The following is a 576,716-nucleotide window of genomic DNA, read 5'->3' as shown; positions in this document are numbered from 1 at the left end:
GGAACCTCTCCATTGTTTCAGAAAATGTGGCTGCAGGGCAGGGCTGCCAGTAAAACTGAAACACAGGGTCCTAAGGCTCCCCCACCCCACTACCACTTCCTACCATCCTCATGGCTAATGTACAGTCTCTGGAAAATAAAATTGAAGACCACATAGCAAGACTGCAGTACCAGAGGGACATCAGGGACTGTTATGTACTCTGCTTCACAGAGACATGGCTCACCCCCAGCACTCTGGACACAGTGCTCCAGCCCGAGGGCTTCACCATCCACTGCATGGACTGGACGGCGGCATCAGGTAAAGGCAGAGGCAGGGGTGTTTGCTTCATCATTAATTCATCGTGGTGCACAGATGTGACGGTTCTATCTCAGTCCTGCTCCCCCGACCTGGAACATCTGGTGGTCAAGTGTCGTCCATTCTACCTGCCAAGGGATTTCTCCGATGTCATCCTGGTAGTGGTGTACATTCCACCCTAGCAGAGGTCAAGCTGGCACTGGAAGAGCTGAGCACCATGATCAACAATCACGGGACAGCACACCCTGATGCCTTTCCGATCATCACAGGGGACTTCAACCAGACCATCTTGAAGAAGTCTCTGACCAACTACCACCAACATGTCACCTGCAGAACCAGAGGAGCCAACACACTTGATCACTGCTACACCACCAAGAAGAACGCTTAATGTGCCATCCTGTGCCCACATTTTGGCAAGTCCGATCACCTGGCTGTACTTCTACTCCCGACGTATAGGCAGAGACTGAGGACCGCAGCACCAGTGCTGAGGACTGTGAAGGTATGGTCAAGGGAGGCAGAGGAGCGTTTACAGGACTGCTTTGAATCAGTGGACTGGACCATGTTCAGGGATTCATCTTCAGATTTGAATGAATATGCCACTGCCATCACCGACTTCATCAAGACCTGTGTGGATGAGTGTGTGCCATCAAGAACGTACTGAGTTTTCCCAAACCAGAAGCCCTGGATGAACCAGGAGATTCGCAGTCTGCTAAGGGCTAAATCTGTGGCGTTCAAGACTGGCGATCTAGAACCTTACAAGAAGTCCAGGTACGACCTTAGGAAGACCATCATGAGAGCAAAAAGGCAATTTCCTGTGAATTTAGAGATACAATCGGATGCATGACAGCTGTGGCAGGGTTTGCATACCATTACTTCCTACAAGGTGAAACCCTACAGCATAAGTGGCAGTGATGTTTCACTCCCTGATGAGCTCACCACCTTTTATGCACGCTTTGAAAGGGAGAATAACACATCTATGAGAATCCCCACAGCATCTGGTGACCCCTGTAATCTCTGTCTCAGAGGCCGATGTCACAGCATTCTTCAAGAGGGTGAACCCTCGCATGGAGTCAGGCCCTGATGGTGTACTTGGCCGGGTACTGAAAACCTGTACTGACTAACTGGCTGGAGTGTTCAAGGACATCTTCAATCTTTCACTGCTGCAGTCGGAGGTTCCCACCTGCTTCAAAAGGGCATCAATCATACTGGTGCCCTAGGAGAGCAGGGTGAACTGCCTCAACAACTATCGCCCGGTAGCACTCACATCTACCATGATGAAGTGCTTTGAGAGGTTGGTCATGGCTAGAATTAACTCCTGCCTGAGCGAGGACCTGGACCTGCTGCACTTTGCCTACCGCCACAATAGGTCTACAGCAGACGCAATCTCACTGGCACTGCACTTGGCTTTGGAGCACCTAGACAACAGCAAAACATATGTCAGACTGCTGTTTACTGATTACAGCTCAGCTTTCAACACCATCATCACCTCAGTACTAATCAACAAGTTTCAAAACTTGGGCCTCTGTACCTCCCTCTGCAACTGGATCCTTGACTTACTTATTGGGAGACTATAGTCAGTGTGGGTCTGTAATAACATCTCCTCCTCGCTGACAATCAACACAGGTGCACCTCAAGGATGTGTGCTTAGCCCTACTCTTTCTACACTCATGACTGTGTGGCTAGGCAAAGCTCAAGTGCCATCAATAAATTCGCCGATGACACCACCGTTGTTGGCAGAATCTCAGATGGTGATGAGGAGGAGTACAGGAGTGAGAAAGATTGGTTGAGTGGTGGCGCAGCAACAACCTCACACTCAATGTCAGCAAGACCAAGGAATTGAATGTGGACTTCAGGAAGGGGAAGTCGGGAGAATACACACCAGAGCTCATTGAGGGGTCAGCAGTGGAAAGGGTGAGCAGCTTAAGTTCCTGTCCGTCAACATCTCAGAGGATCTATCTTGGGCCCAACACATTGATGCAATCACGAAAAAGGCACACCAGCAGCACTACTTCATTAGGAGTTTGAGATTTGGTATGTCACCAAAGACTCTTGCAAATTTCTACAGATGTATGGTGGAGAGCATTCTGACTGGTTGCATCACCACCTGGTATGGAGGTTCTAATACCCAGGATCGAAAGACTCTGCCAGCTCCATCATGGACACAACCCTCCCCGCTACTGAGGACATTTTCAAGAGGTGGTGACAGTAGAAGGCAGTATCCATCATTAAGGACCCTCACTACCCAGGACATGCCCTCTTCATGTTACTACCATTGGGGAGGAGGTACAGGAGCCTGAAGACCCACACTCAGCGTTTCAGGAACAGCTTCTTCCCCTCTGCCGTCAGATTTCTGAATGATCCATGAACACGACCTCATTATTCCTTTTTTTGCACTATTTATTTATTTTTGTAACTTATAGTAATTTCTATATCTTGCACTGTACTGCTTCCACAAAACAACATATTTCATGACACATATCGGTGATAATAAACCTGATTCTGATTCAGTGAGGTTGAAGGTGGTTATATATAGTGACTGCTGCTGTTCACTGCATTTTTCTTGGATTTGTTGCATGGTGAAGGTTATGTCTATCGTGTCTTTATATGGATGGAATCTACATGCTGACTCTGGGAGCAGCTCTTCCTGCAGTGGATGAGGTTGTTGAAGAGAACTCAAGTGATGACTTACCCTGCAGGGACCCCTCTGTAGTTATCACAGTTGGGCTAGATAAGGTAGACTGCAGGAAACTTTTTCCCCTTATAAAACTAGAATGCAAAGATTTAGGGTAAGGGGTAAGAGATTTAGAGGAAATCTAAGGGTGACCTTTCTCATCCAGAGAGTGGTGAGTACCTGGAATGCACTGCCAGAAAGAGTGATGGAAGCAGAGTTGCTGACAGCTTTAAGAAATGTCTAGACAAGCACTTAAATCACCTAGGAATAGAAGGTTACAGGCCAAGTATTGGAAGATGGGATTAATACAGATGGATGTCCAATGGTCAGCAGGGATGTAATAAGCCGAATGGCCTGTCTCTGTTGTATGACTATGATCCTATAATGATTATTGCTTCTGAAATGCTGTGGTATCTCTTCCTCTTCCCTGATGTGGACAGTGAAATTGTGGACATGTGACTAAAGCCCTTTTAAGGATTTCAGCGGAGATGCCACCTTTTCCCAAGGCCTCATTACCTTGAGTTGTAAAATGGCCTTCTCAACCTCTTGTCAGTTATGGGTGGCAGCAAGCTGGTAAACATAAGCTGCTGTGGGATGCAGTCAAAGACACTCAGTTCAAGGAGAGAGCAGTGGTCAAGGAAGTCATCAGAGTGTTCCTTCCATTAGGTGTTGACTGCCTACTCGTCCCTGATGAGTTCAACCCCATTCTTGGCTTTCAGAGGGGTGGGCTTGGGTGTTGAGATCATAGATGGCTTTTACAGCACCAAGGAACCCACACATGCTATTTCTGTCAGTAAGTTGCTGAGCCTCCTGTGGTCTCTCCATCCTCTTTCCATGTTCTGTATGTCATGGATTTTCTGCTGAACCTCTGCCTTCAAGTGCCTCTAGACCTGTTTCTTTTCCCTTGAACAAAGTGGGGGGGGGGGGGTGGTTTCCAATCCAGGAACGTATGTTTGTAGTTGATTTAGTCAATTACTCACTGTACCAGCATGTTACAGTGAACCTGAACTATGCTGGGACCTGGGTCCTGGCAAATCACAAAACCAGGGCTGTGGACAGGGCTTTAAACTAGTCGGGGGAGGGGGGGGGGGGGTGGTGGTGGCTGGGTTCAACAAATTGGAAAAGTATGGATAAAGTAAAAGGGATGGAGAGTACAGGAGAGGTCACTGAAGTCTCCAGAATAAAGAATAAGATAAAGTTTAGAAAGAGATAAGAATTTAACCGGGCAACATGGAGACAAACTTGAGAAGAAGGGTGGTGAATACAGGACTGAAGGTGTTATATTTGAATGCATGAAGTATACGAAATAAGGTAGATGAGCTTATAGTGCAATTAGAAATTGGCAGGTATAACATTGTGGGCATGGCAGGGTTGTAGCTGAAAGAAAATCACAGCTGCAAACTAAACATCCAAGGATAAATCCTATTGAAAAGACAGGCAGGTGGGCAGAGAGGGTTGGGTGGCTCTGTTGGTAAAAAATGAAATCAAATCCTTAGCAAAAAGTGACATAGGATCTGAAGATGTAGAATCCTGTGGGTAGAGTTAAGAAACTGCAAAGGTAAAAAGATACTGATGGGAGTTATATACAGGCCTCTGAATAGTAGCCAGGATGTGGGGTACAAATTATAACAGGAGATAGAAGAGGCATTAAAAAGAGCAATGTCATGGGGGATTTCAATGTGCGGGTAGATTGGGGAAAATCAGGTTGGCACTGGATCTCAAGAGAAGGAGTTTGTAGAATGCCTACGAGATGGCTTTTTAGAGCAGCTTGTGGTCAAGCCCACTTGGGAAAAGGCATTTCTGGATTTGATGTTGTGCAATGAACCAGATTTGATTAGGGAGCTTAAGGTAAAGGAATCCTTTGGAGGCAGTGATCATAATATGATGAATTCACCCTGCAGTTTGAGAGGGAGAAGCTAAAATTGGATGTATCGGCATTACAGTTGAGTAAAGGTAACTACAGAGGCATGAGAGAGGAGCTGGACAAAGTTGATTGGAAGGGGACCCTAGCAGGGGTGACGGTAGAGCAGCAATGGCAGGAGTTTCTGGGAGTAATTCGGAAGATGCAGGATCAGTTCATCCCAAAGAAGAAGAAGCGTTCTAAAGGGAAAATGAGGCAACTGTGGCTGACAAGGGAAGTCAAAGACAGCATAAAAGCAAAAGAGAGGCCATACAATATTGCAAAAATTAGTGGGAAGCGAGAGGATTGGGAAGCTTTTAAAAAACCAACAGAAGGTAACTAAAAACATAATAAGAGGAGAAAAGATGAAATATGAAGGTAAGCTAACCAATAACATAGAAGAGGATACCAAAAGTTTTTTCAGATATATAAAGAGTAAAAGATAGGCAAGAGTGGACATCGGACCCCTAGAAAATGACACTAGAGAGGTAGTAATGGGGATCAAAGAAAAGGTGGACAAACTGAATATGTCATTTTGTGTCAGTAATCACTGTGGAAGACACCAGCAACATGCCAGAAATTGGACAGAGTTAGGGGGCAGAAATGAGTGTAGTTGCTATTACTAAGGAGAAGGTGTTTGGGAAGCTGAAAGGTCTGAAGGTAGATAAGTCACCTTATCTACACCCCAAGGTTCTGAAAGAGGAAGCTGAAGGTCTTTCAAGAATCACTAGATCAAGTAGTGATCTTTCAAGAATCACTAGATTCAGGAATGGTTCCAGAGGACTGGAAAATTGCAAATGTCACTCGACTGTAAGAAGGAAGGAAGGCAAAAGACAAGAAATTACAGGCCAGTTAGCCTGACTTCAGTAGTTGGTAAGATGTTAGAGTCCATTATTAAGGATGGGGTTTCGGGGTACTTGGAAGTTCATGATAAAATGGGCTGAAGTCTGCATGGTTTCCTTAAGGGGAGATCTTGCCTGACAAATCTGTTGGAATTCTTTGAGGAAGTAACAGGCAGGATAGACAAAGGAGAGTAGGTGGATGTTGTTTACTTGGATTTTCAGAAGGCCTTTGACAAGGTGCTGCACATGAGGCTGCTAAACAAGATAAGAGCCCGTGGTATTACAGGAAAGGTACTAGTATGGATAGAAACTTGGCTGACTGGCAGACAGCAAAGAGTGGGAATAAAGGGGGGCTTTTCTGGTTGACTGCCGGTGACTAGTGGAGTTCCTCAGGGGTTGGTGTTGGGTCTGCCACTCTTCATGTTATATGTTAATGATCTGATAAAGGAATTGATGGCTTTATGGCCAAGTTTGCAGATGATACAAAGATAGTTGGAGGGACAGGTGGTATTGAGAAAGCAGGGAGTCTGTAGAAGGACTTGGACTGTTTGGGAGAATGGGCAAAGAAGTGGCAGATGGAATACAACATAGGGAAGTGTATGGTCATGCACTTTGGTAGAAGACTATTTTCTAAACGGGGAGTGAATTTAGAATTTGGAAATTGGAGGGGCAAAGGGACTTGGGAGTCCTAGTGCAGGATTCCCTGAAGGTTAACTTGCAGGTTGAGTCGGTAGTAAGGAAGGCAAATGCAATGTTGGCATTCAAGAGGACTAGAATATAAAAGCAAGGATGTAATGCTGAAGCTTCATAAGGTGAGCAATTTTGGGCCCCATATCTAAGGAAGGATGTGCTGGCATTGGAGAGGGTCCAGAGGAGATTTATGAGAATGATCCCAGGAATGAAAGGGCTAACATATGAGGAACATTTGGTTCTGGGCCTGTACTCACTGGAGTTTAGAAGGACGAGTGGGGATCTCATTGAAACCTGCTGAATATTGAAAGGCTTGGAAAGAGTGGATCTGGAGAGGATGTTTCCAGTAGTGGGAGAGTCTAGGACCAGGGGGCACAGCTTCCAGATAGAAGGACGTCCCTTTAGAACAGAAATGAGGAGGAATGTCTTTAGCTGGAGGGTGGTGAATCTGTGGAATTCATTGCCATGGACAGCTGTGGAGTCCAAGTCATTGGGTATATTTAAAGTGGAGGTTGATAGGTTCTTGATTAGTAAGGGCATGAAAGGTTATGGGAAGAAGGCAGGAGAATGGGGTTGAGAGAGAAAAATAAATCAGCCATGATCAAATCGCAGAGCAGATTCGATGGGCCAAATGGCCTAATTCTGCTCCTATGTCTTATGGTCTTAATATTTAACAATTCATGTATAATAATATCCGGTCCTTCTGACCACCAAAACCTTTCAATTCCTCACCATTTAAAATACACTCCACTTTGTTTAAATTTATTTTATAGAAAATTGGACAACTTGACACTTTTCCACATCATATTCTATCTGCCATTTCCTCATCTGCTCACTTAGACTAATTACCCATGAAGATCTCTCCCCACAGCTAACACTGCCACCTACCTTTATGTCTTCAGAAAACTTGGATATATTATACTCGATATCTTCATCCAAATCATTGATATAGATTATGAACTGTTAGGGCCCCTGCACTAGTCCCTATGGCATTCTACTAGTCAGTCTCCCAACCTGAAAATGCCCTGTTTATTCCTATTCACTGTTTTCTGTCCATTAACCTATACTTAATCTACGTCAGCTTTTATCCCCAATTCTAAAAATGCTAGTTTTGTTTATTAATTACTTGTGGGGCATCTTATGGAAGGCTTTCTCGATTCTCAAATGCATCACAAAAATTAGTTTGACCTTATCTATTCTTGTAACAGCATCAAAAATTCCCAATGGATTTGTAATGTATGATTTCCCCTTCCCTTTGTCTCTGCCCAGTTCCCTGTTGCCATTTCCTTAATAATAGCTAAACTTTCTTTGTCTATTTGAGTTTTGTTGCTCTGCTTTGGACAGGGACCTCAGGACAAAACCAACCAGTCACTTATCTCCATTCTCCATATGATGTCACAAAACCAAACCAGCTCCACAAGTGGATGCATCAGAGGACTGTAGCAACCATTTCACTGGATCACATTAAATACTAATCCATGGATTCAGCACCAACTGCTTTGGCTCTTGGAACACAACTTCTTGTTTCTTCCTCCATTTCCACACTGTATTGTGATTCAGCATCTTGTATAGAAGTTCTAGAACTTTGTTTAGAGATGGTGCAGAAATACCCATCATAATTGAATCATCCTAAATAGGCCTTCAACTCTATCAATTTGGAAGGACTAGCTGCATCCAACACTGCTTTGGTCTCCAACTGATTGGAATGCTTTGGCATCAATCCTATATTCAAGGCAGAGAACGTCTGAGGGATCAAAGGCACTCTTCTCTTTCCTCAACAGTGTTCCTGCTTCTGAGGATTGGTAAAATACACCTAGATTCTCCTTTTGTTCTGTTCCATTTTCCCAGACACCAAGAAGTTATCTAAGTAGCCTATGAAAACTGGAAAATCTTGGAACAGACTGTTCATTTTTCTCTGGAAAAATGTGAAGAGCTGATGTTATCCCAAAGGCAGTCTGTTGTATCCAAACTGTCCAAGGCAAGTATTATTATTATTAAGTACTTCTTTGAACCTTTCTTAAATATGGGGTTACAATTTCTACCTTCCAATTTATGAGAACCATTCTAGAATCTATGGAATTTGGCAAGATGCCAATTGTGCATCCATTATCTGCATTCACACATCTTTCAAAACCTTTGGATGCAAGTCATAAGGTCCAAATGATTTATTAGCTTTCAGTCCCATTAATTTTTTGAATACAATTTCTCTAGTCTGCTAATTTCTTTCAGCTCCTCATTCACTCTAGACCTGTAATTCTCCACTATTTTTGAATGGATTTTCGTGCCTTCTGGGAAGACAGACACAAAATATTCATTTAATTTCTTTGCCATTTTGTTATTCTCCAAAATAATTTCTCCTCTCAATGTGTAAGAGACCTACAGTATATTAACTTTAGCCAATCTTTTCCTTGTTACATATCTATAAAATTACATCCTGTCTTTGCTTGACTACTTCTTAATTGGCTGGGCAATATCAAATGCCTAATTGAAATTCAATTTCCCCCCCCCCCCCCACTGAGCAGCCTCCTTCTAATACAGACAAATAGGAGTCCACAAACTCTGCAATTTCCCCCAAACTTCAACAATAATCACCATTCAGCAATTTATCTCGTCTGTTGTAAAGTTTGCAACAGTTTCATCTGGATGCTGATCACAGAATGAAAACTGCACAGAAGGAGGCCATTCAATTTGTTGAGTTCTTACCAGCTCCACGCTTCAGCTAATTGTACTCACCTCCCTCTCCCCATAGCTCTGCAAGTTCTTTCTTCCAGATACTTATCCAGTTTTCTTTTGAATATTGTAATTGAATCTGCCTCCACTATCATCCTAGCAATGCATTCCAGACTCTGACAATGTGTAAAGTAAGGTTTTCCACATCACTTTTGGTTCTTTTGCTAATCACCTTCATTACGCATCCCCTGGTTATGATCTTTCTGCCAATGGAAACTGTACCTCACTATCTAGTCTGTCTGCACTCTTCATGATTTTAAATCCTTTTTCACAAATCTGTCACAACCTCTTTTCTTCCAAGGAGAACAACCCCAGCTTCTTCAGTCCATCCACATAACCATAGTTCATCATCCCTGGAATGATTTTAGTTAATCTCTTCTGCACCCACTCGGAAAATGTTATATCTTTCCTGCACGTAAACCTGGTGACACTTCAGGGACTCCATCCGGGACACCTACAATCGTACAAAGATTCCCTCAGATTTCTAAGGCTCCAGCATTGCTGACCTTTTCTCCCTCAAGAGAAGATATGGTACTGGAGCAAATAAATTAGCTAGCACATAGAGGAGACATGACCTACAGTTCAGCAGTAATTCTAGGATTGTTCTTGCCCTTCACTGAATGTTGATCTATAATGTAAATACAAGGCTCTGAATTTGCTTTAGTTTTAATGTGTGAAATTAGTTGATAGTAAGAATAAGATGAGAAAAGCTATTTATTTATTAGTCACATGTACATCAAAACACACAGTGAAATACATCTTTTTGCATTGCTAAGAATGCGCTGGGGGCAGCCCGCAAGTGTCGCCACTCTTCCGGCGCCAACATAGCATGCCCACAGCTCCTAACCTGTACGTCTTTGGCATGTGGGAGGAAACCGGAGCACCCAGAGGAAACCCACACAGACATGGGGAGAATGTACAAACTCCTTACAGGCAGCAGTGGGAATTGAACCCAAGTCGCTGGTGCTGTAATAGCATTATGCTAACCGCTATGCTACCGTGTGCCTTTTCAGCCCGTACACCTCCCCACACCCATTAGTCCCACTGATTCTAGATTCTATAAGCCTTACTGACTGTGATGTTATGTGGTACAAAGTTGCAATGGTTTTAGCATCTCACAGGAGTAATAGACTCCAGCAAATTTATCTTGTATCAAAAATAACTCTTCAGAAAGAGTATAGATTGCAATATTACACTACCTGAACCTATAGTTTCTTTTATCCATCACTGATTTTAGAAATCTTAAGTCATGCTTGGAAAGGATTACACTGATCACTAAGCGACAATCTTGATGCATGCTTTTGAAAGCAGATTGTCACACATTGAAAGTATCTTGACAGCTTCCTGGGTAGCAGGATAAGATGACTGGCATCACACACAAGCTGCACATTAATTGAACGAAAGTGAGGATTTGTCATATGGCACTTTGAGTAGCACATATGTTCTGTTAATTCCTCCTTGTACCTGTGGAAACTCTGCCAGTCTATTGAATTGGATAGCTGACAGTCTTTGTTCCTGTTTCCATTGGGAATGAACGAAGTGTGCTGTCTCTTTGAAGACAATATCCATAAGCTGCTTTCTGGGTCATGTGACAAAGATCTACAGATATTGTCTGAAAGGATTGCGCTACAATGAACTTCAAGGCAATGGTGACTTCAACTAGCTAAGCAATTCTATTTTCTTTGTGGAAGTGGGATATATCTATTGATATATAATCCCAACAAAGCAGGGAAGCTCCCACAATGCCAGTGATGGGTCAAAAGATCTAAGTTCTTGGTCTGTGAATAAGTATCCACATGTAGGGAGCAAATATCTTCTGTGATTCACCCAAAGTTCTTCTCATCCATGTTGATTCGGGTAGGAATATGTGTTGTGGAAACACTGATGTTGTAAGGTGTTTGCCTGAGACCAGGAAAAGGTCAGGCACATTATTATGGCTTGAAACCAGAAATGTGTGCAATATAACTCAGAGATGACCTCCAGGTAAAATTGATATTGAACAAGGTCATAGCAATGAGAAGCAGGAGTAGGACATTCAGCTCCTCCCTCCTACTCCACCAATCAGTAGGATCACGGCTAATCTTCCTCAGTACCACTTCCGTGCAGTAATTTCATATCCCTTGATTCTTGTATCAGTCAAACATCTATCAATTTCTGACTTCAATACATTCAGCAATAAGGTTCCACAGCCAGCTTGGGTAAACAGTTCCAAAGATTCACTACACTTTGGTAAAGAAATCTCTTTTCATCCCAGTCCTGAAAAGCTGACCTTCCTTTGAGACTACGACCCTTGGTTCTAGGTACCCCAGCCAGTGAAGTGTTATCCCTGCACCTACTCTGTCAACACCATAGGAATTCTGTATGTTTCATTGAGATAGCTTTTTTTAAAAAAAAAGCATTGCACGGTCTAATTTCCAGGAATGATTTCAACCAGTTTACAACACTTCTGTAATTTGGAATTGCCAATTTCATGAGAATCCAAAAAAAAAAATTACATTTTCTAGCAATTAAGAGATGCAGCATTTGCAATGTTTTAAATACTGCTTCAGTGTGAAAGTGCTGAAATTCTGAAACTTAGAGAGAAACTTCAGTCACAAATTCATAGCCTCATCTTCCGTATCTGGGAAGAGGTGGGTATGCCAGAGAGGACATCATAGAAGATCATAACAGTCTTCAGGGAAGGTGACAAAGTCCACTGCAGAAACTTCAGAGAGGCATCCTGTTGTCTACCACAGGGAAGTTCATCTTCACAGTCCTTTTCCACTGCCTCCTCCCAATGGCCATAAAGCTGCCCCCAAATTGCAGTGTTGATTCCATCTACATAGAGACATAATAGACTTCTTCACTGCACACAACTCTAAGATCAATGCATGGAGGAGCATCAACCACTACACATGGCTTTTAGACTTCACAAAAGCCTTTGGTTCCATCAATCAAGCAGGACTTTGAAACATGTTTGTCACATTTGAGTGCCACAGAAGTTCATTTGCATCTTCTGTATGCTACATAAGCTACTACATAATAAGCCATGAACTTAACCACTGACCTATCAAGCAATCTAATCTCAGTGTAGACTGCTGTCAAGCATAGCTGTATCATTACCCCAAAATTTTTCTCTATCTATCTTGGCACAATGTTTCACCATACCTCCAACAAGCTTCTCACTGGAGTGGATCTAATTTAATTGAGAAAATAGGAAACAACTCAACCTGTATCACTTCCTTTCGAGATCCAAGATAATCCCAATTTCAGTCACCATGATGCAGTATGCAGATCCCTTCATATGTGCACATTTGGAGGCTGAGCTCCAAGTCATCATCAGTTCATTCACTGACACATACAAGAGAATGGGCCTTGCAGTTAATATCTGGAAAACAAAGGTCCTCTACCACTGTACATCACCATTCTCTGGAGATAAAGGTCCATGGCAAAACCCTGGAAAATGTGGAGCCTCTTCTTGACAAAGGCAGACACCTATGGCAGATAGCAATCATTTACTATCACCTTTCAGTATGCCAGCATTGCCATTTGGCAGTGTGTGGAAAAGAGCACATGAAGATCAAGATCTCAATGCTGGCACAAATCTAATATCCATGAGGCAGCAGTGATCCCTGCCCTCCTGTATGCTTCAAAGATGTGGTCTCCCTACAGCAGGTTAACTAGAAGAACCAGAGAGATATCACCAATTCTGTCTCCACAATATCTCTGCTTTGCGAGGTTGTGCAGCATACTGCACACCAGAATAAAGTCTCCACATCTGCTTGGCATGTTCTTCAGAGTGCATGTCACTCTCTACTTACTTGATGAGGTAGCCTCGGTGTCCTCTCCAATGCTGTGGTGAGCAGCAAAATGAGAGGTATGGCATAGATCTGCTTCTTCTGTCTGGAATGATCCAGCGAGAGGAAATTGTGAGTTATCATCATCTTGACTTCCATGGAGAGAGGAATCCAGGCATGAGGGCATTTCAAAGGTGCATCCACACACCTTTGCTGTCATGTCAGACTTTGAAAATTGGAGCCTGCAAATATATTGTTCAACAGACAGATCCAGGTAGTATGTGGTGTCTCTGAAGACCCTTTGAAATAGGTTCTTTACAAATGTGCATGTCTTTTCCTCCTGCCCCAAGGTTCATGTCTAATCCAAAGCCCCCAGTAATGGAGTGCGGGCAATCACGCCACCTCCTCCAAATCCATTGGCAGGAGAAGCAAACCAATATCAATGTTTCTCCCAGGCCAACATCCACAGCATTCATGCCCTAATTACATTTAGACCAATGGGTAAGTCATGTCATTCACAGACCAGAAACCAGATATCAGACACTGAACTAGAGCGCAATCACAACAAGAGATTACCAGGGGAAAATATTCAAGACTGAAAAATTGAAACATCTGCACCAGCTCATGGAAGTTCCTGGCCTGTGGCAGGTCAAAATGGAGAAGGAGTATTCAGGATAGAACCTAGAATTCATTCATCGGGAGTAGACTGAACGCAGAGGAACATGCCACCACTCAAATTATCCACATAGCCGCCCCATCAAACCCCACCTGTTCCATCTGTGGAAGGGTCTGCAGATGTCACATTGGCCTCATCAGTCACCTCAGAACCTACAGGGCTGGAGTGGGAGCAAATTGCTCTTGATCCCAAGGAATGAGCTGAAAACTCTCATACATTTCTTCTACAATATTTTCAAAGCTGACCAATTGAAAAAAGAATGAATCAGATAACCAATTTTTCCTCAGAAAGAAAATTGTATTGTTTTGTGATATCTGAAAAGGAGAAGATAACTGGAAAAATTGAATATTTGCATATGAGAGTTTGTTAAGTTACTAAAGGTAACAGAACCTCAAGGGAACAACTGTACTTCACTGCCGTGATAAAGTTTGGATATTTTAATGGTCAAAAGAGCTATTAAAATAAATCTACCTTTTTTCTTTCAACATTTAGATATATTTCCAACCCATAAAAGTGAGGAAACATTTGAAAAGGATGATAAAGGTTTCCTTCAGAGTGTTAAAAATGAAGTTAAATCTAATTCTCAGGGAAGTACATATTTAATTGCCATGGAACAACTTCTGCACCTAGTTACTTTCTAGATTCATTGTTTTTGACCTGCGCACACTCATATGAACTTTAATATACATGACTACATTAAATAGATTTTCTTTTCCAAGTGAACATTACAGGATTATGGTCAAATGCAAATGTCATCATAAATAACTGTATGTTCATTCTTATTCTTTGGTGAAAAGTACCCATAAATTTATCCATCCAAAACTATTTTGCTTATAACTATATGAATATAATGTTTGATATAACTATATGAATATCATGACATTACCATCATGATTAATAAATTATTTTCTTACATTTTCATATTTCTAAGTTCTTGGAAGTGAAAAGTTTGTAGAGCATTTGATTTCATTTTATGTAAACTAAGGCATTGCAAAGCCTCCAAATTCAATTTGTTAGCCACCCAGATAACCTAGAGCTAGATAACCTATACAAAAATTCAAAATCATACAACTCACATACATTCATATCTTAACAGAGCAATACCATTCTGTTACATGGATTTATTTAGCACTCATATGGATTATGTACAGCTATATTAGTCGACAAAGCTCTCCAGTGGTAACTATAGCATTTGGTATATGGTGGATATAAGTTAGCATGCTAACAATAAATGATTTAGGAGGAGACTCTTAGCCTAATAATTGGCTGGGCTGGATTGATAGATTAGACTTACCTGGGAAGTCTTTCTCATCGTATCAAAGATGCCGCTCTTCCAGCTGTCCTGGAAGAGCATGACCAGGGATCCAATTAGTTTTGCTTGTTAAAGCTTCAGTAACAATATCAGAATGTTACCAGGACCTGTGGCATATGCTGTATCCAATGCACTCAAATACTTTTTAATGTCACATGGCAAAACGCAAGGCTGCAGACTGAATTGTACAATGGTGCTGCCAATTATTGTCTTTATCTGGCAGCAGTTAACAGCCCAAATGTCCTCCTACAAATCTAAAAAACACTGAATAAAGAAGCTCAAAACTAAACTATCAGACTTCTTGTAAGTCCTAATTACATAAGTCCCCTGATTCTAAGCAGTAATTGTTACTTCCTAATGTATAAGAATTTTTCTCATGCAATTAGAGCATGATCCCAATTGTAATTTATATTAGAATATTAAGTACATTTTATATTCTGGAATACTGATCAAAGGCTCTTGTTTGAAGTCTATTGCTACAGTCAATGGAACACAAAAGCTTTGGCAGCGCCTCAATACAATTAACTTCTTGCTTTATGATGACTCATTCTGTTGTGTGCCTGTGCTCAACAAATTAGACCTTACAGAAACTGAACTCATTGGATGTATGGGATTCAATGAGATTTACTTGAGATGACTTCAGTCTAGGAAGGTGCTCAGACAAAGAGAAATGAACTTGAGATGCCACAATTTTACTAATGTGAAGGCTTGTAGTAGCACTTATAAGCTTTAAATGATTGCCAGCATGCAGGAAATGAGAGTGACATTTATAATGTAGGAAAACATCTAAAATGAAGCCTTTGGGTGTTTATAGATGAACAATGTCTTGCAACAGTATATGATGAAGATATTGTGTTGTTCTTCAGGCACAGTAGTGTAGCGGTTAGCATAAAGCTATTACAGCGACAGCGACCCGGGTTCAATTCCAGCCACTGTCTGTAAGGAGTTTGTATGTTCTCCCTGTGTCTGTGTGGGTTTCCTCCGGGTGCTCCGGTTTCCTCCCACGTTCCAAAGACATACTGGTTAGGAGTGTGGGCATGCTATGTTGGCGCCGGAAGCGTGGTGACACTTGTGGGCTGCCCCCAGAACACTCTACGCAAAAGATGTACTTCACTGTGTGTTTCAATGTACATGACTAATAAAGATATCTTATCTTATCCTATCTTTCACTCTTTCCTTAAACAATTTAACCAAAGATGGATTTGATAATTTTTCACTTTACAGAGATCTTGTTTTGTATGCAGTAGCCACAATGTTTGCTTGCAGCAGATCTGTTGATTTGACCACCATCATCCCCTCTCACTCCAAAACACACTATGCCTCTCCACAATCAGTTCTCAGAATGGAGATAAGGAAATGGAGCTCTGATGGGTGTTAGAACAATTAGGGCGACAATGTAGATGCTGGGTTATTTACTTGGCTTTAGCATGCTGCCATTAGCCTCCCTTTTCAGTATAGGGGTCATAATATTAGGACTGCCTCCTCCAGTGTTCTACTTCTGCTTGTGTTGTGCACCAGATTCTTCTCCATTGCCGTTAACAAATAAAGAAGCAAAATACTGCAGAAGCAGGAAAGCTGAAATAAAATCAGAAAATTCTCGAACAAATTAGCTGGTCAGACAGCATCTGTAGAGAAAGAAATAGAGTTAGTATTTCAGCTCATTGTTATTGTCAGAGCTGAAAAAAATTAAAGATAAAACAAGCTTTAAGCTATTACACACAGGAAAAGTGGGTGAACGCATCTCCTTCCTCCAATGCTATGCCATCATTATCCTCCAGGGTGTGACTGCATGCACATGGTTCCATTCTTACCTATCCAGAACATGAAGTCACTATATTGCTTCTCTTCCTGCCACTGCACCATGGTATCTGGTGTTACCCAAGTTTCAATATTTGGCTACCTCATTTTCTCATCTGTGTGCTATCCCTTGACAACATAATCTGAAAACACAGTTTGTTTGTCCATATGTATTCTGCCATTCAGCTGTACCTCACTACTGCCTTTCTTAGTCTCTCCACTGTTTCCACATTGACACACTAATTATTTATCATCCAGTACTCAATGAACACGTTTCTTCCAACCAAACAGTGGGAAGACAGAATCTGTTTTCTTTGATCCCTGCGACAGGCTTTGTTTCCTGACATTGACTCCATCTCTGGAAACTGTCCAAAACTGAATGAGATTGTTCAAAACTGCATCATTTCAACTCAGCCCTGGACAGCCCACCCAGTGTAAACTTGAGGTTTTCCAAAAGTCCCATATTTCTTCTGTCCTAAGTCACACAAAATTCTGTTCACCCATCACCAGTGTGCCTGACATCCAGCGAAACAAAACTTTAAAATTTAAAATTCTCATTTTTAATTTTAAATCAATCTACTGCTTCACTCCTCTCCTTCTCTGTAAAGTCTTCTAGGCCTATGATATTCTATGCATTTGGAAACCCATGGCCTAATTAGGGACAGTCAGCAAGGCTTTGTGCAGAGCAAGTTGTGACTTACTAACTTGATTGAGGTTTTCCAGGAGGTGATGAAGGTGATTTTGATGAAGGTAGAGCTGTGGATGTTGTTTACATGGATTTTAGTAAGGCTTTTGACAAGGTCTCTCATGGGAGGCTCATCCAGAAGATTAAGATCCATGGGATCCATGGTGAATTGGCTGTTTGGATTCAAAATTGGCTTCCCGTAAAAGACATATATATGGTAGTGATCGATGGGACTTCTTCTGGCTGGAGGTCTGTGACTAGTGGTGTTCCACAGGGATCTGTACTGGGACCTCTGCTGTTTGTGATATATATATATAAATGACATGGATGAAAATGTAGATGGGTGGGTTAGTAAGTTTGCAGATGATACCAAGATTGGTGGTGTTGTGGATAGTGTAGAAGATTGCCAAAGGACACAGAGGGATATAGATCAGTTGCAGATATGAGAGGAGAAATAGCAGATGGCGTTTAATCCAGCCAAATGTGAGGTGTTGCATTTTGGCAGATCAAATGTAAAGGGACAATACACTGTTAATGGCGAGACCCTTAACAGTGTTGATGTACAGACAGATCCTGGGGTCCAAGTCCGTAGCTCACTGAAAGGGGCTGCACAGGTTGATAGGGTGGTAAAGAAAGCATATGGCATGCTTGCCTTTATGAGTCGAGGCATGGAGTTCAAGAGTCAGGAAGTTATATTGCAGCTTTATAAAACTCTAGTTAGGCCACATCTGAAGTATTGCGTTCAATTCTGGTCACCCCATAATAGGAAGGATGTGGAGGCTTTGGAGAGGGTTCAAAAGAGGTTTACCAGGATGCTATCTGGATTAGAGGGCATGTGCTATAAGGAGAGGTGGGAAGAACTTGGGTTGTTTTCTCTGCAGCGGCAGAGACTGAGGGGAGACCTGATAGAGGTTTATAAGATTATGAGAGGCATAGATAGAGGAGACAGCCAGTATTTTTTTCACAGGGTCGAAATGTCTAATGCTAGAGGCCATGCATTTAAGTTGAGAGGGGGTAAGTTCAAAGAAGATGTGCAGTGCAAGTTTTCTACACAGAGAGTGGTGGGTGCCTGGAATGCGCTGCCAGGGATGGTGGTGGAGGCAAATATGAGAGAGGCATTTAAGAGGCTTTTAGATGGGCACATGAATGCACAGAGAATGGCAGGATATGGACACTGTGTAGGCAGAAGGGATTAGTTTTGTTAGACATTTAACTACTAATTCAGTTAGTTCAGCACAAGATTGTGGGCTGAAGTGCCTGTTCCTGTGCTGTACTGTTCTATGTTCTATGTCTATATCTATATCTGTGCTCCACCCATTTTGGTCTTGTGTTCTTCCCCAAATTTTATCATGTACTCCAATGGCTAAAGCCCTAAAATGCTGAATTTTTTCCTCATCTTTCATCCTTTAAGATGATTTTTAAACTACTCCTTTAACCAAGTTTTTGATTATTTTCCATTATCCTTCATCCTCTTCATTCCATCATTCTCTTTGTGATAAAGCATCTTGGCATGTTTTACTGCATTAGAGGTGTTATATAAATACAAGCTGTCATTGCTGCTATTTACAGTGCTTCTAGACCTATTTCATGTTTCTTTATCTTCTACTTGCATCCCCATTTGCTTTGCTCCATCATCCCTTTTGTCGTTTAATCAGTCCTGCCTTCAAACCCATTGCAGACTTTTCCCTTATTCCTCTCCTTTCCCCCTCCCTTTCACTTTCCCTGTCTCTATTCTTACTTAAAACCAGATTCACCTCTAAATGTTGCCAATTCCAACAATAGATCAAATTTGTTTTTGGTTGCATTTACTTAATGTACATTTCTGGTGGAATGCATGTTATACTCCGGTTCTAGAAATCAGCTCCTTGGAAGTCAAAGAAACAAAATTTTTTAGCTTTGTACTATGTACAGCCTTAACTATGTATGAATGTTTAGCACAAGAGATCAAGAACAAATTCTCCTTCTTCTCTCTCCAGCAACTATCTGATCTACCTGATATTTCATGTTATTTCTGTTTCCATATTATATTTTATTTAAGTAAATATGAGTCTGGTTCGCAATGAAGTGTTTAGGTGGATGTGATGGGAATGGTTAGAGATGTAGGAGTCTGAAGATAATGTTTTGGAGAATGTCCAGAATTTCTATTAGGAAAGGTACATAGCTAAGGTCCTGGCTGGGGAATTATAAATTCCCCTTGACCAGACAGTAGGGTTCTTAGTGTGAGGGTTGCTATAAGACTACTGACCAGGAAGCTCTGTCTTCTCTGATCCATCACATGGAAAAGGACATCAAGGTGCTCCTTTCAGCATTTCACTGTACTCCTTTACCCACCTCGCCTGGGTAACACCTGCAATCTTCACCTACAATGAATAAAAATGTGGATTCAGGATGCCGTGGAGAGAATTGAGCTGAACTGAAAGTGTTGTATGCATCTGTCTCACAGAGCTGTGCTGAAGGCAACAATCTCCAAGATGCTTTTGAACAGTTCCACTGTTATGGCATTCAGAGTATATGGATTCAGCTGTTTACATTTATTTTACACATGAATTATCCAGAATTAACATCTGTTCATCTCCAATGAACTTGCCCAGAGTTACTGTCTGTTAGCTGCACTCTCCCCTGATTTTGGTATCTGTGGGTTAAGGAGCCACTCCAGAAGCTTGAACACAAAAATCTAAGATGACATTCCAGTGCAAAACTGAGGGATTGCTGCCCTGCTATTTTTCAGATCAGAGCCTAAACTAAAGCCCTATTTCCACTCTCAGGAGAACATAAAAAATATCGCAAGGCAGTTCTTTAGAGCTGCAGATTTATCCTTGTTATCCTGACCAATGTTTATATCTAATAATTGAAATTGAGAGAAAGAAAACTAGTCTTGATCACACTGTTGTTTTTTGGAACTGCCATTTTTCCTACATAATGGAAGTGCCTACTCTTTAAAAAGTACTTTGCAAACTATAAAGCCTTTGGGGTGTCCTGAGATTCTGGAAAACATGGTATAAATGCATATCTTTCGTTTCTTCTTCCAGGAATTTTCCATGCTCTTTCGCTAAGCAGAATTGTATTACTTTCCATCAACAGAATGTGCACATTAAAGAAATTCCAGGCCTTCTATTTGACTATTAGTTCTGTCCTTTGCTTTTGCAACCTCTCTACCTAAAGTCAAGCTTGTTGGAGATCGGCAGAATGGCTATTAAAGAGGTGGGGTCCAAAAACTGAACTGAATTAAGAATTGGTCATTAAAGTAAAATAACCATTCAGGAGATATATTATCGTCTTTCTTTTCTGAATTACATATTGGCCCATCTTCCATTATGTTGCCCAGTCTGATCTGTTGTAAGTGTGCAGAGTGAGAAACTACATTTCAACTAAACCAGCAGAGGGAGCTGGTCAGGCTATTTACATATTTCTGATGCTGTTGCGTAACAAGTTTTGAAATTGGGGCACTGACTATTAAGCATTTTGCAAGAGTTATGTGGCTTAAAGAGCTACCGTGACGTTGAACTCTGTAATGCAGTATTTTGCAGTGAATCAGCATCAGAAGTGCATTTGATATATTATTTGTTTAGGTATTCTGAAGACATCTCTACCGCTTGCCTGAAACAAATACAGGCATCATTCAAATATACTAATGAAGATCCTATACCTGAATCAGAAGCCTTTTGAAATTGATCCACAGGTCACCAATGCACAGTTTCCCTGAGGAATTTGGCAAGCAAAATTTAAAACTTATTGGGATGTTCCTCCATTTCTGGAGTTGACTGTCCGCATGTTATTCTCCTGCTCGATATCACAAATCAGCTCTGTTTCACAGCAACTTCTCCATTTGCCGTTGTTCAAGATCTGACCTGGTTCACTGGCAGCAGTAAGCTCAGGATAAATACTGAGGGACCATATGAAATGAAACCTCGATATAACGTGCCTCATTATGTCATGAGTTTGACTAAACCATGGGTCTTACCAAGTAAGATATATTTTGCTTTATTGCAATATAGTGGACAAAGTCTGCAGTCCTCTTTGTATGGGTACATTATGTTGCTGGTTTTTCTAGTTTTATGAACTTTATTATATTAGATCTACAACGAGAAACTAATGGATTAAATAATCAGCAGAGTTCATGCAAATGGATTCTAACACAGGCAAAATGTGAGAATTGGTGTCTGTGGGACACTTACCCTAGTGAGTCAATGCCTGAAGATCTGTCATCCTTTAAGAGTCAGTGTGTGGGACTTGTTCCCCAGGCAGAGTTGATGTGCATGGGACCATGTCACCACAGAGACTTGATGTGTGTGGGACGTTTCCCAGGGAGAGTCAGCGTGTGTGCAACTGTCTCCTGCCATGTATAGTTATGTGGGATTTTATGGCTCCAATGTCTCAGCATGTTCCCTTTGCAACCCAGTTATTCCAGGATTACGAAGAGGCAATAATATTCCCAGCAGAATGTAGCTGCCCTTATATCAACTGCCTTATATCAAGGTTGCACTGTAATGAAGCCCAAACAACAATGGCGTAATTGCCAAGCAAATCATTGGTGTCCTGAAATAATGGTTCTACTGGCTGGACAGTGAGAGTGTTTCTTCAGAACAGCTCAAAGTGAGTGGATAGGAAACATTACCATGAATTGCTAGAGCTGTGGGACAGATTATTGAGGAGAGTTTCCCCAGGACTATCCTTTCCTTCTCCAGAGACCAAGTAGTGCATATAAGGCTCCTGCATATGGGCTTAGATGATGGTCATCCAGTTTCTACAGTAGGGCAAACCTTAATTTGGTCTTTGTGATCTGATGAGTTAGATGGTTGTTGCAGGGTATGTACAAATATAATGCTGGTGCAAGAGGATATTCTAAATTTGCCAGTGGTGTACATTTGCCTGGAGTTTCTATGAATCTGTCTAAGCTGTATCTGCCCTTGGAGTATTCAATGGTGATAGTGGATGCCTGCAATGAGAAGAGGACCATTCCTTCCCTCACTTTGATGATCGTATTTTAACAAAAATAATATATTTATTACGTTGGCCAAGTTTAACTGGACAACCTTAAATATGAAGTAATGATGAGGCAATTGGAAAGTGGTCTTAAATATATGTGAGCAGGACTGTAAATTCAGGCAAGTATCCAAAACCCGTTGTCCAATTTATACTTTCTGCCATTAGCTTTGCAAAAATAGCATTTTGCTGTCTGCCTCAGCATTGAAATGTTTAAATGTTGTGAAGTTGCTGTCTTTTCTTGGTGGATATAGACTAAACCTCTAGCAGGCATTGAACAAGGTAATGAATATTAATAACTGCCAATCAACCTCTTTGGCACTGAAAATTCACTATTAAATGTGAGATATCTCATATCCACAAAAAATGACTCATTTTTGGAGATAAAAGGAAAATTGCAGATTTAAAAGTTTGTTTACTACATTTTCTTTTTGGTATCTATTTTCTCTTTTCAGTGTTTCTTTCCCTCTCTGTATCTTTCTGAACTTCGTTTAACATTCAATTTCGCTAACCTCCCCTTCCCCACCCTCCGCCCCACCTGCACCCACCACCTTCACCACTACTACTGTTTTAACAAATCTTCTGTCGTTTATCTCCCATAGTTAAGTCTCTTTTGTTAATGGTGAAACCCAGTTGGTTACTCCGCTCACTCAGGTCCCAGATGCCCCTTCAGTCTCAATACATCTTTGCCTAGAATTTACAATAAGTGGCTAAGTGATAGCACATCACAATTGTCTATGAAAAATATTACTCACGAAGATCTAGCAATAACTTGCGTTTTTCTGAAGCTTGTTTCTGAAGCCTGCTACAGATGTTCATCTCGCTATTATATTAACAAATCCTTCCCATCTATCCTTTGTCAGTCTATTGGTTTATTATTATTGTCATGTGTACCGAGATACAGTGAAAAACTTTTGCTTGTGTGCCATCCAGGCAGACCATGCCATACATAAGTACATTGAGGAAGTAAAAAGAAAACAGAATGCAGAATATCGTGTAGCAGCTACAGAGAAAGTACAGTACAGGTAAACAAATAAAATCCAAAGGCCATGACGAGGTAGATTGGGAGATCAAGAAATCATCTTTAGCATATGAAAGGTCCGTTCAAGAGTCTGATAACAGCAGGATAAAAGCTGTCCTTGAGTCTGGTGATATATGCTTTCAAGCATATCTTCTTCCTGATGGGAGCAGAAAGAAGGGAGAATGACGGGGGAGGGAGGGGTCCTTGATTATGTTAGCCGCTTTCCCAAGGCAGCGGAAAGTGTAGATAGAGTCAATGGAGGGGAGGCTGGTTTGTGTGGTGGACTGGGCTGAGTTCACAACTCTCTGAAATGTCTTGCAGTCTTGGCAAGAGTAGTTGCCATGCCAAGCTGTGATGCATCCAGATAGGATGCTTTCTATGGTGCATCTGTTAAAAATTGGTAAGAGTCATCAGGGACATGCCGAATTTCTTTAGCCTTCTGAGGAAGTAAAGGTATCAGTGTACTTTCTTGGCCGTAGTGTCAAAGTGGCTGGACCAGGACAAATTGTTGGTGATATTTGCACTGAGGAACTTGAAGCTTTCAATCACCTCCCCCTCAGCACCATTGATATTGACAGGGGCGTGGACTCCACCCTGCTTCCTGAAGTCAATGACCAGCTCCTTCATTTTGCTGACAATGAGGGAGAGGCTGTTGTCTTGACACCTTACCACTAGACTCTCTACCTCCTTCCTATACTCTGTCATTGTTTGAGATCTGGCCCACCACGTTGGTGTTATCTGGAAACTTGTAAATGGAGTTAGAGCAGAATTTGGCTGCACAGCCATGAATGTATAGGGAGTAAAGTAGGGGGCTAAAAGTGCAGCCTTACAGAGTAACAGTGTTGAGGATAATCATGGAGGAGGTGTGTTGTCACCTATCCTTACTGATTGCGGTCTGTTGGTCAGTAAGTCAAGGATCCAGCTGCAGAGGGAGGTGTAGAACCCTAGGTCTCATTCCTAAGTATCTATTTTCTTTCAAATTGTTGTTTCTACTATTAAACTGCTGGGATTTTATTTTCCAGATTTATCCTATTTCCCCTTTCCCCTTTTGTGAACAAGAGTGTAAAATTTTGATTCCACTAGTCCCCTTGCACAATCCTTTTATCTTAGAAACACTGCAAGTTGTAGCTAGCAATTCCTCAATTTTCGCCCTTATTTCTCTCAGCAACCAAATACACATCCAATTCATACAGTTTAACCAGCCTGTCTTCCTCATACCCCAGGCAGATCTTCCAGGCTGAAAATGCTTTGATCTCCAGGGAGCAGGTGGTGTAACCAACTGTAAGTTTGGGCACCTTCACAACAACATACTCAGTCAAACGTCTGCTTCTTGGCACAATAAGATTGGACTGTGATATTGAGTTAGCATTGGAGCAAAACCCTCAGTACTACCGCCTTCTCCTGTGCATCTGCTGTCTGCCACACTGTATGCAAAATAAAACAGTGCATTCCTGCTCCACAAGAGAGGGAACTAACAAAGGGCATCATCAAAAATGATGAGTATTTTTTCACCTTAAATGGTTCTTGAGAAGTACCAAAAAACCATTTAAGGTGAAAAAGTACTTCTTAGAAGTACTGCTTTTTCAATAATATATGCAAGTACAATAACATGTCTGTAAAATAAACTGCAATTGTGGATTGTTTTGCCACAAGGATTGGATATACCTTTTGCATTGAAATATTGCACAAATAATTGTATCTTCTCATCTTTCACCTCCAGGGAAGGATTATTTGCACCAATCTGCATTATCCAAATAACAAGCATTCCACTGAGCTCTCATCCTTGAAGCCATAATCAATACCTATTGAAACAGAGTCAAAGTAACCTAGAAAGTAATCTGGAGCTCGCCAGCCCCATCTATATTTAATGCTTTTCCTGCTGAGAAATAATTGTCCAACTAAAACTATTCACTCAAGGGGAAGTGACCATTGGAATTTATTTTAATTGCAATTAAATGAGAGGTGGCACAGTATTGTTAGGGTCATTGTTTATTATAATGAGTTGTACTGACGGCTACTATTTTTTTTGTTGGAACTGTGCACTTCATGTAATTGTTCCTGCTCAATGACAATCCCCGAGGCACAGTCACTTCCTGTACACACTGCAGCCTGTACTCAATAGACCCGCCAAAGTTAGCCTGGCTCTTCTGGAGGCAATGATGACCAGACCATAGAAGCCCAAGACAAGAGCGAATTTGAGAGAGTGGTAGAATCGGTATACCTATGAGGGAGTGGGAGGGCAGAGCATCAACTCCCTCTTCTTTATCTGTTTGTATCTCATCCAGAATCCCAGTGATCTCCTCCCTACTGTAGCCTCATGTGGTCCACTTGCGTGGAAAATACCAGTGCCAAGTACATTTTTTTAACTGCTTTTTCCCTCCACCAGATCAGCTTTGCTGCTTCTCTGATTAACTTTTTGCCATTGATATCCCTGGAGAAAATCTTTGACTGTTCTTTATGTTAGCTGCATGTCTATTCCTATACTGTTCTTGTACTTTTTTATTATTTTTGTTTCCCTCTGTAGCTTTTATATTTAGTCTTATTTTCTCTTGTATCATCAAGGTTGCATTCTTGGTTTATTTTACTCTCAAAACTCTTTGTCACGCAGGGGAGCTCTGGCTTTGGTTCCCTCTTGTGGGAATGAACTAACACTGTGCCTGATCTCTTCATTGAACATTCCCCCACCACCCAATAACCAACCCCATCCACCACTGTTACATTATATTTTGACTACAAGTTTTCGGGGCAGATTTCTTCTCCATTTGGTGAAATTAGCCATTCACTTAATGGTATTACAGCCTTATGCTTTAGAAAAAGATCAATGACACGTACACACAATTAAAAACTCTCGTCAGATCTGCCAGATCATTCCTTACATTTATATTGTTGTCTGGATATGTTTCTTATTTGGGGCTCACAGTCACTTGAATTCCTTTAACTTTCTTTGCTTTGCACTCTGGGTTTCATTCACTGTCTTCCAATCTGGAACAGATTTGTAATTGGCTTTGGCTAGTTACAGAAAGAAGTCTATTGTCTACTAAACCTTCCAAAGGTATATGGACTTAACTCATGATGTGTCAGTGATGAGCATCATTAGCAAGGAGATCTATCCATCCTAGATAATCCTATTATCTCCGCAAGATAGTGCCAATTTCCTTAGAGATTGGAATCCAATCTCCTTTACAAATAAGACCACCATTGCCACAGGAGAATTTATTTAACTATGATAATCTTTTTATTATTCAGTCAGAATATTAAAATGTGAAAAAGCCAACCTATTAGTACGAAGGCTTTCAGCAAAAATAAAATTTTATCTGCTGAGATATTCCATGCCAACTTCTATTTTGGATAGACTCTGCCATAGTCTGTACAGCAGCAAAGAAAGTAAGATATGTGTAAGTTATGTATAATTTATGTTAATTTAAGTTTATCTTAGTTTATGTTAGTCCTCATCTTGTAATTTATTGTGCTGCTGCTGCAAAAAATCTAATTTTCATGGCATTTATATCCTGTGAATGTCTGCCTATGATAACAATAAACTTGAACTTGAAATGCAGGGCTTTGTCTATATCCACATAGCTATATACTAAAGTTTCATTATTCAGTTACATTAATTTACCAGGATTCTGTGGTACATCAAGAATTATTTGTTCACCATTTTGTTCAAATTTGTTCACCATAACATGTATGTGGAGATGAATAATTTATTGGTGAAACTTTTGCATTGTCTGGGAAAGACAAAAGAAAGAAAAGTTTCATTTATATAACACCTGATGGAGTGTCACGCCAGCTTAATCATGGTGATTGATGGAATTGGTGGAATGTAGCTTACTGAAGATAAATAGATGCACACCTAAGTATTTACCACTGCATCCCCATTTTCCTGCTTTTGCAGGTCCATCACACTGACAAGAAGCAGAGAGTGGTGAAGAGGAAGAAGATGACAATGTGGAAAAGAGAAAGATATTTCTAAATTAGACTATTTTAATCATGTTAATGAAAAGAGAAGATTGATGAGTATCAAGTGATGCATCAGCTCAACCCACGTAGCAGAATTTAATGCCTTGAAGAAAGCTTTTAATCCAAATGTTTTTTAAATAATTTAAATCTCTGCTATCAAGCTCACAATTTCTACCTGTGTATTTTCTGTCTGTGTACATTGCACTGCTAAACATTCATCTGGTAATAAAAGCATTAATATCTAAACATAGTAGTCATAGAGTTTTAGAGAATTCATGCTTGGATAAGATAGATTATAGAGATTTGAATATTGTGGAAATTGATGAGCCTGTTCTCTTAAAAAGACAGCAGACAAATGTTTGCTCTCTCTGTTTTGCTATGCAAAGGCCGGTCTTTCTTGGCCAATTCTATTAAGCTACAAGTACACCAAATCAATCAAAATTCAATTGGACTGTAACAGTCACATCAACACAAAAATTTGTTTTTTACATCGTCTTTGCCAAACATCTAATTTTACATGAATTGATTTTGACTTTGTAATTTATCAGGTCCTGCAATAACCCAGACCAATTCAAAAGAAATTAAACACAAATAGGATGCCATTCTATATAATTATTCAGATTAAATGAGATGTTCACGTTATCTTCTACCTAAAAATATCTGTTTAACTCCACTGCCATTTCCTTGTTCCCCATTACTTTATCCCCAGCCCCTTTCTCTAAGGGGCTGGGTTCACATGGACCTCTCTTTTCTTTATATACTTAACCCTACTCCTATTAACTCTTTTTATATTCCTCAATGGTTTGCTCTCATAGTTTATTATCTTTTTCGACCTTTATCTTTCTGAGTACATCTCAGTCTTCAACTTTCATCTCCTTCCACATTTTCATTTAATACCCTCTTTAACTTCCATAATAATGTATCACAATGAGGATGAAAGATTCCAAGGGAAGGAACAGTTTGGTTTATCCCTCCCTTGTAACCTTTCATCCTCATCGGAACACATTTATGCTGAGCATCATGAATTACTTCCTTAAATGTCTACCACTGCCTTTCTAGCATCTTTCTGCCATTTTATTGGCCCAGTCCACTTTACCAACTCCATCCCGATTCAATTGTAATTCCCTTTTTTAAGTTAAACACACTTGTTTCTGACCCAAGTTTCTTGACCTCTAGTGGAATACAAGATTCTATCATGCTATGATCATTACTTCCTTGGGATCTTTAATTCTGAGCTCATTTATTAAACCTGACTTATTACCCATTACCAGATCCAAGATAGTCTGTTCCCCTGGTTGGTTTCATAACATTTTGTTCTAGAGAACTATACCAAATCCATTCTATGAATCTGTTCTCAAAGCTACTCTCTCCAACTTGAGAAACCCAACCAACATGAAAACTAAACATAATTATTGCACAGGCTCTTATTATGTGATATACACCCTTTCATACAGTGCAGCTACTGTTTGGGGGCCTATACACTATTCCTGCCAGTGTCTTCATTCCCTTGCCTTTTTTTTAACCTCTACCCAAATAGACTCAACATCTTCTCAGCCCATTAATTCATCATAACAGTGCTACCTCAACACTTTTTCCCACCTTCCTCCCTGCTTTGATTCCCTTGCAAACATTATTTGTGCTTTTAGTTCATCCACTTTAATACAAATGCTTTGTGCATTAAGATATAAAGACTTTAGACTTGCCTTTCAGCCATTTTTACTCATCTTGACTTCCTTTTGTACTGTGGCCCAACTTGCTCCTCCTCCTTGATTTCTCTGTCTTCTGTTTTTAATAACATAGAACAGTACAGCACAGGAACAGGCCCTTTGGCCCACAATATTGGGCCAAAGTAATTAAATTAGTAATAAATGCCTAACTAAACTAGTCCTTTCTGCCTACTCAATGTCCATATCCTCCATTTCCCATGCATTCATGTGCCTATCTAAGAGCTGCTTGAACGCCCCTATAGTATTTGCCTCCACCACCACCCCTGGCAGCGCATCAGATCTCCCCTCAGCCTCCGCCATTCCAGAGAAAACAACCCAAGTTTGTCCAACCTCTCCTTATCGCACATGCCCTCTAATCCAGGCAGCATCTTGGTAAACTTCTTCTGCACCCTCTCTAAAGCCTCCACGTCCTTCCTGTAATGGGGTGATCAGAACTGAATGTAATACTCCAGATGCAGCCTAACTAGTGTTTTATAAAGCTGCAGCATAACTTCCTGACTCTTGAACTCAATGCCTCGACTAATAAAGGCAAGTATGCTATACGCCTCCTTACCACCCTCTCAACCTGTGTAGCCACTTTCAGGGAGCTATGAACTTAGACCCCAAGATCCCTATGCTCATCAACACTGTTGAGGGTCTTGCCATTCACTGTGTACTGTCTCTTTACATTTGATCTCCCAAGGTGCAACACTTCACATTTGGCCGGGTTAAACTCCACCTGCTATTTCCCCTCCCATATCTGCAACTGATCTATATCCCACTGTATCCTTTGCCAGTCTTCTATACTATCCACAACACCACCAATCTTCGTATCATTTGCAAACTTACTAACCCACCCATCAACATTTTCATCCAGGTCATTTCTATGTATCACAAACAGCGGAGGTCCCAGTACCGATCCCTGCGTAACAGCACTAGTCACAGACCTCTAGCCAGAATAAGTTGCAACAACCACTACCTTCTGTCTTCTATGGGCAAGCCAATTTTGAATCCAAACAGCCAATTCACCATGTATCCCATGAAACTTAATCTTCTGGACTAGCCTCCCATGAGGGACCTTGTTAAATGCCTTACTAAAATCCAGGTAGACAGCATCCACAACTCTACCTTCATCAATCACATTCGTCACCTCCTGGAAAAACTCAATTAAGTTAGTAAGGCACGACTTGCTCTGCACAAAGCCTTGTGACTATCCCTAATTAGGCCATGGGTTTCCAAATGCTCATAAATCCTATCCCTAAGAATCCTCTCCAGCAACTTCCCTACCACTGACGTGAAACTCACCAGTCTATAGTTTTCAGTATTATCCCTGTTTCCCTTCTTGAATAATGGAACAACATTAGCTACTCGCCAGTCCTCCAGGACCTCGCCTGTGGCTAGAGAGGACACAAAGATAGGGATCTTGTGGTCTACGTTCATAGCTCCCTGAAAGTGGCTACACAAGTTGAAAGGGTGGTAAAGAGGTGTATGGCATACTTGCCTTTATTAGTCGAGTCAAAGCCCCAGCAATCTCATCTCTTGCCTCTCTCAATAACCTGGGGTATATTCCATCAAGCCCTGGGGACTTATCCATCGTAGTGTTCTTTAAATGACCCAACACTATGTCCCTCTTTATCTCGAAATACTCCAGCAAATTAGTATGCTCCACACAGATCTCCCTATCCTCCCATCTCCTTCTCCTTGGTAAATACTGAAGCAAAGTACTCATTTAGAACCACATCCACATCCTCCGCCTCCAAGCACATGTTCTCTCCTTTATCCTTGAGTGGTCCTACCCGCTCCCTAGTTATCCGTCTGCTCTTGATGTATGTAAGAATGCCTAGGGGTTCTCTTTAATCCTACTTGCCAAGGACTTTTCATGGCCCCTCCTGGCTTTCCTAATTCCTTTCTTGAGTTCTTTTCTGTCTTCTTTATAACCCCTCAAGGGCTCTGTTTGATCTTAGCTTCCTAAGCCTAACATACATTTCCTTTTTCTTCTTGACTAAATTCACCACCTCTCTTGACATCCAAGGTTCCCTAACCTTGCCATCCTTGTCCTTCCTTCTTACTTGAACATACCTGTCCTGTACTCTGTGCAGTTGGTCTTTAAACACCCTCCACACGTCAAATGTGGACTTGCCCAAAAACAGCTGTTCCCAATTAAACTTCCCTAGTTCCTAAATTTAATACTCTCCCACATGGTCCATACTTATCCTTATCTATAGCTACCTTAAAACTAAAGGAGTTGTGATCACTGTTCTCCCACACTGAAAGGTCAGTCACCTGGCCAGGCTCATAAGCCAACACCAGGTCTAGGATGGCCCCTACTCTTGTTGCACTATCCATATATTGATTTAATAAACCCTCCTAGATGCAAGAAATCCTCCCGGGTGCATTCTACTGTTCTTTATTTCATTCCTGTTCTTGTTTTTTTCTCTCTCTCTCTGATCAGTTTGCTTGATTCCCATCCACCTGCCATTCTAGTTTAAACCTTCCCCTATAGTACAAACAAATCCCTTGTGAGGACATCAGTCCTGCTCCTGCTTGGGAGCAAGCTGCCCCGCTTGTTCAGCTACCACCTTTCCCAGAACCAATTTTAATATCACACCTTCTACACCATCTTTTCCATGCTGTGTTCATCTAGTCTATTCTCACTAACACATGGCCCAGAAGTAGTCCTGAATTTGTTACCCTTGAAGTTGTACGTTTTAATTTATCTCCTAAAATTTATCTTGCAGGACCCCATCCCTTTTATTACCTATCTTGTTAGTGCCAATGTGTACCACAACCTTTGGCTATTCACCTGCCCCCTTCAGGATCCTCTTCAGCCGTGCCTTGGCATCTTGAATCCCACACTCTGAAGGCACATCTCAGTCACAGAAAAGTCTAGCTTTTCCCCTGACATTGGAATCCCTTACTACTATAACTCTATTATTCTTTTTCCTTCCCTCCTGTTCAACAAACCCATCGTAATGCCATGAACGTGAGTTTTGCTGCATTCGCCTGAGAGGCCATCTCCTCAACTATATGCAAAATGGTATATCTGCTGGAGAGGGGGATGGCCACATCCCCCTGCATACCTGTCTCTCTCTCTACTCTGTCCATTTCCTTCTTTACCTAACTTGTGGTGTGACCACCTCACTGAACATATTATCCACTAAATGCTGGATTACTGTTGCTCCTTTCAATGTTCACCATCATCCTCTTCAAAGTAATGGGATTACCATATCAGTGGCATTACATCAGTATGCAGAGGTCCTTCACAAAGTCTCCTTTAAATGTTCACAATTTTGAGTTATCATTCATTATTGTCAGGAAGAACAAACTGCAGTATGTCTGTGTGACGCTTCATCTCTTCAAACTCTTTCCATCTAATCATTAACATTAGGCCCAGTACTCTCACCTCTCTCGTGGCAGTGAGTTTTAGCAGAAGTAAGTGGATAGAAATGCAGGGAAGTTGTGGGGAAGAAGCCATGCTTCATTTAAATATAATGGGTTGAATTCTGACAGGGAGGTCAAGGTTTTAGAGGGAAGTCATGAGAATGGAATTTTGGCAGAGGGCCTCCCATCTCATCTTTCTTGCCGGGCCTACTCTACACAAAAGGGGACTTATTAAGCAGGTTCAAGAAAAGTTTTTTGGCTGCCATATGATCCACCAAAAGTACCATTCTTACCCTTACTTCTTCAAACCAGAAATTTACCCTCTCAAAACAGAGAAAAGAGTAATTCAGGGAATCTTACATAACTATTGTTTCATTTGGTACAGAATGTTCATTTCCATGTAGATTTTTCTGCTTAATGTGACTGAATTACTGTGGTAGTGTCCAGGAAATACTTTAAGTAGGTTGGAAACTATCTCAGCACAGTTTAGTACAAAGCACATTGATTACAATCAGGCTACAGTTTGTTTACATTGGATTTTCCCAGAGAACTTCATTTTGGGTCACAAAAAGGTTGGAGATTGTCAAAACAGACAAACTAATGAAGATCCTATGTAGAATATTTAGCTGGATAATGCTTGTACCATCTAAAATAATGTTTCCAATCTCACTGTGATGTTGCTATTCATATACTTCAGTTACCAAATTGGATGTGCTTATTTAAATATATTATCTAAAAATACCTCCACATCAGTCATAATTAAATCAAATCTGCATATATTCACAAATTTAGTCACCAAATCTTTATATGCAATAATCCCATGTAGAGAGTTTTCATACAGATGAAATGTTTAGTAGGAATGCTTTCAGAATTTACATTCAGCAAAGATTACAGCAGAATTTAAAAATGTATCAACTGATTTCTGTGACAACCAACCAATGAAAAATAAGGCATAAATCTTGGCGTAATACGTATCATCTTTTCCTGGTCAGTAAGAAGGTGCATATTACATTCCAATCACTCTCTACTCAGTGTGGCATTAATTTAGTTTAGTATTTTATCTAGCAAATAAGTCACTACTTTGATGAGGATGGAATAAAACAAATAATGCTTTCCTTCCCCTTCTTCTTCTGTTCATATGTGTTGGACTGCCATTTCAAAAATTATTTAATCTCTACTGGAACTGATGAAACCTTTGGGGCTATTGCTAAGCACTGACCTTTGGAAAATTTGCAGTAACATTTGGCTTGCTACACCACATCAGGCAATATTAAGAGTCCAGCAAATAGTGTGATTCTGAACCCATTTTTCTTCCCATAAGGATATTATTAATCCAGGTGGATTTTGACAACATTCCCTGTTTTCTCAGTAATTTTTCTAACCCTGGCCAAGAAATTTTAAGAAGTTTATTGAATTCATTTTGACAGATTGCCATAAGAACATAAGAAATAGGAGCAGGAGTAGGCCATCTGGCCCGTCAAACCTGCTCCGCCATTCAATAAGATCATGGCTGATCTGTCCATGGACTCAAATCCACCTACCTGCCTTTTCCCCATAACCCTTAATTCCCCTACTATGCCATGGTAGGAGTTAAATTAATGAACATTTGATTGCTCTAATGATCTGACCACTACATATATACCATATAGGTCACCAAGTTCTTTTCCACAGCATTCCCAGTTTTGTGACCTGCACCAAGAAGGATTTGATTAGCAGAATCTTATTAAAATCATCACCTCCAAGTTCTCCTCCAATTAAGTATCAATTGACTTGAAATATTTTTGTCTTTCCTTCATCATTACTGTACTGTGCCGCAAGTATTTTTACCTAATATCATTATGGGATCAATGCCATCCAAGGCACTTCTCCAGTTCAACAAGATACCCAAATAGTTTCCTGGGAACTTAGTAAGAAGTTCCATAACTGGGTGTTTCAGACTTTATGAACAGATGTGACAAAATTGTGAGCATAACCTACACCATAACAAAAAAGATCACACATTACAAGAAAAAGCATAAAGACCTCACCAGGTTGACCACAATCAAAACTTATTTCCTTACATTTTGTTCCCAACAGCAACATTGCATGCAGAGAGAGACTGCCGCCATGATAAGAATCAATTGGAACAATCACCTACTGAAAGCAACCAAGCACACTCAATAAAGAACAGCTCGTATAGGTCAGCTCACAGCAAGATGCAAGCAGCATGTAATCAAATTCAGGAGGGCAAGCAGGGACAGGTCTGATGTGTCTTGTAAAAGTCAACATTCTCAGCAATCACTCTGCTGAGGACAAAGTACGATTTACTATGCCTGGACAAAAATCCAGAAGGTCCATCAAGCTGTCCTCTGCCTGATAAATTCCTGGCACCTATTCAATTCATCTTTGATAAAAGAGAAAGACTGCACTGGATGTCAGAGGTTTGTTCTACGCATATACATGTGAAGTACATTTATTCTGTATTGTGCATGTAGCTAAAATGAAGTTGGAATAGCCATCTCCTTCAGAGAGCATCACTGTAAGAGATGGCAAAATAGGATTAAGATATGTTTGGTAAAGCATGTCAGGGATGGGGTGGGGAGATGGGGTGGGGGAGTCACTGGCCACTCCCTCCTCACTGACTGCCTGTAAATTCCAGCATGTTACATCCTTATCACTGCTGTGTCTTCCAAGTCCAGGAATGGAAAGGTATCAGCAGTGGTTAACCCTCAGAGGAGTAGTTTGTCCTTCCATCTTAAAGGCCTAATCAATGGATAAAAATATCCACCTTCCTACTTAGGGACTCTTCTGTCCCTTTTAAATTCAGGGCTGCCTACGTAAGTGCTGTAGCAGAGGGCTCCTGTAGCACCACAGGAATTTTGTGGTCTTTCAGTAACAAGCTTTCATTTAGTGGCAGAAAACTTCCCAATCATATCCAATGGCTCACAATCTGGGATAATGGGTCAAGGTCATGACAAAGGCACAATGCCAACCTGCTGTAATACTGAGAAAAGGAGAAAAAGAACCCAGGCCAATATCCCACTGTTGCAGAGTCCCTGTATGTCTGACGTGATATGATATTGAGTTTTAAATGTGCCACACTGTTACTTACAGTTTAATGGATATTTGCTTCTGTGGTTTTTTTTAGACTGAGGTTGGTTGTGGTTGAATGTATGTTCTGCATGAGCACAAAATAAAGATTTTTATTTTTAACCCAAAGAAAACTCCTTTGACAATTTCATTATTGATTTTGCAACACTATTTCCAGCCATTACCACACAAAAAGATCAGATTTATTTATGACACCAGATTACTAATTATGTTTATATGCTAGCAGCTAGCAGTGGAATTTCTCAAGGTGGGTTGAAGGATACTTTGGAATGGAAGCTGCTTAATATGTCATGCAGGTAACAGTGCAATATCAGCACTGGTGATTGATGGTTAGTGAATAAATACATTTTGAGTGATATTACCTGTTTCCAAAGGCTTCTACTGGAACTTCGAAAATAAGATTCCATAAACCTTGGAAAACTGTGCAAACAATTAAAAGATGGCCTCTTTATACACATCCTCTTATACACCCCCATGTTCCTGTTTGGGTGAAGGGTAACCTGACAAGGAAACTTTGGCTGACAGGAGATATTGAGGCTCTAGTCAAGAAAAAGGAAGCATACATTGGGTTTAGGGGGTCGGGGACGAGTGAATCCTTTGATGATGATAAAAAGACTAAGAATACACTAAAGAGGGAAATCTGGAGGGCAAAGAGAGGGTATGAGAGGGATCTGGCAGGTAGGGTTAAGGAAAATCCCAAGAGGTTCTATAGCTATATAAAGAGTAAAGGGGTCACTAGGGAGAGAGTAGGTCCCCTTAGAGATCAGCAGGGTCACCTATGTCTCGAGCCACAGGAGATGGGTGGGATTTTTAAACAAATATCTCTCCTCAGTGTTTACTGAGGACAAAATCATGGTTGCTCAAGAGATAAGGGAAACAAGTGGTGATGTTTTGGAGGACATTTGTATTATCAGGGAGGAAGTATTTGCAGCCTTACAGTGTAAAAAGGTGGATAAATCCCCAGGGCCTGACCAAGTGTATAAATGGACTTTGTAGGAGGCTAGAGAAGAAATTGTGGAGGTCCTTGCGGAGATAATGGCTTTATCATTAGCTACTGGTGAAGTTCCCGAAGACTGGAAGGTGGATAATGTTGTTCCGTTGTTTAAAAAGGGTAGCAAGGACAAGCCAGGGAACTATAGACCAGTCAGCCTGACATCAGTAGTGAGGAAGTTACTGGAGGGAATTCTGAGGGACAGGATCTACCAGCACTTGGATAGACAGATTCTGATTAGGAGGAGTCAGCATGGCTTTGTGCATGGGAAGTTGTGCTTGATGAACCTTTTAGAGTTTTTTGAAGAGGTAACCAAAAATTAGATGAGGGTAGGGCAGTGGAGGTTGTCCATTTGGACAAGGCTCTTGGCATGGTCCTGCATGGTCGGCTGGTCTAGAAGGTTAGGTCCCATGGAATCCAGGGTGAGCTAGTTAGGTGGATTCAAAATTGGCTCAGAGATTGGAAGCAGAGGGTGGTAGTTGAAGGTTGTTTCTCAGAATGGAAGCCGGTGACTCGTGGTGTACTGCAGGGGTCAGTGTTTGGACCCCTGTTATTCGTTATTTGTATAAATGATTTGGATGTGAATGCACATGGTTTGATCAGTAAGTTTACGGATGACACGAAATTAGGAGGTGTTGTTGATAGTGAAGAAGATTATCGTAGATACAAGGGGATCTTGATCAGTTAGGGAAGTGGGCTGAAGAGTGGCAAATGGATTTCAATACAGATAAGTGTGAGGTGACGAATTTTGGAAAGTTAGACCAGCATAGGACTTGTATTATGAATGGTAGAGCATTAGGGGGTATAATGGAACAGAGGGACCTAGGAGTGCAAGTGCATAGTTCGTTGAAAGCGGCATCACAGGTAGACTGGGTGGTGAAAAAGGCTTTTAGCATGCTGGCCTTCGTCAGTCAGGACATTGAGTATAGGAGTTGGGACATTATGTTGCAGTTGTATAAGTCGCTGGTGAGGGTGCACTTCGAGCACTGTGTACTGTTTTGTTTACCCTGTTATAAGAAAGATGTGGTTAAACTGGAAAGGGTGCAGAAAAGATTTACGGGGATGTTGCCAGGACTAGAGGACCTGAATTATAGGGAGAGGTTAGCCAGGCTAGGTCTTTATTCCTTGGAACGTAGAAGAATGAGGGGCGACCTTATAGAAATGTTTAAAATTTTGAGAGACATAGATAAGGTGGATGGTAACAGACCTTTCCCCAGGGTAGGGGAGTGCAAAACTAGGGGACATAGATTTAGGGTGGGAGGGGAAAGATTTAAAAGGGACCTGAGGAGCAACGTTCTCACACAGAGGGTGGTGAGTATATGGAACGAGCTGCCAGAGGAAGTGGTTGAGGTAGGTACAATAGCATCATTTAAGAAGCACTTAGATAGGTACATGGAGGGGAGGGGCTTAGAGGGATATGGGTTGAATGCAGGAAATTGGGACAAGATGGGTGGGCACCATGGTTAGCATGGACTTGTTGGGCCGAAGGGCCTGTATGCATGCTGTATTGCTCTATGACTCTATAACTCTATCCAGACTGTGCAATTCTTTGGTCCCTGGAAAGATTAATCTAGAGTTGTTTGGCATCACAACAAGAATTTCTTTAAGGATCCATTCACTGCAAAATTCTATAGTGCACAAAGCCAAGGTATAGCTTACAGAGCACACAGGAAGTTTGTGAGGTAAATATTATATCCCTTGAATAAGCATTTTCTTTCTGTCATATTTTATACCCTCCAATTTGCAGGAATCATTTCAGAATTTATAGAACTTTGGAAAATGATAAACAGAACAACTACTATTTCCATAAGTACCTCTTTCTAACTCCGGAATGTAAATCATTTGGTTCTTGGGATTTATCAGTTTTCAGCCTCATTGATTTCTCTATTAGAATTTCTTTACAAAATACAAATTTCTTTTATTTCTTTGTTTGCCCTAGACCTTTGGATCTCCAGTATTTCTGGGAAGTTTTTGTACCATGAAGAAAGTATCTGTTTAGTTTGTCAGTCATTCCCTATTCCCTATTATAATATTACCCCATCTCTTTTACCCTTGTTAGCCATTTTCATTTTACATACCTATAGAAATTCTTAATGGCTGTTTCTGTGTTTCTTATAAGTTTACTCTCATATTCTATTTTCTCTTTCTTTGTGAATTTCTTAGAATCAAAATCAGGTTTATTATCACTGACATATGTTGTGAAATTTGTTGTTTTGTGGCAGTAGTACAGTGCAAGACATAAAGACATAAAAATCACTACCAGTCACAAAAATAAATAAATAAATAGATAGATAGTGTGAAGGAGGAATAATGAGGTAGTGTTCATGGGATCATGGACTGTTCAGAATCTGATGGTAGAGGGGAAGAAGCTGTTCCTGAAACATTGAGTGTTGGTCTTCAGGTTCCTGTACCTCCTCTCCAATAGAAGTAACGTGAAGAGGGCATGTCCTGGATGGTGAGGGTCCTTAATGATGGATGCCGCTTTCTTGAGGTGCGGCCTTCTTGAGGCACTGTCTCTTGAAGAAATCCTCAATGGCGGGGAGAGTTGTGTCCGTGTTGGAGCTGGCTGAGTCTGCAACCCACTGCAGCCTCTTTTGATCCTGCGCATTGGAGCCTCCATACCAGGCAGTGATGCAACCAGTCAGAATGCTCTCCACTGTACATCTGTAGAAATTTACAAGAGTCCTTGGTGACGTACCAAATCTCCTCAAACTCCAAATAAAGTAGAGCCGCTGGTGTGCCTTCTTTGTGATTGCATCATTATATTGGACCCAAGATAGATCCTCTGAGATGTAGATGCCCTGGAACTTGAAGCTGCTCACCCTTTCTACCACTGACCCCTCAATGAAGACTGGTGTGTGTTCTCCCAACTTCCCCTTCCTGAAGTCCACAATCAATTCCTTGGTCTTGCTGACGCTGAGTACAAGCTTGTTGTGGTGACACCACTCAACCAGCCAATCTATCTCACTCCTGTACACCTCCTCATCGCCATCTGAGATTCTTAGTCATTCTTTGTTGAATGCTGAAACATTCCCAATCCTCAGGGTTGCTATATTTCCTATTCCATAGATTAAATATCATCTTTAATTTTTTTGTAATCTACTGTTGGACCATTTTTCCTATTCTGCGTTTCTGCCTTAAAGAAATGTATATATGCTAGCCACTGCCTCTACACAGTCATATTCTTCAAAGCAGTTTCCCAATCTAACCCAGCCAACCTCCCCCTCATATCTTCATAGTTTTCATTCTTTAGATTGAAAACCCTGTTTTCAGATAGAGCTACAGCACTTTCAAACTTATGTGAAATTCTGCCATATTATGGTCATTTTTACCTCGGGACCCTGTTATAACATGATCATTAATTAGCCCATTCTCTTTTCACAGTACTAGACCTAAAATAGCCTGTTCTATAGTTGATTTCTCTACATACTGATCAAAACATCAATCCAGGAATTCATCCTTTACATTGTTAGTACTAATTTGATTTGCCTGGTCCTTACGTAGATCAAGGCCTCAGAATGACTATATTGCTGTATACATCTCTAATTTCCTCACCTAAACAATATTTTACTCACAGTTCAAATTCATTTAATGGCATGATGTTTATAACTCATAGAAAATTTACCATACAGGAGGACATTCAGCACCTCATGTTGGTTCTGGCCAAAAAAGAGCTACTTCGCCTAAACCCACCATCAGTTCTGTAGCCCTGCATGTCGTGCTACTTTAAGTGATTAAGTTTTCTACCCCTATCACCCTTTCAGGCTGGTTGAAAAAAAAACTTTTCCTCAGCTCCCCTCTATTTTTTCCACCAATGATTTTAAATCTATGCTCCCCAATTTGGTGCATGATGCCCTCAGAAAAAGACGTCTGTTGCCAAACCGTGCATCGCTGATTTAACGATTTTTCACAGAGAACAAGGAATGCATGGTGCATACAAACAAAACTCACAGCACAAAGCAGAGTTTACCTGTTTCGGTGTGTGTACCTTATTGACAATGTGATAATGCTAAGTACTGTCAGGCAACCACTCTGACACTGAAAGTGAATTGTTATAAACACAAAATCACATTCCCTCAGGATTCATTTTTTATATTAAGAAGCAAAAGAAATATCTCTGCTACTTTTCATTGCCTTTTTTCTCTCTTTTTATTTCTCTTTTTCTACTGGATTTGACGTAGATTTTACTGTTAATACACTTCCTTGTCAAACTATATACTGCTAATTTCACAAACCTTTAATCTGATTGGTTAAGGAGACTCACAGCTATATTCATCATTTATGCGTCCTTCATTCAGATCCAAGAAGCTCCATTGCACACTTCTAACAACCTGTAGGGCAAAATATCATTGAGGTTATTCAGAAAGTTTGATCAATGGTGAGATCGAGTGGCTTGTCTCTACCACTGTTGGAACAGTATCTTGCCTTAAAAATTACTTACTTTCATATCATGAATGTTAGTAATAGTTCAGTCCTTGCCTCTTTTTCCCAGCTGGATGCTCACTACAGTTTAATAGATTAATATATTCTATCCAAAAGTTCACTTGTAAGCCCCTTACAAATCATGTACAGTATTTGATTTTCTAAAATAAACAAGCTAAAATATTGTTTTAAAAAATACATCATTTGACTTTTTTGCTGGGAAAAAATAAAAGCAGAGAATTTACTGGAGTTGGGTCCTATGGGTTAGAACTTTACAAATGCTTCAGCTGCAATTATTTTGGCATCTCCCAATGCTGGAGTTCTGTGATGGCACCAATATTTTATCTCTTTAAGTGATGAAATTTAGGGATAGAAAAAAGTGTAAATGACAAAGAAAGAAATTGGGTGAATTAGAATAAAATTAGATGTAAAAATATAAATAAATTGAGCAAAAGACTAGATTAACAGGGAAAAGAAACATAAGGAAGGAGTACAAAATCTTAAAAAACAAGGTTAAAAGAATTATTATATACAGGGGTAAGGGTGTCATTTTAATCGTTCCATTTTTGGGTCTCAGAGATTGATTAGTATTTCAGTAGAATCAGTCATCTCATCATCATGAATCCTTGGCTTTGAAATAGCATCCCTAACATTTATGCAAGTTTAATTCATATTTAAGCTTATGTCACCATTATTTTACAGGAACATCCTATGTTTTCTCAGCTGATGACAGAGCAGCTGAACCCATTCAGCAACTTAGGACAATTCACTACTCACACCCGATTTCTTACCAACCATCCTGCCTCACTAATTTGATAGAGTTTTTTGAAGGCAGAGTGGTAGATGTTTTCGCTATAAACTTAGTAAGGCATTTGACAAGGTCCCACATGGTAGGCTGGTCCAAAAGTTTAAGGGATGTGTGATCTAAGGTTAATTGGATCCAAAATTGGCTTGGTGATAGGAAGCAGGTTGTAGTGGTGGAAGGATGTTTTCTGATTAGCAGTCTGTGACTCATGGTGTACCGCAGGGACTGGTGCTGGGACCTTTGCTGTTTGTGATATATATCAACAACTTGGATGTTAATGCAGGAGAAATGGTTAGTAATTTTGCATCTGGCATGAAAATTGCTGGTGTTATGGATAGCAAGGAAGGTTGCCTCACGCTTCAGCAGGATTTAGATCAGATGGAAAGTTGGTTGGAGCATTAGCAGATGGAATTTAATCCTGACAACTGAAAAGTAATCCATTTTGGGCAGTCACATAGGGGTAGAACATATACAGTAAAAGGTAGGGCACTAAGGAATGTGATGAATAGGGAGACGTAAGGATCCAAGTTCAGTTTCCTGAAAGTGGCAATACAGTTGGATAGGGTGGTGAAGACGGCATATGGCATACTTGCCTTCATAGATTGGGATAGAGAATATAAAAGTTGGGACATGATGTTCCAACTTTAAAAAACACTGGTTAGGTCACACTTGGAGTATTGTGCGCAGTTCTGGACGCCCATCCAGTGATTGCACTGGAGACAGTGCAGAGGAGATTCACCAGGATGTTGCCTGGATTGGAGGACAGGAGAGATTGGATAGGCTAGACTTGTTTTCGCTAGAACAAAGGAGCTGAGGGGTGACCTGATATATGTACATAAGCTCATGAGAGGCATAGATAAGGTAGATAGCCAAAATCTTTTTCCCATGGTATGGGTATCAAAAACAAGGGGGCATAGTTTTAAGATAAGAGGCAGGAGTTTTAAAGGGGATCTGAGGGGTAGGTTTTTTACACAAAGGGTGGTTGATATCTGTACCACACTCCCAGAGGAGGTGGTGGAATCAGAAACAATTATTATGTCAGAGAGGCATTTAGAGAGACACTTAGATAGGGTACAAGGATACAGTCCTAATGTGGGCAAATGGGATTCGTGTAAATGGGCGAAAAGAGTTGGCATGCACTTGGTGGGCCGAAGGGCCTGTTTCTGTGCTGTACAACTCTATGACCCTATGAATCTCTAATAATGGAGAGCAGCATGAATACGCTACCATTTTCCTCGGAAACTCTGGGTCAATATTTGTCTGGACATTAAAAAATCACTAAAGGTGTCCCAGATGCATAGTCAGCATGGCCAGCACGTCCATCTGTGCTTCTTTGCATGCACAGTCAGGCGTCCAGTTTTAAAAAAGAAAAATACTCATAAAGCCCTCTAATTTTCTTCATATAAGTAAAATAAAACAAGACTGTTCAACAGCAAAACAAGACAACTACGCTTAGGCTCACAAAACTGCTCTTTATATATCTTGGGAAATCACACCTTAGTTTCAAACAAGGAATCATACCACTGGGGAAAGGGATATGACCAAGCTTAGGCTTCCCACAAAGGCCAAAGGAGAGGGGGAGGCAGAAAAGGAAAGAAAATCAGAGAGACTTACATTTATACAGTAACTTGGACATTACTTTCAAGGCATTCCAAAGCGTTATACTGCCAATCTGGTACTTTGATGTGTAATCACAGCTGTAATATCGGAAAATTAATGTAAAGGGAGTGAATTGCAGATAATAAGAATCATACTTCAGGAATATGTTTTCATGTAAGATTTCTAACCTACTTATAGATGGATGTGAAAGCTAAGGCTCAGTACTTGCATTTTTATGAAATTATATATTTTGGAAATCCCACAGAGACTTTGCCAAAGTGTTGCTGTAAAAATACAGAAATAAATCTCCAAACATTCAGCATAATTTCTGTTATTCAGTTATATTCAATTCTCCAACCATATTCATGTTAAACTAATGCATTACAAATACAAGAATTAAAATAAATGAAAGTATTTGTATAGTGAGGATACGTTCATACTTTTAATTAACAGAAATATCAACAAAGAGATTTGTGCAAATAAAGGTTCAATTCAACAAAGTAGCTCCCACATTGAAATTCAAACTTTGATATGTTATTTTAATGAATTTTAGTGTGAAAAATTATATGTCAAATTCATTTATGAAGATTTTATATATTAAAGAACAAAACAATGCCTTAAATGTGAAATATTCCAAGTAAAGCAAAACTATTACTAATTACGCCTCTGCATCAAAAAACCTGCCCCCGGAGCCTTTGAAGGACACATACTTTCCATTGCTTCCTGCATGCTTCTGCTGTTCTTTTCCCTCCAGCAGTTTTCTTATCAGCAGATTCAGCTGGAACCTATCAGTAAGTGACAGGATTGATTTTCTCAAGTGGAAAATGTCACCATGTCCTCCCTGCAGTGATGCACCCTCTATGACAGATTAAACTCTGCTGAAAGCTGCAGAGTCGCAGGCTGATGGAGCAGAACTTCCTAATACAAAAAGTCACTGAGGTTGTCAACTGTCCTCAGCAACACTTCCACAAAATAATAAATTGCATTTCATTTTCTGTGCTTCTTGCAATGCTTAGACTCTTTCCTGCTTCTTAATGACCTGTGGAGAAAATAACTTTGGCAGCTGCAGCTTAACTGAGCTTGACATTTCCTCCTGTTCTGTGACATGGTAATTTTATGACATGCAAATTGTGTTTATTATATTGTTCAACTTGACTGTTGCACTAGCTGGTATGCTATTATTTATAAAGTTTGTAAAGGTTTCAAAAAACTTACAAAATATTTACATATGAGGTTCCTTGAGAAATATTTATTTAAGTAAATTTATTGAATATAAATATTTTTCATGATAAATGCACTGTTTTATTGTATTATGTTATTTATTTGTTTGGTACCACTGAAGTACAGTCACTTGTTAAAATGTGTCAAACATCATAATTTTATCTATATAAGTATTTATCTTAAAATTTGGATCAAAATTTTTAATATGGTAAAATATAAATGTTTTTGGTTTGTTTAGGATGAATAAGTGTTGAAGAAAACAAAGTTACACAGATTATTGACATCATTTCATACTGGGCTCTGAGCTCAACCCTGAATGGAGAAAGAAAAGTTTCAAATCTCTGATAACTACAAGGGTCCAAAATTAAAAGTGTTTCTCTTTTCTTGTCCATTTATGGTTCCAATTCTATGGAACCAAAATTGAACAAGAATTGTTGCAATTCTATGAGTATTTCATGCTTTCCATTGACGTTTCAACTTTTAATGTCTTAAGAGATTGGTGTGTCAGATGCTGACTTCAAAGCTTCTGCACAAATATCTCAGATGGGCATAACAGGAGGGTACCTTGATAGCCCCTTTCAGCCTAAGCTTGGAATACAGCCCAAATATTTAGAAGGAGAATATGCAGCATAAACAAAATAAGAAGCTTAGAGGCTGAAGACATTGAGTAGGAAGAAAGGGAGGATGGCATTCACCAGTTGGCTATATGCACCCAGAGTGTTCAGTGAACATTTCTCCCACATGAACCACAGCAAGAAACAACTGTGATATCGGTGCTTTAATAAACAAGTCCTTACTGAAATCTGCTGCTTTCTCCAGACACAACTGCAATCTCAAAATAGAGAAAGGATCACATTATCAGTTGCTGACAAAGTGACCAAGCTGTGCACATGGCCCTGCACCAAGTTTGTGCCAGGCTCCTCAATGCTCTTTGACGCAGTCTGGCAGGCTTTAAAGTACAACAGATATTTTATTGTGCGTGCCTATTGGCCTTTCCTTACAGACTGCCTCATGAGGACCTAAGTAGAGGAATCCCTGTGCCATCTGTTGAACTGGCACCACTGCCAACATTGCCCCCTGCCCTAACTGCATATCACCAGTGTCACACCAAATGCAGATTCTAACTGGCTGCTATCTTTTAAATTATGTATATGCAGTGTCGTATCTGAGCTGATGGCTGTGAATGAGAAATTAAGTGAGTGTTCCTGTACTTCCTGACCAGGTTGCATGTATTGGACATCTAAGAGAAGTGCATTGAAAAGATAGGTGTGTGGAAAGTAAGGGTTGCTTGCTTACACCATGCATACTTACACCATCTGCACCCTGCAATTCATAAGAGATTGTGGGATGAGGAGGGAGAGGTGAGAAAGAGGATTAGATATGAAACATGAACATCGCATCATATTTGATGGTTTCAGCCATTCCATTGCTTATGACTTCAATGTTGGACATTACAATGAAAGCCATCACCATTTGTTCCAGGCAGGTTGGGTCATGCATGTGTGCCTTTCCCCTGCAGATGAACCCAAATGTCTACAGTTGTGAGCCACCTCTACCAACAAGTGGGATGTGCATCACTGAGTTTTGTCCAAAATGTTTGGGTGATGTGAGTCATGGAGGAATAGCTCGACAATGTGTGCAAATAGGATGGCTTGCACTAGTGCCATGTGTGTGTGGATGAGGTGTCATACACGAGTCCTGTTGGTTGGGTTAATAGTTGGTAGGTAAGAATCGGAGGTATAATAAATTAGGGTTCCTATTACATACATGGGTCCCTGAGGGGATTTGAAGCATCTCCTCAATGGGGAGAATGGAGTATTTGCACCACCAGCTGAACCTGACAGGATTGCAGCAAGGCCTGTTAAGGAAAGCTAAAAATAAAATAAAATGTTGTATTTTGCCCAGGGATAAGTAGGATTCATCCAGGCCCCACAAAGGTACTTCACAGCAACTGGTGCCCTGAGACTTTTTCACCCTAACCTGCCAACACCTCACCCTACTTCCTCCCCCTCCTCCAACCCCGCCATTAATTTGCTATTTGTCATTCTCTTCTTAAGGACGATGATTGGACTCATCTCCATCAATTTCCTCTTCCTCCCACTGGCCAGCTGCCATATTCAGCAGAGATGCCCAAATGCGACTGGTGCCACTCTACACTAAATCTTCCAGCTCCCTGACTCACAGTTCTGCACAGGTTCCCTGCCTGCAGCCACTGGGTTCATGCCAGAAATGAAGATCAGCCCCTTTGACTCCAGTATTCCATGTGGACTTCTTGGATTGATAAAGGACAGCCAATTCCATAATCCTGTATGCCCACAAGAAACACATCACTGGGACTCATGAGTGTACCGTTTGTTACTTTTTCATTAATTTGAATGAATGGAAAATCATGATTTATGTGCTCAGACTCTTCTATAATGCAACTCGTGTGAGCACTGTTCCCCACTGGGAGCATGGAAATACAGAATAAACACTAATATTTCGATCAATAGCTGTAGCATAAGCAAGATTAGGCTTTAATATTATCAGTTTATGTGTTGTTAATCATGGACTGGTCACAATCTTCTAAACGAATGACCACTCTTCCACATTTTCCTGGAGATGCAGAGATTATAATTTGTCATATGGCAGGACCTCCTTAGCAATTCCACTAATCTGTATATTTTATATCTAGTTTGTAAGCCAGTAAAAGTGTTATCTGCATCCTGGCAAACAAGCAAACAACATTCCATCATTGGATAGATACAGTTGTAGAATGCCGCAGCTGCCAATAGTAACAAAATGTGCTAAATTTTTTTCAGGGCTTCCTTTCACATAGTAGATTATTTTAAAAAAATATTTCTTTCCCCAAAGAAGTTCAGGTGTAACTCCCAAATCATAAGCTGAACATAAATGAGTATTTATATATTACAAAGTGGATGGCAAATATCAAGTTCAATCTTTGTGAACAAATTTGTTTACAATGACTTCCGTAATCCAATTCTGGCTATATTTTATTTTAGTGATGTAATCATTCCATTGCAACATGGGACTTGAGGAAACTATCATCATCGTATCCCTCAAAGAAAAACATCTATTTTTCATGGCCCAATGGAATAGATTTTTAACGGAAATTCTGGCATTTTCCATTAAGTGCAGTCATTCCACAATGCTTTTTTAACATTGAACTGGTAAATTGAAAACTTACCCCAATATTTCTAATCTTCCAAAAAGTAATTTCTAGCTGAATTTAATAGAACGCCTTCTTACCTGGTTTTGGGTTTAAACTAATCTCTCAACAATATTGTGTTCATTGCCTTTCCAATACTTGCATTTCTCACAATGTGAAAAGCAGATTTACATATTTTCCACTTCATCATGAACCATGCCTGAGAATCACAGTTTCATGTGTTCTGGAATCCAGGCATTGCCAGCAAGGCCAACACTTATTGCCCATTCCCAATTACAGAACTAATCTCAGACCGGCACCTTTTTTCAGCTTCTCTGAATTGAAAGAGGATTCCTACCATTTTAATTGCTTGATCTCTCCTGCGTACCACTAATTTTCTCTTTTTTTAAACAATACCGCAGCACATGTTTTATAATCTGGGGCTGTGAGCCAACGTTGATCAACAACAAGTTGGATAGGATATGGCACTCCGCAGCATTACAGATGATCTGCTTCATCTGAACCCAAATGAGGTGTGAAATTTCTTGACTGGCAGGTGTGATGCCCATCCATTGTCAGATTTTGCTCCTTTCAATCACTCCAATTCATAAAGCCAAGCCAGTAATTTGAATTTCTTTCTGAGTATAAATTTAGTTACACAAAAAAAGAAACAACCAGTGCCTAAATGTATCAACTATGTTTTAGGGGAGATCTTTTGCCTGCCTCTGGACCCCAACGTTATTACAGCATGGCCCTGGGTTCAGTCTTCCACTGGAAGCTTGAATCCCTGCGTCACTGCAATCCACTCCCAGAAGCCGTTTTCTTCCATTAATTTGGATGGGGCAGCCATTCTTGCCCGAGTTTTAACCTACAACAGGGGCTCAGAGGGCAGGTTTTCCCAACCCAGGTGGCAGGGAAGAAGACATCACTGCCTCCTTAGTCCTAAGCCAGCAAGGGGCTCCAAGACTTCTGTGCAGAAATGTGAATAAGTCCTGATGGGAAATTCATCAGAGGCATTCCTGCTTTGATGCCATTAAAAACAGAAAACGCTGTAAGCACTCAGCAGGTCAGGCAGCATTTGTAAAAAGGGAAATAGTTACCTTTTCAGGTCCAAGACCCTTTGTCAGAACCAGGAAAGAAACAAGTTACTTTTAGTAGCAGAGAAGGTGGGGGAGGAATGGGTAGAACAAAAGAAACATCTCTGATAGGGTGAGACTAAATGACTTGAAGTGCAGTTCAAAGCCCATTGTACTACTTTGTTTGTGTTATATGTAGTAAGTGGCAAGGCTGAGGGACATGCTCAGCAGACCACAATAAGAGAAAAATTGTGCCAAAAATGATGACAGGCAGAAATAGCCAGTTCTGATGCAGACATAAAGAAAGAGTTACCAAAAGATGTAACTCTGTCTGGAGGGCTGCAATGTGCCCAGATGGAAGATGAGGTGTTGTTCTTCAGGCTTACATTGGGCCTATGTAACAGTGCAGGAGGCCACAGAAAGATACGTCAGAGTGAGCGTAGGGTCAGGAATTAAAATGGCAGGTAACCAGAAGTTCAGATCACACTGGTGGACTGAATGCATGTACTCTGCAAAGCAACCACCCAACTTACGCCTTTAGTTTCTCTATTGCAGAGGAAGAGTCTACACTGTTCCATTCAGTAGACTGGAAGAAGTGCAAGTGAATCACTGCTTCATCTGGAAAGTCTGTTTGGGTCCCTGAATAGTAGGAAAGGAGGAGGTGAAAGGTCATTGTAGTTAGCCACCCAGACTTTTGCAATAGCATCTCCCAGACCCAAGATTTCTACCAGCAAGAAAGGCAAGGACAGCAAGTTCATGGCAACACACCTACCTGTGGGACCCCTTCTAAGTTGCACACCATCCTGACTTGGACATGTTTTTGAATGTCAAGGGTTGGTGGTTAACTTTCTTTTGTTGGAGATGATCACGTGCTGTAGGATATCCAGCTACTATCCAGAACCTCTAGCCAGAGTATTTATGAGGCTGGTCCAGATGAGTTTCTAATCAATGGTGATCTCCATGATGTTGATAGTGGTGAATTTAGTGATGGGAATGCACCCTTGACCTCCTTGAAATTAGAAATCATGGGTTTGGAAGGTGCTGACAGAGTACGACATCCCTGGGCAACACTCCTGGTGTAAGCACAGGAAACGGGTAGATTATGCCACTGTACAAGCAAGGGACAGCAAAGAGTTCTGCATTGCCATTGCTATGATTGGCACCAATGACTGCTGAATTGATCACAGCATGCTCCACTGTATTATCTCTTCTGAAAGATCAATGTTAAAGCTCCCACAAACTACACAAAGCTGGCTCTTTTCAAACAATCTGTAAACCTCAAGCTTACAGGAGTCACAAAGTATCCACAACATGTGGGCTACCCTGGAATCCATCATAATTGGCACCTGTTAAGAGATTCTTAGCTTCTCTAACAAGAAGGACCAGGACTGGTTTATTGAGAATAACCAGGAACTCAAGGAGATAATTAACCACCAACAAAAGGTGTTCCTGGATTAGAAGGGAAAACAAACAGCATTCCCAGGCACCTGAAGGCAGAGATCCAGCAGAAGCCCCAGGACCTATTAAGTGAACTGAGAGCACGCAGGAGGCTCAGCAAATCACCAGCAGCCATAAGATGCCTAATTCAGTGCTGTTAAAGCCAACTGCATCCCAAACACCCAAGGCCCCAATCAGGAAAGGGGATGAATTTATCAGCAATAGAGAGGCAATCAACACCCACTGGAAGGAACACTTCAAAGACCTCCTCAACTGTGACTGCATCCTTGACCTGAGTGCCCTGCACTCCATTCTGTAGCAACCTATTTGGGTTAGCCTTCCTGCCATTCCTGATAACAACTCGAGAAAGCCATATCTTAACTCAAAAGTAACAGAGTCTTAAGAGCAGATGACAGCCATGTCAAAGTAGTAAAGCTCAGCAGTGAAGAGCTTCAGTGTTCTTTCCCAGGAAAAAATCCTCCATATTGAGGCTTCAGTTATACTCAGGCCACATGCAAGCCACATTGTTTGCATGTCTAACATTAGGGTTGAACAGTAGCACAGATAGCAAAGCTGCTGTCTCAAAGCTCCAGAAACCTGAGTTTAATCCTGATATTTTGTGCTGTCTGTGTGGAACATGCACATTCTCCCTGTGACCATGTGGGTTTCTTCTGGATGCTCTGGTTTCCCACAACATTCCAAAGACGTGTGGGTTGGTAGGTTAATTGGCCACTGTAAATTTCTCCTTCTGTGTGGTTGAGTGGCAGAATCAGGGGGAAGTTGATGACAATGTGGGGAGAATAATCTGGGATTACTGTAGATGAGTACTTGATGGTCGGCGTAAACTCAGTGGGCCAAAGGATCTGTTTCTGTGCTCTCTGAGGCTATGACACAACAGTCTATCCTGAGTTCTGTCATGAGAATAGATTACCAGGTGGACCGAGGAAAAGATTCAAGGATTTTGGTGTAGGTCTCCTTAAAGAGTGCAATATCCTCATTGACTCCTGGAAATATTTGGCCCATGACCATTGAAAGTGGGCAAGAAGCATTTGGCTTGCTATTCAGACCTTGAGGCCATATGTCAGGAGCACACAGAGGCACTGCCGAAGTGGATGATCTCACAATCTGTCCAGCGCCTGCCTTGTTGGCCACCAGCTATCCCGTCTGAGGGAGAATCTGATGTTCCCATAGTGATCCCACTAGCCACTTCAGAACTCACAAAACCAGAGTGGTAGAAAGTCATAATTATGAGAGGCTGCCTAAGAAGGATAAGAAGATTCCATGAACTGTACAATGGCTTGGTGATAAAGTTGGATGAGGTCTATTTGTGATTAAGGTGACCTCTCTTTCATACAGATGTTTCAGCCAATGGGTAAATGTTCCATGGATATCCCTGTAAATCTACATTTGAACTCTGTGGTAACTGTCAAAAGTACAGAATTGCTGAAAATGTGCTCTACTGTAGAAATATGTCAGAATAGGATTTCCCCCTTCCCCTCTGCACCTGCCACTATGCTTATCCAAAACTAAATGATCTTGTTATTACCATAAATGTGGTAAAAACCTGTAACACATATCACACAGCACAGAGACCAAAAATGTTTCAGTATTTCATAAGCAATTTTTAAGATAACAGGCATCTGTGACCACAGATAATGTATCAGCATGATAATATGAACATTGTGAAATATTTTTCTCACATTTAAGTATTTGATCAGGGCTGGCAGGTGTAAAAAAATTACAGATGCATTTTCATTGCTTTGAAGCTGGTTTCGTAAATTAAGGAAATTCCTGACCTCATGAAATTTGCTGTGCCCGCTAGAAGTTTAAATTGCTTAAGTTGTTAAATAAGTGAATCTTCTCAACTGCATATAATAAAACTTTGCTCTAATGAATATATAGAGTAAATAAATGTTAATGCTATCTTTCAGACTGTTGTTATTTTGAGAAAAGCCTTAATGTTAAGGACTTTGGTTTAATATCGTGTGAGGTGAAACTACACTCTAGGACTTGAACATATAATCTAGGTAGACATTTTTATGTTGTACCAAGAGAATGCTGCACCATCAGGAATGGCTGCGTTCTGGATAAGACGCTGAACCAATTCTGTCTTTTGATGTAGTTGGATATAAAGATCCCAGAACACCAGTTCTGAGAAAAGTAGTAATGTCCTTGCTAATATTCCCCTTAAACTAAGCCATAAATCAGATCACTGTCTGTTTATGAACATAAAACATAGAACAGTACAGCACAGGACGGGCCCTTCGGCCCATGATGTTGCGCCGAACTAATTAAACCAATGACTCCTAATTAATGTAATCCCTCTTCCCCGCACATTGACCGTATCCCTCCCTTCTCTGCATTTTCATATGCCTATCTAAGAGTCCCTTAAATGCTGCTCTGCTATCTGCCTCTACCACCACCCCTGGCAGTGCATTCCAAGTCCCCACCACTCTCTATGTAAAAAAACTTGCCTTGCACATCTGCTTTATACTTACCCCCTCTCACTTTAAATAGATGCCCTCTCATACTAGACGCTTCAATCCTGGGGAAAAGATTTAATAGGTAGGAAGAGGTTTAGTAGTCTGTTCCAAAATTTGTTCTAGTTGCCTACATAACACAGGGTGAATTTTAGAAGCGATTAATTGGCTATAAATTCCTTTCGGGTGCCTTCGAAGTTTGGTAAGATGCTGGATGAATGCAAGCATTATCTTTCAAATAATCTATTTAATTGAGGTCTTGTCTACCTAATAAAGAGAAATGAAAAAAATTCCAATGGAAATATTTGAAGAGATATTATAGGGTCTGAGACAGCATTCCTCCATGGATTGACTGTGTATAGAACTACAAAATGATTATTTAGAAGTGGGTGTAAGTATTTCAGGATGTCCTGAGGTTGTGATTAATGCCATATAGATGTATGTTTTAACTTTTGTTTCTTAACAAAACTGATTCATTTGTTGCAGCCTAAGATATATATAGTCTAAAAATTACTGTTTCTGCACTGTTGAAGACTTAATTGAACATTGCTTAAAGCTGTCAAAGTTGTTAAACCAGGCTTGTTGATTCTCCTAATTTTACCTTTTCCTACAGCTGTGCAAAAATCTGCATTTTAACACCTACACAGTAGACAGGCCAATAAAATAGCAGAACCAATAATCCAACCTAACAGTAATTATTTAAGAAGTCGTAAATATGGTAAGAAAACTTTCTTTCTTCTTTTAGGTAGTTTCATGGGATCAAGGATGACTTGCTTCCACTCCCTTTTTGGGGTCTGAGATGGCTGGTGTGGCCAAAGTGGGAATTGCAGACTCTTCCATAGATTGGGCAGGAAGTGACTTTAATGTAGGCAGGTCAGTGATTGTAAGATGGTGCAGTCCTTCTGCTATATATACAGGGCTTCAGTGTGCTCCCTTTGCATGGTCTCAAGGTTCTTGATATCATCTCAAATTCACCTTCTTGGTGCCTTGAGGTGCCTGCTGCAGGTAGTCCTGGTCTCAGAAGCAGAAAGGAGCACAGGGTTGCTGCTGCCTGGTGGAGCCTGAGTTTTGTGCTGGGGATCTGAGATCTTGATCTTCAAATATCTTTTCCACAAAGGCTGCATGAGCAGATGGAAGTCAATGGTGAATTTCATCACCAGTGTCCCCCTTCACCAAGAGGTAGGCCCAGAAGTGATGGGAAGTGGTTCCACATTTTCCGGAGTCTCGTCATGAGTTGTTTTTTTTTTGTTGTTGGAAAGTGTGGCAGGTTGGTAGAGAACGTTTGTTTTGTGGATGTTGAGAGCAAGGCCTAATCATTTCATATGCTTCAGAGGAAAGCATCAATGATGATTTAGAGCTCAGCCTCCAAGTCTGTGCAATGCAAATGTCTGTGCATTCTAGAGTGTAGTCATCCAAGATTAACCAGTTTTCCATTAGTTCTGAAGCTTAGCTCCACCCCAATGGAAAGCTTATATACTAAGACAAAATTAGATGTTTATTGAACAACAAGGCAAATGAATGAAATTCGGACATACAATAGGTGCCAGAAGATCTACTGAAAGAAGTCAAAAATGGGAGATATTTGATGAAACTGGTAACTACATTTTTTTCCTCTATATCAGCCAGCTTAAGAAGTGCTTAATGTAGCAGGTGTGGATGAAGGAAGGTTGATTGTAGTGTTAAGGTCTGAAGGAGATGACTGGGTATTAATTAAAAAGATATCAGGTTATAAAATATTCCAAAGCAGCTTCAGCTCACAACTACCTGCTGCAATTCTGCATGCAAGTGGAGCCTTGTTCTTATCAACAATATTATTTTTGGTATTTGAGAATTTTGCACTTGTTTTCATCTATATTCTTGGATGCAGAAGGGCTCGCTGCCATTTTTGTGCAAGTTTACATCTCAAAATACATTAATTACTGAGAAGGTTTAAAAATTCCACTTTACCTTGCTAACGATTGAAAAATTTTGGAGAAAGTCCAGTGCACAGATTAAGTGATATTGGCTTTCATAATAGATCCAAGACATGATATTTTCAGTTTTTACTTTTGGTTCATTCAGGTGTTTATTTTGTAATTAGCCATTGCCTCTAGTTCTCCCAATTTATTTGTCACATGATGAGCATTATACTATATACATTTTATCTTTCTTTTGTTCATATGAAAGTGTATTTGCCCAAGCAAATACTTTGTTTTTATTTTTTCCACCCTGCTTCTAATTGGTTAATTTGATTTTTCTCCTCCACTTTACTTTTTTCTGCATGCTGCTTTCAGGATTATAATCAAAATTCTAATAAGACAAAATTTCATTTTCAAAACAAAAGCAGGTTATGATGAAAGCTATGCTATGCTTGTTTTTGATATCTACTTTAATTGTTGGGGTCCAGCACTACTCTTAAATAATTTATGATCTCCAGTGTTGCTAGAAAATAGTACAATTGGAAATATTGCAACAGTGTTTTGGCAATAATTTACACACCACTGAACTAATCTATGTAAAGATATTTTGTACAAAATGACTTTACAGCCTTGAGAAAGTATCTCTCCATTAAGTGACAAGCAACCCAATCTCATTGCCAGTCGAAAAGCATTGCAGCTAGGACAGATTTGTTGCAATAAATATTAATAAACATTCAGAGAAACATTCAGAACATACTATGAGCATTTTATATGTCTTGGAGAAGCAGCTAATTAGAATTTTGGTATTTTGGGGCATATGGATACACTTTAGTTCTTTATAACAACAACTTCAGTTTTCAACAAAACAGGATTGCGATCAGACTCAGGATACAGACTGATATGATGAAAAAGATTGAACTTGCATTCTTGATTGGTAGTTGTTTAATGGCTTCAATTTTCTTGGACAAATTTGAACATTCACAGTCTGTTGACATGATTCGTTCTGATATATGTGTCATTCATTCAAGTAATGCATACAATAACGTGCATTCTCCATCGATTAGATTGGAAAAAAATAACACTATCGTGTTTCATTTTTGTAGTAGTATTTTGTGTATGTTAAAAATACATAATTTGTACAGTGAAAATGCCATCTTAACAGTACACAGTGAGGAAGAGTTCTTCTTCAAATTAGCCAGAACAGCTTGCATTTTGCTGATATTTAGCAGGAAAAAGAAGTATTATGCTAAATATTTTGCTCCATCAGCTTCACCACAATCTGTTATATTATCTCTAATTTATTTTTGCAATGCAAATAAAAAATCTTGTTTTTAAGATGATGATGTCATTGTCTGACAGTACACTTTGGACTTTAAATCCTGTCCGTCATCCTCGTCATTTCAGCAACTTATCTCTCTGTCCCCTCATCTCATCTGATTCTACTCCCCAGTTTGCCGTCATTCTAGGCTTGAAATTCTTCTGGATGACTGCCTGCACTTTGAGGAAATAATTAGAAACCACCAACAAGCAGTTCAGAAAGGAAGGTTAGGTTTGACAAACTGATCCAGTATTTTGAGAACTTGACAGATATGGTGAATGAGGCAGTGACAATATACATGGACTTTCAGATAAGCCACCATACAAGAGAAGATTAAGGGGTATAAAGTCAAGGAACATATATTGAATAAGAAACTGTTTAGATGGGAGAAAACAGATAGTCGGACTGAAGGGTAGTTTCACAGGGCAGGTGGAAGAGATACTGGACTCTAACAAATTTTCTTTTCTAGGGCTGCTTCACTTCATTCTGTTTTGGGAGCAGCGAGAGTTGTGTCGAAATTTAGATTAGTAGATAGTAAGTAATCCTGAGAGCCATGGGAAGCTGCAGTGGAATACAAATATTAGGAGTGTCCAAAGCCCAAAGATTTCCAAATTTTTCATCAGTAGCTTTCCTTCCATCAAAAGGTCAGAAGTGGAAATATTTACTCGTGATTGCACAAGGTTGAAACCCTCAGACAATGAAGTAGTCCATATCTGCATGCAGCACAACTCGATGGTTAGTAAGTAACCTTACACATGCCAACAATAACTAGTACCAGAAGGAGTGTCTAACCATCTACTGTTGACATGCATTGCCATTTGCATTGCTGTGCACTCACCATGAACAACTCTCAAGTAATGCCCTTTCCCAACCTGCTCACATATATGGCTGCCCCTAAATATTGTAACTCCTCACCCAAAAGCACTGTGGGAATATCTTCACCACAAAGTCTGCCGCTTCATGAAGGTAGTTTTCGAGGGTTAGGCATGAAATGCTGGCTCTGCCAGTGATACCCTGATCCGGTAGTGCAGCAGTTGGCAGCACGGAGGTGTAGCGGTTAGCGTAACACTATTATAGCGCCAGCAACCCGGGTTCAATTCCGCCGCTGCCTGTAAGGAGTTTGTACATTCTCCCCATGTCTGTGTGGGTTTCCTCTGGGTGCTCCGGTATCCTCCCACATTCCAAAGACGTACGGGTTAGGAGCTGTGGGCATGCTATGTTGGCGCTGAAAGAGTGGTGACACTTGTGGGCTGCCCCCAGAACATTCTCAGTAATGCAAGATGATGCATTTCATTGTGTGTTTCAATGTACATGTGACTAATAAATAAATAGATAGAAACATAGAAAACCTACAGCACAATTCAGGCCCTTCGTTCCACAAAGCTGTGCTGAACATGTCCCTACCTTATAAATTACTAGGCTTACCCATAGCCCTCTATTTTTCTAAGTTCCATGTAACTATCCAACAGTCTCTTAAAAGAACCTATTGTATCCGCTTCCACCACCGTTGCCGGTAGCCCATTCCACGCACTCACCACTCTGAGTAAAAAACTTACCCCTGACATCTCCTCTGTACCTACTCCCCAGCACCTTAAACCTATGTCCTCTTGTGGCAGTCATTTCAGCCCTGGGGAAAAGCCTCTGACTATCCCCACGATCAATGCCTCTCATCATCTTATATACCTCTATCAGGTCCCCCCTCATCCTCCGTTGCTCCAAGGAGAAAAGATCGAGTTCCCTCAAACTGCTTTCATAAGGCATGCTCCATATTCCAGACAGCATCCTTGTAAATCTCCTCTGCACCCTTTCTATGGCTTCCACATCCTTCCTGTAGTGAGGCAACCAGAACTGAGCACAGTAGTCCAAGTGGGGTCTGACCAGGGTTCTATATAGCTGCAACAATACCTCTCGGCTCCTAAATTCAATTCCACGATTGATGAAGGACAACATACCATATGCTTTCTAACCACAGAGTCAACCTGTTCAGCTGCTTTGAGTGTCCTACGGACTCGGACCCCAAGATCCCTCTGATCCTCCACACTGCCAAGAATCCTACCATTAATACTATACTCTGCCATCATATTTGACCTACCAAAATGAACCACTTCACACTTATCTGGGTTGAACTGCATCTGCCACTTCTCAGCCCAACTTTGCATCCTATCTATGTCCCGCTGTAACCTTTGACAGCCCTCTATACTATCCACAACACATCCAACCTTTGTGTCATCTGCAAACTTACTAACCCATCCCTCCACTTCCTCATCCAGGTCGTTTATAAAAATCACAAAGAGTAAGGGTCCCAGAACAGATCTTTGAGGCACACCACTGGTCACTGACCTCCATGCAGAATATAACCCTTCAACAACCACTCTTTGCCTTCTATGGGCCAGCCAGTTCTGGATCCACATTGCAACATCCCCTTGGATCCCATGCCTCCTCTCTTTCTCAATAAGCCTTGCATGGGGTACCTTATCAAATAATCAAATACCTTGCTGAAATCCATATACCCTACATCTACTGCTCTCCCTTCATCGATGTGTTTAGCCACATCCTCAAAAAATTCAATCAGGCTTGTAAGACAGGACCTACCCTTGACAAAGCCATGCTGACTATTCCTAATCATAATATACCTCTCCAAATGTTCATAAATCCTGCTTCTCAGGATCTTCTCCAGCAGCTTACCAACCACTGAGGTAAGACTCACTGGTCTATAATTTCCTGGGCTATCTCTACTCCCTTTCTTGAATAAGGGAGTAACATCTGCAACCCTCCAATCTTCTGGAACCTCTCCCGTCTCCATTGGTGATACAAAGATCATCGTCAGAGGCTCCACAATCTCCTCCCTTGCCTCCTACAGCAGCCTGGGGTACATCTCATCCGGTCCCAGCGACTTATCCAACTTGATGCTTTCCAAAAGTTTCAGCATCTCCTCTTTCCTAATATCTACATGCTCAAGCTTTTCAGCCTGCTGCAAGTCCTCACTACAATCACCCAGACCTTTTTCCATAGTGAATACTGATGTAAAGTATTCATTAAGTACCTCTGCTATATCTATCTATCTATCTGAATTAAGGTGGTGGAATATGGAAAAAAATTCAATGGTAATAAGCACTATGCAGTCCATGCTAGCTTAGCAATTTTTACACGTAGCACTATTTGGTTCAGTGCCACATTTAAAAACTGGTTATTTCTGGAGTAGAACACAATTGCAACAATTTCTGGGTCAAATCACATCATTCTAGAAATTCACTTGGACATAATGTCATAAATTGTGCTTGTGCTGGTGGCATGTCTTCTGCATCAGATGCATGTGGAACTTTGCAGTTTCCCACACAATTCCCTTTAGAGCCCACTGCTCTCACCTCCTATTTGCCTTCCTAACTCTGGCTTTAGCAGCCCCTCCACCAATTGCCTGCAGCCACAAATCTTGCCAAGATTCTCGCCCCATTCATTATTATCCCTTGACTCTTGCCCCAGTTCCCATCACCCAATTGCCTTGATCATTTCCTGACTCTGGTCCCGATGCTGAACGGTGCCTGACTCTGACCACAACTCCCCAGTCCAATTCCCAACTGAGAACCCAACTCATTGAACCGGCCATTGACTGGATTCTTGACTGAGACTGCCATCTGAACCCTGACACCTGACTGAAGATCTGGTGAACTGCCAATCCATGACCACTACCTTCTCCCTCATGTCCTGGATCACTTGCTCCTGGACCTGCCAGAGGTTTTCCTTTGTGTGAACCACAAAAGACAGAGTGTGGAAAGGCAAATAAGTTAGAAACATTCAGTGGAACATGACACCTTGGGCCTTGTGCAATACTGAATTTTGGTTGGGACATGAATGAAGCACTATTCATGCACCAGTCACAACTCTTAAGTGCACTGCCCCTGCCACCAATGAATTTCCAGGCCATTGTTTCTTAAAAGAAGGTAATAATTACACCTTAAATGGAGGGGGGTGTTATACGGTAAAGTGGATTAACAGGTTCATTTTATTGGCAGCGTTACAATACATCAAAAGCAACACTTTATGTGGCTAAGAAATTTTAACACAATACTAGCTCTTATAGCAAAAGTTGTAGAACATAAAAATTGTGTTGTAATGGGCAAATCATTTTAAGACCATAGTAAAACCACAAATGGAGCTCTTGTACTTAATCGTTGGTACTGTACCATTAGAAGTATAGCAGCATTGATATATAGAGAAGCAAAAAAAGAGGCAGAGTGTGGCTGCCCAGTATGAGGCAATATGTAAATTAATAATTATCTCTGTATCTCTCTGGGATACTGGATAATTAATCAGCAATTCAAGCCAACGAAGGTACTTTATTAAGTAAAATCCACTCCTTATTTTTCCAGATGATCCAATTCTCTTAAGGTCAATTTCCTTATCTTCCTCCTGAAAAAATATCCTACTCCCTACAGCTCAGCCTGTCGCATTCTTTGACTCTTCATATATCACTGGTGTTTATGACTTATTAATAACTCCCTTTTTTCTACAGTTGACGTCCTATACTCACCAAGTTGTTCACCATCTCCCAACTCCTTTATTATTCCAGGGAGGCTCAAATGTTCCTCCCTTGTCCTCTTCTCTCTGTCTCTCCCACATACACACTTCATTTATCTTATGCTCTCCTCATGCATGGTGTCATGAATAAATTGTAAAATAATGGAGGAAGCAACTTAACCCAGCACATCCAAGCCGGCACATAGTAGAACAATCACATCAGTTCCATTGCCCTGTTCTTTCCCCAAAGCCCTGCAAATGGTTTTCTCTTGTGCATATCCAGTTCCCTTTTGAAACTGCTTATTAACTTGCTTTCCACCATTCTTACAGACCAAAGGATAGCTTCCCTCTGTATAAAAAAGAAATATTTTCTACATTTCACTTGCATATTTTCCCCATATTTTTTAGATCAGTGCACCCTAGTCCTTGAACTATCCAGTAATGGGAAGGGTTTCCCTCTATTTACCCTATCTAACCAATCATGATCCTGTACACATCCATCAAAGCTGTTCTCCACATCAAGGGATTTTGGTGTATTTTTTAACTTGTGGACAAAATTGACTTAGAGACGTTTATAAAAGCAGAACCCAGGGACAGCCTGTACCACAAAATCATATGCCAATTGATTGTGTCATCAGTCAGTAAACTTCTACAGGCTAATATGTCTTCCTCCTCCTTTACCTGAATCAGATGAAGCATTCCCTGTGACTATACTTTGGTTTCCCAGCTCAAGTTATTTCAACAGAAATAAATAATTTTCATCCATACAGAACTTTTCAAAAACCCAGCAGGCCCTAAAACTTTAAAGGCCATTTGTACTTTTTTTGGGCAGTCACTGTTGTAAAATAGGGAAATGTAGTGCCAGATCCCTCAAACTGCAATGGGATAAATTAAGAAGTAATCTAGTTTAGTGATGTTGGCCCACACACCTGGGAATATTTGCTCTCCTTTGACATAAGCCACAGGAACCTGAGAGGTCAATGGAACATTTCATATAAAAATGGCAGGATTGACAGAATAGAAATCAATAAATATTATTGACTGATGTTCCTTTAGCATGGTATAGCCCTTTGGTGGAGACCCCTGCTCCGCCCCAAAGTGGGAGAAGGAAGTTAACTTCTGAAACAGGCTGATAAGCCTCTGACAATGTGTCTGGTAAGCAGACCTCCTTGAAAATCATGCAGGAAATATTGCCTCATTACTTCAACTGGAGTTTCATTGCTTGTATCTGTTTTAGACATAGGGGAATTGCTAAAAGTAAGAAAGCAACTTAATACAAACTTCTGCTCTTTGTGATCAAGAAATAAATCTTGCCAGACCAAAGCAATGAAATAATTGGTCTCTCTAAGCAGCTCATTGCAAACTTAGAAAGGCCTAAGATAATAAAACAAATCATCAGGGATTTGAGAAAGGTAAATTGAGCTTCATGATTACAGAAAGTCGCAGAGAGTATAGATAAAGAGAATGCAGTAGATGTTGTGCATCTTGTGGATTTTTGGAAGATATTTAATAAGTTGCTGAATAAGAGGCTTAATGTGAAACTGAGGTACCTTGGTAATTAAAGGAAAGATGCTACCTTGAAAATAGTAACAAGAAAATAGATAACAATGGTGTTAAGTCATAGAGTTATACAGCACAGAAATGGTCCCTTTGGCCCACTATGTCCATGTTGACCTTTTTGCCCATGTACATTAAGCCTATTTGCCTGCATAAAATCAGATAGAATCATAGAAATTATGCTCTCTGGATTGGCAAGATTTGGATAATTGTCCACCAATTGTTCTGGATTTGTTTTCTATTTTATATAAATGAACAAGGAATTGATACAGCAAAAGATAACATTGCAGGGCATAACCATCTCTAAAACTTAATGTAGAAAATTGTGGGAGGACAGAGACCAGTTATTCAAATAGATGGACAACTTGGAGACACAAGGGATTCTGCAGATGCTGGAATCTGGAGCAACACACACAAAATGCTGGAGAAACTCAGCAGGACAGGCAGCATCTATGGAGGGAAATAAACTGTCGACATTTCGGGTCGAGACCCTTCATCAGGACTGGAAAGGAAGAGAGCAGAAGCCAGAATAAGAAAGTCAGGGGAGGGGGAGGAGCACAGGCTGGCAGATGATAGGTGAGTCCAGGTAAGAGGGGGAAGGTAGGTGGGTGGGGGAGAGGGGATGAAAGGGAGTGACGTAAGAAGCTGAGAGGTGATAGGTAGAAGGGCTGAAGAAGAAGGAATCCGGTAGGAGAGGACAGTAGACAATGGAATAAAGGGAAGAAGGAGGGGAATAGATGGGCAGGTCATGAAGGGGAGGGAGGAGAAAGAGAAGGGGTGAGGGGGCCACAGGAATGAGGGAAAACAAAAGGGGGGGCAAGTTGTGTGGATGCCAATTACAGCTAAAGAACGAACATTGAATATTACTATTTATCTGTTTGTCTGTTGACAGTGTTCCTCAGGTGATCAAACTGTCACACCACTTCATACAATTCAACTAGCACTACTTCAATAAGCAGCACCACTCAGATACTCTAAGCTAAAACAAATAGCTGAAATAGAAATACAAAACATTTGCAAAATACTACAAAGTGAAATAAAGAATACAAATACAAGTTCAAAAATTTATTCTGGATCAATTATCCTTCCGAAGTCTCTTATTATTAATGGAAAAATTCTTACCATTTTGCCTTTTTTTGTTTTTACACAATTGTTGGTTTTGGTGTGACATTTTGAATTGTACTCTGAAGTTTATAATGCAAACAACAAATGACACAAGGAAAGACAATGTCAAGCTGGAGAGGGTGTAGAAGAAATTTACGAGGATGTTGCCTGGATTAGAGGGCCTGAGTTATAGGGAGAGGTTGGCCACGGTGGATCTTTATTCCTTGGAGTGTAGGAGAATGAGGGGTAACCTCATAGAAGTTTATAAAATCATGATGGGTATGGATAAGATGGACGGTCATAGTCTTTTCCCCAGGGTTGGGGAGTCCATAACTAGAAGGCATAGAATCAAGACAAGAGGGGAGAGATTTAAAAGATACCTGAGAGGTAACTTCTTTACACGGAGGGTGGCAAGTACCTGGAATGAGCTGCCAGAGGAAGTGGTCTAGGCAGGTACAACTGCAACATTTAAGAGGCATTTGGATAGGTACATGGAGGGGAGGGGCTTGAAGGATTATGGGCCAAATGCGGGCAACTGGGACTAGCAGGGAGGTTGCTGGGCTCGGCATGGACTAGTTGGGCCAAAGGTCCTGTTTCTGTGCTATATTCCTCTTTCACTCTATGACATGCAATACAGACAGTAAGTAATGGAAACATTCTATATGATTAGATGCTGCTGAACTGTCATTTTTCTCTTTAGCTGGTAGACCAACTTAACATTACATTCAGATAATATAGTTGATGGTAATATCCATGTACAATATGTGTGGAAAAAATAGCATTCCCATAATTCATTAGGCAGAAAATGCCATTTATGCCTGCTGTGATCTGAGCTCCATATAAGTTGAGACAAACAAATGCATTACCTGAAATATAGCCAGACATTAAGGATCATCTTGTATTTAGAGTCTTCAAATTGCAGGAAACATCAGTTACTTACATCAGTTTTGCTATTAGAAATTAAATGAGTGAAATATATTAATTTGGATTCAAAAATCATGGTTAGTAATTTAAAATAAACAAGGCAACATCCCAATTTAAAGACCCACGGTATTTCTTAGATTATGCATTTTTAATTACAAGAAAATGAAGTACCCTAATTTCTATAACCGATACTCTTTCATTGCGTTGTTTTTAAATTTAAGTTTATGCAGCCCATTCCTAATGGTCACATATCTCCACCTTGTGACCAGTTGTGACAAACAGCAAAAAGTTGTGTGTTGTGACTGATAGAACAAAGAGCCTATTGTGTCTGTTAAAGTAACCTTCTACTGTCTGCTAAACTAAGCAGATGGCTTGGGTCATATGGTTGCTGCCTCTTCAACCTAACAAAATGCTAGCCATGATTAACATCAAGTTCCAGAGTTCATATCATCAGTAACAATGACACATTTTCCTTCTTCTAACCATGAGATTAAACAGGAAGCCATAGAAATACAGAATTATCAATATTCAGTCATTAAAATAAAGCTAAATGAAGACTTTTGGCTTAAAATGTATTTCTCTACCTGTGTTTGTACATCCTCTTTTATATCTATTTGTAAACTCTTCTCTCCCTGAGCCCAATACATAAACTTCTTAATATGTTGTCTCTGTTGTGCAATACATCAATTCCCATAAAATGCACTGGAGTTCCCCAAAGAAAACTATTCTTTCCTGTTGTGACTTACTTAAAATGGGGAGCTCAGTACATGGTCATGCCTACTCAGAAATTATGTCCCACAACTGGTAATTCACATATTGGTACTCTAATACTGGAGCAAAATGGCAGAATTGTTTCAGATGAAGTTATGCAACCCGACTCATGGTTATGATCATAAATCTAATAACAAAAATCATTTATTTTTCTTCATGTATTTTTCAGTATGTGGGTGTCTATGGACCTTGTCCTTCTTGGTGATAGAGGTCACAAGTCTGGGAGGAGCTGTCAGGATCACCCAGGCATAACTGCAGTGTGTGTTTTGTAGATTATACACATTGCAGCCAGGTTGCAGTGGTAGTGAATTAATGTTTTGGGTGGTAAATAGGATAGGTTATGTGACTGGACAAAAAAATGGCATGTGGCAAATGGAGTTTAATATGGGAAAATGTGAAGTTGAAGGAAGACTGATAAGCAGACTGTTATCTAAATGGAGAATGAAGAAAACTGTCACACAAAGGGATTTGTGGATCACATAAAGTAAGTATACAGGTGCAACGGGTGATCAGGAATGCTCAGAGAATGCTGGCTTTTATTTCAAAGGGGCTGGAGCATAAGAGCATTGTGCATTATACAAGGCACTAGTGAGATCATATCTAGAATAGTGCAATCAGTTGTGGTCCTTTTATTTAAGGGTTATTTAAGAAAACTGATTTAAGATTCTTAATCAGTATGAGATTCGGGGCCTAAGCCGGGAAAGTGGGTTCATGGAAGATTGATCTTATTGAATGGCAGAGCAGGCTTGAGAGGCTGAATGTCCCATAGCTGCTTCTGATTCTTATGTTATGTGGAAACACTCTTCTCTAACTCAAAACAAATGGGCTGTTTAAAAAAAAATGAGGGACTGCAACAAAAGACCATTATTTAAACTTTTCAGAGATACTTTATTGTTTCCAATACAGTTATAAAGGCAATTGTTGTGCAGGTAGCTCCAATGAATCAAAGTATGATGTACACGTTTCAGAATTTGCTTCCTGAAAGAAAGTCCCTGCTACTTGCAGCATACAGCTGATATGCACTTTGAGTGTAGGATGGTAACCAATTCTTCAACTGGAATACCAGAACATAATAATTTTTCATAAGAAGGTCTTAGCATGTCACCTATTAATTGGAACCATGTCAAATTCACATTTTGACTCAAAATGCATTCCAATTAATACAAAATACAAAAAAATACAATTGCTCAATAATAGAAGGTATTGTATACATGGGACATGGATTGTGGCTGATTTAAGTCCCCTTATTATGTAATTTTCTAGACAACTGATTTTTCTGTTTGTATTATTTCAGGTATTTCTAGTGAATAGTGTAAAATGTTGTGTATCACTGCAAATTAATAACTATTTATCATTTTAAAAGTTGCAATATAGTGCAGTACTTAACAAATCCTGTGGGACTTGCCGGTATTGCCAGTAATGTCACATTGACACAGAGGAATTAATAATATGTTTAATGGGTTCTATTTGGTGCACCATGAGGTTATGTTCATGAGGCAAATTAGTAATGAAGACCCTATTAACTTGATTGAAAAGTCAGTAATAATGTTTTAAAGTGGAAGTATCAATCTACATTGAAAATAATTGTGTAAGTACTTTCAGTATCAATGATAAATTAGATATGGTTCGCTGTTACCCAATTGATCAAAATAGTGCCATTTTAGAGATATAAACTTCTATGATTTTCAAGATTAAGGGGTAGAAGTTTGCCCTTGCTACTTAAGCTAAATGTGTAATGCAGCATCTTCTGCATGTGTCACTCCACTAAGGAAATTCAGTTTTGCTGCAGTCAGAAGCATTTTATTTTAGAATCCCAGAAATTGTGGCAATGCACCTTCTTTAGCTGGAAATGTCTTTGAGCTAATATTGCTTTCAAATTGATGTTGAGTTGAGAATGGCCATAAGTGATGAAGGAAAAGGGACTGATGTCCAAGATTTATGTAGTTTGGAGGAGAACTTATAAACAGTAATAATCTTGTCCTACTTAACCTTTCGGTGCCGTTGGACCACCTCCAAATATACATGCCATCAAGATAATATAAACTTAATTTTATTCTTGAAGATTTCTTACAAAGTCCAGAATAAATAAAAATAGCATGACAGATCTAAGAACTCAAAAGTGAAGCAGAAATATTCCATAACAGGATTCGTGGACATAAAAGGGACATACTCGAATCATCATTGTTAAAAGTTTATGAAAAAGTTGCTATGTGGACAAATAAATACATGAATGTATGAGTATAAATAAAGTGAAAATAGTGCATTATACATGTTACATTCAGCATATCAAGATCGCAAATAGAATACGGGCAACCCCGCATTACGGCTATTTGGGTAATGGAAATTCACCCTTACAAAATTCACAAATTACTGCACAAAAATTTCAAATAGGGAATAAAATTTGCTCTACAGAATTTATGTGAAAAGAAAGTAAACAAAAACCACAATTTTTTTTCAACTTACATTTCATGACACTTGATAACACAGATAACACATGAGGAAAAATCGCAATACCCACTGTTTTCTAGGAACACAAACACCTCCCCCCCCCCCCCAATAATGCGGTGGTGGCCTGTACATTGCATTAAGAATTCGCATGGAGCAAATGGCACTGCCTCAGTCCTTAATGTCACATCATTTCGATTGCAACAATTACAGGCAGTACACTCAAACAACTGGCTCGATGCGTAAACTGATTAGCAGTCATATTCAAGAAGGATGCATTTGAAAGCCCTGGAACATCAAATACTTATAGCTATACTACAGACTAATGAGACATTATATTTGTCTATAAAATTCTACTTAATAGTACAAGCTAATAGAATGGAATATTTCCCTCTGCAATTCTACTTCATCACTATTTCGGGTAATACCTTGAAATTCCATCATGGGTTAAGATCATTAACTGAAGGTCTGAATGGGAGTTAAATAGCAACTTGCTGATTATGTTCTGCAGGCATGCCATTTTGCATGAGCTCATCCTGTTTAATGATTCAGTATATTAAATTCTGCATCCTGCTACTATTTGTGAAGTTGTCTTGGAATGTAAGGAGGCTGCATAGCACCATCAAATGTGGATGAATGGTATTGCATGGTCATGGGTTGTTCAGAAAAATGGACTAATAACCAAAGGATGCAAATTCAACTTCAGTATGAAGATTTAAATTCAGTTTTACACATGGTAAAAATTCTGATAAAATTGGCCAGCAAACCATTGGGATAAAAAATCTCAATTAGTTCGCTAATGTTGGGGGGAAAAGGAAACCTGAAATATTTACTACATTTGACCTATATGCAACCATTCCCATTTACAGTGGTTTACTCTTTATTTTTCTAGTTGCAATGGTTTCCTCTTTAACTGATCTCTAAATTGGCCACCCATTCAACTGAATTGTATTAATTCAAGAAGGTTAGCTGCCGCCACCTCTTAGGAATATCTAGGGTGCAAAAATAAATGCTGTTCTTATCAGCAACATCTAAATCCTGAGAATGAAAATATAAGTTTGTACTTTCTTCATATATTGCATCCAAACCAGGCAGTTATTTGATTTCACTACATAATACAGGGTGACACTCTAAAGCTGTCCTGACAATGTGGTATTCTGTGGAAGGTCTGCTTTGCTGGTTCAGATGATTGAAAGTTGTTAAAAGCTATTAATAGTACAATTTAAAGCTTACTGGCAGGATCTATTACCAGTTTGGACATTATTTCTCCCTTTACTAACAACAAAAGCAGATTAAGCAGTCATTTATCCCACTGATATTTCTGGAACAGTGTATTGCAGAGATCACCTGATGCAATGTAACAGTAACCACACTTAAATACTCTCATGACCACAAAGTCCATTGGGATACCTCCTGAGGTCATGAAAAGTTTTGTACACATGCAAGGTCTTTCTTGAATCTGATACCCTCTGAGCTAGAATAAGTCAACATTACATCAGGTGGTGCATTTACCCACTGAAATATTAGGGCAGCTGAAAAACAACTCTTGAGCAATTTACCCCCAATAAAGTGTTTTCAACAATATCATTCCCTCTTAATAACGTAGCAAATACACAACAATTATGATGCACAAGAACGGGAAATAACTTTTTACATTTGGACAAATTGACAGTAGCTCACTTAATATGATCAAAAAAAATTAAATAGGCAATGCAAAGAAAATACTTAATTCAAAAATTGCCCACTATTTTCTGTCTAATGTTTTTTAACATTGTGTCATATGAAATTCATCAACTCAGTGCAACTTTTGTTATCTTGCTCAGGTGTAACAACCTGCTGCTTAAAAGGAAGAATATTAACACTATCTTCTAATGCTTGCATTAATTTATCATGAGTTCTATTTTTGGTTTAAAATTGGACATTCGTTGTTGTATTGTGTACCATTTCTACCCTTAAAATGTGACATATCATTTGACTTTACATTATCAGTACTGTGGAGTTTCATTAGTAATACATGTAATTTCAGAGAAATTACAAAAAAGAAAATGTTCTGAAATTTCTGGCCCAATATTGTCAACCTTGGAGTAGATTTTACCCAGAAGTAAATTTCTGGGTACAGTGGAAATCTGAAATAATAAAAGAAAATATTAAAAATATATAGCAGGACAGACATCTGTGAAACAGATTTGCTTTTGATCTGATGTTCAAAGATAAGTCAGTCTGCTTCACAGACATATGCCTAAATCATGATACTTATTCCCCAAAACAAAGGGAAAATGTTAAATAATCCAATGTGATAAAATAAACTTAACTTATTTTGTTGTTATAAGCCCGTGTCTCTGATGGTAAATCAGCAGTTTCAACAAAACCTTGGATGATCCAATTTAATGAATAACTTTTTAGCAGCATTTATAATGTAATGTTAATTTGGTTGATTATCCGGTGACTGAAATAATTACCCTTCCCAATGCAAAACAACTAGAATATTGATCCTAACTATAAAGACCTTTCTCTCTATCTAGGATATCTAATTGCTAGTATTATGAAAATATTTTCTGATATACATCAATAAGCATCATATATGATTTTTACAAACATTTTGACCACTATAATATAGTGACATTAAATTAATATTACATATTATTAAAATTCAATATATATGGTTAGAACTCTAATGATATAAATTTTCAAAGATTAATATAGTTCCCATGAATTATGAACTTTTTAACAATTGGTGAAGTACAACAGGACATCCACTAGATAAGACCATGTACTACTAGCTCCTTCTACTGTACACATGCTTCAACTGCAGCCAAAATATCACAGAAAGAAACAAATCAAACATGTAATCAAATTGCCCTCTGCTGACAAAGAAATTCCATTGCAAGTGTTTCAAAAGAAATCAGCTTCTACTGCATTTGAATCATGGAAGACACAAAAATCAACAAGATTAACCTGGACTATTTTGACAGCACCTCCCAAACCAGTGACCTCTCCTGTCAAAACCAAAGACAGCAAACACATGGGAACACCAGCACTGCAGGTTCCCCTCTCAGTACCACACCATCCTGACTTGGAAATGTAGTGCTGATCCTTCATTGTACAGCATCTAAATCCAACTTCCTACCCGACAGCACTGTCTGAGTACCTTGACCAGAAGGACTGCAGCAGTTCAAGAAAGCAGCTCAGCACCATCTTTTCAAGTGCAATTAGGATGGGCAACATATGCTGTTCTTGCTAACATTGTCCAGATCCCAAAAATGAATAAATAGAAAGCAATAATGCTGCAGTATGATTAATTTTGTAACAGTGCCAGTTTCACCCTGGTTAGTGAATATACTTTTCATTTAATTGTCATAAAGGCTCCATTGATTATTTCTTAGCGACTAAATAAATTGCTTAGTCAAAAGAATCACCAATGAATATTAAATTATTTTGGCTCTCTGTAGTTTTTCCATTCGGGCACTAAATTCATTTCCCTGTTGCTAACTTGTTTAAACAAAAACTAATGATACTGATGTTAGCTTGACCTTAATACATTCTTCTTTTATTAGACTTTGGACACAAAAGTCTTCTAATTAATTGCCAATTCAGGAGGTTGTACATAAGATACTTTTTCCAAATAATCTGATTTTAAGACAACAGTTTACTATTCTCAAACAAGAAAGTATAAATATATAATTATATTAATACAGTTAATGTTCCTGCAAAAACAGTCCTTGCTTTTACAACATTCTTCCTACATCTAAATTACTTGCAAAACAGTATCACCAAATCACACACACACACGGTGACAGCACCAATCCCTGAAGCACGCCACTTGTTACAATCACTATCCTCTGCCTCCTATCACCAAGCCAATTCTGGATCCAGTTTGCCAACATGCCTTGGATCCCTTGTCCCTTAACCTTGTGAACCAGCCTATCATATGGGACCTCGTCAAAAGCCTTACTAAAGTACATGTCAACCACGTCCACTGAGCTGGCTTCATCAATTTTCTCAGTTACCTCCTCAAAAAACTTAATCAGATTTGTGAGGCATAATCTCCCCTGCACAAAACTATGCTGACTCCTCCTGATCAATCCCTGTCTTTCCAAATGAACACAAATCCTGTCCCTCAGAATCTTCTCCAACAACTTCCCTACCACACATTACGACTCACCAGCCTGTAGTTTCCAGTCTTATCCCTACTGGCCTTTTTGAATAATGAGACAACATTAGCTATCATCCAGTTTTCTGATACCTCACCCATGGCTAATGATGAAGCAAAAATCTCAGTCAGAGCCCCAGCAATCTCCTCCCTTCCTTCCTTTAGCATCCTGGGATAGATCCTATCAGGCCCTGGGGATTTATCCACCCTTAATGTGCTCCAATATTTCTAACACTTCTTCTTTCCTGGTACAGACATGGTCCAGAATATCAGCATACTCCTCCCTTAACTCTGCAGCTCGACATCCTTCTCCCTGGTGAATACTAATGAGAAGTATTCACTCAGTACATCACCCATGTTCCCTGGCTCTACATGTAGATCACCCTTTTGGTCCCTGAGGGGACCTACTCTTTCCTTAACTACCCTCTTGCTTCCAATATACTTATAAATGCTTCCCACTTATAGGATGTTGTTTTCCTCTTGAACAGATCCTCCCAATCTACTGCTAGGTCCTATCTTACACTATTAAAATCTACCTATACCCAGTTTAGGGCTCTACCTCAAGGACCAACCTTGTCATTTACCAAGACTACCTGGAAGCTTACTGAACTATGGTCACTGTTCCCAAAGGGTTCCTGCAAAGACACTTCTATCACTTGCCCATGCTCATTCCTTAAGGTCTATTATAGCACCATCTGCAGTAGGACTCTCTTCATACTGCTTGAAAATGCATTTTATGAATTCCACCCCATCTACACCCCATGTCTAAGGCAATCCCAGTCAATATAGGGATAGTTAAAATCCCCCACTACAACAACCCTACTTCCTTCATACCCTTCTGCCTACATATCTGTTCTTCCAATTCCCACTGACCATTGAGAAACTTAGATGATAACGTAGGTGGTTTGATTAGTAAGTTTGCAGATGACACGAAAACTGGTGGAGTTGTAGATATTGAAGAAGATTATCTAAGGATGCAGTGGGATATAGATCAGATGCGAAGTTGGGCAGAGTGGTGGCAGGTGGAATTTAACCCAGACAACTGTGAGGTAGTGCCCTTCAGGAAGCCAAATCCTAGTAGGGTATATAGAATAAACGGCAGGGACCTAAGTAGCATTGATGTAGAGAGGGACCTTGGGGTGCAAGTCCATAGCTCGCTGAAAGTATCGATAGGTGGATAGGGTAGGGGAAAAAGACATTTGGCATGTGTTCTTTCATAGACTGAGGCACTGAGTTTAAAAGTTGGGACATCATACTGTGGCTGAACAAAGTATTAGTTAGACTGCATTTGGAGTACTGAGTACAGTTCTGGTTGCCACTCTATAGGAAAGATGTCGTAGCAGTAGAGAGAGTGCAGAAGAGATTCACCAAGATGTTGCCTGGAATGGAAAAACAGTCACGAAAGCACTTTATATGCACAAAAATCAGTGTAAATGGATCCAATATTTAGACAAAAATGTACAACAGCTCCTGTCACAGAGAGTCTTTCACTCCAAAAACATCTTTTCAACTAAATTCAGAATGTTTTGTAATGTAAATGTAATCATTTTGGCTTGGTTTTTCTTATTCTTCTCATATAGACTGGGCATGTCCCACAGCTTTGCCACTTACAACCACATTGCAAACTTAATGGGCAGGCATGGTAGTGTAGCAGTTAGCGTAACACTTTACGGCGCCAGCAACCCGGGTTCAATTCTGGGCACTGTCTGAAAGGAGTTTGTATGTTCTTCCCATGTCTGCATGGGTTTCCTCCAGGTGCTCTGGTTTCCTCCCACATTCCAAAAAGACGTAAAGGTTAGGAAGTTGTGGGCATGCTATGTTGGCGCCGGAAGCGTGGCGACACTTGCAGGCTACCCCCAGAACACTCTGCATAAAAGATGCATTTCACGGTGTGTTTTGATGTACATGTGACTAATAAAGATATCTTATCTTATCTAATGTGCTGGTAGCTCCCCCGTTAATCCATTTGTACTCACCTGATTAGAGATTTTCCTTTTGTCCTCACCACCCCTCCTTTGGTTTCTTTTCTACTGAAAACTAACTAGTTTTTCTCTCTTTCCCAGTTCTAATGAAGAGTTCTGTACCTGAAATACTTAAGTATCTCTCTTTCCATAGATGCTGCCTGACCTGCTGAGTGTTTCCAGCATTTTTTGCTTTCCTTTTAAAAATCTGATTGAATGGCAGAGCAAGCTTGAGGGGCTAAATTCCTCCAGCTGATTGTTGCTCCAGATTCTAGCATCTATTATGTCTCCTCTTGGTCTTACGTTGTATGTACCCTTTTTTCCTTTAACTTTGAAGAACTTCTCTCCTTTAAAGTTTGTCGTTGGATTTTTGACTGCACCACCAGAATTTCCTGACTTGCACGAGCAAGAACCTTCCTGATGCAAGGAATTTTATTGAGAGACTGTTGTGAATCTCTAATGAGGCCCAATATACAACATGGGTCAGGCACAGGTCAAACACAAAGGGAAAAGGGAAGTATAGCCCTCTGCATATTTACTGATCTACTAGCTTATTGATGTTCTCTGAGCATAATCCACCACATGGAATGATTGATTTTAATGTATTTTATAGTATGTCACTTTAAATACAGACCATTTGTTCCTGGCCTGCTAATGTCAAACTTGAAAAGTATGTAGCTGGAAAGTTTTAGAGAAAAACTATTTTAAAGAAATTCCAAGTTTCTTTGAATTACATACAGAAAAGGGCAATAAGAAGTTAGATTCACAGGGAGAAATAAGTATAATTCATCACCACCATCATTCACCTAGCTTTTTTTAGACTTATGAATCAATGCTTTCTTGGTGTTCTGTTTTTTTTTGTTTAAATTCTATGGTCGATTGTGTGTGTTACTGTCATACCAACATCCTTTGTCAATTCACTATTTCCCTTGAGCAGATGTCACCTTCAATCGCTGCAGTCCATTTGGTGAAAGTTCACCTATTGTTGGGTAGAATTCTAGGATTATAGCCAGCAAAGAAGAAGAAACAGCAATATATTTTCAAGTCAGAGTGGTGTTTGACTTTAAGGGGAATTTGCAGGTGCTGGCATGCTCATGTGTCTAATGCCCTGTCCATCTAAATGCTTATAATGCAAGTTTGTGAGGTGGTATTAAAGAAAATGGGCTTTAATTGCCACAGTGCCTCTTGTAAATGTCAATACACTGCAGCTTTGGTGTGCAGGTAATAGAGTGAGAGAATGCTCAACTTGATGGATCAGGTGTCAATCAAATGGCTGCTTTGTTCTAGATAGTGTTGAAATTTCTTGCAGGTTGTTGGGGTTGAAGTCATCCAGGCAAGTGGAGAATTTTCAATCAAACTTCTGACTCATGCCTTGTAAATGATGGAATGCCTTTGTTTAGGTGGGGCAGTGAGGAGTTGAGTCTTTTGCTGGGGATGTCCAGCCTCAGATCCACTCTTATAGTCACAGCATTTATGTGGCTGGTGCCGTTAATTTTCTGGTTGATGGTTAACTCAGGATATTGACAATTGGGGATTCAATGATAATAATGTCAGTGAATATCAAGAAGAGCAGGAAGAGGGGTAGTTGGCTTCTACCTTGTGGTAATGGTTATTGCTTGACTTCGTGTGTGAAGACAGTCCAAGCTGAGTAACGATGAACAGGTTATCAGTGTGCAGACTGCTTGAGATCACATTCATTGCAATATTAATTCATTTAATTATTACAAACTAATGAGATTTAACAAATGAACTTTACTTGGTTCCAAGCTAACTTTGGTGAAAAAAAGGTGGAACTCTCAAACACATGGCATAAATAGCTCTTCATTCTGTTTCTTCAGGGTTTGTGGCCAATCTCTTGCTGAAGTTACAAAGAAAAACTACACCCCACAAGATCTCACCGTAGAAATAAATGTTTCTGTTGGCCACAAAAGTTCACATTTGTATTAACAAATTCCACATGGAAACCTATACTTCTGAATGAAGGATTACAAGCAGACTTTCAATTAGCTAACTCCTTTTCCACGTTCTTTTAGTGATGTGACTTGCAAGTTGGTAAGATTGATATATTTTTAAAATTTTGGTCCAACAAAATAAAAAGTAACTCAATATGAACTGACAGCAGTGAAATTTCCTTTGGTACTAAACTTTAAACTTTCCTCCGAAAAATATGACATCATGTTTCCTTGAATTATTATAATTATCCATTATCAATCATATCTGGACCAGAATGAATGCAATGTCTGCCTCGTGGCACCGAAGGAAGATTCACAGCATTTTCATGGTCAAGTTTCATGGGGACGAATCTTGCTGGCGGTAGTTCTGTTTGGAACCATTAGTGTTCAGACAGCCCAGGTATGTCCCAGATTTGTGCAGGCCCACTGTAAGCTCAGGACACCTGGCATTTGGCATCTATACAGTGATCAAGCTGGGGGATCACCTCTGCCAGCCACAGCTGGCATAGGATTGGAATCAACCTGGAGATTGGAGGAAAAAGGTAATTTTTATTTATTGAGATTATTGTTGTGTGATCCTATGTGGGCTTCATTTCTGAAGATGTTGTCCATCATGCTGTGTTGCACTACAGTTATGCCAAATGGGATAGAACATATCTTGTGATTCAAAACTTCGCATCCATAAGGAGATCTAGACCATCAACCATAAAATATACACCACCACAATCTGTAGCCTTATAGTTCGGCATATCCCTCACTCTACGATCACCATCAGGCAGAAGATCAACCCCAGCGGTGCAGAAAAGCACATTGGAAATAGAACCAGGTATATATAGAAATTGAAGTGACAACACAAGACTGAATGCTAAACACCAAAAGTAGCATGTAAAGATAGCTACACAGTCTTACAACCAATGGATCAGAATGAAGCTCTAAAGTTCTGCCACATCTAATCATGAATGATGGTGGACAGTTACATAGCCAATTGAAGGAGAAGGCACTGAGAATATCCCCCTTTCCCAATGATGGTGGGGTCCAACATGTGCATGCTAAAGAGAAACCTGAAGCATTCATAACCACGTTCAGCCAAAAGTGTACAGTGGATGATTCACCTTGGTTTCCTCTTGAGATACCCCCCATTACAGAAGCAAGTCTTCAGTTCACTCTATTTGACATGAAAAACTGGTTGAGGGCACAGATTACAACAAAAGCTATTGGACCAGACAACAGCCAGGCCATTGTAACTAAGACTTGCATTTCAGAATTAGCTATGCCTCCAGCTAAGCTGTTCCAGTTCAGTTACAACACTGGTATTGTTGTAACCAGTGAAAAATTGTCCAAGTATCTCCTGTTTGCAAAAAACAGGACAAATCCAATTCACCTGATTACTACCCAATCAGTCTATTCTCAATCAATTCTCAATCATCAGTTAAATGATGGAAGCTATCATGATAGTGCTATCAATTGGCACTCAGCAATAACCTACTCACCAATGGTCATTTTGGGATTTGTCAGGATCACTCGGCTCCACACTTCATCAGAGGCTTCATCTAAACATGAGTTGAGGTGAGAGTATGGCACTTGACATCAAGACAGCAATTGATTAATTGTGGCACCATAAAGCCCTGGCAAAACTAGTCAATCAGGGAATAAATACACCAATGAGTCATATCTTGCAAAAAGGAAGATGGTTGTGGCTGTTGGAGGTCAATGATCCCAGTCCCAACACATTACTACAGGAGTTCATTAGGGCAGTATGCTGAGTCCAACCATCTTCAGCTGCTTCATCAATGACCTTCCTCCCGTCATAAGGTCCAAAGTGGGCATATTCACCAGTGATTGTACATTGTTCAATTCCACTTGCAACTTCTCAGTAAACAAAGCAAGGTCTGCTAGAGCAAGACTTAGACAAATTTAGATATGGAATAATAATCTAGCAAGTAACATCATACCACCACAGTACTAGGCAATGAACACCTCAAAGAAGAAAGAATCTCATCACCTCCCTTTCACATTCAATTACATTATAATTCAAAGCCATCACCCTACCATCAAGACCCTGCAGATCACACTTACAAGAAACTCAAATGGATTTGCCATATAAATGCAATGACTACAAGCACATTTGTAGAAGATGGGTATTCTGAAGTTGGGTATCCTGTTGCAAGTAGCCCACTTACTGAAGCTGCAAAGCCCTTTCACCATTTTCAAGGCACAAGTCAGGAGTGTGATGGAATTCACTCCACTGGCTAGGATGAGTACAAATTCAAGAAATTCAGCACCATCCAGCAGAAAGTGTGGCTTTCTGAATGCGTGGCTGAGTAACTGGTGCAGGGGGCAGGGCTTCAAATTCTTGGATCATTGGGACCTTTTTTGAGAGAAGTATGACCTATTCACAAAGGATGGGTTACACCTGAACTCCAAGGGGTCCAATATCCTGGCAGGAATGTTTAATATAGCTGTTGGGGAGGGTTTAAACTAATTTGGCAGGGGGAAGGAAACCAGGATGTTAGGGCAGAGGAAGAGGTATATAGGAACAAGTCCAAGACAGTGTGCAGTGAAGATGGAAAGAAGGACAGGCAGGTGAAAAGACAGGATAATTTGCTGAACAATAGAAATATAGCAAAATCGGTAGCAGATACTGGTCTAAATGTACTGTATTTAAATGCATGTAGCATTAGAAATAAAGTGGATGACCTAGTGGCACAGCTATAGATTAAAAAATATGACATTGTGGCAATCACCAAGTCATGGCTTAAGGAAGGCTGTGACTGGGAACTGAATGTCCAGGGGTACACAGTGTATGGGAAAGATAGGCGGGTACGCAGAGGGGGTGGTGTGGCCCTGATGGTTAGTAATGATATAAAATCAATAGAGAGAAGGGACATAGGGTCAGAAGAAGTGGCATCCTTATGGGTGGAACTAAGAAATGGCAAGGGTAAAAGGACAATAATAGCAGTTATATATAGGCCCCCTAACGGCAGCCTGGGATGTGGACTAAGTTACAACTAGAAATAGAAAAAGCATGTCAGAGAGACAATGTCAAGATAATTATGTGGGATTTTAACATGAAGGTGGATTGGGAAAGCCAGGAAGGCAGTGGATCTCAGGAGAGCAAGTTTGTGGAGTGTCTACGGGATGGCTTTTTAGAGCAACTTGTTGATGAGCCCACCAGGGGATCGGCTGTTTTGGACTGAGTGCTGTGTAACGAACCGGAGGTGATTAGGGAACTAAAGGTAAAGAAACCATTAGGAACTAGCGATCACAATATGATTGAGTTCAGTTTCAAATTTGAAAAGGAGAAGCTGATATCAGGTGTATCAATATTTCAGTGGAACAAAGGAAATTACAGTGGCATGAGACAGGAACTGGCCCAAATTGATTGGAAAAGTAAGCTAGTTGGAGGGACGGCAGAGCAGAAATGGATGGAATTTTTACAAGAAATAAGGAAAATGCAGGATAGATATATTCCAAGAAAAAAAGATTACAAATGGAAAAATGGCACAGTTATGGATAACGAGAGAGGTGAAGGCTAAAATAAATGCAAAACAGAGGGCATACAAGGAAGCAAAAACTAGTGGGAAAACAGAAGACTGGGAAACTTTTCAAAATTTACCGAAAGAAACTAAGAAGGTCATTAGGAAAGAAAAGATGAATTGTGAAAGGAAGTTGGCAGATAACATTCAAAAAGATACTAAGAGTTTTTTTAAATATATGAAGAGTAAAAGAGAGACACGGGTTGATATAGGACCAATTGAAAACTGTGTAGGAGAGATTATAATGGATAACAGAGAGATGGCAGAGGAACTAAATGAATATTTTGCATCGGTCTTCACTGTGGAGGACATCAGCAATATACCTGATAGTGAGACACCTCAGGGGATAGAACTGAGTTCAGTCAAGATTACTAGAGAGAAGGTGCTAGGGAAGCTAAATGGACTAAAGACAGAAAAGTCTCCCGGACCAGATTAGGTGCACCCCCGGGTTCTGAAGGAGGTGGCTTTAGAGATGGCGGAGGCATTGATGATAATTTTCCAGGAATCAATAGACTCTGGCATGGTTCCGGAGGACTGGAGGGTTGCAAATGTAGTTCCATTATATAAGAAAGGTGGGAGGCAGCATAAAGGAAATTACAGACCTATTAGTCTGACATCAGTGGTGGGAAAGTTATTGGAATCGATCCTCAAGGATGAGGTTATGAAATACCTAGAGGTGCAAGGCAAGATAGGTCCAAGCCAGCATGGTTTCGTGAAGGGAAGATCCTGCCTGACCAACCTATTGGAGTTTTTTGAGGAAATCTCAGGTAGGGTGGATAAGGGAGAGGCTTTAGATGTTGTGTATTTAGACTTTCAAAAGGCCTTTGACAAGGTGCCGCACAAGAGGCTGATTAATAAGGTGAGAGCTCATGGAATTACAGGTAGGATATTAGAATGGGTGGAACATTGGCTGGTAGGCAGAAAGCAAAGGGTGGGAATAAAGGGATCCTGTTCTGGTTGGCTACCGGTTACTAGTGGTGTTCCGCAGGGGTCGGTGTTGGGGCCGCTTCTTTTTACTTTGTACATTAATGATTTGGATTATGGAGTAAATGGTTTTGTGGCTAAGTTTGCAGACGACACCAAGATAGGTGGAGGAGTAGGGAGTATTGAAGAAACAGGAAGGTTGCAGAGAGACTTAGATAGTTTAGGAGAATGGGCAAAGAAATGGCAGATGAGATTCAATGTTGAGAAGTGTGCCCTTGTACACTTTGGAAAAAGAAATAAATGGGCAGATTATTATCTATATGGGGAGAAAATTCAAAGTACAGAAGTACAAATTGACTTGGGGGTACTCATGCAGGATACCCTAAAGGTTAACCACCAGGTTGGATTGGCGGTAAAGAAATTCATTCATTTCGAGACATATAATATGTAAAAGTAATAAAGTGTTGATTAGGCTCTATGGGGCACATGTGAGGCCTCACTTGGAATACTGTGTGCATTTTTGGGCCCCTTATCTCAGGAAGGATGTACTGATGTTGGAGAGGCTTCAGAAAAGATTTACGAGGATGATTCCTGGAATGAAAGGGCTTACTTATGATGAGCATTTGTCAGCTCTTGGACTGTACTCAATGGAGTACAGAAGAATGAGAGGGGACCTCATAGAAACATTTAGAATGTTGAAAGGACTGGACAGAGGAGATGTGGTTAAGCTGTTTCCCTTGGTGGGTGAGTCCAGGACTAGAGGGCACAATCTTAGAATTAGAGGGTACCGGTTTAAAACAGAAATGAGAAATTTCTTTAGCCAGAGTGTAGTGAAATTATGGAATTCTTTGCCACGTACAGCTATGGAGGCCCAATCACTGGGGGCGTTTAAAGGGGAGATTGATAGGTATCTAATTAGCCAAGGTATCAAGGGATATGGGGATAAGGCCGGAAATTGGGGCTAGATAGGAATAGTTTTAGTTTAGCTCATGGAGCAGACTCGATGGGCCGAATGGCCTACTTCTGCTCCTTTGTCCTGTGAAAGCCATCTACTTGATTGTATACCGTGAACAATTGCGGGCCCAGCACTGACCCCTGCAGCACCCTGCTTACCACTGACTGCCAACCAGACAAACACCCATTTATCCCAACTTTCTGCCTTCTATTGGTTAATCAATCCTCTATCCATGCTAATACATCACCCCTAATTCCATGCATCCTTATAGATAAGTCTTAAATGCAGCACCTTATCGAATGCCTTCTGGAAATCCAGCATCCACCTGTTCCCATCTATCCACAGGGCTCATTATATCCTCAAAGAACTCCAATAAGTTTGTCAAACAGGACCTGCCCTTCCTGAATCCATGCTGTGTCTGCCTGGTGGAACTATTTCTATACAGATGTCTTACTATTTCTTCCTTAATGATAGCTTCAAGCATTTTCCCAACTACAGACGTTAAGCTAACTGGCCAATAGTTACCTGCCTTTTGCCTACATCCTTATTTAAACAGTGGCACGACATTTGCTGTCTTCCAATCCGCTGGAACCTGCCCAGAGTCCAGCGAATTTTGGTAAATTATCACAAGTGCACCTACTATAACTTCCGCCATTTCTTTCAGTACCCTGGGATGCATCCCACCAGGACCAGGGACTTGTCTTCCTTTAGGCCCACTAGTTTGCTCATCACTACTTCTTTAGTATCAGCAATTGTATTAAGGTCCTCAACTCCCATCACATCCATAACATCTCTATTTAGCATGTTAGACTTGTCCTCCACTGTGAAGACCGACACAAAATAGTCTTCAAGGCTTCAGCCATTTCTACATTACCCAATATTAATTCCCCCTTCTCATCTTCTAAGGGACCTACGTTCACTTTAGCCTCCCTTTTCTACTTTATATAATTATAAATGATTGACTATCTGTTCTTATATTTTGTGCTCGTTTACCTTCATAATCTATCTTCCCTTTCCTTGTTGCTTGCTTCAGTTCTTTCCCTTATTTCCCAAAACTCTATCAGACTCAACTTTGAATATATTCAATAATTATGCATGTGCAGCCCTTGTGGCTTAACCATTACAACCCCTCTCAGTGAAGAATTTTCTCCTGACCTCAGCCCTAAATAAACCTTTTGTTCATAAAAAGGCTGCAAGGATAAACTCAGTGGCAACAGCCAAGTAATTTACCTTGGTGGCACGTAACCTTTCAGAAACAATAGTCAGCGACAAACTTAATAGCCATCTGGATCCTCTCTACCTTACCTCCATCCTGTCAATAGAGGTGGGCATGAATTTAAGGTAAATCATATTTAAATAACTTAAAAGGGCAGGTCAATGAGGAAAATGTGACTGATGCGGAAATAGGTGACCTTGGTGAAGATGGGTGGTCAGAAGGTCATCTTGAGGAACAAATAGGGAATGAGATTGATTCTGCCTCAGATACTGTATATGCAAAAAGAGAGGGATAAATTCAGAAGTTAGGGAAAGGAATTTGTGAAAGGGACCAAAGAAAATGGCTTTGGTCTTCTCAGTCTCTAGATTGATGAAATTCTTGCTTATCAATTACTTTTTGTCAATCAAGTGATGTGAGAATTTTAGGAATGGGCAGATCAAGAGAGTCCTGGCAAGATAGAACTGTTGTTAATTTTTCTCTGCAGAGCACAATGCCAATCTGTTCCTTACAGTAACCAAAGATATGGGAATATATTTGAACTCATGGAGAAAATAAATTAATAATTAAATGGTTATTACAGTGTGATCTACTTGAATATTTATGATGCATACGGATGAGATAGAATGCAACTATTTGAAAATGAGGATATATGTAAGAAAGCCATGCCAAAAATTGGAGAAGGATTGTAAAAATCTGGAATATCTGATTTAGTTCACATTTAAGAATCCTGAAATTTAGTGACTGAATTTCAGAATTCTGAACATCCCACATTATGGCATTGCTAACTATTATTATGGCTTTATGGAACCAGCATCATCCATTGACCAGTTCCAAGTACAGGCCATCCCCGGGTTATGGACACCCGACTTATGGATACCCACATATACCAATGAGCTCTCATCATATTGTTAAATTCAAAAGTCTACATACGTACCTACATTCATTCCTACTCACAGCAGAACTAGTTTCTTGTCTATCTCTCCACTTTTAGTAACTGTTCTTTCTTCTCAGTGTTATGTGTTTTTGATGCCATTCATTACAATACTGCCAAGAATGATTACCATCTGGAGTGATTTTTGTATAACTACTGACTTATGGACAAAATCAACTTATGGACATCTGTAAGAACAGAACCTGTTCATTACCTGGGGATAGCCTGTACTCTGAAAGTTCTGTGCCACAGATCTCCATTGGCAGTCAATGATAGCAATCAGCTGACATATCACAGCCTTACCAAGCTATCTACTGGACTTCTGTCCACAATCTTAATCTCAGCCTAGAACACTAAATGAAGAGCAATGTCTTTGCTTCAGGGCTCAACTAATTTTCCATCTGTTTAGCAAACAAAGAAAAACTAACAAACTGTGAATGAGGAATGCTACTCTTCATTCCCTAAATTCTGATTACCATCCTATCACTTGAAGTCAAGGACCAAGATTATTTTGTAAAATCTACCTATAATGCTTAAGTATAAAATGATCTCTTCAAAAGGATTAGGGAAGAAAAAGTAGGAAATGTTGCAAGTGTAGGAAGGTTGTCGGTAAATTGGAAGGACTGGTGAGTGGATGGCAAAGTATATTTTGAATATAAATGAAAATGATAAATTCACAGTTGCAGAGAGCATAAGAAATGGACATTAGGATGAGAAATGATTAGGAGAAGTGTATGTGAGAGGGAAGAAGGGTAGTAATAAAGGCAATGATGAGAGAAAAAAACATTTATAAAATCACACATTTGTGTATGGAAGGGTATATTTGTGTTTGGGACATTGGGTGAATTTCAAGTGTGAGTTTTATGTGTGACTTTTGGAGAGACATCTATACTTCCGGAAGAAAATGGAAATATCTACCTGGATTATGGGATGATTGGCATGAAGTCACAAGATAAAGCAGCTAAGGAGAGGAACAGTCCCAATCTCATGTAATGTGGGGAAGTTATATTGCTGGAATGGGAGAAGGTATAATTGCCAATATGTAAGGGGAAGAAATAACATGTTTATATAGCAGCTTTTCTAATCTTAGAATATCCCAAAGTATATGAAAGACAATTAAGTACTTCTTGAAGTGTAATCATGTTGTAATATAGGGAAAATGCCAACCAATTTGCCTTTTACAAGTTCTTGAAACAAATGATAATGACCAAATAATGTTTCTTTTTATTTTGTGTCTAAAGGATAAATATTAGTCAAGACACAAGGAACTTCTCTATTCCTTGAACAGTGCTTGTAGGAGCTTTTGCACCACCTGAAAGACCAGACACAACCTTGGTTTAACAATTCATCCAAAGCTGCAGTACTTGATCAACACTGGACCATGGTCAGGTAAGGTCTGTCCCTTTAAAGAGCACCCAAGTGCCTACAATGGAACATCTGGGCCACCTTTCCTGATCAAGTCTTTCTGGCATATTCACACTCTAATGTTGCAACAGTGAAGATAAACATGCATTGTACCATGACTGGTGTGACTGCTCATGCCCAAGAGTCTCCAGGGCAAATAATTGCGATGAACAAAAGCATACCATTCAAATTATACATGTGCAGTAGAAGACATGACTGTGCTTAGTGACTGATTTTACATTTCAATTATGTAGTACGTAAAAATGCACTACCCAATTGAATTGCTAGGCCCTGAAGTCAAGCCAATTGTTTATTGGAGCTGCACAATGTGTTATCATACCTGACATCTTCTAACAACCAAAAACCAGCATTTTACTTTGTACAGTGCCCTTTCCAGTTTCATGTTGTGAATATTCATATGCTCTGCTTTTCAGTAAAGAATGTTTCACCCAACCATAACAGTTTCAAGTGCAGATATAACACTCCAGTTATTACAAAGGATTTCGGAATAATAGAATTAGACAATTCAATGCGTGACGAAGAACTGTGACCTTTAAATGGCTGGTGATGAAGGTCTTATCCAAAATTTAAAAAATTAGTACTTCACTCCCTTCTGTGTCTGGGTGAGCGGAAGAATCAAATGCTCTTTATTGAAAGACTTGCTCAAAAGGTTTTTCTGGTTTTGGAGGCTCCATTAACATAGTGTGCTTCACATATAACTTCAGCAAAAGTGGCTAAGAATAATTGCAAGATGAAATTATAACAATGAAGGGATGAGAGAACAGAGTAGGTCTGTGGACTAGTTGGACTAAATGGGTTGTAGTTGTACTATACCTTTTACATATTCCTTTGTGCTGTCCCATATGAATCATAACTAATTCACCAATAAGGTTTGGAATATAATGGTTGTTAGTTAATAGCTGCATAGTGATCATAAAAGCCTAATAAGTAAATGGTATATTTTCAAAGCAATATTTCCACCATTTTTGTTAATTTAGTCTTCAGTTTTAGTATTTGGCATTTTCCTCAAACAAGTAACAACTTTGACTTATAACTCTCGTTAAATGAATGCGATGGAACATATCACCACATTTGTGCCAATTCATGATATATCAACGATTTTTTTTCTAAGAAACAAAAGCAGCTAATTCAAATACAAGGTCATTTGATTTGGCAAGGGTTCTGATAAGCTCCTGAAATAATCTTCTAAGTATTGATGCTGTAATAAAATAGTTCAAGACTGCAGAGAATACAAGTTTTGTTTATATTCAATACTTCATGCACTAAAGCAATTTTATTTTCAAGGTTCACCCTCAGTACAGTGGTAACACTCTCTTACCTCTTGAGTCCGGTGGTCACAAGTTCAAGTCCTATTCAATAAACAAGAGCTCCTAATATACAGCTTTGAGCAGAGCTGCAGTCATGTGCATTGTTAAACCATGACTCAGCTTGTCAGATGGATAGGAAATATCCCAATTTTAAAACGAGTTTTTATGTCCTCATCAACATTTGCCCATCTATCAATAACTCAAAAACAGATTGAGGTAGAAATTTGTGTGTGCCTAATAAAAGATATGATGTGTGCAAGTAAAACTCTGCTTCTGAAATTCTGTTTAATTGACATCAGTAAAACCTAATTTCAGAATGGAGTTCAATGCACGTACAATATTACTACATTATGTGTTTAGCATACGAATTATGGATTTTTTGGAAGGCTGCTTTAAGGCAGGGCCATTCAAGGAACACTATTTTTCAATCCTTCACTATGTCGGCATTGCTGGCAATGCTGACATTTGTTGCCCATCCCTAATTCTCCTTGAACTCAGTAGCTTGATGAGCGATTTCAGAATGCAATTAAGAGTCAACCACATTGCTGTGGCTGTGGAGTCACAGGCCAGACCAGTTATGAACAGCCGATTTTGTTCCACTGGGGACCTTGTAGTGAGCCAAATGGGTTTCCAACAGCAATCCAAAAGTTACCTGAACACCATTACTGGTATTCATTTTTCATTTCAGATTATGTAATTAATTAATGTCTCCTGTTTAGGCAACATGAAAGGAGATGGTACAGTTTTTAAATGATACCATTATGTGCTGAGTAAAAAGATGTCATAACTTGTGAAATGTTCGTAAGGCTTTGAAAGAATAATATTGGGTGGCTTTAGCAATGTTGACACAGACTAAGACAGAGGTAAACGGTTAAATTCAGAATACATTTTAGAAATGCATTCAAAACTGATTCCTAGATCAGAACGTTTCTTAGCCATGAACACCAAGATACATTTTGGAAAATAGAACAGACAGCTAATACAAAAGTAAAATTCTGTGGACACTGTAAATCTGAAATAAGGTCAGAAAATACTGGAAAAACAGCACGTCAAGGAGGATCCATGGAGACAGAAAGGCAGAGTTAATGTTTCAGGTTGATAAGGTTCTAAGTGATGACATATTCTACTGAAAGGTCAATAATCTAAAATGTTAACTCTCCCCCTGCCCCCTCCACCCTCATCCAAGATGGCCTGCCAAGTATTCCGGGCATTTTCTGTTTTTATTTGAGGCATATAACTCGGGTGGAAACAGGCAAACAAATGGTTTGGTTAAATTAATTTCTAGTCTTGAAAAATCCAGACGTGTGAGATAAGAGGAAGCTAACCAACTTATTTCCACAGAAGTGTTGTAAAAGAGGATAGTGGTGAAGCAGTGGGAAATTTTCAAATATGTGAAGATTAGAGTAATGATGATTGTAAAATGTACTCCTACAGGACAAAAAATGGAGCGTATCAAAACACAAGTCCTGATTTTAACTTTCAGGCTGAGTATTGAGCAGATTGGCATAGGGGTGTCGGGTGGAAGCATCTAAACAGAACTTATGTTACCAGCAAGAGAGCAGCACAGTGGTGCAGTACATGGTGCTGTTGACTCGCAGCTTCCACAAGTTGGGGTTGATTCTGAACTCTAATGCTCTTTTTGGGTGGAGTTTGCATGTTCTCCCTGTGACCACATGGATTTCCTCGAGTGAACCACTTTCCTCCCACATTCCAAACATATACTTCTTGATAGGTTGTATTTACTATAAAATTACCCCGATGGACAATAGGAGAATCAGTGTGAAGTTGATGGGAGTGAAAGAGAGAACAGGTTACAGAGAAATGGGGAGGATTATATGACTGATGGGGTTTATGTGAGAGCCAGCATAAACTCAATGGGCCCAATGGCCTTCATTTCTGTCACAAGGAAACACAAAAAATTGAGAGAGTGCTAAACAAATTTAATTCCCATGCCTAACATTTGAATGGCAGCTGTTCTCCCATTCACTTGGCAAATTGGACACAAAGTCAACAAGGCAATGCAAATTAAGCAGCTTTTCTTGGCTTTACTTAAAGCAGGGTGGAACCTTAAAACAAAGTTGCAAGTCTTGCTTTTTTATTTAAATAAGTCTGGAAAATGTGTTGACTATAGAAAAGGAATAGCGAGGAGTTTCTTGATGTATCCCTGGAGCTTTTGATAGAAGAATAAGTGCCAGAGGCAGTGCAGGAGAGCCCCCAAGGCCTCTATAAACGAAAACTAAACGGAGGTGGCTGAGAAGATTAGTGTCAACAGCATCACCTTCGGGAGTTGGGTGGTGCAATGTAGAATGCGGTTTAAAATTAACTCACAGGAGCAGTAAGAATGATTGCACTTCATGTCTGAATCTTGCTATTTTCTCAATACTAACCATTGTTTTGCTAACAATCACTCAGTACCAACAGCTCCTTAACCCCTATCCACCCACAGCTGTTTCCCATGCACCCTTCTCCTTGAAGTCCTTAAAATGGACTAGCCAAATCTGTTAATTAATGACTGCGGGGGTGATATTTCCTCAGGCTAGGAGATCTAGAATCTGGAGACGACAGTTTCAAAATAAGGGGGTTGTCCATTCAGTGCAGAAAAGAAAAAAAGAAATCTCTTCACCTATTCAAGAGGCCTGTGGCCACTCAGTCACCTCGTGCATTCAAGACAGAAATCAATAGATGTTTAGGTATTAAGGGAATTAAGGATTATAGGGTTAGTGCAGGAAAATGGCACTGAGATAAAAGATTGGCAATGATTGCATTGAATGGTGAAGCAGACACGAGGGGCCAAGTGGCATACAAATGGTTCCATTTCTAATGTTCTTATGACTCTCTCAGCAACCAAACGTGCTCAAACTTACAGTTCATCAAGTCTAGACATGGGGAATGTATGAAACAGTGCCAGGAAAGCCATCCAACAAATTGCCCACAGCTATTATAATGAAAGAATAGAAAGTTGGGAGTTGAGATGTATTCCAGAAGGCACTGCAGGTGGTTTTCTAGGTAAATACTTGAAGCACAGCAGACAGCAGCAAAAGGTGAATGTTGAAAGAAACAAAAAAATTATTAGAGATGCCATCACTGGCAAAATAAAGGAACTGACAAAGCTATAGCTTGAATTTGATCAAAGTAAGGACATCCAATAGTCGATTTTTAACTCCACACACTTGAAATAAATTTGGCGGTAGCAACTCATGAGTGACACTGGGTCATCATTTACGTTGGCACACCATCTGTTGCTGTTTTACACTTCTAATGGTAGACAGGAGCTTCAGGAATTTCTAAAATGCGCAACTGCTTTTCAGTGATGTGCATGATGAATAAGGATAAATTTCCACAGCCTGATCATCCTTCTTAGAATGAGAATGAGAAGAATTAATGTGGTTTGGCAGTCTATTAAGAAGGCCAGAAATTATTTCTCAATAGGACTTCTGCCAATTTGCACACTCTAAATTATCTTAGGAAAGACACGCTACACCATCTTATATTGTATTTAGGCAGAACTGTGAAACCATTGGAGTTCATATTTCATGTCTGCACCTGATCTGGAAATAGAAATAGCCTAAAATGATATGTGCTCCTCTACAAATGAATAAGACAAATCGTAGTATAAATTGTTGTTACTCCGATTGACCACAAGTTGCTAATTTTAAAAGTTAAATAGAATAGTAGAAAAAGTAAAAGTATATATTCATAGGACACAAGAATCATGTGTATTTAAGTCTTGAATGCAATGGCTCTGCTAAGTATTTTGCTTTTCAAGAGAAATAATTTACTTCGATCAATTGGGCTATTTTCAAAAATATTGCATTTCAATCAAATTGCAGCTAATGAGTTCACATTTTAAATCAATTTAATAAATCCAAACCCATTTTTTTTTCCAATCCCAACAAACTTTTCTTTCCTCTTTTTATCTGTTTCTGTCACCAAATTATGGCAAATTTCATCTTTCCAAATCAATACTTTCACTTCAATAATTCTTATGCCTACTAATCTAACCACTGTCCTTCAAATTTCCCATCCCTACACAATCCCATGCTCAAATTCTCCCTGAAATATGACACAATCAACAGCTACCTCTCTCATTGTATTCCCTTTTAGGCTTATAATGTAGATGAAATATCCAAAAATTGCCTTAAGTGTCTTTTCAAATTGATCTAGAAGTCATTAGAAATGCTGAGAAATGAAAGGGCTTATCATGAAGGCTGATAAAATGAAACTGAAGGAATAGCAGACAAGCCGTCAAGGCCAAACGCCTGCAGTTTTCACTTTCTAGTGTGGAACCTCTTTGCTAACAAAGAACTAAAGTTAGGGAGTAAACAAGTGAGTTTGTGTGTTTAACTGCCAATGTTTCATTAATTTGTAGGTCATCAGAGGAATAAACAGAGAGGGCTAAGATAGTTGACCTCAGAAGGGTTCAACTGTTCTATTGCATCTGCCATTCACATTGGTTCTGCAGAAATTGGAAATTAAAATAATTTCAGTAATGAAAGTTCTGCATCTTCATTTTATTCTCAGCTCTTTATTTCTCCCTCCTTTGGTGATTTCTTTAGTCATGTCAAAAGATAATTTGGGTATCTATCTAATATATTAGAACATATATTTGCAAAATTCAGCTACAACTAAAGCAGTAAAAAGAAAAAGATCACAGGAGTTAAAAATATATACGACAGCAACCAGAGTGATACATTCATTTTGCATGAGATCGAGGGAGGTCGGATTTACAAGATCACAAGATCACAAGATAAGGGAGCAGAAGCAGGCCATTCGGCCCATCGAGTCTGCTCCAAGGAAAAGGGAAAAAGAAATGGGGTGGGAAAAAAAGAGAGAGAAAAAAAAACTATTCTAATCCCATTTGCCAGCCTTATCCCCATATCCCTTGATACCCTGACTATTTAGATATCTGTCTATCTCCTCCTTGAACACCCCCACTGATCTGGCCTCCACTGCTGTGCGTGGCAAGGAGTTCCACAATTTCACCACCCTCTGGGTAAAGAAACTTCTCCTCATCTCTGTCTTGAAACTGTACCCTCTAATTCTAAGATTGTGCCCTCTGGTCCTGGACACGCCCACCAAGGGAAACAGCCTAGCCACATCTACTCTATCCTTACCTGTCAACATTTTAAATGTCGCTACGAGGTCCCCTCTCATCCTTCTGTACTCCAGCGAGTACAGTCCAAGAGCCGACAAACGCTCATCGTACTTAAGCCCTTTCATTCCTGGAATCATTCTCGTAAATCTCCTCTGAACCCTCTCCAACGTCAGCACATCCTTCCTAAGATGCGGGGCCCAAAACTGCGCACAGTATTCCAAATGAGGCCTCACTAGCGCCCCGTAGAGCCTCATCAACACTTCCTTACTTTTATACACTATACCTCTCGAGATGAATGCCAACATAGCATTCGCTTTCTTAACCACCGATCCAACCTGGTGGTTAACTTTTAAGGTATCTTGTATAAGTACCCCCAAGTCCCTTTGTACTACCGCACTATCAATCTTCTCTCCTTCTAGATAATAATCTACCCGCTTATTTCTACTTCCAAAGTGTACAACTGCACATTTCTCAACATTGAATCTCATCTGCCATTTTCTTGCCCATTCTCCTAAACTGTCTAGGTCCCTCTGCATTCTTTCTATTTCCTCTATGCTCCCTACTCCTCCACTTATCTTGGTGTCATCCGCAAACTTAGCCACACAACCATTTATTCCATCATCCAAATCATTGATGTACAAGGTAAAAAGGAGAGGCCCCAACACCGACCCTTGCGGCACACCACTAGTAACCGGTAACCAACCAGAACGAGATCCTTTTATTTCCACCCTTTGCTTCCTGCCAACCAGCCAATTCTCCACCCATTTTGCTACCCTGCCCATAATTCCATGACCTCTCATCTTATTAATCAGTCTCTTGTGAGGCACCTTATCAAAGGCCTTTTGAAAGTATAAATACACAACATCTACCGCCTCTCCCTTATCCACCCTACCTGTGATTTCTTCAAAAAACTCCAATAGGTTGGTCAGACAGGACCTCCCCTTCACAAAACCATGTTGACTAGGTCCTATCTTGCCTTGCGCCTCTAGGTATTCGGTAACCTCCTCCTTGAGGATAGACTCCAATAATTTTCCCACCACTGACGTCAGACTAATAGGTCTGTAATTGCCTTTGTGCTGCCTCCCACCTTTCTTATATAACGGAACTACATTCGCTACCCTCCAGTCCTCCGGAACCATGCCAGAATCTATCGATTCCTGAAAAATAATCGCCAACGCCTCCGCTATCTCCACAGCCACCTCCTTCAGAACCCGGGGATGCACCTCATCCGGTCCGGGAGACTTATCAGCCTTAAGCCCCTTTAGTTTTCCAAGCACCTTCTCCCTATTAATCTCAATTGAACTCAGCTCCAATTCGTGAGACTCCTGACTAATGGGCACATTGCTTATGTCCTCCACGGTGAAGACCGATGCAAAATATTCATTCAATTCCCTTGCCATCTCACTATCATCCATTATAATACCTCCTGCACCGTTATCAATTGGTCCTATGTCAACCCGTGTCTCTCTTTTATTCCTTATGTATTTAAAAAAACTCTTAGAATCCTTCCGAATGTTGTCCGCCAGCTTCCTTTCGTAACTCATCTTTGCTTTCCTAATGACCTTCTTAGTTTCTCTCTGCAGATTTTTAAAATCGTTCCAATCTTCTGTTTTCCCACTAATTTTTGCTACTTTGTACGCCGCCCCTTTTGCTTTTATTTTATCCTTCACCTCCCTCGTTATCCACATCTGTGCCTTTTTTCCATTCAAAACCTTCTTTTTTCTTGGAATATATCTGTCCTGCATTGTCCTTATTTCCTGTAGAAATTTCTTCCATTTTTCCTCTGCCGTCCCTCCAGCTAACTTACTCCTCCAATCAATTTGGGCCAACTCATCTCTCATACCTTTGTAATTTCCCTTATTCCACTGAAATATCGATACACCAGTTATCAGCTTCTCCTTCTCAAACTTGAAACTAAACTCAATCATATTGTGATCACTTGTTCCCAGTGGTTCCTTTACCTTTAGTTCCCTAATCACCTCGGGTTCACTACACAGCACCCAATCCAAAACAGCCGATCCCCTGGTGGGCTCCTCAATAAGTTGCTCCAGAAAAACATCCCTTAGACATTCCACAAACTCACTCTCCTGAGTACTACCGCCTTGCTGCATTTCCCAGTCCACCTTCATGTTAAAATCCCCCATAATTATCTTCACATTGTCACTCTGACATGCTTTTTCTATCTCAATCTGCAACTTATGGTCCACTTCCTGACTGCTGTTCGGGGGCCTATATATGACTGCTATTATTGTTCTTTTACCCTTGCTATTTCTCAGCTCCACCCATAAGGATTCCACCTCCTCTGACCCAATGTCCTTCCTTTCTATTGATTTTATATCGCTACTAACCATCATGGCCACACCTCCCCCTCTGCCTACCCTCCTATCCTTCCTATATACTGTATACCCCTTGACATTCAGTTCCCAATCACATCCATCATGAAGCCACGACTCAGTGATTGCAACGATGTCATATTTATTAACCTGTAGTTGTGCCACTAGGTCATCTACTTTATTCCTGATGCTATGTGCATTTAAATATAGTATGTTTAGACTGGTATCTGCTATTGATTTTATTGTACCTCTATTGATCAGCAGATTATCCTGACTTTCTACCTGTCCATCCTTCTTACTATCTTCGCTACCTACTATCTTAGACATGTTCGTGTAGACCTCATCCCCTATCCTAACATTCGGTATCCGAACATCCTCATCCCCGATCCTAACATTCTGTATCCTAACATCCGGATTTGTTGTACTTCTATTATTCAGTAAATTATCCTGACTTATCACCTGCCTGTCATTCTTGCCATCCTCAATGGATTCGTTTCTATACACTTTCTCCCTCACCTTAGCATCTTGTAACCTAGCATCCTGGTTACCATCCCCCTGCCAATTAATCCAAATGCAGCCATCATTGGAAGATGAATTTACCCAGGAACTGCAAATTCAGGACATCACAGAAGCTAAATATCATCATTACCACAGATAAGCTAACTAGTTCAACTACAGTGATTCATAAAGATGAAGTCACACATAATACAGGAATATTGTTAATGGCAGGCATATGTCAAATGGATGGGCTGAGATTGCAAATGGATGGGCTGAGATTGATGGAGAGTTAAAATTATAGATTTTTGGACTGCAACAGCAGCCCAGTTCCATTGTATTTACTTATGTATTTATAGGAAGTCTGATCAGATATATGAGAGTGAGAATTTTCCTCACACAGAAGTGGTGATGACCAATAACTTTCATATGGCACCATTTTTTAAAATGGAAAATTTTGCACATGCAGGGCTTAATCTTGCTAGGAAATGCTGATGATTCTGTCAGAATCATTGTATCATGCACAGAGCCCTGTGGAGTTATGGAGTTTGAATGTTCTTGCTGTGACCATATGGTTTCCTTCAAGTCCTCCAGTTTCCTCCCACATCCTAAAGACATGCTGACTGGTAGGCTAATTGGCCGATGTAAATTGCCCCTAGTATGAATGGTAGAGACTAGGGAGAGTTGACGGAACATGAGGAAAATAAAAAGCAGGTTTATCGTAGGTATGGTGTAAATGGGTCCGTGATAGTCAGTGAAGACTTATTGGGTTGATGGGCCTTTTTTCATGCTCTATAACTCTGACTCTAAACAAACATGCTGGAGAATCAGTTTTTCCTCTTTTGCTTGTCAACAATGGCTCATTTGGTAGCATCCTCACCTCTGAGTTGAGGATAGAGGATAGAGCAGTTAAGAAGGCCTATGGGATGTTAGCTTTCATAAGTCGTGGGATTGAGTTGAAGAGCCGCGAAGTGATGATGCAGCTTTACAAAACTCTAGTTAGACCACACTTAGAGTACTGTGTTCAGTTCTGGTCGCCGCATTATAGGAAGGATATGGAGGCGTTGGAGAGGGTGCAGGGGAGATTTACCAGGATGCTGCCTGGATTAGAGCGTATGGAATATGAGGAGAGGCTTAGGGTGCTAGGGCTTTATTCACTGGAAAGGAGGAGGATGAGAGGAGACGTGATAGAGGTATATACAATATTGAGAGGAATAGATAGAGTAGACAGTCAGCGCCTCCTTCCCAGGGCACCAATGCTCAAGACAAGACGGCATGGCTTTAAGGTTATGGGTGGGAGGTTCAGGGGAGATGTCAGGGGGAGGTTTTTCACCCAGAGAGTGGTTGATGCATGGAATGCACTGCCTGGGGTGGTGGTGGAGGCAGATACATTGGACAGGTTCAAGAGTTTGTTGGATAGGCATATGGAGGAATGTGAGATAAAGGGATACGCGGGAGGAAAGGGTTAGATAGTGTGAGGGTGGTTTGATGGACGGCACAACATGGTGGGCCGAAGGGCCTGTTTTGTGCTGTATGGTTCTATGGTTTTAAGTTTCCGTCCAAGTCCAGAGACTAAGCAAAAAAATCTAGGCTGACATTCCATTGCAGAACCAATGCCATAGATGACAACTTGTGGGTGAGACATTAAATCAAGGCCTCATATGCTTCCTCAGGAAAACTTAAAAGATCCATGACATCATTTCACAGACCAGAGGAGCTGTGGCCAATACTCATCCCTTGATTACTATCATAAAATCAAACTATTTTCACATTGGTATTGCTGGAACTTTCAATGTACAAATATTCCTTCAATAGTGCCTACACACTGTGGAGGTATTTCTTTGACTAGTAGATGCTTTGGGAAGTACTGAGGTTATGAAAATATAAATGGATGTTTACTCTTCAAAACCCAACCTATTCTATTCACTGTGTGAAATTAAGACCCAGATGAGCGGACTGGGTGGAGTGATGGCCATGCCTCCTGACAAAATCCCAAGCTGCGATGCCAAAAAGATGCACATTAGAATGAGCTAGCTTCCTGGCCCACCCTTTCCAAAGCTATCCAACAATATGGAAGGATGGCCATGGAAGCTTATATCTACAAAGTCATCAATCAAGTGTGGAAAGCAATCCTCAGCAGTGATCACAAGTAACAGGTGGTCACCAGTAATCTGCTCACCAATGATAAGTTTGAGCTCTCCCAAAACCACACCACTCCAGTACTCATATTGGTCTTCACTCTGAAATTGGATGCTAGAGCAGAATACCACTAATTGGAGTGTAGAAGCCCACAAGTTCAAGATCAAAAAGAAAAAACATCAAGACAGAAGTTGATTAAATCTGAGGCTATGGAGCTCAAACAAATCCAAATTCAATACAACAAACAGCAAGGTTCCAGCACCGTTTCCTGCGGTACATCACCAGTCACAGGCTTCAATTTGCAAAGGCAACCTTCAACCATCACCAAACTAATTTTGGATCCAATTTGCCAAGGTACCCTGCATTCCAAGGATCTCAATAATGTGGTGCACTCAGCTTGAGGATGGATATAACCCAAGTCTTTAAAATCTTAAAAGCAAAGACAGTCATTTAATTAGAACTATAAATGCAAAGTTGAATGAACAAAGGATCAAAATAAACCAATCTTGTGAGAATAAATAGAAGAATCTTGTCTTATCAAGGGAATCTGTAGATCCTTTCCCAGCAAAGGATAAAAGACCTAGTACTGATTATCTTCTTAAATATATTTGGATAAATAATTCTATAGAAATAAGATTTATAAATATAGATGAAATGTAGATGATTTACAAATGTAGATGATTAAAGAATCCACAGTATACATCAGTTCCTGTGCTGTTAATGGTAACATCACATAATGTATCCATTCAGAATTGAAGGTGGAGCTGTGCAACTGGATTGAATATCCAGAGTTTTATTTTTTGGATTTGGGAATGTTTATGCAGAACCAATCCTCAGGGGATTGCATTGGAACAATATTTTCTGTGCATTTTGCATATTAAAAGTCAAAAATTATTCTTCATACATGAGTTAACAATTTTATTGTATATAACACCCAGAGGAAATCTTCCTCACAGATTTGTACCCAGTACAAAACGATAATGAAGAAATCAGAATGAATTTCAGATTTATCTGTGTGGGAATAAGTTAAAGTACTGAAGCAAATGCATTGTGTTAATCTTAATGTTAGCCCACTTATTATTTGCAGTGGATGGGCATTTTGGCGGTAATCCCATTATTGGTGTAATAACTGCAAACTGTTGTTTCTCATTCAGGTTGAAAAGTAATACTGAGGCATTGTATAATGATGACTTAACAGCTCCAGAGCCAATGGACTAATAAGCTAACCAAATTAAATAAACCTTTTCTCCCTTAAGTTTCATGGTAATTTTACGCATAATAAATTATGTTGTCGCAGGATTCAATAACACACAAAAGCAATTAACTCTTTACTTTAAATATCAAATAGCAATGATTCTTTTAGAGTCATTGAGTCGTAGAGTTATACAGCATGGAAACAGGCCCTTTGATCCAACTCGTCCATGCCAACCAAGATACCTTCCTGAGCTAGTCCTACTTGCCTGCATTTAGCCCATATTCCTCTAAACCTTTCCTTTCCATGTATCTACCTAAATGTCTTTTAAACATTCTAATTGTACCCACTTCCTCTGGCAGCTCATTCCAGATACCCTCCAGTTTTAGACTGCCCTGCCCTGGTAAAAAGACTGTGACCAGTCACCTTATCTATGCCCCTCATGATTCTATATACCTCTATAAGGTCACCCATCAGCCTCCTATGCTCCAGGAAAAAAGGCCCCAGCCTATCCAGTCTTTCTTTGTAACTCAAACCCTCCAGCCCCAATAACATCTTTGTGAATCTTTTTTGCACTTTTTCCAACTTAATGACAGCCTCCCTATAGCTAGGCGACCAGATCTGCACACAAATTTGCGGTCTCATCAACATCATGTACAGTTGTATTCAACTCTTGTATTCAATAACCTGGCCAATGAAGGCAAACGTGCCAAATGCCACCTTCTCTACCCTGTTACTAGCGTTGCCATTTTCAGGGAACTATGTACTTGTACCCCAATGGCTCTCTGTTCTACAACACTCCCCAAGGCCCTGCCATTTACTGTGCATGTTCTCCCCTGGTTTAACTTAAAGAATGCAACACTTGTCAGAGTTAATTTCCATCTGTTGTACCTTGGCCCATTTTCCCAATTGATCTAGATTCTGTGTAATCTTAGATAGCCTTCTTCACTGTCCACCAGTTTTGATGTCGTCCTCAAACCTGCTAATCATGCCAACTACATTCGCATTCAAATCATTAATATAGATAACAAAAAAGAGTGGACCCAGTATTGGTCCCTGCAGCACACCACAGGTCACAGGCCTCCAATCTGAAAAACAATCTTCCACTACCACCCATTGACTCCACCACCAGGCCAATTTTGTATTCAATCAGCGAGCTCACGCTGGATCCCATGTGATCTAACCTTCCAGACCAGCCTACCATGTGGGATCTTGCCAAAGGCCTTACTAAAGTCTATGTAGACAACATCTACTGCCCTGCTCTCATTAATCCTCTGAGTTACCTCTTCAAAAAACTCAAATTCATAAGACACAATTTTCAATGCACAAAGTCATGCTGGATATCCCTAATCAGTCCTTGCCTTTCCAAATGCAGATAGATCCTGTCTCTCAGAATCCCCTCCTGTAACTTTCCCACCACTGATGTTAGGCTCACTGGCCTGTAGTTCCATAGCTTGTCCTTGCAGCCATTCTTAAATAAAGGCACAACACCCTCCAGTCTTCCGTACCTTACCTGTTTATAATGATGATACAAATATTTCTGCCGGGGCCCCAGCAATTTCTTCCCTGGCTTCCCACAATGTTCTCGGATACACTCAGATAAATCCACCTTGGTGTGCTTTAAGACCACCAGCACCTCCTCTTTTGTAATGGGAATACGTATCAAGACATCACTATTCTCTTCTCTGAATTCCCAAGCTTCCATGATCTTCTCCATGGTAAATACAGATGAGAAATACTCATATAAGACCTTGGCCATCTCCTGTGGCTCCAAACACAGACAGCCTCATTGATTCTTAAGGGGACCTAATCTCTCTCTAACAACACTTTTGCTCTTAATATACTTATAGAATCTCTTAGGATTCTCATTTAACATCTGCCAAAGCTATCTCATGTCATCTTTTTGCTCTCCTGATTTCCCTCTTAAGTGTACTCCTACATCCATTATACTCCTCAAGGGATTCGTTTGATTCCAGCTGCCTATACCTGACATATGCCTCCTTCTTTCTGCTGATCAGAGCTTCAATATCCCTCATCAACCAGGGTTTCCTAATTCTGCCAGCTTTTCCCTTCACTCTAACAGGAGCATGCTGGCCCTGAACTTTCCCTATCTCACTTTTAAAAGCCTCCCACTTGCCTACAAGCCCTTTACCTACAAACAGCCTCTCTCAATCAACCTTTGCAAGTTCCTGTCTAAAGGCATCAAAATTAGCCTTGCCCCAATTTAAGACCCAAACTTGTGGACCAGTTCTATTTTTTTCCACAACTATTTTAAATCTAATAGAATTATGGTCACTGGCCTAAAAGTGCTCCCCCACTGACACTTCAGACACTTGCCCTGCCTCATAAGTGTGAAGTGGTTCATTCTGGTAGGTCAAATATGTTGGCGGAATATAGTATTAATGGTAGGACTCTTGGCAGTGTGGAAGACCAGAGGGATCTAGGGGTCCGAGTCCATAGGACGCTCAAAGCAGCTACGCAGGTTGACTCTGTGGTTAAGAAGGCATATGGTGTATTGTCCTTCATCAATCGAGGAATTGAATTTAGGAGCCGTGAGGTATTGTTGCAGCTATATAGGACCCTGGTCAGACCCCACTTGGACTACTGTGCTCAGTTCTGGTTGCCTCACTACAGGAAGGATGTGGAAGCCAGAGAAAGGGTGCAGAGGAGATTTACAAGGATGCTGCCTGGAATGCGGAGCATGCCTTATGAAAGCAGGCTGAGGGAACTCGGCCTTTTCTCCTTGGAGAGACGGAGGATGAGGGGGGACCTGATTGAGGTGTATAAGATGATGAGAGGTATTGATAGGGTAGATAGTCAGAGGCTCTTCCCCAGGGCTGAATTAGTGGCCACAAGAGGACATAGGTTTAAGGTGCTGAGGAGTAGATATAGACGAGATGTCAGGGGTAAGTTTTTTACTCAGAGAGTGGTGAATGCATGGAATGGGCTGCTGGAAACGGTGGTGGAGGCTGATACGATAGGGTCTTTCAAGAGACTGTTAGATAGGTACATGGAGCTGAGTAAAATAGAGGGCTATGGGTAAGCCTAGTAATTTCTAGGGTAGGGACATGTTCAGCACAGCTTTGTGGGCCAAAGGGCCTGAATTGTGCTGTAGTTTTTCTATGTTCTATTCCCCAATAGGAGGTTGAGTGTTGCCCCCTCTCTAATAGGGCATCTAAATATTGCAGTTTGGAGGCACTACTTTTGCAGAATAGGAAAGACCAGAATAAAATGTATGAGTTGAAAATGAACTATGTTGAGCTAACAGAACTGTACTAGCAGAAGGAAGTGTTACCTCAACAAAGAAGTGCTCAATGACGTATTACGAATTGTGCAATTGTCCTTGTTGGTTTCCATTCTTTTACCAATGAAGGTATCTACAATCAAAATTTCTTTAGCACAGATCTCATTTTTCAAGCTCCTGGAATGATTGTAAAATCCTACATCAATCCCATTTTCCAGGAATAAGGGGCAGCGTATAGCCACCAAAGTAGTTACTTTACTCAAGTTCTGGATGCATTTGCCTAACCACGTGTTGGAATTCCAGATCCAGAATTCAAATGCCAGCTTCAATGAAAGAGCTCCCATTGATTAATTTGTAATATATAACTTGTCATGTTCCAAGAATGTACTAGCTATACAAAAACAAAAGATGCTTAACATTTTACACCATATCTCCCCATTATTTGAAAGATACCAGATGCAGTCTTGGATCTCTCCATGATCATAACCATGAAAACAAAAAATGATTATTAAGACCTTCATATATTTACTATATTCAATGGCATGTCAACAATGAATAATGAAATGCAAAATGACAAGGTCATTGATAGACAAGTTATTTGTACATTTAAGTAACTTATATTTCCAAAGTAAAGTAACCTACCAGACTTCCTTTAAATTATGCATGGATTATTTACTGCATGCAAAGCAGGAAAGCTCATAAACTTGACTTTAGTCACAGTTCCTCAGCAGCAGTATATTGGCGAGTATTTATCTAAACAATCTATGTCTCTCGTGTACACTAGCTCTTCTAATATTTCACCCTTAAAAAAGAGTGCACCTGTATAAAGGCCAACATTGATATTCACTAGCTGACACAAAGATTTCAGAAAAACTTTACAGGTATACAGAAATGCATTCACTATCACCCTATAGCTTGTCTTTAGAATTCTCTTGCCTTCACAAGTGCTTGCAACATTGGTTCATGAAAGTTTACTGTGCTTCACTCGTGGGATAATGGGCTGCCAGAATCCACTGAAGAAGATAGACATGAAGAAAGAGAACTGAGATTTCAAGATCCGAGTGTGCTGCCATCTTTAAAAATATCAAACTGTTCTTATTGTCTAATCATGTCTGCTTTGGAATTATGCCCTCATTGATCTGTGGAAAAGTAGACAGACAGACATGTGATATGATTAAACCCTTAAAATTTGGCCTTCCAGTTTGCCCAAGAAAATTTTGGGGCACTAGTGCTTTCACAGCAGTATTTTGAGTATCCCACTCCAGTCATTAAAGGAGATTCCAGTTATAGCATTTATTGTGATACTCATACATTTATATGATTGACTGCAAAATATTGAGACATGTACCAGAACTACAACCTATTCCTACTTCTCTTACCAATACCTACATCTATACCTCACTCAGCTTAAACTGGGACATTTGCAGAAGGCTACCTGGCAGGAGCCTGATTGCTTTGAGCAATTGCTGTTGCATAGAATTAACCTAAAGACTTGATGCTTAATGGCTAGTAGCCAGAAAGTGAGCAAGCCCTACAGTAGCCTGTTTTTTCAGCTCATTGAGTTACCCGACATCAGTAAACTCACTATCATAACCAAAAACTCAGCTGGTGCTTGGAAGGGAGAAAATGAGTGGTGACACTGTGCCTTGAGAAGGACTCTTCCTTTCACTCTTCGCTAATATGTCCAGGTAGGTTCAACAATGCCTGCAATTTTGGTCAGTGACATCTAGACAGGTACAGTCAGTTAAACTTCCCGATTGATCATCTTTTTATGACATCTTTCATTTAGCTCCACAATACTTATGATTTTGTCATGGAGTTGCTAAGAACCATTTATCACATTGGTTAATCAAGTTTGCACATACATGTGTGTCATCAGGTCTGTTATCACAACTTAACTTGAGGTATTTCAAATTTATGTGTGGTACCAAAAGGTAGACACTCAGCCTTCTAATACAAGTTGAGCTGACTCATACACCTTGTGTCGTCAACTCTTCCCCAGCATTTCCACAAGGAAGATTTCTTTTGAGAACACATTAACGGGACTGCTGGCTAAATAATTATGACCTGGGAGAAATCAAGGAAAAAAAATACAAGGCAGTCAGAATTGACCACAAAAGCATCCTATTTCTTGAAGCCCAAAGTTCACAGCCCAAAAATTCAATATCTCAAAAATCCAATAACCTATTAAAATGTGCTAAAATGACATAGTGCAAGGTCCTATGACAGTTTATGCATTATTTTCAAATATGTAATTTATACAAGGACTTCCATACTTAAATGATACTGCTCACACTATTTTTCTCCACTAGCACTTGTTAAATGCGAATAATTTCAGGAACTCTGCATACCAGCTGACCCCAACCAGATCTGAGAGGTGCAGGCAAGACATCAATTTAGGGGGAGGTGATAACGGCATCTAATCATTGCTGGCAGCCATTCTGCAGCCTAGGGACTACTGACAAAAGCCGTGGCAGCACAGCCATAGGAGATGACATTCTATTTCACTGATATCAACAACTAAAACCTGGTCTAAAATGTGAATACCCAACAGGAGGTTATGCACAAGAATGTGAGGAATTGGCCAAGGTCAGAAATGAAGCACCAGAAGGAGGAAGTGGCCAAGGAGACCAATGCCATCAGGTACCAAATACCTGATGCAGTGCCACAAGTGGTGAGGGTCTGCAAGGTGTTTAATGATCTCACGCAGATGGTTAGGGTCAGAGGAGAGAGGTCCCATCTACCAACACACTTTCTATTTCTCCAATGCTCATTCACATCATGCATGTCCATCTATTCAAGCATGGCATACATATTATTCACATGAAGGTTTCAGGCCCAGTCACAGAGCAGAGGGTGCAGATGTTCATGTTCAGGATGGTGTGCACCTTGGAGGGGAATAGGATAGATGGTATAGAGGTTGTGAGTTTGGTAGATGCTGTCAAAGCCGCTGGGCGACTTTGTATGTGGTACACAATGCAATCACATCCACCATTGATGGAGGGATTGAATCTTTAGGATAGTTGATGGGGGAGCTAATTAAACTGGCTGTTTGTCCTGGATGGTGTTGAGTTTCTTGAAGATTGTTGGTATGGCACTCAAGCAGGCAAGTGGATGATATTCACTTAGGCTCCATTAGTGTTGTAACTGTATTGGAACAGCTTGGTTGATCGGTGTTCCACCAAATTTCTTGGCTCCAGACCTCATCATGGCCTTGGTCCAAATCTGGACCAAAGAGCTGTATTCAGGTGAAAGGGACTTTCCTTGACATCAGGACTGAGTGAGTGAGGATTGACTGAGTGTGGCATTAAAGGGCTGAAGTTAAACTGAAGTCAATGGACATTGAAGGGAAAATACACCAGTGTTGGAGGTTGATCCCAGCCTCAGGACATCACTGCAGGAGTTCCTCAGGGCAATTCCCAAGGCCCAAAACATCTTCAGCTGCTTCTTCTATCATAAGGTCAGAAGTGAGAATGTTAGTAGATGATTGCACAATGTTTGATTCCATTTGCAGCAAGATGTAAACAACATTCATGGGCTGATAAGTGACAGACGATGGCCCCCTCAAAAAGAAAGATAAGAACACAAAATGCTGGAAAAACTCAGCAAGTCAAGTAGCATCTGTAGAAAAGAGAAACAGTTAACATTTCACATCCTTGACCCTTTATCAGAACCGGAAAAGAGAGAAAACAAGTTGGTTTCAGTAGCAAAAAGTTGAGGAGGGTGAGTAGAACAAAGTGAATATTTCTACTAGGATGAGACCAAACAACTTAATGTGCTAGTTAAGTAGCAGTTAGTGAATCAACAGCTGTCTTGCACTTCTTTCTTTCCCAGGGACACAAGCTGGGCATCAATGAGCAGGTGCTGTTTGATAGCACTGCCAATGACAGCTTCCATCTCCTTGCTGATGATTGAGAGTAGATTGGGCAGTAATTAGCTGAATTGAATTTGTCCTGCTTTTTGTGAACAGGACAAACCTAGGCAATTGTGTTGTAACTACATTGGAACAGTTAGGTTAGAGCCGCAGCTGGATCTGGACCACAGGTCTTTGGTATTATAGCTGGAGTGTTGTCTGGTCCTGCAGCCTTCACTGTATACCATGCTCTCAGTCATTTCTTGATATCACATGATTTTTTTTTAATTTCAAAAATAAACTTTATTCATAATAAAAAATATATACAAAGGAAGAAATAGTACCAAAAACTTTTACATTCATGGTCGATACATTCAGTGGTGTAAACTTTTTTTTAAAAAAAGAAAAAACAAACAAACAAACATAGCAGCATGCCACTTATGTGGCCCCTGGGGTGATATGCCCTTTTCATTGTTCGAGGAGCTTCCTCACCCAATTCTACCCCTCCGTGTGCAGTAGCAGAAGGTGCCTATACTGCGATCCTTCACCACAGAGACTTAGTGTTGGCTGCACCGAGCTTCAGTGCATTCCTCAGCATGTACTTCTGCAGCCTGCACTGTACCAGTCTGCAGCATTCCCTTACAGACATCTCGCTGTGCTGGAAGATCACAAGTCTCAGGCAGACCAAAGGGCGTCTTTCACCAAACTGATGACCTTCCAGCAGCACTTGATGTCTGTGTCGGTGTGTGTCCCTGGGAACAGCCCATAGATCAGAGTCCTGTTATACAGCTGCTGGGGATGAACCTGGACACAGACCCTGCATCGGTCTCCACAACCTCTTTGCAAATTCACAGTCTGCAAAGAGGTGGGTGACTGTCTCTTCCCCACCACAGCTGTCCCGAGGGCAGTGTGCGTTGGGGATGAATGTCATCTGCACAGGAAGGCTCTGACAGGAAGGGCCCCCCTCACCGCCAGCCAAGCAAGGTCTCAATGCTTGTTGGTGAGATCTGGTGATGAGGCATTCTGCCAGATGGTTTGGGCAGTCTGTTCAGGGAACCACCCCACCGTATCCATTGTGTCCCTGTCCGGCAGTATCTGCAGGATGATCCACACTGACCACTGCCTGATGGACTTATGGTCAAAGGTGTTTACTTAGAAGTACTCTTCCACAAAGGACATGTAGTGTGATAACATCCAGCTGACTGGGACATTGTGCAGTAATGGGGCCAGCCCTATCTTCCGCAACACCAGGGACAGGTAGAACCTTAACACTTGGTGCCCACCTACTTTGGATCCACACACCACCTGATACAGCCACACATGAAGGTGGTCATCAGGGTGAGGGCAATGTTGGGTACATTTTTGTGTGGCCTCCTCTACATTGGAGAGACCAAACACCGGGTAGGTGACCGTTTCGCAGAACACCTGCGCTCCATCCTTAACCACGATCTGAATCTCCCTGTTGCCAGTCACTTCAACTCCCCCTCACACACTATCACTGATATGCCAGGAGAAGTCCAAGCACAAACTGGAGGAACAGCACCTCATTTTCCATCTTGGAACCTTACAGCCTAACGGCATGAACTTTAAGTAATCCCCTCAACCACCCTCCCCCCACGACCCCCCAACCATGCCTCTTCTTTTCTTCCCTTTCCTAGCCTACCTCTCTTTTTTCTACCCCTTTTTCTTCCTTACCTTTGACCAAACCACCCACCAGTGGATCTGCTCTCCCCTCCTCCCCCACACCTGCCTATCACTATCTCTTACTTGCATCTACTTATCATTACCTTGTGCCCACCCCACCTCCCCTCTTTTGTCCACCTATCACTGCTCTGTTTTTCCCTCCTATATTTTGGACTTCCCCTTTTCCTATCTTCAGTCCTGAAGAAGGGTCCTGACCTGAAACATTGACCGCCTGCTTTTCTCCACAGATGCTGCCTGGCCTGCTGAGTTCCTCCAGCATCATGTTTTTCATCTATTCCAGCATCTGCAGTCCTTTGTTTCTCTACACTTTTGCCCCCGCCCCCATGCTCTGGGGACGTGTGCATCGTGACCCATCGGACTCGCTCCATCTTGGACCTCCAGATAAACTGGAAGACATCCCAGTGATTACTGAGAGGAGCGGGGAACAGGCCACACCTGCACCAAGTACAGCAGCCCTGACAGCATATTGCACCTGATGACCAAGTTCTCCCAGTTATTGACAGAGATTGCCATTCCCACAGGCCCAGTTTTGTTTTACCTTCCCAATCCACTCCATGCCTCAGCCCCTCTGAACCAAATCCACAGTACCTTCAGGTAGTCAGACCTGACGGTGAAGGGGACATTGGCTTGGTCAGGTCAGTGACTCAAATTGGCTGAAGGCAGGTCTCTGTGATAGTAGGGATCTCAGGAGGAAGCAGAGATGGAGCATCCACTCAGCACTTCTAGCTGAACATTGTTGCAAATGCTTCAGCCTTTTCTTTAGCTCTCATATTCTGGGCACTGCTTTCATTGAGGGTGGGAATGTTCTTGGATAATGTTATTATGATAATGAATACAAGTAGCAGCAACTCTAAAATGTAAAAATATAATTAAGTATCACAGCATCAACATCAATGAGTCCAAGATAAAAAAGACAATTGCCAACCTACAATTTACACCATCTCCTTGAAATCTGTAAAAATAATTCATTACCTGTTGAAAATGAATTACTGAAAACATAAATACTGAATGCATAACAACCATTATCAAACTGGCCATCTGAAATTAATTTCTAAAACTGGGTATTTCAGTGCAACATTCCTTAAGATTTCAAAAAGAATACTAATGGAAGTGAATTTCCTTCCATTTTCTGCATTATTAGTAATTCTTTGTGAAAACTAGTTATGAGCTTCTCTTACACTCTGAACCTTCTGATGATTCACCTACTAAATCATGATTGAGCAAGTTTTCAGACTTCGGACTGATAGTCAATGACAGAGGAACAGCTGATACTAGTAGAAGTGAGGTGTTCAAGATGCTTAAGTCCAGGAAGATGCTGTCAGCACTCTCTTCCAGAGGTATTACAGAACGTGGCTTCTGCTGTATTGTCTCACGTGTCAGATCTGAATCAGTTGGTGACTGTACAATGGTGTCTGTGGGTTACTTTTTGTTATTGCAGACAAAGGCAGACAGACTGATGTGGAGATAGAACAGAACATCCTTTAATGAAGGCTGTAACTGAAGTGAACTTCAGATCAGGAGACAACAATGTATCAGACTCACACCACATAACACAAACCAGTTCTTCAAAGGTATCCTGTTCCCCCTTAAGAAAAAAAACCCTGACGGTCATTAGCTTATATTAACCAATACATTAAGCTATTATGTAGGTTAATGAGTTACATTAATATAGTCACAAATTCAACCAATTATGAACTCAGTCAATCTTTTGGCCTCCTTGTTCACTGAACCCTTCAGTGCAAGTTGGACTTAACATCCCTGAAGTGTCCAATCCATGTACTAGTGACTCCACTGGATCTCTTCTTCAAGTAGGCCCCATGTGCATCAAGTTTCAAATCCTGCCTTGTAATTGTTGCCTCAAATAATTGCCTTCATGACTTTGACAATGTTGCATGACATATCTGGATCTGTATTTCCTTTGTGTAACCTGCACACAACTAATTGTCCCCACAAGATTTAACATAGAATCCAATGCCTTTTATCAATAATACCAACTATACAATGTATTTGGTCCATTACTGAATACCATGAACTCAATTGTAACAATCTCTAATTGCTTTGTAAAGTTATCTATCTTTGTGCCTCTGTTTTCACACTGCCTTTTATCCTGACTCCCACTCTGACTGGCAGTTGATCCCAAACCTTAACTCTTTCCACCTATCACATTTTGAGTCAAGAAGTCCTCCTCAGACTTTCCCATCCCAGATTATCTCCATGGTATTCAATTCTTTCATGACAATTTTTGCTCAGTCTTATTTCACGCTGGCCATGCTGTACTGAGCTGACATTAGTAGGTCCATGTCTGGTGCACATCATCAGAAGATCTTCAGACTTTCGAACTGCCTTCACATCCTCAATGTATCCAACCCAATCTGTGCTTGTTTCAGTCCATTTAGCAATTCTGTAATTAGGAGTCTTGAAGACGGTAAAATCTTCCTCAGAACTCATGCAGTCTCTTCCTCTCCACTATATTGTCTTTGCTAGACATAATCAATATCACATCACTGCAATTTACTTTATGCCAAGTCTCATCTTGTTTGTGGACTATTGTAATGATGCAACAGAAATCCTAAACCCTTTGTGAACTAACTCTTACGTTATTCAAATAAATGGCAGACTCTTCCTCTGAACTGTCTGCCTTCAAGGTCTGTGAATAATCCCATTGTCCGAGATTTCCAAGTCATTGTCAGTGATTTAAAATGAGAGAAGAAAGATTTAAAGGGGACCCGAGGGGCAACTTCTTCACACAGAGTGTGGTGGGTATGTGGAATGAGCTGCCAAAGGAAGTGGTGGAGGCTGGTACAATTACAATGTTTAAAAGACATTTGGACAGGTACATGGATAAGAAATGCTTAGGGGGATATGGGCCAAATTCAGTTAAATGGTTGGCATAGTCAAGTTGGGCCAAAAGGCCTGTTTCCATGCTGTATAACTCCGTGACTATGACTCTATGGTGCCCCTAACCCATCTATTCACACTCCCAGGCCTTCGGCTCAGAAAATTTTTTTCTTTGTCAGGATATCTCAGCCCAGTCCTATTTTCTGACCTGTTATTTCGCTTTGCAGGTCTATTTCTAACCTCAAGGTTGCCTCTGTAGTCTTTTCTGTAATTGAGTCCCTTTGTCCTATTATTATGCTGCCATCATGATGTATGCCTGCTTTACCAGCATTTACTGCCTGTTACCAAAGTGTAAATACTACAAATCCATGCCTCTTAAAGAAGCCTTCAATACGCTCTTTTCATCTCAATTTCCAATTCACTATTACGACTTCACTGGCCCATAATTTGTTATGGCAAATGATCCAACACTATCTCTGTTAGGAATGCTTGCTTTTAGGTATTTAAATTTTTGCATTATTTACATTGCAACTTGCTGCAAATGCTAGATGATAACATTGCAGTGAAGGAAAAAAGCATCTAGATTCTGAGTGAATAGGCCAAGAAATTGCAGCTTGCAGGCAATCAGAATGAACTATTGTGAAATAAGCAGAATGTGCAAATTAGAAAGGATGAATTAAGAATAGAAAGAGAAATAGAGAGGGAAAGTAAAAATGTTTTAAGAGATAAAGAGAGATAGAAAGTAAAATAGTTTAAATTTAAACAATGAGCAATGCCATCAGAGCTTAATCAATATGAAAGTTGCTAAATGTACTGTAGGTTCCATTTAAAGAACATTAAAATGCATTTTCACAACCTCAAGACAACCCCAACTAATTAACTAATGAAGCACTTAATTAGTAGTCAGTGTTAGAAAGTAGGCAATGTGGTAATCAAGTTGCACCAAGCAAGATCCAGAGAACAGCAATACAATATTAATAATTTGTACTACAGATGTTAATTGAAAGACCAATATTGGCAAACACAACTTTACATCCACCTGAGAGAACAGCTTATTTTCTAACATCTCATTTGAAACACGATGTTCCTTCAGTGGTGCTCTGAAACGTCAGCCTATAACTTTGACATTAAACTTCCGCAGTAGGGGTTCTCACTCACAGGCATGAGTTTTACCAAAAGCTATCTTATTTTGCATTCACACTTAACAACCTAAAGCCTAAGTATAATCTTGAAATTTTAATCCAACGTTGAGAGTTACTTTGTTATTTCAAGGATGATAGTACCTTGTAATGATGGTAAATATATACCAAACATATCTGTCTTTATCACCTCTGAATATGTCTGTCAGTTTCCTCCTGGTTGGACACAATACTCCCCTCCATAAACTTCAGTTCATCCAAAACACCTCTGCTGCACCAAGTCACACCCACCCATCACCTGATTTTTGGTTGTCAACATACATCCTGGGTTACTGGTTATTTAAACCTGAAGTTCTCATTCTTACATTTACTAGTTTTGTTCCTTTCTATTTCTGTCACCTCAATCAGTACAATTCCCTCTTCATTATTGAAACCACAGCATTACTCTGAGTTTGGCCTCTTCTACATCCTCTCCCTTTAACCCACCAATAGGAATATAACGTCAGCTAACTTTATTCTGCTCACTAAAATTTTCTATTCATTGCTTCATACAGTTAAATCTTCCACCATGTTATAACTCTTAGTATTTCAATTCCCACGTGTTCTGCATGCTTCACTCTGCAAGTGTCCTGTTCGTCCCGAACATGCTACACCCGACTAAGCTGTATGCATTGACATTTATTGGAATTTAGCAGGTTTCACTTATCACTTTATAGTTTCCTACTTGGACAATGTTTACTTTAGGCGTTTTATTATAGTTGTCATACAAACATCAATAGTAAAGGTGATAATGATTCCTATGTTCTTTTTCTGGAGGCCATATTTAGTAGTTCCCTCCAAATGAATGAAGCCTTGCTTGCCTATTCCTGAACCATTAATATTTCATCTCTATGATTCAATTATTTACTTCACTTTTTAATTCTAATATTCTTACCCGTGGGTAGCTCAATTCGCTTGTCAGCCAAGGTTAATTTACTGACTCTGTTTATATTATCCCTTTCCACTTTAGCCTTTTCTTCTTCCCTGTTGCGAGATGTTCCTTCCATCTTTCAAGACCCGCGCGAACTGCTCTCCGCGAACACTCCTACCAAATTAATTTAGTAACCACTGCGTTATTTATTCACTTCGTTGACCTGATTTTAAAAGTGTCATTGTTAGTATCTAGCATTTTTAAGATCTATACATTTGTTTTCTTGTGACGGAAAGCTCTTATCTAAGCAGTCTTGAAAACTTTGATTTTGCGAAACACTCCCTCCCAAGCGATCCATACCGTTGGTTGCAACCGCATATTTTTTTCTATAATTGTGATATGATGTGCAGACAAATGTTATTTGTGAAACTGTACATTCATGAAATGGCGGGAGGGTAATTTTGCACAATGCAGCGATGACATGGATATGTGAAAATGGGTAAATTATCTATAGAAACTATGAAGCGCATTAACATCGGACGTCAACAGTTCCTATTGTAACCACTTAGTATTGAAAACTGCATATATTACAGATTTTAAATATCGGCCCATACAATATCCGTGAGCCTTTTCACCTTTGCACCTCAAAATCAACAGAAACGTCACCCAATCTCTCAGTAAAACACCGCAGCATAAAAAAAACATTGAACTATGAGTTTAACAACATCCCCCTCAGCGCACATTATCGAGACTTCTGCGAGAAGAAATACAGTAGTTATTTTCCATTGCAATCCAGACTCGCCGACTACACTCTCGACAAAAAGAGCCCATAAAATCTAATGTTGTGGTAAGCGAATGATTTAAATAAACTCTCCTTATAAGTAACCTTCTAAGAAAATCACCATCAGCTCCTCCGAATCCTCGATTGCTGCTGGAAGTTCCGGGGGCATACAGTACGTTGCCCTGACGTACTGGAGATCCTGTTGGACGCAGGAGAACGTGATGTCGTGAGACGAGTCGCTTTCTCTTTCCCTCACCATCGATTGTGCCAAGGTGGCAGCACTCTGATCAGGCCTTCCTAATAAAACTGCACTTCACTGTTCGGCCATCACAGTTCTGACAGGTAATCTCACCTATATTTGCAAAGTCTGCAAGCAGAAAAGCTTCAAGGTAAGGTCGTAGCCATCCTGTTTATTATTTTAATGTTTTTTTTCATATCAAGTGAGCATGGTATATTTTCATCATTTTTAAAGACATCAATGTTGTCAATAATATTGCTAGCTCAGTTTTGGGTTGCGAAAGTCCCATCCTATTGGTGGAAGGAGCCTTGCTTTAATGAAACGACTGCAAGTGTTTTGGTGTTAATAGATTGTGCTCAGATCAGCAGACTATCAATTTATAAAAAGATCACACTGAAATTTAGAAAAACTGGTTTTAATCTATTTAAGGGTAATCAGTTTAATTTAAAAGCAAATTCTTTCAACAATCTGATTGCAGATTTTAATAAAGTATATTCTATAAAATATCCAGAAAGCATACTCCAGAAAGGTTGGCTATTTATATTTTAAGCCTTGGTCATGTTTTTGTGATGCTATCAATTCTGGCCCTTAGTTGCGAAATTGCTCGTCGTCTTATCTCTAAGAACTAATGTGCAATTTAATTGTTATCTATTATAGTTTCCCATTTTGTCAATAATGTACATTATTAATAACCTATATTACGTTATTGTAATTCAATGTTTGTGTTAAGAGCCCAACAAAGACGCAAATAATTTATCTTCTTTACGTCAGAAATTGATCCCTTAAACTTGTAAAAGTGTTCAGAAATACTTATACATTTCTTGAAACTGATTTACTAGTATTGGTTGGAAGCAAAACAGGCTGAGAAAAATGAAGCGAAATGTTGGGTTACATCTGGAATAGAAGAGCGCACTAAACACTGTTAGCGTTCCTTTAAGATTAAAAAGACGGACGATAAAATAAGATACTATCTCAGAAAAACAATTTCAATGATATCTCTTGTTTTAAAAACATAAATTGTAGAGGCCTATAAAATTATTTTCGTAGATGTTCCCTGATTGCGACGGGTATTGGTCACAATTCCAGGCACAATTTGCTACGATTAATCTACCATGCATGATGTTGTTAATTTCTTCTGTACGTTGTAGCAAAGATGCACCATCGTTCCGTATGAACATTTCTCACGCGACATTGAGAATTAAAAAAAAGCTTAAGTACCAACTGAAAAAAGATTCCCAAGCTAACGGGCGTGTTCAATGGGTCTCGGGATGTGAAGGATGAATAATATACCTTTCCAAAAGGAAACTTGTGTATGCTGTCTGAGGACGGGGCAAGGAGTGGGAGTCTTGGTACGTGGAGTGGCCAATGTAAATCACTTATCAAACGTTCAATGTAAAAATGTTACATCTAGAAAATGAAGCAGTCTTATTTACCTAGAGGCTTGAAAGCAAGGCATTTTGTTTTCAATTATCTTGAAAGTTATCAAAAGTCTACCTTTCTCAATCGTTTACAAATGATCTGATCTGAAAAACAGCATACACTTTAAAATTGATTTTTCATTAAATAATGCGTTCTGGGGAATTTTGTATTTGATTGTTCGACCAAAAGAGTCCTATATTACTAACTCAGATGGCAAGATAGAATGTTATAAACAATCTAAGCACCATTTTAAATTTCTTTATGGTGTTTGTACATACAATCAATGTCGCGCTCACTATAAGATAAACGCCTAAGTAAAATAAGGGACGATGCATCTTAAAACACCTTTTTCCTAATCTTTTCAGCCCTCGTGAGTATCTGAGTGCTTCATAAAAGAAAGAACTTGCATTTGTATAAGTGACCACTTTGTCTTAACTTATTTAACGGTTTAAAAACTGAACTAAATGTTCGCTCTTTGTTGAAACTCACATTTCTCGTCAGGGTCAAATTTATAGAATTAAAACAATTTGGCGATTTTGCTATGGAAACACTGCTATGGAAAGCAACATTTTTCAAGTGCTGATGATCCCTAATTTCAAGTCAACGTTGGTCCAACATTTTAAAGTAAAGCGTTACATATTACAGGCATGATTAAAGCATGTCTCGTTTGGGATAATTTTGGTAGGATGTTTTATTTGATGCATCCTTCACAATGTTACAGAAATTCTGATCGATGAGAAAGACTGTGATATTCTGATAATGTATTGGTTATTGCAATATTCTGACTTCTGTCTGTTAACGGAAAGTAAATGGATAATTTCAGGTTAAAAGTGGAAAATTAAATCCTTTTTTAGTATTTATCAATCGCGCGTTTATTTTAAAGGATGAAATGCTGTCATTCGAAGTAAATATTGGCACTAAGTGAAAAAGTAAACGGAATTAGGATCAATCGTGGCTTAAAGCTAGTTAATTAAGTGAAAAGAAATATAAATTGAAATAAATAAATTCGTTATAAAAAGAAGCTTAATTGGAACTTTTTCGCATTACGAACATATTTTAATTTGAATAATTTCATTTCCCGCGAATTTGAATTAAATTATGTTTAATTTAACAAATGGCCGGCGGAGTTCAGCACTGGCTTTTTTAAAATATATTTCCAATTTCAATACGATGTGAAGTTTGTGGCTGAAAGTGAAATCGTAATCTGTAGCATAGATATCAAACTCTTCGGCAACCCCTATAAACAGTTTATTGAATACTGTTTGTTTCTTAGAAATCGGGAATGTTTCCCATTTCAGAAACTCTTTTCTCCTCCCAACACCGCGATCGATGTGTTTACGAACACGGCATCTTTTTTCTTCAAGTAATTAAGTTTCTATTTACACAAATAATGAGTCGAACTAGAAATTGTACAATCTACAAAATGATGGGCAAGATAAAAGGCTTCTATTGCATCCAGGCTGCACCAATTTTAGCTCAGAAACCAGCAAGGGAAAAGATGATGAATATAATGACTACATAATCAATGTTCAATAGTATCTCATAGAAAAGAGCAGTTATTTGTATAATTTCGCTTTCATCGTGGAAAATAGAACTCGTTGCTAAATGTTGTGAGAGCTTACATCTTTTGATGAATTTGTAACTATATACAAAACTGTTTTCTTTTCTTTCGAATCACTTCACAAAAATTAATATTCTTAGTTTTTGATCTCTTTACGTGAAGGTCTATAATGTATCAACTTTTATCTGAGTTTTAAACTGTTAGGATCTTTTGTACGAGAATATGGTTAAATGCAAATGATGTTAGAGATTAGATTAATCATTTACATTGTGAGATGTTTCGATTTTGTCGGACATATTTGAAGGTTTATGGTAAACGTTAGACTTGTTATTGATCAGTAACGTTTACAACTGATCAATTACAATAGGGGAATACACGAAATCTTGAAAAATATTAAAGCATATCGAAATCCCAAAATTTTATCGTTATATTTAATTTTAACGAACAGCGTGTAAACATTACTAAACGGACAATAAAGTCGCAATGTAATATTTGTAATTGCTTTGATAACACGTCGTTCGTTTATATTTATCCATAATGATGATTTTCAATCAAAACATGATAGAGTAAGGCAGATACGCAAACTGCTCTGAACATGGTTTGTAAATATACTTGAAAACTAAAATTCTGATGGAAAGTCATAGAACTGAAACGTTAACTATGTTTCTCTCCCCGCAGCTGCTGCCAGACCTGCTAATTCCCAGCATTTTGTTTTTATCTTATATTTGAAAATAAATTTACTTATTTTGACCCCCAGCTCAGAAAATGCCGGGTGTACAGTCTTTCGTTTTCTGTAACGTGATTTCACGTAAAATACAGGAAAGTATCAGAGTAAAGTAACTTTTTGATTACCAATTAGAAATGTTTCCGAATAAGTGTTAAATTAACATCGTAACTTGGAGTACTATCCATATTACCCCATTAAATAAACGGATTGATGGTAAGAAAATATGAAAAGCGTCGTATAATTTATTCCAGTTTCGACTTTTTGGTAGTTTTCCAGCTTGTGGTAAAAGTGATGCTTTTTAACGAAAGTTTCATTTGACATATGCATAATATTTCATAAGCAAAATACAATAACGATTAAAAGAGTCACTGAACTGGAACGAGTTCCACTACCTTAAGCACTTTTAATTTATTTACTGTATTATATGTATGTAATAGGTTTACGGATTCATTAGGGAATGCAGCCATTTTGGTTATCAACTGCTGTTATTTATATGTATCACAATAACATAGTTCCATTACCTTTGGTATTCTGTTTATGTTTCAACATTTGCTGAGTTTAAATGTTTCTCAAAAATTGACTTAATTATCAGGTAATAAATACCTATTCCCAAATTAACATATTATAATATTATTGCGGGAGACTTTTAATAGCAGTGAACAATTACCTATGGTAGAAAAATCTGATGACTTAAAATCCTGACTGTAATCGAACGGGAGTGAAATCCGTTCCCATCACTTTGCCCACATTATCGATGTTCAATGTCTCACTTTGTCGAGGGCAGACATCAGCTGCTTTCTGCGATACTTGAGCAGTTGGAGACAGACCGCGAGGTCGGGAGGTTGTAAGGGAACTGGCGATTGGCGGGCGGCGCGCTACTCTGGAAACCTCGCCCAATGAGGAGGCCTCTAACGAAATGTCTCTTGCCTTGCTGCAGTCTCGCGAGATCGCCGGCTGCTGGGAGTTTGGAAGAAGGCTACCATCATGGCGGATAGAGACAGTGGAAGCGAGCAAGGGGCGGCCAGCTCCAGCTTGCAACAGCTGCAGCAGGAGACGCAGGAATTGGCTTCCAAGAGGGTGGACATTCAGAATAAGCGCTTCTACCTGGACGTGAAGCAGAATGTGAAAGGCCGCTTCCTAAAGATAGCGGAGGTGGGAGCGGGAGGCAATAAAAGTCGTCTAACTCTCTCCATGTCTGTTGCTGTGGAGTTCCGCGACTACCTGGGCGATTTCATCGAACATTACGCACAGCTCGGCCCCAGCAACCCGGACATGCAGACGGACGAGCCGAGGCGAGCTCTGAAAAGTGAATTCTTGGTGCGGGAAAACCGCAAATATTACATGGATTTAAAAGAGAACCAACGGGGCCGGTTCCTACGGATTCGTCAGACCGTGAACCGGGGACATGGCCTTGGTTCGCAGGGTCAAACTATCGCCCTCCCCGCTCAGGGGCTGATTGAATTCCGTGATGCACTCGCTAAACTAATCGACGATTATGGCATCGAAGAGGAACCCACTGAGCTGCCCGAAGGGACATCGCTCACTGTGGACAACAAGCGATTTTTCTTTGACGTTGGGTCAAACAAGTATGGCGTTTTTATGAGAGTAAGTGAGGTGAAACCATCGTACCGCAATTCTATCACGATACCCTATAAAGTGTGGGCCAAGTTTGGAAATACTTTCAGTAAATACGCAGAGGAAATGAAGAAAATACAGGAGAAACAGCGGGAGAAAAGGTCTGAACAGCAAGAGGAAGCTCCCGGAGATGATGGGGAGGAAGACTGATATAACTGTAATTAAAAACTCTTCCTGTAAAACTGTAACTGTTTAACTCCGAGGGAGCACCACCCACCAAACCTCCACAACTGACAGTTCGACTTGTCACCCATCGCTGGATGTTCGTCCACTTATCAACCGTGTAAACCGTAAGCAGCTGCTAAGTAATAACATTATGAACTGTGTTTCCTACTTGATAAAAAAAACTGAGTGTTTATTTCCCTGATTAACCAAGACTTTTGTACACGTTCAAGCTATTAAAAGTGTTTGCAATCGTCAGATAATATGCTGAATTATAATGAAATAAGTCCTTTTCATGTGAGCTAACATTTGACTTAGCACAAAATGAGAGATATTTTAGAAGAACACGTAAATAATATTTTTAGTTTTCTCATTTTGTTACCAAATTTCAAACATTATACGGAGGTTATAGTATATTTGACACCCTATATACCTGTGATTAGAGATGTGTATATATGAGGGCTAGGCATGCTGTGTGTCTGAGCTTTGTTAAATGTAATGCCGAAGTCTGTAGAGTTAAAAGGTACATAGGTTTATTCATGCAAGGTAAAACTATTAAGAAGTGCTCTCTTTTATACAATATGCATTGCATCTGGACCTTAAACATAAAACTGGTCAGTGGAACTTCTGTGAACATGAAGCAAATTATTAAAAAAGGCATTTAAATGAAAACTGCAAAGTTGTTTGATTTTTACAGACAAATGTTAACCTATGATTAACAAAGCAAGTAGCACATTTTAAGTTAGGTTATGATAATTTTGCTCTTAACTGTGAATGTGAGTTTCTGGTATTTAATGTATTTAGATTAGTTGTCAAATTATATGCATTCTATCAGATGGTACATAATTAACAATTGATAGGGAATTTTTAATGTGAGTGCATTCATGTAGCAAGCTATTGCCTAAATTACTGTTGCCTGTAAAGAGAGGAAATTGCATTCATTTGCTTTGTAGGGGGAAGGGGTCAAGTTAACGTTAAGTGGAAATCTGAGTGAGTGACATGTCAATTTATGGGGGCCAACTCTTCCAGATTACATTTCCTGTTTGGTTAATGTTGTATTTTAGAACATTCTAAAGGCACAGATTATTCTGCACTTTATAGCATCACAGTATTAACATATATAAATATAAATATATATATAATTTGGTTTGTTTTCTTTTTGCAGTACAACCTATCAAAAATGTTTTACATGTCTTACTGATTGCTAGTGACTGTTGCATTCATGTGAATTATCTGTTGCTGGCAAGTTTGAAAGTATTACATACATTCTAGATCATTAATCACTGTAAAGGTCATGTTTCATTCTTTCTGGGCTTTCCCCAGCTTTTTTTTTCTGTAGTTTTTCAGTCAGTTGTGACCTTGTCATTTGGATTATGTAGAGATAAAATTCTTTGTTATATAGTTTAGACTATTTGGCTTTCGTGTGGTTTGTTTCTAGAATTCCTACAACCATTGTGGTAAAGTTTTTAGGACTCTGCTTTTCTGTCGTGAGTAAAGCAAGGGCTGCTTTGTTCTAAACTTGTAACCAATAATTCCTGGCTCCAGCCATTTAAGTCAGAGCCACATCTTGCATAAAGTTTTAAAACCTTCCTGAATATTTGTACAGTAAAATATATACATAGGGTATTAAATATTACCATTACGCACATTCAAATTTCATTGTTTAACTGAAGTTTAGCCATTTATTGTAGATATTTCTTGATAGTTGTGAACCTAGATATTTCTCATCTACCACTTGATGGTTCTAAGATTCAACACATGGCAATGTGTCATCAAGTAATTTTTATTGTAACATTTGATGCATAATTTTTGTATTTTTTTATAATACTGAATTTAACAGACATTGCCAGTACTTGCCCAGCCAGTTGCCTTTTACTACTTGCAAAAACAATTAGGTGCTACTGTAATTTGAGATGTGTTATTCATGTAGCACAACATTTTCAGCAGCGCTGTTGTAACTAGTGTGAAATTGGGCAATAAACATCACTAACCCTATCACTGTTCAGTTGTTATTATATAAATATTAAAAATTGAATATCAGATATTTGCATAGGTTTTCTTTAAAATTTATTTATATTGCCTCTGTATATAAATGCATTGAACAGGCATATTTATGAGGCATCCAATTTTATTAATGGATTTCCATCCCCATCACCCCATTCTTTTATCAACTGCAAACAAGTCATTCAGATTCTGATTTATCCAATCCTACTGCCAAACAAGGCAAAGTAATCCAGCCCAGACTAGTAGATTTCACACAGGTAGCACCTTAATTTGGAAACAAAATTACAGCAGACGATCAGAAATGCAATCAAATGTAAATTTACTTAAATTAAGTCAAGATTGTAAAGGAGGTTAATAACTGGTAGTATAAACTCATAAATCCAATTCTAAACAGCTGAAGTCCTTTTTTTAAGATAATTTATGAACTATGTAATAATTATTATGGCAGCCCTTGTTTTAAGTTGTGAGCTGAAACCTGCCCCACCTCCACTCATATTGTATGTGATTTTGAATTTGTGGGCTTGCCAGTTTGCTTCAAGTGCCAGCAGCTTTGCAGTGCAGCAGTTCAAAGACACATTGGCTTTAATCAGGCCAAGACGGTTGGTACTGGCTTGAATAGTATTCACTGAAAGCCACTCTGCCTTGTCTGAATACCACTATATTCTTAGTGGCAATAAACATCAAATATGGCTATTTTCATAAGCAGCGATAACCAATATGGCTCAAAAATGTTCCACAAAATGGCTTTTCTCAGACTGAAGTCTGTACAGACTTTTAGAATAGGACTATCTGTTTGAAAACAACCTTATATTTTGCAGTGCATTTGACTTGCAGCCAAGCCGCTAGAGTTGGCCTCAATTGTGCATAAAAGTTGAGTAGAATCCTGCTGCATTAATAGCTGTCATTTTGCAAGATGCCACAGATTCAAAAGGTGTCGTGATGCAAATTCAGTAGATGAGTGATGTGCAATAACTGAGATTCTTAAATATTAATTTTATACTTTTTCTTTCACCCGTTTTCCTTTTGCAAGCCTTATTGATGTACACTCGTTAAAATTCTAAAGTTTGAACTGAATTCCCATCTTTACCAACTTCTTTGAAGAAAAGCACTTTTATTATTCAAGAAAAATGCTTGTGCATAAACAAAATACATTTTTGGCAAGAAGTCAAATTTGGAATTAATTTTCTGTTTTACATTATTTGAGTAGGAGCCAATTAAAAGAAAACCAAAAAATAGTATGGTAGTAAGTTTCTTTGCTCTAAGTTTAAAGTCTCAGTTTGTAAAACTTGCTAAATGTCAAAATGTGATACCATTACCTTTCCGGTCTGTTTCAAAAGTTTTACCTAAAATATTTGACTGATTTACTGCCATTTAATATCAATTAAGCATGGTGCTGATTTAATTTTTAATTGTCAGAAATGAAGTTAATTTTAGAAGTTTTAGAAATATTTTTTGTTGTATTTTCACAATCCTAATAAATTCCTTTTGAGAATCTTTGGTGGTAGACTATTTTGTTGGAATATGCTATTAAGATGGAATGCAGGTAACTGTTCAGATTGCTTCAATGTAATGCAGGGATACCACAATGTTGATGTTTGCTGATTTTTGAATACTTCCAAGCTTCCCAATGCATAATGGCTTTATAGGAGTTTCTTTTTATAAGATAGCATTGACAAAATTCTCAGGTTAATATTTTACAAGATTTTCTTTGAATAAAACGTGTAGCTTTTCTCTTAGAATTATTGTTGTTCTTTTTATACGTTATGAAGTGTAAACTACTGATTCTGAAGCAGTGCTTCGGCACTTATTTGTCAGATGGAAATGTTGTACAAGCCCAGAAAAGGATGCCAGTTACCTTTGAACTTTAGTTTACGGGGCAAGTAATTATCAATTTAATCTACCTGATAACTTGCCACTTGTTGCGGATTCATGCCTCATTTATAATTGAATTATATAACCATTTTCCAGAAGTTTAATTTGCTCTTTTGTCCACAACTTGAAGATTGGTTTGAGTATTATTGTTGACATTGTATTTAATAAAACTGCCAAACATTGCCTGGAAGGCAATGGATCAAATAATTAAGTATTTGATATAGAGTTCAGGCATCAAGTTCTTTCTTTTTCCATGTGAAGATGTCAACAGCTGCCACTATATAACATGCAAATTTTGCAATACTATTCATGGACTAGGAAAAATTAATGAATTTATTATGGCAGTTCAGAAAAATTTTGTAAGATAATTTCAACTATAACAAAAATATCAATGCAAATACAGAAAAATGGCATATGCACTGTATTGTATCACTCTTTGAGCAGATATGAAAGTTCAGATTGCAATTACTTAACATTCCACAAAATCTGGCAATTTATTTTAAATGTAGAACTTTGAAGGCGCCTACATTTAGACAGAATATTCTGACTGAGTCTTGAGTCATTCAAAACCTACCCTTTGCTATGCCCACTCTGTGCTTGAGATTTTGATGGCAAGATCCTTGTATTGCATCAAATGGATCTCAAAAGTACAAAATGCGATACCATTGATATTAGCAGTAATGAACTGATAACAACAAATGAGATGAATACTGGCACTATAATTTTCCTAAAGTTTTTTTTTAAAAAAAGTTACTTTCAGTCCTCAAGGGTATTAACCTTCTAATTGTTTAAGTGGGACAATTTTATTTAAATAATTGAAATAAATTTGAGATTTAAGCATGCATCATAATAGACAGAACTTTTGTACTCTTATGAGACTTGCTCAGAAATTAAACATTTATCTCAAATTGGAATAGTTATTCTTTGCAATTTATAATATTGACATTCAACTGTTTCATGACGTACTCCGCTTAAATTTGACATATTAGACATACATTGGGCATGGTTAACTTGAAATTGGCAGTCCACTTAAAAAGTAGTGTGATAATCATCAATGCGGCATAGTTATCACATTTGTTTACTCCATTAATGATGCAAAAAAAATTTCAGTCTGCCTCAATTGAAACCAGCTGTGAACTTGATTCAATTTGCATTTCTGCAGATTGAACAACCCGATGCCTTTTACTAAAAGAGACAGGAAAGTCAAATTTGTACAAAGCAAGATTTAATATAACCTGTGTCTGAAAAATAACTGTGTTTAGATTATGCAGAACTAAATACTTTTATTCTTTTGATCACCTTTTTCGAGTAACATGTACTGCTTTGTTGCGTGGTAAATAAATATGTAAATGAATCATTTATAAAAGAGCACATTTTAGGTCTCTACACTGTGCAGTTTTCTGATCCAGGGAGTTAGATGATCTTTTACTTGGTCTGACTCAACTGCTTTTCTCCAGTCCACCAAGATAGTGGAGGAGTTCTGTTCTCTTGATGTGACCAATATGATCAGTACAGTGGTATGCTGTTGTATAGGCTCGCATTTGGGGGGGGGGGGGGAAGCTATATTACATGGATGTTTCAATATATTTGCCTGATTTTAAAAATTGCATGTTCTTTTTCCATCACTTTGATTTTTATTTGCCTGTATTTTCCTGTCAGTTTAAGACATATGTTCAAGTTACTGTTAGTGTTTTCAGGTTCTTCACTGACATTCACTCTGTTAGCCTTAGGCTATCCACTCTCACTTTTTCTTATTCTCCAAGTAGTACTGTTTCTCCCAATGACCTACCAAAGACATTGAGAAGTACAACACAGAAACAGGCCCATGAAGTCAGCATTGACCATCAAGCACCCATTTAGACTAATCCTACATTAATTCCATATTTTATTGTCTCCCCTAATTCTCATCAACTCTTCCCAGATAACACCACCCAACTGGGGGCAATTTGCAGTGGCAAATTAATTTGCATTTCTCTGGGATATGGGAGGAAACTGGAGCATCCAGAGGAAACTTATTGGATCACAGGGAGAACATGTAAACTCCACACAGGCAGCACTTGAGGTCAGGATTGAACATGGATCTCTGGGGCTGTGAGGCAGCAGCTCTACTAGTTTTGCTAACTTTGTTAACTTAAAATATCACATCTTTATGAATACAGCTGATGATCATATTTACTGAGTCAAGTCATTATACAATTGAGGCTTTCACCAAGATTTGGAGTATGGCATTAAATAACTCCAGCAATTTGTTCGAAGGCATGGAGTACTTGTGTCCAAATGATTACATTTTCAGGTTTTTTAATCTTATGATTTGCTGTCTCTTGTGATAACCTTCAATCAGTCACCTTGCTTGTGATAGTTGTAACAAATTGGGAATTCCATATTCTACCCAAGTGACTACAGTTTGATTATTTTATGGTTTTATTTACTTAATTGTAATTTTATTGCATCTTTATCGAGTATTTATAATTAAACCATTTCAAGATTCCAAATTTGAACGGAGGTTTTTGTGAGATTTTAAGATTACTCCAAAACTTGCTATACAAGCTTAATATCCATAGATGTGATGATAAAAGATTTAATATCATTCTCTTACATGAAATGATCAGTGTATATTTTTATTTGGTGTAAATCAAAAAATACATTTACAATTAAAAAATTTGGGGGATGTGAGCTTGTAAGTACTGATATGTCCAATTTCATTTTCATTCCATGTACTGATCCTGACATTTTGAATCCTGGCAATCAGCACAGTGTCCTAACTTATCACAAACAGCTTCTAGAGAGAGAAAAATATATAGTCCAACTTTCATAAGCATTAGGAATCCTGTACTCTGGTACAACTCAGGGCACTTGCAGAGCAAAGCTTCCATTAGGAATCCAGAAAAGTGCATCTTCTACATGACCAATATCAACTTTTTTACATCTTACCGTAGTGGTCTTCATATTGAGTGAGATTGCTAATTAGTTCCAGCTTTGAGTTGTGGGCTGAGGTCTTTAGACGAATGGCTGATGCACAGAGCCAAAGAGCAAAACTGCTCATCAAAAAGCAAAAAGAAAATTGCAGATGCTGGAATTCTAAAATATAGCAGATAATGCAAGAAATATTCAGATGGTCATGCAGCATTTACCAGTTTATCGACCTGAAAGCTTAACTCATTTTATTTGCTCCACAGATGCTGCTTAACCAGAGCGTTGTTTCATTTCAAAAAGAATTATGAACTTGAGCTGTCTTCAAACCTATGTCCCTGAGAGGTGTGGATAGTACTTTAACCTTTGCATTATTGACCCCAAATTAGCCTTAGGTAATCTATTGACTATTATATCAAAGTAAGGGCTTGGATACTTAATTTGCATAATTGTAACATCAGACTAAATTAAAAGTGCCACATTACGTTTCTAAATCTATGGTTAATGATTACTTATACAAGGATGTTGTCAGTCAACTGAAGAAGGAAAAACTTTTAAAAATAACATGATACCAAGTTGCATTCTCAATGAATTGCTACTTTTTTAATTGTTTTTAATTATTTTGTGCTTGGGTAAAACCTGCATTACGTGGGAGGAAAAAAGAACTTGTATTAATGCTATTTCATACCCTCCATATACTAGAAAGGACTTCACAGGCAGTGAGTTATTTACAAAGCGTTGTTACTTATAAGGGCAAAAATGCTAACCTTTTGTGCACAGCAAGCTCTCACAATAGCTAAATAAATTGCTGCTTAAGCTATTCTAGCCCTGTAGAAATAGGAAGGTGATGGTGGTTGAAAGAATGAGTAAAGGGAACATTGGAAATTCTTCCTTTGTATCTAGTTCTATGGAATTTTTAAAATGCCTGTTAAGAGTATAAACATGATCTCAATTTAATTACATAGGAAAAAGACAAGAAAGTGAGAATGACTACTATATGACAATAGCTGACCAGGCTTTCTCAACTGATTCTGTTTAGGAATGCATGAACCTTACTCTATTAAATAGAAAGGAAGAAAAGATCTGGAATAGATTTTAAACAATTAGACATTACAAGGTGCTTTATAGATAGCCTGTGAGAAAGCTTCAGCATTTAGAAGTGTTTAATATTTTTGCATCCCTGATTTGATGTTGTTAGTAGGAAAGGAATGTAGCTTCAGAAGATGTACACCTTGATAGATTAACCAGGATTGTAAAGCACATGAAGCTTTAAAAGGCTTTTCCCAGAATCAGTTTGATAATTTCAGTTCAAGTCTCCTGAATTCACTGATTTTTCAAAATTTGCTTTATTCCTGAACAAGATGATATTGCATAATGGAGTTCCAATTAATGTAGTTCACATTTGACAATTAACTCAATCCATTAAGCTTGTCTTCTAAAGAAGGTATAGTAGGCCTCCTGATATTTCTGAACATGGAATCATGTTGCAACTACACTTCATCATAGAGGTTAATATGCTCAGATTTATTGACAAAATATATAAAGTAAAGGAGAAAATATTGTAACATTTCTATCTACAAATGGTTACATATATACTCAATTATAGAAAAATGCTTGTGCTGCCAAGAACTTGTCAAAAGACTACGCTCTGATAGCAAGTTGCGTGGGATGATTTGTCATTGAAGTCCCTCTCGCCTTCAGGTGCATGTTCCCAGAAAGGAGAACAGATTTGAAGGACCCTTGAGTACAAGGATGTCTGTTGTCATTTATCCCCCAAGGTCAGCTTTTATTCCTAGGAAAACAAAATCTTTATGTTTATGACTCCTAGTTGTGAAATTCTTGAAAGTGGAACCCTCTTCTCACCTTTCCCATCACAACTTTTCAAATCTTAATATTTATCAAGTTACCTTCAGTCTTCTGATTTTGAACTGAGGCTCGAGCCATTCTATCCTTCCTGATAGATATAAGCTCTCTGATTCAACATCATTTTTTTTTAACCTTCTCCAGTATTTTTTTAATATAGCTGTTTACGGTACCTACCTGTGGCTTAATCAGGGTTGTGAAACTTGCCTGCTTATCTTTGGGAAATTAACACCCGCACGTGTATCCTATGCCCCAGCTAATGAAGGCAAGAATTCCACACGCCGCCTTCGCCACTTTGTCTACCTGTGCTACTACCTTTTGGGGATCTTTTGGACTGGTACACCAAGTCCCTTTTGTTGCCTTATTAGCCTGTATTTCTACTTATTTGTTTATGTGTACCCACCACCCTAAGTTCCTATTTCTCCTTTATCCTATTTATGCTCTTTCTTTCCAAGCTGTATGTCCTATCTCCTTACCAAAATAAACCCCACACAATTGCTTATATTGTTCATTTGAAAGCTATGCCCTCTCTGCAAGTTGTGAATGTTTTCATGTATTTAGTCAAAGTCCATGTCATTTGCATTTCCAATTCCCTTTCAAAATTATTCATGTAACTGTTGAATAAGACAAGTGCCCTGCACCAATCCTTGTGAGACACTACTTCCCACCCTTTTCCATTTGAGTATTTACTTGTGAACACATGCTCTGTTTTTCTCATTTGCAGCCAGCATGCTATTCATTCTGTTACTTGTGCTTGGAACTTGCATGTTCCATTCTCCGCCATAAGTTTGCTTACCAGAGTATGCAAGTAAATAGCAACAGAAAATTGACTATTGGTTTTGTAGGGATTTACCTTTTCATACACTGTAACTTGTTCTAAAGATTTAAGTGAAGCTCTTTGGCGAGCAAGAAATATTTCCTACAACATTGATGAGAAAATTAACTAGGAGTACAATTTAAATGTTACCCCTCCTAAAGTGTAGATTTTGCCTGAACAAACCCACAACATGACATTTGTATATTGTGAACAATTTGAGGTAACTATTGGCTGTGTAATATTTGTTGTAAAATGTATATAGTATATTAGAATAGCATGTTAAGTAAGCCTAGTGATAAAGCTGCTACAATCCACTCTGTTTCAACTAAGGAATGACTCGTTGTCAAGGAAACTGACATGCATGAATTCCGTTTCTTCAGCCTTGCTTTCCAGAATGTTATTTTTCTCTCCTAACTTTAGGAGTCAAATTGTGGGATGGGGAGAGATGGAAAGAACACAATTTGACCATGTTACAAGTTGATGGTTAACTGGGAAATATAGCAGAGATTGTTCCTAGTTATGTGCTGCCGTAAAGAGAAATTCATCGGGGATGGCGGGAGACAATGGTTGATATTACAGCCTGATATAGTTCCCAATATAAACATGAACATCAGCATTTACAATATGCTGTTGCAAGATGTTTTCATATATTACAGTCAATATAGTTTTCATAGAGTAACAGAAATTATAAAGAAGATAGCTATTTGCATCAATGAACATGATTTGCATGATGGACATGCCTTTAGCTGCCAAGACCCCAACTTCTGGGATTCCCTCCCAAAATCTCTCCGGCTATCTATCTTGTTGCCTCCTTTTAAAACATTTTTAAAGCCTACCTTTTTGACCAAGCTTCAGTTATCTGCACTAATTTCTTAATATGGTTCACCTTCACTTTTTTTGAAAACAGTCCTGTTATATCTTGAAGCGTTAATGATGCTATGTAAATTTAATACATGAAGTAAATTAGTTTTTCACCTTGATTAATAAATTTATTTCACAGAGGTATACAGCACATAAACAGGCCCTTCCGCCCTCCATATCTATGCTGACCATCAAATACCTATCCAAACTAATCCCATTTACAAGTACTTGGTTGTAAATGCCCTGGCTTTTCAAGTGCCTGTCCAGATGCTACATAAATGCTGTGAGAGTACCTCCCTGCCTCTTCTCAGGCATTGTGTTCTAGATTGCAACCACCCTCTGGGTGAAAAAATTCTGCCTCTGATCCTTTCTAAATTTCTTATTACTTACTTTAAGTGCATGTCCTCTGGTCTTGGACACCTCTGCCATGGGGAAAGGTTTCCTTTCAGTTACTCTGTCTATGTCTCAAATAATGCTGTATACTTGTATAAGGTTCTCCCTCTCTTTCACCACCCCACCAGCACCACACCCCCCCCCACCCCCGACCTTCTCTGCTCTAAGGAAAACCCAGCCTATCAATTTTTCCTCATAACTGAAAAATTCCAACCCATGTGACATCCTGATGAATCTCTTCTACACTTTCTCCTGCGCAATCACATCCTTCCTATTGTGTGGCAACCAAAACTGCATACAATATTTCAGCTGTGGCCTGACTAATATTTTGCCAAGACTTACTGAGACTAAACTTGTATTCTATGCCCCTGTTAATGAAGGCAAGCATAAAGTATGATGCCTGCACCACCCCTGTGCTTATCTGTGCTGCCACCTTTGGGGATCTTTGGACTTGATCTCCACCAAGATCCCTTTGTTCCTCAATACTCTTTAGACCCTACCATTTCATGGAATAGGTCCTACCTTTATTAGATCCCACAAATTGTATCAATTTGCATTTATCAGGATTAAATTCTATCTGCCTTTGCCCTGCCCAATTTATCAACTGATCACTTTCATTCTGTAGCCAAAGACTATCTGCCTCACTATCAACAACCCAACCAATTTTACAGTCAAATGCAAACTTGCTAATCATTCCTCCAACAATGACATCCGAGGCATTAATGTATATAACAAACAGCAAAGGTCCCAGCACCGATCCATGTGCTGGTCACAGACTTCCAATCACAAAAGCAACCCTCCACCATCATCTTGTGTTTCCTATTATCAAGCCAATTTTGGATCCAACTTGCCTTGGATCCCACAGTCTCTGGCCTTTCGGACCAGTCTTCTGTGTTGGGCCTTATCTAAGGCCTTAATGAAGTCCATGTAAACCATTGTATTCATCAATATATTTAATTCAAAAAAAAATCTAAATTAAATTAGCCAGATAGACTCTCCCACCAACAAATCCTTGATCAATCCATGTCTTAGTGTAAATTAACCTGTCCCTCAAGATAGTTTTCCAGAAATTTCCCTAACACTGACGTTAGACCAAATTATTAGTATTTTTATTTCAAACAGTACTTTGGGTAAATTGAAAGGTTTTTTTTCAACATATGGTGTATTTACACTGCCCATAGTAGATACATGCTGTCAAAATATTTTAAGGAAGATTACCTACTTGGGAAATAACATTCTCTGAATGTAGTTTATTCCAAATTTGTCATACTGCAATGTCACCAAAGAACTTAGTGCACAATTTGATCTATTTCATTTGAGGTCCCCTCCAGTGCTACATTTTCTAAGGGTACTGCTTCTTGGTATCATGCAATCCCCATGTTGCTGGAACTAGACTGGAGTCGTACCTCATGCAAGTATGATGGTTGTGGTTGTTGGAGGCCAGACACCTCAGGCCCAGGACATTGCTGCAGGGGTTCTTCAGAGGAGTGCTCTAGACCTTCGGCTGCTTCATCAATTATCTTGCTTTCATCATACAGTCATAAAACAGTGATCTAGAAATTAAATAATCCAGAAGTAAAACATATGTTTTCAAAACATTGGAATCCATTATCAAGCTAGTGGCACAGGCTACTTAAGTTATAATATGATTTAGGAAAGTCAACATGCTTTTAAGAAAAGAAAATCATGTTTGACAAATCTGAATTTTCTGATAAAATGACGAGCAGAATGGTTAAAGGGATGTAGTACATCCAGATTATGAAAAAGCATTTGACCAGGCTGGAGGTAATAGTATGGAAAGAGAATTGATTAAAGCACAGAAATCAGTAGGAATAAATAGGTCACTTTCAGATTAGCAGGCTGTTACTTGTAGAATGACATGGCTATCAGTATGGGGCCCTCATCGATTCCCAGGTTATTAATAATTTGGGTAAAATGCAATGTCTCAGCTGAGGGGTATAGACATTAACAAGAAGAGAAAGAGAGTGGTAGATCTGGTATAATGTGGTGAGGAGAATAGAAAAGTTTTTTAAAACTCTGCAAAATTAGAAAATTTTGATGCACAGAGAGATCTTCGTGTGCTGATTATTGAATGGCAAAAATGTCTAAACACAACAGGCAAAGCAAACTCCAAGTCTGTTGCCATTTATTAGGAAGTCTTGCTGCAATTTTGTAAGGAATATTGTATGCAGTTTTGATCTTCATGCCTAAGAAAAGATACTTGGCTTGGAGTCAGTCCAGCATATTTTCACTACATTGATTTCTGATATGAGGGGATTGCTTTGAGGAGAGAATAGGTAAAATTGGCAAATAGTCACTGGAGTTTGGAAGACTGAACAATGATTTTATTGAATTGTACAAGGTTTGAGAGGGATTGACAGGGTGCCACGTGTCTGCTTCCTCAAGCTGCGGAATCCAGAATCGGGCAAAATCTTAGGATAAGAGTTACCTAACTCAGTTTGGACTGAAATGTGATTTTTTTTTACTGCATGTAAAGCTTCAGAATTCTTTATCTTCAAGATCAGTGAACTTTCAATCACTGATAATATTTAAGGCTGACATTGATTTTTGGACAGTATGGGATTTGGATGGGAAAGTGAGGAGGTACAGGATCAGCTACAAGCTTATTGAATGATGGAGCAGAATTCAGGACCCTTTGGCTAAATCTCACCGAACAGATCTTCCTGAAAAGTGGCACAGTGATGTACAGTAAAGAAGGAATGGTCTTGAAGGCCCTCAACTTGGACTCCAGATCCCAGGAAGTCTCATGACATTAGGTTCTAGTTGGGTAAGGAAACCCTCTTAGATAACCACTTAGTGCCATCCCTGAGTTCAGCTTATGGACACAGCTCTATGAATATCCTAAACCCCAATGATAGCAGAGGCCACATATGAGTGAGGTGAATGTGCTTAAAGTGTTTACAACCATTTTCAGCCAGGATTGCCAGTAGATCATTTGTATTGGTCTCTTCCTGCAGTTTCCACTGTTGTAAAATCCAGTCTTCCGCCGATTCAAATAATTCCCCATGACATCAAAAAAACAGATGGGAATACTAAATATGTAGCAAAGGCTATAGAACTTAACACCAGCAGTGTACTGCAGGTGAATTGTGAAGCTAAACATGCTCTTCTTGTACGGTTATGATATTGGCAAACACCCAGCAATGTGGAAATTTGTCCTGGTATGTTCTGTCCACAAAAAGCATACAGATGAAATATTGTCCTATCAGTTCCAGTCTTCAGCAAAGTGGAGGAAGCTGCCTTAGAAAGTGTTCTCAAGCTTCACATTCATCTATAAACCAGCTTACTGGTGTTTAGCTTGGGTTCCTCTGGGACTAATCTCCAGACAACTTTACAGGATGTAAGCTGAGTTTTGGAAGTGAGGCAGAATTGCTTATTTTTGCAGTCAAATTTTGCCTTGGTATCATATGGCATTAAGGTTTCCTTGTCGAATTGAAGAAAATGGGAATCCAGGGGCATTCTCTCCTCTAGCTAGAGTTTACACACAAGATCTTGCACAAAAGACAATGGTTCAGTTGTTCCTTAGGGCAATATCCAAAATGCAGCCTTCCATACCTTTCCCCATAAGGTAAGATCAGAAGTATATAACTATATTCAACTCCACAGCTCATTTAAAAAATGACTATTTTCAATAGGACTTGGATAACATTCAGGCAGTCTTGTAAATGGTAAATAATATTGACTGTCAGGGAATGGCCATTTCCAACAAGAAAGAATCTAACAACCTACACTTGACACTCAGTGGGATTACCATCACCCAGACCTTCATCTTCAACAAAATGGCAGTCAGCATTGTCTGGAAATAACTAGACAGTCAAGTAAATATTGTGGTATCAAGAGTAGCTGAGAGGTTGTGAATCTCATCGTATGTGATTTGCTTCCTGACTCCCCCAAAACCTTTCCACCATCTACAGGGCAAAAGTAAGGAGTGTAATGGTGCACTCTCAACTTGCTGGGATGTGCAGCTCTCTACGCTATCCAGCCTTAAACAGCCAATTTGATTGGCATGCAGTCCTCTGCCCTTAACATTTATTCCCTCCATTATCAGCACATTGTGATGCAGTGGGTACATCTAGAAAGTACTTTGCAGCAACTTCTAATACAACATCTCCCTACCCAGCACATATACCAAGAATAAAGGCAGTAGCCGTATTGGAGTGCCAGCATCTGTGAGTTTTCTTTTCAAGTTGCACCACATTGAAATTAAAATGCAGCAGTGATGATCCCAAAGTGGGAACTCTTTGGCTGATTGTATTGTGGGGAAAACCATTAGAAGGACTGCAATAGTTCAAGGAGCTTCACCATCACCTTTGAGGTCATCTGGGAACAGCAATAAATGTAGCTTTGCCCACATCCTGAAAGTAAAATAAAAAGTGAGGACATTTGTAGATGGTTGAACAGTGTTTACTTTTGGTTCCAATTAGATAATCAAGCAGCCAGCAAATCTCAAAAACATTCAGACATGGGTGGAAAAGTGGCAAGTGACACTTGTGCCACACATATGCCAAGCACTGACCATCTGTAACATGTGAATTGGGTCTGTAACATTCAATGGTATTTTCTAGTGCTAAATCCTTCCATCAACAGCAGCATGCATTGTAGTTACAAGAGCAGGTCAGAGAATGGATATATGTGTAAATAATTTACATCTTTTCCACCATCCACTTAATGGACTAATCTCCACTTGCCTGGATAAATGTGCCTCCAATAGCACTCAGAATTCTTATGATCTTGGGCAAAGCAATGTGCAACAATCATCTACAAATACACTGCAACAACTTGCTAAGGTGCTTTTCTCAAAGTCCTTTACTATAGGCTGGGAGGACTAGAACTGAACGAGCTTGGGTGCATCACTATCCGATAGTATCCTTCTAATTTGCAGACCTTCCTAACTTTGAATTATATTACTCTTGTGGTCAATAGATCAAACTTGTGGAATTTCTCAATCTATAGCAATGTGGGTGATTGTCATTGGAAGTTCGATGGCAGTTCGAGAAGCTGATATTATCATCTTCAGGGGCAATTAAGAATAGCAGGGCCAGAATTCAATGCCCAATCAACCCATATGTGTAATCTTTCTAAAAACAAAAGGTTGCTAATGCATTTCATTCAGCCAGCCATTCTCTCATGTGTAAATCTCAACAGCATTTGCCAGTAGGATGTTCAACACAACTGACTTGACCATAATTTAGCTTCAATATAAAGGAATTAAATTGCTGAACCCAGTTGTGTATTAATTTCATCAAAGGCAGAAACCTAGAGGAAAGAGGATAGGAATTCAGTGCAAGGACACCAAAGAATAAGAATGGCTACACAAAAGGTGATCTTAAATTTTCATTTTATACATGTGCTAAGATTAAAATTGTCTTCCTCCAATAAAGGAGCAGCTTGCTTGTAATTATGCAATAAAACACAGAACTAGTTTATGATAAAATGATTTTGAATATTTTTTCACATTGATGTACAGATGGAACACCTTGGTGTTTGTAATTGCCCTAGATTGCAGAGTGAACTTTAATTTCATAAATATGTGGACCATCAACATGATAGTCTGAAGTGTTACTCCGTGTGTAATGCATTTACTAACAAATGTGCAAGATTGATTTCTAGAACAATCTCTTAAATACTAACTATTGAAGTGTTTCATATATATCTGGTGATCCACTTGGCAGTTAGAATAAGGCTTTTAGCGCAGAATATGGTAATCTGTACACTTGCATATTTCATTGTTGTATATTCAGCAATGAACAATATCTGAATAAATTCATATCTTCTTTCTACTAGCAGAACTGGGATTGTTGCATCTATGGTCAAAGATCCAGTAAAAATCAAATATTTAAGAAAAGGATATTGTTTAAGAACCCCTTGTTTACGACGCAAAATGTATCTGCGGAATTTAGTTCTCTCAAACAACTATATAATTGATGAGAAGGCGAGCTTGAATTCTATTTAAAAATGTGGCAAGAGAAGCAATATCTAAAAGCGTTAATGTGTTGTTTGAGAATTGAGTTGATTTTTGATGGCACTTGAATATCTGGAGCTTGGGAACTGTTGAAAAGCAAGAGCACTTGCAAGGAAGCAATAATGCCATGATAAGTGCACAGGTGGCTTTGAAGTTTTAGCCCTTCAACAGCATTTTTCAGTATATTGTATTTTCTTGTCCATGACTTGAACATTGTATGCCTGTCTACCTTAACCCCTGACTCCAGTCAGCTTGTGAGATGTCATTGCTTAGTTGCAGTATTACCTAAAAGTTGTTATTACTAAAGGTGTAGATTTGTTGATACTGTAGAGCAAAATTCTGTGACATCTTTGTGGTGAATTATGATCTGTCAACTGTGAGGAATGTTGAGTTCTCATGGATGAAACTGAAACAATTTTAGGTATTTTGTTAGAAAGCCTAATGGCAAGATTAAGTGTCAAATGTGATAGCCTAACCAAGCATAATTCTCTCAATGCAGCAAAATTAAAATCATAGATTATACAACTTCAAAAGGAACATGCATTCATTTGTGGTTTAAAAAGACACTGAGTTAAATTTCGGGTAAAAATATTAACAGCGCAGCTACATTGGTGCTAGATGCAGCTAGATTTGTATGTCTGTTTATACAATTGTTGAAACTCATTGAGTGCCAAATGATTTGAAAGACAGGGTTATCACTAGGTTAATAGATTGTTTACCAATCTGTCCAAATCTAGGTGCATCAATTGTATTCTGAGTAAATATGAGCTGTTGAAAAATATGAACGTGTTTAAATTGTTTTAAGTTAGATTAGCAAAAGCACTGTATTTAGGTAATTATTTTATATGCTGGAAATGGACAAAGTTGATCAACATTTAAAACTGACATTTAGTTTGTTTTATATGCACCTTGTATTAGAATTTAATTTACATTCATTTCTATGTTCCATATAGTTTCAGCATTAATTATGTTAGTGTTATAAAGTGTTCCTTAATCATTTTATAGCCCATAATTTTTAATGAAGTATTGAATACAGAAAACCTAGATCAAACTGTACTTGGAAAGTGCAATAATTTGGCAAACAATGTTTTAAAATAAAAGTTATTCAAAATGCAACCAAATGAAGTGAGTTGATGAAATTTAAGAGATGAGCCTTGATAAACTGAATAGATATTCTCATCCTTGAGATTTAACTGCAAAGCACCATGATTCATATGTTGCTTTAAACTGGTAAAGCTGGGTACGAAGAGTTAGCTCACAGTTAGCCAGGATATAATTGATGGCAGGTCAGACTCTGGGGTTTTATAGAATACTGCACTTCCCATGTTCCCAACTGTAGAACCAGTATGTGCTGAAGAACTAGAACTCCAGACATATTCTTGTAATTAAGATGGGAATTTAGATTACAAGGAGTCAATGGAGTTCCACTGATAGGTTTTCAAAGAATCACTAAGATGCACAAGCGTTGGAAGAATGCACTTTTAGACAAGAGACTGCGGAGAATTTACTAGCATTTTATTTGCAGTGTCAGAGATGGGAAGAGTTGCTGAATGGTTCATATGTGATTCTCTGTGTTATATCTTTTGAAAGGCATAATCTAAATGAGAATTTGAATCTTTGTTCTGGGATTCAATTCTCACTTTATAAGAGTTGAATTCAAAGTTAGGACACCTTAATTTGTATAAGTAGAAATCTTTGCAACTGAAAGTCAACAATAACATCACTATCTTGATAGAGTAAATTAAAAACAGGTTTGGTTATTTGTCAAGGTTATAATTTTATTTACTTATTAATCTTAAAGATTCTTAATTATTGAATATATATTGTAAAGCAAGTGGTGGAGGTTGCATAGGAGTCTGAAGCACTTGCAACCAGAAATGCCAAGAGGATGATGCATTTTGGCTTCCCATAGTCATCAGAAAAGCCAGTCTTCAGTTAATTTCACTTCACGTGATATTTTGAAAAGTCCTGAGTACACTGCAAAGCCTATGGTGCCATCAGCAACCAGGCTGTAATGTTGAATTCAAGTGCTCCAAAAGTAACCATGCTTTCAGCTATTGCAGCAACACCTAACGCATACCAAAGAGTGGAAAGTTACCCAGAAGTAACTTGCCCACCACAAACAGGACACATCCAACCTGGCCTCTCACCATATTCTTATTTCATCTGCTGACTAATAGAAGGATTCACTGAAAATGTTATAAAGGGGTACTTAAACGAGCAGGTTGTTATGTCCTCCCATGGCTGTTGGGCTTCTGACCTGATTACAGCCTAGATACAAGCGTGCTGAATTTTGAACATGAAGTGAGAATGAGAAAGGAGTATTTGGCTTGATTATAGCATCAAGGGGCCCTAGTAAAATTGAAGTCAATGGGAATCACATAACGACTCTGTGGATGCTCTGGCCTTAATATGGAGGAAGGTGGTTATGATTATTGAAGTCAATAATTTCTTTTCAGTCCCAGGACCCTTGGAGGAGTTTCACAGCAATGATTTGTTTATAGATCCAACCATCTTCAGCTGCTGCAGCAATGATTTGTTTGGCCCATTTAAAAAAAAAATCACCAACTCAGAGAACGTTTGCTGATTGCATGAGGTTCATTTCAATGTGCAGAAGTCCATACCCCCATATTATATTGTAGAATGGTTGGACAACATTCAGGCTAGGGGTGATATGACATATACTATTCACACCACACAAGTGTCAGGCAATGGCCATCCTGAACGAGAGAAAATCTAACCATCTTCTCTTGATATTCCAAAACTGGCTGTGCCTTTAGCCATGATATTTCCAGTACAGCTCTCGCATTCAGCATGTACCTGACAGAGGGTACAGTGAACAATTGCCCATATTCCCTAACATCAACATCCTGGATATTACCATTCACTAGAAACCTGGTCTCACGTGCACTGTGACAATAGGAACATGTTAGAGGCTTCATATTTTGTGGCAAAACTCTCCTCCCAAACTCTTTCCTTCATCTACAAGACACTGGTCCAGAACATAATGAAATACTCCCCACTTGCTAGGATGAGTGCAGCTCCAACAATGGTCCAGAAGTTCCAGGAAAAAGTAACCCACTTGATTACCTCCCATTCACCATTATAAATGTTTTCAAGAGCAGTAGACATGTAGAAACACCACCACAAGCTTTCCTCCTGAAGTGTCAAACTAGATTCTGTGCTCAAGGCTTGAGCAATGTCTTGAACCTGAACCTATTCAGAGGCAGAAGTCCCAACAGTGAGTCACAGTCAGCATTTGTTATTCCTAGATATTCAACAGCACCTTCCAAACCAATGACATCATCACCTAGAATGACAAGGTTTAGACAACGGGGACTTGGGAATGCCATGTTCTCCTGTTCTGTTCCAAATCACAGCTATCCAGACTTCAAAATATGTCCCAACTTTATCATTGCTGGATCATAAGTCTGGAATTCCCTACCTGACAGCACAATGGACTCCACCCAATGCTTTCTTTATTTTCTGTATCAGTTTCCATCCATGACTGACCAGCCTCTGTCTCAAAACAACCCCATCCTCCATCTTCCACATTTCACTTGGTTCCACATTTCATCTACCAGCCCATCTCACTCCTCCTTTTCACCTCTTAATACTGGCTATCTTTCCTCTACACTCTCAGTCCTGATGCAGGGTCTCAACCTGAAACATCAACCATCCCTTTGCCTACGCACATGCTGTCTGACCCACTAAGTTCCTCCAGCACAATGGACTTTCAGTGATGCAAGAAGTTAGAGTACGGCAACAAACCCTGGCTTTCCAATGATGAATTTAAAAAAAAAGGACCCAAACTTGAAAAATTATGAAACTGTCGCATCCAACAGAATGTGTTAAACTCATAAGTCTCCTTGCTTTCGGGGCAAGTAGGTATGGGCAATAAATACCAGCATTTCGGGTAGTGCTTGCAGCCTATGAACAAATGATTTATTATTTTAAAAAAAACAGCAGGCTAAAACATCATCACAGAATACTACATTTTGAGCATGAAAATATATAAATTGCTCAAGTGTTTTAATTTACTGATCCTGCATTTATAAATGTGTGATGAATTTTGAGGAATTTTGGTGTTGTGTGTGACTTTAACTATCCATTTTGCTGCAAAGTGTGCAGAAGGAGTCAGTTTGATAGCTACACCGTGTCATATATCTGAACTTCACCTTTCTGACCAAATGTATATTTTTATCTAATTTCCTAAATTATTCTAAACAAGCTATTCCTCTGAAGGAAGGATGCTAAAATGATCTTGTTAATATTGGGCATTATGATGCTTAGTTTTAAAAAGATGTTAGAATAGTTTTCTTCTTGTTGATTTTGGTAGGTGCTGGGAAAGCCTGGCAAGAGTGATACAAAGGTGCTGAGGCAGAAAGTTTAGATTTATTTCATTTCTTTCCTGATACCTAGATGTATAACAGACCCTAGGGTGAATCAGCTTCTTGTGAAGCAGGTGTTTCTCCCCCCCACACACACACACAACCCCACCACCCCCCCCCCCATTTGAAGCTCGCTCTTTAAGACTATTTTGGGGTATCTCTAAATAAATATTCTTACTACTTTGTTTCTGTATTGCTGCAAATATTCAAGCATTTCTTCAAGATTCTCCAAAAATTTTATATGTACGAAAAGGAGCCCAGCAGTTTTATCTGAAGATCCTCAGAGATTTGTGAAAATGAAACTGGTTCACTATATTAGACAGCATATCCAAGGCACAGAACATTCCTGCAATCCCTTCCCTGAAGAACACCAACAGTACATTCTTTTTCTCAGACTGAAATACATCAAGGGCTTGGGGTCAGTCCTCTATAGTCCTCAATGAAGAATCCAAGAAAAAAATAAATGACTTCTTTGATGTTAGTTGGAACTGTAATGTTGTCCACACTGCCTGAGGAAAGCTTTACTAGCCCTTCCAAGCTAGTTCATCAGTCAACCATAGAGATATTGTAAAGTCAAATACAGAAAACCCCATGATATAAATAGCTTCATTAGATTCAGGATTGACTATTGAGTTAAATGAAAAGGGATACCAAAATATTGCTGTTTAGGCATTTAATTGAAGAATCAAGATTTGCCTTAGAAGTTTGAGCTTTATCTGCCAAAATATAGTAGATTCCCCCATTTTCATTTGGAAGATTTCAAAGAGTTGCTTTGAGCCAGCAAAATCGTTGAGACCTATAAGTAATTTGGCTGGAGCAGACTGGACAACCAAGACAACTGAATTAGGACACCATCCAAAGCTGGTACCAATTGCCTTTCTGAAGCAAAGGTTGAAATCGAGGCTTGTAGTCTTTGGGTCAAAGCATATCTCCATAATGATATTTGAGTCAAATCGTTTCATGATGGACGATTTCAAAGAAGGGTGATATTCATCCAAGAACTTTCCAGAGTAAAGCCTTTGATGATGGGTCTGTTTCAGTGAAACAATTCCTCATAAGAGAATGGATTCCAGAGGATACAGAGAACTTCTAATGTTGCGTGTAGTCCGTGTATTTTGACTGAGCAGAGGTGACTAAGTCAAAGACCTACCTGGATTCATGAGTGTTAGTTAGGGCAACTGTAGATCCAAGGTCAGAGGTTCCTCTTGATGACACCTTTCTGACCAAGGTTGGAACAGCAATGGAAGACTTGATAGCAGATGTTGCAGCATTATGCAGTACCAGGGCTGCCTCCAACATCTGCTGAGGTTACTGCAATACCATGTATTACCAGAGTCTTCACGGGTTTTGAGGCAAGAACTGATTTCATTGGTTTGAAACAATCGATGGTACAACCAATTACAGTTTCTTCTGGTGCTAGATGAATCTCTCTGACCCGGAGTGTTTGTGCTTCATTTTAGGTTTGGACTGAAGACAGACTCCTGGTGAGTTCAGGTGCATCCTGCAAAAACTTCTTGTGTTCAGAAAAGTCCACAACAGAATGTGCAATGTTTGAAGCCTGGTCTATGAATGTAGTGGAGTACTTTTAATTGAAAAAAAATCAACACAGAAACAAAGGATCCAAAACTTCACAAGTTGGAATAATCAGATTCCAAGGCAGAAAAGATTTAGAACTGATCGTACTGAGAAAGTAAAATCTTCCATCTGAAAAGGAAAAGAAAACTGAAAATTCTCTTGCAAGCTGGGTTTTATATAGCATTGAAAATGAAATATCATGTGACTTTATAGTATAAAACTCTTGGACAAATTCAGTCCCATCTTTCTCCACTGTAAAATGACGATACAAACTATTTGCCTGATAAATTAAAAAATGCATAATTTTCCAGTGCCATTCATTTCATTGCAAAATGTGCAATTTTGCAGCCCTTAAACTTGATTAAGATGTTGTTTACTGGAAATATTCCACGTAAGATGGTTAAGGAACGTAATCTATTGAACAACATAGTTTTAATAAACACAAGTTTGAAAGATTTGGGCAAAACAAATAGTTTTTTTTAAAAAAACATCCTCATGCTTTTCAAAGTGGAATAATGAAGAATGGCTTGGATATCTCATCGCTTTCTCTTGTATCAATTGTTTCTCTATCATAATGACCAACAAACCTGCCTTTTACATAAGACATGCACCTCCATTAGCTAGGTTGGATTCATTTTTATTTTCCTCTGCTACCACTGAATGATTAACTTTACTCTTAGGTGGTGGTCCAACAAGCTAGCCATTTTTACAACTTTTAAAAGACATTTAAACATGACATTTGAGACTGCAATATGCAGGTAGACCGGGAAAATCAGGTTGGTAGTGGACCCCAAGAAAAGGAATTTATGGAATGTCTACAAGATGGCTTTTTAGAGCAGCTTGTGGTAGAGCCCACTAGAGAACAGGCAGTTCTTGGTTTGGTGTTGTGTAATGAGGCAGACTTGATTAGGGAGCTTAAAATGAATAAACCCTTAAGAGCAGTGACCATAATGAGATATAATTTACCCTGCAGTTTGAGAGGGAGAAGCTGAAATCAGGTATAACGGTACCATTGAGGCATGAGGGAGGAGCTCCACTAACTTTACCAGGAAAGTTAGTGGAGCAGCAATGGCAAGATTTTCTGGGAGTAATTCAAGAGACACAGCAAAATTCCATTCCAAAGAAGAAGGGGAGGATTAGGCAACCATGGCTGACAAGGGAAGTCAGCGACAACATAAAAGCCAAAGAGAAGGTAGACAATATGGCAAAGATTAGTGGGAAGCCAGAGGACTGGAAAGTCTTTAAAAACCAACAGGACAACTAAAAGCAAAAAGGGGGAAGAAATGAAATATGAGGGTAAACTAGCCAATATTATAAAAGAAGATTGCAGAAGTTTTTTTAGATACACAGGCAGTAAGAGAGAGGCAAGAGTGGACATTGGACCACTGGAAAATGATGCTGGAGAAGGAGCAATGGAGAACAAAGAAATGGTGGAGGAACTGAATAGGCACTTTGCATCAGTCTTCACAGTGAAAGACACCAGTAACGTGCCAGAAATTCGAGAGTCAGGGGCAGAGGTGAGTGTAGTGGCCATTACTAAGGAGAAGGTGCTGGGGAAGCTGAAAGACCTGAAGGTGGATAAATCATCTGGGCCAAGTGGACCACACCCCAGAGTTCTGAAAGAAATAGCTGAAGAGATTGTGGAGGCATTAGTAGTGATCTATCAAAAATCACTGGGGTCAGGGAGTGTCCCAGAGGACTGGAAAAAAAATCACAGATATAACACCCCTGTATAAGTAGGGAGGGAGGCAAAATACAGGAAATTATAGACCAATTGGCCTGACCTCAATGTTTGTTGAGATTTTAGAGTCCATTATTAAGGATGAAATTTTGGAGTACTTGGAAATACATGATAAAATAGGACAAAGCACGCACAGTTTCGTTAAGGGGGGATTTTGCCTGACAAATCTGTTAGAATCCTTTGAGGAGGTTACAAGCAGTTTAGACACTTTGGTAGGAAGAATAAAGGTGTGGACTATCTTCTAAATGGGGAGAGAATTCAGAAATCAGAGACGCAAAGTGACTTGGAAGTCCTAGTTCAGGATTCCCTCAAGGTTAACTTGCAGGTTGAGTCGGTAGTAAGGAAGGCAAATTTTGACAGGACTAGAATATAAAAGCAAGGATGTAGTGCTGAGGCTTTAAGGCATTGGTCAGATATGATTTGGAATATTGTGAGCAATTTTGGACCCTGAATCTAAGGAAAGATGTGCTGGCCCGGAAGACGGTCTATAGGAGGTTCACAAGAATGATCTTGGGAATGAAAAGCTTAACATAGGAGCGTTTGATAGCTCTGGACCTGTACTCTATGAAATTCAGAAGGGTGGAGGGGTGGGGGGAAGAATGTCATTGAAAACTACTGAATACTGAAAGGCCTGGATAGAGTGGATGCAGAGAGTATGTTTCTATTAGTAGGAGAGTCTGGGATCAGAGGGTACAGCCTCAAAATAAAGGGATATCCCTTTAGAACTGAGATGAGGGGGAATTTCTTCAGCCAGAGAGTAGTGAATCTGAGGAATTCATTGCCACAGAGGGCGTGGTGGCCAAGTCATTGGGTGTATTTAAGGCAGAGATCGATAGATTCTTGATTGGTAAGGGGGTGAAGGGTTACAAGGAGGAGGCGGGAGAATGAGGTTGAGAAAAAAAAAGTCAGCCTCGATTGAATGACGGAGCAGACACAATTAGCCAAATGGCCTAATCCTGCTCTATTGGTCTATTTAGACAGATACATAGATAGGAAAGGTTTAGAGGGTTATGGACCAAACATAGGCAAATAGGACTAGCTCAGACAAGCACCTTGGCTAGCATGTACGAGTTGGACCAAAGAGCTTGTTTCTGTGGACTCGATATTTCATTAAAGGCTAACCAAATTGGTACAACTTCTAGATTTAGAGTCTGACTGCTTAAGATAGTTGGCCAGCTTTAGTTTGATTTATTGCTAGACATATTGTATGTTAGCATTGGCAGCAGAGTGTTTAAAAGACATGTTACAAGCTTGTAGGGCTATCAAACCTTTGGTATTTCTTTTCATTTACTCCTCCTATGGATGTTGGCTCCTTACTGAAGTATGCTAGAATCTCTGCCAGCTATTCTTATTTTCTCTAAACTCACTCTCAAGATTTATGTGAAAGTTTTGATATTATTTACAATATTCTATTCAAATGCAGTGGACATCATTGCTGAGCCCAACATCGCATATGTTGCAATTTCAATAAAGGGTGATGTCTGTGAAGAGCAGGAATAACAGTTGATTTTCCCACAATGATATACCTCAGTACTGAATACATTTAGCAACTGAGCATTCACATCAATCACCCTTGGGGGAGAAAACTCAAATCCCACTTCAACTATGTCAAAAATGGCTGATGCTTTATCCCAAGATGATGCTCCTGGTTCTGTGGTCACTAGCCTAACGAAACAGCCTCTCAGAATTTATCCTGTCAGTCCTTCGCAGGATCTTTTTCAGCTGCTGCTCTTCTAAACTCTGGAAATTATAGCTAAATTCACCTTGATCTCATCTCATTTACAAAGCACTTATCCAATCAATCACTTGAAATTGTTGCATTTTCTCTTAGGCTTTCTTGAGTACAAAGAGCAAATCTGCACACAGATGTAGAGTGACCAAAGCCCCATATATTTGCAGCAAAACTTCCTTACTTTTGTAATCCAGCCCCCTTTCTATAAACCTCACTATATTATTTGGCTTCCTAATTGCTCGCTATATCTGCATGTTAGTGCTCCATAGAAAACTTCAGTCTTGCAGAACACCAACATTTGATGGCTTTTCACCATTTAAAAAAAATTATGTACTTCTTACCATGTGAACAACTGTAAATTTTCCAATGTTACAGCCCCTCTACCACTGGCTTTGCATCCTCCTCAAAACTTGCTTTCCCTCTAATCTTCATCATGTTTGAAAATTTGGATATACTGTATTACTCTTGGTTCCTTCAACTTTGTCATTAATTTAGTGTGTAAATAGCTGGAGCCCGAGCAGTAATTGTTGTGCCATGCCAATTAACAATTAACCAAACTGAAGATGACAAATTTATTCTAAATCTGTCTGTTAACTATTCCTCTATCAACACCAGTATAATTTCCCAGTCTCATAAGCTCTTATTTTGAGTGTAACTTTTTTGTGGCCACTTTTTGAAAACACAATTTTGCTACCACCTCTAATTCCTGTTTATCTATTCTGTTAGTTAAATCACAAAATAAAATTTTTCAATTTCCCTTTGAAACCATGTTGAGGCAAACAAATCGTAAATTTGGATGTGCCCTATTACGACTCTTTAAAACAAAAAGGCACCTTCTGATTTCCTATGACAGTCATCAGGCTAACCAATCCCATTTTCTTTCTTCCTTCCCCTTCCTTGAATAGCAGTGTTACATTTGTTACCTTTTAATCCACTATTTCTGCAACCACCTCATTTCAAACCCTTGGATCTAAACTCCAGGGGATGTATTAAGTCTAATGAATGCTCCAGTACTTTCTCTTAATAACATTAATTGCTTTTAGTTACTCACTTCCATTAGACCATTGTTTCCTCTAGCATTTCTGGTACAGTAATTTTGTTTTTTTTGAAGACGTACTGAATGTTTGCTTAATGTCTCAGCCACAACTCTGCTTTATCTTATCCCCAAAGCACCCATATTTTCTTTTGATACTTTTCCTTTATATATCCTTTCTTACAGCTTGGTTTTATTATTTCATGCTGCTCAACATTCATTGTATTTTTCTTTTTATCAGGTTTTTCAGAATCCAACAAAGCATGACCTGTACCTCCTAATCCTCAATTTTACTACTGCTGATGATGTTGTATTAGATTAAAAAGAGATTTACAATCTCCATAGATGGCTACAGATAGGTCATTTTTTCATTAGGGATTTTATTTCTCATTGTGAAGTATATTCATTGAGCACAATGAAATATTTCTTTAAAAGTTTTTCATTTCTTATCTATTGTCAGACCTTTAAATCTACTTTCCTAACTTGACTTAGCCAACTGTTTCTTTAGAGTTAGACAATTGGCTGTAAGTTTAAAGACTATTATTATATTTTTAATGCAAGTACATCACTCTCAAGACTAATGAATTTCTGTCAAATAAGATCATAGTACTAAAGGGTTCCTTATTATAAGACTACTCTCTTTCATAGTACAAGACAAGATCTAAAATTTCTTGATTAGTTCCACAAAATATCCTTTCAGAAAATGGTCTGAAATGTTTTGTCGTGTTGCCAAAAGTCCCAAATTGAGATCAATACATTTTGGACAAATTTAGGGCAAAGACAATGTGCTTCTGTTGCTCCCTTGATCCATGGAATTCCCAGAACTTTGGTTATTTTATAGCTTGGAAAAATGTTGGTTCCATGTAAGTGTACCAAAATTGCATGTATAAGGTGTGTATTTCATTCCAGGCTAAATGAACATTCCCTCAGTTTGTCTGTAAAGATCTGATGTGAAATAAATTTGAATGGTTATGACCCAATTTCTAGCTATGGACAGGGCAGTTTGTATATGAAAAATATGGTCCAATTTAACATGCAATTACTTAACTGAAACTGCTGGATCCTCAAAATGAAATTTTTATTATTTAGGGTAAATAATTGCTCAATTTATTGAATACAAAATTCACAAAAAGCAGCATTTCAAACATATACTAAATATTGGAGTATCCATAAAACTGAATGCTGTGATTTTAATTTTAAAATGTTTGAAATATTAACTTAAGGCAAGTTAGATTTTCCTCATTATTTTAAAGAAAGTTGCATGGAACTTTACCTTCCATTTCTTAAGTTCAGTGCCTAGTAATGTCCACTTTACATTTTTTGTTAAATCAGCTCTGATTAGCCAGCTCACTTCCTACCTTTGTTGTTTCCTTTGTTTCAGTTTAGGACCCTGGATTGAACTACTGCACTTTCCATCTTAAGAAGGATTATATCACTCTTCCCTAAAAGATCCTGCAAAACAGCATTAACTAACCCCTTCTCGTTGTGCAATACTCAGTCTGTTCTCTAGTTGGCTCCTCGATGTACTGGTTTTAAAAAAAGATCATCCTATACACACATCAGAAATTCATCCTTCATAGTATTATTATCAATTTGGTTTGACCTGCCTATATGTAGACTAAAGTCATCCATGATTACTTTGGAATATCCTTATTACATGCATCTCTACTGTTCATTTTCATCGCCAAACCTCAAGAAAGATGTATTGACTTGAAAGCAGTACAGATTCATCAAATTGATTCCATAGAATACAGGGTTAAATTATGAAGACATTAAATAGCTTATTTTGATCACCTCTCAATCTTCCAAATTCCAGGGAATATAACTCTAAATTTGAGTTATATTCCCTGGAATTTGGAAGATTGAGAGGTGATCAAAATAATCTATTTAATGTGATTAACAGAATCAATATAGAGAACCTACTTCCTCTGATGAGGGAATCCAGAACAAGGAGGTATTATCTTAAAATTAGAGGTTAGGACATTTAGGAAAGGTGTCAGAAAGTGCAGTTTTCATATAAAGGGTGTTGGAAATTGCTTTCCCATTTGTACGTTTGTGAGAAGGGAGTCATTTTGGAAGTTTTGGGACAAAAGCTAATAGATTTATTGTAGGTAAAGGATACCAACTGATTGTGGAACAAACCAATATGAATTTGAGTTCCAGATCAATCATGAACTAATTGAGTGGTTGAACAGGTTTGTAGGGCTAGATGAACTCCTCTTTCTTTGTGAGTTTTACACTTGTACAGAGAATGGAGTGTCGAAAAGAAACTTAAACATAGCCAGCTTAAAGAAGTTTAGACTTTGTTCATGTAATTTTTTTTTGAAAAAAGTCAAGTAACAGGAGTAGTTGGATGTAAAGTGATTACAGTTGATTTAAAAAGTTGATAGAATATAAAAGAGAATTTGCATGCGCTTGTTAACCAATAATATAAAGAATACATTGTGCATAAACAAAATTTGATTCTGATCTGGTTTCTCCAAGTTTGAACTGGCATATGCTGATTGCCCTTGCAGTGTATAATTTTTATTTTGTGTTTACAATTTGCTTGACAATTTACTCATTAAGTGAAAATTGATGTTTTTAAAGTGACAAATTTCATTTCAAGTCAAGAAACATTTTTTGAATAATTTTGGGTGCAAATTTGACCCACACATTTAAAACTATTCACTTGTTCAACACTATAAAAGTATGTAAGTTAACTTGATTAATGTACCAAATTTAAGCTCATAATGTTATTTCTTGATGCAGAATGATGACCATTTTTTTGGTGGCAGGCATTGGGGGACTGACAGTGTTTTCTTCTTGCAAAATACACTTCTGTGACTTTCATTTTATTCTTTTTGGAGAAATGATTGATTAATACTATTTTTTCTGTCTTTTAAATAAAAAAAGAACCTTATAGCAAAGGCGTGAGAGCTTTGGGTGATTGAAGGTTTTGATAAAGTCATTTCATTTTTTTGTTTCTACAAGTCTTTGTGCTCTTTTAACTCAGTTTTGAAATTAGCAGGTTGGTTACTCTTTAAATTTCCACCAATAATGAACAAAATGATCAAAGTAAAATCACTATCCTGAGGAGAAAAGCAAGAAATATAGTGTGGGTATTCTAAAGCGTAGGACAGAAATAGCCAAAAACATGATGACTGATGTCGGAGTGAATAAGAGCCGGAAAGTGTCAAAATTAGTGAAACACGTGCCTGGAGAGCTGAAAGAACATAAGAAATAGGAGTAGGAGTAGGCCATCTGGCCTGTCGAGCTTGCTCTGCCATTCAATAAGATCATGGCTGATCTGGCCATGGACTCAGATCCACCTGTCTGCCTTTTCCCCATAACCCTTAATTCCCCTACTATGCAAAAATCTATCTAACTGTGTCTTATACATATTTAATGAGGTAGCCCCTACTGCTTCCCTTAGCAGAGAATTCCACAAGAGGTTGTCAAGAAAGCAGGAATTAAAACAATGAGATTTTAAGATTTGAGGTATTGAAATGGAAGCTTGTGTAGGCTGTACAGGACTTTGAGAGATTTAAAAAAATAGGCATCAGAGTTTTGATGGATATCAAATGTACAGGGATTAGAAAATGGAGGGCCAACCAAGAGAGCACCAGAACAGTTAGAACTAGAAGTGATAAAGATACAACTATGCTTGAAATTGGAAAAAACAAAATCAAAAGCTTTGGGGAAAAAAAAGAAAAAGTTGTTAAATAGATTGCTCTTTCAAAGAGCCAGCCCAGTCAGGATCTCCTCTGCAGCATCCTTCATCCTTCTCACAGTCAGCCTTCAGGAAACTCCTAACAACTCCAATCCAAAATCTAAGGTAAATTGGCTGTCAACAGTTTTTTTTCCCCAGCAAACTTTGCTTCCACTATTTTCCTGACAAATAATTGAATGTGTATGAACAACACAGTTATCTACTGTGAGATATATGTTAAGCAGTCTCTGTAGGTAGGTTCAACCTTCTGAGTGAAAAGGTGATTTTAGGATCCAGTCTATTATTTAAGTACTTGAAACAATACAAACTGGCAGGGCATTGAAAAGGAAGTAATTCATAGTCAGGGTCCATCTGCTTGCTCGAGTGAAAGTTGTATATGAAAAAAACATGGCTCTGTTTCCAAGAAAAGTCTGGGTTTTATCATGTTTGCTTCTAAATGACCATTGAACTACCTTGTCACAAGCTCAGTTGCGGTTTATGAGACATTGATGGTAGCAACTGCTGGAGGAACTCACTGGCTCGAGCAGCATCTGTGGTGGGAAAAAGGAATTGTCAACTTTGAATCGAGACCTTGCATCGGGACTGAGTGTAGAGGGAAGATAGCCACTTTAAAGAGGAGAGGGGGAGGGGTGGAACAGGGGCCAGTAGATGATAGGTGGACTGAGGAGGGGTGAGGAATGATAGGTAGAAGGAACCAAGTGAAGGAGGGAGAGGGGTGAAGTTGGGAGACAGAGGCAGGGGGGTAATAGGTGGAAGCAGACAAGGAAAAAGAAACAAAAAGAAGGGGAAGGTGAAGACGAGGCTGGAGGGTGATAGGTGGAGACATAAAACCTACAAGTGCTGGAATGGGATAAGCAAGGGAAGTGAAGGGAAATGGGAGAGATGAAGGGCAGGTGGAAACAGATTTGGTGGGGGGGGGGGTGGTGGTCCAGTGGGTGAAGTGTATGGGTAGTACATAGATGGAACCAGGGGGAAGAGGGGGCAAAAATGGGAGGAACAAAGGTGGATTGGAAGGGGGGGGTTGAAAAAAAACATAGGAAGGTAAGAGTCACCTGAAATTGGAAAATTCAAATGTTCATACCATTGGGTTGTAGACTACCCAGGCAGAATATGATGTGTTATTCTTCTAGTTTGCATTTGGACTCACCTTGACAGTGGGGAAGGTCGAGGATGGGCAGGTTGGTGTGGGAATGGGAAGGGAAGTTGAAATGGCATGCAACAGGGAGCTCGGCATAGCCATTGTGGACAGAGAGTGTGTGATCTGCCCACCAGTTGCCTAGTCTGCGCTTGGTCTTGCTGATGTAGAGGAGGCCACATCAGGAGCACCAACTGCAGTAGGGGAGGTGCACATGCATCAATGCCTCATCTGGAAGGGCTGTTTTGATCCCTGGATAGTGGTGAGAGAGGAGCTGTAGGAACACCTAAGGTTGCAGGGGAAATTGCCGGGGGTCAAGTAAAGGTTGGTGGGGAGGAATTAATGGACCAGGGAGTAACAGAGAGCATGGTCCCTGTGGAACGTAACGAGGATTAGGGGAACTCTCTCTTTTGGAGGGAATGGGGTGAGAGCAGAAGTATAGGGATTGGAGGAAGTACGAGAGCGGGCTCCATCAGCGGCAGTAGAAGGGAAGCTACATTTCCTGAAATAGGTGGACGTTTCACATGTCCTGGAATGAAAGGCCTCATCTTTGAGAGCAGATGTGGCAGAGACAGAGAAACTGGGAGAAACGGATGGCATTCATCCATGATAGGTGGAGACAGAGAGATCCAGAAAAGGGAGAAGTGTCCAGAATGGTCTGTGAATACGGGAGAAGGGTGGAAGTTAGTAGCAAAGATGATAAAACTAGCGAGTTCCACGGCACCTGTGCAGTTGTCGCTGTAAGGGAGAAAGCATTGGGGAGTGGTACCAGGAAAAAGACCGGCATAGCTCGGTCCATGGCTACATCTTTGAATTGTTGGAAATGAGAGGAATAAAAGAGTTGTTCTGGATAAGAACGAGTTCTGCCAGGCAGATGAGAGTGTTGGTGGAGGGGAACTAATTGGATCCGTGTTGCAGAAAGAAGCGGAAAGTTCCAAGAGCTTCCGAATGGGGGATGGGGACGGTAGTGGCGGCCCGACGCACGTCTCTGTTGAATCCACGCTAACGTACACAGACGGGGCTGGTAACTCTTTATGGATTCGGTAACTTCTGGCGATAACCGACAATGTTTCTCCTCTAAATCTTGCTTTAACGTGGATGTTACTGGAAAGTACAAAGTTTAGCGGTTTTTCTTTTCAATTTCTTGGGTTTTGGGGGGACGTTTATGATCATTTAAGTATCACATAAGATAAAATCAATAGCAATTGAATACGTTGCGTTCGAAAGATTTGAAGGAATTGTACATAATGCACACCGGTTTGAGTAGCTAGTTTCTTGGATCAGATCAGTACTGCTCTTTGCTTTGTGCCTTTTGACATGGATTGCAGAAAAAAGTTGCCGATGCCTTCAGAGCGACAAGATGGTAGTGATCAGAGCCGTGGTGGGCTTCCGGGGGTGGTGCCGGGCGCTTTCTTTCAAACTGTTTGAACAGCTACGTTTTTTAATTACATGTTTGAGAATCAAAAAAGGTGAGAAAATCAGGTTATTTTGCGAATAGAGTAGTCGATGAAATCTGTACTTCGTCTGGTCGCTGGTGAGTAGAAATTCAGGACACAGAAAGAAGCCGGGCGGTCGGTTTGAGAACAATCGGAAGGGCCATGATTGGCCTGGACAAAACGAATATCCGAGCTCCTCAACTGACTATTATGAACGGGTGGAAACCAACGAAGACCCCAATTTGTCTTGGAATGTGCACATCTTCTTAGGAGCTACAAATCACAATCTACTATAGTTTATTTCAGTAGATTGTGTTTTTAAATGTAATCACCAAGTTGGTACCCATGTGCGCGCCGATCAAACGTAAACAGAATATAAGAATATAATCTGCAATCGTTCAATTCAAGGAACTAAATGTGATGGGGAAAATTCTGCTTTTAATTCCATTGCTTATAACTAAAATGCACAAGCAATCTAAAACGCTTCACCGGCTGGCAGCGACTATCCGAACACAACTCTACAACTTGGTTGGCAACCTGTAGATCTCCAGAATCCTCCAGTGTTAGATGGAGTCGTTGCGATGTTTGTCGAACTCCCTAACCTACCCTGACAAGGTCATAGCGTCGTTTCCCCCGCTGCAGTGAAACGCACGGAGTTTAACAGTTGGTGGAAGAATGTTGAACAACGGATTTCAGAGAACTGATTTTCGGCCTTCGTTTAACTGAAGGGAAGGTCAGGCTGCTCTGAGACTAGTTTCTCGGTGCTGATCATTTGCAAAGGAACAACTATTCCCCGTGACTTCTAGTCAGGAATTGGAAGGAAAACAGGGATGATGCCCAGTAAAGTTTCTTGATTTCTTCACCCTCCACCATTTAAAAAGAACATGCTAAGTTCCGACTATGGTTTGAAACAGTATTTACTGCAACGTATTGCAGCGATGTGGGGACGGATTCATTAAGAGTTTTTAAGAAAGTTTTTTTTAAATGAAGGGCTCTCAACAGCCTCAGTAACCATTCTGGACCCTTAAATGTATGTGTGGGAAAGTGATGCTCAGCGCGCAACTTTTCATCAACGTTGTTGTTAAACTGAAATAAAAACAGAAAATGCTGGGAACACTCGGTAGCTCAGGCCACATCTGTGGGAAGAGAAATAGAGTTAACCTTTCAGGTTGAAGACATTTGGTGAGAACTGGGAATGAGCCTACGAAAGAAGGTAGGAGTTGTGAAATGCAGAGCAGGAAGACATATCTAGCAGGTCAGGATGGGCATGTCCTCCACCCCCAGAGAGAAAAAGATAAAAACAAACAAACCAGCTGAATTAATAACACAGATAGACGACTGACACAGACAGAAAAAAAAATCAAGTTAACTGAAGTTGCAGAATTGAGTCCAGAGGTTGCAACATGTGCAGACGGAAGGTGGGGTGCCATTCCTCAAGCTTGCTTTGGGCCGCTGTAACAGTGTAGGTGGACACAGACCAACAGGCAGAGTGGAAGTGGGACGGAGAATTAACTTGACAGACAAGCGGAAGCTCAGGACTTAACCAGATGCAAAATGGTCACCCAATCTGCATTTGGTTTCTCCATTGTAGAGGAGACCATATTGTGAACACCAGATGTTGTACACTAGATTGAAGAAGTGCAAGTGAATCGCTGCTTCACCTGGAAAGACTGTTCGGATCCCTGGGTGGTGGGAAGGGAAGAGGTGAAAGGGCAAGCGCTTCGTCACCTGTGGTAGTAAGAGAAAGTGCTGTGGGGAGCGGGGTAGTTAATGGGAATGGGAGAGTGGACCAGGGAGTCAAAGGGAACAGTTCCTGTGAAATGCTGAGAGGAGAGGAAAGATGTGTCTGATGATAAGAGGCTCTTTGAAGGTGGTAGACATTGTGGAGAATGATCTGTTGAATGTGGAGGCTGGTGGGGTGGAAGGCGAGGACCAAGGAATCCTAACCTTGTTCTGGAGGAGAGCAGAGGCACAGGAAATGGACGAGAATAGGATCAACGGCTTTGTTAACAATGGTAGAGGAGAAGCCATGGCTCAGGAAGAGGGAAGACATTTCAGTGGCACCTGTACGGAAAGTGTCATTATCAGAGCAAATACAACGGAGACAATGAATCTGCCAGGGCAGTCTTGCCCGTGGATTTTGGGCAGGAGATAGAAGCGGGCTGTGCAGGACTGGGACACTGCAAGCTGTGAAGCGAAGATTTCCTGAGGTCCGTGACTGTCAGGAAGACCATGGCCTGATCTTCCATTTGAGAGGTCAAGATCCAAAAAGATGTATGATGAGGTGCCTGAGAGCTTACGCCTGCCCTTTGGGAGATAGTTTGCCAGACCATGTTAGTGGGTTTGATGGCTATTGCAAGGTTGATTCTTAGTGAATGGAGGGCTGCAAATTCAGAAGGGGGTAGGTTAGAGCACGAGACGGGAGTGGAAAAGTCAAAACGGTCGATGTTAAACCGGCAGTTAGCAAGGATTTTTTTATATTTTCGTTCACTGGTTAGACGGAAATGCCCTCTCATAAGCGAGCAAGGGTCATTCTTCATGTCTGGGCTGTATCTGATTACTGTACAGCTCTCCCCACACTATTGTCCTTAACCGTATTATTTTGACATCTTCGGTGTGTCTGTGTTCATGCTGTTTGAATTCATTGGCGGCTTCTCGTTTCACCGCTGAGAAAGCAATGGATAGTTTCATAAAACCATGAACCACCTCTAGTTGAAGTAGGTTTCGAACTAAAGTAGTGGTAAAAAGAAAATAATTTCGTCATCAATAGCAGGTTTTGGAATTACTTTTAACTCTCCGGGAGTAAATTGAACGAGATGGTGAGAAAAAGCTACCACCGAAAAAAAGCGACTGCGAGTCAAATCATGATTTATGGAATGGGGACAAGAAAGAGGAAAAATTCTTTGGGAAGAGGGGATCTGTCCGACCCAAGTTAATTGATACGTCAGTGGGAAACTTGCCAAACATAATTCAGAGAACAAAACATATATACACGACAAAAAAGCTGCACAAATTATCGAATTTGAGGGAATAAAATATTATGCATCTGAACTTAAAATTGTATAATGTAAATTCATGCTAATAGGAAAAGCTGCTATTTAGATTTTATGAATAAATGTGTCGTTAGATAAGTAAACGAAATCTAGCAGATGGATTTTTAGGAAGGCATCTCGTGAAATGTTGGTTAGAAAAATTACGGTGTCAATTCTAAAAGGAAATTCAGCAAATAAGGTAGACGAAATGTGGGATTTCTTAGTGATTCAGAAACATTGTGTGTTGGCAATGCAGCTTTACGGATGGCCCACCTGTCCGTGTGTATTAACGTGAATACAACCGCAGCTGGAAAATGGAGTAAATTCTGACCGAAGTTCTGCCCGAAAGGATCCGTGCCCGGTCTAGTTTAATTGATGGCATAGACAAGGGCGGAAAAAATAAAAGTAGGTGTACGCCATTCAGGCTGAAGTGTAAAATCATGGCTGATGTTTTAATTCAGCACTGCTTCCTGCATCCAACCTCATATCCTAGGATTCCATTTGTAACGAAATTTGTATCAATTGCTTTCCTGAATATGCTGAATGATTGAGACCTGGCAGCCTTCTTGGGGAGTAAATTTCAAAGTCACTGTTCTCTGGGTAAAGAATTTTCTTCCTATATTTGTCCTGAATCGCCGTCTCCTCATCCCCACCCCCCGATTCTAGCCCAGGGAAATATCAACTCTGCATCTGTCCTCTCAAGCCCCACAAGTCTTTGTGCATTTACGTAAGGTCTCTCATATCTCTAAACTCCAGATAGTACAGACCCAGTTTACTTAATCTCTCTTCTCAAACCATCAATCCCGCCATCCCGAGAAACAATTTGGTGAACCTTCCCCGTACGCCCTCTATTCCAAGTATAATCTCCTAAAGGTAGTGAAATCAGGCCTGTTCAAAATATTTCAGGTGTGTGTCTCACTCTGGCTTTGGTACAAGGAGCACATCCTTGAGATATGATGACCCAGGTTTGGGAGCACCGATGATGAATGTTAGAGTCGCCTGGAATGTAGAAACTCAGGAGTGGGCAGTCGGGTGGTAAATGTGTTCTTGGAGCAAAGATACAATGAAAAGATGCATCCAAAGTAAAGAGATGGATGAAGAAATTTAGGGAATCAAATGTATAGCTCCCCTGGAGTCCGGGTGCTAATAGAAAAACCTATAAAAGGCTAATCGTCTTTTGATATAAATAACGTACTTATGGAAATACAAGATCTTTGAGTTGTCGATTGGCTGTAACTGTCTGGCATCTGAGTCATTCATCGGATAAGGCCAGGTGATTCCTTTTGTTCATGTTCCCTCCTGAATGCACGATCCATTGAAGCAACGGACAGATAGTTCTAATGCTGCAAATTAATTGATTTTACATCGTTAATGAACATTCACTTGTGACGAGTATTTTCGGAGGCATCGACAGGGTCGGTGTTGTCCGATTTAAATCGCTAACGATAGCTACATTAGTTTAGCGCATGCTCTAGTTGTGCAAGAAAATGGCTTAACAATAACACATACTACGTGCCTATATTTACATATAGACAGTCATCCAATAAAACTTGACAGTTTTTTTACACCAAGTCTGGAATTCTGACACGAATTTGTTTGTTTAAAGCCCTTTTTCGTAGCGGCTTTGAGACGTTTGCTCCGCGCTTTGAAGCGGTACTTTGATGTCCTCGGTATGTTGCTAAACGTGATGACTCGCCCATGCACGCTGTTATATGCCACTTACCTCTCGGTTGACCTTACCTTTTACTGAGTTCTGCCAATTATTCCGATCTCCTGAGCTGACTGTAATCACAGTTTGGTTCTCGTATAAAGTTGCTGCTAGTTCCATGATTCTGAAGTCTGGTATGTTTACCTGTGTTAAACCTTATTTCGGCAGGTAACAAATAAATAGTAACCAGTGAAGGAAAGCATACAATCAAAAGTGCAGTCGCATGTGGGATTCCCAATTAGCCACAGGTGAGGAGTGATTAATGTATTGGACAAGACCGGTTTAGGCTACAGAATACCAGGCGCAGTTTTGTTCAACCTAATTATAGAAAGTTATTAAACTCTGAGTATCAATTCAGCATCATTTCTTAAGGCACTGGAAACATAGTTACGACATAAGAAATGAGAAATACAGTTGGAGCAAAGTATGTTAAAAGTTGATCAAGCTTTTAAAAATTATGATGTTGTACTGTGTCCGTTTCTGGCCACTTGATCATCCTCCCGTTTAATCTCTCCACTGAAGTATCATCCCAAAAGTTTGCAGCCTCTCAACTTTTTCCTGCTTTCAAGGTACCACCTAAAACCTGCCTCTTTGACAAATTATTGGTCATGCGTCTAATATCCCCTTGTGTAGCTCATTGTCAGATTTTACTTGATAATTCTCCTGTTAAGTGACAGGTATATAAATACAAAAGGATTAAGGCCTCTTCCTTTTAAGGATCTAGTGCTGAGCAATTGCCAATTTAGTTACCACTATGAGAGTGGAGAGGAGAAATGTCTTTGTTCTAAGGGTTTTAGGAGTGATCGCACTTTGGTAAAGCAAGTCACTGAGGCAGAAACCTTTGTTTTTAAGGGAAATTAAATAGTTGAGATGGAGGAATGTGTAAGGCTATGGGGAGAAAGTGGGATAGTGCAATTAGTTTCACATTTGTCTCTTGTAGACATACAGTATTGAATGATACCTTTATGTGCTGACATCTGAATTTTTATGATTTTGTACCTACTTGTAAGAAATTTGGGGAATCAGATATATAGCTCCCCTGGAGTCTGGGTGCTAATAGAAAAACCTATAAAAGGCTAATCATCTTTTGATTAGCCAGGTCAGGTAATTTAAACAATCTTTAATGCACATTGCCATGGCCTTTGATTTACATATAACCTTATCAGAAGAGTGATGAGAAGTAATATATGACCCATGGACAATACTTCCATAATTTCAAATTTTATTCTCCAATTTTGCACAATCTTTATTGTATGATTAAGATGTCTAAAGCACCTTATACTCCTAAGGGGAAAGTAATACTAAACTTGACCCTTAATACAAGTTTGGCCATTTTAAAATACATTATTCAAAAAAATGAAAAACTACAAAACAGGTAAAGATTACATGTTGTAGCGATACTACAGTTCAATATAATTGAGCAAAATGAGGACTTTATAGGACTTGCTTAAAAAAGCTAGTAATATCAAAAACAATTTGAATGCCAATTTAAAAGAGATAGAGACAAGGTTTGATTTTTACAATCAGCTTATGTCATTGAGTATATTCTTATAAGATGTACTAAGATGTGGGTTTCCTTTATATTGTGCTTTAAATGGTAATGGGAATAAACCCATCTAAGCTGGTAAGTGACTGAAACAAATTGTATTTTTAAAACATTATGGATAGCGATCTTTAGTCGTGTATTGATGATTAAACTCCAAAGCTCTCCGGAACGTTGTTCATTATTCTATGAAAATCATAAATGGATTTCCCGTATTATAATAGCATTTAATTTTTATCACACGAGAATACACAGCTCACAATGGCACCAGTTGTAGGTCGATATTGGACATTTGGAAACACCCAATTGTTGGGTTATATTTTTTGGACATTTCTGCACTTAGCAAATGCTGTGCATGCTCAGTACAGAAAAGAAGAAAAAAGGTTAATATTTCAGGCCTGAGGCTGAATTAGCATCCAATATTATTTCCTTTTTCCACTGATGCTTCATGACTTGGTTCAGTGATTTCATCATTTTCATTTTTATTTCAGAATGCCATCAATTTAATGCACTTTTAAAGTATTGGAGAATGTAGTATTCGGAAGTGGTGTGGTGTTTGGTGAAACTTAGTTGGAGATACTGAAATTTGTTATTATTAAAAAGGGGCTTTGTGTTTGGTGGGACCAGGGTAAATGTACAGGACAGCCAAGGTTTGTAGAACTATGGAATGCTAACCTAATATCTGGCACCTCACAAGGTGGATACAAGTTTTGGAAGTCATTCTTGGTGTCCATCTGCAGTGAACGGATGGGCAAGCCTGACAGTACTGTTGAATGCTGTATATAGTAGCACTATTTTTCAAATTTTAAAAGATTAGTGCAAACATAAAACATAGTATTTTATGAATCTTTTACAAGTGTGTCTCTATGCCTGTTTAACTTTTAATTATGTTTCTAAACTTTTAATTATGTTTCTAATTAATTGCTGTTGGAAGATGTAAATGTTCAAATCATTGATCAAATTTTGGTGATAACTATTGCTTTTTTTAAAGTTTCAACTTTTTTCATTTGATAGAACTCAAATTTAATTGAGAAAATCTCTCCTCCTAATATGACAGCATTTAATGCTTATTGTGTTTGCAGTTTCTAACTAGCAATGAAAGACAAGTGATAATATTGGTAATTCCATTTGCATTAATATTTAACTATTTTAAAATCAATTCATATTAGGATGAGGAAAGATAATATGGGTAGATGTTCAACTTGCTGCTGTGAAAAACCAAACTTGGCAAACAACAACTTTGAGCCCAGGTGGCTGATCTACTTTCTGAACATGCAAGGAAGAATCTGTAACTGTCACGTAAACAATAGTTTGTCATTATTTCTCTCCCTTAGAAGCACATTTCCTGTCAATTAAAAAAAACAGTCCATCCAATGTTTCTTGAAATGATGTTGAAAAACAATTGACAAGAAATTGGTAGATGTTGAAGAATGTCAAGGTGGCTCACCTGACTTAAATGCTGCCAGTGCATCCTGGAAAATTGTACACACTATCAGACAGCATGGTTTGTCTTTAATGACAGAAGTGTAGGATTTTGGGAGAGCTAATGCTTTTGAATATCTTGAATAAATGTTTTTATTTAAAGACAATTTAAGTAGGATACTTGCTCATTATTAGAAAACATATAAGTAAATATTTTTATTTTGCATATTTCAGACATTATAGGTTTGAGTTACTGAGAATAGAAAGCAATGGGCAAATTCTTCAGTTTCCCAAGAAAGTAGGGAAAAGGTAGTGTTTCCTGGTGACATACCAGATAATTACAATTTAGTGTTGCAGGTAAGTATTGAGATCTTAATGAAATCCATTACAGCTCTCATTGCAAAATGTTATGCAAACAATTCTAATGTAAGTGTGACACACAAAATGAATATCCCTGTGCATAAGATTTTTAATGTACAAATATATGATTGTCAAACATTTAAAAACTATGTATAACTTAAAAACACATTTGTATGTATGTGCTCACAGATACTGCCATAGGAGTAAAATTTATATATGATATAGTTTTACCGACCTGACTCAGGATCTATAGGGCAGCTCTGAGAGACGAGAATCAAAATGAGAATAAATTTGATGAAAAATCATATTTTAACCTTTTTGACTTGCAGCTAAGTTTAATAAAAGATATGATTAGTCTGTAAATGTTTCAAAATTGATTGGCATCTTGCACCAAATTATTATACATGGCAATATTATTGAAAATGGATACAAAAAATAATTGAACAAAATCAACTCCCTTAGAAATGAGTGGAAGATTTTATGAATGATATTATCCAAAAAAATAAGCATATCATGCTGATTTGGTTGTAATCTTTCATTGTGAAATTATTATTTTAAAAAATACAAACAAATCAATATTAAATCATAGTGTTTAGATGTATAATTATCACTGAATGTTTAATTCTAGCTCTTTATCTCCAAATAAATTTGGATAAAAGTACATTCTCCTTTGTTGATCTACATTTTACTGAATTGTAATTGAAAACGTATACAACATATTAAAATGAGTCACTCAATGTGCTCTGTGTATCGAAATATACTTGAATTTTCAGTAGAGAGCTTCATAGTGGATCTACTTTCCTTAAAATTCTGATGAAGATTCTGTTTTCACAGAAAAATCACGAATTTCAATCGCAAGAACACTAATGATCCCAAATACCCATGTAATAAAATGAAATCTAACTCAATCACTATAAATAAATGGTTCTAATTACAAACAGATACAATCTCAACATAGATAAAATTTTCAGAATCTCATGTAATAAATATTGAATTCAATTAATATAAATAAGCGGTTGTGTTGGATCAGCATCCACGTAATTCTTTTTTGTATCTTAAATGTGTGTTCTTGAATTGATTAGCTGCAATTTTTCACTGCTCCTGCTCAACATCGCTTTCATTCACTCACCTCATACCCCTTGATTCCCTCAATATCTAAAAATCTGTTGCTCTCTGCCTTAAATCTACAACATTGGGCACTTAGTACTCCTATTTGTGTGGATTGTGCATTTTGGGCTATTTTGTTTGTTTGCTAATGAAAAGCTATTTTGTTTTTTGACTATTGTGTGCCCTTCCCTTCCTTGATGTGTAACAAGGTTAGAAATGTCTAACTTTGGCACTCTAAAAACACTTGGAGGCTGACGAACAGAATAATTGCTCAAGCCTGGAAACCCAACTCCCAACAACCAGCTTTACAGTGCAAGCAGCATCCAACCGCTGTTTAGATGGACGTTAGTGGCCAGTCTAGCACACCTTGCACAAATCATTGATGATGTCAAAAGTATTGCCTACAGCTGCTCGACAAAAGTTTACAAATTTCACTGGAATGTGTTTGACTGATTTCATGCCAAGTTCCAAATCTCATTTAAAAAGAGAGACTCAAGTTTCTTACAGAGCAGTGGTAGACATTTCTTAACTAAATATTTACATGATGTACCTGTACTTACATATAAAGCATTTTGTAGTAAAAGTAATATGTGTAGTTGAAAGGGTTTACTAGTCACATCTGCATCTAGTCTTTTTTGAACCAGACTCTCTCTCAGAGTCATCCAGACACCATCTGACACGGGGTCTACGTGTTAGAAGGAATGATCTTGAGTGATGAATACTGCATAAGGTATGTGACCACAAAACATTTAGCACAGTTTCATAAAAATATGCTGGCATTTTTAATATTTTATGTGATAATCAGGCATATACTAAATGTATGCACAATAAAATCTGATTTGCAAGTACCAAAAGTGGCAGGATCTAAAAGTTGGATGGGCAGAGTTGGGACCATTATTGGGAGGGGTGGTGCAGGAGTGGAAAATCCACAAAACAGTGGACAGTACTGAGAAAGATTATTAAAATATATTGCAAATGATAACTGCTAAAAATAATAAAAAGTCATATTTAACAAATGATTTAAATGTGATTGCATTTTCCTGTAGCAAAAATAATTTCTTTGTCAAAAAGTGGGGGCCCTTCACCCTGGTTCTGGCACTACAGGTAAGTACCTGATGCTGATTCTGCCTTCTATTTAAGTCTCCATAAAATTCATTTCATGTTGTGACTTTTTTTTTATAAAATCATCTTTAGTGCAGACAATTACTATTATAACTATAATGGTTTTATCATCTCAATCTCCGCTATCACCATATTTTATCCTTGGCATAATAACTGCAAAATTCAGCAAATGCATGACAGATCTGAACATACCCTGTAAGACTATTTAAAAAGATCACAGCATATCAAAGTGATGACAGAACTGAAACAAATATAATGAAGAATCTGAAAAGCTGTATCTGCTCCTTTCTCTGCATTGGTCAAATCTGAGGAATAAGAGATTGAGGTGACTAATTTTTTAAAACTAAGTACAAAATGCAAGACCAAAGGAAAGTTCAGTTTTATGTAAATACAATAGGTAAGTGTACTAAACTGTCATAACGAATGAAAGCCAGATTATATCAATCTGATAAAAATTGAGGTAAATAACTACCATAAAATAAGTATAGAGCAGATAATGGCAGCCTGGGTAGTATGTTGGGTCTGTAGAATACGAGGATTTGTGGACTGATCTTGATTAAACATGAGAAACTTTTATCTCTTGAGTCACTACAGCTCAAAAGCATGAAGCTGGAGCATGAGTTTAAAAGATTCTGACACATTAGGGAGAGCAATGGAATTTAAATATCTAGGTACATAAATTACTAAAATCTAGGGCATGGATATAAAATAATCCAAAGACTTACAAGGATGCTGGTCATTTAAGAAATAAAAAAAGGATAAAATATTGTTTCAATTAGACAGAGCCTTTACAAGATCCTGTATGAAGTTTGAACTTTAATCTTTTCACCAAAGCTATTGCAGAGTATTCTATCATACTCCTGCCTTGTGCTTTGTACATAATGGAAAAGCTGAGAGAAATTTGGAGGTGAGTGACTTGGTACAGAATAAGCAGCCTCTGACCTATTCCCATAGCTATGTGTTTTACGTGGCTGGTCCAATTAAGTCTCTGGTATATAGTGACTCACTCGCAATGTGTATCTGGCAATATTCATGCCATCAAATGTAATGGGGAAGTAAGGTCCCCTGGTACTTCCTATTTTCTAATGAATTAATGTCCATTCATTCCTGTATTCTTTTAAAATTAAAGTAAATAATCTACCCAGACTCAAGTGTTTATTCTCTGAATTTGATTAGTTATTTAATATTTCTCCTCATTATTTTATATGTGCTTTGCATCATGTCCATCTGACTTAACTCCCTGGTAAATACTAAAGGAATAATTTAATATTTATGTCATTTCCCCATCACTGCTTGATTTTATCCTGACTGCCTCTTTGTGGCTCTTTTTCTTTTGATGCTGTAAAATACTTTAATTTTTTTTGTTCTTTATTTATTCATGGGTTGTGGATATCACTGACAGTTGAAAATGCTTGAGCCACACATACAGTCCTTGTGGCATTTATTGTCCACCCCTTAGTGCCCCCTAAAATGAAGAGACAGAAGCAAACCACGTGGGTGGGTCTGGTCTCATATAGGTGAAAAAGAACAGCGGATTTCCTTCCTGAAGAACATGAGTGAACCAGGTGGCTTTGTTTTATGACAATCCAATAGTTTTATGGTTACTATTACTGAACTAGCTTTTCTAAATTCCAGATTTTATTTGGTTACGTGAATTTAAATGCCCATCTGTTGCGGTGGGGTTTGAACTCGTGTCACTGGATCAACAGTCCAGAATTCTGGCTGTTAGACCAGTAACTTTATTATGTTACCGTGCCCTTATGTTCCTCAGTATTTTAATTTTATAGTTCCTGTTGATACCTTAATTGTTTTTTTATCACTTCTCTCTTGCCATACTGATCCATGTTGCCCACTTACTTAGTGTTTGATCTTTAATTTACGTTGATTATCCCTAGTGCCTTTCTTCATTCTTTGTCTCCCACTGGTTTGTTCTTGTTTATCAACAGAATTTTTTTAAAATCTGTGAACACCATTTGAAAAGTTTCCCATTGCTGTTCTACATTGTTTGTCAATATTATTTTTTTATTTTACATAATCTATTCTCAACTCTTCAAATGAAACTTTTTCTAGTCTGGCCTTTGTCATACTTATGTCCTTATCAATTATTCTCAAAGAACTGTATTATAGTCACTTGCCTAGATGTTTTAGTTTACTGCTCTTATCTGCTCTGGTTCATTCCCCATAAATAGATCCAATAGAAAAAGGAAGACAGGAGATTGGGGTTGGGTGCTTGTGAGCAGTATTTCCTGAAGATCCAGGCACAACAACAGAGCAAAGGGATAAATGGAAGCATTCCCAATGGAAGCAAGAGAGGAGCGGAAGAACAAAGGGGTGAGTGAAACGTGAGGACTTAATTGTGATGGAATGAGGAACATATAAAAAAGGAGTTGAGCTAGAAGAATCAAAGGGGAAGAGAGGAGGATTGTTCTTCAGAGAGATTCATAGCACAGAGACCTTTCTGACCAATATGGACTTCAGGTTAATACCACCTCCCATCTCTTGTTCCATAGCATAGCGAATAATGGCTTTTAAAATGCTCATCCATGCAGTGAGGGTTTCTGTCTCACCGCCTTTTTCAGGGAGTAAATTCAGACCCCACTACTGATTGAGGTTTTTTTTAATCCCCCTCTCATCCTTCTACCACTTAATTTAACTCTAAGCTCCCTAGTTATTGTCTTTTCTGCTAAGTAAAACAGATCATTCCTGTCCACTGTCTAGATCTCTCAAAATTCTACCATTTCCATTAAATTCTTTCCTTTGTTCCAAAGAAAATAAGTTCAGTTTTGCAATCTCAAATCCTAGCAACATCTTCAGATCTTCTCTGCACCCGCTCTGGTGTTTTCACATACTTCCTGTAGTGTGCTAACCAGAACTGTCCACAGCACTGTGGCTGTGGCCTACTTAGTGTTCAACACAGTTCTAACATGGCCTCCCCTAATTTGTATTTTAAATCTTGTTCACAAAAGGCAAGTACGTTATGTACCTTCTTAACCACCTTATCTAATCTATCTGGTACCTTCAGGGATCTATAGAAATGCACTAAAGTTCTCTCTGTGCTTCAAAGAATCCCACTATTTAACATGCAGTTTCTTGCCTTCACAAGGTACATTACTTCACACTTCTCTGGACAGAATTACATTCTTGAACTGAAGGTCATTATGTAATGGTATGCTTTACTACCACAGTTATTGAGGTAACGCTGATAACATAATTTAAAATAGAAAATACCTTTTTCGAATTTTTTAACAAAGTTGTCTAAGAAGAATAAGATGGCAAAATTGAGACCACAGCACATCCACAAGACCTCCCCAGAGTCTTGTCATTTCTCTATCATCTTATGATCATTGTGACCTTTGAGCCCAAGCCAGGAGACTGTTTAGGAATATATGCGCTGTGTCTGATAACATGCTCTGTGAAAAGTAGCCTATATAATGAATCCATTGCTCTTTATGTGAATTCTCAGTTTAGTTCAGCCCAGTTTGTGAACTGATCTTGACATGTGAAGTTCCAGCAGCCGAAATCTGAGTATCGCCAGAATTACTGTTACTAATCAATGCGATTTCAATGTAAAAATTAGTTCTTATAGTCTCCGGTTCCCGCTGTTAACACCTCGCGCACCGTTCAGTCGTTGGTTTTCTTTGGGCTGCTTCTTGGAATTTCTTGTAGAGCAGCTCCTGACGCGAAATCGCAAATAGAGATACTGAACTACACAGGACCAAAGTTTCATAAAAGCAGGAGCATTTACACATGCCGCGTGACCCAAAGACGCATATTTGAAATGTCATGTACTTCCAAGGATGTTTCCGTTGAAGAATACTACCTTTTCAACGTCCTAGCTCTCTGATTCGCACTACACTGCAAAACATATCTGGGGTTTTATGTACCAGAGTTTATTTTTATGCTTTGTATTTCTACCTCTTCGATCAGAAGGTGTTGCCCAATCATTCATTACAAATCTGACATGCGAAAGACTTTGTTTACAATCAAATCCATACGATATGAGCATCGACTGAATCGTGGCCAAGGTTTCTAAGCTCTCCTTAAAATGAAGAATCCGGAATGAAGTGAAAATCATTTGCCAATGAAGGTTACACTTTAACCATTTGCAACCCAGGATGTTCCTTTCGCAAAAACAATATTATAACGCTGCTCCAAAATTAACGTTAGACCTGACTGGGAATTTAAACGGATCTGAAAACCGCTCTTGTCAATCGATGTTGCTCGAATGCATCTCGAGAACAAAAGTAATAGACATAAGTTTTATGCAGACTGATTTACAGAATTGCGCGATGTTTTCTACGCAGCATAAAGTTTGTTTCGCAGGTAAATCCGCTTTTAAAGTGACCATGGATATCATTTCAATCCGCTGTTGCTGGTGCCACTAATCTTTCAAGTCGGGTTAGAGGTGACTACGTATGGTTTCGGACCAATAAAATGACAACTATGAATGAAATCGGAGTTCACAAAACCTGTCCATCCCGCGAGGAATAGTATTCCTGGTCATTTTAGGTCACAATCCTACAATCCTACGGCAGACCCGTGCTGGGCTGTAATCCCAGACTGGCCCAAGTGCTTACGATCATTTTTTGAGCCAGTTTTTGTCCATTTTGAATCTCTTTTCCTCGCTTGACTCCATCTTGTGGATATTTTTTGTTTTTCACTCAGTGCAACAGCGGCAATGAGCGGGCGCTAGCCGAGCCTGGTCACGTTGCGGCTCGGACAGAGAGCCCGGGCCGCGAGAGCAGAGCAGCGGGGGCGGCAGTGGCTCCGGCTCCGGCCCCGGCACCTGTGAGCGGCCGTATGTTCGGCCGCTGGAAATTGCATTAGGTCCTGAAATTAGACGAAGCTGGAATGCAGCTTCAAAGAACCATGTCGATAAACCGAGGGAAACAAAAAAGGATTTTTATTTTAAACGTCTGTTTGGTGTAATTAAGCGTGATTTTGATCCAAAGCAGGCTGTTAATTTCGATTTTAGAATTTATTTTACTACTTTCGATTCAAACAATATCGGTTATTTTATGTCCCATGAACAAGAACCTTGCAGCGTTACAATGACTTGTGATCTTACAGTAAATGCTTTAGTAAGGAGTAACTATAAAATTCCTATGCAGTACAACTCAATGGGAACAACACAGCCCCAACTTAATTATTTGTCTATGCATTACTAAGGCACATTAAATACCGTAGAAGGTATAACAATTTTTTCTTGTTACCACGTCAGGGGATGGATGGCTGGTCAGAAGGTACGAAATGCTGCAGTATGTTAAATTGAAATTGGTGGTGGCGGGGTGGGGTGGGAGGAGATACAAATAAAACGCCAGCGCAAGAAGATACCTGGTAGTGAAAGAGTCACACATGGACGGGTATTCTGAATGAACCCGTTGTTGTTTATCTCATCCGTCAAAAAAAAAGGTTAAATTATTCGCAGATTTGAGAATGGTATATGTAACTGGGTGAATCTATTAAAGTAACCAGTTTGCCAAAGGGTTTCCTCCTCTCCAAAGGAAACGTGTACTTTCATACATTTCATCTGTATTTAAGAGAAAGGAGCTGCATTTAACATTGCATCAGGTAGCATCGTGGGATTTCTATTAGGTTATCTAAACTGTTCTCTAGATTGGGGTTGGCCAGAGATTTGTTGTTCTAAAATTAATATATAACATGGACATTCGCCCTCAAAATGGGAACCGGGTTGTTTTAACCAGTGTGATTTGCATAAAGAAATCGTCCGGTGCAAGTATAACAAGCTGTATACCTACTAAATTGGCGATAGTGAATCATCAGAACGCACAATTATTTTCCGGCCGCTTTCCGTCGCGGCAGAGATGGCCGTAATTTTGCTGCCCGGTCTCATTTACTTCTGGCCGGAAGCTCTGACGTTTTGATGAATCAAGGATTATAACAGTGGCTTCCTTGGTCGCCGTAAAGCTAGTTAAGGATGGAAATGAACGCATTGGTGGCAGCCCAGATTATTTTTTTTTGTGGGATTCGGAGGAGCACCTCTTCTCCAGACTACTCAATGATAAAGTAAATATATCCAGACCGAGTCTTTTCAACCCGTCATCCACAATCTGCCCAGAGCAAACGAGGACTGCAGCAATTCTTGGGGAGTCTGGAGCTGACCTACACACCGAATTCGGTCTGTTCTGTAAAACCGGCGGGCACTTCGGGTTCAGCTGTCGGGTCTTTTGAAGCTTTGAGTTTATTATCACCCTTAATCAGCCACCGTGGACATATTTACCTTTTTGTGCTGCATTACTTGCAATCGGCTATGTAAAAGAATTAGCTTTTGATTGAAATCGATAACTAATGATGTACATGTTCAGTTACCGGTCACTTTTGAGGACCACCGGCCGTATCAATAGAACACTAAAATGCGGAGAATGAATCAAAATTGATGACGCCGCACATGTACAAATTATTTATTTCTCAGGTACCTGAGCTATCATCTTAGCCGGCATTGTTAACCTGGTGAAGAGCGAGAATCCTTGTCAGCAGTTTTAAAGATTAACCATAAGTGATTACTGTTAAAAACGTTTGCTAACCTCCAATACCAAAATGTTCTTGTATAGCAGAATTATTATTGTTGATAATTACTATACAGCTTTACAGGAATATATAACGCGCGTATAAAGTCTAATTTACAGTGTAATTTTGCCTTCCTACGTCCTTCCATTTTTGAATGTTAACTTGATTTGGTAAATGTTAGAATATATTTTATCTATTGCATTATTTTACTCATCGTTGCAAGATTTGAATGTCTTGTGTCATTAGCTAATTTGTATTCTCTACTTTTTCCCGTTCTATCACTCCATGTGCACTGGTTCACTCAGTTTAGCGCCCCTCCTGCTGGAGAAGATTGCAACATTTATGACCAGTCCCTGCCTCCCATCCAAAAGCTTATCGGACTGTCCGCAACCAATAGTATGCAAAGCTCGCTACAAGTGTAAGGTACAAAATAAAACTTGCTAACGGCCTTAAACAAAAAACGGGAAGACTAATCATAAACGGTGACAGAAGTGGAATGCGTTAATAATTTCTGCAAGCATGGGAGGGATACACGTTGACTGTAGCAAAATAACGTACGCCCAGTCTATGATAGTCAGAAGTGAGAGAGCAATGCGCTTCGGTCAGAGTTCCTTTCCGTTCATTTTGACACTCGTGTTTTGCAACACTGTTCTCGGGTTGATATTGTTACCGTTGCGAGAAAACGGGAGATACTTCGGCAATTACTTTGAGTTGGAGATGTCAGCTCAACTTGGGGGCAGTCCTGGAACCTTTATCACGCCAATCTGACACGTGAATTGTCCGCACGTAATTGCGTTTACATTATAAAGTTTGATTTCACTGCAGTGGATATATTTGTAGTGATTCTGCATTAACGTTTGTTCGAGAACTTTTAAGGACGACATGACTGCCCCGAACAGAGAGAGAACCAAATGAGGGGAGGGGTATGGTGGGGAGACATAGAATGCCTGAGATAACGGCAACTCTTTGAACTTGCACTGGTAACAAAATATTTAGATTTTCTTTGTAACTAAGAACATCGGTTATAGGTAGTCATTTAACAACCAGTAAAGAGTCTAATGAATCAATATTCTAGTACCTACGATTAGTAGTAAGCCTTTAATCCGTTCATATTGTTTTAGCTGGAAACTTGCATTGTAAAAGGTATCACTTTTAACTGATCCAAACTAACTCCCTTTTGGATAATGTTTTGGGTTCCCGTTCCGTGTGAAAGTGATATCTTTGATCTGGGAGGTCTAGTAAAAAGCAGAGCTATACTTGGACTTTTGTATCAGAACTATCCAACATGGACCAATCTAAACCAACACCTAGAAACTGCTCCAAATACAGATTTGGCACAGTCCCACTCTGGTTCTTCCTTTCTCCAGTGCATTAATGGCTGCAAGAGCTTCTTGCTTTGGCCCTGTACTGAATAACATCATCAATTTTATTTAAAATTTTCATCTTTTCTTCACTTCATATGGTCTGCATCTGACTTTTCTATTCCCCTTTCTGAGAAAAAGTTATTAAATATCCAATATAAACCACTGATTTCCATAGCTAGCTTAATTACTCTTCCTTCCACCTGACTTCCCAAATAGACTTTTCCATTGTCCCAGTTTCTGTCTTTGTCACATCTGGTTTGACAATGCCGTCATCTGTATCAGTGTCTATCTAAAGGCTTCCTTTCTCCTTAAGCAAGAATTCTTCTGCTCAACTATAACTGACAGAGCCTTTGACCACGTACATCACATTCCAGTCATTTCTGGCCCCATCCCTTCCCTTTCCTGTCAAAACTGTAATAAGGTTCCACTTATCTATTGACCATCTTCTTCTGTTTCCAACACCTCCACTGCTCTGCCAGCCCAGTTGCATCTTTCCTTTTTCTGTATTCTAAATAAACTGTTTCTTCTATGAATAAAAATACAAAATAACTGTAGATTATCAAAATTTGCAATAAAAACAGAAAATTCTGGAAACACTCAGCAGCCTGGGAGCACCCATGGAAAGAGAAACAGAGACAGTATTTCAGGATATTCAGAATCCCTGGCCGGCTCATTTGTCGTCTCCATCAGCCCCTGTCCCTATGGACTGGGGCTGATATTTTGGACTGGAGGTCCAAGATATCGTCTTTTACCCTTCTATCCATTAGCCAAGTGAAACAGCAATTTACTTGTCCAGTTCAGTAACTTTATCTGCTGCTCTTGATGTGGTCACCTCTGTTTTAGGGAGTCAAAACAGACTAGATGACTGTTTTGTGGAACGTCTCCATTAAGTCTGCAAGACTGATCCTGAGCTTCTAGTCAAGTGTCATTAATTCTCCACTCCACTGCTACTCTGACTCTCTTCCTTCAGTTTTCTACATTGTTCCAATGAAGCACAATGTAAATTTGAGAAATAGAATTTCATTTTTTGAATATGTATTGAACTTTCGAACTTTGTATTGAATTCAACAATTTCAGATCATAACAACAGCTCACATTTTTATAGGCAGCAGTTGGTAATGCTTACACTTTTATCATTTACATTTTCTCTGGAGCTCTCTTATTTCTTACCATTTTTAGCACCCCTTTGGTTGAAAGATATCACTTCTTTTATCATTTAATATGACCAGTTTTATACCCTGTAATAGCCCCTTTTGTACTTTATTACACCCCCCAACTTTCCCTGTCTCTGTACTTGTTTAAAATGTTTCATTTCCATCTATTTTCAGTTTCGAAGAAGATTAATTTAGTTTCTCTATGCTGAGATATTTTGTGACCTGCTGAATCTTTCTAGCATTTCTATTTTGATTTCAGTACTTCAGGGCATTCAGAGCATCCTGAACTCAATATAGCAGCAGCATTTCTAAATTGTCACTGAAAGCAGAGTCAAGGGGACATTTTCATTGATCTGTACCAATGAGGGATGAGGTGAGGAGCTTCAACCTTCAGTGGTGGTGCTACCTCTAGTTACTTAAATCTTTCCTTTTTGAATATTTATTACATTTCTTTTCTAATTAACTTTATCTCAATAATCATATGTTGGAAGAATTACATGATTTAATCTCCCTGTTTAAGTAAGAGCCGCCTCCTGTCTTGTTTTTCCACTGGTTTCTGTTCGATAGTTCCCCAATAGCCCTTCTGAGGAAACATTTTTCACTATTTATCTAGAGTAAGGTTGCAAAGATTTTTTCACATCAAATGCCTATTTCATTACTGATATTCTTTCCACTCAGCTCATTGCTGATGTTGCTCTTGGCTTTGCAGGAAATTTAAAGTCTCTCATCCCACCCACCTTGTTACCCAGTCTCCCTTTTCTTCCAAGTTCAAATTCCTGAATCTCCATCATTCTCTCTGATATTAAATTGTATTTGTATCTCTGCTCACAATTTCCATGACAACCCCTCCAAAATTTCAGATTTGCTCCTGTAATTCCCTTTTTCCCTGAAGGTACTCGATGCAGCTGCATTATAGAGGGATTCAAGTGAAGTCAATTTGCCAAATGTTCTCCAGAGCTGGAGGAAGGACAAATGGTCATGATTGCGACTGGAAGCATAATGTTCTGGAAAGAGTTTGATCAGATTTGGGCAGACAAGAAGCATGAAACTGAGTAAATTGTTTTGTAACCTTTATGTTAAAAGTCATGGTTGTGTAAAGTGAAGGATAAAGAAACTGTAGATTAGTGCACAAAATTCATTGAGCTAACCTGCTGGAAAAATGGGAAGCTGATTAATCTACATTGCCTCCATTCCAAAACCAAAGTCACCCCAACAATCGACATTAAGCTCTGGTACATGGATGATACTTGCAGATGCCCGCATTCAGAGGCCAAGCTTTAGGATATCATCAACTCGTTCATTGAAGCAAATGAGAAAATTGGCTTTGACCTCTGCAAAACAATGGGTCTGCCATAGAGTCATAGAGTAGTACAGCATGGAAATAGGCCATTCGGCCCAACTGGTTCATGCTAACCATGGTGCCGACCAAGCTAGTCCCATTCGCCTGTATTTGGCTCATATCCCTATAAGCCCCTTCTATCCATGTACTTATCCAAATATCTTTTAAATGTTGTTATTATACCTGCCTCAACCACTTTCTCTGGTAGCTCACTCCATATACACAACATGCTCTGCGTGAAGAAGTTGCCCCTTGAGACCTTTTTAAATCTGCCCCTGCTCCTGCTGTACAACTTCATCTTCTGTTAAGTAAAGAGCATGGAATACATGGACCATTTTCTACATCTCGTGCCTTTCAGCACATGGTCTGCATCGAGAATGTAATTCAACACTTATGATGAATTTCCACATTGATATGAAATTCACCGTTGCCTTCTGTGTGCAAACACAGCTTTTGGCTGTTTGAGAAAAAGAGTACAGGGTGTCCCCAGGTTACGCAAGGGTTCTGTTCCTGAGAACTGTCTGTAAACTGAATTTTCTGTAAGTTAGAAACAAAGAATTTCCCCCAAAATCATAATGTGAAGTCTTCAGCCTTGACAGCCCTTGGGGACTGATTTGCAGAGAGTAGACTAGGGAAGATCAGCATAGGTGATAGGAGTTATCAGCAAGTGAACTGTGACAGATGTTTGTCTGAATGCAGCTCAGGTGGAGTGACAGGGGAGCTGATCTGCTCATCACTGAGAAAACTGTCGGGAGTTTAATAAAAGAAAATATGCACTAAGGAGAGGTGGCTCGGGGTTTGCAATGTTTAATCTTACCTGAAGGAGAGTTTGGACCAGGCATTGGCTTTTTCTGTGAGTGATCTCTGCACTTTGTCCTGGTGAAAAAGATTAGAGTATTATACCTGAGACCAGAGTCTGCAAAAATTTGTGTAAAATTGGATTTTCATAATTCAGGACTTCCTTAACCCAAGGACCCCCTATATCTGAACATCAACACTTCAAACTCAGCACGATCTCTTGGTGTATTGGGCAGCAGCAACCCTGTGCTTCTGAGAATGGACATCCTATAGCAAACAACTCAAAGCATTGGTGGGATGGCACCAACATTGTTTCCACAAAATCATCATGTTTCATCAGCAGGGTAATGAACCAAATTCAGCGTCCTCTCCCAAGCCAACATCCCCAGTACTGATGTCCTCGTTATACTCGGTATGTACCATTGGGCAAGCCTTGTCGTTGACACCTGGAGCTCCATCACAGAAAGAGGTAACCAGGTGGATGGAAGAAAAGATTAAAAGATGTTCTCAAAGCCCCCTTGAAAATGTGCAGCATCTCATCACCTCATGGGAATCCCTGGCCCATGACTTCTCAAAACAGACAAGAAGCAATCAGTCCATTCATTAGGAGCACACAAAATCCCAGCATAAATGGTGGAAGGAGTGCACCTCCTTCTAAAATACCCACCCACGTACCCGTCTCATCCTATCACACACCTTCTGCCCCACCTGTGGCAGAGTTAGCAGGTCACACGTTGGCTACATTTGCTGCCTCAGAACTGGAGTGGAAGCCAGTAATCCATGATCCTAAGGGACTGCAGAACAGAGGGAGAAGAACAATAGGATCAGCAGTGTACCTCCAAAAGAGGAGTGTGGATTTGAATGTCCAGGAAGAAACAAAGAGAGACAAAGGAAAAACAAGAAAAAATATCACATGTAAGGTTAAACATTTTTAAACTCTCTCCAAGAGCAATTTCAGTTGAAAGAATAAAATTCTAGATTTAAATTATTCAGTTTCTGGACTAGGAAGGTTGATTGGCAGTCATTAGCTATTATCACATTGTTAAAATGGTACTTAATTTTAATTAGCTGATTTAATTATTTTTGGTACAATTAATGGGCAAATAATGTGCAATTCTCAGCAAGTTCTTAAATGTAATAAAGAGGGTAAGGTAAATGTCGAGTGATGTAAATTAAGATACTGTCTAGGGATTTGCAATTTACAGGATATCTCTTAATTTCCTGAATTTGCAATTACTTTATATGCAAGATCCAGCTCAAGTACTGAAGCCCTCACTATCTAACACCTCTTGATTAGGGAGCCATTTCTTTAATTTAGAAAATTGAACAGGTCACTCCTCTAAGAAAGAGTAGGATGGAAACCAGGGTATCATAAAATATAAAAAGCAAAATCCTGCAAATCTGAATTTAAAACACAAAATGCTGGAAACACCAGTAGGTCATACAGCATCTGCAGAAAGAAGCCAGAGTTAATGATTCGGGACAAAGATCTTTCATTAGAACTGAGAGTAGTTGGAAATAAGTTGAAAGTTCCAGAAGAATAGGGGGAGTGTGGTGAGAACGATAGGGAAGGTGTGATTGGATGACACGTTGGTGGAACTGGCTTAAAGAAGATGGTAAAGGTTATCTGGAGGAGATGCATGAAATCTAAAATGCCAGAAGTAGAGGGAAGGAAAAAACTGAATGTCAAAAATGTGAAATACAAAACTAGAATGGTTGATTATCAGAAAACTGTTGAATTTGATGCTGAGGCTTGAAGGGGCAGTATTTTATAAAGTGTTCATCCAATCTATGTCTGGTTTTCCCCATGAGAGAGACCACATTGTGAACACCAAATGCAATATACTAAATTGGTAGAAGTACAATTGAATCTTCAACTAGATGGAATATTTTGGTCCCTGGATGACAAAAACAGGAAAAGGTGATAGAGCAGATATTGCAACTTGTAAGGAGAGAATTAAATTTTCCAGAAGTCGTATTTGATTCCTCCTTAGTATGTGCAAAAGTGTGTAACACTAAATGGTGGTTATAAGACAAAATGGTGTCAGTTTGGAATGTGGGAATGTTTTGAGAATGTACCAGAGTCTTGGTACACAGCCTTGAAAGTAGTTAACAGTGAAAAACATGTTTCTCTGCAAAACCTGCTGTCTCTGTCTTTAAGTTATGTGTCTAGGCTGAAGGTCACAAGAGATGGAAAAGTACTAGGGTAGGGGATAAAAAAAGGGATACTTCTTTGTGAAAACTTAGGTTGGAGTTGTGACTGGTGCTAAGAGACAGATTGATACAAGGCAGAGAGAGAGAAAAAACTATACAGGCTGTCGGACATCTGGGGTTCCCTCCAGTATTACATAGAACATAGAACACCACAGCACACGGCACGGTATGGCACAGCAGCGTAGCGGTTAGCGCAATGCTATTACAGCACCAGCAATCGGGGTTCGATTCCCATTGCTGTCTGTAAGGAGTTTGTACATTCTCCTGTGTCTGCGTGGGTTTCCTCCGGGTGCTCCGGTTTCCTCCCACATTGCGAAGATGTAAGGGTAGGTTAATTTGGGTTTAAAATGGGTGGCGCGGACTCAATGGGCCGGAAGGGCCTGTTACCAGGCTGTAAGTAAATTTTTTTAAAAAAGCACAGTACAGGCCCTTCGGCCCACAATGTTGTGCCGACATTTTATCCTGCTCTAAGATTGTATTAGATTTGTTCATCGGTTGATAAGTATTCTTCCCTTCTGTATTTTAGTGAAGTGGTTAATAGTCTTTTATATAACCCTAATAAAGTAGTTTTTTTATAACCTTCAACACTTGTATAGTGCCTCCTTTGTTTGCGAATACCTGTTGCCGCTGAATCAGGAAAGAACAAGGAACGAAATTTAAAATATTTTTGTTCTATATCTACTGTAGTTGCATGGGAAGGTGCTCTGTGAAGGAGAGTAGATACGATGGGATGGAAGTGTGGTCTAGAGTGCTGTGAAGGGAACAGCTCTTCTGAATGCTAAAATGAGAGTTCAGTAAAGAGTTGTCTGGAGGTGGCACCAAGTTGGAGGATGATCTGTTGAATTGGAGGCTGGTCTGGTGGAGGATAAGGGGAACCCTACCCTTGTTCCCGTGGGAGGAGAAGGACTGTGTGAGAAATAGAACAAATGTGATTGAGAGCACCATCAGCCAAGGTGGATATTTAACCACAGTTATGGAGAAAGGAATAAATATTGGAAGCATAGCAATAACTATTCAGAAGCAAATCTACATTTGTATTACAGATCTGTTAGCCTGGAAATGAAAGGGATCTGAAAGTTTTCGGTTGATCAGTGACCTTTAGGTCATGCTTTATGACACATGAAGATTCAAGTAGTGGATGTTATGTCAGGTGGACTTCCAGAACCCTCTTAAGATACTGTTAGTTGGGGGGTGGGGGGGGGGGGGCGGGGGGGGAGATGAATGAAGCTTTTGAATATGTGTACTTGAACGCTTGGTGAATACATGAGTCTCGTCTATTCTCTAAATTTATTAATAACTACCATGTTGGAATAGAAAACCACGTCAAAGATCAGAGGTCATTATGGGGGTAGATTTGTAGCGACTCACTGTCCGAGCAAGCAAACTGGCTCGGTGGTCAGGTCGCACATCGTTGGAGCGGCGAGGCCCAAGATGGCGCTGGGCCTTCGTCTTCCCCGAGCGACGGGGAGAACCCACGCATGGGAAAAGTTTGATGACGTAGTGCATACATCATTCCGTTTCTTGGTGGGCGGGAACTGTTCCTCTTAAAAGGCCTGTGCAAGGCAGGAAAATAAATTAGTTTTGTTCTGCAGCTCATCAACTAGTGTCTTACTTTTGCATCGCGGTAGCAGCCGCTACATTGGTGACCCCGACGGTCCAAACGGATTTTTGACCTACACAATGGACGACAACGCAGCAGCCAATGCAGTGGCACTCAAGCTGCCCACATTTTGGATGCTTCGGCCCCGCGTCTGGTTTGACCAGGCCAAAGTACAATTCCAACTTCGGCAGATCACTTCCGACTCCACAAAGTACTACCACGTGGTCAGCTCTCTGGACCAGGAGACAGCTGCTATGGTCGGAGACTTCATCCAATCTCCTCCGGAGACAGATAAGTACCCGGCCTTCAAGTCCCTTCTCCTTCGGACCTTTGGCCTCTCCCATCGCAAGCGTGCCACCCGCCTGCTTCACCTCGATGGCTTGGGAGGCAGATCTCCATTGGCCCTCATGAACGAGATGCTGGCTTTGGCTGAGGGGCATAAGCCCCGCCTGATGTTCGAGCAGGCCTTCCTCAAACAGCTGCCCAACGACATTCACCTGTTGCTGGCCGACGCTGACTTCAGCAACCCACGTGAGGTAGCCGCCCGGGCAGGTATCCTGTGGAAGGCCAAACGCGAGAGCGGTTCGTCCGTCGGCCAAATCGCTAGACCGCGGGCCCCACGCCTACCTAAACCAGTCCCAGCAGCCGAGCGACAACACCCCAGAAACACAGACGGCCGGCTGTGTTTCTACCATCAGAGGTGGGGCGCGGAGGCCCGTCGATGCCACCCACCCTGCAAGTTTCAGGGAAACGCCAGGGGCCAGCCGCCACTGATGGCTATGATGGCTGGCCACCAACACAGCCTCCTATTCGTTTGGGACAAGCAGTCCGGCCATCGCTTCCTCGTCGATACGGGAGCAGAGGTCAGTGTTTTGCCCCCAACTGGCTGTGACACTCGCAGCAGGCAACAGGGATCCGCCCTCAAGGTCGCAAACGGCACGACCATACAAACTTTTGGCACCCGCACAATCTAGTTACAATTCGACGACAGCCATTTTACCTGGAACTTTACCCTTGCTGCCGTCGCCCAGCCACTCCTAGGAGACGATTTTCTCTGGGTCTACAACCTGTTAGTTGACCTACGAGGGAAATGGCTAGTGCACTCCAGAACTTTCCAGACTTACTCTCTGGGAGAAGCCAGCCTACCAGCCCCGCGCCTGGACTCCGTTTTCCGGTCTGGCAATGAGTTCACCAAGCTCCTAGTCGAGTTCCCATCGGCCCTGGCACGTCAGTTCACGAATTCGATGCCCAAACACGGGGTGCGGCACCACATCACTACAACAGAGCCACCCCTTCATGCTTGAGCACGACGACTCCCTCCCGACAAGCTTCGCCTGGCGAAGGAGGAGTTCCACCACATGGAGGAGCTAGGGATCATTTGTAGGTCAGGCAGCCCCTGGGCCTCCCCACTGCACATGGTACCCAAAGCCACCGGCGGGTGGAGGCTCTGTGGCAACTACTGCAGGCTTAACGACGCCACCACCCTGGACCGCTACCCTGTCCCTCATATCCAGGACTTCGCAGCAAATCTACATGGGGCCCACATCTTCTCCAAGGTGGACCTTGTCCAGGGATACCACCAAATCCTAGTCCGTCCTGATGATGTCCCCAAAACTGCGATCATCACTCCATTTGGCCTCTTCGAATTCCTTCGGATGCCGGTTCGGCCTTAAGAATGCCGTGCAGACTTTCCAGCGGCTGATGGACGCGGTAGGCCGCGATTTGGACTTGGTGTTCATTTATTTAGATGACATTCTGATCGCCAGTCGTAACCGCCAAGAACACCTTTCCCACCTCCGCCAACTGTACTCCCGCCTCAGTGAATTTGGCCTCACTATCAACCCAGCCAAGTGCCAACTTGGCCTCAACTCTATCGATTTTCTCGGCCACCGAATCACCAGCAAGGGAGCAGCACCTCTACCTGCCAAGGTAGACGCTATCCGCCATTTTGCCCGGCCCAACACAGTCAAAGGCCTGCAAGAATTCCTGGGGACGGTCAACTTTTACCATCGGTTCATCCCTGCAGCAGCCCGTATCATGCGCCCTTTGTTCTCACTGATGGCTGGTAAGGGCAAAGACATCGCCTGGACCGACGAGGCCACGGCTGCCTTCGTTAAGGCCAAACAAGCCCTAGCAGACGCCGTGATGCTGGTACACCCCAAGACAGACGTCCCAACTGCCCTCACGGTGGACGCATCCAGCACTGCGGTCGGCAGTGTACTAGAACTAATCAAAGGCCGTTGGCAACCCTTGGCGTTATTCATCAGGCACCTTAGACTGCCCGAACTTAAATACAGCGCCTTTGATCGAGAACTACTAGCGCTGTACCTGGCGATCAGACATTTTCGGTACTTTTTAGAAGGTAGACCTTTCACTGATCACAAGCCATTGTCTTTCGCCTTCTCTAGGGTCTCCGATGCCTGGTCAGCCCGCCAGCAGCGACATTTGTCCTACGTTTCTGAATTCACAACCGATATTCAACATGTCTCCGGAAAGGACAACGTTGTTGCTAACACACTCTCCAGACCGACCATCCACAGCCTGTCCCTGGGGGTGGACTACGCGGCCCTGGCTGACGCGCAGCAAGCCGATGATGAGCTGCCCAGCTACAGAACCGCAGTTTCAGGCCTGCAGCTCCAAGATTTCGTAGTTGGCCCAGATCAACGGACCCTCCTGTGCGACGTCGCAACAGGTCAGCCCCGCCCGATAGTCCCTGCAGCCTGGCGGAAACACGTCTTCGACTCGGTACACGGGTTGGCACACCCATCCATCAGATCAACTGTCCGACTGGTCGCCAGCAAGTTCGTCTGGCATGGCCTGTGCAAACAGGTCAGTGAGTGGGCCAGGACTTGTCCGCACTGCCAGACATCAAAAATCCAACAACACACCAAGGTCCCGCCACAGCAGTTCGAGCCTACCTGTAGAAGGTTCGACCACATCCACGTCGACCTCATTGGTCCCCTGCCAGTTTCAAGAGGAGCCTGGTACCTTCTTACCATCATGGACCAGTTCACGAGGTGGCCAGAGGCAACCCCTCTGTCCGACATCACGACTGATTCCTGCACCCGGGCGCTGCTCACAACTTGGATCTTGCGTTTTGGTGTTCCAGCGCACATCACTTCAGACAGGGGCGCCCAGTTTACCTCCAGCCTCTGGTCTGGATTAGCGAACATGCTAGGGACGCAGCTGCACAACACCACGGCCTACCACCCTCAATCAAACGGGTTGGTGGAACATTTCCACCACCATCTGAAATCAGCCCTGATGGCCCGCCTGAAAGGTCCTAATTGGGTCAACGAACTGCCTTGGATCCTGCTCAGCATACGCACTGCCCCCAAAGAAGATCTCCACGCTTCGTCAGCTGAACTCGTGTACGGTGCGCCCCTGGTCATCCCAGGGGATTTCATACCTGCCCTTCGGGGCCAAGAGGAACATCCCACGGCAGTCCTGGAAAGACTACGCGAGAGGCTCGGCAGCTTGGCACCGATTCCCACTTCACGGCATGGTCAAGCCCCATCCTGTGAGCCCAAGGAACTACAAGACTAAGTTTGTTTTCGTTCGCAGGGGCACACCCCAGGCACCATTGCAACGACCATACGAGGGGCCGTTCCGGGTCATCAGGAATAACGGATCCACCTTTAATTTGGACACTGGGGGCAAGGAAGAGGTTTTCACGACAGACCACCTCAAACTGGCCCATTTAGATCTACAACAACCGGTCGAGGTCCCAACACTGCAATGCAGAGGCTGACCTCCTAAGCAACGGCTAGCACAGCCCGCGAACCTTGGGGACCGTATCGCCGGTTCTTGGGGGGGGAGGGGGGGGGGAGGTTGTGTAGCAACTCATCGTCCGAGCAAGCGAACTGGCTCAGCAGTCGGGTCGCACGTCGTCGGAGCGGCGAGGCCCAAAATGGCACTGGGCCTTTGTCTTCCCTGAGCAACAGGCAGAACCCGCGCACGGGAAAAGTTTGATGACGTGGCGCATATGTCATTTCCGTTTTTGGTGGGCGGGAACCGTTCCTCTTAAAAAGCCCGCGCAAGGCTGGAAAATAAATCAGTTTTGCTCTGCAGCTCATCGACTAGTGTCTTACTTTCGCATCCCAGTAGCAGCCGCTACAGATTGAAGGATACAAATGCAAAGCGATAGAAGGTCAAACAACTAGGCAAATAGAGTTCACAATGTATACGTAGTCATCTATTTGGACATAAAAAACACAGAATATAATAATGAAAAGCTACAAACAGTGGAAATCTGAAGAAATTCAGGGGTCTAAATGCCACAGGTATTGAAAAATAATTAAAGAGACCAATGGAATTCTGGTCATTGTATTCTCATTCTCCGGATACAATGGACTGAAGTTATGCTGCACAAGTCTGGGCACTGTACCTTATGAAGGATAAATTGTCCTTGGAGAGCTCTGTATGTATTTCTAGCAGTTTCTGTTTTTATCAGTATGATACTTGGACCTTATTGGTATTGGTTTATTATTGTCACTTGTACCGAGGTACAGTGGAAAAACTTGTCTTACAAACCGATCTTACAGGTCAATTCATTACACAGTGCAGTTACATCAAGTTAGTACAGAGTGCATTGATGTGGTACAGGTAAAAATAATAACAACAGTACAGAGTAAGGTGTCACAACTACAGAGAAAGTGCAGTGCAATAAGGTGCAAGGTCACAACAAGGTAGATCGTGAAGTCATGAGGTCATAGGTCATACTCCATCTCATTGTATAAGGGAACTGTTCAATAGTCTTATCACAGTGGCGTAGAAGCTGTTCTTAAGTCTGGTGGTACGTGCCCTCAGGCACCTGTATCTTCTCCCTGATGGAAGAGTAGAGAAAAGAGAATGTCCCGGGTGGGTGGGGTCTTTGATTATGCTAGCTGCTTCACCAAGACAACGAGAGGTAAAGACAGAGTCCAAGGAGGGGAGAACCGATAACATTGCTTAGATTCCATGGATTTTAAATGGCTAAGGGGGTGGTTTGCTTGATGTTTTCAGGATATTAGGGGAAATAATGTGCGATAAGTACAAATTATTTTAACTGGTTAATATTTAGGACTTGGGCATAGTATAAAAATTAGTCTCAACAATGAAGTCAGGAAACACTTCTATTGCAATTGATGCCAAGTTATTTGTTAATTTTTAAATTTAGAAGATATATTTTCATTAATCAAAAGTAATTAAAGCTTCTAAAGCAAATCAACTAAGTTGGGTTGGGTGACATATTAGACATGATCTCATTATAGTGCACAACAGGGTATTCTATGTTATTTGGGGCCAAATCATGCTCGATCTGATCTTCTTCTCCTCACCAATTTTTCAAGATTTGGGCATCGTTGGCAAGGCCAGCATTTGTAGCTCACCCTTAGTTACACATGAACTGAGTGGCTTGCAAGGCCATTTCAGTGAGTATTTAAGAGTCAATCATACTTACATGGTCTGGAATCAAATATAACCCTAAGAGAAGACATCCTTCCCTGAAGAACATTAGTGAAACTGATGGATTTTAATGGCAATCCTTTAGTTTTGTGGAGTACTGACTAGTTTTTGATTAATACCAGATTATAAATCTGAATTTAAATTCCATAACTGATGTGGTGTGATTTGGACTCTGAACTCTGGATTGTCCATACGTCTTTTTATTACTAGTTCAGTAATTTAACAATTATGCCTTGACATTACAGTTGTCTGGACTCATCACACCTCCTCTCCACTCACCCATAGGAACCTATCACACTTGCTATGTGGGATCTTGCTGGACCTCCAGCTCCTGGAAAATTCTGCAAGGTTGCAAAACTGAGTTTCAGGCAGTGTATGGCTGAGACCTTGCTCCCAGAACACCTCTGACAGCCTTTGATGGAAGGCAAGGCTGGGGGAGGACCTTTGCTTTGTGTGAAAGCTATCAAGGAACTTAATAATTTTTAGATGTCACTGACATTCAAAGACACTTAAAACCTATTAAAATTGCTATAAATAATTAAAATTTCCTAAGGAGAAAAAGGAATGAATTAGAAACAGATAACCAGTTAAAGACCATTACAAACATAAAAATAAAATCACTTTAAAATAAACATTTACTTCACCTATTCTGCAGGCTAAGAACCTCACTCACGTGAGTGGGGTCTGATTCTACACCAGGACTGACGTGATATAGGATCTGAAAGGCAGATCTTCCAACTTAGTACTGTGGCACTCCAGCAAGACCTGCCTCTGTCACTGGACTCCATGTGGCACCCAGGGAAGTGGCAGATACAGTGGTATCTGTAACCTAATAAGACTAAAGGGAACTATTGACCAGCTTGCTTAAGCTCAATTATTTCTAAAATCTCCCCAACAAATTAGCCAAGACATGAATTGAATTTGGTCTGTGGATATTTTCACCAACAGATGGCACCATGCTCATTTAGGATTCAGGGAAGCTACATTAAATATTAGTAGCTGCAGTTGAAAATATCAAAGATTTTGTTTTAATTTCCAGAAGATTTCTGTTGTTGTCTGGATGGGGGAGTCACTGCCATGATCATATTTATTGCCCTTCACTAGGTTCTCAAATAAGGCATTGGTGGGCATTCTTAAGCTGCTGCAGTCTTTGTAATGATAATTCTCTACACGTATGTCAAGTAGGGAATTGATTGATCTTTAGCTCAATAACAACAGAAATAATAAATTATGTCCAAGTCACAACCTGGAACACATGAGGAGGGGGTGGGAGGGGAGAGAGATGTTAAGGACATAGCTGCTCTTTGTGTTCAAAATCACAGAGTTGTTAGGTATGATTCAAGTATACAGTGGTCGTTTATAGAGTCATAGTATTTTGCTGCATTTTTTGAATAATGTACTTCGTGGCCATCAAGTGCAATTAAAAGTGTTTTCAAAATTCCTTCTTTCTGGCTTAGTTATGTCTCTAGTTATTTTGAGTCAGAAGTTAACAAAGGCTACATCAGGGCAGTAACTGGATCCAGATTCAGTGGTGGGAATTTATGTTAACTTGTGTTTGTCCTCATCTTGGACAAACTGTGCTGCTGCTGCAAAAAGCTAATTTTCATGGCATTTTTACCCTGTGTCTGTATGCCTATGAGAACAATAAACTTGAATTTGAGCTCAATGTAAGTTATCTGCCCATTCTAAGTAGATTTTTTTCTATTTGGTGCAATGATAGTAATGCATTTTCCAACAACAAAAAAAATTTCAAAAATCATTCACTTTGAAACACTTTTTCCATGAAAGATACTAAATAAGCTTTTTTTTCATTTTTCTGTAGATCATGTAACATATGTTGTAAGCTATGAATCTAATATACTGAGTGTAAAAAAAACTGCAAATTATTTCATATAATTATTTCTATCAAAGGTTGTATATATTATGGATCAATTTGGAGTTAATTTTTAAGTTAAAGCACCCCTGTTAAACAAGCTCTCACACTCAAACTGACGGCTATACGAGGACAAAAATCTTTTTATCTGGTGTCAGTAATATAGCTGAGCCTCATTTTTATTACCTGGGAACAGGCATTTCTTCAGCATATCATGACGTCATTCCTTCAAGTTACTTTACAATAATTTGTTTACTTTTTGTCCCACTAGAGAAAGGAACAAAATGAGACATGGGCATTTGTTTACTTTAAAACATATTGTATCTCAACAAAGCACAGGAAATGTGAATATGGCCGCCAACGTGTGGATCTTATTCCGAGCCATGCAGAAACTAATTCAATAGCTGCTGTTTATTTAACATGTCAATAATTAATGTGTACATTGCTGGTGGAGCTAATCAATGGCTACATTAGCCATGAATTGTGTGGTTGGTGGCACTTAGATTTATTTTCTGTAAATAATTGCCCCAAACCTGTGTCCCTTCAATGGGAAGTCAGATCCTGTCTTTTGACAGTTAAGCACTGTACTCCTGTTAGCCACCAGGTGGCGGAAATTCAGTCTTTATAAGTCTACCCCTTTTTATTATGTGCCTGGAACATAACTCATGAGCAAGAATTTCTGCAACTGCTGTACATGTCGGGAACTGGTTTTAGTGAAATGGTTATTTCAGGTTCCTAAATAAGACCACAATTACATACTCTTCCAATTTATTCATATCAACTCTTGCTACTGTAATGTTACCAATGTAAAAGAGATTCAAACATTTTGAGAATTCATAAAGTAAAAATGATTAAACACTGTAGTTGTTAAGATTTGACAAAGGTTCTGCTATAAAGATGTTTTATGAGACCAGTCCATCTGAATGTTGCAGTTTCTTTCTTTTATTTACTTTTACTTTGTATTTGCATTCCTTAAAAAAAGATACATTTTAGTTTAGCCTTTATTATTGGAATTGGTTTATTATTGTCACTTATACTGAGGTACAGTAAAAAAAAAGCTTGTCTTGCATGCTGTACATATAGATCAATTCATTACACAGTGCATTGAGGTAGTACAGGGTAAAACAATACCGAATGCAGAGTAAAGTGTTATAGCTGCAGAGAAAAGGGCAGTGCAGGTAGACAATAAGGTGCAAGGTCATAATGAGGTAGACTGTGAGATCAAGAGTTCATCTTATCTTACTAGGGAACTGTTCAATAGTCTTATAACAGCAAGATAGAAGCTGTTCTTAAGCCTGGTGCTACGTGCTTTCAGGCTTTTGTATCTTCTGCCTGATGGGAGAGGGGAGAAGAGAGAACGACCCGGGTGGGTGGGATCTTTGATTATGCTGGCTGCTTTACCAAAGCAGCGAGAAGTATAGACAGAGTCCATAGAGGGGAGGCTGGTTTCCATGATGTGCTGAGCTGTGTCCACAAATCTCTGCAGTTTCTTGTGGTCCCAGGCAGAGCAGTTGCCATACCAAGCTGTGATGCATCTAGATAGGATGCTTTGTATGGTGCATCAATAAAAGTTGGTGAGTGTCAAAGGGGACATGCCAAATTTCTTTAACCTCCTGAGGAAGTAGAGGTGCTGGTGAGCTTTCTTGGCTGTGGCATCTACTTGGATGGACCAGAACAAACTACTGGTGATGTTCACTTCTAGGAACTTGAAGCTTTCAACCCTCTCGGCCTCAGCACCATTGATGTAGGTGTATGCCCTCATATCTAGTTCAGTTGAACTGTTCTCTGTTCAATTGTTAAAATATGAACCAAATTGAATAATAAATGTGAATATCAACTTGCTAGCACAGTAAAGTAGTAACAGTTGTGTAAATATTATAATAATCTGGCTTGACTACTTGCTCTGTACCACTGAGCAGACTATAGGGTTGAATTTGTGAAGCAGCAAAACCCCAAAATATCCAGCTGAAGAGAAGTGAAAGTATCAGATACTGAAACCCATGAGTAAGAACTGATCTCAAGAATCACCTTTCTCATTAGTTTTGCAAGTGTATACCTCAAAGATTATTTTAACCAATCATCTGCAAGGGAAACTCAGCACAGGAAGGGGCCTGATTATTAGCACTTGTAGCTTGTACTTTCCATTCAAGGTTTTCCTTCAGGTGGGTTAGGTTAATTATCCATAAAGAAGGACAATACTGCAAATGCTCAGCAGGTCAAGCTGCATCAGAGGAGAGAGAAAAACAAAGCTGCTCTTTCGGGTTGATAACCTTCTCTTCAATTCTGGGTAAGGATAGAAACATGACTCATCCACAAAACAAGTAGCATGTCGGTGGAACAATTTGCTCCTTACATGCCTGAACCAAGTACGGTATGGGACCTAATTTGAATAGAAGGAGTGATCTGCAATTCAGTTAGCACACCGCCTGTCATATCCAGACATTACCTGAAAAGTCTGGATGGGCTGAGGGAAAGGGGGCCAGCAAAGCAATGATGCTTTGTGATGTTTTCATGGGCCCAGGAGAAGAGCTGCTCTTCCTAGCTCCACCAAGATGTAACTCCCAAAACGATTAATGCCATAGTCAGGTGAAAAGAGTGTTCTTTCTTTTATTCATTTGTTGGATGTGATCATTGATGGTCAGATTAGCATGTAATACCCATTACTAATTGCCCATGAGAAAGTGGTGGTATGTTTCCTCCTTGAACCTCTGATGTCTTTATCAGTACTGCCACTGCACTGTTGGGTAGAAAGTTCTGAAGATTTTGACATGGTGAGTGTGATGAAGGAACAACAATATATTTCCAAATCAGAGTGGTGTACAACTTGAAAAGAAAAACTGTTTTGGCCATTAAAGTGTGGATTTGGCATGAAGTTGAGTTGGTGTCCTAACCAGGAAATTACTACATTCCATCCACTATCGATCTGCTATCTGTAATGACCAAGGCTCCTTTCCCTGATGCCACTTGGTTCCAGTTTGAACTTTGAGTTGCTAATGACAAAAGCTGAATTCATGAAAAGTCAAGAACTGGCACTGAGTTCAAACCCAAGGGATGATAGCTGAGTCAGGTAGAAAGATATAAGGAGATTCGAAGCAATCCAGGAGTTGGCATTTGATACAAAATACTGGCACATCTCTAAAGAGAGGGAAAGACAGAGCTTCAGATCAAAGAACTTTCATAGATAGGGTGTACATTTGCCAGCGCTGCCCCTAGGAACTAACAATGATAGTATTTTTGTGAATTGGGATGGAAGCAGTTGAAAATGTTAATGTAGCCTTTTATGAAGCTGATAGTCTTTTGAGGAGATAGAAACCCAAAATGCACTTAGATTACAAATCCATTGCCTGAATTAAAGTGTGTTTGAAATTAATTTGAGCATTGTTTCTGAGGACATTGTTTGAACTATCGTAGGTGTATGTCACTAATGATTACAAGGACTTGGAGAAGTATTTGGGAAGAGTGGATCCATTTCTAATATTACTGCAAATAAAGCCGCCTCCGAGAATTGTGACTGAAAGGAACCCACAGACTTACAGTTGGAGTTTTAACTTATAGGAATTTCTTAACCATAGGTAAAGAGCAGTGTTCATAACTTGTAGTAGCATTATCTAGTAAAACTCACAATATACCATGAAGGTCACAGAAGTTGACGTTAGGCAAGTGGTTTTTTGTTTATATATTTATTTATTTTTCAGGATGTAGGCATTGCTGATAAGGTCAGCATTTATTGTCCATCCATAATTGGCCTTGAAAAAGTGATGGTGAGTAACTGCAATCCTTCTGATGAAAGTACTCCCACAGCGCAAATGGGGAGGGAATTCCAGGACCTATATCCAGCAATGATGAAGGAACGGTAATATATACCCAAGTCAGGATTGTGGGTAACTTGGAGGGAATATGCAGTGGCTTTTGTCTTTCGTAATAGTAAAGGTTATAGTTTCAGAGCTGCTATCAGAAAAGCGCAAAGAGTAACAGCAGTGCCTTTTGTAGATGGTTTATGCTATAGACTCAGTGCACTGGTAGTAGAGAGGGTGAATGTTTAGGCTGGTCATTGAGGTACCAATCAAATAGGCTGTTTTGTCCTGGATGTGTCAACCTTTTTGAGTTCTTGGAGCTTCATTTGTTAGAATAAGTGGAGAGTACCTCATTGTGCTCCTACTTCATGCCTTTTCTACAGTGACAAGGTTTTAGGATATCAGATGAATCACTTTCTGCGTGATACCTAGCCTCTAACCTGCTCTCATATGTGGCTGATCTAGCTGAGTTTCTGGTCATTTGGTATCTCCCAGAATGGTAATGTCATTGAATGTAAGGGCAGGTGATTAGACTCTCTTCCTGGAGATGATTGACCATTGCTTGACACTAAAGGCATTGTAAGTATTATTTGTCACTTGTGAGCACATCCCTGTAAAAGATGTCTAGGCCTTGGTTCATGTATTTCAAGACTGCTTCATGTTCTGAGGAGCTGCGATTGGAAAGGAATGTGGTGCAATTCTCAGCAAACATCCCCATTTCTGATCTCCTAAAGCAAGGAAAATCATAGATGAAGCAGCTAGAAATGGTTGCACCCAGGACACTACCATGAGGGACTAGGGTGATTGACTTCCAACAACCACAACAATCTTCCTTTGTGCAAAGTATTTTTCCCTTGATTTCTGTTGACTTCAGGTTTACCAGAACTACTTGATGCCATGTGCAGTCAAGTGCTCCCTTAAGTTTAGTCTAGCTCAGGCTAGTCACTCTCAACTCACTGTTATAATTCAGCTCTTTGATCCACATTTCAACCAAGATCGTGTTGAAGTCTGAAGCCGAGTGAACCACACTGGACATTGGTGAGCAGGTTATTGGCGAGTAAGTGCTGCTTAATAGTAATTTCAATGACACCTTCCATCACTTAGTTAATGATTGAGAATAGACTGATAGGGCAGTGGTTACCCACATTTGATTTGTCCTCCTCTTTACGGACAGGACATGCCTAGGCAGTTTGTCTGTCATCATGTAGATGCCAGTGTTATAACTGTAAAGAAACAGCTTACTAGGGTGTATGTTTTGTTTGGAGCACAAGTTTCAATATTATATCTAGAATGTTGTCTGGACCCTTCATCTTTACTACATCCAGTGCTCTCAGGCATTTCTTGATATCATGTGGTGGAGTTGGTTGAAGAATGGTTTCTGTGATGGCGGCAATCTCAGGAGCAAGCTGAGATGGATCATCCACTTGGTCATGTGCACAGCAAAAACCCTGGGAATTGATAATGGTGCCCAAAATTAATGGGGAACACAGTAGAGCTTGACAATATTATCAATTTGTAATCTACAGAATATAGCTATGATAGAAACAGAAAATTCTAAAAACAACAAACAAGTCAGGCAAAATCTATGGAGAGGGGAATGTTTCAAGTAAGTTTAGCCAAACTTGCTGGGGGAATTCCAGGACTTATTTTACACATTGCCCAATATGACTCTTGAGTGACTTCAGTGGAGGTTAAAAATGGGCAAGGCATAAAATCAACTCTGCATCTGATCCTATCAGTTCTTCATGAGGTGATTTGGTTTGAAGTTACTCCCATTGTGAAAACATTTCAGGTTGTTGACCTTTTGTCAAAACTGAACAATGAGACAGATGAACAGCTTATAAGCAGGTACCAGGGAAAGAGGAGAAAGGAAAAGAAATGAGAGATCTGTGATTGTTGGATAGCCAGGTATGATGAGGAAAGAGAAGTGAAATGAATTATAAAATCAAAAGATGTGTCCAGAGGAAAGAAAATAGCAGCAGACCAGCAAAACATGATAGAACTTTGAAAAATCCTACGTCAGCATGTGTTAGTCTATTGGAACCCACTTTCCTTTCCACAGTCAACATCCTGTAAGTGTTGGGAAGCATGGGATTCCCTTTAGGTGCATGCACGTACTGAAGTCCCAAACTTTAAATGAGGTGATTGTTCGTGATTTTCAGATGCATAGAGGAGCAGAAAATTTTTCAAAATAGTTTGTTCATAGGAACTTGGGGTTTTCCAGGGCAGCATTGTGCAAATTTAACTTGATAGGTCTGTTCTTATTTACTCTTCACTGATCCTAGAAAATGAGCATTCCCTAGCCTCAACAGAGAGAAATATTTCCCTGATATATACAGTCTCTTAATATTTATGGATTGGGAACAGAGATTGTGGTTCAAGTAAAGATCCTTAGTCTGAATCTTCATTCAGTTGTCGGGTTTAAGTTATTTTCTCCCCCCAAGATTAGCAGACCTAACAAATTTCAAGCATTTTGATTCATTTCAAATATCACATTTTGGCTATTTTTTTTCTTTCAATATTCTACATGTTCTTGTCTGTTTAACTTTCTGGAATGTTCTGTTCCTTTTCACCATCTTTGTCTATACATGGTTTTATTTAATGATGTTTTCCTCAGCTCAACTACATAATCATTTACTTAGACTAATACTTTGTTTTCAATCAAGTGTATTAATAGGAATCTATATCCTTCCCATGATTGGGATCCATGTTATTTTTTTCCTTTCCTTGATCCCAACCCAACCTAACTCCAAAAAAATTCTCATCTAACCAATAATAACAGGTTAAGCATCTTTCCCCTTCACAAGCACTGAACAAACTTCTATGCATTTCCAGATCTTTTAATTTTCTTTGAAATTTTGCATTATGTACATTTTGAACAACTAGGTTTAATCAGTAGCATCTCCTGAGTCAGAAGCTTGTTAGTTCAAGTTTATAACACAGCTTAAGTGAATGATTTGGCACAATAATAGTTCAAGTTTCGTGCTTTGGAGATAACATCAGAATTAAAGCTTTAACTAGTTTTTAACCACTGCAGTTAAAAAAAAATGGTATTAATGAAGTGGCAGTTGCTGCAATTAAATTAGGAAGTTATTGTTTCCTTGGAAGTAATTTCAATACATTGATATCTTGCCAGTATTTACAAAGAGGAAATTGACATCTGTCATTATTTCAATAGGAATGCCTTTTTGATTTCTTGCCAGAATATCCGTGGTAAAGCTTGGGTTAAATTCATAGAATTTTCTTGGAAATCTCTCAAGTTCTCATAAACCTTGAAGTAAATCCAGTTTAATTCCATTAAGGAAGTGTACTATTTATTTATCAAAATGTAGTGCATGACAGGCAGATCCTGAGAATCTTCAGCAAAATACTTCTGTGTTGTTAAAAATACAATATTTCAGAATGAATAACAAGGGATAAAAAAAACAAGCTCAAAGAGTTATTTTAAAACTATTTGGTCCTAGTGAGACTACATGGGAAATACTGTATGCATCGTTCATCTCTGTACTTCAAAAAAAAGTCAGTTATTGTTGAAGGAGAAACTTCATTATTGATTCCAGAACGTAGAGGAATGATCTATGAAAAATGATTGACCATCCTGGATTTTTTTCTTTTTAAAAACTGGAAGGTTGAGAAAAAGTGATGCAAATTTTTAAAATTATGAAAGTTTTAGACCAATTGGATCCTAGTCTTTTCTAAATGTATAGCATTTAAACATAACATATTTATGAATTAATTGCATTAAAAGAAAATCAAGAAATGCAGGAGAAACTATTTTATGGAAAGAGGTTCTGGAAGGAATTAAACAATCTCTTGCTAGTTAATGAGTTATTAGAGTTGCACGGTCCACTGTGAATAGGTAGATAGACAGTATAAAGGCCTTCTTATGTTTGAAACTGTAATTGTGCACTTTTTTTCTATGATGCTAGGAGAATAATACATGCAATTCAAAACTTATTTAAAGTGCTTCATCGGATGCAATGCAGTAGTCAAATATGACAAAAAGAAGAGCAAAAATATATTGTTAGATATAAACAATGCTGGAAATACTGAGTGGGTCAGGCCAGATTTGTGGAGAGAGAAACAAAGTCAATGGTTCATGCTGATGACTTTATCAGGGTGGAACTTAATAACTTTAATGACTTTGCAGGATCAGCAAGGATAAGAATATAGTCAGCTGAATCAAAGAGCAACCTCTCAAAATATAGAAACTTACAGGTAATCAGGATGTTTGTGGCACCTTGTTTCTTGCTCCAAAATCAATGCAACTAGGGAGGAATATTAATTGTTTAATATCCTGTGAAGCACATTTATTCACTGAAATTTTTCATCATAGATTTGCTGCTTCAGTCAGTCCTGATTATGCCTTCTATTCTACAAATCCCGACAGACTGTAACTGCAAGATCTCTACAGCTGTAGTAGCCAATGAACCTAATGTATGTCTCCTGCAGGGGAAAACAATGCATAATGCCAGGGGGTTACAGAGCACTGGAGGAGAAACTGTACTAATTGGCCAGATATAACACAATAATAGAAAACACTGCTTATAAAGCCAAAATATTGCTCCAGCAAACCAAGGTTAATGATATTGTTTTTCTTCCAGGATTTCAAATCAGGCCTGTGGAATAGAAAATTCCAAAGATTTACAGTCCTCTGACTAAAGAGAATTCTCCCCATCTCAACCTTAATTGGCTGACGCATTATCCTGAGATTGTGCTCTAGCTCACATTCTCCAAACTGAGTAGATTCTCAGTATCTAAATGTCAATCCCTTTCTGAAATTTGGATGCTTCAATTAGATCACCATATATTCTTCCAGACTTTGTGAGTATGGGTAACCTTGTCCTTGTAGGGCATTCATAAATCAATGTAGTGAATTTATATTCCACCACTTCTGGGGCAAGCATCATCCTTCTTTATGTATAGAAATCACACCACATTTACCCTGCAGAGACACTGAGGGATATGGTGATGACTTGATTTTTGTGAGGGCCCTTTATTGGTCATCATTGTAACTGGAATGTTATTCCCAGTGGAAGAGCTGGTATGTGCACCTTCCCCTTATGGCAGCCACATTGTTATGCACTATATTAGCTCCCTGAAAAAACATTCAGCATTGTGGGACCATCTATGCATATGCCCATGACAGAGTCAGGCTGTCCCATTTTATCCAAGGACTGAAACGAGAGAATTCCCATTTTCATCCCAAGAGTCTCATAATATTTTGCAGCTGCTGCTGACATTTCAGTCAAAAATAATCCTCAGTTAGTACATAGGCTAGAGTGGAGAAAATCCTACATGGGTGTAAGACATGTGTGTGCACGATAAACAAGGAGCAGTTCTGAAATGTAGAATATTTGATGCAGGAGTTTGCTTGATGTTGGTTCTCTTGCATGACCCTGAGAAATAAGTTATTTGCAGATTCTGAGGCTTGAGATCCGCGTGATGGCTGGCAGTTGAAAGCAAGTGCTTTATTTAGTTGGAGGAAGTCAGTGAGAGGAGGCAGATTTCATACAGATAATATTGCTTTATTTAAGTATGACAATGTCCTGAATGAGTGTGTTTTAGCTGTCTGGCAGCAATTGAAACTGCATGCATTTCTGGTACAAGATGTCTCTTCAGCATTAGCAGTGCCTACACATAGTATTGATGAAAGTCAGAATGATGATGAAATTGGTTTTAATTCCTGCTCTGGTCTGAAAATGGTCGACGCTTTTGCTAGTAGGAGACTGGAACCACAGTTTAGGCTTCATCTGAAGAATTTTAGTGAGCTGCAGGTGCCTGTTGAATCTTCAGAGGCAACTCATTAATATTCTCGGGATAGTTTTGGCTGGGTTTGATTCGCAAAGCACCTTTCAGATTGATTCTGGGATTTGAATCGGAGAGATGGGAATGGAGGCCAGTGGTACCCCATAGTGATGTTGTGGAGTCTGAATGAGCACTTTGGTGAAATGGGTGGAATTATATAAGGTTATAGGTTAGTAGTGATTATGGAGCTGAGAAAAGTATCTACCGTAATTGATTGTGTATATATCTGATGCTGGCACTGACTGCAGAAGTATAAAATAGTTTTATTCTACAACATTCTGTACCTTGACAACCATGAAATATTACCCAAATCTGTTAATTGAAAAATGTCCTTATAATTCAGGATTAAAATTTTATTTGCTCATCATGTTATTATAAGTGAAAATTGCAAATGAAATGTTAAATGTTTAGCAGTCAACAAGCTTCCTTATTTGGAAAATCTCAACTTTTCATTAGTTTTCATGAAAGTAATAAGCTAAAGTATGGTAAGGTTATTCACATGAACAGTGCAATTGTGTGGAAATATTGGTTGCAATAACCTTCACAGCTATCAGTAAGGCTGTTACACTTGCAGGATGTCATTCTAAATCTGTCCTCAGCTGTTAACATGGGTTTATCAGAACCTGTCGACTGAACCTACACTATTTGCTTCATGCTAATTTCTGATGGTTAAGCTTTGAGTTTATTTTTAGACATGGTGAGACTTAATTTGCTTTTTTGTTTTTCTTCTCTAGCTTGCTTGTTGTTATAAAACAATTGCTGCCAAAACACTGATTCCATCTTCAAATGACACTGCAGCCATCTAAAGTGATTGAGGAATGCTGTGCATGCATGTGCAGTTCAGCTCTGCCCCAATTGAATGGAAGTACTGTGTGTCCTTCTATTTGTTGCAATGCATTCATTTCATGCATTTTAATATAAAATTGTTGGGTACAAGATTGTTTCAGTCCCCTGATACATTAAATACTGATATTGTTACTGATTAATTCCCCAAATAATATTGTGTAAACACTCTTTGAAATTGCCTTGTCAAACAATGCTATGACCTTGAATGCAAAACCATCCTCTTGGTGAGGCAGACTTGTCTGCAGCATTGTCTGCCAAGGCCCTTTTAACATGAATGGGACCATTCTGCTCTTAATATTGCAAAAACACTTCAGAATTTGTCTCAGACCTGATATGAGCATGCAAAATCTTTCAAAGCTGCTTTGTTTGGTATTTCAACTAATGATCCAAATCAATACCCCAGAAAATGTGTATGATTCTGAGTTAACCCTTTGTGAAATGAATTTAGTGTCAGTGTAACATAATAAAATAAATTAAACCTAAATTGGTAGAAATATTTCAAAATATTATAAATCAAAACATTATTGGCTGAAGAAGTTCCATTTATTTAACATGGATCTCAAGATATCTCCAAACTTTCTAGATTTAATTCAGCACTGAAGGCAGGCAGTGGCAAAATCCCACGTCTATATGGCCTCTCGGAAATATTACCAATCAAACCACCAGACATTGGACATCCCTACATTAATATGGACAAACACTAATTTCACTAATTTGTCATTTGGATTGTGAAAAGTATTTCAAATTATTGTACTGGACACCAAAACAATAATTCCAAAACAAAACATTCTTTAATAGATATGTATCTAATGGTGTTGCATTTGGCTAATGGGTAAATTATAGGAACATTCACAATAATCTGTTCATAAAGTGGTGATGCAGAATATTACCACCATATGAATGATGGTGTTTTAAAAAAGAGTAGGTTTTGCAAGTTATAGTCTAATTTCATAAAATCAGCCCTATTAAAGCATTGAAAGTTTAGGGAGAAACGGGGTGACATTATTCAAGGAGGGAATTCCACAAAAGGCCCAATGATGGAATGTGGGTTGGAAGGGTGGGAGGAGATGATAAGCAAGTCAAAGATGGAGGGTGCTGACATCTAAAACTAATTTTGACTTCAAGTTGAAATTAGAACAACCAAAATATAGACCTGAAAAATCAGCAAGTCATTTTATGCTGCCTGTAGCCAAAATCCAGCATAGATCATCAAAACCTGGCAAGGATGAATATGAAGCCTATTAAATACATTAAAAAAGTAGACCCTTAGGTCCCATAAGGAAAGTGTTCTGAGTAATGTCCTCTCCATCTAACTCATTAAACAGCCCAATACCCTTTCAAAACTTACATTTGTTGAGTCATCCCTAGACATTGTTGTCCACACAAGACAGCCAAGAAGAGAAAAGGTTTGGTTTCATTTTATCCTTGACTCTTTGCCTAGTTGTTATTTAAAAAGATGAACAATAGAAAAAGATCAATGTCAACGTGAATAGGCATTGTTTGACGTGAATGGAAATTCTAGATGCAGAAATGACAGACTCAGTTTCAGGATTCTGAGCACAATTTTGCAATTAACAAGTAATAGTGTCATTGAAAGGTCACCTGTCTTAATAGTGGCCAGGATTTTCTGGAGAAAGCTGGCAGTTTAGTGCAGCATTTCTTCACATATGCATCAGGAAATTCAGGACTTGAATGCAAGTGTATGCAAAAGTGGTTGGGTCTCCTTTGGGTACCCTTGAGGGTGTACAAAAATGTAAGTCCCACACTCCCTGATGCTGTTTGCTGATGGTTCTGTGACTGTACTGTGTTGCCGGACTCCTCAGAGAGAACAGTGAGGGTACACAAACATTTGACGATTTCCCAGCACATAAGCAAGGGGAAACCTGCCAACAGAACCTGCACAAGGAATGGTAATGAAGGATAAAACATTTTTTTAATTGGTTTTACATAAATGTTTTAATTGTTTTACGTATTTTAACATACTTCTTTTAAGAATTTAGTTAATGTGTTTCTGACAGCTTTGACAACCAGCTAAGCCAGGGAGATGGGTGCAGTTTAGTTAGCTGTCAAAATTTTTCCAGCTGGAGTTATCCTGCCTCAGCATAACCTCGTGTAGTGGGATTTCTATGTGGTGCCCTCATTGATAGGATTGGGCAAGATCAAGGAAATAGCTATTCAGAACTCGACACAAGGCTCCGGCAAAATTGTAATGTAAGCAAGTGGTGAATTTCTGGGACACTGTGAATACATTATCCTCTCATGTTAGAGATCTATGGAAATTTCTTTGTTTTGCACATTTCATATGCTAGTTCTGATATAATCATGACTGCTCAAGTGTAAATTATTTGGCATTATTGAAAATTGATTGGTTAAATATGTACAATGTCAAACAAAAGTTAGATGCGTCAAAGTCTATCTTACATTTTCAGAGTAAGTGTGGCAATTAAGATCTGCATCAAGGTGATGGTAATTACAGGCAATCAGATTCACTTGTTTTCGCTATAGGTAGTCTGTTTTGACAATATATTAGTGAGCTTCATAGGTAGCTGCAGCTGTGGTAATTATATGCAAATGCATCTCAGACATATGCTTCATCTGCTCTTATTCGCAACATGCTATGTTGGATTTCATGTGATAATTCCTGCTAAAAGTGTATGAATTGGTACTTAATATTTGCAATCAAGCCAGTCACTTGGAGAGTATACCTTTGAATTGTTTAAATAGAACAATATGCCAGTAAATGCCAATCAGATACAGTAACATTCATGCTACATTAACATATAAGTCAGTTTTATTTCATCCATTTGGAAATTAAGAATTTACAACATATCAGTTAATGTTATCATTCAGAACTGCACCCAAGTAAATAAATTGCTTAGCTAACAGCTGAGTATGATTCAGATGCAACACAGATAACAGAGAAGCATTGTCCCACCATAAGGCAGGTCTTGACTCAAATCTGAGATGCTTTGCTTCCTTAAGCCACTTGGGAAGATTAGCAGTGGTGTTCAGCCATTGTGTTCCTCACAGTTCTTATCACACAGGCACATTTTACTCAGTGAGCTTCCACCAAAACTAAACATCGTCTTTAACCTGCTTCATTTAAGTGTGGCAAGACCACAGATCTTGTACATCAATGTGAGAGTCGCAAGAAGCACTCACAATGTTTTCATCCCACAGAATTCTTTCATTCAAGGGAAAAATCATATCCAGGCATAAGTAATGATCCTTACAAAGAGCTGCCCCTTCAGTAATGAAGTTGCATTGAAGCACAGTGCCACAACCAAAGAGGTTATCAAAGACCACCAGTGATTCACAAGAACACTTCTATTGTTTTTACTGGTCAGGTCAGATCAAGAGGGATTCTTCAGTATGTTTTATCACATGTGTTCTTTATCTTTACAGGATATTTTAGTAATTTGGGACTTATCTGTAAGATAGTATTGACACTACAAGCATCTTCCAATCATTAGTAGTTCAGTGTTTCCACATGCCTCATTAGTACAAATTCTGCACTGTTAAGGAGCACTTTCTTTACAATATTTTTATTGAATCCATGAAAAAAATACAGCGTACATGCATCAAGAAAGAAAATAAAAATACTACTGAATAAGTTGTAATAAATTGTACTTAGATTACAATACTCTAAATTAATAATCACATGTAGTAGTTAGTTAATAAAGGAAGAAAAAATTGAAGTATTTTATTATAAAAAAATCTACTCCCACTACCAAAACCCGAAGCTGTTAGATGGAAAAAACAAGGAAAAACTTTTAAAAATGTAACCGTGTCAGCCACTATCTGCATTTTAGTCCCCAAATTAGAGATTTCGAAAATAATTCAAAAAAGGTCCCCACGGGGTTTGAAAGTCTAAGTTAGGTTCAAAAACTGAACAGCGAATCTTCTCTAGATTCAAGTATGACATAACATCCCGTAACCATTGAGAATGAGTAGGCAGAGTAACTTCCTTCCATTTAAGCAATACAGCTCTCCTGGCTATAAGAGAAATAAAAGCCAGAATATGTAAATCAGAAGCCTTCAAAGTTATATCTTTTTCTCCAACAATTCCAAATAGTGCAGTCAAAGGATTAAGTTTAAAATTTATTTTGAAAAGTACAGAAAAAATATGAAAGACCTCTGTCCAATATTTTTTAAGACTCTGACACATCCAAAACATGTGAATTAAGGAAGCCACTCCGTTATTGCATTTGTCACAGTAAGGAGATATGTCAGAATAAAAACGGAATAATTTATCTCTAGACAAGTGAACTCTATGGACCACTTTAAACTGAAGGAGAGAATGACGAGCACATAATGACGAAGTATTAACCAACTTGAAAATTTCATTCCAAGTTTCCTCAGAAATTGACATCTGCAAACCTTGTTCCTAAGCGTTTTTAATTTTATCTAGTGGCACCTTACTCATTCCTAGTAATCTGTCATAAATATTATATATTGAGCCATCCTGAAAAGGTTCCAAATTAAAAATTACATCTAATAAATTCTTATCAGGACTCAAAGGAAAAGAATGTAATTGAGATTGAAGAAAATCTCTAATTTGTAAATATCTAAAAAAATGAGTTTTTGGTAAATTATACTTGGTAGGCAATTGTTCAAACGAAGAAAGGTTTCCTCCAACAAACAGATCTTGAAAACGAGTAATACCTAATTTGTCCCATTCTTTAAAAACTACGTCAGTCATAGAAGGTTTAAAAAAGTAATTAAAGAAAATGGGACTGGACAAAGAAAAACTCAATAAACCAAAATATTTTCTAAATTGTAACCAAATCCTCAAAACATGTTTAACTACTAAATTATCTGTTAGTTTATTTAATGATATTGGAAGTAAAGAACCAAACAAAAAGATAATAGAAAATTTTTTAACAGAATTAATTTACGAAGAGACCCATACTGGACGAGCCTCTTGATTAATGTAATGTAACCAAAACGTAAGATTTCGTATATTGACTGCTCAGTAATAAAATCTAAAATTAGGTAAGGCTAAACCTCCGTTCTTTTTAACCTTCTGAAGTTGAACTTTATTTAGTCTAGGATGTTTATTATTCCATATATAGGAAGAAATAATTGACTCAAGAGAGTCAAAGAAAGATTTAGGAATAAAAACAGGTAAATCCTGAAATAGATATATAAATTTAGGTAAAATATTCATTTTAATAACATTAATTCAGCCAATCAATGATATAGAAAGGGGAGACCAACTTGATAAAACCCTTTTCACATAGTGCAGTAAGGTTTAAAAATTTTCTTTAAATAAATGCTTATAATTTTTAGTAATTGACACCCCCAGATAGGTAAAGTGATTTCTTACAATTTTAAAAGGAATGTTAATATCAACTGGTACTAAGTTATTCAGAGGAAAAAGTTCACTCTTGTATAAGTTCAATTTGTAGCCTGAAAAATGACTAAAGTGAGAAAATAAAGAAAGCATAGGAGGTAAGGAGGCTTCAACATTAGATATAAAGAGTAATAAATCATCAGCATATAAAGAAACTTTATGGTTAATACCTCTTCTGGAGATACCAAGGATATCTCTAGATTCTCGGAAAGAAATAGCTAAAGGTTCTAAGGCCAAATCAAAGAGCTAAGGGCTCAAAGGACATCCCTGTCTGGTTCCACATTGAAGTTTAAAAGATTTAGAATTTTGAAAATTAGTAAGAACTCGAGCAGGAGGGGATAAATAAAGTAATTTAATCCATTGGATAAAATTGGGCCCAAAATTAAATTTCTCTAAGGTTTTAAGTAAGTAATTCTATTCAATCCAATCAAAGGCCTTCTCAGCAGCTAGAGATATCACACATTCCGATATTTCCTTAGGGGGAGAATAGATAATATTCAATAAATGAAAATATTAAAATGAGAATATCGATTTTTAATAAAACCAATCTGATCATCAGATATAAATTGAAGGTAAAATATTTTCCAATCTGCGAGCTAGAACTTTAGATAAAATTTTAACATTCACATTAAGTAGCAAAATTGGTCTGTACGAAGGTTCTTATTTTTCTTAAGAATGAGTGAAATAGAGGCTTCATAAAAAGATTGTGATAATCTACCCGATTTAAAAGAATCTGAAAAGACAGCAAAATGAGGTATAAGCAAAGAGGAAAAGGCCTTATAGAATTCGCCAGGAAATCCGTCAGGACCCGGAGTCTTTCCAGAATGTAAAGATTGTACAACCTCGGCGATTTCCTCATATGTAATAGATTGATCCAACTGTTTTCGATTTTCAGTAGAAAGTATAGGAATGTTTAATTGGTCAAAGAAATTATCCATTACTGTATTATCTTTAGGAAAATTAGAACTGTAAAGATTAGAATAGAATTCTCTAAAAGTATCATTTATTTCTAAAAGATCAGTTGTCCTCTCACCATTGGCTTTCGAAATTTCTTTAATTTGCCATCTAGCTCTGGAGATTTTTAATTGGTTAGCCAGTAATTTACCTGTTTTATCTCCATGAATATAAAATTGACTTTTATCTTTTAAAAGTTGACTTTCAATTGGATATGTTAAAAGAAGAGCATGTTTAGTTTTAATTTCAACTCACCTTTTATATAAAACCGGATCTGGATCCAAAACATATTTTTGATCTAATAGTTTCAGTTGATCTTTCTCTGTTAGCTTTTTTCCTGATGCTTGCCATATAAGAAATAAGTTGACCTCTAATAAAGGCTTTGAAAGTATCCCAAATGATAAGACTAGAAATCTCCTCTGACGAATTCTCTTTTAAAAGAAAGGGTAATTTGTTTCTCCATAAATTTGAAAAAATTTTTATCAGATAACAAGGTTAGGTTAAAACGCCAAAATCTATTTATCTGAGGGAGCCCATGGAAATTTAAAGATAGAAGCATAGGAGCATGATCTGAAAGAGCAATCTCTTTATAGTCACAGGATCAAACTGATGAAATCATTTGGTTATCAATAAAAAAAGTAATCAATCCTGGAATATGTGTGGTGAACATGAGAAAAAAAGGAATATTGCTTATCCTCTGGATGCAAAAAATGCCAGGCATCAATGACCCCAGTTTTCATTAAAAACGATTGAAGAAATAAAGCTGATTCATTAGGAGCAGCTAATTTAGTGGATGACCTATCTAATTTGGGATCTAGCCAGTGATTAAAATCTCCTCCCAACACCAAAGAGTAAAAGTTCAAATCTGGTAGGGATGACAAAAATCGTTCAAAAGATCCTGGGTCATCCGTGTTTGGAGCATAAATATTAACCAATACCATTGGTCTATTATTTATTTTCCCTGATATTATAACAAAGTGACCATTAGTATCAGTTATGACCTTATGTTGGTCAAGTGAAACTGTCTTATCTATAAAAATTGAAACCCCTCTAGATTTGGCTTGAAAAGAAGAATGAAATTGGAGCCCATTCCATCGCTTAAAAAAACGTAAAATATCACAGTTGCGAATATGCATTTCTTGTAGAAAGATAATAGAGACTTTAAGTTTTTTAATATAGTCAAAAATCTTTTTCCGCTTCAAAGGATGATTTAAGCATTTTACATTAAAACTAAGTAAATTAATAACTCGATCCATTATAGTATTATTTAAATATGGGTAAAAAAAGAATAATGACCAAACTGTTGAAAAGTATCTTTAAAAAGTACTACAGTAGAATTACAGATAAGGTAACTAGGCAGCAGATTTGGCTGACAGCCCAGAACAGCTTCCCAGGAAAACCCCCCACCCCCCTCCCAGCACCCAAAGAAAAGAAGCCAACTAAGAAGCAGCTGGCAGCTAGCTAGAGATAGCACAACCCCAAATTATCTCTGCTCAATAGCTTCAAGGTTAATAAAATTCTAACCCAGACATAACAATGAGATAAACAAAGAAACCACAGTTAACAATTGTGAAAAAACAAGTGTTCTTAGTTCAAAGCAACTTAAAATGTTGCTTTTTTCTTATTTCAAGTTATATTGGAAAAAGAAGCTTCAAAAAAAAGAACAAAACAAAAAAGAATCAAAAAAAAACATAATCATCCCAAATATTAGTAAATGATTACTAGAAAAAAAACTGAAAGAAAAAAATAGAAAACAGAAAGTGTTCATAACGAGGAATACGAAGTCATTCAGTTGGAGTTTCCAGAAAAATCTGGGCTTCTTCTGAGGATCAAAACCATTTTTGCGAGCCGTTTTTAAGTATGATCCTAAGTCTTGCCGGGAATCGAAGTGACGACTTATATCCTTTCTGATACAGATCCGACATAACCTTTTTGAATTTAACCTGTTCCTTCATAACCTCTGGTGAGTAATCTTAAATGATTCTAATTTGACAATCTTGGTAATTAAACATGCCTCTGCGAAGTGCCTCCCGAATTAGAAGCTCCTTAGTTTGAAAGTCGTGGAGAGAGATGATAATTGATCTGGGTTTAACTTGCGTAGGAGGTTTGAAAAAAGGTATTCTGTGTGCTCGATCAATCTTAGGCAAAGATTCTAGAATACCAGGGAATAACTGAGCCAAAAACTTTGCAAACAATTCCATAGGTTGATTACCTTCAGTCTTTTCTGGTAATCCTAGAATATGAAGATTGGACCTTCTGCTCCTGTCTTCTAAGTCAATAATCTTCCGCCTTAATCTTTCGTTGTCTTTGGCTTGTTTTTTTAACAAAGGTTCTGTAAGTCATCAATTTTCCCATCCAAAAGAGAGGCTTCGTTCACTTCAATTCGTCCTTCATGATCTTCTAGTCTTCTTTGAAAAGAATCGAGTTTGGCATTAATTTCTGCTGGCCATTGATGGAGTAACAGCTATTTGCTGCTGCTCTCACTATATCTAACCTTTTCAACCCGACTTGAAATCCTTCCTTTTCACCCTTGGTAGTAAATTTAAACATGATTTTATTTTACTATGAATACAAGGGGTGCTAAGGCTATGAAGACCACTAAGGAAGATGTTCCTCCTGTAACTCTGGAAGCTACTTTCGAGCAGCTTAAAGAGCACTTTAATGTTGTCCAGATCAGCCTCATGGCCTTGCCCAAGTTGATGGTAGTCTAATGTTGAGTACTCTAGCAGGGTTATACTCGGGGAGATGCATGATGTATCTATTCTGGAGAAATGATGTGACTGGTAATGGTCAGTTGGCCAGGCTGATTGACCAACCATTTTGTGTATGTCTTATTTAGAATTTTGAACTGAGACTTAATCTTTAGTAGTATGTAAAGCAATTAGAATCCTATCTATATATTTGCCTATTTATATTTGCATATCTGAACCAAATTCTAATAATTACACTACTAATGCAATACCATGGGGTACATTGAGATTGCAAGTTATGTAAGGTATCCATATGTAAAGTAAGAAATTCAATGCAGAGCTCGCAAATGTGATATGTCTATGGCAGTCAGAACAAAAAAACCCAAGGGGAAAAAATCATGCAACCTGACTGATGTATCTTGGATGAATTGTTGCCCTTTGTGAAGATAGCTGGAATTATATTGTTTCCAATTAATTGTATCTTTTTTGCTGCAGCTGATCTGAAGATTTAGGCCAGCTTCCTCTCAGTCAAAGATTTGTAGGGGTTTTCTTAAAATGCCCAGTTTCAGCCAAAGCTCCCAGGTCATTGGTAAAGTCTAGGTCTGTGGGTATTGTCTGACTGATCTTAAGTATACTTTTTTAATTTGTTGTTGATTCTATGATGTAGCGAATACCTGTTAAAAAATATGATGGGGGATACACTCAAAGCTTTTGTAAATATGGATGGCTGTTGATGTAGGTGTGCAGGTACTGCAAGGATTTAGAAAAGTTAACAGTACAAGTCTATTGCTGGAGAAATTGAATTAAAACCAGGGAAATTATGCTTCATTTATATAAGGCATTGGTGAAACTACATCTGGAGAACTGTGAACTCTTTGGTCTTATTTAAGGAAGTCCATTTCATATATGCTAAGGCATTGGAAGCAATTCAGAAAAGGTTTACTAGACCAATACCTGGAATGGGCAGGTTCATTTATGAGTTAAGATTGGACAGGCAAGGTTTGTATCTGCTGGAGTTTAGAAAAGTGAGAGGAATCTTGATTTAAACATACAAGAGTCTGAGTGGTGGGGTGGACTCTCTCGTGGGAGAATAAAGAACTAAGAGTCACTGTTTAAAAATAAGGGGTTGTCCATTTAAAACAGAGATGAGATGATCTTTTTTCTCTCAGAGGATTGTTAATCTTTTGATGCTTTTTCCTTAAAGGATGGTGGAAGCATAATTTTTTTAGGCAGAGTGGTGAAATGTTACCAAGAGGTACGCAGAAATGTGGAGTAGAGATCACAATATGATCAGCTATGGCCTTATTGAATTGCAGGGCAGAGTTGAGGGGCTGAGTGCCTACTCCTGTTCCTGATTTATGCATTCATATGTTTGTGTGTTAGATTCCTCAACGACTGCTGCAAAGCAGCTCAGAACAGAGCTTCTTTGGCCCAGATTTTGCAATGGCACTAATGACAGAACTCTCAGCATTTACTGTCATTGCAGCATGAAATTGGCATTAAGTTCTGTGATATGTAGATGTGCAGTTAAAGACGTGTGCAGTTAAACACGTGTCCAGATACTGCCGTCACTGCTTCCCCCTCCCCAACAAGGTCAGTTAAACAGCAGAGCTCAGGGCTAGCAACTATACTGTGATGGTAATCGGCCACTGACTGAAATCACTACATTGTCAGATCCATTAGCTAAGCAAGGAGCATAAATATACATTTCATCATAAATAGTTAATAAAATGCCTGGTGGTTATTTTGAACTGGTTGAGCACACTATACAGAGAGGGGTCATCCTATCATACAATAACAACAGTGGAATGTGGTACAGCTGAAATGGGCCTTGTCAATTTTGATAAGGTGAAGCTAACCTAGTTTTAGAATGCCATTGACATAGAGGAGGTCTGATTAGAACAACTTGAAACACTCTTGTATCTGTCTTGATATGCCAATCAAGAACAAGTACCAGACAATCGAATATTTTAATAAACATAGCTTCCTATAAAGACATTAATTGTTCAATGATGTTTGAAGTAAATATTTCAATCCAATTTTAGAGATTTTTTTCAAAAAGGTCAAAATTTATGGAGAGATGTTAATATTTATGGACCTGGGCAAATTTGCTACAGTATTAACAATGAACCATTAAGAATTTTTCCAGAAGTTATTTCACTTAAGTTTTAGAAATAAGTTATTGGAAAACCAGATGTATTGTTGGATCTATGTAAATGCAATTGGAATTCTAGTTTTAATTCGACTCTCTCGGATTAGCTAAAGCTTTTGTTTCCAATATGAGGAAGCAAAGGGTTATTAGAGATACAGAAAAAAGACTGAATAGATGCAATGAATAGAGGTATGACTGCCTTAGCATGCATTAAATGGACTACAGTACGATTGTTCTTAGGAAAAGTAATGTCTGATCAATCATTTTTGAAAAGTAATTAGTTCAAAAGTAACAATCACTTGGTAGAAATGAGGACAAAATCAAAAATAAGTTTGAAGACAATGTGTGCAAATGTAAGGATCTTTGTAAAAGAAAATGAAAAGGTTACAGTTCGATAGAGAGGAGTAAAATGCTACAATAATTCCAAATACAAAGGACTTACTACAAAATAATATTAACAATGATTAATATGTAAAATGTTAACCAGAACGAACGTAACTCACATCAACTGAATTGATTGTTTAAGCTGTCAGCCTATTGAAGGCGTTACATGGATTTAGACTTGGATTTAAGAGGATGCTGCCAGAACTCAAGGACTTGAGTTATAGGGAGAGGTTGAGCAGGCTTGGACTTTTTTCCTTGGAATGTCGGAGATTGATGGGTGACCTTATAGATGTGTTTAAAATCATGAGGAATATAGATAGGGTGATTCCATATGGTCTTCTTGTCCCAGGGTAGGGGACTTAAAAACTAGAGGGCATAGGTTTAAGGTGAGAGGCGAAATATTTAAAAGGGACCTGAGGGGCAACTTTATGCAGAGGATGGTGGGTATATGGAATGAACTGCCAGGGGAAGTGGTTGAGGCAGGTACAACATTTAAAAGACATTTGGATAAGTACATAGGAGGGGTTTCGAGGGATACAGGCCAAACATGGGCAAATGGGACTAGCTTGGTGGGCACCGTGGATGAGTTGGGCCAAAGTGCCTGTTTCCATGCTGTATTACTCTGACTCCATGACCTAACTTAATGGTACTCAACCTGTTTCATACCAGAAACCATTTGAAAATGTTGTTCAGCCCAAGCCCAATGAATATTTTAAGGAGAAACCACATATATTTTGGGCACAGTATACAAAATACATACTACCAGTTAAAGGAAATACTTGGAAAAATTGTAAAGATAGAAAATCAACTTCAAAAGAAAATCATTAGCAACATTGTCAAATCTAGTTCTCCATTCCCTCCAAGTGACAGTCATCATTGTAAAAATGATTGTGTTTCAGTATGACCCCAAATGAATCCTGCAGTCATCTTTTGCCTTTGAGATGCTTCAGTTCTTGTCTGGAAAGTATTTTCAGAACCTTATGTTTAATCTAGTTAAATGATAGCTGTTTTTATTTCAATGTTTCCTGACTAGGGGAATCTTTCTTCCTTTTTTTCTTGCAGAGGCACACTATGAAAATGTCATCCCGTCATTTGAAACATGTAGTCCATAGAAAAAGCTGTCTTTTTAATGCTCAGTGTGAAGGACATAGTTTAACTAATCAAATATATCTGTGCGATATGTAAAATAAGCCAAATGTTGTGATTGAATTTTCTGCCAGGTGAAACTGTATTTCTTCAGGAAAATTAGCCAATTCGCATTTAATTTCATATTAACAAGACAATACTTTGTTTCAGAATATGCATTGAATTTCCATTTTGTGAAATAGATGTACATGCACACTGCCCACTTCCTAACAGACAATTCGATCAACATTTTTTTGGCTTTTTTATATAATTAACAATTTTGACAGCAACTTTCAAGGTTTTATGAAGATAGGTACCATGTCTTTAGCTGTTAAGACCTTCCTGAGAAAGAAAACTGTTGCACCAAGTGAATTTGAAAGAATCCTTTGAACGTATCCTAAATGTTTCCCCTTCATTGAAGTAGCTTCACCAGTTATGGGATCTACAGTTAGACCAGCTCAAACCCACCAATGCCAAGTAATCATCTGGTGAAAAATATGCATTAGCAATTGCAAAAGTATCTGCACTAAAAAAAGTCTTGCAAATCACCTTTCCGTAAATGCCACACATAAACCATAAACACTGTGAATCATTAGATTCACCCAATTTTAAGAAACAATCAGCTGTTTACAGTTTGATGTGTTCTGAGATATTGCACTCTTCTCAGTGTAGCTGGGTGGAAGGTTTGTTTACTTTTTGCAGCTGACTTTCCCAACATTTCAGAGCACACATCAATAGCAGATTGTGAGCATTTTTTCACTTAACATACAATGTGCAACAAGGTAAGAGCTGCACAATGCTTGGTGCTGAAAAGTACATGCACATTCAAATCTGTGGTTTCCAAATGCCGGCCTTTGTTTAGAAATATCAACAGGCTTGTATTTATAGCTGGACTCTGTAAATGGCAATGTAACTTTAATTGTTTTAGAATTTCATTTCCCTGTGCATTTTGGTGCTTAACGAATTAAAACCCCAAAGCTAAACCAATGATTTTTTTTGCTCAGACTGTAGTGAACTCCTAGTATCACTGGTACTTGCAGTTGAAAGAGCAATTTGAAAATTTGTCTGATTCACCGATTTAAGGATTCACTTTGTAATTAATGTGCATGTTCTTCCCTGGAACTTTTGAGGATCACTATTTTCCTACAACTAATGTAAGTAACATTTATTTTTAAGTTGTACTTGGCACAATCATGTTTAAATAACTTTTTTTAATATGGAAAAGCACAATCATTACATATTTCAAAAAAAGCATGTGTAATATGATCTATTATCATAGTTGCTCTGAGAATCTTTTGTTTATACTTGTGAACCATGTTTGATTTGCAACCATTAGGATAAAAAAGCTGATTTAAATGCCACAGCTGACTAGTATTATTTCAGTGAAAGATGGAGGCAATGCAGTTAGAAACACTGAATAGTTGAACCTGACATCAAAGCCTGTGAGATCCAATTAAAATTGCAATGCCTAATAGAGTAATACTTGAAATATGTATAATCTGATATACAAATTCTACATGAAACTATATTCTATAGAATTGAGCTCTTACAAGATTTTGAAGTGAAATTTGAAAAGAAGGATCCTGTGAATTTAGATATTTGGCCAGTTAAACTCTACTTGATAAATGGCATAATTTACATATCACATAGGCATGCACAGGGGTTGACCAGAAAGTGAATGGAATCTCTAATAATCATAATAATCACTGACATATTGAATTGTTTATATAATTGAGATTCTTTTCTTTAAAAATAAAATTGAGCATAGTATTCAACCTGGCAGAGGTTCAGTCGGGGGTAGCATTTGTAGTTGGTTTCATTTCTTAGTAGAGACACAAGAGAGTGCAGATGCTGGAATCTGGAACAACAAATAGATGATGGAGGAGCTGAGCTCAATCCAGATCCAGATGAAGGGTCTCGACCCAAAACGTTGACTTCCATTTCCCTCCACAGATGCTGCCTGACCCCCTGAGCTCCTCCAGCATCTTGTTTGTTGCTAATTTGTTTCTTAGTATGCTGACTAGTTATTGACAGAAATTATAAAAATTGAGAATGTAGAAGAATGCACATTCTAAATATCACATGGGTAAAAACCAAGCACTGGCAGTTTCCAGGATTTTTTTGTCCCTGTTTCCGGTTAACATGCAGCAATAATAGCTCTGGGAAAATTGTGGAAAGGACGTAGCTTCCCACAGTCTGGCCATGCAGAGATTAGTTCATCTTTCTTTAGACTTAAGTATTTTGTGTAACTTAATTCCCATAACATAAAAATTATCATGTGTTCAAGAGGGTCAGCCAAAAAGTCACATATTTTCATTTTAAAAAAACTAAACAGGTCTTTATGAAGACACGGATCTATTTCCAGTTCTGATGAAAAAATATGACATACCTTACCTAAAATGGAAATGCTAAATAAACTACAAACACAAAATCATCAATCCTCAGTGTTTCTTGTTACATATTTTAGCCAAATAATGAGTTGTTTTATTATTGCAAAAGGCACAGCACAATATTAATGCAAAAAAGGAACCTTATTAGTCAATGATGGAGTGTCTTAGTTCCAGTATTGCCAAATACCCATGTGTCCTAGATTGTTCACTTTAATTTCAAAACATGAGGTTAAGTGCAAGGTTCTGCAACTGTCAGAAAAATAACAGTGCCTTTCCCACCCAACATGCTATTTCTTTACCACATGTCCAAATATAACTAATGCTTTCAATGTAGTTCACGACCACAATCTTAGAAAGTTTAAAGAAAATGAAAAGCTATGAAGATGTATATAAATATGTCTAATGGAAAACACAATGGCCTAATTTCTCTCTCAGTGGGAGCAAATAGTAATCCCATGTGGATGCTTTTGTTAAGTGCTTTACGGATATTAACAACTGGATCTCTTGTGAATGCTGCTATTTCATGCAGAAATCTAACTTCCTGACAAGGGAATGGAAGCAGCATGAACGCTGTAGGTGAGCATCACATGGCTCTCAATAGCACAATTGTCCTGGATTGGTGTGACTGTAGCTGGTGGGAGGAAGCCAGGACAGCAGAAGTCTAGACAATCCCTTTGGTGCTTGGAGGAGCACCTTGATCCTCATTATATTAGATTTCTTTTTACTTGCCCTTGAGTGATTTGGAAAATTCCTAACAGATTTGTCTCATGGAGTTGTCAAGTTGAACTAAAATGAATTACATCAGGGACTCGTGTATGTCATCAGACAACAATTTGCATCTATTATGGGTTTAGTGGGAAGCTAATCTGCCATCAAAACCAGTGACATTAAGATGAACATTGGTGTGATTAGAGGAGATATGGAGCTGTTTGATTTGAATTGTTTCTTGTAGACGTAAGTAAAATTGTCCCCACAAGGTCTGGCAGTGATAATTCTGGTACTAGGCATTACTACTCATAAAGTTGACCTATTACATGATGACAAAAGTATAGTTCTCTATATTACAACAGTGGTTTCAAAAGTACTCAATTATCCATAAAGCATGTTGAGAAATGCTGAGAATATGAAATGTACTTCAAATGTATCTTCCCTTTTAAACTTCCGCAATGCATTGTTTACAATAAATGACATCCTGACATATGATGGAAATGGTGTGGGTAATCTTTTTCTAGGTTATCAGGCTGAGAAATATAATTGCATAACTTGATGGACAACACTTGGAAAACCTCAGAACAAAATAGAATATGAATATTAAAAAACAATCGCTGATGTACTCTCCCATTTGCTGTTTTAAGTCTCAAGATTGCATTCTCAACTCTGAATCTAATGGTTCTGGATTCAAACCAAGACATGTCTCTAAGGAGAGAACACAGCCTGCTAGTGAAAGGCACGGGGGCCCTGAACCATAGCATCTGTATCATTTTAGGCAGTGCTGGTAACATCCGCCACATGTCTCTGTTTGTAGCTTATTGAAACTTCATGGTAGGTCCTTAATAAGGAGCAAAGAATTCATTTCCTTCACTTTCAGTAGAGTTCAGCAGAGAATGCAAGATCATTGATTTGTTCATGGATCCTTCCATGTTTTGAGCAACAGTAGATAGCACATATGGAGCATTATATCATAAAGGAAACCAGGTCTGATTCATAGTAGAAAGGGCTAACACTTCCTAAAGGTGCAATTTATACATAACAACAGAAAATCACGATGGTCAAAATCAGCTATCCAGAACACTCAGGATTCCTTCATTTCAAAGTGGTCCATTGTGCCTGATTTCCTTACTCCAGGTTCCTTCCTTGCAAGTGTTGCTGAGCCTATATACAACAGGGAGAACAATGGAACCAGAACATAATGCAGACAATTACAGCGGTACTCTAGCAGCTATCTGAACTGGTCCAATAATGAATCTCATACTTCATCATTGCCTGTTGCACCCTCCATAGTTTGGTAATTATGCAAGCATATCATTTGCCTGCAGGCCTACAACAACTGAAGATGACGAGGAGAAGAGTAACAAGAAGAAGAAGAGAGGACAAGATGGCAGACTCTCTGAATGTGATCACTAGTTCAACTGTGGACCCTGTTCTATTGAATAAGAACTAGAAAAAGAGACAGGCTGTGTCATGTGCAGCAAGACATTGACACCATTTGGACTTCGGCACAAGTGCCAGGTGATCACCACCTCCAATAAAAGTCTCCTGACTATTGCCTTTGGCAAGCAACGGAATTGCCATTACCCAGTCCCCAACCATCCTAAAGAGTGTCTTTGATTAGAAACTGCCATTGGCCAAACATTTCATTATTGTGGTCACAAGAGCATGTTAGAAACTAGGTTTTCTGAATAGAGAGCCTCAATTGCTGACCACAAAACATTTCCATCATATTAGGGCAACAACCATTTTGATTCCCTACACTTGCAAGGTGCCCCGCAAGTATAACAAAGGTTGCTGTGAAATAAACCTATGGTCATGTACTGTGGGAACTCCTCCATCACAAACACTGCAGACAGTCACAAATCTCACTCCTCACCTCATTCTCAAGGGTGATTTGGGGTAATCATTAATTATGAATCCTACAGTGATGAACATATCCCATGACTGAATATGATTAATTTTCAAGGCAAAACAATTTACAGTATATGTTGCCTGATCTCTATTGCAGATCTACCTCAGTATAAATCATGAAATGAGCAATCAACCAGCCAAACTTGTACATCCAGTCAACATTGAAACCATCCAATTGTTGACAAACCACTCTCAGTAAAGCGTCAGTATCTGTCTTCTATTTGTCTTTGCCTTTTCTATTGTTTCTATAGCGCCCTCACCCTGTCAAGCTAATGGAAGGCTATTTCCATGCAATGGAAGAACCTGCAGGTGGGTGTAAAGGAAAATCTTGAGCAGTGCTGTGATCTGGAACTTGTCTTTGAACTGTCCTGTTTCACCATCAGCACTAACAGTTTGGAACAGTGGATTTATCTGAGCTGGTGACTCTGGGTATCAAATTGAATCACAGAACCATAAACAATGAGAAATGCAGAAGTGTCTTTGGGATTACTTGCCACACGCAGATGTGGGGGCAGTGCCTGGGGTGTATTAAAGGCTGAGAAAGATCTCCTATCACTAAGGCGATCAAGTGTTATGAGGAAAGGGCAGTAAAATGAACTTAAAGAATGTAAGTTCAGCCATTGAACGGTGGGGAACTGCACAAGGATGACAGGCCTACTCTTGTGCCTGTATTTTATGGTTAAAGGCCATTCAGTCAAAAAGCCAGCCACCCAAGCTCATCACATTTTCCAGATCTGCAGCCTTGTAGGTTTTGGTTCTTCAAATGCACATCCAAAAGTGTTTAAAATTTGATAGGATTTTTATCTCTACCACCTTTTCAGGCAGTGAGTGCCACACCCTTGCTGAAAACATTTTCCTGATCTCCCTCCAATCCTTCCATTAGTTGCTTGAAATCTATCTCCCCTGTTTTCTGACTCACTGGGAACTTAAGTAAGACCTTCACTTGTCTAGGCCCCTCATAATTGGTATTGGTTTATTATTGTCACACGTACTGAGGTACAGTGAAAAACTTGCCTTGCATACCGTTCGTACAGATCAATTCATTACACAGTGCATTGAGGTAGTACAGAGTGCATTGAGGTAGTACAGGGTAAAAACAGTAACAGAATACAGAGTAAAGTGTCACAGCTACAGAGAAAGTGCATTGCAGGTAGACAATAAGGTGCAAGGTCATAAGAAGGTAGATTGTGAGGTCAAGAGTCCATCTCATCGTATAAGGGAACCGTTCAATAGTCTTATCACAGAGGGATAGAAGCTGTCCGTGAGCCTGGTGGTATGTGCCCTCAGGCTCCTGTATCTTCTGCCTGATGGGAGAGGGGAGAAGAGGGAATGACCCAGGTGGGTGGGATCTTTGATTATGCCGGCTGCTTCACCTAGGCAGTGAGAGGCATAGACAGAGTTCATGGAGGGGAGGCTGGTTTCTGTAATGTGTTGGGCTGTGTCCACAACCCTCTGCAGTTTCTTGCGGTCCCGGGCACAGCAGTTGCCATACCAAGCCGTGATACATCCAGATAGGATGCTTTCTATAGTGCATCGATTAAAAGTTGGTGAGTGTCAAAGGGGACATGCCAAATTTCTTTAGCCTCCTGAGGAAGTAGAGGCGCTGGTGAGCTTTCCTGGCCATGGCGTCTACGTGATTGGACCAGGACAAGCTATTGGTGGTGTTCACTCCAAAGAACTTGAAGCTCTCAACCCTCTCAACCTTAGCGCCATTGATGTAGACAGGTGCATGTACACTGCCCCCTTTCCTGAAGTCAATGACAAGCTCTTTTGTTTTTCTGACATTGAGGAAAAGGTTGTCGTCATGACACCATGTCACTGAGCTCCCTATCTCCTTCCTGTACTCAGCAACTCATTGTTATCTGAGATATGGCCCACTATGGTAGTGTCATCTGCAAACTTGTAGATGGAGTTAGAGCAGAATCTGCCCACGCAGTCATGAGTATATAGGGAGTAGAGTGGAAAGCTGAGGACACAGCCTTGTGGGGCACCAGTGTTGAAAATAATCATGCTGGAGGTATTGCTGCCCATCCTCACTGATTGTGGTCAGAAAGTCAAGGATCCAGTTGCAGAGGTAGGTGTTGAGACCCAGGTCTTGAAGTTTGGTGATGAGTTTGCTTGGAATTATAGTACTGAAGGCGGAGCTGTCGATTAAATCTCTCCTCAGCCTCCAAAGATAAGAATCCCAGCCTATACAGTTTTTTTTGCATAGTAAGATTCTCCAACCCTGACAACAGCTTCAAGGTCTCTTCTGGACCATTCTGGTGCAATCACACCTTTCTGGCAATGTGATGAACAAAACTGTCAGCAGTACAAGCTATGGCCTGACTAGAATTGCATCACCTCCCTGGTGTTTTATGCTCTATGCGGCTAACAAAGAAATACATTCCATGTACCCTTTTAACCACATTATTAATCTGTTCTGCTACCTTTAGGAATCTGTGGACATGAATTCTAAGGTTCCTTCACATCTCTCAGTCTGTCTTTTCTTATGTTGGGATACCTCATATTCTGCCTGGGTAGTCTACAACCCAATGTTATGAACATTGAATTTTCCAATTTCAGGTAACCCCCATCTCCGGCTCCCTCCCACTACTCACCCTCTTTCCTTCCAATCCAGTCCCCAATTTTTGACCCCCATTCCAGACCACCATCACCCATATCCATACGCCTTCCCCTCCTGGTTCCATCCACCTACTACACACATGTCACCCACTGGTTCTCACCCCCTCGACCATCTGCTCCTGGTTCCTTCTGCCTTAATCCTCTCCCCTAATGGTTCCCATTATCACCTTCCTTACTTAACAGATTCCAGCACTGGTAGCCTTTATGTTCCCACTTACCACCATCCAGAAGCTGTCTCCACCTTCACCCTCCCCACCCACCTCCTGGCTCCATCTTCCTCTTTATTTTTTTTGCCTGCCTCCATCTGTCACGTCACCCAACTCCACCCCTACCCCTACCCTACCAGGCTCGATATGCTGTCATCCTTCAGCACCCCCTCTGCATGCTCCCCCCCCCCCCCCCGTCCAACAGTCTCCTCTGGTCTCTGTCTCACCCCTCACATTTTCCTATTTATACCAACTATTCCCCTCCCCACTCTCAGTCCTGATGCAGGGTTTCAGCACAAAACATCAACAGTTCCTTTCCCCGCCCCCTTCCCCCAACCCCCCCCCCCCACCCCACCACACACAGATGCTGCTTGACCCCCGAGTTCCTCCAGCAGATTATTTGTTGCAGCTGTATAAAACTTTGGTTGGGCCACATTTGGAGTATTGTGTGCAGTTCTGGTTGCCCCTTATAGGAAGGATGTGGAGGCTCTGGAGGAGGAGCAGAGAGGTTCACCAGGCTGTTGTCTGGATTAGAGAGTATTAATTATAAGGTTGGACAAACTTGGATGGTTTAATTTAGAGCATCAGAGATTGAGAGGTGTTCTGATAGACGTATATAAAATTATAAGAAACATGGATACGGTTAGATAGAGTCTTTTTCACAGGTTGGAAATGTCAAATACCAGAGGGCATAGCTTTAAGGTGAGATAGGGAAAGTTTAAAGCAGATTTATGAGAAGAGTTTTTTTTTGACACGGAATGGTAGGTGCCTGGAACACACTGCCAGGTGGGGTGGGGGGGGAGGGTGTAGTGGAAGCAGGTATGAGCAACATTTAAGAGGCACTTAGCCAGGCATATGAGCAGACAGGGAATGGAGAGATATCGACCATGTGCAGCTCAATGGGATTAGTTTGGACTGGTATCATGGTCAGCACAGACATTAAGGCTGAAGTGCCTGTTCCTGTACTGTACTGTTCCATGTTCTTTGAAGTCATTAAATATTTCCAGTACCCTATCCAGTTCCTTGGGGCCTCATGGAATTGACTTTGTCTGTATCCATTGCAGCTTCATAATTGATACAAAAGGCTTCCTGGCCCTTAGGGTGTGAACCTCTATTCACTTCTCCACCTTCTTAAGTAATGCATTGAATGTGATGTCCAAAAAGTCAGGGTGTGAACTCCCCTATCTGGCCTTTGTATCTTGCATTTATCTATCTGATGACTGTGCAAAGACTTTCAGTAGTGGTTGATGGCGATGAGCCCCTTCCTCTTAAGGGGTGTAGGCAAGACCTTAATCAATGTCAGTTAGCTTCAGATGATACTAAATCCCTAAAGTGCTAAATTCTAATGCACTGGATTGTGGTTATTGTTAACGAGGTGCAAATTTCAGGTATAATCTGATTGGTCTCATACTGGTAAAGATCCATTATGTATCATGTTATCAACATACATTTTCCTCCTATTCAAATTTCTAGGCTCATGTGCAGTGGTGAGGATTTTTCTATATGATAGGTTGAAGAGTATTGCTTTGACTTCTGCTCATGGAGACATAGATGTCCTGTTGAGACATTGGACCAAGATTGGAACAAGTGTTTACTCAAAAGCCCAATGACCCACAAAAATACAGGCCAGTGTGATTATCTTTCCAACAATGTATGGAGTTAAGACAGCTTTTGTTATGCTGTGAGATTCATTCTTCATAGAAAATTCACCTGTTATCAAATTAGTGGAATGATTAGTGAACACAAGAGTTACAAATTGCACAGTATGTTGCAATGCTTTTTCAAATGAAAGAGGAAAATAAATATTGTAACTTTAATAGTAGGAAGATACAAGGGTTAATCATCCTCAACTGTGCTCGAACTCTAATATGACATTTACCACAGCCTTTGCTTTGTTGTATCTTGCCTGTGAGTATCAGGTTCTTTAATGAATCTATTTTTAAAAATTAGCACCTAATGTCATATATCTGGTTTGACGATAACAATTCCAAACTTGTCTCTAACAATATTTATCAGTGGATTTGATATTATTCCATACATTATAAGCTACTGCTTTCTGAAAAGTATCCTTGTGATAAAAGTGTAAATTTGTATTTAAGCAGAAGTATATTAGATGCATAAATAATCAATGTTCCAGAACTGAAATGTTACCACTGAATGATGTGGCCTAGATTTTTGGGGTGGAAGGGAAAGGGGGAGGGTGGGGTGGGGGTGGGGGTGGGGGTGGGGGGGGAGGTAAGTCGGTCATCCCCTCTTACGTTTACTAGCATTTTAAGATAAGATTTCTTTATTAGTCACATGTACACAGTGAAATGCATCTTTGCATAGTGTTCTGGGGGAAGCCCGCAAGTGTCGCCACGCTTCTAGCGCCAATGTAGCATGCCCATAACTTCCTAACCCCTACATCTTTGGACTGTGGGAGGAAACCAGAGCACCCAGAGAAAACTCATGTAGACATGGGGAGAACATACAAACTCCTTACAGACAACGACGTCCCACTCGCTGGCGCTGTAATAACGCCACGCTAACCACTACACTACTGTGCCACCCCTTCGAAAGAACTATACATTTAATGTACAGTTCTTCTGGTCTTTCTCTTCTGTTCTTTCCCTAATGACCCACAAATTCTTCCCATTTATGTATTTATACAGTTTTCTTCTGAATGTTATTGTTAAATAACTTGTCAGTTTTTCATTTGGATATCTATAAAGAAAATGAAAATTAAAAAGAGCAGATGCTGAAAATATGAACTAAAAACAAAAAGTGTTGGAAACACTCAATAGGTTCCACTCAGAAGGGTCTTTGAGCCTGAAACATTAACTCTGTTTTTCTATGAACAGATACTCTCTGTCCTGCTGAGTGTTTCTAACATTTTCTGGTTTTATGTTGAAAAAACACTTTGGTGAGAATTTTGCTTCAGGATACAATGTAACTTAAAAAATGTGGTCTATTCTGTGAATAGTGATCAGTGTTGTTTTGGTTTTCCTCCATCCTCAAAAATATTTAATATAATTTCATGAAGAAAATGTCACTCCAAAATATTTGTTGTCATTATCATTCTTTAAATCTATGTTTCAATGAATAATATTGGAAGCCTGTGATATAAACTGTGCAGTGATGAGAAAATAAATTAGTATGCCTCCCTTTAATGTGACAACAGCCTCACTATTTTCCACATTACATAATCCCATTTGAAGCAGGTAAGGGAAGTCACAATTTAGAAAAGTTGAAGTTCCAATTCCCCTATCTCCCAATACAGTGCCAATTTTCACTTTCAAAACAGAAAATGGTACTGGTGTTCTTCAGTCAGCCCTTGCCTTACTACTGTGGTGTTTATAATTCCAATCATCACCACATCACATTGGTATGGTGCCACCAGAATGAAAGAAAAGTATTCAGATGAGTTTATGTTATTTTACCCAGCAATATTAGCTCATTTCTCCAAGGATATAGGAATGTCTGAACTGTGTTGACTCTAGCACAGCTACTGAGGTCCCATTCTCAGTCAGGTCACCTTCCATGTTGGAAGATGGATGAATCATGGTCAATCTTGTTTGCATCTCCTCTGAAGATAGAGATAAACAGAGCCTTGGCAAACTGAAATTTTATTTTGAGATTAAAAGTGAGTTTGGGAAGGAAGGATGTGGAATTTTTTTTATTGAAAATGTACATTGAACAATGAAAATTAATTTTATTTATTGGAAATATTAATGTGTGATGGGAGCATATCTCTCATTCAATATTATAATTTTAAGATTCATAAATATTGCCAGATAAGGGAATAATGATTATTGATAAGGATAGCTATGTTTTTGTAGGAAAATAACAGGCTGATTGTGAAATGTCAGAAAAAAAATCAAGACAGTCATTATAATGAACAAACAATGTGCAGTGTATAATCTATTATTACTATCCACAAAATAATGAAGGCCAAAGTTTTTTTTATTGAAGTGTTACCAGCTGACATTAAGTTCATCAAGACTCAGTTGAACAATTATAAAGTTTTTGGATGACCAAGCACAATGTAGGAAAAACTTCATTTTTCCACTCTTGGTAGCAGGAATAAGGAAACATTGGAATCTGTGATTGTAGCCAATGCTGTTACAGTAAAAATATTCAAAATGTTTGTGTTATTTTCTTAAAGAAAATGGAAACCAATACTCCCAACTATATCCCAGGATACTTGCAGAAATATTCAAGACAAATCAGTAATAATATATTCACGTCTAAATGTTGATAACACAAAATTTATTACATTTAAATGTTTGTTGGACAAATATCACAAAAATGCATCACTTACCAAGCATATTATTTCACAATACATTTAGATAGTCCTTAAAAATCCCAAGCAGAGTATTGAATTCAGGCCCACATAATAAATGTAATATATTTGTTATTTTGCACAATCCAAACACCCCATCAATTCCTGCCGTATATTAGAGAAGAAATCCAAAAAAGGTTAATGAATAAAGATCATTGACCTGAACCATTAACTCTGTTCTCTCTCTACAAATCCTGAGTATTACTAGCAATTTCTGTTTTTATTTCTGATTTCCAGTATATGAAGTAGATTATGATTGTCTGCCATATATGAGAAAATGCATTGCCATGCTTCATTCTTCTGTATAAATCTGTAGTTAAAAGGCATGTGTCAAGATTCCTGATAGATTTTATAATGGTAATCCTTTTCTACTGAGGTATTTTCATAGAATAAGGTCAAAGACCTTAGTAAAAGGTCATCTCACACGTTTAGAATCCACTTTTAGCATTCTAGGTCAACCTACAACTACGCTAACTTGATTGATGTTATAATAACATGTTGGTAAACTTCAAGTTTGCCTGAAATAAAAGTCTCCTTATTTGAAGAAACTTTAGGATAAATACTGTGTGTCCAAGGTTGACCATACTGACAATGGCCATAAGCCTTCTGAGCACAAGTTGCAAAGTAGTAGACAATTAATTCATAGAAATATCATACTTCTCCTAGGAATAGGAACTGTTCTTTCACATATTAGTTTGTACTGAGTCAAATTTTCAGTCTGTATGTACAATAGCCACACTGACTAAGTTTAAAGCTCAGCTTGGCACTTCAAAATAATCTGCACTAGCAGAAAATAAAGTGCATTTCAACAATATAGAGCCAATATCCTGCTTAGGCAGATTTGGAGAGAATGTATCCTATGTTTGCAAAAACAAGCAAGCAAGATCAATTTATGAAGCATTAACTCAGGTTGCAGTTGCTATACCACTGACCCTGACACTGTAATTTAATATTTTTATCATATATACTTGATGCCATTAACTTAAACATTGTGACAAACACTGAAATTCATTCCTAGAATTCCAAAAAAATTAAAAATATGAAGTACTTGGGGGTAACGTTGATCTTTGGCAGAGATGCAAAATGAGTAACTGAACTAATGGAAAATGACATGGATGCAAACCAGTTATTGATTCACAAATGTCAACTTTGCTGACACACAAGATTAATTTCATCCCGTTTTGTGTTTTTTTAAAATTTCAAATGAAAGGAAATATATTCAAAGCTCTATGTAACTTCTTGCCATGTACTTTCTTGATTTAATGTCATGAATCTTCAAACACGGGGTTATTGTAATTGCTCCAAGATCCAATTGGATTTTCGTCCTGTAGTCGGCTGTAGAACCCTCTCCTACAAAAAACAAAAGGGATTTTTAATTTTCTGTTCCACTATTTCATTAGTGACAACAAATTATTTCAGTTCAGAACATCCAGGCTGAATTAGTATAAATCAGTAAATATAAATTATTAAAACACTGAGCACAATCTCTTATATAGATTTAATTCACTTTTCTAATGTATTTGGCTTTTCACCATTTAAATTGTTTGAAAGCAGAAATGAAAATTTTGTATCTTTAATTGTTATTAATAACACTTAGTGGGTCACAATTATTGTCTAAAATGCTGTTTCAACTAGAATTGTAGGATGGAGGAGATGAAAATATTTTAAAATCTGGATATCCAATCAAAAATCACAGTTAAAGCTCACTGAACAGGATGCACTGTTGCTCCACAACAAAGAGCTCTGTTCGATTGCCCAGGCAAGAAGCTTGTTTGTACATGGTTATAGGAGATTCCTGCTGTACAAAACCTGTACATCACTGTCACAGGTAGGCATAACTTGTTCTACAGAAACTACCCCAAACTATTAGGATAGGGAGCCTGCTTCCAGAAGATGTGCCCATTTTAAAAATACCTTTTTCTTTACAGAATATGAAAAAGGTCTGTGCAAGACTTGGTTAAATATACTTTGTGTTTAAGAGGGGTTTCTTGGTGTAACTTGAGTACTATAGTTGAAAATATTATGTTTTCTGGTCAGCATTATTCCACTATTGAAATTCAGGAACCTACCTTTTCTTCAAATACATCACCACTCCCAATAATGCTGCAGCAATAAGAATCAAACACACTGCAACAATTAATGCTGTCCCTGTCAATAAAAAAGTCACAATTATTAACACCTTAATTAAAATTTTTCACCCAAATGAATTTCCTCGAGGAAAAAATCTAAACTGACAAGACTATTTACCTAAAATATACTCAGCCTCATTATTTCCCTGATTTGTATTTATTTAATAGTTGTATGGCTTTTAACTGGAAATTTTTTTTCTGTTTTGTTTTCAAATGTTCAAAGCTATTTTGTTTCCATCTGTAAGTTTACGTAACTGCAAAAAACAGAAAACAGATATTTTCATTTGAAATTAGAACTTTTTAAATTAAAATTTAAAAATAAGTTTGCAAATTTTCCATAATGAAAATCAGGAAAAACATGAGGGGACAGATTCTGAAATCTGTACTAACTCTTCTTGCAGCTACTCTACCACAAATTAGGAAGTGAACTAGCCCAACTTAATAGCTGTATTTTCCATGAAGTAGAACCACTGGTTAAGCAGCTGCACTAAGAGAAAAACATAACAGCAAAATTAATTTACAAGTACTTTGTTTTGGGAGAAATTCCAATATCACTGCTAATAACTCAGCAGGTCAGGTAACATCTATGCTCTTCAGAGGAAAATCACGGCCTAAGTCCTTGCAGACACCCTATGAAGTCTTTCTATATATATTTGACTAACTCAAGGAGCTACATAACTATTAACTGAGAATGAGATCAGGGTCTATAGATAGAAAATGAGATTGATATCTCAAGAAATACAATAATTCATTTACTAATGGGTGGTAGAAAATAAGGAAAATGGGCAAAGGTTGCACCGCAGAAAGAGATATGATATTGGAAAAAGATGCTGCAGTTTAGCTTTATTACTTTTACAAATCAAGTCTGCATCCACATCAAGCTTTTCCTTAGGTAAATGATTTTAACTATTACACTTCATCCAGAACCATCCTAGGTCTTCTGTCAGCATCATGAAATTCTAATCAGCAGACAGTGACATTCCCCAGGATTTAATACAAGGACCACTGAATTTCTCAATGTATATTAATGACTTGGATTTGAGGGTTATCATTTTCAAACATGACAATGACAAAACCTGAAGGTGTGGTGAAATGTGAGAAGGATTGACATGGACTTCAAGAAGATGCTTACTACTAGCAGGTAGAATAGGTGGATAGGAGGCAAATGAAATTTAAAGCTGAAAAATGTGAAGTGTTGCAATTTGATGAGAGGAGGTAACATTAAAAAGCAGGCAAAATTCTACAAGGGATACAAAAATAGAGAGATCAAAGTTAAAAGTGCATTGTTCATTGAATGTAGCAAGGCACATGAGAAAGTGGTTAAAAAAGCGTGTGTTGTCTTGGGCTTTATACATAGAGGCACAGAGTGCAAGAACAAGGAAGAAATGATGAGCTTTTACATAATAATTCAGCCACAACTGTAGTGCATCCAGTTCTGGGTGGCAGTGAAATTGATCAAAATGATTTCAGGAGTGAGGGATAGATAGGAGAACATGGGATTGTTCTCCATGGAAAACAGGAGGTTGTGGGGAGTTTTGGAAGATGTATTTAAAATCATGACGGATATAGATAGAGAAATTATTTTTATTGGCAGAGGAGTCAAGAGCTAGAGCATATAGAATTGAAGGGATTGCCAAAATAACCAAAGGTGAATGGGGGAAGATTGTTTTAAACAATGAGTGGTTAGAGTCTAGAATGCCAAGAGAAGTAGCAGAAGTAGATTCAGTTGTACATTCAAAGGAGAGCTGAATAAATCTCTGAAAGGAAAGAATTTGGAGGACAGTGGGGAGGGGGACTCGCTGGATTGTTCTAAACAGAGCCAGGACTGACTTGAAGGGCTGACTGGCTTCCTTCTGCATTGCTAATAATATTGTGATTTTGGATTCTGTCACTCTCCACTTTCTCTTTTTCTTTTTCCTTCCCCAATTACATTTTTTATTAATTAGTACAAACTCTGTGGTGGGACTACACATTTCCATCAGGAACCTCAAATCCAAGGACACAAAGCTACCTTCAATTGCTGGGATAATAAAACTAACTTAATGCAGCCAAGAACCAAGTCCCTTTAACAAAACTGGATAAATAAAATATATTTAATGAAGAACTATCACTTGTCACCTCCTTACTTTCTGACATTGCAAAAGTGCCAACTCTGTCCAAAGCAGCAGTACAGGCTGACCGGGTTACGAACATCTAACTTATGCACATCCCTACATATGAACAAGTTCTATAATATTATTAAATTCAAAAGTCCAACGTACGTACATACGTTCAACTCTAAGAATGACAGAACTTGTTTCCTCTCTCTCTCTCCCCATGTTTAGTAACTGTTCCTTCTTCTCAGTCTTATATGGTTTTGATGCCATTCATTACAATTCTGAGGAAGGATGGTTATCATATGGAGTGATTGTTGTGTATTTTCTGACTAACAACAGTCTGTAAAATGAAACCTGTTACCCAGGGACAGCCTGTATTTGCCAAAAAAATATTGAGTGAGCAAACGAATTTGAAACTACAAGACCATCTTAGACACTAGATCAGGAATAAACAGAAATAGTTTTCTAAATCACTGAGTTTTTCTCATTTCTGTTCCACCCTTCATTTCCTCAGGCAATATGTAAAGATCAGATCTGCTCAATGGCTTGTTCCAAGCTATATCAGATCTGTCTTCCTCATCTACATCTTCTAATATCATCTGTCAGCTGTTTATCAATTAGTAGCATTTTCAACTCTGAATCAAAAGGTTATGAGTTTAGTCCTACTTCAGAGACTTGTGCACAAAATTCTATTCCTACACTCCAATGCAATACTGAGGCAGTACTGAGCTAACAAGAGTATTGTCTTCTGAATGAGACATTAAACTGAGTCCTCATCTATCTTCTCAGGTGGATGTTAAAGATCTCATGGCATTATCTCAATGAAGGACAGAAGACTTCTCTCTCTAGTGTCCGGCCAATATTCATCACTCATTCAGCATCAGTGAACAGATTAACTGGTAATTATCACATTGATAGTTGTGGGAGCTTGCTGTGCCCATAATAACCATTGTGTTTTCTGGATTACTATTGTGATTGTACTTCAAAAGTACTTACTTTGCTATAAAACAAAAGATATCCTAAGATTGTGAAAGGCAATAAATAGATACTGTTTTTTTTTAAATCAATCCTGCCATTACAATGTAATGGGATTGGAGTCAGTACTATAGCTTTATAAAAGTCAAGGGCATGTTCAACAGGGGCATATGTTCCCCCATAATAATCATTAAACATTTTAGAGTTGCATATGCAAACAGGATGTATGCATGTGGTTAATATACCAGCCAATATCATTTAAATTCCTATGCAAACCCTTGACAATTCCTGACACGTCTTTCCCATGTCCCACATAAACTTTGTTAGCTCCATATTCATACAATCAATCATCCAACTAAGAAAGATGACAAACAGAACAGCCATCCAATCACAGTAAAATGTTTATAAACTAAGTCAAATACAACCAAACCAAAACACTCATGCATATATACACAGGCATAATTCGCTGAAGAAGCTGAAAGCACTACAACATTTTCCAGGAGGACAATACTACAGATGCAAAACAGGAGAGCAGGTTCATATAGGTGTTATGTAAATAACGGAAATATGATCATCTTCATGTTTTCTGTCACTGGGACTGTTTGAATGTTGAATAGGATGTTGATTTGAGTATATGCCAACTCTCGGAGCAATCCCATCAAACCTATATCACCCACTTCTGCAATGTGCAATTAAAGTGAAAGCTATAATTCCCAAAATAATAAAATAACAAAATACTATTTAAAAGCAAAGGTACTGTATGGCAAACTGCCAGTAATCACACATTTTACCTGAAATATTTTCAAATTGATGTATTAAGATTTGCAAGTTGAACTTATCCAAATATAGTTGCAATTTCCATCCAACTGATCAGAAATGGGTCTGAATTTCTTATGTTCTGTTAACTCCTTGGCAGAAGCTTCTGATCCTTGGAAATTGTGCTCAAAACCACTTCATTTTCCTGATTATGCGTGGCATCAAAATAGATTCAGATGTTTACATGGAGTGGAAAATTGAGTGTAAGTGAAATGCAAAGATGTGAGGACAACTAAAAAGGAAACAATGAGATGAGAAAAATTTGAAAAGCCTCTGGAAATGTTTGAAAAGCTCCCGAGTTCATTAGCAGTTTTGGCCAAGGCTGAACAAGGGAATCAAGAATGAATAAACAAAAAAGTGAAGAGAATGGAAATCCAAGGTGCAAATATTAATTTGTAAGCAGCTGTTGAAGTAGCACAGCACCCCTTTTCTCAGCTACTAAACCAGAGAAAATGTTGCTGGAGCTTTTTGCAAGGAGAGTTACTTTTTGTGTCTTTCTAAGGCACTATACTCAAAAGTATTGCAGCCTGGCTATAAAAAGTGGAAATAAGTTTTAGTCATATTGTTTGAATGAAGGTAACTAGCAAAAGAACCATAGGGAAAAACATCTGTTATGCAGCACAAGGTTAGCATCTGGAATTCACTGCTGTGGGTTGAGACAAGTAGTAGGGATGATGAAGACAGATTCAGTTATAGTTTTCAAAAGGGAACTGGATAAATACTCATAAAGGGGAAAAAATGCTGGTAGAGAACAGGGGAGTGAGACTAGCTAAATTGCTCTAGCATATTGCTGGCATGGGCTAAATGGACATCCTTCATGCTGTAGCTTTTTTTCAATTTCTGTTTATGTCACACCTATTATTGAAAGGAATTGGAACAGCAGACCCCAGGTGATACTAGTAAGATAAGCAGATCCCTAATTAAGTAGAATGCTGGATGTGTCCTCAAAGCATTCTAATTGTAATGCAGCATGCTTTTGGTGGTATTGCATGATAGCTGAAAATATCCTGGTGGCAGATACAACACTGGCATTTTCACAGGTATCATTCAGAATATGCTCATCTAATTTTGGTCCCATGTTAAAATCTATGCTTTCAACTACCTAAAACTCCCTTTATCTCCGGCTTAAGTTACTCTTTAAAACTCTTTAACCAATAGTCCTTAATTGATTCATTAGCAAATGTTTAATGATACTCCTGTGAAGCACCTTATAACACTTCACAAATTTAAAAGGCATTAAATAATGCAAGTTGTTGTATTTGACCATCCTGCTGTACCATCATTCATGAAATACCATTGAAAACATGACATAGACTCAAGAGATTCTGCAGATGCTGGAATCTGGAGCCACACACACAAAATGCTGGAGGAATCCAGCAGGTCAGGCAGCATCTATGGATTGAGACCCGTCGGCTGTTTATTTCCCTCCACAGATGCTGCCTGACCTGCTGAGCTCCTCCAGCATGTTGTGTATGTTGAAAACATGACATGTTGTAATTGGAATGCTTTGTAGGATGTAGGCAGTTATTGGTGAACCTTATTGGTGCCACCTGTACTTTAATAATAGAAGACATTGCATGCAATTATTATCAGCCAAAGTGAAATATGAACTTGCAGTTGTCTACAGAAGTGGGCATGCAAATAGGCTCAGTGCACCTTTCATGCAGCCTGAATTGGTTCTAAATACTCAATGAAATATTCCCATTGAGAAACCCAGTACCAGTGCCAGTATTGGGTGTCAGAATTAAACTAATGAACAATTGACATATATATATATGAGTACATTTGGGAAAAAAGTGAGAAATCTCAGGATTTACAGAGGGATCTTGATCAGCTGGGTAAGTGGACTGAGGAATGGCAAATGGAGTTTAATTCAGATAAGTGTGAGGTGTTGTATTTTGGGAAGACAAATGAGCATAGGACCTTTACAGTGAATGTTAGAGCCCTGGGGAGTGTTGAAGAGCAGAGGGACCTAGGGGTACAAGTACATGGTTCCCTGAAAGTGGCGCTGCAGGTAGACAGGGTGGTGAAGAAGGCTTTTGGCACGTTGGCCTTCATCAGTCAAGGCACTGAGTATAGAAGTTGGGATGTTATGTACATTAAAAAGATTTAAAAGGTACTTAGAAAAGTACATGGAAAGAAAAGGTTTAGAGGGATATGGACTAACTTAGATGGGAACCTTGGTTGGCATGGACCAGTTGGGCCAAAGTGCCTTTTTCTGTGCTGTATGACTCTAATAGCCAAGAAAAATCCAAGTTTCCCTTGCCTAGATATTATTGTACTCTTCCCATTGTACTGCATATAAGTACACCTATATTTTTAAGTACTGAATGTATCATGTGGAATTTCTTTTGATACATTTTTGTACCAGATATTGTTATAGTTGAGAGTTTATTGCCTTCAATAAACATGTTCTGTTGTCGGTCCTACTTTTATTATTTTCTAAAGTCAGCAGCAACTCAAAAGAGCCTACAGACACCACATGGACTTTAATATGGGCCATTGCCACTTAAAGGAGCAGCAGGCCATGTTCTAGTATAAAGAAAATACTAGGTACAGCAGAGATAATGGTAGGCACTGTACAAGAGGTACAAGTGGACTCCCCTATTTGCCCTGGAAATTTTCTTGAAGGTTAACATTATTGTCAAATTCTCAAGAGAGAACATAGAACAGAGAAATGTAGCCACATATGAGAAGTGGAAGGTGATATTGTTGCCGGTGATAGGCCGTAGATGTATGAGGTGTGACACCACAAACAACTGAAAATTGAAGGACATTTTAATCCAGGACCGTCAGAAATACTCAAGATCAAGTTTGACATGTGCAGCCAGGGATCCCGCAGGAACAATTGGTGAATCCTTGATCAAGCTAAATAACCTAGCAAAAGGGTGTAATTTCCAGAACTTTTTAGATCAGCCACTGGGTGGTCCTTTAATGCATGGATTGGTGAATGAAAGACTTCAGGTGAAAAGTTTGATATACTAGACTTAGTGTTCAAGAGACCATGTAGAATAACCACTGGTGTGGAGACACTTAAAAATGTGAAGCAGTTTCTCAGGACAAAATTCTGAAGTGCAAGTATGGAACAAGACTACTTAAATGGGTAATGATGGCGTAGTCTTCTTCTACTTCTTCACAGCCAAGTCATGTGGATGCTGCATGTGGGTTTGACAGGAAACCTGCAGGTCACATGAGTGCTAAAAACAGGAAGGTTGTGGATCATGTGAGTGCAAATGATGGAAGGCCTTGCCATGGATGTTATGAGATCCACCCAAGCTCAGAATGGCCACTCATGAAGCCACAGTGCTATATTGTTACAGGGTAGAACGTATTGCATTGATGCAAGTCCCCGAGGAAAATAACTGGTTATAAAGATGGTGGTTCCTGAATGTTTCAGATGCAAGTCTCGCTGAGGCACCGTACACACAATAGAAATGGAAAATGAGGTGTAAGCAGTAATTCTGAGTGGTATCTACTGTACATCCAAGAAGAGTGTTAGGACTGTCATAAATGTAGCCCCACTTTTTAAGAAGCTAGGGAGAGAGAAAACAGTTAACCTGATACGAGTAGCAGGAAAATTGCTCTTATATAATATCTTATTAAGGACATGCTAACATGGTACTTGGAAAATAATAATAGAATCAGGCAGGGTCAACATGAATGTGTGAAAGATTTCTCAAAATCTTTTGGAATTTGAGGTTGTAACAGGCACAACAGATAAAGGTGACTAATTGACATTTAGACATCTTTGACAAGCAATACACAAGAGATTATTAAACAAAATTAGTTCACAAGAGTATTGGGGATAAAATACTGGCATAGACTGAAAATTGATAGCAGACAGAAAATGGAGTGTAGGGAAAAAAAACGATAATTTTCAAGTTGGTTGGCTGTGACTAGTGAGGTACCACAGGGATCAGTGGACCCCAGATGCTTACAATCCATTCAATGATTTAGGCAAAGGGATCAGGTATAATTTGACTAAGTTGCTGAAGATTCAAAGGTAGGTGCTGTTGCATGTGAGGAGGATGCAGAGAGGCTTTGGGGGATAATAAGCAGGCCAACTGAATAGAGGACATGGTTGATGAAATATTATGTGAAAAAATCTCTCTCACCACTGTGCTGCACCTCACATCAAACAAGTTTCGCAATGGACTGAACTTAATTATCAGGTCAAATGGTTTAATCTAAACTGCTTCCACTCCAGAACCAGGGTCACCACAACTTCACTTACCAAAGCTGCACCATGCAGAAAAACAGTTGTGTATGTGTGTGTTTGAAGGCCAAGCTCCAAGTCATCATTAACTTGTTCACTATGGCATATAAGAGGCTGGACCTTACATTTAATGCACAGAAAATAAAGGTCCTCTATCAAGCTGTTCTACTGTACAACACTGCTTCAAAACTGCAATATAAAAGCAGTTCAAAAACTCCAACAATCCAATGATGGCCAGTACAGTGTGGCCAGAATGTGGCAAGATAGACCAAAGATAATCATGATAGAGTTAAAAACCTTGGGGATTATCCAAAGAAAAAGGCAGAGGATAGTGACAGCAGGAAAGAATAAAGTTCTCGTGTTTACTGAAGTCAGAGTGGGAGCCAGGAATGAAGGTGGAATGTTAACAGATGCACAAAGATGCAAATTAAGAAGCTACCAAAGTAGAGATTGTTATGATGGAGTTCATATAATCCAGAAATATATCAAAAAACAATGCAACTATTATCTTAGTTAACAAATAGTTATTAGCCCTTTGTTAAGTTTAGCCTGAACAGTTTGGTGTACAAGTGTTCAGGAAGATGGTGGTCAAAAACATGTTTTAAAATATATTGACAGTTATAAAAGATAATTATGTTGAAGCAATAACTTCAGAGCAGGTCATGAGCCCAAATGCCTTGGAGGTCAATCTGAAGAAATGACAGATGGAATTATCAGTGCCTGGATTGGATATTGCAGAGATGTCAAGTCAAGCTTGTGGTGAGGAGTTCACTGAACAAAGAGACCAAGTGATCAAATAAATTTGTTGTTAATTTAAGTTATAATTCATGTAGATGTAAGTAGTTAACTAGTATAATTTTATGCATGTGAATATTTGATGATTTGATGAGCTTATTACTTTTTCAAAAGACGAGGCAATGTATATAAATGTAATTTACCTTTAAGAACCAAATGTACCATTATTATGACTTTTGATACACTGCTGCACTTGTCACAACCATTAGTTGAACTTGTTGCCTTCAATAAGGGATGTTGTGTTAATAGCTTTAGCTCTGTTATTTGCCTATACAAACAGAAACATAAAACAGCTTCTACACAATACGTACTTGAAATTAATATGTTTTTAATGCTATATTTCCTGTTAACTGAAGGACATGTTTGGCATAGAGTAGATGGCGATCAAATGTAACTATTTCTATTATAATTCCTAATTCACACATTAAATTGGATAATTTTAATTTTTAACAAAGTACTGTTTTAAGCCATAGTAGCATAATTTCAACAACTGGTTTTGATACATCAAGTGATGATTATTGAAAAATTAGCCAGCACTTTTCTCTGCTGGATTGTTCTCCATTTTCTGGACCATTTCAGCAGCCATCGTAAACATCTGCTCATGCAAATTACATGGAAAGTACATAATTTCTTGAGCCATATTTGCAACATTTTTTTTGAAAAGGAGAATTTGTTTCTTTTCCTATTGTTAACACATTAAGATACAACTCCGCAGTATTTGTTTTGTGGCTATCTTTATTTGCCAATCATTTCATACAACAAGCAATGTTTCTCTCTAGAAATACCTCTTGGTTTTGCTTTTGAAGGAGGAGGAGCCAAGGAAGGATGCCACACTATCAGACAAAATTGAAACCAAACAAAAAAGATAGAGGTACTCTTAACTCCAGATAGCTCAGAAACATTATATGCAGAGGTTTTGCTTTACCAAATAACTTATCACAGAAGTATACCACATTGCAACCTGCCCAGCAGAGACATTTCACCTCCAATGGTGATTAAGCTCATAGTTAACATTAACTTTTTCCCACTGAGCCATTCCAGGCTGATAATAAATAGATACTTGTGCATCTTTTAATCTACTAAGTACAGGTCTATTAAGCAAATCAAGGCAATATTCTTCACTATATTTCACCCTTATCCTGGAACAGAACAGGAAGTTCAGGCAATACAATTGAACAGATTTGCAGTCTCTCAATAATTCAGTCAAGTGGCCCAGCATCATTAATAATAATAATAATGTTAGATTTGGTACTGCCAATCTACAGCTACAAATAATCTAAATCTGGTCCCTGATTTTAAGTACTAATTTTATAAGAGTAATTGGAGATCTAGCAAAAGTGGACTGGCCAATCCTACATGACAGGCATTTGAGAATATACAGTGCTATTTCACACCATTCTCAAACAGGGAAATGCATTGTCTGTCCCAATAGTTAGAAAAAAAAGCACAGAAAAGCAAAAGTATTATGGTTGACAAGGAATATGTAGAGGCAAATCTAAAGAAAATAGACAACATTCTACCCAATTAAGGCGTTTATCTCACATGACAACAGGCAAAAGTATTATTTCCAATCAAAAGGAGGCAATAAACACCCATAAGAATAGCTAACTGATCTAAGGAAGACAATGCACAATTGTGACAGTAATGGCAAAAAAAAATTTCAGCTAAGTCAGAAGTTAAATGACCATTGAAGACACCACAAGACTACTAACATGCATGTTAGGTACAATAAATTTATTGCAGTAGACTAAAGACAAATGCATTTTCGGCTCAAGATGTTCAGACCTACTGGGAAACTATATAATGCAGTCACATAATGCAAAGGACTGTGATTGTGTATGATTGTATAGTGGATTTGAATTGAATGTCATGTTACACCAGAGCTGCTAAAAGTCTGCTTTGCATCAATTAATAATCCGATAAATTATGTTTTCAAGATAGTTTTTTTTTCTATTGTACAGCATTATTAATATTTTAACAGGTAATAATATTAGCTTAGCTTGAATAGAAAAGTACAAAATTGGTGCAGGTCTGGTTCGGGAAATATGCATTTAACAGTGATTAAGTGGAAGGAGTAAGCATTTGATAGTTAACTAGGCTTGAAGATGGTTCTTGTATATTGGAAGCTTGTTTCTGTGGTTCCAATGGGATTAAAAAAAAATCAGGGAATTACCGGCCTATCAGCTTGACATTTATTGTTGAATGTGGCTCAATGGGATTGTAAGCTTTTGTTTAGGCGTGACACCTAGTATCTAGACTCACAACTTCACATCAATGTTAAACGTTGAACGAACTCATCAAAATCTAGAAACTTCAATGAACTTAAATGACAATGGATCTTCCAGACTAATTTTGGAATATTATACAAACATACTTTCAACCCAGACAGCAGCTACCAAGCCTAAAGTGGGAACATCCTGAAAGCAAAATTACTCTTTTATAATCAGTACTACATATACTACGTGATGCTTTGGCCATCATGATATGGAATAGGCTTGATGGACCAACTGCTCTTGTCCTGACCGTCAAATTTGGTTGTCTGTAATAGGAAAGGATTTTATCTTTGCAATCAGTGGCCTCCTTTCAATTTGCCATATTGTACAATGCAAGCAAAAGACTCTTGAAGGGTTACTGTGAGGCTTCATTTTAAGGCAGCCCATTGCGCCAACACTCTAACCCAGAAGGATGTGGCTTTTGGGCAATCAAAATCCCTGCAGTCTTGGCTCATGATACCTTTTTTTTAGATGCATGCAAGAAACAATAAATTTTATTACATTAGACTAAAAACAAATGCACTTTTGGCTTGAAGTGTCCGGACCAATTGTGGAACTCTATAGTCCAGACACATAATGCAACTAGGATCCAAAAGGACTGTGAGTGTATATGGTTCCTGTACAAATTTGCCTTGCAAAGTGACTTAATTATAGAGCACAGAGGAAAATGTCTCCAAACATAGCAAGGAAATCAGCAAGAGAAATAGCAACAAGAGCCTGACAATTGGGCAATCTTAACCCCGCCATCATTCAAGTTAGCACTTGCCTTAAACTGTTGCAGATTCCTTGGGACCTGGTTGGAATTCTAATTAGATGATTGGAGCAGGAAACCACAGTGAGTTTACTAGCAAGTCAACTCAGCAGCAAAGATGCGTGTGGGCTAGAGATGCCCAAAAGGGTAAGTTTTTTAAAAAATTCCATTTCCTTTGTGGTGCCAAAATACAAGAGCATCCCCCAGATCCTTAAAAATAACTTAAACATCTCTCCCAACAACACCAGCCCTCCCACCCCCCTCCCCTGCTATCTTTCCCAGTGAGATCACTGCAGGAAATACATTTGCAATTGAAATCCAGGTCAATGAACTATCATGTGTCAAGACTTGGAACAATACATGTAGAAAGAGTGGCTAACTGTACCAACATTTACAAGGCTAAGCAACTGTACAGGTAGTTCAAGGCAGCTGTGCAAGAGACAGCTTATGGTCACAAACTCAGAAATTGAACAGAAGTGTAGTATTCTAGCATGAAAACCAAGCCTCTGTCTGACACTATGGTTTTTGACAGTCCACAAAACTAGAATGTTCACAATACTGTCCTAAAATAAGCTCTAAGTACAGGTAGTCAAAAACAATTGAGTCAAGTTCTATTGGGAATAAAAAGCCATCAGAAAGAGCACTTCAGTTATGCAAACAAACCGCTATTTTGAAGCTGTGTAAGTGAACAGAGAGCAGGTACTTAGAAGTGTTTCATGTCTTTATTTCCCCACTTGGAATGTATCACACTGTGATTTAGCTGATGATTTTGTGTTTGACCACTTGGAACATAACATTAAAAATTATATCAAACAGCTGACATAGATACCAGACAGGAGGTGGAGCCTGTTTGCTCAGGACAAATGGTGAGGGGGAAGGGTGCAAAACTTACTCTTAGGTCAAAGCAGAAGCTGCAACTTCAATATTTATAGAATGTGGGGTTTTACATCAAAAGGAAGATCTCTCAGCCTCGAGGATACTGCAGTCAGGAAAAGTGGCCTAGAGAGTCATCAGATGTCGTTTCTCATCAGGTTGTCAGCAGATTAACACCCATGATAGTCGTGAGTACATGGAGGGCACAGCTCATTGCATAGTGGGGTACAGAGAAAGGGAAAGGTATCCTAGTGTCAGCTGTTACATCAATGTTATTGCAATCCCTCAACCTTAAGCAAAGACACTTCACCACAGAATAAGGAATTATGTTGCCCCCCCCCCCCCCATTATTTACTAAAAATCCCTAGCTAGGGCTTCTACACAGCCTGTTGTAAAGGTAGTTTGCACCCATTCTACAGAATAGATTCTTAATATACTAATAAACACAATCTACTGATTGCAACAAGCAAACAGCAGCTGGGGATTTCCACAGCCTGAATCACTGCCATTATTATCTCTTCTCTGGGCAACAACTGCAGTAATATAAATGCAGTCTTATTAGTTCTTCCTACATCCTGAGAATTCTGTTTTAATGAATTGAAGTTAAAAGCATGTTACCATTGAATAATCCTTACAACTGATGTTCTCCACACAAAGTTCCTAAATCAGCTGAAACAGGGTGGCTAAGCATGTTGGACAAGGGCAAAATAATTTGGAGGGAGATTCAATACAGGTCACAGTGCCAGAACAACAACTTGAATGACTAGTGCACTGTGTAATAGTTCCTTTCAGAGATGCATTTGCCTGGAAATGTACTTCTTTCCTCTCCTTCTGAACTACAGATGATGTACAATGCAGGAAAAAAATTTGAGAAAGCTAAACAATATACATTAAATATTAAACCATATCACCTTCAATCTCATTAATTAAAAATGAATACAAGATAGAATATGAAATTTCCTTTCATCCCTTTCCCATGATGAAAGCAAAGAAAGAATCTGGCATTAAAGCAAAGTAAAACTTGAATGACCACCTGGCATACCATTCTCTGATTCCTATATTTATGTAGCATAAATGTAAAATGCAAGTATTATCTCATGTTCACAAAACACTATGCTAATGTCTGTTCCCAAGTATATACCTAGAACTCCTAAAGTAAATTACAGTAGATGCTGGAAATCTTAAGTAAAACAAGAAATGCTGAAGATATTCAGCCGCTTAGGCAAATCTATGCAGAAAGCAGAAGAGTTACTATTTCAGGTCAATGACCTTTAATCAGAATTCATCTAACAAAAATTCATCAGTGTTGCTGCTGAGTATTTTTACTCAGAACTCCTTCTGTTTATTCTTTAAAATATAAAAACATACAAGTGGGAGTAGAGAATTCAGCCTCTGTGCCTGCTTCACCATTTAATAAGATCATAGCTTATCTTTCCTGAGCTAATCCATGTCCCCTAATATCCTTAATATCAAAAAAAATCTATTAACTTCTGTTTTCAATATACTCAATGACTGAGAATCCACAGCATCCTGAGTAGAGAATTCCAAAGACTCATCCCCCTCTGGGAGAAGGAATTCCTTCTCATCCCAGTTTTGAATGGCTGGCCCCTTATTTTGACAACGTGGCCCTTATTTTTGGACATCCAGGCAGGGGAAACATAATCCCTTCATCTCCTGCCAATCCCCTTAAGAAATGTGTATGTTTCAATTAGATTTACTCTCATTCTTCTGAGTCCTAGAGTGTTTAAGCCAGGTCCTTTCAATCTCTCCCATAGGGCATGATTGCTTTTCTTAAATATTTCAATGAAGCATATTGTTCAGTTGCAGCTCCTCTTGGACTGTATTAGATCAGTTAGGGGCAGAAGTTGGACTCACTAAGGAACATACAGGAGGTAGAAAGTATTACAAATGGGAGCTTTAGTGACGTCAGCACACCAAAGGTTCAGCCAGATAGTAGGTGGGTGACTGCCAGGAGAGTCAGGCAGGAAGTGCTGGAGTTCCCTGTGGCTATTCACCTCGTTGACAAGTATACTGTTTTGGATACCATTGGGGGTAGATGGCCGCTCATGGGAATAGCAGCAACGGCCAAAGCAGTGACATCATGACTGGCTCCGTTGTATACCAGGTAAGGACAAAGTTTAGACAAGCAGGCACAGTAGTGGGAGGGCAGGCACGGTAGTGTAGCGCTTAGCATAATGCTATTACAGCGCCAACGACCTGGGTTGAATTCCAGCAGCTGTCTGTAAGGAGTTTGTACATTCTCCCCGTAGCTGCATGGGTTTCCTCTGGGTGCTCTGGTTTCCTCCCACATTCCAAAGACGTATGGGTTAGGAAGTTGTGGGCATGCTATGTTGGTGCCGGCAGCATGGCGACACTTGCGGGCTGCCCCCAGAACATTCTATGCAAAGATGCATTTCACTGTGTACATGTGACTAATAAAGAAATCTTATCTTAAATCTTGATAGTCTGGGGAGAGACTGGGTTTCTGTGGCTGTGAGCGAAACGACAGGATGGCATGTTGCCTCCCTGGTGTCAGGGTCAAGAACATCTTAGAGCGGGTGCACAATATTCTTAAAGGGGAGGGCATGCAACCAGCAGTCATAGTCCATGTTGGTACTAACAACATAGGTAAGAAGAGACAAGGTCCTGCAAAGAGAATTTAGGGAGTTAGATTCAAAGTTGAAAAGCAGGATCTCCAGGGTTGTAATCTTGGAATTACTCCCTGGCCCATGTGTTAGTGAGTATAGAAATAGGAAGATAAGACAGTTGGATGCATGGCTAAAGAGCTCGTGCAGTGGGGAAAGCTTCAGGTATTTGGATCATTGGGATCACTTCTGGGGCAGGGGTGACATGCACAAGGAGGACAAGATTGCACCTACACTGGAAGGGGACCAATATTCTTGCAGGGAGGTTTGTTGGTGATACTCAGGCAGATTTAAACTAGTGAAGGCAGGGTGTTGAGACCCAGAATAATATTAGTACATGAGGGGAGTCAGAATCATATGCAGAAAATAGAACAGGCAAATCCAGTAGGCAGAGCAGACAGAAACAGGTGGGGAAAGTATGAGAGGATTGGGAAGCTTAACTGCATTTAATGCAAAGAGCCTTGCAGGTAAGATGGCTGAGCTGTCAGCATGGATCAGCGCATGAGATTATTATATTTTTGCAACCATGGAAATGTGTTTGAGGGAAGGACAGACCTGGGTACAGAAGTTTCAGGCATGACAGGAAGCAGGTGTTGCACTGCTGATCAGGGAGAGCCTTATGGTGGTACTCAGGAAGGATATCCTGGAGGAATGAGCCAATGAGTTGTATGGGTAGAACTTAGATATAAGAAATGAAACAATCACTTTGATGGGGCTATACTATAGACCTCCCAATGGTCAGTGGGAAGTAGAAGAGCAAGTATGTAAATAAATTGTAATAGAGTGTAAAACCAATAGGGTCGTAGTAATGGGGGATTTTAACTTTCACGATATTGACTGGGATCGTCTTAGTGTAAGGGGTTTAGGTGGGGTGGAAATCGTAGAATACTATAATACTTCTATTATAATACTCTTCAATACTGTAATTCTAAGCAAACTCATCTCCAAACTCCTAGGCCTGGGACTCAACATCTCCCTTTGCAACTGGATCCTTGACTTCCTAACCAACAGACCGCAATCAGTCAGGAGAGGCAGCAACCCCTCCGCCATGATTCTCCTCAACACTGGTGCTCTACCAGGCTGCGTCCTCACGACTGCATGGCCAGATTCTGCTCCAACTGCATCTACAAGTTTGCAGATGACACCACCGTTGTGGGCCATCTCTCAAATACCAATGAGTTGGAGTACAAGAAGAAAAGAGAGAGCCTAGTGACATTGTGTCATGACAACCTTTCCTTCAAAGTCAGCAAAACAAAAGAGCTGGTCATTGATTTCAGGAAGGAGGGGAGTTGCACATGCTCCTGCTTACATCAATGGTGCTGAGGTTGAGAAGTATTTGAGCTCAAACTTCCAAGGAGTGAACATCACCAATAGCCTTTCATGGTCCAACCATGTAGATGCCATAATAAGAAAGCTCAGCAGCAGCTCTAGGAGGCTAAAGAAATTTTGCATCTCCCCTATGACACTCACCAATTTTTAATCAATGCACCATAGAAAGCATTCTATCTGGATGAATCATGGCTTGGTATGGCAACTGCTCTGCCATGACTGCAAGAAACTGAACAGAGTTGTGGACACAGCTCAGCACATCATGGAAACCAGCCTCCCCTCCATGGACTCTGGCTGCACTTCTTGCTGCCTCAGTAAAGCACCCAGCGTAATCAAAGACCCCACCCACCCCAGACACACTCTTCTCCCCCCTCCCATCAGGCAGAAACAAAAGCCTGAAAGCACGTACCACCAGGCTCAAGAACAGCTTCTATCCTACTGTTATGGACTATTGAATGGTTCCCTCATATGATAAGATGGACCCTTGACCTCAATCTACCATGTTATGACTTTGCACCTTACTGTCTACCTGCATTGCACTCTGTAACTGTAACACTTTATTCTGCATTCTGTTATTGTTTTACCTTGTACTACCTTAATGCACTGTTGTGATGAATTGACCTGTATGAACGGTATGCAAGACAAGTCTTTCACTGTACCTTGGTACATGTGACAATAATAAACCAATTAACCAAATGCATTCAGATGTGATTTTTAAAGCAGTATTAGAGAGTCCTACTGTTTTTGACCTTACCTTAAGATCCCCAGGGCCTGATGGTATCTAACTTAGAATACTATGAGAAGCAAGGGAGGAGATTACTGGGGCTCTAATGGAGATTGTTGCACCTTCATTAGCCAAGGGTGAGGTAACAGAAGATTGGAGGGTAGCTAACGTTGTTCCTTGTTCAAAGAGGGCAGTAGAGATGACCCAGGAACCTAAAGGCCAGTAAGCCTTACATCAATAGTAGCAAAGTTATTGGAAAAAATTCTAAGGGGCAGGATTTATGTTCACTTGGAAAGGCAGGGACTGAATAGTAGGAGTCAGCAGTTTTGTGTGGAGGAAATCCTGTCCCACAAATCTGACTAAGTGTTTTGAGGAGGTAACTAAGAAAGTTGATGAATGCAGCATGGTAGACGTGGCTTACCTGGACCCTAGCAAGGATTGTAATGAAGTCCTACATGGTTAGGTTTAGGGCACATTGGATTCATGATGTGTCGGCAAACTGGATCCAAAATTCGCTTGATGATAGGAAGCAGAGGGTAGTGGTTGAGGGATTTTTCCCCTACAAGTGGTGTACTGCAGGGGTCAGAGCTGGGACCACTGCTGTTTGTCATATAAGAGACAAGATATCTTTATTAGTCACATGTACATCGAAACACACAGTGAAATGCATTTTTTGCGTAGAGTGTTCTGGGGTAGCCCACAAGTGTCGCCACGCTTCCGGCGCCAACATAGCATGCCCACAACGTCCTCACCTCTACATCTTTGGAATGTGGGAGGAAACCAGAGCACCCAGAGGAAACCCACGCAGACACGGGGAGAACGTACAAACTCCTCACAGACAACGGCCGGAATTGAACCTGGGTCACTGATGCTGTAATAGTGCTGCCCTTATATAAATGACTGATGAGAATGTAGGTGGACTGATCAGTAAGTTTGCTAATGATTGTGGCATAGTAGATAGTGAAGAAGGTTGTGAAAGGATACAGAGATCAGTTGAAAAAATCCGTGGAGCAGTGGCAGATGGAAGTTAATCCAGACAAGTGTAAGGTAATGCACTTTGGGATATCAAGTACTAACAGGACATATACAGTAAATGGCAGGGACCTCAGGAGTGATGATGTACAGAGGGACCTTGGAATGCAAGTTCATAGCTCACTGAAAATGGTGACACATATGAATAGGAGAGTGAAGAAGCCAAGACATTGAGTACAAGAGTTGAGACGGCATTACAGAGACTAGGCTGTCGCATGGGCAGGAATGGCTGCTGGATATTCTGGGGTTTAGATGTTTCAAGAGGGACAGGGACGGAGGTAAGAGGTGGGGGAGTGGCTTTGCTGATCAGGGACCGTGTCACAGCTGTAGAAAGGGAGGACGTCCTGGAGGAATCGTCCACTGAGTCAGTGTGGGTGCAAGTCAGAAACAGGAAGGGAGCGATCACTCTATTGGGAGTATTCTACAGAACCCCCCCCCCCCCCCCAATAGCAGCAGAGATGCTGAGGAGCAGATCGGGAGGCAGATTTTGGAGAGGTGCAAAATTAACAGGGTTATTGTCATGGGTGATTTCAATTTCCCTAATATTGATTGACACCTCCTTAATGTAAAGGGGATAAATGGGATGGAGTTTGTTCAGTGTATACAGGAAGGATTCCTGACACAGTATGTGGACAGGCCAACTAAAGGACAAGCCATACTGGACCTGGTACTAGGCAATGAGCCTGATCAGCTTTCAGATCTCCCAGTGGGACAGCATTTTGGAGACAGTGACCATAACTCCTTGACCTTTACCATAGCCTTGGAGAGGGATAGGAGCAGACGATATGGGAAATTATTTAACTAAGGGAGGGGGAATTCTGATGCTATTAGGCAGGAACTTGGGAGCGTAAATTGGGAACAGATGTTCTTGGGGAAGTGCACAGCAGAAATGCGGAGGTTGTTTAAGGAATACTTTCACGGGGCTCTCGATAGGTTTGTCTCACTGAGGCAGGGTAAGGATGGTAGAGTGAAGGAACCATGGTTAACACGAGATGTAGAATATGTTGTCAAGAGGAAGAAAGCTTACTTGAGGTTTAGAAAGCATGGTTCAGACAGGGGTCTGGAGAGTTACAAGGTAGCCAGGAGGGAGCTTAAGAATGGACTTGGGAGAACTAAAAGGGGGCATGAGAGGTCCTTGGTGAGTAGGATCAAGGAAAACCCCAAGGCATTCTACATGTATGTGAAGAATAAGAGGATGACTAGAGTGAGGGTAGGACCGATCAGGGATAAAAGAGGAAACATGTGCCTGGAGTCAGAAGAGGTAGGGGAGGTCCTTAATGAATACTTTGCTTCAGTATTCACCAGAGAGAGAGACCATGATGTTCGTGAGGATGGCGTATGACAGACTGATACGCTAGGGCATGTCAACGTGAGGAAAGAGGATGTGCTGGAACTATTGAAAAACATTTGGATAGATAAGTCACTGGGGCCGGATGGGATATATCCAAGGTTATTACAGGAAGCTAGGGAAGAGATTGCTGCATGTTTGGCAACGGTCTTTGCATCCTCACTGGCCACAGGAGTAGTGCCAGATTATTGGAGGTGGCAAATGTTGTTCTTTTGTTCAAGAAAGGAAGTAGGGATAACCATGGGAATTACAGGCCAGTGAGTCTTACTTCTGTGGTGGAAAAATTACTGGAGAAGATTCTTAGAGACAGGAGTTATGGACATTTGGAGAAGCATAGGCTGATTAGGGACAGTCAGCATGGCTTTGAGAGGGGCAGGTCATGCCTCACGAGCCTGATTGAATTCTTTGAGGATGTGACAAAGCACATTGATGAAGGTAGAGCAGTGGATGTGGTGTACATGGATTTGAGTAAGGCATTTGATAAGGTTCCTCATGGAAGGCTTATTCAGAAAGTCAGGAGGCATGGAATCCAGGGAAACTTGGCTGTGTATATTCAGAATTGGCTCACCCATAGAAGACAGAGGGTGGTGGTAGATGGAGCGTATTCTGCCTGAAGGTCAGTAACCACTGGTGTTCTGCAGGGATCTGTTCTTGGACTCCTCTGTTCTTTGTGATTTTTATAAATGACTTGGATGAGGATGTGGAAGGGTGGGTTAGTAAGTTTGCTGATGATACAAAGATTGGTGGTGGTGTGGATAGTGTAGAAGGTTGCTGTAGATTACAACAGGATATTGATAGAATGCAGAGCTGGGCTGAGAAGTGGCAGATGGAGTTCAACCCAGGTAAGTGTAAAGTGATACACTTCAGGAGATCAAATTCGAAGGCAGAATACAAGGTTAATGGCAGGACTCTTAGCAGTGTGGAGGAACAGAGGGATCTTGGGGTCCATGTCCATAGATCCCTCAAGGTTGCCATGCAGGTCAATAGGGTTGCTAAAAAGGCGTATGGAGTGTTGGCCTTCATCAGTCGGGGTATTGAGTTCAAGAGCCATGAGATGATGTTGCAGCTCTACAGAACTCTGGTCAGACCACACCTGGAGTGGTGTGTTCAGTTCTGGTCGCCTCATTATAGGAAGGATGTGGAAGCTTTAGAGAGGGTGTAGAGGAAATTTACCAGGATTTGCCTGGATTGGAGAGCATGTCTTATGAGGATAGGTTTAGCAAGCTAGGGCTTTTCTCTTTGGAGAGGAGGAGGATGAGAGGTGACTTGATAGAGGTGTACAAGATGATAAGAGGTGTAGATCGAGTGGACAGTCAGAGACTTTTTCCCAGTGCGACAATGGCTATCATGAGGGGACATAATATTAAGGTGATTTAGGGACATTTAAGAGACTCTTAGATAGACACATGAATGATAGAAAAGTAGGGGGTTATGTGGGAGGGAAGGGTTAGATAGATCTTAGAGCAGGATAAAATGTCGGCACAACATTGTGGGCCGAAGGGCCTGTACTGTGCTTAGTGTTCAATGTTGTAGTTGTACAAAACATTGGTCAGGCTGCACTTGGAAACTTGTGAACAGTTCTGGTCACAACACTACAGGAAGGATGGCACAGCATTAGAAAAAGTGCAGAAGAGATTCATGGGGATGTTCAAAAACAAACCGCTGGAGGAACTCAGCAGGTCGAGCAGCATCTATGGAGGGAAAGTAGTTGTTGACATTTCAGGTCGAGGCCCTGCATCAGGACTCATGCAAAGTCTCGACCCGAAATGTCGATAATTCTTTTCTCTCCACAAATCCTGTTCGACCTGCTGAGTTCCTCCAGCAGTTTGTTCTTTGTTCCATATTACAGCATCAGCAGTCTCATGTTTCTTCATCAGAATGTTGCCTGGAATAAAGAGTTTTACTTATAAAGAGAGATTAGATAGGCTGGGTTTATTCTCAGTGGAATGTAGGAGGCTGAGGGTTGATCTTATAGAGATTTATAAAACTGTTACAGGCATGGATAGGATAGTCAGTCTTTTTCCTAGAGTGCGGGAGTCTAAAACTAGTGAGCATGAGTTTAAGGTGAGGGAAGAAATTTAAAGGGGATCTGAGTGGCAAATTTTTTTCGCACAGAAGATGGTGGTTATATGGAACGAGCTGCATATGGAAGTGGCAGGGACAGATACAATTACAGTATTTAGAAGGCACCTGGACAGCTACTTGGATATGAAAGGATAGAGGGATACGGGCCTAATGTGGGCAAATAGGATTTGTGTAAATAGGCATCATGGTCAGCATGGATGAGTTCGGCCTAAGGGGGTGTTCCTGTGCTATATATCTCTATGACTCTATATGACTAGAATGGTCCTAATGTCAATCTGTAGTAAAATGTTAAAAATTATGAAGTATATTTGTCAGTGTGCAACAATTTATTCAATTCAAATAGTCTGTTTAATTTAAAAAAGTGGATGATACTGGGAATATAGAGCTTTACTCTCAGAATCAACATTTTTTCCCTTTCTGATAATCCCTTCAGTAAAAAAAAACTTCCTTTTTTTCTTCAAGGCCTGATGTGCCATTATAAGATATATAACATGATTTTTTTCATAGAATTTTGAAAAATGTAATACTGGCATTCTCCTTGTCCAAGGATGAATAAAGTGATCTCATTAAAATCTTGACATCAATGAAGGGCCTCAGGGAGATATAAATTTACCCTTGAAAATTTGCACTAAACCATGCAATCTAACGAGGACTGCTCATGTACCCCATATTTGAAATTCAGTTCAATTAATTTCAGTGACCCAGAATTTGTGGTCAGCAGTAGAGCAACAGTGCTCGTTTCAAAACTGAAAGAAATCCCCGGACAAAAACCTTTCAGTCTACATAGCAAGAACATTGTCCTTTTGAGGCTTGCAGCATCAGGAGGTAGTTCAAAAGTATCCCTGGACTCCAGCAGCTTAAGCTGACTGTTCAGACAACAGAATTCTCATAGCCAACAAATCAGGAAGTTATTTAAAAATCTGAATGGATATCTGATTAAGTTAGAAGCTACAATGTAACAAATGAATACAAAAAAAATCTTTGAAAATCCATTATTTTGAAATCTTCATAAAAGAAAATCTCAAAGTCTGTATAAATTATTTTTTTGGGCTATGGAGTTTGTGGAATAATAATATGCCATTTAGACATAGACATCATATAACTAAGCATAAGATTTTTCTATTACTGTACTGTGTTATGATTACCTGAAGTTCATTTCAGTTCCTATGATGGCTATTGACTATAGTGGAGAGGCTTTGAACAGTACAGTAACTGTGGGATTTCCATGTTAAATTATGACAAAATCTCAAAGTTACTATCAGTTTCATGGAGGAATGACAGTGACAACTAGTAGTTTAGTTATCATTACTACTACAATTTCTAGGGCAATGTCACTGAATTTTGGAAACAGAATATAATCAAAACAACCATGTTGTGCTTTTAATACAAATTCCTATTCTAGTAATATATGCTGCTTGGGTACAAAATTAAAACCTGACCCATAACCAACCCATGAAGAGGGAGAGGAATTTGCCTTACTTATATTCAGTAATTAAGTTAAAGGGGACTTTCCAGTGTCAACATGCTCAAGGAGGATTCATTTGCGCTGCATAAAAGCAGGCATCACAAGAGTCATAACAGATATTGTTCTGATAGTATGGTTTCAGCCACACAGTTTATGCCAATCCCAGAAGAGGCATTCCAGGTCATTGGATTCCACTGCACATGTGCATGTTCCAAGGTGCATCATGCAGCAGGCACAAATGGAACCTGGAGTGAAAATCAATGACCACAGTATAAGTCTCTGATTTCTACTCATAATTTATCCATGATAGAAATTGGATTGTGTAGAGCAAAAAAAAATAATGATTTTTAAGAAATTAGCTCCATCCAATCTTCTAGGTCTGCAGAAAACACTTTAATTTAGCATCTGCCCATTTTGCTTTCTTTATTAGTTGTTATATTAATAAGCTTATCTCAACTCTAATGCCCTGAACTTTAAACATTATTTTTAAAATTATAATTGAGTATATGTGTTGCCCAGCAAAAGCTCTTGTTGCAAATGCTTTCAACTAACAAAATACATTTTTTTAATTAAAAAGTTAAGCATGAATATTTAGTTTTATGGTCAACATAGTAAAGGAAACCATCAGCAAAGATAAGCAGCTTCACCTTGTGCTGTTTTGGCCATGATTATCAAAATGGTGCATTTGCCAAACTATGACTGTCTGTACTACCACATTCATTTTAATGATAGGGAAAAAAAAAATCACAGGATAGTGAATAAAGAAGCAATGAAGCTTTGTTTATTGCTTTGTACAGTATTGAAAGTCAGTGTGAATAAAGATGGGTCCCACCATAAAAAAAAAATCCACTTTTAAAAGTTGGGGCTAGGATCCTCCAATCTTGATTTATCATTGACAAAAAAAAACCTCCAAAGTTTCTTTGTCCTTCTGGCAGGATGTCGATTATTTTAATATTTAAAGATTTCATCTCACCTAAGGCAACCCTTACCTTTGACCACTACCAGCATCAAAAAATAGGCATCTAGCCCAGCAATAAAATTAACCATTTATGCTCTTTCCCAAAACTATTTTACAAGCATGATTTCCTGAAAACAATTTCAGCCATGATCATTGATGCAAAATAATAATCTTAAGCAAAGCATCAATATTAATAATCTCCCCATTGTCTCGGATATTCAAATAAAATGTACGAGTTTAATTGTTGTTCAATACACTTCTTTCAAGATGTATAGCCTTCAACATAATAACATTATTTTTTTCAATGATCAAGTTTTCAAGTGGTGCATTATCACGTAATTAGACACGTGATTGTCAGAAACTATTACAACAAAGCCATTTCCCCTTGAATTTAATGTTACATAAGTCATGTCACAATGGATAATGAAATAATAGAGTTGGACACTGAGATGGAATCACAGAATGATTACAACATGTAAAGAGGCTATTTGGCTTGTTAGGAGCAACTAGCTCTATTCAGAACAATGCAGTTAGTCCCATTTCCCTACCTTCTCCTCAGAGTTATGCAAATTCTTTCCTTTCAGATATTTATTCGCCCTGCTTTTTAATCCTGCTTCCACATCTGTCCCCATTCTGCCCACCCCTCCAAGCAGTGCATTTTTGACCAAAACCATTCACTGAATTAAAAAGGTTTCTCAATCACTTTTATTCTATGTCTCCTGATTCTTGACTCTTCCACCAATGGGTACAGTTTCTTTCGATCTACTCTGTCTATACCCTTCATTAAACACTTTGCGATTCTTAGCATTACATTTTGTTTGCCATCTATCTCCTGATTCTCCCAATAGGTCCTTAAAGTCTACTACTATCCTCGTCACAGTTCAATACACTTGCATAATTGGAAATTTGGTCCTTTATACCCAAATCATTAACGTAACAATATTAGTATCACCTTCTGGGGAATCACCACCACACAATTCCCTCAAGTCCAAAAAAACTCTCTACTGCTCTTTCTCTTTCCTTAGAGAATTTTGCTTCTGCTATAGCCCCTTTTATTCTAAGGCCTTCAATCTTGATGACAAGTCTATTCTGTGGCATTTTATCAAATGTCTTTTCAAAGTCCACATATATCCACATCAACACTCTCCGTCACTTCATCAAAAAAACTCCAATTTAGGTAGAAACAATTTGCTTTTGATAAATCCATACTGGCTTTCTCTAAGCATTTGTCCACAAAGTAGCCAATTCTGGTCCTGTTTATTGTTTCTAGAACTTCTCATCACCAAGATTAAACTAGTTGTTCTGTAGTTACTAGATTTATCCTTACATCTTTTTTTAAATGAGGCAGTAACATTTCTTTAACTTGAAGCACCACCCCTAAGTATGATGTTTGGAAGATTATGGTCAGGTCCTCTCTTATTCTCTTCGCATCCCATGTGAACCAGTTGATTTATCCACTTAAGTGCAGCAAGTCTTTCTAGAACCTGCTTTTTCATCAATTTTTAGCCCTTACAGAATCTCAACCACATTATCCTTTGCTGAAACACAAGCAGCAGTCCCTTTTTAACTAAAGACACATGTAAAGTATTTTATTGAACCTCACCAATGCTCTCTGCCTCCACAAGCAGGACCCTGACCAGATTTTCAATGGGAACATCAAGTGTTACACAAGAACTAGTGAGTGACTAAGGCAAGCTGTGATTGACTACAAAGACTGGATACTTTTCTTTTGCACAATGACATCTCTGACCTCTCTATAACTGTGACTGAAGAAATACACAAAAATGGCAACAAGCTGCATTATAGAGGAAAACATTCCAGACTATATCACAGAAGCATGGCATATCTGAACCATGAAAGACTAGAGATTTGCAGGAAAGATTTGAAAAAATTATATAAATAATGTGCTTTAAAAGATAGCAATGACAGTGATGAAGCAGAGTGAAGAACTGAAAATTATGTCACTGCCATTGCAGATGATATAGCAGCAGAGTCCAAGATATAAAAGCAAAGCATTTGATTTTTTGCTTTAATAGTTAACCATTAAGGGGCCAGAAACTCTTAAAAAAAAGTACATAAAGATGAAGGATAAAAAACTAAACTATCACATTTAAGTAAATAGATGTAAAAGACATACGCTAAATTGAGAAATATGACTAACTAGCAGAAACAAAGCGAAATCCATCTGACAATTATATTTAGAATCAAAGGTGAATCAGAATTAACTAAATAATACACTGAAAAAAAAAGAAACAGACATTTGGAGTAAATAATGACAATAAAACCTAATGCAATGAATACATGAGAAATTTCTCTCCTGTGTCAGGAGACCTTGGCTTGCAGTATTAGTGAGGGACATTTCAACATGTAAAGAAGGTGGAGAAATAGCTGAATAGTTTATTCCAGAATATTGTCCTGATTGTCTAACTTGATTGAGTTAAATGTATTGTTTAACATTCGGTGATTTTAAACATTTTAATAGGGCGATTATTTTTTAAATGTTTTTGAAAGCCAGAGGCTGCTCTCTGTGGGACCATTGCCAAGCATCCTCAGGAAATTGCTGGAAGAAGATCCATTCCAAGTTAAAGTGGACTTAATGGGTTGGACAGCAGCAGGTACAGGCAGTTCACCAACGCCAGAGTTTCTAGGCCAAAATCATTCAGATTAATTATAGCTAGTGCACAGGAAATTAACAACTGCATGTGTGGAGTCTCAACTCATTAGGTTAAATGTAATGGATATTTTGGAAATTTAGATAATAAAATATAACGATTTTCTTTCTCATTTTACTCTCAAACCAACCTTCATTCCCCTCTTTCTCCTTCTTTATCTGATTGGACATTGAATTCACTCATTTTATGTTGGATTTTCTCCTCAACATTTACGCTGTCAATTTCTTCAATTTGTATGAATACACTGATACATAGTTAGTTGTTCTGTTCACTCTGGTTCCAGGTGTCCCATTTCTTTTGCTGAAATATTATCATCTTACACATTTAGTGTCTTTCCACGCAAAACAAAATACTAAAAACTGAAATTTATGATGGTATGATTAACTGATAGAATTTGTAAGATGCCCTGGTCCAGCAAATTATGGCTCAATGTGTTTCCCAAATGACACTGGAACAGACCATAGCAGGACAGCAAACTAAAATTAATTCAGAATGTGGCCCAAGTCTTACTTCACATTGGCATTTCATCATCTGAGGAAGCATTTTTAAATGTTCTCTATACATCCTTTTAAGTCTCAATATCCTTCTGATAGAGTAATGTATATGCTGTATTAGGCTACACACTAAGGTTTTATATAGGCTGGTTATTACAACTTGGCTTTACTATTTTTTTTAATCACTTGAGAAGAAGCCTCTTCTATGAGATCTATAATCCATTGGAATTTTTAAAGCTTTAAGATTATTGAACCAAGCTGCTTCCATGAGTTATCCTTTCAAATACACTTACATATTCAGTTCTCTCACATCACTGATATTATCCATTCTTCTTGCCGGTTCGACATACTATTATCTCTCACTTCAGAAGCAATGCATAAAACAGAACCCAATGGAAACAGACGGGCAAAGCTCACAGTACATATTTTACAGAGAGTGCTGATATATGGATCTTTAACCAAACATATTTGAAATAGTACCATAAATTCTCACCTGCATTGCCTGGAGCTGCAAATCTATTTTCTCCTTCCGTGCTATTATTTGAGGGACTCTTGCTTAGCAAGGTGGCTTTGCTCGATGATGATAAAAGGGTGGTAGAAGCATCAGGTTTTGTAAAGGTGGCAGTAGAGACTTTTATTGCAGTGACCTCTCTGTATCCGATGCTATTTGTAAGAGAGGTTGGCTCTCCGCTTGTGAAAGAACTATTGCCAGCGAAAGAGTGCAGTGAGGTTGTCTGGGCCGTACTATTTGTTAGCGGATTATCTGTTGTACTAGTTGTAATCTCTCCTTTTAACGAACTATTTGTTATGTTGGGTGAGTAACTTGTTACTATTACTGAACTATTAGAAGTTGCATTGGGAGCTATTGTGGTCGGCACGGCCGTGGCATTAGGAGCTGTGTTGTTTTGAAAAGTGAGATTCATTGCCGCAGTAGAGAGCACAGTGCTGGTTGGGTGACTTGTATTTGAGAAAAATGTTTGACCGAGGGAAGAGGATGTAGACTTTGTCTCTGCACCTTCTTCTGAACTGCGACCTAGTTTTGTGCTGAATGCCGTTGCGTTTTGCAAGGTTGTGGTAAGAGGCGTGGAAAAGCTAAAAGTGGTAGATGAATTTTCTGATAAAAATGTACTGACGTCTGTTGAAAAACCTGCTTGTGTTGTTTCGTGCGTAGCCGAGTCACTAGCTGGTGAAAAAAAAGAGGAAATGTTTACTGATGGTTTAGCGCGCACACATACGAACAGCATGAGAAAACATTCATTTGAGATGCCAGGATGCAGAATACAATCTGCTATATAGTTGGTTTGAAATATAAACACTTGGTTATTCTGCCAGTTCATTTTCTGAACCGACATCTCCGCTCCACAGACTAATGCTGTTTATTTAAGGGTCCATACAACAAGGGCGTTCAGCCCCCCTAACTTAAGCAAAAGTTAACAGAAGACTGGCTACCTCGTTATTCCTTTGTATCCTGCAACTGTAGCCCGGGCATTACACTGGACTGCGTTGGAGGACCGCGAAATGACCGTATCGGCGAGTGGAAAGATTTGTTCAAATCAATATGGTCAAAATCCATTTTCTAAAATAAGACTTTTCCGTCAAAAATACATGTTATATCTGTCAAACAACTCCAACTATATTAACAGTACGAACATTAGAATATTCGTTGGCATTTTGCAAATAATGACATTGCTATACTGAAACTAAGAGTGCAGATTTTCCTTTTGCTTAAACCGAACAGCGTCCACAATATAACATCTTATATTGTACATACCTGAGGCAAAAATAAAGTGCTGCCACACAATGAGCGTCAATTTCGCCCACATTTTGTTTCTGGGGATTCGGGTTCCTTGCATTACCTCCCAAATCGATTCAGCCTTTCAATAACTTAAGTCAAAGTCGTGACATCTGAAATACACGCCTCCAAAGCTGCAACCATAACCTCCCTGAACAGAAATTGCATTTATTGTGCGATGAACAAGGCAGCCCACGTGAGCAGCAACAGTCTGCAGCCGGAACTGAAAGGAATCGACTTAAGGTTGGTGCCCTACACTCCCAGTAAACTGGAGCTGTGCGTCAGTTGAACAATAGACCCAGCCCACTGCAATTTCCAACCCCCGGCGGAGATCGCATTGAGGAGCAAATGCTGGGAATCATTACTGGATGCAGGAGCAGCATTTAACGGGACTGATAGAAATTAAATCTGAAATACTATTCGTAACCTGTTGCAGAGGGTATAACAACCTAGTTGCGGATGTGCGGCAATTTTTTTACTGATCTCTTAACCAACCGCACTGAAGTTTCTCTGCACAACACGGCGCTGCACCAATAGGCGGATCACAGGGGGGAATAATGTTCTTCAGTCAGGCCAGGGTGGGCACTATTACCCGGGCTGGACTTAACCGGCCTTCCGAAATTGGGTATCAGACATGGTGTCTAATTCGTCCTATAGTTATATTCGAAGGTGTTTTGTAATTGATTTGCTCTCCCGCTCCCCTTCCCCCTCCCTCGCCTCTAATTGCTTCTAAAGGATACAGTCTTCCGGAACCGATGAAAGGTCTTGGACCTGAAACACAACCTGTTTCTGTCGCGGGGGCTGCCTGACTTGAGACGGATTCCAGCTTATTTATAAATTATAATTTAAAGTTGATTGTTCCAATTAAATACTTTAAACATTTCCTCTAACCGCGTATTATGATGGAGGTAATTAATTGAGCCCTATATAATTTTCACAATGCTTTTGAACTCGGAGCATTTTTAAAATATGTCACAGTTACTAGCGAATTGTGGTGTGTGACTCTGCCAGAAAGTCTGCACCCAGCCCCGCCTTTCTCCACAGCACCGTCACGCGCTGAACCAAAGTATTTTCAGCTCAGTAATTTATTCAATGCGGAGACAAGCCTTCATCCTGCATCCTCTTTAGTGTAAAGATTATCAATAATACCAGCAGCCTCAGGCCTTCTCTGCTAAAACCAGACGGGGGTGTTTCAATGTCTGGCTAGTATCGTTATATCCGTGGCCTATGTAAAATTCTAATGACCGTAATAAAAACAGAAAATGCTGGCTGCGTCATTGGGAACAGAAACAAGACATTTTTGCATCTCTGTTAGCCATGGGTGAGGTACCAGAAGACTGGAGGATAGCTAATGTTGTCCCCTTGTTCCAAAAGGACAGTAAGGATAAGTCTGGAAGACACAGGCTGGTGAGCCTTACATCAGTGTTAGGGAAATTATCGGTGAAGATCCTGAGGAACAGGATTTACGTTCACTTGGAAAGATAGGGACTGATTGGGAGAAGTCAGCATGGTTTTCTCCAGGGGAGATCGTGTGTCACAAATCTGAGAAGGTAACCAAGGAGACTGATGAAGCCAGGGCAGTAAATGTTGTCTATACGGACTTAGTAAGACTTTTGGCAAGGTCCTGCATGGTAGGCTGGTCCGGAAGGTTAAGGCACAAGGGATCCGAGGCGTGTTAAGTGAACTGGATCCAAAACTGGCTAGGTGATAGGAGGCAGAGGGCAGTGGGTGGATGGGTGTTTTTCTGACTGGAAATCTGTAACAACTGGTGTATCGGGGATTGATGCTGGAACCTTTATTGTTTGTAATATATATAAACGACTTGGATGAGAATGTAGGGGATATGATTAGTATGTTTTCAGACAACACAAAAATTGGTGGGGTCACAGATAATGAAGAAGGTTGTTTAGAGATACACAGAACAGAGGTCAGTTGGAGAGTTAGCCGGAATGGTGGCTCATGGAATTTAATCCCGACAAGTGCAAGGTAATGTGCTCTGGGAGGTCAAATTCTGTTGGGACATACAGAGCAAACAGCAGGGACCTTAAGGAACATTGATGTATTGAGAGACCTTGGGGTGCAAGTCCATAGCTTCCTGAAAGTGGCAACACAGGAAGAAAAAGGCATTTGGCATGCTTACCTTTACAGGCCAAGACTCAATAAGAGTTGGAATATCATATTGCAGTTGTCCAAAATCTTGATTAGACTGAACTTTGGTTAGGCTGAGTATTGTGTACCGTTCTGGTCGCACACCACAGGAAGAATTTGGTAGCGATAGAGAGTGTAGAAGAGATTCACTAGGATGTTGCCTGGAATGGAGGGCTGCAGTTATAAGGACAGGTTGGATAGGCTGGGTTTATTCTCACTGCAATGTAGGAGGGTGAGGGCTGACCTTATGGAGGTTTATAAAATTGAGGGGCATAGATAATCAGAATCTTTTTTTTCCGGGGCAGGGGAGCCTAGAACTGATCAGAGAAGTTTTTGTTTTACAGATAGAAGTTGATGGTTATTGAGAAAGAGCTGCCAAAAGAGGTGGTAGAGGCAAATACAATTACAGCATTTAAAAGGCGTTTCAACAGGTACTTGGATAGGAAAGGAGTAGTAGGATATGGGCATAATGCTGGCAAATGCAATTAGCATCAACAGGCATCATGGTCAGTGAATCATGCCTCAATAAAGACCTGGACCCACTTCAATTCACCTATTGCCACAATAGGTCTGCAGCAGATGCTATATCTCACTGGCTCTCCATTCTGCTCTGGACCACCTGGACAAACTGGAACTCCTATGTCAGACTGTTGTTCATTGACTACAGCTTGGGGTTCAATACTATCATCCCTCGGACCTCTATGTTTTCCTCTGCAATTAGATCCCTCACTGGGAGACCTCATCTCCTCCTCACTGACCATCAACACAAGTGCACCTCAGGGCTGCATGCCTATCCCCCTGCTCTACTCTCTATATCTACGATTGTGTGGTTAAGCATATCTCCAATACCATCTACAAATTTGCTGATGACACCACAGTTATTGACAGAATCACGGATGGTGACAAGGAGGCATACAGGAGTTAGATAAGTCAGCTGGTTGAGTGGTGTCATAACAACAACCTTGCACTTAACGTCAACAAGATAAGGAACTGATTGTGGACTTTAGGATGGGGAAGTTAGGTGAACACACACCCGTCCTCATTGAAGGGTCTGTGATTTAAAGAGTGAGCAGCTTCAAGTTCCTGGGTGTCAACATCTCAGAGGATCTATCCTGGGCCCAGCATATAGATGCAACCATGAAGAAGGAATGCCAGCACCTCTACTTTCTTAGAAGTTTAAGGAGATTCGGCGTGTCATTGAAGACTCTGACAAACTTCTACAGATTTACAGTGGAAAGCATTCTGACTGGTTGCATCATGGCCTTGTATGGAACCCCCCCCCCCCCCCAATGCACAGGAACGCAAGAGGCTACAGAGAGTGGTGGACATAGCCAGTTCCATCATGGGTACAGCTCTCCCCACCATTGAGGACATCAACAAAGGGTGATGTCTCAGGAAGGCAACATCCATCACTAAGGGCTTCCACAATCAGTTCTATGCCCGCTTCTCGATGCTGCCATCAGGCAGGAGGTACAGGAGCCTGAAGACTCACACCTCAAGGTTGAGCAGAAGCATCTTCCTCACTTCCATCAGTTTCTCGAACCAACCTGAAAAACCCTAACCACCTCTGACTATATTTCTTTTTCTCAATTTGTACTAATGTTACATTTATTTGTTTATTTTGTCATGTAAGTTATGTATAATTTTGTTAATTTGAGTCTATGTTAACTTATGCTTGCAATGTACTATGTTGCTGCTGCAAAAATTAACTTTCAAGGCACTTATACCCTGAGTATGTATGCCTATGACAATAAACAATAAACTTGAAACTTGCATGGAAGAGGTGGGTGTAAGGGCCCTCTTCTGTGCTGTACATATCTATGATTCTATGTTTCTATGAGTGACCAAGAAAGCAGGGGACTGTCATAAAAATCCATCTAGTTCACTGATGTTCTTCAGAGACACACCCTGAACATTTATTCCATTCACCAGCAGCAGACAGTAGCTGCAGTGTAAACCATGTACAAAATGCACAGCAGTACTCAACTAGGCTCCGACAGCACCTCCTAAACCTTCCACCTCTACCACCAAGAAGATTAGAAATGCATGGGAACACCACCACCAAGTCACGTACCATCCTGACATGGAAATATATTGTCAGTCCTTCATCATCATTGGGTCTAAATCCTGGAACTCCTTGCCAAACAGCTCTGTGCAACTACATTCATTAGATGGTTTATAGTTGTTCAAGAAGGTGGCTTAATACCACTTTCTCAAAGGTAGTTATAGATGGGAAATAAATGCTGGCCTTGTTGGCAATGCCCAGATCCCAAGAAATAAATATAAAAAGATGCAAAATATCTTAAATTATTGGTTTGACTAATCAGGCCAACCTTTTAGCTGCTATCACAACACCTGCCATTCCCAGCTGTAAACTTTGCATGACTGCGTAAAAGAGAAGATGGAAGCTTAAGGGGAATCAATAGTTTGCAGCTCAATGGGTAGGAGACCATTTGATCTCTGTTCCCTCACAATTCCTAATCCATCAAGATCTCTTCATTCCTAACCTCTGCTGTTCCATCCCTACAAATGAAATGTAAAACAATGACCATAACTTATTTTTGCTACTTAATAGTAAGTCTTTAGAACAAATACGGAACCACTCTGCACCTAATACAATTGCAAAATACTTTATTTCTTTAGCAGCATCAACAAATGCTTTAAAACAGTATATTTGCCCAGAATATAGAATGCCTGTGGCATGATCCATGTGAACCCCAATCCATTTGATCTTCCACGCATTCTGAATTGATGGAAAGTTATAGAGTCATACAGCACAGAAACAGAGACTTTGGCCCAGCATGTCCATGCTGACCATCAGGTAACCAACTATACTATTCCCATTAATCAGCACTTGGTCCACAGCCTTCCATGTCTTGGCGATTCAAATAGTCAGCAATATACTAATGAAATATTGTTAGAGTGTCTGCCTCCACCATCCACTCAGGCAGTGCATTCCACATTCTACTCACTCTCTTCGTGAAAAAATACTTCTTCAGATTCCCTTGTAAACTCTTACCTCATACCTTAAGCTATGCCATCTAGTTTTAGACACCTCTGCTGCAGGGAAAGGTTTTCTGCTATCAACCCTATCTATGCCCCTCTTAATTTTGTATATCTCTACCAGGTCCCCTCTCAGCCTCCTCCACTTCAAGGAAAGCAAACCCAATCTCTGCTCATAACTGCAATGCTTCATCCCAGGCAACAACCTGGTGAATCTCCTCTGCACTCTCTCCAATGCAATCATATCTTTCCTCCAGTCCAGTGACCAGGACTGTATACAGTAGTCCTGTATACAGTTTGGCCTGACCAAAGTTTTATAATGTTGTACCATAACCCCCCCAATCTTATATTCTAATAAGAGCAAATATCCCATGTGCTTACTTCACCAACTTACCCATCTGTGCTGCCGCCTTCAGAGATCCTTGGACTTCTACCCTAAGGTCCCTCTGTTCCTCAGTACTCCCTAGTACCCTATAATTTGTGGTGTATGTCCTATCCTTATTAGTCTTCCTAACGTGCATCACCTCAGACGTATCGGAATTAAATTCCTCTGCCATTGTACTTCCCATCTGACCAACTGATTGATATCATCCTGTAGCCTAACACTACCCCCCCACTACCAACAACACAACCAATTTTCATGACATCTGCAATCTTACTAATCATACTCATGTCCAAATCATTAATGTATATAACAAATAGTTAGGGTCCCAGCATTGATCCCTGATGTGCACCACTGGTTACAAGCTTCCAATCACAAAAACAACACTTTACCATCATCCCCTGCCTCCTATTACCAAATCAATTTTGGATCCAATTTGCCAACTAATGTTGGATCCCATGGACTCAACTTTTGGACCAGTTTCCCACATGGTTTCCAGGCATATCCCCACTGTCCTTTGGGAACAAAGGGACAACATTAGTTATCCTCCAGTCTTCTGGGACCTCACCCATGGCTAACGAAGATGCAAAAATTTCCACAAGAGCCCCAGCAATTTCCTCCCTTGCTTCCTGTAGCATTCTCTCCAGGAGATTGATTTCCTCAAAACTTCTGGCAACCCAAATTTAGTTTGCAATTTGAGCACAGCAGTGTCATGAAGAAGAGCACTCAGATGTCTGTGAAATGAAGAAACTTCAGGAAGTGGTACAGACTGTGTGAATGGGCTTGTCAAGAATGGATGAAGTCAAAAACCATATAAAAGGTGGGATTTATTAAACATGATAAGCCACAAATAAATAATGTGTTTAAACAAAATTTAAATTTAGAATTTTTTTCAAACTATATATATACTCAAAAAAGCATGTTGTATAAAATAGAATACAAAATTAGACTCATCGACATTGAACTACACTTCAGTATTTTTCATTCAAAGCTCTTGATAAAACTAGGCATCTTACCGTACTTGTTTAGCAAACACCATTTTGGCGAAACTCCAAAATGGAGTTTGCAGACATATGCACTCAAAAAGCTTGCATTGAAATAATATTCAGAATCAGAATCAAGTTTATTATCACTGACATATGTCTGAAATTTGTTGTTTTGCGGCAGCAGTACAGTGCAAGACAGAAAGACATAAAAATTACTATAAGTTACAAAAATAAATAAATAGTGCAAAAGAGGAATAACGAGGTAGTGTTCATGGGTTCATGGACCGTTCAGAAATCTGATGGTGGAGGGGAAGAAGCTGTTCCTAAAATGTTGAGTGTGGATCTTCAGGCTCCTGTACCTCCTCTCCGATGGTAGTAACATGAAGGGGGCATGTCCCCGGTGGTTAGGGTCCTTAATGATGGATGCCGCCTTCTTGAGGCACCAACTCTTGAAGATGATCTCGATGGCGGGGAGAATCATGCCTGTGATGGAGCTAGCTGAGTCTACAACACTCTGCAGCCTCTTTCGATCCTGCACACTGGAGCTTCCATACCAGGCAGTGATGCAACCAGTCAGAATGTTCTCCACCATACATCTGTAGAAACTTGCAAGAGTTTTTGGTGACATACCAAATCTCCTCAAACCCTTAATGAAGTAGAGCCACTGGCGTACCTTCTTCATGATTGTATCAATGTGTTGGGCCCAAGATAGATCCTCTGAGATGTTGACACCCAGGTACTTGAAGCTGCTCACCCTTTCCACCACTGACCCCTCACTGAGGACTGGTGTGTATTCTCCCGACTTCCCCTTCCTGAAGTCCACATTCAATTCCTTGGTCTTGCTGACATTGAGTGTTAGGTTGTTGCTGCGACACCACTCAACCAATCTCTCTCACTTCTTTACTCCTCCTCATCACCATCTGAGATTCTGCCAACAACAGTGGTGTCATCGGCGAATTTATAGATGGCATTTGAGCTGTGCCTAGCCGCACAGTCATGAGTGCAAAGAGAGTAGAGCAGTGGGCTAAGCACGCATCCTTGAGGTGCGCCTGTGTTGATTGTCAGCGAGGAGGAGATATTACTACCGATCCGCACTGACTGTGGTCTCCCAATAAGGAAGTCGAGGATCCAGTTGCAGAGGGAGGTACACAGGCCCAGTTTTGAAGCTTGTTGATTAGCATTGAGGGGATGATGGTGTTGGAACGCCGAGCTGTAATCGATAAAAAGCAGGCTGACATATGTTTTGCTGTGCAGAGTGCAGAGCCAGTGAGATTGCGTCCACTGTAGACCTGTTGTGGCAGTAGGCAAATTGCAGTGGGTCCAGGTCCTTGCTCAGGTAGGAGTTAATTCTAGCCATGACCAATGTCTCAAAGCACTTCATCACTGTAGATGTGAGTGCTACTGGGCAATAGTCATTGAGGTAGCTCACCCTGCTCTTCTTGGGCACCGATATGATTGATGCCCTTTTGAAGCAGGCGGGAACCTCCAAATGCAGCAGTGAGAGGTTGAAGATGTCCTTGAACACTCCAGCCAGTTGGTCAGCACAGATTTTCAGTACCCTGCCAGGTACACCATCGGGGCCTGACGCCTTGCGAGGGTTCACCTTCTTGAAGGATGTTCTGACGTCGGCCTCTGAGACAGAGATCACAGGGTTGCCAGATGCTGTGGATATTCACACAGGTGTAGTGTTATTCTCCCTTTCAAAGTGTGCATAGTCTAATGTAGGTGTCTTTACTGTCCAGATGCTCCAAAGATGAGTATAGGGCCAGGGAGATGGTGATCGCCGTAGATCTGTTTCAGTGGTAGGTGAATTGCAGTGGGTCAACATTGTCTGGGAAGTTGGAGTTATTGCATGCCATGACCAGCTTCTCGAAGTACTTTATGATGGTGGATGTCAGAGCCACTGGGCGGTAGTCATTAATGTACGTTACCTTGTTTCTCTTTGGTACTGGGATGATAGTGGTCTTCTTAAAGCAGGTGGGAACCTCAGATTGAAGCAGGAAAGTTCTCAGATTATTTTGAAGCAAAGCTATGCTCATATTGTTGTACCCAAATCTACTCCATTCCCAGTCGGAGAGTCAGGTAAAAATAAAATGTGGTTAAAAACCAAATCCAAATAATGTGCTGATGTATGATTTAAATGTACAGATACAATTTTAACTAATCTGAATATAAATTGAGATTTCTTATTTTCTCTTTCAGAATCAATAGCCTTCAATGACCTATTTAGAAAGTGGATTAAAATCCTTTATTCCTTAAATTTAAAAATGGAACAAAGCTCATTGTTCTGGACATAAGTCATTTGTTTACAGTTCCTTGGTCATCTTAACTTTTCCCTAGTTAGAAAAACTAAAAATAGGATTAATTTATTTTCTTGAGGAACTATAAATAATTCCCAACATTCATACAAGATTTCTTTCCAAAGCTGTTTGAAAATGTCAGTAAAACTTTGCCTTTTAACCCTCTCAGTAAGCAATTTCAACAGAATTGGTGTGTGTTATCCAGTAACTAAAAATGTAGTATATCACAGCTATTGCAATACCTGAACGTATTGAACTCAATATTGAATCCCAAAGCCTGCAACATGCTCAGATGTAAAGTGAGGTGCTGTGCCTCAGGCTTATGTTGGGTTATAAATTCTAGCAACAGTACATAATACATGTAATCAATATCCAAAAAATGCAGCACACCACGATTTAAAGTCCAGCCATAACTAACAAAATACTCACCAATTTTCCTAAAATGTGGGCAGAAAAATGTTCAGTGACAATCACCATAGGCAATTTTTGTTTTGTTTACTACCCTTATCTTAACCTTCTGAAATCCTGATCTTGAACAAACTAAAACACACGGTACCCCCTTTGTTATAGTTCTCCAAGTCCTTGTAATTACTGGAAACACAGCTAAAAAGACAGTGTATGTGACACAGAGTCTTGGCTCAAATTTCTCCTTCTCAAACTTTATCTCAAACAGTTAATGTGTACCATATCAAGAACAGCAGTAGGTACAGAAGACTGATTATCTAACCCATCTTAATTCAAGTGTCCAGAATATAAAATTACAATCCGCTGTCGCATTATCTGAATAGATTTTGTACAGAACTAAAGCTTCCCACCCCTTCACATCTCAGCCACTAGTAATATCACTGGGCATTCCATTTGTGATGAAATACTCCTTACCTCAGACAATACCTATTCCAGTAATTTGATTACCTTGAAATAATGCATCATATTTACCTTCCCAATGTTGTCTAAATCCTGTCACTTTCTGTAAAGCTTTTTCTCAGATACTTTCTTCAATGGGAAATGAACCCAATTTTCTCCAGTCTTTTCTCTTTATGGCTGTGGCATGGTGGTCTCACAGCTTCAGCAACCTGGACTTCATCCTGACTTCTGGTGCTATCTGTGTGATTGCATGGGTTTTTCCTGGGTACTCTGGTTTCTTCCCACTTCTCAATAACATGCTGGCTGTTAGGTTAATTAGCTGCTGTAGATTAACCCTAGAGTAGGTAACTGATGGGAGAATTGTGGGTGTTAATGGGCATGTGAACGAGAATAGGTTACAGGGAAATAAGGGGAGGAACAGAATTGATGGGGTTGTTCTGGCAGCCGGACACAATGAAGCAAATATCCTTCTTCAATGCTGCAAGGAAAATGTTCATTCCTTTCTTCTGGCTTAGTCTCTAGGGCTTATACCTTGGAGACCAAGATGGAACATAATGCTTAAGGTGTATCTAAGAGAGACATAAGAGACTGTAAATGTTGGAATCTGGAGCAACAAACAATCTGCTGGAGGAACTCAGTGGATTGGGCAGCATCTGTGGGCGGAAAGGAATTTCAACATTTTGGGTTGAATCCCAGCATCAGGGAGAGTGGAGAAGGAAGATAGCCAGTATAAGGAGAAGGGGTGAGAGGGGTCAGTAGGTGTTTGGTGGACTAAGGATGGATAGGTGAAGGATGACAGGCAAATGGAGCCAGGAGGAGGAAGAGGAGAGGTGGAGTGGGAGACTGAGGCAGATGGATAATAGGTAGAAGCAGGCAGACAAAGAAAAGAAAAATAAGGCAAATGAAGCCAGGTGGAGGGAGAGGAGAATGAAGGTGGAGACAGCTAGGAGGATGATACGCTGGAACACAAAGGCTGACAGTGCTGGAAGTAAGGAGGTGATAATGGGAACCAATGGGGGAGAGATGAAGCACAGATGGAACCAAATGGGAGATGGGGCAGGGAGGAATCTGGTGGGTGAACTGTGTTGATCGCAGGTGGATGTAATCGGAATGGGGAGGTGAATGAAAATGGGTGATGCAGCTGGATAGCAGGTATAGGGGAGGGGATAAAATGGGACTGAACATGGATTGGAGGTGGGGGGGGGGGAAGAATACATGAGGTAAGGGTTACCTGAAATTGGAAAATTTAATGTTTATACCATTGGGTTGTAGACTACCCAGGGGGAATATGAAGTGTTGTTCCTCTAGTTTTGTTGGATCTGTGGAGAAGGCCAAGGATGGACAGGTCAGTGTGGGAATGGGAAGGAGATCTGAAATGGCATGAAACCAGGACCTCACAAAGCGTAGGTGGTCTGCAACTCTGTCGCCTAGTTTGCGCTTGGTCTCACCAATGTAGGGAGGCCACATTGGGAGCACCGAATGCAGTAGACAAGATTGGAGGAGGTGCACGTGAATCTCTGCATCACCTGGAAGGGCTGGTTAGGTCCCTGGATGGTGGTGAAGGAGGAGTTGTAAGAATAAGTGTTGCACCTTCTACAGTTACAGGGGAAAGTGCCAGGGGTCAGGGAGGGGTGGGTCGGAAGGGATGAGCAGACCAAGGAGCCATGGAGGGAGTGATCCCTGTGAAAGGTAGAAAGTGGTGGGGAGAAGATGTGGCTAGTGGTGGGATTTTGTTACAGCTGGCAGAAATGACAAAGGATAATGTCCTGGATGCGGAGGCTCATAGGATGAAAGATGAGGACCAGGGGAACTCTATCTCAGTTCGGTTTGAAGGGAGGTGACGTGAGAGCAGAAGTCCAGGAAATGGAGGAAATGTGAGAGAGGGCTCTTATCAACCACAGTGGAAAGCCACATTTCCTGAAGGAGAAGGACATTTCAGAAGTTCTCAAATGGAATGCCTCATCTTGACAGCTGATGCAGTGGAGACAGAGAAACTGGGAGAAAGGGATGGCATCCTTACAAGTGACAGTGTGGGAAGAGGTGTAATCTAGGTAGCTTGTGGGAGTCAGTGGGTTTATAGTAAATGTCCATAAAATGTCCATCTTTAGCCAGAGGTTGGTGAATTTGTGGAATTCCTTGCCAGGTACAGCAGTGGAGGCCAGATCATTGGAGGCGTTTAAGGAAGAGATAGACATATATCTAAATAGTCGGGGTATCAAGGGATATGGGGATAAGGCCGGAAATTGGGGTTAGAATAGTGTGAGTTTTTTTGGCACCTGCCCCCCCCCCAATTTCTCATTTCTTTTTCTTTTTTCCCTTTTCCTTGGAGCAGACTCAATGGGCCGAATGGCCTACTTCTGCTCCCTTGTCTTGTGATCTTGTGAAACCATAAGATATAGAAGCAGAATTAGGCCATTCAGCCCATCTAGTCTGCTCTGTTGTTCAATCACGGCTGATTTTTTTTAACCCTATTCTCCTGCCTTCTCCCCATAAACCTTAACCCCCTTACTGATCAAGAACCTATCAATTGCTGCCTTAAATACACCTAATGACTTGGCCTCCACAGCCATCTGTGGTGACGAATTCCATAGATTCACCACCCTCTGGCTGAAGAAATTTCCCCCTCATCTCAGTTTTAAAGGGACGTCCCTTTATTCTGAGGCTGTGCTCTCAGATCCTAGACTCTCCAACTAATGGAAACATCTTCTCCACATCCACTCTATCCAGACCTTTCATTATCTGGTAGGTTTCAATGAGATCCCACCTCAGTGGATGTCAGTGGTCAATGAATAGTTTGTCTCCTGACAGACCCAGAAAAGGAGGAGAAGTGTCATAGATGGTCCAAGTTAATTTAAGAGTGGGGTAGATGTCTATAGCGAAAATGATAAAATTGACAAGTTCCGCATGGGTGCGGGAAGCATCACCAATGCAGTTGTCAATGTAATGGAGAAAGAGTTGAGGAGTGGTACCAAAGAAAGTTTGGGGCAAGACTGTTTCACATAGCCAATGAAAAGACAGGCGCAGCAAGGACCCTTGCAAGTCCCCATGACTACACACCTTTAATTTGTAGGAAGTGAGAAGTTGTTCGGGGTAAGAACGAGTTTATTCAGGTGGATAAGACTGTTGGTGTGGGAGAACTGGTTGAACCTTTGCTGCAGAAAGAAGCAGGGGGCTTTATGACCTTCCTGTTGGGAGATGGATGCATATAAAGACTGGGCACCACTAGTGAAGATGAGGTGGTTGGGGCCAGGGAATTGGAAGTTGTCAAAATGGTGGAGGGCTTGCGAGGTGTCTCAGATGAAAGTGGGAAGGGACTGGACAAGTGGAGACAAGATAGAGTTAACGTATAAGGAGATAAGTTCAATGGGGCAAGAGCAGACAGAAACAATGGCCCTACCAAGACAGTCCTATTTGTGGATCTTGGGTAAGAGATAGAAGCAGGGTTGGAGCACCATCAGGTTGGAGACTGATGTGATGAGATTTCGGACAGTGTAGGAGACACTGGCTTGGAGTTCATCAGTGGGGTCATGGTCCAGGAGTAGGTTTGATAAGGTATCTGAAACTGCCATCTGGCTTCTTCAAAATGTTCTTTCCCCTTCAAAATGCAAGGAGGGGTTATCAGTGGGGAGTGAGTGCTCCTTGCCAAAGAAATAGGCACAGAGGTGGAGACAACAGAAGAAGAGCTTGACATCATGGTGGGCCTGGAACTTGTTGAGGTGCGGGCACAGGGATACAAAGGTAATGCCTCTGCTAAGGACTGACCGCTCAGCATCAGAGAGGGGGAAGCTGGGGGAGGGAGGATGGTGAAATGGTGAAGATCCAGCAGTGGTTGGAGCTGGGGAAAGGCATGAGATCATAAGAGGGTAATAGGAGAGGGGGCTCGGTAAGGCCAAACTAAACTGAAGATCAGATGTTGTGCATGCATCTGGTATTTTGAATAGCATTCTTTCAAAAGGTGTATAAAAATATATTTTAAATATACTGTATTGATATATTAGACTATTTAGCATTGAAAAAATGAATGAGTTATTTGAACCTTTACATAAGCAAATTTCACAGGGAACTAATCAAAGAACCATGGATTAAATAGTGTGATGCTTATCAAATAGTTGGAAATAATTTGAAAACTGAAAGGCCTGGATACTGAAAAGCCTGCATAGAGTGGACATGGAGAGGATGTTCCCATTAGTTGGAGAGGATGTTCCCATTAGTAGGAGAGTGTAGAATCTGAAGGCACAGCCCTCAGAATAAATTGACGTCCCTTTAAAACTGAGATGAGGAGGAGTTTCTTCAGCTAGAAGGTGGTTAATCTGTGGAATTTGTTGCCACAGAGGGCAGTGGAGGCCAATTCATTGGGTGTATTTAAGGCAGAGATTGATAGGTTCTTGATTGGTAAGGGGGTTAGGGGTAACAGAGAGAAGTTGGGAGAATGGGGTTGAAAGAAAAAGCCATGATGAATGGCAGAGCAGATTTGACAGGCCGAATGGCCTGATTCTACTCCTATGTCTTATGGTTTTAATTTATTAAGGGACTTCCCAGGAGATTCCAAGTTTATTTATTATACACATCTATCATTTTAAAAAGTGCATCTCCAAGATGGATTAGACAGTAGATGGATAATTTTGAATTAACAATATTCTATATCATATTTTGGCCATTAGTTTCTTTCCTTGCAGAATCATTAAGAATATGTTCGAGTGAAAACTGAAAATAGCAAATCTTGAGATGTTACACATATGCCACCTATTGGAGGATTTAGAATTGACATTAATTAGTTCTGCCCAAAATAGCTTTGGGGCAATCTTAACTATCAGCAACTGTCAGCAAACTTCCAGGGTGGGGGAGGAGCAATGCTGACAAGGTGAATCATTAATTTCCTCTGTAGATTTTAACCAGTCAAGGTCTGTAACATAGGATTATTTGTTTGCCAATTCAATAATATCTAAGAGGGGCAGCCTGCCCATTTGCAGAATGGGATTTCCAGAGATACTGCAAAGAGTTATTTAAAGCACAGATATAACTTTTAAAGCACAAATGAATCTTTTAAAGGAAGAATCCATTCTCATTACTATTAGTTTCTACATTGACTGGAAATATCTCAAACCTCTAGTTTTTCCAATATGTCCATAGAGGTCCTAGTTTAAGTGAGTTGTCCTCCTCAGATGGTGAAAAAGCGGCCAGGAGAAAGAGGTAACAGATTTTGGGAGCATAATCCAATGTCCCTGGCCAGAACAATGGGAAAAGATTAATGGCCTGAGCAAATAAGTAGGGGTGAGTTCAAATTTTCATATATGTTTCTCTACATAACACATCATGACAGTACTTCCCTTCCCAATTGTACACTGCTCCCCCCCCCCACCTTCCCCATTATCACCTGTCACTTCCTCCAGCACTCTTAACACTTCCTTTTCCTGCGACATATTCTTCTCCAATGGTCACAAGAAGTCACTGTATCACTTCTTCTCATTCCAATTGCATGCTACAAAAATAAAATACTGCACTTGGTGAAAATCTGAAATTAAAACAAAAATTACTGGAAAGACTCTTATGAAAGGTTTTTGACTTGAAACCTTCTGTATGTTTCTCTCACTAAATATGCTTCTTAACCTGCTGGAATTATTTCCAGCATTTTCTGTTCTTATTTCCAAAAATAAGCTTACTATTTTCAGGACAGACAGGAAAATATTTTGTTCTCTCAATGGCAGTAATTGCAAAACAATGATCATGGGGTATTAGCATAAAAGCTGGAAGGGCTTTAATAGAGTGGACATGGGAAACACATGTACAGTATAAGTGTCCAGAACAAGGGAGCGTAAATGGCATAATCACTGACAGATCTAATAAAGCATTTTGGAGGAACTTATTTACAAGCAGTGGTGCAAATATGAATTTCCCTACTACATGTGAGGTGAAAACAAGGGATGGGTGTGAGAACAGACTAGAAAGTAGTAATTAGTCGAAGGAAGTTTGTTTGGAGCCTCCTCCCTATAGAGACCAGATAGATGAATGACCCATTTCTGTACTTTAGATTTTTCATCCTATACATTGGGGAAGACAAAGGCTGTGTCATGTGGCAAAACATTCTGATATTGGCACCAAACACTTGATTGAGAGTGTTTAATTCCCAAGGATCAAGGGATAAATTCAGTGCTTAATTAAAAGTATCTCATGTTGATGCCCCATAGTCACTTCTCTAAGTCAACAAAAAACATTATATTTCTGCCTTTTTATCTATTCATCCATGTATATATCAAGTTCACTGGGGTTTTTTTTCATCTTATTTTGTTCCTTTATCTCAATTTTCTATATATACAGTCATAGAACTCCTGGATACAGGCCCTTTGGCCTACTGAGTCTATGCTGACAATCAAGCACCCATTCTAGCCTCCACAATCCACTGGAATAGAGGATTTCAAAATTTCATCACCTTCTAAAAGAAATTTCTACGCACCTCAATTTTTAATGACTGCTCCCTTATTTTGTATCCCTGTCTCCCATTCGTGGAAACAGCTCAATATCTACTCTGTCATGCGACCTTAGGATATTATATGTTTAAGATCACCCTGATTCTGAACTCCAAAGAATACAGTTCCAGCTTCTTTAGCTACTCATGACACCCCTCACATCCCAGAAATCAGCTGAGTGAATCTCTTTTGGATTGCCTCCAATACTAGTAAATCCTTTCTTAAATAAGGAGCCCAAATCTGTGCTCAGTACTCCATGTGTGGCATCACCAACACCCTGTATAATTGTAACAATCCTCATCTATTCATTTGATTCCTTTAACCAAAGGGCATGACTTCACACTTTCCCACATTAAATTCCATTTCTTAAGTTTTCACCCACTCACTCAATCCATCTCTATTCTGTTGCAGAGACCAAATATCCTCATCACAAAATGCCCTCGTTTCATTTAATGTCATCAGCAAATTTGGATACCTTACATTTTATCCTATCTCCAGATAGTTAATATAAATCAGAAATAATTGAGAGCTAAGAACTGATCCTTGGGCCACTCCACTAGTTACAAACTTCCACCCTGAAAAAGACCCATTTATTCTGATTTTCTATATTCAATGCATTCTAACACACTATCCCCAATACCTTGTGCTCCTATTTTGTGCATGAGCCTTTTATGTGGCACCTTGTCAAATGCTTTTTGGAAATCTAAATCACGACATCTACAGGTTTCCTTCTATCAACTCTACTTGTTACATCCTTGAAAGATAATAATTTGTCAAACATGATTTACCTTTCATAAAACAATGTGGACTTGGTTTGATTAATTAGGCTTGTCTAAAAGGCTAGCTGTTTCTTCCTTGATTTTTAAACTCCAGCATCTTGCCAACAACAGACATTAGCTAACAGAGCTATAGTTTCCCATATTTTTGTCTTTTTCCCTTCTTGAACAAGGGAGTGACATTTGTGGTTTTTCAATCCATTGGTACTCTTCCAGAGCTCAGTGAATTTTGAAAAACTTCAACCAATGGCTCCACTGTCTCTGCAGCCACTTCCTTTATAAAAATCTTGGATGCCAGACATCGGGTCCTGGTAATTTATCTGCTTTTAGTTCCATTAGAGTTTCCAATACCTTGTCCCTCATGATAGTGGTTTTATTGTCCCCGGATCAATGAATCAGTCTTCTGATTTTGGTTACTGGTCTAGTCCAGTAATTCTGCTACAATATGTTGCAAAGCAGGCACAGTAGTAATGTAATAATATTCAGACAGTCTGGAATATTCAATCTCACCAAGAGCTTATAGGCTCATTACATAAATAGTTTGTGTATTGTCTTGTAAAATAAACTATAACGTCTTTGGATATTTAAAAGCTGTGTCATAATATGTTTGTGCAGACATTACAGATATGAAACAATTCAGTTTTTCATTCCACAGATGCTACTTAGCCTCCTGAATACTTTCAGCATTTTCTAGTTTTATTTCAGAACAACCCTATTCTATTTTTATTTATTATTTGCTTAATATTAAGCATCTACATACTGTTTTAACTACCCATACACATTTTTCTATTGTTCACTGTACTATTTCTTTGAATAGTTCCCAATGCTATTTGGAGAAAAGCCCAGCCAATATTCCAACTAAAAAGTCTTAATTTCATTTATCGAGCATATTCTGAAATCTTTTTGAATATAATCTCAAGTGGGCGAGGGAGTGTTTCAAAATAACCATGTTCAGTGGAGGGTCTATTTCATTTGTTTGCCTACACAAGAACTGTTGTGGCCTTACCATGTTCCCTAGTTTTTCCAACTTAACTGGGCTCAATTGATTGACAACCCTGCGCAGGAAAACAGGTGTCAAACACCAGGCACTGATTGGCTGTTTTTCAGAAGCTCAAATCAAAGTTCACATGAGGGAAAGACAAACAGGATCTCTCTGGAGGAATTATATAACTAAAAGATGATGATGCCGCATGCTTGCCAAACTTTAACTCTACTGGGAGAGTGTGCCCCATTACTTTTGAAATACACACAATGTCAGGTGACAGGAAAATTAAAATTTGCAAAAATACAGAAACCTCCAAACTCATAATAGGTTGAAACAACAATCAATAGCTGTTGGTAATAACTCTGATAAATGTTTATGCCTATCTGATTTCGGGGGCATTTTCATGAAGTTCCATTATAAAAGCATATACAGCACCGCCTGTTAATCCAACATTAATCCTTACTCTGGAACATTACCATTGCCACTAAAAAATGTAATGGAGACACGTACATTTTTCATTTCAAGTTTCTGAAGGCTTTCCTCTTGTTACTAAAAGCAAAAACAAGATCAGGTGCCTTAAACACCCTGAACCTTATGGGGATTGAATCATCTGATAGTGTTGTTAAGAGTCTAAATGAAAGCATTAAACTGGAGCCTGACTAATAATGTCAAATCATTTCTGCTGTTGACAAATTATTTTCAGTAACAACCTGCAATCCTCAAAAGAATAAGATACACGAAACAAACAAAGGCAATTGCATATAGTTGCTCTAGAAATTTTCAGTGGAAATATGGAGATAAAATTCACTGGGGCCTACTCAATGACATGAACCAGGCAAAGAAATGACCTCTGTATCTGAATGAAAATCAATATTGGATCTCTGGCCTCATTTTAATTAACTGGCCAAGCTGTGGATACCCATTGCACATCATTATGCAGCATGCTTGCGAAGCAAATTTAAAAAAAATTCATGTTCTGGAAACAAAAAAGAATCTTTGTTGACTTTTTAAAAAAATTATGTTGTACATTGAGGATGAATATTGCCCTGACTCACCACATATTTGCAAGACTAGAATAAAGGAAGAATATGCATTTGAGCACAAGGGCTGAGCTATGGAAACTGCATATTCCAGCTCACTGAGGGACTTTAGGTTGCCAGTGAACAAGGCTACAAAAGAATGCTGATGGGATCATCCTGGTATTGTTTCAAGAAAAAAACTTAGTCAAGGACAATGCCAGTAACTCTCTTACTCTTCCTTTAACCATGGTATCTTTTAGTTCCACTTGAGATAGCAGATTATGCCTTATTTTAGTATCTCGACTAAGAGTGCAGCATTCACTCAATATTGTACAGAGCATCAGCAATGATTTTGTGCTCTAACCTCTGCAAAGATGATTTGAAACTATCATCCATTTTGATATGTCGTGCAGTGCTTAGTCTCCCCTGTTACTGCTTAGAGCATTCCATAGAATTTCATATTTTATGTAGTTTTTCTATTGCTGTGCATGTCAAATTGTAGAATCTGAGGGGAACTGATGGGAATTTAGGGAGAATAAAATGGGATTAGGGTAGGATTAGTGTAAATGAGTGCTTGATGGTCAACACAGAATTGGTGGGCCAAATAGTCCGTTTCCATGCTGTAAGACCATCCACTCCATGTTTGAATTTTGATCACCGAACTCTCATCTGTTAGTTTAGTAAATGATTTACTGTCCATTGGCTAGAATTTGCTCAGTTATCACTAAGAGGAGGTAGCAATCAGATAATAATAAAATATTTTGGAAGTGACTTTACATGACAATAATATTTTGATGTCAAACACAGAAAGACATTGTTCATCATTTCCTGTATTTAAAATACTGGCTTGTATTGTCACATAAAAAGTTGAACAGAGCCTAGACTGGTAATACACTCGAAAGTTTGTGTTTTCATGTAAGCAACAGAGGTTGCTATTATAAATAAAACATGGGAGAGTGGGAATGGCGCCATAGATCACAAAACTGCTATCTGATCATAAATGATGGAAAATGATAAATGATGTGGAAAATTGCTCAGTTATGCCCAGTCAAAACACAAGAACAAATGCAATCTTGCTAATTACTGCTATATAGTCTACTTTCAATCAAAGGAACTTATGATTGATAGTGTTATTAATTGGTATTTGCTAATAAACTAACCAATTCTCAGTTTAAGCTTTGCCAGAACTGCTTAGCTCCAGACCTGAGTTGAATTCCAATGATTAGGTAAGGGTGACTGCCCTTGACATGTAGGCCACCATTAACCAGAAACTAAACTGTATCAGCCACATAAATACTGTGGCTACAACAACAGGTCAGAGGCCGGAAAAGCTTTAGGGAGTTAGAAAGTTTGTCACAAACTACAAGGTACATGTCAGGAGCATGATGGAATACTATGCACTTGTTTGAATGCATGCAGCACCAACACCATTTAAAAAACTCAAAACCATCAAATTCAAAGCAATCTGCTTGATTGGCACCTATTCACCTCCCTAAGTGCCCACTCCTTCCACCACAGGCACACTGTGGCTACAATTGTACTACTTACAAAATGCACTGGGATTATTTGCAGAAGCTTCTCCTCCCAAAGCTGCAAGCTTCATCGCCAAAATGGACAAGGGCAACAGGCACATGGCTACACTACCATCTGCAGGTTTTTCTTCAAATCACACATTGTCTTGACCCTGTGTGTGTGTGTGCCTCTCTCTCTCTCTCTCTCATTCCTACATAAAGTAGCATGCAGTATGTGTCACAAGTCTTAATACCTGTCAGTTGAATAGCTCAAGATTCCTCCAGACATATCAAGTCAGTGGAAGCATTGCTTGAGAATGCCATTTGTGTGCTCTGTAATGTTCTTTGTGGCAGCATGGCTGGTCATTATGGGCCTGCTGCTTCTAACCAAACTCAACAGCCACATCATGGTGGATAAATCTTGTTTTATAGGAACCAACCTTTGACTTGGCATATTGATTTCAGTGCAGGTGGAACAAAAGCCTGGCACAGCATGGTAGAATCAGGACAGGTGCCAAGATAAAGGTCATTTATCTGCCTTGTGCACTACCTGTAATCACACATCAACTGCCAATTGATAAGTGGAAATTCTTATAGCTCATGAAAATTATCATGTTTAAAAGGACAGCACAAAAACAAAGAGCATTACCATCAGTATGCACAAAATTCCAATCCACAATGGTATGGAAACTGGATATTAACAAATCTGAATCAATTAACAGTATAATTTAGATGCAAAAATGCCAATGTGATTCATCACTCCAAATGTGCACCAATAAGCCAACATGTCTTTAAGAGGTTGTTAGACACATGAATAGGCAGGGAATGGAGGGGTATGGATCATGTACAGGCAGAAAAAAATTAGTTTAATTTGGCATTGTGCTTGGTACAGATATTGTGGGCCGAAAGGCCTGTTCATGTGCTATACTGTTCTATGTTCCAGGTTCTATGTTCTATGACTTTAAAATTTATCAAAGTGCAAACAACAAAACAAAAATATTTTCCACTGAATCACAATGACTGACACAAATTATTGCTACATAAAATGTAGAATTTAACCAAAAGAACGATGGCAGTATAATTTTGAGAAGGAAACTCATTCAGATGAAGCAATCCCATTTTGCAGTAAAACCTACCATGAATTATCTATCATGAATTATTGTGGATTTATGATTATAAATGAGCATGATGAATGTATGCACATTTCAAAGACTCTTACCTTCAGGCATGGGGTTTAATGGTCTAAGCTAATCTCCCCTTATTCAGAAAAATAAAAAAAAGTCGAGTAATTTAAATTACATAGACTCCTGCTGAAACAGTTCACAGCGGTTAATTAATGATTATTACCTGACTTTACCTAATAGTAATACTTGTTAAATCTTCCAATTCATATTTTCTGTATGTTTAGCTGTCAATAAAATTCCTCCAATATAAATTATTCAGATTTCCTATATCTTCAGCATTTTATTTTAATACAGAATCAAGTAAAACTTATTTTCTTGTTGTATAAAACAGATTTTTCTTTCAAATCAAAACTGAAATCTTTTCAGAGGGCAGATATAATTATGAAAAATATTTTCCTGCCCCCTCAGCTTGTCTGATTTACTCATGGTGTGTATAGAATGTCAAATAATTCTAAAGACAATTCCTGAGTAATGACAGTTGGTGAAGTTTACATTTTGCAGTCTGAGTACGAATTTCTACAACAGTAAGTGAAAATGTTTCAGCATCTTTTACTTCTCAAAATAAATTACATTAAATCAACGTCAGCAAAGTCAATGAAAGAAATGATCATTCTGTATGGGTACCTTTCTCTTGTTGACATCTTTCAATGTAGGATGGATATTGCAAGTAGATGTATCAGAAGAAACAAAAAACAATATAATCTGTGGGCTGATCATTTCTCTGAGTAACAATCATTCAATATAGCATCCCCAATTAATTAATTCACTCCATTATACCAAAAAAACAAATGTGAAAAAGCAAATAGGAAAATTTAATGTAAATGGAATGAAAGTTGTAATAGTACATATTGACATGGAACGCACAATTCTATGCATGGCTGCACTATGAACAGAATTTATTGCTACTATGGAGATGGTAATTGAAACTGTGTAATCAAAAGTATTACACAATATAGCACTATGGTAATTATCTCTAGCCATATCAAAATAGCATTTTATTTAAACACTGACCTATTGTAGGCAAACTTACATTCTTATCTTCCAAGTTAATAAATATGAAGTCTTATGCTTTCAATTTTCAATGTAAGAATCCAGGATTTATATCAAAGACATATTTTCATTAAATATTATTCTCTCATATTGTGATTTCATCTGTACGTAGTTGCAGAAAACAAGTTTAAAAGTAAAGCTCACTCAAATGATTAGTATACATCTTTCTTAATAACATATGTATTGAAAGATAAAACAAAATGCACCCAGTGTTGGAAAGCTAAATTAGAAACCAGAAACCAAGATAAGACTGGAGTCAGGGAAAAGTGCTAAATTGGGAAAAGGCTATTTTAAATTGTATTAGGCAGGAGCTGGGGAAAGTATATTGAGAACAACCGTTATTGGGTAAGTCCAGATCAGACATGTGGGAGTCATTCAGAGGCTAGCTGGTCAGAAATCAGGACCAAGATGTTCCTGTGAGGAAGAAAGGCAAGGATGGCTAGGTTCGAGAAGATACAAATTTAGTCAACAAGAAAAAGGAAGCATAGGTAAGCTTTAGGAAGCTGAAATCAAAAGGAGCCTTTGAGGAATATGAAGGAAGCAGGAGAGAACTTAAACAGGGCTAAAAGGGGCCATGAAATGTTTTTAGCAGGTAGGATTAAAGAGAACCCCAAGGCATTTATACAGTCATTAAAAACAAGAGGATAACTAGGGAGAGGGTAGGACCACTTAAGGACAAAGGAAGGAATTTTTGCCTGGAGTCAGAGGAAGTGAACAAGGTACTAAACAAGTACTTCACATTGGTATTCACCAAGGAAAAGGACATGTAGGATTGTGAGATCAGGGAGGGTTATGATATCAAAAAAGAGGTGCTGTTAAGGCTCTTGAAGAATGTTGAGGTAGATGAGTCTGCAGGACCTAATGGGATCTATCCCAGGTTACTGAAAGAGGCAAGAGAGAAGATTGCTGAGGCTTTGTCAGAGATCTTTTTTGATTATTTTCTACCATGATATAATAGCCAGAGAACAGATTTTAAAGGCTGTTTCTACGTTCCCAGCAGTTTCTGTTTGATTTTTGTCTCCTCTCTTGCCCAAGTGCTGAGGCTAGTCTTACTTTTGACCTACCTGCTAATTTCCAAATGCTTTAGAGGTGCTATTTTGACAACTTTAAATGCAAATGTGTCTTGATATAACAGCTAAGTGTAAAAATGTCTTTTAGAAGTAACAAATTATAGTTTTGTACACATTTCAAAATGTAGAACAAATATTCTGCTCTATAATACTAAAGAAGCTGTAATTTGTTGTTTCCCTATGCAAATGATATGTGCATCAATAAAATTACAGACCACTGATAGAAATCATCGTCACTTCATTTTTCAAAGATATCCAGGTATTTCAAATAATCCAAAGGCAGCCCTCAGTTCACTACCAGCCCTAAATACCAACCAGATAAAAATGAAGCTTGGCCACCAAAATAAGTCAATTGTGCAATAACCCAATTGTGCAGTATGTTATTGCAAGGAAAGCCAGGGTTACAATTTAAACCACTTCTAAAGGCCACTCATACTGACATACTGATATTTTTAGTCATGTTTAAAGACACATATACCATGGTTCTCACTGTTCCACTCACTATCTCCTTGCTGCTCCACTCACTATCTCTTCACTGAAGACAAAAAATTCTGGAAATACTCAGCAAGTCAGACAGCACCTGGGTAGAAATAAGCAGAATTAACAGTTCAGGAGGTAGACAAATTTTTGAAAGATCAAGGAACTGAGGGCTATGGGGAATCGGCACAGCCATGATCATATTGAATAGCAAGGCAGGTTGGAGGTGTCATATTCCAGTTCCTATTTTCTCATGTTCTTGTATCAGAACTGATGAAATAACTTCTGCAACAATACTGAAAATGTGCATCAGCTCTCTTTTGACAAATTGATTGAGACATCCCCCAAAAAATTCCTATAATAGAAGGGGTTCCATAAATTTTATTTCAGACAGTGCTTATTATTGGACTTCTTGATAATATACTCTAGAAAACCAATAAGTCAAATTCTTCCTATCAAAGGGGAAGAGATTTCTATTTACATATAATGCTCTTGAAAACTGGGACTATTTATGTTCATTTGCTCAGTGTGGTGGAGTTCTTACTGCTAAGTCATGAGGTCATGGGTTTAAGAAATCATCTTTCATTACTTAATCTCCAAAATCCTCCAGTAATTTCAAGTGCATTTATTTGAGCCCCAATATTTTAATGAACACTGTTTCAGTTTCCTTTGTTTTTCATCATATATATATTCTTTTAGGCTCTGGATCATCTTAAAAATATGTTGCACATTTCAGTTGCAGGCCCACTCATTTCCAGTTATGTCAACATTTCAACATTTCCTTGCTCTTGTAATCAAATGACCAATACTTTAAACCCAAAGTACCATTTCGTTTTGTGTGTTTCTGCTTATAATCCTGTGACTAAAGATGTGTTCATATGAATGCCAAATCAATACATCTTACACTTAATTATAAATTTTACTATTTAAAGTTGTGTTTCCATTCGCCTTTTTTTCATAAAAGTACTACACATGTTTTTCCTGTATTGTTCACATCTTTCACTAGTTATACCTCTCTGGTTCTACCTTAAGTAGGCCTAATCTGATATAATTGTCAATGTTTAATAGTATTCCATATATACATAGAACATACAACAGTACAGCACAGCACAGGCCCTTTGGCCCACAATGTTGTGCCGACATAGCTAATCCCTCCTACCTGCAGAAATCCTATATCCCTCCGTTTTCCTCTCATTCATGTGCCCATCCAAGCCAGTCTTAAAAGCCCTCAATGAATTTGCTTCCACCACCCTATCAGACAACACATTCCAGGCATCCACCACCCTCTGAGTAAAAAACGTGCCCCTGACATCTGTTCTGATCCTACTCCCTCTCACCTTAAATGCATGCCCTTTGGTATTCGATTGCTCAATAATGGGGAAAAGATATTGCTTGTCCACCCTATCTATGCCCCTCACAATTTTATACACTGCCAACAGATCAACCCTCAGCCTCCACCGCTCCAGAGAAAAGAGCCCAAGTTTGTCCAGCCTCTCCTTATAGTGCATGCCCTCTAATCCAGGCAGCGTCCTAGTAAACCTCCTCTGTATCCTCTCTAAAGCCTCGACATCCTTCCTATACTCACATCTAATCATTGATGCATATGAAAACAAGGCAGACTCTGGTACAGACTCACCCAGTAGCCACTCAGTGCATTTTTTCAATCAAGAAATATCTAATTACTCCAAACTTCAGGTTTCTGTTCTTCAGTTGAATACTTATCCTTCACTTTTTCCAAATTCTTGGGCTTTAACCTCCACAAAGTATTTCTTGTAATGGTAATATTTACACATTTTTTTATTATTTTAAATGTGCGAATATTATATATCATTGCATTTTCTTTGTCCATGTACATGGTAATATTCCTAAGAATCTAATTAAGCCATTTAGTACATCTTTAAAAGCAGTCCTTAATTAGCGTATATTTTCTAGGTGTACACTATCTCTCAATAAGATGTCCAAGCATTTTACTACTACCAATATGAAGCTGATATAGAGCCTACAGGAGAAAAAATGCTCTAGTCACTATTTATGACATCATTGTGGACATATTTTTGGTACTAAACATAGCCACCAGATTAGTTCTTCCTGCTATTATTATGTCTGCTAGTTACCAATTTATTAATAATGCAATTTGAAAAAGAAAGTTAATTTTCCTTCTGTAACTCAATGAATTCTTTTCTAAAACTTTTCAGTTCAGAGTCCTAATTTTACAAGACAAACCAATCAATGCTGGGCCTGTTCATTGCCAGTCATCCCTTAAATTTCCGCACATTGCCTGCACAGTTCCCTGGCCTGCATCATAATTGGTTGGAAAATGATTGGTGGAAATTGGGCAATGCAGCATTGCTTAAATTGTTTCCATTTTGTCCAATTACTTGAAAAAGTGTCCATATTCCTAGGAGATGGTTTGCTTTGAAAATATTGCATACTGAAAATAGTACAAAAAATGCCTTCTTTTCTGATGAATTGTGAGAAATGTTACATCATGAGATGCCACCAAAATTAAGCTGAACACCATCTTTTTAACCCTCTTGTAAAATTAATGAACAAAATTGCACAGGTGGAGGATTCAAATTCATTTCTTGTGGTCACCCAGCTTGATACAATTCAGAAGGCATTTTTTTAAACAAGATTACCATTGCACAAGAAAAGGTATGGAACTGTTTAAATAGTTAATTGCCACCTCTTCAGTGAGATAAAGTACAAAGCCTGACCATATCTTTGGTCTTTCTCTCAATGCACTTTCATTGCATTAAAAACTGTAAGGAGTTGAAGGTTCAGTTGAAAACTAATACGACCAGTACATATGCTATATCCTGACAGGGAAGAATGCAGATTATTCGCGGGATAACCAAAGCAACCTTCAATCAAAGAGAGAGGGCCAAGACAGGCAGTAAAATACCCAGACTGAAGCTTATACTTAGTGATTTTTTTCTGTAAGTTTATGGAGAATATAAGTAAAAGCTTTATTTAAAAAAATGTGATACAAGTACTTGTCAGTTAATATTGCCTCAAATGACTTATTTCTTAAATCCTAATGGAGGGACAATTTTGACTCCACAACTGCATGACACATACTGACTTAGAAATCACGTGGTATCTATAATTGGGTACATGATGCAGTGATATAATGGATTGAATTCATTTGCTACTTTAAAAACATATGGGTACCATGTGCTGACTGTCACTTCCATATTTCCCCATGTGCAACCAGCAATATCCATTTTCTGTATGAGTCGCACATTGGCACAACTTATAAAGCCACTGCCTTACAGTGGCAGAGACCAGCTTCAATCCTGACCTTAGATGCTGCCTGTGTGGAGTTTGCATGTTCTCCCTGTGACTGCTTGGGTTTTCTCTGGGTACTCCAGTTTTCCTACATCCCAAAGACAGGGGTAAAGGCAACATATTGGCAGGGATGGGGGAGTGGCTTACTTACAAAAACTAGGGTCAGAAAAAAATGGGTCATTTTCAAATTAGCAATCACTAATTAGTGGGATGCCACAAGCATCAGTGTTGGAGCCTCAACTTTTGGGACTGAGATAGATTAACTGGGTGGGCAAGAAGTGGCCAGAGGGTGCATGATGAGGGAGAGTGTTGGTATCCACTATGGAAGAATGAAGAAGCAAATTATCATTAAAAGTGTTTCAATTGTCATGAACCAGCAACAAAAGAAACACACTGAGCATGATTCAGTGTTAAAAACTATTTTATTAATCACTACTTATGATAATACGTAAAATAAAAGTAAAAATGTTAGTATGTTAGAATTCAAAAATGTTAAACCTCGAACATTAACCCCAAAACTAAACTCTTCGTGTGTGTGTGTGGCAAAGTCCAAAACTCCCAGTTCCGGAATGGTTCTTAAAGTTCAGTTCCGCAAGCCATAAGGTGAAACATGAGCAAGGGCTTCTTCAACAACCACCGTTGTCAGAAGATAAGACGTAGATGTAGAAAAACAGAGAGAGAGTACATACAAAATCCAAATGTTCCACGATGGAACCCAAACGACACTCCAGTGTTTACTCGGTAGTGACTTCCTCACCCTGAAAAGCATCCGAATCGTGGTCGTCCACACACAAATACCTGTTTCCTTCTACAGGTCAGCAACAAAGTGAACTCCACCGGATTACTTCCAACTTCTATACATGGATTTCAGTGGCAGACACGGTTATTGTTTCTCATCCATTGATAGAGAACACTAGCAGGCTGGTGTCTCTCTCCCTTCTCTCTCTCTCTCCTTCTTCAACGTCATTACGTCCTTTATCTTCTATTGATGTAAGCACGCCCCACACACACACACTCTCTATCTTAAAGGGACTTTCACTGAGTCCGTAACACAATGCAAATAAATGTGGGGTTCCTAGTTCATGAAAACTGAGAAGTTAGCGTGCAGGTACAGCATGTAATTAGGAAGACAAACAGAATATTTGCCTTTATTGCAAGGGATATGAAGTATAAAGGTAGAGAAGTTTCAATGCAAATATAAAGGGTTCGGGTAAATTCATATTTGGAGTACTGAGTGCCATTTTGGTCTTCATATTTTGGGAAGGATGTGCTTATGTTGGAGACAGTACCAAGAAGGGACACTGGGTTGGTTCACAGATGAAGGGAATGATGTACAAAGAAAATTTGAGTGGTTCGGCCCTATACTCATCGGAGATGTGATCTTAGAATCATCAATAGAGTCTTGGAGTTGTACAGCATAGAAACGGGCTATTCAGCCCACCATGTCCATGCTGAACTTTTTGCCCAATCATTCTAAGACCATTTGCCCTCATTAGAACTGTAATTATTTAATTTATTGAAACATTCTGAAGGACACTGACTGGGTGGATGCTATGAGGATGTTTCCCCTAATGGAGATATGTAGAACTTGAGGTCCATCATTTCAGAAGGAAAGGAGGAATTTCTTCTTTCAGACGACATGAATATTTGACAGTCTCCACCCCAGAGACCTGTGGAGACAGAATCATTGAATAAATTCAAAGCAGACATTGACAGATACTTAAACTGCAAGGGGTTTTGGTTGGGGAGGGGGAGGGGGAAGGGAACAGAGGTGAAGAGCAGAAAAGCTGAGGCCATGATTGAATCAGCCACGATCTTTCTGAATGGTGGAGCAAGCTCAAAGAGCTAATTAGCCTCCAGCTGCTTATGTCAGATTTTGACCACTTACTAATTAGCTATATTAATTATTTATATAAAAATTGAACGTTGTTAACATTTTGTACAGATTATTGGGAAAGGTTGTGGAAAAGTAATAAATACTCAGAGGAAACAAAGAATGGAGTTTAATGTTAGAGTGCAACCTGTGTGAAAAATTCTTGGGAGCACATTTTACAAGTTTTCATAGAAATACAAAATTGGTCATTAGCAGAGTGTGTCAGAGGTATGAATTGCACAGGATGTAGCAGTCTTAGATCTTGAACCATTTGCCTGAATTACAGCCTAACACCCCACATTACAATGCAAGCAACTGAATTATTGTATTTGTATTCCTTGGTGTGCTTAACAGTAATTTGGGTCATGAAATATATCACATCAAATGGAAATTTGGCTGTTAAGCGTCATCAATCTTTGCTGCATTACATTCACTTAGCATCTTCAAATAATGTGAATTGATCCAAAATAACAGCCTGTGGCTTTTCTGTGCATTACAGATATCAATGTGCAGGCTTAAGGTCATAAGCAACTCAATATTAACAGCCTTCCTACTAAAAGTCTACTCTAACATCACATGTTTTAAATTGTTTGGAAATGTAAATATGTAAAGAATAATTAATCAATAATATTGTGTGCTTGTATGTGACAGGCAACTAGGTATTTTATTATAACTTTATTCATTTTGACTTTGACAATTTTGATTTTATTTAAAAGACCCTTTGAGAAATCCATGCTTACTCTTTTTAATCAACTGATAACGATCCAAGTATTAAGTTACTTTGTTTCTGATTTACAAAATCCCTTGACTATCTTATAGTTGATGTTAACTTGGCAGGTTTATAGGCTGTTCATTTTTGAACACCTCCCTACATAAATAATAGTACTTGCAATTCTTCAATTCAAGGTATAATTCCTGATGATAGAAGCTATTCAAAATTAGGTTCAATTGATTATAATTTCCTCCATTTTTGATACATTCATATCCTGGGCCAACGACCATTTCACATGGACAGCCTGCAGCAGGAGTACAGATATGGGCAGAGTTACTTTGGCACATGGCATATTTCCAGGAGTTTCGCAATTGATGGAAATATGAGCAGTAGTACTGTAGGTTGCTGCCACAAAACAATAATCTGGGTCAATTCCCCTTAAAGCTCGGGCCTTGGATCAATCTAAATGACACATAGAACCCATCTGTAATAGAAAGTTTCATTTGTCTGACAAAATAAAGACAGCTATGAACATATTTCAACTGCCTTGTGTATTATTTCAATCCAATGCTTACGAACACGTATTAATACAAAGAGGAACGTTATTAATTCGTATTTCCAGATTACTTAATTTTCATAATTTGAGTACAAACTGGAAACTTGCTGGAATATGAATTACCCTTTTTATTTGATTTTCATCATTTTGAGAATTTTCTTAAAATGTTAATCAGCAACCTTTGCTAATACTGAGAAGCATGCTCGGCCAAGAACCAAACTGGTGCTGCATTAGCAAATCCCACCGGGAAATATTGCAGGCACGGTAACAATCAGATTTGTGATAGTGTTTCCTCTGGCTCTCCCTCACTTCTGCGTCATCATCAGCAAGAAGATGGCACCTATCCCAGATTTAAATAACTTATTCTGCAATGCAGCTTTTATTGAAAAATAAACAGGCACCTGCTTCTAGTGCAACCGGCACAGGCAGTAGCACATCGCTCCTGTTCTCTCGGCATGCATGTTGATTAAGCAAGAAAACCCCCTTAAAATAAATGACTATCTGTATGCTCAGAAAGAGTTTACAACATTTTCTACCCGCACTTTTAACGCTAGAGGTGACCTAGTAGAAACAATGTGCAATCTTGTCAGAAGGCGGTCACATCCGCCGAGGGCTTCGGTTATTCGTCAGCCACTCAAGTGGTGGCAACCGCCTCTCCGCGCGGAGGTTCCCGGGACGCCGGCGGCCTTGCTTTTAAATAACAGCTGCGTCAGTCGCGAGACCAAGTGGAAAATTAACGGCAATTCCTCACCCGCTCCCGCCGCATGCGCGCTCCGCTTGGCCGCGGGGTTGGTCATGTGGCTGAGGCTTGCCGCATTACGTCAGCGGGAAGCAGTCACTGAGTGAGTGACTGGGTGAGGAGCGGAGTACAGGTGGAGTGGAGACAAAGCAGGCAGCAGGTGAGCTGAGCTGCCACTGTCGGAGGGGAAGGGGGCATTACTGCTGTAATCCTAAAAAAAACTTGGTGGTTGATGTTTCAGCAGTTTGCTTTAGTTCTATTTTGAAAGAGCGAACTGTTTCGGTAGGAGAACATAATTTATTCGTTTTATATATGCTGCTTTGGATGCTGAAAGCGGGCTTTTACCCTTCTGGCTCTTGTTTATGACTTTTTCTCACAATTGCTGGCTAGTAAGTCGTAGTTTTGTTTGTAACTGAGCAACCTATTGATTTTAATCGTATTGATTATCCGTCCGGTTTGTTTGTTCATTCCTGAGTTTAAAAATCACGATGACGTAAATCTGGTTTGTTTTCTGAGGTACACTACAGTTATTAATTATGTGTATTTGCAATGATGATTCAGCGACTTGAAGGATGTTTTTAAATAATACATTTGCTAGCAGGGCAGGGTTGATTTCTGACCCAAGTCGTGCGAAGAACGCACCACAGATAACTTGACTGTTTTTAGTAATCGCGTTTTATTAATGGGGTGGGGAAAGTAGGTGTGAGAGGAGGAGAGACTATTCTCCCATTGAAGCTACTTATCTCTTTAGCCTTTCTCATCATATGATTCTTAATATTTGCATCCATTACATTACCGGGCTGTTTACGTACTAAATTTACAGCCTTTAGAATCGATAAAGAACATTTATTTAAAAAAAACTTTTTTATTGGTTTACAATTTCAACTGTTTTCAACCGACCAATCTCTCTGCAGTATCATCACCACTACCCTTTACGTTTGTGCCCTTGTAGAATTTTGAATTAGAAGTATAATTGTTATATAAATTAAAAATACCTATACGGTTCCTTAAAATAACTGCTTTATCTCACATAATCGTAAAATTTATTTCGTATCTTGGTGCCTCCATACATACTAATTCCTCTCCTCCGCAACCCTTCCCCTCTCCAACTGTTTAAAATATGAAAGTGAAGAAAATGGATCAATCGATTGCATACTGTATTAATAATAAAGCATTTCATTCTCAATATTTACATTAAATTGATCCGGTAGTTTTGGTTTTTTTGGGTGGAAATTATTATTAGATCCTCCAATATGTTGGAGGCCTGGAGTAAGGAGCATCTAGGATGGTGTAGTAATCTGAACTTGGATACCTGATGGTTGCCCCAAACAAGACCCGACCTAACTAGAAAACAGTAAGGAAATTAGTCAATGGCTTTTCTGAGAGGAGGTGCTGGAAACTTGAATTAAGAATTCATTCTGTAATTACTTTGAAGGTCAGGCAGAATTTGTGGCAACAAGAGCTGAACTGATCACCCCAACCCCCGATCAGAGTTTAGAAATTTGGATTCTAAAAGCAGTTTAAAATCTCAGTATTTTATCTATAAGCTAGAACTTCCTCCACCAGCTAATCACATGTGGAAATTGATCTTGCTTCACAAATACAAATTGGTTAAATAATTTGTTTGGTTTTAACCCACAGAAGTACTTCAGTTTAGTATTCTACATGACTGAGAACCCACCACCCTATCCTGGGCCAGGCCCAGCAGGTCCATATCCAGCTTATCCACAACAATATGGTCCAGGTGCTAATGCTGCATACCCGAGTTATCCACCTCCTCCAGGAGCGCAGCCTGTATATCAAGGGTATCCACAGTATGGATGGCAGAATGCACCACCTCAACCAGGGATGGTTTACACAGATGTCCCAAAAAATACAGGTATGATCAATAAATCAAGTAATTATTTGAAATTAAATTTCTATGTCGAACCAAATGCCTCCTGTTGAGCTAAAGGTTTATTATTTGGGAAAATACAAATAGTTTGTGGATGACAATTTATAATACTGTTTAAGTTCATTTTTATATTAAGAAAATATAAATTTGATTATGAATCTTCCCAGAAATGTGTAATTTTGCAGTATCTTCGATATAAAAAGAAAAATGGGAAGAAGACTGATACTTGTTTACATCCTGAATAATTGCTTTTAACAATTTTAGTTGGGTTTATTGTCATGTGCACAAGTATGGTGAGATACAGGTACAATGAAAAACTTGCAGCATCACAGGCACATAGGTTCAGGCAACATGCAGAACATAAATATACATATTTTATACATAAATTATACCATACAGTGAAGAAAAAAGACTTTTTTTTGCACTGTCAGAAACAAGTCCATGATGATGCAAGAGGTGGTCCATAGTGTTCTGTTGCTGAGGTAGGATTAGGGTTGTGCAAGTTAATTCAAGAACCTGATGGTTGTAGGAAAGCAGCTGTTCCTGAACCTGATGGTGTGGAACTTAAGGCTTCAATACCTACTGAATGATGGTGGTAGCGAGAAGAGGGCATGACCTGGATGGTGGGGATCTTTGATGATAGATGCCACTTTCTTGAGGCAGCACCTCCATGTAGATGCTTTCAATGGTGGGGAGGTCTGTGCCTGTGATGGATCAGGCTGTGTCCACTACTTTCTGCAGCCTCTTGCATTCCTGTGCATTGGAATTGCCATACCAAACCATAATGCAACTGGATGGATACTTTCAACAGTGCATCTGTGGAGGTTTGGTGTATTTGGTGACATGCTAAATCTCCTTACTTAGAAAGTAGAGATGTTAGTGTGCCACCTCATGATTGCACCTATATGCTGGGCCCAGCTCATCTGAGAAGTTAATGTCAGGAATTTGAAACCGCTCTCTCCACCTCTGACCCACCAATGAGAACTGGCACGTAGTCCCCGACTTCCCCTTTCTGAAGCCAATGATTAGTTCCTTGGTTTTGTTGACATTGAACGTGAGGTTGTTATTGCAGTACCACTCAACCAGGTGTATGCTGATTCATTACCACCTGTGGTTTGGCCAACAACAGTAGTGTTGGCAAAGTTGTAGATGGTATTGGAGCTGTGCTTAGCCACACAGTTGCAGGTGTAAAGAGTAGAGCAGGGGGCTAAGCATGCAGCCTTGTGCTGCACCTGTGTTGATAGTCAGTAAGGAGATGTTGTTCCCGATGATTGTGGTCTGCTAATGAGGAAGTCAAGGATCCAGTAGCAAAGGGAGGTACAGAGGCCCAGCTATTGGAGCTTGGTGATTAAGTTTGGAGGGGATGATTGTGTCGAACACAAAGCTGTAGTCAATGAACAACAGCTTGATATTTATGTTGCTGTTGTCCGGATGGTCTAGAACAGAGTGGACAGCCAGTGTAACAGCATCTGCTGTTGACCTGTTGTGGCAATAGGCAAATTGAAGGGGATCCAGGTCATCTGAGGCAGGAATTGATTCATGGCATAACCAACCTTCATTACAGTGGATGTAAGTGCAACTGGATGGTAGTCATTGAGCCAGGTTGCTCTGCTCCTCTTGGGCACTGGTAATATTGATGCTCTTTTGAAGCAGGTGGGAACTTCATACCGCAGAAGTGAGAGGCTGAAGGTGTCCTTGAATACACCAGCCAGTTGGTCTGCACTTGGCTAGGTATGCCATCTAGGTCAGATGCCTTTCGTGGGTTTGTCCTCTTGAAGGATGCTCTGCCGTCAGCCTCAGACTGAAGTCACAGAGCTGTGGGGGCTCATGTAGGAGTGTCATTATTCTCCCTTTCGAAGTGTGTTTAAAAGGTATTAAGATTATCCAGAAATTATGCATCATTGCCACTTTTGCTTCCTGGTTTTGCCTTGTTTGAATTGCTAGTTTAATTTGCTTGTATATGAAACCTGGTTTGTTTACTTCGAATTAAGTGTTCTGACAGTGGGGGACTTTGTTCTAATGTATTGATTTTTGGCTCTCATTGACCAATGGAATATTCATCGTTCTGTTTTTTTACTTTAATCACTCTCACAAGATTGAGATTATCCTGTGATTCTCCAAATTAAAGTATTACAATGATGACTTGCATTTTTTATGAAGCTCCATTAATGCAACAAATCATCCCAAATTACTTCAAAAGTAATGTCAGATGAAACTTGACACAACAGGAGCTTTTTTTTGGGGGTGTGGGGGAGAAGCTTTTTATTTATTGACTTCATGGGCTATGAATGTTATTGTCTAGGCCAGCATTAATTTCATCTGTAATTACCCATTTTAACTGAGTGGTTTGCTTGGCTGTCTTGGAGGGCAGGAAGACCTGAAATGGAGGAATGTGTTGATCTTGGTGATTTTGGGGCCAAAAAAGGGTTTGAAGAGAGTGTGGATCTAAAATGCACTTTTTTTGCAAAGGCAAGATAATTAATGCAGATAATTCACCTCTGAACTGTAAAGCTGTGATGATAAACTTGAGGTAGCTTGATTGTGAAATCAGCTGTTGAATTATTGTGAAATATTTAACTGTTCATGCACCAATGTAGCAAACGTATTGTACTGTTACCAGTAAGTTTTTTGAAGTTGTAATCTAATTATGGTTTTATCATTTTTGTATTGAAATAAATATAGCCTTTATGTGGTGTTTTATATTTCAGAGCTTTGGATACACATTGTGCTTTGCAGAGAAAATACTTCAACAGCTGTTGTATTGTGAGAAACTTGACAGTCAATTTGTTCACTGCATGTTCCCACAAACAACAGCAAATAAAAATAACCAGATAATATATTTTTGCTGACAGGAAGAATAAATATTGGTCAGAACACCAGGGGAAGTTCCAATGTTCTTTAAAATGAAGTGGGATTCTTTTTTTTCTAGATTTTTGACCAAGTTGATGGAATGGGACTTAAACCCATAGTCTTCCTGGATCTTATGATTTGATAGTTAACCACCTTGTATGTTTGTTGTTGCTCCGGTTGTGGTTTCCATGATGCTTTCTGCGCAGATAGTACAGCCTCGTGAATGTACTCATGAAAACTTTGGCAAACTTTTAAGCTCCTTTGGGAATGTGGTTCATCCAGTTTTCTTTGCCCCATCTCCACCAGTAGTATTTTTCATTTTTTATAAGAATATATTTTATTTCATGGTGAGCAGGAATCCTTAAATATGTCATTGAAGCAGCTTTTTCATGCCTGAGCTTTGACGGGGAAGGCACTTAACAATGGTAGTTATCAGTGATTTTTTTTTAAACTGGTCACTTTAGTGCCTAAGGCAGGCAAGCATGATTGATTCCCTTGTTCCTTTCTGAGAAGCATTGTTAAATTACTTAGATGTTTTAAAAAAAAATGGTGAACAGATATCTGGAACAAATCCCTCCTGAAAGAAAGAGCAGAGTACAAGAGCTGGCATTGGTCCATGCCAAACACGAATGAAACATACATAATGAAAAGCATGATTGGAGAATAATTAGACATGACGAGGGAGGGAGGGAGGTTCTGTAAGAGATAAAGTGGGATACAGAGAGGCACAGATGCAGAAAAGACAGATAGGAATATAGTTGAGAAGAACAAAGATATAACCAGGGTGATAAGTAAGATTCTTCAGTTTCTTCTAATTACATATACAAGTATGTGGAACATATTTAATAAGATTTTTTGTATGTCATGGAACAGGCTCTAATGCAGATAGTTACACTTAACACATCAGTAAATTTAAAATCTGGTAAAAATGTACAAATACTTGCATGCAATAGATTGATTTAAATGTGGTTGATATTGGTGTAAAAGCTGTACAAGATGTAACCCATAATTTTAAAAGGAAAACTATTTCAAAAGCTGTTCACTTTTATTGAATTGAAATTGAGTGTCAGACTTCATTCAGTTATCAATACCAAAAAAATGAGAGATTCAAAATCGGTGGCCTAGCCACTACATGTACAGTAGCTCAGGAAAATATGAAGATGTCTCAATATTGTGGGGAACCACAGAGAAAATTGGAGAGAGATCCAGTTAATAATCCGAGAGAGTGGTGGATTTCCATATCTAAATTATAACCCTTGATTCATTTGATACACTTTTCTTTGTGTTAGCACTATTCTTTATTTTGCAATTACCAATCCAATATTATGTTATGTATGTGTGAAACAAGGGAGGTTGTGGATTTGCTGAATCACAAGTTCCAGAAGATGGTCAGTTCCCTCATCTAGGCATGAATTCAAGATGGTGAGCAGCTATCCAGAAGGATGGGAATCTTCAGAGTATGTGGCTGTCCTAAACTAATACTCAACATAAGAAAGTGTAGGGTTTCAATGTTTTGAAAGTGTGCAGTCCTAGAATATGGCACAGTGGGACAAAAGAATACAAAGAGCTCAACAGCAAAGATGGGGAACTCCATAACTGAGTTGGCGAAGTCAGAAGGTATAGACTGACTTTCTTACAAGAAGATGAGGAATTGAGGTCCTATGGTCAGACTTTCAAGAGGTAGGGAGGAAGTTAAGATTTGAGGTGTCAAGGTAGGAATCTCAGGATTACAACATAATATACTAAAGTGAGAGTAGAAATAAGAAAAGACAAATTAATGTGTTGCTTTAGATTCTTGAGGCATGAGGGATCTATTCAAAATGGACTGGTTGTACTCAAGAACTGTGACTTGAGTACAATTAGGGTTGGTTAGAGAATGTTTAAATTAGCAGGGGTATGTGGTCTAGCCTATAGCAGTAGAAAAATATGGATAGTAGTTGAGTATTATGGTTTTTGGCACTGTAGTGGACTGAGACAATTTAAAAAGAAAAGGCAGGTTTGGAATGTGTTTATGTAAACTCAATGTGATGAAGAGGGTGGTGTTGCAGTCACAAATAGCAACTGGGAGGTGTGGTTTGAGGGGTGATAACTGAAACGTGGCTCAAAGTACAAGAACTAGCACAATTCCTAGATACAAGATGTTGAGAAAAGATCAGGAAGGGGAAAACAGGAGGCATTATGGTACTACTGATTAAGAAAGATTTATGTAGTGCTAAAGGGAGGATTCCTTGACTGTGTCAAGGATATAAACAATTTCCTTGAAGCAAAGGAAACTATCACACCACTCAAGTATCACATAGGCCACCAAACAGTGAAGGAGAGTGAGACAAATATTTAGGGAATGTGCAAGAATGATGGAGTGGTAATATTAAGGGCACTTTCTCCCCTTTAATGTTATTGATTTGGGATAAGTTAAAGAAAAGGGAAAAGAAGGGGATGAATTACTGTAATATGCTCAGGAAAACTTTCTTGATTAGTGTTTTTGGCTCAATATGGAAAGAGGCATTCATGAACCTAGTTCTGAGGAAATGAGTGGCAGTAGGGGAACACTTGGAGAACAGTGGTCATTAAATCATAAGCTTTGGATTATTCCTTTTGCTATTACTTCACTAAAGTAGAACTCTAAATTGGAGTGGGGATTGGGATGTTCTGGTTAAAGCACTTTGGGAAGGACGTGTCGGTCCAAAAACACATACAGGAAAGGTTTACTAGAATGGTTTCAGGGATGTGGGATTTTAGGTACCAGGTTAACCAGCTAGGATTGTTCTTGTTGGAGCAGAGGTGGTTAGAATCGATTTACATTGAAGATTTGGCTGAGGGGACAAATGTAACATTGTCAACTTTTCTGATGACATGAAACCAAGTTGGAATTCAAGCAGTGATTCGAGGGCAGAGGCTCTCAGGGAATATACACAAGCCAAGTTGGTGGGTATGGTGATAAATGAGTATACATGATAAATGGAATACAACATATACATGATAAATGGAGTACAATGTAGGTGAAATTGTGGTTATCCACAATACTGAGTCTTTTAAATCATGAGATATTGACAAACATTGTTCAAAGAGACCTGTGCTCTTGTATACAAAGTACTGGAAGCTAACATGCAGGTGCCGAAGGCAATAAGGAAGGCATGGCACATGGGCCTTTATTTCTAGGGGATTTGAGCACAGGAGTAAAGATACCTTGCTACAGTTATGGTTGGTTTGGGTGAGATCACATCTGCATTATTGTGTACAATATTGGTCTCCATGCCTTGAGGATATATTTGCAAGTGGTTTCTGGGAAGGCAGGTCTGTCATTCAAGGAGAGATCAAGTAGACCAAGTCTCTTTAGAGCTTAAAAGGGGTAACCACTGAAACTTAATGCATTCTTTCAGAGCTTGAAAGGATAGATGCAGGGATGATGATTATTCTCCCAGCTGGGTCTAGAACTAGGGTCTTGGTCTTTAAGGTAGGTGATTTTTTTTTTAGGACTGAGATGAGGTGCAATTTCTTCACTTGTGGGGTAGTGAATCCGTGGAGTGCTCTAAGGCTTTGGAGGCTGTGTTTGTTTGCATTCAATATTGATCTATAGATTTCTGGATATTAATTGAAGGATATGGGCATAGGGCAGGAAACTGGTGTTTGAGATGGAGTATTTAGGCATGATCTTGTTGAACGTCAAAGCAGGCTTAAGAGACTGAATTGCAGTGCCCTGCTATTTCTTTACATACTTGTGTTCTTGTATGCAGTCAGTGAACCTAGAACTGGTGGTCATTAATCCCTTGTCTGTTTCCACCATACAATTAGGTGGCTGGTCTATACCTTGGCTCTATTTTAAAAACAGATTATACAATCAATTATTTTAATACTCATTTTTTATTTTTTAATTCAAAATTTCATATTTCAAGGTACAAAAGGCAAATGATATTGGGCTGTGGAATTCTGGAAAGCAAAATGGTGATGGGTTGGGTGATAGTTGAAGCTGGTTAAATGAGAAACTGTCAAATAGGCTGTAAAGCATCAATGTCAATTTTATCCCTCTAATTGTTTTGCCAAATTCATACAGCTAATCCTTCTAGCCAGCCAGATTTCACTTATTTGTTTTAGAGAAGCTGAAAACAAAATCTGACCTTTTCCCCTTGTATGAAGAAAATTCAGTCAGGACATTTGAGCATTTTCTCAGTTCAGTATGGTAACTATATTTCCTTCATAAATATGTTAGATTTTTGTACTCTCTGGGTTAGATGTGCATCTGCAGTCACTAGCATTAATATGCATTGCACACCTGTCCCTGTATTCACTTCCACTGAACTTCCACTGAAATGAGGTAAATGATTGGACTACAGTGGGTAAATTGAGTTGTTTCAGATTAGTTATCTAATTTAACAGCAGTATGGCTTTTGAGGAACAGAATGATCAATACCTGCTTAATGCTAAACTGAATTTGAACTCTAAGAATTTTTCCAGTGATTTGGGCAAATTTGGTATTGTTGTAGCTTGAAGCTGAATAATTGATAAATGTCCTCCCTCATGACAGCTTTTTCTATTTGAATGTTTGGGAACATTTTAATGCCATAAAGAATAAGAAAATGGATAGCCAATCATACATCTTCCATTTAGTGCTATGAACACAGTCCCATTTCTACCCCGTTTTCTCTTAATTCAAGGAATGGCATTTCTTAACCTATTGTAACCTAGAAACATTTGCAATCTGTTTGTCAGCCCTGTACTCTTCCACTGAAGCAAATCTCTTCCAACTGTACCTATTGCATAAATTTGATATTTTTTTTTCAAATACAACAAAATGAACCAAAAGCTTGGTTTGCATCAATTAGTATGAATAAATTTGGCAAGATGCAGCAAAAATGTTCTAAATGTTCTATTTCTTGCCTATGGAGGGCCAAGCTACTTGTGTTTTTTTTAAAAGTAATGTGATTTATCAAAATATTTCATGGTTACTTGCCTGTGAAAGCCTGATACTACTAAGGACATGAGTAATAGGTTAACAGTTGAATGCAATCACATTTGGAATTGTGAATAATCTACCTAGTACCATTTTAAGTTTTTCAACTATTCTGTAAATTCCACTTTACTATTTATTGGCCTTCTCACTCTGTTTGCTTCCCATTACCTTTAGAAATGTTAGTGTCAAAATAATTTCAGTGGAGACTTAAAAGCACAGAACAAAAATCATTTGCCTGTTCTGCCTGCACTTGATTTATGAAAGGTCTATCCAGTTAGTTCCACTCTTCTTTACATGCCAATACAAATGTTTTCCTTTCAAAATATTTGATTCTTTTTGGTCTTTAGGGGTAGTGCATTAATACTCCAATTTACTTCACTTACTATTTTTGTTGTGGATGTGTTTCATTCATTTGCATCTCAATATTTTTATCAGTAACTTGGCTCTTTCAGTAGTATCACCAAGTGCAGAAATTTAGATGTAGGGGTGGACACCAGCTCTGGAGAAAAAAATCATGAAGCTCTGGATAATTATTTTTAATATTTACATATTTTGAAGTCCACTTGTACAAAAGGCTTTGAGGTCAAAGATATCCTTGAATTTTATTCAAAATGCTATTTTTAATAATTGTTAAATTGCAGTTTTAAATGGTACATGTCTTGTTCAATTGGTGATTTAAAAACATCAAAGCTTTTAATTGTAAAACAACTTTGTATTTGAAATCTACAATTAACAAAATAAGAAACAAGTAGTAGTCCATTCAACCCCTCACACTTCCTCTGCTTTCAGTAAGATTATGACTAGTCTATCTCAGTGCCACTCTCCTCCATATCATTGAGTTGATCTGTTTTGAATATACACAAATTCTAATGATTTGCCACCCTCTGGATGAAGAAATTTGTGATGTGTCCTGAATAGCCAACACCTTGTATATTGAGACAATGACTTCTGGTTTTAGACACCCCAGGCAGGGAAAGAATCTATCCTGTCTATAAGAATTTTGAATGTTTCAATGAGATTGTCCAAATTCTTAACTCAAGAGTATTGATTGAGTTTGCTTAATTTTTCCTCGTAGGAAACCCCTTCCATGGAATCAATCTTCCTAATTGCTTGCGGTACCTACTCATTGTCTTTGAGACATGTACAAAGACACCAAGGTTTCTTGGAACACTGACACCTTTCAATCTTTTTTTTTAAAGCAATTCCATCTTAACCAAAGTGAATGGGTGGAAAAAAGGTCATTTTCAATTCCAGGACATCTGAAATGGCCTCCTTTTTCAGGAAATGTTGCTTACCTTCCACTGTGGTTTCAAAGCCCTCTCTTGCACTTCCTCCATTTCTTGGACTTTTACTCTCACCCCACTTCCCTCCAAACAGAACAGATGGAATTCCCTGGTCCTCACTTTTCACCCTATTGGTCTCCTCCATATCCAGCACATTTTTCTTTTGTCATTTTCTACCAGGTGCAACAAAATCCCACCAGTAGCCCTGTCTTTCCTCCCCACCCACCCCTCTCTGACCCCTGGCATGTTACCCTGCAACTGCAGAAGGTGCTGTGTTTGTTCTTGCACCTCCTCCCTCGCACCATCCAGGGACCTAAACATCCCTTCCAATGAGGCAAAGATTCACATGCACTTCCTCCAACCTCATCTGCTGCACTTGGTGCTCCCAACATGGCCACCTCTACATTGTCAAGACCAAGTGTAGACTAGGTGACCAAATTGCAGAGCACCTGGACTCATGTCAGCAATGGCCATCCCCAGCTCCTGGTTGCACAGCATTTCAGCTCCCTATTCCCACACCAAACTGTCTGTCTTCACCACTGCCAGGGTGAGGTCTGATGCAAACTAGAGGAACAATGCCTCATTCTGCATGGGAAGCCTAACCCAAAGGTATGACCATTGAATTTTCCAATTTCAGGTAACCCTTTCCTTATGTTGTTTTTTTTCTTTTTTTGCCTGCCACCCCTTCTGTCTCCTTCCAATCCACCTCTCGTCCTCTGATTTTTGTCCTTTTTTTTCCATTTAGCCCCTGTGCCCTTTAATAGCCTAATTCTAGCATTTTCCCTGCTACTAATGTCAGGCTAACAGGTTTGTACTTGCTTGTTTTTCTTCCCTCCTTGTATACTGGATTTATATTTGCTACCTTCCAATCTGTAATAGCTATTCTAGCATTGTATGAATTTTGGAAGGTAACAAGTGCAACAACAGTCTCTATAGCCAACTCTATTTTTCTCAAAGCCTTGGGATTTATCACCTTTCAAGGACTGATTTTAATTTCTCCAACTCTTTCCTAATGCTAACTACTTTCATCACCACCTTCACTCTAGTTTGTTGTTCCCCACTATTTCTGGGAGGGTTTCTGTTTTGACTTCCATGAATGGTATTTCTCTACCATTTCCTTATTACTCCTTCCAATAAACTTATCCCATCTTGGTCTGTAAGTGACCTACAATAACTTTTATTACTAATCTTTTCCTTTTTTCATAGTATAAAACTTCTTTGGTCTTTTTGTTTGTTAGATTCTACTTTCCCCTCATCAATCCCTTGGTCCTTGGCTAGATTGAAATTTTTCCAGTTATGTTTGCTGCTCCTTTTGACAACATTATAAGCCTTTTTCTTTCAATCTGATACCATCTACCTTTTGGCTCTAACTGGACTGCTTTTTGAGGATTTGAGGACGTATGTAGACACGAGAGACTGCAGACACTGGAAATCTGGAGCAACACAAATGCTGGAGGAACTCAGCAAGTCAGGCAGCATCTATGGAGGGAAATGAACAGTTGATGTTTCGGGCTGAGACCCTCCATCAGGACTGGAAAGAGGGCAGAAGCCAGATTAAAAGGGTGGGGATAGGGGGAGGAGCATGAGATGGCAGGTGATAGGTGAATCCAGGTGACAGAGGGAAGGTAGATGGGGGGGTGTGGGTGGTGGGGGGAGGATTGGGAATGATGTGAAAAGCTGGGTGGTGATAGGTGGAAGAGGCAAAGGGCTGAACAAGATGGAATCTGATGGAAGAAGACCGTATCCCATGGAATAAAGGGAAGGAAGGTGTGGTGAAGGGCCATTTGTGAGGGTGGGGGAGGGAGATGAGAAGGATATATGTATACTTGTCAATTGTGATATGCTTTTTAATAGTTTCACAATCTACCATAACCAACTCTTGCCTCATACCATCATAAGTAGCTTTGTTTAGATCTTAAGACCCTTTTTTTTGGATTGAAATGATACTTCAGTCTTTAAATAAAAGTCATTATATTTATGATGACTCTTCCCTAACAGCTCTTTAGCTACCAGATTATTTACCCTTTCTAGATTACCAGTTCCTTCCTTGGTTCCCCAACATGCATACTGATCTGGAAAACCATCTCTTATGTACTCCATGACTTTTTCCCTCCATGCTTACTGGTATTTTATTTGCCAGTCAATATGCAGCTTAAAATCCCCCACAATTATTGTATTACCTTGTTATGTGCCTCCTAATTTTCTGCTTGATGCCCTGCCCTGTAGTATCATACTGTTTGGAGACTTGTAGACAATTCCCAGTAGTATCATATGTCTTTTGCTATTAGTGCACAAATTAATTCTTCTACTTTATTTTTTTCACTGTGATCCTTCCTCACTATTGTCTTTATCTTATCCTTTATTATCAGGGCTAACCCTTCTCCTTTATGATTATGTGCATCTAAAATTCAGTATCCTGAAATATTTAATTACTAACCATGGTCACTTTGCAACCACATCTCTGTGATGATGTTCACAAGAACCTATTTATGCTTTGTGCCATTCATTCATCTGTCCTGTAATGCTGTGTGCTTTCAAATGAAGAGCCTTAAATGTTATAAGGTAAGAATTGTATAGTTTGGTCTATACTTGAATGAAAAAATAAGGTGAGAATCTTTTTCACTTAACTGTGATTTTTTTTTTGAAATTAACCTCAATGGCTTATGTAGACTCAGTAGAGAGAAGATTGCTTGTTTTTTTTAAGGGAATAGAGAAGGGAAAATGAATTGGGTAAACATCTGTCTACATGATGTTGACTAGTTAAGCAGGGTTCAGTGATTTTTTTTTTATGGACTGTTCCCCCTTTCTTTTCTCTTTGTTGCCCTGTCAGACACATGGCTCTGTTCTTGGAATATTTTTGTTATAGATCCTTCCTCCTTAAACAAACAATGTAAAGCTGAGCATCTTCCCTTCTCCACCACTCTTTGCCCCCACCCCTTTACCTTCCTATCATTAAATGCTAAGAACATGTTTGCTTCCACACTTGCATTCATATTTCTTATATTGACAATCATTTGTAATAACTAGAATCCTCTGAGCATTGCCCTGTTTTGGGTGGGGAACTGAGAGCTCAGTTTAAAAAGTGCAGGAAAGGGAAGTGAGTTAATTGAATAAACAAGGATGGCAGGGCACCTCTGAAATGCACCTAGGAAAGATCAAGATCACAAGACAAGGGAGCAGAAGTAGGCCATTCGGCCCATCGAGTCTGCTCCAAAGAAATGAGAAATTGGGGGGGTGGGGGGGGGGGCAAAAAAAACCTAACCCCAATTTCCAGCCTTATCCCCATATCCCTTGATACCCCAACTATTTAGATATCTATCTATCTCTTCCTTAAACGCCTCCAATGATCTGGCCTCCACTGCTGTACGTGGTAAGGAATTCCACAAATTCACCACCCTCTGGCTAAAGAAATTTCTTCTGTTTTGAATCTGTACCCTCTAATTCTAAGATTGTGCCCTCTGGTCCTGGACTCACCCACCAAGGGAAACAGCTTGACCACATCTACTCCGTCCAGTCCTTTCATCATTTTAAATGTCTCCATGAGGTCCCCTCTCATTCTTCTGTACTCCAGTCAGTACAGTCCAAGAGCCAACAAATGCTCATCTTACGTAAGCCCTTTCATTCTGGGAATCATCCTCGTAAATCTCCTCTGAACCCTCTCCAACATCAGCACATCTTTCCTAAGATATGGGGCCCAAAACTGTGCACAGTATTCCAAATGAGGCCTCACTAGTGCCCCGTAGAGCCTCATCAACACTTCCTTACTTTTATACACTATACCTCTCGAAATGAATGCCAACATAGCATTTGCTTTCTTTACCACCGATCCGACCTGGTGGTTAACCTTTAAGGTATCCCACACGAGTACCCCCAAGTCCCTTTGTACTTCTGTACTTTGAATTTTCTCTCCTTCTAGATAATAATCTGCCCTTTTATTTCTGTTTCCAAAGTATACAACTGCACATTTCTCAACATTGAATCTCATCTGCCATTTCCTTGCCCATTCTCCGAAACTATCGAGGTCTCTCTGCAACCTTCCTGTCTCCTCAATGCTCTCTACTCCTCCACCTATCTTGATGTCATCCACAAACTTAGCCACAAAACCATTTACTCCATTGTCCAAATCGTTAATGTACAAGGTAAAAAGAAGCGGCCCCAACACCGACCCCTGCGGAACACCACTAGTAACCAGTAGCCAACCAGAACAAGATCCTTTTATTCCCACCCTTTGCTTCCTGCCAACCAGTCAATGCTCCACCCATTCTGTTATCCTACCTGTAATTCCATGACCTCTCATCTTATTAATCAGTCTCTTGTGCGGCACCTTGTCGAAGGCCTTTTGAAAGTCTAAATACACAACATCTACCGCCTCTCCCTTATCCACCCTACCTGTGATTTCTTCCAAAAAAAAACTCCAATAGGTTGGTCAGGCAGGATCTTCCCTTCACAAAACCATGTTGGCTAGGACCTATCTTGCCTTGCACCTCTAGGTATTCCATAACCCCATCCTTGAGGATCGATTCCAATAACTTTCCCACCACTGACGTCAGACTAATAGGTCTGTAATTTCCTTTATGCTGCCTCCCACCTTTCTTATACAGCGGAACTACACTTGCGACCCTCCAGTCCTCCGGAACCATGCTGGAGTCTATCGATTCCTGGAAAATTATCACCAATGCCTCTGCTATCTCTAAAGCCACCTCCTTCAGAACCCAGGGATGCACCTCATCCGGTCCGGGAGACTTATCAGTCTTTAGCCCACTTAGTTTTCCTAGACCTTTCTCTCTAGTAATCTTAACTGAACTCGGTTCCATTCTGTGAGACCCCTAACTAACTGGTATATTGCTGATGTCCTCCACAGTGAAGACCGATGCAAAATACTCATTTAGTTCTTCTGCCATCTCGTTATCATCCATTATAATCGCTCCCACACCATTATCGATTGGTCCTATATCAACCCATGTCTGTCTTTTACTCCCTATATTTTTAAAAAAAAATCCAGAGGTGCATAAATGTCAGCTGGACCAGCTTGCTCTGTTTCATAGCTTGAGTAGTCACTCCAGGCTGACTGTTTTGTGGATAACACTTCTCAGAAGTTAGTCACTTTGCAGCTCAGATTGCAGGCACAGGACTGGGTGAGTGCCAGGTGCACACAAGTACAGGGAATGGATCTGTACATTTTGCTTTGCTGACCAGTCTTTGGTTCTGAATACTGATGGAGGAGAGGATACATGATGAAATAAAATCAAAACCATTGCACCATGGGTGCCTCAGCTGTACAGGTGAAGAAAAGCCAAGAGCACCAGGAATGGGATATTCAATAGTTCTTGTATTTTTTAACATATAATGAGGCCATTTGGCACACTGAGTCCATGTTGTTTCTTGGCACAATTCCATTAGTCCCACTAAATCCCTGTCCATGTACACTAGGGATAATTTACAGTTACCATTTAACATACAAACTTGTGTCTTCAGGATGTGGGAGTAAACCAGAGCATCCAGGGGAAACTTTGGGGGAGGGGGGGGGTGCACAGCGATAATGTGGGGAAACTCCATATACAGCACCTGAGGGCAGCATCAAATCTCGTCACCAGAGCTTGAGTCAGCATCACTCCCTGCTGCATCACAAGCTGATCTGTGGTTGACACAACAGGTAGTGTTCTTGCCTTATACCTCCAGCAACCCTAATTAATCTGACCCTGGGTACTACCTGTGTGGAGATTGCATATTCTCCCTGTGTCCATGTCTTGGGTGGGTCAGTTTCCTTCATATCTCCAAGGCATGCTGGTTAATTGGTATAGTTGGGGGAGTAGACTGGTATTTCTGTGGCATAGACGTGGTAATTTAACTCTCTGGAATCAGGGTCAAGTTTATCACTGCAAAGCATCTGGAGAGAGGATGAATGGCCTGAGGTTGTGGTAAACATCAACACAACCACAAAAGAAGTAAAAGAGATCTGCTGGCAGATTTTAAAGAATTAGGAAAGAACTGAGAAGCAGCACCTGAAAGGTAGTAATCTAACTCTTGCTGCTTCAATGTTACCTTTTCACTTTTCTACACTTAGACCCTATTTAATACTTCCCACAGTTGGTTACCTTTTACATGGGCTAGATCTTTCATTTAAAAGTGAGCTGTTCTGCTTTTCCTTTAGTAATGAATGGACCAAGTGAAGGCAGAAATGCTGGACTTCTGTTCAGCTGATGGGTGCTCTGCTGTTGGAACCCAGCAGGTGAATGTATATTTCAGATTTTTCAGCACTTAAACTAGGAAATCTGATGAGCTGCAACTCTATTAAGCCCATTCATTTGACATTCACAAACTATCTTTGGTTTGGCAGCTGGCAAGATGGTGGACATGGCTTCAGTGGCTGACACTGATTCTTAGTGTGGCAATCGGCAAGTGATTGAACTTTGTCTTGCCAGTCAACAGGGTGTGGGTAATAGTTAGAACTTTTAAAGATAAATGTACCTGAACTTTGTCTTGGATGCTAACTAATAAAGATAAGTCCTCTCATTACAAAGCTTTAAATTTGATTTTACATTTTTGACCAAATCAACTTCTGTCTTCACAGTTGACCATTATTTTTATTATCTGCATATCTTGATTTTGTCCCTAAAGTCTGGATGAGTAGGTGCATCTGTGTAAACATTCATAAAATTATTATTCTATGACATTACATGTGGAATTAAAATCAAATTTGGGAGAAGTTTAAGTGGAATAATTAATGGATACAGGTGTGTTGCTCCCTAATACTCAAAATCAAACATTCTATACACATTAAATGTACTTAAATTTACATTGGTATTAGTTAAATAGAATTTGAGAAGCTGATGTTGGTAGTGTAGACTGATGAAGGGAGATGTGAAACTTGGGCACTGCAATATTGCAGCTGATGGATAGTAATTAGTCTGTATGCATGTTAAGATTCTATTATAAATTTGCTAAAGGAATTATTCATGCCTGTGACATTATGCAAGAGCATGATGAAGAGACAAAGGAGAATAGTGGAGTTGGAGGGTAAAGAGAAGCAAGTAATTCAGATGGAATTTAAGCTGTTGAAATCCACATAGAACATTACAGTACAGGCCAGCCCACAATGTTGTGCTGACATTTTATCCTGCTCTAATATCTATCTAACCCTTCCCTCCCACAGCCCTTCATTTCTCTATCATTCATGTGGCTACCTAAGAGTTTCAAATGTCCCTAATGTATCTGCCCCCACAACCTCTGCTGGCAGGGCTTTCCATGCACCCTCCACTGTTTTTTTTTAAAAAAAACTTACCTCTAATGTCCTCCTTGTATCCTCCTCCAATCACGTAAAATTATGTCCCCTCATGTTAGCCATTTTCACCCTGGGGGGAAAAGCCTGACTGTCCAATCTATGCCTCTTATGTACACCTCTATCAAGTCACCTCATCATCCTCCTCTCCAAAGAGAAAAGCCCTAGTTCACTCAACCTTTCTTCATAAGACATACTCTCCAATCCAGGCAGCATCCTCTGCACCCTCTCTAAAGCTCCAGGTGTGGTCTAACCAGAGTTCTATAGAGCTGCAACATTACCTTGCAGCTCTTGAACTCGATCCCCTGACTAATGAAGGCCAACACACCATATGTCATCTTAACAACTCTATTGACCTGTGTGGCATCCTTGAGGGATCTATGGATGTGGACCCCAAGATCCCTCTGTTCCTCCACACTAAAGAAAATTCTCTAACTTGCCAGATGCAACATCACAGGAAATTGAATATAGTTTAACAATGGTCCTAACAATGAGCCTAGGAATATCAGTGTAGAAACCAAACATAACAGGATAGATTCCATATACATCAATAAGATAAAGAATTGATCTTTGGTGATAGTGGATATTAGTCAAATTACTAGAATGTGAAACAAAAACAGATACTGGAGGAACTCAGCCAGTCAAGCAGTGTCTGTGGAAAGAAACCAGTCAATATTTTGGATCAGTGACCATTTGTCACAACTTCCTCAAACAGAATATGCCATTCTTCTGTACACTTGTATGGGATTTTATTTTTGTTGACCTGATTAGACCTCAGTTGAATATAAAGTTCCAAAGCAAAATACAACATTTTTCTCACTTCTATTTGATAGAAATATCCATAAAGCACTATATACATTACTGTGGTTTTATTCTATATCATTAGCAAAAAGTGGAGCAAAATTCCACAAAGGTTAGAAATTTGACAGATGCCATGATCCTGAAGTTTGGCATCCTATAGCATACATGGATCAAACCCTTTCATGCTTCTGTAAATCCAATAGAGACACTTATGTGGTGTTTTTTTGTCAGATGTATCTTTGTCTTTAAAGTGTACATTCAAATTCTGTTTTTACATCCATGGGAATCTTATTCTGCAATGATTAGGAATGAACCTTTCTAAGATAATTCAAGTGACTATTACTGAATGTGCAGTACCTTGTGTATGTCCCACAGTTGAGTAACAGAAATTGAGAACTGAAAATTAGGAACTGAAATGTGAAATGGTCTGCAAATGGTTTAAAAAGGAGAATTGCACTGAACTTGCAGCAACAGGTCATTTTTGCCCAGCATTACATGCTCTGAACTTCCACACATTTACTACTAATCATAACGGTATATTCTATTAATTTCTCCCTTGGACATTGAATTTCACCTTGACTGTACCATATTAAATTCTGAATAAAGTAGCTTATCCTGAATTTATTGGATTTGTAAGCAATTCTTTCTTGTGCACCTAGTTTTGGATGCACTCAAGCAGGAACATCGGTATACTCTTGATCTTCATAATTCTTGAGAACCCTTATCTTGTTTAATGTTTTAGGATGGTTCTAATTTTTGTTCAATTAAGTCTGAACTATGTATCATACCCTACATTCTTGACCCAAAGTTCCATGTAAATACAAATTATATAGGTTTAACACTGAGTTCTAATGTTTTTAGGGTTTTTTTGACTTGCATTCCTATAATTGTTTCTATAACCTTACCTTTTTTTTTAGCCCTCTGGTTTAATATTAGCAAGGAATACTTTATATATTCATTGTATTGGCTGAGAAGGTAAGATTCCCCAGCCTATTTTCACATGCCAAACTATTTCTCATTGCAGTTTACGTTGTAGAAGAACGCAGAAGGAATGATACTGGGGATACATGTTTGACAGCATGTTGGACTGCCCTCTGCTGTTGTTGCCTTTGGGATATGTTGACCTAAAATTTCTCTGCTACATTGAAAGCCTCACTTCAAGATCCTCTCTCTTCCTGGACCTTCAAATCAAAGCTCGAATACTAACTTTGTTTTTCCCAAAAGGTGCCTGTTCAAAATTTCTTTTTGGTCAAGTAGTGACATTTAGCTTAATTAAATAACTGGATGGCAAGTTATTGGTGTGGTCCAATGTCTTTTGAGGGCCTTCCCAAATAAAGAGCAACTTAATTTATGCAGACATTTTTAAATGAGCTATAAATTGCAATGGATTCCATTTGATACACAATAGTTGCAATCGATTTTTGTTATGTAAAATTAGCACACATTTCCTGTGAAACTTTACTAGATGAGGAATAACATTGTACTGTTTTACTATACATCACTGGAACTCTATTCCACATTAAAGACAGCTGTTCAATCACAACTTTTTGAATAAAGTGAATTTATGCTTTAATACAATGTTGTCTTTTGCATGTTGAGCAAATAACTGTCAAAGGTTGCCAAACCTGCATATTTCATGAGACAAAACCAATGCAAGACTTTGGGGAAGAATTTCATCTTTGAATTTGCTAAATACAATTCCTCCCCTGGTTATGAATGACCAACTTATGTACAGTCTGTACATATAAACAAGTATTTGGGAGACTGGCAGGATAAATTTGCCAGCTGCTGTATGGCTGCAGGTGTCTTCTACCATGTGGGAACTCTATCTGCAGCAATATCATTGCATCTTGCAGAGAAAATTGAATGGTTGAGTTAAACATCCTGGTTTAACTATATGTTGCCCTTGGTTGGCCACATTTCCCACTTTTGAATTGTTCAGATTACAAACCATTCTCAGTAATGGAACCCTGCCATAATCTGGGGAGGGCCTATACATGGAAGACCAACCATCACCACTCGCCCCTGGCTTTGTCTTCTAAAAATGTCTGTACATTTTCCCCCCTCAATGTATATCCTGTAATGTAGAAGCTGCAATTAATTGCATCTTTGGAATATACCAAGTTGAGCAGAGAGAGACTAATCTACTCTGTACTGAGATACTGACAGTTCTTTAGGCTCTAAATAAAGTAGCTAGGTTTATTTGCACAAAGACTGTTTAAACTCCCAGGGTTTCCAATTCTGTGATCGTATCTCCCGAGGTGCATCTGGTGTTTTATCCAGTGACATTTTCCAGTGGGGAGTAAGGAAATGCCAAATAATTTATTAATAAGAAACCAATTAAGATGAGAGCAGGAATCTAAAACTCACCTTCCAAAACTAAAATTCCATACCAAGGCCGTTCTGTACTCCCCTGGGCAATGAGCCTCTTTATCAGCACTGAAATCTTTCATTAGAGGTTAAATTATTACTTGTCCTTTGCAGGACACAAGATTAAAGAAGAACTTGCAGAGCAGAATTGTCACTTCTACTCCTGGGGCATCAATGGGGCCTGGTAGATTCATCTTCCATTTCAGAGGGCTCAAATATTCTACCAGACTTTTAAACACTGAAATCACTTGGCTGATCAGTCAACATCTCTTGAGCAAGGTGCCTTTGACCTTTCCAAAGCTACTCCCTGTGCTGCTGAATGCTTCAGCAATGTGTTTTTTATTACAATATTTGATAAATAACAAACCACAAAAGAAAAGGTGAAGTTTTTCAGCATTGTTGATTAATGTTCTCTTTTCACCACATCCATTTAAACAGCAATTTATTTTGGCACATTGAAGCATTCCTAAAATGTCAATTATATTTTAAACAATACAATTAAGTTTTTCATAGTTAAAATATTTTTTTTCATTTCTACTGCCATCTAAGAATCACACTTTTGAAATGTTTTTTTTCTAAGAAATTGGCTCTAATCTCCCAAGTCCCAACTCTGGGAGAGTGAGTTCAGTTTTTTAAACCAGAATGACTTCTAAGCTGTGCTCTATGAGCACTTACTCCCACAGCAAAAATTAGCGAGTAGTGTTCAATTACATGTAGCCTTTGGCTTGGTGATTGCATCCAAATGATGTGGCATAAACAAGGTTCCTATATCTGTAAAAGGTGCTGGTTATTAATACTTGGTCTATGCTATGATAAAGAACTTACCTCTTGCTCAAATTCAGCACCAGATCTTTCTTCCCACAAATCAAAGACAAGGCAGTTTTGACATAGAACAAAGAACAGGACAGTACTGCACAGCACAGGAACCGGTCCTTTGCCCCACCATGTCTACACCAACACGTTGCAGAATATTCTAATAATTCCATGTAATCAAAGCTTGAAGGCTGGAAGTTAGATTTTTCTGAAGGGGACTGGAAACCTGCTTATTAATTGTTTTGCTCTACTTTGGCTTTTGGTCTTGCCATTTTTTTTCTAGAGAGGGTTACTTGTTCAGTTTCCAGGTAATTAGGTTAGATTAATAGGTTGCCAAATGGACATATGGCTCACTCTATGCTAGCTGAATTACACATTTTAATGGATCCAGAAGTGAAAGACACACTGTAAAATAAAACCACCATTGTTCCTTATTATTGACATACTTGCAGACATCTTCACAATTAAAATGAAATACTTGAAAATCTCAGAGGCCAAATTTGGTGAAATATTACCAAGATCGAACTGAACACCACATATAGCAAGCACTCTTGCACTTTTCTTGCTTGCCTCAGGGGGATGATTCTCAAACAACCACAACTTTCAACCCTAGTATGGCATTTTGAAATCTATTCTCAAAAGTAAATCTTGAAGTGATACAAATACTTAATTGTCAATAGTACTGTTGTTCTGAACAGTGGAAAGTCAACACAAATAGTATTTATTCATGTTTCAAAGTCCAACTTTCACTTAGTCACACAAAGGTATAATGTCAGCCTCAGAACAATGGTAACTCTTTCCTGTCTGTTCAATTTCCATTCCAGAATTTAAATGATTTACCTGAGCTGACTGTACAGTAAGATAGTTTATACCTCAACAACAGTGGAATCATTTGACTTTATTCCATTGTTCTTTGTGTTATCACTGAAGCACAAGAAGTCATAATTGGACAATTATGGTTTATGTTTCCGAGCAGTCTATAAATAGCGCCATGCTACTAGTGGAAATGAATGATTGAAACAGTTAATTGGGAGGGAGTTGAAAAGTTGCTTTAAAAATTAACACTTTCCAAATTAAGTCCAAAATCATGATTGGTTCTAAAATATGGGTTCAAGGCATGGGAACACATTAAAAAAAGATAAAAGGGATGTGAAGAAAAGCTTCTTTAACTCAGGTGTTAAGGTCTTGAATTCATTTACTTCAAGGACAGTGGGGGGAAAAAATGTCAGTGCCTTCAGAACTGAATGGGAAAGGAACAAAAGGGTAACTTGCAGGGCTCTGGGTAAAGAGTGGGAGAACGGGGCTGGAATTTGCTGTACATAGTGCAAGTATAGACAATGGGCCAAATAGCCACCACCTGTGCTATAATAATTCCATCATCCGTTTGATTGATTTATAATGGGGATTATTTGGAAAATATATATCAAATAAAATTGCATCTTTATCAACAAAACAAAATGCTGGAATGTATTGGGAAGAAAACCTGAATTGGGAGAAAGGGCAAGGTCATCAAGCCCAGTACAGACCTGCCTCTAGGAATCAGTGTTTGATCCTGACCTCAGATGCTCTTTGCATGGAATTTGTGAGGTCTCCTCATGACTAAAATTTTGGAGAAAACCCACACGAAGATGTGCTGACAGCTTAATTCACTTTTGCAAATAACCCCTTAATGTAATTGGCAAAATAATTAATTGAGAGCTGATTGGCATGCAAGTGAGTGTACATTACAGGGGTACAGGGAAATTAGAGGGGGAATGTCCTCCTGTACTGTAAGAACAGGTAACAACCATTTGAAAACAAAAAAGTGACTTAAATGAGCTAGGGAACATGTAAAGGCTTTGATCTAGCAGTCATAAAATAAACACTATAAAGTAAAAACTCTGGTTCAGTATGCTAATATGCTGAATTTAGATCAAATTTACTTTGGCAATGATTTAAATATTCGTGCTGACATGCTAAAGCTGAGGTGGAAAGATTTCTTAAATTTAATATGTAAAAACCCACAATTTGATGTTTGATGAGTACATGTTTTTTTTCCTCAGACTTTCCAAGTTAACTTCAGTATCATTACAGCCACACAGAATCTATTTAAAGAACAGTGAATGTAGATGCTTAAAATTTGAAACAATAGTAGTTTCAGTAAAGTTGCTGTGTAAGAGTGTTTTGCACTGACAGAACTGGCTGTTGGTAAGGGCCACAAAACTTGAGCACCCTCTAATCAAAATTGAAGCTAAATGAAGTACTGTTTAACTTCTCACCCAGCCCCAAACAGTATCAATCTTTATCAATATACTGCAAATTGTTTCTCAACTAGATAAGCATTTTAGCTTTATTAGTTGATAAGAATGTTAGGCAAAAACCATTCAATGACAGCGCTATATAGACAAGGAAGAAATGGCCATTTGATTCTACTGGGGAAAATGCCAAACAAGGAAATTGATTCTTGTGTACTTTTTGACCAACCATTCCAAAATGTGTGGCAGAATTAAGAGTACATTTATAAGATGTACAGCAAGTAGAGACACTTTCTCCTGTGTTATGTTACAGTTTTCTCATCTAATAATACCAAACCTCCCCTTGTCCATCACTAATCCCTGGTTCTCACCAGCCTACTCTTAAATCTATCACCTTTATTTTTTCCCAAGTTCCTTTCATGTCTGCGCCAAATTCATCTATGAATCCACATCCTTTTCCATTGTCCCCATTTTCTTCAACAGCCCCTCTAGATAATGAATGACTTGCTTCTGTTTTGGTTTTGTGCGTTCTGAGATGACTGATGAAGCCAATGTGAGAACTCCAAACTCTTCCACAGATGGGGCAGGTGGGTGAGTAGTTTGTAAGGTGGCGCACTCCTTCTGCCATTCTCCCATGGCTTCTGTATGCTGATGCATGGATTGAGGTTCTCAATACCATCCCAAATGCATTTTCTCCACTTTGAGCAATCACGGGTCAGGGTCTCAACAGTCAGTGCGGATGTTGCATTTTTCAAGGCAGCTTTGAACACATCTTAAATTCTTTTCCTCTATTTGCCTGGTAATCTCTTCCCAAGACAAAGATAAGAATAGCAGGTGTTTGGGAGTTCTTTAGGCAAGCAGGCAATGTCATCTGCCCACCTGTGCCACCCAGATGTAACTATGGACAAGGACACCTATGTTAGTTTGCTTGTACTTCCAGACAATTTGGAGATTCCTGTAGATTCAGTGTATCTTTCCAATGCCTTGAGCTGTAGATTGTGCAAACCTCAGAAGTAAACATCTCTCTCACCACAATGCTGCATCTCCAATAAATTTCCCTTTTGGTGCAGACAGTCTTCAAAACAAATGGAAAACTGTTCAACCTAAGTGACAGCATTCCACAACCAATGAAACTCAAACCTCTGTAGTCAAATTGTCATATCCAGATGACAAATAAGTGGAACTCAACAAAATACTGCTGATGCTGGAAATCTAAAATAAAAACAGAAAATGCAGGAATCACTCAGCAGGTAAGGTCTGATGAAGGTTCCTTGACCTGAAACATGAACTATTTCTCTTCCCACAAATGCGGTCTGGCCTGCTGAGTATTTCCAGCATTGTCTACATAAAATATAAAAATAGAAAATGTTTGCATTTGCATGCACAGAGGCTAAGCTCCAAGACATTGACGACTTGTGCACTGAAACAAACAAAAATAATGGGTCTTACAAAATAAAGGTCCTCGACCAAGTTGCCCCCCCACTTTACAACATTGCCCTCTGGTAATAAAGGTTCACAGCAAGACCCTGGAAAACACAGACCGCTTCCCATATCTCAGGAGCCACCTCTCAGCAAAGATAGTCATCGATAAAGAAATTCACCATTCCTTGAATGTGCCAGCACGGCCTTTAATTGATTGAGGAAATGGGTATTTAAAGATAAAGACTCGCACCAAACTTATGGTCTACTGGGGGAACACTCCCTATTTCTACTAAACTGTTGAACACAATGATTAATGAAATTACAAGTCATTCCCTCTGATCTGGTTCCATTTCCCCCCATATCACTTCCTTCTCAAAATAGCTTTGCTTTATGTTCTGTCATTCCAAACTACCTGCACCTCCAGAATCTCTCATCCTTTCTTCTCCAATGTACTTGAACTAGTTACCTCTCAACTGCACACCCATCTTTTCCAATATTCCACATTTGAATCTCTCTGATCAGATTTCTGACCTACTGCTTTACTGGTGTCTCTAAGTAAAGCCACAAATTACACGTTAATTATGATCTATTTTTCTTCCTTAAGCACCTCAATTTCTCTGCAATTTCTGATGTAGTTCACCACACACCTAATTCTGAGTCGGAGTGCCCTCACACTGCAATATTCTTATCTATCACGATGTTTCTGTTCTAATAGTGTCTTCCCTCTGCCATGCATTGTCCCAACAGGAATCCTGACAAGGCTTTTTCTCATTAAATGTGCTTTGTCTTGGCAACATGATTCACAGATCTGTGGACTGCTTTCACAAATATACTGACAGCACCTAGTTCTACCTCTCACTAAATCTACAAGAAAATTGTATCATCACAATGCTGTCTTACTTCTGGTCTTGGATGAGTTCCTATTTACTGCAGCTAACTACACATTGATGCCATCTTCTTTGGACTCCTATTACTAATCTCATCCCCAGATATCTCAGACTAAACCAGACTGTTCAAGACCTCAGCGAAATGACTTTAAACATGCAAAGAATTGCTATCTTGTGTCCTCTCCATCACAATGAAAGCCAAGTTCAACTTTTGGAACAGCACTGCTCAAACTTTGTCAGTGTTTTTGCCACATTCTACTGCATCAGTGCCAATGCAATCAATATCTATGCTCAACTTCTAATGCTTTCTTGACCACCTTACCATCCTCCATAAACCATTTCATCCAAAACTCTACAGTTCCTATGCTACTCAAAATCGCACTGAACTATATCATTGTTGACCTAGATTGTTTCCTAGCTGCCCGAAGCCCACTAATTTAAAACTCTTGTGGCTAAATCCTGCCAGATTTCACCTCTCCCTGTCCTGGTAGTCCTCTACAATTATTCTTCCACCCACTTCTAACTTCACCCCATCCCTATATCCTTCCAGTCTGACGTCTTACCTCCATGTTCATTTATTCCATCTTGGCCAACTATGCTTTCAGCCACCCAATCCCTATTCTGGAAATTCCCTCAAAACTCAAACTTCATTCCCTCCTTAAAACTCACCTGTTTGATCAAACTCACTGATATCTTTTTCTTTAGGTAGATTTCCTTTGTCTCTGAAGCACTTCATGGCTTTTTGTCTGTGTTAAAAGCTAGTAGTAAATGCAAATATCATCATGAATCATGAAAATGAGATTAAAACGTTAATTAAAATAGCTGAAATAATACAAATATATTTGTATTTTTGAATTATTCTAGCAACAGACTATTCTAGAAGTATTGTAAATCTTAATTATTACTGCTCTGTTTCACCACATGAGGGCACAATGTATAAATCTTGAGCAATATTACTGCAAACCTCTACTGAAAAATATCTGTTGCCTTGATCCCAATGCAATGAATATTTTAGTCCATTTACTGAAAGCTAAAACAATATAAATATGATTGTTTTATAGATTTATATACTTTATACATTAACTAAAACTCAAATTATTCACAGGTGTGATTTTGGTTTATTCACAAATGAATACTATCTTATCATTTATATTGCAATACACAGCAATTGATTTACTGATTATTCTGTACAAGTTCAGATTGCACTTTCAGAGCTCCAAGATGTCCAAAAGCATTTCATGGCCAATGGATTATGGTCACAGGATGTGACGCAGCAAAATAAGGCTCCTAATTTGATTACCCTAAGGTTGCACATACACTAATGATGCAAGAGACTGAGACCAGAAAGTTTACAAGTAATGCAATATTGTTGTTAGAAATTTAAATACAAAAAACAATCAAGTTTCTTGGCATTCATATCACCAGCAACCAGCTTCAAGTTCCTTGGCAACCACATCACCAGCAACCTTGCCTAGCCCCTTCACACCAATGTGGTGATCAAGAAAGCACGACAGTGTATTCACTTTCTTAAGTGTTTGAGAAGATTCTGCATGTCCATGACGATTCTCTCAAACTTCTACAGATGTGCTATAGAAACTATTTTGATGAGTTGCACCTTGGCCTGGTATGGCAACTGCTCTGCTTTTGACTGACTAAACCTGCAGAGAGTGGTAAATACAGCCCAGTCCATCACAGGCTCATCACTTACTTCCATCCAATCCATCTTCACGGTGCGTTGCTTCAGGAAAGTTGGTAGAATCATCAAGGATGCCTGCCACCCTGGCCATTCCCTTTTCTGTCTTCTACCTTCTAGGAGAAAATATAGGAGCTTGAAAGCCTGGACATCCAGACTCAGGATCAGCTTCTTCTCCACTGCTATCAGACTCCTGAACCACTCACCTCTTTCATATCCCCTTCCCGGTAGTGCTGCCTTGTTCTCGTACTCTTAACTCTACCTCTTTACTGTCATTCTGTAATTGTCACGTCAGCATTTCTTTTTGCACTACAATTTTTGCACCATTCTGCTGTTTTGCACTCGTTGTTGTATTTATTGCTGTATTTAGGCAACATCCCCAAACCTCCATCTGCTCTCACAATCAATCTTTTTTTTCAGATCCCACTCCCTAATACTCCCAAACTCCCCCCGAGAGCTCTACTCTTCACATATGGTGGGAAGCTGCAGGTGAAAGGCCTTTGTGCAAGGTGTGGTGGTGAAGCCTATTCTATCACACCTTTGGCTTAAGGCTTGATAAAATTGGAATGGATCCTCAAAATGCCACTTCTGATCCATTTTCATGAAAGTTCATTTATTTTTGAGCAATAGTGGCCTAAGAACCAGGAGGACCTGCTTACCTCTCTTTGAATAGCCCAAGGACAATTACATTCACCTCACAGATCAGAGAAGGTCTCATCCAAAAGATGGCACCTCAGCTACCATTAACTATGGCCCAATGATAAGATTTTGCCAAGTCAGAAACTTCAAGGATTTTAGTGCATAATCTAGACTGACACCAATGTAGTGTTGAAGACATGCTGCACTATTGGAGTGCTGTCTTTCGTACAAGGCTGACTGCTTTTCCAGTGACTGTAATGAGATCCCAGTTATGTATCTGAATTGAGGGTTAGTTGTGAATTTGCAGCGTTCAACAGTTATCTTTACCTCTCCTACACAACCACGCAAACTTATCCCATATCCTTGCTTCAAATCATTTGATAGAAGGTCATTAACTCAAAATAACAGCATTGTTATTCTCTTACAGATGCTGCTGGGTCTGTTGAATACTTTCAGCATTTTGTTTTGATGTCCCTACCCTTTGATCTTACAATTAAATTCTACTTGGGTTTTTTTTAAACAAATTAGAATGATGAGAGTCTATCTGCTTCTGTTGCCCTTTCGTAGAGATTGCAAGTGCTGATTTCCATCAATGTCAATAACATTGGTCAATTGTATAGGACAGCTAATTGATTGGCTTAAGAAATCTATAGGTCTTAAAAAAAATAAGGGTATTAACACTGTTACTCCTCTCATTATAATAAATGTTCTTAAATTTAAAGTTCAAAGCAGATAGATGTGTAGAATATTTTACGGCAATTTATTCCATATACCTTTGTTTAAAAGAAAATATAGACTTTACCCATTTAGAGTATTTCAGATTTGATCTATAATTTGTCCATTAAATTATCCACTGCCTTCTTAGCAGTGCACTTTCACATAGTTTCAGATTTATCTATAACTTTTTCTCTTATTTATCCATCCTCAGCATGCAGATGCTAACATCTGGCAAGACACGGGGAAGTCAGTAGTTCTTGACATTTTTAAAATATAAATATTTTGCTTGAGAAACAACTAAGTCCATTAACAGTAAATGACATGTTGTGCTGTTTTCTTGTGTTTTAGGTTTGTTACTAGACAAATAATCTCGAGAAAAATGCTAATTCAACCAGGGTATTTTTAGAACTTAAAATTCTGAAAATAATAAGCTGACAAAAGTAACAGTGACATTGTGGTTCTGCTGCAAATATGTAACTAATTGCTATTATCCACTTTAAGCGTGTACGTGACTCACATGACACACCAATGTAAATGTCACATGTTTTGTTAATTATTAACAGAGCTATTGTCCAGCCACAATGTTAGAATGCAGATTTATACATAAATAACTAACCCTATATATGTTGAGGTTTTACCCCTGAGGCAGTTATTTAAATTTGAAATAAAACAAAGAAATTCATGGACTAAACCAAAGTATAATAACTGTGGAAAATAGGGTTAGCTTCTACCTTACCAGTACCAGTGAGTTATTAAGCAACCAAAGCTTGTTCACATTAATGAAATGTAGGATTATTTACATCCTGCAATGTTAATCTTAGTTTTCATTAATTCACTACCACTCATGTATCAAATCTTGTATAGAGTTCCTTTACGAGGGAATTTCCAGTTTTGATTGTTACCATGAAAGGGCGATTTATATAATCACAATTTGCAGCCACTCTTGAAGATAATTTCAAACACATCAATAGAGCCATTCAAAGATTTAACTAAACACACAATGCTTTCCTAATTTCACTTAACTAATTGACCCAGTAGTTCTATGGGACAATGCTACATTTACTGTACACAAAGCAAAAGTTCGAAGCTTATCCTGTTCTGCAAGGCTATGAGTGAGAGCACCCTATCATTGGCAAGGATAAGATCACATATTTGATATCAAATGCAAGATGATTTAATTCCCCAAAATAATGGCATGGCCAAAACCACCTCACTGACTTTGGGAGGACATTGTCATAAAATTACAAAGAGCATGTAATTGGAGGTTTTATTACTGTTTTGCCAGATTCTTCCCATCATGTGGAACAAATAATGAGACTGCTTCAAAGCAAAACATCTGATATTCACAAATACGTATTTATATAATCTTACATTCCATAACAGATGCCAGATTAAGGGAACATTGGTGTTTAATAAACCTGTCTCAAGATTGGCTTACCTCATATATATACTTCAGGATACACAGAAAACACAAAAATGGCTTCTAAGCTATGCAGGCTGCCAGAAGTTCAGTGTTAAAATTACTGTGATAAAGTAAAATGGGACTGCTTACATTAACCACATCAACAGAATTAGGGATTTGCTTTTTCAACAAGGATCTTGAAAAATTAATAGTTGGCAATAAAAGTATAGCTGTGAAGTCTTACACTGACTGGACCAAAATGCTCCTAAAAGAAAATGATCCTTCGCACAGGTAAGATGTACCATTTCAGTTGCTCTTATATTAATGTTTATTTCAGTTGGATTCTAGCAAAATTACTGGTCGTAAACTAGCTCCTGTCATTTACACTACTTGAACCTGGTAGGAGGATCACAGACTCAAAGAAAACTGAGTCTACAATTATGCCACTAGAGAAGAGTCATTGACTGACAGTGTTAATGTTACGAGCTCGGTCAGAGCCACCTGCAATCCAAGCTAAATGAACACCAATATAAAAGCGGCTTCTATTTAATCCTGAAAACTAGTCCCCAGATGTGAAAACAGTTATTGTCCTCTTCTGGCCATTAACATTTCTCTGATGTTGTCTTCTGCATCTTTCACACTACGTTCCAAATAGGACTTCCTTTGCTGTCAAAAGAAAAAAAATACAATATATATGCAATTAGTCTGTACTCAAAATTATTCAGATTTAGTTTTTTTATTCATAACTCTAGAGACCAAAATAATCGCCGAATATAACAAACTAAATCACAGAAAAAGATTTCTTTTAGTCTTTCTCCTGTGTGCACAGAGCAAAAACAAAAGCCAATTAGCATACCACACCAATTCGGGCATTTCTCAGACTGCTGAACCAGTTTTATAACCACTAGATATATAACATCTAATTTATCATAAGGGTTTTCTTTGAAATATATGATAGTGATAATGAGTGAACATGAATTTTGTTCATGCGATTAATCCAAGAGTGAGTAAATGGACATTTCTGACTGAATAACCTAACTGCTATGTACCTTCCTGATCATTGTTAATATTCAAGTTCCATAATAGAACAGCACAAAACATGTTTTCAGTTTTCCTCTAATTTTCCAGAAATGACAGCCAGATATCAATATTCTTGTGTAAGGTTATATTTTTCTATATAAATGTATACCTACTGTTTTATCTTGTTAATTCATGTAATATTTCCCAAGCTATCTAAACACCTTTTTTAAAAATCAGTTTTCATCATCTCATTTATGATGTTATGCTGCACACCCAAATCCTGTTTTGTTCGCTTAATTCCCAGTGCTGGAAAGTTCCTCATCCAAAATTCCAGAAATAGATTTATTATTAAACCCTACCTAAATTTAAGGATGAATTTCAAAAATATTAGTAAGCAGGCAGATTCATTTCATGGGGGTAAATAACAGCTTAGTACACATAATACTAATACTTTCTAAAAACATTCTATACCCACTAACAATGGTGTTGTCAAGCAGTAGTTATTGTCCTTCCTCAGGTGTCAGCCATTATTATTCAACATAGATCAGGGTGTGGGTGGGACAGTTTGTGTTAAAGGTCCTGAGGGATCAGCTAGTTTGCTCCCTCACTCCCAGGCTGGGAACCTCTGGATTCAATCCAGATCACTACTTTTCCCCAATCTCTGATCAGAATATACATGGGGCAATCACTCTGCGCATTCCCCAAGGCTCTGCTGCAACAGTCATTCCAGTGTCTCTTCTTCCCTCCCTCTTTTCCAGAACTGAGAGAAGCAATGTGTGGGGGGACAAGCATTCTACATCGATCATCTAGACCAAAATATTGTGGTAGAGATCTGCCCAATCCACAATTTGTTCAAAATCTCAATTTAGTTACAGTATTTTATCATTATTCAGAATGCAAAACTATCTGCACATTGTTTAGAATTATTCTGACATTTCACAGATCTGAAAATCTTCACAGTTACTGGAAAAGACACATAGTGGCTCCATATGCCAAAAAAAAAGATAAAGTTAGTAAAGCATAACCTTGCAGCTTCTACAATTTCTTTTGGAAAACTATAAATTTCTTCCAGTTCCCCAACAATTTTCAGAAAGCTTGACAACCCAAGGCAGAGTACACATGACCATCATTTGAACTTTTAGTTAAGATCTGAGTCAGCTACTCCAAGAAATTTCTAAGCTTCTTGGGCAACTGAGATCAAACTCAGTGGAGGTGTAAATGAACTCCAGGCTATTCATTATCTGATTCTTCAACAGAAGCACCATTACAAAAGTTTGTTATGTATAAGATTATATTGCAGACAGTGCCAGTAGCTCCATGTAAAATGGCCATTATTAGACTAGGTAGAATCTTGAACATTTAATTCTGATCCAATTAAAGATAAAATAATAAAGCACTCATTTTCTTTTTGATCATTGTTTGAAAAAAAAATTAAGCAGCACTCATGCACTGATAATCTATTCACTAATCACCATTTTGCATTTCAACAGGACTACTTGGCTCCAGACCGCATCACAGCCTTGGTTCAAGAACTGACCAAGGAGCTGAATTTCACAAGTGAGGTGAGTGACTGTTTTTGGCACCAAGGTAGCATTTTACCGAATGCTGCATTATGAAGCTCCAGTAAAACTGAAATTAAGGGGGCATGAAGGGGAAAAGATTCCAATGGTCAGAATCAGAATCAGAATCAGGTTTATTATCACTGACATATGTCGTGAAATCTGTTGTTTTGCGGCAGCAGTACAGTGCAAGACATAAAAATTACTGTAAGTCACAAAAATAACTAAATAGTGCAAAAGAGGAATAACGAGGTAGTGTTCATGGGTTCACTGACCATTCAGAAATCTGATGGCAGAGGGGAAGAAGCTGTTCCTGAAACGTTGAGTGTGGGTCTTCAGGCTCTGCACCTCCTCCCCAATGGTTTTAGTCATACCTCACACAATTGTGGTCATTGGATGTCAACCAACCTAGCCATGGAAAAATCACTGTGGAAGTTCCTCAGGGCTGTGTTCTGCGCCCAATCACCTTCAGCTGCTTCATCAATCCCCCTCCTTCCATAATATGGTCAGAAGCAGAGATGTTCACTGATGTGACTGTGTAGGTGCAGAACAGATTTACCAGAATGGTGCCGGGATGAGGGATTTTAACTACAAGGTTAGGTTGGAGAAACTGTGGTTGTTCTCTTTGGGGCAAAATAAGTTTCGACAGAAGATTTGACAGAAGGGTACAAGATTATGATAGATTGAGATAAGGGAGACAAAGAAAAGCTGTTCCCATTAGCTGATTTCAGAAGAGAGCCAAGATGGATTGACCAGTTGGCACTTTCGGCTGAACAAGTTTGCAAATGTTTCAAGCTGGTCTTCAGCCTTTACTTAAGCACATGTCAATTGCATTAGATTTAAAACATTTTCTTACACATTGTAACGTTTCTGTTGTTAGAAGTGAATCATTTGACTATCATGGGGAACACTGTGTAAGAGGCAAATTACTTCTTATGCAAATGAAGGGCAGAATGAAAAGAGGGCCATTCTTGATTAGGCTCCTCCCAACAGCTTAAGTCTGGCTCATGCCCTGCCCAATGTTTTTAACCTCAATAAAATATAGGTACAAATAAAATACCCATATTTGAAATTCTCCCCTAACTACTAATGAAATGCAAGCAAAAAACTAGGACTTGAAGAAGGCATTACAATCTCTGACCAACTGCATTTCACAGATGACATCATCACTACAGGAATGGAACCAGGGCACTTGAATATCTAACATTTTTTCCTGAAGCTGACATATTAATTGATTTCTATGTATGTTATCCATTTCCTGAAATAAATATGTCTCCCATTGGCATGCAAGATAAATATGCACCATCAAAGTAAAAACTGGATTGGAAGAAGATAGCCTTCATGTGGCCCTCTCTATAAAAATAAGAAATCATGACTAATCTCACCAACAGGGCATCTAAATATTGATCAACAATCTGCCAGTCCTGAGAACAATGACAACAAAAGCTCTTAAAGAACAGCAATGACGAGATGTCCACACCATGGCCTGCAGCAACTCTGGGAATGTCCTTCTGCAGGAACTCTGAAATCCTAGCATACATAAGATCCAAGGCATCATGCATGCGAGACTAGGCCCTTCCTCTGCATATGCACAATTTTAGGTTGGAATCTTATGACTTTCCAAGCCCAAAAGGTTTGGGCTCCCCATATATACCCATCTTCACAGATTTTAATCTGACTCTTAGTAGATATTCAAACAATTCCTTGTAACCAAACGTATCTCAACAATTACTGTATAATATTTGTCTTGTAGGGGAAGCAACAAATGCAGGTACCATGCAGAACATTTTCCAGAGAAGCTGTAACAAATCATTGAAGCTGAGTTCTCTCCCAGCCAAGTGTCCAATGAGGATGAGATGAGCCGGTTTGGAAGACAATATCTTCACTTACATTTGAAGGATGAGAAAATTGCTGCAGACTTCAACAGAGCCAAAAGCTGCCTTACCCTTCTTCTTGGAGGCAATGTTGATGGTGGCCAGGCTTAACTATCACTCAGAAAATCCAAGGGCTCTTAAGGGATATTCAATGACAAATATTCTAGTGGTGTAGCACTCTAGTGGTGAACTTTAACACTCCTCTTCCAAGTTTGTGTCAAGCCATATTCTGCCACTTCAGCAAACGATATTGCGGGAGGAATAAACTGAACAACGGACCCCTGCTAATCATCAACAATGCCCCTTGACATCTAGTTAATATCAAGAAATGACTGACAACATCCAATTATGGTTTTTGCACCTTGGTGCCTGCACCATGTGCGCTCTTTCATTAGTACCACCCATGGACCATGGTGCTATTGCTATTTCCAGGCTTATTACCTGCAACATTTAATAAGCCATGTCACTTCTGTCAAACTATAATGACAAACCCACCATTTTTGACATTTGCAAGAGATTCAATGTCAATTTAGCCATTAGCTACAATAGTGCCTCTTGGGTTATCATAAGCCTTGCAATAATGACTGGTATATAGACTAAATTAAGGCAAGTCTGCACAATTGCCATGAGTCCGAAGACATTGTCAAGTTGACAAATGAGGCTGGGTTTAAATAAGTCAACCAGGATAACATGGAAGAGTTATTGGATGGTAAAGAACTTACAGAGTTGTCTGAATCTATCAGAGCTTGAGCAATAGGGATCAGAAAAGCAACAAGAAATCATCGCCAGAACACCACCACCACCAAAATAACTCACCGCAAAAGGTTTTCAAAATTGTTCACCACGTCAAGAAAGCAACAGTCATTTTCAAAGACAATGATGATCCCAATATGGAGTGCAGTAATGAATATGGTTGCATGATAGAAAATGTCCTTTTCTGCAAGGAGCTTTATCAGATGAAAAATACAGCTGTCCAGATTTTCCTCAACGTTTCCTTTAAATTTCATTCATAGCCACCCAGGAACAGTCACAGGAAAAATCCTCCCCATCATTGTCCCAAACTACAACAAGGTCAGATTCACCAACACCACTGTCATCCAAACAGCAGTGATAACTCTGCTTCTCACCTCCTCCACCACCACTTCAACTAGCAAAGCCTCCGGTATCACTTACATACAAAGATAAGATTTTGGAGCAGGAGTAGATGACTTGTCCCCTCAAACATGCTCTGCCATTCAATAAGATCTCAGCTGATCTGACTGCACCTCAACTACGCACTCTTGCCTACATGCAGTAACCTTTCACATCCCTTTGCTCATCAAGAATCTGTCTTAAAAATAATTTCTGTTTCCATCAGCCTTTGAGGAAGAGAGTTGCAGACTCTCAATCCTCAGAGAAAAAATGTTGCTTTATCCCCATCTTAAATGTGTGAATCCTTATTTTGAAACACTGACACCTAGTTTGAATTTCTCCCACAAGACACATCCACTTCATATTCACCCTGTGAAGACCCCTTAGGATCTTATATGTTTCACTTGGTGAGTACCCTGAAAGGGTACATTATCTATGTTTTAACTAATTTAAAGTTTGATGGTTAACAAAATTCCATTGTTTTTAAGTGTTTATATTTTTTGACTCTAATTCTCGAGTTCTGGTACGCAACCAGGCTTTTCACATTTAAATAAATGGGACTTTTTTGATTTACGACTTTTCACTCAAGAAAATGTTTTTGAGAAATGCAACATGTTTGTAAATTAAGGAGTATCTTTACATAATTCTCTGAAACATCCAAAAGATTCTGGATGTTTCAGAGAAGCAAGTTGATATATATACTGCTCAAGCAGAAGCAGAAAGTCAGAATTTCACTTGATTTCAGAGAAATAAAATTTATTTTGTTCCAATGAAATTAAAGTCACTCATAGAGAAAAGTTTTTAAATTACAAACCTGTTTTTTGTGCCTTTTAATATTCTCATGTGCTCTAACTCCATCTACAAGTTTGCAGATGACACTACTGTAGTGGGTTGTATCTGAAATAACAATGAGTTGGAGTACAGGAAAGAGATAGAGAGCCTAGTGACATGGTGTCATGACAGCAACCTTTCCTTCAATGTCAGCAAAACAAAAGAGCTGGTCATTGACTTCAGGAAGGGGGGCGGTGCACATGCTCCTGACTACGTCAACGGTTCTGAGGTCGAGAGGGTTGAGAGCTTCAAATTCCTTGGACTGAACATCCCCGATAGCCTGTCATGGTCCAACCATGTAGAGGCCACAGCAAAGAAAGCTCACCAGCGTCTCTACTTCCACAGGAGACTTAAGAAATTTGGCATGTCCCCTTTGACACTCACCAACTTTTATCAATGCACCATAGAAAGCATTCTATCTGGTTGCATCATGGCTTGGTATGGCAACTGCTCTGCTCAGGACTGGAAGAAACTGCAGAGAGTTGTGGACACAGCTCAGCACATCACAGAAACCAGCCTCCCCTCCACGGACTCTGTCTATACTTCCCACTGCCTTGGTAAAGTAGCCAGCATAATCAAAGACCCCCCCCCCCCCCCCCCCCCCCCCACCATCAGGCAGAAGATACAAAAGCCTGAAAGTATGTATCACCAGGCTCTATCTCACTGTTATAAGACTACTGACTGTACGGTTCCCTAGTACGATAAGATGGACTCTTGACCTCACAATCTACTTTGTTATGACTTTGCACCTTATCGTCTACCTGCACTGCACTTTCTCTATAGCTGTGACACTTTACTCTGCATTCTGTATTGTTTAACCTTGTACTACCTCAATGCAATGTGTAATGACATGAAACAAGACATGATTTTCCACTGTACCTCGGTACAAGTGACAGTAATAAACCAATTCCAATTCATGTGGTAGGATAACTTGTTTAGCAGATCAAGTTTCTACAATTGCACTGATCTTTGTTCTTTGATCTTTATTAGAATCATGTAGTTGACCTTTGCCCAAGGGTAAATACTGCAGTCAACTAGAAATTAGCCAACACAATCAATGCCAACATAATGTAGAGCTTCTCCACCTCCACACTTCTAATTCCCACCCAATTCTTCAGTGTTGCAATTTAAGTGACTAGTGATAAAGTCAGGCACTAACGTCTCAGCCAAATCTACAATCTTTGGAATTTATTTCACACAAAAGCCTCTGAACATCCAGTTCTCATGCAGTTGCATCATGATAAGTCACTATAAGACAGGTTAAAACAGAACTACTCATGGATAAGTAAGAAAGTGGAATTCATTTTTTGCAATCTAATGATTTTCAAAATTTACAAGACCGTACAACCTACCTTTGCTCACCTGGTAAAATGACTCTGTAGTTGTAACAACTACTTTTTATTTGCAACCAGATGCTTGTGTGATTAAATGCAATTATAAGCGTATTGTCATTCCATACATCCAGAAAGGATTTATGAGCATACATTTTTAATAAGTAACTCGGATTTTAGCCAGTGCATTCTGCTACCAATTTAGTTCTTCATAAGTTGCATGTATGTCAAAGTCAGACTTCAATCTTGCACTGCTGCATCCAATGCTGTATCAAATGTAAGTAATGCAAGCCAACCCTCACTTTAGTCTAAGATCTGTAGTACAAAGCACTAAGAGAAAAAAGGCTGCTAAGCCATGTCATCCTTAAATTAGCATATTTAGTTTCTTCTTTTCCAGAGCCAACTCACAGCTTGCACACAAAAAAATTCATCCACAAATGTTGGTTAAAATCCTTAATGCTTACTCATATTGAATGACTTAGAAATTAGAATTAAAATGTAAGAACTCAAAGTATTTCCATAAGAGCCAAGGTAACCAGACAGAACTGGGATGACTAGAAAAATTATGCTTGGGACGGGGAAGTGCAGCAGCCACTTTTCCACCTCCTAAATGGGTGGTTTCTGGATATAGGCCAACATGGGTGATACTTTGTGCATCCCAGATTCCAAAAGCAAAAGTTGCATCTTTAAATCTGTTGATTACACTGCCACCTTTGGAATGAAGTGAATATTTTCCCAGGAGTTTAAGATAAAATAAATAATTTTGAAAATAATTTTAACATAATTTTAAAAAAGCCTTGTTATGCTGTCCTTCCCATTTTATCTAACATGATTCTATTCTACAATTAGCTTAGCACCCAATGCCTTAGAACTGGGGGAAATGCAGTATTTCTGCATGACATTTATATTTATAGTTGTAAAAGCCAGCAAGTTTGGGGTTCTTGCAAAATGTGCAAGTCCTGAAATTGCTGGTTAAGCTCCCGTAGCAATTTCCTGCTTGCAGTCCATTCTGAACTCTGCATGCAATCCAGGTGTGGAGCATAAACTTGCTGAATTTGCCAATACTTCCATAAAGAACCTGCATATTTAACCCATGCCGGGTTAAACCTAGTGCAGGATCCACAAGTTCATTCATTTGACTGGAGAGACTGCTTCAAGAAAGAAAGGTATGAATAAATTACATATTTAATGAGTTTGGTTTGCTTTAAGTGTTTAATTATTTCTAAGTGTTTGTGTTTTTTTAAGTGATTCACTTTTTTAAAATTAGTTGTTTAATGGATTTCTAAATACAGTGCAACCCTGGTACAACACACATCACGGTTACAATTTTGTATATTATCAGGGATATTATCATGTTCCCCAAGATAGATACATTGTTGGGTTCTCTTGCTTTATTAACTTGATTAAATTGTATTAGATTTGCAAAGAGAAAATAATGGATTAAAAAAAACTGGATGGCACAAGGGATCCGATACAGGCAAATGTAGAGTTATGAGAATCTACGTCTGTGGGACCCATAATCAAGGGAATCAATGTCAGTTTCTTACCCACATAGAGTCGATGTGTGAAACTATACTCTGAGAGTCAGTGTGCATGGGACCCATTTTCCAGGGAGTGCTAGTGTGTGTTTTTACTTCAGGGTCACATAGAGTAATAATGTCCCCAGCAAAGTGTAACAGATCTTTGTTTGTCCAAGTCCCTCTAACTTTGGCATTACTGAGGAAGGAGTAAAAGATGCAGCGCTGGAGATCTGTTCTACAAATTACAGCTGTGAAACACAGCAACAGAGATTGGGTGAGGAGGTGTGTGTATGTGTACTATACTACAATTCTTTTAGACATTCCATGGGTGAGCCTGGTCATATACTCAATGTCCTTCCACCACACAGTCCTCACCATTTTTAACCTGGAGTTGACCTACAGCAAATTCAGCTGATTCATATCAGACAAACTAAGTCTGCTTCTCATATGTATCTCATTGGCAAATATGAACGGCAAATTGCACTTGGCAAATTTCAGATCAATAGGTTAACAGTACTCTTCGACATTTTCACGACGTGGATAGGTTCTATGCTATGATAGCATTGTTGGTGGGAAAATGTATCATCAACTTCAATCATTCAGAGAAATGTTTTGTTCATTACATTATGGAGGAAGTAAGAACAGGGTGAGTAATAACTTAGTCACGTTATGACTAAAATCTTCAACCCTAGGTGGTAGTTACAATTGACAGGAAATGATACATCATCCAAGAAGGAATGAACAAATGAACCTTTCCAGCTTTATGCCACAGATTGTATCTAATACTCAACTCTTTAGTGTATGTGAATAAAAGTAACCAAGTAATCACCTCACCCAAGTAATCATTTATCACACAAGCCTAAGCAATCAGCAACAGCACGCTATCTAGTTGACCTGTGTACCTAGAGTAATTCAGAATATATACAACATACATTTTTCAGCACATTATGGTATGACTGAGGAATGACCAAATGTAATTATAATTCTGTAGATGGTCTCTACAGAAGGTGGAGGGCGTGTGGTGGTGAATATTGATCAAGTGCCTGCTCCTGATTACAGCCTATCTTATTGTGGATGAATTTGATGAGAATCAATTGACATGCTGCACATGCTGTGCAAACTCGTATATAAAGTCAAATGGAACAAGTGAAACATTCACGGGAACCGCAGTTCAATGCAAGCAGTAATGAACAAGAGGGAGCACAAAAAAAAGTAGAGAAAGAAGAAATCTTCAGAAGCTAATTATCAATTATGAAATGTGTTCTCCTCACTTCTAGACATATCTCATATCTTCAATACACAGCTGTTATAGTTTCCAATAAATACTGAATGACATAACTGCATGACAGGCCCTACAGATATATAAAATGCACTAAAGATAGTGACCACAAATTTCCTACATTCTCATATTTTGTGATTGATTTTGCAAACACGCAACATAAAAAGAAAAACCTATTATCCCACAGGCCAAATTCACATGCTTCTATTTTCCCTTGAACCACTGATCACAAAGTTACAGGTGTTTTGGCATTTTAATCATGTGGTGAAACAGTTAATAAAAAGTGATGCAATAACCTTTGATTTTCAAGAATCCCTTTAAATTTCAGGAATAATCAAAATATTATTTCATTAAAGAGCACTCCACAACCACATATATTTGCTAATGCTAATAATATATAATGCTAATGTCAGAAACTGACTCTTTTCAAACCAAGCAAACCTGAGGAAAAAAAAGCAGAGAATGAAAGATAAATTACTATTTTAGCTGCCAATTTCAATGGTGGCAGGATTTTTCCTTCTAGAAATATTTTATTGTCGGAAAAAAGAGGAATATGTCAAGAACTTGTGGCTATTATTACAATAACTGATGTTCCAAAATTTCTAATGTATTGGAAGTAAGATTGCTAGAAAATAGAATGCAACCAATCCTAACTAAGGACACCTGTAATGATCTGACTAACTGATTAACAACCTGACTTATTGCACACTAAATCCTAATCCAGCAAGGATGAAAACTTCTTGTTAGCTGGTGCTAAGTATCCTTCATGAAATTAGCTGAAGTAATCTTTCGGTCTACTCCATTGACAATCTCATTCCAAAAAGCAACAGGATGGCTTGTGTGAAAAACAGAACATTATCACACAGACACACAAAAAAAACTTTTCTGAGTCCAAGCTGAGGCATAGTGTTATTGAAGTGGAGGGGGGAGAGAGTACAAGCAACTTTTTTTTTTACTCTGTAGATATATTCATCTTTCCCAGGGGTAGGCAGCATAGTGGGACAGCAAATACAGCATTGCTTCACAGCTCCAACAACCCAGATTCAATCCTGACCTCCAGTGTTGTCTGTGTGGAGCTTGCACGTTCTTCCTGCGAAGTGTATGGGTTTTCCCTGGGTGCTCTGGTTTCCTCTCACTCAAAAATGTGCAGGTTGGTTGGTTAATTGGCCACTACAAATTCTGTAAATTATACCCCAGTGTGCAGGTGAGCAGTTGGATGCAATATGGGAATATGAGGAGAACAGGTTAGAGTGAAAATTAGTGCATGAATGGGATTGCTCTGTGAGTTTGCACAGACTCGATGGGCCAAATGACTTCTTTCTCTATCATAAGGAAGAGTAAGAAAATGAGGAATAGTCTGTACTGTCCAAAATGAACGTCCACCACCAATGCAAAATATTTTATGATTAGCATCTAAGGTTTATTACTTGATTTTGCAGGTTTTCTTCAAAAAAAAAAGTATGTTTCTCTTTTCCCTGTTCCTTCCCTTAGCTCAAAAATGACACCCAACATAATCTACAACTTTTGAGAAGAATAATAGCAAAGCAGAAAAGAGCCAACATTAAATCAGGTTTTAAGGTCCTTCACGTGCCCAAGACTTTCTTTGGTTTCAATGCCTCCAGTCAAACTAATACAACTAATCGGCATTTTTTGATTAGAACGAGGCCAGCCACAAAAGTGCATAGATGATTTCTGACAGGAAGTCTAAATAAAAGCCCAAGGATCAAGGATCAAGGATCAAATTTCAATGAAAGATGTAGACAATTCAACTTCCACTGGTTGAATAATATTCCATTGGGAAAATAAAACTAAAAAAAATTACAGAAGTATCTCAAAAAGTGGCATATGGTTTACAGTTTGAAAAAAAAATTGTGAAAGAATTCTGCTACAGCTACACTCATTTAGCACTGACCTGTGGTTACTGACACACTGTCTAGCCTCAGGAAGAAGTTAAATGAAGGTCAGACAGAGATCAGACTATTACATCCTCCACATTCATAAAGTTGTTCCACCGGAATTTTCTACCTCACCCACTTAAGCCACCCACTTTATTGCTAATTCAAGCATCTTTAACCAGCTCCTTAATCAACACAAAGAATCACAGGTTGATAAACCTGCCAAAAATGGTACTGGAAATTTTAACATTTCTAGGAGTACCACACTGCAAAAACTGGCAATAGGGAAATCTGAGCAAAAAAATTGCAGATGCTTGAAATTGGAAACGTAAACCAACAGAAAATGCTGCAAGTACTCAACAGGTTAGGTGGCATTGATGGAAGTCTAAACTGAACAGATAACTTTACAGATCCCCCCTTATATAAAAAATATATTCCATAGCGAGCCTCTGGAATTAACTTTCCACTCTACAGCTTAACACTCTGCCTGTATCCAAAACTTCATTAAAGCCAGCCAAACTGTCTCTTTCTCTGTAACTGTAACACTTTATTCTGCATTCTCTTATCGTTTTTACCTTGCACTACCTCAATATACTGTTGTAATGAATTGATCTGTATGGACGGTATGCATGACAAGTTTTTCACTGTACTTCAGTACATGTGACAATACTAAACCAATTTACTAATTATTTACCAAACTATATATTCGTGCTTCAATAAAAGAATATTTAGTAAAGGTTCAGAACAGTCCTGTTTAAAGCCACAGTTATATCTATGCTGTGCAAATCAAAATCTTCTTCTTGGCTTAGCTTAATATGGAATTTTTAAGCACTATGTTTCATAGAAGTACAATACCTTTGTTTATCACTGCAACAAAAAAAAGGTCTTCTGCTGTTCGTGCTCCAAGATATTTGCTTTTCAAAATCTGCAGCAGCCATGGCTAATTTGCAATGATCAAGTGTATTTTCCTTCCAAGCCCAATATTTTATGACCATAAAATTACCTTACTTAGAGTCATAGAGTTATACAGCATGGAAAGAAGCCTTCGGCCCAACTTGTCAATGCCGACCAAGGTTTCTTCCTGTGCTAATCCCATATGCCTTCATTTGGCCCATATCTCTCCAAACTCTTCCTATCCATGTATCTGTCCAAACATCTTTTAAATGCTGTAATTATTTCTACCTCTACCACTTCCTCTAGAAGCTCATTCTATATAACCACCACACTCTGCATCACTTCGGAGTAAAATGGACTGTTTTTTTTGTTCTAATTGTGTTCTTTCTTGTTAAAATTGTGCATAATTAATGTTTAATTTATGTTTGTCTTGTGAATGCTGCTTATATGATGCTATGTGCCTGTGATACTGCTGCAAGCAAGTTTTTCATTGCACATGCATACATGTATTTGTGCATATGACAATAAACTCAACTTTGATTTTGAAAATTTGCCACTCTTTAAATCTTTCCCCACTCACCTTAAACCTATACCCTCCAGTTTTAAACTCTGTTACCCTGGGAAAAACATTATGATGATCCATCTTATCTATTCTCCTCATTTTATAAATCTCTGTAAGGTCACCCCTCAGCCTCCTTTGCTCCAGGGAAAACAGTCCCAGCCTATCCAGTCTTTCCATATAACTTAAACCCACCAGTCCTGGCAATATCCTTGTGAATCTTTTCTGCACCCTCCCCTCTCTAGCTTATTTCATTATTACTGTTCTAATATAAATTACAGCAAGATATTTTTATTAACTTTACTTTGACATCCACTGAAACAAGTTATTAGACTGACCAGCATAGTAGGATAAAGTCCAAGAATGTTGCATTACGAGTAGTGAATTAAGTTATGTGGTAGAAAAACTGATTCTGCATCACTTTTTACGAAGTCATTGGATCACCATATTGGATGTTTAGCTCTTTTTGAAGTAAGCCACATAATATACTATAATACAAGAATAATTGTAACACTGAATACTGAAATTAGTCTTAATTTTGAATACCCTTACAAAATGCAACTTTTTATAATTCAAATTCAAGGATAGCTGTTGGTGTATCCAATTTACCAAACTAAATTCCTAGGATTTATAGAATAGTCTAATCAATTATTTTGATTTCAAGTGTTTTCCCTGTCAATTTTCAGTCTAATTTTATCAGACTGAAGCATTATTCCACATAGGCAGGTAGCCCTCCTAAATGAATGTGTGTGACATTGCCATGCACAAGTGATTCTTACCATCATGTACTGCCAAGAATTTCCAACACAGAGACTGAATCAAAAGGAAATGTGTAGAATTTCTACCTGAAGCTATTTAGGTAGATTTGGCCTTGTCACTCCCAAACTGAAGTAAAGTTGGATCATCCTTGATCTGATGTTTAAAATGCAGCTGAAGGAATCAGCAAATAGTGAAGCTTCGGAAGTCCCCATCTTCAACTCATCCTGCATCCAACTTACTGCAGGAGCAGAATTAGGGCCAAAAGATATGTTCCTTGTCAGAGATGTGGCTTGTAACACTCCAAAACACAAATTTTACTCATGGGATATCAGTACTCTCATGAAGAGAGATATTTTTGACCTCTTGACTGTTGATTTAGAATTCCACCGAACCAGTTATGGGTGTTGCACCTGACTTTTTTCATAAGTTGATACCAGTGGATCTTCCAGGATCATAGTTAGATTTTTTAAAACATATATTGAGGGGAGGAGAATTTCCATTAGTATTATCTATAACAGAGGCGCTCAACCAAGGAATGAACAGCAGAACAGCTACCATACTTCCTGCAATTTAGGAATGCCTGCAGTTTTCAGGTGGAAAATTTTGAAATAAATGATTAAATCTTATTATGCAAGTGTTGGAAATTATAAAAGCTTGTGATCATGCCATCATAAGTGATTTGCAAGGAAGCAGAATGAATGGATCCTCAGCATATCCTGTTCCAGCTGTCTGACATAATGGGCAGAACCTGAAAGTCACTTTAAGTTAACTAGATGTAAACAAAATTCGAGAAACTGTGCTGAATGATGTTCTTTGTAAAGCTTCCATTGCTGTGATGACCCTTGCCATTTATTCATATAGACAAATGAATGCACAGTGTAACATTACTCCTCAAATTTCTAAGCATTGGTAGCCAACATATAAAAAGATAGCTGCGCAATATATTTAAAAACAAGTTCAGCTAAAAGACCACTCCAATCTTTCCCCTGATGAAACAACAGAGGAATGTCTCGGCATACTCTGCTTTTTCAAGTATTCTGATGTCATTCTGTCCTGTATGCGTGGCATGTTAATAAGTTCTCAGTTTCAGGAGAGTTAATCATATGTGACAGAGAAGTTATATGATACAGTAAGAATATGTGCATGGCAATTAATAACTGCTTACATTGTATAATGTAATACACCACATAATATTGACCAATACAGGAAATATTTATTGCTCTGTAAACAATCCAACCAAAAATGTGTATTTGGGTCCTATGTGTAATGAATTCGGACAGTCTCAATCCAGTAGTGACTTCCATAGTGCAAGCCTGTCCTCAAACAGGAAACCTCAGAGAAATCAATAGGATTCCTGGTGTGTGAAAGGAAGAAGTGGGTGTTATGTCTGATAAACATATGTGTTGGTGTGGTAAAGTAATGGCTGTTTTCATGGCAGTTTGTACAACATTCTCTTTGGATGCAACATTCAATCTAGCAAGACTCTGTAGTGTAAATCCTACAGAAATCTTGCCTCAAATGGGCAATTAACATGAAAGGAAAATGCATTCTACCGGTTTAGGAGGCATTATTCTGAATTTAGATTAGTCATATAATGGAGGCTATCTTAATTTTCCATTTAGACATTTTATACTTGACAAAAGATGTTATGAACAGATTTAAAAGAATTGATATATCTTCAATTGTTAGCTCTCTTAATTGGAGGAGGGCAGTAAATGCATTCCTTCTCTTGCATTCACATTTACAGTATTCATCATTTTTTTTCTACTAGTTTCAGATAATTCTTCTGCTTTTCCTACTTGTAGCTCCTCTAGACCAACCTCTTGTTATTCGCTAATCCCTTTGCCATTTTCTTTCATCTTGCGTTTTTTTCATTTAATTAGTCCTGGTTTCCAACCCATCACAGAGTTTTCTTTGTGTTTTCCTCCTCTTCCCCCATCTCTAACTTTTCTCACTTCTGACGAAAGATCTTCAACCTGAAACATTAATTCTGTTTCTCTCTCTATGGAGGATTCCTGATCCACTGCATACTTCTAGTAAAGTGACAAATGATTGGTCTCTCCAAATATCTTTCTGACCTCTAAATCTGATGAGCTGTTACATTTACACCTTTCTTTAAACTGTACTATAAACATGTGTCAGTGACAATAGTGTTAGTCATGGTATGGCGGAGAAAGGCGAGAAATCGACTTGTTCTGGGGTATTCTGGTCAGCCAATACTGATAGACTATTGTAAGGGAGTATGGTGTAGAATTGTATTTATAAAAGCAGTTAGGAGTTGATAAATTTCAATTAATAGAGCATTAATCTAGAATAAGTTTTAGATGAAACAGTTGGTGATGTGAACATCGAGTGATACAGATACAGCTGAAATCTAATTAAACAACTGTCAAGAAGAGCAGTTGATCACAATTTGATTTCGGCACATGTGCTATTAATCTAGCCACGGAGGAATAAACCCAGTACAAGCCAAAAGTGAGTTTGCACATTAATTAAATATATGCCGAGGAAAGCAAACAACTTAAATAGACATAATCTGAACCACTAAGTGAATTAATGGACTGATTGAAGAAGACAGGATATACACAGGAAGAATGCAAAAAACCATTGTAGAGATCTGAAAAACATCAGGAAGAGAAAGTGATTTTATCTCAACTCACAGGTAATGCCATATTACCTATTTCCCTGCAATTGTCAAAATGATTGAATTATATTTATATGGGATATGTATCATACAATTTATGAAGACTTTCTTGATTATTTACATTAAAACTGCAGTATTTCTAGGACCAGATGCCAACATGACTTATCTTGGTGACAGAGGACAATATGATCAGATCAAAAAAAAATCATACCAAAGTCTCATAATTTCAAACTAGACAATTTGCGATTTAACTAACATCTCGGAAGCAAAACCTATGACCTGCAGATTGGGAGATTATGGGTTTAAGAAAATAATAATATGAATCACATCTATGTGAAAGGAAAAATAAACTGTTGATTTGGTGGTAAATAATCCAACATATTTACACCATTTTCTTTTGTAATTTCCTCAATGCTGTACAAACACAAACCGATTCTCAACTATTTTGAAATTCAAACAACTTCAGGAATGCAGAAACTGCTTTTCTCAAAACAAAAAAAAGTTTCTTACAGATCACCACAACATTTATCTGTTAGTGATAAGAACATTATGACTTTGCACATAGGTGGTAACCATTTACAAAGCTATCCCAACTCATTTCCCTGGAAAAGCACAGGGCTGAGTGTGTAAGATGAGCCAAAAAAGCACCGATCCAAATACAGAGACCTTGTGTGCTTTAATTAACAAAGCAGAAACAGAATGGGGAATTTCCAATGTTAGATCATTAGAAGCACTCTGATGGAAACCATGACAACATTACAAATATGGCAATTCTCCTATACTAGGATCCCTGATATGCCAAGCTAGCCATTCATAATACTGGAGAGCTTCTGGTACATGTGCTTGTCATTAAAATGTCTGAGTTATACACTAATTACTCAATGAATAAAAACTACTAATTCCCACTACTGAGCTTTATCAAAAAAGGAAGCCTTATTCCTCATGTACCTTATTCACAGGTTTGTTACTCTATAGCAATGTTGAAACTCATGACTACAAGCCAGTAGGTAACATTTGAGTGACTGACTAGCTAAGGGCATTAGCTAGCCTCTGTTCCAATGAAAAGTCAGCCATAATTTTGTGATTTGATTCAGCAGGTGAACTGTAAATGCTAAACAACTGGCGAAATACCGTATGCAAATCTGTATTCGAGCCTCTCAGTAATCAGTGTCCAGAAAGCCAATACAGCCTCATACGGAAGACCTTGGAAAGCAGGGACACGATGCAATGAGAAGCTAGCACAGCAGTCACGGTTGCTTTTTTGGAGCTAGAAAGAGCTGTCCTGCTCCATAAATAATCAATTTTCAAAATCTTTCTGACTGGTGGGGACCCTTTTAAAAACAAGTCTATACAGACTGCTTATTTTGCTTAGTTCTTGTTTTTCCTTTAATTGCCTTTGCAAAAAAACCTTGAGACTTGTTTGCTTTCACAATAGATAAGATATCTTTATTTGTCACACGTACATCGAAACACAGAGTGAAATACATATTTTTGCATAGAGTGTTCTGGGGGGCAGCCCGCAAGTGTCGCCACGCTTCCGGCGCCAACATAGCATGCCTACAACTTCCTAACCCATACGTCTTTAGAATGTGGGAGGAAACCGGAGCACCCAGAGGAAACCCATGCAGACACGGGGAGAACATACAAACTCCTTACAGACAGCGGTGGGAATTGAACCCGGGTCGCTGGCGCTGTAATAGCGTTATGCTAACTGCTACACTACTGTGCGCTATCATGCCCTTCAACAGCTTGAGAGTTATAAAGAAAGACTTGAATTTAAATGTTCCTTTCACAATTACAGGATGGCCTAAAGTGCTTCACAGCCAATGAAGTGCATTTGAAGTTGTAGTCACTATTGAAATATGCCAGTTAATTTGTGTGCCTTAAGTGAGATCAATGACCAGATTTTCTGAAGAATATTTCTTTGGGATAAATAACAATCAAGCCACGTTGACACCCATCTGAAGTGCAGCATGGGGCCTTGCTTTAGTGTCTTGTCTGCAAGGTGGTATCCACACCATTCCATCAATTTTTTAATACTGCACTGAAGTCTCATTCCAGAATACATGCTTATCTTTCCATTAAGGCTTGTTGTATGGGCTGAATCCACAATCTCTGACACAGACAAGTCTACTCTAACTGCCAAGGGCTGACACCTCTAACCAAAGATGATTTTTTTTCTCAAATGCAGAGCAAGCAAACAAATAGACTGTTACGTGTTTGAAAGCACATCTACTTCAATTCATCACAGTGTAGTTATTCATTTTTAAAGTCATACCAATTGCATTTAAATATACTTGTAATTCAAGTACATTTTTCTGTCAAAGGCAGTAGAGCGGCACATCATGCCATGCACGAGCCTTCAGGTGGTGTCCCACATACCTTCAATGAGACTGTTGAAAAAGCTGAATGACAAACAATTTCTCAACATTTACCCCTGCAGCCTTCCACTAATTACTTACCCTCACACAGAACCAATGCAATTAATAGTTATTTTCTTGCCACGGGAATCCAACCACATCTATATCTAGTTTGATCTGCCAGCAAAGCCACAAATGTTTTACTTACAAATGTGTGTGGACCACATTAATATCACATTAGATCCCATGCTCAATTATGCAATTGTAGTTAAAGTCCACACTGATGACGAAACTTACCAAGGATTTTATGAAAGACTTAATACACAATTATGTTGAAACTTCTCATAACCAAAAGAAAATGTGTAACTCTCTCTCAAAAAAACTGTTTTACAAATCCATAAATACAGATTCTGGGGCAAGATGATATATAAGCAAATCATCACGCGTATAATTAAATTAATTAGCTATTCATTAACATTTCTTAACAAAGATCTTGCTGAATTTACAATTAGAAATACCTATTTACTTCATCTAACCATTTGTTGGTGAAAACATTGCAAACCTGTCTTTTTCAGACAGCGGGTATTTTCTTTTTAATTCAAGGAACTTTCTCTTTTGTTTTAGAAACATTACATTTCTAAAACTCATGGATGGGAGAACAGTCTGAACAGATGTACAGGAAACTGACATCATAAGAACTCACTTACCTAACCATCAAACTATATAATTAATTTCCAAATGTTAGCTGCTTTCCCTTCACCTGCCACAGTTGTTTTGATCATTGATGAGGGAGATAGTAACAATGAAACCCCTATACACCTCTATGCAGAAGCAGAGCTTATGGAGCGCTCTGTCATTAACTTTCAAATTAACCTCATAAGACACTTCAACCATTTATCTCCATTTATCAAGGCAGGCAGTTAAGTGGATACAGAACAAGTGACATGCCTTAGATGCAATGCTGAGGTTGATTCAAGCCTTTGCAAATACCTTTCCTATCTCTACCTGTTTCGCAAAGATAATAAACAACTCATACACCAGATCATTACATTTAACCTAACATTCATTCACTCGTAATCCCATACATGAAAGGATCAAATAATTATTTGACCAATTTTATCAAATATTCAAATAGGTTTTGCACTTTGAGATTAAATATCTTTTACTAGAAAATAATTATCAATATTGAAAATAAACATATCCTAGGGCTATAAAAACTGTCTTGGCAACATAACATAATAATTTTTTTGTACGAGTCACTGCTGAATACTCAAGATTACATCATTTGCTGTATGTCATAACCTATACACACCTACAAGTTAAGAAGCAAGATAATGTTTCCTGGTCAATTTGGAAACAATCAGTGGCTACACCTTCCTCAGTTTTGCAATAACAATGGGGACAAAAATAAGCAATACTAGTTCTGTGGCAAAATCTTTTAAGTTTAACCAAAATATTAGAAAACAGGTAATCTTCAATTCAAAATAAACTACAAAGAAGCATATTCTTTCTTGCTAAGGCAGATTGTTTAGCACAAATCTATTGAACAAAAATGAATGTCATTGAACAACAGTTTGTCTACCCAATCTGCTATCAGTTTGCCATTCCTGCTGTAGATACTATTATGTTATGATATTATTTCATGGATAAAGAATGCTTTGTACCTAACAAAGCAATTCTTCAATATTATAGTAAATATCACTAATCAACAGTTTAGACACATTTATTTTCACACCTGTCAATCCTCATAACTACCAACATACCTTCCAATGGATGTAATACTGATCAAGGTCATAAATAGTACATGGTAACCAAGTTTACCCTCTCCAGCCTATCGACATTGAAGCTCAAATGAGATACATTCTACTTCATCCAGACCAAGGATCCAAACTGCTGTGTTGGTTTCAGTATCATAGCTTGCCAAATGACCAACTAAGGTACTAGAAAACCAAAGCTAGTTTTCATCCAAAAATTGTGTAAGTGAGGTTTGTGTATTTGATTTCTTAGGTATTGCAACATTAATTTCTGATATTTCCTCATTTTGCTATATTAATATGTTATCAAGAGTCCAGCAAAAGCAAATATGGAGTTAGTGATCAATTTGTTATGTAAAGGTACCCTTGTGACTTGTAAAAGAGATTAAAAAGTGGTTACAAAACTCAAATTCTCTAGGCAGAGGAAAGAGGACTAAGCAACAAGAGGAGCAGGCTTAGCAAATCAGAGAGAGGCTGAGTTATTTGGATGAACATACTGGGAATGTAGTTGGCCAGGGAGGATTCTAGAAGACAGAAGGAGTCATTACTGAGTTGAAACAGCAACGGAAGAGGTAAAGTAGAACCGGGAGGAAGGCTTAACAATTTTCAAAAAGGCAATACATACATGAAATATGTACCTGTGTGCATTTTCAAAGTGAATACATAATCTGATTTTCCAAATTTTAAGGCAAACATTTAATTGTTATGATAGAGCTACAAAAATTTGTTAAATCTGTATTAAGAAAAAACAACAAAATGAAAAACAAGGATTGCTGATTGTTAACTTTCTTTTTAGAGGTACAGTTTGATCAAAATATCAAAGACCCTTCATAATGAACAACAGTTCCTCAGATAAGCTCAACATTCATCAGTGTGAGTTATCAAATTCCATTCCACCCACACTGAACAATCCAGCATTATCATTGGCAAATGAGAAGGCTCCCTGACTCATAGCTTTGGAACTCTGGCTAATCCTGCAAAGAAACACAAACTAATTTGGATTTGAAGGTAACAATTTAATTTCCAGTTTCCCTTTTGTTCTTAAGTTTGTATATGACATTCTTTAAACTTTTTTGAAATTTAAACGAAGAAAACCAATTTGCATCCTTTGGTTATCAAATATTCAAATGCTTAAAAAAACATACACAACATATGAAATTATATGTTAGCGCAACGCTATTACAGCACCAGCGATCGAGGTTCGATTCCCGTCGCTGTCTGTAAGGAGTTTGTACGTTCTCCCGTGTCTGCGTGGGTTTCCTCCGGGTGCTCCGGTTTCCTCCCACATTCCAAAGACGTACGGGTAGGTTAATTTGGGGGTTTAAAAAATGGGCGGCGCGGACTCGTTGGGCCGAAAGGGCCTGTTACCACGCTGTAAATAAAATGTAAAAATTTTTAAAATTTAAGTACACTGAAGACAGTGTGATTGACTCTTCCACTGCCTTTCTTCACAAGAATGTTAATCAACATATGGTTTATTGATTTGCCACATTTTCTAGATTTAACCATTGGGCAAGGCCAAGTCTATTCACTTTAACCTCCTCCACATTTCCTTATCATTATTCTATCCCTGCCTAAGTACTGAATTAAAATGAGCCAGACTGTTTACCATTACTGTGATTCATTTCACAGCAAATTCAGATTTAGACCCATAATCTACTTTCGCAGAAAGAATGTTGCTTATCTCCATCCCATCTCATTTCTATTCATTGTTGAAATAATTTCATGCTTTTGTTACCTCCCAACCCTGTATTTCTCATATATGATCCCTCATGCTTCCTTCAATTTCTTCTATACGTTTCATAATCAAAGACCCCACCCACCCAGGACATTCTCTCTTCTCTCCTCTTCCATCGGGTAGAAGATACAGGAGCCTGAGGGCACATACACCAGACTTAAGGACAGCTTCTACCCCACTGTGATAAGACTATTGAACAGTTCCCTTATACAATGAGATGGACTGTGACCTCACGATCTACCTTATTGCACTGCACTTTCTCTGTAGCTGTGACACTTTACTCTGTACTGTTATTGTTTTTACCTGTACTACATCAATGGACTCTGTACTAAGTCAACGTAACTGCACTGTGTAATGAATTGACCTGTACGATTGGTAAGCAAGACAAGTTTTTCACTGTATCCCGGTACAAGTGACAATAATAAACCAATACCAATCAGCCAAAATGCAAGCTATGAAATTCTCTCCATTAATCTTCCTTTCTCATGTGTTTTTGACCATCTGTTCAGTAATGTATCATAATATCGCCTCCTTTGTTTCAGTGTCAACTTTTAGCTAATTTTTTTCCTGCAATGCATCATGGAACACTCTCCTATATCCAAGGCATCATATACAAGAGCCTAAAACAAACTGCTGGAGGAACTCAGTGGTTAGAGCAGCATCTGTGGATGTAAAGGAACTCTCAACGTTTCAAGTCGACACCCTGCATCAGGAAAGAGTGGCGAGGGGAGATGGCTGGTGTAAAGGGGGAAGGGGGTGGGCGAGTGGGGAGGGGTGAGACAGGGACCGGCAGGTGGACCAAGGAGTGGTGTAGGATGCTGGGCCAGTGGAGCCAGCTGGGGGAAGAGGAAGAGTGGAGCTGGGAGACAGAGGCAGGTGGATGATAGGTGGAAGCAGACAAAGGGAAAAAAAATGGGTGCAGATGGAGCCAAATGGTGGTGGGGGGATGGGTGAAGATAGAGACAGAGGCTGGAGGGTGATGACTGGGGATATAAAGGATACAAGTGCTGGAAACTGATAAGTGAGGAAGGTAATAATGGGAACAATTTAAGGGAGAGATGATATCCCATTTCTCCCTTAAATAGTTCCCATTCACCTTCTAGCATTTGTAGCCTTGTCTACTTCCACCTATCACCCACCTGCATCCATCTCCCAACTCCTTGGTCCACCAATCACCTGCCAGCCCGCCTCACCCCACCCTTCCTCTCTATACTGGCTGTCTTCTCTCTCTATTCTCAGTCCTGATGCAGGGTCTTGACCCAGAATGTCGACAATTCCTTTCCCTCCATAAGTGCTGCTCCATCCGCTGAATTCCTCCAGCAGTTTGTCTATTGCTCCAGATTCCATTATCTGTAGTCTCTTGTTTCTCTATATACAAGAACCTGTTGAGAAGCTGGTGTAAAAATAATCAGAAGGATTAAAAATGGAAAATATAAAATGAATAATGGCTGGAAATGGAAGATTAAAATACAGTTTTGGGAGATGAGCAAATTTTGGAAATATGGTGAAAGAACTGGAAGTAAACAATTTTCATTTTTGATACATTTTTGATTAATATATATTTGCACTGTCAACATCTTGTGTTCATTTTAGATTATTGTTTACTTACGTCAAATCTTTAGTTACTCAAGAGAACCTGTTTCTAATAATACACAAATCCTGTCAATAGTGTCAAATGCTGCCAACTTTTTATTAAACTAATCTGATGTTAATGTGTTAAACATATAATTATTACTCTTATTTATTATTCAGTTTGCTAAGGAAACAAACAGAGCAGATGTTACAAGCTTCCAAATTAATGAGAAATGAGCTAATACCAATCTCATGAATTAAATTGCCTCTTGCCCAACTTGAAAAGTATACAGGCATAGCCCGTTCAGACAGGTTACATTGATATACCACACATTCCAATCACGCATCATCAACTCATGCAAACTCGGATGAAACAACAGTTTAAACAGCAAATTCTAGTTCTTTACAAGTCTTTCAGTTTCTGTGGAGAAAGCAAGTTAACATTTCAAATTCAACCTGAATCAGTGATGAAAGGTTACACCCAAAACAACTATGTATTCTTTCCAAAGATATTGAACAGCTGTGTACTTTCGAATACAAAATAATTGTATGTTTGGCACAAACAGGTTAAATTTCCAAATTACAAACAAGATCCCACAAGTGAATGGAAGATTATTTGCAATATTTTAATTCTTTCTTACTTCACTAGTTTTCTTTAATTGGAGCTGTATTCGTAATGTGTAAGCGCAGGAAGCTTCCCACTGCAACACGTGTTTGTTACAGTAGAAAGGACTAGAGCTCACTGTCCAAAGATTGTTCAGAGATTTACGGTGCACTTTCGACATTCATTTAAGTGGTAAAATAAATGTACTAAACATGCAAATTAGATGTCATCTAGAAACAGAAGCATAGAGTCATAGTGAGAAAAAGCAGGGAACCAGATCCTTCAGCCTACCAAGTCAGCACCAATCATTTAGCACCCATTTTATTTCCCCACATTATTCCTACACTAACCCATTTTATTCTCCCTGCACTTCCATCAACTCCACCCAGATACAATCACTCATCTAGGGGAAATTTAGTCGTCAATTAACCTGTGGGAGGGAACTAGAGCACTTGGAAGAAACCCACGTGGTCACAGAGACAACATGCAACTCTACCGAGACAGCACCAGAGCTCAGGATCAAATTCGGGTTGCTGGAGCTGTGAGGCAACAGCTGGACTAATTGCACCACAGTGTCACCAAATGTTTCCACCCGGTTTCAAACCAGAAACCTTTCGCATGTGGGGAGAACATGATAACCACATGACAGAAACTATCATCTTGGTGTGTACACCTAAAGAACCATGAAGACAGCAATACACAGAGATAAGATTGTTAACGAAGCATGCAAGATACTTGCCCTTATCAGTCAAGGAAAAGTATAAAAAGCAAGAAGTCACAATGGAACTGCGTAAAACCCAGCAAGAGTCCAGTTAGCACACTGCAGAAAAAATGTGCTAGCATCCATGAAGATAGAGAGGAGATTTATAAAGGTGTTGCCAGGGTTGAGGAATTTTAATTTTGAGAACAGACCTGGTTTCTTTGAAACAAACACTGGGCGGAGATTTAATTGTGTATAAAATTGTGGCACTTAGATGGTGAATATTCCATTTTAAAATAAAACAACATGTTCTAGCCACTTTTCTGGGTGGAGCTAGTTTTATGGCATGGAAGGCCTCATTGCTTTGCAAGATCTTGCCCAAGAGACTGAGTCGGCTACACACAGTAAGTTCTAGTAAATACCAAATTATTTTTGCAAACAGGAAACTTTTTCTCAGATTCTACTGGCAATGATATGTCAAACTGGTGGGGTGGAAGCTGGTAGTCATGTTGCACTATGGCTAGGTTCCTGATGCTTGTGGTGTGTGGGCCCCAATAGGTTGGGTAGCAGGAATGTTTCTGTCAGTACTGGTTACACTAAGTGACTGGCAGAGTTTTACAGCATATAGTCAAGGACAGGGCACTCAATCAAAGAGAAAAATTGGAGGGTAAACACAGGAAAAGAAAACAAAAATACTCATGGTAATGTGATCCCTACAACAATCAAAAATCACTGCAAAAACGGAGCCATGGACCATATGATTGCCATGGCCCAAGCAAATTTATAGATGACAGAGAATGAACAGGTTAGTCAACAAATGATCTGATGAAGGATCAATGACTTGAAACACTCACTCTGCTTTTCATCCCACAGATGTTGCCTGACTTGCTGAGTGTTTCCAACATTTTCTGTTTTTATTTCAGATTCCCAGCAGACAATCATTTGAGTTCAACATGTTTAGTAAGATTTCCACAGAAATGCTTGCTCAAGTTCATTTCTTGAAGCAACTTCGTGGAAATTTAAGAATCACATTTGGGGTTGAGAAAGAAAATAATTCAAGCACTCCTTGCTCTTTCAAAGTAAGGGTGAGATAAGAAATCTTGAAGGACTCTAAATTCAAGTAAGCAGAATCATGAACGTGAAGCTAGAAGTGTTACTCCAGACATATAAATCAGCTTGTATTGTATCCTCATTTCAAAGACTAAATTAAATTCTATTTGAAAGGACAATTTATCCACGTGATAGGATTAGAAGTACATGTTAGATAACGTGAATGCAGTCTGACTTAATGACTCTGCAGTATTCCATATCTCATCTGACCAACAAAAGAAATGCTTTCTATTTTATCTTTGGTCTGATGCGGGTAATGATTAGGGGAAGCAATGAAACCAACAATTCTTGGTAGTTGCCAACATTACCACAATACTTGTATCTATAACATTTAAAAAGCATTTAATTCTATCAAAAAATGCTTGTACTGTTTCAGGACATCAGGCACAATGCACCCCATATTTCAATTGCACAGTAGAGGATTCAAACAAAAAAAAGAAATTCACACAAGTACATTGTGCAAAACTTTCACATATTCCAGCCACTTACAGATAGAGCTTTGTTCACTTTTGAAAGAACTTAGTGGGGGAAGACATTCTGGGTCCAGACTTTTCGAAGCAACAGATACAAACAGCTGAATGCGTCAGCAGTTTAAAGGAATACCACTCCTACCAGAAATGTGTTATTTCCCCTCTGCCCTTTTGCAAAGAACTACATTCAATGCATTACAACAGTAACCACTGCCAGCCTAAAGCCCCCGCAAAGGAGATTATTTTTAGTAATTTATTCTGCACACGTCTGCCAAATCGAGTGCCCAGCATAGCTTCCTACAGAAAAGATTGTGTGCACCAAGCCAGTCACTGTATCAGGATCCTGAATATTCACTTTCTACGCTCCTCAAATAATTACAGTTTTAGACAGTGACTTAACCATTAAACTAAGGTGCCCAATAGTATTTATAAAGTTGTCATATCATCAATTACAGGATTAAATTAATAAAGCTAATTAAAAGTAAAACAAGTCACTTTGTAGATATCAGAAAATAATGTTGTTATTTTAGTCAATTACAGATTCATACCCAGAAAGATGATAGTTTTCAAATACATTTAAAGATTATAATCAAATGATGCCATTATATTTTCCAGTGCACGAAGTGTTTTCAAAATTTGGGCAAAACTATAAAACTTTGATACATATTAATTCACAAAGCTTTTAAAACCTCTTTTACTGCAGCCAATTTACAGAATGTAGAGAGTTGAAAAATGTGGCAGATCTCATCATCCCTGGCCCATCACCTGAATCCACCGACCACAGTTCCCATCCTGGTCCAGTTGCAGAGGGCCAATCTCATTAACACTCCAACCAGAAGTTCGGTAGTGAACTATGGCGAGGCCTCACCACACCTTGACCTCAGGCATCATATTTCTGAGGCCCCATCCAAGAACTGTGTGATCACCCTTAACACAAAGCTGGGGGGGGGGGGGGGGGGGGGGGCGGCATTTCTTGTCATATTTTTCTCATATCAATAATTTAAAGTCAAAAATTAAAATTTTAAATAGAGAAAGAGAGAAAGAGATAAATAAATAAATAAATTGATAGCCTTTTTCCCGCCTGATCCTCAGTGTAATCAAGTCTCTTAGCTATTGCACTCCTTGTGGGCTCCAACAAAGGAACAGATACACCAGAATCCATCAATCTGAGTCTACTGGGAGAATTTGCAGAAACACAGGGTTTGAAAGAAGTAGAGCAGAACAAAGACCTGACAGTTAATTTGCTGGAACACATCCAGCTATTGAGACCTTCAAGAAGATGGAAACGGATGCTGGCAAGAACACAAGTCGTGGTGTTACGAATTATAAGTGGACGGTAGCAGGTTAAACACAAGAACAATCTGGTCATGAAACATGCGTAAGGAGGAGGTTTGGGCAGTCGGGATCAAGTGAATCCCTCAACGAGTAAAAGAAGTATAGGAGTACACAAGAGGGAAATCAGGAGGGCAAAAAGAGGGTATGAGATGAATCTGGCAGGCAAGGCTAAGGAAAATCCCAAGAGATTCTACAGTTACATTAAGAGTGAAAAGGTGGCTAGGGAGAAAATAAGTCTCCTTAAAGACCAGCATGACCATCTATGTGTGGAGCCACAGGAGATTGGGTGAGATTTTTAATGAATATTTCTCATCATTCTTTGCAGTAGAGAAGATCATGGAAGCTAAGGAACTGAGGCAAATGAGTTGTGATGTCTTGGACCATACATGAATTACCAAAGACAAGGTATTGGCGGCCTCAAGGAACATTGAAGTGGATAAATTCCCAGGGCCTGACCAAGTGCATCCTCGGACCTTTTGGGAAATTGCAGAGGCTCTTGCACAGATACTTGCATTATCTTTAGCCACGGGTGAAGTTTTGGAAGAATGGACGGTGGCTAATGTTGTACCATTATTTAAAAAGAGCAGCAAAGACAAACCAGGGAACTACAAGCCAATGAGCATGATGTCAGTTACTGGAGGAGATTCTGCAGGACAAGACCTACCAGCATTTGGATAGACAAGGACTGATTATGGATAGTCAGCATGGCCTTGTGCGTGGGAAATAGTGTCTCAGAAATCTGTTAGAGGTTTTTGAAGAGGTATCTAAGAGAATTACTGAGACAAGGGCAGTGGATGTTGTCTATATGGACCTTAGCAAGGGGTTTGACAAGGTTCTGCATGGAAGGCTAGTCTGGAAAGTTAGATTGCATGGGATCCAGGGAGAGGAAACATGTCCACTTTGTGGATATAATTGGCTTGATGGTAGAAAGCAGAAGGTAATGGTGGGAGGTTGTTTTTCAGACTGGAGGCCTGTGACTAGTGGTCTGCCACAGGAATCGGTGCTGGGCCCATTGCTGTTCATCATTTATATACAGTAAATGAATTGAATGAGAATGTACAAGGCATGGTTAGTAAATTTGCAGATTACACTAAAATAGGCGGATTGATAGACAGTGAAGAAGGTTATCAAAAATTACAGGGGGAATCTTAATCAGTTAGGTAAGTGGGCCAAGGAATGGCAAATGGCGTTCAATTCAGATAAGTGCGAGGTGTTGTATTTTGGGAAGTCAAACCAGGTTAGGACATTCACAGTGAATGGTAGGGCTCTGGGGAGTGTTGCAGAACAGAGGGACCTAGGAGTACAAGTACATAGTTCCATGAAAATGGTGTCACTGGTAGACAGGGTGGCGAAGGCGGCAATTGGCATGCTGGCCTTCATCAGTCAGGGCATTGAGTATAGGAGTTGAGACGTTATGTTGTAATTGTACACGGCGTTGGTCAGGCCGCACCTGGACTATTGTGTACAGTTTTGATTATCCTGTTATAGGAAAAACGTCAATATGCTGGGAAGAGTGTGAAGAAGATTTATAAGAATGTTGCCAGGACTCAAGGGCCTGACTTATAGGGAGAAGTTAGGCAGGCTAGGGCTTTATTCCTTGGATCATAGGAGATTGAGGGGTGATCTTATAGAGGTGTACAAAATCATGAGGGACATATATAGGGGAAATGCACACAGTCTTTCTCCCGGGAAAAGGGAGTCAAAAACTGAGGCCTTTGGTTTAAGCTGAGAGTGAAAAGATTTAAAAGGACCCGAGAGGCAACTTCTTCACACAGAGGGTGATGTGTATATGGAACGGGTGACAACATTTAAAAGACACATGGACAGTTACATGGATAGGAAAGCTTTAGAGAGATATGGGCCAAACCCATGCAAATGGGAATGGTTTAGATTAGCATCGTGGTCGGCATGGACGATTTGGGCCAAACGGCCTGTTTCCGTGCTGTTTTACTCTATGACTCTTTGCTTTAAAATGGATTCATTAATTTATATGTAGTTACTGAGCTTCTCTACAGCCCAAATCTTTACCACTCCAATCAGCTTTGCACACTCAAAAGTACCCAAGTACAGCAACACATACAATTTCAACCATGAACTCTAGATGGGAACATGAATCTTCACTTAACTTTTAAATTTTAGGTTAATTATTTAACTGCAAGCTTAAATATATTTCTGGGTAATGATCAGTATCTCAGGATGCTACAGCTCTTGGGATGACATTTCAAAATAAATGCACACAGCTGTACAGATCTCTTCTCAAATTTGAAAAGCCTTACCGTCATTACAACAGAATTTCCTCTGACAGGATGCTGGTTTTTGCTTACCATATGATGTGGTGTGTCTAAACTGCAGATCATGTTTACAGAAATGGATGTACAAACTACAAACCACATCACTGAACATCACAGATAAAGTTTTGGAATAGATTTTTTCTGAATGAATATGAAAAGGAACTACATGAAAAAAAATGTCAATGTAAGTAATGATTTACAATAATCGTAATTACAAAATTCACAACGCAGTTATGACAACAGCCTTCCTGGAACAGAGCTGTCCCATTACTACTATTTACAAGCAAGTTTTGATCATAATATAGCATAAATATTATATCCTATGTGCTATGGTATTAAAACTTAAAATAGAAAAGGTATTAAGTAGCTAGTCAAATGAACTGCTAATTTACAACACCTTTGCAGATTTGTTCCAGTATGTCTACAAGAAATAATAACTTTATTCCATTGTTGCATAATGTTTAGAGTTTTGAATATTCCCTTCATTGAAAATAAAGCTCCAACTGAGTTGTTCCTTTTATGATATAAAAACGTTAAGATGTATCAATATGTTGTTAAGACTACTTACAAATTGTGCTTCAGTTTAGTTTCATAATTTTGATCAATGACTGTGATACAGAATTAGATAGATTTTGTTGTTAATGGTTAGAATGCTCAATAAAAAAGGAATAGAGAAAGCCAAGGGATATTCTGAATGGATCAACATCTCAAAAAGGAAGAACTAGGGGGGGATAATACTACAATTGTTATGAATTGATATGTTCCACAAACTTCAGATTCATATTCTATGTGCAGGGAAATGTGAAACACTCTTAAGCCAAGAGATCATATTGTCACAATTACCATTTTTCCAATGAAATAAACTGGAAATGCTACAAATTACCACTGTACTTGAACAATACCTCCAAACAACAAAGAAATAGCACTTTAGCAAGCCATAAATTTCAGCCGTTTATTGATAGTCAAATTAAATGAAATCTGAAGTAAATAGCATATTTAACTAGTCTCCAATAATTCGCTCAACTTTTAATCTTTGTTCAAAATTTGATGTTTTGGAAGTGCCACACCATCTCTGAAGTTATAAAGTTAGCCATTATTCAAAAAGGACTGCAAGTAATAGCAATGGAATAGATCCCATGCAGAAGAATCTACATGATTTGGAGGAATGTGTTGAGAAGTGGCCAATGCAGAGGATGAGAACAGAAAAGTGTAAAACCCTTCTGAGATGAACTGCATTACAGTATAGGACATAACATTGGAGAAGGATTGAAAAAGTACAGATGGACAACTTCTCAAAACTGAGTTTTGATGAGGAAAGAGAAAAATTTTAGAAATACAGTTAGAGAAAAATACCGCAGGTCACAAAGACTGGTATAATAAGCCTCCAGCTGTATCATTACCAGAAAGCTCTCGAGAACCAGAACACAAAGGGGTAGAAATTATATGGCAGTTACGCAAAGTCCTGGTCATGCATTGTCCCGAGCAGTTCCAAGCACCAGATCTTTGGTAGAACGAGTTGAACTTGGAACATGCAATGCAGATTTACCAGAATGACATGTGGTTTCCTGCTTCAAATTACAAGAGATTATACATACCAGGGTTGAATTCCATTGAACTGAGATTGTTAATGGCTGACTTGATTAAAGTTTTCAGGATGTGAGGGGGAACTAAAATGATAGAGAGAAACTACTTCCCTTGGTTAGGGAGTGGGGGCATCCTTTAAAAATCAGAGTAAAGCATTTCAGGAGTGAAGTTAGGAAATATATATGAAAGGATGAAGTTTGAAGCTCTTCTACAATCAAGAACTGATTTAAGGTCAATGGTTAATCTCAAAGATTTTTGTTAACTCAAGGCATTAAGGAAGGGACATAAAAGCAAGAAGACATTTATGGGCTTGGGTCACCAATTAACTATGATGTCTTGAAAGATAGAACAGGTTCAAGGGGCTAAGTGGCCTCATTCTAATAATGTGCAGAATCAGAGAAGAGTTACTGCATGCAAGGAAACTGTTCAGCCAGTCAGGTCCATACTAGCTCCATGGAGGACCATGGAGGTGGAGATGGTCAATGCTTGGCACTTAAGACATGAACATTACTTGAAATTATCTTCCCATCCTGAATATTTTCTACATATTGCTGCTTGTAAAATAAATGTAAAATTAACACTCTTCCACTTTTGTGCACAAAAAAGGAAAGAAGATTATATTTTTAAAACAGTAATAGATTGAATAATAAAGATGTTCAAGGGTACCTGAGTATACTTGCAGACAAATCGCTGAAAGCTAATATACACGTGCAGCAAGCAAATGGCATGATGATCCTTCTATCAAGAGGATTTGAGTACAGGAGTAAAGATGCCTCATTACTATTATACAGGGTCTTGGTAAGACCACAGTTGAGTATTGTTTATGGTTTTGGTCTCCTTAACTCAAAAGGATATACTTTCCATAGAGAAAGTGCAGTGAAGATTTACAAGATTAGTTCCAGGGATGGCAGGAGAGATGGAATAGGCTAGGTCTACATTCTCCAGCATTTAAAAGAATGAGAGATGTTGTTTTTGAAACTTACAAGTTCTTACAGGGCTTGATGGGCTGAATTTTCCCTTTGCTGAGGAGTCCAGAATCAGGATGGCACAGTCTCAGAATAAGGACAAGTTATGTGGGACAGAGATGAGGCAAGGTTTCTTCAAAACAGAAGATAATGAATCTTTGGAATTCTCTATCATTGAGGGCTGGGAAGGCTCAGTGATTGAGGTCACTCAAAACAGAGATTTTAAAACTTAATGCAGAGGGAAGAAAGGGATATGGGGATCGTGCAGGTGGATGACTGATCATCCACCACAGTGCCAGGAACTTGATGAACCCAAGCCCGAAGGGCCAAATGGCCTGCTCCTGCTTCTATTTCTTATGTCTGTACGTATGGTTCCTTTGCTGAATTGCGATGAATTGAATTGAACATTGTGCAATTATCAGCAAACATTCCTACTTCTGACTTCATGATGGAAGGTTGGGTACAGAACGTGACCCTGAGGAACCTGCAATGATGTTCTTGGGGATAGATTGGTTGACCTATAAAAACTACAACCATTTTCTTTTGTGTAACAATTGGAGCTTACACCCTTGATGCCCACCCACTTCATTTTTATCAGTTGCAGACTGGGTAATCATTTTGTGGAGCACTTGCATTCAGTCTGGAGAGACCCTGACTCACCTGCCACTTTAATTCTCCACCTTGCATCTACTCTAATCTATTTGTTTGCAACCTCCCATGAAACCTTGAAACCATGAAACCCAATGCAAGCTTGAAAAACAACACCTCATCTTCCATCTGGGCACATTGCCAATTTCCAGACTCTTTATCTAATTCTCCAGCTTTGGGGAATTGGTTCTGTCTATATCAGAACTGGCTATTTCTTCCAGTCATCCATCTGCAATTTTAACTTGACTTTTCTCTCTCCATTAGTACAGGTTGATCTGCTGGGCATGTCCCAAAGCCCTGATACTAGCACAATTAACACAGACAAAGCAGCATAATATGCCTCTAAATATCCATCGGATCTGGTCTCACCTATCACAGATATTCCCTTTGTCTTATACATTCCTCCGACCATCTTCTCTGCAACTTAAAATTACATTGTATCCAATGAAGAGTCTCTGACATGAAATATTAACTTTGTCTCTTTAGACCGATGTTGCTTGACCTGCTGAGTATTTGCAGCATTTTCAGTTTTTATCCCAAATTTATATATGTTTGAAAGATTATAGACAGTGCCTGAACAGTTTCCTGCCTTATTTCCCACAGATGCGTCCCACCTGGTTTCAGTGATTTGATCAGCAACTAAAGCCATCATTTCTAAAACCTCCTCTTTTTCAGTTGAGAGCCCATCCAGAACCTCAGAAACATCTTCATTTGCTGATATTCCAGGAGTAATTTCTTCCTCGCTAAAATCTGATATATTCTATTGTATTCTCAGCCACATCCTCTGCCCTCATGAATAGATTTCTTTTTTTGATCACTTATCAGCCCTACCTCTCCAGTTACCACATTTTTCCTATTCACATCCCTATAGAATATTTTTGGATACCCTTTCATGTTTGCTATCACTTTTTTCTCTTTGCCTTTCTTATTCCTTTTTTGCTTCCCCTCTAACCTAACCATCAAACAGGCTCTCACTTACCACCATCAACCTGGCATGAGTCATATCCTCTTTTTTCTTGTTCTGTTTTATTCTCTACCGTCTTGGTCATCCAGGGAGCTTCAACTTCTCCCTCATAGTAATGTACCCAGTCTATAACTGAAATATCTACACCTTAAAGTTTCCCATTATTTAAAAGGTAAGATAAGTTTTCATCCCATTGACATTCACCCTTCCCCAACAGACAATTTTTATCTGAGTGTTCTCTACCCTTCTCCATTGCTATTCTAAACTTTTTGAAATAGTGCTCTGCTTCCAAGATATTCCCTTGTTAATACTGGCTCCAATTGGCATTTCCCAAAGATACTAACACATAATGCTTATCATTTGGCCTGTTCAAAGAAGTAATCCTGACAACAAACTTCTCCTCCTTCTCTGCCACTTTTGTTCTTGCTCTCCCAGTCTATATTTGGATAGCTAAAGTCCTCCATAAAATATGTGACATTTCTCATCATTTTTCAACTCTGGGGAAATTATGACTTTGGAAAAATATAATGAGGTGGACAATGAAACTGACATCAGGGATTAGATACATGAGGTGTGAGGAAAGACAATGACTCAAATGTTGAAACCAAAGAAAAAGAAACAGCTGAAAGAGAGACTTTATTAAAGGGTTTCACGATTCCAAAAGGGGAAAAATAACCTTAATATTCCTAATAAACTGTTTGCAATAACCACAAATCATGGACAATGTCTCAAATTCATATGAGTGTTAAAAACCGAAGATGAATTACATTAGTAAAGGGATAAATATTGACCAGAATTTGGGAAAATCTCCTGCTTTTCTTCAGATATTTTACTCAAAACAACTTTATATAGTACATTCATGTAATAAATACATCCCTGGGGCACGTTACAGAAATATTATCAAATGGAAACTTTGATGCTCAGCCACAAAAGACGAGATTAGGGCAGATGAACAAAAGCTTGATCACGGTAATTTATTCCAAAGGACCTTCTTAGAAGAAAGAAAAAAAGAGAGAAAGGAAGAGTCTGTGATTTAGCAAGGGAATTCCTAAGGGCTGCAGCAGCTAATGCACACGATGGAGCAATTAAATACAGGGAAAAAGAGGCTAGCATTTAGAAGAGTGCCAACGTCTCAAGGGGTAAAGAGCTGCAGAATATCATAGACAGAGAGGGGCAAGACCACAGAGGGATGAGAAGAATGAGAATTTTAAAATTGAGGCACAGCTTAACCAGGATTGAACAAAAGCAATATCAGTGAAAGAGTTGGTGCAAGTTAAGACAAGACAGCAATGCTTTAGATGATATCAAGTTTACAACAAATAAAACGAGCAAGGAGGACCAGGACTGTACTGGAATAGTCACGTCTAAAGCAAAAGAAACAACATGGATGAGGGCAAAAGTTCCAGAAGCAGCATCCATGCCTTTTGTTACCTTAGACTTATAATATTAAAATGGTACAGATGTGCAACCCACAGTCGAATTCCGTGCCAAAATTGATTCCAATGCCTTCAACAACCTTGTTCAGTGTCGAGCAGAGAGATAGAGGATATGGTGTTGGTGAATAGGAATTCGCAATACAGTTGAAGACTATGGCTTCAATCTTCCCAATGGCAAGTTGGAGCAAATTTTGTTCATCCAGTACGGGCCAAAAATCTAACAAATTAGAGGTAATGTAAGTGTTGAGAGAGGTGGTGGCAAGGTATTGCTAGGTGCCAGCAGCATAAACCTAAAAAGTGAAGCACTGCTTCTACTGCTGGTCACCAAAGATAAAAAGGAATATGTGGCATTGTCTTAGAGCACCAAGTTCTCCAACACCCTTCCTTGAAACATTATAACTAAACCAACTGATTTATCTAACTTATTGTTTCTGGGACCTTGTAATTCACTAAGTAGCTGCTATATTTATCCACATTCCCAGGACTGTAATTCAAAAGTGATTCCTTGGTTAGGGAGCAATTAGTGAACATGAAATGGCACTTGGAAAAGGGAAAGAATTTCCAACTACATTGTCATTTTGGTACTACGCATGCACACAACCTCAGAAGGCCAATGAAGTACTGTAGAGAAAGAAGCTCTAATAACCACAGGTAACACTGTCCCTTTCTTCCATGGTGTATATTTCTTTTAACCTAAGTACACATACAGGCTGTCCCCAGGTTATGAACGCCTGACTAAGAACACTCCTACATACATACAAGCTCCCATAATATAAATTCAAAAGTCTGAGGTACCTACATATGTTTGTTCCTAAGAATGGCAAAACTAGTTTTCCTCTCTCTCTCTCTCTCTCTCTCCCCACTTTTAGTAATTGTTCTTTCTTATCAGTCTTATGTGCTTTGAATGCCATTCATTACAACACTGTGGAGGTATGGTTACCACAGAGTGACGTGTATTTTCCAAATTATGGACAAAATCAATTTATGAACATATGTAAAATTGGAACCTGTTCGTAACCTGGGGACAGCCTGTACAAGGTTACATTTAAGAAATATCACTATTTAAAATTATTTCCAGAATATACTTCATACAACACTTAACATCTGCTTCAAAACATTCCTGTTCAGTGTTTGCCATAGTAACAGTAATCACCATATGAGCTTTTCCAATTCATGCAATCGTCACTCATCTTAGGCTCAGAGATTCAAAATTAATTGCACGCATTAAACACGTGATATCGCAGTATATGAAAGCTGTACTCCACTTAGAAAGTTCAGTTTCAATGACTTCAATAGAGTAGAATTTCAGAAGTGGAGTACATTATGCCTATGCTACTACATTAAGCATGAAGTAAATGGGGCAAATTTGTATACCAAGCTACTGTATCGTATTGTCATCAGCTACACAATGGCAGCACCTTGTAATTAGAGTTCCTCCAATAAATAGTATGACTAACGTTATAAGAAAAATATACGCAAATTAAGGAGCATTCCTCAGTTGTAGCCAAGATTGAATTATTTTGCAAGAACTGAAATATCATTATGCCCAATAAGCCAAGTCTTTTCAACTGATCCCAAACAGGCTGTTTGCTTTTCACCTAATTCATTAATTCATAATGTTATAACAATGTCAGCTAGACAAAACAACAATAAAGAGGTGACCCATAGATTAAAACCGGTAGCAAAGAGCTGGCCTTCAGAAAATGAAAACATAAATAACGTAATGAAGGATGAAAGCATTCAACTGAGCATGGAGATTGAGACACACAGAAAGCTTTTCAAGGCCAAGAGCCATTGCCAAATAGCAGTTCATGTGTTTTAGAATGAATTTTTTATTTCAACATTCTTCATTTTATCTTCTGTACTGAATGACGAGCACTCACCTCAAGCTCTTTGATCTTCTCTTCTGCTATTTTTTGTTTCTCAAGGAGCTGATTGTGAATTACTGCTTTTGGTTGAAGAATAAACCTAAAAATTAAAAACATATTTTTAAAATTTGCAGCAAGGATTGATTTTAAAGCCTAAGCTAAATGTTAACATTTTTTCTCTCCCAAGAATCAAAGTTCCATGATCAACACGGAGAAGCTGAATGCAAATGTTTCATCTATCACTATATTGCATCATATTTCTATGAGGTATGAAAAGATTTAATTGCAACAGTATGAAAAAGAACTGAAGGGCAAACTTGTAAAATCAACCAAAAATTATCAGCAGCTTTATTCTGGACAGAGCCAGTGGGAGGTAGAATGTGGTATGTGCTGTGTATGGGTCTGCTGCTGTTTAATAAGGCATAAGAGCTTTTATTTTTTTGTGGGTTTTTATTAAGCCCTGCAGTACACAGGAAGTGCTGTCTTGGACTTGTTGGAGAGACTGTTTAATATTGTGGACCTAGACACATTACATCAATCGTTACTGCATTTTAACCTACAGACTGAATTTCTCAGCAAATTTATCTTGCCATAAAGATACTTTTTCCAATTGTCTAGAAGAAAACCACTGAAAGTTTAATTTTTCACACATTCATCCAAAGTGAAATACAATCAAAATCTTTTTTATTACATACATCATAAAGATTAAGGGATACAGGAATCTATAGCTGCAGAAGCAGTCAGGCACAAATCAGAAGTGAAAATTAAATTTCATGATATTTCCTAATGCTCCAGTTGCATTCCTATATATGTCATAGAACAAGAAATGAACACTATTGCATCATATACTTCAAGGGGAAGACAGTATTGGTTACATTACAGAGAATTTCAATCAATTTCTTTTTTAATATTTTACCTAATATTCTAAAAACAATAAACATCTATATATTGAAAAATATTGTACATTTCTCTGCTTAATTATACATCTGTCATTACATAATCCAATTTTCTTATTGATGCTCAGACAAATAACTAATCCTTAAGTAGTAATTTTGCCCCTCAAAAACTGGCAACAATACTGTTTTGATGGGTTTTAGTAGTCCCCACCATTTCTCATGTTGTTCTTGATTTGTAGGTAATCAATATCAATTTATTACACTCTAGGATATCTTAGTCAAGCCTGATCTTGTCTTAAAATAGCACTCCCATGTTATTTTTTTAAACTACAAATCATAGCATTGCAATCAAGTGTAGAAAGCTTGCCTGACATTTCCTTTCTCCTCTCAGTGAGATTAAAACCAAATAATCTCTATCTGAGTGACTGAACCCAAAATCTTCCTGGTCTATATGGCCCGGTCATATGTACATAGACCAATATGACAAGACCAATATGCAGACCTTACGTAAGACAGTTTTGCTGTCTACTCTGAAGAAAATATGAAATCCTAATTTAGGTTTGGAAACAGCTCAAAAATGTTGCTGCAGCTGTTGGATGTCCTCCAAAATACAATAAAGGAAAAATAAAAAGCTTAAACTTTTAAGTTTATTTCAACTTATCATGGAGGATAGTGATTAAATATAATCCTATTGTAAATTATTTGTTCGTGCAAGTTTATTTTAAATGAAAATGTGGCTTGCATTAAAGAGGATTGTATTACAATCTGCAAGAATTTCAGTGAGTATCACTAACGAAATATGGTCATCATGCAAGATGAGTCAAGTGATTCAGAATCTACTGGCACATTTCCAGATACAAGTATACTTATCACCACTCTTCAACATACTGACTTCAGGAATTATTTTTCAACCTTCATGGCAATTTGTTTTGCTGTAATACTAAATACACATAGCCAGAAATGCTGCCGAGTGAACAAGAATTGTATTTGCTTTTGTGTACTGTCCACTTCTATCCATTTGTAATATATTCTCAGAGGAACTATAAACAATACAACGGAAGTTTGAAAATTCCCACATGCATCTGTATAGGTAACATACTACTTCTGTTGCTCTTTGCTATTGATCTGCTTATCTAACAAGTCTCTGACATATCGGTTACCAATCTCCTCCTTACTTCCCCAACAATAATTCTAGACCCTGTTCTTGCAAAATACTCCCAGAATCTAACCACCCCAAAACTGTTACGGCTTAGAGTTTTTCCAATCCTGTTGGATCCTAGACCATCCAACTGCCCAATCCTGAAATCCATTTCAATGGTCACATGCCCATATACTGTTTTATCAATGTCCTTTTATCTCAGAGCAGACCCCATTCCCCTACAAATCCAGTCCAAATCCACCCAGAATCCAGAAGTGTTCTCTTAGTAATCTGCACTGTTCTCTTACAAATAAAACTAGATCTGAAGACCATTTTCAAGTACAATCTGACATCAATCCTCTTCCTGTTCAAAAGTCACAGGCTCACCCCAGCATAATTTCTAATATTCTTTTTACAACAAGGATGTTATGACAAAAGCTGCCATCCACCATCAACAGAACCATTGGACATATGATACTTATGTGCAAAAAATATAAACAAATTTTTGATTGTTATATCATTGACAACTAACACCTTAAACAGTGAATCATGTTTTGGGCATTTTCTCTAATATAGAAGTAAAAGTATTTTCCTTCATCATTGACAACAATCAAATTTCAGATTGTGAAGCATACCAGTCTCTAAGTTCAGAATTATTGGAAAATGGGAAGTAAAATACATAGTCAGATACATAACAGGAATAGGCTCTTAAGCTCACCGAGTCTGCACCGACCATCAACCACTCATTCACACAAATCCTATATTAATCCCATTTTTTTTTGACTGTCCCACATTCTCATCAAATCCCCCAGATTCTACTACATACCTACACATTAAGGATAATTTACTGTGGCCAATTAACCTACCAATCTGTGGGAGGAAACTGGAGCAACCAGAGAAAACTCCACACCGTCACAGGGAGAATGGGCAAATTCCACACAGTCATCATCGGAGGACCGGATTGAACACTGGTGCTGAAGCAGCGGGTCTACTACTTGTGCCAATGTGATGCCCTCATTCTGAAACACTGGCCCAGAGTTCAATACACCTCCTCTCAGCATTCACTTTGTCAATCATTTCAAAATCTTACACTTTTTAATGAGATCACCTCTTGTCCATGAATTTGCTAATGAGATTGCAATCTCTCATCCCTGCCTGAGATATCGCTGAAAACATCGAGATCCTAAATTCCACACATCAATAAAAGTTTTGGTATTACTCTGAGGAGAAAAAGAAAACAATTCTCAGACCGTGCCGTATGACTATAAGAACCAGGCCGAAAAAAATGTATTAGTGATCACTTTTTTGATCACAGTTTGGTGAGTGGGGGTAAATAGAAAGAATCTTTTGTAATTAAAAAGAAAGGAGAATTAAAAGTCACACATACTTGGCAAGCAACAACTCACTTGGGCCACACATGATAAACTTATATACTGTATGATATTATACATTCAGCAAAAACCATTCAACGCTCAACTCAAAGTGAGTGGTGCTGCCAAACTTGCCTAGTAACCAACAGGGGAGCAAAGGTAAACATGCCTGCACATCAGTATTTCAGGATTCTTAGAAAACATCAAAAAAATGTCAGCAAAGATGGTAGTTACACTGTGTCTAATATTGTAGAAAGAAATATACTGCCAGAAAACACAAGGTGGAGTCAATATAGCAGCACAAATGATAACATTTTTTCCCCCTAATTTGGCATTTCCACTTGAATCTAAAGAGACCAGACCAACTATTTTCTGTCATGCATTAGTTTGATAATGCTTTCAAAGTTTCTTAGAGCTGCACAACTTCCATTGATGTATTTATTTCAGCAGAATAAAAAATAGTGTAGCATACATTAGAAGTACCGAGGAGTACTAAAATTCACCGTATTTCTAAGTACTTCTATATAATATCTACAAGAGACCCTAACTTTACAGTACAGTACAGTATTGTACACAGTACAAAACACAGCTTTGATGAGAAACTGTGGACCCTTATGATCAGAAACTTAATTTTATATGCGTCATGAATGTGATGCAGATTTCTTTATTTTTAATTCAAGGGATGTAGGCTTTACAGGCTCAGCCAGCATTTAATTGCCATCCTTAATTGCCCTTGAGAAGGTGATGGTGAGCTGCCTTCTTGAACCACTGCAGTCCTTGAGGTGTGGGTATACCCACAACGCTGTTAGGGAGATTTAGTGTATTTAGTGTTCCAGGATTGTGATCTAGTGATGGTGAAGGAATGGCAATATATTTCCAAGTCAGAATGATGTGTGGCTTGGAGGGCAACATTCAGGTGGTGGTGTTCCCATGCTTTTGCTACCCTTGCCCTTGTCTAAGGCATCTTGGTGAGTTGCTGCAGTGCATCCTGTACATGGTAAAAATTGCCGCTGCTGTGTGTCAGTGGTGGAGTGAGTGAGTGGTTGTGGATGATGTGCCAATTAAGTGGGTTGCTATGTCCTCTATGGTGTCGTAGAAGCTGCACTCATACAGGCAAGTGGAGAGTATTCTATCGCACTCCTGACAAGCCTTGAGAGATGGTGGACAGGGTTTGGGGAGTTAGGAGGCGAGTTACTCGCTGCAGTACTCCTAACCTCTGACCTGTTCTTGTTGCCACATTGCATGAACTGGAGTTGTCCTATAGTTTCTGGCCAATGGTAAACCACCCACCCACCCCCAGGATATCAATAGTGGGAGATTCAGTGATGGTAATGGCATTGAATGTCAGGAGCTGATAGCTGGATTTTCTCTTGTTGGATACTATCATTGCCTGGCACTTGTATGGTGCGAACGTTACTTGCCACCTATCAGCACAGGCCTGGGTATTCTCAGGTCTTGCTCCATTTGGTTACGGACTGCTTCATTACCAGAGGAGTTGTGAATTTTGCTGAACATGGTGCAATCATCAGCAAACATCCCCACTTCTGACCTTACAATTGAAGGAAGATCATTGATGAAGCAGCTGAAAATGGTTGGGCCTAGGACACCTTTGCAATGTTGGGACATACTGGAAGCAATGGAGGATGCCTATAGAATATTGTTGAACTCACCAAAATGCAGGAAGCCACAATATTGGATAAACCAATTACCTCACATTGCAATAAAAACTTTTTTATGAACAGGTAAATTATCATGTCTTGACAATTCATAACCAAAATAAAAGCACAAAATTATTAATAGATAATTGTTAATAGGTATTCAATAGAACTTTTTCTTTAATACAAATTTAATTATGAGATTCTTGGTCCTTTAAATGAACTTTCACATTTTGTATTACTTAATGTTCAGAAAGTTCAGACTTGTCACAGTGACCTGAAAATATATATATTACACTGGTCAAAAGAAGAGGTCCATAGCAAAGAACCATCAATCAAGATAGCTTTGAAGGCACAATGACACCACTAATAGAATAATAGTTCAGTTCATTGTAGCATTACATACCCAATTAATGCCTTGACAATTTATAAACAAAAATATAAACAAAAAATGGAGTGAGTGAGTATGAGTGAATGAAGGTAGGGTCTACGTTTCAAATGTTCCGACAAAGGACCATGGATAACAATAAACTTTATCCAGTGAGATACCACAAGAAACTTCAAGCTGCTTTTGCAATATTTTCCTGTTATTTTAATAAGCACATATGAAAACATTTGCTTTTGCGCCTTTGGTTGAATGTGCTCATCTCTCAAGACATCGTCTCCAGATTCAATAACTGCTGGAATGCTAAGTGCTTCTGTTATTATTTCAAAGTTTCTATTGTATTTTATATCATTTTAAATGAAACTATTGACCTTTGCAAGAGAAAATGCATAATTGTATTTGTATTAATAAATTAAGACAGTTCGCCATGCATTTTCTTGCAGTTCATGCATTTGAACAGCATAGGTTCTTCACTATTAGTAGCATTTTCATCAACCGATAAACACTTAGTAAATTTATTAAATTTTGAAATGATATCAATTATTCAACAAATAGTACATAATAAATTGCTTCTCATGTTTTGTCTGTCTTTTTGCTCTCTCCTTCTCTATCTTCCATCCTTGAATATAGCCATGGTATGCCAGCAAAGATTAATGCAATGAAGCATAATTTTCTTAGTATAGCTACAATGATGTCACCATTTCTCTGAATAGAACGTTCCCAACTGGACCCCAGCCAAGGAGATGACAAGTACATCAACCTCATATTATGTTTCGTAACATTTGTTGCAACCCTATCTCTCTCTGTGTGTCCTGCAGTTTTCAATAACTCCCTGTCTTGTTTTAGTTTTTTTTTCTCCACACTTCTACTTGCCATCTCCAAATAATCTGTTGAATGGACCACCTCCAGAGAACTAGGTTGACCGGTCCTACTGTGGTCTAATATGAAAACTGACACACAGACATGCATGTATTTTCTTCTTCCCAGTTTCTTTTCTCAATAATTATTAATTGAAATCCAACCAAAGGTTCTTCTGTAAAACAAGTCTAAAAAGGAGCGTACTTCAATCCAAATTGCTACAACTACTAACCTGTAATGAATTTAATTCACAAAAATAGGCCATAAAATTTGTTTCTGTATAAAGTACTCAAAAATCAACATGTTATGCAAATCAAATAGACAGACATCCAAATAGTGCTTAAAGACCATTCTATTTTTGGAGTGTATGTTTATTGTTAGCACATCTTTGAAGTAAACTATTTGCTCTGCCATTTTTGTTCAAAAAGATATTATCACACAATGGCTGGTAGTTCTTCATCGAGGGAAATTATTAAATAATATGTTTCAAAAATCACATGAAAGATAATAAAAACATTGTAATTTAACAATTTCATTTTTGTAAAGGCTAAGCACAGAGAATGCATGTTCTTTTCAGTCACATGCAAATGAATTTCAATCATCACTGGCAGTTTAAAATTTTTAAAAAAGAGCTTTTCCTCAGAGCATGTCCCTAATCATGTTATTTTCAGCATTCACTATTTATGAACAAAAATTGCATCTTTATTTGCCAGTGTGGTCATTCTTTAAACAGGAACTAGGAGTCAGAGGAAAGGAAATCTCTTATCGTGTCTACTTAAATATAAACGATACTTGGAATTCCTATTGTTTCAGAGTTCAACAGTATGCAAATGATTTCTACAGAAATAAAATGTACCTGCCTTTAGTTAAACTGGAAAACAAAAGATTACTGCCTAGAAATTGGATGGTGTTTTTGTGCACCACATGATTCAATTTCAATAAAAAATCATGGGAAAAGCAGGGACTCGCTGCAAGTTGTAAGAAGCTTGTGATTCCCTTGCCAGGTCCTCTATGCACCCGAGATAGTCACATGTGGAAGACCACAGATATGCGTAATGACATAGATGCTACAATGAGATTTATATCCAAGATGATTGGCTCTGGGTGTTGTGGCCATGCATGCAATAGAGGGCCAAAACAACAACTGTAAGGCTTGCATTACTTTTATTTAATAGGAAATTACCTGTACAGATAGAAATTCAATGGATGGACTTGCTTCGTGAAAGTCCCCTTTGAAAATTTGCTGCCTATCCCTCAGGAACCCCTGCCAAAATCCACTCACTGACCCCACCCCAAGTAGGAACCCCAATCTCCATCCCATCCCAACAGAGCATGCGATCATCAACAAGTATGACCCCAAACCCACCAGCTACCTTCTGAAATGAATCCTTTCCAACCCCCAAATCCCAATCCACCAAACAAATAACGACATGAGAATCAGACTGCTTATGCAAAGTTCAGAGGGGAAGTAATAAAAAGGGTATTAGGGTTGAGAGAGTATGAGAAAAGAACAGTAACAAATATAAAGGGGATCTAAAAAATTGAAAAATCTATGGGCAAATAAACAGTAAGGGAGTGGAGAGGGGTACTGACGCAGAGAGCATGAGCTCTTTACGTCAAACTTTACCAAGGAAATGGCTATTGCCGGATTCTCGGCAAAGGAAGACTAAAAATTGTTCCAGAAAAGATATTAGAAAGGCCAACTCTTCCTAAAGTGGATAAATCACCTTAATCTGATGGGGTGCATCCTACATTGCTGAGGGAGGGGTGGAATTTGAAGAGTTATTGGCCATAATTATCCAAACATTTACAGATATGATGGTGGTGCCCAAGGACTAGACAATCAAAAACATTACAACCTTGTTCAGAAAATGGATGCAAGCAGAAACACAGCAGACCTGGCTAGTCAGTTTAAACTTGGTCATGGAGAGACTTTTAGAATCAGCAGCCACTTGGAAAAGTGTAGATTGATCAGAGAAAACCAGCATGAATTTGTTGAAAGGAAATCATGTTTCGCTGAATTACTTGAGCTTTTTGACAAGGCTCAATGAGAAAAGTGTGGTCAATGTGGTGTACATATACTTTCAAAAGGCAGTTGAAAAAAATGCCATTTGTTAAGCTTGTTATCAATATTCAAACCCATGGAATAAAAGGGATATTAGCAAAATGGATGGAAAATTAGCTAAGTGACAGGAAGCCATAGTAGCAAATCATTGTTTTTCAGATGGGAGAGAAATGCAGTGGTATTCCTCATGGGTCAGTACTAGGGCCACCATTTTCTAATGTATATTAACAACTTGGATTTTGGTGTAAAGGTCACAATTTCCAAATTTCCAGATGTCACAAAACTTGGAGATGCAGTAAATTGTGGGAAAGCCTCAACTTTTCACAATTTTTATAAATGACTTGGATCAAGTGACGAAGGATTTGGTTGCTAAATTTGCTGATGACACAAAGATAGGTAGGAAAGTAAGTTGTGAAGAGGACATAGAGAGGCTTAAAAGGGAGATAGATAGATTAACTGAGTGGGCAAGGATTTGGCTAATGGAGTATTATGTGAAAAAGTGTGAAACTGCCCTTTTTAAAAGGAAACATTAAAAAGCACATTATCTAAACAATGAAGAATTGCAGAGCTCTGAGATGTTAGTGTGATCTGGGTGCCCTAGAACATGATTGCTTAAAGACTCCTCTGTAGATGCAGCAAATGATAAGGAAGACCTACAAAATGTTTTTTATTGCAAGGGAACTGAATGCATAAATCAGGGCGGTTATGCTTCAGTTATGTAGGGCATACAAGGGACCAAATCTTGAGTACTGTGCACAGTACTGATCTTATTTAAGGAAGAATGTTAATTTTTAAAAGTTTATTTCAGGATCTGGGAGATGCTGGCAAGGCCAGCATTTTTGCCCATCCTAATTAACCTTAAACATTCAGAGAAATTTTGCTAGACTGACATTTTGAATAGGCAGGTTATCTTGTGACACAAGGTTGGACATGTTAAGCTTGTATCCATTGGAGTTTGGAAGAGTGACAGGCAACTTGAGTTTAAACACTAGCATGGTCCATTCAAGTTCAAATGTCTACTTCTGAACTGTATCGTTTATGTACATGTAACTATTGGTACTGAATTTTCATCACGTGTACCAAGATACAGTGAAAAGCTTTTGTTTGCATGCCATCCAGATAGATCATGCCATACATAAGTACATCAAAGTAGTAAAAAGAAAACAGAATGCAAATACGGTGTTGCAGCAAAAGAGAAAACGCAGTGCAGGTAACAAATAAAGTGTAAGGGCCATGATGAGGTCGATTGGGAGATCAGGAACTAACCTCCCTCTAATTTTTTTTTGATTGCCTGCCAAGCTGAACTCTTCGAAGATCTCCTCAACCGTGACTCTATTCTTGACTCCGTTAGACTGCCCATTTGGTCTAATCTGACGAAAGTTGAAAAGGCCCATATCCCAATTAACAAAAAAATAACAAGGCATCAGGAACAGACGTGATCCCCACTGAAATTCTAAAACATGGTGATGAAAACCTTCAGTCACAAATCTACGACCATACTGTCAGCATCTAGGAAGAGGAGTATATACCAGGGGACCTTGGACATGCTGTTAAATGACCATCCTCAAAAAAGGAGAAGCCATGCCTGACTGCTGTAACTACTCAGGAGTCCTCCTGCTGTTTGGCACAAAATATGTCATTATCAGGGTCCTTTTCAACTGCCTCCTCCCAGTGGATGAGGAGCTGACCCCAAATCACAGTGTTGATTCCATTCATCTAGAGACACAGTGGACGTGCTCTTGACTGCGCAACAGCTCCAAGAAAAACGCAGGAAGCAGCACCAACCACAATATATGGCCTTTTGTCATCCTCACCAAAGCCTTTGACTTTCAACCAGGAATATCTTCCTCAAATTAAGTTGTCCACAGAAATTAGATTCCATTTTACATCTACTGCATTTTGGATGCAAGCCATGATACCAACAAGGAGGGGTCAACAACAGAACCAATCTTAGTGAAGACCAGAGTCAAACAAGGCTGCATCATTGCTCTAGCACATTTTACAGTCTTTCTCACTGCAATGTTACACACTACCTCCAATATATCTCTAGAAGTTGAGCTATTCTTTAGAACTATTGGGAAACTTTCAACCCAAGGTGACTGCCCTCCAGAACCAAGGTCACTCCAACCCAAATGGGCCAAACTTAAAAAAACAGAATGGAAGCAAGTCAATCTCAATCCTGACAGACTGACTTAAAACTAAAAGATTGTGACTCCCAAATCTACAGCCTCATGATTCTCAAGAAACACATGGATAGGACAAGGCAAAACAAAAGGGAAACTTTTACCTTATGCTAAGAGGTCAAAACCACAAAACGACTGGAGGAGTATAGCAGCTGAAGGGGTGAAGTAAAATGGAAATGGAAACAAAAATGGAAGCATTAAAATGAAAGTCGGGTTAAATCAAGGAGAATCTAAAGACGTCCTTATAGATATGTAGAGGGATGAGGATAACTCAGGAAACAGTTGGGTCTAGTTCACAACACTTCTCCTGCATAACAACAGGGACCATTGCCAAGGACCAAAGCATTCGGCATACAGTGAACTCAGCTGCTTCTTGATGTTACATGGAGTGGATAGAATTGACTGAAGATTGGCCATTCTTGTTGTAGGGGCAGAGGTTACAGTTTGGGAGCAGGTAAGCTGAGAATGATCAACCACTCTGCACCTCTGACTGGAGATGGCTATCAATGCTTCAATCTTCTGTTCAGTATTCTGTTTTGAGATACAAGACCTGTTTTTAAATCTATTCAGTTTAGCATGGTGATGGTATTATACCACTCTAATTCAATACAAAGGTCTCAGCCAGTGTGAGGGGATTCATTTTCCTTTCTTACGATCGGATTGAACCATGCAACTTCCTGTCCATTTCAAAGGGTTGTTTAAAAATCAATCAAATTGGAATTGCACTGAAGTCACACATAGGTCAGACAGATTAAGGACAGCAAATTTTCTTCCTGTAAGGGCTTCTGAAGGAACTAAGATTTTACAACATTCCAAACAATTCATAATCACTTCTACAAGCACTAGTACTTTCTATTTTTACTTTCTTGTATTAAATTACCACAAAATATTTCCTTCAGTTCGCCTTACATAAAATGCATCTATCAAGGAGAACTGCAAAGCCTTCATAAATCCTGATCTGACACCAAGAAATGTACAAGAAATATTAATGGTCCACTTATTTCTCTCCTTGTCATGAAACAAAGTTCATGAAGGAGAAACTATGAACCTTCCTGCTGATGCAGCTATAATTCAAGCTTCAGGAAAAACTATAAAGGGGAACAAACTTTAAAAGATTCAATTGCTTAGGAGATATACAAATTCCACAGTAGGAAATCAAGAAAATCTTACTCACATTCTCCCAACACCTTCATACATGCGTGCTTCTTCTGGCATTGTAGCTATTTCTCCATCTGTTAAATGTGCATGTTTTTTGGTCCTATTTAATTGTTCAATCTGCAAATCTGCAAGTTTCACCTTCTGTTGTGTATCGAGCACTTTGGTCTGTAATTCAGCAAAAGCCTGAGAAAGGTAAAAAAAAATTTAAAATATGACTAATATGCTTTTAAGTTAATTATGTATTGGCATAGCAATTTATAAAGATCTTATTTGGGAAATACTTTTTTCTTGAATCCAATTTCTGATATTTTTTCTGTGTGATTGCAGTGGCTCTCTCAACAACATCTTTACTACTTCCATGTCAATCCGTACTGTGATCTTTCAGTTCTGCAGAAATCCACAAAAGTTATGCCACGACAAAATTGTTTTCCAATTATACACCTCGTAATCAACACAAATTATTTTTAAGATTGATCTGGAAGAATGTATTTATAACGCAAGGTAAACCCTCTCAATTTAATCCAGCAACATTCGTAGTTAGAGGAAAATCTTATTTCAGCCCATATTTAAAGAATTTAAAGAACCAATTTTTCAATGTCTTATAAAACTGTTACAGTCAAATAACTATTCAATTTAGTATAACCTAGGTTCAAATGATTTTTTATTGTAATTGAAATTAATAGAATTATCAATACAGATGGATTTTCAATTCACATTGAAATGATTTTTCTTAAAAGCTTCAAAAGTTTATATTTACAATGGTGACATGAAGCTTAACTTGATAGGCTTGAAATAACTTAATATTTCTACTAAATAATATGGTTTTGAGGAACAAAGTTTGTTCAACCTTTTGAGCAATGTTACTCAAGCTAATATGCATCCTTGATGCATGAAACTATTTAGATCCCAATATCAACGACTGTGATCAAGTATTGCAGCTGCAATCAGTGGCCAGAAATTTTACACCTTGTACGCGATTATTCCATCTTTAATCACGTAACTGAAACTAAAATACATTACAAGTTACAGTTCTGTTATAGATCCCACAATTTCTGGAAGTAATCTCCTCCATCACCAGCACCATGACTTCAGAAGATACATCCGCAGGACAGACAGCAGCAACTCACCAGTTGGCAGTACTCCCTCCCTTACAAATACCACACAGGAGGGCAAAAGCAGCAAAGGGAACAAGATTCTCCAAACTGTCCTGCAAGTTACATATCTTCTAACTTCAACATATAATCACAGTACCTTCATCATTTAAAGTCATTGTGAATGCATAACCACCACAGGTCTGCAGTAGTTCACTGGATATACCTTCTCAAGATAACAGATGAGCAATAAATGCATGCCATTTCTATCCTGAGAAGACATATTTTGTAAAAAATCATGGTATTTGTTATTATTACCTAATGTATCCAGATCTAAATTTGTTGAGAATATGATGAATTATTAAAGACAGACGTTAAACACAGAGTGGAAAAATACCAGTATTAATGTTGTTACTTAATACGAGAAGTTAAATGAAATAATGTGAATACAAAAAAAAAGCTGGAAAAGAATGAGGTCAAACGCCATCTAGCACAGCAAGAACTTGAATAGCAGACAAAATAATAACCTGCCCTTCACATTCAGAGACTGAAAGCTTTGATAACTTTAAAAGTATTATTTGCATTCATAGAAAATTGTTCTGTCAACAATTACGGTCAGGACAAAATATAAATTTTATTTTCATAAAGTTTCGCCACCATCCCACTTCACTCCTGTTCCAACCACCCAATCTGCCTCCACTCTGAAGAAATGATTTAGATCTTTGTCAGAAGGTGGTTGAATGGTGAGACCCTAGGGTCGGGGATGTAGGTAACTCATCTGCCCGTGGTCACCAAACCCTAGGGTCGGGGATGAAGTTCAGGTGTCTGTCCATGGTCACCGTACCCCATGACAGGGATGGCGTTGTGCCCGTCCGTGGTCACCAGACCCCAGGACAGGGACGGGGTTAAGGTGCCCATCCATGGTCACCGGACCCCGGGACGGGGAGTGGGTCAGGTTGCCCATCCATGGTCACTGAACCCCACGACAGGGACAGAGTCAAGGTCCCCGTCTGTGGTCATCAGACCCCAGGACAGGGATAGAACCAGGGTGCCTGCCTGTGGTCACCAGACCCTGGGACGGGGATAGGGTCAGGGTGCCCGTCTGTGGTCACTGGACCCCGGGACAGGGATGGAGTCAGGGTGCCCACCCGTGGTCACCAGACCCTGGGACGGGGTCAGGGTCAGAGTGCGCGTCTGTGGTCACCGGACCCCGGGACAGGGACGGAGTCAGGGTGCCCGTCCGTGATCACCGGACCCCAGGATGGGGATGGGGATGGAGTCAGGGTGCCCGTCCGTGATCACCGGACCCCGGGATGGGGATGGGGATGGAGTCAGGGTGCCCGTCCGTGATCACCGGACCCCGGGATGGGGATGGGGATGGAGTCAGGGTGCCCGTCCGTGATCACCGGACCCCGGGATGGGGATGGGGATGGAGTCAGGGTGCCCGTCCGTGATCACCGGACCCCGGCCGGTATCTCAGTTCGACAACGTGAGGCCTCACTATTACCAGGCCCGACCCAACAACAAGCTTCGAATGCTTTCCAAAGTCGAAACGCCTTATTTTTTAAAAAAAGTGCCTCGCTGACACGTGCTTCTCAATCTCATATGCTTAATATTGACGATGAAAGGAGCAACCGCGCACGAAGTTACAAAGATCCGCGGCCTCCCTGTACCTTCTTCAGCTCCAGGTCCACGGGGGCAGCCATGTTTGGAGGAGTGAGCATGCGCATTTCGCATCCTCTCTCAGGAGGGAAGGGTCGGCCGGGGCGCGACCACTGGCTGGTTCAATGTTGTCCAGGGGGTTGATAAAGTCTGTTGTATATTCATATTAACGTCAATGCACAGTTGAAAACGGAATCAAATCTAATTTTCAGCAATGGACTGAGTTCGATGCGATATGGAATTATAGGAATTTGTGATACAGAAGGGTGTCATTTGGCCCATCACCCTCATAACTGCCATTAAAAGCTGTTTTTCGTCTAATTTCACTTACTAACTACCTGTCTGTACACCAGTAGTTACATAGCACTTCAAGTGCTCCTCTAGCTATCTTTTAAACGTGATGAGGATTTCTGCTTCCACCATCCTTTCAGACGTTAAGTTCCTGACCACCCCCATCACTCATTAAGTATAAAAAATTCCATGTTTCCCATCTACTTCTTCTTCCAGTTACCTGAAATTTATATTTCCTAGTTATTGAAATCTCCTGTGATGTAAATGGCTCCATCCTATCCAAACTATCCAGACCTCTCAAATTTCTATACATATTTTTCTTAAATCTTCCCTCAGACTCCTTTGTAGCAAAGAAAACAGCCCCAGCTGACCTAATCTCGTCCCATAACTAACATCCCAGGACCCAGGCAACATCCTAATCAGTCACCTCTCCAATCTCTTTGGTCGTAGCACATTGTTCCTATTTTGTGACCTGAATTGCATGCAGCACTATAGAGAATTAATTATTGTTTTACACAGTTCTAGCAAGAAGCTTGTGGGTGAAGGGGGAGGAGGGGGATAATGGGCAAATGTGAGAAAAATGGTAACAGGGAAATAAGCATGGAGTAGTGTTGATGGCATTGTTTTGAGAGCCAGTAGGAAGAGTTGAAAGGCCTCCCTCCGTGTTATCATTTAAAAAAAACAGGAGAAGAACAGAAGAAGGAGTAATGGTCAGTCTACTTGATCTCTCCTCATGGGATAATCCTTTTTCCCCCAGGAATCAAGTTGGTGAACGTTCGTTACTCTCATTATATTGCAAGCATATCCTTCCAGGGAGGCCAGATCTGCACGTGTATTCAAGATATGATCTAACCACTATAATTTCGGTAAGATACTTTTACTCTTGTACTCAAATCCTCTTGCATTAAAGGCCAACGTATCATTTGTCTTCCTAATTGCTTGCTAATACTATATTAATTTTCAGTGACTTGTATGTAGTTACACTACAAATTCAGAACATTTTCTGAGGGTTTTTTACATTCTTACATTTCTAGAGTTGTACTGCAAATTCACTGTTAGTGCTATTACTAAACACTGCAAGGAATGTAACTTAAGTGTTAAATTGGATTTCAAATCTTTTGAAATTTATCTGCACTTGCTTTAAATGTTTTGCCAACTCATTTTCATTTTAATTGTTAATGGAAAAGATCTGTCGGGGGGGGGTGGTAACAATAAGAGTTCCATCAAACCACTTAAACAGACATAACGGAAGATTCATTGGAATGATTAGCTGCACTAGAAATGCCAAAATTGATATTACAAGATTGGGATAGATATCATGGGATGACTAAAAAAATGATGTTGCTTGCAAATTATTCTCAGAACAATCATAGGCATGACATTGTATTTCCTGGCATAAATATATTGGAAGTGTTACGTTTCTTACACTTATTTTATCAAACTCTTCTCTTATTTACACTGGCTCCAACATTTTGTCTGTGATCATTCTTCCACAGGAAGTTGGACCAGAAAAGTCCAAGCTATTATTTTGCTATTCTTATTAATGTGTTTTTATCTGATACTAACAAAAATTCTGACTTAGAATTAATTCACTAATGAGGTGGCAGAACAACCCTTCTGAGAATTTTGGAACACAAAAGTTCTAACAAGACAAATCAGTAAATCAGATATAAATGTAAAATTAGGACCAAGCTCCCTGGGCTTCTGGGAATGAGTCTCTAGGACTTGAATTGCATGTGGCTACAGGCCACAACTTGGATACCCTTAGACTGGATGGTCAGTGTCAATAGATTGCTGAACTATGAGGCAACCAGATAAACTTAATACTATCATCATCTGATGTGTGTATATATTCCAACAGGGATAAAAGTGATTAGGGTGGGACCTTAACTACTTTTTTCTATTTCTTAGCTCAGGAGACCAACTGCAGCACTTCTACAGTTATTCAGGATGTGATCAAAAACATGGAAATCCTACTTTTGCTTCATTTGGAAAATGCCAGTTAGTGTGCTGTATTATTCTAACCTCCCCCATGTTATGTTAGTTTTTATATTGTGGCATTCTCTATTGTTCACAGAATTTGATCATCGGGATGCATAGTAATTTAGTTAACCTCTGCCAATCAGTATTATTAAAGTATAAAACTTGACCGCAAACACCAATATAGATATTCTTCCTAGCAAATTTATGTGTTATAGCTATCTTCAGGAGAAACCCGAACACAGGGAAATTTTAATTTATTACTATTGGATAAATAAACTGCAGGCATATATGAATGCTAACTTTTTTGCATATTTGCAAATAAATATACATAATGCAATCTAGATATTTAATTTTCCATTTTCTCCCCTCTCCTATTCTATTTTAGCTTCATGTCCTCCTCTCCTGAAGATGGCAACTGATACTTGTAATGATCCTGCAGGCTCCCTGAGTAGTCTGGTATCCCATCTTCATGCCTAAATCTAAATCTAGACAGTGAGTGTTGTAAGGCTGTTTGAATATGAGGTCCATGACAATGGTGCCCAATTCTATCCTCGACCAACATCCATACGTTTGCTGTACCAGCAGTAGCCTCTGCATAGTGAACAGAACTGAAGCTGTGGCTGCATTTTGCTGTACCCAATCTGTGTTTATTGCCATTAATAGCAACACTTTGGAGGAGCTAATGCACCACAGAAGCAGAGATTAATATTTTCTGAGAGACACAAGAGACTGCAGATGCTGGAAGCCAGAGCAACACAAAATCTGCTGAAGGAACACAGTGGGTGGAGGCAGCATTCTGTGGGGGCATCAAGGTTTCGACCTGAAACATCAACAATTTCCTTCCCTCCCACAGATGTTGCTCGACCCGCTGAGTTCCACCAGCAGATTTTGTGTTGCTTAATATTTTCTGAATTGTATGACTAATGATATATTAAACAGTACATTTATCAACTGAGCCATTTAGAGAGTAAGACTGACATTCTCAGTGGTGCAAAGGTGGTAAAGAATGATATTTATGCTATTATTTTCTTGAAAATAACCAAAACAAAAATTTTGCACACAGTATTTCAATAACTAATTTTATGATTAGACATTGTAACAAGCTTCTGTTTCGGGCAATTGTATTTCTTAAGTCTATTCTAAGTGATTTCTTAGTGTGTTTTAAATAAAGGAATCCAATGAGTCAGACTTGTATATATAAAAAAACCAAATTTATTTTACACCAGCAATTCATATTGACCTGTTCATTTACTGTTAGGATGGGCATTTTACCTCAGAAACTCTTAAATATTTCTTATGAACACATATACACATATTAAACAGGCAGCAGCTGAAATCACATGCTTTAAATAATAAGTTGCAAATAACCTAAATAAGTTAAAATATAAAATACTAAAATAAATATGTACTGACAATTTAAGAACCAGATATAAATAAATTGCTTTAAATATTAACAGTATAATCAAAAAATGCAAAAGGTTGGTACATCTGTAATTTACAGTCTCCCAGCTGCTGGGGAATACATATGCATCCAATGGATGCAGTCACTTTATTCATTCAATACATGAACAAATTGACTGTTTACATCACTCCTTTTCTTCCATGATTTCTTCCATCAATGAGGTAGATTTTTATAGGCATGTTGTACCTGCAATTAAGAATTACAGATTAAAGTGATCAATCTAAAACAGTAATGTCTTCTAATTTAATTTGATTCACTTATCCACTAGCCTACACATTTTATGTTAGTGTCATTAAAGGGTGTAGCTGATAAAATAATTTATAGTCACCCCACCCACACAAGCATGAGCCCTACCCTGCTGCAATAACTTTTTTGAAACATGAAGTCCCTGTGCAGCTATGAAATGTGAGTACTAGCATGATAGAGTATATATTTTAACCATTAATTATTACCCAAAACTAGAATGGGTCAAAACGCAGTGGATCTCTTCTCGTATTTTCAAAATTTTTATTACTAGAACTTCATCATCACTTGCTTTCTTTAAAATATTTATGTGCTTTAGAAGAAAAATACTCGGGTAGGTCACTATAAAAGCAAATCAGATTTATATATTCTTACTCTAAATTAAAATTTAATAAGACACTGAAACTTGATGGAATTAAAGAAAGCACATTAACACAAACTGAACATTTAATTAAAAAGTTAGGACCCAAATTTCAATACAAGCCCAAACAAGCTAATGTTATTTCACATCAGCAAACAAATTCAATGTGTAATTATTTCAAAGGCAGGAAGTACAACTCGTGAATCAGCATGATTTGAGGTTATTGGGTAGGGTTTTCCCAATTGCATGACTGTTTCTAAAAGGCAAGCAGATTTTGATAAATAATTTTTTGGATAAGTCAGTCAGAAACACCATAAGGGCTAGATGATCCACGATGCTAATTCTAACTGCTGAATGATAACAAGGTGAGCAATGATGAACATGACATGTTACTTTTCTCTAACATAACTTTAAACTGTTATGAATGAGTGCCTTCAAAAGACTTCTTGTGTCATATGTCCTTTCTCCCCAAAAAATATATTCATCAAGCAGCTTTCTTCACTCTTAATACTAACTGCTTAGAGTCTTGCCACTTTGAACACTGGTTGCAAAGAGTCTGGGTGGCAGTAATCATATTTTACTGTTGCATAGAAACTTAATATTTAAAAAAAAGCATAAAGATGGGGATCATGTTAATGTGGGTGAGGTGACTGAATTTTATTTGTTCCATGGTAAGACATTGGGGGCCAGAAATATTTTCTCTGCTGTGTACACTACACACGAGGGAGTAATAATTGAGTTCTCATGTGGTGAACCAGATTTTAGAAACAAGACATTTATTGCACATTAAGAGCAGACAGTAGAGATGAATTTATATCCTTTGGCATCTTCTTGGATCTCCTGTACAATAATATGTTTAGGAGCACATGTTAAAGTGGGTAATGGGCAGGATGCCAAACAGTATTTTTGTTTAAATTCTTTGGCACACTATATTTGAGGCCACAGTACTTTGTAGCACACATACTTCTGTGTGGGGTTTTTAAACTTTATTTTCTATGATTAATGTAAATTTTCAGAGTAATTCATAAATATCTTACCATATTTTTAAAAAAATCAGTGACTGTTATTATTTCCAAGTTTAATCTTTTCTTCATTTTTTACATCATAGCTGGCAACTCGCCTGTGATATCTATCAAGAAACAAACTGTAAAAGTTTACAATACGTCAACTGTAGCATATTAAAAAGCTTGTTATTTCACACATTCTACATCTGATAGAAAGTCCAGTATAAAGGGCACTGCTGAGTATGAGTAAGGTTATAAAGAACTCTTGTAATGCACATTTTTCAAATGATCAAATAATTAAATTTACCATGAATTTTCATTTTCTTTGTTTAAATAGTTCATTAGTTACAGATTTTAATGGTCATTTTAGGATGTAATTGAATTAAAATCGACCTATATGCAGATAACTCACCCAAGAACTAGAAGAACAAGGATTACAGTCAGACTAAGAGATGAAAGGACCACTGCCACAATAGCCAGAGTAGTTGTGTTATCATTTGGATCTTTGGGATGTTCCACGGCTAAAATGAAAGTACCACACCTTATCCCTTCATATCCTGAGAAACACCTATAGAAAAATCCAGAGGTTTTACTTTGACAAAATCAAAAATAGGTATCCAAACAAAGGTACTGCTGCCACTATTATAAGTAACTGTGACGTATGTTTTCTTTCTTCAAAAAAAATTTAAAATACCTCACGCAAACCATTAAATAATCAAAGCTTCTTGAATCCAGTGCAGATGGAATGGAAAACCACTAATTACACTTCTGACATGTACAGTCCAAAAGCACATAGTACAGTAAATTCATTAGAGTAAAATGCATGAACAAATGTTTTTGTACTTTCCTGACATGAAGAGGAAAATAAGATATTAAATCTGATGATTTAGATTTATTCGTAATGTTTCTATATCGGGAGTGAAGTACCTGGCAATCACATTTAATTTTACACACAATAAAACATTTTCTTCTCTTTCTATGTTTCTGGAGTTTGATTTCAAAAGGTGCAACATTAATTCGTAGCTTTTGTCTGTGGTTAGAAATTCCTGATTTTCTGAAACTCGTACTTCAAGTTTGTGTGTAGATTTCCGATAGAGATACGACTCTTTCAGCATCAATAACAGTAATATACATACAACTAAACTGCGGTTGTTTAAATTTAAAATAGTTATCCGTTTCCTCGTTTGGTTGGGAACTGTGAAGATATCCGCTTTGTCTAGACATGCTCCGGCACAGATTATAAAATTAGCTAGGTACTGTCGTTGTAGTTTTTACCAGATAAACCTGGACCCTCGATGCTTTGAAGACACGTAATCAACATTTCATTTACAGGTTCAATGTTCTATTTTATGAAAAGGTAAATACCTGCATGCTACCTCCTTAATGTGTCGCAAGTACTGGCATTCCCCGTGGATGCAGAAATCCTTGTACTTTCTGTAGCATGGATTTTTTTTACCCTTTTTCTTGCCACGTTTGTTTTTTCTTTCACGTTTCCCTTTGCGCTTCCCCTCTTCAGTCGCAGTCGAGTTTTCCGCAGATTTATAAAAGGCCGCTAGTTTAAAATAAACAAAACATTGATGTCTACATAATTTCCCTAAAAAAAGATGCGCACGGCTCGTGTTTCCTGGAGCTTTTAATAGGTGGCCTCGAGGTGATACCCCTCCCCCAACAGCACATGAAAGCGCTTTGTTCAAGCGCAACAGAAACTCTGCCACCAAAAGAAACTGACCGTAATTTCTAACGTTACAGATGCTTGATTAACCGTACCTTGCGATGTTTCGAGAAGTCGGTCAGCCGGTGGGCGCTCAGCTGTTTGTGCAGTCGGTTCCTGCTCAAGCACCCCTCCTAGGATGGTCAGAATATCCTTCTCTCCCCTCCTGCGGCTCCGAGTGACTTCACTTTCGTAGCCATCGATCGCCGCTCCCACCGCAGGGTTGCAAGAGACTGCGCGAAAACAACGTGATCCATGAAAACTTCAGCAATTACTGGGAACTCGTTTTTAAAATAAAATCTTCATCGTAAACAGATTGGGAAAGAGCTCACACGGGAAAGAGAGAGGGAGACTGTGGCAACTTGGTGTAACGTGATGCAATAAACGCTCAGAAAGTGAAGTAGCCATTGAACGTACTTACTCCAGTGACCTGCTACTCAAAACAAGCAGTCGCTTCTTCATCCGATAAGATGTCCTTTCTGCCCGCTGCCACAACAGGATAGAATTTCAAAAAATACAACTGGCCTTGCCGCGTTTAATCTTTCCACTCTGGAAATCAGCGGTAGGTTTCGGTAAAAATCACTTACCTGCGGCGAGAACAAGAAGCGCTGCTGCTAACCAAATCCTCATCTTGCGCTGCGAGAACTTGAAAATGACAAAGCGTTCGGTTCCTTCGAAGTTGTCCACTTCTAAAGCAACAAATGCCGCCCACTTTGTTTTGATCGCGTTGTCCTCAGAAGTTGCCGAAAGAAGTCCCACTCCCGAATAACCAGTTCGGTTCTTGGCACCTTAATTTTAAATAAATTTGTGACGGCAGTAAGGGGCCGGGGCAAATCCAGACAGGAGATTTGTTAAATGTCTCGAGTACTATTCATATTCCTTGCAGGCTGGCGGCGAGTTAAGAATAACTACAGTCAGCGACCTCTAGATATATATACAGCCAGCGAACATGGATGACGCCCAGCTGACGTGCCACTTGAACAGCACAGTACAGAGTTAAGCTTTGTTGGAGCTGGCAGTTCCTGACCGGCCTACGACCAGTCTCTCTGCGCAGCAAACCCTTACACTGTGAAAATTATTTGAATAAAAGCTACTTGGCACTGCGAGACCAAATCAACCTGAACAAATATTGCAATCAAAAGCACTATTTTTGCTAAATCATAAATACTGGCAGTTTCGTAGCCAGTTATTATTCAACCAATTTATACGAATAACACCAGCCTTCCAGACTTCGTGTAGCCCACTGCTGCCGAGTGGGTGTACTGTATGCACTGAGCTCAGACTTAGAGTTGGGGACAGGCCATGTGTTGATCCTGTGCACAGCAAAGTTTAACTAGGGTTTTCCTGTGCGTTTCTGTGGTACCTGGCATAAACCTGCCACAGTTTATCCAAGATTATTTTGTTAATTATAGTTCTGTTATTTATTTATTTAGATACAGCATATCCTCCAGGTTACTGTGAGAATTTGGAAGGGCAATACTGGGCACAAGATTTCTGAAGTCAACTCCACTGCTGTCCTGAAAGTTTCAATTGACCCAGCTGCCAAGGCCATTTGTGGATGAGAGATTTAGTCCTCAGGGGCAATATGTGTGGAAAAAAAAGTTTCTTTCTCCATTTTGAAGGGCCAAACTACCTCTAAGATTGTCCTCTGGAGGCACAATTTTGCCCACACTCTTTCCTGGCGTCCTTCACCACCACTCCACCCTCCCCCCCCCCCCCCCACTACCACCCAACTCCCCCAGATATTGAGCTTTCTCTGCTCTCTTGGGTAAAGAATTCCAAAGGTCCAGCACCCTCTAGTTGAAGAAGTTTCTTCTCATTTCAATCCTGAATGGTCAACGTCCTATTTTGAGACTGTGATGCCTGGCTCTAGACACACTAGCCAGGGGAAACATCATATCTGCACCTACTTGGTCAAGCCCTGAAAGAATTTTACATGCTTCCTTCCTCTAAACTCTGGACAATAAAGGCCAAGTCTGTTTAATAAGGCAATCCCCTCCTTCCCAGGAATCAATCATATGAACCTTCATTTCACTCCCTCGAGCACAGGTATATCTGATTTGTACCCAATATTCCAATAGTCATACCTAATATGACTGCAGCAAGAGATCTTTATTCTTGTGCAAAAAAAGCCAACATCCCATTTCCTTACTCATTGCCTAATGTAACAGCTTGTTCCCTTTATCCCTCAATTCGGGAAGTTTGAGTAGAGGGAGAGAATAACCCAAGCATAATTTGAGAGGAGTCAGGATGATAAGTTCCAGCATGAGCTGAATGGGTGAGGGAAGTCTGGACTAAGGGGAATATTCAGGCAGTTTTGGGAAAGAGCGTAGGCAATATTGTGCGTTAGTGTCCGTGTATGTATAGCAGAATATGCCTATGTGTGCTTTACTTTGTGCATCCATGTATGTGTGTGTCCTAAGTCTTTGCAACTGAGGCTAGTCTCCAATCATCTTGGACCTCCTTGCCATTGGATCAACCTCATTCTGTCAATACGATGTGGTAGCTCATGTGCAACAGCCACCCTGCCTTAATAGAATTACCATACACATACATTTTCCACAGCTCAGAAAAAGTCTTCGGTATCCACCCTTTTAACTTTTGTCATTTTAAACACAATTAAGTCCCTGGCAGACCATTCCTAAAATGGAGTTTATAGGGGTAGGAGCAGGGGGGGAAACACATAATTGGATGAAGGGACGGCAAGGGAATTGTGGAGAGCCATTTCCTCACAACCTTCATCCCAAAAACCATCAGTGCCATACCATACCATTCCACCCACTACCTCCTTCAAAAAGAAAGAAAATAAAAAAGGCAGAGGGAAATGGAGAAGGACAGGTAGGAGTCCTAACCTTCCTGGAATGACAAGGAGTTTCCTGGAATCAACTTTTCCTCCCTTGAGCACAACATGGAGGAGGAGTGATTTAGATTTCTCAGTGTAATGCATTCCCCATCTCCCAGCTGTCACTCCATTGACATCATAGACTGCTGTTGGAGAAGTATCTGGATAGGTGGTATAGGCTAACCACTGCTGTGGAGAGCTGGAGCCACTTGGAGAGCTGTCAGGTGGATATTAGAGAATGAGGAATTGAATGTGACTGGAATCTCTAATGGCTATGCACCTTTAAAATGGAGGAGGCACCCCTGAAAGTATGGAGAAGTTATTGGGGGAAGGATTATGAAATTGCTTGGTGGGGTCTCTGAAATAAAAGGGAGCTAGAAAAACAAAAAAAGGAAAGAGAAGGAAAGCTCATGAATTGAATACTATTAGAGGATGGAATACTTCATCACGTGCTATTGAGATAGATACTGAAGAAACAAAATAAATAGTTAAAAAGGAGTAATATAAAAAGATTCTGGCGAATGGGATTACAGAAGAGAGTGCCGGCCCCAGGGGCAGAACAATTTCTGACAATATTATAATATCTTTCATTTTATGACAACATTTCTATATTGAGTCTAGGTTCAGGGTGTGATTTAGAATAGTTTCTACTGAATTGAGTGGAGGATGATTGCCCTGTGAGAAGTGACCCAAACAATGAGCTGTCTGCACTAGTGCCATGCAGCCACACAACATGGAAACAGGCCCTTTGTCCTTTATGTCCATGCTGGCCATCAAGTACCTATCTGTACTAATCCCATTTTCCAGCACTAGGCCCATAGCCTTTTATTCCATAGCATTTAAAGTGCTCAGTCAAATACTTCCCAAGTGTCATGACAGCAGCCTCTTAGTTTGGTTGTGTCTGATATATTCCTGCTGCTTTGGATACACATAGTCTAAACACAGCTCAATTCTGATTAAGGTACCAGTTTCTGAGTTGTCACCTTTGCATAGAACTAGGGTTCAAGCCAGACCCATCGAAATAGGGCAATGGATAGGGCCAGGGTGATGAGAAGGTTTTGCCTTCTAACTTGATTATATACAACACAGGAAGACTCTGGTTATGGTTTAAGGTTAAATATTTGGGGGGTGGGGGTGGAGGGCATACCACTACTACTCACTTCAGGTTAGATTAAGGGTATTGTTAAATGTAGAATGTCACTTTTGGTTGTGAAGAGAAGCTATTAGTTAGGAGTATCATTATTTAATACTGATTGACTCAAAGTTTCTACTGCCTGCAATTTCCCTTTACAAATCACTTGCACACCATTGGTTTCTCTCAGCTCCAGGATCCCCTTTTTTGCCCGTTTATATATGGCCTTCTGCATCTTGAAAGTCTCACACAGTGCTAATAATGTGAAATACTGAGCAAAAAATATTCAGCTACAAGGACCCAACTGGAATATGGAAAATTCAGTCACACTTTGTGAAGCCATGTGATCAAGTGGTTAAGTTATCTGACAAGAAATCCAAAGGCCTGGACAAACAGTGCAGTAACCTGAGTTCAAATTCCTCCATGTTGAACAACACTTGGAAGAAGCACTAAAATCTTCACAGGCATACTATGTGCTCTGTTCTGTGTCCATTATCAAGAGTGGCTTAGCAGCACCAAGCTGGCTGAGTCCTGATTGATACAGTTGACAGACTGGGTCTGCAGAAGGTAGTAGCTGCACTAACTTGAGGCTAAACCTACTTGACCACATCCGTATCAACCTATCAAAGGCAGATAAATTTGTCCACAATTATCTTGGTAAAAGTATCCAACTCATGTGGAAGCAAAGACCTTCTTCACAACGAGGACATCCTTTTATCATGTTGTGTGGCAGTACAATGGTGCCAAATGAGACTCAGAACAGATCTGGCAGCTCAAAATTGGACATCCACAAGGTGTTGTGAGACCATCAGTAGCAGCAGAGCAGGAATACAGACCACCACAATATGTAACTTCAAAGTCCAACATATCCCTGACTTTACCATTACTATCAAGCATAATAACATCCAATCACCTTTAGCCATGACTTCCAATGCTTCAATTGCCCTAAGTCCAACTGCTCCCTGATAGCCTGATTTCCTAATGCCTTCATCCCTGGAGATCCCAGTCACCTCAATCACCTGACCCAATTGCTGCAATTGCCTGAATCTTCAACACTCCAATCCCCCGAGGCTTTGATTACTCCAGCCTCACAATCACTTGGTGGCCCCAGTCACCTGGCTTTCTGAGACCCCAGTGTTCCTGATTGTGTAGCCCTCCAGCAAATGATGCTCTGAAACCTTGATGGAACAATGGCCCCAATCCTCCAATCATTTGGTGGCCCTGATATTCTGACTCTATGATGCACCTCTTAGAGCCCCTGATCTTCACACATTGTTCATGCAGAAGCCCCAGGTCCTGAAGCTTGATGATGGACCCTCCCCCACAAGTGGCACTGATCCTCTGATAGCCAAACCCCATTCTTTGCCTGACTCTGATAGGGCTTCTGACTCTGGGCCCTCTCTGCTTCCTAAAGCCAGATGTGACCTCTGTCCCAGATGGTGCAGTTTTCCTCCATGAAGTGAAGCACACAAAAAACAAAGTCAAATGCTGGCTCAGGAATGCATGGGGTCTGGGACCTCAGGTATTAGTTTTGCAACAGTATGCTCATGAACAAAACGGTCCTGGGTGCACTGGACAATAATGATAAAATGTGCCATAATTTCTCGACCCACACCTTCAATCAATGTGTAGTGTCACAAGAGATTGATGGCCAGTTGTGGGAAGTTTTAATTTTCACCATTTTAAATAGCAACATAAACATGGAACAATTGTCTCATATGTTAAGGCACTTATGGCTTCAGTGTTAACTTTTTGCTATACAAAATCTAATCACTTTTCAGTTTCATAAGAAAGAAGCAAAATTACTTTTCTCCCATTAGGATAGGAAGGAGTTACAATAGAACCAAAAGAGAAACAGAGCTGAAGTTTTAAGTCAAAGACCTTTCTTCAATACCGTTCTGGTGAAGGTTTCTCAATCTGAAATGTTAACTGTGTTTCTCTTTCACAGATGCTTACTGACCTGATGAGTATTACCAGTATTTTCTATCTTTATTTCAGATTTCCAGCATCGGCAATTTTTTGATTCTCAAATAAAATTGTAAGTCTGTGCCTTTTAATTTAACATCTTGGGTATGCTTGAGCAGAAAATCCACATTGGCACTTCAACATAATGCTGAGACGTGCTTGCACATCCAAGGGTGTCATCTTTTGGATTGGAAGATTAAACCTGGACTTTCAGGCAGGCATAAAAAAATCCTTTGTCAATATTTCAAGAGATTTCCCTAGTGTCCTGGTCTCTATTTATCCTTCAACCAGAATCAATGGTAACAACAATCTAGTCATTGTCTCATTGTTTTCTGTGGGAGCATGCTGTGTGCAAATTGACTGTGACTTTACCTGGACTAAATAGCAACAACACTGCAAAAATACTTAATTGGCTGATAAGCACTACAGAAAATCTTGAGGTCACAAAAGGCATTGCATAATTTAACATCTTTGTTTAACTGCAAAATTGAGCCTTATTTCAAACACCTTAATGGTACTGTAAGTGTCAATTTGCTTCCAATTCCTTGTGTAAGTCATGAGTACAGGTTTCTGCCCTCAGGTCTGTATAACATAGGTTTGGTGGAAGAAGACAGAGGGTGATAGTGAAGGGTTGCTTTACAGATTGGAGGCCTGTGACCAGTGATGTACCATAGGGATTGGTGCTGGATCCTCTGTCGCTTGTCATATATATTAACGATTTGGATGAGAATGTAGGTGGCATGATTAGTAAATTGGTGGTGTGGTGGACAGTGAAGACGCTTGTCTAAGGCCACAACAGGATCTAGATCAACTGGGAAAGTGGGCCAAGGAATAGCAGATGGAATTTAACTCAGACAATTGCAAAGTGATGCATTTTGGGAAGTTAAACCAGGGCAGGACATACACAGTGAAGGGACATGGGGAGTGTTGTAGGACAGAGAGAACTAGGGGTATAAGTTCCCAGAAAATGGCAACACAGGTGGACAAGGCGGTGAAGAAGGCATATGGCATGTTCACTCTTATCAGATGAGGCAATGAGCATAAGATTAGAGGGGAAGGATTTAAAGAAGACCTGAGAGGCATGTTTTTCACACAGAGGGTGGAGGGTATAGGAACTAGCTGCCAGAGGAAATGGTAGAAGCAGGTACAATTACAATGTTTAAAAGAAATTTAGACATGTCTTTGCATCCTCAGCATCTGTGTGGCCTTGAGAGGAAAATAAAACTACTGCTGAAAATAAAATGCTTAAATGTAAGCTCACACCCATGATTCTATGTACATGGATAGGAAAGATTTAGAGGGATATGGGCCAAATGCAGGCAAATGCTACTATCTCAGGAAGACACCTTGGTTGGCATGGACGAATTGGCCTGAAGGGCCTGTTTCCATGCTGTATAACTCTATGACTGGTTACCAAAGGATGTTGTCCTATTTGAAGTCAGATAAGAATACTATGGGATTTCCTTTGGTTGACTAACCCAGTTTCAAATTCTAATACTTATCATTCAAAGGACAACATTATTAATGCATGTAATTGTTTTTTAGCATACTTATATTGGACTTAGGACAGCTAGAAATAGCAGTGCATTACTAGTATTATCAACTAAGAATATGATATCACTCCACATTCAATTGACAAGAGGTCAGCAAAGTATTTTAACATAGAATCAAAGGTATACATTTGTTTGACTTTTTTTAATGTTTGGCTTTAATTGGGAAAATAAGATTACAGTTGTGAAAGACAACCTGTTGCAAATTAGCCTGATATTTCAGGCAGTGAATGAGTTGGAAGCTGACAAATAAATATTGTGCCCAAATCACAAAATGTCCAGGAACACATGTTCAACTTAATTAATTGAAATAAATTCATGTTTTATGTGGTTGTCTTTAGCATGCCCTGTTTGTGGGGGGGGGTGCAGCTGCAATAGTGCTTTAAGGTACTAATTAGTTAGTTTGAGAAGCGTATGCAGTCAAGAGTCCAAGATAAAATTAATGTTATTGGTTTATGTGGGAACCATCTTGGTTATTCAGTTTTGTAATTATCTGAAGTGGTGTGACTGATGACTGATGAACGAGGACTTTATTGGCAGTACAATTGGCAAAGGAAGAAGAAGGATTATGTATTGGTATGCACAACAGCTGTGTCCAGACTATCTTGATCTTTGGAGGATGAAAATGTTTGCTAGCAAGCAACATAGAAGGTAACAGAAGTAATTAGGATACTGCACTTAAAATGTTGATTATTAGAAGGATACAAAATTACTGGAATCACAACTTAAAGACTTAAGTTTGAATCCTATTTATTCTTAGCCTTGCTTGAGTCTGAGCTAACTTTGTTTACTAGAAATGAAAATGACATTTCTCTTTAATAAAGTTGCCATAAGCACACCAGTAATGAAATTGATATCCTTCAGGTAATGATAACAGGGAAATTCAGAAATGGGGAAAATTACAATAAATGTAAGTAATTTAGGAACCAAAGTGCATAATCTGTTACCAATGAAGTTAGTCAACAATCAAATATGTATATTTAGGTATTAAAATTAATGGCCTAAAATTCTATCATATAGCACAAATTTATGTGCACAATGAAATTGAATTTTATTGACTACCTATAATTAGTGCATCACTGAGGAGCAAAGAATCAGTGTTCTCTTTCTGTGAGTACCAAGCTAAATGGACTTATGCCTGGTCAGTACATGGATAGGAGACCACCTAGGAATATCAAGGCTTGCAATCTAGGAAAACAAATGATATAACCAGCAATCTGAATTCAATAAGGATCTCTGTCACATTTTATTATACTGGCTTAAAAAAAATACAGAATTCACAAGTTACACTATTCTGCTTCCAGATCCTCTATTGCATATGACAGCCAATGAGAAAAGAGACCAGGCATGTGCTATGCATCCAATGTCAGGCAAATGACAAATGTAATTGATCTGGTGGGCATCTCATATCAAAATTAGCTTTCCTAGTGCAGAATTTCTGAAGCCCATTTTTTACAGTACTTTTTATTTAGAATGGCCTCAATAATCATTCTTCAGTTGACACAGATCAAATCTTTCTCATTGATGCATCAATCCAAATATTAGAAGTTCAGAAAGGTTTTGAGGCATTGCTGGAGGAAGATGACATCACAGAGGTGGAATAGGAAGTTTTCATGAAGGATAAAGTAGAAGATCAGCTCATTTTAGGGTCATGAAAATTTCAGTACAGCCCAAATACTGTGGCTATAGTGGGACTGAGATACTGACTGTATAGTATAAAATAATTGCTTGGGTATTGTTAAGTTATAGAAAGATGAAATTGCATCTTATCAAAAATCAGAATTTGTCCAACAGCACTTTGGTGGTAGTAGGGGTTTGTGGTGAAAGTGGTGTTGTCAAGAGGAGACACAGAGCTAGATTTCAGCAGTGTAGGTATGGAGATTGATCTCATTTACACTTTGTAAAGCAAAGTGATATTGATAAATTAGGTTTTATTTAAACTGTGACTCTTACAAATCATTTCCAAAAATATCAATTTTAAACTTAATTTACCAAGAAAACAAACGTGTTCAATGTTCCATTAAACTGAATCATTGACAGACAAGGTGGATATTGGTTTGTGTATAGTAGTGCCCTCGTTATTAATCTTGATTCAGCTATATTGCATGGAGTAATGACAGGAGTTCAGGCATGTCTGCACACAGAGGAGGAGAACAATTGTTTGGGAGAATTAATGCTGGACTTCCTTCATACAACTTGTAATTATCAAATCAAAGTGACAAAGGCTTCCCAGGCATATTTGGTATGCTCATTGGAAGAGCAAGAGGAATAGAATTAATAAATTGCATTACAGAAGTTTCATATACATATGCAAACAAGTTGCTTACTTCTGCTTAAATATTTTTTAAATACACTATATTTTATAGTGAATATTTATTATCTGTTTTTATCTCTTCAGATGCTGTACATGGATTGAGTCCTAAAGTTAGCCCTTCCATATAGCAAACAACCACACCCAGAAAGGGTGGTTTTACGTGCTGCTGATTTTGTTGACTCATCTAGGTTTCACTTGTGGCTCCAAGTGCCACAGCTTGCCACAACCTTGCCTCAATCAAAGTGCTAAAGCTTAAGAAAAGCCAAGGAATAATAGTTGAACAATAAGTAAATTTCAGACCTCTGAGGCCAAATTAATAATAGATAACAAATTATTTGCACCAGATTGGTCATCACCCAGATATGCATGAACCAATGCTGCAACAGAAAGTTTTTAATTGGTTTAACGCTAAATCTATTTGTAATGCTAAATTAGATTTTTTTATTCATATATGGTGTGTGGGCGACACTGGCAAGGCTTGTATTTAATGCCCATCCCTAATTGCCATCGAGAAGGTGGTGGTGAGCCATTTCCTTGAACTGCTGTAGTCCTTGTGGTGAAGATACTCCTACAGTGCTGTTATTATTGGAGTAATTTAGCATGCTCCAAGTTGATAAAAGTTTTCATGTCTGTATTCATAACAACATCAAAACCAGAAATATTTCAAACACATTCTAGGACTTTTAGTTAAGGTGTAATTTTTGCTACAACCATTTTCTGCTATTTACAAGATAAATAGCAGAAAAAAATTAAATACTTTTAAGCCAGGATGACAGAGGGGAGAATCATTTGTGTGATCTGGGAATCAGAGGTAAGGCCAGCATCTGTGCCCATCCCTGATTATCCCACAAACTGGGTTGCCAGGTCATTTCAGAGAGCAGTTGAAAGTCAACCACATTTTACTGGTGACTAATAGCAACTCCTGGAAATTGCACTGATAACTAATAATACAGGTATTACTCAGATTTATACATTAACTAAATGTGTGCATATATCTGTTTTTTTCCTAAAAGGATACATTTCATTATTTTAGTCAAAAGATTATTTGTGACATTATTGGGCAGAGGTGTCAAAAACAAAAGGATGTAGAATGAAGATAATTGGCAAAAGAACCAAAGGGACAAGAAAAAAAGTGTTCTTCACGAAGGGAATGGTTAGGACCTGTAATGTATGACTAGAAGTAGTAATGGAGGCAATTCAGCTGTGCTATTCAAAAGAGAGCTGGATAGGTATCTGAAAGCAAAGAATTTGCAGAGGTATGGGAAGAGGGTGGAGAGTGGGACTAGCTGGATTGCTCTAATCCAAGTATAGACTTGTTGGGTCAAATGGCCTCTTTCTGTGCTTTAACCATTCTGTGGTTCTGCAATTTTGATTGAGGCTTCTGCTCTCATTGTGTGTGATTGTAATATGGGTGGTGTTGGATGTAGGCAGTGGTGGCTAGCCCATGGTAGTAAGTATTCATCAGTGCTGGAATCATGCTAAATGTTATTCTTGTAATGCTTAAAAACATAAGAACATAAATAGAAACAAGAGTAGATGAGTCAACCCCTCACCCCTTCAACAAGTTGTTTGTGGCTGAAACTACCTCAGTTTCCTGTGCTAATCCCTTAACTTCCTGAATATCCAAAAATCTATCAATCTCTATCTTGAATATGCTCAACAAATGAGTTTCCAAGGCCCTCTTGGAAGGGGGATTCCAAAGTTCTAGTACCTGCTGTGTTAAGACTTTTCATCTTAGTTGTGAATGGCTGGTCCCTTATTTTGAGATCATAACCCATGGCTCTAGACATCCCAGCAGAGGAAACATCAACTCACCATATCATGCTCTGTAAGAATTTTCTATATTTCAGTGAGATCACTTCTCACTCTTCTAAATTCTGAAGATTATAGGTCCTCATTTCTTTTCATGTCAGATAAAATCAGGATGAAACTCAGGATTTTACTTGAAGGAACTCCTACCTATAACCGAAAACAAATCTGAGCAACAGATACAATGTTCAGCACCCTCTTGTGGCTAATTTTAGACTGACGCCCAATAGCATCCATCTTAAAACAAAATACTACTGGAGGAGTCAAAAAGGTATTATACTCAAAGGCAAATTCACAGCTCAATCGGATATCAGGAGAGACATAGAGTAAAACAAAATGTTGAATTTTGAAACCAAACAAAGCTTCTATTTTTCATCTCAAAGTAATATGTCTGTTGTTCAGGAAATATAAATAATCTATTTGTAATCATAGATTCATAATTATACAGCAGGGAAACAGGTCCTTTGGCCCAACTCATCCATGCTGACCAAGCTGTCTATGTAAGTTAATCCCATTTGTCTGTGTTTGGCTCATATCCCTTAAACCTTTCCTATTATGTACCTGTCCTAATGTCTTTCAAACATTGTAATTGTACCTGCCTCTACCACTTCCTCTGATAGCTCATTCCACATACCCACAACTTCTGTGTGGAAAAATTTCCCCTCAGGTTCCCTTTACATCTTTCCCCTCTCACCTTAAACCTATGTCCTCTAGTTTTAGACTCCCTCATCCTGAGAAAAAGACTGTGATCTTCATGATCTTATAAACCTCTGTAACATCACCCCTCAACCTCCTTTGCTTCAGGGACAACAGTCCCAGCCTATCCATTTTCTCCTTTTAACTCAAGCCCTCCAGTCCAGGCAACATTCCTGAGAATCTTTTCTCCACTCTCCAGCTTAATCACATCCTTCCCATAGTGTGTCGACCAGAATTGCACACAATACTCCAAGTGCGGCCTAACCAATGATTTGTACAATTGTAACATGACATGTCAATTCCTATACTCAATGTCTTCACTGATAAAGGCAAGCATACGACTCGCCTTCTTCACTACCCTGTCTACCCCAAGGTCTCACTGTCCAATAACACTCCCCAGGCTCTGCCATTCGTTGTGTATGTCCTGGCCTAGTTCAACTTCCCACAATGTATCATTTTGCACTTGTCCAAGTTAAATTCCATCACCAATTCCTTTGCCCACATTCCCAGTTCATCTAGATCCTGTTGTAACCTTCTTCACTGTCCACTACATCCATGTGAACAACTTCCACTACCCGGCTCTCAAAAATCCTCGTGGTCACCTCCTCAAAAACTCAGTCAAATTTTAGACATAATCTCCCATGAACAAAACCATGCTGACTATCCATAATCAGTACCTGCCTTTCCAAAAGCAAATAAATCCTGTCCCTCAGAATCCCTTCCAGTAACTTTCCCACCACTTGTATAAGGCTCACTAGCCTGTAGTTCCCTGGCAATGTCCTTGCAGCCCTTCTTAAATAAAAGCACATTGGCTATCCTTCAGTCTTCCAGTACTTCACTATAGGTAATGAATATACAAACACCTCTGCCAAGGCCACAGCAGTCTCCTTCCTTGCTTCCCACGATGTCCTAGGATACATTGGTTAGGCCCCAGGGATTTATCCACCTATATGCGCTTCAAAGCCCCCAACATCTCCTCTTTCATAAGATCAATATGCTTCAAGATCTCACTGTTCTCTTTCCTGAACTCATTAGCTTTCATGTCTTCTCCACTGTTAACCTTGCCCATCTCCTATGGCTCCACAGATTACCACACTGATCCTTAAGGGGGCCTACTCTCTCCACAGTTACCTTTTAAAAGTCTCCCTCTTGCCAGATGTCCTTTTACCTGCTAACAGCCTCTCCCAATCAACCTTTGCAAGTTCCTGTACAATGCCATCAAAATTAGTCTTGCCCAATTTAGGACTTTAACTTGTGGACCAGTCTACAATCTTTTTCCATAATTTTGAAACTAATAGAATTATGGTCACTGGTCCCAAAGTGCTCCCCCACTGACACATCAGACATTTGCACAGCATCATTTCCCAAGAGGAGGTCAAGTGTAGCCCCTTCACTAGTAGGACCATCTACATATTGCTTCAGAATTCTGCCAGCTCTAAACCCTTAGAACCACGGCAGTCCCAGTCAATATTAGGGAAGTTAAAATCACCGACTACTACAACCCTATTAATCCTACGCCTATTTGCGATTTCCCTGCATATTTGCTCCTCTAATTCTCGCTGACTGTTGGAGAGCCTATAGTATAATCCCATCAAAGTGATATCACCTTTTTTTATTTCTAAGTTCTACCCATATGGCTTCGCTGGACATTCCCCCCAGGATATCCTCTCTAAGTACTACTGTGTTGTTCTCCCTAATCAATAATGAAACTCCCCCTCCTCTCTTACCTCCACCTCCATCATGCCAGAAGCATCTGTATCCTGGAACATCCTGCCTATCCCTCAACCATGTTTCCATAATGACTATTATGTTACAATCCTATGTGCTGTTGCATGCCCTGAGTTTATCTGCCTTACCCATCAGGCTTCTTGCATTGAATGCAGTTTAGCCTATCAGACCTTCCTCACTCCCTGGTCTGCATAGTGGACTTGCTTGCTTTAACATCTGCTTCATCTTTCTCATCTGATACATTGCTACTTTGGATCACACCTCCCTGCCATACTAGATTAAATCATCCCAAGTATTTCTAGCAAATTTCCCCTACAGTATATTGATCCCTCTCCAGTTCAGATGCAACCCATCCCTCTTGTACAGGTCACCTCTGCCCCAGAAGAGATTCCAATTGTCCAAGAAACTGAATCCCTCCCACTTGCACCAGCTCTTCAGATACACATTCATTTGTCCCAACCTCCTATTTGTACCCTCACTAGCGCCTGGCATGGCGAGTAATCCAGAGAGTACAACTCTAGTGGTTTGCTTTTTAGCCTTCTGTCTAACTCCCTATATTCACTGTACAGGACCTTATCCTTTTTTCTGGCTGTGTTGTTAGTACCACTGGCTGCCTGCCCTCCCACTTGAGAATGTTCTGCAATCACTCAGGGGCATCCTTGGCACCGGCACCATGGTTCTGTGACACTGATAGAAAGTTAGATGGCACAAACATAGATAGACATTCAGGAACCTGCTGCAAAACACCTAATTCATAATTCATTGTTTGCCATGACCTTCCAGAAAGTTTACAAATAACCATATTTTGGACAGTCGCCTGCCAATCTTATGAAGTCCATGTTGTCCCTTTCCCCTCATTGCTACGGATCAAATTTGCAGGAGTCCATAGGAGGTTCAATAAAGTGGAACTGCTGCATAACCATATACCCTGACTTTGGCCCCATCTCAAATTTCAAGCCAGATGCTGGTTGAATATCAGACAAGAATTTCCAGAACTAAACTAGTTTTGCTGAGGTGCTCATTCCCACAGAAATAGCACAAATGCATTGTCAACCATTGATGGGGGCACATAGTGGTCTCATCTACCTATTAAAACTGCATCTTCTTTGATTGCCTAATATCCTGTCTCCAATCAATTGCAGTAATCATTTGATACTGTAACATTGGGGGACCTCTATATTGGCCAGTTTGTTTACTGATGTTCTATTTGGATTACATTAAAATCACAACTCCAGGCCTCATTACAGCCTTGGTCCAAATATCAGCCTCTTGATTAGTATCGCATCTACCATCTTAAAAATTCATCCCTCTTCCCACCTAAGAGCCCACCATCTGCAAGATGTACTGCAGCAATTCACCTGTGCTTCTTCAACAACACTTTCCAATCTGCAACCTCTAACCTAGACAGCCAAGGGCAGCGGGTGCATGCAAACACTGTGGCTTTTAAGTTTCCCTCCAAGTCACACATTTTCTGGACTTGGAAATATATTCCCATTCTTTCATTGTTGCTAGATCAAAATCCTTGAACTTCATTCCTGTAATGGGAATACCTTGACCATATAGATTGCAGTAGTGCAAGAAGATGGTTTGCCACTATCTTCTTTAAATATTGGGCAATAAATGCTGGCCCTATCAGTGATGCCCACTCACCACAAATGAATGAAGATAGATCCCAAGTAAGCAAACTTTCTATTTTCCAAAATGTCTAAACTCCAATCAGATATTAACTATAATGCATGTAAACATGATATATGTGTTTGATTTATGTGCACATACACAGTGTAATTGCAGAGAGTGGAATAAACAAAGTGTGCATATTTTACAGTTCTCCATGTGTTAATAATTATATTCTGGCACTATATGCAATTAGAATCAGAACTCTCACAAACACTATAAATTGTCAATGAGAAAATAAAGAATGGACCTCTGACAAAGAAAAAGAAGCAGGTTTCAAGTCAAGCAAGAAGAATTACCTGCAAGCTGACAGCATTGCTGAGCACAGTGGCAGTCTGAGGTGATGGCAGTGTTCCTAAGCATAGTGGCAGCTAACACTGAGTAAATACAGGCAACTGGGGGCATGGAAGAGAATACTGCCCAGAATTCTCTATTAGAAGAAGGAAGAGTGTGGCTTGAGATGCTCCTGGGCAAGTACTTTGAACAAGAACTGGTACAACTGATGCGGAGCGTAATGAAGCTACACAGATTTGCTGGGGCCAGAGGAGCAACTTGAGGTCTATTTTTGAGAGCACCAGGTAAAAATGAACACTCAATTGGTCCAACAGTGCAGGAATTGCAATGAGAACAGTGCAGCAATTTGTTTATGAGCTATTAAATCAGCAGGAAACTTCGCACATTCAGGTAGACATTACTGTACAGTATATGTTTTGGTGGAAATGGTATCAGAAGAAGAGAACAAAATGGGAGCCCATATTCAAGCGGTTACTTTGTAAGCCTTGGGGAGTACAAATGGGCATGTGACTGCTTCAGCATATACATAGAATACATGGAAATGATTTTAGGAGAAAATAGCACAGTGGAAATTAATGGTGATTGTGAGAATGTGCCTTCATTAAACACATTATATAGGCATCCAAGGAAGCTATTCTCCTAAATGTAATGAATTCTTTTTTGTGGCTCTTTGCTGTGAAAACATCCCCTCTCTGAAGAAATCACATGATCACAATAGATGTTATCTTAATGGATCTAAATTTTGGACCTCAAATCTCTGAAATGGATTTGAAACGAAAATCTAATGACTTACAGGCAACAGTGTTACCAACTAAGTCACAGCTAAGACTATATATTAACCTGTTGTTTAAAATTGGGATGGGTGGACTGGCTAAGTTTTCTAATTTTCCCCAGTTAGCATTCAAACCTTGAACATGAGAAACGCAAACCATATCTAAGTGATGTTATGAGGGCGCAGTGAGTATCCATTAGCCAGATACATCAGAATGGGGGCTAACGATGAAAAAGTAATTTATTTTTGTTTCTCTGTACACTGGAGCCTCAGATATGAGTTCTCTTGCAATTTGAGCGTGAGTACGAGACATATATAAAACTCACAGAAGGAAAATTAAATTTGTTATTTCCTAAGAGAATTGCTCTCTTCCTGAGATATGAAGAGAAGGCGGAAGAGGATATAGGATACAATACATAGAGGAACTCAGAACAAGACGTCACAAAAGATGTTTGTTTCCAACATGTTGGTGCCAGTGTAGCCAATTCAGCTGCAATTTTCATGTAAACGTAAGCACCAGTCATAAGGCAGCCCATGGAATCTGTTAGGGTTATATACTTAAGTGTGTTAGGAGGCTTCTGAATATAGAAAATTTGTTGACATGTATAGACCTTGAAATACATGTCTCCCAGGAATTCAAGTTTGAAATGGCATGCATCTTCATGTTTGTAGAGGTTGTGGTGAGCAATACATGGAAATGTATTTATAATGTTGATCATTGTAGGAAGGGTGTTAATGCATAAGTTGCAAATGATTTCTGGATGTATGTAGAGTAGACAGATTGCAATGTCAACCAGCATAAAACATCGATTTAGTTCCAGCACTGAAAAATAAGAATTCCATGAAAAATAGGAATGCACGTGTTAACCTTACATAGCGGAACACTAATTAGGCATCAACAAGCAATACCATTTAAAAGTATCATCAACCACTTGCAGTTGCTGACTGTCCTCAGCAGATTGTTTCTTTGATTCAACTAGAATCTGGTGTTTCCGGAGTGTTTCAAAATTGCTGAGCTCAGAGAAACTGCTGATCCAGGAACTGAAAGAGTTCCTTGTGACTTCAAAGCAATAACTAGTTGCTCCCAAAAACAGGTTCTTCAGTAGCCACAGTTCATTTCATTAATCCTTGCCAGAGAACATTCAGCAGAATGAGCACATGACTTTGCAAGATTTTCCATAGTGCAGGGTGCAATTGATTAAAGTCACACTACATGGTGGATTACACATGTTAAAAAGGATAGCATAAATATAGTCATTCATCTCTCCATAGATGCTGCCTGAAGAAGGCAATCTTGTTCATGGAAATAGGGCCAGATATTTCTGTGATGCTGGCAAATCTACTTATGCCCTATTGAACAATCAAGCTTCCATTTAACAAGGTGGTAGAGAGATTGAAAAACTACTTTAACCCAGTGCCGTCAGAAATCATGGAGAGATATACTTTTGGCACCTACAATCAGAATCAGGGGTAATGACTAGCAAGCACATTTGTTCTGAAAACCCTGTTGCATTATAACTTTGGTGCATCTTTGAGTTGGCCACTGTACTTATGGATAAACATGCAAATCTAACACCCAAATGGGTGTGTAGGATAGCTACATCTATGGAAATGCGAAGGAGTTTTGGCCAAGCACAGCACACTACTGTAAACATGATATACAGACCAAATGGTGGGGGCACCAACAGTGAGTTTTGTGAGCACAAGTGATCAGAGAAACAGTTGTGGAAATCCTGCTACCATTGCCATAGAAACCACTTAGTGCAAGCTTGTCAATTTGGAGCTGAAAAATGCTTTAACTGTTGCAATCAAGGAGAATTTGACTTTGAATGCAAGGCAAGACAGAACACAACCAACCAGAATACTGGTAGTCAAACAATGTCCCAATAGAAAGGAAATGATTACTGTAGAGAACCACAGGAGGGAGGTTTACGTAACATTGAGATGGATGTGCAAGGCGAGAATGCAGTTTGAATGTTGTTGACACCACCAGTGGTGATTAAGGAAAAGTGATTTCAAAAATATGTTAGGAATCAATAACTGAGACAGTGATACTAACATTGAGATAGTCACATTCTGTTCCGTTTGATATGTTCAAGGATTCATACATGAGCATGGAGGAGCATAATCACTTAGTGTGAAAGCAAAGTCTTGTAAAATTTTTAGGGCAGAGGTAGATTCTAGATTCATAAGTTGGTAAAAGGTTACCAGTAGGTAGACTAGAGTGCAGAGTTGAGGTTATAATCAGATCAGCCATGATTTTATTAAATGGCAGAGCAGACTTGAGGAGCTAATTGGCCTACTCCTGCTCCTAATTCATATTTTTGAATGATACCAGACTGATCTATTGTAAATCTTGATCCATGTCCTATGCTTTGAAAGCACAGGTAGCACAAGAGTGAGGCAAACTTGAGTAGCATGCAGTGTGGTAAAAATGGCAGTGAGTGAATGACTCCTGTCATTGTGATTCCCAGGGTGCTCTGCGGCAACCCTTAATATACCAGTAGATACAGGCCATATTCACTGCCTATATCAGAAGTTTTGTATGCTGAGCTGGCAGAAGCAAGTTCTTACAAAGCTATCCCTCTAATGGAGATTGCAGATGCTGGAATCTGGAGGTAAAAACAAAATGCTGGTGGAACTTAGTGGGTCAGGCAGCATCTGTGGAGAAAAGTGGACAGTTGAAGTTTCGGGTGGAGACCCTTCATCTGAATCCAAATGAAGTGTTTCAACCCAAAATGTCAACTGTCCATTTCCAACCACAGATGCTGCCTGACCCAGTGTATTCCTCTGTTTTGCCCATGTCCAGCTTAATGTAGATGAAGAAATCAAGCACTTCTTGACAATTAATACTCACAACTTGTATACCAAACTACTATATGGGGTAAAGGCAGCACCAAAAATATTGGATAATATTCTGAAGGGAATCCAGCAATGTTTGTGAAATCAGGATGATGTTCTAATTAAACAGTGATACAGGAGAAGAAATGTCAGATACTCAAGGAAGTGTCCAGAAGACTGCATCGGCATTATATCAAACTTAATCAAAGCAGATGTTCCTTCATCTAGAGAAAGATGATTTGTTTAGATCTGTGAGAAGATGAAAATGGACTGCAGCCAATAAAAGAGAATACTGAGAATGTCATCAAACCCAGGAAACCCAGAAGTCTGACTGTGCTCAGGAAATAGCTTGTTTTAAACTTTTTGTGTCTGACCTATTTGTGTGCACACTCTGCAGGTGGATTTCATTTGATGTTAGCAACCCACATGGTGGAATACAAATAAAAGGAAGTTGTGACCAAACGGTGAAAGTAGATCACAACCTGTTTCAGTTATTGTGATACTGATAAACTGACTGGAAGGCTGTTCCTTAGGCACTGTAATTCTGTACAGTGTTGCACTGGATTTGTGCCAATGAATCATGAGTTACACTGGGCAATGCTCTGCAGGGCTAAAACTACCAGAACTTTGAATGAGCTTACTTGCATAGCCCTTGGTGGCACATGGTTAAACAGCTACTTTAAAAAAAAATAATTCTAGTTTTGATTACACCAGCAAGGATGACAATAGTGAAGAGACAACTTCAGTAATTGGTTCTGCTTTGAATATCTTGCAGCAGTAGCTGAGGAGTCTCTGAGTAATGGTTAGTGCAATGTTCTTTCTTATGCATTGATGCTTTCAAAATCACTAAGGCCAACTCTCCAGATTTCAAAGGTTTCCAAACACAAGTTATGCATGGGATTGTTATGTTCATACTGTAGCAGATGATCACTCAGGTAGAAAGAATATGGTCCATTGCAACACTCTTCTGCAGCAGTCTGAGGTATTCAGGGAGGGAGTCATTATCCATTACAGTATGTACACACCATGAATTTACTGACATTCTTGTTGCATCTGTAATCGTGAGTTTGAAGACACAAGTTCAGTTGCCAGGATAGTGACACTTATTGTCCATTTGCACTTAATACGGAAGACTCTGAGGAGGTTGTCATTTAAGTTTCCATGAACTGAGATGATTTCCTTCTCCAAAATTATCAGCAAGGGTGTGAATTCTGAAAGATGCATATCAAATCATGTTACACAGGATCCTTTGCATGTCGTTGCATATAATCCATATTTCCAGGGAAGAGAAGCCCCACCCACTGTTGAAGAAAGAAAGGTGGTTGATATAAGACAAGCAATGTGGATGTCATTTATTATACCATGGATGAGAAAGTTGAAAAACCTTGTTCTGATGGTAATGATGCTTAATATTCCCAGCATTTTTTGAAGGTGCATTAGTCAAGTAACAAATGCATGCTCCTGCTGCATGCTGGCTTTTATCAGAGATCCTTCTGACTGCCCGAAATGACTCAATACCAATTGCTGCAGACAGCATAATGCACACAAATGTGTTTTTTTTTATCATTACAAGTCCTTAAATAGTTCCTGTACAAGTTCCTTGCAGGTTGTTTGATTAAGTATACTTGTCCAATGCACATCTTCCTATATTAAGGTCCAATATGGCTTTTGTTGCAAGTGTATTATATAAAAAAAACTCTTTAGGTGGGTGCTAATTGCTGCCTTGACCTTAACCATTCTTTCTTGCTCCTCCCTTTATATCCATTTTTCCCTATATGTCTCCATGAAAATATATCATATCTGCTCCTGAGAAGCTCTCACTGAGAGAAGGTGGGCATCAACATCCCCTAGTGGCTCACACACCCATTAGCAGACATAAACAGTCACAATGCTGTACAGGCAGAAAGTTGTTTCTGGCAGAAAACCCTTCATCAATCTCTAGGCTCAAAAACTTCTCATTTCCTCCTGTACCAGTTGATCTTGGCAATAACTTCTCATTCTAACTTCCCTTTATGCTTCCTGGGCAGTATGCTAGGAAATAAATATGTTAACATTTGTTGACTCGTGAATTATGGAGCCAAAAAGCATTTTGAAACTTGGCGACAAAAAAGCAGTGGAAATTGCTTTTGTCATGTTTTGGGGGGAAAAAACAGTTCCCGAACTTAAAAATGTTAAATATCAACAACTTGTAATTTCAGGGACCTGATTGTAAAAGTGTTGGGTTGAAAGGTAAACTAAAGAAACATGGACCTTCGGTGTGAAAATTTATGTGAAACAAATTGAAAACAATAAACTTGGAAATTACTTTAAACTGATTTACAATAATAGGTTCGGATGGAGGGTTAAATCTCTTCCTCTTTGCACAGATGCTGTCTGACCGGCGCATTGTTTCCAGCATTTCGCTTTCAGATTTATAACACCATTAGTTTTTTTTTCCGGTCACGATTGTCTCAAAATGACAAAAGAACTAGAATGGGGTTTTCAGGAAAAAGTATAAAATAGACGTCTAGAACCAGCAGTGAAGGTAACTGAGGTAATACACGAAGCAACTAACCGCAGCTCGCTGAAGGTCTGTCAGTGCGCGGCCATTGGCCGGCCTGGTCGTGCGCCTGCGCACTTTTTTTTCGGGGGAGTCCCGCTCGATTTCTCGGAGGCCGATTGCGTGGATTTGTGTCACGAGTGAAGATGGCGGAGGAGCCCGAGGACTGGAGCGGGGCCGTAGGGGCGACGGAGCCCGAGGCGCGGGCGCCCTCGGGGTCGGCCAGTGGCAAGGCCGCGGAGGAGGGCGGCTGGTCCACGCCAATCCTGTCGCTGGCCAGGAAAGCGTCGGAAACGCTGTCGGCGAACTACGGAAGTGCTTTGAAGTCGGCGGCCGTGGGGCTGGCCGCCAAAGCGAGCGGTGACAGCAGCGCCAGCAGCAAAAGTAGGGCGGGCGGGGGTCCCACCCTGGGGCCGGGGCCGGGCGGGGGTCCGGGGGTCCCACCCTGGGACCAGGGCTGGGTGGGGGGCGTGTGGCCATGATCCGAGGTCCCATACGGGGTGATCAGGGCCGGGGGTGGGGGTGGTGGGATGGAAGTGGTCCCAGGTCCCATGTCCCATTAGCCAGAACCAGGGCAGGGGGTTGGGTTGGAAGACGGTCCGTGGTCCTGGGCCGTGTCCTGATGACTCTCCGTGTCAGCTGCCGTGGAGCTGTCCGGCGGGGAGGCCAAAGGTACTCGGGCTGACAGACCAGACATTCGCACCATCTACCCTGGGACAGCTGTCTCTGAAAATGAGTTTCATCTGAGGTTCTGATGATTTAAAATTAGTTCGATGTCGGCAATCGAACTGTCCAATTTTTATTTTAATTGATAGTACAACAAATTATGCAAGTAACGTATTTAATTTAGGGAGGGATGAGTCTATTTAAACTCGTATTCGAAATTACAGTGATTTGCATTTATGTAGCCCCTTTTATTGCCTCCGGGATCTGGTAGCCATTGAAGTACTAATGAAGAACAGTCCTGTAGTGTAGGAAGTGTGACTGTTAATTGGGCACAGCTGAGTAGGTGTAACTACAATGTGACAGTGTGCAGATAATCAACATTCATTTTGAAAATGTGCTTTGGGAAATAAATATTGACCTATATACTGCAATATCTCACCTGCTCTGAAAGTGCAGTGGCATTCACTGTACTCTACTGAATGTCACTTTAGATTTTTTTTTGTGGTCCATTTTCTGGTGTACCCGTGTTCCTTGGAAAATTTAAAAGACGTTTAAAATCTACACTTCCATTTCATCTTTAATTGGATCATAAAAGCCATGGGTGATTGATACTGGCTGTGAAGTGAGGGGGGAATTGTTGACATTTTTTTGGATAAAACTTTGAACTTAAATGTGTGCAAAACAAACTGAGTGGATTTATAAACTGTTGATGTTAACTTAATTGGTGCATCAGCAATATTAAATATAGTGTTGCATTATTCTCTGAGACCAAGTTTTTCTATTCACCACTGATGAAAAATGTGTTAAGAGATGAGAATAATTAAATACTGGTCAAATGCCAGAGGAAGTGAGTAGTCTAGCAATCAGGGAAAGAGAAATGAACTGTCTCAGCAAGAAGTGGGGGTGCAAGCTAGAGAGGGATTAGTTTATAAAAAGCAAATTAATGTGATACTAGAAGTCTGAAATATAAAAGGAAAATGTTGCACTTAGCGGGTCAGGCAGTCACTTTAGAGGGGAAGAGTTGAAGTTCCAGATTAAAGTGGTCATTGACGTGAAACTAATTCTATTTAATTTTCCACAAGTGATGGTTGACCCACTAACTACTTTGTGCATTTGTTTTATTTTAAAGATTATTGTGCCTTTAAGTATGCGAATTGCTACGTCACAAAACTAGAGAGAACTTGTCACGTGAGGTTAGGGTGCATGTTTTAAGATAGTACCATCAGCGATGTGCAACGCATGGAAAATGTGTTCATTTTCTCACAATGTTAAGATGATTATGGTTTTATCATAATAAATCTTGCTAAAGAAATGCAATTTCTAATCAGTTGATATATTCATTTATATAGATCTGAGTGAACATATGAAAAATGAACGAGTCAACCTCATGAATATGATGAAACTTAGTATTAAAGTGCTTATCCAGTCTGCACTAAGCCTGGGAAGAACTTTGGATGCTGATTACCCACCTCTTCAGCAGTTCTTTGTTGTAATGGAGCAGTGTCTCAAACATGGACTGAAAGGTACCATATGCCTTTTTCATTGACAAAAAAGGGTGTTACACTTTAATTGGCAGAAGTACACAAGATCCATATAACATTATATTCTTTTAATCTCTTGCAGTAAAGAAGACTTTTCTTGGACCAAACAAATCATTTTGGGGTCCTCTAGAACTAGTGGAGAAGCTTTGTCCTGAGGCTGCTGAAATAGCAGCAAGTGTCAGAGACCTACCAGGGCTTAAGTGAGTTTGTGAATATTTTTCTGTGATGTAATACTTTTTTTTGAATGGGATCATTTATATATTTTTTTTTACTTTGCAGAACTCCAATTGGAAGAGGGAGGGCATGGCTTAATCTCGCTCTAATGCAAAAGAAAATAGCTGATTATTTGAAGGCCTTGATTGATCGGAAAGATCTACTGAGGTGATCTTGGCTTTTTTGTATGAAGTCTGCTTTTGCTTGGATGGAACTGGCAACTATAACTGCAATGGAGAAGCTATAGAAGGTGGTATGATTTCTGGGACAATTTGATTAGTCATGTTACTGCACAGAAATAGGCCACCTCCTATCAATTTTTGCACGTGTTTTTCCCTCTATAATCCTGTGCTTTGAACATAACCTTAACATTTTTTTTTGAAATAACTAATTTATGGACTTGGTTTCAACAGATTGTTAGATTGCTGGTTCAAACCTGTATTTCTGAATAGTTACTTTCCAATTGTCTTTGCTCATGTTTATTTTGTGACATATGAAATGAGAATAAGAACGTCATTCTGTCAACTTGAATTATTAAAGATTCTTCAGCCTTTGCCTAACCCTCAGCATAGTACCACTTAACAAGTTAAAGAATTTTTTTCATCTACACCACTATCCCATGTGTCGATCATTGAAGGAAAACGTATTGACTAGATTTAACTTGTTTCCTTTTCCATCTCTTGTAATTTGGTTAGCCATTTCCCTTTTCATGTTAATCGTTGTGCATCCTTGAAATCACCAGTTGTTATCCTTTTTTTTTAGTTTTTGATATTGTAAGAGCCCCCAAAATCTGAGTACTTCAATTCTAACTTTGAATATCAGCCTATTCCTTCTGTGCTATCTAACCTGAACAGGTACACTTTGCTCATAACTTGTGCTGATTTCTACTCATGTTTTTTTTGTGTGGTACAGTTTATTAGCTATTATCTGCAGTGATTGAAGAATTTTATTATCATTATTATTCTGTGGGGACCCTGAGATCTGAAACTGTTAAGTTAATGCAGTGGATCCAATATTGTCTCTGGATGCCCCATTCATCAATATTTCTCTCCATCATAGCTTGCTAATAGCCTTTGTTCTTTGTTTGTTGGTATATTATTGACAAGGTGGTCCTGTTAGATGTTAGGAATTGGATGAGTGGGAAGTGCCTCTGGCACCCATTGTGCCTGTTGCTACGTGGTTTTCTTTGGACTGATGTATTTACGGAATCAAAGACCTGAGAAAGGTGAATTTCCTCTTGAAATTCTGTTAACAATAGTAAAATGACATGTACTCAGCAGCCTTCCAAATCTATGTTATCTTCCCAATAAATATTTTAGCTTTAAAATTTAATTTGATTACTGTCAGTAATCACTCCCACCATTAGTCCTATACTCCTGTTCTGATGGGTCCTGTGCTGCTGCTGTCTCAATTTTGGAAGAGCAGTAGCTGGAAGCTACACATGGGTTGTTTCATCAGGATCGTTTCCACTGATATCATGTGTTACTTGGACTGCATCATTCAAATCATTATTTTGATATTGAGTCAGATTCTACCACTCACCAACACACTTGGTGAAACTTATAGTGGCCAATTAGCCTACCAGCCCACATATCTTTTGGAAGTTGGAAGAAACCAGAGCATGAGCATGCTGCATGCAGCACTGGATATCAGGACTGAATCTAGGTCTCTGGAGATGTGAGGCAGCAGCTTTACTCATTATGCCACTGGACCACCCTTAAGAATACTTGAAGGATGCTTAAAAATAGCCAGGTTCTTTCTTGGGTATTGGAATGTTTAAGAACTTTGTTTTATCTGAAATTAGAATCTACAAATACAACTTTGCTTGTTTTTACTAGTGTTAGATTTCCTTACTGAAGTGGAAGCTTATAGTATAGTCTTTTAAGGAAAAAATTGTGCCTCTTTGTCATATTAATGCTGTTTTGTAATAAAATGGCTTGGTTAAATTAAGTTTTCAAGTTTTGATGTACTACGTGAATTAATACAAGTATTCTTCTAATATAGTGAATTCTATGATACAAATGCATTGATGATGCATGATGAGGGAGCAGTTATTGTTGGTCTCCTGGTGGGCCTTACAGTTATCGATGCAAATCTTTGTTTAAAAGGAGAAGATTTAGATTCTCAGGTAATATTCATATATAATTTTGAAGAGGAATTGTAAATGTTACATCAGCATTATGGAGCATGCATGATATTTCTTTCATGAATAGCTGCTTTGACTACTTGTATCCATCTGATTATTTTGAAAGATCCTGTGATACAAAGCCTTGCTTATTTATTAATCCAGAGCAGAAAAAAATTATTATGCAGCAAACACCAATGAGCCTAAAACATGGTCAATAACATTGTTTGTTGTTATCATTCAATTCTGAAATTGGGAATTTAATTGAATATTTTTAATTTGCAATTAAAATATTAACTTCAGAAGAATATGCTGGTTTAAGAATCAATGCTTTAAGAGCTCAATGGCCAGCAGGACTATTAACTTGTTACTATTGCGTGTACTAAGCAAAATGCCATTTTTTGTGTGTACAAAGTTTTATTGTCTCCTAATGTTTAATGTGCACGTTAGTTGATAAGAAGGAATGAAGATGTTTATTCTCTTTCCACATCATTTTACCTTTGAGCTAATTGACTCATTTCCTTTGCTTGAACATTGACTCTTTCAATTCTTTTTAAAGTTACTTGTCATGCATGAATGTGGACCATCTGTTCACTGTAAATATGGGTGCTATCAAAAACTTTGGCAAATAATTTTTTGAAGCATCGTAACAATTAAAAACTGAAATGTTTCTTGAATGGAGAAATTTACAATTATAAATGGAAAAATAGGAAACGCTCAAGTCAGTCAGCATCTTTTGAGAATAATGCAGTTGATTCATCAAATTAAAGCCTACTTAAATAACTTAATCTATTTCTTCTATCGGGATATGCCTAGACATGTTTAATGTACGTTTTGTTTTCATAAATATAAGTTCTGAAACTTAAAAGCAAATTATGGTGGAATATGTACAACAGTTCTGTTAGCAACTGCGAAGAGGAGTAAACTTTCAAGAATTAAGAGGCGGGTACATTTACAACATTTAAAAGATATTTGAAGAGGTTCATGGATATGAAAGGTTTAGTGTTATGGGTCAAAAGCAGGCAAATGGGACTAGCTCCAGAAAGGCACCTTGCTTGGCATGGATGAGTTGCTTGGGCCTGCTTCTGTGCTGTTTGACTGACTAATTTACACCAAGGAAATTTCACAGCAGCAATTTGGTTCAAGTTAATTTCTGTGACACAGTTTCACACTACCTTATTTTAGCACAATGAGATTTTAATTTTGAGTCTGGAATCTTGATTTTTAATGTTGGAGATACCCCAATAAGAGCTCTGGGTACCAGTCCATAGCTCCCTGAAAGTGGCAACACAAATAAGTAGGATGGTAAAGAAGACGTACAGTATACTTGCCTTTATTGGTTGCAGCATTGAATATAAAAATTGTGAAGTCATGTTGCAGCTGTATAAAAACTTTGGTTAGAGTGCATTTGAAGTATTATGTGCGGTTCTGGTCACTGCATTACAGAACGGATATGGAGGCTTTGGAGAGGGTACAAAAGAGGTTCACCAGAATGTTGCCTGAATTGGAGAGTATTAGCTATAAGGAGAAGTTGGACAAACTTGGATTGTTTTATCTGGAGTGTTGGAGGCTGAGGGGTGACCTGATAGAAGTATGTAAAATTATGAGAGGGATAGATAGTGTTTTTCCCAGGGTGGAATTGTTAAATACTAGAGGGCATGGATTTAAGCTGAGAGGGGGAAAGTTTTAAAGGAGATTTAAGAAGCAAGTTTTTTGTTCTAGGGTTGAAGGTACCTAGAAGCTGATGGAAGCAGATAGCACCATTTAAGAGGCATTTAGACTGGCAGGATATGGGGGAATATAGACTATGTATGGGCAGATACAGTAGATTAGTTTAAACTGACATCATGGTTGATGCAGATATTGTGGGCTGAAGGGCCTATTCCTGTGCTCTGCAGTTCTATGTACAATGAATGCAGGGAAAATGTGCCTGAAATCAAGTGTCGGGAATAGTCTGGCAGGGATGATTGTTTAGATTGGGCAAACTTGGATACATTGATTGAAAAAAGGGAGAATTTTCGGACCTTTTGTGATTTTTATGCCAGTTCATACAAGGATGTTGATTAGTGACTTTGTGGTAATTCTCAGCTTGTGCTAAGACATTTTCTTTTTGTGGATTTAACTTTGAATGTTGCCTTGTATATAGACATTTTGCATTCCAGTACTAATGGTACCCTGCAGGTTTTGATAAAGACAGCAGAGAATAAATCTGTTTTTGTCATCAAGAAAGCTGATTTGATTTTAAATTTTCTGGTTTTTTTCAGGTTGGTGTGATTGACTTCTCACTGTACTTGAAGGATGGAGCTCCGGATCGTGCTGACATCAAACAGTGAGTAATCAGATAAATTGACTATATCAGCTTTTAAACTATTGTGCTTTTATCAGGGTTGCGACAAATTCTTTTCCTTTTTTGCACATGACTCTGTAAAAGAGCTAAAGATCACAAGACACAGGAGCAGAAGTAGGCCATTTGGCCCATCGAGTCTGCTCCATGAGCTAAACTAAAAACTATTCCTATCTAGCCCCAACTTCCAACCTTATCCCTATATCCCTTGATACCATGACTAATTAGATATCTATCTCCTCAAATGCCCCCAATGATTGGGCCTCCACAACTGTGCGTGGCAAAGAATTCCATAATTTCACTACCCTCTGGCTAAAGAAATTTCTCCTCATTTCTATTTTAAACCTGTACCCTCTAATTCTAAGATTGTGCCCTCTAGTCCTGGACCCACCCACCAAGGGAAACAGCTTAACCACATCTACTCTATCCAGTCCTTTCAACATTCAAAATGTTTCTATGAGGTCCCCTCTCATCCTTCTGTACTCCAGTGAGTACAGTCCAAGAGCTGACAAACGCTCGTCATAAGTAAGCCCTTTCATTCCAGGAATCATCCTCGTAAATCTCTTCTGAACCCTTTCCAACATCAGTACATCCTTCCTAAGATATGGGGCCCAAAACTGGACACAGTATTCCAAATGAGGCCTCACCAGTGCTCCATAGAGCCTCATCAACACTTCCCTAGTTTTATACACTATACCTCTGGAAATGAATGCCAACATGGCATCCGCTTTCTTTACCGCTGATCCGACCTGGTGGTTAACCTTTAGGGTATCCTGCACGAGTACCCCCAAGTCCCTTTGTACTTCTGTACTTTGAATTTTCTCCTCATCTAGATAATAATCTGCTCGTTTATTTCTTTTTCCAAAGTGTACAATGGCACATTTCTCAACATTGAATCTTATCTGCCATTTCTTTGCTCATTTTCCTAAACTATCTAAGTCTCTCTGCAACCTTCCTGTTTCTTCAGTACTCTACTCCTCCACCTATCTTGGTGTCATCTGCAAACTTAGCCACAAAACATTTAGTCCATCATCCAAATCATTAATGTACAAAGTAAAAAGAAGTGGCCCCCAACACTGACCTCTGCGGAACACCACTGGTAACTGGCAGCCAACCAGAACAGGATCCCTTCATTCCCACCCTTTGCTTTCTGCCAACCAGCCAATGTTCCACCCATTCTAATATCCTACCTGTAATTCCATGAGCTCTCGTTTTATTAATCAGCCTCTTGTGCGGCACCTTGTTGAAGGCCTTTTGAAAGTCTAAATACACAACATCCACAACCTCTCCCTTATCCACCCTACCTGAGATTTCCTCGAAAAGCTCCAATAGGTTGGTCAAGCAGGATCTTCTCTTCACAAAACCATGCTGGCTTGGACCCATCCTGTCATGCATCTCCAGGTATTCCATAATCTTGTCCTTGAGGATCGACTCCAATAATTTTCCCACCACCGATGTCAAACTAATAGGTCTGTAATTTCTTTTATGCTGCCTCCCACCTTTCTTATACAGCAGAACTACATTTGCGACCCTCCAGTCCTCCAGAACCATGCCGGAGTCTATTGATACCTGGAAAATTATCACCAATGCCTCTGCAATCTCTAAAGCCACCTCCTTCAGAAGCCGGGGGTGCATCTCATCCGGACCGGGAGACTTGTCTGTTTTCAGTCCATTTAGCTTCCCTAGCACCTTTCTAGTGACCTTGACTGAACTCAGTTCTATCCCCTGAGACCCCTGATTATCAGGTATATTGCTGATCTCCTCCACAGAGAAGACCGATGCAAAGTACTCATTTAGTTCCTCTGCCATCTCTCTGTTATCCATTATAATCTCTCCCGCACCATTTTCAATTGGTCCTATATCAACCCGCGTCTTTCTTTTGCTCTTCATATATTTTAAAAAAACTCTTAGATTCCTTTTGAATGTTGTCTGCCAACTTCCTTTCATAATTCATCCTTTCTTTCCTAATGACTTTCTTAGTTTTTTTTCTGTAAGTTTTTAAGTTTCCCAGTCTTCTGTTTTCCCACTAATTTTTGCTTTCTTGCATGCTCTCCCTTTTGCTTTTATTTTAGCCTTCACCTCTCTTGTTATCCACAATTGTGCCATTTTTCCATTCATAATTTTTTTTCTTGGAATATATCTATCCTGCATTTTCCTTATTCCTTGTAGAAATTCCATCCATTTCAGCTCTGCCGTCCCTCCAACTAGCTTGCTTTTCCAATCAATTTGGGCCAGTTCTTCTCTCATGCCACTGTAATTTCCTTTGTCCCACTGAAATATTGACGCATCTGCTATCAACTTCTCCTTTTCAGATTTGAAACTGAACTCAACCATATTGTGATCACTGGTTCCTAATGGTTCCTTTACCTTTAGTTTCCTAATCACCTCAGGTTCATTACACAGCACCCGATCCAAAACAGCTGATCCCCTGGTGGGCTCATCAACAAGTTGCTCCAAAAAGCCATCCCGTAGACATTCCATGAACTCACTCTCCTGAGATCCACTGCCTTCCTGGCTTTCCCAATCCACCTTCATGTTAAAAATCCCCCATAATTATTTTGACATTGTCGCCCTGACACACTTTTTCTATTTCTAGCTGTAACTTTTCGTCCACATCCTGGCTGCTGTTAGGGGGCCTATATATAACTGCTATTATTGTCCTTTTACCCTTGCCATTTCTTAGCTCCACCCATAAGGATTCCACTCCTTCTGACCCTATGTCTCTTCTCTCTATTGATTTTATATCACTACCAACCATCAGGGCCACACCACCCCCTCTGCCTACCCGTCTATCTTTCCTATACACTGTGTACCCCTGGACATTGTTCCCAATCACATCCGTCGTTAAGCCATGACTCAGTGATTGCCACAATGTCATATTTTTTAATCTGTAGCTGTGCCACTAGGTCATCCACTTTATTCCTAATGCTATGTGCATTTAAATATAGTACATTTAGACCAGTATCTGCTACCAATTTTACTGTATCTCTATTGTTCAGCAAATTATCCTGTCTTTTCACCTGCCTGTCCTCCTTACCATCTTCACTGCACACTGTCTTGGACTTGTTCCTATATACCTCTTCCTCTATCCTAACATTCTGGTTTCCTTCTCCCCTGCCAAATTAGTTTAAACCCTCCCCAACAGCTATATTAAACATTCCCGCCAGGATATTGGACCCCTTGGAGTTCAGGTGTAACCCATCCTTTGTGAATAGGTCATACCTCTCCCAAAAAAGGTCCCAATGATCCGAGAATTTAAAGCCCTGCCCCCTGCACCAGTTACCCAGCCATGCATTCATCTGCCTGATCCTGCTACTCTTACTTTCATTAGCACATGGCACAGGTAGTAATCCTGAGATTACTACCCTGGAGGTCCTGCTACTCAACCTTTTTCCTAACTCCCTGTAATCTTCCTTCAGGACCTCCTCTCTTTTTGTACCTATGTCATTTGGTACCTACATGTACCAAGACCTGGCTGATCACCCTCTCCCCTCAGAATATTCTGGACCTGGTCCGAGATATCCCGTACCCTGGCACCAGGGAGGCAACACACCATCCGGGTATTGTTGCCGGGTTCACAGAATCTCTTATCTGTTCCCCTCACTATAGAATCCCCAATAACCACTACGTTTCTCCTTGCCCGCTGGACCACGGCACCAGGCACGGTGCCAAAGTCCCGTTTGCCGTGGTCTTCCTCTGTCGGGTCATCGTCTCCAACAGAATCTAAAATGAGATACCAATTTTTGAGGGGGACCGCTGCAGAGGTACTCTCTACAAGTTCCTTATGGCTTCTGTCTACCTCCTCCTCAAGCTCCCTAATCAGCCAAAGGTCATCGAGCTGCAGCTTCAGGTCCCTAACACGATCCTTGAGGAGCCGCATCTCAATGCACTTTGCGCAGATGTAGTCCTCGGGGAGGCTGGTAGTCTCCCAGGGTCTCCACATCTGGCACTCCAAACATAACACTAATCCCAGATGCATACTGCTATGGCACTGTCTAATGCTACTAAAGTAAATAAACTAGTTAATTACCCTTGCTCTATAAATCTCGCCTCTTACCCATTCTTGCCTAAGCCCGTTGAGCCAAAGCCCAACCACTCTGCTCCCTCTCACTCCACTGCCTGCTCAGAACACTGCCCGCTGGATATGGCCGTCTTTAAACCTCTCGCGCGCTACCCGCTGACGTCATGCGCCTGCGCACTCGAGCCCTGCTCTGTCTGATTAGAGAAAAAAAAATTAAGTCAGACTGCAGAAGCTGAAGGTCTGAAACAAAAACTCAGTGGGCAGGCAATATTTTGTGGGGGGAGAGTTAAAGTTTCAGGTCAATGTCTTTTCTACAATGTGTTCACCCAGTTTACACTTGATTTCAGCAATGTATCAGAGACCACATGGTGTTTACTGAGTGTAATACACTGGATTCGAAGAAATGCAAGTGAATTACAGCTTCACCTAGAACACCTCCAATCAGTCTGTAAGGGTGATCACAGTTTTCCAGTTCCACATTTCTTTAATTTTCTATCCCACTCTGACCTCTGTTTTTGGTTTTGTACAACTATTTCTAGGTAACTTGACATAAGCTTGAGGAATGGAGACTTGTTTTTCATTCCTGTTTGCCAGAACTGGCTAGTTTTGATTAACGGTCATCCACTTTGATTCTTTCTCTTTAGTTTCAGATTTCCAGTAACTGCTGTGTTCTGCATCTTGCAGCTCTTGTGTTTTTTAATTATTCTTTCCAATTGCCCTCATCACATCAAATAGATGGCGCTGAATGCATTGTGTCCACTTAGTCTCCATCTTATCATAAACATTTTCTCCCACCTGCCCCTCTGCAATGTAAAACATCTTTATTTTCTCAGTTTTCCAGTTCAGATGAAGGGTCATTGCCCTGAAACATTAACTTGAGTTCGTATACCTAGAAACAAAGTGCTGGAAATACTTAACAGGTCAGGCAGCATCTTGCAGGGAGAGAAACAGTTTACTCAGATCATATTCAAATTAATTTTCAAGTGATTTGTGGAATGTTATATCTGAATCCTTTCCAAAAGCAATATTTACACCGTGGTTATTGAGTGCTGCTTAGTGGTCCAGAACATCCTCCAGGCAACCTGCCACCCCCAAATGGACCTCCAACTCTGTGCAAACCCAGTGATTACACTAACCTTTTACAGCCATATGGCTGCCATTAACTCTTCAGTTTCATGACTCTCCTACAAGGAGATCGGGCCTTGACTGGTGACTAGCCTTCTCGAAGATGTATCTTGAGGCCTTGCCCCGATGATTGTTCTGATGAAGGGGCACTGACCTGATGCATTAACTTTGTTTCTCTTTCCACAGATGCCAACTGACCTGATGATTCTTTCCAGTATTATGTTATATTTCACATTTCCAGTGTCGGTTTTGTTTTTCAATTTCTTGCACCACTGGCCTTTTGTTTATTTCTCCATATGTTCACATTTTAATTAAGAAAACAATACCTAACTAAGCTTACATTTTTAAATTAAGTTTGGTGATCCCATCAAGTGATGGATTGGCTAACCATGGCTGATGTATTGCAGAAGTGCAGAATAAAACATGTATTTTGCCCATCCATTCAACTTTAAGAAAAGGGGCAGAATGAGAGGTTAGGTGTTTTGGCACCTGACCTCCAGCAGATTCTATATTTCTGCAGTTGTGTACTACAACATTGAAATATGAAATGCACTGACGAACACTGAGGCAAACTAGCAGTTCTTTGCAGAGCCGTCGGTGAGCTGTCAGTGTGATTTGACCTATTTTAGACTTGACTAACTCGCTTAGCTTTGTTTACATTACAGAATTTGTTTTCTCAATTTGCTGACTTAAGTCGTGTTTAATGGGACACGCCTTTGTGTTGCTGAGTGTGGCTAAAATATTTTAATCCTTCGCTGCTATTAATTCCCTTTATTAGGATGGTGCCTACCAGAATTTGTATTTTAAGAGTGGCTGATTTGACTATCTTGAGGAACAAAGTCTGAGAATCAATTAATTGAGTTCCAAAAAACTTAGAGTTACTTCCAAACTTGTATGCACAGATTTCCTCTCCAATCTCTTGAGTGCAGAACTGATCATGCTTGGAAAGGGAACCCATGGGGAGAAAATAGTGTAGACCAGGATGAAAGTAAATTTATGAGAAAACATCAGTTGAAAATGTTTGTCATTGGAAGCTGGATCCAAGATTGTATTTCTGACCCCAAATTGGAACTCGAGTCCAGACTTGCCTTTCATGGTGAGTAAGGGTGAGGGGAGAAGTAATTTTCTGGATAAATATGTCCCACCTTAGATGAAAGGAAAGCTTGAGTTGGTGGATACATTTTTCACTCTTGATTTAATTGGGGGTGGGGGGGGTGGGGGGGGGTTGGAATTTACATACTGTCAGAAATGTATCAGTGGAAATCTTGTACCTGGAAACCTGACTATTCTTGAGAGCCATTCAAGTTGAGTCTGAAATTGGCTATTGGCCATGCTGAGATTGACTTGGATATGTTCCAAAATCCATAATTTCTCCTCCTTGGCCTTCAGGAATACTGAAATCACCAAAATTCTTGACCAGAAACATTATGTGGAAGAGCTCAACAGACACTTGAGGTAAAGCACCTAAAGTCTTTGTCACTGTCTTCATTATCTTGTATACATATTTAAAATTAGATCTCAAATATTTGTCGTAAGTACAGTATTTTTAAAACCATTCAGAAGAATGTAGTGTCTCGAATGAATAAAGCATTGCATTAGCTTCTGTTAGTAACCAATGTAAGCATTTTATTTTGATGTGATGATTTGATCTGTAACAATGTCTTAAACTGATATTTAATTAAATGTATTTCTGTTTCAAGTGGTACAGTTTCTGACCTGCAGACAAAACTGGATTCGCTGGAAAAAATTAATGCAAAACTCATGGAAGAGGTGAATAATACTTACAGACTTTCCTCGTTTTCTTGAAATTTCATTTGAAAATAGGTTTGCATTGAATATGATCTGGCTCTGTACTTTGATATATCTTGCAGCTTGTAGCAGCAAATGACCGAATTCAGTCACTTCAGGAGGAACAGGATCAATTAAAGCAAGAAAATTCATCAATCCTTGAAAGCAGTGAACGTCGAGTAGAGGTTGAGTCATGAATGCTAATTTAATATTCTGAACTGGCCTCTGCTAACCTTTATCAGCTGTAGAAGGGTTATGTGTGGTTTAATAAAAAAGTTACTTACATTTTTCTTAACACAAAATAAACTCCTTTAAGTAAACACCTGGATTAATCAAAAGAAAATGAATACAGGTGACCCCTGCATTATGGTCCTTCAGGTAACATAAATTCACCCTTAGAGTATTCACAAATCACTACCCAAGAATTTGAAAGTGGAATTTGTGTGTTTGCGGGTATGGGTAGAGAAACAAATAAATGAATACTTTTTTTCTCAACTCGTTTCTTGATGCATGCACAGATGACATGGCTTCTTGTTACAGAAAGTCAGGATAGGGCTCTTTTTCCAAGAACACAACTTCCCATAATGCAGAGGTTGCCTGTATGTGTTTTGTTTTAACTTCAGCATATCTCTGACTAACTTGAAGGATGATCAAAACAGTACAGTAGATGTGTGAGGTGTGTGGATTTGACATTCAACAGCATGATGGTTAGAGCACCATAATTGGTCTCAGCAGCACCAGAACATTCACGTGGTTGCTACTTGTGACAGTGCTAAAAAGATGGAGTTTGGATGCTGTATGAGGGCAGGGTTGGGCTTTGTAAAGGCGTGATCAAGGCATGGGTAAGGTGAATAGTCACTGTCTTTCTCTCAGGGTACGGGATTCTAAAACTAGAGGGCATAGATTTAAGGTGAGAAGGGAAAGGTATAAAGGGGACTTGAGAAACAAGTTTTTCGCACAGATGGTGATAGGTAAGTGGAATGAGCTGCCAGAGGAAGTGGTAGAAGTGGGTACAATTACAATGTTTAAAATACCTTGAACAGGTACATGGACAGAAAAGGTTTAGAAGGATGTGGGCCGAATGCAGGCAAATGGGACTAGCTCAGGTAGGCAGCTTGGTCGGCATGGATGATTTGGGTTGAAAGGGCTGTTTCCTATCCAAATAACTCTGATTCTTACTGATACTAATTTCCCCAAAACTCCCACTTGTGCCAAACGTTGAATGGCTACTTGGAATTGTTCGAACCATATTCATCATGAGTTGTCATTCTCAGAAGGAGAGAGGAGAAAATAGATTTTAAAATATGTTTGCAGTAAAAATTAGTTTAAGTGAATTGGGCCCAGTGTTGAATCTCCCATAGTTAAATAGTCTGTTTTACAAGAATGATTAATGACCTATGGGCTGTACCCAGATACACAGACAAGTATCAACTGCTGCTGGAAGATCATCAACTTGGTGAAAGAATCGCTTTAGTCTGCGTGAAACTTGTTGGCTTTCCAGTGTAGGGAGAGGTCCCAAGCGAATGCTGCTGACTGGCACATTCCAAGGTGCAGCAGTATGTGCAGAAGGATGCATTGAAGCTTGGTGCAATCATCTCAAAGGCTCTGTGGGGAAAGACCACAGTCTAAGATACTGCTGCCACTGGACACTGGGGCTGGGTGATTTGTAACAGCCTCTCAAATGCTTCATGGGTGAATTTTTAGAGGAGGAAGATGAGCGGCATTGATGCTTTGTAAGAGAATGTATTGAAGTGATGGCATAATGTAGAGGAAGACCTGTATTGGTTTGTCGTTATTGAGATTACTCAAGTAGTTTATTGTCACATGGACAAGTACATGTATGCACAGGTGCAATGAAAAACTTAATTGCAGCAGCATCACAGGCACATAGCGTCATGTAAGCAGCATTCACAGGACAAACATAAATTGTACACAATTTTTACAAGAGAACACAATTCGAACAAAAAAAAAGTAAAGTCCATTTTAGTGCAAATTGATCAAAGTGGTCATAGTTTTGCTATACTGAGGTAGTGATTAGGGTTTTGCCGGTTGGTTCAAGAAACGAATGGTGAAGGGAAGTAGCTGTTCTTGAACCTGGTGGTGTGGGACTTCAGGCTTCTGTACCTCCTGCCTGGTGGTAGCTGTGAGAAGATGGCATGGCCCGGATGATGGGGACCTTTGATAATGGATGTTGCCACCTTGGGGCAGTGCCTTCTGTAGATACCACCAATGGTGGGGAGGGATGTGCCTCTGCAGCTTCTTGTGTTCCTGCATATTCGAATTGCTGTACCAGACCATGATGCAACCAGTTGGGATACTGCCAACAGTGCATCTGTAGAAGATTGTTAGTGTTCGGTGACAAGCCAAACGTCCTTAACCCTCAAAGAAAGTAAAGACATTTTATATTATGAATAAGTATATATTTGAAATAAAAAGTAATTTGTGAAGTTGGGAATAAACAAATCCCTTTTGTTGTGAGCGGTACTTTACGATCAGTTTTAGCCCTTATTGTCGGGTATTAGCCTAGCAGACGTTTGCATTTCATTAACATTAATGGGTCGGTGGTTTCTCAAAGGAATGTGGATGGCAGGGAGAGAGTGCTGCTTTTAGAAAACAAAGTTAATGCAAAGTCAAGTTGCTACTGTTACTTGATACTCGTATTCTTAAATTGTCTCTTGATGAGATTACTGTCACTATCACTTATAAATTCCTTCTGACATTTACCAGGTAAATAGACAAGATTCTGAAGTAGAGCTGGAAACATATAGGCAGACTCGACAAGGTCTAGATGAAATGTATAATGAAGTCTGGAAGCAACTGAAGGAAGAGAAACGACTTAGAATGGTAAAGGCTGATTATCCTTAATATTTGTCTTGAATTAGTAAATGACATGTAAAACTTGATAGTAAACATTTATTTTTAAATATTAAATATGATTTTAGTTTTAAACTGGCTTAAAGTGCTTTCTGAAATTGGACTTAGCACTGAATATTTTTTGATGCAAATATGAGCATTTTCTGTTTTGATTATTTTGGACAGAAATTCTTATCAATGCAGGAAAAGTAATAATGTCAGAATGTAGGTTTCAAAGCTGTTTGGATCTTTCAGTTCTGTTTTGGTGATTTGAAGAGTTTGATATTTCAGGAACTGGAGAAAGAATTGGAATTGCAAGTGAGCTTGAAGCAAGAAATGGAGACTGCCATGAAGTTACTGGAGAAGGACACTCATGAGAAGCAGGATACACTGGTTGCTCTACGACAGCAGTTAGAAGAGGTGAAGGCCATCAATTTGCAGATGTTTCACAAAGCCAAGGTAAGAAGTGAAGGCAGATGGGTCTCGTATTGACAATCCTTAATTAGCAAGTAATTTCTGAGGGTATGCAGTGTAGAAACTTGTGTGATACAATTGATGACCTTTCCAAGACTATTCTACATTGAGAACATGACTGGATAGTAGGAGTATAGTTCCTGCTTGTGCCTGGAGCTGTGCATTATTCCTTCTGCTTATTCTAAAGCTATTTTAAATTAATGACTCTACTATTGACGTGACTCAAAAGAAAAAAAGCCTTTCCATTATAATACCAGTTCAAGCGCAGTTTCCTCCCTTGATGTTGGGAGAACATTGCTGAATTAGAATACCCCTAGACTGAAAACCTGGACTAATGTTTGATCACCAGAAATGAGTGAGAGTTTGACAGGAACGTATTGGGTATGGGGAATAATTGGTAGATTGGAAATTGAGAAAATGGAGCACTAATGATTACTAGAACCAGCAAAAATGTTTATGCAAGTAATAAATCAAAGCTGCAGTGCTACTAAAATTTTAGAGGCTTGAAATTGGACCTTGCATTTTTAAAAACCTATTGAAGATATGACAGGCATGAGCACTAGGTGTATCAAAATTACGGCAGTGAACATGATGCAGATGGACCAGGTTGTTCTCGTACATGTTTTGCAAAAGGCTTGTATAAACGTACTGAAGTTAATTAGGAGAGCTAAAATATAACATTGCTAGGGAAATTAAATACAAGAGTAGGGGAGGTTTATGCTTCAGTTATATAAGGCATTGGTGAGACTGCAGCTGGAATACTGTGTGCAGTATTGGTCTCCTTGCTGATGGATGAATGTTAGCACATTGGATAAGATGCCATGGCAGGTAATGCTACTGTGCAGATTTGATTTCACGGTTCAGTCTTGAGGCTGGCTGCTGTCTGTGTGAAATTTACATATTCTTACTGTAACTGAATGGATTTCTCCCAGGTACTCCAGTTTCCTCCCACATCCCCAAAGATGTGCTTGTAGGTTCATTGGCTACTGTGAAGATGTGGGTGGTATAAGAATCCTGGGAGTTGATGGGCATGTGAGAGGAAATGGGTTATTGGGAAATAAATGTGGGAATGGGATTGATGGGTAATGCTCTGAGCTAAATGGCCTCTTGTGTTGTTTTCTACACATGAAAGAGGTTGAGAGGTTTACTAGATAGGGAATAGGTTGGTCATCTTATGAGGAGAGGTTGGTCAGGCTGGGCTTGTATCCATTTGACTGAATTGTATAAGATCCTGAAGGGTCTCACAGGGGTGGATGTAGAGAGGATGTTTCCTCCTGTGGGAGAATCTAGAAATGGGGTCACTTTATTTTAAAATAAAGGGTCACCCATTTAAAACTGAGATTAGGTGTAATTTCTTTGAGTGTTTTGAGTCTTTCGAACTCCTGTTCCTGACGGCAGTGGAAGCAGAGTCTGAATATTGTCAGAGTTTGCTTATTGATAAGCAAGGGCGAGTGAAAGGCTACTGTGGGTAGATGGGAATATGGTTGAGGTTATGCTCGGATCAGCCACCATCTTACTAGGTACAAGGTAAGCTTGAGGGCCTGATTGGTCTACTTGTGCTCCTAACGTTATGTACATAGGCTAGTTTTGTTGTTGGGAGAATTTAAAATGGAGCTAACTGCAGTTGGTTTTGATTTGGTTTAGATATTGAAAATAAATGTCCTTAAAAGTAAAGGTTCTGGCATATTTTGAAATCCTATTGTTAGTTCTATTCCATTGAACAGAAAAAATGGATACAGAAATAAGCCGTGTAGCCCTTGAGCTTGCTCCACCATATAATAAGATCGTGGCTAATTGGATCCGGCCTCGGCTCCACTTTTGTGCCTCTTCCCCATAATCCTTATAACTCGCCTATAAAGCCAAAACCCGTCCTTCTCAGTCTTCTATATAGTCGATGATTCACTCACTGCAACTCTGCAGTAGAGAATTCCCAGGATTCTCAATTCTTTGCAAGAAGAAATTCCTTCTCATCTGTCTTAGTTTAGAAACTATGCTCTCAGCTCTGGATTCCCCAATGAAGTAGCCTATCAACATCAACCATTATCAAGCACCCCCAACCCATCTTTTTAGAATCTTGCATTTCAATGAGATCGTCTCTCATTCTTCTAAATTTCAATACGTAGAGACCCAATCTGGCCAAACTTTCCTTGTAAGACAACCTGCTTTGTCCCAGGAATTAACCTTTGAATTGCCTTCAGTGCAAGTAAGTACACCCTTGCTTAAATAAGATTAAAACTGTATGCATACTCCAAGTGTGCCTTTGCCAACGATCTATACAGTTATAGCATGACTCTATTGCAAGGGGGATGGAGTTTAAAAGTAAAGATAAAGATTTCATTTCCTTTCCTAATTGCATGTTATACCTACATGCTAATTTTCTGTTTCATGCACAAGGACACCACACCCAGGTGCTCTGAACTACAGCATTCTGTAGTCTCTCTCCACTTAACCATTATTCTGGCCTTGTATTCTTCCTATCAGTGTGGATAACTTCAAATTTTCCCACATCATAGTCTGTTTGCCCAATTTTTCTGTATTAAGCTAACCCTATCCATATCCATTTTGCACACTGTTCTCGCATCTTGATTTCACACCTACCTTTATATTGTAAGGAAACTTGACTAGGATGCACTTAATCCCTTTTATCCCAGTCATTAATATAAATAATAAATAGTTGAGGCCCTATGTTGATCTGTGTGGCATCCTGCTACTTGCAGCTTACCAACCTGAAAATGGTCCACTTATCCTGACTGTTTTATGCTGGTCAATCCTTTCCTCCAGAGTCATGAACACCAACTTTTGTATTATAACCCTTTTCTTTTGTGTGACATCTTGTGAAATACCTTCTGGAAATCCAGATGTACTCCAGCTACGTCTGCTGGTTCCTCTTTATCCACCTTGCCTCAAAGAAATCTTTTTAAACAAAAAATTGTTGAACTGTTTCCTCCTCATGAAACTATATGGATTCTGCTTGATTGTATCAGTTTTTCTCAGTGTCCTGCTACTACCTAAAAAAAAATCAATTCCATCTTTTTCTCAATGGTATCAAGTGAACAGGCCTACAGCTTCCTCCTTTCTGTTTACCTTTTTTTTACAAGGGGTATTACATTTGGGCATTTCTGATCTTTCAGGATCTTTCCAAAATCTAGAGAATGGATGACCATAAGCAATATCCCCAGGATGCAGGCCATCAGGTCCTGAGAATTTGTCTGCCATTCGTTTGACTAGTATCTTTTCACTAGTGAAGACAATCTAAGTTTTTGTTTCTCTGCTCACCCCTCCCACCTTTTTGTCCCTGGATTTTAAATGATCTTCAACTCTGAAGCCAGATATAAAAATTTGTTCAAAGTCTCGGCCGTTTACTTTTCTTCCATTATTCTCATTCTCTAAGGGACTAATGATTATCTACTCTCCATTTTTTTTATATGCACGTGGAAGCTTTTACTGCCTGTATTTATTTTGGGTATTTCAAGTTCATTCTCATCTTAGTGCATTTTCACCCTTTCTCCTGATAACTTTTCAGAAAATAACAATTCCGTTAATAAATATATCCATTAGTTTGGTCAAGAAGCATCTTTATAAATCTGTGGCCATGATCCCAAAGTGTTTGGCAGGAAAAGCATATACTGGGCAGGATTTCTGTTTCCTGATTGGAGGTATGGGTGCTGGATGTCCTCAGAACTTTATTCAGCATTGAGAACTTGCATCAACAAATTTAGTGAACTAAGATAGGAAATCAAAGAAGCATCAAGTCCAACAATAAACAAATACTGAACTGCACTCTTCTGTCTTCAGAACTGACAAAATAGTGCAATAGAAACTTTGAAATGTTTTGAGAGAACGCGTAGAAAACAACATTAAAAGTAAAGTAGAAGTCAATATTGGTGCAGCATTCAATAATTTGTCATCTCCCAATTTTCCACAAGTAGACAAGGATGTAAAAGATGGCAGACCTCTTCAGGTTGATTTTAAAGCATCATAGGTACAACATGTGATTAATTTGTTTCTTTGGTAAATTGTGTAGAACTCTGATGGGACAGTGCAGCAGAAAACAGAGATGATAAACTCCTTGGAACAAAGGTCTAACCAGATGATCAATGCCACAAAACAAATGGAAGAAAGGTACAGTAAGTATGGAATACTTTGTATCAAACTAGAAATGTATTTCCATGTAATATGGGTATATTTATACTTAGAAAAGTTCCTATGATGATTCGTACTATGTTTTTCTATGCAGAGCTATCTTAATTATTGGTGATTTCTTTATCATGAAGAGGAATTGGTCAAAGCATTTAATAGTATATTTGGTAATGTTGCTTGACTTGTAGAATATTTGGAAATGAGATTCTGATAAATGGAAAATCCCAGTGTTCACTTTTAGCACATTTGCTTAAAAGTTGCTAAATAATGTCAAGAAAAAAATTGCAATTTCTTTGTTAACAGCTCAGAGACCAATTTGGGATCCTGCTGTTTGATGCACCATGATGATGCTTCATTATAATTTTCACAACTGATTGCAGATCAAACATTGATAGTCTTCTGTCTCTAGACTTGATGCAAGGCATTGTGTTGAAAATCTACTTTTGTCTTATGGTTCCCTGGAATAGTTTGATTCTTCTTTCTTTACAACCATTTCCTTGCATCTTCACCACCATCTGTCCTACCATCCATTGAGTTTTTGACTGTAGCTGTCCTGTTAATAGTTTTGCATAGTAGGTATTGGCTAATACATTGAAGGGAGCAGGGAACTTATTCGCTTTTTCCAAGTAGTCTTGTGCATCCCCTTAGCTGAGTTATTAGTGGGTGACTGGGTACAAGAGTCTGAAGTTGATATCAGAGTTCATGCACAATAAAGGAACGCTGAAGGAGCAATTGCAATACCAAAAGTAGTAAGAGTTAACAGCTAGTTGGTGAGAAGTCAAAACAATAATATTGCTTTGAACAGGAGCTGAATGTTGCATTGCTAGTTAATTATTGCTAAATTACTTCCAGTTAGTTCAGTGCAAGAAGAACTTAGTATTTGTTATACCTCCTAATCTATGTACTTTTGGCATTGCTTTGTTAAATTTTAGATTGCAACAGTCTGAAAGAGCCAGAAAGTCAGCAGAAGAAAAAAATGGAAAGATTAAACAGGAATTTGTTAGCAAGATTGAGAGCCTCCAGCAGCAGCTTGGTGAACTGGACAAACAACGGTAAGGAATCAGAACAGTAGATTTTAAAGAAGAAATAAAGACTACACTAACAATTAAAGCATAGTCTCAGCAGTGACAACAAATGGAACGCCTGAGATAGAAGCATATAATTTATAGGTACAACAATTTAATTCGTAGTTTTGAATGCACAATAGAAAGCAATAAATGGATGAGTAAAGCAGATTAATGTTTTTTAAAAAAAAGAATAGGAGAGTCATAGAGCAATACAGCTCGGATACAGGCCTTCGGCCCAACAAGTCCATGCCGACCACAGTGTCCACCCAGCTAGTTCCAATTTCCTGTGTTTGGCCAATATCCCTCTAAGCCCCACCCCTGCTTGTACCTGTCCAAAGGTATTCAAAGAGAACAGAATTCCATTCAAACTGTTAACGATTTTACAAATGGGTTACTTTCTTGGGGTGAAACCAGGAAGTTAAGAACATTGGTATTGGTTTATTATTGTCACTTGTACAGTGGAAAAACTTGTCTTGCGTACCGATCGTACAGGTCAATTCATTACACAGTGCAGTTACATTGTGTTAGTACAGAGTGCATTGATGTAGTACAGGTAAAAACAATAACAGTCCAGAATCTTTGTGTAGAAATGCACAATCCTTCAGAATTCTTTGATATTAAAGGCAAAAGTGTTGAGAGCAATGATTAAGTTGGGTCAGAAATTTGATCTTCTATAACTGGTCACAGATGGGGCCCTTTCACATTTCAGGTCAAATAGACAAAAGCAATATGGACACAGCAGAGTTTCTTCATTATTTTTCTCTTTCTATCCCGCACCCTGCTGCCTCCACAAAGATCTGGATATTTGTTTGATGTATACATGCAAATAATCGAATAAACCACGCAGATTATTTCAATAAAATTTCAGCAGATATATGGAAGTTTAAATTTTAATTTCATTTAATATATTGTTTAGTTCTTTATGAACATTCTAATAAATACACATTTTTAGTTTGTGTAGCTTATTAGTTAGATTCTGAAAGGATTGACTTTTTTCCTTGGGTTTTTAGTTAAAGGTGATAATAGAATACTGAATAGGGGCAGTGGGAAATATTGACAGTCATAACATGGCTGACTTCCCTGTGAGAAGTCATCAACGTAAAAGCAGCAAAGAAATCTCCATGTTTCAAATTTATGCAAAAGGTGATGCTTCAGCTTAAAAGGCTGACCCTTTGGAAATATTGCAATAGTGTCATAATAGCTTCAAAGTGTAAGGTGCTTTGGTACAACAGTACCACTCATTAAGTGTTTCAATACTCATTTGTAGAGCGGCTTTAACTTGGCAAAATATCGCAATGTGGTATCAAAAATATTTCAACAATAAGCCATAAGAAAGATATGAAAGATGACTAAAGGCAGATTGAGTTTGCTGCCACTCACAGGTTGAACTGACAGAGCTTTCATGCACTTGTCTAACCAACCCTGCACTTTGTTGAAACAATTTATCCCAATGATTAAATATATCGATTTCTCAGTGGAAAGACTAATTAGTTTATAATTTGCTCTGTTTGTCCTCCGCTCTGTGTAAAATAAAGCTGCTTAATGATTTGCAATAAGACTCGTTTTGCTAGTGTTTTTCAGTCATTCAGTGAAAGATTGGAGACACAATTATGAAGGAAGTTCTGAAAGGCACAATGTTCTTTTGGGATGTGGTTGCTATGTACCTGAATTATTATTTGATTGTACATTCTCACTACTAAGTGCGATGGGGGAGGGGTCCACAGGAACAGAAGCGAGTATGCTAAACAGAATGAAAATCTAAACAAGACCTATCACTTTTGAAATGCATTTAAAGTCTTTTGGCTTGCCCCAGAGAGAAGCTGACCCTTGTAAATATACACTTTGATGAAGATGCATTTAATTATTGTTAGAAGAGTGTCTCATTAAAAGATCAAGCATTTTACTGTCATAATTATTCACAAGTTTTTGTTGCTCTGCATATAATGTGCTTATTTTCTATAAATAGAACCATAGAACAATACAGCACAATACAGGCCCTTCGGCCCACCATGTTGTGCCGACCTTTAAATCTAATTGGTAATTCTGAACCTTGACCTAGTGCATGTTTTCTTTGCCAATGACACTGTCTTTTGGAGCAAATCTGGATCAAATGTGTTTTTTTTAAAGAAATATTTGAGCTATCTGAATGAGGCAGAAGAAAACAGATTTTTGCTTCTGGATTTTGGGAAGTGCCAGGTCTCATGGTGAGAGATCTCGGACAGCTAAATTGACAATAGTGATTTGTGTCCTGCACTAGTTCAGTTATTTCTGGACAACCTAGAGTGGAAACATGGCCTGTAATTGTATGACTGGAGGGTTCATCAAAGTTTCTCATAAGAATGCTTATGAGTATTTCACACATGGCCAAGAACACTTTATTTTGCACCCATCTGAAACTTGGGATGCAGTTGACTTGTTTTTATCTTCCAAGTACATTCATTTATTTATTCACTTGTATGTTAAGTACAATTTGGTCCTTGTCTGATTATTTTTTTTTGGTGTTCTTTGGTAATGAAAATGCTTTGATCCAGACTCAAATCAAAAATGCTTGTTCTTGGTTCCAAACACCAATTTGCATATATACAGGGGATATTGTAGACTGTTATCATGCTTCTCAAATGTTGGTATAATCTTTTAATTTTTAATTTCTAACATTTTTGACTTTATTCCATCTAATTTTAAATAGATGAAAATACTTGTCCTTTATTAGCTATAGAGTAAAAGTCTTTACTCTAAAATCAGGCACATTTGGGACTTAGTGGACTGGTAGATTTTCCAGACTATTGAATATTATTCTATTAATGCCCAACACATTTTTAAAATCAATTTTTCTTAGCTGTTTCACAGTATTGTAATGGGACTCTGGTCAGTTTAAGGAGCATGTCGGAATTGGGTCCCAGCTGGTGGTAACATGAACAGCACAGGAAACATTTGCTTGGTGATCCAGATGCTGAACTATTGGGATTTACAAATGATTGGATGGCTGATTATTGAACTTTTATTGTAGTAATGTTTAAGTTAAGATTCTATTATTTAAACTGAAAGTTAATTAGGAAAGGTAAAAATGGGCAAGTGTCCATTTATTAGATCTTGATAATCTTTATTTATATTTCTACCCTTCAAATAATTTCCATTTAGAAGAATTGATTTTTTTTCTCTTGATTGATGATAGAGATTTAAATCCCTACGAATCACGTTGCAGACCAGTCTTTGAGAGAAAATCCTGTTCTGTTGCACAAAGTGGTGAAGGGAATCCTTCTCCTTTGCATTAGCCTAATGCATGGGATTCATATGCTAATGAAAGAAAAATGTATCCTTTTGGGTCTCCATAGGAAGTGCAATGCTAATACAAAAGCATTACCTTCCTAAATAAGAGGAAGGTCAGTTGTAGACTTGAAACATTAGCTCTTTCTTTCTCTACGTATGTTGAATTGTTTTTTTTATTATTTCCAATGTGTTTATTTCCTGTAATAGAAAAAATCCCAGCCCAAGGAAAGCAAAGTAGTTTGAAAGATATTTTGTGTATACCCAAAATAAAAACATAAAATACTCAAAATGGTCAGCGAGTCAGGTGGCATTTGAGGAGACAGAGTTAATGTTTGGGTTAATGACCTTTCATCAGAACTGAAAAAAGATTTGCAATAAAACAAGTTTTAAGTTTCAAAGAAGAAGGAAGAGATGAAGAGGATGGAGTCTCCACAACCCGCCAGGTGGAAAGTTCCAAAGATTCACCACCCTCTAGATGAAGTAATTTCTTATCTAAGTTCAAATAGCTAGCCACTTAATTTGAGGCTGGTTCTAGACTCGGCTGGGTAAACCTCCATTCCTGCTTCTACACTGTCGAGATCTGTAGGGATTTTATATGTTCAATGAGATCACCTCTCATCCTTAAACTCGAGAGTATAGGCCCAGTCTGCTTGATCTTTTTATATTACAACTGCCCACCCCCATCAATCCAGAATCAACCTGGTGAACTGTACTCCCTCTATTGAAAGTATGTTATTTGGAGGGACCAGAACTGTACATGATATTTTGGGTACTTTCTCACCAGGGCCACATTTAATTGCATCCCAGGTCCCTCTGAACATCAATGTCTTTCAGTCTCTCTCCATTTGAAACATAGTACTGTGCTTTTCTTTTTTTCCTAGTAAAATAGATTACTATTTTGCACATTATATTCCACCTGTGCTGTGTCACCCATTCACTTAGTCTCTCTGCATCGGACTCACAATCCACATTGTCCACCCAGCTTTGGATATATTTTAATTGGTTTCCTCATCTGAATCATTCAATATAGAGTGGTACTAGTGCCCCAGCTATTCACAATTTCCGCTGCACCCCATTAATCACAGCCTCCCTACCATTTATTCCAATTCTGTTTTCACTAATTAACCAGTTCTCAATTCGTGTGTCAGTCTGTGCAGTCTTTCACCATAACTCAAGCCCCTTGTCGTGGTAATCCTTCTGACTTTTTTTTAAGACTTTTCCTTCTTTTCTGAAACCTGATACTAATATTGTCCATAATGCCTAAAGGTAACCAGTAACCTATATCTAGCATATCTTTACATTTATAAATTCATTTAACCCAAGTGCTGCTATTTTTGTAATGCTCTGTCTTTCCTTACATGCAGAAATTCTTTAAGAAATGCATGTATAAGGAAGTCTCTGCTTATTTACACTTTAAAATTGTGACATTTATGTTATGCAATTTTTCTATATTAGTCCTTCAAAAGTAGATAAACTTGCATTTCTCTGCATTGAACTCCATCTGTAATACTTTTCCTCTAATTTCACCATCCTGTCATCCTGCAGTTTACAACTTTTAGTTATTTTGGCTTGGGATCAAATTTTGCATAATTTTCCTAAATAATGTTATCTTGGATCTGTGTATGTGAGAAGAAAGCAAGGCAGGAATTGGTTGTTCCCAACAATATTTTCAACCTTTCAATGCAGAATGGAGCATCTAATTTGATTTCAAGTATCATTTTAGAGGACCTTCCTTGTGAATATCAATTTTGCTATTGATAAAATGCTTGCTTAGGTTTGGTATCTGGCTGCTTTCTGATTTAATGTGAAGCTATAAATTATGAAAGTAGGCTGTATTATCAACAACTTATACTGTTTTTTTAAAACAAAATTGCAAGGGAACCAAATTCTAGTATGCTTAACAACAAAGTTGTTTTTTTAAATCTGTAGATCTATTTTGGATTCTGAACTTAAAGCTGAGAAAGAACAGAGGCAAAGTCTTCAGCTGCAACTGCAACAAGAGAAAGATGCAACATTGCAATTAAAAACCCAACTGCAGCAAAGGTCAGGGTTGGAGAAGGTAAATGTTCAATTTCCAGTTTTAAGTTGGCAATGAAAGTGTTTTGGAAAACTCCAGCTTTGAGTAAAAATCAAAGAATTGCACAATATGTTGCAGACTCAAAAACAAAACTGGGGTACATGTTTACTGTCATGAGTCATACAGCATGGAAATTGGCCCTTCAGACCATCGAGCACCTATTTCCACTAATCCTTTGCATTCCCATCGACTCCCCAGATTCTACCACTCACCTACAGCACTTAGTTACATTCAAGAAACAATATACAGTGGCCAATTAATTTACCATTCCACATATCTTTGGAAATGGGAGGAAACCCATGCAGCCACAGAGAATGTGTGAACTCAGCACAGAATTCTACTTCAGCACCAGAGGAAAATCTCATGTGTTCTTTCAAAATGCACTCTGGGATTTCACTAGCAAGCCCTGAGGGAACATTTCCCATCTACCCAAAGAGTTGTTAAGAGTTTAGAATGATCAGAGGAAAGTTGGTGGGGGAACTGATTGGAGCGAAGAATAAGGTTATTTTTCCTCTTGATGTTTGCATTGCTTTCAACAGTTAAGTCTTATTTCAGCAATTCTACATCTGGATTTACAGACAAATTTAAATTAAGTGTATTTGTACAAACAGTTTGTACTTGCCATTGCACAGAGCAGTTACTTGCAGTAACTTTATCAGTATCTTGACAAAACTCTGAGCACCATTTTCTGTATTTGTCCCATTTGAATAACCAAGAATGTGCAGTACTTATCCTTGTTATCACAACTCTGTACAGGTTTTTGTTCTTTTACAGAATTATGTCTAGAATTTACTTAGCTTTAGGATGCCACTGCTTTGCTTTAATTTCTTCAGTCTTGCTCTTCTGTTTCTTGCTCTGTTTTGGATTGCCTCTTTATGTGGATGATGATTTCAACAAGTTTAGTGCTGAAATTTCACCATATTCAATCTTTAACTTTGGCCATACTGTAATTAGTGTAAAAACACTGAGAAAATCATAGATATCCATCGTCTATGATCTTCCTAACTCTTTTCAAGGAATTCAACTATTTGTTAACCTTTCTCTTGATAATATTAGATATCAAAGGCAATTTTAGAGTCCTTCTGTTGAAGGGAGTTGAAGAAGAATTGTATATTAAACTACTCAACAATGTGGAAAGTCGCTTCCCTGGGTGCATCATGGAAACAAATTGAAGATTGTGTCCTTTCATCTTCACACCTTAAATGGTGAAATTCATATATAATGAATAATTTGGGGAACAAAGCAGAAGGCAATGAGGTGAAGAATGATTTTTTTTTTAACAAGCCAGATTCCTTCATACTTTTTTTGTGGAGTAGGCAATCAGTGCCAAGAGCCCAAGTGCATTTCCAGAGGTCTGACTGGACCATACTTTCTTTCCATAAGCATTCAAATGACAAAACATCTAGCAATTTTCTGAAGTTGCAGATGAAACCGCTTTGTAGCTATATTTTCTATAAATGGTCATCAGCCTTCCATTACTTTTATTTTGTATTCCCATTCTATTGGAATTTAGAAGAGATGTTTACCTGCTAACATTGGAGCTCGATAGTCAAGCAAGTATTGTCACTGTATCATTGCTTCTGTGAGGTTTTTCAATATTATACAGCATATCTTTGTTAGTCTGGCATGCTTGGTGGCAGACAAGCAGATTAAGTGGCTTTTTATAAAGATGATAACCAGTAACATTTTGGTAAATCCAGTAAATTTCAAGGGAGCACAGGAAACAAAACCAGGTGAGTTTAAAGAGAATGTGGGAACTGGGGCCCCAGTGAGTGGAAATAGCAAACATCACTTGGTGAGCCAGATGCCAAATTGTTAGCACTTCCAAATGTTGGATCAGTCATGGGTGGATTGAGATGAAAACTGGTATACACAGTAAGGCAGCTAACCCATATTCAATGAAAGTGAAATTGTTTATTCATTTGTAACAGGAAATGCAAAGATTGCAGGATGAGAAGAAAGAACTCCAGAAGATCTGCGAAGAACAAGAACAGGCCTTGCAAGAAATGGGACTCCATCTTAGTCAGTATGTCACTGTTCTTGTTCTCAATATTAATTTGACTTTAAATACAGAGAAACAAATGCCTAAGCTAGTAAACTTAGTTTGGCTAAATGTTCTTAAATGCACGTTTAAGGAGAACATAAATGGGATTACTGGTTGGCCATATAGCCCTTTGAGACTGCTCTGCCATTTGTTAAAATCATGGCTGACGTCTCAATACTATACTGTCTCCAAATCCCTTAATTTCTTTGATGTCCAGAAATCTATCAATCGGTTTTGAGTGAACACAACTACTAAGGCTTCATAGTTATCTGGGGTAGAGGATTCCAAAGATTCACTGCTCCCTCAGTGAAGAAGTTTTTTCCTCACATACATGCAAAGCAAACCTGCCCTCCCTGAAACCATCTTAGCACATTTTAGTTGCCCTCTGTCTAACCTTATTAATGAATGTTCTGTGTGGGACCTTCACAGAAAGCCTTCTAAGCAGTCTAAAAAAAATCACATCCACTGGTCTATTTGGATTTCGAGAACCGTTTTAATAAGGTTGCACACAGGTTGGTTAACAAGTTGGAGCACATGAAATTAGGGGTAATTTACTGACATGTGATTGAGAATTGGTTATTGAACAGAACAGGAAAAAATGGGAATCAATGGATCCTTCTCTGGTTGGCAGGCAGTGACTATTGGGAGGGGAGCAGGGGTTGTAGCTTAATACACTGATCGTGTATAATATTTGAAAATGTGAACAAATCTCAAAAAAAGAAACAAATGTTAAACTTTTAAAATTGGTTGAAGTCCACATTTCATGGTTCAGATGCAGGATTTTCTTTCAATGGATTTGACAAGTTTGTTGTCAAACTGATCCAGCAGTCTGACGATGGTGATATTCAATCTTTTCCCCCCAGATCAAAACTGAAAATGGAGGACATTAAGGAGGTCAATAAAGCATTAAAGGTACGCAATCTGACATTGTCTTCAACTTCTGTTCATTTAAGGGTTTTGGTGCATCATAGTGAATATGGTTAGCTTAAACATTCATATTTTTTGTAGCCTCTTTTTATTTGAGATTACTATAACATCAGAAGTATTTAGCTTGGTAATGTTTGTGGAGGTAGTTCAAGATTTGGTGTTTAAAATTGTCTTGTTCCTCTCTGTAACTGGCATTTCATTAATTAAGTACAAAACAAAGAAAAACTTCTGTTAAATACTATATAGCTAATTCTAAATGAGTTATCATCACTTTGTTCTTTATTTTAATCTATACTGGAAAAACTGGTTTATTGACAGGGAAATGCCTGGCTTAAAGATGATGAAGCAACATCTTGCAAACAATGTGAGAAGGAATTCTCAATCTCCAGAAGAAAGGTATTGCTGAAGTAGATATGAATCTTCAACTAAACTAATTCTTTAGGATCAAACTGGATTTAAGTTATAATTTTGGCAAATGTAATATTGACGTTATGTTGCACATTAATCCCATCTTTTCAGTCTAGCATGCCTGCTCGTCCTTCATTCTTGTATTAATACATTTTTTTTTATCTTCACTGTGCTGTTCATTGCACCTGTCTCCTTTGTGTCATGCTCCCCCTTCTCTCTGACCCTTTCCTGTATGTTTTTTTTCAGTGCTGGTTATCAAACCTGCAGTGCACTGGCACTATATCACTTCACTTTTTCTAATAACTCTGGTATCTGACATGACTCATCCAACAAAATTGCAGATTTTTGTGTAGAGTAAAAGTGGTGGGGAAAATGGGAACTTCCATTTAATTTTCCCTGGCTACATGCCACTATGTCTATCAGTAATTGCTACTCAGACACAATTTGCCCGTGTTATCCATGAGTTGGAGGAAGGGGTGTGGTGGGATGGGAGTCGTCCACCAGTAAAATCTATCTAGAAAATATCAAGACAATTGAGTTTTATTCTAATTTTGATAGATTTGTCGCACTTGCATCTGGTACAGACACCTTGCCATATGTTCTTAAAAAGAATAAGACAGACAGTATTATCCACTTTTTTACAAAATGGTTTTTGAGTACATAGATTTTGCTGATTTATATAAAAAGCCAGCAAATTCTAGATTTCTTCTTGTATTCTAGAATGACTTCTAGCGGATGTGTAGTGGTAAAATACTACTCCTTTTTGATTTTTTGTTAAGGCTTAAGAAATCAAGTCTATTGTATTTGTTGGAAATGTGTTCCTGTATAACATAAAATGGAAGAAATGTTTATAATATAAAGATATCTGCTAAAGTTGGGGTTTGACAAGTTTGAAATTTGGATCCTTTTTAAGAACGTTAATTAGAGTTAAAACCAATCTTGAAAGGAATATTTTAGTCTCCCAATCCCCTGCCCCCATCTACCCATCTATTTTTATGTTTGAACTTGGAGCAATTGTACTGAATTCTATGAGTAGTGGTCTGGCTGGATTATAAATCTTGTTAAGCTGCAGGGTATCAAGTTTTCTGCGGTTCTTGATGCAACTTAAATTTCATTTTTTCTCCTTCTTTCTCAAGATGACTTCTGTAGTTGAACACATTTGAGATAACTGCATTCTTTCCTAAAAAGCTATTTCACATCAACAAACTGTTGATTGCTGTCATGGTGAGCTTCACTAGGCTCATTTGAAATGCAAACACACTTGGCCAGAAAGAGACCAGAAATGATTTGGGAATGGAAACCAAAGTTTCTTCCTTTTCTTGCCCATGACATTAATTACATAACCCGTGCCACCATCTCATGGTTGGGATGAGGTAATTTGGTGCAACACTCCATCACTCCACTCTATCACTCTTCTTTTCGTGCCCTATCTTTCTTAACTTTAAAAAGTTGAATATCTTGAAGATTCACTGTGGGGTGAGTATAAATTTCCTCCACTATTGGAAAGACCAAAGGCAGTCATTATTTGTGCCCTGCACCACAAACCACATTGCCTGGCATCCATTGATCCAAAGTTCATAACCTTGGTGTTATATGATCGCAGAATGAGCCTCAGAGCACACATGTGCCATCACCTAGGACTGCCTATTTCTGCATGATAACATCAATTGCCTTCATCACTGATGCTATAGAAATTATCTTTTGTCATCTTTAGATCTGATCACTCCAATAGACCTGCCAGTGATTGTAGTTGCAGTAATTCTCATTCATCCATTGCGCTGTGCTTGTAGTTCTACATTGGAGTACTGGTTTACTTGGAATCAATTTTACTTTTCACTTTTTCATTCTTCTATGGTCTTGTGCACTCTCATTTGTACAAAAAAAATTTCCTCCAGGAGACCTGAGCTCCTAATTCTGGCTTAATGATTTTCCTAGAATTTAATAGCTCCACCATTAATGGCTGTGCCAAAGCCTAATCACTGGAATGCTTTCTTGCATGTCTCTTTGTTCTCCCAACCTTTGTTCCTTTTAAAATGCTTTAAATTTATCTTTTAGGTTATCTGCCCTAAACTTGGTGTCAAATTTTGTTTAATCTTCCTTTTTAAACTCCTTAGACTATTTCTTTAACCACATTATACATAGTACAGCCAAAAATATTGCCTTTAGTGAGCCATTCTTATGGTATCTTTTCAGTAGTAAATTGGTTTATGGAGGTACAGTGGAGAAACTTAATTTTGCATGTCATCCATACAGATCATTTATTTACAACAGTGCATTGAGGTAGGACAAGGGAAAACAGTAACAGAATGCAGAATAAAGTGTTAGAGAAAGTGCAGTGCAGGCAGACAATAAGGTGCAAGGCCAACAGTCCATTTTATCATTGAAGCTAACCTTGACGCTGGTGGTATGTGTTTTCAGGCTTTTCTATCTTCTGCCCAATGGGAAGGGGGAGAAGAGAGAATGTCTGGGGTGGGTGGAGTCTTTGATTATGTTGGCTGATTATGTATACTGTGTGATGCAGTTAAGTGCCAAACTAGATTATGCTTAAACCCAAGTTGAGGTTTGTCTGCAATTGGGCAAAAGTGCTACCATTGAGATAAGAGGGACTCTCTCTAGATTGCTTTATGACTTAACTAAATGGACTTTGGCCAAGCAGAACCACAATGTTCAGTTCTGGTTTACTGATGGGTCACAACTTGTCACTTCAATTGATTGCAGTTTTCTTAATGGATGTGAGAGATATGAAGTGAAATGTGTCAAAGCTTTTGGTCAAAGCATTATATTTGGCTGAATGTGAATAGATTTTGGCTGTAACAACAGGTTTTTCTTACTATTATTTGAATGTAACCCAGCACTAGTTGCTGAATGGTTAGTAACAAGGGTAGTAAAATATCTAAAATGGTTCAAATAGGGTTTCTAAACCTATTTTTTTTTTCTATCTAGCATCACTGTAGAAACTGTGGTGATATCTTCTGCAACAACTGTTCCAGTAACGAATTGGCACTTCCTTCTTACCCTAAGCCTGTGCGGGTCTGTGACAATTGCCATACACTACTACTACAGCGATGTTCTTCAAATGCTTCTTGAAGAGATTATGACAGCAGAATAGTACCAGCTATTGGTGCTTGCTCATTTTAGCTGTACTGCATCAGTAAAGGCATTAAGTTCAATGCCAAATATCTTTTCTGAAGGACACAGTTAAATTCCCATCTATCCAGACAAACAGGGGCTGCATTAAGTAGATGGACTATGCTGTTCGAAGATGGAATATTACTAATAACATATTTTGCTTTACAAGTCACTTTAACATATGCTGTCAATAAGATGTTAAATTTCACAATTAAACTGGATTCCTCAATGGTGTTCCCTTTCCTTCACTCCAGTAAAGTGCCATGTGTAATGATTGTAATAATGTTAAACGGTTTTATAGGGCTGCAATGTATTTGTATTTCAAAGCTATTTTTATGGCTCTATGTGCCTTTGGTCAATAACAAACTGCACTACCTGGAATGCTGTGAGAGACTTGTTCACAGGATGTGTAAGTGAGCTGGTCCTGTTGAAACTGACAATCAAGCCACAGCAATTAACTGTTAAATCATCTTGCATATAGTTGCAAAAACCTTTCCAGATAAGGGTCCACTAGATTTCTCCCCCTGAATTATTAAATATGGGTTAAGGATAGTTTGAAGGTTGTTCATATCTGTGCTCAGTGGCCTGATTTTCACTAAGCCTTGCATGCTACCTTGCTAAATTGGAAATTTTAATAGATCTACAAACAACTGCTTTCTGGAATGGGCTAAACATGATCAATTGTTAATGAGCTTTGATTTTTACTATTCTATGTGTATTGAACCTTGCACTTACTACATTTAAGATTTAAATCAATAGTACTTATGTCCATTTATAGTAAATCACTCTGGACATCTAAAACTGAATAAGGCAGTCCTAGGATCCTTATTTTTCAGCTTGTGCTCGTAATGGTTCTGGTGTCTTATGTTTAACCATCTTTGTCTTTAAGGTTTTAACATTGCCCTAAATTTTCCTTTCCACCTTTTGAATTTGCTATTTTATTGCCACACTTGCATTTATATACTAATACAGCAAGGGATAAATTTTTATGAATCCCTCTCATTTTTTTGAATCACTTTCATTCTTGGTTACAAGGTACATGGACAATTTGCTTCTGCCTTTAAAATTAATTTATTAAATATTTAAAAGTAGCTTGAGCATTAGTCAGGTCATTATCTTGTTCTGAGCTGGTTCTATTCCAGCAGTCCTCATTCTATTTGTATAGGTTGTCTAGTGCCATGCTCCTATACTTTTATGTAATTTAAACTCATCCAACTCAGCTCTTTAGAATAAGAGGCAATAACCTCCAGATCCTGATCTATCAAAAATAATTATTGCCCTAGTTTATATCCCTAATTATCATCCAATTTCAGTATCCTCAAAACTAAAGATGGTGGAAATTTAATACTCTAGAGCAAAAGATAACTTCCACCTTGAATGTTAACTGCTTCTCTTCCCACAGCTGCTCCCTTCAATGTTTCAGCATTGTTTTTGTTTGACCCATTTCAAAACTAAGAATTCCATTCTTTGTATGTTTCATTCAATTATATTCTAATGAATGTTTGTTCACTATGGCACTCCCTACCAATTATATGAATAAACTTTGCAGTATGTACTATAGAACTCCAGGAAGATTACATATGTATACAAAAAAATCAACTTCTGTACCATACTTTAAAAACAGCAAAGCTTTATTGAGTGAGTTTATTTCCACTTTGCACCTTACAAATTTGAACAAAAGTGACTTGTCAGATACCATGAAGTCTCAGATGTTTAAGACTTCAAGATTAAACCCTACAATAACAGTCTAAAAGAAAAATTCTACATTAAATTTTATTTTGCCATAGAGCATCCAAAAATGCTTCTCATCATTTTGACTTTCTAAAAAAGTAAACCAGAGACTTTTCTTGGACAAATAAAAAAAAAATGAAGTCAAGCAACAAATATAAGCACATAATTGTTCTCACTTTACACCCACCAGTGTTTATAGTTTTAATGAATTTTGTATATTTAATGTACTACCACACATTACATTTTTTTATACAGTAAACCATACTACACAGCCAATTAAACTTAACATTGGGGTTCCAATCCCATAATAGTATTGGGAATTCAAGTGGATTAGTCCTTAAGGATAATTGATTGGTACCAGCAACATCAAGATGCAATGTACTTTATGCACTTGACAATACAATTGCATTAATCAAGCCCACAGCAGCATACTGCACTTGTGTAACAGGTTGTGACATGCAAATTTCAATAACTAGTGCCCAAATACCAAAATGATACATGTCTCAAACTAAAGTCAGGGGATGAACACACTGGTACCACCCTAGAATCTGTCAACATAGGAAAAGGCTTATGCTGAATTCTAGCCATAATGAAAGGAATGCATATACTGAATTCACATTTCATAAGCATAACCAAGTTTAAGCTGGTAATTCACATCTGTTAAATAATGAAGAGTTACATTCCCCAACCACCACTCATGTTTGACATTCCACCCATGCCATTCATTCCCATAGATCCTCTGCTTCCAGTTCCGAAGTAACTTCCATTCATTCCAGCTTGACTACCTGCAAAGTAATCTTAAAATCAAAAAAGTTTTCCTCTGTACTTTTGGAAAATTGTCAGGGTTAAAGGCTTATATAAACTTAATAGAAGACTCACCATATGCACTCATACTGGCTTGACTTCCATAAACACCATATCCAGTGCTTATCTGTTGACTGCTAGGACTACCATAGCTTGGGCTTGCATAACTTGACTGGCTTCCTGAAAACAGCCATCATTCAAAACAGTTAGCATTCTTCTCAAAAGACATTGTCCCAACTTAAAGTTTTAGATATGGTTTGGATGCATATAATTGAAATCTCAAAACTCCTGTGGTACTCTTTGAAGCCCATCTGAACAAATTACATTTTCCTTGACCAATATTGAAAATTACTGATCAGCAACACCCAAATTATCTGACCTAAAAATATTTCTCAACTTGCCAAGAAAACTGCCAAAAAATTGATTCTGAATGCTAAAAAAACTACAGCAATGCATGTACTTACAGAAATCTCAACTTATCAGAAGCAATGTTCATCAAAGAACTTCCCAACAAACAAGAAATTGTGTTAACTATACTTAGGTCACACTGACATCACCCCAAAAACAAAAAGGTAGAAATTTGTATTTCACAAATGACTTCATAAAACCTAAGGTGGCACTATTTCTAACTAATGTTAATACACAGCCCCAAGCAGGCAATCCTCGAAGGAATCAAACCTGCTAACTGAGCTACTGAAGGGGAAGATAAAAATGCTTTTAAAAAATAAAGTTGGTAATATCTCCACTCACCCAGTCCTGCAATTTGAGCCGCATAACTACTGCCACTGCCTCCAGAAGTAGAGTTCAGGAAGAGTTCTACATATCTATGCTCTTTAAAACAAAAAAAAAAGAAAAATTCAACTGATGTTCCATTTTTATTGCAATTCACTACAATGTTCTGTTATCAACTTACGCATATGAGCTTTGTCTTTTGACATAGCAGCCACAGCATCCTCATGGGTGGCAAACTCAACATCAGCTTCTCCTGTCACTCTACCATCAGATCCAATTTCTATGTGGACACGGACTGGGTTCAGTGGTGAGAAAAACTGGAGTAGAAAGAGAAAAAAAAATTCTTTTCAAGTCAATTCCAGGGAAAATGGAGCAAGGGAAGGAGGGGAAAGACAGCAATTACTGTTGAAGTGCAAGTATGTTTAGACAGTAACAAATGTATCACTGAATTACAGATGTGGTAATTTACATGTCATTAATATGTACATTAAGTTTACGATTATCAGAGTAAAACCAAGCACTTACCACCTTCACATTTACAAATTTTAAAATCAGGACATAAAAGCAGCAATATTATAGTTGGCCAATTTTCAAGTGCTCAAGCTCCAAATGTTATCAACTCTGCCCTAAATGGCAAAAACTTTAGTTGAAACCAAAAGATTAAACATTCATGCAATTCTTAGTTTATAGTGTTCACAGATTCTAAGAAAATATTTTGTTATCCAAGACAGATGACTTTTGCTTCTCAGAACATGCATTACTTAAGGCACTTCATGAATCACCCCAAATACTCCAACTTGTTTAAAACTCTTCAGAAATTAAGCAGAAGACAGAAAATGGATGAGACTTTCAACAGTCAGTGCAAAAAGTGCACCATATTAACAACTGTACAAAATACAATGTTTAACTTACATTGCAGATATCATTCTCTGTAGCTCGAAAAGGCAGTCCTCTCATGTGCACACAATGACCCGTTGTACTTTGAAAGGTAGAATCAGTGCTTCCATATGCTTGTGCAGACAATCCTGTAGAGGTATTATCCAATTAGATGTTTGATTAAATACATACACAAGTTCTACCATATTATCCAGCTAAAAACAACTCACCCCTATCTCGTCCATATCCATGGTCAGACCCATAGCCGTAGCTATCACTGTATCCATTGTAATCATCGTAACTTCCATAACCTGGTCAGAAATTCAAGTTTAGATAGCACATTACCTCAACTGTGAATTCTTAGCTGTTGCAAGTGATGCAACTTAGATTGAAATACCATTAACTCAGCTTTCAACTAAAGGCAAGTTGCACTACAGCAATTGGAAACAAGATATCTGAACAAGCAAATTCATCCTCTGGCATACAGAAATTATTGGTGTGGTAATTAAGGCCCAAACCAAACTGGGATTTTGCTTGCTTCGCCAGCAAGGGGCAATCAGCAGGGCCTGCTCATGTCTAGATTGGACTAAGCGTGGGACACCTCCCCCAGCCTGAGTGAAATAGACCATGAAACAGCCCCTTTCATCCTGGGTCAACCATACTGAACACCATTCGACTCCACTTCACCCCTGCCACCCTGAAAGAGTGATGGCCAATGACAAGAGTTAAGGCAACATAGTTATCACTCACCCCCCAGAAACTGAGAGTGACAATGTGGAAATATCAGTAAGAATAAGGAAATGTCAATTATTACTCTTGCAATCTTGTCTGTTGTTTGCAACTCAGCTGCAATTCCATTCTGTAATTTGGGTATAGCTTTTAGTGGTGATGGACACAGTTATTAGTAGAACATTTAGATAGAATTATGGTTGCTGTCAAGTGTAAACTTCAGCCAATTAAGTTGTTCTTCAGTATCATTCTGGTAGTTACTTACTGGACTACATTAAAATAGCTTGCACCAATCTCCCCTTCAATTGCTTACCACCACCATACACTCCACGTCTCATCTTCTCATAAGATCCAGCACGATTGGGAATACCATAAACTCTCCCAGCCATTGGTCTGTCATAAGGACCTGGTCTTTGACCACCCATTAATTTCCGGGGAGGATCATAATGGGTGCGCACCTCAGCCCGACTGCTCTTGAAAATTTCAATATACCTAAAAGATTATGCAGCATATTTAAGCATTTTAATCTTAGTTAATCTGTATACAAAAATTACACTGGCAATTGCACTTGCCCTAAACATGCATTTCCCATACAAAGTTGAAATACTTAAGACCCATAGACAAAAATTTTAAGAATAGCCCCATTAGAATTATACGTAAAATAACAGAATTAAGTAGATTGTACATTTCAATGTTTTCAAAACCTCAAGTTGCAAGTTCAGATTCTGGAATGAAAAAAAAGACAATATTTTACCATTACTGAAACTTTCTGTGACAACTTGAGACAATATTTTGGCAATACTAGTAATCATGAAGCATTCTTTTAAAATTCATTTTGCTTTTAACAGGTTTAGATAAAACCTATTAAACAGCATTCTTGTCCTAAGCTGCAGTTCAGTAGATTGCAAATCATACAGAAAATATTCTTCATTCTTTGAATGATCTTCAACCTCCACATACAAATGAAACTATAGGAAGAGGGTAGAAAGAGTCACTTGTGACATGGTCCTTTTAAGAATCACAGTCAGCATTTTGACCCTATAACTTCATCCCATTTTTCCTATACAGTGCTATATTCTGAACTGCATCTTTTGCTCTTCAACTAGCAAAGGCCAAAAATACATCTTATGCCATCAAATCAGAAAGGTGGCAAAAGACAGAAGCTCTTTGTGGAAGTGTAATTTCTTTCAAAGAATAAGGATACAACATGTATAGATGGAGAGTTAAATGGATTTGTTCAAACTCCATATACAAATAGGATACAATATACTTAAACAGGAAGTGGAGAACCAAGTTGGGAAAGTTTGTAATACATCAACATGGCACTTTCCAGCTGTAGAAACCAATTCTTGGTGTCTTGCCACACAACAGCAAAAGAAATTTTACAGATTCCAATTCATTGAGAGTAGAATTACAACTTTTACTGGCAGCTAATGATCATCAAGGGGAAAAAAAAGATGCACATTTTCCAAATCGGCAAGACTGTAATTCCAAAATAGGGAAAAGTGTTCCCACATTAGCAAATATTACATTCCTCACAAACCAGTGACAGAACTACTTGCTATCAGCTGGTGATTTATCCTACAAACATTTCCCCTATCACTTCAGTTCAGAATACTTGACAGATATTCCAATAACTTTTACAACTCCACCCACCCAACATAACCACTGAACATATCCAATTTAAAGGTCTGCAGTTTCTCTGTATGACTGTGGAATATTAAAATCAAAAGAAATGTCTGCTCAGAATTAAACTCAACTATTTAATGGAGAGTCAAGTAGTCTTCAGCAGAATTGTTATGGGACTTCAGGGTGAGGGAGAATAAAAGAAACTGCCACTGTAGTCACTTAAAAATCCAATCTGCAAGAGAATGGCTATGACAGCAAGAATTCTGAAGGTTCAACCTTCTGCCCACAATTCCCACCCCAATTAACAGCATGTAACAGCACAATTCATCAATTTATAACCTAACATTCCTTACCCACTCAAAATGCACAGACAAAAATGCCATGACAATGTTTAAGTGATAGCCAAATAATTAATTAGTTATAACCTCAACCTTTTATCAGCTAGTCAAAAAGGTTGAGGTTATAACTGATCAGACAAGATCCACAGGATCAATTCCTTTCCAAGGTGTTAGAAAATTTTCCTTACCAGTCTCAAAAGCCAAGATACAAAACTATCAAGACTCCAAACTAAACAGATACTTTTGCAAGTCTGCCTCAGGGGAAGGAAGGGAGGGATGATGGTGTTGAGGAGGGAGGACAATTAAAGGAAACCCTTTTAAAAGTGGAAAAAGTGGAAAGAGAAAGATCTGTAGAACAAACATCCTATTTGTATTTTGGAGGCTAAACAAATTAAGATTAATTTGAATACAATAAGATGCTTGATAATGGGATGCTTTCCATTGAGGTGCATGTCAATTTCACATTCAGGTCTAATGTTAGGATTGTTACAAGCCAGGTGCAACATATTGCAAAGTTTACATATTTTGGCAATCTGCCCAAAGCTCATCCATAGCACCTTCAACTCCACTTTGATGCACCTTTTGATTTTTTTTTAAAAATTCAGTTAACCAATGCAAACAGCAAGTACACCATCCTCAAACCAGTGGTTATACCAAGCTATTTTATGCAATAAAATCAAAATTCCATTCACAGCCAAGGAGAGAGACCTTGTCCCAACTCTCAAGCCTAATTAACTGAAGAAAGGTCTCAGGCATGAAAGGAAGTTGTTGTAGTCACTGTACGAGGAATACTTGTGTACTTGACTGTCAAAAATCACATACTTTGAAGAGGCTGAAAAACTATTTGCCATAAGTGCTTTGAAAATAAAACAGCCTTTTAATGTATACATTAATTCATAGCAACATCATCTACAATTACTTCATAAAGAACACTTATCTAGAGCAGGGACACCCAAACTATGACCTGTGGCAACTCTCAATTTATCCAAAGAAAAGCTTTGGACATTCTATTGTGCGCAAGGTTCAGGCTGTCCAAAGCAGTATGGGTATTTCCTGCACCATCTTCCATCACTAGTGTGGAGGAAGCAATCACCCCCAGGTCAAGGGGTTCAGAAGACTAGAGGAAATGATTAGCAAAGAGATGGAAGTTTGGGATGGTGCAGGGACTGTTTTAACAGATGATACAGAAAAGATGGAATCAGAAACAACTAAAGGTAAAATGCAGCATTGATTTAAATGAAGATTTTTCACAATGGACTTAAAAGCAATATGGATACAGCAGGCACTTTAACAAAGTAGACCTCAACCCTCTGATTAAGGTACACCAAGTTCTTGCAGGCCTCAAGTGCTTAGTAAAATTTTGTTGAAGTGATGTTAAGTGTATGTACTATTTGATATCACTGTGTATGCTCCAAGGCTACTGTGCACAAAGCAGCATGTGCTATGAACAGCATGTGCAATTAATTTCTGATAATTTCAGCCCACTATCTTCCACTCAGCCTTAAGCAACCCTACAAGCTCAGAGGTTTGGGCATCCCTGATCTAGAAAGGAGACCCATAATGAATTAGTGAAATAATTCCATTCAGAACATTTATCAAAATGGCAAGTAGCTTTTCAGGTTACCACCAATTCCATTTTATTCTACAATGCTCAAAACATAACAATTAAAGCAAAAATTGTGTTATGTGCTTAATTAAATATTTTAAATTATGCTTAATCACATTTTCTTATGGTATTAAAAGCTGTAAATTGTGACAAGCCTCATTTAAAGTCCAAAACAAAAACACATCCAGATGAAACATTCGCCATAGTACTACAGCAACTTGTACTAGATAACAATCATATACCATAAGAAAAGTGACTCATCCATCCATCCCCACCTGTGCCCTATTCTTTCCTTGTGTTTCTTTAGAGCCTTTTCAGCTATATCCTGTGTGGCAAACTGCACGAAGGCCTCCCCCGTGCTCCTCCCCTGGTAGTCCATCGGCAATGTTATCCCATTTGGCACGATTTCCAACCCTTCAACCCAAGGACAAATAACCCCAGTAGGGGACAGTATTAAAGGGTGCACATGCCCAATGATTACTTATGACTTTGCAATTATAAAATGTAAATTACTACAAGCTAAAACTCAAGAATAAAAATGCACTAAAGTGTTTTGTGACAATCTCTGTGTATAAATACACAAGTATCTAGCAAACCACAGGGAACACCCTGGGTTGAAGCATAGCTATATGTGTCACAGAACACCTTAGAACAGAACAAGATTCAATTTTATTTAAAATAACAGTTACACTTTTCAGATTTTGATCAAAATAGAAATCAATTTAGAGCAACATACACAACACAACTAAAAAAAATTGTTTTCTGGACATAAAAATGCTTATTAGTTAAAATAAAACCAAAAAGACCACTCCCTGCCCCTTAATTTCAGCAGCTCACCAGTTCCACAGGCATTTCACCCAAGTGGTTATTTTGCAACGTGCAAATCTAAATTTGCAACTGGATTGTGGGGCCAGAGCCAAAAACACAGCTGTTCTCACTCAATACCCACACGTGCAATGCCAAGAGTTGAAATGCTTTAATAATTTTCATTAAACCCCTTTCTATAGGTACCAAGCCCAGCTTCAACTGCCCCAGAATCTTTCCACAGGCAATGTTTTTCTGGTCTGCAAGCCTCAGTTGTGTAATCTGATGCAGTTACCCTTGGAACCATTGGTAAATGATTGACATTTTAACTAAGTGTGCAGATTTAAGTAGGAACACCATGCTGAATTATCCATGGTGCCTTTCTAGCCCTCATGGCACATCTCACCAAATGGACCTATTTAGTTTAAAAAGAATTGGCTGGCCAAATTTTCCCTGCTAACTCAACTCCATGCAGCCAGTTAATCACCCGCTTACATATGGACACCAGGAAGTCCACTACTTGCAGACTCCAGAAGCCAAGTCACATTGTTTTGCAATAAGAGTCCAGAAAGTTGCATAGCCCAGCCTTCCATTGTAGCTTGCAGAAGCTTAAATACTGCTCAAAGTGGGGCATCAAAAGGAATTTTATACCCTTTAGGCACAAGTGTGTGCCATGCTGCATTGTATTGCCAAGCCTGTGAATTATATCCCCTTGAATCAAAACATTATAACCAATACACAAGTTTAGAAGGAAAATACAAGTTATTAAATGCCTGTAAATACATAGGTAAATAATTATACTTTCCATGATACAAATTAGAAGAGGTTTTTTCCTAAGATTTTGCACATGGAATGAAAACAGAATATTTTAGTTGGAGAAATTATTGTAGGATAACTAGATCAGTGCATGAAATCATTTATACTTGGTCAAAATTTAATTTGGAAATTGGAGTCATTTGTTGCAGTTTCCTTACAGTATAAGGGATGCAAGATACAAATCAAAATAGCACCACCATGGTAGGTGTGTTTAATTACAAATTTCATTCTGAATGTGGACACAAGAATTGATCATGGGAACAGTAAATAGTAGAGAAGTATTTTTAAGTGAATACAGTGATTATTGGTTTTAAATACCATGATTGCAAGAATGCTCTCATTTTAAAAAGATCAGCATAAAAAATCCAGCATGTGTAGCACCAACACTTGAATAATCATCACCGACCACTGACTTGATTTATGATTATTTGACATTACTCCCAAGCAACAGGGCTCCCGGAGGTTTAAAAAAAAGGAAACTTAAATGTAAGGAAATTGAATTGCAAGGTTAAGGCTTATGGAGCCTATACTCAATTACTCCCTGAATAGAATTTATAATATGGCAATGTAACTGTGAAGAGGAATGGGAAAGTTTATTTTGTCTATAATCACAGAACTCGACATGGGATTATTAACTTGTAATTGTAAAATTTATTTTACAAACATTTTAAAATTCATTGTAATTTCACAATTCTGCTCTGAATCAGCACAAAGTGCTCTCAGTAGAGAAAGGCTACCCCAAATTTAATGTAAAAATTGACATTTAATAACAATTTCATCCATGTGCAGGAACTGTCACGAGTTACAGTAGACATTCCTTCACCATTTGGTAGTTACTGTATTATTAATTCATGGCACATTTAAACTAAGTTTCAAATGGAATAAATGCAAACAAAATAGTACCTCCAACCAGAAATGGTTGCACCAACACAAGAAAGTGTTGCACCAAAACAATTAACTCATTCAGGTCAAAAGTACTGTTAATAAAGACCAGTGACATCAAACATACTTTAAAACTTACTGTTAAAGGAAAAACCTGTCTTTTTTTAAATACCTGTAAAAAACTGTACTATTTCTTCCTTGCTACAGCCAAATGGCAATCCCCTAAGACGAACACAGCCATCATTTGATGAATCCGGGCTATTGGGGCCAGTGTGCTTCAAAACCCAGTCCATTTCAATGTTGTTAGATTTAAATACTGGATTTAAAAATAAAAAAAGTTAAGAATTTATTTTCAAAAAAACATAACACTAAAAAATTCAGTGATCCTGAACACAAGTAGTTTTTGGAGTCAGAAATACAGTACCAATATAGGCCCTTCAGCCCAACCAGTCTATGCCAACCATTGTGCCTACCCAACTAGTCTGAATTTCCTGCATTTGGCCTATATCCATCCAAGCTCTGCCCTCCATGTACCTATCCAAGTGCTTCTTAAATGATACTTTTTTCCTGCCTCAACCACTTCCTCAGGTAGTTCATTCCATATACTCACCACTCTTTGCATGAAAAGGTTGCCCCTCAGGTCCCTTTTAAATATTTCCCCTCTCGCCCTAAATCTATGCCCCCAAGTGTTGGACTCCTTAACCTGGGGAAAAGACTGCTACCATCCACCTTACCTGTGTATGGCCTCAAATTTTTTTTTAAAAGAAACACTAAGGTCACCCCTCATTCTCCTACATTCCAAGGAATAAAGACCTAGCCTGGCCAAACTCTCCCTACAACCCTAGTCCTGGCAACATCCTCGTAAATCTTTTCTGCACTCTTTCTAGTTTAACCACATCTTTCCTATAACAGGGTGACCAAAACTGAAAACAGTACTCCAAGTGCAACCTCACCAGTGACTTAAGCCCTGCAATATAATGTGCCAAATCCTATATTCAATGCCCTGACTGAAGCCCAGCATGCTAAACACCCTTTTTACTACCCTGTCTACCTGTGATGCTGCTTTCAACAAAGTATACACTTGCACTCCTAGGCCACTCTGTTCCATTACACTCCCAAGTGCCCTACCATTCATAGTATACATCCTACACTGGTTTGACTTTCCAAAACGCATCACCTCAAACTTATCTGTATTGAAATCCATTTGCCACTCAACCCACTTCCCTAACTGATCAAGATCCCCCTGTAATCTATAATACCCTTCTTCACAATCAACAATACCTCCTAATTTCGTGTCATTCGCAAACTCACTGATCAAGCCTTGTGCATTTTCATCCAAATCATTTATACAAATAACAAGGGTCCCAACATTGACCCCTGCAGCTCACCACTAGTCACCGGCCTCCATTCCAAGAAACAACCTTCAACCACCTCTACAATCTCCTAAACCCAATTTCATTTGCTTACAACACAAAGCAGTTGATCAACGCATGCTAATTCACCATGATGCAGATAATGTGCAAAAACAAGTGTTTCTGCAAACTCTTGAAATGCTGAATTTACCTTCTACATATCTATGCCCCATACTTTCTTTGTCTTTTTTCATTGCAATTTTGACATCATCTTCAGATTCTAGTTGAATGAATGCTTCCCCACTTGGTCGGCCTTCTCTGGTGTAAGTAAAATGAATTCCAGAAATTCCATTTAGGATTTTGCAGTCTGAAATACAAAGTCCACAAATGTACATCTATTATGCAAAAAGCAGAAAAATCCTTCAATTAAGAATGTTTTGTTATTGTAATACAATATAATCCTCAAGTTCATGCACCATTTTAGAAATTGAAAATGTGTACATTAAGTCATGTAGTCCAAGTCTGATTACTCAGTTATTCCACCACCCCCCTCCCCCAAGAGACGTTGACATTGCATGTACGGCTATGCTCAAAATGGGTTATTGTTGTTGTTAATGCCATTCAACTGGGGCATCTGGAGCAAAGATACGTCACTAAAATCAGGTGGGGTGGCACAGTGGCACAGCTAGCAGAGATATTACTTCACAGCTTCAACAAACCAGGTTCAATCCTGACCTCTGGTGTTAGCATATTATCTCTGTTGCTTCAGTTTCCTCCCACACATGAAAGGTGTGCAGGTTGGTAGGTTAATAGGCCACTCTAAATAGCCTAGTGTGTACGAGTGGTAGAATTTGAGGCTAGTTGATGCGAATGTGGAGACAATAAAAATTGTTTCTAGTGCAAATGTGTGCTCGATGGATTAAAGAGTCCAATTCTGTGCTATATGGTTCTATGAGATATTAATGCAGACAAATTCTGGAGCTCTAGCATAATTAGAGAGTCACGCCCTTTAAAGTCAAGTGATACCACAATTCCAAATTTTCTGGACAAGTCGAATGTTGAGGTGCTGGAGATGCAAATCATTGTACTCTACATGCTAACGTATGCCAGAAAGGTCTTCTGGCAGTTTAGTAGCATACCATTGGTATCATGCTTACCAATGAGAAAGGGGAAACAAGTCCCCCACATTGTCCAAATACATTATTTTTTTGAAAGCTCAAAAACCATCAATATTCTATAATTCACTCATAATTGAGATAGGCTGATAGCCCAAAGTGGCATTCTAGCTCTCAGATTCATGCTGCATGCATCATGTTCAAATCATTTAAGAAAGCAGTAAGATAAAATTTGAAACTTGTCTTGGCAATAGACGAGATCTGGAATGCCCTACTCCAGTAGGCAGAGGATACCAGGAAAATTGAAATGTCAAAGTAGAAACTGATTGCGGTACACGAGCTAAGAGTGTTACAAGAAATGGAGCTACTGCAGTAAAACAAGGTTGAAGATCAGATCAACCATGACCTAATTCAACAGTAGGATGGCTTCAAGGGACTGCTCTTCTTCCTATGCCACACTATTGGCAGAATAGGGAAAAAAATACACATGCACTGAGTTTTATTTATTGCAATCAGATATCAAAAGGTACTTGACAGCCCAAGTGGGACCAAAACCAAATCTATTTTAAATGTCCAAAGTTAATTCCCAAGCCATTACAGCAGCCAAAAGTAACAAAATTCAAAACCCCCTTTCCTAATCAGGGATCAAGAAAAAAAATACCCAAAAGGATATTTGTCAATTAAAACCCAAATAAAAATCAAATCTGCATTTGTCTTGCAGCGAGGAAAAAGAACCACATAGGGAATGGTTAATTAGGACCTATTAGATATGGAACTACTAATGAAGATTTTAATCAATTCAGAACAAAAATCACATAAAATTATTTAAAAGCCTTCAAGGACAATTGAAATTCCTTGTAGATTAAATGATTACCTTACTCAGAAATTCAAATTTACTAACTCCAAACAGTTTCTCTATAATATTGAACCTCAAAGTCCATAGATTTTGGATAAGTTTTCAATTATGGTTAAAGTACTGGAATTGCAAAACCCCAGTGCTGCTGGGATGGCTGGATAAGAACAGGCACAATTACTCAAGATCTTTTTCTGGATAATTTCAGGAATGGTTTCTAACATTATTTCAGATTGAGACATCAAGATTTGGTGATGCAAAATGTAAACAGGAACAAGGCACATTCAGAAAATGTTGAAAATACTGACCTGAGGCAACATCTGTGCATAGAGAAACAGCTAACATTTCAGGATACAGGTCCTCCCCAGGTTACAGCATTCCCATGAACTGTTCATAATCAGTCAGTTCGCAAGTCAGAAATGTAGCTGTGAAACAAGTTCCACAGCAGCTGCAAATCCATCCCACAGGTTTCCCAAACACTCATTCATATATACAGGCTGCACACAAGTTAAGCGTTTGTAACCTGGGGAGGTTAAGCACTGAGTGTAGAGCGCCAAGCTGGAAGTTGTACAAGTGAATCACTGCTTCACCTGGAAGGAGTGTTTGGGCCCCCTGGAAGGTGGGAAGGAAGAGGTAAAGGGCAGGTGTTGCATCTCCTGAAGTTGCGTGCAAAGACGATGAGGTTGTCTAAATGGAACATTGAACCAAGGAGATGCTAAAGGAAATATCACTCTGGAGTACTGAAAGGGAAGATGTGCCTAGTGGTGGCAATGCATTGAAGCTGGCTGGAATGATTCATTATCGCTGAGCTTGATGGGAATGGAAGGAGGGGACAAGAGGAGTCCTGTACTTGCTGCGGATAGGAGGGGAACAGAAGTGCAAGAATTAGAAAAGATACAAGAGTCCTGTCAACCATGGTTAAGGAAAAAAAGACATCAAGGAAGCTTGGAAGATGTTCATAGAAGCATAGGTTAATACAGTCAGAAACAAGTCCTTCAACCCATTGGATCTACACCTGCTATCGAGTACCTCTCAGCGCTTAACCTTTTATGTCATGACATCCCATGCTTATCCAGATGTCACTTAAATGCAACAGTGCAACCTCTACAGCCACAACCTAATCAATGTTTTATACTGCACCGAAACCTCCTACCTCTTGGCATTCTATGCCCTAATTAAGGCATAGTACAACAGTATCAAACTATCCATGCTGCTACCTTTAGGGATCCTTGGACTTGTACATAAAGGCCTATTGACAAGGCCTGTTCCAAAATACATCACCTCAGACTGATCGGGATTAAATTCCATCTGCCATTGCTCTGCCCATCTTATTAACTGATCAATATCATCCTGTAGCCTATGACCATCCTCCTCGTTATCAACACCACCAACTTTTTGTTACATGCAAACTTACTAATCAGACCTCCCATAAGCAGATCATTTATGTATATACCAGCAAGTCCTAGCACAGATCCCAACAGTACTCCACTGACCACAGGCTTACAATCGTTAAAATAAGCCCAATCACCACCTTCTGTATCCTATTCAAGTTGCCAAATTGCTCTGGATTACTTGGGGTCTTACCTTTTGGATCAGTCTCACATGTGGAGCCTTGTCAAAAATTTTATTGAAGTCTACGTAGATGACTTGCACATCAATCTCACTACCCTCACAGTTACTACTTCAAAAAGCATCAAACTAGTCAGACAGGATTTCCTTTGAAAGTCATGCTGAACATCTCCCCCACCTGCAAGTGTTGATTAATCTTGTTCCTCAGAATTTTTCCAATAATTTCTCTTAAAGTCATGTTCAACTCACTGGCCTACAATTACTTGGTTTATTCCTGTTGCCCTTGAATGAAGGACCACATTTGCTCCCTTCCAGTCATCTGGCAAGTCTGTGGAGGTGTGGGATTGTAATGGATTTTGGTCATCAACTAATCCTCCAACACTGGAAAGTCTGGGGACAGGAAATGTCAAATGGACCAATGGAAAATGAGAGCCAGGTATCAACATGATTAAGTGTGCACGAGTAGAAAGCAGAGCCATAATCATCAATAAACTGGATTGAGGAGAAATAGGTGAAGAGAGTAGGACTGAAACAAGGAATGTTCCAAATATCCTATAAAGAGAAACAGAGCTTGGATCCTTAGGCTACACCTATGATTTGGAGGACATGGAGCCAAGAAGTTTTTCCAATACAAGATCAAGGTCTTTCAGGCAAAGACAACATGAAAGGCCCTCAAAAATGCTGGGGGATGAACAGGCAGAGGCGTCGGATGACCAGACAAGGAAGGTAGAGTGGTGGGATGTGGTGTACGTGGAATTTAGTCAAGCGTTTGACAAGGTTCTCCATGGTAGGCTCATCAGTAAAGTCACGAGGCATGGGATCCATGGAGACTTGGCTGCATGGATCCAGATTTGGCTTGCCCACAGAAGGTAGAGGGTCATAATCGAAGGAGAATATTGCCTGGAGGTTAGTGATTAGTGGTGTTCCAAAGGGCCTGTTCTGGGACCTCTACTCTGTGATTTTTAAAAATGACCAGTGATGAGGAAGTGGAGGGGTGGGTTAGTAAGTTTGCAGATAACAAAGGTTGGAGGTGCTGTGGATAGTGTAGAAGGTTGTCATAGGTTACAACGGGATACACTTTGGAAGATCGAACTTGAAGGCAGAGTACAACGTTAATGGCAGGATTCTTAGGGTGGGGGAACAGCAAGACATTGGGGTGCAGGTCCATAGATCCCTCAAAGTTGCCACACAATTTGATAGGGTGGTTATGGTGGCATATGGTGTGCTGGCCTTCATTAGTAGGAGAATTGAATTCAAGAGCCACAAGGTAATGTTGCAGCTCTACAAAACTCTGGTTAGACCACACAAGTGTACTACGTTCAATTCTGGTCACCTCATTATGGGAAGAACGTGGAAGCTTTAGCAAGGATGCAGAGCAGATTTACCAGGATGTTGCCTGGATTAGAGAACATGTCCTATGAGGAAAGGTTGAGCGAGCTGCGGCATTTGTCTTTGAAGCAATGGAGGATAAGAGGCGGCTTGATAGAGTGTACAAGCTTACGAGAGGGATAGCGTGGACAGCCACCACCTTTTCCCCCCAGAGCAGCAATGGCCAATCCCAGAGAACATCTGTTTAAGGTGAGTGGAGGAAAATTTAGGAGATGTCAGATAGTTTTTTTTAAAAAAATGTACAGTATATACAGAGAATGGTGAGTGCCTGGAACACACTGCCAGGGGTGGTGGTAGAGGCTGATACAATAGGCACACTTAGAAGACTCTTAAATAGGCACATGGATGCCAGAAAAATGGGTTATGGGCTGTGTGGGAGATAAGAATTAGATTGATCATGGGGTCTTTCTGCATAGGTCAGCACAACATCATGGGCTAAAGGGCTGTACTGTTCTATGCTCCAAGAAAAAACAGAATCAAAGTAGAAAGAAACAAGTTCTGTGGGATGACAGGTTGAAGTGGGTCTTCCAGGACAGTGCAGCTTGTGATCCCAGGAAAGAAATTGTGTATGGTTGACTAGAGGCCGTGCAACTTCAGATAGCAACATGTCTGAGAAACAATGGTTTGATGTTCACACCATAAGTTGAGGTGGTGTCAGACTCAGAAGCCAATAACACCACCTTTGTCAGCAGGTGTGATGCTAGGCTCATCTCTTAGCAAGCAAAGTTCTGCTTAATCAGAGAAGTAAGAGTTAAAGCAACTACAGCAGCAGAAAACAGATGGTCAGTGTTGTGCTGAAAATTGACAATTACTAGATTAAGGGGCCAAGAAGGACCAGAATTCAAAGATGGACAAAAGGACCACAATCCAAGGTGAAATTTTCTGGCCAAAGCAATCAGTACAGCAGAGAAAGTGGAAAGGCTCAACATCAAGATAGGCTCAGAATTCACTATGGTGGGGATGTAGGAGAGTGAAGCAAAGATCAGAGGACTGATGGCCTAGAATTAGGAGGTAATATCAAAAGGGATATAAAAAAAGGGTGTTTTGGGTAAGGAAGAAGTGAAGAAAGACAGCATCAGAGAAAGTTGAAAAGAGGTAGATCCAGAATAGTGTTAGAATTCAAGAGCTGAGATTTGTAATCTGGTATGCAGGAGAAAAAAAAATGTCTTTTATTGAAACACCAAATGCTGCAAAGGATGAAATGAAACTGCAGACTAAGATGGTGTTGAGATAAAGCAAGCTGGTGCTATAGGAATCTGGAATGTGTGGTATCAAGTGCAGATCTCCAAATGCAATGTAAATAGCATCTTCCTGCTTCCATCTGCCTATCAACAAAGAATCACTTCCTCATGCCACTGATGCCATACTGCATCATCACAAGTCCCAACAAATAAAAATGGCACTGTTTTTGGATACTGAAAGAAAATATAGATAAATAGGCCAAAGCAAAACAGAGCATTTAAATACCCAAAAGTCAAGTGTCAAATAGGTAATTATCTGCAGTGATATGATTTCAAATTTTCACCCTTTAGATTTTAGCCCACTGGCATTATCCTTAACATTTGACATACCAGAAAAAAAGCGCATCACTTCCTCAGCAGCAGAAGACCATGGTAGTCCACGGACACGGATAACAAATCCATCACTTTCTGTGGTAGACATGACTTCTTCCAGATGATTTTTGTCCCTTTTAAAAGATCTGAAGAAAGGATCAGCACATATTTTACATTTAAACTTAATTTGGCAGAAGAACTAACACTTCAGTTTCACTAACGACTGCAAAGCCCTACCTGGTTCTACTCACATTTGCTAAAACTGCACATCTTCCTCAAAACACACCACCATGACCCCAATCCTGTCAAACTGCTGCCAAATCTTTCTGGCCCCAAATCAACTAATGTTAGTTTTTCCTCATCAGTTACCATCTCCTTCACCATCCAATCTACCATAATTCCATTCAAAATATTAACTTGACCCTGCTCCTTTCAAAAACCAAATACCAATTTCCAAAGTCCCCTTTCTCTCCACAGTCACTATTTTTGATCCTGATGCTGTACAAAAAGAGCTTTAAGTGCCAGAAATGATATACAATGCAAACATGACAAACCTCCAACCACCCCCCGCTCCCAGCTGTTGAATCTGCATACAGATGTGACAGCATTAACCACACCTTTCTCCATTGCTTCATCACCTAGCTGAAGGGGACTTCATTTACCTGGTTCCAGCTGGTTAATTCCCCCCCCCCCCCCCCCACATCTCATCTATTACCTCTGGTAAACCCAAAAGATATTTATGGGACCATTCCTAATTATTTACAAGCTGTCCTTTGGCCAACAGCTACTGGTTTCTACATGCAAGGTGATGACACCCAGCAATGGCACTTGCCAGACCCATGATCCTTCCATTATTTCAAAGTAAGCCACCTGTTCAAAGAGAGAAGAAAATCTATGACAGAGGTCATTTGGCCCATTGCATCTGCTCTGGGGGGAAAAAAAGTCACCCATTCAACACCAAGTCCTAGGCCCTTTAGGTCACAACTTCTGAAATACAGAATCTAGTATTTTTAAATCTCAGGATGATTCCTGCCTCTAACAGCCTTTCATGCATGTTGCATTCTCTGGATGATTTCTTTCCCATTCCCTCTACTAAGAATTTTAAAGAAATACCCTCAGCTTTTTGACCACCATGCAAAGGAAAATGGTTCCTGTCTTTGTTGTCCCCGCTCCCTCCAACCAGCTCAGCCACTACAGCAACCCCTCCAAAACAAAACCTAGTTTATCCAAAGAAAGAACAGAATTCTGGAAGAACCCAGGTCAGTCACCATCTGTGGATAGAGAAAAACAGTTAACATTTCAGGCTCATGATCTTTTATCAGAACAGTTCTGATGAAAGGTGACCTGAATATGTAGTTTTGTTATTTTCTTAGCCTATACAAAGGGATTTTCCTATACCTAAAACATCTAAAATCTTCTCTGCACCTTCCTAGTGCGATAAGACTTAATAATATGGTAAGCAGAACCACACATAGGACAAGCAGTGGTCTATGCAGTTCATTATAACCTCCCTGCTTAGATTCTTCACCTCAACTAAAAAAAAACCAGAAATCATCCTAACTAAATGCCTTTTTAAACCACCTTGCTACCCACAATGTTAACTTAAAAGATTGTGAACACAAGTTCCAATATCCCTTCTTGCTCCATAATTCAGGTTTCATTTATTGTATACTCCCTTGTCTTAATGCACCTCCAAAATGCATTACCTCACTTCAAATTAAATTTCATTTGTCAGCTTTTCTGCACAACTGACCAGACCATCCACGTCTTTTTGCAGCCTAAAGCTTTCATTCACACTGTCAATCAGGTTTGTTTGCGCAAACCTTGATCATGCTGCCTTTAACTCAAGTCTACAATCATTACAAAAACAGAGCATTGACACATGTGGCACCCCAATCTTCCAGTCACAAACATTCAATCTTTGCATCTTGCCACTGAACCACTTTGTCATTACTGAATGAGAAGTTTCTTTCAGCTAAATATTGGAAAGAGAATGTATTTAGTCCATTGAAAATTATTCCCCAACTACAAACATTCCTTTCCTTTGCACTTGCCCAAAACCAAGCTTGTTTAGCAGCCTCAGCAATACCAAGAGAGGCTTTGGATCTATCTGCACTATTTCAACTTCCGTAATACTGGCCAACTCCATCAGCCCCTAGCTACCTTAGTTATCTCTAGACAACTATTCCCCATCAGCCTCTCATTTTAGCATCTATGAATCTTTACTAATGGTGCCTATGCTCCAACTCACACTAAGCCCCATTCAACAACACCCACTAATTGCTTGTTTATCTTTCTGTTTAAAAAAAATTCCTCGCCCTTTGCCAGCCTAGAACAGCTTTAGATAATCGGACTCAAAACTATTCCAGCCACTTGATCAGAAATTAAGGCACAGTGGCTTCAGTTATGAAGAACCTAAATTCTGGGATTATCCTCCTAAAGCTCTGTCACCTCATCCTCACTTTTCTCTTTCAATTACCCCTTGAAACTCACTAATTTAATAAAGCTTTTGCAGCTACATTAAATACTAAGTAACTAGTTTGAATTTTTTAGTAAGCTTTGTAAAACACCTTGGGAAGTTGTTTTACATTAAATACAAGCTGCACAAAAACTGATTTGTACTAAAGCTGGGAAGGTTTTCCATAGCTGCTTTACATAATAGAAAGACTTGCATTGATACAGTACTTTCAATTTCAGGATGATCAACTGACCAAAACATTTTGCAGGTAATTAAGCTTTTATCTGTGTACTGTTTGGAAATGTAGCAGCCAAATGCATACAGAAAATCCCCCTCAAAAAAATGTTATATGACGAGTTTTATTAACATCTGCTGAAAGATAAATATTGGCAATGCCATCTGTATGAAAGACAATTTTTTATTTTAAGTATTCATTTTAATCCAATAGCAAAAAATGCTACTGTTTTGATGTCTTAATGATAGACAGCATTGTCATTGTACAACATTCCTTAAGCCTGTCAGCCTAGATTTCTGCTCATACCTCTGGAATTGGGTTTGGTCCCAAATAAAACTGACCCAAATACTACACAACTGAGCTACAGGTGACATTCATTTTCTTCATTACTGCTACCCTCTCCCCATTCCCCACCTCCCACCACAGTAGCTGCCTTGAACTCAAACCAAGATCACAAATTTGGAGTTACAATTTAAATTGTTCAGCTGGCCCCAACCACCCAATGCAATGCTCTACTAAAAGTCTCTGAAATTGGCACGTATTTGTAGCATTCTTCCAAATGAACTTTATAGAAGCCCTTTTTCCCTCCTTTGGACATGATTCAAAATAAACTTCCCATCAATTAAACTTTATTAAGTTACATTGACCTTGAAATACACAAATATAATCTTAGGCTTGCAAGATACTCACATCAGTGAAAATAAGTAGAGCAGTATTATCTCTCAAATGCAATTGTACCAGAGTATTTTTTTTGGTGGGGGAGGGGAGGAGAAAAGGGCAAGAGGGACAAAAGAAATGCAGCTATTTATAAAATAATAACTTTTGAAAATAAAAATGTACAAGCACCAACCCCGCACTGTTTGAACATACATTCTTGGTCTGATTGCTAATCAAGGTCAGGTTAACAAAATTTGCTTTGGTAAACAACTGAAAAGCAGAGTACCAAACTTCAGCACAAATCACATGTGGCCCATTAGATCTACTTCCAAAAGTTCTCATCTAACATAAAATGTAATCTCAAACCAAATCATTAATAACTGCACAAATTTCTCAAAGGTTAGCTAGCTTAAAATAATAATATTGAACTTGATGTTTTATAGTCTCCATTACAGAGAAATAAATTGTACAGGTTGATAACTTTAAATTGTTTAAATGCACATCAGTTTACAATACAGCTTTTTTTTAGAAACAAATTTAACTTCAATATATTTAAGGTTAAAAGTAGACATCAGCATTTAGTGACTATATTCATAACCCATGTTTGCCGAGTCTGATTATTTCATAAGAAAAAAAATCCTTAAGGTTAGTTTTCCTGTCTTGGCAGCAGCTGAAACGTTAAACCCTAGTCTCCAATCACTATACAAACAGCCATAAACTATGAATAAAAGCAGCATACAGGTCAACCCCAGGTTACGAACGCCCAATTTATAGACACCCGTAAATACAAACGAGATCCCACAATACTATTACATTCAAATGTCTGACGCACATACGTTCTCCTACGAACGGCAGAACTAGTTTCCTCCCTCTCCACTTTTGGTAATTGTTCTTCCTTATCAGTCTTACGTGCTTTTGATACCGTTTATACACCATGGAGGTATGGTTACCATATTTCCCAATTTATGGACAAGATGGACTTTAAAACGTCTGTAAGAACGCAACCCGTTCGTCACCCGGGGCCGGCCTGCCCCTGCGCCCCCTCGGAATGTGCGGTCCCCAGTGCGCCCGCCCGCCCTACACACGGATCATCAATGGCGTAAGAGAGAGGACAGTAAAACATGATTATTTCTGGCTTCACGCGACTCGCACTTAACGTGGAGCAACAATTCTCCGGCCCTCCGGAGACAACTGTATTTAAACCCAACACCATTACCTCAGTGTCGACGAGATTTTGCAACATTTTCCAATCTGTCGCTCAAAAAGGAGCAAATGCGAGGCTCGGGGAGGGGGGGGGGTGAAAGAAAAAAAAATCAGAAGGTGACCAATGAATGGGGCCAATTTTCTCACACCGACGGTCTAAAGAGACGACAATCGGCCGAAGAAAGCAGCGGCGAGGGACGCAGTGGTCACACGGCCCCCGATTCGGCGAGAGTTGTCGACGGAGACAGGCGAGTAAAGGCGGCCGGGCCGCCTAGGCCGCAGGGCCCGCGCGCAGGCCGCGCGCACGCGCCACAGTCGCCTACTCGGAGCGGGGGGGGGGGGGGGGGGGCGCGGCGGAAAAAATAAAACCATCGTCCTAAACAAACCCCGAACACGTACTCACCAAGGATTCGGCAGCTCCAAAGTACGAGAAACGGAGTGAATTAAAGCCGGCTTCGAACCGAGAGCACCAACGGCCACAGAGAGTCAGTTAGCACCGCGTCTCCTTCCGTTTCTTTTCTTCTTTTCAAAGCGCGGAGACGACCTCAGCCGACCGGAAGCGCACGTCACGCGCACCACAGCGCCTGCGCAGAGCCGGGCCGGGCTGGGCGGCCGAGAGGCGCCGTGTGGCTCGGCGGCCGTGGGCTTTGTCCTTGTCTTTCGCGGCCGGCTTGATTTTTTTTCTCTTTCCTTTTGACTATTTTAAACCAATGGTGTCGCCTTAAAATACAAGAGCTGGGGAGTTGACTAAGCCAAACTGGTCTTTTGTTTTAAAGAAAGTTAGCCGTTTCCCTACGTTATTAATTTGTTTTTGTGTGTGCTTCGTGGGGGAAAAAAGGAAATCAGATGCAGTACACGTAATGTCTTTACTACTGTGATTTAATGTTCAGGATGATGTGAAAATGTCTTTGTGAATTTAGCTTTTCATGAATGTAACGATTCCGTCCAATCATTCTGTTTGAAAGGTTTTCATACAATGGAAAATGGAGGAAAAAGACGGATGTGATGACTAGATTTATTAGAGCTATTTAGATCTATTTTAATATGTGGCACATTCAAGGTGCTTTTAAAATTATTTTTATGCAGATTTTTAAAAAGTAGATCTTATAAAAAGAGCATATTTCAAAAGAGCTTCAATAATATTTGGCTTGAGGGGCAGATAAGAGAGGATAAGAAAGCAATAGAAGGATTTCCTTTCAAAATCTTTAGTTTCAGAAACTCCAAACAAAAATTAAGCCAAGCAATATTGGATTGTTCATATTGTAGCTTCATTTATTTCAAACGTATGTAAGTGATGAACAGTTCTTGATGTTTAATAAAAATATTTTCTGCCATTTTTTTTGGAGAATTGGTTAAACTGACAGTGTACCAAGGTTTGAGAGACAGAGTTCATGAAGAATTTTTTTGGAGTTTGTGTTTAGAAAAAAGCCAGTGATAGATTTTAAAAGTGCTTAAGTTTTTTTATCAGGAGTCAGAGATGGTTAGAAAGTAGCGTGAGCAATGTCAGAATACATGTAGGAGCTGAGCCCATGTCGTGGGTGATAATACAAGGAGCAACACTGTGATGAGAAAAAAAATAAAGAATAAATTCTCAGGGGACTTCTATTAAGACGGTGTACATAAACAAAGAAAAACCACACCTGGATGTGTTCTATCCAGTAACAAATTCATGGAAATGGACTGTGTAAGGATAGTACCCAGCAGCTGGATGATAGTAGCAAACTTTGAAGGAAAAGCAGCATTATTTACACAAAAATTGAGATGAAAAGGAGGGCCAGGGAGTGGTTTCAGAAATGCTATGATACTATTTATCACTTTGGTCTGAGTGTTAAGTTAAAAAGTTAAGAATAATGTGAACAAGGAACTAATGAACAGCTAGTATGCAGCTGGGAAGTGACAATACATTTGGGAGAGAAAAGTTAGAAGAGGTGAGTGAGACGGATGAGTCAATGAGGAGTCTTTTGAATTTTGACTGGAAGATAATACCTTTAGCGTTATCAATGCTGGCTTACTTGAAGACTGGTGTGATTAGTGAAGGAGCAAGAATTGGATAAAGAGTGGTATTCAAGGAAATATAAGAAATAAGTTGGTGAAACCATGGAAGTACAAGCAGAGTGACTTAAAAGTGGTGGAGAATTGGGGCTGGAATGGTCCTGTGACTGAACTGAGTGGTGAGGAAGAAGCGGTAGGTCAGCTGACTGGATGGCCTCCATTTTCAAATTAAAAGAATGCCATTAACAACATACATGTGGTGTTTAAAGAAGTGGTTAGTTGTGAAGAAGAGATGTTTGAGGTCTGCTAAGGTAATTTTAGGTATGGTTAATATTTTTAGCAAGGGAGTAAGATATAATGAAGCTTTATTACTTTTAGTAAAAGCGATTTGTTCTTTTGTGTCCATTCAGCAGTGAAATTGCATGTTCTTGTGCTATGGAGGGGAGGTACTTGATTAGTAGTCAAACAAAAATGTTGCATAATCTGCCTCTTGCCAGAGTAACAGATCTTTGGTCTGGTAGAAAATCACCACTTTGCCATTTAGGCTCTTCTCCTGTCAACCTAGATATGAAGAAGGTTTTGGTGCTTTCTGGTTGGTCCATCTCTGCAAGAAGCTGCTCAGGTTCCTTCATGCCCACGTTGACCATGTGAGGAATGTGGGAAGAATAAAATGGGTTAACGTAGAACTGCTGTAAATATGTGCTTGATGGTCAACGTGGACTTGGTGGGTGGAAGGGCCTGTTTCTGTGTTGTTCCTTTCTGTGGCTTTATGGCCCCAGGGTTGCAATCTCTAAGTTGCTTTGTTTATATCTCTCTGTGAGGTTTCACAAATCTGTTGTCAAGATCCCCCATTTGTGTGCTGTGGGGCGAGGTGACCACATAGAGGTATGTGGCATCATCTGATGCTTCCTCTCTGCTTAGCTAGCCATAACATAGCTAGCCACAAAGGTGTATGAGCTGGTGGTGTTAGCTCGTTAAAAAGCAAACAATGGTGATTTGGCTATTGTTTGGCACAGTGTCAGTTTTCTTCATGTGAGTTAATATATAGAGGGCTCTACTCGGGAGCGTGCAATACTGAACCTTCTCTTAGGTAATGAGGTAGGGCAAGTAACTGAAGTGGCAGTCAGAGGTCACATTGGCTGTAGTGACCAAAATTTAATTAGTTTCAAGATAGTGATGGAAAAGGGTAGGTTAGGCACGGTAGCGTAGCGCGACGCTATTACAGCACCAGCGACCGGAAGGGCCTGTTACCACGCTGTAAATAAAATTTAAAATTTAAAAAAAAAACCAGGTCAGGGCTAATTTGGGGGGAATTAGGCAGGATCTAACGGAGATCAATTGGGTGAGCCTGTTTGAAGGGAAAAGAACGAATGGCAAGTGGGAGACTTTTGAGAGTGTGATATCAAGAGTCCAGGAGCAGTATGTTCCTGTTAGGGTGAAGGGTAAATCTGGCAAGTTTAGGGAACCATGGCTGATGAGATATTGAGGCTCTGGTCAAGAAAAAGAAGGAAGCATACAATGTGTTTAGGAGGTTGGGGACGAGTGAATCCCTTGATGACTATAAAAGGATTAAGAATACTCTTAAGAGGGAAATCAGGAGGACAAAGTGAGGGTATGAGATGGATCTGGTAGGTAAGAAAAATCCCAAGAGGTTCTATAGCTATATTGAGATGAAAAGTGTGGCCAGGGTGAGAGTAGGTCTTGTTAGAGATCAACTGGGCTGCCTATGTCTTGAGCTGCAAGAGATGGGTAGGATTTTTAAAGAATATTTCTCTGTGTTTACTGAGAAGAAAATTATGGTTGCTCAAGAGATGAGGGAAACTAGTGGAGATGTTTTGGAGAACATTCATATTACCTAGGAGGAGATACTTGCAACCTGACAGCGCATTAAGGTGGATAAATCCCCAGGGCCTTACCGAGTACATCCTAGGACTTAGTAGGAGGCCAGAGGAGAAACTGCAGAGGCCCTTGCAGAGATTTTTGCTTCATCGTTAGCCACTGGTAAAGTTCCCATAGAGTGTAAGGTGGCTAATGTTGTTCTGTTGTTTAAGAGAGGTAGTAAGGACAAGCCAGGGAACTACAGGCCCGTCAGCCTGACATCTTTAGTGGGGAAGTTACTGGAGGAAATTCTGAGGAACAGGATCCACCAGCATTCAGATAAACAGAGTCTGATTAGGAGGAGTCAGCATGGCTTTGTGTATGGAAAGTCGTGCTTGACAAACCTTTTAGAGTTTTTTTTTTGAAGAGATAACCAAAATGGTAGATGAGGGTAGGGTAATGGATGTTGTCTGTTTGGACTTAAGCAATGCCTTTGATAAGGTCCTACATTGTAGGCTGGTCTGGAAGGTTAGGTCCCATGGAATCCTGGGAGAGCTAGTTGGGTGGATTCAAAATTGGTTCAGAGATAGGAAGCAGAGGGTGGTGGTTAAAGGTTGTTTGTCGGAATGGAAGCCGGTGACTAGTGGTATGCTGCAGTGGTCAGTGTTGGGACCCCTGTTATTTGTATAAATGATTTGGATGTGAATGCACGTGGCTTGATCAGTAAGTTTGGGGATGACACGAAATTAGGAGGTGGTGTTGATAGTGAAGAAGGTTATCCTAGATTACAGGGGGATCTTGATCAGTTGGGGAAGTGGCTGAGGAGTGGCAAATGGATTTTAATATAGATAAGTGTGAGGTGACGCATTTTGGAAAGTCAAACCAACATAGGACTTGTATTATGAATGGTAGGACACTAGGGAGTGTAATGGAACAGAGTGACCTAGGAGTACAAGTGCATAGTTCATTGAAAGTGGCATCACACGTAGACAGGGTGGTGAAAAAGATGTTCAACACGCTGGCCTTCATCGGTCAGGGCACTGAATATAGGAGTTGGGACACTGTGTTGCTGTTGTATAAGTCATTAGTGAGGTCGCACTTGGAGTACTGTGTATAGTTTGGTCACCCTGTTATAGGAAAGATGTGGTTAAACTGGAAAGAGTGCAGCAGAGATTTACAAGGATGTTGCCAGGACTAGAGGGCCTGAGTTACAGGGAAAGTTTGGCCAGGCTAGGTCTTTATTCCTTTGGAGTGTAGAATGATGGGTGATTTTATAAAGGTTTATATCATCATGAGGGGCATATATAAAGTGAATGGTAGCAGTCTTTTCCCCAGGGTAGGGGAGTCCAAAACTAGGGGACATCAATTTAGGGTGATAGGGGAAAGATTTAAAAGGGACTTGAGGGGCAACTTTTTCACGCAGAGGGTAGTGGTTGAGGTAGGTACAATAGTATCATTTAAGAAGCACTTGGATAGGTACATGGAGGGGCAGGGCTCAGAGGTATATAGGCCGAACACAGGAAATTGGGACAAGATGGGTGGGCACCATGATTAGCAAGGACTTGTTGGGCCAAAGGGCCTGTATCCATCCTGTATGACTATGACAGTTTCCCTTTTTGAGCAAGCAATTTGTTGCTGCGGTAAGATAGAGTGTGCATAGATATTCTGGTTTGGTGCATTTCTAGTATGAGTCTGCAAGCATGAGGATGATATTTTGTGTGTTGTTTTCCCCTTTCGTACTGTGTATTTGGGCCTTGAAAGAGAACAGCCCTAAGGTAAACGTGTCCACGGTGATAACACTTGATCTTTGTTCAATTACGGTGCAAATACAGCTGAGGCTGAAGTGGGTCTTGGTAGAATTTGATCAAAGTTGATTGGTACACTACTCAGTCATTCTGATGAGCACAGGGTATGCTCAATCTGGGTCAGACCCCTGCTTGTGCTTTATTTGCCTGAAAAAAGCTGCATGTATTCAGGTGGCTTCACTGGTCATTGGGTTAAAAAGCAGGGATGGGAATTCATTATGAGAGGCTGTTCTCTTGCAGCGACAACAACTGCTTTTAATGATGAGGTGTCTGTTGTGGTATGCTTGAAATTGAAAGGAGGTTGAATGGAACAGTTCTGATTAATTTGTTGATAGCACTGGCACCATGTGGAGATGATGAAATGCCTGAACTGGTCAACAGTAGCAGGAATGTTAAGGAGTTTCAAAAAAGTGCTATGAGAAAATTGGAATAAAGTTCATGGAAGGTGAATTGGAAGTTTTGTCCATGGCGTGTGGTGGGAATGAGAGTAGGGAGTTCCAAAAACTGATGGCCATTATAGCAACTAAACATTGTCCATTGTGCACAAGATACAAGGAAATGGGGGGTCAAGAGTCTGTATTTGTGTAAAGGTTGTGCTGAGTAACTTTTGGAGAATAGGGAAGTAGAACTGTCTAGAGTTACCTTGGATAAAAACCTGGGCAGGTTAAGGGAGAACAGAAACAAGAATATCTCAGTAAAGAAGTCATTGTGAACATTTTCAGGTGCTTTAAGGAATACAGAGAGAGGAAGTTGTGATTTTATAATGTCTGCAGAGATTTAGGCTGGACAATTGTTGAATAGACTTCAGTGAGACTATAATATGATTTGTGTTTATCATAATTTCACCAAGCACTTTCCTATCCTCCTCACTCCATCAACTATAGCCCTCTGAGAATCTGTAACCAGCACTTTATACGTTCTTCTCAAGAATTCTATTTGCTTTCCAATAGGTTGTTGCTGTCCATAATCTTATAACATTGGTAAATTGGTTTATTATTGTCACATGTACTGAGATACAGTGAAAAACTTTGTTTTGCATGCCATCCATACAGATCATTTCATCACATCAGTACATTGAGGTAGTACAAAGGAAAAACAATAACAGAATGCAGAATAAAGTGTTACAGTTACCCAGAGAAAGTGCAGTGCAGGCAGACAATAAGGTGGAAAGCCATGACGAGGTAGATCGTGAGGTCAAGGGTCCATCTTATCGTACAAGGGGACCGTTCAAAAGTCTTATAACAGCAGGATAGAAGCTGTCCTTCAGCCTGGAGGTACATGCTTTCAGGCTCTTGTATCTTCTGCCTGATGAGAGGGGAGAGAAGAGAGAATGTCTATGGTGGGTGGGATCTTTTGATTATGCTGGCTGCTTTACCAAGGCAGCAAGAAGTGTAGACAGAGTCGATGGAGGGGAGGCTGATTTTCATGATGTGCTGAGCTCTATCCATAACTCTCTGCAAGCCTCCCCCCCCCTCCTGAAGTAAATGACCAACTCTTTTGTTTTGCTGACATTGAGGGAAAGGTTGTTGTCATGACAGTGTGCCACTGCCACTAGCCTCTTCTTCCTGTACACCGACTCATCATTATTTGAGAGATTCAGCCCACTATGGTGGTGTCATCTGCAAACTTATCGATGGAGTTAGAGCAGAATCTGGCCACGCGATCTTGAATGTTTAGGGAGTAAAATAGGGGGCTGAGGACGCAGCCTTGTGGGGCACCAGTGTTGAGGATAATCGTGGCAGAGGTGTTGCTGCTTATCCTTAATGATGGCAGTCTGTTGGTCAGGAAGTCAAGGATCCAGTTGCAAAAGGAGGTGCTGAGTCCCAGGTCTAGGTGTTTGGAGATGAGTTGGAATTATGGCATTGAAGGTGGAGCTGTCGTCAATAAATAGTAGTCTGATGTAAGGTGTCCTTACTATCCAGATGCCCCAGAGATGAGTGTGGGGCCAGGGAGGTGGCATCTGCCATGGATCTGTTTTGGCGGTAGGCAAATTGCAGTGGGTCGAGGCTGAGGGTGATGTGTGCCATGACTAGCCTCTCGAAGCACTTCATGATGTTGGATGTCAGAGCCACTGGGCAGTAGTCACTAAGGTACATTACCTTATTTTTCTTAGGTACCGGGATGATTATGGTCTTCTTAAAGCAGGTGGGAACCTCAGATTGAAGTAGGGAGAGGTTAACAATGTCTGCAAATACCCTCGCCAGCTGATCTGCGCAAGATCTAGGGACACGGCTGGGAACTCCATCCGGGCCAGATGCTTTCCACAGATTTACTCTACAGAAGACTGATCTGACGTCTGTGACAGTGACTGTGGGTTCAGGTGCATTGAAAGCTGCTGGCATGGGTGGTGACGTTCCATTCCCCTTCTGTTCAAAACATGCATAGAATGCATTAAGCTTGTTGGGAAGGGATGCGCTGTTGTCGGTGATGCTGCCTGACTTTGTTTTGTAGCCCATTATAGCATGTAAACCCTGCGTCAACTGACGGCTGGTCTGGGATTTGATTTTTGGACTGGTACTGTCCCTTGGCATCCCTGATAGTTTTACGAAGGTTGTATGTCGATTCCTTGTATATGTCAGAGTCACCTGATTTGAATGCTGCAGTCCTGGGCTTCAACAGGGAGTGGGTCTCTCAGTTTATCCATGGTTTCCAGTTTGGGAACACCCAGATTGACCTCTTTGCTGCACGGTCCTCTGTAAAATCTGTGATGGTGGTGACATACTCATCTAGGAATCATAGTGAATGGTTAGATTAATTTTTTTTTAAACTGAAACTTCATTCAAGGGTAACGACACCTTACTATTTATTAAAGCTTCTCTATCTAGCAATACTTTTAATGGTTTGGCCTACCCAAATAGCAGTTATGGCAGAGTAGACCTTGATACTAACTCGTACCTTTAGTCACACCATTCCCTTCTACAACTACCTAATCTTAATCCATCTCTAAAACTTTCCAGCACCATGTTTCACCCATATTTTGCCTACCCAGTTACAGTAAAATCATTGCAGTGCTTACAGTCTCCATCTTGATTCACTTTGCTCTCATTCTTGTGAATTTGATAAGGCTTCTTTAAAACAACATTACTAAAGGCACTGCCTTATTAAATGCCAGATTTTGTTGTGATACTTCTGCATTTTGGGTGTCAATTGTAAATCAATAGTTTCAGGAAAAGGCAAAATAAAGTCTAATTTGATAATGGTACAGGTTGACTGTAATGTACTTGCACGTTCAAAAATGTTTCATGGAAATTTTGTCAAATAAAATTTGATATTGAGGTGTATAAATTGATCAGATTACAGGTGAGCAAGAGCATGATCGAAGAGGTTGGCTCAATGGAGCAACTTAAAGGAGTAAACAAGTAAATTCAGACAGATTTAGGAAGGGAATTTCAATGATTGGGGCCCAGGCAGCTGAAACCCATTAATTTTTATAGGCTTGAAGGAAAAAAATTAGTTATGCAGCAGCATCTACTGGAAAGTATTCACATGTGGATGCAGTTCAGATAAACTAAAATAAAATATAAATGTTGGAAATTCTGACAGAATTGATTCCTGTTGTGATGCCCACATATTGTGCCAACATAATTGCATTTTAAATATGAATGATCAATTGGCTATTGAAATGCAATTTGCCAACCTTAAAACTGAAAAATTACAGATGCTGGGATTCTAAATTAATTAGAAAATGTTACAAATTTACAGTGTATCCAACCATTCCTTTAAAAGAAAACATAGGCTGTGACATTTTAAGTGCATTTCTTTCTTTAGGTCTCTCTTTTTCACTTGTTCGACCTTGTGATGTCTGCATCGCTGGTAAAAACAGCATCTATTGCTAACTCCCTTTTCACTCAGAAGTTGGTGAAGGGCCTTCTTGAACCATTGAGCATTTTGATAAAACTGAGTGGCTTGTGACGTGACTTCAGAGGATTGTTAAATAACCATCTTTAGTATGGACTGAAGTCACATCTAAACCAACTAGATAAGTGTTAGCATGTTTCCCAGAGGGCACTTGTGGATCAGATGGGTTTTGTCACAATTCAGCAACTTAATGATATTCCTTGTGTGGTCTGTAACCGTATTTCTCAGGCAGTTCTCAAGGTGGAAGATGACGTGCTTCACTCCATTTCTGCAGGAAGAGGTAGCCCATAAGGCCAATGTTAATATTACAGACTCTTCAACAGATGGGGCAAGGGGTACTTGATGAGGTGGGTGTGTGGGTAGTTTGTGAGGTGGTGCGCTCCTTCCATTGTTTGTGCTCCTGAAGCATGGAAACAAGGTTCTCTATGCCAATCAGAGTACTGCTTCTCCACCTGGGCTAGGGAAATCCAGGAATCAATGGAGATGTTGCACTTTTTCAGGGAGGTTTGAGAATATTCTTGAACCTCTTGTACAGTTGGTAATCTCTTTCCATGACAGAGCTCAGAGTAAAGTGTTTTGGGACTCTGGTATCGAACATGCAAGTGACAGCATCTGCCCAGCAGAGTCAACTGAGTGTAATTTGGGCCTTAAAGCTCGGAGAGGATCTTGTGAAGACAATGTTGTTGGTATCTCTTAAGTTCTTTGAGGTGCCTGCTTTAAGTAGTCCAAGTCTCGGAAGCATTTAGGGTATCTGGAATCATGTTGTTCAGTGGACCATGAGCTTTATCTGGTTTGTGGTCTTAACCTTCAAATTATTGGTTATCCAAAGGCTGTGCTTGTACCCTGAAGGCAATGATGAATTTCCTCTTTGTTGATTGCCTTCACTGAGAGGTGGCTCGCAAGATATTGGGAAATCATTCATGGTTTCCAGGATCTTATTGTAAGACATTTGTTGGGAGGGTGTTATTATACGGTAGGAGTGGAGTGTTATGATCTGCGAATATTCAGTGCAAGGCACATCCTTTCAAATCCAGCAACAGTATAAGAGTTTAGCCTTTGAACTCACAGATATACGTGCATTGGCTACTTAACGAAACTTGACTGCTGAGAGTGGGAAAACCTTGGATCTGGAGTGGAAGTGATGTAGGTTGCACAGTTTCCCATTTGTCCTATGAGTTAGCTCCACTCCAACAAATACATAAATATCTGGCTCTAAGAGCAGGTCAAAAGCTGGGTATCCAATGCCAAGACACACATCTCCTGACTCCACAGTTATTGCATCATCCACAAGGCATGTTAGGAATTTGATAGAATGGTCTCCAGTTGCCTCTACCAATGCAGCTCCAGCTACACAAAAATATCCAAAGCAGCCGACCTAACCTAAACCCACTCCATCCCCCGCCATGTACATCCTTTATTACTGCACATTCTGGTTGCAGTGTGCACCACTGACAAGATTCATTGTGGTACCTTGCGAGAACTTCTTTGACAGTGCTATCCAGACCCACAACTTGTCCCACTTATAATGTTGTGGGCAGCAGCTGTATGGACGCACCACACAGAAGGCTATTCCAAGTCACTCACCATCCTTGCATGGAAGTATAACACTTCATCTACGACTCCTTGGTCAAAATCTTGAAACAACTTTCCAAACAGCACTGAGGGCATATTGTCACTGCATAGATAGCAAAGTTGGGCAGAGTGGTGGCAGATGGAATTTAATCCAGACAAGTGTGAGGTAATGCATTTTGGGTTATCTTATACTGACTGGATATATACAGTAAACTGCTGGGACCTTAAAAGTGTTGATATACAGAGGGACCTTGGGATGAAAGTTCATAGTTTCCTGAAAATTGTGACACCGATGGATAGGGTATTTTAGCATGCTTGCCTTCATAGGCAGGGGTAATGAGTCTAAGAGTTAGGACATCATGTTGCAGCTGTACACGACATTATTTAAGCCATACTTGGAATATTGTGTGCTGTTCTGGCCACTGTACTATGAAGAGGATGTGGTACGCTGGAAAAAGTGTAGAAGAGATTAACCAGGATGTTGCCAGGAATGGAGGGCTTTCGTTACAAGGAGAGATTGGAGTGCAAGAGGGTGAGGGGTGACTTATAGAGATTTATAAAATTGGGGGACATATATTAGGGTAGATAGTCACAGTATTTTTCCCAGGGTAGGGGAATCTTAAAATTAGAGGCAGAGGTTTAAAGTCAGAGGGGAAATATTTAAAGGAGATATGAGGGACAAGTTTTTCACACAGAAGATGGTGGTTTTATTGAACAAGCTGCCAGAGGAGATAGTAGAGGCAGGTATAATCAGACTTTAAGAAGTATTAGGACAGGTACATGTATAAGAAAGCAATCGAGGGGTATAGGCCAAATGCAAGAAAATGGGATTAGTGTAGATAGATATCTTGGTCAGCATGGACAAGTTGGGCTGAAGGGCCTGTTTCTGTGCTGTAAGACTCTAAATTGATTAATATACTGGTCCTCTCCAGTTTATGACAAGGTTGTTTTTGAGAACCCAAACACTTGCAAGTTGGAAATGTGGCCGCCTGGTAATATATTTAAAAAAGAACATAGGCCAACCAAGGGCAAAGTGCGGTTAAACCAGGCCGTTTCACTCAGCTATTCAGACATTGCTGCAAATCAAGTTTCCACACGGCAGAAGATGCCTGCAGCCCCGCAACAGCCAGCGAATCCATCCCGCTGGTCTCCCGGATGCTCAGTTTTATATACAGGCTGTACATAATCCAGGCATTGATAACCCAAAGAGGGCCTTTATTGGGCTAGATTCCAGACAGCATAGTTGTGTTGACTACTATCAATGCAATCAAGGAAAAAAATGAAATGAGGATATGATGGCAAAAGGCAGAATCACCAGCATGGCCCTAATGGGTCAGAATAGTCTCTTTTTGTGCAGCAAAAATGTTGTAACAGTATAGGTTGACTATAAAATGTAATGAGTTTTAAGTCTAAACAAAAAAAAACACCCGGTTTCCTGAAATAAAACCTTAGTAATGTACGGTGTTTATGGTACAATTACTCTTTTAAGAACATTAATTAAAGACCGACTTGCATTTTTCTTCCAGTATTCAAGCCGGATGTTTCACCGTCTATGGCACCGGCGGGAACTAACTGGTCTGTGAGGTAGCACAGAAATCAGTCTCACTTTTTTTTCGAAATTTTATTTTCCTTTGAAATATTTTGAATTTCTTTTCGCGTTTCCTTTTTAAAGGAATGCCGTTGTGAGATTGCAATTTTTCTAGGTTGATATGAGAACAAGAAGGCTGGTCGTAATTGCTTGCAGTATAGAGAATAATGTATGCTGAAACACCGGTTGCGCAGTTCCGAGGGGTGGATTCAATTGTGCATTAAAGAGCCGCGACCAGGAAAAGGCGGTACAAATGCTAGCGCCATCTGATCAGATCCCGCCACTTTTAAACGTCTCTAGCGCCGACAGAGAGAAGCTGCAGAATCGTCTGTAAAGAGGATGGCTACTCCACCAAAAAGAATGTGCATCAGTCCCCTTTTCAATGATAGTTTTGAAAAGAGAGCAAAAAGGATTTCAATCGAAGGGAATATTGGTGAGTGAAATACTGTAGATTACATTTAGAATGAAAATAAATGCGTTTGGATTGGGCTCCGTCCCCAAATTAAAGTTAACGCGTTGGTTAGAATGAATATATGATGGTGATAACCTCCTCTTTTGGGGTATTATTTTATAAGTTCTGGATTGTTTTTATCGAATAGAATGAGGACCAAAACTTGGCGCCATGTATTTTTGGCGGGCTGGAAGTTCTGTGGCACTGTCTGAGCTACAAAAAAGATTTTCCTTTTGAGAAAGTGTGTTTTCTCAAATATAATGTTGAATCATAATAATTAAAACGTATTTTCATTCTGGTGTAAAACTCTATACTTAGTAACAACATTCTAACTCAGAGCCTAGAAGCCAATGGCGCGGGAAACCTTCAGGTCAGCTTTGAGGATAGCTTTACATCTTCACTACCAATTCCCCTGTGTTTCTGAGCCAGCTAAAATGGCCAAATCTTAACTTATTCTGTTTTTTTTGTTATCTTGAATGACGTTTCCTTGTCAATTCGTTATTCTGCCCCACCATCGTAATGAACATTGATTTGGGTAACGATTAAGTAACCGCGCCCAGGATTTTTGAAAGTAAGATGTGTATTGTTTAAAATGCTTGTGACTTTTAAATCATTTGAGTTAAATTCATTTGAATATTTGCAAATGTATTCTTGTGATGCTTTTGTTTAAATTATATGGATAATCTTGCACTTAATGTATTCTAATAGCTGCAGGGAAATCTACTTTTGTTCGAATGTTGGAACGAGCCAGTGATGAGTGGGAAGTTGTTCCTGAACCTATTGCGAAATGGTGTAACGTGCAAACCGCTGACAATGAATTCCAGGTATTTAATAGAAATGAAATTTAATATATTTTGCTCAGCTTTTAAATCAATTATTAGCATCTATTTTCCATTCGGAAAATAAATAGTTTTTTTTAAAAAGAGGCTGAAAGTTACGTAAGTGTTTGGTTTGCCTTTTCTGAAATAATTGTCCTGCTAAATTTGGGACAAAATTATTTGATGTATTTTTGGTATCTCATCAAACTTGGTGTTAAGTTTGCTGGGTCTGCAAGTAAATTGGTGAAGTTGCAAGTCTTCCTTATTGTTAATGTCTGGTGAGCAATAGAAAATTGTTGTCTTATTGTGAGACTGGTATTCAAATTCTCTTTGCTATGCAGCACTGTGAGACTGAATTACTTGGAACTTATGAACATAGATTTAGACAAAGTGCCCCTAACTTCCTTTTCGTTTTAATTTTCCATAAAAGGAACTTACAACATCCCAAAAGAGTGGTGGCAATCTCCTCCAGATGCTCTATGACAAGCCAAGTAGATGGGCATACACATTTCAAACTTACGCTTGCCTGAGTAGGGTTCGGGCACAACTTAAGCCATTGTCCTCCAAAATTCAGGAAGCAGAACACCCTGTACAGTTCTTTGAAAGATCTGTATACAGCGACAGGTGAGACAAACTGTTGGTATAATATCTTTTTTGGCTCAGGGATATAAAATTACACTAATATTGCCTTCTCTGAAAAGATTGTAAATTATTTAATGTTGTTTATTAGTTTTAATATTTAGCAATTTTTATTTTAGAATACTGAGTTTATGTTATGATCACTTCCTTCTCCCCAAACAGGTATATATTTGCCTCAAATTTGTTTGAATCTGGAAACCTCAATGAAACTGAATGGTCCATTTACCAAGATTGGCATGCTTGGATATTGAACCAATTTGGCTCAGAAATCGAATTGGATGCCATAATCTATCTACGAGCAAACCCCGAAGTAAGGATCAGTGGTTTTCTTTTCCTCTAATTTTAACTTTTTAAAGCTTTCTGAAAGCTGAACTTTATCACTTGCCCTTTGGTAGAGATGTATGGAGCGACTTCATCTGAGAGGACGAGAGGAGGAACAAGGAATTGAGTTGGAGTACCTAGAGAAATTAGATTATAAGCATGAATCTTGGCTTCATAACCGAACAATGAAGTAAGTAGGACTTATTTAGTTTATAGTATATTAAAATTTCTTGTAAATGTATATAACTTTTTTTTGCTAAAATATCCTTGGAGCAGTTATTGTGATTTATTGTTGACCTGTTTCAGGGTTGACTTTGAACACTTGAAGGAGATCCCTGTTTTGGTGCTGGATGTTAATGAAGATTTTAAGGATGACAAGATTAAACAAGAGGATCTTTTAGAAAAGGTAAATTTAAATTAAATTTCTGTGTAGAGATTACAATTTCCAATCCATTGTCGAATCTAGAAGATGCCTGGTTTATAAAGGTAGCAGAATTTGCCCATAGGGTTGTAGCCAAACAAAATTCAACACCTGGTGAATCAGGAATGGAAGGTAACCAGTTTTTTTAAAAAGGAAAATATTTTGGTTCAGACTTAAAATGCAGATTCACCAAAACCTAAGTTGTGCCTGTCATTCTGCTTCTGGATGTTTTAAAATTTCTGATCCAAAATCAGGAATTTATTGAAGGGAAAATGCTGACTTAGAAATTTTAGGTCTGTTGACCATTTGAGATGATCTTTTCTTTTTAAAGTCCAATTGTTTTTATTTATAGCTTGCATCTTTCAGCATTCATGGAACTTCTAATTAGTTCATTCTCATGTTAAACTGTTCAGTTGAAGATCTATAACAGCTATTAACACTTAAATGTCTGTTATCTTGTTAACAGGTGAAGGCATTCTTGCAGACGTTATAGTAGAAGGGAACTGACTACAAACTTGTATTTTTTGCACTGATTTTCATCTGCTGTTTGAACAAGAACGCAAGTAACCTGAACTTGAAGAATAAGTTTATCTGAAAAATGTTTAGCATTGTTGGGCTGGATGCATGTCATACCTAACTTGATATGCGCCAAGTTTGGCATTCAGTCCAAGATCGTCTACTGCAAGTAACTGCAAATCCTTCATTCAAACTGCATTCCCAAATCACAATGATACTGAATTATCATATAATGTCATTGAACATGCCTTCTGAAGGATGCCCTCTAGATAATGTAGCACTTGCTCAGCATTGCGTCTGGAATCATGTGATCAGTTTCCCTGTGACCAATTTTGCAATTCAAATAAATTGCCTTCTCAAGCACTGATATAAATTGTCTTTTTTTGGAAATTGTTAATAATTGTTTTCCTATCCATGTCTACAGGCTCTAAGCAACAATATTTGCAACTTTCATATTCTTGCATATTCCTTGATTTCGCAGTTGCTTTCATCATTTATTTATAATTCTATTTTTTTATGTATGCGTCAATTGACTCCAACCATTTTATTTTCCTTTTAAGATGATTAGTTTAAACTACAATGTTTTAAGTCATTGCAATGAGAAAAGACTTATTTGTATTTTTGGACTTTTATTATGAATTTTTCTCCATCTTTCTTTGAATTTAGCTGCATTTGTTTATGTGCTTCTTGTAACAGCTATGTTCAATAATATTCCTTTAAAATAGAAAGTTACAATTTCAACCCAGATAGTATTATTAAGTGGCAAAATAGCTCTGATATAGATTGAGCATGAAGTAATGGGTGTGAATATATCTACATCATGTATTAGAGATTCTGGTATCTTTTCTGTTTTTGTTTATTCTGGTTTCAGCACAATATATAAATCCATTGTATTTTACTTCAACTTTTAGGTGTAGCATTTTCCTGCATTTTCAATAAAAATGGATGTGTGTATTTGGTTTTCTTATATTCTGGGATCACAAACTAAACTTAAGTGCCTGCTGTTATTTATTAATCTTAGGATTTAAAATGCATGTCTTGGTTGGGCAAATGTTAGTTTAAAGAACACTTCTGTTAGGCAGACAGTTTCTGTAGGGCTACATATAATAAAGGAACTTGTGATGAGCCAGAGTGGAGATGATCAATTGAAAAACACGATGATGCTGGAGGAACTCAGCAGGCCAGGCAGCATCCGTGGAGAAAAGCAGGCGGTCAACGTTTTGGGTCAGGACCCTTCTTCAGGACTGAAGATAGGAAAAAGGGAAGTGGGAGAATTCAATGTTCATGCCGTTAGGCTGCAAGGTTCCAAGACAAAATGAGGTGCTGTTCCTTCAAGAAGGGTCCTGACCCAAAATGTTGACAACCTGCTTTTCTCCATGGATGCTGCCTGGCCTGCTGAGTTCCTCCAGCATCATAGTATTTTTCATCTCGATTCCAGCATCTGCAGTCCTTTGTTTCTCTGGAAAAAATTATTTTGTTTGCTAAAATTCTGCAATTCTTAAACTGGTTTTAAATGAGCATAATTGCAGGAAATTTATGTATGGGATCTTAAGCCTTAATTTGGAGATATTTTAGCGAGCCACATTGCATTTCAGAGAAGGAACCAAATGTCAGATGTAAATGAGCAAGAAAATTCTCAATTTGGATAATTATGTGCACAGCGTACTTGCATTCCAGTATTCTCTCTTTTATACTAGATAACTGCATTAACTTCCATTACATGCATCCTTGAGTGCCAATACACAGTAAGCTGCACTCTAATTTCCCCTTCGTGACTCCTTAACCATACTTCATCTGTGTTATATGACTAATCTGAATTCCCTCTCTTTAGGCTAGTTTGCACAATTTTTAGCTGCCTAATGAAACTCAATCTTCCTTTTCTTCTATTGGTACACTTTAGACTGACCCTCCCTTTCTCTTATAACCTTACCATGTCAGATTTTAATTTATACTCCTTTCCTGCTCTCCTAACCAGAGGTCTGATCTGATATAAAATAACCTGAACTGACAGCAGTCAATCTGAACTTGATCCAAGCCCAAAGAATTTTATTGCTACCTGACCCAACTTGAATCTGACATGCAAGGTTGGTTCCCATCAGCTCAGGTCAGATGAACAGGTTCCATGCTCAAGCTATACACTGAGAAATGGAAATTGTGCGCTATTCACTTTCCAGCCATTTGCAAGCAATTGGCTACATCCGGACGCATAGTACTTAGTCTTAACAGTGAGTCAAGTCTGATCTGATCTCAGCCGAGGACATTCTTTTTGATACCTGACCCAACTTGGACCCAATATGTATAGTCAGGTTCAATTTGGGTATCCAGCTCTGTTCCTGACATATTCCAGGCTTGAATAAGTCCATGTTTCCTTCTGCACCAGGCACTGTTCTTCAAAGGTTTCACTGATTCTTTATATGTCAACCCACCTCCAACATGGTGCACCTGCTGGCTAAAAACCTCACCATATCTTCCTCATCCATTTTTTAAATTCATTTCCAGGATCTGGGCATTGCAGGCAAGGCCAGCATTTATTACCCATCCCTACTTACCCCTGAGAAGGTGGTAGTGAGCTGCCTTCTTGAACGCCTGTAGTCCTTCTGGTAAAGATATTCCTCGTAGTGCTGCTGCGTAGCGAGTTACAGAATTTAGATCCAGCATTGGTGAAAGACCAGCAATTTATTTTCAAGTCAGGATGGTGTGTGACTGAGAAGCTGCAGATGTGTTGTTCCTGTGCGACTGCTGCCCTTGTCCTTCGAGGTCGCAGGTTTGGAAGATGCACACTGCAGTCATTGTTCACCGGTGGTGAAAGAATGAATGTTCAGGATAGTCATTGCTGTGCTGGGCCATGGATGGTGTTTCTGTAAGATACTCATTCTTCAGAATTCCAGTGAGTATAGTCCCAGGTGACTCAATCTCTCCTCATAGGCTAACCCCATCATCTCTGGAATCAACCTGGTGAACCACCTCCAAAGCCAGTATATCCTTCCTCAAGTAAGACCAGAACTGCACACAGTACTCCAGGTGCGGCTTTGTACTTTGTACCCTGTACAGTTGCAGCATAACCTCCCTGCTCTTAAATTCAATCCCCCTAGCAATGAAGGTCAACATTCCATTTGCCTTCCTGATAACCTGCAAACCAACCTTTTGGCGATTCATGCACAAGCACCCCCAAGTCCCTCTGCATAACAGCATGCTGCAATCTTTCACCATTTAAATAATTATGTGATCTATTTTTCCTTCCAAAATGGATGACCTCGCATTTACCAACATTGTACTCCATCTGCCAGACGCTTGCCCACTCACTTAACCCATCTGCTTCTCTCTGCAGACTCTGCATCCTCTGCACAATTTGCTTTTCCACTCAATTTAGTGTCATCAGCAAACTTAGATACGCTACACTCGGTCTCCTCTTCCAAATCGTTAATGTATATCATGAACAGTTGCGGGCCCAGCACCAACCCCTGTGGCACACTGCTCACCACTGATTGCCAATCAGACAAATGCCCGTTTATCCCAACTCTCTGCCTTCTACTGGTTAACCAATCCTCTATCCATGCTAATACATTACCCCCAACTCCATGCATCCTTATCTTATGGATGTCTTTTATGCAGCATGTTATTGAATGCCTTCTGGTAATCCAAGTATACAACATCCACCTGTTCCCCTCTATCCACTGCACCCATTATATCAAAGAACTCCAGTAAGTTTGTCAAACAGGACCTGCCCTTCCTGAATCCATGCTGTGTCTGCCTGATAGAACCACTTCTATCCAGATGTCTCGCTATTTCTTCCTTAATGGTAACATCAAGCATTTTCCTGACTACAGACATTAAGCTAACTGGCCTATAGTTACCTGCCTTTTGCCTATATCCTTTCTTAAACAGTGGCGTGACATTCGCTGTCTTCCAATCTGCTGGGACCTGCCCAGAGTCCAGAGAATTTTGGTAAATTATCATAAATGCCTCAACTATAACTTCCACCATTTCTTTCAGTTCTATGGGATGCATCCCATCAGGACCAGGGGACTTGTCTACCTTTAGGCCCACTAGTTTGCTCATCACTACCTCCTTAGTGACAGCAATTGTATCAAGGTCCTCACCTCCCATCGCATCCGTAACTTCTCTCTTTGGCATATTCAACATATCCTCCACCATGAAGATCGACACAAAATACATGCTCAAGGCCTCGGCCATTTCCACATTACCGAATATTAATTCCCCCTTATCATCTTCCAAGGGACCTACGTTCACTTTAGCCACCCTTTTCTACTTTATATAATTATAAAAACTTTTACTATCTGTTTTTATATTTTGTGCTAGTTTACTTTCATAATCTACCTTCCTTTTCCTTATTGCTTGCTTAGTGGTTCTTTGTTGCTTTTTAAGTTTTCCCAGTCTTCCAGTTTCCCACTGCTCTCGGCGACTTTGTATGCATGAGCTTTTAGCTTGATGCCTTCTTTTATTTCCTTAGTTATCCAAGGCTGACTCTCCCCACCTTTACTGTCCTAGCTTTTAACTGGAATAGACTTTTGTTGAGCACTGTGAAAAATCTCTTTGAAAGTCTTCCACTGTTCCTCAGCTGTCCCACCATATAGCCTGTGTTTCCAGTCTACACTAGCCAACTCTTCCCTCATTCCGTTATAGTCTCCCTTGTTAAGACCTAATACACTGATTTTAGATCGAACTATTGCACCCTCCATTTGTACGTGAAATCCAATCATACTATGATCACTCTTTCCAAAAGGATCCCTAACTACAAGATTGTTAATATTACCTGTCTCATTGCACTAACATGCCGTTCAAGAAAGCTAACATGGATGCATTCTATGAAGTCTTCTTCAAGACTGCCTCGACCAACTTGATTCGCCCAATCTATGTGAAAGTTAACGTCCCCCATGACAACTGCCATTCCATTCTTACATGTATCAAATATTTCTTGATTTATTGCCTGTGCCACAGTAATGTTATTATTCGGTGGCCTATAGACAACTCACACCAGTGATTTTTTTCCCTTTACTATTCCTAATCTCTACTCAGATGGACTCAACATTCTGCTCCCTAGATCTTATATCGTCTCTCACTATTGCCCTGATCTCATTCTTAATTAAGAGCGCTGCCCCCCACCTTACCTTCCTGCCTGTCCTTCCATATTACCTGATACCCTTGGATATTTAATTCCCAATCATCTCCACCCTGCAACCATGTTTCTGTAATGTCCAGTAAATCATACCCCTTAATGGAATTGAGCATTATGCAATCATCAGCAACACATCCCCACATCTGACTTTATGATAGAAGGAGATTTGATGAAGTAGCTGAAGATGGTTGGGGTCAAGAGACTACTGGCAAACTCTTTATTTCATTCCAGAAGTTTGTTCCCTTGGGCATAAAACCTGTCATTTAATGTCTTTCTGTGACTAATCTCATTTATTTCTGCTTTTGACTGTAGCTTGGATTACTGTGGTAAGGCGTCAGTAGATTTTAACTCTCACACAACAAAAAAAGAGCAGCAATGGTTGGGTGCCTTATAAGCACCCATTGAATTTTTTTTAGGTAAAGCTAATGGGAAAGAAAATGGGGCTTGTGTATAACAGGATATTGATCTTTCATCCACAGTTTTTGGAGCTTAAGTTCCCTGGGTTCCATTATCTCCCCAATCCAGTTCTGTTATAACAAGTTTTCATCACTATCCCTTTTTCCTTCTGTCTTTTTCTGATCTATTCGCATCATCATTCTCCCAAGATGTACTGACCAAGCAGAGAAGGCACAGAAATGGATAACAATCCATTACCAGCTCCAGCTAAAACAGATCAAGCTCTGCCTGTCACCACACTCAACTATTTCTATAATCATCCTTGAGAGAAAACATACCTTTGGCTATTTTCTCCTCTCCCATAATCTTTAAGAGGTTTCTTTAGACAGATACAGCACAGAAACAGGCACTTCAGTCCACTGGCTCTGTGCCGACCATAGGATGGTACAGCACAGAAATGGGCCATATGGTCAACCATGCCCATGCCAACCTTTTTACCATCTACACCAATTACATTTGCCCTCATTAGTACTGTATCCGTCTTGTGCCACTATCCTGCCTTATATTCTTTAATCTTCCTTTGGCACAAATGTGCCCCAGCACCCCTCTCCCTCCAACTCCCAACCAGCTGATGAAGCAGTAAATTTCCCCACCCCAAACCAGACAATTGCCCAAATTACATCAGTCATTCAACAGCTCTTCATAATCTGCCATTATAACTTTGGATCTACCAGTCTAACCTGGATGATATGCCAGGGTACAAGGAAATTATACAATTGGCCGGACTTCATTTCATACAGCAGGTGAGCTAATTTATGAATTTGCACTTGAGGACAACTATCAGTCTCTTAGTGTCTACACTCGTGCTTTAAGATTGGCCACTTCATCCTGAAGCTGATTTATCTAGAACAGTGATGTAACAGGTATCCATCTTGGCATACTTAACAATGGCTTTGGGAGAAAGAAGGTTTGGTCAGCCTTTCCGTTTCTGATCATTATTCTGAGAAATCTCCTGCGAGTGTATGTGTAGACATTGGTAGGCAAGAGCATGGCATATGATTTCTTCTATCCTGAATAGTACAGTAATGTTACTGATCTAGCTTCAGACATTTATAATGATTAATTTATTTGACTATCAGAGAATGGCTGATGCTTTAGATAACGTGCTGTTGCTTTAGAAGAAGGCTAAGAAAAATCAGGTGTGCTTTCCAAAATTATTTTTTTTAAGATTCCTTATCTGAGTTCTAGTAAAAATTGTTTTGCTATGTTACAATGCTGTTTTCATAATAATACTATGAATGGTGAATTTTGTTTTTGTATATATTGCATTATTTGCACAGTAAACATAGTAGCTTATTTTTGGAAGGCAGACTACAACTTTGTTGTGCACCTCTGTACAATAATTTTATTGGATTCTGCCCAATGCTACCTTTGTGTTGAAGGAACAATAATTTTAATTGTGTAAAATTAATTGTACTATATGTGTATATTGTGAAATGTTTCCTCTTATTGTTAGACATTTTTACAATGAAAATGAAGTATATATCTAAAAATACTAGATTATCATTTCGATTTAAAAAGTCAAAAACTTATTTTGGTTGGAAGCATGCTGAAGATAGATCAATTATTTGATCTGGAGCTCAGCAATACAAATGAAGAGGTCTATGTTCATTATGCCTTTAAGGCACCAGCTGATCTCTGCAGTGGAAGAAGTCAGAATCTAAAATTAACTTCTATGTTAAACTCATCTATAACCCTCTTCCTGCACAATCAAATAGATAGGTGACTGGGCATGCAAACACATGAAGGCTAGCCATCTTGGGTCCTGTTGTTACATCCCTTAAACTCTACCCCAGCACAAGCCCACACCTTGATAAGAACAAAGAAAATTGTTTAACTAACTTCATATAGATAATTAAAGTTGTTACTTCCCAGATTTATCTGCAAATGTTGTTTTAGCTGATGAAAAGAATGGTCATCTGCTGTGAAATAACACGTAATAATAACACAACAAATAATACATAGCTTATTATATAAATATCAAATGACCTTATTTTCAGTTTTTCAAAATTTTGGTGTTGTTTTTGAAATAGAAAACCATTCTTCAGTTACAATAACCTGCATCAGTCTGGGCTGAACTAGCTTTATCTGCAATTTTCCAGGAAAGTTCCAATGTTGTCAGGATGATATTCAGTAATGTTGGTAGCGGGTGAGAATTAAAAAGTCACTGGATATAAGGCACAGCACTTCAGTCACGTTTCAGCTTTGCTACAGCAATAAGCCATTTCAGATCCTGAGTCCACTTTGCCAGAGGTACAATGACACCAGAGGAGAAAAAAGAGCTGCTTTCGAATAAGACCAATGAAGCACCCAGTGATAGTGAAAGGAAATCAGAACTGCGTAGTCGCAGTTCTCTTTTAATCTCACAAGCAGTAAATAGAAGTATATTTAATATAAAGGCTTCACCTGCTACTGAGCGAACCTGCTCTACACTGAGTGAAGAGGATGAACCGAAGGTCCCTCCACTTTTCACCGAATTAGATGAACTTATTCCAATTAATGAGAAAGAATTTTATTGGAAGGAAACAACAAGGTAAGAGTTTTTTTTTAATTGCTTTACATTGTATTTGGAGTGCAATAACTCCTTGGCATAGAATTAAAGAAAATATGTAAGGAAATTTCTCCAAGTATTAATAAACTAACAAATGGCGATGTTCAGATAAAACAAATAAACTCATTATTTAATACTTAATAAATGCTTAGAATAGATCTTTTTATTTGCCAAGAGGGACTTTCTTTCCAAATAATTTATGGTTTAATTATTTGCTTTGCCTCATCTGAGTGTGGGAAACATTATGTACCATATGATCTCTTACTCAACATAGGTGCTTCATAGGTCTCTTTACACCTATACATTTACACTTAAGAGAGAACACAATATAATCTGTAGGAGCTACCACAGTTGATTTCCCTCTCTTTAGTGCAAGGGTTTGTACACCAATTGTGACATGATTACTATAGTCACTCCCAAGGTTAAGGATTTTGGAGTAAAGTGGGAAAAAAATCTAGAATTGAGAACTCAAAGCATCAGTATCAGTTTATCTCTAAGGAGTCTCATGGAAAACCATAATGGTTAATGTTCTTACTGCCCCAAAATAATTTTCTCAAAGATAAATATTTGAGAAAATACTACACTTATAATTGTTAAAGGAAAAAGTAAATTCAGAAGTATTACTATGAATGTATCTAAATGTTACTGAGTGTATCTGGGTCAATTTTTCTTCACTTTGTTGTGTTATATTGGGATTTGTTAACTTCCAGTACCATCCGAAGTATAGGCAGCTTCTGTCTGTGAGCTTTTTTGTAAAGTCCTATATAACCCCTTTTCAGCAATAAGTTTGCCCAGTGCATCTTTTTATAATTTCCTCAATTCCAACCATAACGTTAAAAGGCCTGTAAATTCAGTGAATGCATAATGCATTAACAATGATACATTGGGTGAATATATATGATATTGAGACATACAGATCAGGAAGGTCTTGGGTTTGGTTCTACTCCATGATAAATTTAAATGATCTCTTTCAAGGCAAAAACTGATGTTCTCCCAAAATCCCTCTTAATCAGTCCTACAGAAAGTGAGCATACTTCAACATCAGGTGAGAAAAGAGAGAGTCTTGACTACAACATCTGCTTATTTAAAGGGCTTATTGATACACAATATGTAGCTCCTGCATCAATAATGGTAGCAAAATATATCCAGCATATTTTTATTCATTTACAAGATGTGGACATTGTTGGTAACACCAGCATTTATTTCCCATCCCTAATTACCCCTCAACTGAGGAGACAATTGAGATTGAATCACATCGGTGGGTCTGGAGTCACATATTGGCCAAACTGGTAAGGATGGCAGATTTTCTTCCCTATAGGATATGAGTGAACCAGATGGGTTTTTCATATAATTGCTATACTACAGAAGGAGGCCATTCACACTATTGTATCCATTCCAACAACCCAGCAGAGCAGCTAACTAGTTCCACACCCCCACCACTTCACCACAGCCTTGCAGATATTTTCCTCAATGTATATTTATCCAATTCCCTCTTGATGACTGCAGTGGACCCTGTCTCCTCTACATCTGTAGACGGTGCATTCCATATTCTACTATACACAATGTAAAACAGTTTTTCTTCATGTCACTCTTAAGTCTCTTCCTATCTATTTTATACCTGTGATATCAAGTCTTTGATTCTTCCACTATGGGGATCAGCCTCCCACTATCCACTGTGGGAAGACCTCTCATCATTTTATATACTTCAATGAGATCTCCTCTCAACTTTTTTCTTCTCTAAAGAAACTAGCTCTAGCCTCTAATCTATCCTTGTAACTGTAGAACCTCTACCCAGGAAACATCCATGTAAATCTTTTTGGACTCCCTTGAATGCCTTCATATCCTTTCAATAATGATGCAACCAGAATTGAACACAATTCTCCAGATGAGGCCAGACCAATGTTTTATAAAGGATCTGCATGACTTCCCTGCTTTTATACTCTAAGCCAATGTTGATAAAGCTCAGCATTGTGTATATCTTCCTAACTTCTTTTTCAACCTGCCCTGTCCTGCCACTTTCAATAACTTGGGCACCCATATCCCCAGGGAGCCTCTGCTCCTGCACCACTTTTAGAACAGTAGTGGTAACTTTAACCACTACAGCACAGTACCTTATAGCACTGTACCCCCATTGAATTGTACTTCTAGACTGGGCAGAGACATATTATTCAAAAAGAAAATATAGTTTCAATTATGTCAATTTCAGATTGCTTACCAGCATTCAGAATACTGAGAGTGTACATTACAAGTGTTATTGAAATAAAAATGCATGGCAGTAAATGCTGGTTAGTTGATTTCAAGTTTATATAATGAGTCAGATGAAAGCTGCCACATGTTTATTCATATGTTTCATAAACATCATGATGTAATAGTTGAATAGCCTATCAGCCCTGTATCTGGGCAGTTACAGGAGGAATACCCAGGTAGATGAGATACTGGAGGGATGTGCAGTGCTCTGTGAAATGTGAGTCAGCATATTCAGGACAAAATGCTCAGGTATTGGGTAAAGACTGACCTCTTATTCTTCTAAATACTTGAAAATTTAGCTTATTCTATTCCATCTCTCCTTATAATTTCTTTATTGTAACTTATATTCATTTCTTTTTAAATCTGGCAAAAAACTGTAACTTTTTCTCCTTTTTCCTCAATTACTTTCTTCCCCTTACTCATCCCATCAACCAGCATGATGTCTGCTACACCCTCCAATAAAGCACCTGAGACTATTATTTGTTTATATGTTTTGTCAATGAACAATGGCAGACTAGTTAAACATCCACAGGAAGAAGGGGCTGAAAAATAGAGCAAACCTCATGTTGGCACACTGGACTTACAGTTTATATAAGCTACATACCTGCCAAGTTAAGAACTGGATTTTTTACTCATTTTCATTCAGTGGGTTGTTGGATAAAACTTTGAAGTGCAAGCTCTGAGCATTTTCTCAACCCACTGATGCATCAGGGAGACCACCAAGACTCTCCACACCAGACAAAATTCCTTTAACTCTAACCGCATATTCAGGAAAGAGCAGGATAAAAGAGCAGAAAGCCACATTTACATTGCAGTCATTCCCTAGATCCAAGATGATAAAGACTACACTCACACTGCCTTTTGAGTTCCCCAACACTGGCATCTACATCAATTGAAAGGGATTTCCTACCCTGAATATGCAGCTTGTTTTAGACCAGAGGCTGTTCATCATGCAGGTCTGAGCTTGGTCTTCTGGAAGCACTCATAACTGAACATAATATTAATGCATCTGGACTCTTTAGCTTACTCTTCCAGTCAATAACATCATTGTGGATCAGCTTTGACATCCATTCCTTACCTCATTTCTAAACAGCCAGTCTCTTATCCCAAGATTAAGACCGTCCAGTTTAAAATAAAACAGAAGGAAAAACTGGAAATATTCAGCAAATCAGAAAGCAAGTTTTCAGAGAGAAACAGAATTAAGGTTTCAAGTTGATAACCCTTCATCAGTTAAGATCATCAATCTGAAATATTAACTCTTGTTTTTCATTTCCACAGAAGCTGCCTAACCTGATGAGTCTTCCCAGCATTGTCTGTTTGTATCTCATTCTTCTCAACTCTAAGAATCTTGTGTCTAAATTCCTCTATGCATTTGGCCTGACTGTAATTTTAGACTCCTCTAGCCCATGCAATCTCTTCTTCAATAAACTCTCTATTCTTCTCACTCTGGTTCCTTGAGTATTCTCCTCTCTTTCTCCCATGATGAATCTTCAGCTGACTGAATCCCACTCTCTGTACCTCTTTTCCAAAGCCTACTCCATTTTCTCTCCTGTTGCTCAACTTTTGTTTACCTCTTAGTATCTCCTTCAGATTTAGCCATAGCTTTCCTTGTGCTTTTGTTTCTCATTGTAAGAGGCACCATCTAAGTGAAAGTTGTATTACTTATGTATTTAATGTGTAAGCATATAGTTCCTCAAGTGAATAATAATCACTCATTTTCAAATGTCCAATCTATTATTTATTCACAGGTGGATAAAGTTTGAGGAAAAAATAGAAGAAGGGGGTGAAAGATGGAGCAAACCTCATGTTGGCACACTGTCCTTACACAGTTTATTTGAGTTACGTACCTGCATAGAAAAAGGAACACTTCTGTTTGATTTAGAAGCCAAAAATTTTAAGGAGATATTAGGTAAATATGAATGATAACTCTAATTAATTATCAAAGTATCAACTAATATTTACACCATTTTATTTCCACAGGATGGGAAAATATTTTATAAATGTAAACAGTTTATGATTCGTGCCTGTAATAGTTTCTTCGCAATATTTTTGGAGGAAAGTGCAATTTCAGAGCTTTAACACAGCAGAAGCACTATTGTTCTAATAAAACACTCATTAGCAGTTTTGGTAGCAAAATGGAACAAAAGTTTATAACAACCTCCCTAGGAAAGCGGAAGCTTCTGGTGCACTGTTACTCAGACAAGTGTAGGTATGTCTTCGGTCTAAAATCTCTGTTGGAATGATAAGGATTCCTGCAGGAATACCTCTTTCTCTTTGCTTCCTCACAGTTGCAGCTGTTTGTTGATCCTTATGTTCTTCCACCCATCACCCAGGGACTGCCAAATGTCCCTCCACAAGAAAATCAGGTCTTGCCAAATGCCCCATATGATAAGAATCTTGCATAGCCATTACAAGGACACTGAAAAGATACAAGCAGTAAAAAAAATCAGTGTAGTAAAAATAAAATAACCTAACTGTTAACAAGTTTTTCCACTGTCAAATTGGGTGACAAAGCCACTACAGGTGGAATCAAACAGATATCCCAAATCAGTTGAACACTATACAAAGCTATACTTGCAAGAAAGAAAAAATAACAGTGAATTAGAGGAATAAATATCAGCTCTACAGGTCATGCCAGGGTTAAGATGTTGAGTCCACTGTAGAAGTGCTAAGCAAGTCTACTGGCTCATTATCAAGTAGCATGGCTCCTGGAAAAGATGGTATTCCGGTGGAAAACCTTACAGAAAGTCTACCATCGTTTCTCCATCAGCTAGATGTAAATGATGGAATAAGGGTGAGATACCATGAGACATACGATGCAAACATCTGTATGTAGCTAAAGGAGGATAGAAGTGATAGTAACAATTAAAGAGGTAAGTTGGTATTAGGTACAGGAGAAAAAAAGCTTTTGCAAGTCCATAGCTCCCTGAAAGTTTATAGGAGGTTTATGTGGCAAGTTATTTACACAGAAAGTGGTAGGTGCCGGGAACATGCTGCCAGGGAATGTGGTAGAAGCAGATACAAAAGAAATGTTTAAGAGGCATTTAGACAGGCACATGAACAGGCAGGGAATTGATGAATATAGACCATGTGCAAGGAGATGTGCAGTTTAAATTGGCATCTTTTTTGGCACAGATGTCATGGGCCAATGGGCCTGTTCCGGTGCTGTACTGTTCTATGTTCTATGATTATCTTAGCATACCAACAGCAGCTAGTGAGTCATAGTGGATTCATGGCTGAAGATCAACTGTAGACTTAAAACTACATCAACTTCAAGGAATGTGTAGAGAGCAAAACCAGCCGTAGTACATTGCTCTTGTAGATTTAAACAAATCATTTGTCACTGTCATCAGAGCTGGCTTATTTCCAGTTCTAGAAAAGACCGGATCTCCATCATTCCCAACAAGTCTTATTTGCTTTTTCCACAGAATCACAAAGGGCACTGTTCAGTTTGTTGGGTGTTCTTCGGATAGCTTTGAAGTGAAATATCCAGTGAAGCAAATATGTGTTCTTTTCCTCTTATACATTAGAATATTCTTTTCAGTACTTCTGAATTGCAGTTTTTAAAACATGGAAGTGGGACTGTGCCTATGTACAAGACTGGATGGAATAACTTTAACCTGTCCATGACTCAAGGTGAAGAACAAAGCCAGGAAGGTACTTTTCAGGAAGTGTTTATTCACTGATGATACTGGCCTTCAAATCCATGACAAGGGTCTACTACAATTAAGGATGACCTTTTTAAGGACGTCAGGGATTTGTTTTCACCATCAATACAAAAAAAGTACTAGAACAGGGGATTTTACAATGTCCATTAATTATCCTCAATTGAACCATTTAGAAGTAGTTTAAAAGTTCACCTATCTAGGTTCCACAGTGATCACCAATCTTTCACTGAATAATGAACTCAATGTTCACATCAGGAAAGCTGCTTCGGTTAAAGGGACATGAAACAACTCCAAGCTCACCAGGAGGACAAAGCTGGTGTACATAGCACTCTTATGATAAGGGGGAAGAATGGACAAGTTATACACTTAAAGAGCAAAAGTAGCTTCCATGTGTGCTGCTTACGCTGCATACTTAATAATAAATGATAAGACAGAGCTAATATCTCAGAGTTTTTCCAAAGGACAAATTTACCATGTGCAACAGCCTACTCAAACAAATACATTTGCATTGATAAAGCCATCTGAGAGATTGGAAAGCAGACACATAGCAAAGGATATACTTACTATATAGCAGGAGATCCCAAGCTTTGCTATAAAGATGTATGCAAGCAAAATACGAAGTCATTTGGATTTGATAATGGGAAACCCTGGTAATTGATCGGAAAATGTGGTCTCATTGTTTCTAGCAGGAGATCAAAGTCCATAAATGGATTTGGCCACAACTGCATTAAGAACCAAAAGCTCATATGAAGCATGTAGCTTCCGAGTATTTATACTTATTCACACGAGACATTGCAAACCTTCTAGTCTCAATCTGCAATAGGCTGTCACCTGCAGATGATCTTAACATCTTGATCTTGGCAGGCATGCTAGTGTAGCGGTTAGCGTAATGCTTTACAGTGCCAGTGACCTGAGTTCAAATCCAGCCACTGTCTGTAAGGAGTTTGTACATTCTCCCCATGTCCGTGTGGGTTTCCTCCAGGTGCTCCGGTTCCCTCCCACATTCCAAAGACGTACAGGTTAGGAAGTTGTGGGCATGCTATGTTAGCACCAGAAGCGTGGCAACACTTGCGAGCTGCCCCCAGAACACTATGCAAAAAAATGTATTTCGCTGTGTGTTTCGATGTACATATAACTAATAAAGGTATCTTATCTTATCTTGACAAGGTGATTGTGGAGAGGCTGTTTCTCTTGTGGGAGAATCTAGAATTAGGAGTTACTGTTCAAAACTAAGAGGACATCCATGATGGACAGAGATGAGGCTTTCTTTTTCTTTCAGATGGTCTAGAGTCTTAAGAGAGATTTTTGATTTTTTAAGGCAGGGATAGACAAATTCTTGATATACGGGGGTGGAAGGTTACTGGGGGTAGACAGGAATGCAGAGCTGCTGATACAGTTAAATAAGCTACAATCCAATTGAATTGTGGAACAATCTCAAGGGGCTTAGTGACTAACTCCTTCTCCAAACTCATATGTTTGTCTGCAAGCTTTTCAACAAGCAGCAAAACATATAACATATAGAAACAAAATGTCTTTCAAACTCACTGATTCCCACAGTTACCTTGACTGTACCTCTTCCCACTCTGTCATTTGTAAGGATGCTACCCCCTTCTCTCAGTTCCTCCACCTCCGCCGCATCTGTTATCATGAGGCTTTCCATTCCAGGACATCTGAGATATCCTCTTTTTTCAGTAAACGGGGTTTCTCTTCCACCACTATCAGTGCAACCCTCACCTCCATCTCCTCCATTTCCCATACGTCTGTCCTCACCCCATTCCCCCCCCACCGACATAACACGGACATGGTTCCCCTTGTCCTCACCTACCACCCCACGAGCATCCGCATCCAACACATCATTCTCTGTAACTTCCACCATCTCCAACAGGATCCCACCACCAGGCACATCTTCCCCTCCCCCCCTCTGCTTTCCGCAGGGATCGGTCTCTCCGCAACTCCCTTGTCCACTCATCCTTCCCTACCGATCATCCTTCTGGTACTTATCGTTGCAACCATCCTAAGTGTAACACCTGCCCCTACACCTCCTTCCTCACCACCATTCAGGGTCCAAGACAGTCCTTCCAGGTGAGACAGCACTTCACCTGTGAAACTGAGGGTGTCATTTATTGCATCCGGGGCTCCCAGTGTGGCCTCCTCTACATCGGTGAGACCCGACACAGATCAGGTGACCGCTTCGTCGAGCACCTTTACTCCGTCCACCGCAACAGCCAGGATCTCCCGGTAGCCACCCACTTCAATTCCACTTCCCATTCCCATACTGACATGTCTATCCATGGCCTCCTTTACTGCCACTTTGAGGACAGACACAGGTTGGAGGAGCAACACCTCATTTTCTATCTTGGTAGTCTCCAATCTGATGGCATCAACATCGATTTCTCTTGCTTCCAGTATCTCCTCCTCTCTGTTTTTTTCCCCTTCCCCCCTTTGTATTCCCTCATTCCCGTGGCCCCCTCACCCTTCTCTTTCCCTCCCCCACCCTCATGGCCTGGCCATCATCTCTCTTTAGTTCACCACCTCCTTCACTTTATTCCCTTTATTCCATGGTTTACTGTCCTCTCCTATTGGATTCCTTCTTCTCAAGCCCTTTCCACCTATCACCTCTTAGCTTCTCACATCATTCCCTTTCATCCCCTCCCCTACCCACCTACCTTCCCCCCTCACCTGGACTCACCTATCATCTGCCAGCTTGTGCTCCTCCCCTCTCCCATCTTTTTATTTCTGGCTTCTGTCCTCTTCTTTTCCAGTCCTGATGAAGGGTTTCAACCCGAAACGTTGACTGTTTATTTCCCTCCATAGATGCTCCCTGATCTGCTGAGTTCCTCCAGCATTTTGTGTGTGTTGCTCCAAATTCCAGCATCTGCAGAATCTCTTGTGTCTTCCAAATCCTTCCAGCTTTCTCCCTGAGAGCAGCTGGGAACAGACAACTTCAAATTCATTCCAGAAGTGATCTCTGCAGGTAAATGCTGTCACAATGCAGGTGGAGGCAAAATTGGCACAGGGAGTCCTGGCTATCAGTTGACTCTGATTCTCAAACCTCTGCACTTAAACTGAGGTCCACGTGAAAATCAGATAAATTACACAACCTATAACATGTCAATAATTTTTTCTTTCCCATGTGATCTTTGACCAGTTAGGTTGCCATGTCTAAGGGCATATAGAGAATAGAAATATGAAAAATGTACTGATATCTTTTAACAGGCAACATGCGTGACCTTAGTTTCATAATTTTACCTTGTGTAGATAAAATTATGAAATTGGAATTTTCTAAATAAATGTTGCACATTGCATCAGGGAATAGTTAGGGAATCACTTAATGATTTGGAGCCCTGAGTAAAAATCAGAAAATTATACAATTCTTTGTTTCATGAAATAAAATGGCAACTGAAATAAAGAATGAAACAAGACAGCTACAGTGTCAATTGATTCTGCCAGACACCATTCAAACACACTCCAGCCAGGGAGATCAAAATTAATCATTATTCTTTGTTAAGGCCATCTAGTGGTCTTCTGGAGTAAATTCATAGCTGTGAATGCCTTTTCTATTGCATCAGTTAGGTGATCCGCTACACATACTCGCTTTTGGAAAAATAACTGCCAACAAAACTTTTTTTTCCCATGTGGATTGTGTGTAACAGCAGGGGCTGTAAAATGGTATTCTGGTAAGGAGACAAAGTTCAGAAGAACATCTATTTTTCTTTTAAGTAACATCATCCTATCAAAATCAGGAATTGTTATCATCAGGTCATTAATTAAAATGATTTTTTTTAAATTGTAGATGAAATTTCAAGTTTTTATTATCATCAGGTTAAAATGTTATTCAGTCATATCTACATATATACCATCAATAATTGTATTAAGACCCATGACCATGTTTCAGTAAATAGGAGAGCTATTGTCACTTGCAGTGTTGGGCAATAGCTTGAGGTTCACTTTGAGGTTTTCCGTCAGCTAATTTCATCCAGGGCAGTGAGGTGTTACATATGGTCATGTGGTGTCTGATCCAAGGCAGAGAGAAATCAGTCACAGTCCCTGTTTTTCATTGCCTTTAGGACCATGAGAAATGATAGCAGCAGGAGACCATTGAGCGTTTGAGCCTACACCACAATTCATCTGATCTTCAACCTCCACTTCACCTTTCTTCACTGCCTGACTTCCCTTGGTTTCTTTAGTAGCCAAAGGAGTATGGACTTCCATTTTTTTCTGTCACTCTGACTGGAATGTCTGTATATATGTGTGATAAAGAATGTAGAATAAGAAACAAATAAGCTCTGCTATGATGCCTCAAAATAAGCACTCACCAGGTTGACAAAGAAAATCACATCTTAAATCAGCATTCAGACTCTTGGTCCATGATGAAGCATCTTCCAAATAAATGTATGCCTTCAAAACAGTGACAAATAAGGGGTTTTGGTAATTGTTTGGCACGTTCATTTAATATCAAGTTACATATAAAGTTTATCCATATTTTTTTATTTCAGAGATAATAGTCAACAAAGAAATCATAAATGGCAATCTTAGAAGTGAGCTCAAGGAAAAAGTCACATATATCCTTCTTAGGAGTCATAGGCACCACACAAAAAAGTCCAGAATACAGGCCACGGTCGATTTAGGGAGGACAATTTCCTGCACAAGTAAGTTATTATTTTTAAGCAATTCTATTTTAATTTTTCCCTCTCCATATCCATTTTCTGCAGCTTGTATCATCTGCCTAAGTGTGTAGTAAAGCAACATCTCCCAGTTCTGTGCCAATTACTCAGAGAAAATTGAGATTGGATTTGTGCTGCAAATCATCTTTTATTTTCATTTCCCAAAGACACAAACAAATTTTGATGCATGATCTAATAGGCACAGCCTGCTTCTGGGGTGTTTTCCCAATGTGGCTGTGGGATTTGTCTTTGAAAATGAAACATTTTTTCCCAGTCTATGGGGAGGTACCAGCTTGAGTTTGATACTTCTGTGATGCTGTGACACAAATCAAGAACCTGGAATGTTGGAAGTCAGAGAAATATGTTCTACAGATCAACTAATGAAATCATGGGCAACAAATCATGAGATATCAAATGCCCATTGTGCTGATTTTAGCTCTTTGAAAGAGAAGCTGTGCTTATAGAACAGTACAGCACAGGAAATGGCCCTTCAGCTCACGATGTCGAATTAAACAAAATCCCTTCTGCCTGCACGTGGTTCATAGCCCTCCATTTCCTGCATATTCATGTATCTATCTAACAGCCTCTTAAATGCCACTGTTGTATCCACTTCCACCACTACCCTGGGCAGCCCATTCCAGGCACCTTCCACTCTCTGTGTAAAAAACTTACCCCACATATCTCCTTTAAACTTACCCCCCTCTCACCTTAAGTGCATGTCCTCTAGTACTTGATATTTCTGCCTTGGGAAAAAGATTCTGCTTGTCTATCCTATCTGTGCCTCTCATAATTTTATAAACTATCAGGTCTCCCCTCAACCTCCAACACTCCGGAGAAAACAACCCAAGTTTGTCCAACTTCTCCCTATACTTCATACCCTCTAGTACATAGAGCATCCTGGTAAACCTCTTCTGCACCCTTTCCAAAGCCTCCACATCCTTCCTGTAATGGGACGACCAGAATTGCACACAATACTTCAAGTGCTTAATCCCATTATGCTGCTTTTTTCAGAAATCTCAAGTACTTGTCCAACTCCTTTTTAAACTAAGTTACTAAAGGATAACTTGGTCAACCTGAGAGACTGATGTTTACTCAGAATGTATTTTTTAAAAAATCTATTCTTGTCCATCTTGTTACTCCTACCATCCTTAGTTCCTCCTTCAGTCACTAAATTTACCAGGATTCTGCCTGATAGCCACAACTCTACAAGGGAGAAAGTGCAGCTGACCTTGTCTCAGAAACCTTGTAACCAGATGGAAGAAGCACTGAAATTAACAAGGGCACTGAATGTGCTCTGGATGGGGATGCCAATACACATCATCAAGTGTAGCTCAGCAGCATAAACCACTGATCTAGCTGGTCTGGTCCAAAAGCACCTCCCATACCTTTACCAACAAGAAAGACAAAGACAGCAGGCACTTGGGAACATCATCATCTGCATATTCCTTTTAAAAATGCATACCATCCTCATTTCGAAAAATATCAATAGTACTTCATCATTGCTGTATCTAACTCCTGGAGCTCTTTCAGCAGAAGGACTACAGGGGTTCAAGAAGGTAGCTCACCACCATTTTCTTAAGGGCAATTAGGGATGGCCTATAAATGCTGGCCTTGCCAACAATGCCCAGATCCTGAAAATTAATTGAAAAAGAAGTCCTCCATTGTGGCAATAAAAACAGTAAATGCTGGAAATACTCTGTAGGTTAGGCCATATCCGTGGGAAGAGAACCAGAGTTAACGTTTCAGGCCAAAGATCAGTGAGGTAGATTCTGACATAGCCTTGGTCTGTTTGTCAGTTTCTATATCTGGTTATTTCACTTTTTGGCTGTTATGAAGGATTACAGATTGCGTCTGAGGTTTTCAGAGGCTCGTTAGAAAATGCCTTCACATTCAGCATGCCTTTTGGTAGTGGTATTTTGGTGAACATCTTGATGTAGATATCTCTACCCACAATTTTAATCCTAATATCATTGTATTTTTCATTATTGTTCCCTAAGGGATATATGCTGATTATGCTTTGCTCTTCAGGTTGCTCGTCAGCCTCCCCTTTGTGGCTTTCAGTTTTTATGTGTTATGAAGAACCTATGTGCTGACATTATTCCTGCATGAGGTTGAACTTATATACCGAAGCATTTTGCCCATTCTTTTTGAGTTTATCTCAGTTAGTAAGATTGCCTTCTCATGATCTCATATGACTTCATTTGGAGGGGGCACATTTTCACTGTCACCCTCAATTTCAACCATATTGGTTGTCTTGAAGAACATTTCCATCTGTTTTACAGAAATACTAAAGGATTTCACCTCTCTAACTGGTAGTCTTGTCATGGAAACTAAAGGATTTCACCACTCTAACTGGTAGTCTTGTCATGGAGGATCTCCAATAAATCAGTAGCAACTTTTCTCACCTATGAAGCCAAACTCACCCACATGACTTGAGCTTGGTATCAAAGCTCCATTCCTGACAACTGCTACTTGCCCATGTACAGAATTTTCATTGATATTATGCACCTATCAAAATTCTTTAACATTTTTAGAAGCCATCTCCATTGTTGCTGTAACTTTACACATCACACAGATGATAAATGCTTTTGGTGGGTGAGCACTTATGTGTTATGAAGAACCTATGTGCCGACATTATTCCTGCATGAGGTCTAACTTATATACTGAAGCATTTTGCCCATTCTTTTTGAGTTTATCTCAGTTAGTAAGATTGCTTTCTCATGATCATAACAAATAAGTGCTCACCCACTGAGAGATATGTCACCTGACCCGGTTCATTACCTAAAACTAGATCTAATATGGCATCCCCTCCAGTCGGCCTGTCAACATACTGTGACAGGAATCCGTCCTGGACACATATAACAAACTCTGCCCCGTCTAAACCTTTGGCACTAAGCAGGTGCCAATCAATATTTGGGAAGTTGAAGTCTCCCACGATAATAACCCTGTTATTTTTGTATCTTTCCAAAATCTGCCTCCCAATCTGTTCCTCGGTATCCCTGCTGCTACCGGGCGGCCTATAGAATACTCCCAGTAGAGTAACTGCTCCTTTCTTGTTCCTAACTTCCACCCATATTGACTCTAGAGAGGATCCTTCTACATTATCCACCCTTTCTGCAGCTGTAATATTGTCCCTGACCAGTATCGCCACCCCTCCTCCTCTTCTCCCCCCCTCCCTATCCCTTTTAAAACACTGAAAACCAGGAACATTCAATATCCATTCCTGCCCTGGTGTCAGCCATGTCTCTGTAATAGCCACAATATCGTAGTCCCATGTACTAATCCAAGCTCTCAGTTCATCTCCCTTATTCCTGATGCTTCTTGCATTTAAGTAAATGCACTTTAGCCCATCCACCTTTCTACTTTTATAGCCCGTACTCTGCTTCTCCTTCCTCAAAGCCTCTCTACCTGTTAGATCTGACTTTTCCCCATCCCCTTTTTTCTCTGACCTATCCCTCTGGTTCCCATCCCCCACGCAAACTAGTTTAAACCCTCCCGAACCACCCTAGCAAACCTGGCTGCAAGGATATTGGTCCCCCTCAGGTTCAGGTGTAACCCGTCTTCTCTGTACAGGTCCCACATTCCCCAGAAGAGATCCCAATGATCCAAAAATCTAAAACCTTCCCTCCTGCACCAACTTCTCAGCCACGCATTTATTTGCCATCTCCTCCTATTCCTATCTTCACTATCGCGTGGCACTGGCAGCAATCCCAAGATTGCTACCCTTGAGGTCCTGTTCTTCAGCCTTCTGCCTAGCTCCCTAAACTCACTTTTCAGGACCTCATCCCTCTTCCTACCTATGTCATTGGTACCAACATGAACCATGACTTCTGGCTGTTCTCCCTCCCGCTCAAGAATCCTGTGGACCCGATCAGAGACATCCTGGACCCCAGTACCTGGGAAGCAACATACCATCCGGGATTCATGCTTACTGCCACAGAACCTCCCATCTGTTTCCCTGACTATCGATTCCCCTATCACTACTTCCTTCCTCTTCTCCTCCCTTCCCTTCTGAGTAGCAGGACCAGCCCCAGTGCCAGAGACCTGGCTACTGCTGCTAGGTCCCTGCAGGTCACCCCCCTCAACAGCTTCCAAAGTGGAAAACCTGCTATTGAGGGGAACAGCCTCCAGGGTCCTCTGCACTATCTGCCTGTTCATTTTCTTTTTCCTTTTCTCTCCCCTGACAGTCACCCTTCTATCTACTTTCTGGACTCCAGAAGTACCTGCTCTAAGGGGGGTGACTGTTTCCTGATGTACAGTATCTACATAACTCTCTCCCTCCCTGATGCCCCGCAGTGTTTGAAGCTGCAACTCCAGCTCATTAATTTGAGCCGAAGTTCCTCCAGCCTCAAGCACTTACTGCAGATGTGGTCATCGTGGACCACAGCAAGGTCCACGAGCTCCCACATCAAGCAGCTGCAGCACACCACCATGTCCTCCATCTGAACTAATTCTTTTTTGTTCCCCCTACCTAGTTTTTTCCTACTTAAAAAGTTATAACAGATAACTGGTAAACCTTACCTTTACTTACCAGCTACTCACCTGCCTCGCCCCTTTACGCTGAAGCCCCTTGAGCCAAAGCCCAAAACACTCTGCTCCCAATCACTCTGCTGCCCGCTCCGACGCTGCCCGCTGGATATGGCAGTTTTCTTTTTAAACTGTGCGCGCGCTAATGACTGACGTCACGCGCCTGTGCACTTACTCCCTGCTATCTCCAAAACCGTTAGAAGAAAAAAGAAACTTATCTCTTTGGAACTCCTCGGCTGCTTTCGTTCGCTGGCCTCTTGCTCCCGATCGAAACACCAAAGACTCCCTTCTCTTTTTAAACTGTGCGCGCGCTAATGACTGACGTCACACGCCTGCGCACTTACTCCCCACTATCCCCGAAACCGTTAGAAGAAAAAAAAATCTATCTCTTCAGAACTCCTCGGCTGCTTTCGTTCGCTGGCCTCTTGCTCCCGATCGGACCACTGCTCCATATCCTTTGGCATTGTCATGGACAGGGATAGGAGCAAAGAGGACAGGAAGATATTTAATTGGGGAAAGGCGAGTTATGAGGCTATAAGGCGAGAACTTGAGGGTGTAAATTGGGATGACATTTTTGAAGGGAAATGTACTATGGAGATGTGTCGATGTTCAGGGATCTCTTGCAGGATGTTAGGGATAAATTTGTCCCAGTGAGGCAGAGTAGGAATAGCAGGGTGAAGGAACCATGGGTGACAAGGGAGGTGGAACAACTAGTTAGGAAGAAGAAGGCAGCATACATAAGGTGTAAGCAGCAAGGATCAGATAGGGCTCATGAGGAATATAGAGTAGCAAGGAAGAAACTTAAGAAGGGGCTGAGGAGAGCAAGAAGGGGACTTGAAAAGGCCTTGCCGAGTAGGGTTAAGGAAAATCCCAAGGCTTTTTTCTCGTACGTGAAGAGCAGAAGGATGACGAGAGTGAAGGTAGGACCGATTAGAGACAAAGGTGGGAAGATGTGCCTGGAAGCTGTGGAAGTGGGTGAGGTCCTCAATGAATACTTCTCTTCAGTATTCACCAAGGAGAGGGGCCTTGATGACGCTGAGGACAGTGTTGGAAAGGTTAATGTTCTGGAGCATGTAGATATCAAGATGGAGGATGTGTTGGACCTGTTAGAAAATATTAGGACAGATAAGCCCCTGGGGCCTGATGGAATTTTCCCCAGGTTGTTCCACGAGGCGAGGGAGGAGATTGCTGAACTGTTGGCTAGGATCTTTGAGTCCTCATCGGCCACGGGAATGGTACTGGAGGATTGGAGGGGGGCAAATGTTGTCCCCTTATTCAAAAAAGGTAGTAGGGATAGTCCAGGGAATTACAGACCAGTGAGCCTTACGTCTGTAACCTGTTAGAAAGGATTCTAAGAGATAGGATCTATGAGCATTTAGAGAATCATGGACTGATTAGGGACAGCCAGCATGGCTTTGTGAAGGGAAGATCTTGCCCCACAAGCCTGATAGGGTTCTTTGAGAAGGTGACCAGGAAGATTGATGAGGGTAGTGCAGTAGATGTGGTCTACATGGATTTTAATAAGGCATTTGACAAGGTTCCACATGGTAGGCTTCTTCAGAAAGTCAGAGGCCAAGGGATACAGGGAGGCTTGGCCGTGTGGATTTAGAATTGGCTTGCCTGTAGAAAGCAGAGGGTTGTGGTGGACGGAGTGCATTCGGATTAGAGGGCTGTGACCAGTGGTGTCCCACAGGGATCAGTTCTGGAACTTCTACTTTTTGTGATATTTATTAATGACTTAGATGAGGGGGTGTAAGGCTGGGTTAGCAAGTTTGCAGATGACACAAAGATCGGTGGTCTTGTGGATAGTGTGGAGGGCTGTCGAAGCTTACAGAGGGATATTGATAGGATGCAGAGCTGGGCTGAGAAGTGGCAGATGGAGTTCAATCCGGAGAAGTGTGAGGTTGGACACTTTGGAAGGACAAACTCCAAAACGGAGTACAAGGTTAATAGCAGGATTCTGGGCAGTGTGGAGGAACAGAGGGATCCGGAGGTTCATATCCACAGCTCACTGAAAGTTGCCTCACAGGCGGATAGATTAGTTAAGAAAGCTTATGGAATGTTAGCTTTCATAAGTCGCGGGATCGAGTTTAAGAGCTGCGAAGTAATGTTGCAGCTTTACAAAACTCTGGTTAGACCACACTTAGAGTACTGTGTCCAGTTCTGGTCACCTCTTTATAGGAAGGATGTGGAGGCGTTGGAGAGGGTGCAGAGGAGATTTACCAGGATGCTGCCTGGATTAGAGAGTATGGATTGTGAGGAGAGACTAAAGGAGCTAGGGCTTTACTCATTGGAGAGAAGGAGGATGAGGGGAGACATGATAGTGGTATACAAAATATTAAGAGGAATAGATAGTGTGGACAGCCAGCGCCTCTTCCCCAGGGCACCAATGCTCAATACAAGAAGGCACGGCTTTAAGGTAATGGGTGGGAAGTTCGAAGGAGATGTCAGAGGGAGGTTTTTCACCCACAGAATGGTTGGTGCATGGAATGTGCTTCCTGGGGTGGTGGTGGAGGCTGATACGTTGGTCAAGTTCAAGAGGTTGTTAGATAAGCATATGGAGGAATTTAAAATAGAGGGATATGTGGAAGGAAGGGGTTAGATAGTCTTAGGTGTGGTTTGAAGGTCGGCACAACATGGTGGGCTGAAGGGCCTGTATTGTTCTGTATTGTTCTATGGTTCTATGGTTTAAATCTTCTGTATTTAATAATTTGGATTGATTTTGCTTGAATGCTGAAACACAGATAAACTTATCCCACACTGCTCCATTCAGGAGGTTACCAAAATTACAATGTCAAGACGGATTCTTCAACAGAATTATATAATTACCAATGGTCTTGCCTGACCTTTTGTTCCTGGTTCTGAATTTGCAGCTTTCTATTAAGGTGCTGTACAACGTGAATCTGCATTCTCTTTATTCCCTCATCAAATGTCTTATCTTGTCTTATCTGAGAAAGTGGCATAAATATCTGAGTTTATACCAATTAGTAAGATTGCTTTCTCATGCTCTCATATGACTTCATTTGGAGGAGGCACATTTTCACTGTCACCCTCAATTTCAACTGTATTGATTGTCTTGAAGAACATTTTCATCTGTTTTACAGAAAAACTAAAGGCCTCACACATTTTATCATAAGTGCAAAGTTCCCCTTATAGCAATGAAAGATTTAAGTTGCAATCTTGCACTGTTCCTGCTTTAACAGTTACAAGGCTGATATTTGGCGATCAGTGTACACTAGCCTTTAATTCTCCTGCACTTGAGTCCAAGCTTGGGTCCCATTACTTCAAGTCTGTCGGTTAAAGTTACTGTGATTAATTATTAATTTTAAGACTTGCCCTACCACCAAGAGTTGCTTGATTTATTCAACAACTTTGTTACTTCAGGCTGCTTCAATTTTTTTCCATCCCCATTGCCAATGTAATATATCTTACGATATCTAGTTTCAGGTAAAAGTATATCTGGCTTACTTTGGTTTCTTCACAGATTGTGCACATGTACACAATATGACCTGCAGTGCTGTCACACTATTTACACATGTTACTCTGTACTTATGTGAGATGTCTCTAAGTGCTGAAAGATTGAAAAGTACTTCATTTTCCTTTGTGCCCTTCACCCTGTTGATCTTCTCTGCCTCCCTTTTTTTTGTGTGTATGGTGAATAAAAATTCATATCATTTTCTGAGTAAGATTGAGCTAGTAGAGCATAATATGTAAGCATAATGACAATGACACACATTTGGACCAACTACATATCTCAACTTATACAAAAATGTTATCGTTTGCTCTGGTAAATATCATCAGACTATTTTCAGGAATGATAAACAAATGAAAAGTGCATCTTAGCAAAGAAATTCACTTTCCTTTTCAGGTAAATCTGCTCCCGTGAATTATAACACAACTACAGGTTTTTCTAATGAAATCTCAGAGAAACCTCTCCAGGAACAGGTAAGGATAGGATTATATTTAAAATTACAATGTATCATGTTTCTTCATCAGCTTTTGCTTTTACAAAACATTTTTCAATTTGAAAGTATTTTGGAGTTTATTAAATAAATAAATCAACATAATCAGAACATGATTGTTTTTGCTTCTATTAAGAGTAGAACAACATTCACATAATTTATGTATAAAATTAAATGTAATGAATATCTATTGGCTCAAAGTTTGAGAGAATTTGCAATACATAAGTTGTTACATTCAGAGGATTCATGAGAAAGAACTGGAAGAAATATATTGGGCTTGAAATTCCATTTTGGATCACCCAATATTTTTGGTACACACTGGAACTTTATCAAGAATTCAATTAATAAATGAATAGTCTGACTTCTTACATTAGTAGCCCACTTCCAGATTTTTGTTCTATTCCTCCTGTGAATATATGATATGCATAAGTATTGGTATTGGTTTATTATTGTCACATACCAAGGTACAGTGAAAAACTTGTCTTGCATACCGATCGTACAGGTCAATTCATTAGACAGTGCAGTTACATTGAGTTAGTACAGAGTGCATTGATGTAGTACAGGTAAAAACAATATCAGTACAGAGTAAAGTGTCACAGCTACAGAGAAAGTGCAGTGCAGGTAGACAATAAGGTGCAAGGTCACAAGGTAGATCATGAGTTCATAGTTCATCTCATCATATAAGGGAACCGTTCAATAGTCTTATATTGGATAGAAGCTGTCCTTAAGCCTGGTGGTATGTGCCCTCTGGCTCCTGTATCCTCTACCTGAGGAGAGAAGAGAGAATGGCCCGGGTGGGTGGGGTCTTTGATTATGCTGGCTGCTTCACCAAGGCAGTGAGAGGTAAAGACAGAGTCCAAGGAGGGGAGGCTGGTTTTAGTGACACGCTGGGCTGTGTCCACAACTCTCTGCAGTTTTTTGTGGTCCTGGGCAGAGCAGTTGCCGTACCAACCCGTGATGAATCCAGATAGGATGCTTTCTATGGTGCATCGATAAAAATTGGTGAGTGTCGAAGGGGACATACCGAATTTCTGTTATAACATATGATGGTAATTGAGCATGTAAAGTAATGTCAAACATCTAATGCCTGTTTAGATATCACGAGTACAAAACTATAATGTGCAGCTGTGGAGCATAACCTTTGTGGCCCTCTTGCATGCACAAGGTTGAGGCCTAATTTGGTGTTATTTTAAGGGGATTGGCTTAACCGAGGCTGCTTCAAAGAAGTCTGTGTCTTTTTCAAGATAGTTCTTCTTTGAGTGTTCTTCCTTAATGATCATTCCCATCCTCTGTCTTGCTGCTAATGTCCTTAGGCTAAACCTCCCAGGCCAAATCCTGTAATTCCATCTCCCTTCCTGACCATCCCTCCTCCCCCTAAACTGACGCTCCAAGATCATATCTTTCCCCCGGGCACTATCTCTCTTCACACCCCAAACCCATAATCATCCTTTTCCTTCCACATTATTCTATTCCAATTAGCACTCATCTCTACTCTATTTGACCATCTCTCTCCCCAATGATAGACTTTCTCTCCATGATTTTCTCCCCACCCCCTCTCATCCATGATCTTTCCTCTTGCACAGTGACTCTCTCCACCACTGTGGCCCTCTTCCTCCAATCAACCGCAATCCCTTGACCAATTGATTCCCTCTATGAGGTCAAATCTGCACAATGGAAGGTGTACATGGATGATAGGCTTTTGTGCAAGTGTTGGTTTACTAGGCCTGTTCTATTGCCCATGATATTTTGCGCTTCGTATGCAGTCGCATTTCTCAGCCTGTTGGCCTTACACTAAACAATAGGGGATCCAAACACTTTTAAGGCACTTTACAATTTCTAACGGATAGAAGCTGTATAATGGTCATTTGGTGATCAATTCTCTTTGATCTTTACTTTTGACCAGTAAATTGATCACAGTTGTCTAGCTGGCTGCCATGTCCCTTTGCCATCGTTTCCTTCATTTCCCTGACCAATCTAGCCTTGAATGCTGATGTGCTTTCTACCTCAACCTCTAAGGAGAAATAAGTGATAAAAGAACAGGCTATTTATATTCCATGGATGTGGTCATCATCAATAAATAACAAAAGTTGAATGCACTAGAAGGAAGAATGAATTACAGGCCTTTTTGATAATTTTGACACCATTGGCAGTACACCCATGTTTACCCAGTAGGGATACAGTTTGATGTGGCAATGATTTGTACAATTGATCACTTTCCCATAAAAACATTTTGTTAATCTACAAAGTGAAAAACATTGTAAACCTGATTGGCATAAAGTGAGTCATACTACCAGCCACTATTGAGCACTAATTTCCACATTTTTGCAATTACACTGGAAAACAATTGCAAGATTATTGTCTAGCTCGGGATTACTCTCCCAGGCGTAAAGCCTCACTTGGGATTGTTGTCTTGTGATCATTGTGTCACACTGTTGATGAACTCCACCTTTTCATCTCTGTCCTGTCTTCTCCAGCATGTTCACAAAGGGCCAAATGGCCTCCTGTGTTGCAGATTTCCTATAATATTAATCTTAAAAATTCTATAATGTCACTCCAACTCTAAAATTTCTCTCCCTGGTCTTCCCTGATATCAGTGATTCCTGCGTGCACCCCCCCCCCCCCCTAATGTCCATCCAACCTCATAGATCCTGATCTGAAGAGCCTACACATGCTCTCCCCTTCTTCACTCCCTGGCTGAGGCCTGTGCATCAGGATTTCCCAGCAGACGAAAAGCCTGTCAATCAATCTCAGCATCAGGTGATAAAACAAACATAAAAAGCTTCCAATTGTAATATCAGTAGAACCTGCAGGAAATGTAATAATTTCCCACCTGGAAATCCTCTCCCTTCTACCTCATCCCTAATTCTTATCGTGACATGTCAATAGGACTTTTGCATTAAGTAGATAGACCCAGGATCTTTCTTTGCTGAAATACTTGTTCAAAAAATAATTGGTGAAGTTTTCTACAAGGGTGCTCAGTTCTGTTCATTGTTAGGCATGCAACATTGGCTCAATTTTTTTTTAATGTTTGGTTGCTGAAAGGAAATAACTTTACTGTTTTGGTCTATGATTAATTCATATACATAGGATGAACATTGCATTCTGTTATAATTTTACCAAAGTTATTTCATATATCTTACATTCAAAAAAACTCTGATTTATTTAGCTGAAAAATAAATTCAAGAAGCAGATCCCAGAGGGTGCTGAAGCCATTAATGTGCTTGTCGGTGAAGTAAATTTTCTGGATAAGCCATTTGTTGCCTTTGTCCGACTAAAACAGGCAGTGATCCTTGGGGCTCTTACAGAAGTACCATTGCCAACCAGGTAAGCATATTGCATCATATACCTATGGGTAGAATTAACTTCACCTGCGTATTGCAAATGTTATTCATAGCACTAATTAGATCAGCCTGTCCCAGGTGGCTTACTTTGGGATATTTTTCGATAGATCTTTTCCATATCTTCCCAAATGTTGTTTTCAAGGCCAAGTGGGGACAGTGGTTATAATAAGGATCACTTTAGTTCATCTGATTCTTTTTCTGATTCATGTACTAGAAATATCCAGCTTTCAACAGCATGTCACGAGATAGACATCAGAAATGATAATCCCTCTTGTTTCTTTTCCTTTTGAACAGGGACACTGGGATTAATTTTAGCACCTCCCTAAAGCTCCAGCTCAAATCCTTTTTATACTGTATGACTCATTACTTATGACCCACTGCAGCTCATGTTCTCTGTTTATGCAGATTTATTAAATGTTCGATGTTTTGACTTTCATTAGCCCAACAATGTATTTTATGCTATAAAATAAATACTACTTCATGTGTTGCATTGCAATTGTTTGCCCTCTTTTACTGCAAATTGTGTCTTAATTTTAATAACTGTGACAGTTCCTTTTTGTTGTTCTTTTTGCTAGCTCTTTGCTGTTAAGTATATTGGATGCAGTATTCACCAAAGTATTAGCTATTGCAATAAAATCATCTTGTCCGAGTAAACTGTAAAAACATATAAATTCTATTTAAGCAAAATTTAGCATGGAATTTTCACGTTTTTCAATACATAAGTATGTCCAAAATATTGAAAGGCAGAGTCTTAAGGGTACCATTTTCCTCAACAAGATTTATGATTTAATTTGGCAAATTAATGTTTGCATAATGTTCACCATAAAATTCAACTTCAGTAATTTGCCAAGGAGAAATAAGGAGCAGTGCCTCCCTTTACCAGAGCAGAATTTGATTTTATTGTTTTCCAAATTCTGAAAATCGGGCATAGATGTAGATTTCTGTGCTGTTTTCCTTTGATCAATACGTTAAGTACTGGGGTATCCTGTAAATTGTTTTGGGTTGATTCATCTTTCAATTGATTTAAAAAATGGTAACTTTTGTTAAGCACCCTGTAGTAACATATCTTCAAGTCTATGATTGTTGCTGGTTATATTTAAGGTGACACTGAAAAAAATACTTCAAAACAGAATTGGTCTACAAAGAATCGGTTCATCTTTTTCTTTCCCTTTCAGATTTCTCTTCATTCTTCTTGGGCCAATAGCAAAGGCGATGATTTATCATCATATTGGGAGAGCTGTTGGAATTTTGCTTACAGATGAGGCAAGCCAGAATACAGAATAAATATAAAGATTTTGGTGTAACCCATTAACTGTGTAAAAACATATAATTACTGTACAAGCTACAACACATGGTATTTGTGACAATATTTGTGGTGTAAGATTAACATTTGGGTCTCTTTACTGTAAGACAATGGGTAATCAACATGATGGTGCAGCAGTTAGTCTGATTGTCTCACAATTCTAGGGACCTAGGTTTAATTCTAACCTTGGGTCCTGTCTGTGTGGAGTTTACATGTTTTTGTGGGTTTCTTCTGGGTGCACCGATTTCCTCCCACATCCCAAAGACAGGCTGGTAGGTTAATTGGCTACCCTAAATTAAAAGAATCAAAAGAATGAAAGGGGAGTTAGAACATAGAACATAGAACAGTACAGCACAGGAACAAGGTACATCTTTAAATTCTACTCCCTCATAGAATATTCAAATGTCCTTATCTCTAGGACAAGGGTAGGCTGCATGTCACAGTAGCTGGTGGTGGACCAGCCTGTCTACATCTTCCCTCCCTCCTTTCAGCAATTTTATAAATCCTCTATACTTCTGCCCTAACATTCCCATAAATATTATGTCAAATCCTAAAGACAACTAAAATCATATTGTCCCAGATTTTATTGAAATAGAACATTTTCCAACATACCCAAATAGTTTAGTTTTTTACTCTCTCTATCAATCCAAATTTTTTTGCCCTTATGTTGCTAGCCAATAAGGGCATAGCAGGGCTGTGAGACATATGGAACCTTGTAATGATGGGGTTAACAGCGTGTTTCCTGAGAACAATTAGATTTAAGGATTGAAAAATAATTGAGAGGGCATGGAAGTGGATTGTGTTGGTGAATTAATATCAAACTAGATATAGAAAGTAAAATAAAAGGAAAGAAAAATTTAATTAAGGGAGGATAAAAGCGACAGAAAGGATGTGTAAGAAGAAAAACAAACTTTTAAAAATCTTTAACATCACTTTAGCAGCTATAAGAATAAAAACTGCACAATTTAACATTTTTCTTGATGAAAAACACGATGATGCTGCAAGAACTCAGTAGGTCAGGCAGCATCAGTGGAGAAACACAGGTGGTCAACGTTTCAGGTCAGGACTGAAGATAGGAAAAGGAGAAGCCTGTCCTGACCTGAAACATTGACCGCCTGCTTTTCTCCACAGATGCTGCCTGGCCTGCTGAGTTCCTCCAGCATCATCGTATTTTTCATCTAGATTCCAGCATCTGCAGTTCTTTATTTCTCTTTAACATTTTCATTCATTGGTGTTACAGGAATTTTAATCTTTTCATTAAAAATGGTACTTAATGCTGTTAATTTCCAACCCTAACATCCTGTGGTGAATTTAATAGACAATTTTATAGAAAAGCAGCAACTTCATGGAACTCACAGAAAAGCTTGAAGGTGACTTACTGATTACATGAGTGTATTTGTAGAATATCACAACTCTTTCAGAAACCCATGCCAATTTGCAGTTTGAGGGGCACCTTTCTTTCAGCACATATTGCTGGATGATTTACATACTTATAATGGTGCATAAATTAAATTTACAATTATTTTTGCAGCACATTCTGGGCTGTCATTTTCCAATTTAATCAATTCACTCTGGGATAAAATTTTACGTGAGTTGCATTAACATTTCTTAATTTTGAAGTTAATATGTCCTTGATACTAAATCCCCACAAAATAATTTGAACAGTGTGTTATTTACGGTTGGTAATTATTTTTTAAAGAAGTATTTGTTCCTTTAATTGGCAGATTAAATAACATATGATCTATTTTGCAGTTATTCCATATTGTGGCATTCAAAGCAAAAGTAAGAGAAGACCTTCTAGTTGGATTTGATGATTTCCTTGATGAGGTAACTGTGCTTCCTCCCGGGAGGTGGGATCCCACTTTACGAATAGTACCACCAAAGGTTCTTCCATCAGTGCACAAGAGGTAAGTGCTGAATAAATTGGTGAGATTTATTTTTGTTCTTCTACGTCCATTTGACTGCCCATCAACATGAAGGCTGGGAGATTCAGCTCTCAGTAGTGCTTCCTACTGGACAGTTGAATTGTTGGATGTTGGCAATCAGTAAGAGATTCTACCAAACTTCCAACTTGAAACATAGGTAAATATGGGCAGTTATAGCAGGTAGATGGGATGTTCTAGCCTATTTTATTTATCAAATTTGAAGAACTTAAAGACCTAACATTTAACCAGTTAAAAATTGACGACCTACCTCCACTGAGAAAGGTTCTTGCTGCTTGAGCAGACTAGGTCACTGTGAAGATGAGGGCAGGGCCTGAAGCATCATCTGGAGCCAATTGGCAAGAATTCCAGTCACCAAAAAAAAACTAATTTCATGGATCAGGCACACTGTTCAATCATCAATATTGTTTTGGAAACAGGCTCTAACAGCAGGCTCTAAAGTGTGCTTCAGAAGTGGAACCCTATATCAATCTTCTCTTAGCTACTGTGTTACCATGTAGTTAATTCAACATAAACAGACATTACAACCAAACCTGTACTTCATGTGTAAAAGAATTTCTAACATCAATTCTCCCTTCTTAAGGTTTAAATTATATATTTTAAATTAAATTACTGGGGTTGGACTGAAATAATATTTTGGATTAACATCTTCTATTTTTCCAATGTCAAAGGCATAGAATAGTGCAATGTTTTAGTCGTTGGACCGTTAGCTAGAGCTCCAGACCGTTGATCCAGAGGCATGTACTCCCTACTCCTCCACCTATCTTGGTGGAGGAGTAGGGAGTATTGAGGAGACAGGAAGGTTGCAGAGAGACCTCGATAGTTTAGGAAAATGGGCAAGGAAATGGTAGATGAGATTCAATGTTGAGAAATGTGCCATTGTACACTTTGGAAAAAGAAATAAACGGGCAGATTATTATCTAGAAGGGGAGAAAATTCAAAGGACTTGGGGGTACTCGTGCAGGATACCCTAAAGGTTAACCACCAGGTCAGATCGGCAGTAAGGAAAGCGAATGCTCTGTTGGCATTCATTTCGAGAGGTATAGTGTATAAAAGTAGGGAAGTGTTGATGAGGCTCTACGGGGCACTAGTGAGGCCTCATTTGGAGTACTGTGTGCAGTTTTGGGCCCCATATCTTAGGAAGGATGTGCTGATGTTGGAAAGGGTTCAGAGGAGATTTACGAGGATGATTCCCAGAATGAAAGGGCTTACATATGATGAGCGTTTGTCGGCTTTTGGACTGTACTCACTGGAGTACAGAAGAATGAGAGGGGACCTCAAAGAAACATTTAGATTGTCGAAAGGACTGGACAGAGTAGATGTGGTTAAGCTGTTTCCCTTGGTGGGTGAGTCCAGGACTAGAGGGCACAATCTTAGAATTAGAGGGTACCGGTTTAAAACAGAAATGAGAAATTTCTTTAGCCAGAGGGTAGTGAAATTATGGAATTCTTCGCCACGTACAGCAGTGGAGGCCCAATCATTGGAGGTGTTTAAGGAGGAGATAGATAGTTATCTAATTAGTCAAAGTGTCAATGGATATGGGGATAAGGCCGGAAATTGGGGCTAGAAAGGAATAGTTTTTTTGCCATTTCTCATTTCTTTTTTCTTTTTCCCTTTCTTTTCTCTTTTTCTTTTTTTCTTTTCCTTAGCTCATGGAGCAGACTTGATGGGCCGAATGGCCTACTTCTGCTCCCTTGTCTTGTGATCTTGTGATCTTGTGATGTGTTTAAATCCCATTGAAACAAATGTGGAAGTTAAATTCGTCAAATACAGTAGATCTGGATTTTTTTTAAAAACTAGTCTTGGTAATGATAACTATAAAACTACTGGATTGTCATTAAAAACCTGTCTGGTTTACTGAGGTCCTTTGCTATTTACTATCCTTACCTGGTTGAGCCTGTATGTGACTGAAAAACAATGTGGTTGTGTTCTAATTGCCACCTCAATTCAAGGGCAATTAGGTATAAATGTTGGCATTGCCAATGATGTCTATATCCTATGAATGAATAAAAAGTTTCTGCAGTATTTCTTACAGCATATGATCCTGACCCAGGGGATCAACTCTTGGTTTTTCTCTCCACTTCCTCCAGCATTTGAATATATCTCTCACCTTTTGACAATCAGAATCAGAGGCATATCCAACAAACAATCTGTCTGGAACAACTTACAACTTGTAACCTAACTGCTCTGAGTTATGCTTTAATCATTATGGCTATATAATTTAGCATCCTCTTGGATTTATTAATTGATCTGAATTGATTAGATACATGTGCTCTTGAGTCTACCAAGATTGCTGGGTGTCTATCATATTCATCCTTAAATATTTAAATGTCATTCAAGGAGTACATACATTAGTTATTTTTCCTTCTTTTTATGTGTATTGCTGTGCTCCAAACAACCCATTTAGTACTTTCGCCACTTGGACATTACTCTGCCAGTGAAAATTTTTCTTATCCTTTAACTAACATTTATGCATTCTCGGGGTTTATTGATTCTTCACAAATTTGAGTTTGATTAAAATGTGTCGATGCAATTTTGTCCAAAATATTTTGGAAATCAAGGTGCCAAAGGGCTGATCATTATCCAATTTTCATGTCACTTCCTCAAAGAAGATGAAGAAGTTGTTGAAGCAGCATTCTCCCTTTCTTGACCCTATTGTACTTAATAAAACACAGGTCTATAGGCCACCACACAAACAGCATTGGAAGGTCTTATACAATCAGCAGAACAATTTTATTTTACTAGTCTACCAGCTAATTTCCTCTTATTGCTCCTTAATTTCATTATTTTAATCAGAATGTAAAAGAATAATGATATTATCAAAATTGATCTGTGGTTATGTGTGTCTGAATTGCCACCCCTTTTGAATCTAAACACTGCATCAGACTATTTCTAATCCTCTGGTGTCTCCTCAGTGTTTAATGATACACAATGATTGTCCACACTTTGTAAATTTTCTATTCTTTTCTGCTCTCTTGTATAAATGTCATCAAACTGTGAGAGTCTATTCGTTTAGAATTAAAACTGCATCTCAGTTAAGTCAGTCTTTATTATTACTAACATTTATCTTGCAGAAAGTCTGCATATTCCCGTAGTTCTAAATCTTACATTCCCAAGGGAGGTCGTATTCATGAAGAAAGATATGGGAGTACTCTGCATGTTGCTGAAGATTTGAAAAAAACAGGAAAGTGAGTATATATACATTTCTTATGATTTATTTCCAAGAAGTAATACATTTCAGCTGAGTACTCAGCACAGATCTGCATTTGAAGCTTAGATTTTGTGATTCAGTTTGAAAATAAGCAGTACATTTATCATTTAATTCACTGGGGAAGCAAGGGAGTGAAATATACTAAAGTTAATTTAAACCCATTCACAATTTGCAAACACAAATCATTTTGTCTCCTCTCTAGGTTTTTTGGGGGATTCGTTAATGACATCAAAAGAAAAGCACCATGGTTTGCCAGTGACTTTTATGATGGTATGAACCTTCAGTGTCTTTCAGCTATCCTGTTCATCTATTTGGCCAGTGTAACAAACGTAATTACATTTGGAGGAATATTGGGTGATGCAACTGATAATATGCAGGTTTGTATTTTACTTTGGTGATATTTATTTTATTTTAATTTATGTTTATATACAGTACTAGTTTGCAGTGTCTTGCCAGGGGAATTGCGTTGTTCAGTGTGTGAGGCTACTAGTCCACTTGGTCGAAGGTGGATGATGTACATGCTTAATTATACATATGAGTTCACTGTATATCCATGTCCTTCAGGCCTGGTTTCATCTGTACGTCTCCATTTTCTGTCTTCTTCCACTGTCATTTCACTATGTGTTGGAAGAGTTCCCTGGCCTCCTGTGAGTGTGGGAACTTTCTCCTCTTCTCCACCTTGTCCACCATGGCCTCCAAATCCACCTTGATTATTCAGTTTCTGCTCTTTCCTCTATTCTTTCACCCCTGCCAGCAACCTGCAAAGTCCCCTGGAATCAACTTCATCATAGATTCCAGACACTGGACTTTCCCTGCTGTGCAGCCTCTGGAGAAAGAGACAGTTAATGTTTCCAATCAATGACCTTTCATCAGATCCAACTCTGTTTCTCCCTTCACCGATGCCTCCTGATCTGCTGAATATCACCAGCATTCTCTATTTTATGTTAAATTTCCAGCATCCATAGTTTGATTTTTTTTTCCTTTTAGGAGTTGCAGGTTTGTGTTGCTGAATGTATATTGGCTTGAACTGGTATTCACTCATGAAATTTGATCCTGTGGTTAAGTAGGGTAATTAGTGTTGTTTGGTTACTGAAATCATGAAGATGGGGGTGCAGCACAACTTGTGTATTTGTCCTGCATTGGGTCAAATGAATGCAGCTAGTTGTGCATTATGATTCCAGTTCTTTAGCCTCATGATTAATACTTCTTATACTGCTCTGCATACTAGTTGCAGATGTTGGAGACCTGAAATAAAAGCATAAAATGTGGTAAGTGCTCAGCATGTCCAGCAAAGTGTGAAGAGAAAATCAGAATTAACATTTCAGGCTGATGGCCTTACAGCGAACACTTTAGATTTTAGATAACCAGCATTTCCAATTTATATCAGTACTGGCGGTTCAGATGAAAGGTCACTAATGTGAAACATTAACTGTGTTTCACTCTCCACAGATACTGTCTGACCTGCTGAGTACTTTCAGAATTTTCTGTTCTTATCTTCATACCCTACAACACATGCTCTTTTGCATTTACCTTTCCCAGCACCCATGGACTCAAACAGTTCTTCCAGGTAAAGCATCAATTCACTTGTGCCTCTTCCAATTTAGTGTATGTCATTTGGTGCTCATATTGAGTTATCTCCTAAATTGGAAAAAGCAAATGCAGATCGGATAACACTTCCAGTCAGTCTACAAGGGTGACCCCGAGCTTTCAGTCACATCACTTTAATTCTTCATCCCATTCCCACTCTGAGCTTTTAGCCTCTTACTGTTTCAGAAAAGCCAACTGTAAGCCTGAGAAGTAGCGCCTGATCTTCTGATGAGGCACTTCAGAGTCCTCAAGATCCAATACTGAATTGCATAATTTGTGATCAGCCTTTCCAGATAGTATAAGTCTATTCAGTTCTGAAGGAAGGTCAATAGCTTGATACATTAACTTGCCAAAAGGAAAAAAAGCCTGGTGTTTGCTTTATACTTTGGTTGATGTACATATGACAATATTTTAAAATCTCAGGTTAAACTGCAGCTGTTCCTTCACTCTTTCTAAGCATTTTCTTCCCATTTCTTCTCTTTATATATTTCTTCCTCTTATGTTTGACTGTTTCTCCTCTGATCTCTGTTTATTCCTGCTGTTTCTTGCTTTAATTTCTTCCTCTACTGATATCCAGAAGAAAAAGAAGACACATTTGTGATGATTGGCCATAGACCTGAAATATTAACTCTGCTTGTTTTCTCCACAAATAATGCCTGACCTGTCGAGTTTTTGCAGCATTTTCTGTATTTGTTTTGCATTTCCAGCATCTGCATTATTTTGCTTTTAGTTTAAAAATCATAATAGTTACATGTTATTTTAGGGAGTCATGGAGAGCTTTCTGGGGACAGCAATTGCTGGAGCAGTATTTTGTCTCTTTGCGGGTCAACCATTAACTATTCTTGGCAGCACTGGCCCTGTGTTGGTCTTTGAGCGCCTTCTATTCAACTTTAGCAGGTACAGTTATTGTAGCTGATTCTTATGTTTTGTTCTTTGTAAATTTCTTTTTTTGTGTAATCGCAAATGGCTTTCATAGTTCTTACTGTGAACATGCCATAATGATTGTATAGTAATTAATTGTCACATTTTGTTGGGCATACTGTGTAAGGGAATGCAGTTGGAATGGAAACAGATGTAGTCGATGACTTACAATGAGAACAGGGTGAAACAAAAGCCAGAGTCTTTATTGTTAATTTCTGAAACTATTTTTGGGCCTTTTCTTTCTCACCATATTCATCCTTCAGTACCTCGACTTTGTAGTTAATGTTCCTATTAGACAATCATCAAACTACTTAACTGCAGAGAATACAAGAGCTGAAGCTGATGTCACCCATTCAACATTCAAGGCTTTTTACTGTCTCGCTATAGAAAATAATTGGGACTTAATTGATATCATTCACTTTGGCAGTATCCAGTAGCTTGCAGTGTGATGTTTATTTTGCTACATGATAGAATTTTAGTAGAAATCCAAATGCTGAGTGAGATTGACAAATACTACATGGTTGGTAAATTCAGAATTTATGATACATTAGTACTTGGAAGCACTTGGATACTCAATGCATGTTTGGTTGCCACTGCAGAAAGTTCATTTACACACAAGTGCTCTTCTTGGTCTGAAATGGCACTGGCCTAACAGGCAAGGCTTTTTCAACTCACCTTTTATCGCGTGGAAGAATATGAAGGCCTGGGTATTTTGCCTAGGATCTTGGATCCTGAATCTCGGATAAGTGTCAGTTACTCCTTGTCCTGACAATTTGAGCCATTTTGTGTGGTCCAGGTGAAGAAAATTTGCCTCATATCATTTTTTTTATCCATTCGCACTACTTGATTGATATTTTCAAATTCAACAGAAAAAAAAAGAAATTTATAAACCTGAAATGATTTTGAGATTTAATGGACACAAATTTGTGCATCTGCCCCTTTTGTGCCCCATCCTATTTCCATAATGGAAAAGAAAATCTTACCATAGGAAAAAAGCATGGGATATTTTGCACTCAGAATTGAAAGTGAATTTCAGTTTGTGACACTTTGCTATATATTATGTTCTTATGAACTGTATGTGCTCTCATTAAGATGAGTATATCAGTAGACTTTAAGTGTTAGGCACTTTTTTCACAAATTCACACTTAGAGATGTTGCTGCAAAGTCCTCAGATGGCATCAGCTAACTCATCATTGAAACCAAACCTGGGGACTTTGTTATAGGAGTCAAATCTCTGAATTCTAGAAGGACTTTTGGAAATGGTTTAATCTTGGAATATATCCCTGGGTAAATAGGCAGATGTAGTTTAAGTAAATTGATAGCTGAAAAAAATCTTCAAATGATTTCAATGTGTTAGTTGTATAAATTCTGGCACATAATTTGAACATTCATTGCTTTATTTATTGCATTACAATTTAGTGGGTTCAGTAAATTTTGTAGTGAACTGTATAAAACCATAGTAGTGGGAAGGGATTTTCATTTCATTAAATGTTCTTGATTGGTGTTCTTTTTATCTTTTTTTAAAATATGAATTTACAGCGATTATAAGCTTGACTATTTGGAGTTTCGTCTTTGGATTGGACTATGGACAGCATTCTTTTGTCTCCTTCTGGTTGCCACAGAGGCCAGCTACCTAATCCAGTACTTCACACGTTTCACTGAGGAAGGCTTCTGCACACTAATCAGCTTCATTTTTATCCATGATGCTTTTAAGAAAATGCTTATTTTGGCCAAGAATTATCCGATCAATTCTGATTATAATATTGACCATGTTACACTCTATCACTGCTCTTGTCTACCCTCTGAAACAGGTAAGATTACACAGAAAGAAATTGTCACTGAACCATTGAAAGAAGCCAGAGTTTATTTATTATATTTCATTTTGTGGAAATCTTTCAGGTAACGTTTCAAGTCTATTTAACAAAACAACTGAGGCACACTTTGAACTTGGCACTGCCTCCTACAACACAACTGTAAGTTTATTCTCCATGTAGAAATACTATATATCTCTGAGCATTTTTCAATTTTATCTCCTTTCAAGAAGTTGTTGATGAATAGTGGGGTACAATTATACAGCATCCCTTCAATAATGCATTCCAAAACCCAGCTTCATATGAGAGCCATGACCTTCTCAGGAATAGGGCTCTGGGTTCTGATACCCACACCCTAATAACATTAATTTGAGACCTCAGTAATTGTAACTCCTGTTGCCTGAGCATAAAGAGATATTAGGCCAACATGTGGTCAGACAGCCTGAAGATTGCTTGAAGCCACTTGGGCATAGTGTGGCAGGTGTTAACATCTTGGTCTCATGAATGGCAAATTGGGACTCTTGAAGAGCAGAGACCCAGATGTTTGAGGTGAGGCCTGGAGAATAATTCCCAATCTGCCTTACTACAAAAGATAGGTTTGAAACTTTTAAGACCTTCTTATCCAATAGGATTTAATAGAAGGGGCAGCTGCAGTGGGCCCCTGAGTTCATTGGCAATTAAACTACCGTCAGGGTCCTAACAAGTGAATAGAGATTTATTGCCCAGTATTTCAATGCTATTTTTTTCCAGTGTAATACCATCAAATACCAGCATGTGGTAATGAACATTTCCATGTCATTTTGCATCACTGGAAATTTTTGGGCACCAATCACCATTACACAATTTTTATGATTTCCACATCTGCAGCAGATGGGATAATGTTATTCCCCATACAATGTTCCTTTTGGAACACTGTGGAGGAAACTTGGACCATGCTGTTCCAGCATCAACCATCATTGAATACTGATGGAACTACCTGGATTTGCTAGCACAGCATTAGACTGGAACGTCAGCTAGGCAGGTTAATCACTTATCTTCATATTTGTTCCCCTTTTCTTAAATTACACAAAATTGTCCCCTTTACGGCTCTTCCCACAATATCCTCCAAATTTCCAGATTTCCACTTTGCCCTTTTCCTGACCCCAAGTCTCAGGTTCTAACATCCCAAGTTGGAAGCTCAAAATTGCTCCACTCTACCAGCATACAAACTTTGCCAGTTCTCCCTCTTGTTACCTCTCCCATGACTACCCAAATGTTGATGTTCCTCTAATTCTTTACCCCCACTTCACCATTCACTCCCCCAACCATCAACCAAGCAATGCCGGTATCTCGAAATTTGTACAGATGTGCATGTACATAATTGCCATTCCATTGGATGTCACTGGAGGAAAACCAGAACCAGGAATTTCAGATGATGTTTCTCCACTGTAATCTGAAGTGGTTAAGCCACTTTTTACCCCTGTATGCGATTGATGAACTCAGCATAGTCTCAGCACCATATCAGGATCATGTGTCTGTATAATTAATTGGCACTGATATTGCATTTAGTCTCTGAATCTTCAATTGAACTCTAGTTGTGATGTTTTTGGGAGCTTTATTATATTTCTAGTTTGAGGTGATGGAGTCAGTTTTGGAAATAAATATATCATGTAGAACATCATTTTTATTTACAAAATGCAGGATCAGTTGCAAATTAGAAAGATGTTTTGGAACATTTTTTGTGACTTGCAGATGTGCTTAATAAATACAAGATGTTTCACATGTCCCATTTAATTGCTTTTTTCACTTTAGTTCTACCTAGAATCTGGCAACTGGTCTTCACTGACAAAGAAGGATTGTTTGAAGTTTGGAGGACAGCTAGTGGGTGAAACCTGTGATTATATTCCGGATATTGCATTAATTTCTTTTATACTTTTCTTTGGTACATTTGTTTGTTCCATGTCACTGAAGAACTTTAAAACAAGCCGATATTTCCCAACTGCTGTAAGTATAATATGTATATTTTTTATAACTCTACCTCTACAAGAAATAACAATTTCAAAGTCTAGTGAATGCTATCTAGGTTTGGCAGTTTGTAATGTTGCATAATTGTCATGTTGCACAATGCAGTATTGCCAAATGTTTCGATTTTTATTAGGCTAAAATAAAATAGGATCCAATAAGAATGGTCATCCAAAGAAAGACTGCAACCACTTTAAAAGCCACTTTAGCTGGGAAAGAACATGTATGCTGGACAATTTGCCTCCAGACAGTTCTGAAACTAAAAATAACTAAACATAAGTCATATGACTGTCACAAAACTAAATTTAGCAACATGAACACAGTAATTCTGGATAGGGGAGTTCATACTTAATTAAGACTGGTTAGCAGACAAAAAACAAAACTTTTGGAGCAGATTTTAATGGAGTGTTGGAGAGTTTATGGGGTGTAAGATTTTCAAAGATGGCAATGTACCAGGCTAGTGCTGAACATGTAGACTTAAGGGTCATGCTTCATGCACGCAAGTGTTTCTGGAGTCTTGCCCATTCCCAGCAAGTTGCACCCTGCAGCTTGTGGGAAAGAGGGGGGAGTTTGGAGCAGGAGCCCATGGCCAGGGACTGGTAGAGATTGTTTGCAGTAGTTAGCAAAATGAGAAGGTCTGAAGATGATTGGGAAGAGGTGGGCTGGGTGCACTCCTGCTCTTCCTGGTTCACAAAGAAACCTAAAATAACATTTTAAAACACTGTTTGCATAGAATCTATCTGGTATAATCTGCTGTGAAAGCTGTTGCTATTCCTCCGTTCAGACCTCAGAAGGAAGACAGGTTCAAATTCTAGGACCTCTGACATTGCAATGCAGCCTCGGTATTGCACAGTAGATGTTTGTGCTCAAGTCTCTGGACTTGAAACCACAACCTGATTCAGACAAGAATGGTGAATTGGGGCAAGCTGCATACTGGGGATTGGGTTAAGGGTACATGAGGTTGGTGATTGTGGCAGGAGGTTGAGAGAGTAGCAGTAATTATGTTGGAATCCTCTTCTGTGAGGTTGGAGAGACCACAGCTTTTCTTCTGGACCAGAACTGTAAAATGCTCTAACATTTGGAAGCTGGGAGTTTATATTTCCATTTCATAATTGGGTTTCCATTACAAAGGCTATTCTGTGCACGTTGGAGATATATGACTGTTTCTCCTCCTCTTTGGAATTGGAATTGGAATTGGTTTGTTATTGTCACTTGTATTGAGGTACAGTGAAAAACTTGTCTTGCATACCGTTCATACAGATCAATTCATTACACAGTACATTGAGGTAGTATAAGGTAACACAATAACAGAATGCAGAATAAAGTGTCACCGTTACAGAGAAAGTGCAGTGCAGGTAGACAATAAGGTACAAGGTCATAATGAGATAGATTGTGAGGTCAAGAGTCCATCTTATACTCGGGAACTGTTTAATAGTCTTAATACTTCTCTGACCACCTTTCGTGGTGGGGATCAGGGGATTAATAATTGAGATCTGGGTATCTGGAATTGAACCCTTCCTCAATTACTTGGAAATAACCTGTAATCCAATTTGGCATTACATATATTATCTGGAAATTGAAAGAATATGGATATGGTCCTTTGCAAATATTCCCAATAATTTCATGAATTGAGGAAATGTCAGCTAGTTTTCCCATTCCTGAACACTTGCCTGCTGGAAACCAATGTAAATGGACTGATGAGGAAAGGACTGATATGGGCTGGTTGCATTCAATTTCTGCATCCTGATGTTGAGCAAGTTTCATGGTCAGCTTAAGCATGGTTTGTTGAGATGATTATCAAGGATGAACTAAATCTGACTGTCTCAGGAATATCATTTCAGTTATTAAATCTGTTCTTTGAGGATGAATATCTTTTGTATAGATTAATAACAATAGGTTGACAGTAAAAAAGATTTGAAAACCAATTTGAGAGTCATGTGGTGTGCTTCCTTTACAGCAATATAGCATTGCCAACATTCAATCTGCTAGCTCAAGTCTCAACATGTAAATAGTTGAAGGGTTCTGTCTTTCAAAAAAAAAACTACCTCTTTGGTTACATGTATTTGCTATGTCTCAATGTATTCATAAAGATGTTATAGATATAAGTAAAGAAATTAACCCATTACTACAGTATTTGATTTAGAAGGCTCTGTTTGCCTTAAAATGAATCAGGTAGACCAAATCATACCATTTAAAATAGTTTTGTAGAATGTCAATTTTGGCAAATAATTTACTGATTTCTTCCTTAGGTCAGGAAATTAATCAGTGATTTTTCCATAATTTTATCAATACTGATCTTCTGTGGAGTTGATATCCTAGTTGGTGTGGACACCCCCAAACTCATTGTGCCAAGTGAGCTCAAGGTTTGTGTTACTGAACATGAGCAGTAATTATCTGTACAATCTGCAACTAGATTACTTCACTGACTATTTATTGGAAAGTAACTCTACTGTCCTATGAACCATTTCTTGAATTGTAAATTTGTTTCAGTAAGGTGCACACACTGGTTCTAAAGTCTATCATACAAGCTACAGTAAAACTCCAATAATCCGCTATCCCGTTATTCAAAATCCTGATGGTTCAGCATCTGGCTCACCTGGTACCATTTACAATGCTCCCTTTTGTTACGAGCCAGGTTGCTACTTGGTAAATGTCCCCTTAAGGCGCCTGGATGGTAGTGCGGTAGTGTGTGTGTGGTTTTATCTGACTACTACGAGTGGGAGTGGAAGAAGTGACTATAACTGGAATGTGCTGGCAATTACACAGACTGTCAGACTGAGAGAGAGAGAGAGATTGTGAGAGTTGGTAGCACTGACTGCCAGTCCCTACATCTATGAGTGAAGCACAATAGTTGTGACTGCCACTATACAATCCATGTATGGATTTTTGGAGCAATCTGTGGGGTCCACTTTGTCATTAACCTGTACCAGGAATCAGGTATATCTGTGGGCAGCAATGTATCGATCAAAGTGGCAGATATCTCTGACTAAAAGCAACAGAGTTCTTCGTATTGTTCCATCGTGGAACTTGTGGATTTCATAAATTTCTTCTCTCTATTTTCTCTACATTCAACTGTGGTTTTCAGAAGCCTTTGTTCATCTTTTTGCTCCATGACTTGCTGAACTGAACTTTGAGAACTGTTCCTAGACTTAGGGTTTGGGAACTTGCCACACACACACTTTGGGTTTATTTTGGGGTCACTGTCTGATATCTAACGTTTTTATTTCTCTTATTATTACAAGCAGTTATTAATAAATAGATTATAACATTTAAACATGGTTCGTTGTGTTTCTATTGTTGCTGGTATGTAACACTTTAAACTCATTAGGGCCCTGCTCTGATGCTCTTTTTAAACTCACTGGGGCCACATTCCTAAGCTCCTTTCAAACTCACAAGGTCCCTGTTTCCCATGGTCCCTTAAACTCATATGCTTCACAGAAACAGTTATTCTATTGATGTGTAGCATCTAAAAGAAATGTGGATGAAAAGTGTGTTGGTGTATTAATACGAGTATTATTCCATAGTGTGGAAAATCTGCCAATACGGTGCCACGAAAGTCACAAGCATGCACAAAGTCACAAGCACAAGATTACTAGAGTTTTACTGGACTCTGTTTCTTCAGCATATCTTGCAGACACTAATCGTGATTTAAGTTAGTAGTTCTCTGTACCTGAACCATACGGAGAACGCGGCGAATGTGCATACACTTGCCTGTCAGTCGATCGCTCAGCAGACTGGTTGCGAGAACACAGCAAGTACGCATGTGCGTGCCTGCTGGTCAATTGCTCCACAGAGCGATGATGGTCTCCTATACGAAGGACATTACTTTTGGCGCAGGACTTCAGGGACTCGCGCGCATTTGGTCTCTGTCGGCCTTCTCAATGATCTACAACTGTAAGTTGCTTAGTTTCTTTACTTTGGGTAACATGACAGAAAAAACATTTATTCTACTGCCCGTTGTTGTTCTTGCTCCGTGCATACGTAACAATTGGTGACGAGGATCAAAACAAGAATGGCCTTTCTACTTGAAGCACCCAATCCATTTTGAGCCACAACAATGGCAAAACCAACACTAGAAACCTGGCTGCAATGGAAGAACACCTTCCAGAACTACATCGAACTTATACTAATTTTAATACTGACGGCAGAACTGGAGGAAGCAATGAAACTCAGGCTGCTCCACATGGACTTGGGAGAACTTGGGCAGAAATACTTCAATGCTCTCCACTTACAGAACAAATCTGAATTGACCAGCACATTTGAGACGTTAGACAATGTCTGGAGAATGCAGGACAATGCCTTTACAGCACGCTTCAGGTTCTCACATCTGTGACAGAACCCAACGAGAACGTAGATGATTTCGTCACAAGATTAACTCTGGCTGTGCAGGAATGCAAGTACAAAGATAGCCATCTGAACAAATTCGAAGAGGCGATGCTTATCCAAGCGTTGATTATCAGAGTCTCTGATGAGAAGAAACGTGAGAACCTCCTGTCTAAAAAGCATGATTTATCCTGGGACAAGCATGCTCTACAGCTTGTCACAGGGAGGCAGTCAAGAGATGCCTTACGCAGATTCAACAAACCCCAGCACCACTTATTCAGGCAGTACTGGAGCGAGAGCCCCCTCCCGAAAACATCAATGTTTGCCAGCATTTGCAGAGCCGCAGCTTCCAGTCAAAATCATGGCAGCCTTCACAGAGATGCCATCACTGTGGTGAAAGTCATGTCAAGTGGTCTGACTGCAAGCATCAAAAGACTGTCTGCCGGTTCTGTCAGAAGATAGGGCACCTCGAGAAGGTGTGCTTCGCAAAGCACGTGCTGTGGGAAAGCGATAGAATTCAACAATCAATTCCACGCAAGGAGATGACCAGTGCGAAGAAGAGGACACTATCTTCCATACCCATGAACTGGGCAACAAGAACCAGCCTCTGTACTTGGTTACGCTCACAGTGGACAACCAGCCCGAGAAATTTGAGCTGGATACTGGGTCAGCCATCACCTTGGTAAGTGAAACATCTTTACGCTGGATTCCAAAACTACAACCTCCAAACTCGGTGTTCTGCAGCTGCACCGGAGACAGTGTTGACGTACACGGTGTATTCACGGCAGAAGTAATCTGCCACGGAGACCTGTTCCACTCACTGGTGCTATCCTACATCAGTTGTATTGGGGGAAACCGCGCATTGTATGCTCTACTACAAAAGCACCAGCGTGTATTCCAGGCCAACGCTTCGGGTTAATACCATAGTCCAGCAGCTAAGTTCAAACTTAAGGAGAACTGCCAGCTGAAGTGCCGTATTCTGTGGGCCCAAAGGTAGAACAAGAACTTGAACGCCTACAGAGAGCGGATGTGATTGAGCCGGTGCAGTACTCAGAGTGGGTGTCTCCAATCATACCCGTCCTCAAGTCCGATGGATCAGCGCGCATCTGCGGCCACTACAAACTGACCGCAAACCCCGCAACAAAACTGAACGCGTACCCACCACCATGGATCAAGGACTTGTATGCATCCCTGTCGGGAGGCCAACAGTTCTCAACGCTAGACCTGAAACACACCTAAAATCAGGCCGCCCTGGACGAAGACTCTCTGGATGTTATGACAATCAATACACACATAGGCCTGTTTCGGTACAAGTGGCTGCCATTCAGAGTGAGTTCTGCACCTGGTATATTCCAATGCCTTACTGATAATTTAGTGAAGGATATTCCTCACATCTGTGCATACCTTGATGATATTTCAGTAACTGGTACATCAGAGTCCCATCATCTTGAGACACTAGTCAGAGTACTTTGCTGTTTGGAGGAAGCCGGCTTTACTCTAAAGAAGGAGAAATGCTTGGTTTTGGCCGAATCAGTCGATTACCTGGGTTTCAAAGTCGACAAAACAGGTCTCCATCCACAGGAGCACAAAATCAAAGCCTTGATGAAACATGGCACAGTTACGCTCATTCTTGGGACTAGTCATGCATTACAATTGGTTCTCAAATCAATCAGCTACGTTGTTAAAACCTTTTTACTGATTACTCCAGAAGGACCAACACTGGGTATGGTCAAGAATCGAGCAAAAGGCATTTGAACAAATAAAAGCCGCCCTCGGTTCTTTGTCTGTGTTGGTGCGTTATGATCCCAAAAAACCTACAGTCATGAAATGTGATACCTCACTCTATGGGGTCCAGGCCATCTTCCTACATCGAATGTCTTGCAGAACAGAGGTGCGTATCACTTTTGCTTCAAGGACAATGCCTCAGGCAGAGACGAATTATTCACTGCTCAACTGAGAAGACCTAGCTATTACGTTTGGCATCAAACGCTTCTATTTATACATATTTGGGCAGCCTCTCGAAATCCACTCAGATCATAAGCCTCTGCTTGGCTTAATGGGGGAGATACGAGGTATCCAACAAATGTTCTCACTGAGAATGCCACGATGGGCATTGACCTTATCCGCTTACTCTTACACAATGAAGTATACACCCAGAAACGAAAATGTTGTTGCCGACACCTTAAGCAGATTACCAAGTGTTGAGGGCACAGCACCCGGCACCCCTCCGTTCGAGGTTGTTCACCAATTACAAAGCCTAGATGAAACACCAGTCAAAAGTCACCTCATTAGGCAGTGTACAGCCCGTGATCCACTTCTATCACAGGTGAAACGAGCACTGCAGGTCGGTTGGCCTGCCAGCCCTTCACCTGAATTTCAACCATTTACAAATCGCCAACATGAACTGAGCCTACAGGATGGCTGCATATTATGGGGCAGTCAAGTAGCGGTTCCCCCTCAAGGCTGCAAGCGCATGCTCCACGATCTGTATGATGCTCACCTTGGTGTGGTTAGAATGAAGGCACTTGTGAGAAGCTATGTGTGGTGGCCAAAAATTGACACTGATATTGAGAATATGGTGTGCATCTGCCCTATTTGTCAGAAGATGCAAAAAGCATCACTAAAGGCACCCCCTCAAACCATGGGCCTGGCCCGATTCCCCGCAGAAGCGCATTCATACAGGTTATTTTGGACTGTTCTGGGTATTCCATGTTTCTGGTAATTGTGGATGCCCATTCGAAGTAGAGGCATAACCTACGTATACATTGTGTTCCTCAACAACTAGTATGACTAAACTACGGTCGCTCTTTGCTACACTTGGTATTCCGGAAATGATCATATCCAACATCGGCCTGGCTTTCCAAGTGCAGAATTTAAGGAGTTTGTGGAAAAGAATGGTATTAGGCACCTGACAATGGCTCCATATCACGCAGCATCACATGGCCTGGCTGAGCAAGCAGTGCAAATGGTGAAACGAGGCCTTTCTAAACAAGCACAGGGTGATTTCATGATGAAATTGAGCCATTTCCTTTTTCATTTCTGAATCACCCCAAACAAACTAACGGGTGCATCCCCTGCCAAATTAATGTTCAAGTGCACTTTACACATTAGATATGAACTCCTACAGCCAGCCTTCCAGGAATGAATTTGCAGCAACCAAGAGGCCATGAAACAAAACTGTGATCCTCACACTAGGCTCCGAATGGTTAGTGCCGATGACAAAGTCTACACTCGACTCTCACACAAAGAAAACTGGAAACTGGCCGTCATCCGACATTGTAACAGTCAAGTTGCAGAACTTGAACTGATGGATGGACGAAATGTCAGGCGACATTTGGATCGTGTACGCTGGCGAACCAACAGAGAAACCAGTGAAACCACAGAAGCGTCCCCTGCTGATGAAGCAACTGTTCGTTCAAGCAGATGAACCAACAGACACTTCATCAAGAGAGAAGGAACTTTACAGCCCGCTGACCTCGGCAACGGCTAATCAGGAAGACACCGAGAGAGAAGCTGCCCCCTACAGCAGTCCACGAGGGTGCATTGGCCCGTCGACCGATACCAGGCAGGATAGCGGTGGTAAAAATCATTTCATCGTTTTTCTACATTCACCTCACTTATTTTCTTCACCTGCAGTTCCCTTCTATAGGGGGGAGGGATGAACCGTACAGAGAATGCGGTGAATGCGCATGTGTGCGCCCGTGCACACGTGCGTGCCTATCGGTCAATTGGTCCACAGAACAATGACGTTCTACATGAGGAACGTTACTTTAGGCACAGGACTTCGGGGACTCGTGCACTTCTGGTCTTTGTCGGCCTTCTCGGTGAACTACAACTGTAAGTTGTTTAGTTTTTTTACTTTGGTTAACATGACTCAGTAAAAATGTTTATTCTACTGGCCCTTGTCGTTCTTGCTCTGTGCATACGTAACAGTAGCCAGTTGAATACTTTGTGATTTTCTACTTAATTTTTCCCTCATTTTCATATTGAAAATTGAATATTGGTAACTTATTTGATTTGCACTTTGGGAGAACTTGTTCATATTCTCATTCTGCATTTATTCATGCACTTTATAGTACAAGGCACTGGGCAGACTTAGAATAGTGAATTATTGGAGTTTTACTGTAGCCTGTATGACTGACTTTTCCAGACTTAGAACATTAAAGTATATTTGCTGCTCTGAAAATGCAGGAATTTCCAGGGAGATGAACTCTCTTATCTGTACTCTTCTCATTTATCTAAGGATGATGAAGCTGATAGTGTACACTCCTTGATTTTCACAACCAATTTTCTCATACACTGTTTACTCTCAGTTAAAGGAGTGGCATCATTTGCATATCATAAATTCACGTAGTACAATCTCCCAAATGCAATGAAGCATTCTAAAACTTATAATATTGACACTGTTCATTAAGTAATATTTTAATGTTAAATTCCTCCAGTACAAAACCTTTCAATTTAATGTAACAAATTTTGATTGTTAAATAATATCTTATGGACTGTCAGAGTTACAGGAAAAAAACACAATTCTTTGTGTTACAGTTAACTTTTGGTACTAGTAAATTTTAATGCCATAACTTTTAGAACTGCAATGCAATAAATAGGATCCTTTTTATTAAAGCCAACAAATCCAAACAGAGCGTGGTTTGTGTATCCATTTGGAGCAAATGAATGGTGGGTGTGCCTTGTTGCGATTGTGCCTGCTTTACTCGTCACAATACTTGTGTTTATGGATCAGCAGATTACTGCAGTCATCCTGAACCGCAAAGAACACAAACTCAAGGTATGTTGTTAATTTGCCTCTGTTTTTTTAATGTCTGTTGTTATTGTTATTGTTAACAATTTACATTTTCTGCAATTATGATGTGCAGTAAATGAAACACCGCAATCATATTTGAAGCAAAGAAGGAGGTCATTTAACCAACATTGCTATGCATACTCTTTTGGAGATCAATCTAAACCTAATTCAACCATCTCCTAAAACCTTGAGGCCTTGGAAATCACAAGACAAAGGAGTAGAAGTAGGCCATTCGGCCTATCGAGTCTGCTCCATGAGCTAAACTAAAACTATTCCTATCTAGCCCCAATTTCCAGTCTTATCCCCATATCCCTTGATACCTTGACTAATTAGATACCTATCTATCTCCTCCTTAAACACCCCCAATGATCAGGCCTCCACAGCTGTACGTGGCAAAGAATTCCATAAATTCACTACCCTCTGGCTAAAGAAATTTCTCCTCATTTCTGTTTTAAACCAGTACCCTCTAATTCTAAGACTGTGCCCTCTAGTCCTGGACTCACCCACTAAGGGAAACAGCTTAGCCACATCTACTCTCTCCAGTCCTTTCAACATTCAAAATGTTTCTTTGAGGTCCCCTCTCATTCTTCTGTACTCCAGTGAGTACAGTCCAAGAGCCGACAAACGCTCATCGTATGTAAGCTCTTTCATTCCGGGAATCATCCTCATAAATCTTTTCTGAACCCTCTCCAACATCAGACCATCCTTCCTAAGATAAAGGGCCCAAAACTGCACACAGTATTCCAAATGAGACCTCACCAATGCCCCGTACAGCCTCATAAACACTTCCTTACTTTTATATGTTATACCTCTTGAAATGAATGCCAACATAGCATTTGCTTTTTTTACCGCCGATACAACCTGGTGGTTAACCTTTAGGGTATCCTGCACGAGTACCCCCAAGTCCCTTTGTACTTCTGTACTTTGAATTTTCTCCCCATCTAGATAATAATCTGCTCGTTTATTTCTTTTTCCAAAGTGTACAACTGCACATTTCTCAACATTGAATCTCATCTGCCATTCCTTTGCCCATACTCCTGAACTATCGAAGTCTCTCTGCAACCTTCCTGTTTCTTCAATACTCCCTACTCCTCCACCTATCTTGGTGTCGTCTGCAAACTTAGCCACAAAACCATTTAGTCTATCATCCAAATCATTGATGTACAATGTAAAAAGAAGCGGCTCCAACACCGTCCCCTGCGGAACACCACTGGTAACTGGTAGCCAACCAGACCAGGATCCCTTTATTCCCACCCTTTGCTTTCTGCCTACCAGCCAATGCTCCACCCATTCTAATATCCTACCTGTAATTCCATGAGCTTTCACCTTATTAATCAGCCTCTTGTGCAGCACCTTGTCGAAGGCCTTTTGAAAGTCTAAATACACAACATCTACAACCTCCCCCTTATCCACCCTACCTGAGATTTCCTCAAAGAACTCCAATAGGTTGGTCAGGCAGGATCTTCCCTTCACGAAACCATGCTGGCTTGGACCTATCTTGCCTTGCACCTCTAGGTATTCCATAACCTCACCCTTGAGGATCAATTCCAATAACTTTCCCACCACCGATATCAGACTAATAGGTCTGTAATTTCCTTTATGCTGCCTCCCACCTTTCTTACACAGTGGAACTACATTTGCAACCCTCCAGTCCTCTGGAACCATGCTGGAGTCTATTGATACCTGGAAAATTATCACCAATGCCTCTGCAATCTCTAAAGCCATCTCCTTCAGAACCCAAGGGTGCACTTCATCCAGTCCAGGAGACTTATCTGTCTTTAGTCCATTTAGCTTCCTGAGCACCTTCTCTCTAGTAATCCTGACTGAACTCAGTTCTATCCCCTGAGACCCCTGACCATCAGGTATATTGCTGATGTTCACCACAGTGAAGACCGATGCAAAATACTCATTTAGTTCCTCTGCCATCTCTTTGTTATCCATTATGATCTCTCCCGCACCATTTTCAATTGGTCCTATATCAACCCGTGTCTCTCTTTTACTCTTCATATATTTAAAAAAACTCTTAGTATCCTTTTGAATGTTATCTTACAACTTCTCTTCATAATTCATCTTTTCTTTCCTAATGACCTTCTTAGTTTTTTTCTTTAAGTTTTTAAAAGTTTCCCAGTCTTCTGTTTTCCCACTAATTTTTGCTTCCTTGTATGCCCTCCCTTTTGCTTTTATTTTAGCCTTCACCTCTCTCGTTATCCACAATTGTGCCATTTTTCCATTTGTAATCTTTTTTCTTGGAATATATCTATCCTGCATTTTCCTTACTTCTTGTAGAAATTCCATCCATTTCTGCTCTGCCGTCCCTCCAACTAGCTTACTTTTCCAATCAATTTGGGCCAGTTCCTGTCTCATGCCACTGTAATTTCCTTTGTTCCACTGAAATATTGATGCACCTGCTATCAGCTTCTCCTTTTCAAATTTGAAACTGAACTCAATCATATTGTGATCGCTAGTTCCTAATGGTTCCTCTACCTTTAGTTCCCTAATCATTACACAGCACCCATTCCAATTCGTTACACAGCACCCAATCCAAAATAGCCAATCCCCTGGTGGGCTTATCAACAAGTTGCTCCAAAAAGCCACCCCGTAGACATTCCACGAACTCGCTTTCCTGAGGTCCACTGCCTTCCTGGCTTTCCCAATCCACCTTCATGTTAAAATCCCCCATAATTATCTTGACATTGTCTCTCTGACATGCTTTTCCTATTTCTAACTGTAACTTATAGTCCACATCTCGGCTGCTGTTAGGGGGCCTATATATAATTGCTATTATTGTCCTTTTACCCTTGCCATTTCTTAGCTCCACCCATAAGGATTCCGCTTCTTCTGACCCTATGTCCCTTCTTTCGATTGATTTTATATCATTACTAACCATCAGGGCCACACCACCCCCTCTGCCTACCTGCCTATATTTCCCATACACTGTGTATCCCTGGACATTCAGTTCCCAATCACATCCGTCATAAAGCCATGACTCAATGATTGCCACAATGTCGTCTTTATTAACCTGTAGTTGTGCCACTAGGTCATCCACTTTATTTCTAATGCTACGTGCATTTAAATATAGTACATTTAGACCAGTATCTGTTACCGATTTCGCTGTATTTCTATTGTTCAGCAAATTATCCTTTTTCATCTGACTGTCCTTCTTACCATCTTCACTGCACACTGTCTTGGACTTGTTCCTATATACCTCTTCCTCTATCCTAACATCCTGGTTTCCTTCCCCCTGCCAAGTTAGTTTAAACCCTCCCCAACAGCTATATTAAACATTTCCGCCAGGATATTGGACCCCTTGGAGTTCAGGTGTAACCTATCTTTTGTGAATAGGTCATACCTCTCCCAAAAAAGGTCCCAATGATCCAAGAATTTGAAGCCCTGCCCCCTGCACCAGTTACTCAGTCATGCATTCATCTGCCTGATCTTGCTATTCTTTCTTTCATTAGCATGTGGCACAGGTAGTAATCCTGAGATTACTACCCTGGAGGTCCTGCTTCTCAAATTTCTTCCTAGCTCTTTGTAATCTTCCTTCAGGACCTCCTCTCTTTTTCTACCTATGTCATTGGTACCTACATGTACCATGTACCAAGACATGTATCATGGCAAAGCACCAATCCAACTTCAATTAAATATGAAATGTTATAGGAAACAGGGACTGTGCTGTGGGTTCTTCACATGATTGATGCGCTAAGGCAGACAAGGCCCTGGACACATGCAGTGGTGTCCATCAGCATTCAATGCATGCCTGGGTGACACGTCCATAATTTTCATGCAGGAGCTCATGCAGGAACTGGCTTTCATGGTGCTTATGAAGCCATCTACATTGTTTAAAGGAAGCCTGAAGAGGTTCCAGGCTGGTGAGACCTCTTGAAGATGGATATTTACCTGACTCCCAACCCCAGAGCCGTCCTGAAACTCCATCCCATTTCAGATAGTTTAGGAGAATGGGCAAGGAAATGGCAGATGAAATTCAATGTAGGGAAATGTGCAGTTGTACACTTTGGAAGCAGAAATAAGCGGGCAGATTATTATCTAGGAGGAGAGAAAATCCAAAGCACGGAAGTACAAAGGGACTTGGGGGTACTCGTGCAGGATACCTTAAAGGTTAACCACCAGGTCGGATCGGTGGTAAAGAAAGCGAATGCTATGTTGGCATTCATTTCAAGAGGTATAGTGTATAAAAGTAAGGAAGTGTTGATGAGGCTCTACGGGGCACTAGTGAGGCCTCATTTGGAATATTGTGCGCAGTTTTGGGCCCCACATCTTAGGAAGGATGTGTTGACGTTGGAAAGGGTTCAGAGGAGATTTACGAGGATGATTCCAGGAATGAAAGGGCTCACGTATGAGGAGCGTTTGTCGGCTCTTGGACTGTACTCACTGGAGTACAGAAGAATTAGAGGGGACCTCATAGCGACATTTAAAATATTGATAGGAAAGGACAGAGTAAATGTGGCTAGGCTGTTTTCCTTAGTGGGTGAGTCCAGGACCAGAGGGCACAATCTTAGAATTAGAGGGTACAGTTTCAAAACAGAGATGAGGAAAAATTTCTTTAGCCAGAGGGTGGTGAATTTGTGGAACTCTTTGCCATGTACAGCAGTGGAGGCCAGATCAGTGGGGGCATTCAAGGAGGAGATAGATAGATATCTAAATAGTCAGGATATAAAGGGATATGGGGATAAGGCCGGTAATTGGGATTAGAATAGATTTTTTTTCTTCTTCTTCTTCTTCTTCCCCCATTCCCCATTTCTCATTTCCATTTCCCTTTCCTTGGAGCAGACTCGATGGGCCGAATGGCCTGCTTCTGCTCCCTTGTCTTGTGATCTTGTGACCTTGCCTTACTTACCCTCCACCCACTGATCTGCCAATTTAACATCCCCTAACCCTGCATCCTGCTGACTACTGGTCACAACCTCAACTCCACCTGCCAACTAATGACTTTGGTTTTTCCTCAATTTAGCAATACTACCACTGAACCAGCAAAACTACTTCTGAACTTCCAAATTGACTCTCTGATTAGCAATCCTACCCTATCAAGGCTACTGCTTTCTAACTATGTAAGCAAGCCTACCACACCTCCTATGATTACCTAGTAAGCCTAACTCCACTTCTCCAACCATTAATCCGATTTCCACATTGATCCTTGGCATCTGACCCTCACCTTAACGTCCCCAATCTGGCCTCAAATTAACCTTACTTCCTTTGCATACTCTGTGATATTTCTCTGTAGCTGTGACACTTTACTCTCTACTGTTATTGTTTTTAACTGTACTACATCAATGTACTCTATACTAACTCATTGTAACTGCACTGTGTAATGAATTGACCTGTACGATCGGTATGCAAGACAAGTTTTTCACTGTACCTCTGTACAAGTGACAATAATAAACCAATACCAATACCAAAGTAAAGGCATTGAGAACGTAGTGGCCTTATCCACTTCTGAGTTTTCCAATGACAGACCCACATACAAAATATTCATTGACCTACTAGAACTGACTGAGTAAAATGCACTTAAAGGGTTCTGAAAATTTTCTAGGCATGCAGTATTTGCCATTTTAAATATTTATCCAAATTTTCCTCAGAAGAAAACAGTAATCTGTGCTTTAATTCCTCTATCTCTTAACCTCCATCTTCATTGTTAATGATATTAAATTAAAGACCCTTTGTGATTGATTCACCAAACATTAGAAAGTAATTTTATCCAATTAACGTTCTCATGAATTTATAAACCTCAACTGAATATCCACTTCTACATTAATGGAAAGAGATGCAGTATTTCCTTTCTCTTGTCATAACGATAGGTTGCTATTCTTGATTGCATCTTGGTGAATCTATGTTGAAAGTTCCCTCTGATTTTAATGTCCTTTATTTTTTGGGAAGCTCAAAATTATGTGGTATTTTAACTGTGATAGAAATAATGACTTGGAAAAATTCATCATTATTGGCGTACTGCTATATTTGACACCTCTGCTTTTAAAACCTAAAATTCAATTGACACAATGCAGAAACTTTGGCTATTTAGTGTATACTTCCATGCCTTGTCTTTTTCCTTGACATATTTTTCTAAATTTACTTAATTATATTAAATTTCATATATTACTATTCTGCTAAATTTCCTAGTCTTCTTTAAATCTATTTCTGTATTTTGAATAATATTTCACTACATATTGCCAAAATTCATTCTGATCAGCTAAATATACAAGTGGGCCTTCTTAGACTAATTGGTGACTATTTACTCTGACACTTTATTTCATATTCATTAACCAGGTTTTTATTCATCCAGTTTCATTTCCTTAAAGCAAATAGCTGAAATACCTAAAAAGCCTCTTGTATGATATCCTATTTACTTTGATTTTCAACATAAAGTGCATTCCCTTTATACATTCTATCATTGCTTAAAAAAGAGATTGCATTTCTCAAACCCATCAGTTGCTCCATATCTATTTTTGCTGATTTTTCCATAAATTCTTCCATTAAAAAAATGATCACTTCCACCTTCATTTGTAAAAGTAATTGCGAAATATTGACCAGATATTATGATGTTTCAACATGGGCAGATACAAGGAAACTCCTGGCTCCTTATTCTATGTACCGGACATTTTCATCCTCCACAATCAGACTTCTTTCATTCTTTAGAAATTCTACCCTTTTTTATCTTTTTATTTACAATAAATCTTTGCTATTTTATATCACCCATTTCTTCATATCTTGTTTGTTCATTTAAAATTTCCCTTTTAGTTTTTGAATATACTCTCTGTATTCCTTGTGAACATTCTTAGTAACTTTAGTCCAAGCCTTCTTATAATCCTCTGATTTCTTCAGTTTTATTGACTAGGCCTTCAATCACACTTCCTTGTATCCCCTTTTCTCTGGCATGCCTCCAAGCTAACCTTTAAATTACACAGACAATCATGATCACCTTCATAAAGCCAATTTGAGATGGGCATTAATTGTTGGCTTTGTCAGTGATAACCCATTTTTTTAAAGAAAGGGTCACTGAATAGTAGCAGTACTCTCTCCTAATGCTGGTCTGGAAACAGCAATCATATTAATTAGTAAATGGCATGAATTTAGTATGTTTTCTGCATCAGAAGCAACTGGGGTGAATGGATTCCTTGTTATGATCCTAACAAGAGGAAATAATGTGAATTGAATTGTACTTGAGCTGGGTTGTGCTGTTAGCATTTGAAGATGAGAACACTGACCTTAACCATGTGTGTGAGTTCATTAAGCTTCATGAATTATCTGACTCCTTTGGGCTTCACTCTTATGGCTCTCTGTTCCCACTTCTTGCAAAGGCATTGTTTGGAAGGTCACCCGGCCCCCTTTGAATAAAGCACATTTCTCCCACTTTCCATCTCCTGCAGTAAACGTTCTCTCTCTCTTTCTCCTGCTCTCTCACTCTTTCTCTCTCCCTCTGTCATTCTTCAGAGTTTCCCAGATAAGAATAAGTTCCAGTACACCACCCAACACATGCTGTAGCCTGGTGCTCAACTCCTTTATGAAAACGCATTCTTGTTCATGCAGTGCAGGCCCAGAGATGTTCAAGACCATCTTTCAAGGCCATCCACAAGCCCTCTCTTCTAGCAGCAATGCTGCAGTCACTAGGATAACATTGCACAGGAGAACAAAGACAAATTGTGATTCAAATTGTGATAAAGGGGGATGCATTGATTTATAAATCTGGTTAGGAATGTTTTCTGTTGGCTTTTGTTTCTGCATTGTGGTTAGCAATTAATAAGTGGGAAGACAAGGTAGGCGTCTATTTCTGAATGGGGATTTGGGATTGTAATTACTATATGGCAGTCAAATGAATTCACAGAGTCATAGAGTTGTAGAGCACAGAGATGGGTCCTTCAGCCCATTGTGTCCATGCCAAGCTTTTTGCCCATCTACACTAATCTCATTTGCCCATATTAGGGCTGTTTCCTTCTATGCCTTGCCCATTTAATTGTCTGTCTAAATGCCTCTTAAACGTAGTAATTCTATCTAATTCCACCAACTCATCTGGCAGAGCATTCCAGATATCAACCACTCTCTGTGTAAAATGATCCTTTTACCTTAAACCTATGCCTTATTGTTTTTGATACTCCTACCAAGGGAAAAAGATTTTGCCTATCTATGCACTCATAATCTTATATCAGGTCACCCCTCAGCCTCCGTTACTCCAGGGAAAATAAGCCCAGCCTATCCAATCTCTCTTCATAACTTAAGTTCTCCAGTCCAGGAAACAACCTGGTGAATCTCCTCTGCATCTGGATGGCTTGTTCCCAAATGGCTCTTCTGACAAATTCAACCAAGCCAGAGGGATCTGTCTGAATTGTCTCATCCCTTCTCCTTCCTTTACCTCCTCTTTCTTTTGCTCCATTTTCTCAGCTGCCTGCCACCTAGCTAGTGGCAGGGGAAGTGCTCCCATGCAGCAACCACCACAAATCTTAAAGTCTGTTCTGCTGAGTATTTTAGAACTACTCCAGAGTAGTCCTTACAACTGTATCAAGGTGCTAATGGTCCGTTTTACAACATTTCATGTGATAACATGGCCTTTGCTGTTTATGGAAGTTGCGCATTGGAATCATGAACCAAATTGTCAGCATATAGTCTTATTGTCAAGTAGCTACAAACTGGTTTGTTGTCATGTCTCAAATGCAGATGCTTCTGAATATAAGGAAATTGGCAAATGACCTGCAATGATCTTTGATGCATGTTTGCAGAGCAGTTGGACACCGAAGGAATGGCGTCATTTCAATTGCAGTACATCTCAGGCTTGACATGTAATGACCACAAAGTATTATGTAAGCAGATGGAAGCAATCTGCAGTATGGGAAAGCCTGCATTCCTTGGGAAGCCATATGTTTGTTCTGCCCGGCAAGAATAAAAATAATGTAGAGAGATCTCTTTGAGCGGAAGGTGTCAGTGAGCTCCCTTATGCAGTTACTGATGGCAAAATGTGAGATGTTTCAAATATTTCCTGCTTTAGTGTGAAAGCAGATCAAAGTACAAAAGCTGATGGTCATAGTCATCTTCACAGCTACTGAAAGTGCAGTCCTTGCCCTGCTCTGAGGTTATATATGATTAAAGCAATGGTATATTTCAGTATTTTGTTACTGAAGTCCTTTTAGTTCCTCATTGAGGTATAGGTAAAGGAACCGCCTCCTGAACACCCTGAACTTATATGGATTCCTGTTGAATAGATTTCTCCCACCCTCCAAATCTTCCAACAATTTGACCCTTCATGCCCTTTGCTCATGCTGTATTCAAAGGGAAATGACTACTAATGTACTTGTGTCTTGGAGGAACTGATTTGTTCAGAAATTTTGAAGCCATGATTAAATTATTTAGCAAACTAAAAATAGAAAATACTGGAAATACTCAGCAGGTCAGGCAGCATAGATGAGAGATGATAATGTTTCAGATTGATGAGTTTTTGTCCTTTATCAACCTGAAACCAATTTTAGTGTACCAATTTAAAAGAACTTCTAGTTTGCATTAAATTCTATGTACATGATTCTATGATTCTTTGATAAATACTCTTAGAATTGTAGAATTATCAGTCAAATTCAAATGCCAGCTAACCTGTGATGATTGATGATCCCTTTAAGTCGTGCAGGTGAGGAATGCTTCGTGATGTTCAGAGGCTGTTAGTTATAGCAATGCTTTCCAAAATAGCAGTACTAGAAACAAATCAGCATTGCATACTGATTAAAGTCATGATCTGGTTACTCTCCACACCACTGAATATGTGGAGTGGTATGCCGCAAGTGTACCAACACATGCATAGAATACCTTTAGAAAATAATTCAGCACCTTTTGCACTCAGAACAGCAGACATTGCAGATATTCATCATGAGTTGGCCTTTTGTGCATCCTCCCTCCCTTTTCCCAATATTGGTGTTTATGCCTTTTGCTTCTTACACCTGATGCTTCATCCTTATAATCCCCTACTTCTTCAACTTCACCATACCCCTGCATTCCCACCTATCCCTCCTCCTTTAAATCCCATCTCTTTGAGTAGGTTTTGGTTGTTTCTGAATTTCTCTTCCTTTGTCTTGACATCATTTCATCTGATCGTGTCTCCATTTTTGGACATCTTTTAAATATATTAAATGTGTTATATACATGATTATTTTTTGTATTACAGCCTCACTTGTTCTAGACACCATTCTAAACCCAAGAATGGAAGCCCAATCCTTCTGTAGTCACATATAATATTTATTGATCAACCTTCCATTCAACTGTTCAGTGCTTGCCGTTTGGGAAAAACCTAGAGGTTACTGTCCTTGCAACTTTGTTTTCATTGTCTGAGAGTGCAGATGTGGGAATATAGGGTGAAGGTATATTCAAGCCTGGCTATAATGTCTGTTATGATTAAATATCTTACTAATGCCAACTGTCTAGGTATACACATGAAAAATTATCACTTGGAAGAGGAACAGACAAAAAAATAATGATTGAGTTTTACTGTAGCAAAGTGGCAAAGCATTTTATAAAAGGAGGAAATGCAGCAAAAAAAGTAAGACAGAAACAATAAATAATATCTTAAGTTATTATATTATTCCTCTCACTATCCACTGTAATAGTTATCATGCTAGCATTTACAATTTGTCCACTTTTAAATTTAACATAATCATGGACCAGACTTTTCAATTATTCTTCAGTAACTTGGTTATGGGATTACAGAACAAACCAACTGTATGCTTCGGTACAGAAAGATGACTTATTGGATGTACTTTACTAGGCTAGCAAACAGACCTTTCTGAAAAGGACTTCACACCATGAATCCCACATCATTTGAGGTTTCAATGATATTTATTTCTACTAAATGAAGGACTAGATAATAATGTTGAACAAAGCTGTTTTTCATGGAACAGGAATAAAACTACACTCATCATAAACTAACTGAAAATTCAAAGGATTGTCTTGAGGGAAACAATTTCATATTATTGCAAATGGAATCACTGTCCTGCTCCAACAAGAGAATTTAGCTTATGTTTTGAAGATATGGAAGTGAAGATAAGCACTCTGGTAAAATATTTTGGACGGATTTAATTCTTAGCATGTCTTTCTTTTCCCAATTCAAACTGTGACAATTACCCCACAGAAAGGTGCTGGCTTTCACCTAGACCTGTTCTGGATAGCTCTCCTTTTGATCCCTACTTCATTCATGGCTCTGCCCTGGTACGTGTCTGCAACTGTAATATCCCTTGCGCACATAGACAGCTTGAAAATGGAGACTGAAAAATCTGCCCCTGGTATAGAACCCACATTTATGGGAGTGAGGTATGTCGAGCAATATTCTGAGGATTTAATATAAAATGATAGAAACAGTACATATATAGTTGTCTTCAGATGAATTCATGTACTTGTATGAGCAGAATTGTGTTTTTTGTGTTATGAACTAATCACATCCATGTCCAGCACATTTCTGAACTGTAACAGTTATATCTGGAATTCACGGGCTAGCTATAACTGTTTCATTTAAGTTTTTTTGTCAACCAACTGGTATCTTGATTCAGATGTGCTTGTGGAGCAGATTTAACAATTAATACCTTTTTTTTGAAACAAGGATGCTTATTGATAAATAGATAGAATATAAGGTAGTTTGTCGATGGGCCAACAAGTATAGGTTGTTAAGACAAAGGTTAAATTGATTTACCATTATACAGATTAAAATTAAACTTCAATATCTACAAACTAAAACAATTTGGATAAATAATGTACAGAAACAAAAAGACACAGGAAGACAAATAAAATCACACAATACTCAAAAACATAAGATATAATCAGTTTTCAGAAAGGTGTTTCATGTATTATTTGACAAGCAATATATTCTTCAGTTGACAGTCAGGTTTGTTTCTTTTGGAGACCTTTCTTAACTGTTGGCAGGATTAGTAATGGTTGTGAGATATCCCAAATTAAAATAATTTGATAATATTCACTGTATCAGCTCACATGTGAAGAATGCTCAGCTAGATGAGGTCTCAGAGCAGTTCTGTTTACTGTGGAATTGTATCAAAGCACAGGAGAGATGTGAGAAAAGAAAGGAAGTTAAAACATAGAAACAACATAAAAAATTGATAACTTGTAATTACTTGTATTTATACACCATTTTTAATGTGGCAAAATATTCCAAAGCACTTCACAAAAATGTTATCAAAGAAAAATTGACGGTATAAAACTCTGCCTATTGGAGTACAGAACTTAATGCAACATAGGCCATAGGCCATAGGCAGCAAAGATTTTTGATGGCCTCAAATTTACAGAGCATTCAGCAGGACAAACATGATTTATTTTGAGTAAAGGGGTAATGACAGCAGATATGAAAGTGCTGGGGATTGTATTCTAGGTGAGAGAAACATTAATAATATCAACAGTCATGGGGCCTGGTGGGAGGGGGAAGTTGTGTGATCAGAATTGTAGTGGGAATAGGGTCAAGGAAGCAGAGTCTGGGTCTCAGATAATTTAGGTTTGAAGAGAAGAGAATTTGCAAGTTCTGAACTAGGACCAGTGGAAACCTTAGATGTTTGCCCTGCTGTGCCAGGGAGAGGTTAAGAAATGCTGAGGCAACTGACTGAATGGCCTCAATCTTAGTAGCAAAATCTATGCACTCTTTGTTAAAAATGAGGATGGAAGAAATGGAGGAATAGAGATTTAAGAAGTTGGTTTGCAGTAGGGAAAATAAACAAAAGATTTCTTTAAATTCCTAGATGATCCTGGCATCACAAACCATTTTGTCAGATAGTTACAGAACCCAAAAGTTTACTCTGTGTGGTGATGAACAACTAAAACAGTTGTCTGCCATATCCATTCAAATTTGCATAACCTGTATTTAACAGAGCAGAGATGAGAGCTTTATCAGCTGGAGCTGCCAGAGTGAGCAGTAATAATTGTTCTCATGGAAAGGAGGGCATCAAAGGTGGAGAGAAGCATATTGTTGAGCAAGTCAATAGTTGTAGAAAGGTCATGGTGAATGGAGAATCAGGCAACTATCTTGTATCTTAAGCAGGTCAAGTATTCTTTTCAGCCGGTTATTTAATCAAATTGGTTTATTGTTCTCTCTGTTAGAAGTGCCAGTGGGCTCTGGAACCAGTCATGGTCCTCACTGTAGCCCGGAAACATAGGAAGAGCAAGACATGGGTTATGTTGATTGAGGTTCTCGGTAGGGAGATGGTGATCAGGAGAGGTCAGTTTGTACAGCTAGGAAGAGCCAGCTTCCTCCTGCCTCCACATTATGTTCATTTTTTTTCATGTACATTGTTGTTGGCAATTCAATTGATCCCCTTGAAGACCACTGCATTCTCTGCTTTATGTCTGAGAACACTGAATGCTGCGATCAGTCAGCAACCAATTTAGCATAAGATTAGATTAAGATCCTTATTAGTCACATGTACATTGAAACAAACAGTGAAATGCAGCTTTGCGTAGAGTGTTCTGGGGGCAACCCGCAAGTGTTGCCACACTTCTGGTGCCAACATAGCATGCCCACAACTTCCTAACCCATACGTCTTTGGAATGTGGCATCTTTGGAATGTGGGTGGAAACCGGAGCACCCGGAGGAAACCCACACAGTCACGGAGAGAATGTACAAACTCCTTACAGACAGCGGCTGGAATTGAACCCGGGTTGCTGGCACTGTAATAGTGTTACGCTAACCGCTACACTACCATGCCTACAAAAGATGTTCTTTCCCTGATTTTTTAAAGTAATGGGCCTAATGGTAGTTTGAAGCAGATAACTTGGACTTCTACAGGGCACCCTGAACAATGTGATGTGCAATGCATACTGCCATACAAAGAGATAATGTCTGGAATCCTTTGGCAGCCATTTTTCACTCAAAAACATGTGCTGCCTAATCTAACCTCAGCTGATGTATTTTGGATAGCATTAACTTTTTGTTTTATAATTGCGCTGCAGTTTTCATCCATATGAATCTACTCCAGGGATAAGGAAATATTTGCTCCTATTTGTTATTAAATTTAAATGTATTCTTTAAACCTTTATTACTTTATGTGTTTTGCAGGGAACAGAGAGTGAGTGGGCTGGTTATTTTTATTCTCATTGGTTTATCTCTCTTCCTGGCTCCAATTCTTAAGGTAGCATTAATTCCATAGCACTGATACTTTAATTACAAATTTAAATTACTTAGAGCTGGTTAAAGCTTTAAAAATAATTGATAACTGAATTTGTGTTTTTCCTCAGTATGTGCCAATGCCAGTACTGTATGGAATCTTTATGTATATGGGTGTATCTGCTCTCAGCAGTGTTCAGGTAAGCATATTTGCCTTTAGCTTCTAAACATTATTAGCTGTTACCTTAAAGGAGATATGTAATTGAACCTTCCATTATGAGGATCTGTGAAATGAATTTGAAACTTTCCGTGTTTACAGTGCTCTTCTTTGGGATTTACCAACCACTACTGTGAAGTGACAACCAAGGTGACTGTTAAACTTCACATTCAAGGGGAGGACAAGGAAAACAAAGAAACAGGGCAGGCAGTTGCTTACATAGGGAAGGCGGTGTCTTTATCTCTATTTGACTATAATTAGTCATTCAGTTTGACTGTTGATACAGTGATTTCAATTTTCTACTGATAGGCGAAACTTAGCCAAATGTTTATCAGCTGAACATTGGAAAATTTCAGTCCCACTCAATTTTAAAAAATCATCAGACAACTAAACGTTTCTGTGTATGGCTGTCGAGTGGGCTCTGTGCATTTTTATCAGATGTCACTTTTGCAAGTGGATGACCAAAAAGCCCAATCAAGCAAATAGTAGCAATCAAAAGACAATAGAAGAAAGAAAATGCTGAGTTTAGACATACGGAGGTTGTTGTGATTTGTGCATATTTACTTTTCTACCAAGGTTAAAGGAAATCAGAGTGATTTGTCCATCTGGAGGGAGAGGAGAGCTTTGTCTGCACAGTAGGAAGAGCTGATATAAGTATTGCATCTAGGAGAGGAGGTAAATGCACTCCATGGTTTTGCAAGGATATTGCTTGACATTGAAAGAGAATGGATAGGCTATAAACACGGTCAGTTGGATGGGTTGAAAATATGTTTACTTTAATGTGAGAACTATTAAGAATAAGGGTGATGGAGCATGGATCAGTACATGGAATTACGATGTTGTGGCCATTACAGAGACTTGGGTGTCGCAAGGGCAGGATTGTCTGCTTGATGTTCCGGGGTTCAGATGATTTCAAAAGGGATAGGGAGGGAGGTAAAAAAGGTGGGGCAGTGGCATTGCTATTCAGGGATAGTATTACAGCTGCAAAGAGGGAGGACGTCATGGAGGGATCATCTACTGAGTTAGTGTGGGTGGAAGTCAGAAACAGGAAGGGAGCGATCACTCTATTGGGAGTATTCTACAGACACCCCAATAGCAGCAGAGACATTGAGGAGCAGATTAGGAGGCAGATTTTGGAGAGGTGCAAAAATAACAGTGTTGTTGTCATGGGAGACTTCAACTGCCCTAATATTGATTGGCACCTCCTTAGAGCAAAAGGTTTAGATGGGGCAGAATTTGATAGGTGTATGCAGAAAGGATTCCTGACACAGTATGTGGATAGGCTGACTAGAGGAGAGGCCATACTGGAAGGCTGACCAGAGGAAAGGCCATACTGGATCTAGTACTAGGCAATGAACCTGGTCAGGTGACAGACCTCTCAGTGGGTGAGCATTTCAGAGAAAGTGACCACAACTTCCTGACCTTTAGCATAGCCATGGACAGGGATAGGAGCAGACGACATGGGAAAGTTTTTAATTGGGGGAGGGCTAATTACAACAGTATTAGGCAGGAACTTGGGAGCATAAATTGAGAACAGATGTTCTCAGAGAAATGCACAGAAGGATTATGGAGGCTGTTTAGGGAACACTTGCAAGGGGTTCTGGATATGTTTGTCCCACTGAGACAGGGAAAGAATGGGAGGGTAAAAAAACCATGGGTGACAAGGGACGTGAAGCATTTAATCAAGAGGAAGAAGGAAGCATACTTAAGGTTTAGGAAGCAAAAATCAGGCAGGGCTCTTGAAAATTATAAGGTAGCCAGGAGGAGTTTAAGAAAGGACTTAGGAGAACTAGAAGGGGGCATGAGAAGGCCTTGATGAGTAGAATTAAGGAAAACCCCAAGGCGTTCTACACTTATGTAAAGAACAGGAGGATGACTAGAGTGAGGGTAGGACCTCTCAGGGATAAAGAGGGAAACATGTGCCTAGAGGCGGAGGAGGTAGGGGAGATCCTTAATGAATACTTTGCTTCAGTGTTCACTAGGTAGAGGGACTTTGACAAACGTGAAGTCAGCGTAGAACAGGCTAATGCGCTGGAGCGTGTTGAGGTTAAGAAAGAGGTAGTGTTGGAGCTTCTGAAAATCATTAGGATTGACAAGTATTGGTATTGGTATTGGTTTATTATTGTCACATGTACCGAGGTACAGTGAAAAGCTTGTCTTACAAACCGATCGTACAGGTCAATTCATTACACAGTGCAGTTACATTGAGTCAGTACAGAGTGCATTGATGTAGTACAGGTAAAAACAATAACAGTACAGAGTAAAGTGTCACAGCTAGAGAGAAAGTGCAGTGCAATAAGGTGCGAGGTCACAACAGGTAGATCATGAGGTCATAGTCCATCTCATTGTATAAGGGAACCGTTCAATAGTCTTATCACAGTGGGGTAGAATCTGTCCTTAAGTCTGGTGGTACGTGCCTTCAGGCTCCTGTATCTTCTACCCGATGGAAGAGGAGAGAAGAGAAAATGTCCCGGGTGGGTGGGGTCTTTGATTATGCTGGCTGCTCCGCCAAGGCAGCGAGAGGTAAAGACAGAGTCCAAGGAGGGGAGGCTGGTGTCTGTCATGCGCTGGGCTGTGTCCACAAATCTCTGCAGTTTCTTGCGGTCCTGGGCAAAGCAGTTGCTGTACCAAGCCGTGATGCATCCAGATAGGATGCTCTCTATGGTGCATCTGTAAAAATTGGTGAGAGTCAAAGGGGACAAACCAAATTTCTTTAGCCTCCTGAGGAAGTAGAGGCGCTGGTGAGTTTTCTTGGCCGTGGCTTCTACATGATTTGACCAGGTCAGGCTGTTGGTGATGTTCACTCCCAGGGACTTGAAGCTCTCAACCCTCTCGACCTCAGCACCATTGATGTAGACAGGTGCATGTACACCGCCCCCTTTCCTGAAGTCAAATGACCAGCTCTTTTGTTTTGTTGACATTGAGGGCAAGGTTGTTGTCATGACACCATTCCACTAAGCTCTCTATCTCCTTCCTGTGCTCCGACTCATCGCTGTTTGAGATACGGCCTACAACAGTGGTATCATCTGCAAACTTTTGATGGAGATAGAGCAGAATCTGGCCACACAGTCATGAGTATATAGGGAGTAGAGTAGAGGGCTGAGGACGCAGCCTTGTGGGGCATCAGTGTTGAGAATAATCGTGCCAGAGGTATTGCTGCCTATCCTCACTACCAGATCCCCAGTACCAGATGGGATTTACCCCAAGTTACTATGGGAGGCGAGGGAAGAGATTGCTGGCACATTGACAATGATATTTGTGTCCTTCCTGGCCACAGGAGTGGTACCAGAGGATTGGAGAGTGGTAAATGTTGTTCCCTTGTTCAAGAAAGGTAATAGGGATAATCCTGGGAATTATAGACCAGTGAGTCTTATGTCAGTGGTGGGCAAGCTATTGGAGAGGATTCTTAGGGACAGGATTTATGAGCTTTTGGAGAAGCATAGTCTTATTAGGGATAGTCAGCATGGCTTTGTGAGCGGCAAGTCATTCCTCAAGAGCCTAGTTGAGTTTTTTGAGAAGGTGACAAAACAAATTGATGAAGGTAGAGCGGTGGATGTAGTGTGTATGGACTTTAGTAAGGCTCTTAACAAGGTTCCTCATGGGCGGCTCATCCAGAAAGTCATGAGGCATGGAATCCATGGAGACTTGGCTGCGTGGATTCAGAATTAGCTTGCCCACAGAAGGCAGAGGGTGGTAGTAGTTGGAGAGTATTCTGCCTGGAGGTTGGTCACTAGTGGTGTTCCACAGGGATCTGTTCTGGGACCCTGCTCTTTGTGATTTTTATAAATGACTTGGATAAGGAAGTGGGGGGATGGGTTGGTAAGTTTGCAATGACACAAAAGTTGGAGGTGTTGTGGATAGTGTAGAAGGCCGTCGTAGGTTACAATGGGATATAGATAGGATGCAGAGTGGGTTGAGAAGTAGCAGATGGAGTTCAATCCGGAAAAGTGTGAAGTGATACACTTTGGAAGAAAGAACTTGAGGGCAGAGTACGAGATTAATGGTAGGATTCTTAGCAGTGTGGAGGAACAGAGAGATCTTGGGGTTCAAGTCCATAGATCCCCCAAAGTTGCCATGCAAGTTGATAGGGTGGTTAAGAAGGCATATGGTGTGCTGGCTGCATTAGTCAGGGGACTGTGTTCAAGAGCCCCGAGGTAATATTGCAGCTCTATAAAACTCTGGTTAGATCACACTTAGAGTATTGTATTCAGTTCTGGTCACCTCATTATAAGAAGGATGTAGAAGCTTTAGAGAGGGTGCAGAGGAGATTTACCAGGATGCTGCCTGGATTAGAGAACATGTCTTATGAGGAAAGGTTGAGCAAGCTAGGGCTTTTCTCTTTGGAGCAACGCAGGATGAGAGGCAAATTGATAGAGGTGTATACAGTTATGATGGGCATAGATAGAGTGGACAACCAGAACCTTTTCCCCAGGGCGGCAATGGCCAATTCCAGAGGACATCTGTTTAAGGTCAGACGAGGAAAGTTTAGGGGAGATGTCAGAGGTAGGTTTTTTACACAGAGAGTGGTGGGTGCCTGGAATGCCCTGCTGGGGGTGGTGGTAGAAGCTGATACAAAAGGGACATTTAGAGGACTCTTAAATAGGCACATGGAAGAAAGTAAAATGGAGGGTTTTGGACTGTGTAGGAGGGAAGGGTTAGATTGATCAGAGTGTAGGCACTTATATAGGTCGGCACAACATTGTAGGCTGAAGGGCCTGTGCTGTACTGTTCTATAATTATGGGGGATTTTAACATGAAGGTGGACTGGGAAATGCAGCAAGGCGGTAGTACTCAGGAGAGTGAGTTTGTGGAATGTCTAAGGGATGTTTTTCTGGAGCAACTTATTGAGGAGCCCACCAGGGGATCGGCTGTTTTGGATTGGGTGCTGTGTAGTGAACCCGAGGTGATTAGGGAACTAAAGGTAAAGGAACCACTGGGAACAAGTGATCACAATATGATTGAGTTTAGTTTCAAGTTTGAGAAGGAGAAGCTGATAACTGGTGTATCGATATTTCAGTGGAATAAGGGAAATTACAAAGGTATGAGAGATGAGTTGGCCCAAATTGATTGGAGGAGTAAGTTAGCTGGAGGGACGGCAGAGGAAAAATGGAAGAAATTTCTACAGGAAATAAGGACAATGCAGGACAGATATATTCCAAGAAAAAAGAAGGTTTTGAATGGAAAAAAGGCACAGATGTGGATAACGAGGGAGGTGAAGGATAAAATAAAAGCAAAAGGGGCGGCGTACAAAGTAGCAAAAATTAGTGGGAAAACAGAAGATTGGAACGATTTTAAAAATCTGCAGAGAGAAACTAAGAAGGTCATTAGGAAAGCAAAGATGAGTTACGAAAGGAAGCTGGCGGACAACATTCGGAAGGATTCTAAGAGTTTTTTTAAATACATAAGGAATAAAAGAGAGACACGGGTTGACATAGGACCAATTGATAACGGTGCAGGAGGTATTATAATGGATGATAGTGAGATGGCAAGGGAATTGAATGAATATTTTGCATCGGTCTTCACCGTGGAGGACATAAGCAATGTGCCCATTAGTCAGGAGTCTCACGAATTGGAGCTGAGTTCAATTGAGATTAATAGGGAGAAGGTGCTTGGAAAACTAAAGGGGCTTAAGGCTGATAAGTCTCCCGGACCGGATGAGGTGCATCCCCGGGTTCTGAAGGAGGTGGCTGTGGAGATAGCGGAGGCGTTGGCGATTATTTTTCAGGAATCGATAGATTCTGGCATGGTTCCGGAGGACTGGAGGGTAGCGAATGTAGTTCCGTTGTATAAGAAAGGTGGGAGGCAGCACAAAGGCAATTACAGACCTATTAGTCTGACGTCAGTGGTGGGAAAATTATTGGAGTCTATCCTCAAGGAGGAGGTTACCGAATACCTAGAGGCGCAAGGCAAGATAGGACCTAGTCAACATGGTTTTGTGAAGGGGAGGTCCTGTCTGACCAACCTATTGGAGTTTTTTGAAGAAATCACAGGTAGGGTGGATAAGGGAGAGGCGGTAGATGTTGTGTATTTAGACTTTCAAAAGGCCTTCGATAAGGTGCCTCACAAGAGACTGATTAATAAGATGAGAGGTCATGGAATTATGGGCAGGGTAGCAAAATGGGTGGAGAATTGGCTGGTTGGCAGGAAGCAAAGGGTGGAAATAAAAGGATCTCGTTCTGGTTGGTTACCGGTTACTAGTGGTGTGCCGCAGGGGTCGGTGTTGGGGCCTCTCCTTTTTACCTTGTACATCAATGATTTGGATGATGGAATAAATGGTTGTGTGGCTAAGTTTGCGGATGACACCAAGATAAGTGGAGGAGTAGGGAGCATAGAGGAAATAGAAAGAATGCAGAGGGACCTAGACAGTTTAGGAGAATGGGCAAGGAAATGGCAGATGAGATTCAATGTTGAGAAATGTGCAGTTGTACACTTTGGAAGTAGAAATAAGCGGGTAGATTATTATCTAGAAGGAGAGAAGATTGATAGTGCGGTAGTACAAAGGGACTTGGGGGTACTCATACAAGATACCTTAAAAGTTAACCACCAGGTTGGATCGGTGGTTAAGAAAGCGAATGCTATGTTGGCATTCATCTCGAGAGGTATAGTGTATAAAAGTAAGGAAGTGTTGATAAGGCTCTACGGGGCGCTAGTGAGGCCTCATTTGGAATACTGTGCGCAGTTTTGGGCCCCGCATCTTAGGAAGGATGTGCTGACGTTGGAGAGGGTTCAGAGGAGATTTACGAGAATGATTCCAGGAATGAAAGGGCTTAAGTATGATGAGCGTTTGTCGGCTCTTGGACTGTACTCGCTGGAGTACAGAAGGATGAGAGGGGACCTCGTAGCGACATTTAAAATGTTGACAGGTAAGGATAGAGTAGATGTGGCTAGGCTGTTTCCCTTGGTGGGCGTGTCCAGGACCAGAGGGCACAATCTTAGAATTAGAGGGTACAGTTTCAAGACAGAGATGAGGAGAAGTTTCTTTACCCAGAGGGTGGTGAAATTGTGGAACTCCTTGCCACGCACAGCAGTGGAGGCCAGATCAGTGGGGGTATTCAAGGAGGAGATAGACAGATATCTAAATAGTCAGGGTATCAAGGGATATGGGGATAAGGCTGGCAAATGGGATTAGAATAGTTTTTTTTTTCTCTCTCTTTTTTTCCCACCCCATTTCTTTTTCCCTTTTCCTTGGAGCAGACTCGATGGGCCGAATGGCCTGCTTCTGCTCCCTTATCTTGTGATCTTGTGATCTTGTGATGTTCTAAATGCTGTAGAATTTACTGATGAATTTATTGGCTTTTCCCCAATCTTGATCTTTCACTTAGTCATTCTTTCTCATGAGCTTTGTACAATAATGTTTCTTCAGAACCCCAGTAGGAGAAACATTCTCTCAGCATATATTCAAGCCCCTCAGAATATTAAAGGTTTTAATCTCTTTAAAATCTTAAAATCTCAATTTAATATCTTTAAAAGTTTTAAGATCATCTCTTATTTTTCTAAATTCCAATGAGTATAGGCCCAACCTGCTCAACCTCTCTTTGAATGTCAACCCCTTCATCCTAGGAATCAATCCAGTGAACCTTCTCTGCACTGCCTCCAATGCAAGAATATAATTACTGTATAAAACCAAAACTGTATGCAATACTCCAGATACAGCCTCACCAGTGCCCTCTAAAGTTCCAAACTCCTTGCACTGAAGGCCAATATTCCATTATTCTCCCTATTTACTTGCTGAATCTGCATGTTAACTTTTTTGTGTTTCTTGCATTAGGACCTTTGTACTGCAACATCTTATAGTCACATTGCACCTAAGTAATAATTTGCTTTTTCATTCTTCCTTCCAAAATGAATAATCTTGCACGTTATCACATTAAACTCCATCTATCAACTTCTTGTCCATTTATTTAACATCTATATCCCTTTGTAACCTCTATGTGCCCTCCTCACAACTTGCTAACTGACCTATCTTTGTAATGTCAGCAATACACTTAGTTCCTTCATCCAAGTATTTAGTTACGGACCCAGACTGATTACCTGTGGCACCCACTGGCTACTAACTGCCAATACAAAAATGACCTATTTATCTGAACTCTCTGTTTTTTGTTTATTAGCATAGCCCCTATCCATGCCAATTTATTACCCCCAACCCTGTGAACCATTACCTTATTTCGGAAGGCATTTGATAAGGTGCCATATAAAAATGGTACCTTACCAAATGCCTTCTGGAAATCCAATGAGACTACATCTACTGGTTCCCCTTTATCCACCCTTTGTGCAGGGACCAGATTAGAGCAGGATGAGTTGGAGCGAGAAATGGCTGGACACAGAGTCCTGTGGAGTTGATGAGTGAGGTTGTTGCTGACCAGAAGAGGGGTTGTGGGAATTAGGGACTTGATCCGAGATTCAGTGTAATCAGAGGTTGAGTTCAGTGGTAAGGGGTAGGTTGTACCATGGTGGTGAGGACGCTGAACAAAAGGAGGTATGTAATGTGGCTTACCAAAGATGGTACTCCTCAGAACAAAATGCACTTATTTCCCTGGATGTGGAGGGAATTACTTCATTTGATGACCGTCTGATGTGAAAATCATGTCAGATACACAAGGGCGATTCATGACCAGAAGTGTCCCCCAAATTTCCTGAGTGGCAATGTTTGACTCTGAAATAGTTGCAAATGTTTTTTTTTCACTTCAGGAAAAACAATTAACTTTTTAGTGAAACACACAGGAGTTTATAGACCCTTGTCCTTTCCCTAACAATGTTTTTGTGATTTTGACAATGTTTTTGCTGCTTCTGATATTCTATTTGACTTTAAATTAGTCTTTATACCACCACTCCTGATTCTCAGTTCCTTTTAATGATACATCATATTGGTTCAACTTACTTTAGTTTCTTTCTCAACCATATAAATTTTTTAAAAAAATGTAGCTATAATAGCATTATGCTTTCTTTCACAACATATATTTTACACCCACTTCCCACGTTCCTACAAAAAATGTGAAATGCAATAATGTGAATAGATTGAAAAATAATGAATGTACAAACTAGAGCAATATGTCCATCACCCCACCCAATCACTTGCCAAAAAAAGATAAGAGAAAATAAAAAATAAAGGTTTTGTGTCTGCAAATACCCTCAGAAAAGAAATCATCTTCCCAATTTGAAAGACACTGGGTTCAAATGCAGCACACTGGGGAAATCTAACTTTGTGTTGTGGAGGTTGCCGCAGGGAAGAGGCGACACCATTTCAGGATACAAAGGCTTACTGTTTCCTAGTTGGAGTGGAAGCTGCAAAGAACTGGTCTTCCTCAACAACTCCTGAGTAACTATTCAGAAGGAAAGAAACAATAATTCAACTTGCAGGATGTTTACAGGAAAGATGTGTAAATTAGTTGCACAAATGACATTTACCTGCTCTCTTCTGTCCTTATTTTTGTCTTGTTCATCTCTCTCCACTCTCTTTTGTATGCCTTGTGTCCTTCTGAGGCTTGATTTTATATTGTTGGTGTCGTTCATTAATTGCTTCTTTGCAAAATAGATGTAACTACATGGGGCAGCACAGTGGTGCAGCTAGTAGAGCTGCTGCCTCACAGCTCCAGTGACCTGGGTTCAATCCTGACCCCTGGTGCTGTCTGTGTTGAGTTTACACATTCTCCCTGTGACCACGTGGGTTTCCTCCCATATTTCAAAGGCACGTGGGCTGATAGTCAATCGGCCTCTGTAAATTGTCCCTAATGTTTTGGTGACTGATAAAATTTGGTGACTGATAGATAGTCAATCGGCCTCTGTAAATTGTCCCTAATGTTTTGGTGACTGATAGAATTTGGTGACTGATAGATAGTCAATCGGCCTCTGTAAATTGTCCCTAATGTTTTGGTGACTGATAAAATTTGGTGACTGATAGATAGTCAATCGGCCTCTGTAAATTGTAATGTTTTGGTGACTGATAGAATTTGGGGGAAGTTGATGGATATGTGGGAAGAATAAAATGGGATGAGTGTAGAATTAGTGTAAATGGGTGTTTGTAGGTTGGTGGGCCAAAATGCCAATTTACATACTTGATGACGCTGACTCTGTTTTGTATTTTTATGTTAATCACATCTGAGATTACTGTAGGCATATTTTCTTGGGGGCGCAACAGAAAATGCTAGGGATGCTCAAAAGGTCAGGCAGAATGTGTGGAGATAGAAACAGAATTAAAATTTCAAGATAGTGGAGTTTACCGTTACTAATAGTTTATTTAAACTAGTACAAAACATTCAATAAATGATTCATTGTTAAATTAGGGAACAATTACAGGGTGGGGAACAGGTTAATAGAACAAGTTCCAAGGTTCTAAGTTTCAAGTGTTGTATGTATGGTAGGTGGGGTGGGGGGGCGGGAGTCAAAGGGTGACATCCCCTTCAACCACTGTCCATTTCCTCCTTTCCTGTCAGAAATATTGGCAAGCACATGGAAATATAGGGTTAATTTTACAATGTACTATTACCACAAGGAATTTAGCCCAAAAATCGGGTGTTTTTTTCACTCTTGTCTATATTTTTGGCTGTGAGATGGGACAATAACGCCTAACAACTCATACACACCAGTCTTTTAAAACACAGATGTGTTCTTAATGCCATTTGAGAAAACATTCCACTATGTTTAAGTAGAGTCAGGGGCTGGGTGGGGGAGGGTGGGTGTGTGTGATTAATATCTCCAATCTATTCTCCCTAAGTTGTATTACAAGTAATTATTGTTATTGTACAAATAGAAGCACTGGCGAGATGTTTCTGGAGAAAATACTGCTAACAAGAGGCTACTCTCTTTGCTTCAGATGATGATCACTATTATTTTGCTTGCACATCATTTTTGACTTTGGTTGCTGTTTTTATTTATCCTGGGGATAGTGAGGAATCTGAAGGCCAATTGTCAACTTTCAGCAAGAGAAAATAATTGTTTTTAATGGGGTTTTAATTTTTTTATGACTTGATTCTTCAAACCATTTTAAGTGACTGCTGCTATATTTGCAGATTTACAATTGATTCAGAAAGGTCAATAATATTCTATTCATGAAGGCTGAGTAATTTATACCCTTTTTAATGGAACTGGAAAAATAAAAGGGACAATTTTAATTGAGCCGGTGAGCAATTAAAATCACTCCAGAGATTCACCTTAGCTCTTCCAGAAAATTTGTGGAACTTTTTTAATTGTGTGGTGGTTCTTGTGATGCTGAACTTGCATTAACAGCTTCTGGCATCTACTTCTATAATGCTTGAACCAACCTGTTATGTGCTTTCTATTAAATTCAACAAATAATATATTCACATAAAACTGCAAGCCCTTGCTTCTTCCATACACCTCATCCTTCAACTCCCCATCCTTTTAAAGCTATCACCATTTTGACAGTGTCAGCTGTTGGCCATTGAATTTTAACTGGTAACAGTGAACTTGCTTTTTTTCCAGCTATAGTAATACTATTATGAGCTGTACTATTACTTCAAATCCACCTTCAAAGCAGAATTGAAACCCAAGGAAAAAATTATAATTAATACTAAGCTGATTCATGTGAGTGAGCAATATGCATGTGGTGATGTTCCTGATTTGCTGCTAATTTATCAGTATTAGGAAAATCGAGCTTTTGCTTTTCAAATGGAAGGAATTATGGGAGAACTATTGTTTGTTCAAGAAATGCCCAAGAAATTAATTCCAGAGGGTATTTATCAGTCATGTTTGTCTGGTCATATATATGTCCAGAGTGAGTAAGAACATTAGTGAGTCAAATGGACCTTTACAACTATCCAATAGTTTCAATATCACCATTACCAAGACTAGCTATTTAATTCTGGAAGTATTTAACTAAATTTAAATTTCCTAGTTGAACGACCAACAAGGTAATTAGTCTAGACTTAAGGACTGCTGGGTGATAGTGTTAGCTATCATATCTCTATTTCTGTTTATAGATCGGCAGAAATTTACTCTTGATGGTATAAATTACCCAGATGTCAGAATGAGCTTGATATCAAGAGTGAAGGCAGGTTTTCTGAAGATGCATTGGGAGTTCTGATCTGCTGAAGATGAAAAACAATTTTCCATTCACACTCTTCATTAGTTTTTGCACCCAAGGCTGAGTTATAGGCTGAACACAAGTCTGGCTGCAATTGGAGTACTGTGTCTACTTTTGGGTACCTCATTAAGACCTTGAAGAAGGTGCAGAAGGGATTGGCTGGAATTGTGTGAGGGAAGAAAGACTTCCGTTTTGTGGATAGCTTAGAGAAACTGGGCTGTCCTCCATAGAGAAGAGAAAATTAAGAGATTTGATGGGTGTGTTCAAAATTATGAGTGGTCAAAATGAAAACGAGAGTAATAGCTGCCACTGGCGGAGGATTGGGGACCACAGTTTAAAGATGATTGGTAAAAAAGAACTAAATGTAATGTCAAGAAAAATGTTTCTATGCAACCAGGTGTGATGATTGGGAACAGGTAGATACGGTGGTGAAGAAGGCGTGTGGCATGCTTGCCTTCATCAGTTGGGGCAATGCCTCAAGAGTTGGGACACCACGTTACAACTGTACAAGATGTTGGTGAGACTGTACTTGGAGTATTGTGTGCAGTTCTTGTTGCTGTGCTATAGGAAAGATGTTATTAAACTAAAGGGGTACAGAAAAGATTCACAAGGATGTTGCTGGGACTGGAGGGCTTGTTATGAGGGAAAATTGGATAGGCTGGAACTGTCTTCCCTGGGAGCGAAGCAGGGTAAGGGGTGACCTCATAGAGGTTTATAAAATCATGAGGGCCATAGATAAGGTGAAGAGTCACAGTCTTTTTCTCAGATCAGGGGAGTCGATAAGTAGAGAGCATAGGTTTAAGATGAGAGGAGAAAGATTTAAAGGGGATCTGAGGGGCAAGTTTTTAACACAGAGGGTGGTGGGTATATGGAATGAGCTGCCAAACGAAGTGGTAGAGACGGGTACAATTATAACATTTATAAGACATTTGGACAGGTACATGGATAGGAAAGGTTTAGAGGGATATAGGCCAGATGCATGCAAATGGGACTAGCTCAGGTAGGCACCTTGGACGGCATGGACATGTTGGACCAAAGGGCTTGTTTCTGTGCTGTATAACTCTATGACTTTGTGATGTGGGAAACCAACAGTCAAAATCATTCCAATTTTAACATTTGTGAATTTGTGCTGTAGCTGTGTTTCAGGATTTTTAAATCGACCTATAACAGCACAGTAAACATGATACACCTGTATATTTTCTTAATATTTGGAGCCTGATTGTCATGAGTATAGTTAAGATTCAGATCAGACGGTAATGGGTGGCAATTTCACATTTATGGAAACGTTAATGAAGGCAACAAAAATCCTAAAACTAGTGTTTTAAAGAGCAAATGATGGACTGAGGCTTTTATAAGTGGGACATTTCTTAAGAATATGAATTTCACCATCATCATCATTAAAGTTCTTGCTTCAGCTCAGTTTATTACTTCTTTTAGCTTTATGAATTGTATTTTACAAAGCTAATATGGAATGGATGTATGGTCAAGACTTAAAAACATTTAAATATTAAGCAATTGACCACTGACTCTCTCTTGAGCAAAGAAACTGGCCAACTCCAAACTTCTCAGAAAGTAATCTTAAATGAATACTAAGAAATTCACAGACAACAAATTTTTCCTTTTTTCAGAATGGCAATGTGTTGCAGTGAGCAAGTGTGACTCAGAAACAGACACACCCTACTTGTTTCTTTCAAAACAAAATATTTCAATGATGCAACCTCAGGGCAGGGCTTCCTGTATAGTTCATTTAATCCCCTTTCCTCTATTTCTTCACTGCACCACCTCCTCCCTTCCCCTTCCCCCCTCCCTGATTCCTGTCTTCCCCTCTATTTTAAATGTGTATTTTTCTTGTTCTGTTATTAGGTTTTCTGATGCTATTTATTCCTACTCTGGCCAAAAAGCCTAGATGGCAAACTTGTTCCCTATGTGCAAAATACAAACAACTGGGGGAACTCAAAGGGATAGACAATGTTTTGGGGTTGAGACCCAGCACCAGGACTGAGAGTGTAGAGGGGAGATAGCCAGGATAAAGGAGGTGAGGCGGGGGCTGGAGGGTGGTGGCGGTGGTGAGGCATGAGCTGGCAAGTGATAGGTGGATCCAGGTGAGGAGTGTTAGATGGCCAGATTGAGCCAGGTGGGGGAGGGAAGAGACAGAAGCCGGGAGGTGATAAGTGGAGACAACAAAAGACTGCAGATTCTGGAATCTGATAAGTAAGAAAGGCAGAGAAACAAAGGACTGCAGATGCTGGAATCCAAATGAGAAACACTATGAAGCCGGTCTAGATAACTCTAAAGTGCCTATTGATGGGACGATCAGAACAAGACGGGTGGCAAGAAGTTGAGTCAGACAAAGATTACAAATCATGGGGAGGAACCACTGCTAAAGTAGCCACTCAAATTGTTACAGAGAGCAAGTGAGATCTAATTGCCAAATTAATAGTCCTTTGTTATTTGTATATATTAGCTCCCTCCAAATATATCCACAAATATATAGCACAGCAGACCTCTTGTGGCATTACAATGCATTATGCTGGAAAGTTCTTTAAAATGACCCCAATCATAGCATGCCATGCTTTACATTCAGAAAGATCAGTAATTGGCAGACTTCTATATATCCCTATATACACTATATACTGTATCCATATGTCCTAGGATACAGTATATAGTGACACGCAATACAGAAACTGACAATACAACTCACTTTGTACACTAGGTGCATGCTTCCCCTGGTAACCTTGCATTGGCCAAAAAATAGTTATTCACCTAACACCAGGATTTGGTCACCAGTATGATGGGTCACTTCATGCATTTCCTTCATATTCACTCATGCTACTTAAGATTTAGTCAGTATTAGAGAATGGCCTTCTTATCCAAATGGGGTGTCTTCCATTTTTGTACTTAACAGGAATCTTCTGTGCCCTGTCATTTTTAATATTTAATACAGCTGTAAGACCTAATAGTATCCCTTTGGGCACCCTGAGCCCAGTATTCTCTCCCTTGTGATCTCAACATTCTAAAGCACTGTCAAAATAGTGCATTGCCTTGGGCCTCATGAGATCAGTGAGAGACTGATTCATGGAGTGTTTGTTGAAAGGTACAAGTTTGAATTCTCAGCTCCAGAAAGTTGAGTGTTTAAATTTGAATGCATAAATGAGTCACTGATAGCATGTTCGATATGATATGGGCAAATCCTTGGCCCAGTAGTACACTCCTCCTTTAACTTTTGTAGATCTAAAATCTGTTTCAATGGGGTGGGATGTGGAGCAAGTGAAAGAACACATGAAAGGAACCATTTGCCTCCTCTTTCCCAGTAAGGACATTGAGGCTGAAAATACCCAAGATGTAATGTAGTGATGGGACACTTGGCACCAGCATTTAATTTACATAGCCTTGATGAGTGAGCAATGGAAGTCACCAAGGTAATTTTCACCATAATTGTCCAAGGAATTTCTGGGTTGCTGTTTTGTAACATTTTTGGATATATTTCACTTAATTAGTGAAATTCTCAATAGCATTGTAATCGAGGAAAGAATGTTGCTACCTCGATGAAGAGCATTTTTAATATTTGGGTAACTTCACTTGCAATGGAGTTGTAGTGCCAAAGATAAAACTTCATGAAATGTGTGAATTTTGATGTTGGGTTCAAGGTTCCTCACAAAAGGGCAGCAATTCATAGTAAAAGGTAGTTCATGAAATTCTGAAAACAGGAATAAAAGGAAACAGATTTGGCCAGACTGTTCGCGTCTACTCGTCACTTTCCCTGCACTTGTGTCCCCAGCGTTGATCACGCCCAGAAAGCCAGACAACCTGGGGAACCTCCGACTACGTTGGGCAGTCAACGCCATAGGACCCGCCCTTGAGCTCGCCTGAAACGTCACTTCCGCCATCTCGCAGATGATTGACGTGAAACCCCCGATGACGTTGTTCGGGTGTATCTTTTTTCTCTGGGCTGGGGCGAGGCTGCATCCCCTCCTCCCCAGCGGAGAAATTCCACTGGGGTTCTTATTTCAAGCGGCTGAGAAAGAGTGGGACTTTGAAACTGTTTAAAATATCTGGGTTAAATTTTATCTTCATTTCGTAGTCTGTGCCGTGTTAACTGGTATTTCGGCCAGTTAAATAGACTCAATAATTCGCCGACTTCTCCCAACCCCGAGTGTCTGACGGAGCCAGGTCCAGGGACTGGCCCGGGTCTCACCCCGCAGTCAGTCAAAGGCAAAACAAAAACACGGCACGTTTATACCCATGAATGGTGGCGGCTGCCCGCTGATGCGAAGGGCCCGAAGCTGTAGCTCCTAGTCCACAGGGATCAACCAGTCGCCGCACTTCTCTGGGGAAACAAACCCAAGTACTCGTGCATCGGATGATCCGACTCAATAAGATTGATTGAAAGAGGTGATGGAAGATATCAAGCGATAACAAACTAAGTGATATCTAAGGAAATGAGCATAATATTAATTCACTGCTACTTGTCTTTTTTTGATAGTTCATGGACAGACTGAAGTTGCTGTTGACCCCTCCTAATCATCAGCCTGATTTAATATACTTGCGTCATGTCCCACTGCGCCGCGTTCACCTCTTCACGTTAATTCAGATCTTGTGTTTGGTTGTGTTGTGGGTTCTGAAATCAACGGATGCTGCAATAATTTTCCCAGTTATGGTAAGTTGCAAGGAAATAGTTTATGGATATACCTACCACAAACATTGCAAAATCAAAATCCTAAAAGCTGAAAACATTTTCAGCGGGTCAGACACCATCTGTGGAAAGAGCAAGAGTCAACGTATCGGTTTGGGCCTGCTGAGTTGTTTCAGCTCTTTCTGGTTTTGTTTCAGCTTTGCAGCACCTGCAGTTCTTAATTAGCCAAGAGAACCTTAAATGGAGTTTGACAAATGGGGTGAATTATAGTGACAAGAGTTACTGCTTACCACCATTCACCCATCAGTTTATAATGGGCACTATCCATTGCTGAAGAGCAGATCGATTTTTTAATATTGAAAGCATAGGCAGTAAGGCCAGCATTTACTGTTCATCCCTAATCATGTTGAGAAGGTGTCGGTGTGCCTCCTTTTTGAACCACTGTTCTATAGGGTAGGTAGTTGCAGAAGTTAGATTTAGAAACAATGAAGTTAGGGGAATAATTTCAACCTATAATCCAATCTGGAGTTGTGAGTTTCCAGGGTAATTACAGTTTCCAGATGTTACTATTGTGAATTTTTTGTTGGGGGGGGGAGGGTGGGGGTAGAGGGGTGGTGAGAAGAATCTGAGTGGTGATCTTCTGTCCTGCTACACATAACAGAATCAATTGTTCACTTAACCATTATTTAGGCTAGCTCCAAATTATGTTTTATATTTTCTAAATTTCCCAATTTCATTCCCTTGTTTTCCTTACTCATTTGAGGTAATATTAACATTTCTTCCCCTGAAAGGACTGTTTGTTTTTTATCCTCTTGATGGTGCTGAGTTTGGTGTTCTTTTTCATTATCATATGGCATTAAGGGAATAATACTCACTCTTCCCATCCTGAGGATTCAGATGATCACTCATATGCAATCCACAGCACAAAACTAATATCACTCCACAAGATAACGGAGACATGGCTGCAGGGAGATCAGACCTGGGAAATGAATTTTCAAGGGTATACATGCTATCGTAAGGACAGGAAGGTGGGCAGAGGGGGTGGGGTGGCCCTGTTGGTGAGGAATGAGATTCAGTCCCTTGCAAGGGGGGACATTGAATCAGGAGAAGTAGAGTCAGTGTGGATAGAACTGAGGAACTGTAAGGGCAAAAAGACCCTAATGGGTGTTATCTACAGGCGTCCGAACGGTGGCATGGATATTGGGTGCAAGCTGAATAGTGAGTTAATGTTGGCATGTGGCAAAGGTAATGTCACAGTAGTTATGGGGGATTTCAATATGCAAGTGGACTGGGAAAATCAGGCTGGTACTGGACCCCAGGAAAGGGAGTTTATAGAGTGCCTCCGGGATGCATTCTTGGAGCAGCTGGTACGAGAGCTGACCAGGGAGAGGGCTATTCTGGATTTAGTGCTGTGTAATGAGCAGGATTTGATAAGAGAACTCGAAGTAAAGGAGCCATTGGGAGGTAGTGACCATAACATGATAAGTTTTTATCTGCAATTGGAGAGGGAAAAGGGCAAATCAGAAGGGTCAATTTTGCAGTTGAACAAAGGAGACTATGGAGCCATGAGGGAGGAGCTGGCTAAAGTTGACTGGGCGGGCGTCCTAGCAGAATTGTCAGTGGAACAGCGATGGCAGGTATTCTTGGGAATAATGCACAAGGTGCAGGATCAGTTCCTTCCCCAGAGAAGGAAAGACTCAGAGGGGAAAGGGGCCACCGTGGCTGACGAAGGAAGTCAGAGATAGCATTGTGTTAAAAAGGAAGAAGTATGGCAGAGCCAAGCTGAGTGGGAAGATAGAAGATTGGGAAATTTTTAAGGTGCAGCAGAATTTAACTAAAAAGATAATTCGGGAAGAAAAAATGAGGTACGAAGGCAAGCTAGCCAGGAATATTAAGGAGGATAGCAAAAGCTTTTTTAGGTATGTGAAGGGAAAGAAGTTAGTTAGGAACAATGTTGGGCCCTTGAAGACCGAATCGGGTGAAATTATTACGGGAAACAGGGAGATGGCAGTCGAATTTAATAAGTACTTTGGATCTGTCTTCACGGGGGAAGACGTAAGAAATCTCCCAGAGGTAAGGATGGACAAAAGGCAGAGGGTGACAGAGGAACTGAAGTGGATTAACATTAGGAAAGAAATGGTGATGGGTAGACTAATGGGGCTGAAGACTGACAAAACCCCAGGTCCAGATGGTCTGCATCCCAGGGTACTAAAGGAGGTGGCTCTAGAAATTGTGGATGCATTGGTGATCATTTTCCGATGTTCCTTAGATTCGGGGTCAGTTCCTGAGGATTGGAGAATGGCTAATGTTATCCCACTTTTTAAGAAAGGAGGGAGGGAGAAAACTGGGAACTATCGTCCAGTTAGCCTAACATCTGTGGTGGGGAAGATGCTAGAGTCCATTATTAAGGATGAAATAGCGGCATATTTGGATAGCAATGATAGGATTGGGTCGAGTCAACATGGATTTACCAAGGGCAAATCATGCTTGACTAATCTACTGGAGTTTTTTGACGATGTAACCAGGAAAATAGATGAGGGAGATTCAGTGGATGTTGTATACCTCGACTTTCAGAAGGCATTTGATAAAGTGCCGCACAGGAGATTGGTGGGTAAAATTAGGGCTCATGGAATTGGGGGGCGGGTATTAACATGGATAGAAAACTGGTTGGTGGATAGGAAACAAAGGGCAGGGGTGAGTGGATGTTTCTCAGAATGGCTGGCCGTGACTAGCGGGGTGCCACAGGGCTCGGTGTTGGGACCGCAGCTGTTTACGATCTATGTTGATGATTTAGATGAAGGCATTGTGAATAACATTAGCAAGTTTGCTGATGATACAAAGTTGGGTGGCAGTGTGACATGTATAGAGGAAGTTAAGAGAATTCAAGGTGATTTGGATAGGTTGGGTAAGTGGGCAGATACTTGGCAGATGAAGTTTAATGTGGATAAGTGTGAGGTTATCCACTTTGGGAGCAGGAACAGGAAGGCGGATTATTATCTGAATGGTGTGGAGTTAGGTAAGGGGGAAATACAAAGGGATCCAGGAGTCCTTGTTCATCAATCACTGAAAGTGAATGAGCAAGTGCAGCAGACAGTGATGAAGGCTAATGGAATGTTGGCCTGTATTACAAGGGGAATTGAGTACAAAAGCAAAGAGATTCTTTTGCATTTGTACAGGGCCCTGGTGAGACCACTCCTGGAGTATTGTGTACAGTTTTGGTCTCCAGGGTTAAGGAAGGATATCCTGGCTATAGAGGGCGTGCAGCGTAGGTTTACGAGGTTAATTCCGGGGACGTCGGGACTGTCTTATGCCGAGAGGTTGGAGAGACTGGGATTGTACACGCTGGAATTGAGAAGATTGAGAGGGGATCTGATTGAAACATACAGGATTATTAAGGGATTGGACAAGATAGAGACAGGAAATATGTTCCAGATGTTGGGGAAGTCCACGACCGGGGGCATGATTTAAGAATAAGGGCTAGGCCATTTAGGACAGAGGTGAGGAAAAACTTCTTCTCCCAGAGGGTTGTGAATTTGTGGAATGCACTGCATCAGAGGGCAGTGGAGGCCAATTCTCTGGGCACTTTCAAGAAGGAGCTAGATAGGTTTCTTATAGATAGGGGAATCAAGGGATATGGGGACAAGGCAGGAACAGGATATTGATTGTTGAGGATCAGCCATGATCTCAAAATGGCAGTGCAGACTCGAAGGGCCGAATGGTCTACTTCTGCTCCTATTGTCTATTGTCTATCTTGGCATCCAATCGTATTTAAATGGTGACCATCTGATTATAATGGTCACCATTTAAATAATTTAAAAAAAACACTTCTATTGGGCAGGTTGTTAAATTATAACTTTTTTCCCCCAAAGCCTTTCATTGTCTCAAACCTCACTGTTTCTAATCCATTGCAGTCCTATAACTCATAGTTTGTGGAATCATAGAAACTTAAGTCTGGTCTCTGTGCTCAAATCAAAATAGAGCTACTGAGATTCATCTTACTTTGCAGCTCTCAAAGGTCTTTTGAGAACATTGTAGAGCTTTTCTGCAACTATGTATTTCATTTTATATAAGGAGAAGGGAGTTGTACACAAAAAATACTAGTTTTGGGTGCAGAGAGATCTTATTGGATTTAAAATTAACTTTAAAGTAGCATATTAGTTTAGACCAAATATCAGACCCACTTCAAATTCAGGCCACTTAGACGTCTTATTTGCATAAACACCTTCCTTTGATAGATACTGTACTGCTCTTTCCAATGGAGGATGCATGATTGTACACTGTGAGCCAGGTGACATTACTGTGAGATGTGAAGGATTGTCTTACTGATGAGATAAAGGTTCTTCTTTGTCCTCCAATCAGGACATGTGTTTATTGATGCAATTAACCGCTAGTGATACTGGCAAACATCTTCTCAGGCTCTGGGTCAGCAGAGAGGGAGGTGCAGAAATGCAGTAACTTTGCAGCACAGGCCTGGTGTATGCACAGACTGTAACAACTAGCTATTTAAATAGTAACGGGTGTAGTATAGAGAAAATCCCTCACAATTTCCTCCTGAGCATTGTATTGTCCTTAAACATCAGTAATTCAGGTATTGTGTTGTTCTTTCATTTACTTGGACACCTAAGAATTCCTTCCTTTTCATTTTTGCTGGCTTTGACACTGTCTCCATTGGTTTAAATTTAAGCACAGCTTTTCTCTCCTATCACATATATCTTCATTAAACCTATGACTTTGTACTTGCAGTTGTGAATAATTATCCCAAACAGCTAAGATTGGAGAAATGCTTGCCCTTTGCACTAGATCTCTTAGGAAAGAATTTGCCCAGCTCTATATCTTGTGCATTGACAATAATTGGCCCCTGAGAGTGAGGTTCAAACCCCCACACATGGCAGTGATGATATTTTAAATAAAGGAAACATAAAAATGAATTTTAACCGGCTCTTGAAGAAAGCATTATTGTAAATTTATTCAATCTTATTTCACCTAGGTCTGCTGCTCTGTTCATAGCAACAGTATAACTGAAGATAAATGGTTACTTAGCCATCTTCCATCTTGAAATACCCTGGAGTCATCTTACATGTCTCCTTTCATGAATGAAATGTCAAAATTTCTTCAGATTTTCCTATGTTATACCCATAGCAAGGATCGGCACCTTCTTTACCATGCCTGCAAAGTGTGGTTAGCTCTTCTGTCTTCCCATGAACAGAACACAATACAGTTTAATCATGACTTGCTCTGCCTTGTATTCTGTTTGCAATAAAGAGAAAAATCCCTGGAGCCTTTCCTGGGTGCTAATGCCAGGATATGTATAAATGATTGATAGTGCCTTGGTTAGAATACTCACACAGGGAACACTGGCTATTGATTATCCTCACACCTTTGTGACATATTGTGATTGGGTATTTTAGAACACAACATCCTTCACAATGGTTAATCAGACAAATACATATGTTCCTTTTACACACTTTTGGCCTTGAAGGATATGTTTGTCTTGGAGGCCTTGTGTGGATTTACTTGGTTGATTCCAGGAGTGGTTCTGTGATGAGAGATTGAGTTGTTTTTTTGTATTCCATCATGAGTTTTGCCAGGTTATCTCATCTAAAAGTCACATTTAGATCAGACCAGAGAAGAAGACATATATCCCTTCCAGAAGGTGCTAGGAAACTAGATGTTTATATAGAGTCCAATGATGCAGCATAGTTGTCAATACACAGTGATTGCCTATAATGAAATTGGGACTTCTGTGTTCATGTGGGAATCTCATGCTTCCTGACCCTTATGAAGTGCAACCGCTGGTATTTCTCAGGAAAACCTGAGCCAGTGTTATCTGCGCTTGCAATATTTCAGCATGAATTAATTTTAACAACAATAAGCTATCTAAATGCTTTCTACTATTTGCTTAAATACATGAAAATGTTTGCTGGTTTGAATCAAGTTTTCTTAAATGACTAAGTTGGAAATTGGATGGGTGACAGCTCCTGGCTTTGGTGGGGGTACGGAAGGCAATGGAATGCATCTTCACCAGGCACGACCTTAGCTGGCTTGATGATTTAATGCCTGAGAGAGAGAGAAAAGAAGTGGAAGAAAAGAAGGCAGAGAAGGATATTTCGAGCATTGAGAGTGAAGATGTGAGTATTTTTTTCTTTTTTTATGTAGAAATGTATCAGATATGAAATTTGAGATCTTTGCAGCCACCTAGTGGCTGTTTAATCCCCCTCATTCTGTGAACAGGTGGAAACTGAACTGAGTGATGATTTCCTTTCAGCAGATGTATTTTAGTATCAGCTCTTCTAAATAGTATTGAGCATGAGATTAGAACACAATTTCAATAATTTAATGGTATGAGTACAGTTAAGCCACATGCTGTGTACTGGCAACACACAACACTTGAACAATTATGCCAATTTAAAAGCATCTTGTGCTGCAGTGTTAGACAATTCCATCCCAAAAAATGATGGACTAAATGCATACAAGATAAACATTTACATCATTTGTAGAAGTAAATTCAGATAGAAAATCCCTCAGTACCTGCAGAAAATTTGCTTATTTTCTAAATTAAAATTTTAAAGTGTGTTCATAAGTAAAGTTTCTTTGCTAAATGCTCTGTATGACATATTTGTGATGTGAAAAAAAGTCCAGGCTGCAACATTGCAATTATGTTCAGTAGTGCAGAGGCAGTGCTGCTGTTCTGCAGATAAGTTGTTCAGTGAAGATGATATAACCATGTGTTTCTAAACAGTTTTGGAAAACTTTGAGGGGTTTGACTTCTGCAAAAGACTACTGTTGAACATTTTTATACGACAAGAAATATGTGGATGTTTTTACAGTTTAACAATCCAGTGTTATAGTATATTTACATAATGTAGGTCAACCTGATGGACATTTGCAGCATAAGCCCTAAATTTAACTCGGGATATATTTGGAGCTGGGCATTTACATCTGTGTTTGAGAACCTGTGCACTTCTAGCCCTCTGTACTATCTGAATTCAGCAGAAAGCTGATGGCATGAGTGAGAAATTGAGCAGGATATCAGCAGTACAAGGGAACAGTTCCCAAACAGTCATTTGTTTTGAGGGAGATGAGTGTGAAGTAGTTTTTCCATGCAGATTGAGGCAGAAAAGGGCAGGAAATATCTATGAGTAGGGAGACCCAACCTTCTCTTTCTGGACATTCTTGGTCCTCCTGTTCCGCAAGGAAAATTATTTGGGCCTCTGCCCACCTGATGCTGATTTCTGCCAACGTTGTCACACTGCTGTGTTGGATCTCCCCTTTGCATTACTGATAGTGTCATCAGGATCCAGGTTTCACATTTTCTATTGTCTGGGACAAATGGCTTCCAACCTCTGGGGAAACCTGGCAGATAAAATAGTGCAAGATGACAATGCAATGCCCTCACCCATTGCAGGTATATTAATAGCCATTTGATGTATATGGATAAGATTAAAACACAGTCTAAAACTGTAGCATGTCTTGCACTTTGGAAGGTATTATTCTTTGCACTTGAACAGCCCCTGAAAAATTTTATCTCAATATATCTTTAATTTTTCAACAATTTAAATGAGCAAAATTAAATTCAGAGAGATGAGCTTTGAAATCCTGCCTTCTATGCACTTTAACCAGATTCTGCTGACCTTAGTTTGTGTTACTTTTCTTTTTCCTTATGGATGGCAGCTTTAATTTCACACCACAACACAGGGAGATAAGGAACCATCTATTAGAATTTGATAGTAAACTCTCACTCTTGTTAAGCATCTCATCTGGCTTGAAATGAAACCTATCTGTTGCTTTTTCTTAAAAGCAAATAACTTCAGCTTCATGAGTTTAAATAGGTTTGCAGTCTGTCTCGCTGGTTGATCATCAATCTAACTTTAAACATATTCTCGGTTAACAGCTTAGCCCTCACCAAGAGTATTTGCATTACTTAGTACAAAGAGCAGTTGAGCAGCTTGGTTTCACATGCTCAGTGTGTCTGCATTTATCTTATAACTAACTCAGTCACATGCAGGCATCAGCCAGTCTACTCTTATATAAGCAGCGCACCCACGTACAACCAACAGTCATATGCCACCACCTTGGTTTGGGAGAAGCAGACGGTTCAATAAAAGACAGGGGAAATCCAGTTGCAAATCCTTACCCTGGTATTTGCAGCCAGTGCAGTCAGTCACATTTGACTGAGTTACACATATCCAACTGATGGCCTAACTGAGCCACCAGTCAGTCAAAGTGCAGACAGCAGATGGTCTAGCTGCACACAGATTTAGATAGCAGCCAACCCACTTACACGTACACACATTAAGTTCAGTCATATACATATTCAACAGCCAATCTATTCACATGTAATAAATTACCAACCCAGTCAAGTCCAGAGTGCAGCCATTCTGCTAACAGTTTGGCTAAATCCATGTAGATTACAGCCAAAACTAGCGGTAGCCAAGCACAAGGAGCGGAAGTCTTTAACCTCCCTCCATGTCCGAGTGACTCAGGATTAAGTAAATTTAGAGCCTATTGTATAAATTATTCTGTTTTTTTTTCTGTTATCCTTAAACAAATCCTTAATAGCATAATCAAAGTCTGTAACAACATATAAAGAGCAAATTTGCAAAGGAATTTTTTAAAATGTAGGAACAAATTTAATTGAACTTTGCATATGATTCGCATTATAGTTGTACTTTCAATTTGTGCAACTTGATCAATATTCAGTTCAGGGAACTCAGCTCAGAGATGTTCACAACCATTAACTTTGTTTCTTTCTCCCTTTTCCGGCCTTCCAAAGCTCATCCCAGTCTTCCAATAATTGCAGCCGGAACCCCTGATTTGAGTTCCATCCTTCACCCATTCTTTGTAAGCTATTCTCTTGATCTCTTCCGCAGTCCCTATTTGACAGGTCAACTACTGCTCCTGGCTGTATTTGTTTCATCCATTCTTTCCACTGTCCTGCCTCTAATTTCTCTTTTGCTATGTTATGGAGAGTGTTTTGGTCTCTCAACTTCATAGGTTCTTCTCAGAAATTTCCTGCTTTTCTTGCACCGATGACATTGCTTTGGCCTAGTCATAAATGATGTATTCTTTGACATTAGTCACATAGTGTTATCCTTATTGTCTTCGGTTTGTTTTGTTGGCATTAATCATAGTTGGATGTGACACCCTATTCATTGCCTCTTCTCTGTTATGCATGCATACCAATGTGCAGCCACTGAATCTCTGGTTTTGCCATCTCTTTCCCTCCTATTCATTGCCATTGCCACTGTCACTGCTCCCTCATCAATTCAATCATATCTATTTATTTTTCTTCAATGATCTGCTGTCCTTGTATTGTAATAAATGTAGTGCCATCTCATGGCACTACAGCAGCTGCAGCATCAAATATTTCCGGGCCAGATGATACCGCCAAGATGGAAGATGACCATATTGGCAGGCTGGTGAGTAACTTATAATGTGACTTACCGAGAACCTATAAAATGTGCAAGTAGTACTCTTTATCGGGGGGGGGGGGGGGGGGGGGGGGGGAGGAGGAAGAAAGAACGGCTACTGGAGACATGATAACACAACACTTAAGATACAGAATGTGTTTGGTTCCATAGAAGTGCCAGCAATATATAACTCTTATCATTCTTAACTCCATAACAACTTTGGATCTGCCATCAAGTCTTGTTTAGTCAATATTTTCTTCAGATCAACACTGGAAATTTGAAGCTGTGCCGTTTTGATGATCAGCATACACATTACAAACTTAAAGTAGACTCCATTTTGTTTCCTGGCTCAGGATTCTGTTATGGCCCAAGCTGCGCTTCAAACTCTCAATTCTCTGTTATCAAGACTTTTTATTTCCAACCTTGCAGCACAGTCTACTTCACACATACTTCATTCCCTTTACTGCTTTTTTTCCCACTTGCATGTTCAAGATAGTCTTACTGAATTTTATCCATGCTCTATAAATTCTACTTTGTTGAAAATGCAGTTGCCTGTGCCTTGTTATCCACAAAGAGCCATATGTTCATCATTCTTGTCTTCACTAACATTCAAATGGTCTCATCTTCTCAGATTAACTTTAAAAATCCGCATATTAAAATTACTCTTTACTCATTGCACCCAACATCTGAAACCTCCTCCAGACCCACTTTTGCAGGTCTATAAATATAGCAATAAGAGAAAGTGGTAGACTTGCCAAGGGACTGATTCTATCTCAATGTGGATCATTCATGGTGAAGTATGCAGCAATAACCTGGAGAAGGATCTCCTAATTTTTCCTTTCTCTGTTGCTAAATATCTCAGTATTAGAATAGAATTAAATGAATGGAGGGTTTGGGGACTTCAGAGATAGGAACCCTCAAGAGCGTGGAGGGATTTAAACGAGGATGGAAATTTTAAGATTCAGTTGTTGCTTGACCAGAAGTCAGCGTATGTCTGAAGTACAAGAGTGAGGAGTAATCAGGATTCTGCACAAGTTAGGATGCTTTTGGCAAAGATCTGGATGATCTCATTTTTATGAAAAAGGGAAGGTGAGAGGCTAGCCAGGAGCAAGTTGGAAGAATCAACTCTAGAAGTAACGCAGGAATAGATGAGGGTGTCAGCAGCAATTTTCACTTTAAGGTTGATTACTTGGAAGAGATGCCAATGAGCACCTGATGCCAATGGAACTATGCTCCAATATAAAGCATTGCCTTCAGAAGAGGAGTGTAATAAATGCAAAAAAAAACTCAAGTGTAGCAAGTAAATTAATTTTCATTATGAATTACGTCAACAATCTAAACAGCTAATGGTGGTTAAAAATTGAACTTGTATTTTGTGATTTATTTTCTCCCTCTAGTCTGAATACCAGTATCTACAAAAAGCACCTGACATAAATATCTCCTTGAATTGAAAGAATAAACGGTAAGTGAATAGTGTTAGCACACAGAGTTCATCACCAGCTGTGTGATTTGTGCAGATTTTCATATTTTCTTGCACCATGTGAGGTGAACACTTGGTCCATCGAGTCTATGATAGCTCTTAGAGCAATCCCATTGATTCCACGTATTTCTCTGTGAGCTACTGTCTTTCGCACATCTATTATCTCCACCCTACTGCTCCTACAACCCACCTACACACGTGTAATTTCACAGTATCCAATATGTCTTTGGGAGGAAGCACATATGGTCACAGAAAATGTGAAAAACTCCACACAGACATCACTGGAGATCAAGTTCGAACCCAGGTCGCTGGAGTTGTGAAGCAGCAGCACTAACTGCTGTGCTACCTCCTAATTTTATGATTATGAAACCACGTCCAACAGTATCAACAAAATTTCAAAAACACTATTTGAAATAAACAAGTGTCTTATGTAAAATGTAACTGGAAGTCAGCTGAATGTCTGTCTTTTTAAATTAGTACATTTATGAACAAAATTATTCATGTTTCAAAATCTCTCAACATTTTTGCATAAATTCGTTTGTTTTTATATACACTAGGATTAAGGTTCCAAGGATGCCAGAGTGGCATCATAAATACATGGGTCAGAACTTCTGATTTCACAAAAATTTTAAAGATGGAGTCATTTAAAAATGAGAGTGTGCCTGCAGCCATATCACCACAATGAAAGTATGTTTCCATCGCCACCCCAAACTCGTGTCTGCCATTTGGACAACCTTGTGTCATACCACTTGTCCCACTTTCCTGGCCTCCAATTCCCTGGCTGAACCTGCTGTCTTATTCTTTGTTCAGGACTAGTTACTAGGATTAGTGAGGGTTACACCACCTGTCCCCCTCCTTGATCTGTATAATTGATAACATTTTTGTTGGGAGGGGCCTTGCACAAACTAAAAGATTTGATCAGGGCAAACTTGCATTCTGGTTTTCTTGGAACAGATATAGAAATTCAGTTACAGCTATGATGATCGATCCTTCCTTGTACAGCTTTAGTCCTCTCTTTAGCCCATATCTCGCAGATGTGAGATCCTTGCTCTCAGAGGCCTTGGTCAGATCCCATCTGGAGTATTGTATCCAGCTTTGGACTCTCTACTTCAAGAAAGATACCACGGAGGATCTTCCACTTACTGGTGAACCACCTGAGTTTATTAATCCCCTCTGTTGGAGCCCAGTTTTTCCTACAGCAGGCCCCAGGGTTCAATGTTCCATTGGGAAGCCAATTCCTAGCGGATTGGATTGGCCCTGTGCTGAGGGCAGATATCAGGTGGCACTCCCTGGACTGCCTAGACAACCAGTTCTCCAAATGTAAAACAATGTAAATCCCAAGTGCATAATTGAAGACAGGTGGGGTAAAAGGTTGGACCTATCAGGAGCTTTCTCTGTCCTGAGTTAAGCAGATTAAAGAAGAGCAGGCCTGTTGGCTTCTCAGTGGAATTCCAAGGTCAGTGCTCCTGGAGAAGACGCACCACAGATTCATGATGATAATAACTGAAGCATAAACTTTTTTTTCCCCTTGAGTTTAGAAAGCCAAGGCTGATCCTATCAAGGTGTTTAAAATGATGAAGGGATTTGGTAGAGTAGATAAAGAGAAGCTATTTCCTCTTGTGGTGGAATCCAAAATAAGGTGAGCGGGGGAGGGGAGAGAGTATAATCTTAAATTAGAACCAGTTTAGTGTTTAAATAGGAAATGCTTCTTCACACAAATGTAGAATTCTTAAACTGTCTTTACCAAAATGCATGTTAAATAAATAACTATTTTTGAATTTGGGGGAAAAAAAACACTTAAACTATTTTAGAAGAATGGGTGAAAAAGGAGTATCATAGTGGGTGTATAAGATTTTGGCTGGGGAAACAAACTTAGTTTTAGTATCAAGTTTATACTTCCTGTAGCAAGCAGGTTATTGGTATTTGCAAAGGTTGAAGCCAGAGTACTCAGCAAAGGAAATAGAGGATTTGAAAAGTAGGAAAATTGAAAGGGATTGTCAGGGCTTACATTTCAATAAACTGGAAGACAAAAGCTGGTGGAGGCTGGATTAAATTCAAAAATGAAATCAATTTTAAAGCAAAATTTTTAAAAAGCCTTTGGCAAGTTAAACCAACAATTTAATGTATTTCTAAATTGTACCAAACTTTAGGATAGCCTCTTTTAGGAGAGGGGGGAAAAAAACTCTAACTATTTTGGTGGGAACTCTGCCAGTATCCTGCAATAACTTGCAAGAGAATACCAGAACCTGCCAGAAAATGACAAGGACTCAGATCTGTTGAGACCCAACACTTGGTTTTTTTTACTAGGCCTCAAGTCTGGTTGCAGAATTTGCTGGGATGGTATGTAGTTTCTTTGCTGATCTTAATTTTGCCCCTTTACCAAGCGCTGACTGGCAGATGTTTCAAATATATAAGCAATATTGAGGAAATTACAATTCTAATAAGTCTCTAACGGACCTCAGGATCTTTTAGACCATGTAAACATTGGACATACATGAGCTGTTGCCTGAAAAGGAAAAGTCCAGTCAAGCAATTGAACGATGTTTTGGGCACCACACTACTGCAATTGGAGATCAGCTATTTAGTATTGACATTTTCTGGAATAAACTTTTTTTGTGTATGTGCAGACCTCAGATTTCATCCTTGTATGTAGAATTGTAATATTGCGACATGACTTGTATGTATAATTCTAATACTACAGCAAGGCTTGTACATAGAATTCCATTATCTCTGCTTGGTTTTACTCTGTTTTATGCTATGCTACTTTTCCCTCCCTCTTTAAAATGAACTCATATGAAAGTTATCAAGACAAAATACCAACAAAATTCTGTTCAATAAAAACACTTGCACAAAATGTTGTAAACATTCAGCAGGTCAGGCAACGTCTGTGGAAAGAGAACCAGAGCTAATGTTTCAGGTCAAAGACCCTTCATCAGAATTTTTTTCTAGTTTTCCAGTTCTGATGAAGGGTCTTTGACCAAAAACATTAACTCATTTTATCTTTCCACAGATGCTGCCTGACCTGTTGAGTGTTTCCAACATTGTTCAATTATTACCTTGTTAAGTTGTGATTATCAGGATTAGCTGCACTTAATGAGTTTTTGCAAATTTTTCATGCTTTTGCCATTCTTTATTTGTATTTTGACAGGATAATACACTGCTCAGTAATATTCTCAGTGAAAGAGACTTGAAATTTTGATGGCTAACATTGGATGCAGATGCTGCAAGAAGTAAAAAGAAATTATTCTGATTGCAAAATGGAAACTAACTCTGTTACATTGTGGAAAAAATGGTTACTTGTTCAAGGTTCCTTTCCAATTTAGAAATAACAAGTTCATCTACATCTTTAATCACTTTGTCATTGTTTTAAATCTATGGTATTTTCAACTGGGATACCTACCCTTGTGTTAAAACACTGAAGTTTTTTTCATTGCTTAGTGAAAATTTACATCAGTGAAGGAGTTTCATTTGCATCCTTGTTTACAGTCATTTCAGTTATAAAGGAATCTTTGAAGTTGCATTGAGAGTAGGATTAAGTGAAAAATGTTTATGTGGGGAAAAAAGTTTACACATGATCTTTCATTGTCAAAAAATTGGGAAGAAATTGTTTATTTTAAGAAAAATGTTCATGCCGTATCTCAAATTTTATTTTATCATCTATTTTTAAATTTATTAGGGCTGGCAACTTTTTTCAAGTATAACAGATCAAAATACATTTTAATGATAACTAGCAGGAGGACATCATGTATACCTTTTCTCTTATTTTGCTGATGGTAATCTTGATGTCATGTAACATTGAAATGATATTTCATTCTAATAATCATGATTAAAATACAATTAATCATAGAGTAATACAGCATGGAAACAGGCCCTTCGGCCCAACTGGTCCATGCTGACCACACCATCCTCCCTGATAGTCCCAGTTGCCCATGTTCGGCCCATAACCCTCCAAGCCCCTCCCCTCCGTGTACCTATCCAAATCCCTCTTGAATGTTGCAATTGTACCCACCTCGACTATCTCCTCTGGCAGCTTATTTCAGGTACTTACTACCCTCTGTGTAAAGAAGTTACCTCTCAGGTCTCTTTTAAATTTCTCCCCACTTATCATGTATCTGTGTGGCTAAGAATTTTTGGGGGCAAGTCTGCCTTAGTGCCAAACTGGAGTTCCCACTTTCAATCGCAGAAATAAAGGTAAATTTCTTTTCATTAATTCATTTCCTGGTATCTGAATGTCACTGGCAAGGATAGTGTTTATTGCCCATTCCACATTTTACTTGGTGATGGTGAGCTACTGGTGTCTTTCTGGTGAAGGTACTTTCACACATGATCAATAATTCAAATCATTAGTATTTATTATTCCACTGGGGGTTCTGAAGATGAGAAATGCTTGTGTTTCACATAATCTAAATCATCATAAATTTGTTGCTGTGAGAACTATTTTAATTTAAAAAAAATTGAAAGGAGAATCTATTGGACAGTATACTTTGTGCTGTTTCACTTTGGGCCTGAACTAGAAACTGAATTGAAGGAATTAACATTGTCTTAGCACACTTCCTGCAGGAGCAAGTTCATAACATGAAACCTCTGATCTAGAACTGATTAATACTGAATTGACTTCCAAGTCAATAGCTCCACAATAAACAAAATGTGTGGCCTGAGCATCCATTGTCTTGCTCTGATAGGTACACCTTGACAAAAAAGTATACTGTCAGTTTTCATCTAAAGGATCAGAGAAAAGAGAAAAATGAATGACATGTTAACTAGTTTTTTTTGTGAATATATGTACAATCTGAATCAATTTATGGCAGAAACAGTTCAGTGCAGCGAAGTTTCAAATTTTTCATTTAAAAAAGGGAAAGAAAGCATGTCTGAAATTTTAAAAAATAATGTAGAGAAATGATACACAGACCAGCAAATGAAAATAAAGTACAACTAAATGAGTTCAAAAAGGGTGATTTCTCATTAATACTGAAAATATCAACTTACATTTATACTGCACCTTTCATGTTATAAAATACCCTAAAGCAATTCAGAGGAATATTGTCAAACAATTTGATATTTAGCATATTGGAAAGTATTAGGATAAGTTTTGAATCAAAGGATATGTTATAAGGAGCAGCTTAAATGAAGAAAAAGATAGAGAATCTGAGAGGATTAATGTAGAATTAGTGTAAAAGAATGCTTGATAGTAGGTATGGGCACCATGGGCTGAAATACCTGTTTCCATTGCTGTATCTCTCTATGACTCTAAGGTGTAGGTTGGGGAAGTTGAGCAGAAATTTGGGCCCACACACCTGAAGGCATAGTTGAATAATTAAAATCAGGGTGCCCAAGAGTCCAAAACTGGAAGAGAGTAGAGATATTAAAGCATAATAGAATTGCAGGAGGTTGTCGAATAAAGTAAGCAAGCACAGGGGTTACTTGTGAACTGAAGTTGGTTTGAGTTAGTAATGGTTAGTAGAATTTTTGATGAGATTAAATTTGTGGACATTTAAGCAATAGAGGTCAGGAGAACATTGAAATAGTAGCAAGGGAGGGAGATGTTCAATTTCAACAAGACCTTAACTAGCTTGAATCTAGAATATTCTGCATAATTTAGGTGACATTTTAAGAATGACATGTAAACCCCATACATTTACCAGGATGTTACAAAGGAAGAGGAACTCGCCTGTGAAGAGACAATTAAAGACTTTAGACTTTTTTAAAAACTTGATCTGCTGATAAAGGTCTTCCAAGTTATGAAGGGGCATAAGAAAACAGTTATTGTTTCCAATAATATGGCATTGATTGGGCACAAATTTAATTTAATCATAAAACAATTGAAGTTTAGGAAAAGATGTACAATGAGTGGTAGGTAGAATATGGAATTCTCAGCCACGTGATTGCAGCAATTTACAAATTATCTTAAAGGGAATTAATTGTGTTTTTTGGAAAGGAAAAGTATTGAAATATACGAAGGAAAGGTGGGAGGGATAAAAATAAATGGACTAAATGGCATGAAGAGAAAAATACCAGTGTGGATGTTTAAATTTATGGCTTCCTTTCTGTGATTCTATGTACAATTCTACATATGCACTTTTAACCTATTGTCTTTGATCAGCAAACTTTCAAGAACCAGAATATGCTCTCAGGAGAGAAAGTATACTTTTTTTCTGCTGCGAAATTTCTTCATAATGTCTTATTTTAGCCATATGACTGTCATGTATTTTTTTTAAAAATCTTTTTGTTTGCAGTGTATCAATTAATCACTGTTGTTTACATCTATATTTGTGAATAGATTTTCAGTTTGATTTGCCAAAATATTGCATATATATCAGCAGAATCAGTAAGTTTCTTATGATGCTTTGCTCCTTTGTTAATGTTAATTATTCCGAGCCTTTTAGTTGCAAAAGCAGTTTGGTCAGTGGGTTCTTGTATAACCGTGTGTAACCATGTGAAGTACAGTTAAACCTCAATAATCCAGCATCCAATTGTTCAGAAATTCTGATGGTTCAGCATCGAGCCCATGTATTAGTTCAGAGTGTGAGCTGGAGGTCCATGGTGCAGGCAGGCTGTGCGGCCAGAATAGGGTCTGGAACGTCTTCTCTTTATGCTGGCTAGCTTCCCTCTTCACTCTCAGTCTTGATGTGGGGTGGGGTCTCAACCCAAAACGCCAACAATTCCTTTCCCCACAGATGATGCTCAACTGTTGAGTTTCTCCAGCAGTTTTTTTTTGCATCAGGAACATGGGTAGGATTGCAGCTAGAAGCAGAATTTTATATTTCCTGCTCTATTTAAACTCACTGGGTTCACTGGAAAATTTATTATACCAATGTGTAAATGTAAAGAGTGAAATAAGTGTGTATTTGTGTACTAATAGGAGTAATTTCTGCTACTTTGGCATCACCAAGGTCTAAGGGTGCCAGATTATCGGAGGTTTACTGTATATGGTATACATATTTTTTGTTCTAATTTGCACTCTGATTTAATAAAACGTAATAAAAATGTCAAAGATCCGCTATCGTTACTTGCTTCATTTTTTGGAATCAAATCTTATATTGGAATCTAATCACATTCTGCAATGTTACAGAGGTAAGAACAGAAAATGCTGAGCGAGGCAGGCAGCAACCGTAGAGTAGAAACAGAGTTGATGTTTCAGATCAGTGACCCTTCCACAGAACTGGAGGACTGAGAAAGTGAGTGTGTTAAATTGTGGAGGGGGAAAGGGGTGGAGAGAACAAAGGGAAAGTTTGTGATAGGGTACAGATTAAGGTTGTCCAGATGACACACTTTTTTTTAGTGGCCATCTAGGAAACAGAAATGGATGTTTACAAATTATAGCTGATCTGTGCGGACTGTGTAAATAGAGGAAGGAAGTGAGGACAGAGAGAGAGGAAAGAAATGGTGAAATGTAGAATAAGACAGTCACTGGAAATACTCAGCAAATCAGGTAGCTTCCATGGAGAGAGAAAGAAACTGAATTAATGTTACAGGTGGCTGGTCTTGTTTCAGAACAGGACACAAACAGGAAAGGTTGACAATCCAAAATTGTTGAGTTCAGTATCAAATCTCGAGGGCTGCAACCCCGTCACCACCTTGGTCCAGATATATAGCAAAGAGCTGAATTCCTGACCTGAGGTAAGAGTGACTGATTTCAAAGATAAATTCCAAATCTTTCAGAACTCTGGGATCTACATCCCAGAGTTCTGAAAGATTTGCAGAAAGTGGATGTTAAGGCTATGTTCCAAAATTCCACAGATTCTGGAATATTTCTGTGGATTGGAGGGTAGTAAAAATGACCCCACTCTTTAAGAAAGGGGGAAGAAAAAAAACAATGAACTACTGACAAGTTAGCCTGGCATCAGTATTAGGGAAAATGTTGGATTCTATAATTAAGGATACATTATCAAGATATTTAGAAACTATTTATATGATTGAGCAGAGGTGACATGGATTTATGAAAGGAAAATCATATTTGAGAAATCTACTGGCGTTCTTTGAGTATGTATTTAGTAAAGTGGATGTGCTGCATTTGGCTTTTCAAAAGGTCCTATAATAAGAGATTGAACTGGAATTGGGAATAATATACCCATTTGGATTGAGTGTTATTTAATGGATAGAAAACAAGGAGTGGGAATAAATAGTTCCTTGGGTTGGCAGGAGGTGATTAGTGTGGTACCAAACAGAACATTTCCAAAGTTCGCTGATGACACAAAACAAAATATGAATGTGAGTCATGAAGAGGATACAAAAAAGCATCAAAGGGGTATAGATGAGCTATGTGAGTGGCTATCAACATTGGAACTGGAAATACAATGTGGAAAATGTCAAAATATTCATGAGTAGAAAAAAAACATGCTATATATTTTTTTAATGATGAGGGATTGGGAAGTGTTAATATGCAAAGGGACTTGGCATTGCTTGTCCCCACTTCATTAAAAATTATCATCTGGGTAGTAAGGAAGGTAAATTGTATGGTACTTTCTTACTAATAGATCTGAATACAAGAATAAAGATATCTTATACAATTATATAGTGTCTTGCTGGGTCCAGTTCTGGAGTATTGAGTGCCGTTTTGGTCTCCCTATCTATAAAAAAATTATGTACTTGCTATGGAAGGAATGCTGTGAAGATTCACCAGACTTGTACTATATTCTTATGGAGCTTGACAGGTTACGTATAGAGAGGATTTTTCCCCTGACTGAGAAAGAATTAAGGGTCTTAGTCTCAAAATAAGGGTTAGGGCGTTTAGAACTTCCTCACTCAAAGGATAGTAAATCTTTGGAATTCTCTACCTCTGTTCAAAACTAAGATTGACAGACATTTGGATATTAGAAGAATCTAGACACATGGGGATAGAGCAGGAAAATAAAAGTAGATCAGCCAGAGTCTTGAATGGTGGACAGGCTTAAGGGTGGCCCACTCGTGGTCCTGTTTCTTATATTCTCATGTTTAGTGGATCTGCCATGCTGCTAAAATAGCACAAATTCAGGGATTAAAATAGATGAGTCTGACATGGCAGTTGGTTGGCTTGAAAGGGTGTGTCAGACTGTTTGATTACCTAATGGCACGAGGAACTAAAGAAGTGCTTTCCTAACTTTGGGCAGGTATCTTTGTCATTGACAATTAAAAAATATGGATGTTGAAATCAATGGGTAAGTTTGCTGAATATAACCAACTTTCCTCTTGTATAACTGATGAGAAATAAAGCTACAAAATAATGACAAAGGGCACTTAATCTCTAGATGTCAGTGACAGTGGCCTAGGTTTTCTTGTTCACATTGCTTTCCCTTTAAACACCAATTATGTCAGCTGAACTTTCATTCTACCATTTTGTGCCATTAGTTGTTAGTAATTATGATAAGATTGATGTCCAGATAATCAATTGAGTTGATTTGGGGCTTGTTCACAATTTGAAACTGGCTATGAAAGAAGTCAAACAAAGTAGAAAGTGCATTGATCAGTTTCAAATGAGCTTCACCCAGCCCTAGGACATTAGATTGGGATGGGCAAGTGGTCAAATAAAAGCATAACAGGCAATCAAAAATGGCACAGTATTCTCCACTTTCTATTTCCCAATATGTAGGCATACAGAACAGCAGAGAGAAGACAGTGTACTTGAGGTGTTCGTACAGAACACTTCCCCGAACTCTAAGCTAACAGGTTTGGAAAGAAGAGAAAATACGAAGAACTCCTAGACAGGTCAGGCTACCCACCAAGTGTTTCTTGGCCTCCTGCCAGTAATCACATTTCCATATCTGCAGAGATGAAATTACTCACTTTGGCAGACCTTGCACTGGAAAGTGTGCCAATAAATTACTGATGGCAACACAACATACAGGGAATGCCTGACTAGCTGTTACACTGGATGGTCCTTCAAAAATACTCCAATCACAGCATGTCTTGCTTCAGAAGGTTTTACACAATAAAAACAATCAGTACCTAATGGTGAATAATTGGTAAACTCTCCAAGATATTAAACAATGTTTCTTTACATCCTGGCACATGTAATTGGCAGTAAGTGTGAGAACATTTTTTCAGAACTCTGGGTCAGCAGAGCAACAAAATTAGTGAATGTGTTACAATGGCAGAAGCACCTGCCATATGTTGTAAGATTGACAGTAATGGACAACTCTGGGCTGAAATTAGCTGTGTTGCTGCAATGGACATGCTGAAGTACTAATTTATGAAGATGATGAACAGAAGATAACCTTCCTCACATTACTACTTCACGAACCACTGCATTGACTTTGATAGTAATCATAACTAGTTGGGTGTTAAGCTGTTGCAATAGCTTCTTACATGCACGCACTTAAGGTTTTCTTTCTCTTACTTTTGCCTGCCTTCACTTACTCATCTGCCCTTTCCACAATGACAGGTATTGCAAACAGGTCAAAATTTTTAAGCAGTGATGTGTGGTAGGTAAAATAACACTCATCAATACCGCCCACACACACACACTCATCAACAACCTCCACACATCAACAGAGCCCCACCAAACTCAGAAACGTCCCTCCATGCGCACACTGCTAACAAGTGTTCAGGTGCAATAAGTAGTTAGTAAGGTGAATGAAATGTTAGACTTCAATGCAAGAGGATTTGAGTACAGGAATAAGGATGCCTTGCTGCAGCTATACAAGCCTTGTTGAGAGCCTACATGGAGTTCCTTGTACAGTTTTTGTCTTTGTATCTGAGGAAAGATGTTCTTGCCACTGACTATGATGGCAGCATTGACATATGAGGAGATATTGGGTTGGTTAGGCTATATTCACTGGAGTAGAAAAGAATGGTAGGGGATCTCTTCCAAAACCAACAGAAATAGACAAACTGGATATGTGGGGGGAATTCCTGATGGCTGGAAAATCCAGAACCAGGGTCACAGCCTTAGAATATAGGGTATACCATTTAGAACCAGGATCAGGAGAAATTTCACAAGAGGGTGGTTGACCTGTAGAATTCTCTACTGCAGAAGGCAGTGGAGGCCAAGTCATCAAATATATTAAGCAGACAGATATATTTCTTAATGCCAAAGGGATCAAAGGATATGGGGAGAAGGTGGGACCAGGATGCTTAAGTCAATGATCATCCATGATCATGTTGATTGGTGGAGTAGGATGGAGTTTACTCCTGATCCTATCTTTCTATGTTTCAACCATTGCTGAATAACTGTTGATACTCCCCCTGAACTCATCACCATCCCCATACACACGTAGCAACATACATCCAACACTCGTTACCACATAATATATGCATCAAACTCAGTCACATCCCCCACATTCAATAAAAACCCTATATACATCAACACCTCTCAATTCATCAATATGTAGATATTAAGAAAGAGGATGTGCTGGAGCTTTTGGAAAGCATCAAGTTGGATAAGTTGCCGGGACCGGATGAGATGTACCCCAGGCTACTGTGAGAGGCAAGGGAGGAGAATGCTGAGCCTCTGGCGATGATCTTTGCATCATTAATGGGGACAGGAGAGGTTGTGGAGGATTGGAGGGTTGCAGATGTTGTTCCTTTATTCAAGAAAGGGAGTAGAGATAGCCCAGGAAATTATAGACCAGTGAGTCTTACTTCAGTGGTTGGTAAGTTGATGGAGAAGATCCTGAGAGGCAGGATTTATGAACATTTGGACAGGTATAATATGAGTAGAAATAGTCAGCATGGCATTGTCAAGGGCAGGTCCTGCCTTACGAGCCTGATTGAATTTTTTGAGGATGTGACTAAACACATTGATGAAGCAAGAGCAGTAGATGTAGCGTATATGGATTTCAGCAAGGCGTTTGATAAGGTACCCCATGCAAGGCTTATTGAGAAAGTAAGGAGGCATGGGATCCAAGGGGACATTGCTTTGTGGATCCAGAACTGGCTTGCCCACAGAAGGCAAAGAGTGGTTGTTGACGGGTCATATTCTACATGGAGGTCGGTGACCAGTGGTGTGCCTCAGGGATCTGTTCTGGGACCCTTACTCTTCGTGATTTTTATAAATGACCTGGATGAGGAAGTGGAGGGACGGGTTAGCAAGTGTGCTGATGACACAAAGGTTGGAGGTGTTGTGGATAGTGTGGAGGGCAGTCAGAGGTTACAGCGGGACATAGATAGACTGCAAAACTGGGCTGAGAAGTGGCAGATGGAGTTCGACCCAGATAAGTGTGAAGTGGTTCATTTTGGTAGGTCAAATATGATGGCAGAATATAGTATTAATGGTAAGGCTCTTGGCAATGTGGAGGATCAGAGGGATCTTGGGGTCTGAGTCCATAGGACGCTCAAAGCAGCAGCACAGGTTGACTCAGTGGTTAAAAAGGCATACGGTGCATTGTCCTTCATCAATCGTGGAATTGAATTTAGGAGCCGAGAGGTATTGTTGCAGCTATGTAGGACCCTCCTCAGACCCCACTTGGAGTACTGTGCTCAGTTCTGGTCGCCTCACTACAGGTAGGATGTGGAAGCCATAGAAAGGGTGCAGGAGAGATTTACAAGGATGTTGCCTGGATTGGGGAGCATGCCTTATGAAAGCAGGTTGAGTGAACCCGGCCTTTTCTCCTTGGAGTGGCAGAGGATGAGAGGTGACCTGATAGAGGTATATAAGATGTTAAGAGGCATTGATCGTGTGGATAGTCAGAGGCTTTTTCCCGGGGCTGAAATAGTTGCCACAAGAGGACACAGGGTTAAGGTGCTGGGGAGTAGGTACAGAGAAGATATCAGGGGTAAGTTTTTTGACTCAGAGAGTGGTGAGTGCATGGAATGGGCTGCCAGCAACGGTGGTGGAGGCGGATACGATAGGGTCGTTTAACAGACTTTTGGATAGGTATGTGGAGCTTAGAAAAATAGAGGACTATGGGTAAGCCTAGTAATTTCTAAGGTAGAGACATGTTCGGCACAACTTTGTGGGCTGAAGGGCCTGTGTTGTGCTATAGGTTTTCTAGGTTTCTAACCCTCACACTGTTCTACGTCCCACACTTACTCATCAACACCCATCACATTCCTCAACACCTCCGATCGCCATTAACAGCCCCCCCATCAATGCACCCCACCCACATGCAGAAACATCCCCACAGACTCATCACCTCCATTCATCAACATCCCTATACCTGCCATACTTATCAGCACACCCCTCACTCATCAATATCCCCCACATTTAATTACACACCCATACTCTCAGCTACACCCTTCACACTTGATGAGACCTTAGGGTCATTGGTTAAGTATTCGCCATTAGTGAGTCCATGGGAGGACCAACTGACACCCAAACCACCAACTAACTGCTCCTCCAGAGACCAAAACTCTGGGAATCAGTGACTCTGACTTTATCCTGACTCCACTGCCCTGGAGGCTGGTGGTGTAGTGATCCAACAATGATGAACGTTGGACATTTGCACCATACCCCATACAAATGCCTGAAATGTCTTGATCAATCAGGAGGAACCTTGTCCTCATCAACCATGAGGACCTTTTGGCATGGTTAATGGAGCCAAATAGATCCTTAGCTCCTCTTGGTTGACCTTTGGGTGTGGTACAGGGCCCACTAGATGCTCAGCTCCTCTGGGTTGATGAGAATCTTTTCATATTGTTTCATATTTTCCCAAATACATTTATATTTCAAAAGATGTTTGAAGTAATTTGAGATGCTTAAAAAAATAAAAGCAATAAAAATGCAACTACTATATTCTTATAATTCATTGCATCTTCTCTTCAATGGTACCTTTTCCATTCTTTTCCATTGTTATTTTAGTACCCTCTTCCTGTGTATAAAGAAGAAAGAAATTCTGGGGAATGGTGCATTTTTGAATCTAAAGTACTTCCCCCAGAAGAGTTTTATGTTTAGTTTCTTTGCGATGGGATTAGAGGCACACTTACCTTTTTTAAACTGAAAGCTGCTTCAATATTCAACTATCCAACATTGCCCATTTGTTCAAACAGCTGAGCTCCACCACATCTTTCACCTTGGTTCAGAGAAAAAAAATGGACGAGAGTTTCAATTGCAAGACTTAGTCACTGCAATTTTGAATCTTTAGCTGCGTTCTCCCATAGCTCATAGCACCAGTAACTGTACAGTGGAAATAGAGTATGAAACCATCTCTCAGATTGGTGGCATGTCCTCAACCCCTCCTGACCCCCTAGAAAACCTGCTTTGGCATCTGATGAATTGATTTGGTTGGCAGCTGGGATTTCTTAACCCTATGACAGTCACTCTGGAAAATGAGTGCCTTCTTGTTCACTGATGCTCTTGAAACTGCTCCTAG

At 39.3% G+C, this 576,716-nt stretch overlaps 9 protein-coding genes and 1 long non-coding RNA gene across 18 annotated transcripts; 6 read left to right on the top strand and 4 right to left on the bottom strand.

The window, feature by feature from the left end:
• The first annotated feature begins 111,573 nt into the window (after window positions 1-111,573).
• On the top strand, window positions 111,574-140,340 carry puraa (purine-rich element binding protein Aa). 2 transcript variants are annotated; one of them, XR_007956258.1, is made up of 3 exons: window positions 111,574-111,694; window positions 116,188-117,175; window positions 139,602-140,340. XR_007956258.1 is itself a non-coding variant. In XM_052014905.1 (2 exons), the coding sequence occupies exon 2, from the start codon at window positions 116,235-116,237 to the stop codon at window positions 117,033-117,035; it is 801 nt and encodes a 266-aa protein (XP_051870865.1). In that variant the 5' UTR covers window positions 111,574-111,694; window positions 116,188-116,234; the 3' UTR covers window positions 117,036-120,547. The 2 variants fall into 2 exon arrangements, 1 of the variants encoding a protein (XP_051870865.1); XM_052014905.1 differs by lacking the exon at window positions 139,602-140,340 and having other exon boundaries at window positions 116,188-120,547.
• A 26,431-nt stretch (window positions 140,341-166,771) lies between these two features.
• On the top strand, window positions 166,772-237,819 carry LOC127569553 (uncharacterized). 2 transcript variants are annotated; one of them, XR_007956217.1, is made up of 4 exons: window positions 166,772-166,938; window positions 167,638-167,750; window positions 223,402-223,511; window positions 236,913-237,819. It is a non-coding gene; the product is annotated as an uncharacterized LOC127569553 (long non-coding RNA). The 2 variants fall into 2 exon arrangements; XR_007956216.1 differs by lacking the exon at window positions 166,772-166,938 and having other exon boundaries at window positions 167,630-167,750.
• On the bottom strand, window positions 217,991-250,237 carry LOC127569550 (prostate androgen-regulated mucin-like protein 1 homolog). 3 transcript variants are annotated; one of them, XR_007956212.1, is made up of 5 exons: window positions 249,835-250,237; window positions 248,557-249,246; window positions 220,635-220,770; window positions 220,457-220,535; window positions 217,991-219,737 (listed from the first exon to the last, which is right to left on the bottom strand). XR_007956212.1 is itself a non-coding variant. In XM_052014301.1 (4 exons), the coding sequence occupies exons 1-4, from the start codon at window positions 249,914-249,916 to the stop codon at window positions 219,653-219,655; spliced, it is 936 nt and encodes a 311-aa protein (XP_051870261.1). In that variant the 5' UTR covers window positions 249,917-250,234; the 3' UTR covers window positions 217,991-219,652. The 3 variants fall into 3 exon arrangements, 2 of the variants coding, with proteins under 2 accessions (XP_051870261.1, XP_051870262.1); XM_052014301.1 differs by lacking the exon at window positions 220,635-220,770 and having other exon boundaries at window positions 249,835-250,234; XM_052014302.1 differs by lacking the exons at window positions 220,457-220,535; window positions 220,635-220,770.
• Window positions 248,749-301,878, top strand: LOC127569551 (cysteine-rich and transmembrane domain-containing protein 1-like). 4 transcript variants are annotated; one of them, XR_007956215.1, is made up of 3 exons: window positions 248,749-248,877; window positions 282,887-283,124; window positions 301,325-301,878. XR_007956215.1 is itself a non-coding variant. In XM_052014303.1 (3 exons), exons 1-3 carry the CDS (start codon window positions 281,608-281,610, stop codon window positions 301,426-301,428), a joined length of 369 nt encoding a protein of 122 aa, XP_051870263.1. In that variant the 5' UTR covers window positions 281,593-281,607; the 3' UTR covers window positions 301,429-301,878. The 4 variants fall into 4 exon arrangements, 1 of the variants encoding a protein (XP_051870263.1); XR_007956213.1 differs by lacking the exon at window positions 248,749-248,877 and adding an exon at window positions 281,239-281,405; XR_007956214.1 differs by lacking the exon at window positions 248,749-248,877 and adding an exon at window positions 281,391-281,527.
• Window positions 301,879-312,328: 10,450 nt separating this feature from the next.
• On the bottom strand, window positions 312,329-365,735 carry pfdn1 (prefoldin subunit 1). The gene is made up of 4 exons (XM_052014732.1): window positions 365,645-365,735; window positions 362,897-363,063; window positions 351,188-351,272; window positions 312,329-313,143 (listed from the first exon to the last, which is right to left on the bottom strand). Exons 1-4 carry the CDS (start codon window positions 365,699-365,701, stop codon window positions 313,060-313,062), a joined length of 393 nt encoding a protein of 130 aa, XP_051870692.1. The 5' UTR covers window positions 365,702-365,735; the 3' UTR covers window positions 312,329-313,059.
• Window positions 365,736-369,112: 3,377 nt separating this feature from the next.
• On the bottom strand, window positions 369,113-394,977 carry LOC127569874 (proheparin-binding EGF-like growth factor). The gene is made up of 7 exons (XM_052014861.1): window positions 394,860-394,977; window positions 373,276-373,476; window positions 372,745-372,921; window positions 372,343-372,529; window positions 371,390-371,545; window positions 371,011-371,117; window positions 369,113-369,555 (listed from the first exon to the last, which is right to left on the bottom strand). Exons 2-6 carry the CDS (start codon window positions 373,316-373,318, stop codon window positions 371,027-371,029), a joined length of 654 nt encoding a protein of 217 aa, XP_051870821.1. The 5' UTR covers window positions 373,319-373,476; window positions 394,860-394,977; the 3' UTR covers window positions 369,113-369,555; window positions 371,011-371,026.
• rufy1 (RUN and FYVE domain containing 1) lies at window positions 394,828-430,608 on the top strand. The gene is made up of 18 exons (XM_052014857.1): window positions 394,828-395,228; window positions 396,860-397,033; window positions 397,134-397,251; window positions 397,331-397,432; window positions 399,269-399,392; window positions 401,654-401,718; window positions 408,269-408,334; window positions 408,580-408,649; window positions 408,751-408,852; window positions 411,395-411,511; window positions 411,812-411,979; window positions 416,019-416,116; window positions 417,067-417,186; window positions 422,398-422,527; window positions 424,477-424,571; window positions 425,453-425,501; window positions 425,835-425,912; window positions 428,868-430,608. Exons 1-18 carry the CDS (start codon window positions 394,991-394,993, stop codon window positions 429,009-429,011), a joined length of 2,058 nt encoding a protein of 685 aa, XP_051870817.1. The 5' UTR covers window positions 394,828-394,990; the 3' UTR covers window positions 429,012-430,608.
• Window positions 430,609-430,666: 58 nt separating this feature from the next.
• On the bottom strand, window positions 430,667-452,933 carry hnrnph1l (heterogeneous nuclear ribonucleoprotein H1, like). 2 transcript variants are annotated; one of them, XM_052014858.1, is made up of 12 exons: window positions 452,788-452,933; window positions 447,850-447,977; window positions 441,564-441,719; window positions 440,173-440,316; window positions 437,774-437,912; window positions 434,239-434,417; window positions 433,427-433,507; window positions 433,233-433,345; window positions 432,502-432,637; window positions 432,339-432,419; window positions 431,664-431,768; window positions 430,667-431,581 (listed from the first exon to the last, which is right to left on the bottom strand). In XM_052014858.1, the coding sequence occupies exons 2-12, from the start codon at window positions 447,938-447,940 to the stop codon at window positions 431,460-431,462; spliced, it is 1,347 nt and encodes a 448-aa protein (XP_051870818.1). In that variant the 5' UTR covers window positions 447,941-447,977; window positions 452,788-452,933; the 3' UTR covers window positions 430,667-431,459. The 2 variants fall into 2 exon arrangements, with proteins under 2 accessions (XP_051870818.1, XP_051870819.1); XM_052014859.1 differs by lacking the exon at window positions 452,788-452,933 and adding an exon at window positions 452,398-452,692.
• Window positions 452,934-453,101: 168 nt separating this feature from the next.
• zgc:110540 (deoxynucleoside kinase) lies at window positions 453,102-469,137 on the top strand. Its single transcript, XM_052014860.1, has 9 exons — window positions 453,102-453,241; window positions 464,956-465,013; window positions 465,133-465,450; window positions 466,177-466,292; window positions 466,717-466,910; window positions 467,088-467,235; window positions 467,321-467,436; window positions 467,553-467,652; window positions 468,134-469,137. The coding sequence occupies exons 3-9, from the start codon at window positions 465,357-465,359 to the stop codon at window positions 468,158-468,160; spliced, it is 795 nt and encodes a 264-aa protein (XP_051870820.1). The 5' UTR covers window positions 453,102-453,241; window positions 464,956-465,013; window positions 465,133-465,356; the 3' UTR covers window positions 468,161-469,137.
• Window positions 469,138-476,034: 6,897 nt separating this feature from the next.
• On the top strand, window positions 476,035-569,469 carry LOC127569184 (electrogenic sodium bicarbonate cotransporter 1-like). Its single transcript, XM_052013578.1, is given in 23 exon segments — window positions 476,035-476,309; window positions 480,323-480,483; window positions 486,739-486,901; window positions 495,285-495,378; window positions 498,562-498,719; window positions 499,912-499,999; window positions 501,792-501,965; window positions 505,100-505,170; window positions 505,396-505,570; window positions 507,544-507,677; window positions 509,241-509,512; window positions 509,601-509,674; window positions 511,304-511,495; window positions 513,763-513,876; window positions 520,458-520,619; window positions 531,745-531,923; window positions 534,664-534,736; window positions 534,843-534,911; window positions 551,452-551,625; window positions 557,577-557,729; window positions 560,929-561,020; window positions 562,409-562,473; window positions 565,640-569,469. Coding segments are annotated over 22 exon segments (3,084 nt in total). The 3' UTR covers window positions 562,446-562,473; window positions 565,640-569,469.
• The last annotated feature ends 7,247 nt before the right edge of the window (window positions 569,470-576,716 follow it).

The sequence above is a fragment of the Pristis pectinata genome, chromosome 4 (assembly GCF_009764475.1).
Source record: "Pristis pectinata isolate sPriPec2 chromosome 4, sPriPec2.1.pri, whole genome shotgun sequence".
Classification (NCBI taxonomy): Eukaryota; Metazoa; Chordata; class Chondrichthyes; order Rhinopristiformes; family Pristidae; genus Pristis; species Pristis pectinata.
The sequence above is the reverse complement of the archived record's forward strand: the minus strand, read 5'-3'. Positions and strand labels throughout refer to the sequence as shown.

Excerpts from the sequence above, each read along its gene's own strand:
- puraa (XM_052014905.1), top strand. The coding sequence starts at position 116,235 with ATGGCGGATAGAGACAGTGGAAGCGAGCAAGGGGCGGCCAGCTCCAGC.
- LOC127569550 (XM_052014301.1), bottom strand. The coding sequence starts at position 249,916 with ATGCAAGGAACCCGAATCCCCAGAAACAAAATGTGGGCGAAATTGACG. Across the intron at positions 220,536-248,556 it reads TGCAGCTCCAGGCAATGCAG|GGACAGCATTAATTGTTGCA; the intron begins GTGAGAATTTAT and ends TTTTATTGACAG. Across the intron at positions 219,738-220,456 it reads GTGATGTATTTGAAGAAAAG|GAGAGGGTTCTACAGCCGAC; the intron begins GTAGGTTCCTGA and ends TGTTTTTTGTAG.
- LOC127569551 (XM_052014303.1), top strand. The coding sequence starts at position 281,608 with ATGACTTTTTCTCACAATTGCTGGCTA. Across the intron at positions 281,635-282,886 it reads TTTCTCACAATTGCTGGCTA|AAGTACTTCAGTTTAGTATT; the intron begins GTAAGTCGTAGT and ends TTTAACCCACAG. Across the intron at positions 283,125-301,324 it reads AGATGTCCCAAAAAATACAG|TTTACGTTGTAGAAGAACGC; the intron begins GTATGATCAATA and ends TTCTCATTGCAG.
- pfdn1 (XM_052014732.1), bottom strand. The coding sequence starts at position 365,701 with ATGCGCATGCTCACTCCTCCAAACATGGCTGCCCCCGTGGACCTGGAG. Across the intron at positions 363,064-365,644 it reads TGGACCTGGAGCTGAAGAAG|GCTTTTGCTGAATTACAGAC; the intron begins GTACAGGGAGGC and ends TACCTTTCTCAG. Across the intron at positions 351,273-362,896 it reads TATGAAGGTGTTGGGAGAAT|GTTTATTCTTCAACCAAAAG; the intron begins GTGAGTAAGATT and ends TTTAATTTTTAG.
- LOC127569874 (XM_052014861.1), bottom strand. The coding sequence starts at position 373,318 with ATGAGGATTTGGTTAGCAGCAGCGCTTCTTGTTCTCGCCGCAG. Across the intron at positions 372,922-373,275 it reads GCTTCTTGTTCTCGCCGCAG|TCTCTTGCAACCCTGCGGTG; the intron begins GTAAGTGATTTT and ends GTTTTCGCGCAG. Across the intron at positions 372,530-372,744 it reads ACTTCTCGAAACATCGCAAG|CGGCCTTTTATAAATCTGCG; the intron begins GTACGGTTAATC and ends ATTTTAAACTAG.
- rufy1 (XM_052014857.1), top strand. The coding sequence starts at position 394,991 with ATGGCGGAGGAGCCCGAGGACTGGAGCGGGGCCGTAGGGGCGACGGAG. Across the intron at positions 408,650-408,750 it reads ATGCAAAACTCATGGAAGAG|CTTGTAGCAGCAAATGACCG; the intron begins GTGAATAATACT and ends TATATCTTGCAG. Across the intron at positions 411,980-416,018 it reads AGATGTTTCACAAAGCCAAG|AACTCTGATGGGACAGTGCA; the intron begins GTAAGAAGTGAA and ends TAAATTGTGTAG.
- hnrnph1l (XM_052014858.1), bottom strand. The coding sequence starts at position 447,940 with ATGTCTACCACAGAAAGTGATGGATTTGTTATCCGTGTCCGTGGACTA. Across the intron at positions 434,418-437,773 it reads AAGGAAAGAATAGGGCACAG|GTATATTGAAATTTTCAAGA; the intron begins GTGGGGATGGAT and ends ATAATCTTTTAG. Across the intron at positions 431,582-431,663 it reads AGCCAGTATGAGTGCATATG|ATTACTTTGCAGGTAGTCAA; the intron begins GTGAGTCTTCTA and ends TTTGATTTTAAG.
- zgc:110540 (XM_052014860.1), top strand. The coding sequence starts at position 465,357 with ATGGCTACTCCACCAAAAAGAATGTGCATCAGTCCCCTTTTCAATGAT. Across the intron at positions 465,451-466,176 it reads TTCAATCGAAGGGAATATTG|CTGCAGGGAAATCTACTTTT; the intron begins GTGAGTGAAATA and ends GTATTCTAATAG. Across the intron at positions 467,437-467,552 it reads CTTCATAACCGAACAATGAA|GGTTGACTTTGAACACTTGA; the intron begins GTAAGTAGGACT and ends GACCTGTTTCAG.